The 576,716-nt window shown below is 43.8% G+C and overlaps 3 protein-coding genes, 2 non-coding genes and 2 pseudogenes across 12 annotated transcripts; 4 read left to right on the top strand and 3 right to left on the bottom strand.

The window, feature by feature from the left end:
* The first annotated feature begins 64,163 nt into the window (after positions 1-64,163).
* On the top strand, positions 64,164-64,288 carry LOC128593064 (U6atac minor spliceosomal RNA). Its single transcript, XR_008382240.1, has one exon. It is a non-coding gene; the product is annotated as a U6atac minor spliceosomal RNA (small nuclear RNA).
* Positions 64,289-109,298: 45,010 nt separating this feature from the next.
* TNIK (TRAF2 and NCK interacting kinase) lies at positions 109,299-504,509 on the top strand. 8 transcript variants are annotated; one of them, XM_053599574.1, is made up of 34 exons: positions 109,300-109,710; positions 196,924-196,989; positions 349,937-349,993; positions 359,835-359,960; positions 382,153-382,263; positions 385,423-385,513; positions 387,223-387,353; positions 397,753-397,807; positions 399,834-399,912; positions 406,941-407,116; positions 411,680-411,746; positions 415,029-415,233; positions 426,152-426,262; positions 428,703-428,789; positions 429,715-429,903; positions 439,658-439,822; positions 440,611-440,850; positions 442,881-442,987; positions 449,907-450,070; positions 452,576-452,673; positions 453,451-453,474; positions 458,914-459,104; positions 477,493-477,622; positions 482,344-482,499; positions 484,645-484,756; positions 484,932-485,018; positions 485,497-485,667; positions 487,093-487,236; positions 491,957-492,091; positions 496,665-496,765; positions 498,834-498,983; positions 500,619-500,778; positions 501,016-501,155; positions 503,135-504,509. In XM_053599574.1, exons 1-34 carry the CDS (start codon positions 109,654-109,656, stop codon positions 503,216-503,218), a joined length of 4,167 nt encoding a protein of 1,388 aa, XP_053455549.1. In that variant the 5' UTR covers positions 109,300-109,653; the 3' UTR covers positions 503,219-504,509. The 8 variants fall into 8 exon arrangements, with proteins under 8 accessions (XP_053455548.1, XP_053455551.1, XP_053455550.1 ...); XM_053599573.1 differs by having other exon boundaries at positions 109,299-109,710; positions 501,016-504,509; XM_053599577.1 differs by lacking the exon at positions 484,932-485,018.
* On the top strand, positions 155,620-155,724 carry LOC128593097 (uncharacterized; annotated as a pseudogene).
* LOC128592374 (heterogeneous nuclear ribonucleoprotein A3-like) lies at positions 206,465-207,554 on the bottom strand (annotated as a pseudogene).
* LOC128592810 (U6 spliceosomal RNA) lies at positions 255,088-255,194 on the bottom strand. The gene has a single exon (XR_008382023.1). It is a non-coding gene; the product is annotated as a U6 spliceosomal RNA (small nuclear RNA).
* A 35,291-nt stretch (positions 504,510-539,800) lies between the features above and the next one.
* On the top strand, positions 539,801-571,699 carry SLC2A2 (solute carrier family 2 member 2). Its single transcript, XM_053599725.1, has 11 exons — positions 539,801-539,866; positions 546,501-546,593; positions 549,635-549,897; positions 555,025-555,149; positions 557,929-558,044; positions 558,855-559,017; positions 559,477-559,664; positions 562,762-562,866; positions 566,214-566,315; positions 566,873-567,076; positions 567,568-571,699. The coding sequence occupies exons 1-11, from the start codon at positions 539,852-539,854 to the stop codon at positions 567,766-567,768; spliced, it is 1,575 nt and encodes a 524-aa protein (XP_053455700.1). The 5' UTR covers positions 539,801-539,851; the 3' UTR covers positions 567,769-571,699.
* A 2,267-nt stretch (positions 571,700-573,966) lies between these two features.
* Positions 573,967-574,744, bottom strand: LOC128591933 (cytochrome c oxidase subunit 7B, mitochondrial-like). The gene has a single exon (XM_053599727.1). It carries the CDS (start codon positions 574,341-574,343, stop codon positions 574,101-574,103), a length of 243 nt encoding a protein of 80 aa, XP_053455702.1. The 5' UTR covers positions 574,344-574,744; the 3' UTR covers positions 573,967-574,100.
* Between the last annotated feature and the right edge of the window lie 1,972 nt (positions 574,745-576,716).

Here is a 576,716-nt window from a genome sequence, read left to right as displayed (position 1 = left end):
CTGATCCATTGTGATGGTCAGTGTGTAGAACAGGTTGACATATTTCCTGTAGAGCTGGTCTTGTTGTGGCAAATTTCCTCAGTGTTTATATATCTGTAAATGGTTTGATTTCTCTGTCGATTTTAAAGCTTAGCTTAGCAGGATATAGAATTATGGGCTGGAAATTGTTCTGTTTAAGTAGATTAAATTTAGATTACCATTGTCTTCTTGCTTGGAAACTTTCTGCAGTCACTCTGATGGATTTGCCCCAGTAGGTCAACTGGTGCTTACTCCTGGCAGCTTGAAGAATCTTATCTTTGGTCTTGACTTTGGACAGGTTCATCACAATGTGTATTGGAGAACCTCAGGTAGAGTTGATGCAACCTGGGGTCCAATATCCCTCTGAAAGGAGTGTGTCAGAATCTTTGGTGATATTTGGGAAATTTTCATTTATAATATTCTCCAGTATGGCTTCCATCTTTCTGGGGCATTGTTCTTCCCCTTCTGGGATTCCTATAACTCGTATGTTGGAATGCTTCGTAAAGTCCCATAATTCTGACAGTGAATGTTCTGCTTTCTCTCTCTTCTTTTCTGCCTCTTTAACTATCAGAGTTATCTCAAGAACTTTGTCCTCTACCTCTGAAATTGTTTCTTCTGCATGGTCTCACCTATTGCTGATACTTTCTATTGCACCTTTGAGTTCCCTAATTGACTGCTTCAGTTCCTTCAGCTCTGCTATATCCTTTCTATATTCTTAATATCGTTGGTCTCTTATTTGATTCTGTTTTGGGATTTCCTTTTGGTTATTTTCCACTTTATTAGCAGTTTATTTCCTTGTTTCCATCATTTCCTTCATTTTTTTCATCATGTGTATTCTAAATTCCCTTTCTGTCATTCCTAACACTTCTTTATAGGTGGAATCCTCTGCAGTAGCTACCTCATGGTCCCTTGGAGGGGTTGCTCTGGACTGGTTCTTCATGTTACCAGGAGTTTTCTTCTGATTCTTCCCATGAATGATTTCTTTTATCTGTTTCCTTGCCCTAATTTTCCTTTCACTTCCTCTTGCTCTTTAAGTTCCCATGCCTGTGGACTAGGGTTTTGATGAGTCCTTTTGGTACAGGACCAGAAGGATGAGAAGGCTGAAGAGCAAGAAGGAATAAAAGAAAGAAAGAAAAGAAAATAGAGAAAGGAGAGTGGGTGGGTAAAAGGGAATATTGACAAAAAGAAGAGAGGCACAGAACGAGGGAGACATTATGGGTGTGCAGTAGGGTACTTTGACACATCCTTAAAATAACCCCAACCTCTGGGGCTGCCTGGTTGGGTGGTTCCCTTAAGGTCAGCAGCTCTTTGCTAACCTGATTGGACACAGTACCCCACCTCCACCAAGTAGAGAGGAAAGACAAAAATGCTATAAATCAAACCAAAACAAGCAAACAGAAAACTTTACATGATAAAATTGGGTGAACAACCAAATAATAGGGGTAGAAACACTAGCAAATTGAAGTTCTAATTATTGAAAAAGGCAGTAATGGGAAATTGTATTTAAACTAGAAAAATGGAGAAAGAAAAGAAAGAAAGAAAAAGAAAAGAAAAAATCTGTAGGGAAAAAGTTGAAATTAAAAAACAAAACAACAACAATAACAAATAAACAAAAAACAAAAACAAAAAAAAAAAACAAAACAAAGCAGTATATATATCTTGTTGAATATTGTCTGGGCAACAGGTGGTCTTCTGGGGTATAAGATGTTAATCACAATGCTGATATGACTGAAGGCCTCCACTGTTTTCTCAAACCCCACAGGGTGGGGACCCTAAATTTCACTTCAGCTCTCTTAAAAGGCACTTTAAACTAGGGTGGTGCCTGTGGCTCAGTCAGTAAGGTGCCGGCCCCATATACCAAGGGTGGCGGGTTCAAACCCGGCCCCGGCTGAACTGCAACCAAAAAAACAAAAATAGCTGGGCGTTGTGGTGGGCATCTGTAGTCCCAGCTACTCAGGAGGCTGAGGCAAGAGAATCGCTTAAGCCCAGGAGTTGGACGTTGCTGTGAGTTGTGTGACGCCACGGCACTCTACCGAGGGCCATAAGGTAAGACTCTGTCTCTACAAAAAAAAAGAGGCACTTTAAACTTCTAAACTTGGCAAAGAAGAAGCTTTCCCAGGAAAGTGCTTGTCGCTGAGATCACTGCTAAAGTGGCTATCCACTTACCCAGTGTGCCAAAACCTCTCACTCTGCCCCTGAAGGTTAAGGCTGTAAGGCAGCTCAGTCCTTGCCTTTAGGCTGCTCAGTCACTAGATTACTACCTTCCACCTGATCCTTGCTCTGTGACCCTGAGGGTGGAGCTTGCCAGGGCAGATCTCTCACAATGGCTCAGCCCTGCCCACAGTCAAACACTATTAGCTCCGTCTGGCTCAGCAGCTCAGTCTGGGGCCCTAGACAATGCCCAAAGTTCTCCACACTCCTGCCCAAGCTCTACCCAAGGCAGTTCAACTGAGTGCCAAGTCCCAAAACAGCAAAACAGTTCACAGGTAAGGCCTTTCCAGTTTGCAGTCTCACTGCTGCTATACTTACAGCTGCCGGTGGAATTAGACCAATCAAACACACGCAGCCACTTGCTAGTTTTCCACTGTTTTTGTCCTCCTTTTGGGGTCCAGAAGTCTCTTGCTGACTCCCTGTGTCCTCAATGCGATGATTATAGGCAGATCCTACCAGCCAGAGATGCCTGGAGTCTTAGCTCCCCAGACTCATGGTGCCCAGTTGCAGGGAAGCTGTTACTCGGCCACCATCTTGCTCTCCCACGTGTTCCTATTCTTAAGAAATAAATGCTGAAGTATTCAGGGATGATGTGTTATGGTGGCTAAAACTCATTTTCAATCAGCAAATTGTAACATGTTAACAACTGATAACTTTAAAGATAGAGATATGAACATTTTTCCACAAAGATTTAGAGAAAATATAATATGCAATTTTTTCCTAAGACCAGAATCTCAAGTAAAATTCAGGGATGATTATTACTCAAAAAGGGGTAACATCATTGAAATTCCTTACCACTAGCTTGACTTTATCCTGTGGTTAATGACTTGTATAGATCAGATATTAGGATCTAGCTGTGATTTGGTAATGGAAGAACATCTACCTGTTTGTAGCATATAAGATTCTTAAATCAGGTCTGTGCTGTAACATAAAATTAACAATATGTGTTTCCTAAAACACAAGCCTTGTCTGTTGGAATAATTGTTTTCCATAAAGGGCTTTTGGAAGTTTCTTTTAAATTTGTCACTCAATTTTCTATTTACATTCTGGTCAGGTGTTCTGGTGCCTTCCAGATGGTATAGTTCACATTTTAATTAAGCTGAGAGACTTTAGAAATAAGTCCAGATTAGTTGAGGAAGATCCCATTACAGCTGAGGAGAAATTGAAAGACTTGTGGGTTCTTGGTACAATCCCCCTTCTATTTCTTATTGGAAGAAACCCTGCTGCCTTCTGTTGTGATCAAAGAAGCCATAGGAGTTATGCTCATTTGCAATACAGAGACATCCACCCTGAAGACCATGCTGCAGCCATGATGTTGTATAACTTTCAAACCTGGGCCCCAGGAGGACTCCACTCATAACCTCTTATATTTGCAAGACCATGAAAGGCCACATGGAGAGAAGGGACTAGACAAAAGCTAACACAACTGAGAGTCATGGCCGTGAGGCTGTACTAGGTCATCTAGACACAGCCAAGCTGCCAGAGAAAGTCATATCGGAGCCACTCAGCTGAGCCCAGCCAAACCTGCTGACCCACAGAATTACAAGCAAATAAAATTACCCGTGGCTCAAGCCACTAAGTTTCAGAATGGTTTGTGACACACCAACAGGTCATCAAGAGTCAAGAGTTAAGTCTTTCATGTTTATATGGATGGAGCTAGGACATATCCTACTTAGTAAAGTATCTGAAGAATGGAGGAAAAAGTATCCAATGTACTCTGTACTATTATGAAACCAATTTACAATCACTTACACTTTCATATGAAGATTAGATCACAACTATGGCCCAGGATGAAGGAGGGAGGAGGTGGGTTGGGAGGAGAGGGGGAAGGTCAGATGGAGGGAGGGTGAATGGTGGGATCATACGTAAGATGCATATTGCAAGGGTACATGTCAGATCTATTAAGAATAGAGTATAAATGTCTTAACACAATAATTAAGTAAATGAGGTGAGGGATATATTAACCAGTAGGATATAAGCATTCCAAATGATATATGAAATCAGCACATTGTACCCCATAAATGCATTAATGTATACATGATCTACCTCTTTATGATTTAATAAAAATAAATAAATAAAGAAGCAAGCTTCTTCAAGGTACTGTGTGTTTCTTTTTCACACTGTAACTGCTCTGTGACTGACTGCCTTCTGGCCTCTAGCCTCTCCACCTAAACTGACCTACCTATGTATTTTATACTTTTTATTAATATGTAACACAGAAAGTGTATATGTTACGAATATGCAGGTTGATGAATTTTCACAGACTTAATGAATGTGTGTAAGCAGCACCCAAATAAAGAAGGAAAAGCCTTTTCCCCCCCCCCTCTTGCCACAGGGGCAGCTCCTCTCCTGCCTGCTTACAGAACAGATTCACTGTGGTGTTCTTGTGCTCACTGGCTTTTCAACAGGCATATCCAGTCTTTACCTCATTAGACTTCTCTGAAGTCTCCTTGCTATCTAAGTCACTGGCAACCTCTGGAGTCACTGTGGGTTCCCAGTCTCTAGTCATCTTTCTACCCAGCACCAGGTAACCCTCAAGGTATCCCTGCTGTCTGTGTGCTCACCAACAGCCCAGATCTCTCTCCCAAACTCCACACACACCCGAGGATCAAGTGTCTCCCACTGGCTTCCCACATGCACCGCGGACAGCAGCATGGCCTGCCAGTATGTCAGCGTCACAGCTGTCCTTCCAGCCCCCAGCAAGTGCTCTCGCAGGGCCTCCACCAACTGCCAGACTGGAAAATAATTATCCTTCTCAATCCCTGTCTTTCTCTCCCACATCTGTCTCAGTAGCCCCCACATCTGTCAATTCTGCCACCTACATGCCTCCCAGCTGCTTCCTGCCTCACCTGTTCTCTATCACCTCATCAGGACTAACTAGTCAAACTGTCAAGGTTGGCCCCTCCCAAATCCATTCACTGCAAATCTGGTCATAATTCCTCCAGCTTAAATTCCTTTAAGAGACTTTGTTTCTGGGTTAAAGCTCTGATAAGGTTTTGCCAGAAACATATAGACTTGGCCTTCTCACACTCCTTAGCTGAGTCACTCCTAGATGCCACTCTTCTTTGGAGCAATACCCAACCTGGCTCCTCCCTGGTCTTTGGCTTTCAGAGGAGCTAATTTCTCTGCTAAGAAGCTCTATTTGACCTCCCCAGGTCTGGCTTAGTGCCACGGCCCCTGGGTGTCCCCAATGGTGCACTGTACTTTCCATGATCCCTATGCCAGAGGAATACCCTGAGCTCGGAGCAGTGAAGGAACTGCTTCCTCAGGAAGGCAGGAACCACATCATTCATTCTTATGCATGGGCACCCCAGACTCTGATATACCCCAGACATATAGACACAGGACAGATAGTTGGTGGAGAAAATGAATAAATACGAAGGAAAAAAAGATAGATGAAAAAAGAGAAAGATAGCAGATTGCTGGGCACTTAACAAGATCTGTGAAGAACAGAAATGTTTAGATGGTGTCATTGCTTGAGCTGGACAAGCCAAATTCAAACTGACAGTGACAAAGAGAAGGCATACAGGAGCCACCTGCCATGGCAACTTCACTCTCAGCCAGCTTCTCAGCAGTCATGGGCAACCGGCAGGAGGCTGAACAAGGCGGGCCTGTGCTGACTGCATGGACCCTCCCTTCATCACTAGGGAATTGGGAACAGGTGGAAGAGCTGGAGGTGAGGGAAAACTTGGGGGCTAGTGAAAGACAAATTCTCTTTTTACTCATCTTGGCATTTTACCATACTCTTCCTGATACATTTTATTTGGGTTCCTCCCAAAGCAAACCCTGAGACAAAGACTTGAGAGGAGGCCCTTAATTGGGATATGTTCTTGGGAAGCACATGTGTGGAAGAGGGTGAAGCAGGACAGGGAAGGGCAAGGCCATACAGGTGCATTAAGGAGCAGGTCACCACTGAAGGCAGCAGGGCCCACTGGAGACTCTGAGGAGCAGGGAGATAGGGGTTACAGGTTGCCCCTGGCAGGTAAATCCTGGCCCTTTTAGAGCTTCCCTGCATACCTTTTTCCCCCAGGGTTTCCTATGCTTGTGATGTGAGAGCTTTACTAGGTCAATACATCAATCCTGGAGAATAACCAGAGAAATAAAAGCTGCTTTCATATTAGAGTGGTACAATAAGAAGGGTATTTCTAAATTTTCACTCATTATTTATAAAATCTCAATCTTTTTTATAAAACATCAAATACAACTAAAGATGTTATAACGGAACTAAATGTCAGGACTAACTCTCATTTGAAAGATTATAGAAAATTAAAATTACATACTTTTTTCCATGATACTTCATATTTGACTTTTTCCTTTCTAGATAATAGACAGAAGGGCTGGTTTACAATTGTACCAGATAACTCAGTAGGCAAACTGTTGCATGAATCAGTGCCGCAGAGGAAAAGTCTGCCCTGAAATGTCTGTAAGAGGGGAGACTGCCACTCGCTCAGGCAGGCAGCCCCTAACTTTATTTCTTGCAGGCCTATATACTCTTAACAACACTAAGTTCTGCACGTACGCATTCTAATAATAAAACTAATTGGCAGCCGATGGTTTATGTGATTAGAGTACAAAGAAACCATACAGAGCAACCACAAAAACTTATTCAGCCGTTTGTCTAGAAAACAGGTGTAACATGTAACTGAAATGCACATTAACTTATCTTGTTTTCTAATTCCATAGTCCCTTCCAGGACATTCCATAGACAGCCAGACTCTGCCTGCAGAGTCTGCCTCCCGTATGACTAGCTTGCTAATCAGTTCAGAGGGTCTTAAAGGAACATCCTTTCATATGGACTCTGAGAAATCTTCTTCAAACGTAAGTCAATGGCACTTGAAGTTACATTAAGGCTATAGCAAACACTGGGATTTATGAGAAACAACAAAAGAAGACACACTTCTGTAGAAGTCTTTGAAAATAAAGAAACTATTTTCTGGACTTCTTTTTCAGTGAGCCATCTTCATTCACAAGAAGCTTTATGTTGTAATGTGCTCCCTAGATACTGATACAAGGACACATGGTGGAAGCCTAAATAGGAATTTCCTGATTGGCAGGTTGAATCACCACCTCTCTACACCACTGATTATTTGCTTTTTATGCCCAGAACTACCACCCAGTTCTGCACCACAGACCCCAGCCTGTTTGGATACTGGCCTGGGGCATCTTCTCTTTCACCATCAATCTTTCTTATGCCCTCACTTTTCAAAGTCTAAATTTATTTTTCCTTTTTTTTTTTCTTTAGCCTTAGTTTAGGGTCTTTAGTGCAAAGACAGAGTTAATCACATTCCTCAACTGAAGGCCTACTAAGTTCACCTATCTTGCTTAATTAATATATTTTTATATTGATACCTCATTTGTTTTTCTCCTCCTTGGCATAGCCAAGCATTTTAATGTATTTCATGTATATCTTTTCACTTGAATATGTTCTTACAAAATGTGTATTGTCATTTTGTGAACTTTCATTTACATGAACATGTTGCATTCTATTTCTGACAAAGCACCTTTTTTAAGAACCAACCATGTTGATATATATAGCTCTAATTTCTTATTAATCACTGTGCTTAATGTCATACAGTCACCACAGTTCACCCATCACTCCCATTGAAATTAACACCTAGGCTGCCTCCAACTACCCACACCACAACAAACATGCTCCAGGGGAGACGCTCATACCACGGGGCTGCTCACAACATAGCAGCTAGTTTACCCTTGGATGACTGAGTCATCCAAGGAAGAGCAAAGCAGAAGTCGCATATCCTTTAGACCCAGGCTTGGAGGTTCCAGAGCATCATTACAACAATATCCTCTGGGTGATGCCAGTCAGCCCCATTCATTGCTTTTGCCACAGGCAGTATTCCCTGGAGTTGCCTTGAAGACTGCCGTTCCCACTAGCTATCACACTCCTTCCTCCTAGGTTTCTTGTTTACCCTGGTAGACATTTGCAGTTATTTGTCCACTTTGTGGCAAGATCCAGACTATTTGATCTCCAAACAAATGGGGAAACCCCCTGGATCTTGGTGGGGATTTTCTCACACCCTGTGTTACATGTGCGTCTTACCAGGACATCCAGAGAACTCCCCATGGATTGGTTAACTTGGTAATTGCTGCAGTGGAGGACACGTGAAGTTCTGAAAATGTAAAAAATTAATGCCCACTGGTCTTGGGTGTATAGTTTTATCAAAGAGGGAAAATTAACTCAGCCCTGGGAAGAGAAAGTAAATGTGTTCTGCTGTCCTTCCTACATAAATGGAAATACCTTTTGTCCTCTTTTAAAGCAGCAGGCTCAGGTGGGAGCAGCAGTGCTGATAGTGCCCCCACAGCTCCCAGTGCACCTGCCCCTCTGCCCAGCACCCTTCTCCAGTGCTGAGAAGATCCAATACTCAGAGAACGGCTATGGAACAACAGCTTTGGCTCCAACATGGAAGGTGCTAGAAATATAGGATGTTTGGCCCCACTGAATCAGAATCTGCTCTTTACAAGTTCCTTGGTGATTTGTATGAACACTGTGTTTTAAGAAGTGTTTTGGAATCACATGGAAATCTTTAAAACTCACTGATACTAGGATCCCATCTTCAGAAATTCTAATTTAATTGGCCTAGGGTGTGGTTTGGGCATCTGGATTTTTGAATCTTTTTTAATAGATGGGGATCTCACTATATTATTTTTCAGGCTGGTCTTGAACTCCTGAACTAAAGCAATCCTCCTACCTTGGCCTCCCAAAGTGCTGGGATTACAGGTGTTAGTTACAATGCCTAATGGGCATGTGGATTTTTAAAATATGTCCATTCAATATTAATATGCAGAACCACTGATTTAAAAGAAAAAGGGAGGATCAAAATCCACAGAATTCCTGTTAATCTCATAGCTAGCCTCCAGTTAAAAAAATAATATTATTCAAGACTGGAAAGAAAGCACTATATAGGGTTGTTTAAAACCTTTCATATTCGGCTTGAAATTTTAAAAACGTCAGAGGGTAAAAAGGAGTTTAATTCTCATAATAGCAGAACACAAGCTTGACTTCCATCCTATAACTGAGGTGATTTAGCTACAAAATATGGAAAGAGCAGGTTATTCTGATTGGCAAGGTAAATATGATTCAAGGGAGGGTAGCATAGACCCTTTGGACCAAAAAAGACAGAGGAGCAGGCATTACTGAGTAAGAGGGGACTCAATTGTGGAGCAGGTAATTTCTACTTTCCCCTTAAAACACAGTTGCCATATTTAGCACCTATAAATACTGGGCCCCCAGGTGAACCTGAATTTTATGTTATTTTATTTTTTATTGTAGGGGATTCAGTGAGGGTACAATAAGCCAGGTTACATTGATTGCAATTGTTAGGCAAAGTCCCTCTTGCAATCATGTCTTGCCCCCATAAAGTGTGACACACACCAAGGCCTCACCCCCCTCCCTCCATCCCTCTTTCTGCTTTTTCTCCCCCCACCCCAACCTTAATTGTCATTAATTGTCCTCATATCAAAATTGAGTACACAGGATTCATGCTTCTCCATTCTTATGATGCTTTACTAAGAATAATGTCTTCCACTTCCATCCAGGTTAATACGAAGGATATAAAGTCTCCATTATTTTTAATAGCTGAATAGTATTCCATGGTGTACATATACCACAGCTTATTAATCCATTCCTGGGTTGGTGAGCATTTAGGCTGTTTCCACATTTTGGCGATTGTAAATTGAGCTGCAATAAACAGTCTAGTACAAGTATCCTTATGATAAAAGGATTTTTTTCCTTCTGGGTAGATGCCCAGTAATGGGATTGCAGGATAAAATGGGAGGTCTAGCTTGAGTGCTTTGAGGTTTCTCCATACTTCCTTCCAGAAAGGTTGTACTAGTTTGCAGTCCCACCAGCAGTGTAAAAGTGTTCCCTTCTCTCCACATCCACGCCAGGCATCTGCAGTTTTGAGATTTTTTGAGGTGGGCCATTCTCACTGGGGTTAGATGATATCTCAGGGTCGTTTTGATTTGCATTTCTCTAATATATAGAGATGATGAACATTTTTTCATGGGTTTGTTAGCCATTCGTCTGTCAGCTTTAGAGAAGGTTCTATTCATGTCTCTTGCCCATTGATATATGGGATTGTTAGCTTTTTTCATGTGGATTAATTTGAGTTCTCTATAGATCCTAGTTATCAAGCTTTTGTCTGATTGAAAATATGCAAATATCCTTTCCCATTGTGTAGGTTGTCTCTTTGCTTTGGTTATTGTCTCCTTAGCTGTACAGAAGCTTTTCAGTTTAATGAAGTCCCATTTGTTTATTTTTGTTGTTGTTGCAATTGCCATAGCAGTCTTCTTCATGAAGTCTTTCCCCAGGCCAATATCTTCCAGTGTTTTTCCTATGCTTTCTTGGAGGATTTTTATTGTTTCATGCCTTAAATTTAAGTCCTTTATCCATTTTGAATCAATTTTTGTGAGTGGGGAAAGGTGTGGGTCCAGTTTCAGTCTTTTACACGTAGACATCCAGTTCTCCCAACACCATTTATTGAATAGGGGGGTCTTTCCCCCAAGGTATGTTCTTGTTTGGTTTATCGAAGATTAGGTGGTTGTAAGATGTTAGTTTCATTTCTTGGTTTTCAATTCGATTCCAAGTGTCTATGTCTCTGTTTTAAGTACCATGCTGTCCTGACCACTATGGCTTTGTAGTATAGCCTAAAATCGGGTATGGTGATGCCTCCAGCTTTATTTTTATTACTAAGAACTGCCTTAGCTATATGGGCTTTTTTCTGGTTCCATACAAAATGCAGAATCATTTTTTCCAAATCTTGAAAGTACGATGTTGGTATTTTGATAGGAATGGCATTGAATAGGTAGATTGCTCTGGGAAGTATAGACATTTTAACAATGTTGATTCTTCCCAGTCATGAGCATGGTATGTTCTTCCATTTGTTAATATCCTCTGCTATTTCCTTTCCTTTCTGAGGATTTCATCATTTTCTTTATAGAGGTCCTTCACCTCCTTCGTTAGGTATATTCCTAGGTATTTCATTTTCTTTGAAACTATGGTGAAGGGAGTTGTGTCCTTAATTAGCTTCTCATCTTGACTGTTATTGGTGTATACAAAGGCTACTGACTGTGGACATTGATTTTATATCCTGAAACATTACTGTATTTTTTGATGACTTCTAAGAGTCTTGTGGTTGAGTCTTTGGGGTTCTCTAAGTATAAGATCATGTTGTCAGCAAAGAGGGAGAGTTTGACCTCCTCTGCTCCCATTTGGATTCCCTTTATTTTTGTGTCTTGCCTAATTGTATTGGCTAGAACTTCCAGCACTACGTTGAATAGTAAAGGTGACAGACGACAACCTTGCCTGGTTCCAGTTCTAAGGGGAAAACATTTCAGTTTTACTCCATTCAGTAAAATATTAGCTGTGGGTTTGTCACAGATAGCTTCAATCAGTTTTAGAAATGTGCCCCGTATGCCTATACTCTTCAGTGTTCTAATTAGAAAAGGATGCTGGATTTTATCAAATGCTTTTTCTGCATCTATTGAGAGGATCATGTGATCTTTATTTTTGCCTCTGTTAATATGGTGGATAATGTTTATGGACTTGCATATGTTAAACCACCCTTGCATCCCTGGGATGAAGCCTACTTGATCATGATGAATGACTTTTTTGATGATAAGCTGTAATCTATTGACTAGGATTTTGTTGAGAATTTTTGCATCTATATTCATGAGTGAGATTGGTCTGAAATTCTCCTTTTTGTTTGGGTCTTTTCCTGGTTTTGGTATTAGAGTGATGTTTGCTTCATAGAATGTGTTGGGGAAGATTCCTTCTTCCTCAATTTTTTGTAATAATTTCTGCAGTACAGGAATAAGCTCTTCCTTGAAGGTTTGATAGAATTCTGGTGTGAAGCCATCTGGACCAGAGCATTTTGTGGTTGGAAGATTTTTTATTGTTTCTTTGATCTCAGTGCTTGAAATTGGTCTGTTCAGGAGCTCTATTTCTTCCTGGCTAAGTCTAGGGAGAGGGTGTGATTCCAAATATTGATCCATTTCCTTCACATTGTCAAATTTCTGGGCATAGAGTTTCTGGTAGTATTCAGAGATGATCTCTTGTATCTCTGTGGGATCAGTTCTTATTTTCCGTTTATCATTTCTGATTGAGGTTACTAGAGATTTTACTTTTCTATTTCTCGTTAGTCTGGCCAAAGTTTTATCTATTTTATTTATTTTTTCAAAAAACCAATTTCTTGTTTCATTAGTTTTCTGAATGATTCTTTTGTTTTCAATTTCATTGATCTCTGATTTGATTTTGGATATTTCTTTTCTTCTCCTGAGTTTAAGCTTAGATTGTTCTTCTTTTTCCAATTCCATAAGATGGCTTGTGAGATTGTTGATGCACTCTCTTTCTGTTTTTCGAATGTAGGCATCTAAAGTGATGAATTTTCCTCTCAAAATTGCTTTTGCAGTATCCCACAGGTTTTGGTAGCTTGTGTCTTCATTGTTGTTATGCTCAAGGAAGTTAATGATTTCCTGTTTTATTTCTTCCTGCACCCATCTGTTATTCAACAGAAGATTGTTTACTTTTCATGCCTTTGTGTGGGTTTGAGCATTTTTGTTAGAGTTGAATGCCACCTTTAGTGCCTTATGGTCTGAGAAGATACAAGGTAAAATTTCAATTCTTTTGATTCTGTTGATATTTGTTTTGTGTCCCAGGATATGATCAATTTTGGAGAATGTTCCATGGGGCGATGAGAAGAATGTATATTCTTTATCTTTGGGATGGAGTGTTCTATATGTGTCTATCAAGCACAGTTGTTCTAGGGTCTCATTTAAATCTCTTATATCTTTGTTTAATTTGTTTAGAGGACCTGTACAGCTCTGTAAGAGGAGTGTTAAAGTCCCCTGTTATGATGGTATTATCAGATATCATATTGCTCAGACTGAGTAAGGTCTGTTTCAAGAATCTGGGAGCATTTAAATTCGGTGCATAAATATTTAGAATTGAAAGGTCTTCCTGTTGTATTTTTCCCTTGACCAATATAAAGTGACCATCTTTGTCTTTTTTGACTTTAGTTGCTTTAAATCCACATGTATCCGAAAGTAAGATCGCAACTCCTCTTTTCTTCTGAATTCCATTTGCCTGAAAAATTGTCTTCCAACCCTTGACTCGGAGCTTTAATTTGTCTTCTGAAGCCAGGTGTGTTTCTTGCAGACAGCAAATGGATGGCTTGTGTTTTTTAATCCAGTCAGCCAGTCTATGTCTCTTCAGTGGGGAATTCAAGCCATTAACATTTATTGAGATAATTGATAAGTGTGGTAGTATTCTATTCATCTTATTTTGTGAGAATCCATTGCTTAGTTTTATCTTTTGCATCAGTGTGGAGGTTAAGTTATGTCCTTTAATTTCTGAGTTCTTACTTTGCTGCTGATCCTTTGTGGTGGTCAGTGTGCAGAACAGGTTGACGTATTTACTGTAGAGCTGGTCTTGTTGTGGCGAATTTCCTCAATGTTTGTATATCCGTAAATGATTTGATTTCTCCATCAATTTTGAAGCTTAGCTTAGCAGGGTACAGAATTCTGGGCTGGAAATTGTTCTGTTTAAGTAGATTAAAGGTAGATGACCATTGTCTTCTTGCTTGAAAACTTTCATTGGAGAGGTCTGCGGTCACTCTGATGGATTTTCCCTTGTAGGTCAACTGGCACTTACTCTTGGCAGCTTGCAGAATCTTTTCTTTTGTCTTGACTTTGGACAGGTTCATCACAATGTGTATTGGAGAACCTCGGGTAGAGTTGAGGCAACATGGGGTCTGATATCCCTCTGAAAGCAGTGTGTCAGAATCTTATGTGATATTTGGGATATTTTCTTTTATAATATTCTCTAGTATGGCTTCCATTCCTTTGGGGCATTCTTCTTCCCCTTCTGGGATTCCTATAACTCGTATGTTGGAACACTTCATAAAGTCCCATAATTCTGACAGTGAACGTTCTGCTTTCTCTCTCTTCTTTTCTGCCTCTTTTACTATCTGAGTTATCTCAAGAACTTTGTCTTCTATCTCTGAAATTCTTTCTTCTGCATGGTCTAACCTATTGCTGATACTTTCCATTGCATCTTTAAGTTCCCTAATTGACTGTTTCAGTTCCTTCAGCTCTGCTATAACCTTTTTATATTCTTCATATCATTCATCTCTTATTTGATTCTGTTTTTGGATTTCATTTTGGTTATTTTCCACTTTATTAGCAGTTTCCTTCATTGTTTCCATCATTTCTTTCATTGTTTTCATCATGTGTATTCTAAATTCCCTTTCTGTCATTCCTAACATTTCTTTATAGGTGGAATCCTCTGCAGTAACTACCTCATGGTCCCTTGGCGGGGTTGTTCTGGACTGGTTCTTCATGTTGCCTGGAGTTTTCTGCTGATTCTTCCTCATGAGTGATTTCTTTTATCTGTTTCCTTGCCCTAATTTTCCTTTCACTTCCTCTTGTTCTTTAAGTTCTCATGCCTGTGGACTAAGGGTTCCATGACTCCTTTTGGTACAGGACCAGAAGGGTGAGAAGGTTGAAGAGCAAGAAAGGAATGAAAGAAAGGAGGATCGAGTGAAAAGAAAAAAAATTGAGAAAGGAGAGGGTGTGGGTAAAAGGAATGTTGACAAAAAGAAGAGAGGCACAGAAAGAGGGAGACAGAGCAATATAGGTATACAGTAGGGTACTTTGACACAACCTTAAAAAAACCCCAACTCCAGGGGTGCCCAGTTGGGTGGTTCCCTTGAGGTCAGCAGCTCTTTGCTAACCTGATCAGACACAGTACCCCACCTCCACCAAGTAGAGAGGAAAGGCAAAAATGCTATAAATCAAATCAAAACAAGCAGACAGAAAACTTTACGGAATATAATTGGGCGAAAAACCAAACAATATCAGTAGAAACACTAGCAAAAATGAAGTTCTAGTTATTGAAAAAGGCAGCAATGGGAAATTATAATTAAACTAGAAAAATTGAGAAAGAAAAAAGATCTGTATGGAAAAGGTTGAAATTAAAAAACAAAATAACATCAACAACATCAAAATAAACAAAAAAACAACCAAACCAAAAACACACACACACACACACACACAACCAAAAACAAAGCAGTATGTATATGTTGTTGAATATTGTCTGGGCAACACGTGGTCTTCTGGGGTATGAGATGTTAATCACAGTTCTGATACGACTGGAGGCTGCTGATTTCTCAAACCCCAGCAGGTAAACACCCTAAATCTCTCTTCAGCCCCCTTCAAAGGCACTTTGAACTTGTAAACTTGCTGAGCAGAAGCTTTCCCAGGAAAATACCTGTCACTGGAATCACTGCTGAAGTGACTATCCACTTACCAAGTGTGCCTAAACCGGTCTCACTCTTCCCCTGAGGGTTAGGTCTGCAAGGCGGCTCAGACCCCACCCTTAGGCTACTCAGTCCCTAGGTTACGGGCTCCCACCCAATTCTAGCTCTGCGACCCTGAGGGTGGAGCTTGCCAGGGAAGATCACTCACAATGGCTCCCTGTGGCCCACAGCCAAACACTTTTAGCTCCGTCTGGCTCAGTGGCTCAGACTGGGGCCCTAGACAACGGCCAAAGTTCTCCACACTCCCGCTCAGTCTCTCCCCAAGGCAGTTCAATTGAGTGCCAAGTCCAAAGACACGGAAACAGTTCGCAGGTAAGGCCTTTCCAGTTTGTAGTCTCGCTGCTACTGAACTTACAGTTGTGGGTGGGTTTAGACTGATTGAACACACGTGACCACTTGCCGATTTTCCACTGTTTTAGTCCTCCTATTGGGGTCCAGAAGTCTCTCGCTGACTCTCTGTGTCCTCACAGGGGTGATGATAGGCAGATCCCACCAGCCAGAGATGCCTGGAGTCCTATCTCCCCAGACTCACGGTGCCCAGATGCAAGGAAGCTGTTACTCGGCCACCATCTTGCTCTCCTTCTGTGAACCTGAATTTTAAATAACAATGTATACTTTATTTTGTAACAGCTTTATAGATATGTAATTCACACACCACACCATATACCCACTTAGAGTGTGTAACCAAATAGTATTTAGTGTACTCCGAGACAGGTGCGACAGCCACCACAGTGAATTAAATCACTCCATCACCTCAAACAGAAAACCCTTACCCTTCATCAGTCAGCTTCCACACATCCTTCACTCCCCCAACAACTGAATATTCCCTTTTTTTCTCAGGGATTTAATATGTTCTAACTGCAAATTAGGGTACACAGGCTGACAAAGACAGATATTCAAAACACATTTGATATATTCTCTATTACTGAGAATATGTATTCTTCATATTTCCCCCACAAGGTATTAAATTTTTATTAAATCCAAGGTCCTCCAACAATATTCCATAAATAGGGAGGACTCTGTAGAGTCCTAGCAGTATTTTTATAGGCAAAATGAGTTACTAACCTACTGCTGTAATTGTTCTGGTTGAGCCCCCAAAGTCCTAACTGGTCCCTTTAAGATTTGCACTAAATCTTTCCACTGGCCTTTACGTTCTGGATGATAAACTGTATTTTTATGAGGTTCTACTTCCACAAACATTGTATCACTTGTAGAGGAAATTTATACCTCTGTTTGCCAGGATCTTGGGCCAGTGAATAAAAGTAAAATGTTCTCAGGAATAACAGAGGTCAAAATCACTGTTTCTGGGTATCTCAGCACAATACAATCCTATGCAAATAACATCTAAGCTGGCTGTGAGTAGGTCAAGTCAGCAAAACCTTACAACAGCCCTGGGAGATGGATGACCTTGCCTCCTGGGACACTGATGAACAACAATCTGATCTTCCAGGGCCTTATGGATATAGGAAGAGCCTGGATGTGGACTCAAATGCATCTGACCCCATGTTTACTTTTCGCTTTTGAAAAGATCCTGTCACCTCTATCTTCATCATGAGGAGCGATTACTATGAGACTCCAATGCTCAACCTCAAATGTGTTGCCAAAGTCTGCATTTGCTATATACTGTATTGATCCAACAAAAATACAAAAACAAATTTCTTAAGAAGTGTCTTTGAATGCTACTGATCCATCAGAGCAAATACTGAATAATCTCCCCCATGTATTTCTGTGTTTCTGCAAGAACACCACTCAGCAATCAAAAGGAACAAAATACTGATAAATGTTCCCTCATGGATAGACCCAAAAAATATGCTAAGTGAAAGAAGCTGGATGCAAAAGATGTATTTTGTGTTTTCATTTGTATAAAAGGCTCAGAAAAGGCAAATCTATGGAGACAGGAAGCAGACTGTTGGCTGCCTGGGCTGAGTGGGTCCAGGATTTATTGCGAGGGAGCAGAGGGACCATGCTGGAGTAATGGAAATAGTCAAACACCAGACAGTGGGGAATGTTGCACAACTCAGTAAACTCACTAAAAATTATTGAATTGTACATTTAAAATTAGATTTTACAGTATGCAAATTACACCAAAGTAATTTAAAAACCAATTGATTTTTTTGTTGTGCAAAAAAATTCGTCAAATTATTTGCTCAGTAACTGGCTGAGAGATGAATTTCATCATCAGTACAATGATGATGGAAATTCCTACGTCAAAGACAATTACCTGAGTATCAAATCAAACGTTATAATTAAAGTGCTTTGAAGAGTGGAAAGTACCTCACTGTGACCTCCAGGTGGCGCTGGAGTCCACGCGTGAGCAGCCCAGGACGCTGCGCTTAGCCGGAAATCACCTTCCCAGCCACGCCCCATCCAAAGAAGTTTTCCGTCCAGATTTCTTTGAGTCCAGAGCATTCTCTCGAATTAGCCCTTGGATAACAGACATTTAACTTCAGTTCCCGTCTTTGAGGCCTACTTAATTTCCTTAATTAATTACACACCACAACTATGGTTCCTCTTAGTCCTGTTGGGCTGCATTCATCTATTTCTTTTCACTAGTATGAAAACTTATAGTTCCTTCAGCATTTACACTTCTTTGGGATGATATTTGCAACACTTTCAGGGCCTTAGTACTTAAATGGAGATAAGGGAGTTGATCTGTCAAAACAGGTATACAATGTCTTAAAAATTAACGCAGCCCTAGCACACATTGACCACCTCCAGGAAGCAGCACAGCTGAGGGCCCTGCCTGCCACCCGTGTGTGGGGCGGCCCAAGTGCTCCTCAGGGTGTGCTGTTGGCTCTGTGCGTAGGAGGGGTTGCGAGTCAGGTGCTGCTTAGAACTCGGAGTCCTGCTCGGGGCTCCAGTGTGAGCCCAGCCCTGATCTTACACACATACAATAAACAAGACAGGTTCACAGTGTGTCTCCCTCCCTTCATCTGGTAGTTTCTACCAGCACTGGGGTCAAGTAGCAAAGCTGAGTCCACAGCACAAGCTTCCTAGGCCTGCAGAGCAGCAGGAACACACAGCGCTGCTGCTTGAACCCTGCGCTGGGCTCCAAGGAGTGGCAGGGCTGGTCCTGGGTCCCATGATATGTCTTGCAGAGGGAAGGACACAGACCAATGTGGTGACAGGCAGTCTTGTGACAGGCAGTGTAGTGACAAGCACTGGGGTGTGTGCAGCAGGCAGCTAATCATGGAAAAGACTCACTGCTGAAGTACTTGTGGAGCCAGGAGATGGGTTTGAAAGGTAGCTCTGGCCTCCCAGACCCCTCTCTGTGGTAAAAACAATCAGCTTTTACAATACAACACCTTAGTGGCTTTATGAAGTGGTATTTAAGCAGTATTGAAATAGCTTGTGAGAAATTAATGCACAATCAATCCTGGCACATAGTGTGCATCTGCTTTTGTGACTGGGAAACTGTAGGCTAATTCTAGCTCCACTGGAAAGAAGGAGCTCCTGCCTTCTAGGCTGAGCCATCTGCCACTGGGAGGGAAAACCTGTAGCCCTGCAAGGCCAGCAGAAATGAGGGCCCTGCCCTAATGTTAGAAAAAAACAGGCTTACGATTGGCACCAAACAAAGCAGGCAGTGATCACAGGCCCTCTCAGTCCCACACTCTGCCCAAACCTGCAGTCTTGCCACACCATGGGGTCTGGTCCTCCTAAACACAGTCAACAGTAAACCCCTCACTGCACAGGCATTGACTGTGGACAAACGTCTGGAAGAGACACGGCCCAAATCATTGCCCTGCTGGAACTGGTTTTGGCTTCTCAGGGACCACCAGGCAGATTCTGCCCGCAGTGCAACCTCCTTACTTGGTTCCTGTCCCCACACTAGGCATGATGCCATTTAGTTCATCAAAACCAGGTGAGTTAATTATGAACAGAACACATTTCAAGTTTCAGGTTTTGAAATTAATTATAATGAAAGAGCCTAAAAAAGCTTTGGATGAGTGGAAGGAGAATGGGAGAAAGAGTGATCTCAGGAAGTCTTAGGAATTTGATGGAGTTTTAAGAAAAGGGGTTTTCGGCCAAGCGCTGTGGCTCATGCCTATAATCCTAGCAGTCTGGGAGGCCAAGGCAGGTGGATTGCCTGAGCTCACAGGTTCAAGACCAGCCTGAGCAAGAGTAAGACACCCATCTCTAAAAATAGCCAGGCATTGAGGCAGCTGCCTGTAGTCCCAGCTACTTGGGAGGCTGAGGCAAGAGAATTGCTTGAGCCCAAGGGCCAAGAGTTTGAGGTTGCTATGAGCTGTGATGCCTCCACATTCTACTAAGGGTGACAAAATGAGACTCTGTCTCAAAAGAGAGAAAGCGGGGGGAAAAGAAAAGGCGGTTTCAAGGAAAAAGAAGTTGGTGAGATTGTTGTTAAACTTAAACAACGTCTGGCAGCTGGGATTGAATCACTAGACAGGATGGAACTCCCATCAGCTTGGTGACTAGCAGGGCACCACCATTGTAGGACAGCCACCTAGGAGGAACAGTCCGCAGGCTCCCAGTGCACAGTTGGCTCTGGCATGCCTGCTGAGCTCAGGTAGCCATCTTTGGGGTGAGTTGAACAGCTCCCGCACCCCCAGGAAAGCCACTTTGTGGCCAGGGGACACTCTTTGGAAGGTCAAGGTGTGTCACCTAACAAGGTGTGTCTTCTTCCTGAAGCAAAACCTTCAGGATCCCAATCCTGCAGGAACTGAATGTTAGCAAAGTGACCATGCCCTGATTGAAGGCAAATAAATCAGGAATATGGGACCAGATCTCTTCTCCTTGGCAACTGGATAGTGGCTTCCAGCCCCCATCTTATTCAGTAAAACCAGAGTGTGTGTTCTCCTTCTCCTAACAACATACCACCACCACGTTTCCAGACAATAAATTGCATTATATACATTTGATCTCCCTTTTCCTGTATTCTTGGAGCACCAACTGGTGTCCACACAATATGTTGCTATATATTTTTTTTCTTTCTTTTCTCAATTTTTTTCCTTAGTGTTTTTTGTTTGTTTGTTTTCTGACATTTTTAGTTTTTCATTTTTACTTCTATTTATCTCTTCTCTTCTCTCTTTTGGTAGAGATTTTTCTACTTTTTTCATCTTTCCCACATAAATTTCTCAAAGAACAACTAAGATAACCCTTTTTTTACATCTTATATAATTTTATTTTTAATTTATCTATTTTTATTATTATTATTTTCTTTTTTCTGATCTATTTTATTCTATTTCATTATTCTATTTATGGGACAGAGCTTCCCTTTAAGGCCTGGGCTGTGGTGTCATGGTACTGGCCTGGCTCAAAGTGGCCTTGACCCCTGGTCTAGGGTATCTTTCTAACTTTGGCCTTTGGAAGGGCAATACTGGTAGGTCGCTACCGTGACATACTGCTGATTGTTTTCTGTATTTGGTAAAGGTGGGAGGGTCTAGATTTTGACAAGTCTGCTAAGGATCTCTTGACCTCAAGGGACTCATGTAGCCCAGCCATCCAGAGTCCTACAATTGTGGGTGTGGGTTAAAGCATCTTGCTGAACACCATCATTTCTCCTGTCTCTCCTTTCTCCATTTCTATCCTTATCTCCCTTTTGAAAATTTTTCCTTTCAACCCTCTTTTTATCTTTATCTTTTTCTTTCTTTTCTCCCTTCTTGTTCTTTACATTTCTCTTCCTTTTGACCCTATACCAAAAGGACTCTTCAACACCTAAGCATAGAGACAAACTAATTTAAGTGAAAGAGAAAGTGAAAGGAAAAAGTAGGGGAAGGAAGTGAACAAGAATAACACACACATGAGGAGGAACCAACAGAAAAATTCTAGAAACATGAAAAACCAGAACAGAGCAGATCCCCCAAGGGATCATGAGGTAGATACTGCAAAGTATTCTACCTATAAATAAATAATGGAGATAACAGAAAGGGAATTTAAATTATGGATGGCAAAAACAATGAAGGGAATTGAAAAGAAAGTAGAAAATAATCAAGAGGAAATCCAAAACAGACTTAAATGATGAATGCAAGATATGAAAAATTTACAAAGGATATAGCAGAGCTTAAGGAATTGAAGGAGTCAATCATAGAACTTAAAATTGTATCAATAACAGATTAGACCACAGAGAAGAAAGAATATCAGAGGTAAAGGATAAGGCTCTTGAGCTAATCTATGGCACTATATTAAAGAAACAGAAAAGAAGAAAGAAACAGCAGAGTGATAACTTAGAGAATTAAAGTGAAGTGTTCAAATATACAAATTACTGGTATCCATCAAGGTGAAGAAGAATGACCCTAAGGAATGGAAGCCCTATTGGAGTATATCAGAAATGACAATTCCCCAAGTTTCATTGAAGATTCTGACACACTCCTTTCAGAGGAATATTGAACCCCAGGTCAATTCAACACAGAGTTTCTCCAAGACACATTTTCATGAGCCTGTCCAAAGTCAAAACAAAAGAGAAAATTCTGCAAGCAGCCAGGAGTAAGCAACAATTGACCTATAGGTGCACATTTATCAGGGTGCCAGGAGACTTTTCAGCTGAAACTTTACAAGCCAGAAGAGAATGGTCATCTACCTTTAACCTTCTTAAACAAAACAAGAAGGATTTTCAGCCCAGGATTCTGTAATCTGCTAAACTAAGCTTTAAAGTCAATGGAGAAATCAAATCTTTTACTAATATGCAAACATTGAGGAAATTTGGCACAACAAGACCAGCTCTATAGGAAATACTCAATCTTGTTCTCCACACTGACCATCACAAACATCACCAGCAAAGTAAATACCCAGAAACTAAAGGAAAAAAACCTAGCTTCTACAATGGCACAAAGACTAAAACTAAGCAATGGACTTGCATAAAATAAGATAACTAGAACTCCATCACACTTATCAATTCTCTTGATAAATGTAAATGGTTTGAATTCCCCACTAAAGAGGCACAGAATGGCTGATTTAATAAAAAAACACCGGCCACCCACATATTGTCTATAAGAAACACATCAAGCCTTCAAGGACAAAACAAGACTCAGAGTGAAGGATTGGAAAACAGTATTTCAAGCAAATAGAAATCAGAAGAAAGGAAGGGTTGTGATCTTATTTCCAGATACAAGTGGATTTAAAGCAACTAAAGTTAAAATAGACAAAGATGGTCACTTCATACAGGTCAAGGGAACAATACAACAAGAGGATATTTCAATTCTAAATATTTATCTATCCAGCTAAATGCTCCCAGATTTATGAAACAGGCCTTAATTGGTGTAAGTGGTATGATATCCCGTAACACCATAATAGCTGCAGACTTTAGCACCCCTCTGACAGAGCTGGACATATCCTCTAAAGAGAAATTAAACAAAGATAAAAGAGACTTAAACACAACCCTAGAACAAATGGGCTTAATAGACATATACAGAATACACCACCCCAAAGCTAACGAATATACATTCTTCTCATCAGCCATGGAATATACTCCAAAATTCATCATATCCTAGAACACAAATCAAACCTTAATAAAATTAAAAGAATTAAAACTGTACCTTTTATCTTTTCATACCACAGGCAATAAAGGTGGAACTCAACTCCAAAGACTCATACAGGAGTCTCTGAGTGGTGAATGAGTGAGCAGCAATTCCAGGCAGAGGGAACCGCATCAGCAAAGGCATACAGGGGAGGAAGTTGGAATCTGCAGCAGTGAGTAGTTTTGTATGACTTGGGTATAGGGTGCTTAAAGGGAAGGTGAGTAATAAGATTAAAAATAAAAGTTGGGGCTCGGTGCCTGTGGCTCAAGTGGCTAAGGTGCCAGCCATATACACCTGAGCTTGTGGATTCGAATCCAGCTCAGGCCCGTCAAACAACAATGACGGCTACAACCCCAAAATAGCTGGGCTGGTAGTCCCAGCTACTTGGAAGGCAGAGGCAAGAGAATCGCTTGAGCCCAGGAGTTGGAGGTCGCTGCAAGCTGTGATGCCATGGCACTCTACCCAGGGTGACAGCTTGAGGCTCTGTCTCAAAATAAAAAATAAATAAATAAAAGTTGGATGTGTGTTTTGGATGATCTTGAATATCAAGCTAATGAAGTAGGATTCTTTTTTTTTTTTTTTTTTGTAGAGACAGAGTCTCACTTTATGGCCCTCGGTAGAGTGCGGTGGCCTCACACAGCTCACAGCAACCTCCAACTCCTGGGCTTAAGCGATTCTCCTGCCTCAGCCTCCCGAGTAGCTGGGACTACAGGCGCCTGCCACAACGCCCGGCTATTTTTTTTGGTTGCAGTTTGGCCGGGGCCGGGTTTAGAACCCGCCACCCTCGGTATATGGGGCCGGCGCCTTACCGACTGAGCCACAGGCGCCGCCCCCTTTTTTTTTTTTTTTTTAATAGTTTTTTCTTTTTATTGTTTGGGACTCATTGAGGGTACAAGAAACCAGTTTACACTGATTGCATTTGTTAGGTAAAAGCCCTATTACAATTGTGTCTTGCCCCCAAGAAGTGTGTCTTAATAGTTTTGAAATGCACCATTGCATTATGTACATTTGGTGCAGTCCCCCCAAAATGAAGTAGGATTCTATTCCAACAGTTGCATGATGATTCAGGGTTAATGTGGCATCAGACAGTGGTGTGGGCTGGAAGACATCAGATAAGTGAGGAGTAGTGCAGGTGGTAGGAATCAGCAGGACATGAACTGAGACACCAACGGGCCAAACACTAGACAGAGGCAGAATTTGCTCCACTTAGCGGCTACCTGGATGTGGAAGTGGAGCCAAGAATTTACTGTGACGACATTCTTTCAGTCAGTGGTTCTCAAGCTTTAGTGCATCAGAATCTCTTGGAGGGCTTGTTAAAATACAGAATGGAGCTCTACTCTCAGAGTCTCTGGTTCAGATCTGGAGTGGGCCCAAGAAATTGAAATCTGACATGTTTCCAGGCAATGATGATATTACTGGTCTGGGGGCCACACTGTGAGGCCTGCTGCTCCAGGTCCCCTGCACCTGTGTACTTATGCATAAGCAGCTGTGAAGGGACAAGGAAGGTGGAGAGCAAGTATGATCAGTGCAAGTCAACTGGGGGGTGTGGGGGCACTTTTTTGTCCTCTGAGCTTGCAGCATCCCAGACGCTTGGGGAAAAGGGCTCAGCTAGAGACACTTGCATTAACCTACATGCCAGAGCACCAAAGGACAATCACTAATTTAGGGCTTTCCCCTCTGAATATTATAGGTCCCAGTCTTGTGGGGAGGTTGTGATGTGACATTGGAAAACATAGCCTTGGGTTCAAATTCTTGCTCTGCCCCTTGGGTCAGTGACTTAACTTCATGAAGTCTTAGTTATTTTACATGAAAATTGGTATGGAAATGCCTAGTGAACAGTGCTGTGAGGACTAAATGTGGAATTTCATAGAGAACTGCCTGGCACACAGTGGGACTCATTGCATTTCAGTTTCCTTCATACTCCAAGCCTTCCTGTGAGAGTGAAGTGGGCATAGCCTCTGAGGAAGGCTGTGTGAGCACCAGCTGGACCAGTAGCCCAGAGGGACACCTGAGGGCCCATGACTACCCGATCAAGCCTTTGGATAAAGCCTTTATAAAAAGAGGCTGTAGCTCTTTTTCAGGTACCAGCATGCTGGGTTTCCAAACAGTATGACAAAATAGCTAGAGAAAACTCTCTCCAATGTTTTCTGTGAAAGAATTTGGGAAAGGATGGGAAATGGACTCAGAAGGATAGTTTGGTTTCCTGTGGACTTTTGCTCTGGCCAGGTGGGCCCTGACAAGAGTAGTCATCTTTGTGGGTCCCAAGGCTTTGAAGCTAGAGATGAGGCTTGTGTGAACTTTAGAGGATTTTCAGAGTAGCCCTTGGGTCTCGGTAAAGAAATGAGCTGGCAAGCATTTTTTCTTTAATCAGATAAATTTGGTGTCATAACATCCCTAGACAGGAGAGCAGAAGTCAAACTTGGCAGGGAATCACAGAGGGAGGAACATCCCAGACTGAACCTGCCTTGACCCTGGAACAAATGAACTTAATAGACATCTACAGAACATTTCATCCTAATAAAACTGAATAAACATTCTTCTCATCACCCCACAGATAATCTTCCGAAATTGATCACATCTTAGGACATATCTCTAACCTCAACAAATTTAAAATAGAAATTATTCCTTGTATCTTCTCAAACCATAACAGAGTAAAAGTTGAACTGAACAGGAACAGAAATCTTCATACTCAAACAATGTCATGGAAACTAAATAACCTTAGGCTGAATGAGAGCTGGGTCAAAGATGAGATTAAGAAGGAAATCATCAAATTTTTTGGGAACAAAATGATGATGAAGAAACAAATTATCAAAACCTGTGGGATACCACAAAGGCAGTCCAAAGAGGGAAATTTATAGCATTAGAAGCCTTCATCAAGAAAACAGAAAGAGAGCAAATCAACAACCTAAAGGGTCACCTCAAGCAACTAGAAAAGGAAGATCAGTCCAACCCCAAACCCAGCAGAAGAAAAGAAATGACCAAAATTAGAGCAGAATTAAATGAAATTGAAAACAACAGAATCATTTAGAAGATCAATGAAACAAAAAGTTGGTGAAAAGATTAATAAAATTGATAAAACTTTGGCTAGCCTAACCAGAAACAGAAAAGTAAAATCTCTAATAATGTCAATCAGAAACTATAAAAGAGAAACAAAAGATACCACAGAAATTCAAAACAATGATCAATGATTACTACAAAAAAAGCTATATTCTCAGAAATATGATAATCTGGAGGGAATGGGCCAATGCCTGGAAGCATGCCACCTTCCTAAGACTCAATTAGAAAGAATTAGAAATTTTGAATAGGCCTATATTAAGCACTGAAATAGTATCAACCATAGAAAAACTCCCCAAAAAGAAAAGTCCAAAACCAGATGGCTTCACATCAGAATTCTACCAAACCTTCAAAGAGGAAGTAGTACTATATTACATAACCTTTTCCAAAATACAGAAAAAGAAGGACTCCTTCCCAACACATTCTATGAAGCAAATATCACCTTGATCCCCAAACCAGGAAAGGACTCAACAAAGAAGAAGATGATGGCGGATGGGATGGATGTGTAGCCCACCTCTCCCAGGTCATCAGGTGAGAGGAAGTAGAGGTGGGGTGTCTGGACCTTTTCCATGTGTGGATTGTTGGTGTGGACAGACAGCTGCAGACACACAGCGAATAGGCAGATTGCTGTATATAAGGTGTGATTTAAAACCACGGACTCTGTTGTAGAGATTTTCCCTGATTGGTCATGCTGGCCAGTAGGCCAGCTTGCAATTCCTGGCAAAACCCAACTGACGAAAATTTATTCCTGAGCCGAATTTAGCAACCCAAAAGGGGTCCCGCTCAGAGCCACAAGGGACTAGGCAACCCGATGGAAAATTGGAAGGAAGGGATCCTGCCCAGGAAATAGACATTGTGAATTGTCCTAAATGGTGGACACCTTCCCCCAGAACAACAGGAGTGATTAAATAGACTGGACTATTCCTGATGGGGAATATTGGGGTGGGCTGGCAGTTCAGGCTGTGCAGTGAACTGGTGGGTGGCTGGACTCAAAAGTCCAGATTCAAAAGTGAGACTCTGAGCCACAAAAACTGAGGATAAGGTCTCCGTGCACTGCAGCCACGAGAGCCAGCAGCAGCTAAAGCCAGTGGCAGCCAGCACCCTCCCCCACAGCCAATTGCAGTTGCCAGTTTACAGGAGAATGTGCGAGCAGAGTAGAAAGATTTGTGAAGCGTGGACTCTTTCTTGGGAGGTCAGATAGGAGTGCTGTCTGGAACAGAGCAGCTGAGGTTGGACAATAATTAGGTAACAAACTTTTACAGAAACTCCAAAATAGCAATCGGCCAGGTAGGGTAGTTACCACGGTAACAGTGTAAACTGTGAACCAGGTATAAGTCTGGGAACCACTCACAGCGCCACCTGGTATCCAGATAGTATATTCCATTATAAATATATTCCTACGAAAGTTGATCCCTACATCATACATATAGATGTATATTTCTACATATAAATATTTTTGTGGTTGGTGCCTTTTTTTTTCTTTTCCTCATCAATTTCTTGGAGGAGTTATTGTTAATTTTTTAATTATTTTTTATATATTTATTTTTTATTTCTATTTTTTCTATTTTTAATTTTCTTTCTTCTTTTTTAACTTTTTTTTACGAACACCACCTTTTTTCTTTCTCCTTTTTCACTTCTCTCCTCATCTTCTTCCCTTATTATGGTTTCTGAGAGTGCATACATCAGATTTTTAGAGGTTATTTTTTTGTTGGTTGGTTTTGTTTGTTTGTTACCTTTTTTTCAATTATCTTATGATTATCATTATTTTTATTGTAGTTTTTGTTGTCTGTATGTCTATGTGTTTCTGATTGCTTGTGCATCTGTGTGCTTGTGTGCCTGGCAGCCTTTTCATCTGTCTATTTGCTCATGTGGCCTCAATGAGTTTGGTGTTTTGCTAAATCCTCAGGTTGGCTATTTTCCCTAACTCCAATTTTCACATGCAACAAGAACAAGCAGGAATCTAGAGCTGACAGCTAATTGTGCTGCAAATACAAACCTGCAGGAGTAAAGACAGGGCCGGAGGCACAGGTTCTGGGAACTCAAAACAGCTTCTCTTCTGCAGGGGAATTTAGCATGGACAAAAACAAATTCCCACAAAGTTGCTCTGTTCTGTCAGTAACATCAATCAGGGGCAGAGCTGGAACTGAGTGAACACACCCAGCCTCCATCAAGCGCCCTTGTCAGGCCTCACCTCTCCCTGCTGGATAGAGACAGAGAGCACTGGCCTAGCTGAGGAGATATAGATTTCCTTGTGATTCAGGCAGGTGCAAACCCCTGGAGGATCTGCTCACTGGAGGCAACTGGGTCACAGCCCTGTGGGGCTATCAGTGACTGGGTGTGACAGAGGTGCAAGGTGGGGAAGGAGGCATCAACCTGCCCAGACTAATCTGTTTGCTGGGTGGGTCCACCTGACTTCATGGAGAACCAGAGCAAGTCATATATGAGTTGTCAACAGACCCCTGTGATCTAGTTGCCAGAGACCTTTTAAGCTCTCCCACCTGAGACAGGTGCTGACTAAGACAATTGGTTTGGACCTTTTGAACTGAGCCAATCGCCCAAGGGCTATTCAAGTTGTACCCTGGGTGTCTGGTTGTGGGAAGGTTTAATTTTCCTTTTCCAATTGTTGCCTGTAGGGGGCGGGATGACTTAATTGCTGGTATTTCTCCACAGCTGAGACTTCAACCCAGAGTAACTGGGTTTCACTAGGGTCGGACACAGACCAACTGAAAACAAGACAGAACCACTTAGCCCCACCACACAAAACAGGTCCCCAGTTTTTTAGGCTGTAGCACTGTATGGGTCCTCAACAAAGCTCCAGGGGAAAAATCAAATGGTGTAAAACAATCATGGGGCGGGACCAGTGGAAAAACTCTGGTAACATGAATAACCAGAATAGATCAACCCCCAAGAAAGGATAATGGAGGAAAATTTGGAATTAGAAATTCAAGCAGCAATTCAAAAGTCAGAATTAGAAATTCAAGGAGAAATTCAAAAGTTGTCTCAAGAATTTAACAAATTTAAAGACAAAACCACCAAAGATTTTGACGCACTGAAGCAAGAATTTGTAGCCCTCAAATATGTGAAAAATACAGTAGAATCCCTCAGTAACAGAGTGGAGTAAGCAGAAGAAAGGATCTCTGACATTGAAGACAAAGCCTTTGAACACTCCCAAAGTTATTTTGCTTTAGGAGATTAAAAGTTGATGACCACCCTCTTCTGGCTTGAAAAGTTTCAGCAGAGAGATCTGCATTCATTCTAACATTCTTCCCTTTGTAGGTAATGGATTTCTTACGTCTGGCTGCTTTCAGAATTTTCTCCTTCATATTAACTTTAGTGAAGCTAATTATGATATGCCTGGGAGAAGTCTTATTGGGATTGAGTCATGATGGGGTTCTGAAACTGTCTGCTATCTGAATTTCAGAATCTCTTGGCATGTCTGGAAAATTCTCTTTCATAATTTCATGGAGAAGGGCCTCTGTGCCTTGCAAGGCCACTTCATCATTTTCAGGGATTCTAATGAGGTGGATATTAGCCTTCTTCAAATTATCCCAGAGCTCTCTGAGAGAATGATCCATTTTTGCTCTCCATTTCTCTTCCTCTTTGAGAGTTTGGGAGCATTCACCCCACCCCCCAGAGGCAATAATTGGAAAAGGAAACTCAAACCTTCCTACAACCACACACCCAGGGCACCACCTGAATAGTCCTTGAGTGATTGGCTCAGTTCAAAAGGTCCAAATCAATTGTCTTAGTCAGCACCTATCTCAGGTGGGAGAGTTTAAAAAGTCTCTGGCAACTGGATCGCAGGTGTCTGGTGACTACTCTGATATGGCTTGCTCCAGTGCTCCATGGAGTCAGGAGGACCCACCCAGCAAATAGATCAGTCTGGGAAGGTTGTTGCCTCTTTCCCCACCTTGCACCTCTGTCGCACCCAGTTGCTGATAGTCCCGCAGGGTTTTGACCCAGTTGCCTGTAGTGAACAGATACTCCAGGGGTTTGCACCTGCCTGAATCACAAGGAAATCTATTTCTGCTCAGCCAGGCCACTGTGCTCTGCCTCTATCTAGCAGGGGGAGGTGAGGCCTGACAATCTCAGGCGCTTGATGGAGGCTGGGGGGGGGGGTGTTCACTCAGTTCCAGCCCTGCCCCTGATTGATCCTACTGACAGAACAGTACAGAACAACTTTGCGGGAATTTGTTTCTGTCCCTGCTAAATTCCTCTGCAAAAGAGAAGCTGTTTTGAGTTCCCAGAACCTGTGCCTCAGGCCCTGTCTTTGCTCCTGCATGTTTGTATTTGGTTACCTGTCAGTTCTAGCCTCCTGTCTTCCTTTGTCTATAGGCTGATGATTCCCTGAGGGCCGAGTGTGTCTTAGGCTCAGTAAAGCAGCCCTCTGGGTCAGCCCCACCCTGGGAACTTCCCAGCTCTGTGCTTGCGTTTCTAGTCCCCACACTCCACCCAGGCTGGTACTGCCTCAGGCAAACCCTTTACTCATGGGGCCTGCATTTCCATCCCAGATCTGTTCTGTGGTGGTTGCCACCTGAGTAGATGCCTGGGCTCCTCTGGTTGCCCAGGGAGACAGGGGGTGTGGCTTCAGAATATCCTGGAGTGAGCCCTATTGTTGCTAAAAGACGGCTGCTGCTGTGCACCTCGGGGCACCGCTGCTCTGGTGTGGTTCCCTCTTTGCCAACTGTCCTCTCCTCACTCCCATGCCCCCGAGTCAGCACTGACCAGCTTCAGTTTAGGCCCTGTCCACACCCCTCAAGAAATCACCCAAGAATTCCGGGGGGGACAGACCTCCGGACCTCAGAGTGAGAGTGGAGGGGAATGCTAGGAGCTCAAAGATGCAGGTAGAGAATATATATCGTTTTATACAGTTTTATGTCTGGCAGGAGAACGCTGTGGCACCCTAGTAGGGGAGGTAGGTCCAGTTTTTAGAGGGTCTGTCTCGTGGAGTGTAGTGGGATAGTAGTGAACTCTGATAGTTTGTTTGTGGGGCACTCTGAGCCATTCTCATGGGGTGGGTGGGACTCCTGTCTGCTTGGTGATGGATTTTGTACCTTTTGTTTGTATCTTTGGGGTTGCAGCTCGCCTCAGTGGGGTTCATGTGCGTTCTTCAACCTTCTCTCTTGGTGCAGCTCTAATCCACCAGGTTACTTGCTAAATTTCTGTCCTTTAACTCTCCTTCTGGATGGGAGCCTCTGTGGAAAGCTGGCTTCAGTCAGCCATCTTGTCTCCACCCCCTGAAATGAAACTATCGAGTCCTCTATCAAAACTGTTCCTCTCAGTTTCACCAATTTCAGTGAATGACTTTAACATCCATCTAGTTGCTCAAGCCAAGAACATGGGAGCCAAGTCCATTTTTTCCCTTCCTCTCATTCCCCACATACAAAATATCAGGTTCTCTTGGTACCAACATGTAACCCTGATCCAGTCCCCTCTTTCCTCCTCCATGCCTCCCACTGGTGCCAGCCACTGCCAACCTCTCAAAGTCCTGTAGCTGACCTTCCTGTTCCTACTTTCACTCCAATTCAAAATACCAGTTGGAGTGATGAAGAAACACACACACACAAGTCAGATTCTATTCCTTCCATGGTTAGGCCCTTCTCATGGTCAAGAATGAAATCTGGAACTCTTACCCAAGCCTCTAAGACTCCTCCAGCCTTTCTGCCTTTTTGACTTATCTTGCATTACTGTCCCCCCCCTCACATTTCAGTCACATTGGCCACTTCCTACTGATCTGAAATGTTGAGCACGCGCTGGTCATCCTTGGGGTAATCCCAGAGACCTTCATACTTGACTTCTCATCCATCAGACTCCACTCAGACCACACCCCCAGCCAGGCCTCACCTGACCCCCATATTCAGCGAATTCTCTCCTGACCCCCACATGTACCCTTTTACTTCCGCTGCAGCACTTGGCACTTTCTGAAGTCACCTCTCTTACATAGTGACCTCGTTTACTGGGACAGAAGCTCCATGGAAGCAGGATCTTATCTGTCTCATCCATCACACAATTTCCTGCACCTACAATAGTCTCTGGCATATACAGAGTAAGGTTTCAACATATATTTTTGAAAGAATTCATAATTTACTAGAAATCTTTTATCTAATCACCAGGTGAATCTTATTGAAAAGCATTGGCCTTCCTTCCTGCCTTCTAAATATTATGTAGTGAACAGCACTTTTGTTTCTCTCATATCTGAACATCCTATATTGAGTAAGGGTCACTGCAGCCAACTGAATGCCCACATTGGAAGGGGAAAGATTCCTTGGCTAGATCTAGCCTTTAGTCTTGTTCTTATTGTACATTCCTTCAGCCCCACAGAAGATGTGAATGAGGGGCAGCCATTCCAGGGTCCACAGTGGACATCCCAGACACAGATGAATGGAAAAAGGATGGCAAGGCAGGAGAAGCCCTGCGTGTTGTCATCATGTGGGGACAGGATGAGGAAAAGCTTCTGACAAACTGGTTAAGAACAAAGCAGCACGGTCACCCTGCCAAATGTATGTGAGGAGCCCTGCCCGGTCAGGGAAGGGCTGAGATTGGAGTCAAACAGGTCATCATTAAGGCTGCAGGTAACTTAAGCCTGCTGACAGGCTGAAGAGAAAAACTGTGATGTGGACAATTCATTTCCCTCTCAAAATTTGTTTTCAACTTGTGTAATGAGGCACTAGCTTCTTGTTAGAGCTTATATTTTTGAGATGGTGCTGCCCAACCTGTTTAAAGCTTAAGGTTAAACACATGGCCATTTAGCATGAACTTCCTTTTCTTTTATTTTTAACACTGAAAAACCCTTATTAGCTTTTCCTTCCCTTGTGTGTACTCTCCTGATAAACCACTTGTTAAAAGTCCCAAGGCAAAATCCTTGGGATATGGGGTACAGTGGGACTTCTGCCAGGGTTACTTTCAAATCCAGTGAGTGGTTCTACATCTAATCTCAGAAATTTCATAAGAGATAACAAGACTAGAAAAATAACTATTTTCCTAAATATTTTTATTAATAACAAATCTGAACAGATGACTGGAAGTCATATCTAAGATGTATGCCTTATCTACTGAAGTGATGGCTGTCAAATGCAGTGGTTACTTCAGGTCTCCCAAGACCAGCAGATGTTCAGCAGATTCCCTGAGAAGAGCCCGGGAAGGAGACAGCAGACCTAAAAAGGCTGGACCATTTTCAAACCAAACTGCAGCAGAAGCCCCATGGTAGCTTCCAAGACACAGGTCTACACCCTGTGGAAGGAAGGAAAGGATGGAAGACTGGGAAGGAAAAGCTCTTATACCGTGTTACTATTGTAAGAAAATTGTGGCAAGACCTTCGTGTCCAGCTTAGGCTGGCTGAGAGATGGCTGTGAGCTTCACATAACCGTGAGCACATTAGGGCTTGGCTAAGATCCCAAACTCTGAGATCTGAGAGATGCATTTTCATGGCCACTAAGAAAGTTAAGAGGTTTTTAAATTGTGAAACAGGTGACTAACTGAAGCTTTCATTAATCAATAAGTATTTATTTTTGGTTTCTGAGAAGATAAGAGAAGGAAAACACCCAGTTTCTATACTCAAATTGCTTAAAATAAACTGAGGGACATCCCGCTGTACATTGCCACAAATAAAGGTGAGGAGACAGTCAGATGGGCTCGTAACCTGACCCCAGGGCACATGTAATAGGGCTAGAATATTTTACTCTCTAACTTCAATCTTCCTATCATGTGCCCCTTGACTTGCAATCCGCATGAAACTAGAGTTTCAGTTAATAGAAAATTATAAATTGTTGAATTCTGGTTAACAAAAATCTGGCTCTCCATATCAGTTGGGCCCAGTAAGTCAGAATAACTGTCCCATATATTCCAGCAACACTCTTAGGCATTTGTGCTTCCAGGGAACCATGTCACCAAGCAAATGCCCAGTTTTCCAAGGCCTAAGAAAAATAGGCACTAAGCATTGTGATAGCTGCCATTTGTCTTGGCTGTTTGGGAAAGTTCGCAGCACTGGAGCTGGCCTCCTTCCAGAGAACATGGTTTTGCATTGCATCCTCCCTGCTTCCTTGTTGCACTAAACTGCTGAGGGGTCCATGATGCTCATCTCTACAAATACCCCATGGAAGAGTAGTGGCAGGTGGCTCTGACACACACTCTAATTGGGGACAAACAGCACTGAACACATGTGCACCCTCAAGAGTGGCCTTGAAGGACAGCACCAGGGATCTCTATGCATGAGTTTGAGACTGGCCAGGCTGGAGCAGAGTGAAAAGAGTGCCTCAGTGCAGCTGCCCTCTGTCCTGCAGAGGGTTCCCTGACCAGTGACCATCTCGGAATCTCTTTATCTTGCAGACAAAGGTAACAAGGACAGGTGTTTATGGGGCACTAGCTTCTTGTTAGAGCTTATATTTTTGAGATGGTGCTGCCCAACCTGTTTAAAGCTTAAGGTTAAACACATGGCCATTTAGCATGAACTTCCTTTTCTTTTATTTTTAACACTGAAAAACCCTTATTAGCTTTTCCTTCCCTTGTGTGTACTCTCCTGATAAACCACTTGTTAAAAGTCCCAAGGCAAAATCCTTGGGATATGGGGTACAGTGGGACTTCTGCCAGGGTTACTTTCAAATCCAGTGAGTGGTTCTACATCTAATCTCAGAAATTTCATAAGAGATAACAAGACTAGAAAAATAACTATTTTCCTAAATATTTTTATTAATAACAAATCTGAACAGATGACTGGAAGTCATATCTAAGATGTATGTGGGCAAGATTTGAGATTTGGGTTGCAGTAAAGCTATAACCCGTGGCACCTGTAGGGAATATTGGATATGTTCTCTATGGCTCACACCTGTGATCCCAAAACTTTAGGGGACCAAGGCTGTAGGATTGCTTGATGCCAGGAGTTCAAGATCACCTAGGGAGATCTTAAACATAGGGAGACTCTGCTTTACAAAAAATAAAAAAATTAGTCAGGTGTGGAGGCACATACTATTAGTCCAGCTTCTTAGTGGCTAAGCGTGGAGGCTTGCCTGAGCCCAGAGCCTGAGGCTGCAGCAATAATGAGGCTGCACTCCAGCCAGGGTGATAAAGCAAGACTGCCACAAGAAAAAAAAAAGAAAGAAAAAACAGAATATGCCCTCTCAGTGGCTTAAATTCTTTTGTCCTCGACAAATGTTCCCATCTCTCCTAAGCCATTGGAAATTTTATTACAAATAAGTTAAATTACAAAAGGCTTTCATCTTATCTCAGAGAAGGGAAGGGACATTTTTCAGAATGTCCTGAAAAGGAAAATATGATGTTAAGAGGTGAAACTAGTGAAATCTCAACTACATTTTAAAAGAAATCCTATGCATAGAAAAAGTCTCCAGAAAGCCTTTGGGTGGTGAGATTACAGATGACTCTTATTTTATTTTCCTTTTCCTGTGATGGGTATGATGGACTTTAATCATTGGCCGGGGGTGGGGACTACTTAAGAAAGGAGAGCCGATTGCTAAACCACAATAGTTGTGTGGCTCGTGGAATCAGCTTCCTCACTCTCACAGTCTGACAAACTCTGCATTGGGCAAATTGATCTGCAGTGAGGGCCTCTTCAGTTTTGTCTTACATATCAATTTAACCAACAGATCCTGAGGACACACAACTGCTTGTGGTTGTGAGTTAAGAGAAATATGTTTTTTTAACTACAAAGGAAAATTCCAGTTGTCAGGGAGCCTACACTTATGAAAAGAAAGCTTTTTTTTTTTTTTTTATTAAATCATAGCTGTGTACATTAATGTGATCATGGGGCACCATACCCTGGTTTCATAGACCGTCTGACACATTTTCATCACACTGGTTAACATAGCCTTCCTGGCATTTTCTTAGTTATTGTGCTAAGACATTTACATTCCACATTTACTAAGTTTCACATATACCCTTGTAAAATGCACCGCAGGTGTAATCCCACCAATCTCCCTCCCTCTGCCCAGAAAAGAAAGCTTTTAAGAAAAAAGCCATTTTCCCCACACATTGTTCATTCTACTGGGTGAAAGACAGAGACTGTACTTGTGACAGAGCCCTGTGTGAGGAGTCCCTAAAACACAGGACTGCTCTGTGGGTGACCCAGCTGGGAAGGGGCTCATTGAAGGCCAGAGGTGTTGTAAAGAGTCAGGAAGTTTGGGACCCTACAGAAGATAATCCTGGAAATATGAGCCTGCCATTAAGATGCTTCCTAATCTACATTTGGGTGAAGAGGCCTCTCCCGTTGCTTTTACCTTCTCCCTCTCACCTCTGCCCTCCAATTGATCAGGCCTCACTCCTGGTAAGAGCTTTGCCCTGCAGGTGACACACCTTACCTGGCCTCCAGAATCAAGGAGGAAGAGTGAATCAGCTGTGTGGTGTCACTCAAAATAATATTATAATTAATGCACACCTATCAATTAACTGTGATTAAGAATAATGGGTGTGCAGAGAGTCACATATGTTCTCTGACTGTAAAGGAGACCTTGCTCCACCAGAATTATAGGAATAGGCCCAGGAGTTTATTACATCATTGGCTCCCAGATGGAAGAGTTGGGAAAGTATAAAAAACAAACTCCAAAGCTTCATAGTCCTGTAATTTTTCTCCTAAGTGCTGAGGCTCAGTAACCTCTTAGGCACTAAACTGCCCAAGTGTCTAAGTTGAAAACAACACCAGAGATTGTCCTGCCCAGGAACTACAAACTCTGAGGTCTCCAGGAGCCAGGAAAGTGACAGAAGAGAGTGAAGACTGAATATGAGATAATAAAGACCAGCAGGAACTACAACAAACTTGAAAGTATATGCCTTTTAAAAAACACCAGAAAAAGCCCACAACTGCTAGCCAGTGTTGGCATGTGGGTTGCCTGTTTGTGACATATGGCTAATCTAACCAAATTTTGTTAATGAAGAAATAAAGTGTCAGAGATGAAGAGATTCACCAGAGGTCACACAACCATAGAATCAGAAACAGCAGCCAGTTCCCAACTCTTATGCCAGGGCTCTACCCTATACTTGCCAGCTCTCCACCTGCACCTTAGATAGAAGCCAGGTCCCTGGAAAGAGTTACTCTTTCCTGCTGTGACAGCTGTCCTGGGCATTTTAGTGAGATCCAGGGAACTTTTCCTAGTAACTCCACACAGATTCTGGTTTACCTAACGTAACAGGTCATGCCAGTTATAAATGCTACCACCATTTATAGCCTCTCTCATACTCTAAATTTCTTTCCTCAGGAGCATATGAAAATGTTCCCTCTATGGGGTCCCCTCTGGGTACAGTTTGGGAACCAGTTTCTCCTCAGTTCAAGAATTGAAGCAACAAAGCCATGTCTGATCCTGACACTTCCAAGCATCAGTGTAAGTTTTGCTGAAAGTTACCTACAAATTTGTCCCCAGGTTGTTAAGGAAATAATTACTAGTTATAAAACACTTTGAAAATTAAGGATGAAATTATCCATAGACCCACAAAATAATATTGTAATTAATGGATACCTATCAATTAACTGTGATTAAGAATAATGGGTATTCTTAGCAGGTTATCAAGCTGAGGCATTGTTCACACTAGTACATCGATTATATTGCCAGAAATATTCTCTTTGTAATTTGCTCATGGGAGTTTTGTTCCATGCAAAAAAGTGCATTTTGTGCTTTTAAGAGAATATTATCGACATTTTTATATGCCACGAGTTAGTAACAATGGATACTACATATTTAATTTCACTTTATAGTTTCTTACCCCTTAAAACTTTTTCAAATTTCCTCAATCTTAGTTTCAAGAAGAATCCTCAGGTTTCCTCTCTGTCTGGTCCTCCATCCAAGAGCTCACTGCCCTCTGATCATCTATCTGGGAGGCACCCTTATGGTGCACGAATGTCAGACACCACACAGAGCCACACATAACAGCTGGTCAGTGAAAAAGATGCCTGAGTGAGTGACCAGCCAAGCAGCCCCAGTCCAGTTTGGGAGTATGGGTGAAGTAAGCCATCTGGGGGAAGCCACACTGGTTCTGACGGACAGGAGCAGATTGTCCTCTGGTAGCAAGACCTGGCTGGAGGCCCAGATTTCTGAGGTCTTGCTTCGGATCAGCCAGTTGCTCCAGCCGAATCATGACCAGCAGTGTCCTCACTGCACAGTGGTGTAGATGAGTTCATAACTGCAGCTCTTCTCCTGAAAATTGTATATAAAATGTCAGAGACCCTGGGCCTGAGAACTGTACGAAGCACACATGGCAGTTCCTTTGAGACTCACAGACCAAACAACACAGCTTGGAAACAGGTCCAGTCCAGCCAGTAACAGCAGCAAACACCTGAGCAGCAGCTGTGCCTGCTGGGAACTGTGCTGAGTGCTTCTCAGACATCATCTCACTTAATCCTCACAGCATCTTCTAAGGGAGATACTAATATTATGCCCATACTTAGTTGGGAAATTGAGGACAATAAGTAGTTTACCTCCAGATTATACTGATAAGTAGCAATTTTGGGATCTGGGCTCAGGTCTGCTTGGTTTTAGAGTCTAAGCCAGCGGTTCTCAACCTGTGGGCTGCGACCTCTTTGGGGGTCAAACGATCCTTTCACAGAGGTCACCTAAATACATCCTGCATATCAGATATTTACCTTACAATTCATAATAGTAGCAAAATTACAGTTATGAAATAGCAATGAAAATAATTTTATGGTTGGGGGTCACCACAACATGAGGAACTGTATTAAAGGGTCACAGCATCAGGAAGGTTGAGAACCACTGGCTGTGATGTATTTCTTTTCACCAGTCACAGCTTTGCCACCTATTAGTTCTGTAGCTTTAAATAAGTCCCTTTACTTCTCTGAAGCTTGGTTTTTGAACAAGGATAGTCGTGTCTGTTTCTCTGCGTGAACCCAGACAATAGCCTCTTTTTTGCTTCCACTCTCTCTGACTTTAACTATATGGTTCACAGGAAACCAACCTTTTCTCACTCTCCCACACCTGACTCCACTGACCAGGCACAGAATGAGCACATGACCCAGAGAGGCCTAGTCTCCTATCTCCTTGGCCATAGTCTCCCAACTTGAGGCAGGCCAGCCACGCCCTCATAGATGTCTTCACGTGGCATGTGAGAATGGGGACCTGAGCCCTTCAGCAAAGCAGAGCAGGCCTTCTCAGCCAATGGGGAAAGCCTGTTAGAGCAAACGAAAGTAGCATAAAGACTAAAGCAGTGGGGACTGGCAGAGAAAAGGCCTCAGTCTGGGACACCCCAAAGTTCTAGTAGCTCTGCTGCCATTTCTCCAGTGTGGTCATGGAGCTAACAAGTCCCCATTTATGCCCAAGCTAATGTGAGTTAAGTTTTCCCTTAGTGGCACACACGATAAGGACCCCAAAGCACATGACACTGGCTTGTAGAAGTCTATGCACAAGCATAGAAATCTATTCATAAAAGGTCCATATTTTATACATACCATTTTGGTGCTAAAGAAGAGTCTTGGATAAGTTACATCAATACTGGAATGGTGTCCCCCTGGAATTTATAAGACGTAGCCTTTATGCTGCAGTGCCCTCCATCTGGGTGTGATGTCTCCCAGAACTTTATTCCTGGCCCATATCCTCCTAGTACAAACTTGTTGCTCTCACCATGCACCTTTGGTATCCTAGCTTTCACCAGCACTCATATTTTTCCACAGAGCTAGTGGCAAATATCAGAGAAGCAGAAATTGAATAGAAGCAAAATGCTCAAAAAAGCAGGTAACAATGATTTTATTCGGGATTTATCAAAATCACAATTATCAATGCCTTTTTGTTTAATTCATTTTTAGGATCCAAACCCCTTAAAGATACTACCACAATATCTTTTTATTCAAATATTATCTGTACCTAGTACTCTGACACAAATACTCTACACTATTTTGAACAAAGAAAAGCAATGAAATGTTTTCAGTGTTAAACAAGTTCAGGTTAGTTCTTTTCATCTCACCCCCTTGGCATATTATTTGTCATAACTGTTCCCTGCTAGACACAGAAAACAATCCAGTTTTAAAACATTTTTGTAAATGAATAATGAATCCAGACAGGCTGCTCTACAGTCACAGAAGTAACACTAAGAGTTAGTCCATGGTATTATCTGTAATTATTGGTCCAATACATGTTAGTTATACACACATATAGAAGTATCTCTTGCTTTCCAAGCTATCATTCTTTGAACTAGGACCAAATAGCTATGTATAAAATCTGCAATCTGTGCCTCCCATTACCATTACCTCCCCTTTGTTCTCCAGATCCATTTTCAACCCTCTGGTGCCTTCACTGTGCCCCAGGAGGCAACACCCAGGACAGCATTACCTGGTGGCCTTGTCCTGCAGCTCCTGGATGGGTGTGGCCAATAGGAGATCTGAGAGAGTGCTGAGTACATGGTGCTGCACTCACACACTGCTCCTATGTGCCCATTTCCTTTGCTTCTGTTGGGTGACCCTGCAGCTTACTCAGAAGACCAACTCTGGGCCACTGGAGCCACTTAATTCACACAAGTGGTGAGTTACAAGTGGCTGAAATTTTATGCCCACTGGAGAGCAGCTGATAACTAGCATGAGAGGATGCTAGTTCTTGTTTCTTACAGTGGGATGATCTCTAAAGAATGACAACTCTGACATGATGTCACTACAGACTCTTCTGGTTTTGGCCTGGGTCTGGGACTTGCTTGACTCTATACTCTTAAAAAGCTTTCTCCCTTTTCCTGTGGGGTCCCCTGTGCACTGTGTGTGTCTCCAGAGAGCATTTCCTCAATTATTTGCTCACACAAGAACCCTGACTCAAGTCTGCTTCTGGAGAACCACAATCCCCCAGAATGTGGCATAACCCATAGTGGCTGAACCCCCTATAGCCAGAGATCCTGCCAGGTGGCCCTGGGATCAACAGGCCTTCTTGTCCCTTTGGGTCTAGGAATGTTAATTGGTTCATGTTGGTGCTATTATTTGGATTCTTTTTGGTTCCTTAATCTTTCTCAACACTTTCTAAATAATGTTTTCCTTTACTCCTCTTTTTTTTTTAATGTACCCTTTGCATGTACCATGTTTTCTGACTGGCACCTTGACTGAGAATTTTCTCTGCTCTCAACTCACTAAGTAAAAGTTAAGAACCAAACTGAGCTGGATAAGAAGGCATCCCATCCTATCTAAACTCTTGATCAAGAATCTCTTCCTCTGAACTCAGGCTTAGGGACCTAATAGATTTTGGGTAGTGAGGACATGGTACACATATTCACACATACAGGTATGCATATGCACACACATATACAAACTCACCTTGTATAATTATTTGAAAGTTATGTTGAGGACACTAAAACAAGAGAAGTGGTTGAAAATAGCTTGAAATGTTAAGTTGATTTCTAATTCTGATCCTAAAGAGTTAACTGCAGCAGGACTTACCCCTTGACATATACAACTAGAAAACCAGACAAAAAAACATAAAACAACTGTTTGCAGAATTTGGACAGAAAGCAAAGCAGGACCATCATGTCTGAGAGGGAACAGGGCCTGAGCCCTCCCTGTGTTCAGCTCAGTGACTGGAGGCAGTTTCCAAGACACAGGGCAGGGAAGGGGAACCCATCCAGGTCGGCAGCCTCATTGAGCAAGGTGATGGGAATCAGGCCTCGGGGAGACAAAGTCCTAGGGGTAAGAAAGATGTGCACAGAGAACACTCTAGAGCCACACAGAAGGACCCCTTTGAATCTTTGCCTGTACTGGCCTGTGCACATATGGAGTAAAGCTGGGGGCTGAGCAATTCTCAGGGTGTATGCAGGGCTGGGTAATGTTCACTTCCCATCAGTCATAGTAGAGAGACCTCATAGTACCCAGGACACTGGGCAAAGCCCTCAAAGGGTAGTGCCTTCCTAGTTGGGCTATTAACTCCAAGACAAAGGCTTCTCTGGGTCCAGCCTACTAAACTTAAAAGTAAGGCTCGAAAGATTTGGACTTTTAAGTAGAACCAAACTTACAACTTCTTAAGTTCCAAGTAAGTGCATATCAGAACAAAGTTCACAATTATTTAAAAGAATACAACAAAATCTGGCACCCATAAGCAATAAATAAATAAATAAGCCCCCAACTCCATAATGTCTGTTAATTACTGAAAAATTGCCAGGCATGAAAACAAGCAGGAAAATGTAATCCATAGTCAGAATAACAATCAATCAATACAAAGAAAACTGGAAATGATAGAGATGGGGGAATTACAGAGAAAAGATCATGACACAGTTATTAGAAATATGCTGTATGTGTTAAGAATATAAAGAAAAACATATATATAATGATAAGATAAATGGATGACATAAATAAAGGCTCACATGAAACATCTGGAAATGAAAATATAATCTTTAAAAAATACAGTGGATAGGAGGAACAGAAGATTAATACTACAAAATAAAAAAAATAATGAACATAATAAGAATAGAAATTACTCAAAATAAAGCGCAGGAAGAAAAAAGATTTTAAAAAATTAGAATAGACATTTGGTGAAATATCAAGTGGTCTAATATTGCTAAACAGAGTTGTAAGAGGAGAGAAGAGAAAGAAAACAAAATATTTGAACAAAAAATAGCTGAAATTTCCAAAATGTAATAAAATGGCAAATGTACAAACCCAAAAATCTCAAAAAACTTCAAACAGAATAAACACAAGGAAAAACACATAACAGCACATTGTAAGTGAAATTGCTGAAAACGGAGATAAAGAACAACCAGAAAAGGGAGACTCCTTTACATTTTGAAAAATAAGACATAATTAGAGCGTATTTCTTTTTTTTCTTTTTCTTTTTTTTTTTGATACAGAGTCTCACTACATTCCCTCAGTAGAGTGCTATGACATCACAGCTTACAGCAACCTCAAATTCGTGGGCTTAAGCGATTCTCTTGCCTCAGCCTCCCAAGTAGCTGGGACTACAGGCACCTGCTACAATGCCCGGCTATTTGTTGTTGTTGTTGTTGTTGCCACCATTGTTGTTTGGCAGGCCCAGGCTGGGTTTGAACCTGCCATCCCTGGTGTATGTGGTTGGCACCCTAGCCACTGAGGTACAGGTGCCAAGCCATAATTAGAGCATATTTCTTGTCAGAAACTCCAGCCATAAAACAGTGGAATGACATCTTTAAAGCCCTGAAAGAAAACAACAATCAATCTAAGAATTATATTCCCACTAAAAGTATCTTTCAAAAATAAGACAAAATAAATACTTTCAACAAACAAAAAGATTTTCACAAAGAAAACCCAGCAGACCTCTGCTATATGCAATGTTAAAGGAAGTTCTTCAGGCAGAAGGAAACTGAGGGAATTTGGATCTAATGGAGTAAAAACACTAGTAAGGGAAAATATGTAGGAAAATACAAAAAACATTTTCTGTCATTCTTTCATTGTGGCCTATCAATCATATATAGAAGTAAAACAAAGAATAATAACACCAAAAAAAACTAAGGGGAACAGATGAAGGAATCTCATACCACATGCAGAGCTGAAGATTAGACTATGATAGGCTAAAGATACAAATTCTAAAGCAATCACTAAAAATAAATAAATAAGCAACAATAACAAAACTAAAACCCAATAGTGAAAATAAAGTTAGATTATAAAAATAAAAGTTAAAAAGGGAGTAACAAAGGAAGAAAGAAACAAAGAACAGGAAATTGGAAACATGAATATTTAAATCTAACCATACAGTCCAATTGTCAGTTTGATAAAAAACAAGACCAACTATTACATATATTACCTGTAGGGAATCCACTTTAACTAAAACAACACAGACTAAACAAAGAGAATGACAGAAGATAACTAGAAACACTGATAAAAAGAAAACTAGAGTGATTATATTAATATCGAATAAAGTGTACTTTACAACAAGGCTGTTTCTGAAGATTGAAAAGGAATATTACATAATTATGAAGGAGTCAATTAATTAAGACGTCATAACAATCTTTAATATGTATGCATCTAATAATAGATCTCCAATACGCATGAAGCAAAACTGACATACATTCACGATTATATTCAGAGATTTTAATACTCCTCCCTTAGAAACCAATAGAAAAAGTTGACAAAAATCAGTAAGTATATAAATGACACAAACAACACCATCAAATAACTTGACTTAAGTGATGTTTATAGAATGTTTCAGCCAGCAACAGCAGAACCACTCATAAATATAGACCATATTTTGGGACCAAACCAAAAAAACATGGGAGTCTCCATTATCTAAGTAAATTTGAAAGAATCCAATTGATATAGAGTATTGTTTTTTACTACAGTGGGTTTATTCTAGAAATAAAATAGCAAGCCATCTGGAAAATCCACATATATTTGGAAATAAATGACACATTTCTAAATAACCTAGGGCTCAAAGAATAAATCACAAAAGGAAATTAGAAAATATTTTAAGGGGATGAAATTAAAAATGTAACACATCAAAATCTGTGGGATGCAGCAAAAAAATGCTCAGAGAGAAATTTACACCATTAATTATTTATATTAGAAGAAAATAAAAATCTCCAGTCAAGTCTAAATGTGTCTTGTCTAAATAAGAATTTAGAAAAGCAGGAGCCAGTTAAATGCAAGGGAAGTAGAAGAAGGAAAAAATAATAATAACAAGAACAGAGTTCAGGGAAATGGAGAAGAGAAAATAAAGTAATTGAAACCAAAACTACTTCTTTCAAATGCTTAATAAAATTATAAACTCTTAGCCAAACCGATCAAGAAGAAAAGAGAGAAGACACAAAGCACCAATTATCTGGAATAAGAGAGCAACCATCACTGCAGATCTTTAGTCATTAAAACATAATAAAAATATTATAAATTTATGACAGCAACATCCATAACTTAGAAGACATGGAAAAATTTCTTCAAAGACAAATATTATCAAACCTTAGTCAAGGAGAAAAAATTAGCCTAACTAAAGTAAACTCCCAAACTCATTTTGTGAAGCCAACATTACCCTAACACCAAAACCAGGCAAAACCATCGGCCAACTTCTCTCATGAATATAAATACAAAATTACCAAAATTTGATCAAATTGAATCCAAAAATTTGTGAAGATAATAATGCATCAAGACTAATGACAATTATTCTAGCATTATTTATTATAGCATACTTCGAAATGGTCACAGCTGAATAGCTGAATGAATATATTTACATAGTCAATATTATATTATCTAGAAAAATATTAATGACAGGAATGTGAACAATATGATAACTGAAAAAAGGAAATTTGCTATGCTTGGCAAGATGGTTGACTATAGATATCAGTACCAGATTTTCCCCAAAAGAAAAAGTCCCAGGAGAAAACTATGTCCTAGGTGAAGTACTAAGGGAAGGTGCCAGAACTGCCCTGGCCCAAGATCCTACAGGAGGGAAGAGAACACAGAGATAGACTCCCAATGAAATTAGCCCTGGAGAGAGAGGATGGGTGTCCCATCTACGAGACCAAGGAGAGGTATTCATCTGTGAGAGAGGAGGCGTGCCTTTCTGTGAGAGAGAGGAGGTGTCCACCCATGAGAGGGAGGAGGGGTGTCCACCTGTGAGAAGGAAGAGATGTGTCCACCTGTGAGAGGGAGGAGGGCTTTCCACCTGTGAGAGAGGAGGGGTATCCTTTTGTGAGATGGAAGAGGGATGTCCACCAGTGAGAGAGAGGAGGGGTGTCTAATTGTTAGTGGGGGGGGTGTCCATCTGTGTGAGAGGAGGGGTGTCTGTCTCTGACATCTTCCAGGGGCCCTTCTGCCCTTCCCTGTCCTGCCCCGTGGGTTCAGGCTCTGCCCACTGTTGGATTAGGGCCCCTCAGGAGAAGAGAAAGTCACATAGGGTCCCTCTCAGTTCCTCCCTCCAGACCAGGGCTGAGACAGCAGGGGTCTCCATCCTGCAGGGAAGTCACAGCCCCTCCATCCCCCATCAGTGGACTCCACATGAACACTCACCAGCCCTACTTGAACTGTGACAACCACACAGGGAGACATGGGGGTCTGAAGTGTCCTGGATTCTGAACTGTTGGGCTACTCGAAGGGACAGAGGAGGAAGACTCGCTCTCCTGTACCAGGGAGCCTGGCGCACAAAGTTGTCTCCACTCATCTCCTCAGGAGTTGCTATCAGGTGTCTCAAGAAGAAAAGCTTCCACCTCCCCTAAGTGAGGATGGTACCAGCAGTCCTCTGTGTAAGCTGTGGTCTCCCCCAGGAGGGAGGACCCTACCACTCCAGGGAAAAGTCCCTAGGCAAAAACTCCTCTTCTATTGGAGCTTCCACATCCTGCCTGCACACAGTGGACTGAGCACCTCCTCCTCAACTATGGTTGGGTCAGGGCCGGAGTGCTTTTATGCCCTGAAGGACAGAGACTGTGGTCACTGCTTAGAGAGGAAGGTGTGAGTAGCTTTCGCCTCCTACAGCTCCCACCTCTGCTAGTCTTATCCACAGCCTCCCATCCCATCCCAGGCTCATGGTGCACCTGCCCTTGTCCTCCTGAGGATGTTTCCAGGGCAGGAGATGCCCCTCTCTCTCATAGCCAGCATCTGAACCCAGGAAGGGTTGAAGGTAATTTTCCAACTCCATCTCAGTCTGGTGCCCACAGGACCTAAGCATACCAGCCAGGGTCCTGGGACCTGGGAATCACCTAACCTGGTCCACCACTGCTAGCACCTCAACAATCTCCCAGGTCTCTGAGTCCCTACATATCCCAAATGGCTGGCACTATCAGAGTGGGAACCCACTCACACAAGTTAGAACGCAGTGCACCTTCCCCTCTCTCCCTGAGCATCAGAGTCTGGGCAGAGAACAGATGAGCTGCACAACTGCAGAGCTCTCTGTGTCGAGCTGTGGGAGAGTTTCTGGGTGAGAAGGAACCAGCATAAGAACTCCAGCGATTGGCTGGGTGCCCATAACTCAGTGGTTAGGGTGCCAGCCACATGCACTGGTACTGGTGGGTTCGGGCCCGGGCCTGCTAAAATAAAATAAAATAACCAGGCATTGTGGTAGGTGCCTGTCATCCCAGCTACTTGGGAGGCTGAGGCAGGAGAATTGCTTGAGCCCAAGAGTAGGAGGTTGCTGTGAGCAATGACACCATGACACTCTACCAAAGGTGACAAAATGAGCCTCTGTCTCAAAAAAAAAACAAACAAAAAAAAAACTTCTGGTGATATGAGAAAACAGCCATTTCAAGACCCCTAAAGGATCACTCTCCAGCAATGGATTCTCCCAAAAGGAAATTTTTGAAATGGCAGATATGGAATTCACAATATAGATTGCAGGTAAGCTCAGTGGTCCCATGAGAAAGCTGAAAACCAACACAAAGAAACCAAAAAAATAATTCAGGAAAAGAAGTCATATCAAAATCACATGTGCTCATGTGTTTATCACAGCACAATTGTAAAGACTTGCAGTCAGCCTAAGTGCCCATCACCTGATGAATGGATCAGTAATGGATAAAAGAAACTGTGGGGTGGGTGGCACCTGTGGCTCAGTGAGTAGGGCGCTGGCCCCATATGCCGAGGGTGGCGGGTTCAAACCCAGCCTCTGCTGAACTGCAACCAAAAAATAGCTGGGCGTTGCGGCGGGCTCCTGTAGTCCCAGCTGCTCAGGAGGCTGAGGCAGGAGAATTGCGAAAGCCCAAGAGCTGAAGGTTGTTGTGAGTCCTGTGACATCATGGCACTCTACCGAGGGTGGTAAAGTGAGACTCTGTCTCTACAAAAAAAAAAGGAAACTGTGGGGCACACACACCCACACACCTATGCCTACCCTGTTTCCCTGAAAATAGGACAGTGTCTTATTTTAAAGTGTGCTCCCAAAGATGCACTAGGTCTTATTTTCAGGGGATGTCTTATCTTTCCTGTAAGTAGGTCTTATTTTCGGAGGATGTCTTATTTTCGGGGAAACAGGGTATGCACACACACACAGAGTACTACTCAGCCATAAAAGAGAATGAAATAATGTCTTTGGAAGTAACTTGGATGGAACTGAGAGCTACCATACTAAATGAAATTTATCAGAAAAAAAAATGGCTCTGAGGACTCTCAAGGAGGCACCATGGGAGGGGCATGAGAGATCAGAAAGTACCGTAGTACCACATATGTACACTATTGGAGTAACAGGTACACCAAAGCTCTGACTTCACCACTCTATAACTCATTCATGAAACCAAACACCACTTGTACCCACTAAATTTACTGAACTGTCTAAGTGAGCAAACACAAAAGTGGGCATATATACTGGATGTTACAAAAGCTTGTAGTAGATGCTGGAGGTACCCTGTCTGGCTCTCGCTTATCCTCACTGCTAGGAGTATAGCTGACAGCTATACTGCACCCTTTTCATAAGTATTTTTCCCACAGGGAATTATCCTGTGGTCACCACCACCTTTCCAGGAGTCAGTGTGCAGCAGCAACTGATGCAAATGGCCAATCTGGACTCAAGGTGAGAAGCCGTGTGGTTCCATTCACAATCTCCAGCCCCTGCAGGGCCCAGCCAAGGCTAAGTGTCATCTATGCCTGCACCAGGCTTCCACACTGCTGCATCTCACCTTTCTCACACCTACAGCTCCCACCTGAGAGCACCCTCACTAAATCACCCACGTGAGAAACCTCTTCTTTGGCTTCCTCAAGGGCCTCTGACCTCAGGCAGGTGGTGCAGGATTGATTCTGAGAACCAGACTCTACCAATGGGATTCTGGAATTAGTTACCAGACAGATGATGAGCACTCCATCATAGGTAGTAGGTGCTCGTAATTTCTAATATATTGCACAGAACACTTGCTAACACTGTCACTTGTAGGGAACAGGATGAGATGTGGGGAAGGGGCTGCACCAGTTTGTGCTGTGTCTCCACATTTGAAAAGTCTGGAGGAATTAACTCTTAAGTATTGTGGAACTGGGGAGACCCAAAGGGACTGACTCCAGGACAGCATGTAAGGAGACCCTCCTCTCCTTCTCCCTGAGGGCACCCCCCCTGTGGGGGGAGGGATGACTTAATTGCTGGTATTTCTCCACAGCTGAGACTTCAACCCAGAGTAACTGTTTCACTAGGGTCGGACAGAGACCAACTGAAAACAAGACAGAACCACTTAGCCCCACCACACAAAACAGGCCCCCAGTTTTTTAGACCATAGCACTGTACGGGTCCTTGACAAAGCTCCAGGGGAAAAATCAAACAGTGTAAAACAATCATGGGGTGGGATCAGCAGAAAAACTCTGGTAACATGAATAACCAGAATAGATCAACTCCCAAGGAAAGATAAATGGAGGAAAATTTGGAATTAGAAATTCGAGCAGCAATCCAAAAGTCGGAATTAGAAATTCGAGGAGAAATTCAAAAGTTGTCTCAAGAATTTAACGAATTTAAAGACAAAACCACCAAAGATTTTGACGCACTGAAGCAAGAATTTGTAGCCCTCAAATATGTGAAAAATACAGTAGAATCCCTCAGTAACAGAGTGGAGTAAGCAGAAGAAAGGATCTCTGACATTGAAGACAAAGCCTTTGAACACTCCCAAAGTTATTTTGCTTTAGGAGATTAAAAGTTGATGACCACCCTCTTCTGGCTTGAAAAGTTTCAGCAGAGAGATCTGCATTCATTCTAACATTCTTCCCTTTGTAGGTAATGGATTTCTTACGTCTGGCTGCTTTCAGAATTTTCTCCTTCATATTAACTTTAGTGAAGTTAATTATGATATGCCTGGGAGAAGTCTTATTGGGATTGAGTCATGATGGGGTTCTGAAACTGTCTGCTATCTGAATTTCAGAATCTCTTGGCATGTCTGGAAAATTCTCTTTCATAATTTCATGGAGAAGGGCCTCTGTGCCTTGCAAGGCCACTTCATCACTTTCAGGGATTCCAATGAGGCGGATATTAGCCTTCTTCAAATTATCCCAGAGCTCTCTGAGAAAATGATCCATTTTTGCTCTCCATTTCTCTTCCTCTTTGAGAGTTTAAACAGGGGGCCAGTTCATTGTCCCTCAGACCATTGGAGGGCCAGACTATAGTTAAAAAAAAAAAAAAAAAACTACAAACAAATTCCTATGCACACTGCACATATCTTCTTTTGAAGTAAACAGGAACAAATACAATCATGCCACCTCATGTGGCCCGTGGGCCATAGTTTGAGGACCCCTGAAACTACCGATACTTGCTACAATATGAATAAATCTCACAGATATTATGTTGAGTAAAAGAAAGCAGATGCAAAAGAGTATGATTTTAACTGCACATTGAAAGCTAAGTAGGGGTTTAATCAGCAGAAAGAGCAGGGGTAGTTCAAACAGAAGGTACTTTTAGAGCAAAAGTAGGGGACTGGCAAGTGGATAGGAATGCTAGGAAGGGAAAGTAATCTGTACTTGTGTGTGCACATGTGTGCATGTGTACAGCTAAAGGCACATTATAGGCCTTTGTTTACAAATTATGTCAACACATGCCTCAGCATCTTATACCAAATTCTTTCCAAATTTAATTGCTTTCAAGAATTGACCTGTAAACAAATCCAGAGTATGCCCCTGCCAAGTCCAGAGTGGACAGGTGACAGTCACTGCACAGAGCCAGAAAGGCCTGCAGCTTTCTTCAGGACCACAGCTTTGTGGCATACCTACATCAACCACCCAGGAGTCTGATTGTAATCAGGGAATAACAAATTCTTGGGGAGCCATTTCTGTTTGCCCCATATGTTGAGCCATGCCATTTAAGAGGATAGCTGATCTTCTGACTACATTTAACTTCTTTCTGAAGGGTGCTTCTGGGTATAACAAGGTAGCTGAAGGCAATTTTTTTTTGCTACACAATCATAGTTTACCTTCAGAGACAAAAGAAGCAGAAGTTTTTCCCTAGCAAAGGGTTATGGGATTTCCCAGATATATGGATGAGAAATTCATATATCAACAAAGGATATATCCATATATCTAGCCTTTGTCGGTTCAGGAAAAAAGAAAATATATATATATATATTTGTTGTTGTTGTTGTTATGACTGGCGCGCAGAGGGAGTGTTGCAAAGTCTCATACCAAAAATGATTAGCTTTTAGGAAGGGCTTTTGATGTATTTGAGTTTCCACCTCACTGTAGCATATCTGAAACCATACTCAAGTGGACTTTTCCTGTTTTCTTACAAACCTCCAATACAATTAAATAGTTGGGCTGATTTTCAGCTCTTGTAAAAAAGAAAGGAAAAATATAAAAAAAGAAAACCACCATCTATCTGCATTGACGACAAGCCTTCTTTGATCACATAAACCTGTTTGCTGGCTATGATCCACAGGTCACTTTCACCCGTTTTTGTCACTCGTTTCAAATGCTCTGGCCTTGTTAGGTCATTTTCCACTGGGAAGCCTTTGCTAATGAGAATAACTTTATTATTAGTAGCTAAACATGGTGACTCATTTCTCAGATTTTTATACATATGTATATGTAAAATCACACACCCAATGGAATACTATTCAGCCTTAAAAAAGGAGGGAATCCTTTGATTTGAAACAACATGGATGATGTTGGAAATTATGCTAAGTGAAATAAGCCAAGCACAGAAAGAAAAATTCTGCATGATCTTATATGTACAATCTGGAAAAGTCAAATTAGTAAAAGCAGAGCATAGAATGGTAGTTTCCAGGAGCTGGGAGTAGAGTAGTGAGGAGATGTTCTTCACAGGGTGCAAGGTTTCAATCAGAGTCAATAAATTCTGGAGATCTAGTGTACAGCATGGTGGCTCTCATTAATACTGTACTGTATGCCTGAAATCTGCAGAGACAGTAGACCTTACAAGTTCTCATCACACACACCAGCAATTCGCAACCTGTAGATAGCGACCCCTTTGTAACAATGAAAATACATCGCGGCATTAGGAAGGTTGAGAACCACTGACATACACAAAATATCTGTGTAAGGTGATGGGTATGTTAATCAGCTGGATTCTGATTATCATTTCACAATGTGTATGTATATCAAAACACCACATTTATACTGTAAATATGCATAGTTTTTATTTGTCAGTTATACCTCAATAGAGCTGGGGGAAAACACTGCAAGTTACTTCCTGTAAAACAAATAAAACTGCAGTTGATTCTTTTTTTGCAGCAGCAGCTATATTCTCTAAAGTTGCTGCAAACACTGAACTTGTGACTATTAAACCATGAGCCTCTGATCCTAAAATTTTCATCAACTAATCCATATGTAATTTTTTTTATTGAGATAGAGTTTCAGTCCTGGGTAGACTGCCATGGCATCATAGTTCACAGCAACCTCAAATTCTTGGGCTCAAGCCATCCTCCTGTCTCAGCCTCCAGAGTAGGGGACTGTAAGTGCCCAACACAACACCCGGCAAATTTTTCTGTTTTTAGTGGAGACGGGTGTAGCAAACCGTATAGCTCAAGGATAGGAGAAGCGAGAGCTAAGCTTGGAACACTCTGTAAATATAAGAAACCCCTGTGATATAACATCTCGTTAATATAACACCTTGGTGATGAGGGCATGGGGAAAGGATTCAGCTCTCCTTAACACAAAAGCACACAAGATGAGAACATCAGTGACTGGCAGTCTCTACACCTATGGTGCAAATAGCCAGGGGATCATGTCTATAAGAAGCTGCAGGTGAGGTTAGTTGGGTGAGTGCATTCTTTCATGGACTCGCTCGCTCTGACTCTTTCGCTTCTCTTGCTCGCAGGGCATCTGCCCAGTCTCTACAAAGACTGCTAAGATTTACTCTCCTATTAAGACTGTTTCTCTCTCCCTCCCTTCTGCTAAGACAAATAGCCCTCAGGCACCTAAAGGATAATTGCTCCGGAGCAAGAAAGTGCAGGGGTCTGTATCCGGACAATTGATAAGCTGGGGCCAGAGACCTGGCCAGCCCAGGCCCTGACAGATGGGGTCTTGCTCTTTCTCAGGCTGGTCTTGAACTCTTGAGCTCAGGCAATCTACCCTTCTCAGCCTGCTAGAGTTCTGGGATTACAGGTGTGAGTCACTGCCCCTGGCCAGTTTTACGTGAGTTTCCCTTAAGCACACCTTATTTCACAAATATATAAGTACAATTGATTTATTAACACTGAAATAAATCACTGCCAGCAGCATTACAACTAACAACTGAAAGAAGCCTACCCAATTAGCAAATTCTTTCCATAAGGCACTTCACAGCTCCTTGTGCTCAGGAAGACTGGGGAGCCCTTCAGCACTGCATTTGGGAGTCATTTTAAACAGCACAATCACCAAAAAAAGGCACAAAAATACCAAAACAATGTCACTACATAGATCAAGAAAAGGACACTGTTCATAGTATGAGCTAAAACAAGAAGGCAGAGTGTTGTCTTGTTTGACTTCAGCTAGAAACAGGCTTGTCAGGACATTCAAATTTTTTACCACTCTGTGCTAAGAATGATTACCAAGGTGCTGTGAGTGTTAATTTGGGACTATGAACAATTTTAGTCAGTAGGTGACATTGCAAATATGGAAATGTAATGTGAATAATGATGAATACCATGGAAATGATAACAACAATGAACATACCTGTTCTTTGTAACACCTTTGCTTTGTATTATGTATTCTGGGAAAACCTCTGTTCTCCACTTTCTCCTTTAGATTGTCAGGCCTTCAGTGGTGATCACTTGGTCATCTTTCCTACTACTTCCAAATTTCTTGTCTGAATTTAATTTCTTTAGTTCAGGACTTTGATCCTACTAAAATGTAAATTTCTATGAGAGACATTTTAAGATGTTATCACTTTTTGATGTGAATAAATGAACCTGAGAACTTTGGAAGGGTAGCAAGCTGTGAAATGAGGGCTTTGAACTCAACCATCCCCTCCACATCCTGGTCACTTTCTTTCCACACTGCCTCAGTCATTAAATGAGTTCTCACTTCTCCTACACTTTGCTTCAAAGTCTTCTATACCCACAGCTCTGGCTATTAAGTCTCTCATGAGCTCCAAGCCACCCTATGAATGTATCACAATTGGTTCAAAGTCAGAACACATAGAATAGGATTAGTCACCTCCCTCCAATCCAGGCCCTGACTCTGCTATGCAACGAAAGGGTACCCCTCCTCTTAGTTGCCTGGATGAGAAATCTCAGGGTTACTTGCAACATGTTCTTTCCTTCATATCCAGTCAGTAGACACCTACCGCTACAGCACTCTCTCTACAATGCCTGCCTATTTCTGGTACAGTAACCCCTGGATGGCCCCTTATGCTGCCCTGTCTCTCTCCCTTCTAACTTGTACTGTGTATTGGTGCTGCAACCTCCCCAAACTTGTGCCACTCCAGAGCATGCTAGGGCTCCTCTGTGTACAATGCACTACAAAAGTCTCCATCCCTCTGTAGCTCTCAAGGCCCTCTACAATCTCAGTTAGTGAACTTCTCACTTTCTTCTTCCACCTAATCTCACACAAATTATGTGTGTTGCAATGCTGGAGTAAACAACAGAGGCACTATATTTCAAATGCCAAATCAGGATGCTTCCTTTGATAAGTAAAAAAACAATTATGCCAGATGTGGTGCCTTATGACCAAAATCCTAGCATTTTCAGAGGCCAATGTGGGAGGATCAATTGAGACCAGGAGTTTGAAACCAGCCTGAACAACATAATGAGACTGCATCTGTACAAAAAATAGAAAATTAGTCAGCTGTGGTAGGCACTTGTAGTCCCTGCTAGTTGAAAGGCTGAGACCAGAGGATCTTTTGAGCACAAGACTTTGAGGTTACTGTGAGCTGTGACAACACCATGGCTCTCTAGTTTGGGTGACAGAGCAAGACTGTCTCACACAAAAAGAAGAAGAAGAAGAGGAAGAAGAAGAATTATGAGAATATTGGAAGACAATATTTTTAGTCTGTACATCACTGGGAAATTCTAGGTCTTCTGCTATAACTTTGTCTCAGTTCTTTCCTGCCTCTTATATCACTATTTTATTTTTATTTATTTATTTTTTTTGCCTAGAACCATTTCCTCCTTCTCATCACTGGCATCCCAGTCTGTTGGAGATCCCAATGCCTTCCCAGATCCAGATTTAACACAAACATTCCTTATACAACTTAAGTTAGTTTCTCTGCTCTTTGTGCTCTATTTTGTCCGTGCCCACTGTGGCACCCCGTCACCGCACGAATAAAAGCAGCCAGGACCATGGATTTAAGGTACAAATGCCTTCAAGAGGGGGGCTTCCCATACTCCAGGGAGAGCCCCCAGCAACCTCTGCCATGGCCTTTTATTGAAGTATTATACAACAGGTGTGGGGGCCCATGCACAAGAGCTACGTGCTTAATGATCATTATGTGCTCTTTCTCCCAGGACAACTCCCACCCTGCTGCACCATGGAATGTCCAATGGATAACACCTGTTTGCTAAGAAGCAACCAATCTTAACTCATTAATGCCTGCAACTGCTTGAGGGCTTATCTCCCAGCAGCCAAACACCTCCTCCCTGGCTAGGAGATTGTCCCGCTCCCAGCGCCTCCCTCAAGAGCCAGTGACCACTTCCACAAGCTTGGTGCATAGTCTCCTACACTATGTCATTTAGAAAAATTTTTTCCTCTATTTCTCTCACACTAAAGAAGTATGTGTTTATTTTATTCACCTTTAAGATCCTCTCACATATGGTTATAGAAACCTTCCTTGAGTGTCTGTTCTATAACACACTCCCTGACTGCCTTACTAGGGCCTCCCAACAGGCTTGTTGTATGTTATTGCCACTCTGCAACTGAGGGACTTACACCCCTTGATGGAAGAGTGACCTATTCAGGTCCACATGGTCACTGAGTGGTGGGCCTGCACTTTTAATCTGATCATCTGGTGTGTTGCTGCTCTGCACACAGGAATCACTCCAGAAACAGTCTTTTCAAAACTGCGCTGTCAGGTACACTGAGAGATGAGGGGATCTTTCTGCAAAAGAAGTTAGAATGGAGGAGATTAAAGGTCCTGATATTTTTTCTTCATAACAAGAAAGACGGCAAATACTTGATTAAATGTCAACCATTATTGTTGATGAGGTATGAGGGAAATGAATGAAGCAGAGAGTTAAAAAATAATAATTTGTAAAAGGTTTGTTCAAATGTGTTTCCTCTTTCCTCTATCAGAGGTAGACATTTCCTCATGTGCTACTTGCTGGGAAGTTGCTCAGATATCTGTGTCCACTGAGTCAGCAGTAGCCACAGTGCCCTCCTCTGTCTGTGGGTGTCAGCAGACCACAGGGTGCAGGTCATCATCCTCAGAGCCCTGTGGGCGCTGGGCTCACCCTCCTACCATTCACTTACCACCCTCAGGGCTTATAGCTACCCCCAGTGAGACATGTCACCCTGGATACAAAATAACATTCAATGATGAGGATCAGACAGCAAAAATTTTACACCACTCCATTTGAAATGTGCTGGGAAAAGGGACAATTGTAAAAAGATAGTAAATCTAAGTGTCTTTGGAACATGTTGTGTCTCCTCTTGGTGTGAGAAAAGGGACTAAAACGGGGATGGTGTCTTAATTATAACTGCCGGTACCATTAATCATGGATTCCACTTCTGCCAACCCATCTTGACAACCTTACAATAGGTTGGTTGCAGGTCTGACTAGACTAAGACTTCCAGAGTGGAATTGTTTCATCAAACTTGGGTTTTCTTGATAAGATGCTTCTGGCTTCATCACGCAATCATAGAGTTGAAAGCAGGCTGCTCTTCCATTTTAATTTAATTTTTTTTCTTTTCTTCTCCTTAGAGATTTTGAGTAAAAGTCCAAAAAGCTCTGAAAAGCCAAGTTTTTGTTTTGTTTTGCTTATAAATCTGTAACAAGCTAACTTCGTAGTAAAATCTGCCTGAACTGGCATGAAGCTATTTATGATCTTTATAATTTTTATCTTGTTTAATATGAATATTTACACATTGTGCTACAAAAAAATAATTTGTTTAATTGTAAGACATTCCTTGCTTGAGTGTGTAGGTATTTATCTGAAATACCCTAAATCTCAAAACACACATACCTTCAGGGACTAGAAGTAAAGAACTGTAGACCCATAGTATAAAAACATAAAAATTTCTCCTTAATAACTTAATGAAAAGTTTTTCCCACCTCTATGTTGATGAATTTATACTTCTTTCTTTTACTGGGTTTAAACTTGCTTGCCGGCCTAGGGAAGAGAAGTCCTAGGGACTATGAGTTGGAAAGCCTGAAAGAAATAATTTGACCTCTCTGAGATTCAGCTTCCCTATCTGAAATAGGAATGAAAATTGCAGTCCTGAATTTCTTCCAAGGCAAGTTGAGACTCAAATGGGAGACCACCTTGGAACGGAAAACCATAAAAAAAAGTATCAGATATGATTTCAAAGCAAAGTCACATGACCATTCACTTGTGTTCTTTACAACATTCTTTCTGATTTAAAAAATACATGCTACATGCATTTATCTAGGCCCAACTTCATCATCACCAATTGGCTATGCTTAATGTCTTCTTGGTCTCCGGCCACATTGGGTAAGTGATGGACACAATAGCTGGGCAACATATGAATGCATCTCTGCAGTCACTGAAAAGCATAGAACCATGCACACCTCCTTAGATTACATTAGGGTTGGAATGTTTCAGAAATAGAGCTTCTGGTCCTTTGATTAATGAGTGTCTTTGGTAATGCTAATGTATTAAAAAATTATTTTCCAGTTTTGAAACAGAGCAAACCAAGAGGAGAGGTTTGTGCCAAGAAACAGTAGCAAGGTTGTATATGTTAATTAATTTTAAATGGGTTTTATTGGTGGATCAAAGGAACACCCTAAACACCGTAGGTTAGATCTTAGTTCCAGGCTGAAACTAAAGTGGGCAGAAAATAACCTAGCAAAGCCAGATACAGACAATTAGTCACAGACTTACAGCAGGGGGAGGGAGTCCCAAACTCCCCGGGGCTTTTGGCCAATATAGATTTACCTTCCATAGGGCAAATACTTTCCTTGTTCTAAAAGATAAAAATATGCACATATTAGGACAAATGTAGGAGTTAGCTACCTTAAATAAGGGCTTCAGTGAGGTTTAGAATTAAACCCTAACCCCACGTGGTCTTTTCCATCAGGCTTCTTCTACTTAGCACACTGTGTTCCAGACTCATCTTTGTCACAGCCTATGGCAACTTCACCTTCTTATCTTACTGACAAGCAATACTCCACTATGTGTACAGATCACATTTTGTTTATCTGTTCATCAGACAGACCGTTTCTACTTTTGTTTATTTTTTTGAGACAGAGTCTCACTTTGTCACTCTTGGTAGAGTTCTATGGTATCATAACTCACAGCAACCTCCAACTCTTGGGCTCAAGCGATTCTCTTGCCTTAGCCTCCCAAGTAGCTAGAACTACAGGCGCCCACCACAACACCCAGCTATTTTTTTAAAGACAAGGTCTTACTTTGGCTCAGGCTGGTCTCAAAACCTGTGAGCTCAGGCTCTACTCACTTCAGCCTCCCAAGTGCTAGGATTATAGGCATGAGCCACCACGCCCCGCCTTGTTTCTACTTTTGGACTGTTATGAGGAATATCACCACGAATGTTTGTATAAAAAAAAAAAAGAAGCTTTTTTATTGTTTCTTTGATCTCAGTGCTTGAAATTGGTCTGTTCAGGAGGTCTATTTCTTCCTGGCTAAGTCTAGGGAGAGGGTGTGATTCCAAATATTGATCCATTTCCTTCACATTGTCAAATTTCTGGGCATAGAGTTTCTGGTAGTATTCAGAGATGATCTCTTGTATCTCTGTGGGATCAGTTGTTATTTCCCCTTTATCGTTTCTGATTGAGGTTATTAGAGATTTTACTTTTCTATTTCTAGTTAGTCTGGCTAATGGTTTATCTATTTTATTTATTTTTTCAAAAAACCAACTCCTTGTTTCATTAATTTTCTGAATGATTCTTTTGTTTTCAATTTCATTGATCTCTGATTTGATTTTGGATATTTCTTTTCTTCTACTGAGTTTAGGCTTAGATTGTTCTTCTTTTTCCAATTCCATAAGATCTCTTGTGAGATTGTTCATGTGCTCTCTTTCTGTTTTTCGAATGTAGGCATATAAAGCGATGAATTTTCCTCTCAAAACTGCTTTTGCAGTATCCTACAGGTTTTGGTAGCTTGTGTCTTCATTGTTGTTATGCTCAAGGAAGTTAATGATTTCCTGTTTTATTTCTTCCTTCACCCATCTGTTATTCAACAGAAGATTGTTTAATTTCCATGCCTTTGGGTGGGCTTGAGCATTTTTGTTAGAGTTGAGTTCCACCTTTAGTGCCTTATGGTCTGAAAAGATACAAGGTAAAATTTCAATTCTTCTGATTCTGTTGATATTTGTTTTGTGTCCCAGGATATGATCAATTTTGGAGATGGCAATTGCAACAACATCAAAAATAAACAAATGGGACTTCATTAAACTGAAAAGCTTCTGTACAGCTAAGGACACAATAACCAAAGCAAAGAGACAACCTACACAATGGGAAAGGATATTTGCATATTTTCAATCAGACAAAAGCTTGATAACCAGGATCTATAGAGAATTCAAATTAATCCACATGAAAAAAGCCAACAATCCCTTATATCAATGGGCAAGAGACATGAATAGAACTTTCTCTAAAGATGACAGACGAATGGCTAACAAACATATGAAAAAATGTTCATCATCTCTATATATTAGAGAAATGCAAATCAAAACAACCCTGAGATATCATCTAACCCCAGTGAGAATGGCCCACATCACAAAATCTCAAAACTGCAGATGCTGGCGTGGATGTGGAGAGAAGGGAACACTTTTACACTGCTGGTGGGACTGCAAACTAGTACAACCTTTCTGGAAGGAAGTATGGAGAAACCTCAAAGCACTCAACCTAGACCTCCCATTCGATCCTGCAATCCCATTACTGGGCATCTACCCAGAAGGAAAAAAATCCTTTTATCATAAGGACACTTGTACTAGACTGTTTATGGCAGCTCAATTTACCATTGCCAAAATGTGGAAACAGCCTAAATGCCCACCAACCCAGGAATGGATTAACAAGCTGTGGTATATGTATACCATGGAATACTATTCAGCTATTAAAAGAAATGGAGACTTTACATCCTTCGTATTAACCTGGATGGAAGTGGAAGACATTATTCTTAGTAAAGCATCACAAGAATGGAGAAGCATGAATCCTATGTACTCAATCTTGATATGAGGACAATTAATGACAATTAAGTTTATGGGGGGGGGGAAGCAGAAAGAGGGATGGAGGGAGGAGGGTGGGGCCTTAGTGTGTGTCACACTTTATGGGGGCAAGACATGATTGCAAGAGGGACTTTACCTAACAATTGCAATCAGTGTAACTGGCTTATTGTACCCTCAATGAATCCCCAACAATAAAAAAAAAAAAAAAAAAAAAAAGAATAAATATGAGCTGGATTTGAGAATGTAGTCAGCCATGGTGGGAGGTATACATGGCAAGAAGCTAGAAGCAGCTTCTACTTGCTGAGGGTAGCCTCCAGCTAGCAATTAGCAAGAAGCCAGGGCCCTCAGTCTTATAGCAAGGAAACAAATTCTGCCAACAACCTGAATGAGCTTGAAAATGGATTCTTTTCTAGTAGAGCCTTCAGATGAGAACATAGCCTCAGTTGAAGCTTTGATTATAGCCTTGTGAGGCCCAGAGCCAAGGACCCGCTCAGCTGTGCCTGCCTGAACTCCTGACTCACAAAACTATGAGACAATAAATATGCATTGCCTTTAAAAAAAGAATAAATATGTTCTTCAAACAGCAAAAGGGAAAGACAAGAAGGAATTTATAGGTTATAAGAGATTTTTTTTTTTTAATTTTTGGCCGGGGCTGGGTTTGAATCCACCACCTCTGGCATATGGGACCAGCGCCCTACCCCTTTGAACCACAGACGCTGCCCAGGTTATAAGAGATTTAAAAGACATACCAATTAATTGCAATGTGTGAACTTTATTGGAGTCCAATTTGAAAAGATAAAGTATAAAAATAAGCATTTATCACATTAAAAAATTTTTTGGTATGGTATGTTTTAGGTTATCTTACCTGAGTGTATACCCAGGAGCAGATTTGCTACATATGGTAGATAACTATATTTAACATTTTGAGAAACTACCAAACTGCGTCAAGTAAAACATTTTAATTGATAACTTTTTATTTTTTCCTAATAAGCATATACATAATAAACATTGCTTCTGATCAGCATAAGATAACTGTTGTTACTATATTGAATCCTTGCTTTTTTAGACAAAAGCAGAGAAATGTACTATATAATCTATATAAACTAATTTTTGGCAAATGGTACTTTTCTCTAGACACTGGAAATATTGACAATAGTTTGAGAACTCTCACTGTAGCACCTCTGAAAGTCCATAAAGGTCCAAAACTCCAGGTTGGGGAGCATGGCAAAGTGAAAACAGCTTCTGGAAATATTTTGTCAGGGTTTAAGATACTGATCTTTCCTTTCTCTTCTCCCTCAAATGAAGACCTTTTACAAAACCTCTTAACAAACAGTGAATTAATTGTTCCTGCATTTTAGGATTTTATGGACTAGTAAAAAGTTTTGTTAAAATGATGAACATACATATGTTTGCTAGATTTCTATCTTGCCAAATAAAAACATTTTAATACTATCTTGTATCTGTATGATTTTATTAATGAAAATATAATCCCCCCAAACTAAAAGACAGTTTTTAGAATTTGTTTCAATAATTTTTTAATAAACTTTACTAGTTTATTTTTTCTCATTTCATTATGGGCCAATAAAAACTCCCTCATGGTTGAGAAAAACAAATCAGATAATACCAAGTAGGGACAGAATAATCAAGACTGTCAGGTATATTAAAGTTAATAATACAACTCAATTCAGAATCACAAAGAAGTGGAAACAACCCAAGAACCCATCGACCCATGAGTGGATTCATAAACTGTGGTACATGTACACCATGGGGTACTATTCAAAAGATGGAGTCTTCACACCTCTTGTATTGATCTGGATGGATTTGGAGAACATTGCCCTAAGTAAAGTATCACAAAAATGGAAAAACAAGCATCCTTTGTACTCAATACTAAGCCATAACTAGTCGATTAACAATTATAGGTCGATATGAGACAAAAACACAATTAAATTCAAGAAGTGTGAGGGGTTCAGTAATTCCCACTTAACAGGCACAGTAAAGGTATCCAGCATACTTTGTGGGTGAAAGGCTCAACAATAACTCAGATGTTACCTTACAAACACAAACAATGTAACCTAATTGTATGTATACCCGTATTAGTCTGGAATAAAAAAATAATGTTAATAAAACATAACTATTCCTAGTCTCATCCATCTTGCTTTCCTCACAGAAATTCTGTAACTTCCTTAATAAAATTGCCTCCCCTCTATCTCTTCTTTTCCAAGAAAGATTTCTCAGCCACACGGTTCTCTTAGGCTTTTGTGATTTGATAATGGGGAAGACCAGTGAGAAAAAAGACCAGTAATGGATGATTAAAAGAAGTTAAGTTGATCTATATAGTAAGGAATTTGGAAGGAAAGGGTTAAAGAATATTGAAGAAAAGGCAAAAACATCCTCTTGGGCTACGGGTGGTTTTCTTTGGGTGGGTGTGGCGCTGAGAATGATTCCAGAAAGTATGGGGCATGAAAGACACGGGGATGATATGAATGAATATGAACTATATTGCTTGGATAAAGTAGGTCTTCCTTACTATGTTTTGGAAGGAGTAAACATATTCCTTTTTAAAAATATACAGAGGCTGGACCTCATGATCCAGCATTCATACAGATTATGTGAAATTGGACAGCAGAGAACGTTTGGCTTTCAGACTGTAATCTCCCATTACAACTGGTATTTCTGTACATCTTCTTCAAGACATCTTTTTATTCATCTATTTCCTAAGCAAAATTTTTCCTTTTTATTCCTCTATTTCCTAAGCAAAATTTAGGAAACAAGGAAAACTTATTTGTACAAGGATAGTATACATGCATATATACATATGAATAATCATCCTTTGTGGGTACTGGGCAGGTAACTGTTAATCAAGGCTCTGCTGAAACTTAATTTCAGACTTTAGCCACCAGAACTATGAGAGAATAAATTTCTATTGTTTTAAGCCATGCAATCTGTGGTCATTTGTCATGACAACCCTAATACCCTAATACACATTCAAATAACACTTTTTTTCCCAGTCTCTAGGATTTATTTCCAGCATTTCCTAGACAAAGTTTCATAACCTAAATGAAAAGCTTAAAGGCAACAAGACATGTTCAAAAATGGGAGTAAAGAAGGGAAAAAAAGAGGATAAGCAAGAGGAAGTGGGAGGCATGGGAAGGCCCAAGGGTGCATGTGGGCACCAGCAGGGTGGCAGCTGGCAGCTCAGCACAGACCCAGCTTCCAGCTGAGTGGAACCAGGTGGGTCTGACTTACAGTTGCTGCAGAGGACAGGTGACAGTCTTAGACAACTGCGAAGGTCATACAAGGTCAAGCCACATCCCGAGGCTAGAAATGCCCATATCCATTCTTGTCAGGCATTTGATTATCCCTGCCATCCCACATCACAAGGGCTCCAGGGTTGCTTATGTTGGAAAGGACTAGTTTGGCAGGCAGATGGACTTCTACCTAAGTCATTCCTGGAAAGCTTCGTTTCATGTAAGTTTACAGTATCAATTTGTAACCAACCTTTAATTAATCATAATGCATTTGGCTATTTGAACACTATCGATGGAGACTTGGATTATTCCCTCCCCACCTTTTATACCCAAAGTTTGGAGTCCACCCCACCCCCACCCTTGGGGGGAGGGTGAGCAGCAAGGTGGAGATGATGCTGCCCACCCACACAGAAGCACAGAGAAAACAGGCAGTTTCAACTAAAATTTCAGTCTATACATGGCTATTTTCGAAAGCTGATAAGTGCTTCTAAAATGTTATTTAGGAATCATTCTTAAGCTCCCTGTCTGTGCAGGACTGTGGACTGAGTCTTTAGGAGTCATAGTCCGACACCAGGACTGCCAGAGGCATGGGACTTCGTGTGGAGGAAGGAGCATGTGATTGCGATGGCACAGAGCCAGACAGTGGGGCAGGAGAGGGCCACCGGGAATGCATGTGGAGGAAGGCCAACCCTATGTGCACAGGTGGGTTTTGAGTTCCCATGTGATGTCTAGGGCTAGGGAGGCAAAGAAGCAATATGAAGAATCAGAGTCCCCCATGTTGTATGAAAGGAGAGAAGATTAGCACTCCCCTTGACAAGGATGGAAGAGGCCCTCGGGCCTGACAACACGCATACGGTTAAGGCATTGCCACGTACTTCATGGCACCAACCATCACTTTTTGTGGTATATGTATACCATAGAATACTATGCAGCCTTAAAAAAAATATGGAGACTTTACCTCTTTTATGTTCACTTGGATGGACCTGGAACATATTCTCCTAAGTAAAGTATCTCAAGAATGGAAGAAAAAGTATCCAATGTACTCAGTACTTCTATGAAACCTATTTATATTTACTCACACTTTCTTAAGAAAGATAGGTCACAACTATAGCCTAGGATGAAGGAGAGAATTGGAGTGGGGGGAGGTTTGATAGAGGGAGGGTAAATGGTGGGACCACACCTATGGAGCATATTGCAAGGGTATAAGTCAAATCTATCAAGTATAGAACGTAAATGTCTTAACACAATAATCAAGTAAATGAGGTGAAAGCTATATTAATTAGTTTGATGTAAGCACTCCAAATGGTATAAAAAAATCAACACATTGTACGCCACATACACATAAATGTATTCATGTTCTATGTGTATATGACTTAGTAAAAAAATAAAAAGAATCAGAGTCCTCTCTCAGGAGGGCTCACCCCATGCTCACCATGCACAGTGGTCTCTGGCGACTTCTCTCCCACTCCCCTTCTTAGCCCCTTCCCTGTCCTTGGTCACTCTGGCTTTTTTCTACAGCCTTCATCAGTCTCTGAAACATTTATTTGGTTACTTGTTAATTGTTTTATCCTCACTCTGCCTGTTGGAGTGTGAGCTCAGAGAGCTGGCCCCACCCTATGTCCAGTTCACAGAATGGCACCTGGCCAGCTAACAGCTGCTCAGGGAACATTTGTTGTCTAAATGAAATAAGAGCAGCCAGGAATGAAAGGGATTAAGAACATCATCAGGTCAGGACCCAGACTTGCTGGATTCAAACTTCAGCTCCTTTATTTACGCACAGCTTGACTTTGATCTGGTTACTCTAACTTTCTATGCCTGACTTTCCTCAAATGCAAAATGGGGATGTTAGTATAACTTGCTTCATAGGTTTGTGAGGAGGATTGAGTGAGTATTACATGTAAAAACCACTAAAAGCAGGAGCCCTGTTTTCTTTTTTTTTTTTTAAGCCCTGTTTTCTTAAAGAGCCATACAGAACGGAACGTATTTCTGGCTTTGCAGACACACAATCTCTGTTGCAATGACTGAAGTCTGCCCTTGTAGCACAAAGCACATGGGCAGTGTGAGTGCAGCCCTGCTCCATTACGATGGTGAGAGTTACAGCATGCCACATGGAATAACCTATGAGAATTACAGCACTCAATAATATCCTATTGGCCAGGGAACTAGATGTCCTTCTTTGCAACAAATTCCCTGTGTGATCTCAAAGCCTCTGAGTCACATCTTAGACATATGTAAAATTGAGATATTCATTACTCTTTCCTATCTTGCTGGGTTATTTAGAGATCACACGTGATTAAATATGAAATGAAAAATATAGAGGCGGGCGGTGCCTGTGACTCAAAGGAGTAGGGCGCCGGCCCCATATGCCAGAGGTGGCAGGTTCAAACCCAGCCCTGGCCAAAAACTGCAAAAAAAAAAACAGAGGCACTGTGTACAAATAAGGCAAAGTGCTCCACAAGTATGGTTTTATAGTACTGTTTGGATCCAAGATTGCCACACAATAGGTAAGTCAGGTATCATTATACTCATTTTACAGATGAGGACACCAGAAATATTGAATGGCTTATCTGAGGTCACATAGCTGATAAGTGGAAGACCTAAACTTCAACTCAGACAATTTTTATTCTAGTACATGTTTTCTTTTGAGACAGAATCTAGCTCTTGTTGCCCTAGGTAGAGTACATCACAGCCAACAGCAACCTCAGCAATCCTCCTGTCTCAGCCTCTCAAGTAGCTGGGACTACAGACACCCTCCAAGATGCAGGGCTGGATTTTTCTGTTTTTAGTAGAGATGGGGTCTTGCAGTTGCTCAGGCTGATCTCTAACACCTGACCTCAAGCAATCCTCCTGCTTCACAGAGTGCTGGGATTACAGGAACGAGCCACCATGCCCTGCCAGCACAATGTTGTTAACAGTGTAGGAGATGGACTACAGGATAAATCTCTGATCTTTGATGAAGACTTATCTTACTTTTGATTAGAGTGCTAGAGGCCTGCAGTCATAGAAAATTAAGCTCCCAGCTTTCAGTGACCACATGAATACAGGTTACAACCATACTACCAGCTAGATGCCTGTGAGAAAATTGTCCAAATGCCATGTAGTTTTTGCCCACTAGAATAAGCTGATATAGATACATATTTATAAATTGCTTTCCAGAAATACTCCATAGTCTATAAGAGAGTGACCACATCATTGCTGTTTATGTAGCACTGAATATTGTTTTCTTTTTTTATTTATTTAAATACCTTAGATTTCTGATGAGGTTGATTCTCTCTTAAGTGCTACCCCAGTCCTCAGGGCTATTCATTCAGATTCTGGTTCATCTCTCCTGGGGACATGAGAAGTTTGGACATCTTCTCCCCTCTGACATTAGGCTTGGCAGGACGACTTCCTTTGGCCAGTGAGATATGAGTGAAGTGACATGTCACCTCTGGCCAGAAGCTTTACAAGCCAGTGTACAGTTTGCCATATTTGCCTATTTCCTACCTGGGGCCCTCAGGGGTTTATAGAGCCAGATCTCCCCGTTGACCCCCACTGGGACATGGTGTGAGTGAGGAATAACACTGATTGCATCATTGAAACTCAGCCTTTGTAGATTATCCTGACTTATAGAGTTCTTTCTACATATTTTTGAATGACAACAAGGTAAAACATTGGCCAAGGTCTTTCACTTTAGGAAAATGCATAAATTGGTACAGAAACCATACAATTCTGAAACGAAGGAAAACATATGTCTTCAAAACCAGTGATTTTTTAATTTGAAAATTATTTTATGATGCATTTCTATAAGTTAAGTGAAGATAATAAATTACCCGAATCACAGGATTAAAGTAAACTATGGGTTTTTTTATGAAAGTGCACCAAAAATTCAGAAACAAAGGAGAAGTCAGTTCTGAAACTCTAAATTTATCTATTCCTGTTTTGTGTCCTTCTAGAAGATAGTGTGTGCAATGTGATCTAACAGGTGCACCCCTGCATGGCTTTGAAGGAAAGGCCTTTACAAGAGTTACATTCACACAATCACCCCTCTATCAGTGAATGAAGCACTCTGTTTGGATTCCAAATGGGAACTTCCTTTTCTAGTGGAAGGAAAGAAAGTAAATTATCTTTCCCATGGCCACATGGGCAGAAATACACACAGGGTGCCTAAGATCAGTCAGAACCACAACAGCAGGGACACAGGCCCACAAGTACAAAGAAGAGGACATTGTGCAAAGCACAGTATTGCTGGGAAGACCATGAATTAAGGGCCCCAAAGAAATTACTTTTCAGTACAGGTAGGCTTGGGATTTGGGAAATCCCAAGGAAATCCACAGGAAATCTACAGAACTTGTCCAATGCAAGCCAAAAGGAAAGACTCACCAAAACAGCTCAGCAGTCTCACCTTTAAAAATAACACAACTCTCTCCTACACGGTACATTAGTATGCCTAAAATATGTATAGACACACACACACATATAAATATAACATGTATTTGTGTCTAAATATAATCATTCTCAAAAATCATTTTATCATCTTTAAGAAGTCCCAAATTTCGGGTGGCGCCTGTGGCTCAGTTGGTGGGGCGCCGGCCCCATATACCGAGGATGGCGGGCTGGTGCCCAGCCCTGGCCAAACTGCAACCAAAAAATAGCCGGGCGTTGTGGCAGGCGCCTGTGGTCCCAGCTACTCGGGAGGCTGAGGCAAGAGAATTGCTTGAGCCCAGGAGTTGGAGGTTGCTGTGAGCTGTGTGAGGCCACGGCACTCTACGGAGGGCCATAAAGTGAGACTCTGTCTCTACAAAAACAAAAAAATAAAAAATAAATAAATAAATAAAAAGTCCCAAATTTCACAACTCCTCTGAGTATTGCTATGTAGAGATATAAAGACATCTGGATTTATAGATTCTTTACATCAGTATCATAGTCAAGGTTCTGGTGCCCAGACTGGGATAAACACACACACACCCACCCCACCTCTGCATCCCTGAGTCTCTTCTAAAGGACACACTGATTCGTGTTGTTTCTGAATAAGTGAAAGACTATGGCTAAAGCATGTGCCTAGGCCCTGAGGTGGCGCCTTTCTGAAGAGAGGTGGCCCCATGCACTGGCAGCCCAGCTGCTTTTTTTATATGTATAAGAATTATTTATCCAAATTCGGTTAATATAAGAAGGGTATTAAGTCCAAATTATAGTTGAGCCCTTCACCCAGGAGGTGTGCCATCCACTCTTACATTCATCCATGAAGAAAGATGGAGACTTTATATCCTTTGTATTTACCAGGAAGCATCTGAAGAACGTTCTCAGGATCAGAGGGGGCAAGATGGCCGACTGGAAGCAGCCTCTGACAGAAGCTCCTGTCCAGAGGGAAGGATAACGTCCAGAAGGTACCCAATTAAGCTGAAGACTGGGAGCTGAGCCAAGAGAAGTGAGATAACTGCAGGCCACCTCTGCTGAGGCAAGCTGCGAATCCAAGAAAGCAATCTTCAGGTTTTCTACAGGCGAGTAGTGAACTGAGGACCTCTTGTCTCACCCCACGGGTGAGAGCTATAGGAAGTGGGGACTACTTCCTCCAGAGGGACACTGCAGTGACTCTGAACACTCCTATCAGGCAGAAAAATTGAACTAACATTTTCCCTGCCTTTCTGAACTTCCAGTCCAGCCTTCCCCCTCACCTGATAAACCAGGACCCCTAACCCCTGCTGAGACTGAGGGAGGAGGCTCATGAGCAGTGTCCCCTTCTCCCAGTCTGCCTGACCAAGTGCCCCGCTCCCTGCCCAGCCGGAGTCAGCTGGAGCCCTCCGCCCTGCCCCAGTGCCCTCCCTGTCTCTGTGCCACACTGTGTGACCAGAGCCCTAATCCTAGCACACTCCCTACCTCTGCACCAGGCCTGCTGCATGCTCACCCTGCCTCCATGTCAGGCCCCTGCCCAAGCCACGAGCCATGAGCCAAGTGGTGCTCTCCTTGCTGAAGTCACTGGGCACCAGACACTGTCAGAGTCACGTGCAGCATTCCCCGCCCTGCTGCTGTGTCTGTGTGCACCACACTCCTGGAGCTGCTCCTACAGCCAGACCTCCGTGGCTTTGGCAGTGGCAGAGGAGCTGCACAGGGTCACTTCCACAAAGATCCAGCAACAGTAGAGTGATCCTCCCAGGGTCTAATCTTGGAGAGACACCTCCTCAACTCTGTGCACTGCCAGAGGACACCAGAACTCACTCTATAGGGATACCAGTGCTACAGAGTGGAGCAAAGGCATGGTGGCTGAGGGAGAAAAGCATTTGCTGTCCTGGTACCCTCAGGATTAGACTGAGCCCAAGTGGAACACTCATCAGTGGCTATTGAACACCCGAGGCAGGCAGGCCTCAGCTCCCCCAGCTGGCTGGTAGCAGAGGGCAGTGGCCGGGCCACGGGGGCATTGACCTTCCTTTGACTTTGACAGGCGCTAAGCCCTGGCACTTCTGCTTATTGGAGGGAGCAGGACTGCAGCTTGGTGGGGTCACCAGTGACTAGGCATGAAAAAGGAAGCAAAGTAGAGAAAGAAATTCAGCCCCCTGGTCCAACTGTGCTACCAGGTGGGCCTTTGTGACTCCATAGAGCACCAGAGTGAGCCAAATCTGAGCAGTCAGAAGGTCTCTGCCATCTAGCTGCTGGAGACCTTTTGAACTCTCCCATTTGAGAGTTTGTACTGACTGGGTCAATTGGTTCAAAACCCCTAACCTGGGACAATCACCCAAGGACCCTCTCAGGTGGTACCCTGGTTGTGTAGTAATAGGAAGGGCTGATTTTCCCCTTTCAGTTGTTGTCCATGAGGGGTGGGGTGTCTTAATTGCTTGTATTTAAACACAGCTAAGACTTGTTCCACCAGGATCGGACAAGAACCAGCTGAATACAAGATAGAGCCAGCTAATCTCACCATACCAAGAAGGTGTCCTCAGCCTCAGACTGTAATACTGTACAGGTTTTTTGCAAAGCTAAAGGGGAAAAAGTAATCAGTCCCAGATCCTTAACGAAGGGCTGGTTAACCACAACTCCAGGAAACTCCAACCCAAATTTACCTTACCTGAACACCTAGCCTACAGTGAAAAACAATCATAAGGTGGAATCAGTGGAAAAACTCTGGCAACATGAATAATCAGAGTAGATCAACTCCCCCAAGAAATGATAAAGCAGACACAGCACAAAATCCCATTCACAAACAAATGGCTGAGATGTCAGAAATTGAGTTCAGAGTTTGGATAGCAAATAAGATCAACAGAATGGAGGAAATGATAGAATTAGAATTCAAAGCAGAAATTCAAAAGATGTCTCAATAATTCAATGAATTTAAAGACAAAATGACCAAAGATTTTGACACATTGAAGCAAAATTTTGCAGCCCTCAAAGATCTAAAAAATACAGTAGAATCCCTCAGTAACAGAATGGAGAAGGCAGAAGAAAGAATCTCTGACATTTAAGACAAAGCTTTAGAATGCTCCCAAATGCTCAAAGAGGAAAAAAAAGTGGATAACAAAACCGGATCATTCTCTCAGACAGCTCTGGGATAATTCGAAGAGATCTAATATTTGCCTTATAGGAATACGTGAAAGTGATGAGGTTGCTGTGAAGGATACAGATGCTTTGCTTCATGAAATAATTAAAGAGAACTTTCCAGACATGTCAAGAGATTCTGAAATTCAGACAGCAGACAGTTTTAAAGCACTGGCATGACTCAATCCAAATAAAAATTCTCATAGACACATTATAATTAACTTCACTAAAGTTAATATGAAGGAGAAATTTCTTCAAGCTGTAAGAAATAAGAAAACCATAACATACAAGGGGAAGAACATTAGAATGACTGCAGATCTCTCTGTGGAAACCTTTCAAGCCAGAAGAGGGTGGTCATTGACCTTTAATCTCCTTAAACAAAATAACTTTTAACCCAGGATCCTGTATCCAGTTAAACTGAGTTTTATCTATGATGGAGAAATTAAATACTTTAATGACATTCACATGTTGAAGAAATTTGCCATAACTAAACCAGCTCTTCAGGATATTCTCAGACCTATCCTCCATAATGAACAACACAATCCTCCACCACCATAGTAACTCACTCAGAAATGTTTGATCAAATTTCAACTTCCATAGTGGTGAAAGGATTAAAAATGTCCACTGGACTTTCAAAAAATTCAATACCCAATACTCTAAATGGCTTAACATTACTCTCAATTAATGTGAATGGCCTAAATTGCCCTCTAAAAAGTCACAGGTTGGCTGACTGGATACAAAAACTCAGGCCAGACATCTGCTGTATTGAAGAATCTCACCTTACCTTAAAAGATAAACATAGACTCGGGGTTAAGGGATGGTCATCTATAATTCAGGTAAATGGAAATCAGAAAAAAGCAGGTGTTGCAATTTTATTCGCAGATACAATAGGTTTTAAACCAATTAAATAAGAAAAGATCATGATGGTCACTTCTTATTTGTTAAGGGCAACACTCAACATGATGAGATTTCAATTATCAACATTTATGCACCCAACCAGAATGCGCCTCAATTTATAAGAGAAACTCTAACTGACATGAGCAACTTGATTTCCCCTGGCACCATAATTGTTGGAGACTTTAACACTCTTCTGACAGTGTTGGATAGATCTTCAAAAAAGAAGCTAAGTGAAGAAATTTTAGAACTAAACTTAACCATTCAACATTTACATCTAATAGACATCTACAAAACATTTCATCCTAATAAAACTGAACACACATTCTTCTCATCAGCCCATGGATCATTCTTCAAAATTGATCACATCTTAGGTCACAAGTCTAACCTCAACAAATTTAAAAGAATAGAAACCATTCCTTGTATTTTCTTGGACTACCACGGAATAAAAGTTGAACTCAGTAACAATAGGAATCTCCACACACATACAAAAACATGGAAACTAAATAACCTCATGCTGAATGATAGCTGGGTCATAGATGAGATTAAGAAGGAAATTACCAAATTTGGGGAACAAAACAATAATGAAGAAACGAACTATCAGAACCTCTGGGATACCACAAAGGCAGTCCTAAAATGAAAATTTATAGTGTTGCAAGCCTTCCTCAAGAGAATGGAAAGAGAGGAAGTTGATAACTTAATGGGACATCTCAAGCAACAGGAAAAGGAAAACCTTTCCAATCCTAAACCCAGCAGAAGAAAATAAATAACTAAAATTAGAGCTGAACTAAATGAAATTGAAAACAAAAGAATCATACAACAGATCAACCAATCAAAGAGTTGGTTTTTTTGAAAAGGTCAATAAAATAGATAAACCTTTGGCTAACCTAACCAGAAGTAGAAGAGTAAAATCCCTAATTTGATCAGTCAGAAATGATAAAGGCCAAATAACAACGGACTCCTCAGAAAATCAAAAAATCCTTAATGAATACTACATAAAACTCTACTCTCAGAAGTATGAAAATCTGGAGGAAATAGACCAATACTTGGAAACATGCCACCCTCCTAGACTTAGCCAGAAAGAAGTGGAAATGTTGAACAAGCCTATAACAAGCTCTGAAATAGCATCAACTATAAGAAATCTCCCCAAAAAGAAAAGCCTGGCACCAGATGGCTTCACATCAGAATTCTACCAAAACTTTAAAGAGGAACTAGTACCCATATTACTTAATCTTTTCCAAAACATCAAAAAAGAAGGAGGGTGGCGCCTGTGGCTCAGTGAGTGGGGCGCCGGCCCCATGTGCCGAGGGTGGCGGGTTCAAGCCCAGCCCCGGCCAAACTGCAACGAAAAAATAGCCGGGCGTTGTGGCGGGCGCCTGTAGTCCCAGCTACTCGGGAGGCTGAGGCAGAAGAATCACCTAAGCCCAGGAGTTGGAGGTTGCTGTGAGCTGTGTGACGCCACGGCACTCTACCAAGGGCAATAAAGTGAAACTCTGTCTCTACAAAAAAAAAAAAAAAAAAGAAGGAATACTTCCCAACATATTCTATGAAGCAAATATAACCTGATACCCAAACCAGGAAAAGACCCAACAAGAAAAGAAAATTATAGACCAATATCTCTAATGAATATTGATGCAAACATATTCAATAAGCTCCTGGCAAACAGAATCCAACAACACATCAAACAAATTATACACCACGACCAGCTGGGTTTCATCCCAGGGTCCCAAGTATGGTTCAATATACATAAATCCATAAATATAATACATCACATAAACAAATTAAAAAACAAAGACCATACAATTCTCTCAATGGATGCAGAAAAAGCTTTTGACAATATCCAGCATCCTTTCTTGATCAGAACACTTAAGAAAATAGGTATAGAAGGAACATTTCTTAAACTGATAGCAGCCATCTACAGCAAACCCACAGCCAATATCATAGTGAATGGAGTAAAATTGAAATCATTTCCACTCAGATCAGGAACCAGGCAAGGATGCCCACTGTCTCCACCGGTTTTTAACATTGTAATGGAAGTCTTAGCCACCGCAATCAGGCAAGAGAAGACAATCAAGGGGATCTAAACAGGACCAGAGGAGATTAAACTGTCACTCTTTGCAGACGATATGATTATATATCTGGAAAACCCCAGAGAATCAACTTCAAAACTCCTAGAAGTGATCAAGGAATATAGTAACATCTCAGGATACAAAATTAACACTCATAAATCTGTACCTTTATATACACCAACAATAGTCAAGGGGAAAAAACAATCAAGGACTCTATTCCCTTTACAATAGTCCCAAAGAAGATGAAATATCTGGGAGTGTATCTAACTAAGAACATGAAAGATCTCTGTAAAGAGAACTATGAAACTCTGAGAAAAGAAATAGCTGCAGATGTTAACAAATGGAAAAATATACCACGCTCATGGCTGGGAAGAATAAACATTGTTAAAATGTCTGTACTACCTAAAGCAATCTACAGATTTAACGCGATCCCTATTAAAGCACCTCTGTCATATTTTAGAGACTGGAAAAATTAGTACTTTGTTTTATATGGAAACAGAAAAAAAACCTTGAATAGCTATGACATTACTCAGAAATAAAAACAAATTGGGAGGAATCAAGCTTCCAGACTTTAGACTATACTATAAATCGATAGTGATCAAAACAGCATGGTACTGGCACAAAAACATAGAGGTAGGTGTATGGAACAGAATTGAAGACCAAGAGGTGAGTCCAGACACTTACCGTCATTTGATTTTTGATAAGCCTATTAAAAATATAAACTGGGGGAAAGATTCCTTTTTCAATAAATGGTGCTGGATGAATTGGCTGGCAACTTGTAGAAGACTGAAACTGGACCCACACCTTTCTCCTCTAACAAAAATTGACTCTTACTGGTTAAAGGACTTAAACTTAAGACATGAAACTATAAATATTCTTAGAGAGAGTGCAGGGGAAATGCTTGAAAAAATTGGCCTGGCAGAATACTTCATGAGGAAGACACCCCAGGCAATTGAAGCAACATCAAAAATACATTACTGGGATCTGATCAAATTAAAAAGCTTCTTCACTGCCAAGAACACACTAAGTAAAGCAAATAGACAGCCCTCAGAATGGGAGAGGAGTTTTGCAAGTTATACTTCTGACAAAGGTCTAATAAAGGTCCAGATTCCACAGAGAACTCAAACTTATTTCTAAGCAAAAAAACAAGTGATCCCATTTCATTGTGGGCAAGAGACATGAACAGAAGCTTCTCTGAAGAAGACAGGCATATGGCCTACAGACACATGAAAAAAATGCTCATCATCTTTAATCATCAGAGAAAGCAAACCAAAACTACTCTGAGATACCATCTAACTCCAGTAAGAGTAGCCCACATCACAAAATCCCAAAACAACAGATGGAGTGGTTTATTACATAGCAATAGGTAACCAAAATATGAGTAATTTGTGATCTATAAGTACATAAAGTGGAACCCAGAGAGGCTAAATATATTGTCAAAGTTTTATAATAAGATTGTGACTCAAATGTACCACATAAAATCCCTTGTTCTTTCATGACACTCTTCCCTACCTCCCAGGCCTACTCATTCAGACTTCCCTAACAGATCTCCTGGGCTGTCTGACAGGCATCTCAGACACTATGTGCCCAAAACCAAACTCTTAGACCCAACTTGCTCCCATCTCTCCGCTCCACGCCTCAGTCAATGACACCTGCACCTGCCACATTGTTCAGGAAAAATCTGAAGTTACAATTGACTTTTCTCTTTCATTCATATCCCTTGACCCATCTATCAGCAATTGCTATCAACAATAACTGCAAAATATACCAGGGCAGGATTTGGGAACAGGGAGCAGAGAAGGGAAGATGGTGTGACGATGTCTAGCTCCACAGTTCTGCTGTCATTCTTCCTCAGAGCCCTCAATCAACTTCAGGGTGTGACGCTGGACTCTGGCAGGAGGAGAGGCCTGTGCTCCCTCTCTCTTTCCCTGACCCACAGACATTTTACTCTTTTCTAGAAGAGCACAGTGACAGGGTGTCTGTGCATCAGCCTCCCTACAATCAGTCTGGGATGAGGCTCTACGTAGACTTGACAATCACAGTTGATGGGGACTGAGGTCTTGAGAGAGCATGATCCCTTCCTCTGCACCCCAGAGCATTGCTCTGGATTTTGATCTTTATTCCTCAAGAGAGGAGATCTGGACAGAAGGTTAATTGACTAAGCAAGGCCATGACTTCCAATAGAGAATGTTATTTAAAAAAAAAATGAAAAGCAGCACCATGTATTAGCTCAGTAAATAATTCATTAGACTGCCTATTCACAGACTAATAGAAATATACTATGGCATGCCTACAAGTCAATCACCTACAGTTAGTTAAACAAACACTCTATGCAGATGTCACTTGTAAAACCCAGATTTATACATTAATTGTGTGTTTTACCCGGGAAAAAATATAACATCTAGTAACTTCACTTCAAAGTCTATTAAATCCTATGCTCTTGAAAAGGTCACCTGACATCTTATAGGCCAAACCCAGGGCTAAATAGACATGTCCCTGCCACTGAGGGCACAGCAGCTGAACACTCAAATGACACATAGGTCACATTTGCTGCCTTGTAGAGGGACAGCAAGAGCCATGTCCTTCCAGGCTGGGTACAACCCCCCAACCTCAGCAAGAGCAAAGGCTGAACGTGTGTCTCAGACGCCCCAGATTCAGCCCCATCAGCAGCTCCCATTTTTACTTAGTTTCCTAATTATTTGATATAATTTAAAAGAAAAGAAATGATGATGATATATTAAGTTCTCCTACGTCCTAGGATTATGCTTTATATGTCTTGTCATTCACTTACTCCTCACAACAACCTTGTGAGGCAGGTACTATTATTACCATATTTTCAGATAAAATATCCAGAGTATGAGAAAATACAGAAAGTAATCAAAACCACCCTCACAGGCACCATGACAAATTGTTACCATGTGGCTCCTGACAAAGTGTACTCAGAAAGAAACAAAATTACTTCTATGGCATTCTTACTAAAAGTGTATAACCTGAACTCTATGACCACCAGACAGACTCATAATGAGGGGCACTGCAAGAAGGCCTTGGCAGCAGTGTCAAATGTATCCTGGTCATGAAGACAAAGACAGACCATGACCCTGCTGCAGTTCAGCACACACAAACAAGACAGCAAATCTGACATGTGAGCCTGACTGGATCCTTGACCAGAAAAAGGACATCAGAGGGACAGTCAGTGACCCTCAGGACCATAGAGTCAGATAATAGTATTTTATCAATGTTAGCCTTCTGATTTTGACCATTTTACTGTGGCATAAAAAACATTAATATTTGGGGAAACTATGTGAAAGGCACTCTGAAATTTTCTGAACTACTTTTCTAACTTATTGTAAGTTAAAAAATTATGTTAAAATTAAAATTTGAAAAATGGAAAAAAGAAAAAAAAGTAATAGAACAAACACAAAGTGTGGCATCCCATGAGGGGGTTTGGGAGACTATATTCAAAGTGGGGAGGGTTTTCTTCTAAAAGCCCTGGATATCACTTGGGGCTTGTCCCTGGAACAGTTTATCATAGGAAGATCAGTTTCTCAAGTGTGAAATTCTTGTGAATGATGGGAGGCGAACTTTGAAGGCTCTTATCTTCCAGAGAAGACACATATCTGAAGCTCAGAAAGGCATAAGGATGATAGGCCCAAGGTTGCATAACTAAAGGGCCAAGATTGGGCCCCAGTTGTTCTGGGTCTCAGGATATTATTTCTGCGCCACCACTCGTTTCTGAAAGAGGACACATCTATGCCACATGGAACTCAAGTCCAGAATCCCTGGTGTGGGGCTTGTTCATCAGCCATGTGAGGCTTTGGAACCTCCTGCTAGAGATTTGCCTCTGGAGCCACACAGTCATTCACTTATCACTCACCCAGCAAATATTTATTGAGTGCTTCCCAGTGCCAGGCATCACTTGAAGGGCTAAAGATACAACTATAAAAAATAAAGTCCTCTCATTCTAGTGGACAGTGTCAGTCACTGATGCAGTCTCCATCATTAAAGACCTGCCAGGATTTGGGTATACTCTTTTAGCTCTTTAAGTCTCAGTTTGTTCTTCTACAACTCAGGGAAGACAGAATTACTCAAAAGCTGCTCTGAGTACTAAATAAGATTTTGCATCTAAGCTCTTAGCACAATTGTCTGGCATGTAAACAGTAAATATTAAGAATTACTGTAATTTATTTTCTCTCCAACCTGGAACTCTAGTCAGTTACACTAGCTTGTGGAGAGATCTGGGTTCACTCAGACATTGTATAGAATATTGCTGAATGCATTGAAAAACTTACATTTAGAAAAGTAGGTATTTCTAAAAGAGTAATTTTCCATTTCCCACTCCATTTCTTTGTTATTTTTAAAGGTACATAAACAATATTAAGAAAGGGCAGCTGAGAAAATTGGTACTCTGAGTGAGGAATTCAAATGGGAATTATTATATACAGCATATCTGATAGGCTTTATCTAGATTCTAATGAAACTGTTCTTGGAGGCTGGTTACATTGAGCCTCTTCATGGGCATAATTTAAATGCCATTTTTAGCCAACCCTCGATTATCTCCACAAATGGAAAGAATAATAGACTATTGTGTATAAAACAAGATAAGCAGGACCTGCTGGTGCTGCTGGGAGCAAGCTTCTGGTGCCTCCTCCGCTGTAACCCCACTGAGAATGTGACCACCCTTCCTCTCTGCTGCATTCCTCGTGGCCTGGCTCTCCAGGGCCAGGTCCCTCTGGGAAACCACTTTCTTCCCCTCCCTGTCCACCAGTGAGAGCATCCAGTAGAGAGCCTTAAACAGAGGATGTGCTGAGCAAGTAAAGTAAATAAATGTTAAGTAAATAAATCTATTTTGGACAGTGAAACTTAATAAAGCAATTGGAAATAAAATCCAATGGAAACGAAGGATCCTTCAATTCACTCAAAGTTCTGTCTGTCCCACACAGGTTAGGACATAAGAGAAAAAGATGCACTTTGGTGTCACACGTTTCTTGTATAACAATTTTAAATAATAGGTGGGGGGATCTGAGGGTTCAATCTCGTATTATCCAGTTATAAACTCTTTAAAGGCATGATATTAAATAAATCTAATTAGAAGATCTATTTGGCTATCTGGGAGCAAAATTAATGGATCACACAGTACATTCATCTGTAAATCTCTTTATAGCATGGGTGAACCAGCTTACTGGACACCTTTGAAGTGTCCCAGAGTCTGTGGACATCCAGGGTTAGAAATCAGTGCTGCGGATAATTACATAGCCGAGTGCTCAGCCGAGCACAGATGACATTTGTCTGTTCCAAACTCAAATTCTGGGAGGAAAGAATCTGTGTGGCCCTGCTTAGGTATCTCCCTCCATTTCAGTCAAGCTGACTTGACAGGCAGGATCATACAGGGCAAACAGGTTGGCTGGGGGCCCATTCCTGTGACAGCCCAGGCAGTTCTTAAGGCAAAAGGGGTGAGTGCTAGTTTAGGTTGGGCAGATACCTAAAATGTGGTTTGACAAATACATGGAGTTGTTCCTGCTTGTTTCAGATTAATTTAAGAAACCTTGCAAAGACATAGCAATACAAGATTTAAAAAAAAAAAAATCAAAGAGGCATAATGGGAAGAAAACAAGATTGTAGGAGGAAGCAGGTGAAGAAGAGGTAAGGCCAGTGTTTCTGACTATGCCTTGGGGCCTGGCACAACTCAACTGGATGTGGATCTCAAATTTGGCTGTGAGCTTCCTTATAGTAAACACAATAAAATATACCAGTTTCCGGTAGAAGGGAAGCTTCTCCTGAATAGAGAAAGGTGAAGGTGAAGGACCTGAAGAAGGGACCTCTGACTCACCAGAGAGGACTTCTCTTGTGTGGTTTACTGAGCGTGTGCTCTATGACCTTCCTCAGGAAACAGGGCTGGGAAGGTTATGACCTCACCAGATTTACCTGCAGCCAAAGGCCAAGGGCAACATGGTTGGTGAGAGTAGCTTGTAGCACTGGTGGATGGACTAGGGAACACTTTCAGCCAATACTTTTTCTTTTTCAAGGATAAATCTTTTACTTAAAGTTTCCCTCACACCTGCTACTCTTCCCTCCAACCGCAGCCCCCACCTCTACCTTATGCTCTCTGGTGCCAAAGTTGGCTGTTCACTCGTTGAGAGCTGTGTAGTTAACAAGGCAGAAACCACATTAGAGCTGGTCCTCTTGGAACAGCTCTGAGCAAGTTGTTTGAGGTTCTCCATATTCTGACATCAGTCAGTTAACAGAGGAAAAATGAGCATTTGTGAGATGTGGATATGAGATGAAAAGGAAATGAGAAAAGCAAATGAAATTTGATGGCCAGTGCACTGCCATTTTGAGTTGACTTTCCAAAAAACTTACCTTACCCAACTCTACCTAAATCTATCTGTAAAACAGATTTCATTCTCAGTTCTATCTTATCTAACCTAATCAGGGCTTTTTTAATTTCCCTGAATTGAGTAAGGTCAACATATCAAACCATAAAAACAACCTAGGCAAAAATATCTGTAGTGTTGGTGAACAACATGAAAGGGGCAGATTCTGCTTGTGAGTCCAGACACAATGCAACCCAGAGCTCCTCTTTCCCAGCAGTGCCCCTGGGCACCTGAGTAAGTCCTTGGCCTTTTCCAGTTACTGAGGAGGCACCCCAAGGGGTTGGGGCCTTGGACTCAAGTGGGCCTGGATTCAACTCCCACTCCGATGGGTAACACAGCCACTCAGCTCAGCTTCACAACCTCTGAAAGGGAAAAGCAAGGCTGCCTGTGAAGGTGAGAATGTAAGAACTAGCAACAATTTCAAGTGTTACAAATAATACAGGACAGAAATTAGAACCTAGCAAGTAAATAGGAACAAGGTCTGTATATTGATCTAACCATTAATCAACTTACTGCTTTAATTTCTTTTTCCTGCTCTTTTCTAGTTCCGAGTATCAGCTATTTGGTCAAACCATGTGCAGGAAAGGAGTATCAGTAAAAGCCCTCGTGGTAAAGGGCTGGCTAACTTCAGGAAGTTCTGTGGGAATATTCCAGGCCTCTCCAGAGGCCAGTTCAGGGTCTGCAGTGCAATATGCCCAGCTGTTCAGGTGCTGCAGGGTGAGGGCTGCAGAGTTCCCACTGCTGTCCTCAGCGTGGGTGTCTGCCTTGCAGCCCTCACATTGGCACTCAGGTTTCAGTTTCCAGGCACCCTCACCCATGCGTGTGTGTCCCCAACCCTAGCAGGCAGTTCCAAGACCAGTTCCAGCTCCGCCCTGCACCGCACTCTCCACCAGGCCTAACACCCTTGTTCCTCTCCCCCTAAAAAAGGATCTAATTCTACTTGCCTTTGTATTCCCAAAATGTGCCTGTTTGACCTTCTTAAGATACTTTAAATCCCTTGTTAATAAATTTCTTTCTAATTATCAAAGTCATATACATATATATATTTATTCTAAAAAGCTGGAAAATACATACCATCTCAGTGAAGAAAAGAGCAATTCCTGCCACCTTCCCACCCAAGGCCAGCTTGCCAACATTTCCAGCCCTCTCATCCCTCATACAGTGTGTGTTCCTCTCCCCATGGCAGAATCACATGAAGATGCCATGGTTAATGCTCTCCTCACATGGCTATATGCTATAAACATTTTCCCCATGCCATTAAATATCTCTTTTTATTCTCATTTAAGGATCTTTTATTTCCCACCTGGCTGAGTGGCACTAGGCAAATTATTCAGTCTTGACCTGGATGATTCATAAATTCCATCCCAGCCTCAAAGGTTTATGATCCCAAGATAGGTAGTAATCTCTTGAAATTAAAAGAGAGAGAGAAGGCGGAAGGGGGTGGGGGAAAGGAAAGGAAAAGAAAAAAAAAAAAGAAAAGAAAATAGTGACCAATTCTCACTTAAATTGGATTTAATTTTTTAAAAAAAATAAAGATTGATAGAGATAGGTCAAAGGGTTATTGAGTCTGCTTGCATTTGTTTTAAAAACAACAGCAAAATAGCTATTCTATTACTATCTTATGGTGAAGACATCAACTTCCCTAACAGAATAACACTTCATATAAAATATTAATAATGAAAAAATAAGTTCTCTCTAATGATTGATTCTTAACATTTTTAAAAGGCAACCCATACTACTATGGGCTACTGCAAATGTTTTATTTTTTCTTTTCAGCACCGTTTCCAAAATGAATTTTTAGTCTTAATAATTAGTTGCACAAAACTTATTACTTCTTCCAAATAAAGTATACATTTAAAAAAATAGACTCTGGATTTTAAAAGACAGACCCTATGTGAAGCCCAGGTTTTCACAAGTTCGTGTATGTATAATTCAGCGCACCATCAAGGATCTTCCATGCAGCCAAGTGTTATTTAGGAAGAGAAGAAAAAATGGGGGAAATGCTCCAGTGAGGTACATACCCGTGGTGTGACTCTCCACCTGCTGCTGCTGGTGCTATATTGTGAACTCTGATCCCCACCCAACCTTGAGACCTTTATAGCTGTGAAGGAGCTGACATAGGACTCCTGTTCTTTACTTTAGCACTCTGGACCCCCTTGCAGAAGTCCTAGGAGCATTATTTGTGGGAAATGCTTTAAGGAGCTCCAGAATATCTGTTTTCTAATTTAAAAAAAAAAATGACAGATTTTGTGACTAACTGAATATTCTTTTTACAGGGGAGAGTTTTTACCATTAAACATACATTCTTTTCTAATTCTATTTTATTTCATCACATCACAAATTCTCATAATTTTTTTTCCAGATATGGTCTTTCTTTGATTCCTGGGCTGGAGTGCAGTGGCATCATCACAGATCACTGTAGCCTCAGATTCTTGGGCTCAAGAGATCCTCCTGCCTCAGCCTCCCAAGTAACTGAAACTGCTAGAACTATAGGTGAGCACCACCACACCCAGCTAATTTTTAAAATTTTTTTTAAAGATGGAAACTTGCTATTACCTAGCTTGGTCTGGAACTCAAAGTGATCCTCCCACATTAGCCTCCCAAAGTGTTAAGATTACTGGCATGAGCCTCTCCACTCCACTGAAAAATTCTCACTGTTTTAAATCCTAATACTTCAGGCCTGATTTCCACCAAAAATACTTTCTAATTTCTTTGTCTAGATTATAGAATGTTAGGCAAAAGTAAACCAAAACAAATAATAAAGAAGTAATTGAAATAACCAAATAGTATTGCCAGGAGAAAAGGGAGAAATAAAAGCATATAATGCATACAAACAGGTATGCACACATACATATACATATATGCACACATATACAAAAAAGTGCATACATGCATGCATACATATACACATAATGCACACATAGTTTACATGTACACACATATATGCATATACACACAATGCATACATATATGTGCACATACGTAGACATACACATTGTGCACACATACATACACATACAATGTACATATATACAGGGTGTCCATAATTGTACACAAACTTTATGGACACCCTGTATATGCACACATACACATATAATGCACACACATACAAATATGTCCACACATGTATATACACATATATAATGTGTACACATACGTATATATGCACACACATACTACATATATAATTGCCATGATGCTTGAAAACAGTTGTCACATATTACATTTATTTCACTAAATATTTTGATGGTATCCAGCACATAAGATTAGGAATCCAAGCGGCAGCTGCATGTACCATCAGAGCTCTCATTCATAAAGTGGAACGTGGTACTGGCCAGAAGAATCAAATGAGAAAGTGAAAGTAAAAGGAAATGTAAACTCCAGAGTGACATGAAAATTTAAAGATACTAAAAAACTTAGCAGGCTTCTTGCTAATCGTAATAGGAAGACTGAAAAAGTTGCCTATTGCTCAAACTATTTTCCTTAACAGAGGTCCCTGAGACTGAATCTTTGGAGTTCTCCTTTTGGCTTCTGCTGCTGACAGAGCCAGTCTCAGGGTTCAGCTACCTCTCAGCAAAGACAACCCTGAACCTGTCTTCAGACCTCAAGTACAGTCAGGTTGGGCATAACAGTGAGTTGCTGAGCCTGATGCTCTGAGCTCAGTTTTGCCAGCTGCCCTTGCTCTACTGGGCCACATATTTACCCTCTTGGCAAGTCATTCTCTTAGATTCCAGACTAGGACAATCAGCCTCACCATCTACCTCACTTAATGTGTTATATGGTCCAGAGGAGTTGGAATGACAACTGAGTGAGGAGGACTTTATGTCATTAGGGAAACCTTTCTCTTGGCTGCAGAGGGAGGCAGGGCAGGGTGGCACAGTGATGAGTCTGTAGACCTAGGCCCGAGGGGCTGGCTGGAGCTGTCTGTGACTGCTGTACCTCAATTTTGTCATCTGGAAAAAGAATATTTTCAGCTCCAAACGAATTAATTTTAATAATTACCTCTGATGTTATATAGTGGTTTATAATGTACGCATGTAATGTTGAAAGAAAGCTGGGAGATAAATAGTTTGATAGTTATCAGTTTCCCATATTACAGAGAGGAAATACGGGCTAGCAGAGATTATGCATTAAAGTTCCCAAGTAGTTAAGACATTTCAGTAGCACCACAGGGGCTCCATAATTTAGCCCAAACTTGGTCATGTCATCAGCTTCAACTCTACTCAAACTACCTATAGTTTCTATAAGATAGAAGTTCCCAAAAATTGGTCCCTGTACCAGCAACATCAGTATCACCTGAGAACTTGTTATAAATACAAATTCTGCCAGCACTCTGGGAGGCTGATGCAGGAGGATCACTTGAGCTCAGGAGTTTGAGACCAGCCTGAGCAAGAGCAAGATCCTGTCTACTAAAAATAGAAAAAGTAGCCAGGCCTGGTGCTGGGCATCTGTAGTCCCAGCTACTCAGGAGTTTGAGGTTTCTATGAGCTATGATGATGCTACTGCACTCTTTGCAGAGAGACAGAGTGAGAGGAAGGAAGGAGGGAAGGAAGACAGGGAGGGAGGGAGGAAAGAAGAAAGGAAGAAAAAAATTTGGGTCCTCTGCAGACTCAGACACCATGCCTGAGAGGCCTGGTGACCTGTGCTCTGACAAGCCCTCCAAGAGAGTCTGAAGTGCACGCCAGTTAGCAAAACTCCGGAGAGTGCTATGCCTGCACAGAAGGAGCTCCTGCCCTGTCCCAAGGTTTGCTGAAGAAAATCAGACTAAAGACAGAGCAGAAGCCTGCTCCTGTATTCAGCTGTCTAGAAATCCTATGATGTGTTCCTCACTAAATCTCCACACTGGCCATTTCACAGCACTCTGAACTCTGCCCATTCCCATTAGGTGACCTCACCTCCTACCTGAGTCCATAGAAGTTATCTGATAAGAAAATCTTCATCTTCTAGGAAAGCAACCCACAGCTCACCGGCATTCTCTTTTTTAGCCTTTCCTCCTTGTCCTGACTTGAAAAAGTGGCTCCTAATTTTGCATTAGGGAGCCTGTTCCTTTGTCATTTGCCCAGAGATTTGGCCTCCTGACTGAATGTTCCTCCTCTCTTTTGTTTAGCCAATCTCTGCTTGGCTACTCGTCCATCTAAACATAATCAAGTCTCCTCATCTGAAAAAGAACTTTCTTGATCTCATGACAACCCTCAACTATGTCCTGACTGCTTACATTCCTTAATAGCCAAACCCTTTGAAGATATTTCTGGAGAAAAAGTTCATAAATTTTCACTCCTTTACCTTTAAGAAAAAATGAAAACCTCTCTCTACACCCTTTTTCTGAAATGTCTTGTCCACTGTTAGGGTCTCAGTCATTCCCCATATGCTGCAGACCCCGATGCCTCATCTGAGCTTTCCCTGTCCTGGGTTGCCCACTTCACAGGTACCTCACAGGCTCCAGGGAGAGCTTGCTGCTCCTCACACAGGCTCTTGCTTGTTCCCTGTGTTAGTGACACAGCCCCTTCCAACTGCCCAAGGCTAAGGCCAGGAGCCATCCCAGGTGGTTCTCATCCTCACTCTCATATCTGGTCAGAACCAAGTGCCACTGAAATTCCACCTTCTGGATGTATCTCAGAACCACGGTGTCATCCCCAGGGGTGATGCACCCAGCCTGTGGTGGGAGACTATCTCCTCACAACCAGCTTCTGCCTTGCCTCCCTTGACCACGTGCCCTAAGCCACAGACATCCTGATCTGTCCAACATGCAGGTCTGACCACCTCCCTGGCTCAATCCCCATTAATAGTTTGCTATTGTCTTCAGAACATGATCCATTCTCTTCTGCATGGTCATCTTGTCCCTTTGCTGCTCACACACCTCTCCAGCTCCATCTACTCGCAGACACACTGCTCCACACGCAGGGAGCTGACATGGAGGCTTAGATGAGCCATTACAGCCGCACTGCTCAAACTTCTGCAAATTCAAGTTAATTGCCATCTTGGAAATTACCTAAGACAAATTTCTTTGGCAACAATTGCTTATTCCAATTCATAATACACCAAAGCCATTGTATGAGTAATAAATGTTCCTTATGGTTTATGTGGTGCTTCATTTGTTGTAGGAGTAATATGCTTTCATCAAAGAAAACTTTGAAAAATGAGATATGTTTGTAGAATGCATATATAATATATATGTGTATGTGCATGTACATACATATATGTATAGATGTGTACATATTATATAATCGTATAAACATAAATTTAAAGAATAGGGTTATTCTGGGCGGCGCCTGTGGCTCAGTGAGTAGGGCGCCGGCCCCATATGCCGAGGGTGGCGGGTTCAAACCCAGCCCCGGCCAAATTGCAACAAAAAAATAGCCGGGCGTTGTGGCAGGCGCCTGTAGTCCCAGCTGCTCGGGAGGCTGAGGCAAGAGAATCACGTAAGCTCAAGTTAGAGGTTGCTGTGAGCTGTGTGATGCCACGGCACTCTACCTGAGGGCGGTATGTGAGACTCTGTCTCTACAAAAAAAAAAAAAAAAAGAATAGGGTTATTCTATACATGTTTTTTGAAAAGCAAACATACTTAATTTTGAAAATTTCAGTAAATAATCTAAAACATCCAATTATATGACTATGATAATTATAATAGTCACAAACTGTCAGAACCACCATGGCTTCATATGAGAGTTGTTTTTTACTTTACTCAGAGCTTTCTACAACCTTCTATCAACATACACAGATAATCAGGAGGTAGGCTGATTAAAACTCCAGGCACTGAGAAGGACCACTAAGGACCACCTTTTCTTTTATTGTGGTAAAATATGCATAACTAAATTTTCCATTTTAACCATTTCTAAACATATAATTCTGTGGCATCAAGTATGTTCTCAATGTCCAACCACCACTATTATCCATGTCTAGAACCTTTCATCATCCCCAAACAGAAACTCTGTGCAGAGTAAATAACTTTTCATTTTCGTCTCCCCAACTGGATTCAGGCAATCTCTTCCTGCACATATTGTCTTGTACCTTAGTTTTTTCACTTAATTTTCAATACTTTTAACCATTCTCCAACATAATTTTTAATGATTACAAAGATTTTGTTGATTAAATCATAATTTATTTAACAGAGTGCCTGTGTTTGGGTATTTAGGTTAAATCTAATTCTGATTTTTCACTCTCAAGAAAAAGACTACGCTGAACTTTCTTTCCTGTTTTTTAAAGCAGTTTTTAATCTGATCAAACCCTGTGAGGACTCAAAATACATCATGCTATCTCCACCTGAGACATAGGAAAGAGAACTCAGGGGTTACAGTCTGTGCAGCCTCTCAAGCCTGGAGGGCGGAGCTGGCAGAACCCCCCTCTTCCCCTCAGCTCCACTCCTGTTCTACTACCTGGTCTCCCTGGTCTCATTATTTCACGGCTTTGCAGGTGGTGGCAGTTTGTTTGCACAGGCCAGAGGCTCAGGGAGCAACAGGCGCTTGTGCAAAGACCGCACCACGGAACAGCCCAGCGTGGGTTTGGACAGGTAGGGACTAGGGACACTGACGGCCTACGGGTCAACCTGGCATGTCACGAGTCCAATAGGGGGAGGCTGAAGGAGGCCAGGGCTACAAACCAGCACTGGAGGCAGCCTGTACTAGGATCTAGGGACTGGCACCACTCTGCCTCCTGGTCCCCAAAATGTCCCTGGAGGGAAGAAGTTAATGGTACGAATTTGCAGCCTCTGGAGCCCTAACATGCACTGAATGCCTATTTGATTAGTAATACAGTGTAACAGCCAAACCTGGGGAGATGTTTGGTTTTTGTCTTTCATTTTTTTGAGACAGCATCTTGCTCTGTGGCCCAAGCTGGAGTACAGTCAGGGGACGCCTAGCTCACTGCTCCTTGAACTCCAGGCTCAAGGAACCATACTGCCACAGCCTCCCTCTCCAGCAGCTGTTCTGACTAAGTCTAACGAACACACACAGATAATCAGGAGGTAGGCTGATTAAAACTCCAGTCACTGAGAAGGACCACTAAGAAAGGAGATTCCTGGGGGTTGGGAGGGAAGCCTGGCCTGCTGAACCAGGGAGTCTGGAGGGCCCATAAGAATGTGGGTGTGAAGTAACCTAGGTAACCATCAGAAAGAGACCATCAATGACCAATAGAAAAGGGCAATGCTGCCTGGAGGGGCAGAGAAGCCAATGATATACTTGAAGCCAATTTCAAACAGTATTTATTCTGCTGGAGATATTTGCAAGTCTTCTCTCACTCTGCTCCTTCCTGGGAGAGACCTACCTCCAACTCTCTTTGTAAGTGCTCTACAAAACAACTTTTCTTTGTTCTTCCTAAACAAAATCTTTGTTACCCTGAAACTTGTGTAGGTTACTTTTGCCTTCTATCCACAGTGCCTGTGCCACTCCAGTTTTATTTCCAATTTCCATTCGTTTTTACTTTCAATTACCTCCCTGTCTCAGTCGACTTTCTAGCTCAGCAAAGTAACCAGATCTACTGAGTTCAGGGAACTGGAGCACCTGACTGCCAACAGTCACCTTTGAGTTTTTGGCAAAAACAATGTAATTTTGGTGGAAGAAATGCTGGTATTGAAAATAGACTGTAAAAAGCCCAAGTGCCCATCGATCCACGAATGGATCAATAAATTGTGGTATATGTACACCATGGAATATTATGCAGCCTTAAAGAAAGATGGAGACTTTACCTCTTTCATGTTTACATGGATGGAGCTGGAACATATTCTTCTTAGTAAAGTATCTCAAGAATGGAAGAAAAAGTATCCAATGTACTCATCCCTACTATGAAACTAATTTATGGCTTTCATATGAAAGCTATAACCCAGTTATAACCCAAGAATAGGGGGAAGGGGAAAAGGAAGAGGAGAGAGGGGGGAGGTGGGCGGAGGGAGAGTGATTGGTGGGATTACACCTGCGGTGCATCTTACAAGGGTATATGTGAAACTTAGTAAATGTGGAATGCAAATGTCTTAACACAATAACTAAGAAAATGCCAGGAAGGCTATGTTAACCAGTGTGATGAAAATGTGTCAGTCTATAAAACCAGTGTATGGTGCCCCATGATCGCATTAATGTACACAGCTATGATTTAATAAAAAAGAAAATAGACTGTCTTTGACCTTGAAACAATAACATTTATTATTACTTTATAATTACAAAATTTCATAGGAAAACAATCTTTAAAACAGTAGGTCTATAGTGGGAAATAAGAAAAAGGATTCTTTTTTTTTTTTTGAGACAGAGTCTCACTTTTTGTTACCCTCAGTAAAGTGCGATGGTGTCATAGCTCACAGCAACCTGAAACTCTTGGGCTCAAGCAATTCTTTTGCCTCAGCATCCCAAGTAGCTGGGACTATAGGTGCCTGCCACAACACCTGGCTATTTTTAGAGATGGAGGTCTCGCTGTGGCTCAGGCTGGTCTCAAATCTGTGAGCTCATGTGATCCACCTGCCTTGGCCTCCCAGAATGCTGCAATTACAGGAGTGAGCCACTGCCCTCAGTAGAAAGGGGATTCTTAAAATTGTTTTTTAATCAGTTAATGCTGACTTTATTCATTTTTCCGCTTATAACTTCTATAACTTTACTTAATTTGAGTTTCCCTGAAAGACCGAGATGAGGACTTATGAGAAGATATCTTATGTTTGAGCTAATCCCAGGAACAAGAAATGTAGGAATATGGAAATGAGACAGAAAAAGTAAGAAAGCCACTAAGTGTTTAGGAAGTGGCTTCCACTGTGAACAGCTGTCACTCCTGCCTATGTTTACAAGGTTTTTACAAGGAGCTGCATAGACCATGCCCCAGAATTGTCCCATCAAGGAACAGGAGGCGACCAACTTCCTGACTCCACTGGCCAGCTCCCTCTGGGGACTGTTATTGAATCTACCCTCCTGCTCTCTCTTTCCTCTGCATGCCTGGGCTCTTCCTCTGGGTATATGAAGAAAGCCCTGAAGCCAAAAGCAAAGAGATGTGCCCTCAAAGTGGACATAGGAAGTGCACGGCACTGTCCACAAAAATTGTCTTACACTTATGTTGGCTGAGAGCAGGTGGTTCAGGGACCATTCATGTTTGTACACATTTCTTTTGTACTTAAAACCTTCATTTAAAAGCAAAACAAACCAAAATCAAACACACACACAATCCTGCAATGGGGACAAAGCCTTTTTTCTTAGGGAGTGGGGGCTAGTACAGAAAAGTAAATTAATATTTTAAATGTTATATTAAGTTTGGAATGTGAGGAAAATAGAACCTTCATACATTGCTGGTGGAAATGCAAAATGGTACAATCACATCACAAAACATGTTGGCAGTTTCTTACAAAATTAAAGTATGACCCAGCAATTCCACTCCCAGTAAGATTGAGCACATGCCTTTCCCAAAAAGTTTTTACAGAAATGTTCATAGCAGCATTCTTCATAATATGCAAAACATGAAAACAACCCAAGTGTCCATCACCCAAGGAGTGCCATTACAAGAGGTGACCTGTCAGACAGCGGACTAGGCAGTGCACCTGTAGCACATGGACAGGCCTAAGACACCAGCTGAGGGGAAGAGGCCAGATGCAGAAGGCCACATGTCAGGTGTTCCTGTTTATGTAAGTCACCTGGCGCAGGCCACCCACTGTCTCTGCCTAAAGCAGCAGTGGGAGTGAGTTTGAGAGTAAGATGCCCCTGCAGGCACACACTCCTGGCTAAAGGACACAGCTATAGCTCAGACCTTAACCTTACAGAAGCAAACTATGTGACTCTGGACAATGTACTTAAAAACCGTTGACCTCCATTTCCTCAACTCTACAGTGGAAATAATAATGCCGACCAGCCATGGAGGTTAAGTACAGCAATGTAAGTAAGGTGTCTGACAAAAATACACATTTAGGAAGTGGTGGTTTTCATTACCGCTGCCATTATTATTATTATTATTATTAAAGAAAGGACACAGGGTTAGGACCAGCACCACACAAGAGGTACAACGGCTAAAACAATAGAAAGTGGGCCCATAATCTTTGTGCAGAGACCATGCTGTGTCAGTAAATTCATTGTTACAAAACAGAGAACAGCTCTAACTGAACTCAAGCCATCAATATGATAAAATGTGTTTTTAAAAAGTATAGAGCACAATTAGAGAATTGAGAACATAAAGATAATCGCTAAAGGGTTGCAAAGTGGACTTTATGGTTAAAAACTCAGCCTTAGAATAAGGATTTTGTCAACAGCTAACTTGTCCTAAGCATCCCCTGGGACCAGCTCATCCAGACATCATCTCATTTACTCCATGTGATGATATCACAAGGTAAGTGCCATTATTAACCCCATTTTTCTGAATAAAAAGCTAATACTTAAATGACTTAAGTAACTTTCCCAGAGCTGCACAGCCCAAATCAGGCCTGTATGAGCCCAGAGCATGAGCTGGAGGAAGAAGGGCCGGTGAGCAGTAGAATGGAAAGGAGTGTGGGTCCTGAAGAGGATAAGCTCTGCACTTTCTCTTTTGGTGGCCCAGCCAGGGTGCTCACTGTGCACATGGCTCTGTACTCATCATTCATGGAAGAAACATGAGCAGTGGCCAAGCAACAAAGTTACTTATAAAAAGATAGCAGGGCAAGTACAGAAAGGATGCTGGGGTCTCAATAAGGAGAGAACTAGAGACAAATGAAAGATGGCCACTCCCAGCTAGGGACAGAAGCAGGAAAAGATGCAGGGTTTTGTTCTTCAGAGAGGGTAGGATAAAGGAACTTCGGTTTGCATAGTTTGGAGGAGGGGGGACTGGAGGGACAAAATATCCCTTAAGAGTCCTAAGGTTTAGGAGAGCAGGGAGAGGGCTGGGAGCTCCTTGAGGGAGAGGCAGGTGAAAGGAAGAGAGCCCCATACAAGCCCTGTCCACCCTGCAGTCTCCTCAAGACTGCTTTTGAGCTGTGTTTTGTTGTAGATGGTGAGGTAGGAAAGAAGATCACTTAATGACCAGTCTTTTCACTCAAACAAGAAATGCTGGGGAAATTGTGGTAACTCAGGAATGAAAGTGGTATTGTTTTTAAAGTGCAAAGCATAGAAGGGGACTTTTTTTTTTTTTTGTAGAGACAGAGTCTCACTATACCGCCCTCGGGTAGAGTGCCGTGGCATCACACAGCTCACAGCAACCTCTAACTCTTGGGCTTACGCGATTCTCTTGCCTCAGCCTCCTGAGCAGCTGGGACTACAGGTGCCCGCCACAATACCCTGCTATTTTTTTTTGTTGTTGCAGTTTGGCCGGGGCTGGGTTTGAACCCGCCACCCTCAGCATATGGGGCCGGCGCCCTACTCACTGAGCCACAGGCACCGCCCCAGAAGGGGACTTTTTAATAGTTGTTTTTACACTATTTGATTAAAAAAAAATTTTCCACATATGAAAGATATACTTCAATTATAGATGATCCACAAGTCAGCTTGTCAGCGATAGTAGAGTTCCTCTTTGCCTATGGTGCCCAGGCTCCAAAAGTTCAGGTGCCTCTGACGTACCTGCAAACATGTGGCTGCCACCAGCCGCCAAAGGGATGGTGACAGACAGGGCCTCAGAACCTCAGATACTAAGGCTTAGTCCCCAACCAAAATTACAATTTATAATTATTTTAAATTATAGTAAACCCAATAATTATATCTGAAATTTCTCAGAAATTCTAAAATAGTTTTTAAAAACTATCTTACTTGGAGGGTGGATCAATGCAAATACATTTGAGAAGATATAATATCCAATTATATTTGATAGTGCATTAATAATTAAGCATTCAAAATGGATTCAGATACTACCCTTTAAATAAAACCTTCAGATCACATGAGTACTGAAGAGCCCTCTAAAAGCCAACGCACTTTCCCAGCGCATGAGACATGCTGCTGAACTGTGGGTTGATTGCAGTAAAGATTTTTTTAAAGAGGAGAATTCTCTGTTTTATTGCCATATAATACTTATGCTAATACTGCTCATCTGAATTGTGTCTAACAGTTTACATAGCTGTTCCACATGTAACTTCTGACTTGTTCCTCACAATAAAGTATATACTATCATTGTAATCCTTTCAGAGATGTGGAAACCAAGCAGCAGAGTAAAATGCAATAGTTCTCAAACACTTTTGCCACTTAATGAAATCAGATATTCAACACTAGTAGGGACAAAAGTGTTCCTAAATGCTGAGACCAACCACTCCCAGGAGGTTATCTTGAGTAGTTTGAAGACCAACAGGGTGATATGAAAAATGCATACATTTTCGGTTCAGACAAGGCTGATGTTGAAGCCTGACCAAACATTTATATACTGAATGTTACTTTGTGTGCATTACTTAGCCCCTCTAATTCTCAGTCTCCAAATCTGTAATATGGAAATGACAATACTATGGAGTTCCTTGTGCTGTAAATTCCTAACTTAAACTTTATCTTTGCCTCCCTAAAGAGCTAAAAAGATTTTCTCAAAGTATTGAAAGAGTAGCTTGCAGAATCTTCTGCCACCAAACCTACGGATTTTCCCACAACATCATGGGACACATGGCATTCTTAACTAGGTCTGGTATTGCTTTGACACCCTGACTGCTGAAGATCCAAGAGCTCTACCACCTCCCTAGAGCCAGGTTAACCTTTTGCTTTGGCAGAGCCTGTCTCGGTGCATCTAGGCTGCTGTAACAAAATACCATAAACCACGTGGCTTGAAAACAACAAAAATTTGGCCAGCCACAGTGGCTCACACCTGTAATCCCAGCACTTTGAGAAGCTGAAGTGGAAGGATTGCTTGAGGCCAGGAATTTGAGGCCAACCTAGGTAAGGTAGTGAGACACCATCTTTACAAAAAAGTAGAAAAGTTATTAGGGCACTGGGTGTGGTGAGCCATGCCTATAGTCCCAGCTATGATATGAAAAATGCATACATTTTTGGTTCAGACAAGGCTGATGTTGAAAAAATGGATTTTGAAGTGCAAAGCATAAAAGGGGACTTCTATGCTTGGGAAGCTAAGGTGGAAGGATTGCTTGAGCTAAGGAGTTTGAGATTATAGTCACTTATGATAGTGCCATTGTACTCTAGCCTGGGAAATGGAGTGAGACTCTGTCTCAAAAACAAACAAACCCAGAAATATGTTTATTTTTCACGGTTATGGACATCCAAGATCAAAGCTCCTGCAGATTAAATGCCTCAGGCAGGGGGCGGCGCCTGTGGCTCAGTCGGTAGGGCGCCGGCCCCATATACCAAGGGTGGCGGGTTCAAGCCCGGCCCCGGCTGAACTACAACCAAAAAATAGCCGGGCGTTGTGGCGGGCGCCTGTAGTCCCAGCTACTCGGGAGGCTGAGGCAAGAGAATCGCTTAAGCCCAGGAGCTGGAGGTTGCTGTGAGCTGTGTGATGCCATGGCACTCTACCGAGGGTGATAGAGTGAGACTCTGTCTCTACAAAAAAAAAAAAAATGCCTCAGGCAGTGGCTTCTCACTGTGTGTGGAAGAGACGAGTGTCTCACCCAATTGTCTACCAAAGGCCTCCTCTTCCTTATACCATCATCTCGGGGGTTAGGATCTCAAGATGTGAATGTTGGGAGACACAGACATTTAGGCCATAGCCCTGTCCAGCAGATCTGGCCTGGTTCTGTGAGTGTGTCCAGGAGGCCCAGCATGGCAAGGTTGCCTCCACTGTAAGTGCACAATAGAAGACAAAGAGCCCCAAGCTGCCTCCCAGGGGCATCTTCACTGCAAACTCATCAACAACATCCTCGAAAGCCTAGAACCTCTGTCCAATCAGCATTAGGATTCCATTTTTGGGCGGCGCCTGTGGTTCAGTCGGTAAGGTGCCAGCCCCATATACTGAGGGTGGTGGGTTCAAACCTGGCCCTGGCTGAACTGCAACCAAAAAATAGCTGGGCGTTGTGGCGGGTGCCTATAGTCCCAGCTACTCAGGAGGCTGAGGGAAGAGAATCGCTTAAGCCCAGGAGTTGGAGGTTGCTGTGAGCTGTGTGATGCCATGGCACTCTACCGAGGGCCATAAAGTGAGACTCTGTCTCTACAAAAAAAAAAAAAAAAAAAAGGATTCCATTTTCTTTTCCTCACATACTGGAGTCTGAATCCTTCCCATCCCTCTTAGCTCTTCTCTATTCTGTGCATTTAAACTGAGTCTCATCACATTTACTTATAAGATTTACAGGCAGAATGGAGACTCCATTCTTGGCAAGGAAAGCACCCCCAGAAAAAGGGAAAAATTAAAAAGTAAGCTGAGTGAGTCGGAACAAAGGAAAGTCGGCTAGTTTACCTTTAAACCAACTGCTGCTAAATTTCTTATCTCAGCTAGTTTCTTGCTTTTTCTAGAACTCTGGCCTACTAACACCCCTGTTGGGTCTGTAAACACTTAAAAGGAATAATGGCTACAGAAGATGGTATGGCAAGGCCTGGTAAGATACATTAACTAGGCCCTTTCCTGCCCAGTAAACAGACAAAGCAAATAGCCATTGTGGAGATTTGTATTTGGCTGGGGCAGAGATCAAGGGAATAGCTTGAGGCCTGAAACATGGGTAGGAGGGCTTATATCCCTTATCACAGAGGAAGACCCTCTGTGGTGGTTATGAGAGGAAAATTTCTCTCTCCCACCAATTCTTCAGAGGAGATTGATGCCAGTGGCGTTTTACTCCACAGTGAACTAGCAGAGATTAACACCTCCCTAGGAATCTGTGCATGTGACCTCAGACAGGAGGTTGCCCCCACACAAGGCTCAGGTTCTGGATTTCTCAAGGCTGCTCAGATCCTTAAGGTTAATGATTATAGAAACAATAGAAGCTGATATGCTCACTCAGAGAAACTGCTGGTGTCTTTGTTCCCTTCCTCAGCTTATCATCTGCCAATGAGCAAATAGCCTTCAATAAAAGCTGAGTGAAACTGACACTCAGGGCCACTGTCAGAACCCCACATGTGGGTGGTGGTCCCCTGGGTTCCCACCTTTGAAAATTCTATTCTGTGTGTTTTATCTCTTTCTTTCTTATGGTTTCTACTTTATATTTCTTCAGTCAGTCGCCACCAGATCCACAGGTCTTAATGGACCTGAGCCCAGGGAAGGACCCTGGCAAGATTGATGGATTGCTTCTTGGAGAGCTGTAAGGTACTCCCACCATTCCTTCAGTTGACCCGAGAAAGGCCCTTGGCTCATCACAGACACTCAGTAAATATTTGGGAATAGGGGAAAGAAAGCACCAGGGGGGCACTTGTTTAAAAGTGAAGAGGCTGGGCGGCGCCTGTGGCTCAGCGGGTAGGGCGCCGGCCCCATATGCCGAGGGTGGCAGGTTCAAACCCAGCCCCGGCCAAACTGCAACAAAAAAATAGCCGGGCATTGTGGCGGGCGCCTGTAGTCCCAGCTACTCGGGAGACTGAGGCAAGAGAATCTCCTAAGCCCAAGGATTTGGAGGTTGCTGTGAGCTGTGTGACGCCACGGCACTCTACCGAGGGCAATAAAGGTGAGACTCTGTCTCTACAAAAAAAAAAAAAAAAAAAAAAAAGTGAAGAGGCTGAGCCCTGATCACCAGTATGTTGGGGGTCTGTGCATCAATCAGGACCTGACCCCTTTTTGATGTGAGTATTCTAAGGATCACACCTTGAGAAATGCTGCCTGTCTTGTAAGGGTAGAGACCATCTTGATAACTCCTGTATTCACTACAAGTTTTTGATGAATGAGTAAATGAATTTATACTCTCTGTAAATAGATGAGAAAGATCTACAAGTGAATTTTGTTAATCAGCCTTGGACACAATGTTAACTATGGGACTCTTAGTTTATTCTCAGACTCAGCTAGTCATCCAAATTATGATGAATACAAAATTTTCATACTTAGGTGGCTTAAAATACTTGTCCAGAATTTTCTGGCTTCAAAGTGGCATCTGTCTTTATAATCATCTTCACTTATTTATTGACTATTTTTAAAATAAGTACCACTTTATTGCAGGCATTTTGCTTGGCACTAGAGAAAAGGAGCTGAACAAAAGGAGATCCTTTCCCTTTCTTCAGAGGAAACCCCCCCCCCAACAACTACAGTATAGTGCCTTAAGCACTATAAAAGGGAGAACATAGTTCCAACATATGAGGTCTGACAATTAAGTTCACAATGGTCACCTTCGAAGTACTCTTCCGAGGAAGCTATGCACTAACACTAGGGCCTAGTCCACCCTCAAAGCAATGTTGGAACTCTCTTTCTGGAATGACTATCAGAGCAGTCACCATATTACCTTTGATGTCCTGAATGTCATCAAAATGTCTTCCTTTCAATCTTTCAATACTTTTTTATCTTTGGTTAAAGAAAAAAGTCACTGGGGGCCAGATCAGGTCAGTAACTGTTCCAATAAAGTTATTTGTTTACTGGCTAAAAGCTCCCTCACAGTGCCGTGTGAGCTGATGCATCATCATGATGCCAGAGCCACGAGTTGTTGATGAAAAGTTCAGGTTTGTTTTCATCTAACTTTTTCATGCAGCCTTTTCAGCACTTCCAAGTAGTAAACTTGGTTAAGTGTTTGTCCATTTGGTATAAATTCATAATGAATAATCCATTTATATCAAGAAAGGTTAGCAACATTATTTTGACTCTTGATTTGGACTGATGGAAACTTTTTTGGTCATGGAGAACTGGCTGACTTCCATTGTGCACTTTGGTGCTTTGTTTAAGAGTTATATTGGTACACCCCATTTCATCACCAGTGATAACACGGCTCACAACCTTGTTTTGCCTCTCCAAAAGGTCTTGTCAAACTTCTACTCTCCTTTATTTTTGTTCATCAGTGAGCTCCTTTGGGACCATTTTTGCACACATTTTTTGCATGTGAAGATTTTCAGTTAAGATTTTCCTAACAGTTTCTCTATTGATGTTTACTAGGTCTGCTATGGTTCTCCTAGTCAATTGACAATTCTGACACAAAATTTGACAAATTTTTGCAATTTTTCATCAGTTTTGTGCCTTAGTGGTCACCCTGACTTCTCTTCATCAGTGACGATTCCTCTCCTCTCAGAAAAAATGTTTAATCCATTTGTACACTGCTGTTTTTTCATGGCATGAACTTGGAGTAACATGTCCCTGCTTTCACTATCACTCTTGCCAAGTTTAATGAGAAATTTAATGTTTGTGCATTGCTCTAATTCAAGCTCCAACATTCTCTCAATGGCACACAAAAACAAACAACAACACTAATGAATGTCACTAGGTAAGATTTCCACACATGGACACAAACACAGCTATGAGACGCTGGTGTACCAAGGTTATAAATCCTCAGTTAGTTGTTTGTACAGTGCTGCCAGCATGAATGCAGGGTGGCAAGTTCACAAACTTAATTGTCAGACCCTGTATATCTTAAAATTCCTCCATGTAATTGCAGATGACAGCAAATCCCCAGAGAAGTGTGGCCTCCATTATCTTTGGCCAGTGGATCACTGCGTTTCTTGGGCTCTCAGCTTTAGGAACCACTCAGACAAGCTTCTCAACTTCATTGTTAACACTTGACCCATGCAAGGCCAGAGCCAGGCATTCCAAATTGACATATTAGCTTGGAGCTCCCACACATTAAGGGGAATTTAACTTGTTTTGTACTTTTAAAGTTTCCCTAACATAAAGAGCACAGATTAAGTGGGTAGCACCTATAAAGCGCTGGGGGGCACGCTGTGGTATAGCAGAAGGAGCAGTAGATGGAGTGTGGGGTAAATGATAACAGATATGCCCTTGCCTTTTTTTTTTTTTTTTAAAAACAAATTCTTCCACCTCCAAAGTCCTTTCCTGGGCCAATTCTGGGACACAGCTAATCACACAGTTTCTCTGGACCTGCCCCATGGCTTCACATAAAAATATAGTGGGGCCACCTCTCCGCTCCCCAGCCCTGGCTAACCTGTGGGGTTGTGCTATTCAAATACATGGGTATGAAATAAAAGCTGAAAATAATTCTGTATAAAGGATTGGGTAGGGAGAACTTTGAATCTAAAATGAAACAGAGACAGTTCTGTGGAAAAGTTAGATGAAAAAAGTGGAAACAACTTGAGATAGCAGGCGGCAAAGCACCTCAGGCTTTTGACAAGGTCTGGAAGGCCTGGTGGTCAGAACAAGTGTCCTTTCAAAATTTGTGCTACAGTATTTTCATTGTTGACCAGACATGCATGGGATGCTTACTCTTGCAAGACACTAGATTAGATCCTGAAAGTATTGAGTGAAAAGAAAGCTGAAAAGTCCATTATTTGGCTAGAATACACTTAAGGTTAAAACTGCTTTAGGATTTGAGGAAATTAAGGGACTTCCAAAAAGTTATAACCAATTAAATTTTTGCAAAAAATATTGAAGGATTATAGCTGCATAATAAAATTTCTACACATATTTGTTATTAGGAAATTCTTAAGAATGAAAACAGAAAATGCTGTTTTGGGAGTACCTGTCAAATTTTTAATAAAAATAGTTTTCTATATTTAGGAAAAAGTGTAGTGTGATATTTTTGATAAAGTATTGTGTTTTTCTTTTTTTTTTTTTGTAGAGACAGAGTCTCACTTTATGGCCCTTGGTAGAGTGCCGTGGCCTCACACAGCTCACAGCAACCTTCAACTCCTGGGCTTAAGCGATTCTCTTGCCTCAGCCTCCTGAGCAGCTGGGACTACAGGCGCCCGCCACAATGCCCGGCTATTTTTTGGTTGTAGTTTGGCTGGGGCTGGGTTTGAACCTGCCACCCTCGGAATATGGGGCCGGCGCCTTACCGACTGAGCCACAGGCGCTGCCCAGTATTGTGTTTTTCTTTGGGCTTAAATAATGGTAGATGATTAAGAAAATCCCTCCAAACGTATTTGATACAAAAGAGGTGTATCTTGTGTAGTCACTTGGTATTATTCTAAGCGTAACTAGTTTTTTTGTTTTTAAATATCTATGTGTCCATCTACCCAAAACAAGAAATGAAAACAATAAAAGAGCTGCATTATTTTTCTGTTTCTATTTTGGGATTTGACCGCAGGCATTTCAGCTCCAGGGACCAGGCTCTTTGCCTCAGATTATACCATCTATATGGGCTATAGCACGTTGGGCTTCAGGCCCAGCATGGAAACAGAAAGAGGAAAGGGTAAGAGGGAGACCAACTGGGAATAATGAAGATGCTATGCTTGGACAGAAATAGAGTCTCTACGAAGCAGAAAACAGCAGTAGTGTCGGTGATAGCTGCCAGGAAGTGAGAAAGGTGGATTCAGGAACTGGAGTTTTATCTTTTTTTGGGGGGGGGAAGGGCGGGGACAGAGTCTTACTATGTCGCCCTTGGTAGAGTGCTGTAGTATTATAGCTTACAGCAACCTTAAACTCTTGGGCTTAAGCAATTTGCTTGCCTCAGCCTCCCGGGTAGCTGGGACTACAGGCGTGGAGTTTTATCTTTTAAATTTTTTTTTGCAGTTTTTTGCGGGGCTGGGTTTGAACCCACCATCTCTGGCATATGGGGCTAGCGCCCTACTCCTTTGAGCCACAGGCGCTGCCCCTATTTAGAGCTGTTTAAGATGGTAATAATTTCTGACTGGGCTCCTGAAAGGAAGTTTAAGTACAATGGGAAATAAAGGTCATCCTGGGGAAGAAGGTAAAAGAATTGAGAATTACATATTAGATAGATCTGTTACATGAATATTGCGATCTCCTAGAATCGTGGTCTGCTAATTTTGTGGGGAGTGAGGTGGGGAGTGTTATCAATATTTACTTTACGGCCTAGTTACATGTAGTCAATTTTCTATGGAAAATTTGAAAAACATGTCATGATCAACTGGGGATGTTTGGCTTTGTTTTTACACACTCCGAGAACTTCTGCCTTTAATAAGGAAATTTAAATACTTATCCTTATTCTGGTGTGTTTGTACTTATGCCCGCTATATTATTCTTTGGTTGCAAGCAAAAGCAGAAACTAACTCTGGTTAACATAAGCAACAAGGAAGGATACTGAGGCTGGAGAATTGATAGCAAAGCTTGATGAATGTGATAGGTTTTAGTTTCTAAAAATATTGCAACAGTATCTTCCATCCCACAGGCTCCTCTTCACATGAGTCAGACACTCTCCCACTGTAGGCAGGATCTGGGTGTCCTCTTGAACCTGCTGAGATTTATGACAATGGTGGAACTGAAGTCACATGACTTATGAGGGCAAGTCATAAAGGTAATGCAGCTTCTACCCAGTTGACATGGGATGCTTGTTCCTGCTGCTCAGCCACCATCCATGGAGAAGCCCTGAAAGCCTCTGGAGAGACCTACCTGGAGAGCAGCTTGAGCTCTTGGCTCTCAGCCCTGGCCGAGCACCTCTAACACAGTCCAACACCAAACTTGCTAGGCATGTGAGCCGACCATTTTGGAAGTGGGTCCTCCAGCCCTAGCTGATGTTTTGTGGAGTAAATGAGCCTTTTCTACCAAATCCTGTCCAGATTGCAGATGTGTAGGCTAAAGAAATGACTGCTATTGTTTTATGTCACCGAGTTTTGAGGTGGTTTGTTACACCTCAGTGAATAACTATCATACCTAAGCGAGCTTGGAAAGGAGAAGGGCACAGGGAAAGGAGGCTTCCTATTCCTAGGAGTGGGGAAGTGTGCTGTCCCATGGGTGCCTCAATGCAGAGTACCCATCTGCACTAAACTGACACTGGCGGTGTTCGATCTTGTCACTCTTCTTGAGTTCCAGGTTTCACTGACTGGACCTTCCACCATTCCAGTTCCAGACACCTCCTCACCCTTTAGCTGCCAATAAACAGAAAACCTGAGCTATAGCCTCAGTAATTTGTAATCAAGGAAAAAGAGACAGTTACTCAACAGGAAATATAGATACAAGAAGTCTGTATTAGTTTTTTTTAAATCACTGCTGTGATAAACTATCTCAAACTTAATGGCTTTGAACAACACAAATTTATTACCTTTTGGACTATAGTACAGAAGTCCACAATGGGTCTCACTGTGTTAAAGGCGACATGTCAGCAGGACTGCACCCCTTTCTGTTTCTTGGTCCTTCCCAGGGTCCAGAGGCTGCTGTATTCCTTGGCATAGGGCCCTTTCCTTCATTTCAAAGCCAGCAATGCTGCTGCCTGTGTCTCCACTTCAGATCTTCCTCTGACTGGTGCTCCTTTTGTGCCTCCCTCTTGCACTTTTAAGGAAACTTGTAATTACTTTGGGTCTACCCTGATAATCCAGGATAATCTCCCATCTCAAATTCTTTAACTTAGATTTGCAAAGTTCCCTCTGGCCTTGTAAGGTAACATAATCACAAGTTCCTGGGATCGGCATGTGGACACTGTTTTGCCTGCCACAGTATAGAAAAGCAGAATAGATGTTGGGGGGCCTACCACCCTAAAAACATGTCCTTTATACGTCACATTCTGGTTTATGGTTTTTCTTCAGTTTTTTATTTTTGTATTCAGCAAGTTAATTTTTTTTGGATTTTTTCCACTTAAGCAGAACCTTAAACAATCAATTTACATTCATCTATATGGTGAACCTGTATTTATTACACATAATTGATGTACATTTTTCTCTATGTTTATAGACAGTATCTATATATATCTCCAAATGAGATAAAAATTCTAGCATGCTTTTCATCTCTTTCCCTTTACCTTCATGATAAGATCATTTTAGTTACAGACTATCGTTATTTCTTTTTATTTTATTAACTAGCAGTAATGAAGGCAAAAGTTGTAAAATTTTCTGTAACAATTAGAAAGTGTTTAGCTGCAAATCACAGAATACTCAACTAAAGGTAACTTAAACAATGAGAAAAAACTTAGGCACATAAAAAGAAATTCAAAGATAGGTTGTTCCTAGCTTAGTTTATGCAGAGGCCAAATAATAATAATACCATGAAGCGTCTGGTGCTTTTTAGCTTTTTGCTTTTTCTCTCAATCTCATCCCATCCTCGTGGGAAGATGGCTCTGTACACTATACCCGGCGATGTACTCTCACAGAACCGCGTTGGAAGAGAACATATTCATTATCTCTTGCTGAGTAACAAATCAAGTGGCTTAAAATAACGATAAAATTTATTCTCTCTCGTAGCAACTGTGGGTTAGGAATTTGGGGGGCAGCTTGGTTGGGTAATTCTAGCTTGGGATCCCTCATGAGACTGCAGTAGAGTCAGCTGGGACTGAGTCCAAGGCTTGACTGAGGCTGGAGAAGCCTCTTCCAGGTGGCCTAACTACACACCAGCAAGAGTTGTGTGAATATCTGTAGCATAGGTGACTGGCTTCCCCTTGAGCAGTAGTTCTGGAGGGGGGTGATTTTACTCACCAAGAGATACTGAGCCACATCTGGAGCCATTTTTGGCTGTCACCACTGGGAAGGTGCTATTGACCTTCAGCACCCTGATCAGGGTGCTGCTCAGGGCAGCTGCTCTCTGGGATTCTCAAGCCAATACTATCAATAATGCCAAGGTTGAGAAATCCTGCCCTAGAACACGTGAACAAAGAGAGCCAGAGCTCTCTGAAAAGAGAGATAAGTAAGAGCTGAAATGTCTTTTATTTCTTAGCTTTGGAGATGTCTATATTCTATGTGGAAGGGTCTACCTAAGGCTGTGACTTCCAGGAGGCAAAGCTCACTGGAAGCCTCTTAGGGTGGGGGTGGCTCCCACAGGCAGGTGCTCCTCCTGCCATCTCTTGTCTTGTACTGTCCTGTCTTCCATCCCTACCTGCCTCCCTTCCTTCCATTCTTTTTCCCTTCTTCCTACTTTCCTTCCGTTTCTTTTCTTTTCCCAATTTCCAGTGAGGGAAACCATTCCTACAGTCACTGAAGACTTTTCCTCATAGTGTTGCATGATACGCCTGTGTCTGAACCAACCAGTAGAAGAGGGCATGGGTAGGGGTCCTCAAACTTTTTAAACAGGGGGCCAGTTCACTGTCCCTCAGACCGTTGGAGGGCCAAACTATAGTTAAAAAAAAAAAAAAAAAACAACTATGAACAAATTCCTATGCACATTGCACATACCTTATTTTGAAGTAAAAAAACAAAATGGGAACATATACAATCACACCGCCTCATGTGGTGCGCGGGGCTGTAGTTTGAGGACCCCTGGTAGCATTCATCCTTCTTTCCTCTAGGGCTGGAGGGAACCCATATTCTTCAGATACATGGAGTGTAAATTCTCAAAATCACAGGTTTATGAGTAAGGGAAAAAGGAAACGGGTTTGAGTGGGTGACGGATTTTCCACCTCTACTCGCCTTTGTCTTTTCCACATACACTTTCTTTTCAGATTCAGTTTGCTTCTTGGTGGAACACATTTTCTAATTTCAGAAATGGTCAGCCATTTGAAATCTTTTTTTTTTTTTGTTTGTTTTTGTTTAGCAGGCCCTGGCCCTTTTGAACCTGCCACCCCAGTGCATGGGGCTGGCGCTCTAACCATTGAGTTACAGGCGCCCAGCCCATTTGAAATCTTATGTGTCTGAAAATGTCATTCTTTTGTACTTTTGTTTAATTGTCAATTTAGTTAGGTGAGGGAGGTTAGAAACAATTCCCTTAAAAATACTCTCCCGGGCGGCGCCTGTGGCTCAGTCAGTGAGGCGCCAGGCCCCATATACCCAGGGTGATGGGTTCAAACCCGGCCCCGGCCAAACTGCAACCCAAAAATAGCCGGGTGTTGTGGCGGGCGCCTGTAGTCGCAGCTACTCGGGAGGCTGAGGCAAGAGAATCGCTTAAGCCTAGGAGTTGGAGGTTGCTGTGAGCTGTGTGATGCCATGGCACTCTACTGAGGGCCATAAAGTGAGACTCTGTCTCTACAAAAAAAAAAAAAAAATACTCTTCCATTCTCCATTAGCATCTATTGTTGCTGAGGAAGGAGTAGTCAACCTCATTAGCATTTTCTTTTTATTTCTTCCTGCTCTGAAATTCCATTTGATGTCTTAAAAGTGTGGTATTTTTTACTATGGCTTTGCTATATGAGAGCTCTAAATGAGAGCTTTTAACTAGAAATACTGAAATATTTTCTATCATTATTTGAGTACTTTGCTCCATCCATTTTCTAGATCTCCTATTAGATGAATATTGAAACTTCTAGATTTGTTAACTATTATTTAAATTTTCTCTCATTACTTTATCTTTTTTCCTGCAATTGGGGAGAAAACTGAGCTGCCTTCTGTTTTTACTTCAAGTTTCAGTTAAGCCTGAGTCAGTATAGCATGGTGATTAAAAACCTGAGTTCAGATCCTGATTCAACCATTTATTACTGTGGTACTTTGGATAAATTTATTAACCTTTCTGTTCTTCATTCTATTCATCTGTAAAATGAGCAGATGATGACAGTATTGACAGATGCTGACAGTACAGCCTGTTCTACTAGATTGTGAAGATTAAATGTGTCAGCACATAATTGCTGTCTTGGTCCATCTGGGCTCTATAACAAAATGCCTTAGACTAGGTAATTTGTAAATAATAGGAATATATTTAGTTCCCAGGTTCTGGAGGCTGGAAAGTTCAAGATCAAAGTGCTAGGAGATTTAGAGTTCAATGAGGGCCTGGTCCTCACAGATGTTTGTCTCCCAAACCTCATGTTAAAATTTGAACCCCAGCTTTGGAGGTGGGGCTAATGGGAGGTGTTTTAGTCATGAGTGGGCCCTCCTCAGGGGTGCGAGATCTCACAGGGGCTGGTTGTGAGAAAAGGCCTGCCCCCACTCTTGCTGTGAGATTTCTGCACATTCCTGCTCCCTGGTGCCTTCCTGAGAGGAAGCAGCTTCTGGAGCCATGATTTATATAGCTTATACAACCATCAGGCAAACAAACCTCTTTTCTTTATAAATTATCCAGCTTAATGTACTTTATAGCCACACAGACAGACCAAGGCAGGAGCCTTCTGAGTGTCCTCACATCTTTTATAAGTGTTTTGTGTTGTGAGGACTCTGCCCTTCTGGTCTAGTTACCCCCCCAAAGTCCCCTCCCATACACACCGTCACTATGGGGGCAGGTTTTGACACATGAATTTTGGGAGGACACAAACTTTCAGATCTTGGCAAAGGCTAAGAATATTTGCAGTCTATTATTATTCAATGTATTTATTTTTATATTTTAATGAATATCGTCTTAATTAGTCCTTTGATTTGTTTTCATAAAAACCTGGTGATTTTATTAATGTAAGTCGCTATATTTTTCCTTTGAGGATACTGGTAATGGATTCCCTTTTTCATGATAATGGAGTGCCAGGAATGATTGGGATTCTGGGTTGTCCACTCATCTTCATCTTTGTAACTCACATTTGCCTGTGTTGCCAATTCTGAGTGCTGGCTTTGCTGGCTGAGGTGGGAGGGGGAAAGGATAGGATCTGGAGCAGGGCCTGGGATGCAGGCAGGTGCCTCCTTTGTGGGGCCACTTCTCTTGGCAATAGGGAGCAGCTCCGTGGGCACTTGCCTGCCTCCCTGGAGCTCATGTGTAGTTTACCTGGGTAAGCCCGCTGCCCTGCAAAATATTCTTTACAGCAGTAGCAGCTATGTGTGTGATGAAAGAACAATATAATGAATACACATCACTAACCATCCAGATTTAACAGTGCCAAACATTTAGGAATATTTCCTTGAAAAAATTTTTTTTAAAACACAAATCAGGGATCATTGTGGGAGCCTCCTTCTCCTCTCTGCTTATTCTTAAGTTGATCTGTACCCTTCCTGCCTGTGTCCAAGCTTTCTATTATTTACTATGTATTTACATAGACAAAAGCAACATATCAAAGTATCCTGCTGGCTTTCAAGCTGCACAGAGTTCTTCAGTCCTTCCAGGTATGCCAAGCAGGCACTTTGGTTCAGTCCTAAATGCCTTTTCTTGCATTTGCTATTCTCTCTTTTATCAAACCAAGAATAGGCCTTAGGCTAGAAGCCTGGGGCAGGCAATGATAGCTAGTGAAAATTTAATAATGGCTGCCTTATTTTCCATTATATTTGTTTCCTTCCTTTTTTAAAAGCGCATGTTGCTAGTTTTCCATTTACAGTAGTGATTTATTATTTTAAACATAAGAAAAACAGAAATTTAAAGAAAAATGTTAAGTAGTAATACTGCAGACAGTACACAGCTGTGACAAAAAATTAGTGAGTTTGTGTTGGAAAAGCTGAAACTTAATACACACTTGACCTAAAGGGTGAAGTTCAAGTTCCTCAATGCAGCCTGCAAAGCTCCACCTGATCTGATCTCTGCTTTCTTTCCCAGTCCTAAAAGTCCCTTTACTTCACCTCCATCTGTGCAAACTGTTTCCAGTGGAGTCTCCTCCTCTTCACCTTCTGGTACCAGCTGCAGGGTCCTTTGCTGTTGTAATATCTCTTTTTCTGGTGTTTCCTGCAGCAAGCACCCTGCCTTCATCTGGCTCTCTCATCCTCTTTCAGGCTCTTAGGAAGCCTGCTCCATTGAGTGCCCATCACTGCACATATGTATATGTATGTCAGAACACACATATACATGCACATATACACAGTGCATATGTAATTTCTAATCTAATAGGAAAATCAAAAGTAGACTTCAGGTCCAGACACACACACTCACTGCCTAAGCAGCTTACAACATCAGAAGAATAGATCTGTTTGTGATATTTCAAGTATAATCTGGGATACAACATGAAGACGATCCATAGGAAAAAAATTATCTCATATTTCCATATGCTTGAAGTTTTAAAAAATATTTCTGTTTATAGATCACAAGACCTGATCTTAAATTATTTTCTTTCAACCCCGAAACAATACATTAACTTGTTTAGAAGGGAAATATAAGGACAGGAAATCATAGTTTTTACTTCATTTTTACATGGCAGCTTGCTGCAGGCCTTGAGCTGGATGATTTCATTAAGATGATAAGAGTTTTTTTTTTTTTTTTAATATAACAGGGTTGTCTGACATACAAAGTTGAAAGACAAAAATTCTGAAACTGTTGCGGTCATTGGGATGTTGGAATAATTTTCAACAAAGTTCCACGGAACACGATCCACAATGGTGAATAAATACAGTATCACTAACAGAAACAGTGCAGCGTACACCAAATGCTGTGTCCAAGTCTTCTCACGTCTGCGGTCGCGACGAGCTAACTGCACTGCTTTCCATTCATTCAAAAGCCTTATTCTGAAGCTGCTGTTACTCTACGCAACTAACAAACACTCGGTGCAGCTGGCCAGAAACACACTCTCCTCCTAACAGAAGTGTAAAGAATGCTTTTACAGCTACTATTCCATTTGGATCAAAGTTCAGTTTTAGCATTTTATTCTAAAGTATTTCTCGTGGTCAAGGCGGGAGAGGAAGGGCTGCGCGGGTCTGGGGAAGTGACCTCACATACTGGATTAGCGGTCGCGTTTACCTCCGTAGATAGCAGCTTTTTGAAATCGCTCTCACCGCTGTCCTACATCACATCTCACCCTCCCGCCGAACTTTCCGCTTACACCCGGGAAGTCGGCGCGGAGACGCAGCCTGAGAGCACCTGGCGAGGCCGGCGCGTCATCCGCGAAGCCGTCTGACCGCTGCTCCCGGGCCACGCGCGCCTCGTTTCCACTCGGGCGTTTCCGTGGGGATTGCGGCACGAGCAGGTCCTGGGTGTGGCAGCGACACAGTCAGATCTCCCAGCTTTCCCGCTTCTGGCAAATCTTCCCGGCCCCCAAGCGGCTGGTGACTCGCAACCGGGACCCGCAGCCCGGCTTCCCAGGACCGTGAGGGGGGAACCAGACCAGCAGCCGCAGTAGTCGGCAAGGCGCAGGGCCGGGCGCCTGGAGGCGTATCCCTGCCCCGCGCACAAGTCCTTATATGCACCGGTCGCGCCAGCCCGCCTACTCCAGCCCCGCGACAATAAAGAGGGAGGGCGGGGGAGGCTCTCTGCTCTCCGGCTTCTTTTACAGCACTAGAGAGTTCGAAGCCACCGAGAAACCCCAAGATGCGATTGAAGGGCCACTTTACTGCAGTGAGCGAATAGGACACACAAAAATAGAGCTTGATTGCCCACAACAAGCGCATCAAGGTTTCGATCTGCCCGATCAGTCCGCAAAAGCCTGGCAGAAGGGTGTGCGCCCCTCCCCCTCCACGCCGGTGCGGGGGACGGGTCAGGAAGCGAGGCCCCCCTCCCGCGCGAAGAGCAAGCCCCCGCCCCTCACTCCGCCCAGGAAGCGGTGACAGACAGTTCTGTGTGGCTCTCCGCCCCCGCCCTCCGCCTGCGGAGTGGAGGAGTTGATGTGTCTCATTATAACAGCCAATGCAGCCGCCATCCACGCGAAGGCAGAGAAGCATGTCCTATTTAAATACACCCACGCAGCCCCGGCGCCCTTAGCCGGTCGGGGCGCTCAGCCCACGCGTGCCGCGGCTGCGGGTTTGGAGACCCGCGCAGGTCGGGCTCCCGGGCCGAGGACGGGCGCGCCGAGCGGCAGATCCCGCGCGGTGGGCAGGCGGGGAGGCTGGGCCCCGGCGCGGGTGCTACACCCGCCTGAGGACGCGGGTGAAATAGACCAGGGTGGAATTTCTTAGGTAGAAGCTTCGGGGCGGTTTTGGTCAGCAAAGGAGGAGACATGGCCAGCGACTCCCCAGCGCGCAGCCTGGATGAAATCGACCTCTCGGCCCTGAGGGTGAGCAGGACGGATTTTCTGATTTCTTTTCAGGGGTGCGGGTCTGAAGCACGGGCTGGACTAGCCAGGGAGCCGGGGCGGGTGGGGGGCGATCCCGGACCGCACTGGACTCCGGGCCGAGGTTGTTCGGCCGGGCCCGGGCGGGGGCTGTGAGGTGTGGGGCCTCGGCTCCCGCGAGGGCCCCTGGGGATGATCACGCCAGTTTCGTCTCAGAGCGGTGTGAGAGCGTTCAAACGAAAAGCTCGTGCGTGCGTGTGCGCGCGTGTGAACACGCCCCGGGCAGCGTATGGTCCTAGGGCGCGAGACCCAGCTGTCCCTTCTGGCGGCGCTGCCCTCAGCGTTCACAGCTCCCTGCAAGACGACACTGTGAGCTAGCCGGCCGACCTGCGGCTCCGGGGGCAGCTGTGGCCCGCTAGTCTCAGCGTTGGTGCCGCTGCCTCCCCCCGCCCTTCCTGCCCACTTCGCGCTCCCCAGAGCTGTCTACGCTCACCTGTGTGGATGGTCAGCTCAGCCCCGCCCTTGCCTCACCTGTATAGATAGTCAGCCCAGCCCCGCCCGTGCTTTTGGTTTGGGGCGGTATCGTCGCGGTCAGTGGCTGAGCTGGAGCAGGTGAAAAGGATGGGCTTTCTGCCCTTGCCCAGCCAGACCGGAACTCGCTGAAGAGAGAGCGTGTGTGCGCGTGTTCTATGTGTGTGCCCATGTTCTGGGTGTGTGCGTGCTCTCTGTGTGAGCGCGTGTTCCCTGTGCGTGTCTGTGTGTGCCTGTGTGTTTGTTTCCTGTGTGTGTGTCTTTGTGTACCCTGTGTCTGTGGCTAGTTCTTTGTACGGCGCCTCCTTTTCCGCAACCGGGGTGGTTTGCGTTTACCTTCCCGCAAATCACCTCAGACCTGGTTTCATGTAGGGAGACATCACTGGTGTAGAATCCATTTTGCTGTTGTTTGGAGATCAGAATCCCAGGAATCCCAGTGCAGCCTCGCACTCCCCACCCCCAGCTCCCAAATCCAGCATGCTCCTTGGGGAAGGGGTTAGAGCTTTCTTGCCATATTAATTAGATGCTGTCTGCTGGGAAGGAGGGGTGGGGATGGTGGCACAGGGGTCTGAGAAGGATTGGACACCAATTTAAGAACTGCTTCTTCCTCTCCTGAACCAAAAATAAAATTTAAAATATAGCAAGTGAATGCACTTGATGTATGGAAGGTGGGTGAGACTGAATTGATGGTGGCCCTCCACACTGAGACACACAGGGTGCGTGAAGCATTGGCATTTGCATGCCCTCCAGAGGAATGCATTGTTAGACTGACACTAAATCTTGGGGCCATTTACCTGAATTTCTAGTACTTCTCCTGATGTTGCCTCTTTCTTCATGGATATTTTAAAAATGCATCTTTATGATAAAAGTGGTACTTAAAAAAAAAAAAATCTCCTTTCTTTTCTCACACCTCTTTTTCTAATCCCTCCCCCTGTTGGTCCAGGGGGTGAGGTTTGAGCAAGGCTGTCAAGGGTGAAAACAGCCAGGCGCCATGTGAATGGGCTATTCTGATGCCTGAAGGCTGCACCCCATTCACACATTATTACAGGAACCTAGGACCCAGTGTGGGAGGCAAGTCCAGAACCCACTGCCCCCTGGGTAGGGAAATGTAGGTGGTAGCAGGGAGGGTGCTTTCCCTGAGTCTGGGGCTCCTGTCTTACCCACAGCATCTGCCCATCTGCCCATCTTCTGCACTGGGAGCCGCTGCTGGAAGGTTAATTGGGGGATGGATGTCCCAGACTTAGAGGAATGGAGGGAAAGGGGCAGAGGGAGAGGGGGTCTGGACAACAGGAGAAGCTTGTGGAGATTTCCCTCAGCTGGGGTCTAGACATCACTTGTCTACTTGGAAGCTCTGTGATGTGATTTTAAGTTGAGCTAGACTTGTCCCTTGATGGGAGGACCTTCCTGGAGAAGGTTTTCTGAGATCCCCAGCACAGAACCTGCAGCGTGGGAGGCAACCATGAAGGTTCTCGGGCTGATTGTGGTTCACTTGTGGGAAGGCTGTGCTTGTGTGATCTGTATTTTGAAAAGATATTTTTGCACAATTTACTGAAATTGCTCTTTATGGCCTGAGCTGCTAATTCAGCATTTTGCCTATGTTCTTCTGCCTGCCTGGAGGTATGGAAATGGGAGGGCAACAGACAGCCTGGGCCCTGGGGAACTGTTGGCTGGAATACTTAAATGCAGGTGTGAGGACAGCTGCCTCCTTCAGCGTTGGGGGCTTTGGCCAGTCTTGTGGGTGAGGCATGCAAGCCTGAGTAGGTCCAAAGGCCCTGTAGGTAAATCTCCACAAACCAGAGGGCAGGTGACCTCTGCCTTCCCAAATTCGGAGAGGCGGGTTCTTCCAAATGAGAAGCCTCATTTGTTCCTAATCCCTCAGTAAAGCCTGACCCCTGAAATGCAGCCAAGGTCAGTGGCTGCTGGGAGTTTACTGTAGCCATACCAGCCCCTTGCTGTTTTGAAGGCTCTTTAATGCACACAATCAATGCTCTTTCTGTAAACCCTGGGCTCAGTGCATTAAAAGCAGATCCTGTCTGGAGAGGCCTTTATTCTTCTCACTTTGGGGGCTTATTGTTCTCAGCCAGCAATCCCAGACTGGACCCCATCTAAGATTCCCCAAATAGCAACAATACATAATTTAAACCAGAGCAACCAGTGATGCACTGATCATTTAAATTATGCAAGATTTGGGTGGTTTTAAAAAGTGAGATGAAGCAGTATCTTCTTTGGTTAGAGAATAGATAATCCAAATTCAGTTTATTTAGTCCTGATTTATTATTATTTTTTATTAAATCAACTTTGTACGTTGATGCATTTTGGGGGTTCAGAGTACTGCTTCGATACACGATATGAAATGCTTACATTGAACTAAGTAACACATCCATCACAATTATTCTCATTTCTTAATGGTTTTGAAATATACCATTGCATCATGTACATTAGGTGAGGTCCCCCCAAATACCCTCCCTCCGCCAATGTCCCCATCCCCTCCCCCCTCTCTCTTTCTTTAGTCTTGATTTTTAGCCCTCAGAGAGAAAAACTAAATCTTGGGGGATGGGCTGGGATGGTTTCAAAGATTAAGAGCTGGAACAAAATTGTAAAACACTCTGTCATTCCTTTCATTTAACACATGGGAACCTGAAGCTCAAAGTCTGTTACCCAAGGTCACTCATGTGTGGGGTGATTTGAGAAGAGAACCCAGGTTTCCTGCCTCATTCAGTGCTCTTTTCTCTGAATCACATGTCTATGTTTGAATCAGAAATCAATAATGCATTTTCTGCCTGAGCACAAAAATGAAACCAAAAACAAAAAACGGGGGAGGTAGGTGGAGGGAGGGGGATTAATGGGATTACAAATACAATAAAAACAAAACAAAACAAAACAAAACAAAAAAAAACAAAAAACAGCAGAGAGGATTGATTTCATCAGTATCCCAGGATTTTATTTATCAAGAATAGGAAACTGTATCATGCAAATAAGCTTGCAATATGTAAAACTACAGAGCTTTAAGATACCTTTGGAACTCGTCGTGCTCAGTACCCCCAACCCAAGCCCACTGTGCAGGCAGATGCTGGAGTCACCCAAGACAGGTGGCTGTCCTGCATAGGTAACCCCGCTCCAGTAACACGTCCCCAGCTGAACATGCCCCCAGGTGGCAAGCTGGACATGTACATTATTCAGAAGTGTCTGCATGTGAGGTTTTAGAATTCTGTGTGTATTTTGTGTAATCTATGTGGATACGTATATTATGTACAGTTTTATGTAGTATTATGGATATAAACTTTATCCATGTGGGTGTATGAAAATGTGTGCATACATACATAGGCTACAGCATACAACTTACTCATTCAAACCTAGGGCTTGAGTCATCCTTGCTTCAAGACATCACAGTATTAAGAGGAATGAAACTTGCCACCAGTGTGCTCTCTTACATATGAGGTGAGCTTAGCCCCAAGAGCCTTCTGGAGATTAGCATATCTCTGAGCCCAAGTGCCTTGGCTGTCCTCAGCTTGGCCCATGGGGTAAGGCATTCAAGACCAGGCTTTGGCTGCTGCTGACTGCATCCTTTGCCAGGTCTCACACACACTTTCGTGTTTGAACAAAATTAGATGACCTATGCTTGTCTTCCCCTCACTCCCTTCTGGGCCTGGCCATTTCTTTTTCCACTGAAACTCAGACTTAAGAATTGACCTCATCTGGGAGACTCACACATCCCTCCTGCTACACTTTTCATGCTTGTGTTATAATTAGTGTGAGGTTTTCTTTCTGTCTCTTCACTAATTTTGGGCTTCTTGAGGGCAGAGGCTAGGCCTTGTTTGTCTTCGAGTTCGTAGTCTCGATCAGTTGAATAATTTAATGAACAGCACACATATGATACACATATGATTGAAAGAGTGTGTGAGCAAGTGGAGCATGATGTGGACTGCTCCTGGGCTCTGGGACTTACCAGTAAGTCATCTAACCTTAGCTAACCTAACAATGATGATTGCAACTGCTAGCATCCTCAAATGCTGGTTTCAAAATAAAAATGTTTATGGCAATGGTTTAAAAACCATAAAGCACTATACAAATAAGCTACTCCATGATTAAGTAGAATTTTATGGGAAAATTGATTCCACCAACATTTGATCCCAGTGATTGTACCTAATAGAAAATAATCCAAGAAAAAGGTATCAGAAAGTCCTGCCTCTTTTTTATAGCACCTCAGCAGATCTTAGCTGCCTTTTCCCTTTTATGTGCCGGTATGACCTTGTATATTTCTCTGATGGCTTGAGTTGAGCTTCCGCCCAGTGTTAGCGTTCATTACATATGAGGTGAGCTCAGCTCAGAAGCTTTGTGGAGGTTAGCATATTTCTAAACTAGTGTCAACTATCAGCATTATTCATCAAAACCTTTCTTTAAAAGCTTTTCCTTTTACCTGGTTCTTTGTACCCTCAATGATTCCCCAACAGTAAAAAAAAAAACTAAAAGTGTTTCCTCTTTATGGATTATTGATTATTCAGAAACAAACACATACTTATTATATCCAGGCCTTTTAAAAGTTCTTTTTCCCACCGGAGGTGGGGTGAACACCTAAAATAACACATTAACAGCTTAGTGTTTAAAATCTTCTCTTTAGAATTCCTATGGGGCTTAAAGAATTTTTTTTTTTTTTTTTTTTGAGACAGAGTCTCAAGCTGTTGCCCTTGGTAGAGTGCCACATGTAATAGCTTAATCCTCAAACTTTTGGGATTAAGCCATTCTCTTGCCTCAGCCTCCCAAGAAGCTGGGACTACAGGTACCTGCCTGGCTATTTTTTTTTGTTGCCGTTGTCATTGTTTTAGCTGGCCCAGTCTGGGTTCAAACCCGCCAGCCTCGGTGTATGTGGCTGGTGCCCTACTCATTGAGCTATGGGCGGCGCCAAGGCTTAAACAATTCTTAAAACATTATCAATTCATTACCCCAGAGGACTTAAATAAATCTGGACTAAAATGTGATTTTAGTAAAGTTGCATGAATTGCTAACAGTGTCTCTAAGTAATACTAGTATGCCAGTCTTTAATTAGATACATTGGTTCTTTTTCAGAGATATTAAACAGGTGTTTTCTTTCTTTCTTTTTTTTCTTTTTATTACAATGACATTGTCTCACAAAAAAATAATGGTGTACTGGTAGTTACCAGAACCTCTGAGCAATATGCCAAATCATATTCCCTATCCTTCATTAACTGGAGCAATCTTTACAAATGCTCAGATAAGTCATGGTTTGCTGTTTGCATAATTAACTACTTAGGAGGTCATGGAACATTTTGTCGATGAAAGAATGCTCAACATTTTTCTTTCATGGAAATATCACACTTTCCCCCCTTTATTTGTAAAGCTCCTTGAAATTTTATAATTTTGAGTCTTGGTTGGCCATTTCTTCTTTCTGTATCTCTGCCCTGGAATTAATCTTCTGTGCTCTTCCGGTTTCGACACTGCCTGCTTTTCATGACGGGGTCTAGTGTCTGCCCAGCCTGCAACTCCTAAGAGCAAGTCAGGACTGCCATGCCCCACTGAGCACAGCTAATCTCTGATTCCATTATTGATGGAATTCGGGATAACTGTAGTCTGAAAGATGCTTTAATGTAGCATTGGTTCTTACATTTCTGTGGGGGAAATAGCTCTCTGAGAACAGGGCCTAATTGGTTTGTTAGCAGTGTACTGAGAATTCCCAGAAAATCTTGATGATAGTTTTTGAATGAAATGTTATTCTGTACATATAAATATAAGGTCCTAGTGGAGAGAGAGGGAGGACTTAAGTAGATAGTGTTGGATGAATTCCACTGTGATTTCTTCCATTGTGGTTGGAAGCTTATCTTCATCTGGAGAAAAATCATTCTATCCACTTTTTTTTTTACATGTCCTGGTTGTCCCTAGTTGTCTCAAGTAGGTGCCCTTAAGTTCTCAAAATACATTTTATTTTGCCCCAAACTTAAAATTTCTTTCTTAATATCTTCTGTGGATTCCCTTGTCTTCATGCTTTGCCCTGGGCAGCACTCCTCAGGCCACCTCCTAGGTATCTCAGACCAACCTTCCTACTTGTCTCTTATATGCTGTGGTCACGTTGCTCTTCCTACATCAGCATGTTAATCAGGTTATTTCTTATTTAAGGCCTTTTCTGACTCCTTAGTCCACAGACCAAAACTGCCTCCTTAGCATGTTGCCAAGACTTACTACATAATGGAGGGGCCTCCAGCCAAGCTCTACCATTTGAATGCACAGCTCTCTTCTCCTGATGGACACTCTGCCTGACCCACCTCTTCTGTACCCTGAGCATTCACACACCATCTTTGCCACAAAACTGTTCCTTATTTCTCCCAAGTAGAAGTTATTCCTCCCATTTATAAGGTCTCTTACAGCTGACCTCATACCTCTTCTGTAATACTTAGAATTTTCTGTCATATTTTGCATTACATTCACTATTAAGACAGTAAGCTTCATAAAGCCGATGTGTATGTTTGATTTTTTTTTGGCTACTTACTAGTTTTTTTTTTTTAACCCAGAAATGCTTAATAAATAAATATTGGATTGACAGAGTATATAACACATGGCTCTTTTAGGAGGGCAGTAGGTGGTACTACCTAGAGAGAGTACAGAAACTCCAGAGAGAGGACAGAACAGAACACAATTTCAAGGAACATGAATTATGTTGTATTCCATGTTGCACAACGACAGGGGACACCTTTTATGCAGAACACAACTCCAGTGGCTGCTCACAGTGAAGTACAGTGCCGATTTTGAGAGATATAATGCCTGGTCATGGGTAGGCATTCTTGTTTCTAGGATTTTCTTGCCATGGAAATTGTTTTCTCTATTGTCTCCATATTCTAAGTTTTGAGAATTTTTTTTTTTAAGTTTTGAGAAATTTTAACTACTGTGGGTTAGAATTCCAAGGCCCGGGTGTGTGTGTGTGTTTTGTTTGGAGGGTATCTCAATTCTTTTAATAACCTGGTAACGTTGTTTACAACTACTATATTTATTAAATAATAATAGGAAGGTGGGTAGGGCTGTGCTTCTAGGGTTACTCACTGGAACCCTAGAAGCACATGATGCTGTTTTTAACTTTTTTTTTTTTTTTGAAACAGAGTCTCACTTTGTCACCCTGGGTTAGAGTGCTGGGTTGTCACAGCTCACAGCAACCTCAGTCTCTTGAGCTTAAGTGATTCTCTTGCCTCATCCTCCCAAGTAGCTGGGACTACAGGTGTCCGCCACAATGCCCAGCTACTTTTTAGAGTCTTGCTCTTGCTCAGGCTGGCCTCAAACCTTTGAGCTCAGGTCAATCCACCTGCCTTGGCCTCCCAAGTGCTGAGATTACAGGCGTGAGCCACTGCTCCCGGCCTTGAGTTTTTATCTTAATACAGTTGGCAGAGGGTGGGCCACCCCTTGGAGACCCAGTTTAGTTACATGTAACATAAGGGGTTTGGACGGGAACGTGCTAGAAATGGCTTATAACACTGCTGTTTTACTGTGAAAAATCCTGGGCTATGTAAAAGAACTCGAGGCAGGCTGGAGGGTCTGTAAATAGCAGTAGATTCTTACTGTAGGTGCTGGGGTCACCAGGGTGCTGTAAACTATGGGCCTCCGTGAGCTGGGAATTACTATTGAAAGTATTATCCCTTCCTCATTTTTAGATTTAACAGGGTTTTTTTTTTTAAAGATATTTAGATTCTGATTTATTATGTAAAATGTGGTTTAGGTTCTTGAAGAAGGAAAAGTAAATTCCACATTGGATGGCCCTACAGAGCCAGGTGCTGTCTTGGATGAGCAGCAGACTCAGAAGTGCAGATGAATTTTCAAGTGCTGTTTCTCTAATCAGTGAAATTAGAACCTTGGCAGTTTAGACAAATGGGAAATTTGTGAATTTTAACAATAAATTACTATATATATTTCTTATGTGTGTTTGATTAGTGTAGTGGAAAGCACAAATTTGAGTGCAGTGTAAACCTGGGCGCAGGGTGGCATCTATCATCCTGTGACACGTGATCACCTGTAGGGAGAGAAACGTATGCAGCCTGCAGACCCTTTCATTCATTCACCCATCTGTTCTCCTGTTCGTGCATCCACTCACTCAGCATGTGTTATTGGTGCTGCACCCACAACTGGGTGGAGAAGACAGATGCAGACCCTTTGCTCTTTCACTACAGTCCAGCCGCATGGCTCTCTTATGCTCTGGGCACTTGCCAGGCTGTCCCAGTGCTCCTGGTGTCAGAACACCCCACTTCAGATTTTCACAGGGAGCGCTGTTGTTATATAGGTCTTAGGTCAGAGCTGCCTATATGTTTGCTTACCTATTTCTGAATAACAGATTATTTCCAAACTTAGTGGCTTACAAAAAAACAATAACTGGCTCAGCACCTGTAGCTTAACAGCTAGGGCACCGGCCACATACACCAGGGCTGGGGTGTTCAAACCTGACTTGGGCCTGCCCAACAACAATGACTACAACAACAGAAATAGCTGGGTGTTGTGGCTGGTGCCTGTAGTCCCAGCTACTTGGGAGGCTGACTGGCCCACTGCCACAGTGACTCTCCTGGGCATTATCTGACCTGTGGACCTAGGTTGTGACCTCAAGGTTATCTGGTGTATTGTCATTTGAAGCTCACAAATTTCCCAGAAGCCTTTGGTTTGGGTACAAGTTCTCTTAGAGAAGCACAGTAGTGTTTCAAGAGTTATTTCCACCGTATTTCTTCCTTAGGGTTTTGTTTTATAAATGACCAATGTCAGCTTAGAAAGTATTAAATTTTTTCTCTTGCCTAAAACTCTATAATAGGAACCATTTTGGGATTAGCAGTGATACCCTTTTGCAGTGTGTGTGGGAATGTTTGTATTCAATCTGTCATTCTTTTTGGAAAATTATCATTAAGTGTGTTTGGAAGATGTATGGAATCAGGTTCTAAGGTTTCCATATGTTAAAACTTGAGGACCACTGAATCTGTGATTATCACAGAAGACAACAAGGTAAGCTAGAGCCTATATAGTGGGGCCACTCTCTAACCTTAATCCACCAGACAACTATTAAAATCAAGATGTTAAATTGTACTTAAGTTTTTCACATAGCTGTGGATATTTTAAGATTACAACAGAGAAAATGGAGAGTTGAGGTGGAAGTCACAAGTGTAAGGAGCCCTGTATTTTGAACCACAGTTTACTTTCCACCTGGTTTATAAGTAAGAAACTATTGAAATGGATACAACTTTATAGTCGTCAGTCTTGCAGAGGTTGTTGCTGTGATTTACTGTATTTTATAACCTAGTCCTTCATTTTGAATGCCTATAAATTATTTATGTCTACGGTAAAAATTCAGAGCTTCACATGGGCATAGGTTTCATCATTTCTACCTCTAGGTGTTTTTAAACTGCCTGTGATCAAATTACAGAAATGCAGTGCGTGGGATAGGTTGTAAGCAGTACTTGCAAACTGTATTTAAATAACAATATTAATACTTAGCATTTATAGAGCAGCTTATATCTTCAAAGTGCTTACAAACATTGTCTAATTAAATATGCTCTCCAATTAGGTGCATGATTTGGAAATAAATGCACCTAAACCTAGAACAGGGTCATGAGAAAAGTCTGTGTTTGAACAGTAGTGCCAGCGTGATTCACACCTGTGCAGTGAGGGGAGCTAGTGCTGGGGCTTCTGCTGGGCTCTTCTGTGCAGCCTATTTCAACCTGAGGGTGGGACAAGATTTTATTTGCATTTGATAACTCTGGTTGATTTCTGATCATAAGGCCAGAGTAAGACCCTAAAATATGAACAACATAAATAGGCTTTAAAATGAGCTCCCTCACTGCATCCGTGCCCTGGCTTCAGATGCAGCTCCCATCAGTAAGTGCAGTAGAGTGGGGTTGTGCACAGGAGAATGGCTATGCATTGAGATTCAGTAATTTCTTTCTGTGAGTGATAGATAACTGCACAGCAGGATATATCAGAAAGAGATGAACTGAAGAAACGAAAATGTTTAGGTTGACTGTACTAACAATGTCTTCCTGTTTTGGGCACGTGTCTGTGTATTGTCCCCTTGTGCCCTGTGTTGCTGATTTAGATAGTGTTTCGAGCAGGGACCTAGGGGCTTCCCCAGCAGGTAGTGGAGGGCTCTGCCACTGGTGGACACTCAGTGAAGGTTACCTCAGGCATTCTGACTAACTCCCTACGTCTGTGACTCTATATATAGGATCCCTATACTACTAGCAGCTTCAGGTTGGTCTCTGAGGCCCTGTCTGTCTGAATTGCTGAATCAGAACAACTGGGGTGGAGCCTAGAACCCTGGGTATCAGGGAGCCTGGCAGTTCAGAGCACTCTGGAGCTGGGACCACTGGCCAGAGTGTTTAACAGTTTCTTTTCTTCCTGTTTCCTTCATGCTGGTTTATTCATTCACTCAACAAATATTTACTGAGCATCTACTAGTGACCAGCACTATGTAGGCATTGGGAATGTGGTAGTGAAGGTGTGATGTATATGAGTGGGAGAAATATCAGTTGGAGAAATAGTCATAAGATGATTTATTGAGTACAAGTTGCTGTTGGAAAAACACAGAACATATCCACAGAAATTTGAGTGTGCCTGGAACTGTTGCAGAACAGGAAATAGTGATTTGTATGAAGTAGTAATATATAAGCCAGCTGCAACTTTTCATAAGGTGTGTGACCTCAGACAAATTGCAGAAAGTACATGTATTTAGGAATATGACATTAAAATTTCATGCTAACATATCTTTTAATTGTTTATAAGAAAGGGGGATTCTTGAAATGGAAAAGTCTACAATTTTCGATTGATAATCTCAACTATTCCTTGCATTGCCAATTTTCTCCTTATTACCAAGTTTGTTCAGGTTGCAGAAAAGTCCTTCCCCATCATCAGAAAGATGCATCCTTTTGATGTTAATTTCCTGTTTTTCCCTATGAGCCTATAGGGTTTTAGCTGAAGGCCCTAGGAGGTGCTGACATTTGCCTGGAAGCTCAAAAAACATTTACAAACTCTTTCCGCCCTACTTTTGTTAGAAGGCTAAAATCTTTGGGTTATTTATTTTTCGAGGCCTGGGAAATGGAATGGCTGTTTGGAATGTAGACAGCAGGTTTAAGGACTTTCCAAGAAATCCCACAAACTTCCTTTGCAATAACAACCCATAAACATCTCTTACCTGGCCACAAAAATGTCCCATATGTTATTTAATGCACAGTTCTTATACTTAAGTAAGCATGCTGCTTCTATTTCACGTGTATTTATTTGGGAGAAAGTTGGTGGCAAATGGTGGCATTTGATGACAAGCAAGTGAGTGTACTACTCTGCAATCATGCAGGACAGTTTCATCTCACATTCGTGCCTGTGGAAGATGCTTTTGAAAAGGAGAATTTGAAGACCTCCTCTTGGAAGACTTATTTTAAAGGGGGACAAAGATGGTTAGATAATCACTGTCTGACTAAAAATATCTGGCTGAATATGAGAAGATTTTTCCAATATTGAGAACTGTGGGGATAGATTTAACTTTCTCTGAAGAGTCTTAATATCATAAAAGTATCAGGCAATTGCTCAAACACTTTTTTTTTTGTTTTTTTGAGACAGAGTCTCACTATGTTGCCTTGGGTAGAGTGCTCACAGCAACCTCAAACTCTTGGGCTTAAGTGATTCTCTTGCCTCCTCTTCCCAAGTAGCTGGGACAGTAGGTACTTGCCACAACCCCTGGCTATTTTTTGGTTACAGTTGTCATTGTTGTTTAGCTGGCCGGGCTGGGTTCAAAACCACCAGCCTAGGTATATGTGGCCGGTGCCCTATCCACTGTGCTACGGGCGCTGCCCTGCTCAAACATTTTAATCAAGAATATTAACTACTCCCTAGATGGGAGGGGAGGGTGAATGACATTATTCAAAAAGTTCTGTCTGGGACCAAGTTTGGAATAATTTTCTTTCTGGTGGTGGTGGAATCATGGGCTCGGCCTAAGAAGACTATGAATTTGCAGTGGGCTGCTTCACAACCTTTCATGTGATTCCTTTTGCACTGTTGAGATGATGTGTGCTGCTCTTTGCAAGCTTGGAAGGCCCTTTGGAGGGGACATCTGGGGTTTCCATTGAAGTCAGACTCTTAGAGCACAGAGATTCTGAGTAGCAATAGGACTGGTGGCTCTGGAGCCTGTGTCCCTCTCTGGAATGCCTGATAAGATCACAGTCAAGCATTTGCTCTTCTGAGAAGGCCACCTCCTCTTCTGTCTTCTTTAAACTGGTAGCTGTAGCACCAGAGAGAACTCCTTTTTCTTTCTAAGTACACAAATAAACAAAAGCGCTGTAGTGCTCCCCTGGAGCTTGGTGCACATATGCTACTTGTGGAAGCAACATTGCACTTCTTTGGTTTAAGGATATGTATATTCCCTTTGTATTTTAAAGGTGTAACTTGTCCTGGAATTCTAGTCATCATTTCTGGAATATAAACAGCTTTTATTTCAGGAGAAGAGCACATGTAAAAGTGTGAAATGTCGAAGTATGCACATTTGGGAGAAGGGAAGAGGAAAGGAACAGTTTTTCTTAAAATCGTGGTAACCCAATCTTAGTCATGCTTTTGTTTTACTGGAGTGACTGAAAATTAGCAGGAGGAATCTCCTGGACCCTGACCAGCTGGGTCCCTAAACCTCCTTCTGGTTGCACCAGAAAAAGTGCTGGTGGAGAATTGTCACAGGTCCTCATCCATCACAGGTCCCCGTCACTAGCAACAAAAAGGTCCCACCCCAGAAGGAGGCTCTCTGTCAAGAGAGGAAATTGTACCATTCAGTGAATGTGTGTGACACCTAAAAGTAAAATCTTAAGAAATAGATCTAAGCTCCAGATGTGGTGTTTGTGTTCTGGTTGGGAGAGTGTGTGTTGAAGAGGTTTGCAAGCTTGGTGTCTCTCTGTGGTCCCTGAACCAAAGCTCTGACCATTTCTTGTACCCTCTTCTTTAATTTGTGTGTAGTCTGCAAAAAGGTTTTCAGAGCAGCAAAGACATTCCAGTGACTATTAAGTAGTTCTCTATCCCTTTGAGACCAGGTGTTTCTTTTATTTTCTGGAAGCAGAGTCTCTGTCTGGTGTCTCATCACCTGAGATGATGCAAGTTGCATCACATCTGAATAAATAGTCCCTTGACTGTCTTTTTTTTGCTTGGCTGTGAGTGCCGCCTTCTGCAAGTTGCTGCTGGTTTGCAATTCAGGTGTTTGTCCCCATGAGACTGTGGCCAGTGTGTGAGGCTTGTTCTCTTTTGTGTGCTTGATGTCTTAATAACTGACTCCCCTTTACAAGTATGTTGGTCAAATTTCATAGGACCATTAAGTTTACTTAGTTGTTTGGTATTGAATTTTGGTAGAAAATGATTTCAAGCATTTTTCAAGTAGACATCTCTGATAATGTCTAAAATAAATTTTCGTGAAATTTGGAGTGTGAATAAATTACAAGCCATGTGAATGCCACAGTTCACATAACTGCTAACCAAAACTTCATTCAGACTACGCTTCATCCACAATAAATGTAAGTATGAATTTAAAAATATACCTGAGAACATGGATAAACTAGAATCCTCATACATTGCTGGGAGGACTGTAAGATACTCATCTACCTTAAAAAAATACATTAACTATTTCTGAAAAGTTTAAGCTTAAATTTACTATATGACTTAGCAATTCCACTTCTGAAAATTACGCAGGGGTCCTCAAACTGTGGCCTACGGGCCACATGAGGTGGTGTGATTGTATTTGTTCCCATTTTGTTTTTTTACTTCAAAAGAAGATATGTGCAGTGTGCATAGGAATTTGTTCATAGTTTTTTTTTTTTAAACTATAGTCCGACCCTCCAACGGTCTGAGAGACAGTGAACTGGCTCCCTGTTTAAAAAGTTTGAGGATGCCTGAAACACGGCTACACATCAACTGTGCATGAATGTTTACAGTTCATTATTCATGATGGCTTCAAAGTTGAAAAACTCAAATGTCTACCTGCCTCTCAGCTGGTGAACAACATGCAATGGTTCTCTGCAGTGGACACCGTAGGGCAATAGGGAGGAGTGAGGTGCTGATGCAGGCTGCGATGGGCAGACCTCAGGCACGCTGGTTCCATTTAGATGAGATGTCCAGGAAGGCAGAGCTGCAGAGACAGAAAGCAGATTTGCGGGTGGCCAGGGCTGGAGTGGCTATAAATATGCCTGAGGGACTGTTTTGGGGTAATGAAAATGTTCTGAAATTGGATGGTGGTAACATGAATGAATTTTGTGGTATGTAAATTATACCTCAGAAAAGGTGTTAAAATGTGCCTGTGATCCTGCTCTGTAGTGGGACCAGCCCTACATGTCACAGAGGCAAAGACCCCAGTGAGCCTCTGTATCTCTCCCAAGGCACCTGTCTTACCCTGGGGACGTGGGTACTCTGATCCTCTCCTGCTTTTTGCCCACTTCACATGATCCTTTACTCTGAAGGGCTTGTCATATTTTGCAAACGTAATCATAATGATTTTCTTCAGGATAGGGGTCACAAGCTTGGAAGGTCCTTTGGAGTTGGGGAGATCTGGGGTTTCCAGAGAAAGAAGAACTTTGGACCCAGCTGTAAACTGTTCCTTGTTTTTCTCACCTGTCTTTTGCATGCAGCTCCTGTTCCCTGGAGATCTTCCTGGGGTACTACTGTGATGCACCACTAGTTAACAGGCTATCTCGTGTCTCACACACCCCTACCAGAGGGTAGTATAAACTCTACCCAAGCTTTGTATGCCCCACGCTCATTCTGGGGCAGTCACCTACTTGTGATGGATTCAGTGAAGCCTGTGTGCTCTTTCAGCCCTGCCTTTGTGTTGCCTCAGCTGCCACTGCCCCACCCCTCTGTCCACCAGCCCAGTGCTTTTCAGGTTGTGCTGAGTTTTAGAGTGAATTTAATGAGTTGTAATCTGCTTTTGAAAAAAAAATAGCTAGAAGAGAGTAGAAAAATATTATTATCACGTATTATATTTGTGTGTATTTGGTCACAGGGTAGAATTATTTTTTACAGTATTTGGAAACTAAGAGATTGAAGTTCACTGCTTTAGGTCAGTCCGTAGGACTGCATAAGACTCAACTAGAGGGATTTTAATTTGCAAATTCTAGTACAGTAGATCAATCTGTGGCTTAGCAGTCTGCACTGTGCAGCCCCTATGTGAGCTAAGAAACTGTAGGGCAGTTGCTGACAGCCGCCAGGCAGCCTAGGCATGTCAGCCCCTCGCTTTCTCACTAAGCACCACTAGGAGCCACCACCACTAGGAGCCTGCATGTGGCTTGAGCACAGAGGTGCCCTTGAGCTGGGAGCAGGAATGGTGCTTGGTGATGCCCCTTCTTCTGCTTGGGAAGACCCCTCCCCCTCTTCACTCTACTAGCTCTGTGGTGAACAGCACTTTGTCTTCCAAAATTAACCCAGAAAACTAAGGCGTATCTTTATTCAGTGATAACTTGGTATTTGTGTGAGGTTTCAGGAACATGAGTTCTGCTCATTTAAGAGAAGGAATTTCCAAACTTTGTGGGAGCAGAAAAGCTGGGCTGTGGGGATGATAGTGGATGGAGAGAGCAGCAGCGATGGGGGATGGGGCTTTGGGACCTACAGCAGGTGCTGTGGCCTGGGGCACACCCTTGGGGAAAAGCAGGAAGGAGATGGCTTAGGAGAGCAGGTCTCAGAACTGGGGGTGGGATGGGAGAAGGAAGTCAGCAGCTTTTACACCGAGGGCACCTGCAGGCTGGCATGGTCTTGGAAGTCACTGAAACAGAAGGAGAGAGATTGTGGCACCGTCATTTGTATGGGAAAGCTGAAGAGAGCAGCCTACAAGCTTCTGCCCTGTGCCCCAGTGAAGTTGAGGAGGGGAGTGCATGGCCTTCCTTTGATCATGGAGCCAGTGGGCACTCAGCACAAGCTCAGCTTTCAAGGCAGATGGTGCCAGGAGCCACATGAGGGGCTGGTGGCTCGTGGCTCATACTGGCCTGGCTTAGGACAGGGCTTTTGAGAAGGAATTTGTGGTCCAGAATTGGTTTCCAGAACTGGGCTGCAATGTGAGCTGAATCCTGAATCATGGGTAATAGCATGTGGATGTCGTTGAGCTGCAATGTGGTTTGTGACAGTGACACTGGATGTTAACACTTGCCATGTGTGGATCTCTGGACTAATAACCTCAGTAAAAGTCTGTCTTAATAATGTGGCCACATTTCTTGATATTTTCTATTCTAGATTTACAAATGTAGAAACTGAGGCTTAGGGTAGGTGACTTACTGGAAGTGATGGAGCCTGTTGGACACTGGTTGCTCTGAAACATAAGTTTCTCTTGCCGGGCCCCATTTTCTACATAGGTGGCAGAAACATCTCCCTAGTGGGAGAACTATTGTCTGCTTTCCAGAGAAATGTATTCCTGATTTTGGAAAGACCTGGGACTCTGAAATATTGATTGGAAATGGCTTGAAAAGGCTGGAATGAGGCTCGTGTTGAGTCTGGAACACTGTGTCAGAAAACTTGACCTCACTGTAAGTAGCATCTGCACAGGGCTGGATAAACCCCACAGTCTGCCTTTTATGTTCCTGACAAAAGTTGTGGGGACCCCTGTTACTAATACACTTTCTTCTGAAAAGCATATCAGTTACAGTTAGCCCATTATCCAGGTTCCCTGGTTAACTTCCACTCCACGCTGTTTTCTGTCTTTCTCTATTCATACTTGATACCACCTGCATTTGTTTTATTTGAGATTTGTTTATTCTTATAGCCAGGTTTCTTTAAATTACAAGCTTGTTAAGGGCAGGAAATGGAGACCCGTCTTAGATGTCTTGTTCATGTTTGTGTCCTGGCATGGGCCCAGCACACAGTTTCATGCGAAGCATCTTCTGGGAGTCACACCTACCTGCTATACCCTGAGTGGATGGGGCTGGCAGCCAGTGTGAAGACACAAATTCATGTGTCATCAGAAAAGACATCATACCTTAACACATTGCTGGCTGGTCATGAGTTATTGGGTAACATGGACAGTGTCTACCTAAAATTGCCGGGCAGCAATGTGTTAAGATGTTAGAGGTACTAAGTGATTCCATGTAATGAGCAGGTGAGACATGAGGAGGGGAGAAAGAATAAAACAGGCTGAATTTGGAACACCTGGGAATTGAAACTGGGAGAAATGAATCAGGAAATAGCAGCTATGTTAACAGGTTGTTGACCAGCAATTTTATACAGAACTCATCAGGTTCCTGGGTGACTCGTGACCCATCAGCAATGTGCTAAAGAAGTGCTGGGCTTCCTAGAACTCAGACCCGTGTCCCAGGCTAGCTGGTGTTTTCGCTGTTGGTGTTCTCAGAAACCACCCAGGCCCTATGACGTTCAACAGGAGAAGCATAGAGGCCCGTGAGATGGTGCAGTGGCCTTTACTAGTTGCTTTTTCCCTCCCCTTCAGACTTTAAAGTGGTTTGTGAACACAACAGATTATAAGTCTCTTTATACGTGCAGGCTTTCATAAGTGAGGTGAGAGTGAATTTTATCAGTGAGGAGCCCTCTGCCGTGTGGTCTCTGAAAGGTCCTGCTGTGGGTGGCTTCTCAGTGAAAGCAGAGACGAGCACTGCATGCCTCATGGTGAGGAGAGCAGCAGGGAAGAAGTTTTCTCTGTGCCTGCCATAGTAACACATGGTAGGTTCTCATACTTGGTCTGTTCCTGGGAAAAATTTGTGCTGACGTGTTCGAATCTTCAAGTAAAGTCATCTGGAACTTTAAAATTTGCTTTAGGAAATGTATGAAGGAGAAACATTCTTTCTCCCTAGCACAGGACATCACGTGATGTTCAAAGGTGGCCTTGGGGTGGGTGACAAGTGATTCCTGGACCACGGTTACCTGGTTGGAGCCGGGAGTGGTGAGAGTGGCTTCAGGGCATGCCCTGTACCCCCGTCTACTCTGGTGCAGAAGGAAAGGGCCAGTTCTTCAGAGCTCTGTGCTTGAGTGTCCTACAGCTGAAATATGTTTGGGGGCAGAGTTAAAAGCCCCTTCCCTCTGCCTGTGCTGGCATTTATTTCTTTGTCTCAGGTTTAGCCTCTAAATACTAATTAGTTGTAGTGAGTGCTCACTGGCTTTGTGGTCTCCTTACAGCTGTGGAGGACAGGCCTCAAGGAAGGTAAAGTAGCATCCGTGGGCAGAGAAAGGTGCCGGTGAGCTTAGGCTGCGGAGGTGCTCTGCGAGGAAGGGAACTGAGGTGGAGAATGGGGTCTCATGGAGCTGAAGTAACTTGAAGCAGTTCTCAGTGGTTCCTAGTGACTTGGCAGGGCCCTGCTGCTGTGAACACTGATGAGAATGAAGTGTGCATGTTTCTTAGGAGCAGCCTTTGTATCTCCCCTGCTGTCCTGCCTGGCTGCCCCCACCTCACAGCCAGTTGTGGCCTCCTTTGTCTGGATTTTTGTGTCTGTCTGTCTTACTTGTCCCCCTCTGACTCTAGTTTTTCCCTCTTCAATCTTTCTGGCACGGGATCTGGAAAAATTATACATATGAAGTGTTATTAATAAACAGCAATATGTATATCCTGCTTTGCATGAGAAAAGCTAAAAATTGCTAATCAACAGTATGGAACTGAAAATACAGAAAATGCCATTTAGGCACACTTGTTTTTGTCTTAGGAATTCTGTTAATACAACATATTAATAAGCCAAAGGACATTAATTTTGGAATAATTTTACCAGATGTCAACCAAAAGGACATGGGATAAAATTTAAGTCATTCTTGATTAAAACAAAAAAAAACTGCTCTTAATAGACTAAGAGTAAGGAAATTCTTTCTTAACTTGATAAAGAATGTGTCTAAAGCCACACACCCAATCACTAAACACCAGACCCTATGGTGGACACTGTTGGTTCTTTAACTGTCAATCATCTTAATCCCATTTCTTGTATGCTGAGCTCTGAATTTGCTTTGGTGTGTACTGTTCCACACTCTCAGGGGAAATGGATCCACCCCCAGCAGGGCAGATGGAATAGATGAAGTCTGTGGTGGGGATTCCACACATTCTGTGATGATTGGTTTAAGCAGGTCTGTGACATGAGCCGTCTAATGAGAAGGTCCACAGAGCCCATTCTGGGGGCTCCTGGGAAGGTTTCTATCTTTTATAAATGGATTTTTAAAAAGGTGTTTCCCTATCCTGGGTTTAGGTATTGTCTATAAATAGACTATGATGCTTAGATTCACTGCAGCCATCTGCTAACCATCAAGGAAAAGCCTGGAGAGTCACAGAAAACCCAGTGGAGGTCCCTACATTATTGAGCAGCTGGGTTAATCAATTCTGGAACTGGCCTGACTTCAGACTTTATATTATGTTAGATAATAAAATTTCCACATTGTTTAAGCTATTCTTAAGTCTTCTTTTACTTGAAGTTGCAAAGATCTTAGTGGATTTGTATTGTTTTTAAAGTTAGGGAAAATACAAGGATTTCAGGGTGAAGATAAGGACCAACCAATAATAATATATAATATTATGGAAATCTTAGCCATTGACAAAAGACAAGACATAGAAGAAACAATCATAAACTAAGATGACAGATAATACCTTGAAAATGTAAGAGAATTAACTAAAAAATATTAGAAAAAAATTATCATGTGGCTGGATACAAAATAAATATACCCAAATCAACAGTTTTCTTATTAACCAGTGAATATAACCAGATAGAAAATATATGTGAAAAAGATACCTTTTATGATAACAAAAAATGTAAAATATCTAGAAATAAATTTAACAAATCTACAGGATCTGTTGAGGGAGAGAAAGGGGGGTATGGAGGGGATTGGTGTGCTCCCACCTAATGGGCACAATGTAAGGGTATATGGCATGCCTCTTGGGGGTGGGACACAACTATAAGAGGGACTCTACCTAAGAAATGCAAACATTGTAACCTAGTTGTTTGTGCCTTCACATTAATTTGAAGTTAAAAAAAAAATCTAAAAAAAATAAATAAATAAAACTTAAGGGATATATTGTAAGTCCCGAATTAATGCAGAGATATCCTGGGTTGCTGAATAGGAAAACTTACTAATATTCTTCCCAAGTTAATATGAAATTCTAATAAAAATATTAAGTGGGAATTTGTTTTGGCACCAAATTTGTTTTGTTTCTAAATTTCATTTGGAAGTATAGGGCACTAGCCATTTACACCGAGGCAGGTGAGTTTGAACCTGGCCCAGGCCTGCTAAAACAACAATGACAAACTGCAAAAAAAAAAAATAGCTGGGCGTTGTGGCGGTTGCCTGTTGTCCCAGCTGCTTGGGAGGCTGAGGCAAGAGAATGGCTTAATCCCAAAAGTTTGAGGTTGCTGTGAGCTGTGACGCCATGGCACTCTAGGGCTACATAATGAGGCTGTCTCAAAAAAATAAATAAATAAAATAAATAAATAAATAAAAAGCTTCTTAATCTCTTGGTTAATTTGTGTTTCTGTCATTTTCGTGTTTGTGTGTGTGTATTACATGTCTGTCTATACTATTTGCTGCATATGTTTTTTTTTTGTAGAGACAGAGTCTCACTGTACCGCCCTCGGTAGAGTGCCATGGCGTCACATGGCTCACAACAACCTCTAACTCTTGGGCTTACGCGATTCTCTTGCTTCAGCCTCCCGAGCAGCTGGGACTACAGGCACCCGCCACAACGCCTGGCTATTTTTTCGTTGCAGTTTGGCCGGGGCTAGGTCTGAACCCGCCACCCTCAGCATATGGGGCTGGCACCCTACTCACTGAGCCACAGACGCCGCCCTGCATATAAGTTTTAATACAGCATTAGATTGTAGTTTTTATAAATACAAACACTTTGTTTCAAGTAATGGCTGAATTATGTTCAGTTTGTTGCTCTTCGTGTTTGTTGAGTGTCTGCTCAGTTTGGACCTTCCTACTCTGTTCCCTACATGTCACCTTTTCTATCTTTTCCGACTACATCTGGTGGAGTGTTTCATGCTGTTCTCTCATAGCACAGATGTTGTTTAACACAACATCACTTTGTCCTTTATTGCCTCCATTTTCATTTTGCATCTTAAGCTTCCTGCATTCTGTTTTTCATTCCTGTCCTCATCTCTGTCTTTTCTTCTCTTTTGGTTGTTTGCTCGACTCTGAAGAAGGCTGTCTCCTCTATCTCCAGTTGTAGCTCATTTGCAGGGTAGGGAGGGACTGTGAAGGTGCGTTCTGAAAATTTTATGTGTAACGTATTTGTATGTTTTCTTATGGGTTGACAGGTATAATGCAAAATAAGGAAAACTGAGTAAAGCATCAGTGTCACAAGCTTGTTATTGCTGCTGTGTTTCTGTTTACAATTTCTCAAAAAAGGGACGATCAGCTAGTCTTGGGATCTGCCAAAGGCAGGGTGGAAGTTGTGGCCTGGGCACAGCACCTTTCCAGGGGATGACTTCAGGAAATTCCATCGACCTTTGTGTTTAAATCCTGTGCAGAGTGTATTCAGTTTCTCTGTGACTCAGTTTTCTTATCTATAAAAGGGGAATGATTTTACCAATTCCAGGAGGTGTTGTTTAGATTAAATGAAGTTATACATGGAAAAAAGATTTAAAAACCCAGTATTCTCCTAATGTTTACATAAAACAAAAAGGTCATTAATATCGGGTTAAAGGCTTGTTCTATACTTTGCCCAGGGAAAGGCCTGAGGACACTGATATCAGAATTTCTGAGGGGAAAATGTGTGTAGTGGAAAGTTTATTTAAAAGAAAAACATCATTGGGTGGCGCCTGTGGCTCAAAGGAGTAGGGCACCAGCCCCATATGCTGGAGGTGCCAGGTTCAAACCCCAGCTCTGGCCAAAAAACTGCAAAAAAAAAAAGAAAAACATCTAAAATCAGGTCCTAGGCAATATTCTCTTGTGCTCTGTCCTTCCCTCTCTCTGGTGCTTTCTCTCTCTCAACTTCTGAAGGCAGAGCCAATAAATATTACTGATTAGATGAGTAACATGAGGTTAAAAGAGTGTTTTAGAAAATTAAGCTGGTGGCACTGTAAAATAAATGGAAGATGGCAGGATGAGATACTTGTAGAAATCCTAGTCTTGAGATAAAAGTTTTAATTTCAGATCATTATATCTTTAAAATAAGTACAGTAGTAAGAATGGAGCTTGGTGGAGGTTAAGGTGAGGTTTAGGCTATTGAATTTGGCAGGGCAGCGTGAGCATTACAGGAATGTGGTTGTAAATGTAGAGCTGGAGCTTGGGAGACAGGTGGAGACTAAATATAGAAATGCAGCATTGGTGGGTGGATGGAAGGGCTCATTTGTTCAATCAGCAGTGTTGCCAGCATGGATCTGGATGAGAGGGTCCCTGTCATGGAGCTATCAGAAAGGCCTGAGAGGTCTAGACAGTGTAGCTTCAGGCAGTTCAGAGGACAGAGAAGAAAAAGGAGATAATCAAAGAGAAAGTAGAGGCTGTGGAAGGAATGGCTGCGGCCAGCACAGTGGATTAGGATGCTGGATTTTCCTGTTATGCAGAGAATTTGGGGAAGGAGGTGATCAGGCAGAGAGGGGCAGCTGTGGGGCTGGCTTATGCTGGCCGCCTGCTGGGTGTTGCTGGGAAGAGATGTGAAGAGTCTTTGAGGAAGTGAAGGCAGGGGATTCAGAGCACCCGCTCAGGAAGTTCAGGGTCAAGCGTTAGGAGAGATTAGGGCTGCAGAAAGCTAACATGCTTTCCTTTCTTAACTCGAGGAGGACCTTTGGGCGGTTGATCATGGCAGGCAGGAAGCAGTGGCTGAAGATAAACCGCCTGTTGGTCCTGGTCCTCTCCTGAAAAGCCAGTCCACTCCATCCTTCCCGTTCCTCAGGGCCTCATCCTGGGGCATCATCTCTGGCCTGTCTTTCCTTGCATGGCTCATTGGACCCATCAGTAAACCATGTGGAACTATTTTCCTTTGAAAAATATCTCCAGAACCCAGCTACGTCTCACTCTGTGCCAATGTGGTGTTTCCTCGAGATGACTGGAAGTCCCCAACTGAACTCCTTTCTCCTTTCTTGGCCTTGAGTCTGTTCTCAGCCCAGTGTTTAAAGTGAGCACTGCTGGGAAGGCTTGAGCTGGATCCTGCCACCTGACAGCACCGACAGCACCGCCAGTCTGGTCCTCCTCATTCCCTGAGCACAAGTGTCCAGTTTTTCACCATGGCCCACAGGCCCCGCTGGCATGGTGCACGTCCCCCTCCCAGTCTCCTGTTCCTCCGGCCCTTGCGGGGCTTCTGCCTTAGTCTCACAGGGGTGTGCTTTTAACATCCGCTTGGTCTCTCTCCTTCTGGTCTTTGCTCTCAGGACACTCTGCAGTAGGCTGCAGCTCTGTGAGCTCATCACTTCCCAGCTCTGTGTAACTAAGTATTTTACTGTCTAGTGCTGTCTGCTAGGCTGTGAGCTCCTCTGGAACAAGGATTTTCCCTTGATTTTTTTCGTTGTTGTATTCCCAGTGGCTAGAAGACCTCTCAGAGGAAGGGCGGTGGTAATAACAGTGCTGTTTGTTGGTCATGCCCTCTGGTCTGTGGCAGGTGCTGAGCATGTTAGAATGTTCAAATGTTACAACTGTGGTGCAGGGTGGGCACTATACTCTATTTTACAACTAAGGACACTGAGTATTGGGGGGTAATAAATGTTCACAAGGTTAACAATAAACTTACATAAGCTGTTAGATCATGGCGGCAGTCTAACATCTTTGATTAAGAAGAACTCAGGGATCTGTATAGGATGGAGCACCAGTTTAGACTGGGGCAAGGCTGAGCCAGAGTATACCTGAATAAAACTCATTCCTGTTTAAAATAACTTTATATATATTCCAAAATAATTGTGATGTTTAAAAAGTATGCATTTCTATATTTGGGGTACTGTCATTTCTTCCTTTTTTTGACAAATAGAACCTGTATTGTTCATAGTAACCAATTTTTAAAAATATGGAAAAAATTACAATTGGGTTATTTGTAGCATAGAATTAAGAGTAAATACCATGTAGGTATGGATGATAAATATAAAATGAATAATATAACTTCTTAAAATTAGAATTTGTAGATATTCTAATTATGCATACTTGCCTTTGTATTTAGCAAAAGAGGTGTTAAAAAGTTGGCATTTCTATTGGTGTGAACTAATATTACTATTTATGTTAATGCTAATGTTTAGCTGAGAAGAATTGTTAGTTGTATACCAGTCTCTTACTTATTCAACTGTATACCAGTCACAGCTTATTCAAATTGTGGTTTTTGAAATTTGTACACATATTGTAAAAACAAGTATTAATTTATTGATTTCTTCCAAAACACAAAATTTAATCATTCATTTATTGAACAGAGAAGCACATAAATGCACATACTAGTTTCTGTGAACTCAATTTTTTTTTAAATGTAAGGAATTTGGATTTATTTATTTATTTTTTGAAACAGAATCTCAGTTCTGGGCTCAAGCATTCTCCTGCCTCAGCCTCCCAAGTAGCTGGGACTATAGGTGTGCACCATTCCACCTGCTTAAATTATTCCTGTTTTTGGTATAGATGGGGTCTTGTTCTTGTTCAGCTGGTCTTGAACTGCTGGCCTTAAGTGATCCACCTGCCTCAGCCTCTCATAGTGGAGGATTATAGTAAGGAGTGAGCTACCATGCTGGCCCAAGAGTTTGTATTTAAATGACTCAGGTGATTGTAGTCATCTCCTCTATTGAGTAATGTGTCCGGGTTTGTGCAGCTGTGCAGGAAATGCTGAATATTCATGTGTGGTGCAGTACCACACATCGACTTATTTGCACATTGCCTACAATACCTGTAACTTTAGCCATGGAACCTTATAAAAACAGAGGGAAAATTGAACCTGACAGAACCACATCTTTTCATTGGAGTAGGGATGTGACAGGCCCAGTTTTCTTTGTACAGATGAAGATTCTAAGGTTCTGGAGCTTTCCGTTGCTCCAAGCCACTGGGCTGGGAAGTTACAGACTGACAACTCATTCCTTCACCTCAATAGAGAGAATTAGTTTGGCTGATTAAAAATTCTTTTTGCCACAGTTTCACAGAACTGTGAAAGGGTCCAGGTGGTCTTTAAGGGGTGACTTGGGATCTCATATTATTTATCTTCATATCTGAGCACACAGCACAGCTACCAATACCTAGCAGGTATGTTGTGCTTTAAATAACTAAATTTATGAATGCATAATTTCCCAAAGGAAGTTTATTTTCCCCTTTCTGACAGTAGCTCTTTAAAAAAAGTGTTAACAAGTCATTTAGAGAAAGTAGAGTTTAAAAAAAAAATTAGTAAATTGAGTTTAGACTAAAGCCATTGAATTAATTTTTTAAACTATGTATATATGTTTCTGTATTTGTAATCTGAGTTTCTAATTCACAGAAGTAAAAGGGCCATTTGTAAAAACTGTGTTTGAATACACACATACAATGTGTGTGTGAGTAGTTATGTGTAAGGAATTTTATTTTTTATTTATGTGTATATTTTACTACTTTATTAATATACATTATATTTTACTTAACTTTCTAGAGCAGCGGTTCTCAACCTGTGGGTGGCAACCCACAGGAACTGTATGTATTAAAGGGCTGTGGCATTATGAAGGTTGAGAACCACTGTCCTAGAGGATGCAGTGAAATCAATGTTCCCCAATAGTAGTAGAAAGGACCCATGTGATGACTACATCAGAATCCACAGAACGTTTTGCAGCTGGTTAACATGATGCCAGGCCTTTCTGTATTAATCATATTATTTAATTCAGTGTCACCAGGGTATTATTGTTTTTATTTATAGAAAAAGTCCAGAAAAGTTGTCTCTCTCCAAAACGTTTATAGTAATAATCAAGAATAGAGCTAGGCCCTCTGACTCAATGTCTCTACCTTTTATTTAGCAGATGAGGCTGGCATCTTCATATGTCGTTCTGTGGACTGTGGTTGGGGTACCACTGGGCGTGAGAATGAATTAATTGCAGAAATGTGTGTTTCTAACCAGCTAAGAACTGTAGTGTACAATCATAGGCACCCACATGGCCTGAGGGTACTATGACCTCCAGGAGGGTGTGCAGCCAAGTGGAGTTGCAGTGTCCTACACGTAGCATCATGGAAGGCATGAGTCCTCTGGGTGATGAGCTGGCAGGTTGGGCCCTCAAGTTCCTCTCACATGGGCGTGATCCTTGATGGATCAGTTCTGCAGTACAGGCAGGGACATCACTGCATGGGGTATGTGCATGGGTGGGACAGGTGGTCTCTCCACCTTGTTTGGGACATTGTGCCATTTTGTTGCTGCACAGTGAGAACTGGATGGCACTCAACTCGTGTGCAGCCTATATATGCATGTTCTGTCCTAAGTGATGAAATAGCTCAGTTTACCATCTAGCCTGGCCCTTTGTAGCTTAGTGATTGAAACAGGTGCAGAGGGCAGGGTATGTATAGTGACTCCCTTTGTGTTTTCACTCCCCAAAGTTATAGTTACCTCTGGTCAACCACGGTCTGAAGACTTTAAGTGGAAAATAACAGACATAAACAATTCATAAATTATAAATCAACGCATTGTACTGTTCTAAGCAGTGTGACAAAATCTTATACTTTCCTGTTCCACCCTGCCCGGGAGGTGACCACTCCTCAGTCTGGCGCACTCGTGTGGTTCACACTGCCTACCTGGCACCATGAGCAGCCACCTCAGTTGTCAGAGTGACTGTAACAGTGTCATGGGCTTGTGTTTAGGGAGCGCTTACTTAGGGGGTTGCAAAGCACAGTGGTAATGCTGGTATTGTTACCATTGTCGTGTTTTACAGGGTGTCCCAAAAGTTACTCCTAAAGTCACATACATGGGGAATAATGGGAAATTTTAGCTAAATGTACCTTTATTTGTAAAATATTCATTATAAAATTTTATAAAACACAATATCTACGAAGTATTCTCTATGTATTGGCCACCTCTTTGCAATTATTAGTTGTTAATCTCTTGTGCTTAATTTATAAATTAAGCTTTATTATTATAGATATTATGTATAGGGGAAAAATACATAGGGTACATGGAGTTCAGTGTTGTCTTTGGTGTCAGGTGTCCCTGGGGTGGGCTCACTGTACTCATGGCTGTTTTGTAGCAGGGCAGGGAACAGACCTCTGGCTTCTCAGCTCTTAGCCCAGAGTTCTCTCTGCTGGTTCTGGAGCGCAACTTGTGCCTGGAGAGGTGGATGAGCTTGAGGGCCACCGCTCTTCTTTAACCGCCCTTTGGTTACCAAGTAGTTTTATTGTTTGTTCACATGGAGAGTGAGGATAGTGACAAAATCACAGTGGAAACAATTTTGAGACTTGTGTGGGCCAAGCACTAGAGCATGGAGCCCTGCCGCAGGGACCACCTCAGCCCCTTTGCACGTCCCCAGAGGCTCCAAGCCCTAGGCCCCGGGAAGGATGGACCTGTCTCACTACAGCTGTTAAGTGCTGGTCGAAGTAAAAGCCTTTGCAGGTCAGACATGGGTAAGTTAATCAGACAGCAAAGGTTGGGGACTAGCTGTGGGCATTGAAGTACTTTGACCTCTTGGAAATTTGTTGTGACTTTCTGCAAAGGAAAAGTGAATTGCTTGCACTTAGGTGCCAGCTGCTGAAAACTTACACTCAAATTCAGTGTCTGAGCTTTGAAATCAGTTTATTTCGTCTAATTAGCATGTTGCTTCTCTGTTATCGAATGCTGGTGATACCAACCACCACATCATTTAGTGAATGTCCAGTGTGTGCTGGACACTGCAGTGCCTCCTCTCACGCTCAGACAGTGGAGGACAGTCGGGGTGCTCTTCCCACTTCCTGCATTGGGCACTGGGGGTTGAGCGTCCAGCCAAGGTTGCACAGCTGATGAGTGGAGTCGTCAGGGTATGAACACAGGACCTCCTTCCAAAGCTCTTTGTTCTTTCATCCTTGGGCAGTGATCATGAACCATGTCTGTATGTTTGTTATTTTAAAACAGTTGTGTTGAGATGTACCATATAGTTCCCCCATTTGAGGTACAGTATTCAGTGGATTTTAGAATATTCACAAGTGTGCTCATCATCACAATCAATTTCAGAACATTTTGATCACCCCAAAAGAAACGTCATGTCTGTTTCCCTCCCACTTCCTCGCACGGCCTTGAGCACCCACTAACCTACTTTCTTCGTAGGTGGCCTGTTGTGGGTGCTTCACGTGAGCAGGTTACCCAGCCGTGGTGCTCCATGACTGAGTACCACACACCCCATGTCTTCAATGCCATCCGTGTTACGGGAGTCCTGTCCCTGACTATGACTGTATGTGGAAACAGGGCCTGTGAGGGGTGAAAGAGGTTCAGTGGGGTCAGCAGGTGGCCTTGATCTGGTGGGATCAGTGTATTTGTAAGAAAAACCAAAGAGCCTGCTCTTTTTGCCATGTGAGGGCCTGGCGGAAAGTGAGCGCCCCTTACCAGAGACAGACTTTGCTGGGCCCTGGTCTGGGCCAAGATGACGTAAGCCAGTCCTGCTGCTTGGGCCACCCAGTCTGTGGCCCCTTGATGTGGGAGTTTCAGGCCAATACACGCCATGTGCCCGTGTCTCTTCCTTTTGTGGCTGAGCGAGGTGGTTACATGGACAGGTCACGTTTTATTCATCTGTTTATGAGATGATGGACAGTTGGCCACACCCCTCTTTCTCACCTAATGTTCCCCACCCTTCTAATTACTTACTAAGTACTTGCTATCTCCACAGATCTCCCTACTCTGGACATGTCAGTGAGTGACAGCTCACGGCTGTGTGCCAGGCTTTTCATTTGGCTTGTTCCCAGGCTCATCCATGTGGTGATGCACGTCAATACCACACCCCTTCTATGTGGAGATAGTTTCCTAAATTCCTTTACCTGTTGTCAGGTGATAGACATGTGGGTTGTTTCTATCTTTTGGCCATTATGAATAATGCTACTGTGAACATTTTTGTGTGGACACATGTTTTCATTTCTTTGGGGTATATTTCTTTTTTTTTTTTTTTTTTTTTTTTGTAGAGACAGAGTCTCACTTTACGGCCCTCGGTAGAGTGCCGTGGCCTCACACAGCTCACAGCAACCTCCAACTCCTGGGCTTAAGCGATTCTCTTGCCTCAGCCTCCCGAGCAGCCCGGACCACAGGCGCCCACCACAACGCCCGGCTATTTTTTTTTTTGGTTGCAGTTTGGCTGGGGCTGGGTTTGAACCCGCCACCCTTGGTATATGGGGCCGGCGCCCCACCGACTGAGCCACAGGCGCCTCCCTCTTTGGGGTATATTTCTAAGAGTGGAATTGCTGGGTCATAAAGTTTGGGCCATATTTTAATCTCCGAGGTTTTGTAAGTCCCTTTGGAAATTACCAGAGTACCCCAAATACATTGTAGTTTCAGAATGCAGAGAAATTACCCATGGGGATTGTGTTGTATGTTTGAAATTTGATCATCATTTCCCTTGTGCCTTACATACAAACACTCAGTGGAATTGCAAAATCTTAGGAGTGGAAGGCAAGTGAGCGGGGCCTTGTCTAACTACTGTGTAAGTCCTGAGCCCAACTCACTTCCCAGGACTGCATAACTTGGTAGGAGCTGCAGCCGCATCAAACATGGAATCGCTTTTCCTTTCAGGCAGAATTTCCCACAGGTAGCCTCTCAAAAAGGGAGCAGTTTTTAGGAATGAGGCTCCACGGCTGAAATAAAGTTGCTTTGCATATTATTTCCCACTGGCTGAAGTCTATCTGGAGTGACGTTCTAAAACTAGGTCATGCTAATTCTTTGGGACATGCCATGTGGCCTTGGGGACAGCCTGCTTTTCAGAGTATTTGTCTGTAGGAAGGGTGAGGCCCCAAGTAGAGGTGGTGTCTTAGGGACTGTCACAAAAGAGAGTAAGTATTAAAGAAACATAGTTGTTAAAGTTCCGTGAATAGTCACATTCAGTGAAGTAGAATGTGTGTGTCTCAGAGCCTTGATGATCCAGGGCACTTGGAAATGTCACAATTTACAAATAGAAATGGAAATGAAAAAGTAAGACATGAGATGAAAAGCAAAAAGTTAAATGATTTCTAAATGATATAATACCTTGCACAATACCAGAATCAGTTCAATAAATATTAAAGAAATAAGCAACTGTAAAAATTCTCATTTAAGAGAGTCGATGAAGCTGTGATTGGAGTGGCTGGGAAAGGTACACAAGTTAGGTTGCAGGGTGACTCACCAGGTTACTTGGTGAAACAGCCTTTGCTGTTAACAGTGACAGATAAGAATATTCTTCAAAAGATCTTACTAAATGCTCTTAATAAGATATGATAAAATTTACCGAATTTCTTATTGAATTTTTACACACGGGAAGAATGTCTTAATTTCCCAATTTCTTCAGCAAATATAGTTTTTGAGATTTGAAAAGTAGTTTATTGTTGAATATTTTATGAAATGTTAAAAATGTTTAAAAGACTTGCGACTTGAATGAAAATTGAAAAATCTGAAAGATGTATTAGTTTCTTTGTACATTTTGTGGCACGAGAGATTCAGGGTAATTTAAAAATTTAAGCAAGTAGTCATTAAGGGGTCTGAATCAAAGTATAGTTGTTAAAGGTGGACAGCCATTTATGAGCTGCGTGCTCTGTGCAAGTCTTTGTCTGACTCTCAGGGATTGCAAGACTGACAGGCATCAAGGTGCTTGTAATTTTGTGGGTGGAGGTAGTATTTACTAAGAACTTTATGAGACAGAGAGAAAGGGAATATTAAAAATGTGAAAAGACAGGTATAGAAAATAGAATTTTCATAGTCATTTTATAAATAAGAATTGATAAACTTTGTCTCCTCCAATTTGTGATGAGGAGGCATGTGGAGAATAAGCCCTCTGATCTCCGAACACACATCCATCTGTGATGAGATGTGTGTACCTGCAGGGTGTGATGTATGGGGAAAACACGTAATGATTACTTGTAGGGGTGTCTGGTGACAAACTGGATCTCAGTTGAGATCCTACTGGATCTAAATACTGCCACGTAAATGAGGGTAGCTGAGCAAACTTCTGTAAACTATGCAGCCCATATTCACCTTTTCCCAGTTTCTCAACATTATATCTTCTCCCCAGGATCTAATTGAGACTTAAAAATTTTTTTTATCTAAAAGAAGTGTTCCCCATCTCTTTTGTTATTCCTGATGTTAACTTTTGGAAGAGTCCTGGCTGGTTGTCTGTAGAATGTCCTACATTTCAAGTACGTTATGATTTCCTCAGGACTACTTAGGCTACATATATTTAGCAAGAGAATTTTATGGCTGCTATTGAGCAGTTCCCACTGTGTCAGGTCAGGGCACATAATCCCAGGTTGTCCTGCTCTTGCTTAGTTACTGTCAATTTACCGTCATTCGTGCAAAGTCCAAGAAGTAACTTGGACCTTTCTTCCAAAAGTATGACATAGCATTTATCCACTGGTTCCCCCCACCCCGAGGCATGTAACAGAACTTCCTTAGGCAGTGGGAGGCCTCTTGGCTGGGGTGAACGCGGGTCCTGGTCGCTCATTTTTTCTTGTCAGCTGAATGGCGTTAGCTCCAGTGCTGAAAGTGTTGTAACAGTTATTGGAATCATTATCATTCTGGTCCCAAAGATTCTGCCCATTTATTCTGTGTCCCGTCCATGTACTATTTTTTTCTTTGCATTTGTCTTAGTTGTGAGATTTATTTTTGTGCTTTTGGTGTAAGAATCTTTTCAAATTGGAAGAAGTAGAGGTTTTAAGCAAGGAAATGTATAGGCCTCATTCCTTTGTTCAGCAGAGCAAAGGGGCTTCCCTGTGTCAGGCTCTTTTCCAAGGACTGCTGACACAGTGGAAAATGGCCCCACAGAGCATGTGGTCTGGCAGTGAAAACCTGTTATAAACAGACAAAGAATTTGTGAAGTCTCAAGTAGGGGTAAGTGGTATGATGAAGCTGTAGGGAAGGCAGGCTATAGGCTCTGTGTGTGTGTGGGGGTGGTGGTGGTGGTGGTGTTAGTGAGGTCAGATAGATTGGAGGCCTCTCTGAGGAGCAGGTGTCTGTGCAGAAATGTGAGCAAGGATGAGGAGCAGCCACACCCTGGGAGCTGCCCTGGGAGCCACCCCAGGAGCCGGTGTTGGGGGCGGGTGCTCTGCACATCTGGAGGTAGCTGGAGGGCAATGACAGAGAACTGGTGTGAAGCTGGCCGTGCTGAGTTCACTGCTGAGGAGCCCCAGGAGACTGGAGCTACATGCTACTACTTTACTTCTAGGAAAACAAGTGTGAAAGACCCTGACAATGGCTGGTGTAAAGCAGATTTAGTCTCACGTGGTACAGAATTGCCATGGGCAGTCAGACACTGTTTGACAGATTTGCTTTGCATTATTTCTCCAAGGTGATAAAACAAGTATGTTAGCCAAAAGACAAATTAGCAGTGGGTTCCATGCTTTCCAGTTGGGTTTCTCTTTGTGGAGATGTGCAAATAGTTTTAAATCCTCTGGGGCTGTAAAGGGAGCACGGAAATAGGGAATCAGAGGATCTGAACCATTGAACTGGCGGGTGGAAGGGCTCCTGAGCCCTGTTGGGCCTGAGTATTCCAACTCATCACACTGAGAGGAGCCCTCTGCTTATCTGATGAGGCTATGGGGAGGGTGGGGCTGGAGGAGGCTCTGGATGTGCTGTATGAGCTGTGAGGCTCTCTGCCTCCTGAGAATTTATTATCATTTAGAACTTTATAACAGTTCAGCTAAACAGAGGTAGTGTATTATCTACCTCCTCTTTGAAAGCAGAATGACAAATAGTTGCTTCAAGATAAAAATGCTTCTTAAAGAGTGGGATTTGATCAATGCACCTTAAAGAACCTAATGAATTATTCAGCCATTCTTCAAACCAGCATATCCGAACTAAGGAAATGATCACTTTTCACTCCCATTTCAGACTCCTGGAAATCAGCTCTGCGTGAGACACTATCTGGGGAATCTTCTTGAGTTTCCATGCTGGATTAATAAACTAGAAACAGCTTTGTGCTTCTTGGAGAAATGGAAATTTGAGGAGGATTTAGAGAAGCATTTAAATTAGGCAGTTGGCAAAGATTCAAGTCTCTAATGTAGAAAGGTAGGTGGATGGATGGGAAGGGAGGTTAGACAGCTGGCCTGTAGTGGCTAGAAAACTTCATGAGAAGTGGATATTGCTGATACTTATAGCTGACATCACGGAGCACCTGTGTATCAGCAATTAGCATTCCTTTCTCAGAGGAGGAAAGTATTATGTGGAGAGATTATGCAGGTTGGTCTAGGTCATATGGCTAGAAAGTGGCAGAGCTGGGATTTCACTTCAGATCTTCCTGACTGTAAACCTAAAACCCTTAACCACATGCTCTCTCAAGGGATTGACTTGTAACAGTGTCAACTGAGGAGACTATTTCTTTTTTTTTTTTTTTTTTTTTATTGTTGGGGATTCATTGAGGGTACAATAAGCCAGTTACACTGATCGCAATTGTTAGGTAAAGTCCCTCTTGCAATCATGTCTTGCCCCCATAAAGTGTGACACACACTAAGGCCCCACACCCCTCCCTCCATCCCTCTTTCTGCTCCCCCCCCATAACCTTAATTGTCATTAATTGTCCTCATATCAAGATTGAGTACATAGGATTCATGCTTCTCCATTCTTGTGATGCTTTACTAAGAATAATGTCTTCCACTTCCATCCAGGTTAATACGAAGGATGTAAAGTCTCCATTTTTTTTAATGGCTGAATAGTATTCCATGGTATACATATACCACAGCTTGTTAATCCATTCCTGGGTTGGTGGGCATTTAGGCTGTTTCCACATTTTGGCAATTGTAAATTGAGCTGCAATAAATAGTCTAGTACAAGTGTCCTTATGATAAAAGGATTTTTTTCCTTCTGGGTAGATGCCCAGTAATGGGATTGCAGGATCAAATGGGAGGTCTAGCTTGAGGGCTTTGAGGTTTCTCCATACTTCCTTCCAGAAAGGTTGTACTAGTTTGCAGTCCCACCAGCAGTGTAAAAGTGTTCCCTTCTCTCCACATCCACGCCAGCATCTGCAGTTTTGAGGTTTTGTGATGTGGGCCATTCTCACTGGGGTTAGATGATATCTCAGGGTTGTTTTGATTTGCATTTCTCTAATATATAGAGATGATGAACATTTTTTCATGTGTTTGTTAGCCATTCGTCTGTCATCTTTAGAGAAAGTTCTATTCATGGCTCTTGCCCATTGATATATGTGATTGTTGGCTTTTTTCATGTGGATTAATTTGAGTTCTCTATAGATCCTAGTTATCAAGCTTTTGTCTGATTGAAAATATGCAAATATCCTTTCCCATTGTGTAGGTTGTCTCTTTGCTTTGGTTATTGTCTCCTTAGCTGTACAGAAGCTTTTCAGTTTAATGAAGTCCCATTTGTTTATTTTTGTTGTTGTTGCAATTGCCATGGCAGTCTTCTTCATGAAGTCTTCCCCCAGGCCGATATCTTCCAGTGTTTTTCCTATGCTTTCTTTGAGGATTTTTATTGTTTCATGCCTTAAATTTAAGTCCTTTATCCATCTTGAATCAATTTTTGTGAGTGGGGAAAGGTGTGGGTCCAGTTTCAGTCTTCTACATGTAGACATCCAGTTCTCCCAACACCATTTATTGAATAGGGAGTCTTTCCCCCAAGGTAAGTTCTTGTTTGGTTTATCGAAGATTAGGTGGTTGTAAAATGTTAGTTTCATTTCTTGGTTTTCAATTCGATTCCAAGTGTCTATGTCTCTATTTTTGTGCCAGTACCATGCTGTCTTGACCACTATGGCTTTGTAGTACAGACTAAAATCTGGTATGCTGATGCCCCCAGCTTTATTTTTATTACTAAGAACTGCCTTAGCTATACGGGGTTTTTTCCAGTTCCATACAAAACGCAGAATCATTTTTTCCAAATCTTGAAAGTACGATGTAGGTACTTTGATAGGAATGGCACTGAATAGGTAGATTGCTTTGGGAAGTATAGACATTTTAACAATGTTGATTCTTCCCATCCATGAGCATGGTATGTTCTTCCATTTGTTAATATCCTCTGCTATTTCCTTTCTGAGGATTTCATCGTTTTCTTTATAGAGGTCCTTCACCTCCTTCGTTAGGTATATTCCTAGGTATTTCATTTTCTTTGAAACTATGGTGAAGGGAGTTGTGTCCTTAATTAGCTTCTCATCTTGACTGTTATTGGTGTATACAAAGGCTACTGACTTGTGGACATTGATTTTATATCCTGAAACATTACTGTATTTTTTGATGACTTCTAGGTGTCTTGTGGTTGAGTCTTTGGGGTTCTCTAAGTATAAGATCATGTCGTCAGCAAAGAGGGAGAGTTTGACCTCCTCTGCTCCCATTTGGATTCCCTTTATTTCCTTGTCTTGCCTAATTGTATTGGCTAGAACTTCCAGCACTACGTTGAATAGTAAAGGTGACAGAGGACAACCTTGTCTGGTTCCAGTTCTAAGAGGAAAAGCCTTCAGTTTTACTCAATTCAGTAAAATATTGGCTGTGGGTTTGTCATAGATAGCTTCAATCAGTTTTAGAAATGTGCCACCTATGCCTATACTCTTCAGTGTTCTAATTGGAAAAGGATGCTGGATTTTATCAAATGCTTTTTCTGCATCTATTGAGAGGATCATGTGATCTTTATTTTTGCCTCTGTTAATATGGTGGATAACGTTTATGGACTTGCGTATGTTAAACCAGCCTTGCATCCCTGGGATGAAGCCTACTTGATCATGATGAATGACTTTTTTGATGCTAAGCTGTAATCTGTTGGCTAGGATTTTGTTGAGAATTTTTCCATCTATATTCATGAGTGAGATTGGTCTGAAATTCTCCTTTTTGTTTGGGTCTTTTCCTGGTTTTGGTATCAGGGTGATGTTTGCTTCATAGAATGTGTTGGGGAAGATTCCTTCTTCCTCAGTTTTTTGGAATAATTTCTGCAGTACAGGAATAAGCTCTTCCTTGAAGGTTTGATAGAATTCTGGAGTGAAGCAATCTGGACCAGGGCATTTTTTAGTTGGAAGCTTTTTTATTGTTCCTTTGATCTCAGTGCTTGAAATTGGTCTGTTCAGGAGGTCTATTTCTTCCTGGCTGAGTCTAGGGAGAGGGTGTGATTCCAAATATTGATCCATTTCCTTCACATTGTCAAATTTCTGGGCATAGAGTTTCTGGTAGTATTCAGAGATGATCTCTTGTATCTCTGTGGGATCAGTTGTTATTTCTCCTTTATCATTTCTGATTGAGGTTACTAAAGATTTTACTTTTCTATTTCTAGTTAGTCTGGCCAGTGGTTTATCTATTTTATTTATTTTTTCAAAAAACCAACTCCTTGTTTCATTAATTTTCTGAATGATTCTTTTGTTTTCAATTTCATTGATCTCTGATTTGATTTTGGATATTTCTTTTCTTCTACTGAGTTTAGGCTTAGATTGTTCTTCTTTTTCCAATTCCATAAGATCTCTTGTGAGATTGTTGATGTGCTCTCTTTCTGTTTTTCGAATGTAGGCATCTAAAGCGATGAATTTTCCTCTCAAAACTGCTTTTGCAGTATTCCACAGGTTTTGGTAGCTTGTGTCTTCATTGTTGTTATGCTCAAGGAAGTTAATGATTTCCTGTTTTATTTCTTCCTGCACCCATCTGTTATTCAACAGAAGATTGTTTAATTTCTATGCCTTTGGGTGGGGTTGAGCATTTTTGTTAGAGTTGAGTTCCACCTTTAGTGCCTTATGGTCTGAAAAGATACAAGGTAAAATTTCAATTCTTTTGATTCTGTTGATATTTGTTTCGTGTCCCAGGATATGATCAATGTTGGAGAATGTTCCATGGGGTGATGAGAAGAATGTATATTCTTTATCTTTGGGGTGGAGTGTTCTATATGCATCTATCAAGCACAGTTGTTCTAGGGTCTCATTTAAATCTCTTATATCTTTGTTTAATTTCTGTTTAGAGGATCTGTCCAGCTCTGTAAGAGGAGTGTTAAAGTCCCCTGTTATGATGGTATTATCAGACATCATATTGCTCAAACTGAGTAAGGTCTGCTTCAAGAATCTGGGAGCATTTAAATTGGGTGCATAAATATTTAGAATTGAAATGTCTTCTTGTTGTATTTTTCCCTTGACCAATATAAAGTGACCATCTTTGTCTTTTTTGACTTTAGTTGCTTTAAATCCACATGTATCTGAAAATAAGATTGCAACTCCTCTTTTCTTCTGAATTCCATTTGCCTGAAAAATTGTCTTCCAACCCTTGACTCGGAGCTTTAATTTGTCTTTTGAAGCCAGGTGTGTTTCTTGCAGACAGCAAATGGATGGCTTGTGTTTTTCAATCCAGTCAGCCAATGTATGTCTCTTCAGTGGGGAATTCAAGCCATTAACATTTATTGAGATAATTGATAAGTGTGGTAGTATTCTATTTGTCTTATTTTGTGAGAGTCCATTGCTTAGTTTTATCCTTTGCATCAGTGTGGAGGTTAGGTTATGTCCTTTGATTTCTGAGTTCTTACTTTGCTGCTGATCCATTGTGGTGGTCAGTGTGCAGAACAGGTTGAAGTATTTCCTGTAGAGCTGGTCTTGTTGTGGCGAATTTCCTCAATGTTTGTGTATCTGTAAATGATTTGATTTCTCTGTCAATTTTTAAGCTTAGCTTAGCAGGGTACAGAATTCTGGGCTGGAAATTTTTCTGTTTAAGTAGATTAAAGGTAGATGACCATTGTCTTCTTGCTTGGAAAGTTTCATTAGAGAAGTCTGCGGTCACTCTGATGGATTTGCCCCTGCAGGTCAACTGGCGCTTACTCCTGGCAGCTTGCAGAATCTTTTCTTTTGTCTTGACTTTGGACAGGTTCATCACAATGTGTCTTGGAGAAGCTTGGTTAGAGTTGAGGTGACCTGGGGTCCGATAGCCCTCTGAAAGCAGTGTGTCAGAATCTTTGGTGATATTTGGGAAATTTTCTTTTATAATATTCTCTAGTATGGCTTCCATTCCTCTGGGGCATTCTTCTTCCCCTTCTGGAATTCCTATAACTTGTATGTTGGAACGCTTCATAAAGTCCCATAATTCTGACAGTGAACGTTCTGCTTTCTCTCTCTTCTTTTCTGCCTCTTTTACTGTCTGAGTTATCTCAAGAACTTTGTCTTCTACCTCTGAAATTCTTTCTTCTGCATGGTCTAACCTGTTGCTGATACTTTCCATTGCATCTTTAAGTTCCCTAATTGACTGTTTCAGTTCCTTCAGGTCTGCTATATCCTTTTTATATTCTTCATATCGTTCATCTCTTATTTGATTCTGTTTTTGGATTTCCTTTTGGTTATTTTCTACTTTATTAGCAAATTCCTTCATTGTTTCCATCATTTCTTTCATTGTTTTCAACATGTGTATTCTAAATTCCCTTTCTGTCATTCCTATCATTTCTTTACAGGTGGAATCATCTGCAGTAGCTACCTCATGGTCCCTTGGTGGGGTTGTTCTAGACTGGTTCTTCATGTTCCGTGGAGCTTTCTGCTGATTCTTCCTCATGAGTGATTTCTTTTATCTGTTTCCTTGCCCTAATTTTCCTTTCACTTCCTCTTGCTCTTTAAGTTCTTGTGCCTGTGGACTAAGGGTTACAGGACCAGAAGTGTGAGAAGGTTGAAGAGCAAAAAAGGGATGAAAGATAGGAGGACCGAGTGATAAGAAAAAAAAAGTAAGATAGAGAAAGGAGAGGGGGTGGGTATAAGGAATATTGACAAAAAGAAGAGAGGCACAGAAAGAGGGAGACAGGGCAATATAGGTGTATAGTAGGGTACTTTGACACAACCTTAAAAAACCCCACCTTCTGGAGGTGCCCAGTTGGGTGGTTCCCTTGAGGTCAGCAGGTCTTTGCTAACCTGATCAGACACAGTACCCCACCTCTACCAAGTAAGGAGGAAAGACAAAAATGCTATAAATCAAACCAAAACAAGCAAACAGAAAACTTTACGGGGATAAAATTGGGTGAAAAACCAAATGATAGCGGTAGAAACACTAGCAAAAATGAAGTTCTAGTTATTAAAAAAGGCAGCAATGGGAAATTATAATTAAACTAGAAAAAATGAGAAAGAAAAAGGGATCTGTATGGCAAAGATTGAAATTAAAAAACAAAAGAACATCAACAACGTCAAAATAAAGAAACAAAAAAAAACAACCAAACAAAAAAAAAGAAAAAAATACACAAGCAGAAACAAAGCAGTTTGTATATGTTATTGAATATTGTCTGGGCAACAAGTGGTCTTCTGGGGTATGAGATGTTAATCACAGTTCTGATACGACTGGAGGCTGCTGATTTCTCAAACCCCAGCAGGTAGACACCCTAAATCTCTCTTCAGCCCACTTAAAAGGCACTTTGAACTTGTAAACTTGCTGAGCAGAAGCTTTCCCAGCTTTCTGGCTGGAATCACTGCTGAAGTGGCTATCCACTTACCCTGAGGGCGGAGCTTGCGGGGCAGATCACTGACAATGGTTCTGTGTGACCCACCGCCAAGCACTATTAGCTTCGTCTGGCTCAGCGGCTCAGACTGGGGCCCTAGACAACGGCCAAAGTTCTCCGCACTCCCGCTCAGGCCCTCCCCAAGGCAGTTCAACTCAGTGCCAAGTCCAAGGACACCAAAACATTTCACAGGTAAGGCCTTTCTGGTTTGCAGTCTTGCTGCTACTGAACTTACAGTTGTGGGCGGGTTCAGACGGATTGAACACATGCGACCACTTGCCGGTTTTCCACTGTTTTAGTCCTCCTCTTGGGGTCCAGAAGTCTCTCACTGACTCCCTGTATCCTCATAGGAGTGATGATAGGCAGATCCCACCAGCCAGAGATGCCTGGAGTCCTATCTCCCCAGACTCATGGTGCCCAGATGCAAGGAAGCTGTTACTCGGCCGCCATCTTGCTCCGCCTCCCCTGAGGAGACTATTTCTAAGACTTTTCCCATTTTCTAAGGATGGTTACATAAAAATATTAAACTATTTATAAATGCAGGTTTACAACTGATTACTGACAGCTGAATTGCTCGTGGGAGGCCCTTTGGAAGAGGAGGTCCCCTAGCAGGGCCTGAAGGTTGGACTGATGAGCCTAGGATTAGTGCTGGGTGACCTGGCAAGTGCAGGGATGCAGAGGTGGGAAAGAGCAGGATGCATATGACCAGGGGCCAGTGGCTGAGAATAGTGTGTGGTGAGGCCTGGGGCAGGATGACTGGGAGGATGGGTTCTGTCCCAGTAGCATGAAGAATCTTCAGATGCTCTGAAGCCAGCTAATGATTAGTCAGAGCTGTGTCTGAAGAATATTTAATTTGGAACCAGATTTAAGATACTATTGGAGTTGGGAAAGATTGAATACAGTGTTGTCATATATTTATGTATCCCTAGGTAAAAAGAAAAGGAAAATGTACATTTATTCTTTGAATTTTGAATGTTGCATATACAAACACTCCCAGAATTATGCCAAGTCCATGTTTAAACATAGGAGTCAAGGCTCTGGAGAAGAAAACCTCTCCGAGGTGCCATTTTCCAGCTGGTCTACCGTGTGTGTTCCTAGTGCCTCTGAGTTTCTTCACATTCTTGTGGTTAGCTTTGCTGTATTCCCTCATATCTGTCTAACAAAAATGGTTACCATTTATTCAAAACTGCTATATTCTGGGAGTTGGTGGTAGCTGTAAGCATTAGATGGCATTCTCCTTATTTCCTGGCAAGGAAATAAGCTTAGTGTGACTGACAGTTAAGGAGTCACAAAACTAGCAGGGTAACTGGAATTCAAATCAGGTACCAGCCTCGTCTGGTCATAAAACTTTTGCTCTTGCTTCTGTACTTTGTACGGTAGTTAAGAGAGTAAACATGGCCATTGATAGCCCTTCGCCTTGCCTGGCAGGTGCTCCTAGGCAGGTTAAGGGTCCTCGGGTCTCATTTTCCTTATCTCTGAAGTGGGGGATTTTCATAGGGCCCACCTGACACATTCTGAGGACTAAAGTAATACTTCTTTTATTTACTTTTTATTATTTATCACTGAGTCCTTCTGTTGGCTGTAACATTCTGGACCTCAGAAAAAGGCTTAAATTCTGGCACAAAGAAAAAGAGAGATGTGTTTGAAAATCCAAGGCTCTGGAGAGGAAACCCTCTCCGAGGTACCATTTTCCAGCTGGTCGGGGTGGGCTGTGTGTGTTCCTGGTGTCTCTGAGTTTCTTTACATTCTTGTGGTTAGCTTTGCTGTATTCCCTCAGATCTGTCTAATGAAAATGATTACCATTTATTCAAAATGGCTATATTCTGGGAGTGGTGGTAGCTGTAAGAATTAGATGGCATTTCCCCTATTTTCTGGCAAGGAAATAAGCTCATTGTGCATATTAGGTTGAAAACTGTAATTAGCTATATATTTTTTTCCTGGGTTTTCTTAACCCAGTTTCCACACGGTGCTGCTCACTGCCTTCTTCTCTGTCCTGTGTAATGATCAGAAACTGCTCCGCAGCTATGCTGGGATGTCTGACCTTGGTAAGCAGGAAGGGACTTGCAGGGACCCTCTCTTGAACAGGGAGAAACTGCCTCTTCTGAGAGGGAAAAGAGTTTTCAGACACTGCTTACTTTCTTTTGACCTCGTGGGGGCAAGAACAACTCAAGCTGGATAGTTTGAGGTTTTGGACGACGTCCCTCAGCAGATTTGAAATAAGCTGTTATAAAAGCAGACAACCAAAGCAGAAAGCTACCTACTCGTTTGCAGATATAGGGAAGGGGTGGAGGGGGGGTTCTGAGAGAACTGCAGGGCTCAGTTTTCATCTGGAACCAGGGGCTCCTCCCTGGTCCCTTTCTGCTCCTCTGGGCCTGCAGCTCCAGAGACCATCCTTATGGTCAATGGTGGGGAGGAGCTCCAGGGTCAGTTTCAGCATAACTGCTGACTCGCCTTACTTTACTTCTTCCTCACCTGGCTTTAATGAGCAATTTTATATGCAGATGTATCTTTGGTGCTATTAGTATTGATTTCTCATCCTAATTTAAAATGACTGGAAGTTTTCTTGCACATCTGAATGAATACTTGAATAGAAATTCAATCTATACATCCAGCACTGTGTAATTACCCACTCATCTCCACCTGTAAGAGCAGTGTGAGAAGATGAGCAATGAAGTCTTTCCAGTGATCAAAAATTGAAATTAGGCTCGGCACCCGTAGCACAGTGGTTACAGCGCCAGCCACATACACTGAGGCTGGCGGGTTCAAACTGGCCCGGGCCAGCTAAACAACAATCATACTTACAACAAAAAATAGCTTGGCATTGTGGTAGGCGCCTGTAGTCCCAGCTATTTGGGAGGCTGAGGCAAGAGAATCGCTTAAGCCCAAGAGTTTGATGTTGCTGTGGGCTGTGACACTATGCCACTCTACCGAGGGTGACATAGTGAAACTCTGTCTTTAAAAAAAAAAAAAAAATTTGAAATTAAACCTACTGTACCTCCATGAACATACTAATGGTTTTTTTACCCAGAAGACATTATAAAATGCATGCCGTAATTTGTAAATTTGATAAATGCTGGTGATCAAAGCCACTCTAATTTTTTTCCCTAATTACTTCCCTAACCTCGGAGTTCAGCAGTGAAAAGAAAATAGTCTCAATGTGTATAACTAAACAGCACAGTGTCCGGTCCCCCCGGCGATGTCCTGGAAGAGTGGCCATCCCCGTGTGCACAGTCCTGATCCCAGGCCTCTCCTGTTCGCCCTGTGTGTGATGCAGGCCAGACCAGCCCAGCTGAGTGGAGCTGTTATTGCTGCCTTCAAATTCAGCTCTCATGTGAGCAGTGGCGTCTATACTGCCTTCCCTTTGGATCTGTGTGGGTTTGACAATTAATTTAACATGTAAGATATGGCAGAAGTGAGTGTCTACCAGTTTTCTCGTAGGCAAAATTTTTAATAGACTTCAGGCTTCATTTATTTCTTGTGCTCTGGGAAGAGCCAACTGCTGTCAAAGAGGCTCAGTTAGTCTGAGGCCACCTTGCTGTGAGGAAGCTGAAGATGCTTCCTGGAAAGGCTGTTTGGAAGGGGCTGTGGACCAGCCATCTCTGAAGGTGCCAAACGTTGCAGTGAAAACTCTTTGGATGATTCTGAGAACTATGAAAGATAATGAAATTATTTTAAACCACTAAGTTTGAGGTGCTTTGTTTTCCAACATTAGAAAGCCAGAATATGTTTTTGACTATCCAGAATTGTATATTTCTGTTTTCATAGCCAGGTACTGGGAACTCCTTAGGCTGATGTTAGCAGGGTTCTTTTAAAATTCCTAGAGGCCTGAAAAACCTCTATAAATTTCTGCTTCTCATCTGAATTCTATTTTTTCTTGCTTGTTTACACAAAATTGTGCTGAGTATAAATTTACGTTTCTCAGGCATGGTACCCACATGAAGCAGGCATTGCCTGGACCAGAGGGAACGCTGGGCTGGGTGCAAAATAGCTGCAAGTGGGCAGAAAGGAGAGAGTAAAAATTATTAGAAATTAAGAAAAGAAGTATAATCTATAATAAACTGCTTGCACTAAAGGTAGAGAGAGACAGAAAGAAAACTCTAGAATTTTTGGTCTTGATTATTTAACATTTGGCATTCAAAGTGACGATTCAAAGTAACCAGGTAGACACATGTCCCTCTGACAACCATGTGGTGTGTGTAGTGTCTGAGATGACAGGGTGAGGGCCCACTTCATGCTTCATCTCTGCCCACCCTCATTGTCTCCTCAACAGTACAAGTAGAAGAAGGGTTAGGCCTTCTTCTTGGGTCTGTTTATTTTAAGAAGTTTGCAATTGCAGTTTGGAGTTCCAAGTCCACCTGTAGTCCGCATGTAAGCCTCTTCCAACCCAGTAAGTTAGTCAGTGGAAACATCTGTCAGCCAGAGTAATATTCGTCTTTTTTTTTTTTTTTTTTTTTGTAGAGACAGAGTCTCACCTTATCGCCCTTGGTAGAGTGCCATGGCGTCACACAGCTCACAGCAACCTCCAACTCCAGGGCCCAGGCGATTCTCCTGCCTCAGCCTCCCGAGTAGCTGGGACCACAGGCGCCCGCCACAACGCCCGGCTATTTTTTTTGTTGCAGTTTGGCCGGGGCCGGGTTTGAACCCGCCACCCTCGGTATATGGGTCCGGCGCCCTACTCACTGAGCCACAGGCGCCGCCCCGTAATATTCGTCTTTTATATTGAGTTTTCACCTTTTTAAAGAAATTTTATTAATGAGCAGTGGTAGATTGAGGTCTACATCCTGGGCCCTTTGCTGTTTTGGGGGGCTTATAAGGCAAGTTTCACTCCAGAGAAACTTTTCTTGTTGATATTTGTTTTTCTTTAGCCTATTCCCTGTCTTCCAAGTATTTGCCTCCTTTTGGGTCTTTGCTGGATAAGCAGATATGAAGTTGTGTGATGCTGATGTTTCTTGCATTTCACATTCTGGTTTTCTCAAATTTTATCCCAGAGTATGAACATAGAAATAAAAGTAGTAATTAAATGAACAAAATGAAAAGGAAAATAACTACTAAGCATTGTTTAGTCCCCCTCAGGAACACTGATGTAAAAGTATACCAACATTTAGCAGTGAACAGATGGGCAGAGATAACTTGGCTCCTGCTCCGTAGAGTGTGTGTGTGAGTGAGGAGGGCTGGCTGGGGCTCCACATCAGTATGGCAAACATCAGTATCAGGGCTGACAAACATCAGTATCTCCTCATGTTTGTGTATTGGTTTGAACCTTTACACACCTGGCCCTTGTCAGTTTGCAGTTAGGAGAGTGATGGTTAGATGCACTTAGCTTGCCAGACTGCCGTTCTGGGGTTCAGCCATAGGAAGATGAGGAGAGGACGATGCTGACGTGTGTCGCGTGTCTGGAGTGAATGAGATTCTTCACTGTGTGTCACTTAGTCCTCACCGCAGCCTGTTGAGGGAGATGCTTTCATAATCTTCCTTACCTTGAAGGAGCTGAGGCTCAGAGAGAGTGCAGGCAGTGAACGCCAGGCCCTTGGCTGGACTCACATCTGCCTGCTTTTGGTGTTTTCTGTCCTGAGAGTGGAGAATCTTGGTTGTCTGACCCCAAGCCAAGTCCCTTGTGGCAGAGGGAATCTGGTGGCCCTCTCAGTGACCTTCTAGAGGGCTTCCTCCACAAGTCCTGGCCCTGGTCCTTGTCACAGCTTCTTGTGGCTAAATGAGCCACAGTGGTCTTTTCCCTTCACAAGAGAAAGCGTTTCTTATTAAATAAGATAAGAAACTTAGGGCTCCCTTGATTAAAAGCCCTCCTTTGCCAAATTTCCCCAATTGAGTACGAAAAAAAGCCCTGACATTGTTAGTTTGATTGTATGTAGCCCTTTTTCTGTTTCTATTTAATGAAGACATAGAATTTATACTAAGTACGGCACATAAACATTATGTGTGAGATGTTGTTTACTTTGTTACCTTTTTATAGAAGAAACTGCCACCAAAATGGTTTTTATGGAAATTGTATTTTGTTCTGATTCCTTTTATATATCGCTTCTCGGCCTTTTGGCTAAGATCAAGTGTAGTATCTGATTCCCTTTATACTGCGTTATGATTGTTTTTCTTTTATCTTGAGCTGTTTCTGGGCACCCTTATACCAGGAACATGGGCCTTGGAGTGGCTGTGTTGCTTCCTGTGGGTGATGAGAGCTGACTCAGCACCAGGCTTGTGGCAGGGTTTGAGGTGGAGGCGGCCAGGACACACCTGTCTGAACTGTTAAGTTCCAATACCCAAATGGCCCCGATGAGACAGAGGGGTGCAACTGGCATCTCTGAGACTCTCCTGTGCGGTTCATAGTGGAGGTGCTGCCATGTCACCAAATAAATGTCAGGAGGCTTAGCATGTAGCAAGAACTTTGGAACACTTGTAAGACAACACTTACACCATTGTATGTTTCTGTTTCCTTGGGAAATGGGGATATAGGTTCTGTTTTTCAACTAAGGTGTTTGCTCAGTGCTGACTGGTAGGGGTAGGTGCTATCCCTGTGTCTGCCTTCATTCTCCTGCCCACCAAGAGCATGGCAAGGAGAGGGTGTATCTCCCAGACTGGTTAAAGAGCTCCCAGCCCAGTGAAAGTATGCTGTTTAATAATGGTGGCTAACTCTAGCACTGCTCCACTTAAAATGAGAAGAAATGGACCAAAGCCACAAGGCAATTTCTGTTTACAAATAAAAGGACTTCTAGATTGGAACAGACAACTCTGGAAGGTTAGTAGAATCTTACATCGTTGAAGGTCATCCAGACAGATGCTTGCATTCTGTCTGTGACATTTCCACCAGGTGTGTCACCATCCCTTATGCCCGCCCGCTCCCAGCATTGACCTCTGTCAGGGAGCTTCCTCAGGCCTCTTCTCCTTGTTCCCCTCACTTCTTCAGTTCACCAGCTCCTACTTTTCCTTTCTCTCTTTTACTCACATAGCAATGGGTTCCCCAGCCCCAGCCCCAGCATCCTTTAAGTTCCTCTGACCATTCATGTGCTCCCTGTCCCCATGCCCGCAACCCCCACCCAGCAGGCCTTGGGGGCCTTCTCTGCCCTGTTCTTTGCTCTTCCCCTCTTTCTTCCAGGTGGGGTCTCTTCGAATTTCTGTCAGCAAAACACAGTGTTATCTTAGATGTTCAGTACCGAGTCAGGGATTTGAGGAGTATCACACTTTCAATGCCTCCACTTGCCACCTGTAAGCTGGGGTTGCTCTCCCTTCCTCTGGGCAGGTAGTCCATGGTCCTTTAATGGAGAGCCTTTCGAGCTGGTGTTTACTCTCTGCGCATGGCCTGGAGGCTCTGCTGACCTGGCTGTGAGGCTGCTGTACCTTCCCAGGCCTCCGAGTCCAGCTCAAGGGCAGTGTGGGGACAGCTTGTGATTTTGTGACCAAGGACTGTCAGCTGGCAATAAGGAACCAGTGGCAAGTAGGTGCTGTATTTTTTCTTCTAGCTCTTCTTTGGTCGCTGATGGCTGGATATCTAATTATTAACTCAGGTGTGTGTTGTGGTCCTGGTATTATACATCCAGATCAGCTCATTACCCTATCTTGTATCATCAAATCATAATCACTGCAAAGTATAGGCTGCACAGACTTTCATGGGTGCCTCATCTTCTCTAGCCCTTTGCACTTTTGCCTTTGTAAAGCTGTAGTTCTCATGAGGAGTTAGACAAATGATTTCTTTAGTCACAGTGGAAGCTTTTCCTCCCAAATTCTTACTTGCCATCAACTTTGCTCCTTTTCAGTCTACACCTGATTTTTCAGGCATAACTGGGACCCTTTTACTGTTTTACTAAATTATTTGATGACTATGAATTTTATCTTAAATAGTGTTTCTTAGCAAGATAACATACTTATACTTCTGGAGATTGAATTTGGTTAAAAAATAGAACTTTAGGATATTCTGTAGAAATTTTAGAAAAGAAAATGTGTTAGTTTTCTGCTCTAGTTGTTTGTCACAGCATAATAGTCTCCTACATGGGGTAGAACAATTAATTAAGAGTCATCTTTCTGTATCTGTTTTGAAATTGAACAAAACCCATCCCTTTTCTTCATATTCCTGTTGTACTCAGCATGTGGCCTTTCTGTTATTTATCTTGTGATCCTTTACCAGATTTAGTAATTGGGAATTACTTTTTTAGTCTTTTCATGATGTAAATTGGTAAATTAAAAGTAGAAAAGATTTAAATCCTTCATATCATCACGTAAGATGTTCAAGAGTCTTATTTGATTATTTTAGGGTTGCTTTGTTTCTACAAAAGTATTATTATTGGGTAGAAAATCGGCAACTTGGTAAACCCACTACTTGAGTAATTTGATAAAGGGCTTGCTTGTTTCTTTATTGAGGTCACTGTTGCAAATCAACAAAAAGTTATATGGGGGATACTGGTTTAAATGTGATCTACCAAGCAGAAAATAATGTTTCATTGTTTACCTAAAACTTCTACCTGCCAATTTTTCTCATGACCCCTTCTAGTGAAAAACCTGTTGAGAGTTTCCCACTTTCTCAGGCTGCAGATCCCCTTAACTACTAGCCTGCAGATATCCTTAGCTTCCAGCCTGTGTCCTTCAGGGACACTGCCTGTCCCATTCTCTGTTTACGGTTACCCATCTGTAAAGTGGATCAGTAACTAACTGTACCTATCTCAGGGAGCTGCTAGGAAGATCAGATCAATTTTCAAATTGTACTGTTTTGAGCACAAGGCTGGGCTTCAAATTAAAAATTATTATGTTAAAGATTTGCATTTAGCTGATGTATTTTAGGCTTGGCATGGAGGAATCACTGTCCAGAGTGAATATCACAGCTGGGTGGAAATACCTCCAGGCTGACAGCCGAAGCCCTGGTTTTTGCTCCAACTTCTGTCAATCATGAGCTTGGAAAGTCACCTAACTTCTCTGGGCTTTGTACTCCCTGCCTTTGAATATGGGGAAACAATATTTTCTTTGTCAAGGTTGCAGGACTCTTAAGAGAATTAATTAGCATAATCAGTAAGAGAATATTTATACACACACACATTAAACTGCACACACACATTTTAAACTGCATACCCTGTGATTGTGGAGCAGCAGGTTTGACTGAAGTCTGGCAGGGATTCTAGATTCCTCAGATTTTCTTTAGCTCATTTTTTTTGTTTTAAACTCAAGGCACAAACTATCTTTAGTAATAGCCAAACGCTTCTAAGATCAGATTGCTCATGATTTAACCAATGTGTTATGAAGATTCGTTAAATTAATGAACTGATGAAAATTAGTTATAATGATGGGGAAAAACTTGACAAATGTTAATTTTTATTCTGTTTACTTTACTTCTCACAGTCGTTCTTGTCAGCGGCACAGATTGTGGAAATGTGGAGAAGGGCTGTTACAATGATGGGAGAGTCATGCTGACATTGGTGGGCAGGGACCGCAGGCTGCCCAAACATACAGGGCAATTTGAGGCAGAGCTGCTCCTTGAAATTCTCGTACAGCCCCCTCTTAAAAATAACTTGTCGCCATACCTAATTTCTGTGCATGCACACAGGTATACTATAGGTGTGTGTCCAGCGCTGTTTATCTAGAAAACAAGTGCCTGTATATCATGTTTTGATAAATGGAAAATGCTTCTCCCATAGCTCCCCGTCATCAGCAATTGTATTTTCAAGGCCGTAGCCATTTCCTATGGCCCCTGCCCTTGAGACTGTGCAGCCCATATCATAGAAAGCTGGGTGTGCAAAGAACACCAAGCTCTTGGCCACTGTTAATAGGAAGCAAGACCCTTTTATTATTCTTAGGTTTTACTTTTTAAAACAAATTCTTTGAAGACATAATGCATTTAGTCAGACCAAAAATCAAAACAAAATAAAAGATATACTTTTAAAAGCCTCATTTCTGTTCTTATTTTAATCTCTCCATTCTTCTCTGCCTCCTATAAGTAGCTGTTATTTGTTTAGTTTCTTATGTACTAGAGAGAATATAGGATATCCTTGTGTTCTTCCCAGGGTATGGACTGTTTGTGTACAATGTGCTGTATCCAGCTACACCAGATATTCATCTGTTTCATCTGTGTGGACCCATTTCCTATGAGCGTCTGGGTGAGCTCTGGCTTAGGTTGTCTGTGTCCAGGCCCGGCCTCTCCCTTCACCATCACCCTTGTTCCTCCTCTGTTGCTTCGGTGCCTGGATCCTCTTTCTTTATTTCTCTCTTATTTTCATGGAGCACATCTTCTAGTAGCTTTCAGAGAAAGGGTGGAAAACTTTTAGATAGCATATATCTGAGCATATCTTTATGACATTGTCTTGATTTTTTAATACTTTAATACTTTGGCAAAGAATTCTGGATGGAAATTTTACTTTATCTGTAGATGAGTGACTGCACCGTATAAAGCACGTAAATTTATTTCCTCCATAGGATGGGGCCACTAATTTATTTGAACTGAGTATGTTTCAAAGTGATTCTGCCTCTTATGGAACAAAAAGAATTAATAAATAATATAGAAAAACCTTGGACTTTGAAGAGCTACCCCTTGACTTTAGCACCTGTTTTCTCTATCAGAAATGAGGATGTCACTTGAGGATAAAAGGGTATCTTTTAGTCAGGTGATGGGGCCTTGCTGTAAGGATGATATTATAGGTAACCGTTCATGGTGTTACTGTCGATTATGAAAGTAAAAGTTTTAACAGCGACAGTAGCATTTCCCTTTAGTTTTGAAAACTGCAGGCAACCCATCTTGTTTCCCTCTTTGCATTTGCTACTGGGAGCTGCACTGCCACGTTTGAGCCACATGCTGGCATTCTGAGAGGGGCATTTGCGTCCCCTTCATGTTGATTGGCACTAAATATTCTTCCCACCCCGTGTTTTAGTTTTCTTTAGTCTGGTTTTCTCACTCTCTTTTCCTAATTCTGCTCTGCATGTGTCTTTGCCCACCTCCACCAATCCTTGGATCAGCACTAATGGACTATAGGCTCAGAATGGCTCACCCTAAAACAGCCTCATTTAGGCTTTCTAAGAGCATTCTATTATATTCATTTTTTTTCAGTTCTTTGCATTTGTATTTATAATAAAAATGGCACCAGTTATCTTAGTCATTATCACAAGAATGCTCAACCACAAGCTATTCAATAGTAAATAAATGGAAACCTATAGAAAATATATGGTCATTAGCATCTCTTTTGCGAGGGGTGGGTTAACACTCCACATAGCTTGTGAGTTTTCCTCTGTTAAGTGAGGAGCACCTGCTGACTTCAGTTTTAGGGGGTCTCTGAGGAACAGGTGTGACCACTTTGCTGGCTCCAGAAACATGTCATGTCACAGCAGTGGTTGTAACTCTGACAGTGATGGCCAGCCTCTGCTGACCTCCTATTCTGTGTCAGACTGAGCCAGTTAAATGCTTATTTAATTCTCCTGACAGCCCAATGGGGTTGGTATTAAATTGCTTCCTGGTTCTTTGGCCTGTTCTCCCTGAGCCAGCTGCTTGCAAACTTGTCAGGTGCCTGCTGCCCTCTGGCTCTGAGAAGATCAGAGGATAAATTTGTTATGATTTTTTAAACCCCTGTAAATCAAATTCAGAAAACCACAGTTTAGGTCTAAGGCTTTGTCTTAGAAGGGCAAAGGAATTGGGATACAGAGTACGATTTCTACCAATTCAAGAAAAACCCGTCAATCCCCAGGTCCTCCCTAAGTCTGGTGAGCTTCCTAGGAGCTGGATCAGACCTAGAAGGTTCTGTGTGAACACCACAGGAGTGCCTGGGGCTGGGTCGACCTAGAGTGTTATGTGTGGACACCCCGGGAGGGCCTGGGGGCCAGGTCAGACCTAGAACGTTCTGGGTAGACACCCCTGGAGCAATCAGAGCTCTTCATACTTTTCTATTTGGGTCTTTTTTTTTCATTCACTCTCCCCTTCCTTCCATACCAAAATAAAGCTTGCTTGGTATAGAAAACCAAAAATACTGAGGAAGAATGAAGAACAACATACATTTTTTATTGCCCATTATTCTATCATTCAGATATAGACACAAGTAAACATATTATTTATTTTCTTTTAGTCTTCTTGTTTATGCAAACACTCATGTATGTTTTTGTAAGTAGAATTTGGATCAAACTGTATACAGTGCTGTTTACTCTGGTTTTGCTTTTTCGTAATGTTTTCCATTATGTCATGAGGAATTCCCATCAACGTGACTTTTTAAATGGTTGGCTAGTATTCTAGCATTGAGATATTCATAATTTATTTAGTGAATCCCTGTTGTTGAACATTTAGGCTGTTTCCAACTTGTGCTCTTATAAATAATGCTGCATTTAATAACCATGAGTGTAATTGCTGGTGCTTTGCTGATAGTTTCTTTGGCATGTATTTTTAGATGTTGAATATTGCTGGGTTTCAGGGTGAGACCAGCGTCCCTGTGGCTGAGTGGCCTCTAGCTAAAGCAGTCTTCTAGAGGGAGGGAGGCCCAGGGACCAGGGGATTCGCCTGATGCCGTTGGTGTCTGCTTGAGATTGTCAGAGTCATACTGGATTTCAAAGGAGGCTTTAAAGCATTTCTTCGGGAATCTGTAAATTAAACACCCTGCCAACAGGTGAAATTGAGCACATATGCTTCAGAATAATTCCCTATTTGACAGAGACTGCTTCTGAGCTTTCTGTGTCCTGTGCATGCTTTGGAGAAGTTCTAAATTAATTTCAGAGAACAACAACAAAGCACCTAACTTTTGTCAGGCATTGTGCTTCTCTCCAAAGATATAAAAGGTGAATTAGCCCTCCAGGGGCTGCCCTGCCATGTGGAAGACAGACGGGAAAAGACTATAAGTGAGAAGCAGGTCGAAGCGGGGAGAAAAAGTCTCTGATTCTTGGGGATTAGAGTGCAGCAAGAACACCTGTGCTATGGAGGTGATGTCTGGAGGCCCTACTGGGGTGTCCAAACATAACACTCTAGCTCTGACCCAGCCCCCAGGCCCTCCCACGGTGTCCACACAAAACATTCTAGGTCTGACCTGGCTCCTAGGAAGCTCGCCAGACTCATTTCTTGAAGAGTAAGAAATATTTGTTTTGTAGAGAGGGGAGTGTTCTGGGCAGAGGGAATAGTATATGCAGAACCAAGAATTGGGATGGTTCTGTGACACGTCAAGGAAACCATGAATACCACAGATGGCATCTAGGCAGGACCCCAGCCTCTGCCATGCCGACTGATGGGTCAGCACAGACAGTGACCCTGAGAAAGTCTGTCCATGTACCTCAGTGCGCTGTACCGACAAGTTCAACACCGATTTGGTGCCTGGTAGGAGGACATGGGGAGCCAAGCTGGGAGGATGGACTGGTATAGACCTGTGGCTGTGGGAGGAGGCTGCTGCCTCTGTCAGGTATGCACGGCCAGCAGCTCCTCCAGGGAAGACAGGAGGTGTAAGACTAGCCCCAGGCTGCTCCCTCCGTTTTGCACCCTGACACAGTGTGCAGCTCCTTGAATGGCCAATAGATGCTATTGGCTCTGCACCCTGACCTGCTTCGCACCTCTTTTTGGAGAAAAGGTTGTAATGCTGGAACTTCACAGTGGAAACTTAACAGTTGTGAAATCTGTTTTGAGCTGGCAAAAGGTGACAGTCTAAGGAGGAACAATTTGAAAAGTGCTAATAGTAAAACACCAGTTATTTGGTATCTCCAAAATATCTCTGTGATGTTTACTGTAACCAGTGTGAAAAGAATCAGTAAATGGGAAAATGTGTTGTGGCCAACATAAATTAAACCTCCGTGGATCCCCAGTCTGTTGTATTTCCTTTCTTCAGCATTTCCTGTTCATCACATATCACTTCATATCTAAGGTCTAAGAATTCTTTAGCAATGTGATTAAGAAAAGGATAAAATTGTTGGGATTTTTCAAAGGGATATTAGATAACAGTTTGTTTACTATTTGTTTTTTGTTTTTTGTTTTTTTTAGTTTAGGTTTTTTTGTTTTGTTTTTGAGATAGTCTCACTCTGTTGCCCTGGGTCATAGCTCACAGCAACCTCAAATTCCTGGGCTCAAGAGATCCTCTTACCTCAGCCTCCTGAGTAGCTGGGACTATAGATGACCACCACAACGCCTGGCTAGTTTTTCTGTTCTTAGCAGAGACAGGGTCTCACTTTTGTTCAGGCTGGTCTTGAACTCCTGAACTCAAGCAATCCACCTTCCTAGGCTTCCCAGAGTTCTAGGATTATAGACGTGAGCCACTGTGTCCGGTCTGGTTTGTTTGTTTTGGTAAATGTTGTAAATCTAGACTTTAGAAATAAGCAGGAAAGAAAGAAGATTGTTGTATTGTAGAAATAGTTTCACTAATAGACTCTGTACAGTCATGTCTGGAGTATTTAGATACTCTGTCTGAATGAATCTGAGTTTCAGTAAATTATATATAGTATAAAACTTTGTGTATCTATATATTTCCTTTTAGATATAAACATTACAGTGATGTATCTGTTTCAGTTGTAAATATAATTTCTGTTAAGCTGTCATTTTGCACGTTCAGGTGTGATTACAATGAAGAATTTTATTTTATTTATCCCTCTGTTGTTAGCTTATTGCACTTTAAGGCTAGAGGAACCTGGGTTCTCATGGGCAGCTGGGTGGCTGGCCTTTTTCATGCTGGTCACTGGGGTGTTGAGAATTTCTGTTTGCTGGAAGGCACTCTGTGTCAGCCAGCTTCTCAGTGTCTGCTTCTTTGCCCCTCGGTATAGCTGCTAACGTAAGGGTGAGTCGCATCACTTTGGTCTATCACCGTGCTCTGAATGTCAGCCTGTCTGAGACTAACAAAAGGGCATGCAACAGACTGTGAAAGACAAGGCCACCATTCAGTAATATAGTCTGTCTCAAAACTTTTGTAGGGACCCACATAGTCTACCTTTAGTGGCTTCATCATTAAAATTGTGATCACAAACATAATGCCCTGAGTCTGTGAGAAAATGGCCTTTCTTATGGCATCTGAGAGCCACTTGAGAAGGGATGGGGAGGAGAGAACTTAGATTCCACCAATTCAACCTCTCTTCTTACTACTGGATTTTTTTAAAGCTAGAAAATTTCAGTTCTGACAAGACAGGATCTACACACACATGAACACTTGATGTGTGTCTGTTTATAAGGTTGATAAAGTGGCCACTGGCATTGAGGGTCTGCTTTTGATTGAAGAGGTTGGTTTATTTCCACAAGTAATTGATACACTTTTATCTTTCTGTCATCTGGGAATCATTATAAAAGCTGGTGAGTTTAGTTCCTCAAAAGGTTAAAGAGTTACCCCATGTCCCAGCACTTCTACTCCTGGGTGTTATATGCCCCAAAGAAATGGAAGCAAAGGTCCACAGAAAAACGTGGACACACATGTTCACAGTGATGTTATTCATAACAGTCAAAGGCAGAAACAACCCACTGTTCATCAACTGGTGAACAGAAAAGAAACTTTGGTATCTACAAATGATGGAATACTATTTGGCTATGAAAGGAATGAAATACTGATGTATGCTACACTATAAATGCACTTAGGAAACATTATGCTAAGTGGAGAAGCCAGCCCCATAAGGTCACGTGCTGTGTGATTTTACTCATATGAAATGTCTAGAACAGGGAAATCTACTGGGAAGAAAGTGGATGAGTGGTTCCTTAGGGGCTGAAGGCTAACAGCTAATTGGCGTGGGATTCTGTCTGGTGACGAAATGCTCTAAAACTGACTGTGTGGTGGTGACCTGGGTCTGTGAATACTAAAAATAACTGAAAACAGCCGTATTATATACTTCAACTGGGGTGGGTGTATGGTTTATGAATTATATTTCGATCAACTTATTTTTTTTTTCAAAAAGCAAGGAATGACAAACACGAGAAACATAAAATTCAAGCTGTTGCATGGGATGTGAGAAGGGGCTTCATCAGAGAGGGACATCTGGATGATTCCAGAGTGGTAACAATCTGTTTCCTAAGCGGAATGCCAGGTGTATGGGTGTTACTTTGTTCAATTTGTTATTTGTATTTGAACTGCATACATGTGTTGTAAACACTGTGGGCACCTATAATGTATTTCATAAATTTAAAAAATCTGTGATCCATAAAGAAAGCTTGATAATTATGGAAAAAATTCTTTTTCTTTTTTTTTTTAAATTTATGATTAATAGGAGAGTACAAATGATCGGGTTACATTGTTTGTGTTTCTTAGGTAAAGTCAAGTTATAGTTGGACCCTTGAAATATTTGTATATTGAAATATTTTTCAACATACAATTTAAAAATATTACCTGTCATTCTGTGATACTTGTTGCTTTCTCTCATTGTCATTGTCACCATCACCATTTCCCAACATTTTTGAGTGTCCTTGAATGTCTTCGGCATCCTGTACCATGTTGGGGGGAATGAAATGTGGTCTCAATGTTTGGAGAGAGGACATTGGTAATAGTGGGAATAACTGTAAACATGTATGGGGGTCTCCTCAGTCCTAAGCAGTTAGAGGACCTCATTTGCAATCTTTGATTTAATTCTTGTAATGACACTATGAAATGTATTTAATGATCCCCATCTTACCTGCGACAAAAAAAAACTAAGTCTTGGAGAAATTAAGCAAAGCATTTGTAATCAAAGAACTAGTTAGGAAGGTAGACCTGGAACTTCACCCCATGTTGGTCTACAGAGTTGATGTTGTTAATGATTCTGCTATCCTAGCTTCACTACACCAGAGTTTTGTAAACTTCTAAAACCCATATCTCCCTTTGATGAACTTTGTAAAAATTCATTGCCCACACTTTCTCCCCATTTGAGAGTCATAATCTTTTTTTCTTTCTTTATCTGCCAGGATCAACCTTGTAAAGCCTTATAGTCTTCAGTTTGCAATGCAGAAGGTATTTGTTTTCTAGCTATAAAATTATAGTGAATATGCATTTTCGAATGATGTATTTCCCCTGGAGTGTTAGGGGAGCTCTCCCTCACCACACACACCTAAGGAATCTTAAGGGCTATGCTGCCTTGCCATGCTGAGAATCCATTTTCAAAAGGAGCTTCACAGTACAAAGGAGCATTTACTCAACACCAGGTGAATTAATGGCATGTGGTTTTCATTGGCACATAAACATAGAATTGTAGAATGGAAAGGAACTCGGAGATCATTTGTCTACAAGTCTCATGTTTTAGCCAAGAGAGACCTGAGACCTAAGAGTGCCCACAAGAGTAAAGTCTTGCCTGGGTGCTGATGACTTCTCAAAACAAGTCTCTTATGAATAGAAGCGGGGGGAGGTCTGGAGGCTCTCTCATCCATCCTTTCCATAATTTGTTTTGATCTTCACTTCCATGCCCAGCAGTATCTCTAGGGCTTTGCATCACAAATGTGCCAGGTGCAGCCTTTGCCTTTTGTGGATGTTATGGTCTGTTGGGGGCTCAGGGAAGAGCCCCAGTTGGAGTGTGATTATTCTGTGATGAGGACAAGATGACGTGGCACCACAGGAGGTGAACATTTGTCTCAACCTTGGGGTGGGAGCTTCAGAGGAAGATTGTTGCTGAATCCCTTAAGTTGAGATAAATTGTTATATTGAGGAAGATGCTCATAATGTGTCAGGAGGCAAGAGGAGATTAGCTGACAAGGTTAGCTAATCATGGAATTAGGTTAATCAAGGTTAGCTAAGACATGGAATGCAATAAACACCTGAGAAATGAACATTGATTCGAGTTCTAAGCCTCCCTTAGTTCCTCACGTTAAACTGATGGGAGGAACCTCTGTTTGCCTTCCTGGAACACTTGTCCTTTTGTGGTTGCAATGATTATTCTTGACAAAAAATATCTTGGGGGAGGGATTAGTAAGATTTCTGGGTGAGGAAGCTGCTCTGTGCAGGGAGGCGTTACTCCGAGTCGAGCTGTGTCTGGGAACCTGCTGCTGCCAGGGGCCATCTCGGGATGCAAGAGGCAGGGCTTGGACGTCAGCTGTAGGGTGGTGGCAAGATTGAAAAGAAACTCAAGAATAATTCAGAGGTCTGTTCTGAGTGTGCTCCTAGATGGAGATTGCTGTTTGTAAGCTTAGCTTTACCTTTTTGGTGATTACTCTTTTCTGCCCTGCTGGATCTTTCCTGAACTTAGTGCTGGTTTTATGCTGGTTTTATCTGCTTTCCCAGTGTTTGCTCAGTGGGATTCTAGCCAGGAGTGTCTGAGACAGGGCGGCTGGATCTGCACCACCTGAGGTTGTTCTTTGCTTCTGCAGCCGTCTTGCTTCTCTTTGAACCATTCAGGGCAGGTGCACAGGCAGAATAAATACAGCCAGCCCTTCAGGTTGAGGGACAATCTGTGCACTTTCCACTGTCCACACTTGGGCATCCCCAAGATGGCTCTGAGCTGGGAGGGCACAGGGAGGCTGGGGAGGGTGCAGGGAGGCTATGGAAGGCACAGGGAAGTTGAGAGGACACAGGGAGACCAGGAGGTGCCATCTGCCAATACACTGATAAAGTGGCTCATTTATGGTGATGCGAAATGTGTATGGGTATGCCACATCATGTCAAAGGTGAAGGTGACTGTTTTTATTGGAAAATGCAACAGAAAGGTTTCCTTGAGATGGAATAGGATGCTTATTCTTTTGCTCAGAAAAATGATAGAAAATCTCCTGTGTCAGGAGACAGAATTGTGCATTCAGAAGATCCTGTGTATGATAACTGTGTCTGCTTAACAAGAAGCAGGAATGAAGCTGATGGGCTTTGGGAAGAGCAAGGATGTGCTGTTTTCATTCACTGAACCTGCTGCCCATCATGTCAGTAGCCTTCAGTGGGGTTTCTGTCATACCTTCTGTCTAGTCTTGCTGACCCTAGCCCTCTCCTCACTTCTGTTGCAGCCACAAGTTTAGATGTGGTGATCAGATTAACCTGCTGGATATCTGTGCTCCACAGTACCTCTGCGTCCCCTGCTCTGCTCCTGCCTGGTCTTAGTGACTCTGCTGGACTGTCTGATATCTGTATTTGTCCAAATCCTGCCTTTTGACATCTGAGCTCAAACTCACGCCCCAAGCAACATTCTCCCTGCTTCTTGCCGATTAGAAGTAATTTCCCCTTCTCTAAACTGACAGAGCTTCACTTGTGCTTTTTGGGTTCCACTTATCTTCCTGGCTTATATCACAGACACATGCACTAATAAGCTCCCGAAAGTCAGATGCTCAGTTGGAAAAGCTACCTGAGGCAGATTTCTTAAAAAAAAAAAAAAAAAAAAAGATGGAAAATAATACTATATTACATGTCAACACTTAAGCCCCAAACAGTTTTCTAAAGTGTATCTAAAAGACAGTAAAATGCTGATTGAAGTAAGCTCTTTGTCAGGGTGTAGAGTGCAGAAACCCCACCTTTCTCACCACTGCAGACAACTCTGCAGTGACCTCGCTAGCAGCATCCTGGACCACACTTAGTCAACTGTCTTCATACTTTTTAAAATCACCTACTTATTTTGATTTTTGCCAATTGAATTTGAAGTGTAACTTGAAATTTTTCTCTCATATCAGTTTTTGTTTAAAATGTTTTAATTTTGGAATCATAAATATATTTTTCCCTACATACACATTGACCAGACATTGTTTTACTGAGAAAGTAAATTCTCTGAAGCTTTAGAATTGGAACTGAGAGGCATTCTCCTAGGAAGTGGTGCATAGGGAGAGTCTGCTAGGGCCTGAGCTCACAAAGGGGGGTTCTGCTCTGTGACCTTCGTGGTCTTTGGAAAACCTAGCATAGCTATCCCTGGTAGTTGATTACTTTTTCTTCTAATGAATTTGATGGTTCTGTGAGGACTTGAAAGGAGGCTGTGAGCTACTTGTTAACATTCTAGCAGTCACCTTCCCTCAGAAAGTTCTGGGACTTCTGGACATGGAGTCCTTCCTCTTAGACATAGCAGGGTTTATATTGACATCTAGGTTTTCTGTTGTTCCTCCATATATATAGTCATTAAAAATTTTGTCCTGAAAGAATCTTGTGACAGAAAACAGACATAGATATTTCTGAGCACAGATGGTCACTTGGTATCAGTGGAATGGTCACAGGTACTGTCACACACCTATACTATAACAAAGTATAGTACTTCTCTTCCTGCTATCTTAGGTTTACTCCCGGGGCCTGCAAGTTAAAGTTAAAAAAAAAAAGGGGGGGGGGTCGGCGCCTGTGGCCAAAAGGGGTAGGGCACCAGCCACATGTGCTGGAGGTGGCAGGTTCAAAACTAGCCCCGACCAAAAACTGCAAAAAAAAAAAAGCAAATTATAACTCGAGGAGGCGTTTAAATGGGGCATTTAAATGCCATTCTGACAAAGAGTAATAAACTGTACAAAAGGAAGGAGATAGGTTTGGGCCTTTATGGTAAATTTTGTGAAGATAAAAATTTGGGGAAACTAATGGGAAATAGGGTTATTTTAGTAAAGTGTGTTTATGCAATTTGAAGGCAGTGTGTCTTCAGGGGTAAGAACCACCTTTCTGATACAGGTGAGGGAAGGAAGGAGAAGAAGAGACCCTTCAAAATGGGAATTTATGTCCTGCATTTAGGCAGATATAGGGAGGGCAGAGAGCTTCTTCTGCACCCCTCTCTAGCACACATACACCACAAATGATACCTGTCTTTGGGCTTACAGTATAGATGAAAATTAATCATGTGGTTTAGGTGATCTGTGCAGGGCCGGTCTTACAGATGGCAGGTACCTTCTCTGGAGAAAGGTAGATCATAAGAGGAAGGGGTTCCAGTGCATCCTCAGATGCCTCAAGCTCAGAGTTTGCTGCTTCTCTTATGAAATACTGCTGAGCGTGTCACCTACCCAGCTCCTGTTGACAGATTGTTGAGGGGTTGACTTAGAGTCTAGATATTTCAAATGATCAGTGCTTGGATACTCTTCCCTAAAAACACACGCACACAAAACATGGACTCTAGTTTCATGATGTTCACAGACACCAGTGGACACAGGCTAAGGACTGCTGGGTGGAAGTGCTCAGCTGGAAGCAGAACAAGCCTGCACGCTCACTAATGGGGGCAGGTGTGAGGCTGACACGCACCCTCTCACCCAGACAGGAAACAGGCGGACGGTTTTGGACATTCACCTGAGAGCTAACGTGGCAAGAGGTGAGGTGTCCAGCAGCACCCAGCATCATGTTCTTGCTATGGACGCTAAGGCCAGGTGCAGCACGGCTGTTTCTCAGCAGCTTCTGTGAACCTAACCGAGGCCTTTCTTCTATTAATTGACTGTCTGTGTGGGAGACCCTGTGAAATAGGGGACCTCAGACACATTTGTAAGCAATGATTGCTCAGTCCACGAGGGAATGGCAGAGAGACCAGGGAATGTAGAAGACCCTACAAAGAGATCAAAAGCGGTCTCCACAGCAGAAGGCACAGCCTGAGGCTGCAGTCCTGCACTGTTACTATTTATTTCCGCATTTGGTCCTGTTTGCGCTGTTTTCTGAGATGCTGTTGTGGTTACTAACACTGAGTGGAGGTCTAACAGGAGCACATTCAGTCAGGTGCCATTCTAATAGTGTCAATGGTGAGATTAACCACTCACAACCTTTTACTTGTGGGTGGTGGTGCTCGTTCTGTGGAAAGAAAGAAGCTCCTTGCTCGTTGGACTTCACTCATCTGGTCAGTTAGTACCAGAAGACAAAGGGGTCTCCTCCCAAGCCTCCTGGATTGTGGACATGCTGAGAATGGCTTGGAACGGCAGGTGCAGTGGGGGCTCCTCCTGGGGAGCTTAGGAGCATGTCTGTGACCAAGTCTTAGTAACAAATGGCTTTTATGTCTTGACACCCCCTGCTTTGTGAGGTAGCAGTCATAGTTGCATTTCAGTGCAAACCTTGAATAATCCCTCATAGGAATTTTCCTGTGGGCTGGTTTGAACATTGGCAAGTAGAGGACATTTTCTTCTAAAGGAATCTCCATGGTCATATACATACGTGGCACAGAGCATTATGTTCTGTGTTCCCTGAAAGGTTCCTAGCTTGCTGCTGGTGGGCACGATGGCTGTGCACTCCCTGCCCGTGACGGATGCAAGGCCCCACCACTCACTCCTGCATCTGCGCTCCCCACGTGCTGGCCCCCAGGTCTGAGGTCTTGACTTTTCATCCGTGGATCCGCAGTGCACAGCACAGAGCTGAAACAGAGCAGACGCTCAGAGCACATTTGGGGAATGATTGATGTGCAGTTGGAAAGCTTGTCATGAATGCTGACGCAGTTTGGTGGAATGAGCTTTCTGTATCATGTCTCCTAGGTTCTGGTGTTAGTGTTCTTGCCTTGGCGTCCATAGATTGCTTGTGAGTGAACTGAGTAAAGCAGAGCAAGGAGGTGGTGAGAGGAGCTGTGTGCAGAAGCGGCAGGACCCAGCACTGTGGAGCTAGTGGCTGGCACCTATCACAGAAGTCACACTCCAGTGTGTTTGTGCAAAAGGAAGGAGACAATGTGTTTTGAGGGCCTAGTAAGTGCTTGGTGAGGTGTGTACTGGGCCCTTTGTAGGCAGACACAAATCCTGCAGAGGCCGCTCAAATCCTGACTTTCAGCTCTTGTTCACTGTTTCGGAGCTCTAGTTTCCTCATCTGCAAAATAAAGTGCTCACATTCACCTTTTAGCACATAATACCCACCAGGAGGCTCACATGCTGTCATCTATTCATAATCTGTTCATTCATTCATTCTTTCATTCAGCTCTACTGAGAATTCCTGTGGGTTTTGACTGTCATTAACTGGAGATGCTGATATGAGTCAGAAACAATGGTTGTCAAGAGGAGCAGACTCCTCCACAGAGGGGTCAGTGCGTTCACACAAAATCAGAATGTGTGGTGGGCTCTACAGTCATTTTCTATGACAAGTACTGTGGGGACGGATGAGGAGCAACCGAGGCCTGCTGGGTGGGGGTGGGTTTAGGGACAGGCTCTGCGAGCACAATGGTCAGTCTGACTTCAAGGTGGAAATATTTGTTGGGAGGTTGCTTGCGAGTGGACGAATTGAAAGGAAAGCAGAGCAGGGATGTGGTGAGAGGGGATGTGTGCAGAAGTGGCAGGGAGAAGCCCTGTGGGGTGTGCACCTCACACCCAAGACATTGGGACACGCAAAAGAGTGAGATGGCTCAGAGCCGCGCAGGGGCAGGGCCTGGAACCTGAGTGAGTGGTTTCTACAATCCCAGTGCCCTTCCCACCTTTTATACCTAATTTTTTTAAATGTCAGTTACTACATATATATGCACATATACACACACATACATATATATGCATATATATATATATATTTCTTTAATTTCAAGTTGTGATGAGGGTACATACGATGAGGCTACATTACTTGCATGTGTAAGGTGAAGTCCGAAGTCCAAATTCTGAGCTATGGTGGTGCTTTTCCTGGGAGGTGTAGAAAGCTGCTGTGTTCTACGTGTGCCTCACCTTACTCCTCAGAGCCCAGCGTCTCAGGAGAGTATCTCTTGCAAATAGTGTCAGTGGGAAGTTGCTGTATTACAGAAATGAGATTCTAAGCCAGGAATTTCAGCTGTGGTGGTTTGGAGTAAAGTGAGATCTCTTGATCTTTACTAGCCAGGCAGAAGGTATCTCTGCCAGGAGCAGTGACCACCCTCTGGTTGTCAGCGGGGAGAGGACAGGCCAGGAGCTGGAGGCTGATGGCAGTTGTGCCGGCCCTGCCCCCAGCCTGTGTCTGTTATACATTTCAGTGTATAAGGGAAAACTCAAAATACACACAGGCTGTTTAATTATTTTGTATTATTCCTGGAGATGGTTGAAGTAAAATAAACACATAAAATAGGCAAGAATTCATTGGTAAGAATCTTTCCTTTGAAAAAGCTTTCCTCCCTCCACCTGGCACCTGCCCCACCTGCTAGATGACTCTAATTGTGCAGAGATTCTTTAGTTCTGCTGGAATCCAGGCCCTGGGCCACAAAGCCATGGTGATTGTAAATTCCTCCCTAGAAACATGTAACTACTGTGCTTTCACCTCCTGCCAGTGCTGGGGAGATAGCTCACATGCCCAGGTTCAGCAGTTTGAGTCTTAATGCACACGAGTGGCTATGGTTTAAGCCCAATAGTCCTACTTGACAGGGAAAGTTTATTGTAATGACATAGATTTTTTCACTGCAGTTATTGCCATTTTTCTTAATTATTTATTCAGCTTAATAATCAGCTGCACACACCTCGCCCACCTCTTCCTAGCAGTATCCCAGGCTACCTGCTCCTCTAGTATTTTGCCTCACAAAAGCATTTGATTGTATTGGCTGAGAAAGGTGCAGGACCCATTGGAAGAACTGTCTCCAGAAAGACTTGGAACAGGTGTGCAAGATGTGGGTGCTGATGTCTAAGAGATGTGGTCAGAGGCTTGTTTTAGTTACATGTCCACTGTGAACACTACGTGTGAGCGTAGAAGATGCTGTACCTAAGCTTTGTATGCTGAGCATTGTGCTATGTAGTGTGTTAACTGCTGAGGGGATTCACTGATCAGGATGAGGAGTTCTGCACTGTAGCAAACAATGTTTGCCTACTGCTTTTTTTTTTTTTATTGTTGAGAATTCATTGAGGGTACAAAAAGCCAGGTTACACTGATTGCATTTGTTAGGTAAAGTCCCTCTTGCAATCATGTCTTGCCCCCAGAAGGTGTGGCACACACCAAGACCCCACCCCTCTCCCTCCTTCCCTCTCTCTGCTTTTCCTTCCCCCCACCCCTGACCTTAATTGTCATTAATTGTCCCCATATCAAAATTGAGTACATAGGATTTATGTTTCTCCATTCTTGTGATGCTTTACTAAGAATAATGTCTTCCATTTCCATCCAGGTTAATACGAAGGATGTAAAGTTTCCATTTTTTTTTAATAACTGAATAGTATTCCATGGTATACATATACCACAGCTTGTTAATCCATTCCTGGGTTGATGGGCATTTAGGCTGTTTCCACATTTTGGCAATTGTAAATTGAGCTGCAATAAACAGTCTAGTACAAGTGTCCTTATGATAAAAGGATTTTTTTCCTTCTGGGTAGATGCCCAGTAATGGGATTGCAGGATCAAATGGGAGGTCTAGCTTGAGTGCTTTGAGCTTTCTCCATACTTCCTTCCAGAAAGGTTGTACTAGTTTGTAGTCCCACCAGCAGTGTAAAAGTGTTCCCTTCTCTCCACATCCACGCCAGCATCTGCAGTTTTGAGATTTTGTGATGTGGGCCATTCTCACTGGGGTTAGATGGTATCTCAGGATGGTTTTGATTCGCATTTCTCTAATATATGGGGATGATGAACATTTTTTCATGTTTGTTAGCCATTCATCTGTCTTCTTTAGAGAAGGTTCTATTCATGTCTCTTGCCCATTGGTAGATGGGATTCTTGGCTTTTTTCATGTGGATTAATTTGAGTTCTCTAGAGATCCTAGTTATCAAGCTTTTGTCTGATTGAAAATATGCAAATATCCTTTCCCATTGTGTAGGTTGTCTCTTTGCTTTGGTTTTTGTCTCCTTGGCTGTACAGAAGCTTTTCAGTTTAATGAAGTCCCATTTGTTTATTTTTGTTGTTGCAATTGCCACGGCAGTCTTCTTCATGAAGACTTTCCCCAGGCCAATATCTTCCAGTGTTTTTCCTATGCTTTCTTTGAGGATTTTTATTGTTTCATGCATTAAATTTAAGTTCTTTATCCATCTTGGATCAATCTTTGTGAGTGGGGAAAGGTGTGGGTCCAGTTTCAGTCTTTTACATGTGGATATCCAGTTCTCCCAACGCCATTTATTGAATAGGGAGTCTTTCCCCCAAGGTATGTTCTTGTTTGGTTTATCGAAGATTAGGTGGTTGTAAGATGTTAGTTTCATTTCTTGGTTTTCTATTCGATTCCAAGTGTCTATGTCTCTATTTTTGTGCCAGTACCATGCTGTCTTGACCACTATGGCTTTGTAGTACAGACTAAAATCTGGTATGCTGATGCCCCTAGCATTATTTTTATTACTAAGAACTGCCTTAGCTATACGGGGTTTTTTCTGGTTCCATACAAAACGCAGAATCATTTTTTCCAAATCTTGAAAGTACGATGTTGGTATTTTGATAGGAATGGCATTGAATAGGTAGATTGCTTTGGGAAGTATGGACATTTTAACAATGTTGATTCTGCCCATCCATGAGCATGGTGTGTTCTTCCATTTGTTAAAATCCTCTGCTATTTCCTTTCTGAGGATTTCATAATTTTCTTTATAGAGATCCTTCACCTCCTTCGTTAGGTATATTCTTAGATATTTCATTTCCTTGAAAATATGGTGAAGGGAGTTGTGTCCTTAATTAGCTTCTCATCTTGACTGTTATTGGCATATACAAAGGCTACTGACTTGTGGACATTGATTTTATATCCTGAAACATTACTGTATTTTTTGATGACTTCTAGGAATCTTGTGGTTGAGTCTTTGGGATTCTCTAAGTATAAGATCATGTCATCAGCAAAGAGGGAGAGTTTGACCTCCTCTGCTCCCATTTGGATTCCCCTTATTTCCTTGTCTTGCCTAATTGTATTGGCTAGAACTTCCAGCACTATGTTGAACAGTAAAGGTGACAGAGGACAACCTTGTCTGGTTCCAGTTCTAAGAGGAAAAGCTTTCAGTTTTACTCCATTCAGTAAAATATTAGCTGTGGGTTTGTCATACCCCGTTTCCCCGAAAATAAGACATCCTCCGAAAATAAGACCTACTTACAGGAAAGATAAGACGTCCCCTGAAAATAAGACCTATGGCATCTTTGGGAGCACACCTTAAAATAAGACCCTGTCTTATTTTCGGGAAAACAGGGTAGATAGCTTCAATCAGTTTTAGAAATGTGCCACCTATGCCTATACTCTTCAGTGTTCTAATTAGAAAAGGATGCTGGATTTTATCAAATACTTTTTCTGCATCAATTGAGAGGATCATATGATCTTTGTTTTTGCCTCTGTTAATATGGTGGATAATGTTTGGACTTGCGTATGTTAAACCAGCCTTGCATCCCTGGGATGAAACCTACTTGACCATGATGTATGACTTTTTTGATGATAAGCTGTAATCTATTGCCTAAGATTTTGTTGAGAATTTTTGCATCTATATTCATAAGTGAGATTGGTCTGAAATTCTCCTTTTTGGTTGGGTCTTTTCTTGGTTTTGGTATCAGGGTGATGTTTGTTTCATAGAATGTGTTGGGGAAGATTCCTTCTTTCTCGATTTTTTGGAATAATTTCTGCAGGACAGGAATAAGCTCTTCCTTGAAGGTTTGATAGAATTCTGGTGTGAAGCCATCTGGACCCGGGCAATTTTGGTTGGAAGCTTTTTTATTGTTTCTTTAATCTCAGTGCTTGAAATTGGTCTTTTCAGGAGCTCTGTTTCTTCCTGGCTAAGTCTAGGGAGAGGGTGTGATTCCTAATATTGATTTATTTCCTTTACATTGTCAAATTTCTGGGCATAGAGTTTCTGGTAGTATTCAGAGATGATCTCTTGTATCTCTGTGGTATCAGTTGTTATTTCCCCTTTATCATTTCTGATTGAGGTTACTAGAGATTTTACTTTTCTATTTCTCATTAGTCTGGCCAATGATTTATCTATTTTATTAGTTTTTTCAAAAATCCAACTCCTTTTTTCATTAATTTTCTGAATGATTCTTTTGTTTTCAATTTCATTGATCTCTGATTTGATTTTGGAGATTTCTTTTCTTCTACTGAGTCTAGGCTTAGATTGTTCTTCTTTTTCCAACTCCACAAGATGGCTTGTGAGATTGTTGATATGCTCTCTTTCTGTTTTTCAAATGTAGGCATCTAAAGCAATAAATTTTCCTCTCAAAACTCCTTTTGCAGTATCCCACAGGTTTTGGTAGCTTGTGTCTTCATTGTTGTTATGCTCAAGGAAGTTAATAACTTCCTGTTTTATTTCTTCCTGCACCCATCTGTTATTCAACAGAAGATTGTTTAATTTCCATGTCTTTGTGTGGGGTCGAACGTTTTTGTTACAGTTGAGTTCCACCCTTAGTGCCTTATGGTCTGAGAAGATACAAGATAAAATGTCAATTCTTTTTATTCTGTTGATATTTGTTTTGTGTCCCATGATATGATCAATTCTGGAGAATGTTCCATGGGGTTATGAGAAGAATTTATATTCTTTATCTTTGGGATGGAGTGTTCTATATGCGTCTATCAAGCACAGTTGTTCCAGGGTCTCATTTAAATCTCTTATATCTTTGTTTAATTTCTGTCCAGCTCTGTAAGAGGAGTGTTAAAGTCCCCTGTTATGATGGTATTATCGGATGTCATATTGCTCAGAGTAAGGTCTGTTTCAAGAATCTGGGAGCATTTAAATTGGGTGCATAAATATTTAGAATTGAAATGTCTTCTTGTTGTATTTTTCCCTTGACCCATATAAAGTGACCATCTTTGTCTTTTTTGACTTTAGTTGCTTTAAATCCACATGTATCTGAAGATAAGATTGCAACACCTCTTTTCTTCTGAATTCCATTTGCCTGAAAAATTGTCTTCCAACCCTTGACTCGGAGCTTTAATTTGTCTTTTGAAGCCCGGTGTGTTTCTTGCAGACAGCAAATGGATGGCTTGTGTTTTTTAATCCAGTCAGCCAATCTAAGTCTCTTCAGTGGGGAATTCAAGCCATTAACATTTATTGAGATAATTGATAAGTGTGGTAGTGTTCTATTCATCTTATTTTGTGAGAGTCCATTGCTTAGTTTTATCTTTTGCATCAGTGTGGAGGTTAGGTTCTGTCCTTTAATTTCTGAGTTTTTACTTTGCTGCTGATGCATTGTGATGGTCAGTGTGTAGAACAGGTTGAAGTATGTCCTGTAGAGCCAGTCTTGTTGTGGCTAATTTCCTCAATGTTTGTATATCCGTAAATGATTTGATTTCTCCATCATTTTTAAAGCTTAGCTTAGCAGGGTACAAATTCTGGGCTGGAAATTGTTCTGTTTAAGTAGATTAAAGGTAGATGACCATTGTCTTCTTGCTTGGAAAGTTTCATTAGAGAAGTCTGCGGTCACTCTGATGGATTTGCCCCCGTAGGTCAACTGGCACTTACTCCTGGCAGCTTGTAGAATCTTTTCTTTTGACTTGACTTTGGACAGGTTTATCACAATGTGTATTGGAGAACCTCGGGTAGAGTTGAGGCAACATGGGGTCTGATATCCCTCTGAAAGCAGTGTGTCAGAATCTTATGTGGTATTTGGGATATTTTCTTTTATAATATTCTCTAGTATGGCTTCCATTCCTCTGGGGCATTCTTCTTCCCCTTCTGGGATTCCTATAACTCGTATGTTGGAACGCTTCATAAAGTCCCATAATTCTGACAGTGAATGTTCTGCTTTCTCTCTCTTCTTTTCTGCCTCTTTTACTATCTGAGTTATCTCAAGAACTTTGTCTTCTGTCTCTGAAATTCTTTCTTCTGCATGGTCTAACCTGTTGCTGATACTTTCCATTGCATCTTTAAGTTCCCTAATTGACTGTTTCAGTTCCTTCAGGTCTGCTATATCCTTTTTATATTCTTCATATCGTTCATCTCTTATTTGATTCTGTTTTTGGATTTCCTTGTGGTTATTTTCCACTTTATTAGCAGTTTCCTTCATTGTTTCCATCATTTCTTTCATTGTTTTCATATTCTAAATTCCCTTCTGTCATTCCTAGCATTTCTGTATAGGTGGAATCCTCTGCAGTAGCTACCTCATGGTCCCTTGGCGGGGTTGTTCTGGACTGGTTCTTCATGTTGCCTGGAGTTTTCTGCTGATTCTTCCTCATGAGTGATTTCTTTTATCCGTTTTCTTGCCCTAATTTTCCTTTCACTTCCTCTTGCTCTTTAAGTTCCCGTGCCTGTGGACTAAGGTTTCGATGAGTCCTTTTGGTATAGGACCAGAAGAATGAGAAGGTTGAAAGGCAAGAAGGGATGAAAGAAAGAAGGAAAGAACGAAAAGAAGTAGAGAAAGGAGACGGGGTGGGTAAAAGGAATGTTGACAAAAAGAAGAGAGGGAGACAGAGCAATATAGGTATACAGTAGGGTACTTTGACACAACTTAAAACACCCCAACCTCTGGGGGTGCCTGGTTGGGTGGTTCTCTTGAGGTCAGCAACTCTTTGCTAACCTGATCAGACACAGTACCCCACCTCCACCAAGTAGAGAGGAAAGACAAAAATGCTATAAATCAAACCAAAACAAGCAAACAGAAAAGTTTATGGGATAAAATTGGGTGAAAAACCCAATAATAGGGGTAGAAACACTAGCAAAAATGAAGTTCTAGTTATTGAAAAAGGCAGCACGGGGAGTTGTATTTATACTAGAAAACTGGAGAAAGTAAAGAAAAAATCAGTACGGAAAAGGTTGAAATTAAAAAACAAAACAACAACAACATCAAAATAAAAAACAAAAGAAAACAAACAAACAAAAACCCCCCAAAACAAAGCAGTATATATATCTTGTTGGATATTGTCTGGGCAACAGGTGGTCTTCTGGGCTATGAGATGTTAATTACAATGCTGATATGACTGGAGGCCTCCCCGGATTTCTCAGACCCCACAGGGTAGACACTCTTCGGCCCTCTTAAAAGGCACTTTAAGCTTCTAAACTTGCTAAACAGAAGCGTTCCCAGGAAAGTGTTTGTCGCTGGAATCACTGCTGAAGTGGCTATCCACTTACCCAGTGTGCCAAAACTGGTCTCACTCTGCCCCTGAGGGTTAGGGCTGTAAGGCGGCTTAGACCCTGCCTTTAGGCTGCTCAGTCACTAGGTTACTAGGTCCTGTCCGATACTTGCTCTGCAACCCCTAGGGTGGACCTTGTTGGGGCAGTTCTCTCACAATGGCTCCCTGCGGCCCACAGCCAAACACTATTAGCTCCATCTGTCAGGCTCAGCGGCTCAGTCTCAGGTCCCAGACAAAGCCCAAAGTTCTCCACACTCCTGCTCAAGCTCTCCTCAAGGCAGTTCAACTGAGCGCCAAGTCCAAAAACACCAAAACAGTTCACAGGTAAGGCCTCCGGTTTGCAGTCTCACTGCTACTGCACTTACAGCTGTCAGCGGGATTAGACCCATCAAACACATGCAATTACTTGCCAGTTTTCTTTTTTTTTGTCCTCTTGGGGTCCAGATGTCTCTCGCTGACTCCCTGTATCCTCAAAGGGATGATTATAGGCAGATCCCACCAGCCAGAGATGCCTGGAATCTTATGTCCCCAGACTCACGGTACCCAGATGCAAGGAAGCTATTACTCGGCCGCCATCTTGCTCTCCACCTTTTTTTTAGGCAGCGTCTCACTATGTCACCCTCTGTAGAATGCCGTGGTGTCACAGCTCACAGCAACCTCAAACTCTTGGACTTAAGGGATTCTCTTGCCTCAGCCTCCCAAGTAGTTAGGACTATAGGCACCTGCCACAATGCCCAGCTATTTTTGTTGCTGTTGTTGCAGTTGTCATTGTTGTTTTAGCTGCCTTCTTCAGAGAAGTTTCTCTTCAAGTCCCTTGCCTACCCTGAGATGGGATCACTTGTTCTTTTCTTGCTAATACATTTGAGTTCTCTGTGGATTCTGGTTATTAAATCTTTGTCATAGACATAACCTGCAAATATCTTCTGCCATTCTGTTTTTTAATCTATCATAGCTAACTAGACATTACTTAAGGCCAAGCTCATGCCATAATATCTGAACCCTATAGCATACCAAACATTTCAATTTACCATACGTTTATTGATATTAAAGCCTAATAGTTTTTAAGTTTGAGCAATATGGCAAGATGCCATCTCTACAAAAAAAAAAAAAAAAAAAAGAAAAATTAGCAGGACATGATGCTACTTAGGAGGGTGAGGCAGGAGGATCACTTGAGCCCAGGAATTAGAGCTTGCTGTGAGTTATGATGACGCTGTGGCACTGTAGCCAGGGTGACAGAGTGAGACTCTGAAAAAAAAAGTAATATTTAGTGAGCATTCATTATGTGTCAGGCTCTCTGCTGGGTATTTTCCATGCATTTTCTCTCATTCTCACCATACCTCTGCTTGGCAGACATTATCAATGCTTTTGGAATATTAATATGCCTCTGAATTATTTGGGATCTTATTGAAAGGTTAATTCTGATTCAATTGGTCTGAGTGACCTCCAGGTTTCTGCATTTCTGACAAGATCCCCAGGGGAGCTGAACCAGACTTTGAGTAGCATCTTGTCTGAAGGTGAAAGGCTATGGGTCAGAGAGTGAGCAGCCTTCAGAGATGATACAACTATGAGTGGTAAAACCACTCAGACCCTGCTCATGCTGAGAGAGCTGCTTCTCAGTGCAGTAAGATGGACACATTCTAGGCTGCCTTTTGGGATATGCTGTAACGTGGGGTTTACTCTGACAGAGTGTGATGGGCAGAACAGCGGTATAAATATGACTTGGGTTGGACCTCACAGAACTGGTAAGTTTCTGACCAACAAAGATGGGACCAAAGGGCTTTCTGGATAGCGGAAAAATACAAAGGAACAAACCTCCAGAGTGTAGGAGTGTACAGGGTGTCTCAGGGAATGGTGGCAGTTGGCTGTGGCCGGGGTGTGGGGAGAGGGCCCTATAGCTTTAGAGACATCACCAGGCTGGAGGGATGGAGACAGGGAGCCACTGGAAGGTTTGGAGGAGGGCTCTGCAGCAGCACTGCAGGTGTCAGGCTGAGAGTCAGCTATTGTGGGGTGAGCTGGATGTCCCTGATCTGTGGCCAGAGTTGTACCACTGACACCTCCACAGAAGTCTGTGATCTGGTCAAAGACCACAGAATTACCCCGTGACAACTTTACTGCTGTTTGTCCACAGCCTGTCTGAATAAAGTCCCTTTGCCTATGACAATAAAAGGTATATTACTACCTTCCCCCTTTCCAATTTTTTCCAGGCTAAGAAAATGCTGTTTTTGCATGGACTAGTAATACAAATTTTTTTAAAAAGGAAGCGTTGTTCCTTCAGTAGCAACTTGTATTAGGAAAAGTGGGATGAAGACAAAATGCAGCCATGCTCTGAATGGAGACCGTTTTTTCTTTGTGTGAATAACCAGCATTCCAGTCAGGTTACCATGGTGATGATGAGATCATAGCTGTTGGTGCCAACAGCCAGAGTGCTGCCCAATTAGTTGTTATCAGCTGCCAGGTTACCTTGACAGTGGCTCAGAAACAGACTTTGAGTTCAAAGGCACTCAAAACTGAGCAGTCCTTGGCCTTCATTCTGCTGCCCTTGGTGGGGTGCAGGGACCACCAGCCCCAGCAGGCTCTGCTTCAGGCTGTGGGAGGTTTCAGCCCTGAGAACAGGTGCCTTTTAGTAGTTGTGGGCTTCTTCTCCCCATCTCATCAGCTGGTGTCTTTAGCTTTTCATTGTTTCCAGGATTCTGCCTTCTAATTTGCAGGTGAGAGATGTGGGACGATGTGTCTCCTGACCCTGGAAGCTGACATGCTGTAGGCTGCTCTCTTAGCCTCATTTTTACCTTACTGATTGGTGCAGAGATAAAATAAAATAGCTTCTGCAAAGTTCCCTGCCTGATGTCTGGGGTATAGGAGATATCCTTTCTGTGTAAAGTAGTTCCTCTCAAATACTGCTTTGGAAATTACAGAGCATTTTACAGTGTTTTTATTATTATCACCATCGTTTAGTTGTTTCTATTCTGTCAGAATAGAATAACGATGTGTGACAAGCAATCTCAGAGACCTTATACAGCTCAAGTTCATTTCTTGACCATGCCACACGCATAGCCTGGGTCAGGGAAGGATGCAGGAGGGGACCCAAGGACCCAGGCTCGTGGTGGTGTCATGTCCACCTTTGCTTCTCTGGTTGTCACACATTTAAAGTGTCAATCAGATGTTTTTCTGGGAAGGGGTACATCATTGTTGCTCATGTTTCATTAGCCAAAGCAAATCACATGGCCACATCCAGCTCTAAGGGGGTGAAGAAGTGCCATCCTGAGCGTGCAAGCAGGAGGAGGAGTGATCATTTGCTGGACAGTCGTAATCACACCTCTGCCAAAGACCCAAAGGCTGATGGAGAAGAGCACTTTAAAGACTTTTGGTTAAACATAAATAATTAAAAATATCTAAATAGTAAACTTCAGTATAAATCAATTTATAGAATTCAGCTGCAACAAACAGAAAACTCAAAATATTAGTGGGTTAAAAATGATAGTGTATCTCTCATGGTAAAGAAGTTCATATGTAAACAGTCCAGTGGTGGCATAGTAGCTTCATGGTCATCAAAAGCTCTGGATCATTTCATTGTTTTGCCGTAACAATTTAGTACGAAGTTTTCATTCTTAAATTTACCTAAGGATCAGAAATGGCTGTAGGGATTCCAGCCATTACATCTGCATTCCAGGCAGAAAGAAGGAGGATGGGGGAAGATAAAAGAGACCTTCTCCCCCTGTCAGCTCCATTCTTGTGTTCCTTTGAGTGTCCCACACAGTCATTCTGCTTGTATGTCCTTGGCCAGAACTTAGTCCCATATTCACTAGCACATGTAGCTTTTGAGCTGGATGCATTGTTTTTCAGATAAAATTGGGATTTTTGTTTCTAAGGAACAATGAGAGTGGACATTGGGTGGTCCCTGCTACAGTAACTTAAGATGCAAGGTTTGGTTAAGTAGGAGAAAGATTGCTTTGTACACTATCATTTTCCAGCCTGTGCTCCACCAAACATTAGCGCTTGGAGGAACTATAAAATTTAAGAGAGTGTTTTGTGACCAGTTCACTTTGACAAATGTGGAAAGTCTCTTTTGGAGATTCACAAGGTGTATTAACACAGGAGAAGCTCTGTGGGCTGGTTTCACCGGCACTCCTTAATCTCCTGGACAGTGGAGACTCAGGTGCCTGGGAGATGTGCTTTAGCCTCTTGAGTCCACTAAAAAACTTTTAGATCCTTGAACATATGGTATAAAGGCCCCATTCCAAAAAATTATCTGCCTCATAAAACAAAACACACAACAAACTCGTATGTCCTTCCTGCAAGCCTCGCCACAGGGCAGCGGCCTTGAAAAGGCAGATGTGGCTGCTGTCCAGAATGTGCGTGAGAGCTGTGTCTATGTGCTGTCTGTACCCTCAGTGGTGATACGCCTGGTGATGAACTGTTTGCCAGGTGACAGGCCCTGCCCCAGGTAGCTGTCCATGGTCTCCTGGTGGTTCCTGTGCCCTGGGCCATCCTACCCCTATGGAAGGGCTGGAGTCACAGACGATGTGACCCCACAGAGGGGCCCAGATCCTCAGCTGAAGGTACCTCCGTCCTAGCACAAAGCTCCTGCTCCATCCGTGGTTCTCCGTGGAGAGGGGCCAAGAAGGGAGCTCCCTATGCTGTGGAGGTGGGGCCAGGTGGACAGCCAGTAAGGGGGCTTCTATTCTAATTAGACCAAGAGTTGGATCAAGTCCCTTTTACTTGTTTTACTTCTGCCTTTTGTCAAGTGCATGGTTCTTAATGGGTTGAGAACAACTGTTGAACTTGCTTTCAGGCAGATGTGTGTGTCCTGGGTCTGTTGTAAGCAGGTGGTAAATGAGTATCTTTGGGGAAATGGGACTGTTAAAGTTCTTCTTTCCAAAATAGAACCTTGGATAGTTTCCTGGTCTTTCCCAACTTAATTATTTAGGTGATTAGTTCTTGTCTTTGAAGTCCGTCTGCTTCATTGTCATCTTCATCTAACCATCTCTGAAAAGGCAAAATGCCAAAATCTTTGCTAGTCTAATTCCCTTCATTTCTACCCCATGTGGCTGAAACACTGGAAAGGTGCCCTAGTCTGACAGGGCTGGAGGGATCTTATATTCGCAAGTCTTTCTGAGTTTCGTGATGCATTTCCCAAACAGCTGGGCAGTCTCTGCAGCAACCTGACAATGGGAAAGAAGTGGGGGGAGGGGGCGTGGAGGGAGGAGGAGACTGTGTGCATATTGACCTTTATAACAGTTTGAACTGTTTGAACAGACTGTAGGAGAGCTGAGGAAAGTGCCTAAAGGAGGAGATGGCTAGCCTTGCAGAACATCTGCCTGGTGGCTCAGTGCCCTGAAGACTTTTCTTAGTGTGCTTACTGGGGCTGGTGTGCCTTCCATGACTGTGGTTATGTTGGAAAACAGTCTCTGAACCCAGAGTCGGAGTTTGTGTGCTCTTTGTGTGTATAGGCAGATTGTGGGCGTAGCTCGGAAGTGTCAGGTCAGGAAGCTTGAGAAGGACTGGGAGTGAGTCCCAACAGCTGACTAAGGATTAAAATAGCTGTGCACCAAAATTGGAGGGGCACACTCAAGCTAATGTCACAGTCTTGCTTGGGGCGCTGCTCCTTCTTGCTTTGTTTTCCTGATTGTGTACTCCCACTGGGGATTGTAAGCCAGCAGACAACATCAGTTTATATGGAAATCTTTTTTTTCTGTCTGTAAGGAAATAGTTTGGCACCAAGCTAAACATGAGTATGAATATACAAAGTCTGTGAACTCAGAAAAATGTATTTTGAAGCAGCATTTCAAATGAGATGATTTATCTCCTACACTGATATGCCCTGCTAAATGTACTGCCCTAATGACACCAAAATGGCCCCGTGTACTAAATCTTGGTACTTCCACTGTGGGAGTGAATTAAATTTATTTCTTAGCCCAACTACCTACATTTAACTACTAAATACCAGTTCTCCTCCTCCTGACTGTCCCTGCTTCCTTCCCTTCCAGGTATACCATTAAGATGGCAATGACTTTCTTTAGTCTGTCAAAGAGTTTTACTGACCAGAGGGAAAATTAGAGTCAAAAGACCTGAGGTGTCAAAGTCTTTACTCTGCCACTAACTAGGTGAGGCCTTTGAAAACTCGCCTAAACTCTGATATTGGAAAAATTTGTAACTTTATGAATATATAGAGTCTATCTAGACATTAATGTATTCTTCTGTAAAATGGTCAGAGGGATTTATTAATATGACACAGGAAATCATGTTCTAGACATCTTGAGATGTTACCGCATTGTGGTGTCAGTGGTAAGACAGGTGATGTGAGGACCTGACTTGTCCGGCCAGTATTACTCAGCATCTTCAATGTCTGAGTCGTGGTCTAAGAGATTGGAGGTAACAGTAGTGGACAAAACCAAGAGAATTTATTCCCTCTTGGAATGCAGAAGTTATTCCTTCTTGGATAAATAATTTTTGGCAAGCACATTTGATCCCTTACAATATACCAGATGTTTTGTGTACTGATTGTTGTATCAGATAATCTTATGACGTAGGTACTACTATTATCACTATTTTATAATTGAGGAAATTGAGGCATAGAAAGATTAAATAACATGGCTGAGGTCAGATAGCTCATAGATGCTGAATCTGGATCTGATTCAGGCTTTTTGGGTGTAGAGTCTGTGGTTTTAGCTACTATGTTAGACTGCCTCTCATTGACAATTAATTGATTAACTTAAAGTAATTAGTATTCATCCTAACTGATGGCCAAGTAGCTAACAAAAGACACTAGCTTCATGCAGAAATCTCGCAGCCTGCTGAAGCTCCACTTCTGGGTCTCCAGGCTCTGGTTGGAGGCAGGGATGCTGAACACCACGGCACAGGTCACATCTCACCACCTCTTCTCCTCTGTTAAACCACAACCCTTCATCATTCCCATAAGCCCAGGTCAGTTTCAGCCTTGGCCATTTGTAGAAAAGTGAGTAATAATGAGCTTGGATTTAAAATATCTGGATTTTGGAGAGAGAGAAGGAGGGAGGGGTGAAGGAAAGGAAAAGAAAATAGTGACTAATTCTCACATAAATTGGATTTAATTTTGACCAAAGTACATTATTTGAACAGTAATTTTTAATTCAACTTGTTAATACGTTGTTTAGGATATTGCATCCTCATTTATAAGTGAAATATGTTTGTAATTTCCCTTTACAATAATATATTTTTTCCAATTTTAATATCAGGTTATCCAGATGAAGTAGAATGATTTTGAAGTATTTCTTCTTTTTCTATTGTCTATAAGGTTTGACATGATCTGTTTTTTGAAATTATCTTCTATTTTTATTTATAAAAATAAATATTCTCTATTTTTTGAGACTTTGGAAAAAAAAAGAAGTTAACTGATGACTCCATACTGAACCTCAGAGTCAAAGCATTCTATGATAGACATACTTTTATCTGACAATGTGAATGTTACTTTTTTTGCATTATTATTATTATTGCTCAATATTTCATTGTAGCAGTCATTTGATTTCTTTTCCAATTGTATTTATCCTCGTTCTTTCTTTACGAGGTTTTTGTTTGTAGTCCTTAACTTAAACATTGTTATTGTTATTAAATTTTAAGCCTCTTTAATTTTGTGAAGGCAAAAAGTGGAAACCAAATCTAAAAAAATATATGTATCTGGATTTGACTGCTGGCTCTATACTGGCCAATGCCGTTATCACCATGGGCAGTGTTGTAATGCCAGTGGCTCCAGTGTATTCTGGGTGCCGGCATTAATTAGGCACTGCCAGGCATTGTGCAGAACACTTCATGTATCTTTTTTCTGATCCTCTACGGGAGGTATTTTACCTTCCATTTATAGTTTGGTCTTGACTGGTATTTCTACCATTTACCTTGGGCTGGTTATTTAATTCCTTGAAGCCTTTTTATCATCTGAAACTTGGGGTTAGTAATATCTATTTCTCAGGTTGCTATAAGGATTAAATATGAAAGTGTGTGTAAAGTGTTTAGGCTGTCTATCCCAAAGATGGCAATAATGTCCTTATAGCTTTTTACATAGCGTAAGGTTTTTCAGCTACTCATCTTGGGAGTTAGGCTTCAAATCTAATGCTAGAAGCTGCTGAGGTGAGCGCTGGCCGGCACTATGGAGTCTGTGGGGCCATGTGAGGGTGTCAGGAGCTTGGAGAGCCCCTCCCTGCTCTGGCTGCCACAAGTCAGCTGGTGGAAATAGCAGGCAGCACACTGAACAGAGGGCGGGGCTCTGGTCTTCCCGTCCTGAGAGCTGACAGTCACATTGGAAGACACCAGCACCCAGGATCAGTTTCGAGAGGCTCTGTCCTGAGCCTGTGTCCTGACTTTGCCAGGAGCTGACCAGCCAGTGAGGGACTAGTGTTGGTAAACGGATAGCAGAGTCAGCCAGGCATACTGTGCTGGGGCAGATGATGTCCTGCAGTCACCTGCACTCAGGACGATGTGAGTGCTGGTGGGGGAGCACATCCAGCACAGGGTGGCCTTGTAGAGCATGCCGCCGGGGGAGCACATTCCCACACCACCAGCAGGAGGATTGCAGTGCAGTGAAAAGTCAGTCACGCTAGTCGTGGTCGAGCCCAAACTTGAACTTGAACTGTTGTGAACCCATCCTTGGATATTTCTATGTGGTTTAATCTGTTGTTCTATACAGGTGATGAAGTGAAAAACATCAATGGTCAGGGTTCTGTTTCCATTTTATTACATCTGTATGTGTATATATTTTTTACTTTAATTATCTGTTCCACTTGAGATGCATTCCTTGGGCTAGTATGTTAATGAAGTTAAGATTCTGGGCTACATTCTAGATGTCCTGATGTAAAATGTGCATCTTGGGGTGCATTTTCCTGTCTGCACCTGTCGTCATGGTAATTTAGTGACCTTGTATAGGTCGCTGTTTGCTCACATCAAATGCCGTCTCTAGATGCCAGGCACTGGAGGCAAGGCTGGCATCCCACTTCTTCCTTGGGCATAACATACTGGATTTGGCTATGGGGGGTGCCAGGTGTACGTAGAGTAAATCTCATTGTGTAGGGTACAACCTTTGACTTTTCAAACCCCCATGACATTAGGAGGGGGGAAGTTAGAGTAAAAAACTGTTTGAGGACTGCCCTGTCTGGGGTACTGAGTCAGCACAGTTTCCTGGCCTGTTCTTGGAAGATGGTGTTGAAAAGCCTGAAGATGCGGAGAGTTCTCCTACTGTCCCTGTTTTCTTTGTTCTGTTTTGCTTTTGTAAGCATATGCTCCTCAGTTAGGGCTGAAACTGAGTAAGAAAGTTGCTAAATAAATAAAAAAAAAAAAAAAAAAAGAAAGTTGCTAAATATGGCTTTAAGAGAAATAACATTTTGGTCTTTTTAAGGCCTGTATGTTTAGAGTAAGCACAGCCTTTTGGCAAGTGTCTGTAGGACTCCAGGTGGGCAGGTGTTCTGGGAGCCAGTCAGCCCCATGTTCTCTTGGGTTTAGCTCACCTGCCAAAGGACCAGTGGCCTCAGGTGAGAGGTTCTGTCCCAGAAGGGCTGTGTCTTAGGAGGCATCCCAGAGAAGGTGTCCAGAGTCTGTTCAGGCTGTGGCTCAGGGCTTGCTCAACCCTCTGTATCCCACCTTGTGCTGGGGATTGGAAAGAACACGCATCATCACTTGTGACACTAAGGCAGCCGTTGTCTTGGACACTTAAGTTTTCCTTTTCAGTCTTAGAGAAGAAGTCCAGAGACTTTAATTTAGTGTGCTTATAAATCCAGTATCATCCAGGGGACCTGGGAGAATGTCTGGAATGTCAATCCCTAGACCTGAAGCCTCCACTCTGCTGTGAGGCCGGGCATGGTCCCAGCCCTGCTGCATCCACCAGCTGACAGGAGCCTGTGTCTTACTAGTTTCTAAACGACTTCTGTATATTTATAAATATCTGACCCTGTTTGCTAAGCATGCGATGATACTGGTTGAAAAGCAGTATGTCATTTTTTTTTTAACATTGGTTTTATTAGTTTTATTGGCTTTTTTAAAAATTGAAAATCTGTGAAATGCAGATTGCATTTTTCTATGTGATATTCCTTGTTTATTGAATAAACTCATTTTCAAAGAGAAAAAAAAGAAAAGGTGAATATTTATTGCAGTCTTGTCCTGCGTTGGTCCTGAGCCTAGTCATCCTGGAGGGAAGCGATGTCCCTGTTTTAAAGATGAAGAAACTGAGGCTCAGCGTGGTTAGGAAACTTGCCTCGGGCTGGAGAGCTAATGAGAGGCAACTCAAGGGCAGAGGACTCATTCCACAGAGCCAGTGGCACAGTGGTTAAGAGCTCAGGGTGTGGACTCTGACTAGCTGGTGCAGACCCAGCCCTGCCTTCTGTCAGCAGTGTCTTAACCAGACAGTTGATCTCCTAGAGCCTCAGTTTCCTCATCTGTAAAATGAAGAGGTGAATAGCACCCTGCTGTGATGATTAAATGAGCTATTCATGGAAAATGCTTAGAATAGTTTCTGACACATAAGCTTCTGAAATGTCAGCTTGTATTGTAATTTTTATTGTAATGACTATCCACATTTGCCTTCATCAGTACTTGCTGAAAAGTTACGTTTTCTTTCAGGGAATAGCCTGCCTTCTGATATGTAGTTATATTTCATTAAAAAATAATGTAAATTACTTTACCTTGGAATTAAATTCTCTTCTCAGCCTTCCAGCAAAGGTTAAGATCTGAATAAAGGCCTGTGTAGCCTCCAGGGATTCTTGACTTTGGTAAATGTCAGTGATCTGCTCTTTGCTCCTTGGTGCGTGTAACCTTCCCCAGGCCCTTATCTTGGCTTTCAGAGCAGCTAAGCAAACACGAAGGCAAGGATCAGGCTGATCCTGGTCTCTTGGCTCGCCTGCCTTTGTGACATGATTATTAGGAATGCCTCACTCACCGTGCTGCCTGGCATATGATCACATCCTGACGGTTTATCTTCTCAACGCATGTGAGGCACGGTATACACCAAGGGGTTTTATGGATTTTTTTTCTAGGAGTTGGGAATATGGTAGAGGCTTATACGTGTGACAGCTTTGTACCTTTAGGGTTGAGGTAAGAGGCATGAGGTACTTGGGTGACTGGAACAGCTTGTCTAGGATGAAAAGCAGGGGTGCAGGTTGCTGGGTCTGTGGCACATCACCCTTCCTTTATGCAACTTCTTCTGTCTGTATTGGAGAAATAGAATGGACACCAGCTTTATCCAGTAAACAGTTGTGTCTAACAGTTCTGTGTTGGACGTGAGGCTAAGTGCTGGAAAATGCTGAGGTAGATACGTCAGTTCCTGTTATAGTTTGTCCAGAGAGAGAGTGTAAGGGGGACAGCACGCATACAGGTGGCTACCACAGAGCTGCCTATGATGTGCTGCGGGCAGAGAGGCGGTGGCACTGACGAGAGGAAGGCTTCTAAGAGGTAGTGGTGAGAGGGGCTTCTGAGGGTGGGCTTATTGGATGAAGAATGGCAGAGCTACGACACTGGTTGCTGGGTGTTATGACCCAGGCAGGGAGCACAGCACATATGTCAGAGAAATGGCGAGTTGTTTGAGGTGGTTGGTCCCAGCACAGAATGGTGGATGGCAGGGGGGGATGTTGGCCAGGCCTAGGAATGGCAGGGCCTTGACTTCCAATCTGAAATGCACCTGAAGTTATTTTAAGTCATGGAGAGTCATGACTAGAAACGTCTATTTTAGAAAGATCAGTGTGAATAATCGTTTGAAAGGAGGAAAGAATTGATAGAAAGCAAGTATGTGTAATTGGACTACAAGGGGGACAGAAAGTGCCTTGGTAGTGGAGAGGGGACCTGGGTGACACAGAGGACCTGGGTGACACAAGGGACCTGGGAGACACGGGGGACCTGGGTGACACACGGGACCTGGGTGACACATGGGACCTGGTGACACACAGGACTTGGGTGACATGGGGAACCTGGGTGACACACGGCACCCACTACAAGCATTGTGGTTAGAACCGAGAACCGTGTGAGACTGGAAGAGAAGGCTGCAGCACCTGCCTTCTGCAGAACCCTGGCCATGGTCAGACGGAGCAGCAGGGCTGTAGCCATGATTTATGGGGGAGGGAGGCCGACAACTGTCTGAGACCCTGGACAGTAGGATGTAGAGTGTTGTCCAGTGACAACTCAGGACACCTTTTCTCTCTTCCCCAATCCCAGCACCTGGAGGGCTGGATGTGTGCAGACACTCCTCACAGATGCACTTCATCCCTGGTCACATTCCAGTGGACAGTGACATTGACATAGCTTCCACGGTGTGAGCAAGCATCCCTCCATGTGCTTCTTCCAGCAGGACTTCTAAAGTGGTCTCTCCAAAACCTCTCCATGACCAAATGTGTAATGGTCTCTTCTCAGTCTTGCCCTAACCGCTCACTCTGAGGCAGGTGCACTGCTGAGCCCTCCTGCCCTTGCTGGATAAAACCCTTTCCTCCATCTCCCTTCATACCTATATCTCACTCATAGATTTTACTGCTCTGCCCACACCCTAGAGGTTGGCTTCCCTGCCTCTCATCTTCATCTTAATCACTAAGTGAAAAGATTCATCTCAAGTGTGCCCCACACCCATCTACTGACTCTACTCACAGGCTGATCCATCCTATAGGCACTCAGTGACAACGGTGTCACTGTATCTTGCTGTCCAGGGTCTCAGAGAGCTTTCCCCCCAACCCCCAATAAACCATGGCTGCAGCCGTGCTGCTCCATCTGACCACGGCCAGGGTTCTGCAAAAGGCAGGTGCTCGCAGCCTTCTCTTCAAGTCCCACACTGGTTCCTGGTTCTATCCATAAAGCTTGTAATGGGTGCCATGTGTCACCCAGGTTCTGTGTGTCACCCATATTCCCTCTCCACTACTATTGCACTTGCTGTTCAGCTGCTCAAGGTGTAGGCAGCTAACAACTGCTCTCACTTGAAAATTGTCTTCATCTGAAGGGTCTCACTTCACCCAAGATCACAACCTCTAGGATGGGGATGAGGGCAGCTGTGTGTAAGGACCAGTCACTGGAGGTGGGTGCAGAAGCCCCGTGTGTGTAAGGACCAGTCACTGGAGGTGGGTGCAGAGGCTCCGTGCTCCAAGGCAGGAGGATTCCGAGGGGGTTGTTCTGGCTCCAGAGCATGTTGGGTTGTTTCAGCTTAGCTCTTTCCTTGGCTCAGTGTGGTCTTCCTTCACCCTCCTCCAGGAGAGAGTGTTGTTCAAGGGACTCCACCCTTCCTCAGTGTAAGTCTCCGAGTCCTAGGGTTTGTTCCAAGGGGAGCACCTAGCTCAGCGTCTGTCTTCAGTCTCGCTCCTGCCCCAGGCATCAGCACTGTCTGTCCCTCAGGTTAACCCGTTTAGTCTCTGGCCTTTGCTCCTCAGGCCCTTGGGTATGTGGAAGCCTTAGCTTTAAGCCCCCATGGCTCAGGTTGGCTGGGCCGTCTGCCTTTTAACAGATGATTCAAGGAGAGAAAGCACTCTTGAGTCAGCTGCCCAGATCCTTCTGCAATGTCCTGCTGACCTCAGCCCTGAGGGGTCCATGAGGGGTAACCCTGCATGTGGGAGCACTCCCCTGCCCTGCACCTGCCCCTCCTTACACCCCTGCTTGGTTCCTAGGTTCCTTAAGGGAGCCATTAGTTACCACCCTGGAGCTCTTTCTTTCATATATATATATGGAGGTGGGTGCAGAGGCTCCGTACTCCAAGGCAGGAGGATTCCGAGGGGGTTGTTCTGGCTCCAGAGCATGTTGGGTTGTTTCAGCTTAGCTCTTTCCTTGGCTCAGTGTGGTCTTCCTTCACCCTCCTCCATGAGAGAGTGTTGTTCAAGGGACCCCACCCTTGAACCCCACCCCATATATATATATATATATATATATGAAAAAAATATTTGTTTGTTAAGATTTGTTTGTTAATAATTTTTTTGTTAAGAGAAATGAATGTTGAAAATACAATTGAGATATTTCAAGCAAATGTAGAGCCTGTCTCCAAATGTGTTGCAGAAACACCACTGGGCAAACAGTTCCTGGGAGGCACAGCTCAGCCATAGACAGCAGCTGCCACAATTTATGGGCTGCTGCTTTTTTTCTCTCTTCTTCATTTCTTTCTAATTCCATTTGTAATAAAACTTGCTGCTCTAATGGCCTGGTAGTTAAACAGATTTTTCTTTCCCATCTTGAGACCTCCCAGGTGGCCTGGACAGTGCATTCCAGCTGTGGGTGTCGGTCGACTCAGAGCTCTAGTCCTGAAACCATCCCAAGGTTCTGTCTGGAACCTGCTTGGTGGGGGCATAGCTGGGTTTCTGTGCTTCGTGAAGAGCTGAGCCAAGATGCAGTGGAGATGAAATCTTCACCTGACCCCACTCATTTTGGAGACAGGACAGCCCTTCAGTACCATCATGCCTTGAAGCGCGGGGCCTCTACGCCACCTCTACCAACTGGTCCTTGCACATGACTGTCCCCATCCCTGTCCTGGAGCTTGCGATCTTGGGTGAAGTGAAGCCCTTCAGTTGAGGACAGTTTTCCAGGCATGGGTGTGGATTGTTGCCCTTCTGGCATTATAAGAGCAGGTGACGCTGACACCTGTCCTTCTCAGAAAAGAGCTGACTCTTTTGGGGTTTCTTGCTTGTTTGCTTCTTGTTATTGTTTTGTATCTTCATGTGGAATCTTTGAAGGCATGTACCTAGGGGCTTTTCTTGAGTCTGACTTACTAAAGACTGTGACTGTTGAGTCCCTGATTCACACATCAAACTTGCTTGCCTTCCTTCCAGGAAGCAGCTCTCACCCATCCAAATGCTGTGTTGGGGTATGGAATTCTGCAGCATAAAGGTGGCCACCAGGAAGCATTGACAGATCACTGGCTACATGCAGGTGTTTGTGAGGCTTGCTTGCTTGTCACAGGAGTGCTGCTGGCAGATGCCATGTGGATCCTTAGGGCCCCCAGGGTCACACAGCCAGTCAAGGATGAGCTGCTTTGATCCAGGTCTATCTGTATCTAAAGCCCAGGCCATCCCCTCCTCTCCTCTTCATGCCTGGGTTGTAATACCTGGGGTGTTCTCATGCAGGTGCAGACTGGAGATAGGCCAGAGGTTGTAGCCATGTTTTGTGTTCCTCAGGGTAGTTTTGTGTTTTTGTGTTTGTTTTTTGTTTTTTTGAGATAGAGTCTTACTTTGTCACCTTTGGTAGAATGCCCTGGCGTTATAGCTCACAGCAACCTCAGACTCCTGGACTTAAGCGATTCTCTTGCCTCAGTCTCCCAAGTAGCTGGGACTGTAGGCACCCTCCACAATGCCCGGCTATTTTTAGAGATGAAGTCTTGCTCTGTCTTAGGCTGGTCTCGAACCTGTGAGCTCAGGCAATCTACCCGCCTTGGCCTCCCAAGTGGTGGGAGCACAGGTGTGAGCTACCATGCCTGGCCTCTCAGAGTATTTTTTTTAAATTAAATGCTTAACACTTGAAAATTAGGAGCTCTCATGTTAAGCAAAGTGTTCAGTTTTTCTCAAAAGATCTTTAGACCAGGCCATATTGTGCTTCTGTGTTGATGTGACAGCCGGTAGCTCTGGCCTAGTAAACCCACCTACCCATTTCTCCCCCACTGAGATGGACGCCCAGCTTGCCATGGGCCCTGCCCGGCCACTTGACTCATTCACGCTACTTGCCTGTCCGCTGTAGGCATTTAAATTTGTGGTTCTTGATTTATTGCTTTTAAAGAAGCATTTTCTGTCCAGGTAGGAATCAGTTGGGCTAAAAGTCAATTTTTGTCTCTGAGTTGAATTTATAGGCTTTGATTTTTCTTTTCAACTTTTTGGGATAGTAGATAGTTCAGTAAAAATAGCAGTAATTATTGGCCATTTATTGAGCACTGTAGCATGTAGCTGACTCTTAGGCTTAGTATACAGTTTGATGGGAAGAACCTGTGTGGTTCGCTGGGTTAGTTTGTGCTTAAACCCTGCCATCACTCTGCATGTCCTGCAGGAGTGGACTTTGGAGTGACACAGAGAGGGGAGATAAATGCAAAGAAAAACACTGGGTAGTTTTTCTACCTTTTTTTTTTTTTTTCTTGCAGTTTTTGGCCAGTGCCAGGTTCAAACCTGCCACCCCCGGTATATGAGGCCGGCACCCTACTCCTTGAGCCACAGGCGTTGCCCTAGTTTTTCTACTTTTAGGAAAGACAGGTCTTGCTCTTGCTCAGGCTGGTCTCCAATGCCTGAGCTCAAGCAGTCCTTCCACTTTGGCCTCCCAAAGAGCTGGCCTCCCACACAGATGGGAGCCGCCATGCTGAGTGTGTGTGGTAGTTGTGTTGATTCCATTTGCTCTTGAAAACTGCCGGTTCCCATGGGTAAGACTGCCCACACTCGGGAAGTACAGCCTTAACTGCCTATCTCAACGTAAGAAGCAGCTCAGGCATTTCAGAGAGAAACAGCTTCAGAAATGGGAACTCATCAGGAACATGAGTCTGCCAAGTCACTTGCTGTGCCTCCTGCAAGTGTATCTCCATCTGACAGTGAGAAATGTGTGGATTCTTTATTGTTTCAGTCAAAGAAACATCTGCTATTACCTGATCTAAACCTATTTCAGAGAAATGTAAACTAGAAGCAAAATGGAATTGGACTGATCTCATAGCTGCAGCTGACTTAAATTTTGAAATGTTGGTAGCATTTAATATTAACACAGGAGAGCTCTTAAAGCTAAAGTTATTATTTATTTGCTTATTTTAAATAAGTATTTGTTTTTGATTAAGACAATGCCTAGAATATTGTTTTAAATTTTTGTTGTTTGACTTTTTCTTTCAGGATCCTGCAGGGATCTTTGAATTGGTGGAACTTGTTGGAAATGGAACCTATGGGCAGGTGTATAAAGTAAGTTCCCTGAGTTTGAGCACATAAACACCTCACAACAGGTTTAGAATGAAGTGATACACCCATTAATTGACTCTCCATTGTTGTGAAGAAGGCTGTCTACCTCCCAGGGTTGAGGCCTGAGTTTTACAAGCTGAGTTTTACACGCTGGGCAGTAATAATAAAAGTTAAACAGAGATTGAACTGAAGAATTTCTCCTTTATGCCCTTTTACTAATTTTTGCTTGCAAATTTACTCAAAAAGTGTTTTAAAACGACATTTTTCCCTAGTAAGTTATCAAAAAAAAAAATGATTGTTACAAAATGTGGGTTGATTATTCTTCTGGTTCTCAAAAGGAAATGGAAAGAACTGGTTTGGGACTAAAACTTTTGGGGTTTTGGTGAGTGATGTATTGAAATGCTTTCAAAATAAACTCAACTGTTTCTTCATAACTATTTCTATGGAAAAAGCTATCATTTTCCTTAGTGGTATTGATACGGAATGGCATTCTCATCATAAATTATCTCTTGTTGTTGTGTTTTTAAAAACTCCTTCTCTGAGCTTTAAACTTCCCTTAGTTAATTAACATTATTGTATAAGTCATCAGATTGTAATATTCTAATTCTGCAGAATGTTGAACACATGTATAGAATGTTCTTGAGAATCTGGCTTTTAAAGCATAGGTATAATGAATATACCTTTATGCCATTATCTGAGGTTCTTTTTGGTGTCCTCTCCAAGGAAAAATTTCTCCCTTGAAAGAAATGTTGTGTTCTCAAATGTCAGCCTTTTATTTAGTCTACCCAGGCTGCTCACTTGATGTTAATCCTGCCTAACACAGAAAGAAATGTGTCTCAGCAAAGGCTTTTAAATACTTTCAATGAAGATAATTAAGTTGGAAGATTGTGTTATTGCCTTTTGAGAAATTGGATTGAACTTGCGAAGTAACTGATGAACTGAGCTCTGACATTGGGAGGAAATCACTCCTGTCCTGCTGTCAGTGGAGGGCTCTGCAGTGTGCTGTGCTGTGCGGTCTGTGGCTCCGTCTTGTCTTAGAGCCATCCCATTGTCATGTGCTCCTGCCTGGGAGACTCTTCACAGATTTGCACACAAATCCAAGGGAAGAAATTGCACACTCTTGTAAAAGGAGGTAACAAAGAGATTCAGTGAGGATGAGAAGGCTTGGGAAATCCAGAGTTATCCCTATTTCTTGTTACTTGAGAAGGGGAAAAAAGGGTAGAAGATCTTAGATCTTTTTAGAGAGGGAAGATAGACAGGGCAACCCACCCAGGTTGCTAACAGTATCATTCTAAGGGATTCCATTCTTCAGTGGCTAACACATCACACCTCACACTCTGCAGAGAAGGGTCCTGGCAAACACAGTGGACTTTGGATAGGAGACTTGGTCTCCTCATCAGCCCCACATGTTGTTCTGTGGCCTTGTCAGCCTTTTCTGTGCTTTAGCCAGAAGAAAATATAGTTAGAAATGCTTTGAGGAATCGTGATGCTTTATGTAAAGAATAGTGACTGTAATATAAAGGAAAACATAGCGTGTAACCTTCTAGGATTAACATTTTTTACCCATTGAGGGCTTGGTTTTAGGCAGTCAGGTGATGTGAGGGGCACCACTTATGCACAGAGACACTGGTATTTCCCAAGACCACTAATCCAGGTCTGCTGTCTCTCTTGAGCTATAAAGGATTGAAGTTTAATAAAATAGCACAACATGAGCTAAAAGATAGGTGAACCTAAAGAAAATTAATCAAAAAGTGTTCAGACTATAGGTTATATAAATATGGACTAGGTATGCTTCTAAAATATTGTGGATATAAATAGAAATTGTTTAGCCCTAGAAGAAGGCCTTTATACAGAGTTCTGTAATGAATGTTTCTTTACATAAACTGCTAAACTTTTTTTTTTTTTTTTTTAGCATTAATGTGTTCTCCATTTGTATAAACTTGTCATTTCAAGATTGTAATATAAAGGAAAACATAGTATGTAACCTTCTGGGATTAACATTTTTTACTCAGCATGATTGTCTGGAGATTTAATGAGGTTATTGCTTGTATGAGTGGTTTGCGCCTACACACTTGTGTCTTATTCTTGCTTTTTATGAGGATATATCTAAACTATCCTCATTTAGCATAAATGCTGATTTGGGGATTGAAACAAACATTTTTATCAAACTAGTGATATATGTACTGTTTACAGTTCAAAAAATTTTATCTACAACATGCATTACATTTCGTCTAATGACACTTCAATGTCTAAGGAAATAATAATTAAAATAATATTTGTCTAATGTGGCAATTTATACTAACAGATTTTCTGATATTGAACTAGTCTTTTATTCTAAGAATAAACCATGTTTGGTCATAGAGTATTAGCTTTTTAATGTGCTGCTTTGTTTGCTAATATTTTATTTAGAAATTTTTAATCTATATTCCTGAGCAAGATTGTTCTATAGGTTTTTTTCTCTATGGAGTCTTTTCTGGAGAAAGTCGTTCCAAAATGGAAACTTTCTCTGTGCTCTATAACACTCCAAATAACATTGGGATTACCTGCTTTATTAGGTTCAGAAGCTGCTAAACTTTTTATTTTAATTTTTTGTAAACCTCTTATTTGGCGTTCCTGGTTTTTATAAAGTCAGGTATAATTTTATGAATATCTGTATGGACATAGCCTTTTATTTTATGGAAGAATTTATTGCAAGTTTCTTCTTTTTTTTACAAACCAGCCTAAGAGAGTCATGATATAATTTTATTTACAAAAAGTGCTTAAGAAACATACTTAATATAATAAATACAAAGTATATGTAGGTATTAAGAGAGTTTTTGCTGAAGTACATATGCATGTGCCAGATACATCTGGATGTGGAACCATAAGTATTTTCTATAAAAAGCCATTTAATAATGTTTAGCTTTTCAAGTTTGATTCTGGTCTTACTCCCAATTGTAGCTTATTACTTGTTTAGCATTTTATCTCAGGTAATCAGGTAGCAATTCAGTTATCTTTTTTTTCCTTTTATTTACTAGAGAGAATAGGAAAATATTATAAATAAAGGCCAGTGATGCTCTCTCAGGACTTTTAATGAGGAAACCATCTCTGTGTTCATGGTTCCCATTAAACAATAAGCCAACAGAAGACCCCATCCCTGTTTGCTAAGGTCTTGGCTATGTATTGACATACCAATGTTACCACCTATTGGGAAATAATGGAGTCTGGACACATTTTTGTTAAAATATAGTAATTATTTTAGTAAGTCATAATACAGTAGAACCTCCTTAGTTGACCCCTTTTCTACACTGACCACCTCCTTAAGGTTACCTAATGTTCCCGGACCGGACATGTGTCATATGTGTGAGTCAGCACAGCAGCCTCATTGCTGGTGGTGACCACCTCCGTGTGCTGACCAGTGTGGTCACCTGCAGAGGTTCTGCTGTAGGTGTATAGTGTTTACTTGTAAAACACCACTGCAAATTAACCATAGATTTCAAGTGAATGTTAGTCTATTCTGTCTCTAAATTTGCCCTTTTGAAATATGTATTAGTTATTGCAGAGACAAAGACACATTTTATCCCTGGGTGGTAAAGCATTTGGGAACATGATAGATTCCTTGTTGTTTCTCAAGTTTTTTTCAATTATCCTTAAGGTTGTAAAGTGCCAAGTGCAGAGGCCATCTCACTGTTATAGAGCTTGTGAGAGAGAGATATTGTGTGTGTGTTTTCAGAGGGTCATAAGGGTCTTCACAGGTCATCTAGTTCTATCAGCCTGTCCTTGGTCACCTCCAGGCACGTGGAGCTCCTCCCCTCCTAGCCAGTCTGTTTTCCTGCAGCTCCTATGAATATTTGTTCTATACTGAGCTGAGATCCCATCTTCTTAAAGTCATTTCAATCCTTTCATAGCTGTGGAGCAATTTAAAATGAAATGTTTTCCTCCACAAGCATATAGCCCTTTAGATACTTGGGGACGTTTTCCTTTCAGCAGACGTACATGGCATGTCTTGGTCTCTGGGCAATGTGGCTTCAGCTACTTAGTTTGCTCTTAACCTCAGTCCCAGGCCTTTTGTTATCCCAGCTTCTGTTCTGAAACTATTCTATTGTGTCTGTTACAAAAAGTAGTATTTTGTGTTGCCAGTAGTTTTGTATTTCACAAAATCTTTTGTATCCATCATTTGATTTCTTATTTAATTTCTATCATAATTTCATGAGCACCTTGCTTTTATCCCAGGCTCTTTATAGTTCCCTCTGATGGTACAGCATTCCCCATGTCCCATCCCCTACCCCCGGCCCTCTGGTGACATAGTTCCCTCCTCCTGGTATAACACCCCCCAGGGCCTGTCCCTTACCCCTGGCCCTCTGGCTTCTTTCCCTTCCAGTCTCAGAGCCAGTCTCCTCATGGAGCAGCTTCTCCCCCTGTGCCTGCTACAGCCTCCATCTCGGCTGCCTGTGAGACTTCCTCTGCCATGTCGGCCTGTTTGACTGTCTCTGTGTTACTGCCACTGTCTGAATTGTCTTACTTTTCTGTTTGCATATGTATTAAATAATTCAAATACATAAATAAAAGGAAAATAAGGCCAGAGACCTGGGACCCAGCATGTTGAAGTCACCAGCGCCTAGCACCAAGAGATGTGTACCCTGCAGGCCCAGAACTCAGCTGTGTGTTCCATGGTAATTCCTTTTATACTCGTTCCCAGGTTTTACAGCATTTCCTATCAAGTCTTCTCTAGAAAAGGAAATCTGCACAAAAGTAACAAGCAAAATGCTCATAAGGTGGCAGGTGGATGTGGATTTCACGTTAAGTGAATTGTCGGTAGTCTGTAGAAGTGAAACCCATGCTATGTACAGAGCCAGACAAATGATTTCCATTGTTCAGTCTTCCAGCCTAAGTTCCTAAACTTTGTATGCAAAACAACAATGCAAATTAAATATGTAGATTTGCAGGTCCCAGCCTCTGAGTTTGATTTTGTAGGACTAGGTATGGGCCAGCAGGCTGTACTTAGAACGTGTGGGTTCACCCTGCTGGTCAAGGCCTCCGCCTCAGACCTCTAGAAACTGCAGAAGTGTGTCTCGTCCTCTTGTAGGGTTGCTGGAATGAACAGAATGCCAGTTGTCATGCTTTTTGTGATCATTTACTTTAGGGTTTCCATGCCAACTCAAACTTGCATAAACTGAGGAAAAACATAAAACAAATATTGACCTGAGATGTGCCACCAGCCAGCTTCGACTCAGAGATTTGACTTCCAGTGTTTATCTGCTGTGCTCGTGATCACAGCTTAAGGTGTTGCTGAATAATTCAACACATGACCTAAGAATCAATATTGTCAAAACCAGCCTGTATAGCAAAATACGAGCTGTCAGATGAAATTTTTCTCAAGTATTTATATTGTGATCTCTTCATTAACCTTCTGTTAAAAGAAGACAAAGCATTTTAATAGTAAACTTAAACATAGTCTTTATATGAATAGATGATTCCGTGACGTTACCCAGTGTAGCTCCATGGCCTGTTAAAATGAATTATGTATTTTACTATATTCACTTCTTGTTTGGTGAGGAGTATAGGAGAATGTTGTGCTTTTTAGATAATAGTGGCATTTGCTTTTAATCAAGAATTTTCAATATAAAGAATAAATTCTTTCCCACTTGTTGAATGCCAGTGAAAGGAGCCCTGTACTTTGTGTAGAATCACACGCACTTGAGGTGGCTCCTGTTCGAGGGAAGTTTGTGGGCAGATTGTCTAACTCAGACTCTTTACTCACTGTGGACTGAAGTTTTCATGTATGTTGTCTCATAGTGATTTTGGTCCCATCATACAGGGGAGGAAGCACTTTTATTAAATCACATTGTCACTCCAAGGCAGGGCTTCTGAGCCTTGGCACTGTTGAGGTTGTGAGTTGGATGATTCCTTCTTGTGGGCATCCTCCTGTGCTGTAGGACTGTCTCCAACCACCCCCTCACCCTGGCTTTCTGCCTCCTAGACATCCACAGCGCCCCTCCCCCCAGCTTCCTGGACACCCACAGCTCTTCCTGGGCCCCCCGCCTCCTGGATACCCACAGCAGCCCCAAGTCTTGATAGTCAAAACTTTCCCCAGACATCGTCACTGTCCTCTGGTGGGGCCACATGACTGTTCCAGGGATAAGACAAAACAATAAAACTCTTGCAATCAAGGTGCATGTGGGGACAGCTGCATGTAGCAATTGAAGAGACCGTGCTGCCCAGGCAGAGTGAAGCCCTGTGGGTCTGGGGCTGTGGGGAAAGCACAGAGGCCTTGGCATTCACACACATCTGGGAGTGGAATTCCACATTCTCATAAGTGGAAAAGGGTGCAATGAAAAGGAGTTTGAAGCAGGACTAAGCTGGATTTCCAGTCTGGTCCTGTGAAGACAGCCACCATGTCCTCTGAGTCTGGACTTCTTTAGGGTTGTTATGAAAACTCCCAGGTAAATACACAGATGCCCTCATCCTGACATGAGGCACCCACACAGTAGCCTTTCTTTAGCCCAAATACCTATGCCAACTCTTTCTAGGGCCTCACTATCATAGGGTGTTTCACGACCTGGAAGGTACGTTCATAGAAGCGTAACATCAGAAACACACATGTCTCTGCCCTGCCTCCCACATTTGATTTTCTAGTTTCATGTATGCTCTGAATGGCATTATTTGTTTTACATCCTATTCTCAATACTGCTTGCTGGCAGAATGGGGACTGAAGACCCCATTCTTCACAAAGGAAAGCACCCCCAGAAAGGGAGGAAAACTGAAAAGTAAGTTGAGTGAGTGGGAACAAAGAAAAGTCAGCTAGTTTACATTTAAGCTAGCCATTGCTAGCAAGCTTCTTGCCTTTTCTGAAATTTTAGCCTGTTAGGGGATACAGCTTACAAACACCCTGCTGCTAGGTCTATGAGCATTCTGGGGAGAGTAATGGCCATAGAAGAGATTATGGCAAGTGCTAGAAAAGATACATCTTCTTTTTTTTTTTTTTATTAAATCATAGCTGTGTACATTGATATGATCATGGGGCATCACACACTAGCTTCATAAACCGTTTGACACATTTTCATCATACTGGTTGACATAGCCTTCCTGGCGTTTTTCAGTTATTGGGCTAAGACACTTACATTCTACATTTACTAAGTTTCACATATATCCTTGTAAGATGCACCGCAGGTGTGATCCCACCGGTCCCCCTCCCTCTACCCACATCCCCCCTCCCTCCCCCTACCCACATCCCCCCTCCCTCCCTTCCCTTTCCCCCTTCCCCCTATTCTTAGGTTGTAACTGGGTTATATAGCTTTCATGTGAGAGCCCTAAATTAGTTTCATAGTAGGGGTGAGTACATTGGGTACTTTTTTTTCCATTCTTGAGATACTTTACTAAGAAGAATATTTTCCATTTCCATCCATGTAGACATAAAAGAGGTAAAGTCTCTATCTTTCTTTAAGGCTGCATAATATTCCATGGTGTACATATACCACAATTTATTAATCCATTCGTGGATCGATGGGCACTTGGGCTTTTTCCATGACTTAGCAATTATGAATTGGGCTGCAATAAACATCCTGGTACAAATATCTTTGTTATGATGTGATTTTTGGTCTTCTGGGTATATGCCCAGTAGAGGAATTACAACCTGTTCCAAAAGGTAGAAAAAGAAGGAAGACTACCCAACACGTTCTATGAAGCAAACATCACCCTGATCCCCAAACCAGGAAAAGATACATCTTCTAGGGCATTTCCTGCCCATTAAACAGGCAAGGCAGATACCCATTGTGGAGATTTGCATTTGCCTGGGGCAGAGACCAAGGGAGTAGCTCCAGCTCTGAGATATGGGCAGAAGAGCTTATATCCCTTATCACAGAGGAAGATCCTCCGTGGTGGTGATGGGAGGAAAATGCTTCCTTCTCTCTCACTGATCCCTCAGAGAAGATGAACGCTGGTGGTTTTACTCCACAGAGAGCTAGCAGAGCTTAACACCTCTCTAGAAATCTGTGTGTGTGACCTCAAGCAGGAGGCTATCCTAATACAAAGCTCAGATTTCACATTTCTGAAGGCTACCCTTAAGGTTAATAATAATAACAATAGGAGCTGATATGATCAATTGGAGAAACTGCTGATGTCTTTGTTCCCTCCCTCATCTTACCCTCTGGGCAAATAGACTTCAATAAAATCAGAGTGGAGCAAACACTCTAGGCCATTGCTGGAATCACACTACGGGCAATGGATCGCTGAGCTCCCACTTTTAATTCTTAATTCTACGACATGTCTCTTGTCTTTCTTTACTGTGGCTTCTAACTCTATATTTCTTCAGTCCATCGCCACCAGTTTCCACAGGTCTCAGCGGACGCTGCTGTCAGGGCAGGACCCCAATATTGCTTATGTGGCATTCAATGATATAATTGCCATTTAGATAATGTAATTGGTCTTTAGTATTTACAAAAAAGCCAATTTCTCAATAATTTGTAAAGAGGAGATAGATTATTTGAGGAATGAATTTGTTGTAGCACTTTGGAACTTTGGTGTGGTGAGAATGATTTTTGAATAATTATTTATTTTACAAATTTCCTCATCAGGCAGTACAAGACTTCTTGTGGATCTTGTACAAAGTAGAGAGCTTTTGTTTACAGTGAAGGGGTGTGCTGTACCAAGAACCTCAGCTGAAGGTTGAGGACCTTCCTTTTGATTTTTGGTTCTACCCCAACTTGCCTTAGCCTTGAACTTTGCACAGACTAATGGGGACTGTCAGTTGTCCACCTTTCGTGGTATACCCCTCCAGGCTGTGAGGCTGCAGTGAGCGCTGACTGCAAGGGTCTGCTGGAGGGAACTGCCAAGCATGTTAAGGCTCTCATAATTCATTGCCAGAGCAGGTGGTGGGTCCTGCTGTGCAGGTTTGGGGCAGCTTCTTCCCACTCTGTCCCCTCTTCTTAGTCCACAGACTCCTGGGCTGTGGGTGAGCGATGCCGTCAGGGCGCATGGCCCCAGTTGCAGGTTCACTCTTACACCCACCCCTTCTTATCGTGTGGTCTTCAGGCAGATGAGGGTCATAGATTTGAGCAGGCATCTCTTCTGGTTGTGCTTCTTCTGACCTTTGCCTCCTTGACATTTATTTATTTATTTATTTTAAAAGTTAAAAATTCCTTAATTTTTTATTTCTGGTACCACTACCACAATTTACGGGGTGATATACCCAATATAATGAAAAGAAAAAGAAAAAGCTACAACAGATAAAAAACCTTAGGAATGTAGATCTAATTGTCACTACATTGCATTAATCAAGAGCTGCAATTTTTGCAAACTGTGGCTATGTCAGTCCTGAATTAGAAGGGTTTCCTGTTTAAGCTGCAGTAACTTTTCTGACTATGGATCATCGTTCCTTCTGTGGCATATTTTTACAGTTCCTCTAATGCATTTGGGACGACTGTCACAAAGTAAGCTGCAGCTTTCCTGACAACTCCTTGCTCTCTCTCCTGCTAGGAACTGTAGCCCTTTTCTGTTATTTTTAGAACCTTCTGCTACCATATCCACCACTTCCACCACCAGATCCATAACCACCACCATATGGACTGCCCGAGCTTCTTTCACCAAAACTGCCCCCTTTCATGGGTCCATATTTGATTGCTGTTGTCCACTATAATTTCCAAAATCATTCTAGTTCCCACCACCACCATAATTACCTCCAAAATTTTCTCCTTCATTGTAACCATCATATCCTTCTCTACCACCATATCCACCACTTTGATTTCCATATCCTGATCCACCACCACCATAGCCCCCTCTACTACTGTAACCAGGACCACCGCCATGTCCCCACCATCACCTCCAAATCCATTGTATCCACCATCACCTCCTCCATAACTACCTCTGCTGCTACCACCTCCACTACCATATCCTCCTCTTCCACCAAAGTTTCCACTATGGCCAAAATTACCTCTACCACCTCTAAAGTTTCTTCCCCGACCCATAAAGTCGCCAGATCCACCTCCACGACTTCTTTGTGATCCAGCAGACTGCATCTCTTGTTTAGAAAGGGCCTTTTTCACTTCACAATTATGCCCATTAATAGTGTGGTATTTCTGAACAACAATTTTATCAACAGTATCATGATCATCAAAAGTTACGAAAGCAAATCCTCTCTTTTTTCCACTCTGCCTGTCTTCCATAACTTCAATGGTTTCAATCTTGCCATACTTTTCAAAGTAATCTCTCAAATTATATTCTTTTGTATCTTCTTTAATACCACCAACAAAAATTTTCTTCACTGTGAGATGGGCCCCAGGCTTTACAGAATCCTCTCTAGAAACAGCTCTCTTTGGTTCCACAACACGCCCATCAACCTTGTGTAGTCCAGCACACATTGCTGCATCCACCTTTTCCACACAAGAGTAAGTCACAAAACCAAAGCTCCTGGAACGTTTTCTTTGGAGATCTCTCATTACCACACAATCTGTGAGTGTGCCCCATTTCTTAAAATGTTCTCTTAAACTATCATCTGTACTTTCAAAGCTCAGACCACCAATAAACAGTTTTCTCAACTGCTCTGGTTCCTTTGGATCATGGCCCTCATCATCCCCCGCCCCCCTGTCCCCCATGGCGGTGGCGGCAACAGAAGGAGTCGGGCTAGGGGCGACTGGGTGGTGCTTTTACCTCCATTTTGAGACTGAACTCGCCTCTTCCAACTTGAGTTCAATTCTCATTGACATTTATTAACGAGTTAGCCACATTTCCCAAAATGTGTGCAATGGAACCCCAGTGAAGCTCTGTGTGACCACAGCGCTACCGTGACAACCCTGACTGTCCTCTCTCGTAAAGGGAGATGGTAGGATCCTCCTCCCACCCCTAGGCTGCCCCAGAACTGTTCCACAGAGCACATATGTTGGGGGCCCATGTCCTGTCCCATAGGTGAGCACCTCTCTCTTCATTGATGAGCCACTGCCTCTCCTCCCCTCTCTCCACTGCCAAGCTTCCCTGTTCTCCACTGCTGAGCCTCTCTGAGGTCCTGTCCATTTAGATCAAGGGACATTTTATGTAAAATGTGGCTACAAGGCTGCCCTTCCTGTTTCCTTATAAACCAGGTCTAGTGTATTGATATCCTTTAAATAGAATTGTGTGCTGTGTATAGTGATGCATTTCATCTATTAAAAGAAATTAGTGACATGGCCAGTGGTGCTAGTTGGTTTCACTCAATTGAGAAAATATGTTGTAACTGCACAATATCCAAGCACTATTTTTCTAGGAGTGTAGAAATGGTGATTTTTAACATACAACAGATACTTACAGAACATCTCTAAGACGCTGCAGCATGTGGAAAATGCTGCTGACTCACAGGCTCATGTGATTGTGGCTGGGCCTTCAGGGCTCCCGAGATGACATCACCACCCAGTCTCACAGCCCACGTTCACTGCAGGTAACAATTCTGCTTGTTTCTCAGCATATCGGGGAGTCATTTGCCCTTGAAGTATGTAGCCTAGTAAGCTTTTCACCCTCACAGATGCCTGTGCTGTTTGAGTCTTGGCTCAAGACCATGTCCCCTGGGGCTCTAATCTGTCATGTGTGACAAGTTAGAAAACTCTTGTGAGTGTCTGCAAGGGTCACTTTCTCTGCCAGGTGGCTGGATCTCCAGAGTTGCCACTGAAACCTGCTGCAGGGACTCTGGGGTTTCTTGCTGCTACTAGTGGTTCTTTGCCCTCACTATGTATAAAAACTCTCTGGAGGGCTGTGGAGAACCGGATACCTGGGCCCTTCCCTACATGTTTGGTTTTAGTTATTCTGGTGTTGGGTTGGGTAAAGTTTCCAGATGGTTCTAACACACAGGCAGGACAGAGACCTGAGGCTGACAGTGCCTCTTGGTGGGGAAGGTACCATGTAGAGGATCTTTCCCCTTAGACAAGAGCTCGTCACCGTCCTGGAGTTTGGTCTCCGTCTCTTAGCACTAAGTGTCTTCTGATGCTGCCTTCAGGGCAGGGTTCACAGATATGCATGTGGCCTGATCCTGCTTCCATAGGGCTGAAATCTCTGGGTCGTGGGACATGAAAGTCACCTTGCCACACATGCAGCTCACAGGGCACAAGAGAACAGCCATTCTGTGGGGACTGAGAGGGACCAGGAAAGGCTCCTCCCAGGGCAGCTCTTGACTTGAGGCCTGAGAGGTGGGCGAATGTGTGTGGGAGAGGAACTGAGATAGCATTCAGGGGAGGCTGGGGTCACCAGGGCCTTGACCACTGTCAAGTGGCTGCTGAGGGTCAGTGACCTGAGGTGAGATAGAGGCATGGAGGGGGGGACATGTGCTAGACCGACGAGGGTGGATGGTGCTTCTGTTTTCACCTTGACCTTGTGAGTTATCAGCTGTATAAGTTTAAACAAGTTCTTTGGCTTCTCTGGGCCTCGGTTTCACGTGCTGAGCAAACTGGGCCAGGGTGGTCCCAGAGCCACCTCCAGATGCCACGTTCTTTAATTCTGGGTAGACCTGTCTGATAACCCCACAGGGGGTTCATGCTTCCATGAACCATTTATAGCCTGTGCTTCTCCAGCTGCAAAACTGTCAGCAGAAATATTCTAAACCAGGAGCGAGACGGTTTATATAGAGCCTAAAAATGTGACTGGGATACACGTTTGGGTTTCAGCAGCTTGGTGCAGCTCTGTGCTGAAGGGTGCAGACACACTGTTTTATGCTCTCATTAGTCCAGAGCACAGGGCTCTACCCACCCTATTTGCCTCAGTGAGCAACAGCATATACTTTCTAGTAGATGAAAAGATAGCCAGGCTTCCAGTTAGGGCTGGACATGGACTGGTACTCATGTGCCACGTTCAGTTTGAAGACTGTTTTAGTACAAAACCCCTTCTCATGTTGTGTCTATGAGGTGCCAAAGAGCTTGATGCAGCCCCTGGCAATGGGCAGCCTGTAGGTCTCTTAATGCCTTGATGACTGGGTGACTGGGAGGTGCTTGCAAGCAATTAAAGAATAGATAGCTACTATTCTGGGTAGTTTGCAGCCCTGTCAGGGTTATAAGTTAAGGCTGTTAAGTCTTAACACTTTGATATACAGGAAGATCTTTTCAGGAGTTTGAGACTCGTCTGAGCAAGAGTGAGACCCCGACTCCTAAAAAAAATATGAAAAACCCAGCCGGACGCGCAGCGAGCACCTGTAATCCCAGCGGCTTCCGGAGGCTGAGGCAGCAGGGTGCCCGCAGCCCGAGTCTGAGGTTGTGGGGAGCTGACACGCCCACTGCACTCTGCTCAGGGGCATAGGGTGGGACCCTGTCTCAACAACAACAACAACAAAAAAAGCAAATAAAAATAAAAAATAAGCAAGGAAATAAAAAATAAAAATTAAAAACAAAAAATTTTCAAAAGAACAACCACTTGTTGCTCTGAGACTGGATTTCTTATCTCCATGGTTTAACCTCAGACGTCATTTTATTAAATCTACTTGGATATTTTGCACAAGCAAAAAGAGATACTTGTTTTCCAGCAAATTCTCGCTCTATGCTAGGTGGGACTTGCCTGGTGGTGAGTCTGGAACTGGAGGAAGCTTGCGGGCTCTGAGTTGACTGTGTGGCCCCTACAGCATCGCATAGGGCCTCTAGCCTTGTCCAGGCCTGGTCCTGCCACTCACTTGTCAAGGCCATGTACAGAACTTCTGTGTGCATTTTGTTCCCACTTACAACAGAGAAGGGGACATGGAGGCAGCTGGCTGGCCGAGAGCCCTAAATAACACAGCCACACACTAATAATGGTCATAGTGACCATGTCATCTCCATGGACTGTGGGGAGGTGTTAGGAGCTAAACTGTGGCAACAGTCCCGTCTCTTTTAGGGAGAAGGTGCTCTGTTCTTTTAGAAAATTTGCCCATGGTGGAATAATATAACCCACCGGGGTGCAGAGTGTTTGGCAGGTATTCAAGGTGTGCTTGTTTTGTTCTAAGATTTCCTCAGGAAATTCAGTTTTGATCTGTGGACTCATAGAGGCATTGTGAGGCTCCCAGCTGAATTTATCTTACTTGAAATCTTACTGCTTTTCAGCTGTATCTCTCTCTTTTTGTAGTAAAATAGTCATACTGTAGACATTGTCGTTTGGGACATTTTTAAGTGCACACTTCTGTGGCATTAAGGACAGCCACACTGTTGTGCAGCCATCATCTCTGTCCATCTCCAGAACTTTTTCATTCTAAAACTCTTCACCAGCTCCCATACCCTGCTGCCCCCAGGCCACTCCCAGCCCTTGTCTGTGTTTTAAATTGTGGAGTTGGTAGTTTCTTGGACAACATGTTGCAGCACTGGGTCTGTGCGAGCGCGGTGTGGCCTGTACTCCTGCCGGCACACCTGTCTGCCGTGCTGGGGCTCCTCTGGCACCAACCCACTTCCTACTCTATCTGCAGGCTGCATCTGGCCCCAGAACTGGAACTGGCTAGAGCTGAAGCTCTTGATTTTTCTACCCTGTTTATATGTAAATAAAATGATCCCGCTTAGATGGAGGGCCACAATAAGAATATAAGCATTTTGTATCCTAGAAGAGTACTGTGAATATTTTCTATGTTAAAATGTCTGGGCTATGGTTATTTTTATTATAATTTTATAAATGAGATTTTCCTTTACCTCTAAATATATTATTATCTTTTTTAGCAGCAGAACATTTTTTCACAGGAAGCACCCGAATTTGTGTGGAGGATAGTTGGATTCATCGTGGTGCCATTCCTTTGCCACACTCCCTAGGGTCCCTCCTGCCTCCATCACAGAGTGGCCCACCCTTGGTGGGTTCGGAGACTCCTAGGGAAGCTCTGCACCGCAGCCCCAGGCCCCCCGTGTGACCTGTGCCTCGCGCTCGAGCCTAAGTGCTGACCGGACCCGATTGGTGCTGTGTACTTGGTGGTAGCAGTGCTTGGCATCTGTGGGCCATTCATGGCGGCTGTGTTTGCACTGTGCTCTTCTCTGCCCAGGATGATCCCACATCCTTAGCGCTGGCTGGGCCTGCAGTGCCCCAACCCCCAGGGTTGTCTCTCTCCAACATCCTGACCTTGCTTCACACCATGCCAGGCTCAGCTGCCTCCCTCTCTCAGCCGTAGCTCCTGGGGCCAGGCGTCACCTTTCTGTCTCTAGTGCCAGCACAGAGCCAGTGTCTACAAATACCAACTTTTTAGTGAAAGTATATCACTCTTGGGTTTTGCTGCATTTGGGATGCTGTATCTCAGGGGGATGTGTGTAGATTTTTCTTAATCTCAACTGTTTAAGTATATTAATAGAAAGGAATGTCACACCAGGTGATATTTAATGCCAGCGGCAGCTAAACACCTGGTAAGTTAGGTGAAAGCAGTATCCACCTACCATCCAGTTTAACAGAAGACAATAAGATAAAGGAAAAAAAGTGTTTTCCCTTCTTTTTAAAACTGCTGTGAGGGGGTGCAGTGGCTGTGGCTCAAGGAGTAGGGCGCCGGCTGCATATACTGGAGGTGGAGCATTCAAACCCATTTCCGGCCAAAAACTAAAAAAACAAAAACAAAACAAAACTGCTGTGGGGGGCATGATTCTAAAGCTATCCTGAACACAAGAGGCTATAGCTTGTGTGAATTTTAAAGATGCTGTTACACATTTTTTGTAACAGAGATCGGTTTTCTTAGGTTATTTTCCTTCTACCATATGTTTAGGACTATAGAATTAAATACCAATATTGATGATCAGACCAGTTTCCATGAAGGCTTCATGTTTGTTATTTCATTTGACCTTCACATTAACCCCACAAGTTAGATGAAGTATGATTATCCTTTTTTAAAGGAGGGAGACTGAGGTCTGAGAGTTTTTATATGACTTTCCTGAAGCCCCCAAGTGAGCATAGAGCCCTACTCTTAATCAAGTAGCCTAAATTCTCTTAGCTCCACTCAGAAGTTTTTCAGGAGGAAAATTGGATATAAAATCTCCTTGAATGTCTGACAAGGGCTGGTTTTGTCCTGCCCTTGCATGGCATGTTTAGAATTCATTCTAGGTAGATCCCTGACAAGTCTGAAATTATAATACAGAGCAGTGATCCTACAGTCTGCTCCAACCTGCTATATATAGTTCTCATCTTTATATCCAGAGTACTGAAGGCTGATGGCTGGTGAGGCAGTTAATCATAGATTCCTTAGTAAAATGGAGACAGTATGTTTTTATACAACAAAAATAATTGTTCCTTTCCCAGAAAGATGAAAAGAGAATTCTTCTTGTTCTACCAAAAAGAACTGGCATACCTTGGGCTGGTTACCCTTTCGAGTGTAAACTACTTCCATGCTGATGGTTTGAGGAAGTTGTTTGCTTCTAGATTTCTGCAAAAATCACCTCCAGCAGCCTGGTACACGATATTTTTTTTTCCAGAAAAACTCAGCCATCAGACTGGAGCATGATAAATGTTTGCTGAGTTGGATTGATCCATCCTCTCAGCTGTGGTTGTGCTTCTGTGAGTAAATGGATGAGTCTCATTGCTCTGGAGACCTGGCAGACATTTGCTGGGGCCTGATTTGTGCTTGTCTCTACTTACTTGCAACCTGGTGTGTTGCTGTGCAAGCTGCTTACTCTTTGTTTTCATATTTCCTTCTTTAAAGGGGTACCTGGGTTGCGTGGTTGGGGCTGAGGTGGGAAGAGACAGTAAAAGAGGACTAAGAAATTCTGAGTGATCTAGCTGAGGGTGACCCAGCTGCGAGACCAGGACACAGTTTACTGTGTTATGTGTCACAAATGTGAGCCAGGGAGGGCTACACTGCTGATTCTTCCCCTACATTGTAGATAAGTGACAGTGGCGACCCAGGACACTAGAGGTGACTGTCAAGGACACATTTTACCTACATTTATCTAATTCTTTCTCCTATGAGTCAAAACAGTGAGAAACACTGAAAACAGAGGGTGGTGTATCCTCTTCCTTGGGCAGAGTTGATGGCACATTCTCTTAACAGGATCTTTAAATTAGGCAGACTCTAATTTCTTCTAGCTCACGCTTCTGGTAATTTCATCCAGAGAAGGGGAATGTTTTGTGACCTCAATGTTCAGTACATTCTGTTCTACCATTTTGTACCCACTTATGTGCTTTGAGAGATACTTCAGAACTTTCAAAACCATTTTGTTCTCTGAAGAAGCCTATCACAGAAGCCGGTCACCAGAGCCCCTCCCCATATGAAGGTGTCCAGTGAGTACTGCAGGGCGTGTGTGCTTGGTGCTGGGCTCTGCAAGTAAAGAGCACCCACATGATGAATAAGGGGTCCTGCTGACCTGTCCTGAGGCTACATTTGATCTGTTGCTCAGGACATAACTTGCTTGAACAAGACAAGTTAATCATCTGAGTAAATATGTCATAAATTAAGGTCGATCAAGAAACCAGTGTTGATAGGGCATAGGCGAGAACACAAATTGAAAAAGAAAAAAAGAATTTTGCCAACGTCCAAAATAAAACAGTGAGCTCCAAAACAGAAAGTCTTCTGCCTGGATGTTGTTTTCCAGGCTGGATGCACAGGCAGTCCCTGTGTACCCAGCTGAGCTGACCAGCAGTGCCATAGTCAAATGCTCTTTGCAGTTTGGCCTAAGCTCTGTGCATCATGGCAACAGCTCTCATCAGATCCCGAGCATTTGTCAGCATGTAAGCATGAGGTCCGCATTGACAGAATGTTCCTTCCCACCCACAACCACTTAAATCATTTCTCCTCCACAGTCTGTAGCTCTCATCAGTATTGAGGAGACTCCATAGTCTGTGCATCCATCTCTAGGGAGTGTCTTTGTATTTCTAGCAATCACATTGCCTGGAGATTATGACACTCACCTGCCAACAGAGAACGTGCGTGTGCAGACGGCTCAGCACCTCTCTCGGAGTCTTGCTTTGCAGGAAGTCCAGGGTGAGGACACAGAGCTGCCTGACTCTCCATCCCGGGCCTGTGAATCCTGCTATAAGCTCCCCTATGTGTTGCCCAAGGTTCTGGGCAAAGCTGAGAAGTTTTCTTTCCAATTTCCTTGAGCTCAGGTAGCTGAACAGCCTAAGTGCCCAAATTTCAGTGTGAGTCTGTGAGCATTTGGGCCCAGCTGCTTCTCTGTGCTGGGGTCTGTTTCCAGAATAAGTACAGGAGAAAAATCTCCCTTCCATAGTTAGGGGTGGGTAAGAGTGGAAGCTGTGGAAGTGCCTGGTGCTAAGGGTTGAGTTTCTTTCTGAGACGGCAGCAATACAAGACAATGTTTTCTTGGTGCACTGTCTGCTAAGACTCAAATGTGACCCTTGAGGCTAGTTTGGGAAGGATAATGGCTCTTTATACTAGTATGTGCTTTTTGAGTGATTTAAAGGGTAGGGGATATTTATATAAACTTCTTCAGAGTGAATATTTTAAGAAATAGCAGAATTTAACTTTGAAGAAATATTAAGACTTTAAGTATTATTGCCAATTACTACTGGGAGAAGGAAAAATAAGTTAAAAAAAATTTTTTTTGCAGTTTTTTGGCCGGGGCTGGGTTTGAACCTGCCACTCTGGCATATGGGGCCGGCACCCTACCTCTTTGAGCCACAGGTGCCGCCCAATAAGTTAATTTTTTTTTAACCCCACTCAGATGAAGGACTGGGTATCCCAGTGGAAAGCCAAAAGCTAAGGACTGACTTAGAGGCAAAACAAGGCCCTTGTGGAAGGTCACTCTTGGGAAGCATGTCACAATCTTTCTAGACTTGAAGTTCAGAAGCTGAGTGCAGAGCTCTTGAGAGCTTGTTAGGAGTTGTCTGCTCACATTTCTAACCCTGAGTCATCACTTATGGCCAGGCGCCTCACAGAGTCGGTGTGCTCTTGGGCAACAGCTCTTGTCTCTGCCTGTTAATATGTCTCTTTGAGGCTCAAGGGCTCTCTTGTTCTGCCTACAGCAGGTGCCACATATGTGCACGGTACATGCACAGAGCATGTGCTCCATGAGGCAGGCTCTGCTCTGGGTCTTCCCAGTGTCACAAGGAGACATTTGCTGCCTGATGTCATGACTAACAGGTGGGGTATCTGGGTCCCACGGTCTGGCCCAGCTCAGGTCTCAGCCTGGAGTTGAGCCCGCAGCCTTCAGGCTCAGGCCACCTGCACAGATAGAGTTCACAGGTGTAACAGATAGAGTTCACAGGTGTAATGAAGCCCAGTGTGCCTGACGTTCAGTGCGAGAGCACAGTGACCTGACCTTTAATTAAAAAACTTTCTGGCTTACCTGAGAGCTCTGTCTCTAGTTTGTAGGACCCTTGGAGGATGCAGGAGCCATGCTGGCTTCTGGCTGTCCATTGGGGCTGCCTGTGAGCTTTGCTTCTCCTGTGTGACCACTCAGGAGGGAAAGGAAGGGATCATTCTGCTGCACACAGTGACCAAGCACTTCTGCTAACAGGTGCACACAGTGCCCTTCCTTTGAGAATGGGGGACTTTCAGGTAGAAACCTGAAAGTTAAATACATAGCTGAAATACATAGCTGTTCTAGAAGGTTCTTTGCCTTAGGTCAGTCAAGTAACCTTGATGCTACTTTTGCATTTCTGAGTACATTAAAACCTCATTAATTTTCAGAGAGGAAAGGTGGGCTAAACTTGACCTTTAAAGCACCTTAGAAGGACTTTATTAAGTAATCTAAGAGTATAAACAAGTTTAAGAAGTCTGTTGAAAAGCCTCTGTCCCTAAGTACCCTCAGGTACCTTAAAACTGCTATTTGTTTATTCCTACTGATGTGCTAATCACAAGTTGAGCTTCAATATTAAAGTGCTTTCCTTCAAGGAATTTGTACTTTCCCTTACTGAGCGTGTTCTACTGAGCTCATTAAACTGTACAGTAAAATAGTTCCTTATTTACATAGAGGTACCAACCTTTCATTCAAATTACCTGAGTCAAAGCAGCTTCATTGAATATTAAACACATTTATGTCGAGCATTCCCCATTTGGGAGAATTTTAAATCATTAATTGCTTTATTTTTTGGATACATGACCACAGGAGATCATGTGGCTGTATCACAGAAGAAACACCTGCAACCTCATGCTGGCGTGGATGTGGAGTGTGGAGAACATTCTCTGTCCATCAGAGATATGCGAGTCAGAAACATCTAATCACCTTTCGGGCCTCCAGAGGCCACCTCAGTCCAGGCAGGGAGGGACGGGGATTGGTGAGCGCCCACCTACTGTGCACGATGTGAGGGTACACAGCACACCTCTTGGGTGAAGGGCTCAACTACAACTTGAACTTTACTTTAGAAACAAATGATGTAACCTAATCATTTGTACCCTCATATTAATCTGAACTTTATTTTTTTTGTTTTTTTATTTTTTGTGGTTTTTGGCTGGGGCTGGGTTTGAACCCACCTCCTCCAGCATATGGGACCGGCACCCTACTCCTTGAGCCACAGGCACCACCCTAATCTGAACTTTGAAAAAAGAGAAAGGTGATTAGATGTTTCTAAGGATTGTCTTGAGTTTTTAATGCCACATGAAGATATGGAAAATGTTATGAATCACCCTGAAACATCCCTGGATTAATCTTTTAAAAATTCAAGCACATACTTTTCTTTAAATCACACTGTTGTATTTGTCTATGAACTAGACTCTGTTCTACCCGATCAGACTCTCAGGCCCTTCCAAACATTGAATGAGAATCTGCATCTGGACAAGATTCCCCAGGTGATTTATTTGCCCATTTAAATGGGAAGCCTCAGATTAGGCCACATCATTGTCCCTGAGGACCAGAAATAGCATGATTAGTGAAATGCCTTTCCTAGATAAAGGAGCGTAAATCCAGGGTTTAGGATAAGTGGGGTGCCTGGAATGGACCATTTAACCTTTGCATTGGATAAAGATCTGAGATGACAGTGAGAGGGTTGGTTTATCACACTCCACACATGTGGATAAGTGAAGAAGAGAAGACAAATCTCAGCTCTGGCAGCAACCAGGATATATGACCTGGAGTCTTAGAACAATACCTGGAAAGTAGGGACAGATTTGAGACATTTGGCTGCTACTATGCATTGGAAACTTTCCCCCTAACTTCTAAATTCAATGATAGTCTTAAAACTCTGTCCTTCAAGATATTTTAGAACTTTCTCTGGCACCATTAAAATGAAAAAAGAACAATAACATGAGAATAAACGAATTCTCTTACTTTCTAGAACAAGAGCCAATCAATAATCCTAATGGAAATATAAGAAGGATTATACATAATGCATTTTGTACGTAGTTCTTCATATGATTAATCACCTATTGTATCTAAGATGGCATTTTTTTCCCAAGGGTTACAAGATGTGTCAAATGTTTTTCAATGATGAGATAGAGGATAAGGTCATTCATATACCCACTTCTGTATCTGTGTGCACTCGTATACACACACAAACACTCTGCTTCTGGTTGTTGGGAATAGTGACTGAAACAGTTCGCAGACAGTCTACATGGGACAAACTCCAGTGTCTACTAGGTGGTGGTTATTATTTCGGGGAGCAGCAGAGCATAGTGGCTAAGGGCAGAAACTCTGGAGGTACCATAATCTTGGCCAGTTGTTGGCTGTTTGACCTTAGAGTGCTTGCTGTGCCTTGACTTTGTTTTCTAAAAAATGGGAATAGTAATAAGACCAATCTTACAAGGATTAATTGAGATAATATGTTTATCTCATTCATAACTGCATTTAGAGCACTTTTTTTTCTTTCTTTTATTGTTGGGGATTCATTGAGGGTACAGTAAACCAGGTTACACTGATTGCATTTGTTAGGCAAAGTCCCTCTTGCAACCGTGTCTTGCTCCCAAAAGGTGTGGCACACACCAAGACCCCACCCCACCTCCCTCATTCCCTCTCTCTGCTCTTCTTTTCCCCACCCCTCCCTTCCTTCTTTCTCTCTGCTCTCCCCTTCCCCCCACCCCCACTGTGTCCTTAATTGTCATTAATTGTCCTTATATCAAAATTGAGTACATAGGATTCATGCTTCTCCATTCTTGTGATGCTTTACTAAGAATAATGTCTTCCACTTCCATCCAGGTTAATACAAAGGACATAAAGTCTCCATTATTTTTAATGGCTGAATAGTATTCCATGGTATACATATATCACAGCTTGTAATCCATCCTGAGTTGGTGGGCATTTAGGCTGTTTCCACATCTTGGCGATTGTAAATTGAGCTGCAATAAACAGTCTAGTTCAAGTGTCCTTATAATTAAAAGGATTTTTTTCCTTCTGGGTAGATGCCCAGTAATGGGATTGCTGTATCAAATGGGAGGTCTAGCTTGAGTGCTTTGAGGTTTCTCCATACTTCCTTCCAAAAAGGTTGTATTACTTTGCAGTCCCACCAGCAGTGTAAAACTGTTCCCTTCTCTCCACATCCATGCCAGCATCTGCAGTTTTTGAAATTTTGTGATGGTGGGCCATTCTTGCTGAGGTTAGATGGTATCTCAGGGTGGTTTTGATTTGCATTTCTCTAATAAATAGGGATGATGAACATTTTTTCATATGTTTATTAGCCATTCATCTGTCTTCCTTAGAGAAGGTTCTGTTCATGTCTCTTGCCCATTGATATATAGGATTGTTGGCTTTTTTCATGTGGATTAATTTGAGTTCTCTAGAGATCGTAGTTATCAAGCTTTTGTCTGATCCAAAATATACAAATATCCTTTCCCATTGTGTAGGTTGTCTATTTGCTCTGGTTGTTGTCTCCTTAGCGGTACAGAAGCTTTTCAGTTTAATTACGTCCCATTTGTTTATTTTTGTTGTCATTGCTATTGCCATGGCAGTCTTCTTCATGAAGTCTTTCCCCAGGTCAATATCTTTCAGTGTTTTTCCTATGCTTTCTTTGAGGATTTTTATGGTTTCATGCCTTAAATTTAAGTCCTTTATCCATCTTGAATCAATTTTTGTGAGTGGGGAAAGGTGTGGGTCCAGTTTCAGTCTTTTACATGTGGATATCCAGTTCTCCCAACACCATTTATTGAATAGGGAGTCTTTCCCCCAAGGTACGTCCTTGTTTGGTTTATTGAAGATTAGGTGGTTGTAAGATATTAGTTTCATTTCCTGGTTTTCTATTTGATTCCAAATGTCTAAGTCTCTATTTTTGTGCCAGTACCATGCTGTCTTGACCACTATGGCTTTGTAGTACAGCCTAAAATCTGGTATGGTGATGCCCCCAGCTTTATTTTTATTACTAAGAACTGACTTAGCTACATGGGTTTTTTTTCTGGTTCCATACAAAACACAGAATCATTTTTTCCAAATCTTGAAAGTACGATGTTGGTATTTTGATAGGAATGGCATTGAATAGGTAGATTGCTTTGGGAAGTACAGACATTTTAACAATGTTGATTCTTCCCATCCATGAGCATGGTATGTTCTTCCATTTGTTAATATCCTCTGCTATGGGGTGGCGCCTGTGGCTCAGTGAGTGGGGCGCCGGCCCCATATGCCGAGGGTGGCGGGTTCAAACCCAGCCCCGGCCAAACTGCAACAAAAAAATAGCCGGGCGTTGTGGCAGGTGCCTGTAGTCCCAGCTGCTCGGGAGGCTGAGGCAGGAAAATCGCGTAAGCCCAAGAGTTAGAGGTTGCTGTGAGCCATGTGACACCACGGCACTCTACTCGAGGGCTGTACAGTGAGACTCTGTCTCTACAAAAAAAAAAAAAAAATCCTCTGCTATTTCCTTTCTGAGGATTTCATAATTTTCTTTATAGAGGTCCTTCACCTCCTTCGTTAGGTATATTCCTAGGTATTTCTTTTTCTTTGAAACTATGGTGAAGGGAGTTGTGTCCTTAATTAACTTCTCATCTTGACTGTTATTGGCATATACAAAGGCTACTGACTTGTGGACATTGATTTTATATCCTGAAACATTACTGTATTTTTTGATGACTTCTAGGAGTCTTGTGGTTGAGTCTTTGGGATTTTCTAAGTATAAGATCATGTCATCAGCAAAGAGGGAGAGTTTGACCTCCTCTGCTCCCATTTGGATTCCCTTTATTTCCTTGTCTTGCCTAATTGTATTGGCTAGAACTTCCAGCACTATGTTGAACAGTAAAGGTGACAGAGGACAACCTTGTCTGGTTCCAGTTTTAAGAGGAAAAGCTTTCAGTTTTACTCCATTCAGTAAAATATTAGCTGTGGGTTTGTCATAGATAGATTCAATCAGTTTTAGAAATGTGCCACCTATGCCTATACTCTTCAGTGTTCTAATTAGAAAAGGATCTGGATTTTATTGAATGCTTTTTCTGCATCTATTGAGAGGATCATATGGTCTTTATTTTTGCTTCTGTTAATAATATGGTGGATAACGATTATGGACTTGCGTATGTTAAATTAGCCTTGCATCCCTGGGATGAAACCTACTTGATCATGATGTATGACTTTTTTGATGATAAGCTGTAATCTATTGGCTAGGATTTTGTTGAGGATTTTTTCTGCATTTATGAGTGAGATTGGTCTGAAATTCTCCTTTTTGGTTGGGTCTTTTCCTGGTTTTGGTATCAGGGTGATGTTTGCTTCATAGAACGTATTGGGGAAGGTTCCTTTCTCCTCAATTTTTTGTAATAATTTCTGCAGTACAGGAATAAGCTCTTCCTTGAAGGTTTGATAGAATTCTGGTGTGAAGCCATCTGGACCCGGGCAATTTTGGTTGGAAGCTTTTTTATTGTTTCTTTAATCTCAGTGCTTGAAATTGGTCTTTTCAGGAGCTCTATTTCTTCCTGGCTAAGTCTAGGGAGAGGGTGTGATTCCTAATATTGATTCATTTCCTTTACATTGTCAAATTTCTGGGCATAGAGTTTCTGGTAGTATTCAGAGATGATCTCTTGTATCTCTGTGGTATCAGTTGTTATTTCCCCTTTATCATTTCTGATTGAGGTTACTATAGATTTTACTTTTCTATTTCTCGTTAGTCTGGCCAAAGGTTTATCTATTTTATTAGTTTTTTCAAAAAACCAACTCCTTGTTTCATTAATTTTCTGAATGATTCTTTTGTTTGCAATTTTATTGCTCTCTGATTAAATTTTGGATATTTCTTTTCTTCTACTGAGTCTAGGCTTAGATTGTTCTTCTTTTTCCAATTCCATAAGGTGGCTTGTGAGTTTGTTGATGCGTTCTCTTTCTGTTTTTTGAATGTAGGCATCTAAAGCGATAAATTCTCCCCTCAAAACTGCTTTTGTAGTATCCCACAGTTTTTAGTAGCTTGTGTCATCATTGTTGTTATGCTCAAGGAAGTTAATGATTTCCTGTTTTATTTCTTTCTGCACCCAACTGTCATTCAACAGAAGGTTGTTTAATTTCCATGCCTTTGTGTGGGGTTGAACATTTTTGTTGGAGTTGAGTTCCACCTTTAGTGCCTTATGGTCTGAGAAGATACAAGGTAAAATTTCAATTCTTTTGATTCTGTTGAGGTTTGTTTTGTGTCCCAATTTTGGAGAATGTTCCATGGGGTGATAAGAAGAATGTATATTTTTTATCTTTGGGATGGAGTGTTCTATATGCGTCTATCAAGCACAGTTGTTCTAGGGTCTCATTTAAATCTCTTATATCTTTGTTTAATTTCTGTTTAGAGGATCTGTCCAGCTCTGTAAGAGGAAAGTTAAAGTCCCCTGTTGTTATGGTATTATCAGTTATCATATTGCCCAGACTGAGTAAGGTCTGTTTCAAGAATCTGGGAGCATTTAAATTGGGTGCATAAATATTTAGAATTGAAACGTCTTCTTGTTGTATTTTCCCCTTGACCAATATAAAGTGACCATCTTTGTCTTTTTTGACTTTAGTTGCTTTATATCCACATGTATCTGAAAATAAGATCGTAACTCCTCTTTTCTTCTGAATTCCATTTGCCCGAAAAATTGTCTTCCAACACTTAACTCAGAGTTTTAATTTGTCTGCTGAAGCTGGGTGTGTTTCCTGCAGACAGCAAATGGATGGCTTCTTTTAATCCAGTCAGCCATCTATGCCTCTTCAGTGGGGAATTCAAGCCGTTAACATTTATTGAGATAATTGATAAGTGTGATAGTGTTCTATTCATCTTATTTTGTGAGAGTCTATTGCTTAGTTTTATCTTTTGCATCACTGTGGAGGTTTGGTTCTGTCCTTTAATTTCTGAGTTCTTACTTTGCTGCTGATCCATTGTGATGGTCAGTGTGTAGAACAGGTTGACATATTTCCTGTAGAGCCAGTCTTGTTGTGGCAAATTTCCTCAATGTTTGTATATCCGTAAATGATTTGATTTTCTGTCAATTTTAAAGCTTAGCTTACTAAGATATAGAATTCTGGGCTGGAAATTGTTCTCTTTAAGTAGATTAAAGGTAGATGACCGTTATCTTCTTGCTTGGAAAGTTTCATTAGAGAAGTCTACAGTGACCTGGATGGATTTGCTCCTGTAGGTCAACTTGCGCTTACTCCTGGCAAATTGAAGAATCTTTTCTTTTGTCTTGACTTTGGACAGGTTCATCACAATGTGTCTTGGAGAAGCTTGGTTATTGTTGAGGTGACCTGGGGTTGGATATCCCTCTGAAAGGAGGGTGTCAGAATCTTTGGTGATATTTGGGAAATTTTCATTTATATATTCTCTAGTATGGCTTCCATTCCCCTGGGGGCATTTTCCTTCCCCTTCTGGGATTCCTATAACTCGTATGTTTGAGCACTTCATAAAGTCCCATAATTCTGTCAGTGAACATTCTTCTTTCTCTCTCTTCATTTCTGCCTCTTTAACTATTTGAGTTATCTCTAGAAATTTGTCCTCTACCTCTGAAATTCTTTTTTTCTGCATGGTCTAATCTGTTGGTGATATTTTCTTTTGCATCTTTAAGTTCCCTAATTGACTGCTTCAGTTCCTTCAGCTCTGCTATATCCTTTCTATATTCTTCATATTGTTCATCTCTTTTTTGATTCTGTTTTTGAATTTCCTTTTGGTTATTTTCCACTTTATCAGAAGTTTCCTTCATTTTTCCCATCATTTCCTTCATTGTTTTCATCATCTGTCTTCTAAATTCCATTTATGTCATTTTTCTTTATAGGTGGAATCCTCTGCAGTAGCTACCTTACAGTTCCTTGGAGGAGTTGCTCTGGACTGGTTCTTCACGTTGCCAGGAGTTTTCTGCTGATTCTTCTTCATGAGTGATTTCTTTTATCTGTTTCCTTGTCCTAATTTTCCTTTCACTTCCTCTTGCTCCTTAAGTTGCCATGCCTCTGGACTAGGGTTTTGATGACTCCAGTTTTCTACTGCTTTTGTCGTCCTCTTGGGGTCCAGAAGTCTCTCTCTGACTCACTTTCTAGAGGCTGGGAAGTCCAAAATCAACACGCACCCGTAGATTCAGGGTCTGGTAAGGGTCTGCTTCTTGGTCCAGAGATGCAGTCTTCCCATTGTAACCTCACGTGGTAGAAAGCAAGATAGCCAGTTTTAATGTATGTAGTATGCTCTGTTAACTAGAGTTCTGTTAGAAGATTGTGTTTCTTTGAATTTTTTCAGAGAAAAAGTCTCTGAATTTTTTATAAAGCAGCCGAAATTTAAACTTTTTGCATGGAAATATTTCACTTCTTGTATATTTAATTGTAATAGTTAATTTTCTTTACCCTAAATAAATTTCAACAAGGAGTAGAATTAGCAGAAAATACCTGCATCTGGTATTATCAGTTGTAGTTTCCAGTCTCTTCAGATGCCTTAAGGACTCGCATTCTGGGAGTTGAGATTAAAGTAGCTCCAGAAATACCTCAGAGTCCTGCAGACACCTTGCTTCTTCATCCATATTCACTTCCCACTAATGTGTTGGCTATCAGCTGTGTCCTAGGCGCTGTTCTCATACAGGGGCTAAAATTTGGGTCTCAGCAGTCCTGAGTTGGATCCTGCCTCTGCTGGGCACACGAGCCATCTGCAGTATCTCCAGTGAGTGTTTGGTTGAAGATGGTGATATGGCCAACATTGGCAGAAGTGACTGAAGTAACTGCGAATCTTATTCACCATCCTCAAAAACGCTTACAATATTGTTGTATTTTATATTTTACTTGCTTTGTAATTCTTTGAAATGTGCATTAGAAATGTATATAGCATTTTTCATTGGGTGGTCTATCTTCCAGCTCCCTGGGAAAGATTTCTCCAGTGCTTTTAAAAAACAGAATAAAACTTCACTTTGAAAGTAGGTAAGTTCATTCTCTGTGAGTTAACAACTTTAAGCTAAGACATACGAGAGAGAGAAGGGTAGGACTGTGGAAGATGCAGGATACCATGACGGGTTGTGATGCCGCAGTGAGTCTACACTTTGGGGAACTGAGACTGACAGGAGGGGGCAGCTCTCAAATGTCAGTGGGGAAACGTCCTTCTCCATGTCAAGACATGACTGACAGTAAATGGATTATAGGAATGTTAGAAATACTGGGCTCTCAGAAAAGTATTTAGACTTTCCATCATTCTGTTTTGACAGGACCCCAGACAGTTCGTATGGGAAAATGTGTCAAATTTGTGTTTTGCAAAGGTAAATAATCTAACTGTGTGACATCACCTCTTGGGAACTTGAAATCAGCATCCTCCAGACCCTGAGGTATTTAGTTTGTACCCCGGGGCTGCCTGACCCTTGTAAAATTATCCCAGCTGGCGGGAATGGACTTCACTGATCTTGTTTTTTTGTGTGAATGTCTCTTGTGGAGAACCTTTATCAATTATCTGCCTCCATCTGTACAATGGAGATTTATTATGGGACCAGCATGGGTAAGTAAAAGGAGGTGCTTTGTCCCAACTAACCACTATTTCTTGCTCTCTTAACAGTATGAACTACTCATTCTAAAAATCAATTATGTGATTTAAAATGTAATCATATAGTCAGACTACTGTCCAAAAATTCTGATTTTCCCACTAGACTAGTGATGGGCATTCTGTTACTACTTCATTGTTTTATTGAGAAATGAAGGTGGTCTCTATGTAGATGTTTTGGGGTGTTTTAGATAACCCTAGTGTTTCTCAAGTTTCAGCCATTTATGTACCAACCACACAACTATTTTTTTGCTAAATCTTTCTAGAATCTGTAGTATTTTTACCTGGTGTTTTTATGAAAGTATTTTATGTACTTAAATTTTTGAAAAAGGAAACTTATTGCTGCCATAAATGGGGTACCTATTATTTTCAGTTACAGTTTAAAATATACTACATAGTACATACTTTTCAAATTAAAATACTTTCCCGTGTTTCAACAAATCATGGTGGTATTGGACCACCATACTTTAAGAAATATCATTTTCATCCGTATGCCGAGGTTCAGCAACACAGCAGAGTGGGGGAACCACCAGGTCTCTGCTGCGTCTTTTGTAGGGTCCTGGCACTTTTGCCTTTGCTGACCCCTTTCTCCATTAAAAATTTTTTTTTAATTAGATTTTATAACTGCTTCAGCATAAGACAAATATATCAATATTATATATTAAAACATTTTCTTTTGACTTAAAAGTTAATTTTTTTTCTTGTTTTAAAATTAATAGGACATTTTTGTTGGCTGCAAAATGTACTGTTGGCCCAGGCCCTGTGCCCACTGTTCCAGGTGGGGAATTTGCCTGGCAGCTGCCTTCTCCCCATCAGGACAACCCGAGGTTTCACTCTGGTGATGATGATGAAATCACAAAAATGGAAAGTATTTGAAATCTTTTGTTTTAGCCTTAAAATTCAGATGGATTTTCTTTCTATACTATTTCTATGAAATAGTCAGTGTTGCTTCAGTTAAAAATTATTTTAATGTAATTTCCATTGAAAGTTGACTTAAAAAAAATCTGGTGGCTTTCTGTTGGTCCTCGGTAGAGAGCTGCATGTCCCAGAGTTAGGCCAGCTCTGGTTTGGAAGCATATGTGCAGGGGATGTGAGGCTCTTCTTTTTCACCTACACTCCAGGGAAGGAATTGAGTTTATGTTGAATTTATTACACTTATCATTAAAAAGAAATAAACTACAGTGTCCTAGCACTGCTATCACCATGCACAGGGACCTTCGGTAATGAAGTCATGGGGGTCCTTAGAAGAGGGTTCAGAGTCTGCACAGCATGGTTTAGTTCCAACTCCTCTGTAAACTGCTGCCTTGGGGCCTAGTGAGAGGTTTATTTGCAACTATTTCTGGCTATTTCTGAGAAAGAACAGTTACTCTTGATGACACTGAAGGTCTTCTTTTCACCTGCTTTGTTTTGGGACGTCACTTCCTAGGTTCCTGGGCGTCAGGAGGAGGACGACTTTCCTCTGTACTCTCTCATTACCGTCTCACCCTGGACAGGCTGTTGTAAAGCTTTTGTTGTGGGATCAGTCTTCTGACTCCTGACTTCCCCTCTCAAACCTAAATGCCACACTTGATGCTCTCCCAAATTGCTGCTGCTGCTCAGATGACTCCTGGATGTTACAGGCTAAATTCAAGGATCTTTAGACACTTTTGCTTTCTTGAAAAGAAAATCCTAATGAGTCACCCAGTTTGCTGATTTCTGTGTAGGTGTTACCGGCTAAGTGCCATGATGGTGGAGTTGGAACAGAAGAAGTCATTTGGGCAGGAATTCACTCCTGAGTGTGATGCAGCTTGCTGGTGCCTCTTTACTTTTTTGTGATAGATGCTCCCAGGTGAGGACAAACTGTCATAGACACTACCTAGAACCACCTGGCTACTGGAGAAAAGAGAGATACTGTATGTGTTCTGCGTGTGTGGGGCCTGAGACAGCATGTAATAAATGAATGAAGGGGTTATTATGACTCCAAAAACCAAGTGGGAATCACCCAGGCATCATCATGATGAGTGTGAATTCATCACTATGCTCAGAACCTATTCCCTAAATGGTTCTTTTTTTTGGAGACAGAGTCTTAAGCTGTCACCCTTGGTAAAGTGCCGTGGCATCATTGCTCACAGCAACTTCAAACTCTTGGGCTTAAGCGATTCTCTTGCTTCTGCCTTTCAAGTACCTGGGACTATAGGTGCCCACCACAATGCCAGGCTATTTTTTGATTGTAGCTGTCAATGTTGCTTAGCAGGCCCAGGCTGGGTTCGAACCCGCCACCCTAGGTGTATATGGTTAGTGCTCTGCCGATTGAGCTATGGATGCTGCCAATGGTTCTTTCTTCTCTTTTCTTTTCTTTCCTTTTTTTTTTTTTTTTGAGACAGAGTCTCATTATATATCCCTGGGTAGAGGGCCAAGGTGTTCACAGCAACCTCAAACTCTTGGGCCCAAGCAATTCTCCTGCTGCAGCCTCCCAAGTAGCCAGGACCAAAGGTGCCTGCCACAACACCCAGCCATTTTGGGGGGTTGTAGTTGTCATTGTTGTTTGGCAGGCCCAGGCTGGATTCGAACCTGCCAGCTCTGGTGTATGTGATTGGTGCCCTAGTCTTTTGCTCTTTTGTTTCTGCCACCATTATTTCAGCCCAGACACTGAGCGCCTCTCGTCTGAATGCCTGCGGCCCCTGCATTCATGTTGTGCGGCCACCTAGATCATATTAATGTTTGATTAATTGTTTGATTGTGTCTCTCTGCTGTCTAAAATCTTGCAAATGGTTTTCTATTTGTTCAAGACCAGATATATCCCACACAGCCCAGCACAGTCTGAGAACAGCCTTCCTTCTGCTCGTATTGGTTACATCGCTGTGGCTTCTTGGTCTCTGGGAGCTAGGCACATGGATTTCTTAATACAACAAACTCAATCTTCCCCCTTCCACCTCAAGAACTTTGCACATTCCTGCCTTCTGCAATGTTCTTCTCCTCCTGTTAACTTCATGTCACTTCCTCACAAACCCTTTGCTCATCTGCCAGAAGATCTTGGGCCCTGTGTGAGCTCTTCCGGTACCTAAACTGATAGGCACAGTGACACATACTGGTTGAGTGATGCTCTCGTTGGACTGTAATCTCCATGAGGCAGCTTGTCCGCTTTGCTCACCATAGTGTCGTAGTAACTAGTGCAGTGCCTAGCAAACACCGGATCTCAATGAGTGAAAGAGTAAGTAAGGTGTCATATACGGATTGTGTGTTCAATATGTACATGAGTAAGTGAAGAGTGACACTAACACAGCCAAGTCAACAACAAAGATCTAACTATTGGAAGAAGGTTACATAACACATTTTCAATAATTTTTCTTCAAAAATTGTAAAAAATGTGTCATTTTATTAGAGAGACCTTCCCTGCCCACCATGTAGAAAGTAAAATCCCATTTTCCAGACCTTCCATTCCTGGTTTCTTTTACCATGCTTAATTATTTTTCCCATTGTACTCATCATCTAGCATCCATCCATCCATCATCTGTTCATCTATCCATCATCCATTTGTCATCTGTCCATACATCTATCCATCATCCATCTGTCTGTACATCCGTCCATCCATCCATCATCCGTCCATCCATCCATCATCCGTCCATCCATCCATCCATCTGCCCATCCTTCTATCCCTCTATCATCATCCATCTATCCATTCATCCATCCATCATCCATCTGTCTGTCTGTCCCACCACTTGTCCATCCATCCATCCATCATCCATCTATTCATCTATCGTCTATCTATACGTCCATTCATCATCCATCTATTGTCCATCCATCTGTTGTCCATCCATGTATACATCTATTTATCCATCCACCATCCATTTGTCCATCCATCTGTCCAGTCTCTCCCCACTAGCCTATTCCTTGTGGATGAGGATTCTGTGTGTTCAGTTCTCTGTCCCTAGCACCTATAACAATGTTAAACACCTAGATGATGCTGAAAGCATATTGGTTGAATGCCGGAATGGTCATGATGAAGAAAAAAACCTCAATATTTTATTCCCTTACCCATAAGGTGAAGGCATAAGGAAGGGAAAAAAAGTTCATTTGCACTTTTTAACCTCTTTTTGCCCTTCACCAAAAACTGAGTTCCCTAGTGTTTTCTCTTATTGCTACCTAAGTCTTAAGTACAAATACCTACCTTGCTATGAGGCAAAAGTAGAAAAACTTAGGGTGTTTTCACCTAAACTGGGCAGCTGCTCTTTCTTAAGTGGTGGTCTTGCATCCAGTCCATCTCTATAGGATGTCCTAGAAGTCACCATAAATAGGGGAAAGTGGGAAATGTAGCTAAATGTACCCTTATTTACAAAATATTTATTGCAGAATTTTACAAAATATTTTCTGTGTTGGCTACCACTTTATAAAATTCTGAAATGTATGTTTTGTAAATAAAGGTATGTTTAGCTATAATTTCTCACTTTCCCCTATGTGTGGTGACTTTTAGTTGGGATCCCCTGCAGATCAATGGAAGAGGCTGGTAGTCACGAGCTAGGACATTGCAGGGCTCATTAACTGCTTGGAAAATGGTGCTTGGGTTGCAGCCAGAATCTTAAATGATATAAAGGAAATAGCTATTCTCCAGTTGAAAAGCTGATGAGTGAGGTAAGAATGAAAACACTTGGGTAAGTAAAAAGGGTAAGAAATAAAATGGAAGCAGCAGTTGTTCAAGAACAGGTGTATAGTTAAGATGTGTTCTCATCTTGAGAGCATTGATTCATATCAACACTGAGACCATGTAAGGTGCCGTGGTCCTGGCCATGAAATAAGTTCATTATTCTCTAATAAATGGATTGCAACACCAGTTTAGGAAAAGTGTTGATAGTGTTGGAGTCTGGACCAAAGTACATAAGATGTGTAGAAGGGAGTTATCAATCTTGGTAGTTCCCACTTAGCTTTGTTCTCCCTATATGAGAACAGTGTTATGAGTATACACAGTCATATATTTTCACTCTAGGAGATGGAGTTGAACATTTTGGCAAGGCTGAACATTCTGAACCATCTTAGTGAATTCATTGTAATCAAATGGGAATAGTTTTAAGCAGGAAGCATCAGTTCAGAAAACCAAGAATTTTTTAATGTTAATGTGAAAAGACATAATTTAAGAAAAATATATGTAGTAGGTTAAACTGTGATCCATCTTGGTATGTTTACATTTGGGGGCAGTGTTCACAAAACTTAGCCTGTAACTTTCACAGGCAGAATACACAGGAGGTCTGACCATAAAGATTTAGCTGAATGAGGCCACCAACAGCTCCTTTTCTGGGTGATATTCACCCAGAAGCTGAATGGCCATCATATGTCTCTGACATGGAGCTGCTGATTAGGAGGACAGGAAAATAAACACACACACACACACACACACCCCTGCTCCACCACAGACCCTGCATGGAAGCGAAACTTTCTTGTGGTTCTTCAATATCCTATAAAGAATACTTGCTTATTAAAAAGAGATACTTCTGGAGTTTGTATGCAATTTTAAGGTCAACCATGTCCTTTGGGAGGAGGTGACCAGAACAGCTGTGAGGGTCATGTGTTCATAACCTCCCAGACGTGAGTGCAAAGTGAAATTAAAGTTGTGCTGTAGTCATAAAGAGACAGGCAGACAGAGGGGGAAACCTGGGCATTAAAGGAAATTTTTTTTGTGTGTGTGTACACATGAGTGTGCATGTATGTGTGCACTGTGTGCATGTATATGTATATGTATGTTTGTCCACTGTGTGCATGTGGGTGCATGTGTGTGCACATGTGTGCATGCATTGTGTGCATGTTTGCATGTGTGTGCATGTGGGTACATGTGTGTGCATGTTTGCACGTGTGTGGTTGCACTGTGTGCCTGTTTGCGTGTGTGTGCGCATGAATTATGTGCATGTGGGTATGTGTGTACATGTTCGTGTGTGTGTGCACCCTGTGCCTGTTTGCATGTGTGCGTGAACTGTGCATGTGGGTACGCATATGTGTGCATATGGGTACATGTGAGCCTGTTGCATGTGTGCATGCAGTGTGTTCCTATTTGTGTGTGTGCGCACTATGTGCATGTGGGTACATGTGTGCATGTTTGACCGTGTGTGCATGGACTGTGTTCTTGTTTGCGTGTGTGTGCATGAACTGTGTGCATGTGAGTATGTGCATGTGTGCATACACTGTGTGCATGTTGTTACATGTGCATGCCTGTGTGTGTGTGTGTACTGTGTGCATGTGGGTACACATGTATGTGCTTGCACTGTATGCCTGTGGGTACATGTGTGCATTTTTGCACGTGTATGCCTGCACTGTGTGCATGTGGGTCATGTGTGCATGTTTGTGTGTGTGTATGCACTGTGTGCCTATTTGCATGTGTGTGCATGCACTGTGTGCATGTGGGTATGCACGTATGTGTGCATGCACTGTGCATGTGGATACATGTGTTTGCATGTGTGTGCACGTGCACTGTGTGCATGTTTGTGCATGTGAGTGTGTACACTGTGCATGTGTGTACATGTGTGCATGTGTGTGTGCACTGTGTGCATATGGGTATGCATGTGTGTGTGCACGTGGGTTCATGTGTGCCTGTTTGCGTGTACGGATGCATGCACTGTGTGCGTTTGTGCATGTGTGTGCTGCACTGTGCATGTGGTTACATATGTGTGCATATTAGTGCATATGTGTGTGCATTGTGTGTATGTGGGTATGCATGTGTGTGTGCACACTGTGTACATGTTTGCATGCGTGTGCACCTTTCAGGACAAGGCAGGGTGAATAAGAGGAATAACACAGAACCCAGCTGTGTTGAGTGATGGAGGGAGGAGGCGTAATAGGTTTGAAGAGCTGGCTTCACTCAGACGTAACAAGTTGAGGGGCTGCTTTGTGAGCTGACTGAGCTGGCTGAGTTAGCCATGGAGAAAGAGCTGCTGCTCTCATTTCAGTGAGACACTGAGTGAGGTGTCTACACGCAAGTGTGGCTTTGGGTAATCCCCGGACTACTCTTCTACTGGCCTGCTTGGTTGTGGTGGGACACTGTGCCTGAGATAAATCAGAGCCATTAGAGAAAAAAGACCAGGAACCAACCACACCCACACTTAGAAGACGTAGTCCCAGGAGACAGCGGGGAAGAGGAAAGCCCTAGACATGGTAGATGGTCCCTGCGCGGGGCCACATTCCCTACAGTCAGGCTGTCTGTGGCCTGCAGGTGGACTCAAGTCTGCAGGATAAAGCCTCAGGTGCCCATGGTCTTGTGTGAAGGGCCATTAGGCAGGGGCCAGCGCCAGGCTTCACCAGTGTTGCTCCCCAGCCATTCTGTGCTCCCTCTGCCCTGGGTACTTGGGGCTGGGTGACCAGTCACTGCCAGTGTGGGTGAGAGTAAGGAGTGGAGCATTTAGTCACTGATGTCCTCAGAGAAAGTGACCAACAATCTGTGAGGTAGTGGCTGCTCGGTGAGCCTTGTTTTGCAACTATTAATAAATAGAATCGATCCTTTATTTGTTTTCTGCTAGTTCCTCCCTAATGCCTGTTTGCTCCTCCAGAATCTGACTCAGGGCACCAGTGATGTGCACTGTCAGTCTCTTTAGGCTGCTCTTGGTTGTGATGGCTTTCAGGCCTGGGTTGTATTTTATAACCGGGAGGGTTTGGGAATACTGGACGGGTATTTTGCAGGATGCCTCTAGATGCCCAGAGGATTTTCCCCATGGCTAGACTGGGCTTTGAGGCAGGAGATTCTGGGGTCAGTGCCCTTTCCTTGTGTACTGTCCACGTGTCCCCGCTGCTGCCCTGGGCACTGGCTGGCTGTGCTGTGTCTGCGTTTTCCTCCTGGTGATTTTCCTTACTTCCTCCCCACTCTGGACCCTTCAGGAAGAAGCCCTGTGCATAGCCCACACTCATGGAGTCTGACTTTCCTCTTGTAGGAAGAATATCTGCAGATATTGTCTGGATTGTTCTGTGTGATTTGTCTTTTATTTCTCATTTATTTTTTATTTACTCAGTCTTTCGTTTATATTAGTATAGACTAATTAGAATACTTCATCTCACATTCTTAATTTATTTTGTTGCTTAAATTGTTCCAACTTTGGCTGTTGGAAATGCTTTCAGGCATCTGCTGTGTCCCTTTGTCACTCCCTCTTTGTCTGAGGAACCCTCTTCCTGGCCCTGCAGGGTGCCCCAGAGCCAGGTTTCTGAGTGATTGCACCAAGCAGAGCCTTCTCTCCAGCTGTGAAAACTGGCCACTAAGATTCCATAGTGGTTGGTTTCCAAGGTCAGCGTACACCAGCAGTTCTCAAAATGTGTTCCTGGGCAGGGCAGCAGCACCTGGGCCTCATAAGCTGTGACTTCTTGGTTGGGCCCCAGACCCTACTGTCTGGTTAATAGGTGCTGTGGGTGATTCTGATACATGCCAGGTTTGTTGAGAAGACTGGGTAGGTTTTATGAGGGTAACATAAAGAGCACAAACTCGGTGATCTTCTGGTTGTATGCATGTTATGGGATGTTGTTCTAAAGCCAAACATTAAAAACATTGCTTTAAACCAAGGTCATTGGTTTTCTTCATAAAGAAAAATGCAAGAAATATTAAAAACACAGATGTGGAGGAAAATCCCTTAGGGACAGGTGCACAGGCTTGATATGCACTGGGTCAATTTCTGCAGACTTCTAGCTGCAGCTCTGCCAGGGTCCCTGTGGGGTCAAGTTAGATGGTGGGTTCAGGAGAGTGAGGTGAGTGGGGTGGACGCCTCCTCTGCTAGACTTCTCCTTGTGTAGCCTAAAGATCAGGCTGTCACCAGGGCTAGACTGTGCCTGGCACTGCTGTTCAGGCTTTGTTTCCACGTGGTATCTCAGGATTTCTGCCTCCTCTGCATATTGCCTGTATTATTTTATTCTATTGCCTTTTAAAAACCAGGATGGGGGTGGCACCTGTGGCTCAGAGGGTAGGGCACTGGCCCCATATACTGAGGGTGGCGGGTTCGAAGCCGGCCCTGGCCAAACTGCAACAAAGAAATAGCCAGGCCTTGTGGTGAGTGCCTGTGGTCCCACCTATTTGGGAGGCTGAGGCAAGAGAATCACCTAAACCCAGGAGTTGGAGGTTGCTATGAGCTGAGACTCTGTCTCTTAGAAAAAAAAAAAACAAAAACAGGATGAAATTTACATTTAGTGAGATATACTAATACCTTACTCTCAAGTGTACATTGTACTGGGGTTTGCTGGGTGCACTTATACGGTACTCACTGAGTAGTTTTCTTTAAATTGAATTTTTGTCCCATTTATAACTGCATTAATAGCATAAAGTCATGGTTTTGTAGTCTTCATTATGTATTTCTTAACATTAAAATCAATGTATATTTATTAAAATAGAAATTTAATCTAAGTATCACCTAAAATATTCACTCACCTGACTCTGAAACATTTCAAAGAGAGAACTTCACACTGCACTGTGAGTGGACAGGAAAGTGAGTGGGCTGGGGTCCTGGCAGTCTGAGGGGCTGTGAAAGGGACCTGCTTGTGCTCCTGAAGTCACCAGAGCCCTTCCTCTCCATCAGCTACTCCCAGATAGCTCTCTTCATCAACTCTCAGAGTTCTGTTCTGCCTTAGAGGAGGATGGCAGCTGGCTTATTTCTGAATTTGTAGCATTTTTTTTTATAATGACAAAGGTCTTTATGCCACTGTGATGAAAGGGACAAGAAAAGGACTTTCTGACCAAAGAAGGAGTTGTTTCAGCTGGACTGCTTGGTTATTCTTTCTAGGGTGACTCTGGAGGGAGCTGCCTGCCTTGAAATTAGCTTGGTGCTCTGAAAGTAAATCTGCCCCACAGGTGCCTGGTGGCCAGTTACAGGCAGGGCGGTGTGCTTAGCACTGGGGGCCTTTAAGGCTGGCTGGGCGCCTATGGGGGAGATGAGCAAAGCCCACTGTGATAGAACTATCTAGGTGAGTACAGGCGTCCCAAAAGATGCAGTGGCACCTTGCTTCCATCTGTGGGCCTGTTCACTAGCTGAAATAAGCTGGGACTAAATTAAAACTTAAACTGAAAGTTCTCCTCATTCACTTCAGTTTGCTAATACCAGAGGCTAGTACTTCAGATCCTAAAAGCTGAGAAAGTTAAGCTGAGTATTATCAACATGCAGTCCTACTTGCTCTGGAGTGTGTTTACAATATTACATTTATTATTTTCAAAGATAACAATAAAAATAATAATACACTTATGGAAATTTAGAAATGTATGGGAAAATGTAAATAAAAAACCTTAATCATTCATAACCAACTACCTGAGGATTATTATTGGTCTTTTTTTTAAATATATTTTTCAATAGTTAGGATTACACAAAATCTTGTAACTTTTAAAATGTTGTAAGCAGGGCGGCGCCTGTGGCTCAAAGGAGTAGGGCGGCAGCCCCATATGCCAGAGGTCGTGGGTTCAAACCTAGCCCTGGCCAAAAACAACAACAACAAAAAAACTTTGTAAGCATTTTCTCATGTCATCAAGTTTTCTTTAGAATATTTTGATGGTAGATTTAAGGTCCAATGTCTGTGTATGCTTTTATTGTTCATACAGTTTTTGCTATCACATCCTTCAACATAAATAAAACTCCATGTTTTTCACATAATTTTTGTTATTTTAATTATGTATAAAAATTTCTAGATATAACTATGCTCAGACAACATAACTCAGCCCATTGAGGCAGGCTGGGAGGGCTGGACACTGCCCATCAGCTGGTGTGTGTGTGAAAGACGCACCTTGCAGGTGCTCCAGAGGTCCTAGTCCAGCAGTCTAGACACACTCTGAAGACCACAGCAACAGGCTGGATCTGGGAATCATGTGGCCTCAGGAACTCCAGGGAACTGGAGTATCCCTTGAAGTACACTTCTTGGGTGGGGGGGGTCCCAAGACTGGGAAAAGGGAGGGTGAGTTTCAGAAAGTCTATGGAGAAGCAGTGTGGCACCCCAGCCCAGACTCAGCTGAAGGAGCTCAGCCTGTTTAGTGGACAGACATCATTGGGGCCTGCTGTGCGCCAAGGCAGTGCTGGGAGCATGGGTGCCCCTGATGAACAGATGAGGAGCTTACGTTCTTACGAGAAAAACTTCCCCAGGTGGCAACTGAAAAAGGCCAGATGGGCTCTGATTCTAGAGGATTAGATGCTGTGTGTTTTTCAGGATGACTTAGGTGTGGGGAACAAAGGGGGTTGGGCAGCAGCCAAACTGGCTTCCTCAAAGTGCTGCAGAAGCCCAGTAGCAGAGCTGAAGTCTGAGATGGTGCGGCGTGAGAGACAAACCCACGCCAGGCAAGTTGACTCATCTCATGTGCAGACCAGCGGTGGCGAGTGCATCTTTCCGGCTTAAGGCTCCAGACATGGAAGACCTGCCTCAGGCATGGGGCCGCTGTGGGGCAGGCATGGAGCTGGCACAGGCCGGAACCTGGTTGTGGGCATTGGGAAGTGACTCAGAGTAGTGACTGAAGTGAATGAGTGGGGAGACATTTTGCTTCTGTCCAGTGTGTTGTATGGGTACGTGTTCAGTGAGGACTTGTTGAATTGATGCATAAATTCAGGAGAGAAAGATGAGCATCGTGGAGAAGGTAAGACTTGCAGGAAAGGCAGAATAGTTCTAAACTTGGGTGGAGTCAGACAGTCCTAGAGTCAGACCTTAACTCTTCCCTTCTCTTTGTGGCCCTGGACAGGTGGCTTAACATCTGTAAGCTGGTCTAACAATAATACTACTGTACTTGGCGTTGTTAGGCAGCTCTTACAGAGAGCCAAGCACGCTTCTTGGTACACAGTAACCATTCAGCAAATGAAAATTAGTAACAATAATGACCATTGTTAAATGTATGTTTTGGGGGAGGGAATATGGTGAGGTCCAGCTTTCTTTTATCTATATTGTGACCTTAAAAATGGAGAAAAATTATTACTTTTGTAGAGAAGATGGAATTTGATACACACACACCTGAACACTTCATTTGTTTTTTTACTGAAATGAGGCCTTCTCCAGCTTGGGAATGAGGAAAAGAAGAAGAGAAGGTTAGCACATGTGATACTATGAAAATGTAATTACTGGTTGATGTACAATCACAGACTTGGAGGGGAGAGCTAGAGATGAATGCATCTTCCTCCAGTCACATTATAACTGCAGATGAATAGTCCATATAGGACTGGAGACTGAAGGGTACATGGTTTATATTAAGCTGCTAAATAGCTTCATCCTTCACTCTTGGTGGGAACAGCTTGCAACAGTTTATGCTTTGAAATATAGCATGTGAACATCAACTATATGGAATTCAGGTTTTTAAATTTAATGTAACCCATCTTCCTTTCATACTTTGTGTTCAAGGCTCAGAAACTTTCAGCAGCCCCTAGACCAGTGGTTCTCAGCCTATGGGTCGCAACCCATAGGAACTGTATTAAAGGGCCTCGGCATTAGGGAGATTGAGAACACTGCCCTAGACCAACATGGCAAGTTCAGACTTGGGTGAATAAGCCACACCTGTTCAAGGCTTCCTGCTTCTCCCTACTCTTTGAGCACAGTCTGGGGTAGTTTGGCTCTAGACTCTTTCTAAAAGGCTCTTCCACACTGCTTCTGAGTGCCATGTTTTTTGAGATTCTTGCAGAGCAAGACCTTACTGGGTACCATTTTGGGATCAGCTCTGTGGCCTGACAAATCTCTGCCACCCCTTGGTCCTCCCTTCTCCATCACACCTCCCTGTCCCCAGGCACCCTTTTCTGTTCTATCCCATCCCCTCAGGGAGGCCTCTGGTTCTGCAGAGTGGAGGGTGTGTAGGTGTGGGGAGACAGAGGGCCAGTGCCAGACAGCACACAGGCAGCTACAGCCATCTTTCTAAAAGGCAGGTCTGACACTGTTCTTTCAGATCTTAAAACTTTTATTTGAATCTTAATTTTTTTGTAAGAGAAAATCCAAGTGCCCTATCGGGGAACACACAGTCCTGGTGACCAGTCCTATCCCCTTTCAGCTGCCACCCTGGACACTGCCTCATGGTCAGATTCTTGTGTATATGTTTGGTCTGAGAGTGGTGATGGTAATGGCTGTGGGGACGGTGTTGGGAAGGAATAAGACACAACTTGCTTTCAGGCCCCAGGATTCTGGGTTCTCTGGTGCAGTCAGCTGGGGTAGGAGGGAGACAAGAGTAAAACCCCTTGACAGGCATCCTCTGTGCATGTCATCCAGTGACTGAGCATGGCGGAGAAGGGAAAGGGCACTATTTGAGGGCTGCCTGCAGTCCCTGTGCTCTGGGGGACTAGAATCTTTGAAGGACCTGGGGTGGGGGAGGCACAGAGGCTGAGCCCACAGTCCAGGCAAGTGATTCTAGTGAGTGAAACTGACCAGTAGCTCAGCCCAAAGGCATCAGCTGCTACTCATTTTCACCATTTGTTGCCATGTAAATTGGGGCCAGCTATTTCTAGGACTTACTGTTTTATTCTGAGAGAAGTCTAGATTTTATGTAGAATTTCCAAAATATTAAAATTGTATTTAATATCAAAAAGATACAAAGTCTCTCTCTCTCCCCAATTATCTCCTTGCAGAATCTAGCTGGAAGGCCATCAGCTGGGTCTTTGCTCTGAGAGTCAGTGACTGTGACATCAAAGACTGCTATTGTGCTTCTGGCCTTTAGGGAAGAATTATTCTTTCTATGGAACTCAGAGATTTCTAGTATTTCCAAACCCCCAAACCCATCCAATATTGCTTTCTTGTCAATTTGACAAACATTCTCCCCAAATTTGCAACTGGGGAAACAACTAGCATCCCCACTCAGCTGAAATTTTTCCAGTACCGGTGTAGACAATATCCAAGAGCTTAAATTATCTTTCTGTTGTGGGAATAATCTTGGGCCAGATATGATGCTTTGGTTCCTGGTGAAATCTTCCTTGGTGCCAGTCATCCTCCTGCTCACTTTGATGTCAGCGGGCTTCGCTGGGTAGGTGTACCTGCCCTTCCTGACTCAGGAGATAGCTGATAAAAGGTCTCCTGTTTTCTTTGGGTGCAGCAGCCCTGGCTAGGACAGGTGTTCTGCCTGAGGCTCTTCCCAGGAAGGCCCTGGAGTATGGAACTGGCTGCTATGGCTGTTCTGGGAGGTCATTATAAGGGGCATGCTGGGAACTGAGTTTGGGGGATGTATGCTTCTCAAGAAAAAGTTAATTTTCTGGAAAGCAGTTTGGATATATCTAAAAACATCCATGTCTGAGATTATAAAATATGAAATTGTGCCTCACACACAATTACATTGTTGGCAAAGCTAATTCCAATAGCCAGAAATAGTAAACAAGTTAAATGTTCTACTAGGAGAAGAGCAGACAAATTTTGAGCTAGTTATATAATGTAATGGTCCTCTAAAATAATGTTTATGAAGCATTTTTAATGACATGGGAAAAAATCAAAATAAAGCAGGATCTATTCTCATTATATGGAATTAGGTATAGTTTTTCATATACACCTATTTTATAGGCATTTTTCCTTTTTATACTTTTCTACAGTTTTCCACATACTCTACAAGAGGAAACCACTATAACTTTTAAAACCTGTTTAGTTTAGAATAGCTTTAGGTTCAAAACAAGTTATAAAAATAGTAGAGTTCCGTTATACCTCGCCATTTCCCCAAACATGTGTTACTTTTAAAAATTAGGATAACAGCTATTTCGAAAGTAATTTACAGTAGGTTTCTATAACTTAAATTATCACAGCCTTTCATAGTCATCTAGGTGTTTTTAAAGGAGGCTTTCAAAGAAAAAAGTATGTTCTTTATCAAAAAGGCACAGATGACATAGACCATCATTTATTTATTTATTTAAAATGCTACATTGAACCAAGATCCCAAGAGTTTCACACATCCTGGACAAAACTTTGGACCACTGAAAAACCCTCTTTTACTTTGCTGATTTCCTAAAATGATTAAAATGAATCTATTTCTTACCATAGGGTTACTTTTGGAATTTATTCCAAATAGACGTGTCTTTGAAACAAAAGAAAAGACACGTCTTTCCTCTTTGAGCTAGATATTTATTATTCCTTCTCAAACGTCCTTAGCCATATAAAAGTCAGTTTTAGTGAGTCTCTAATGAACAAGAATTTAAGATGTAGTCATCTGAAATTGAATTTACCAAGTAGATACTATTTTCATACTTTGTTTTGACTGATCAACTCACCAAAGCTGGAAGCTAAAAATAATGAACCCTGTCAATTTAGCAACTTCAGCCATCACAGAAAATGTTAAGGAATGACAGCCTTTGGTGTTCAGGGAACTGTCTTTGCCATGTTTTTGAGGGGGGCCCTTCAGAGGTGGTGTGAGAGTGTGATTTTGGTGCAAGGCAGCCAGACTGAGCTCAGAAGTGAGGGTGGCCCAGTTCTTCCCCCAGTGAGAGGTCAGAATGTGGGCTGTCATTTCAGAAGGTCACAACGTCTTGTTTTCATGTCACGATTTCACAGGATTGCTCAATTTGAAAATTTAGTCACAGAAACAAAACTGGCATTTGCCAGTTTTTCTGTTTTTCTGTTATTGGTGGGAGGAACGTCTGTGTCTTTTGTCCCTTCGTTTTGAAAGGAGGTCAGGCAGTTGCCCTTCTTGGGTAGGGCTGATTCCAGGGGTCTATAGTGCAGAACAGGATGGTGTGATGCAGAACAGGTTTGTTGTGATCATCACTTGGGTGGTTGGGAAGAGCAGTTTTTGGTTCAGGGGTTGTAGTGGGAGGGTGAAGATCATGATAAGATTCATGCAGGAAGGTTGTGGTCCCACGTCCCTATCTGCCTGATCAAGAATTCTCCAGCATCTTCAATTGCCCCGGGGGTCCTCCTCGTAAAATACTTGCCCAGACCAATTTCTTCAAGGGTTTTCCCTGAACTCTCTTCTAGTATTTTTATAGTTTCATGTCTTAAGTTTAAATCTTTAATCCAGTGAGAGTCTATCTTAGTTAATGGTGAAAGGTGTGGGTCCAGTTTCAGTCTTCTACAGGTCGCCAGCCAGTTCACCCGGGCAATTGAAACCGCTTCAAAAATATACTACTGGGACCTGATCAAACTAAAAAGCTTCTGCACAGCCAAGAACACAGTAAGTAAAGCAAGCAAACAGCCCTCAGAATGGGAGAAGATATTTGCAGGTTATGTCTCCGACAAAGGTTTAATAACCAGAATCTACAGAGAATTCAAACGTGTAAGCAAGAGAAGAACAAGTCTTCCCATCGCAGGCTGGGCAAGGGACTTGAAGAGAAACTTCTCTGAAGAAGACAGGCACGGCCTACAGACATATGAAAAAATGCTCATCATCTTTAATCATCAGAGAAATGCAAATCAAAACTACTTTGAGATATCATCTAACTCCAGTAAGATTAGCCCATATCACAAAATCCCAAGACCAGAGATGTTGGCGCGGATGTGGAGAAAAGAGAACACTTCTACACTGCTGGTGGGAATGCAAATTAATACATTCCTTATGGAAAGATGTTTGGAGAACACTTAGAGATCTAAAAATAGATCTGCCATTCAATCCTATAATTCCTCTACTAGGTATATACCCAGAAGACCAAAAATCACATTGTAACAAAGATATTTGTACCAGAATGTTTACTGCAAGCCAATTCATAATTGCTAAGTCATGGAAAAAGCCCAAGTGCCCATGGATCCACGAATGGATTAATTGTGGTATATGTACACCATGGAATATTATGCAGCCTTAAAGAAAGATGGAGACTTTACCTCTTTCATGTTTACATGGATAGAGCTGGAACATATTCTTCTTAGTAAAGTATCTCAAGAATGGAAGAAAAAGTATCCAATGTATTCAGCCCTACTATGAAACTAATTTATGGCTTTCACGTGAAAGCTATAACCCAGTTATAACCTAAGAATAGGGGGAAGGGAGAAAGGGAGGGGAGAGAGGGGGGAGGGGGGCGAAGGGAGGGTAATTTGTGGGATTACACCTACAGTGCATCTTACAAGGGTATATGTGAAACTTAGTAAATGTGGAATGTAAATGTCTTAACACAATAACTAAGAAAATGCCAGGAATGCTATGTTAACCAGTGTGATGAAAATGTGTCAAATGATCTATAAAACCAGTGTATGGTGTCCCATGATCACATTAATGTACACAGCTATGATTTAATAATAAAATAAGGAAAAAAAATACCAAAAAAAAAAATTCTCCAGCATCAAAATGTTCCCTTCCCCTTCCAGCTGATAAGGCGGAATTCCCTTGATATACAAAACAAAATAAAAACAAACCAACACACTCTTTGGTTACAAGTATACTGCTGCTTGCTGAGTTAATATTCTTAAGTAAGGAAAAATCTATACACACTGTCTCTAGGAAGACAGCCAGAGAGGGAGAAGAAAAGAAAATTAAGAGACTATTTGGTTGGCGGTCATTAACCCTTGTCCAGCCCTGTGAGCAAGTGAGCCTTCCTTCTGCTGCCCTTGTTAGCAGGAGGATTAAGTTGGCTTAAAGAATTCTGTGGACCACAGAAGAGAAGACACTGGCCTTTAAAAAGATTCTCCAAGCAGCTGCAAATATTTTTTCCTTCAGCTACTTTGCTGTCTAAAATTCAATAACACTTAATTGATTCAGGGTCAGTATCAAATAAGCACATTTATGTCTCAAATGGAACGTCAGCTCAGCGAAACTTTCTCCACAGAGCCTGTACCTAGGTCTGTCTTCTGAGAGAAGATTATTAAAAACTATTTTCTGTGAACTTTCAAATGCTAAGATCTGAATTACTTATTTAGGGCAGTCAGAACTGCCTAATGGAAGCTGCATGATTGAGTTGAATAAAAAACTGCTTTCCTTCAGGTCCTCCTCCACTCCCCCCTTTTCGACAGCCTTTAACATTGCACAGACTGAAAGTCAGTCTGTGAGATTAGTGCCAGGAGTCCTTCAGGGATGACTTGGAGCTGAAGAATCTGTTTTCTTATCCCTCAAAGCTGAAAGCCACAAAGAATAGAAAAAAGAAAATGCTTTTAATGAACGGTCTTTGTAAAATCAGCTCCTTGCAACTTTATTTGTTCATGTGAATCAAAAATAGCAGAACGTAGGTCATTTTGTAAAAACAAGTTCAGCTCTACTTCACATTTTATTGAGTTTACTAGGCTTTTCCCATTCACTGTGACTGATCATTAGATAATGACTGACGTAGATAGCAAGACTTCAGTTCTCTAGTTTTATTTTGTCATCTATTCTTCTAGAGTATCATCAGCGGGGCCCACTAGGTGCCTGGGTTTTAACATCTCCATTTCTCATCCTCACGACAACCCTGAAAGCTGGGATCTTTATGCTTATTTTATATATAAGGGAGCCAGAGCACAGAGATCTCACATGCGAGGTAGCTGAGCACATAGATTTTAAGGTAAATGGCCCAAGGACATGCAGTTCATTAGTAAGCAGTGTGAGACTTAGACATGTTTCTCTGTCTGGAAGGCCTGCTTTTCTGACTGCATTTTCTTGATTTATAAAAAAATTCATTTTGAAATAAGAGGAAATATTAAACTGAAGTAATATTGCCAAATCTTAATGCCTCATGAGGCAATGAAAATACCATAATATAAGATGATTTTTCAAAATGACAGTATTAGCATTTATCAAAATTGAACACTTAGTACTGGCCAGGCAATTTGAATGAGTGAGGGAAACAGAAAATATATAAACACTCAGATGGTGCCATATAGAAAAATAGTATGTAAGGAGTGTGTGTGTGTAGCAAGGGGTTCTCACTTCAGAGAAGTCCTCAAGAATAGAGTGAAATTTGAGCAGAAACCTAAGTCCAGGCCAAGTCTCCCAGACATCTGGATGAGGACTACAGAAATAGCATGTGCAAAGGCCCCAAGGTGCTGCTGTGCCAGAGAAGCAGGAGTGGTGATTTCTATAGGGCCCTTGGTGGCCCCCTGCCCAGGCCTGTAACGGGCATGTGGAAAGGTAGGCACCTGCACCAACCTGAAGTGGGTGAGGAGCTAGTCCTATTGCATATTAGAATGCCTCCCTCACAAGCAATAAAACTCAAATCATTTAAATTGAGCATTTAAATCACTCTCACTGGTAGGTATTTCAGGCATTCAGCTTCATGCCAATTATTACCTCATCTTAAAAGAGAAGCTTTTAAATTAATTAAACCCATTACACTTGAATGTTTGATTCCTGCCAAAACATAACCTAAGATCCTCACTTGGAATAGTCCGAAAGGATTAGGAAGCTTGCCAAGGCCTGACCATGTACCCAGGGTCTGAATAGGGGCACACTGGCCCTTTGGGAGGGACTTTCCATATCTGTTTGCCCTGCTGTAACAAAAGCCACCTTGGGTAGCTTAAATGATGAACACTTCTCTCATAGCTCTACAGGCTTGGGATCCCAAGGGCAAGGTGCCAGCAAGTCCCCTCTCTGGGGGCTGCTGTCTGCTTCCTGCTTCTTACTTCCCAGGCAGTCTTTTTTGCTGTGTCCTCATAAGGGTGAGCGTTGTGCTAGGACCAGTTTAATAAGTGCATGGTCACACCCATGAGGCTTTGCCTGTGAGACTGGATGGTCCCCACAGGCCCCATCTTTTACTGTCATCACACTGAGGATTAAGGTCCACTGCATGAGTTTCAAGGGGACGCAAACATTCAATCCATACCCTCAGGAGGTTGTGATTCAGCAGGTCTGGAATGGGGCTCAGGACTCTTTTTCTGAACAAGTGATTTTCTTCATGAGCTAGGTTTGGGAGCTACAAATCTGGGATAAAGATAATGTTCTGGGTTCTGGGTCACAAAGAAGAATGTTGGGACATCAGTGTGGGCTGGCCGTGATGACTCAGGGCACACATCACCCGTGGCCATGCTGCAGTGACACTGCATCCCACCCCAGACCGCTGGCCTACTCCTCTCCTGCATGGTGAGCTACTGGATGGGCAGCTCCTACAGACAGCCACAGACTTTGGGTAACTTTTATCTGGTCACATGTATCACTGGGGTCCCCGTGGAGACTGGGCAGAGGCAGGTGACGAGGCAGAGCACCCCCCTTCCTGGGCTGTTTAGGGCTGGGTATGGCAGTGTCCAGCTCTCCTGTCCATATACTGTTGAGCAGAACTAGTTCCTTAGTGCCCCCAGGATGCAGGAAGACCAGGGGAGGTAGGTCCCTGTGTGCTTAGGGGGCGAGAGAAACAGTGGGTGAAATGACAGGGATGCCAGGACGCTGGCTCTGCCACCGAAGTCATAGAGCTCCCCAAGGCCATGTCCTACAGGTCTCCCTTGTTTTCCCATTCAGGTCTGCCAGCCACCTTGGTTCTCCACACATAGATGACCCTGTTGCCTTAGGGAGAAGCTGGTCTGGTTGAACTACAGTGCTGGAGTTGTAATTGTGATTGACCCTTGATCATCCTGGAAATCACATTAGGAGTCTCATCCCAGAGACAGTACAGCTTTTTCATTTTTATGATGCTTCTTATGTTACTGGCAGCTGGGGTATTTAGGAGCATAATAGGAGTGGATATATCTAAGTGGGGGCTGTTTGGTCCTCAACATAGAGGCAGGGCAGGTGCAGACCGAAGAAGAGCAGCCCTAGGCCAGGGACAGTTTGCCTGTCAGGTAGGACAAGCCCTGAGCATTCAGTGTGAATGTGAATTAAATGGCATCATTACCTACAAACATACAGGCCAATTTCTCAGAGGATAGTCCCCAGCCTCATCTGGGAACTTTCAATGAAACTGATCTCCTAGGCCAGGCATCTTCAAACTTTTTAAACAGGGGGCCAATTCACTGTCCCTCAGACCATTGGAGGGCCAGACTATAGTTAAAAAAAAAAAAAAAAAAAGAAGAACAGGGCGGCGCCTGTGGCTCAGTCGGTAAGGCGCCGGCCCCATATACCGAGGGTGGCAGGTTCAGGCCCGGCCCCGGCCAAACTGCAACCAAAAAAAAAAAAAAAAAAAAAATAGCCGGGCATTGTGGCGAGCGCCTGTGGTCCCAGCTACTCGGGAGGCTGAGGTGGGAGAATTGCTTAAGCCCAGGAGTTGGAGGTTGCTGTGAGCTGTGTGAGGCCACGGCACTCTACCGAGGGCCGTAAAGTGAGACTCTGTCTCTAAAAAAAAAAAAAAAACAAACTATGAACAAATTCCTATGCACACTGCACATATCTTATTTTGAAGTAAAGAACAAAGCGGGAACAAAGACTATTCACACCACTTCTTGTGGCCCGATGGCCGCAGTTTGAGGACACCTGTCCTAGGCCCTCTTCCAGGCCCACAGAGTTAGAAGTTCAGCTGTGGTGTGCTGTCTGCGCCTTGACAGTCCACAGGTGACTGATGCGTACTGAGAATTACTGAACAAATTTTATCTACTAATTATAATTTTTTCTAAATCTAAGTAACTAGGGAGCCTCAGTGGGAATTGTTTTTTTCTAGTGGGAGAAAGATGGACATAAGCCTTTGAGGACACTTGTTAGGGAAGCCACTACTCTTTTAAATCACATGCCTGCTGCCTTTGTGTCTGCTTACTGTGCTCCGTGGTGAGGGTCAGGACCCAGAAAGATAACCCAGCATCCTCCTCTGCCCAAGGTCACCAGTCATTTTTCACACACACTACATGATAAAGCTGAAGAAATGGCTAACAAATTTGAAGAGCATTTTAAAGCAACACTTGGTTCACAGGCCTCTATGATTTCCCCCTTGGTTCCCTGATTACCTTTGGTCATTCTCCTCCTTGTCTATTAAGGTTCAGGCAGGATGGATTTTAGGGCCCCAAGCATTTTGAAAGCTTAGCTAATGATAATTCTCTTCTATGGTTTTTAAATCTTTGGCGAATTACAAAACCTCTCTAATTTTCAAACCAAGTTCTTCACGTAGTTGAGGGCTGCCCAGCTAAGTCCCAGCACTCAGATAAGCAAGACCCCTGACCACACGGCCTCGGGTGCTGAGGCAGAGGTGCTGCTGTTCCACCTAGAGGGCCTCAGCCTCTGTAGAGGACATGGAGCCTCACTGCAAACCATTGTGCTCTCTCTGTCCCAGATTCCAGCTGCTGCTTCTCTCCCTGGTGACCTTTTATGCCTGTTTAGTTCTCTATGAAATCAACAGGAGCAGAGGACACAGAGGTAGCCTGTAAGAAGGAGAGACTGACCCAATTTAAATCTCATACTTCAGTTACTCAGAAGAATTTAAGCCTTAAAGCCACAGAGCCTCCCAGTTGCTGGGGGATGAAATCCTTTCCCTTCCTTTTCTCCTCCCCTTTGGATTTCATGTCTATAGGGATTCTAGGTTAAAAAAAAAAAAAATGTTGATTTTCTTTGGGTAGAGTTCTGCTTGGGAATGACCAGCTGTCACTGCCGATGGCTACTGGGATTACATTATGGAATGGGTGTGTGTGTGTGTGTGTGTGTTTGTGTGTGTGTGTTTAATGCCGATGATGGTTACTAGATGTGCTGTGGAGACTGGTTCTGTGCTTTCTGTTTTCTGAAGAGGGATCTTGAGTGTACTGGTTGTATTAGAAGAAAATGAAATTTGAACTTTTAGTCTGTTGACTGCAAGGCAGGGACAGTTTGATGTTAGTCACAGACAGGATTACTATCGTCTCAATAATAGACTAAAGTGTTCCTGTTGTCCCAAGTCATGGCTGATAAAGAGTAGAATATGAGGACACAGAGACGGCTAGCTGGTGGCAGTTTCTCTCACTGCCACTTGGTTTCTTGTGTAGAACCCATATAATTTTTTGATAAGTTTTGATCTGATGATACTGGAATTATTTCAGATCTTTTACAATCCCCTCCATCCCCCTCATTGCATATGCTTTCATGGTTCTCACAGTTGTAATGCCCAGTGTCTACCTTCCTGACCTGGGATGGGTGGTGCCCAGCGCTGGCCTGGAGCCTGGGAGGTGCTGGCTAGGTAGACAAGTGAATCAGACTCTGGAGCAATGTGGTCCAGGAAGGTCAACCCCATGTCAGCAGTTTCTGTGTGAGTTTTCAGGACTCACAGAGCCTTCTGGACATCTGTATTCCCATTTATTAAGGGACCATTTTCTATTCTTTCCCCCAGCACACTTCTGGTCATCCTCACCACCCAGAGTGTCTGCTGGAATATGAACGAACATTTCACAAGTAAGATGTTAGGGAAGCAAATCTCACAGACCAAAAGGGACTCGAAGGGTCTTTTGCTAAAGGCCCAGATAGTAATTATTCATTTATGAGAATGTGTTCTGGTTGCCACTGCTCAGCCCCCGCCCTTGAGTGGTGGGAGCAGAGACAGCAGGTGGGGGTCCGTCACGGCTATATCCTAATCAAGCTCCACCCATGGACTCTGTGACATGAATTTCCATGTCATGAAATGATACTGTTTTAAGATTTTTCTCTCCAAGTATTTATCAGGTTACAAACATTCTTACCTCACTGGCTGAAGGTGGTGCCTGTGTCTGGGCCACTGGCTGGTTTGTCAGCCCTGCAAAGTCAGAGCTTTGCTGGCACAGGAGGCATTTCCCTGCCTGCCTATAGCTTCCCTGAGTACTGAAATGAGTGCTATAGAAAAGGGGATGTGTTGTTAGCATTTTGTGTTTATGTGCAAGTTTGCCTGTGTGCACATGTATGTGCGTGTGACAGAAGCAGGATCAAGCTCTCAGGTAACATGTGATATATTTTCTTAGCAATTTGGAATGATGAGAGGAAATTGTAGAAATACTACAAGATCCTAGGTTTTTAAAAAATCTTATTATACAAAAAAATGTTGTTTATACATGTTAGTAAAACATTCTGAAAGGTATTTACTAGATGATAGCAGTGGTTCTCCATGAGAATTGGCAGTAGGGTTCAAGGGAGCATAGTGACCTTTTATGAATTATTTGGTGATTTAAAGGAAAATGATTTTTGTATTACTTGTGGAATTAAAATTAGTTAAGTATTTAATTTTAAAAAAGATTTATGAGAAGGAAAACACTGAGTCTGTTTCTGTGAATTTGTGAACACAGCTCACTTTAGTGACATTGTGATGTGTTCATACTGACCTTACTGAACTTCAGCTTGGGAAATCCCCGCCCTGTGAGAGCACTGGTAAGTGGGAAGTGTTTAGATTTTATAGGTGGAAGAATGTCTTCTGTAGATATTTGATACACCACACACACACACACTAAAATCTCACCTCCTATGCTGTGGATTCAAACCACATGGCCAGAACTTTTGGTTCATTTCTTCATAAAATACAGAGACCTTGAAAGCAGGTGGTGCCTTTGTGCCCTGATGCACAATGTGTGTTTTTTTTTTGCAGATTTTGGCCGGGGCTGGGTTTGAACCCACCACCTCTGGCATATGGGGCTGGCACCTTACTCCTTTGAGCGACAGGGCTGCCCGATGCCAATGTCACAAAGCATTCTTACCTTATAATATTATTATAATTAATAATATTCACTAGGTTTTCAAAGTCTTTGGTTAAATTGGAACTGACATTTATGCTAATTAGCAGGGTTCTGGAGTGAAACTGAATCACAGTGGACTCCGAATTATGTTTGTTTTTTAATAGTGGCTCTGAAGAATATTTGGTTCTATCTGTCAGTTATCTCATATGTTACTATGTCTGTCATTCCCTCCCACCTGCTTTGTGAACTGACCCGAGATCCTTTTGTCGGGCTGTGACAAGACGGGCTGCTTTGCTGAAGTCCGTCTGTGTCCTACAGGAGGCATAGCACTTCTCAGAAATGACATCAGTTGATTTTACTAATATTTAAAAGCAAAGAAATTTCTTGAATAATTTAATAGCCAAATGGCATGAGGGGGACTTGGTATAAAAATGACTTTTCCTGTCAGCTTTAAAAATCACAGGAGAGCCTGCCTTTTATCCTGCAACTGAGATAGATATCAAACCCTGGGTATTGATGCTCTTTCATGGACCACTCTGCTGGCACCACCTAAAATTATGAGGAAGGATCCAGCAGAAAATTTTTGTTTACTTTTTTTCTGCAGAAAGAAAACACGATAAACTAGTAAGAAGAAAGTCCTTCTTGTTCTCTGAAACAACAGATGCTGCTTTTGACCTTGGGATCTGAGGGTGTCTACTCTTATTTATGAGTCTTGAAAATTTCTTGGATTTGCCAGTATGAGGGTAGCAGTTGGGTTTGAGTTCTTTTAAAAGTACATGAATGACTTTAAAAAAAAAAAAAAATCAGCCCACACAGCTGTTACTAAAGAAATTGTTCTTTTCCCTCGTTCTAGTTTACTAACATGTAGGTTTCAAAAAAAAAAAATTATTATTTGAGTTTTTTCTACTTTTCATTGGGATTAGTTTAGTTACAGATGTCACAGCCCTGGGTGTTTGGTCTTCCATCTGACGCCCTGCCTCCTGTGATAGTCTAGAGGACGCATTTGTTTCTCAGGGTCCTGCTGTTCCTCTGTTAGGGTTAGGCCAGCCAGCTGGAGTGGGAACATTAATAACCACATGTGTGTTTCTCTGTGGTTCAGCCTCTTTACAGAGCTTTTTTCTTGGAAACAGCTTTCCTACCTTTTGGAAGGTCAGGCAAAGGCAGCAGCAGTTTTTCTGAGAAATTTGAGGGCCAAGTGGAATTGCTTGCTCTGCAGAAATATGCTATGGGGTTGTTAGGGTTTACATCAATAGCAAGTTTGTTTCTGAATGAAAACCAATAGATATGCCTTGAAAATTATTTCTTTTTTCATAAATCTTGTATTTGAGAGTGAAATCTTGATGGTGAGGAATTCCAGCCTTTGAGCAATGAAGAATCAAGTGCTAATACCTTTTAAGTAGTGCTGAGATCTGAAATAGTTTCCCCCTTCGGGTGTGGTAAAATACAGTTTCATTTCTTTCCTCATAACTTCTTCAACCTGAGCAAAATGACAGTGAGATTGCCAAATCAGTTTTTCTTCCCTTCTTAGGTAGTTTTATTGTATGTTTTCTTTCTATCTGGACATAATCTTTCACTTGTGGACCATTATAGCAAAGCCTTCCTAGTATCAATTTATACAGTTTTCTTTTCTTTTCTTTCTTTCTTTCTTTCTTATTTATTAAATCACAGCTGTGTACATTGATATGATCCTGGGGCATCATTCACTAGCTTCACAGACCGTTTGACACACTTTCATCACACTGGTTAACATAGCCTTCCTGGCATTCTCTCAGTTACTGTGCCAAGACACTTACATTCCACATTTACCAAGTTTCACATATACCCTTGTGAGATGCACTGCTGGTGTAATCCCACCAATCCTCTTCCCTCTACCCATCTCCCCCCTCCCTCCGCTCCCTTTCCCCCTATTCTTAGGTTATAACTGGGTTATAGCTTTCATGTGAAAACCCTAAATTAGTTTCATAGTAGGGCTGAGTACATTGGGTACTTTTTCTTCCATCTTGAGATACTTTACTAAGAAGAATATGTTCCAGCTCCATCCATGTAAACATGAAAGAGGTAAAGTCTCCATCTTTCTTTAAGGCTGCATAATATTCCATGGTGTACATATACCACAATTTATTAATCCATTCGTGGATCGATGGGCACTTGGGCTTTTTCCATGACTTAGCAATTATGAATAGGGCTGCAATAAACATTCTGGTACAAATATCTTTGTTATGATGTGATTTTTGGTCTTCTGGGTATATGCCCAGTAGAGGGATTACAGGATTGAATGGCAGATCTATTTTTAGATCTCTAAGTGTTCTCTATATATCTTTCCAAAAGGAATGTATTAATTTGCATTCCCACCAGCAGTGCAAAAGTGTTCCCTTTTCTCCACATCCGCGCCAACATCTCTGGTCTTGGGATTTTGTGATATAGGCTAGTCTCACTGGAATTAGATGATATCTCAAAGTAGTTTTGATTTGCCTTTCTCTGATGATTAAAGATGATGAGCATTTTTTCATATGTCTGAAGGCTGCACGCCTGTCTTCTTCAGAGAAGTTTCTCTTCAAATCCCTTGCCCAGCCTGTGATGGGATCCCTTGTTCTTTTCTTGCTAGTGCGTTTGAGTTCTCTGTGGATTCTGGTTATTAGACCTTTGTCGGAGACATAACCTGCAAGTATCTTCTCCCATTCTGAGGGCTGTTTGCTTGCTTTACTTACTGTGTTCTTGGCTGTGCAGAAGATTTTTAGTTTGATCAAGTCCCAGTAGTGTATTTTTGAAGCTGCTTCAATTGCCTGGGGGGTCCTCCTCATAAAATACTCGCCCAGACTGATTTCTTCAAGGGTTTTCCCTGCACTCTCCTCTAGTATTTTTATAGTTTCATGTCTAAAGTTTAAATCTTTAATCTAGTGAGAGTCTATCTTAGTTAATGGTGAAAGGTGTGGGTTCAGTTTCAGTTTTCTACAGGTTGCCATCCAGTTCACCCAGCACCATTTATTAAATAGGGAATCTTTTCCCCACTGAATGTTTTTAATTGGCTTGTCAAAGATTAAATAATGGTAAGTAGCTGGATTCATCTCTTGGTTCTCTATTCTGTTCCAGACATCTACTTCTCCGTTTTTGTGCCAATACCATGCCGTTTTGATCACTATCGATTTGTAGTAAAGTCTGAGGTCTGGTAGCGTGATTCCTCCTGCTTTGTTTTTATTTCTGAGTAATGTCTTGGCTATTTGAGGTTTTTTTCTGATTCCATATAAAACAAAGTATTGTTTTTTCAAGATCTTTAAAGTATGACAGTGGAGCTTTAATAGGGATTGCGTTGAAATTATATATTGCTTTGGGTAGTATGGACATTTTAACAATGTTGATTCTTCCCAGCCATGAGCATGGTATGTTTTTTCCATTTGTTAACATTTTCAGCTATTTCTTTTCTTAGAGTTTCATAGTTCTCTTTATAGAGATCCTTCACATCCTTTGTTAGATAAATTCCCAAATATTTCATCTTCTTTGGCACTACTGTGAATGGGATAGAGTCCTTAACTGTTTTTTCAACTTGACTGTTGTTGGTATATATAAAGGCTACCGATTTATGAATGTTGATTTTGTAACCTGAGACATTGCTGTATTCCTTAATCACTTCTAAGAGTTTTGTAGTAGAGTCCCTAGTGTTTTCCAGATATACAATCATATCATCTGCGAAGAGCAAAAGTTTGATCTCTTCTGACCCTATATGGATACCCTTGATCGCCTTTTCTTCCCTAATTGCGGTGGCAAAAAATTCCATTACAATGTTAAAAAGCAATGGAGATAATGGACAGCCTTGTCTGGTTCCTGATCTGAGTGGAAATGATTCCAATTTAACTCCATTCAGTATGATATTGGCTGCGGGTTTGCTGTAGATGGTCTCTATCAGTTTAAGAAATGTCTCTTCTATACTGATTTTCTTACATGTTGTGATCATGAAGGGATATTATCAAAAGATTTTTCTGCATCGATTGAGAGAATCATATGGTCTTTGTTTTTTAATTTGTTTATGTGCTGAATTACATTTATAGATTTACGTATATTGAACCAGCCTTGAGACCCTGGGATAAAACTGACTTGGTCATGATGTATACTTTGTTTGATGTGTTGCTGGATTCTGTTTGTTAGGATCTTGTTGAATATTTTTGCATCTATATTCATTAGTGATATTGGTCTATAATTTTCTTTTCTTGTTGGGTCTTTACCTGGTTTGGAGATCAGGGTGATGTTTGCTTCATAGAACGTATTGGGTAGTCTTCCTTCTTTTTCTACCTTTTGGAACAGGTTGAGTAATATAGGTACTAATTCCTCTCTAAAGGTTTGGTAGAATTCTGACGTGAAACCATCTGGTCCTGGGCTTTTCTTTTTAGGGAGGTTTTGTATGGTTGATGGTATTTCCGAACTTGATATGGGCCTGTTCAACATTTCCACTTGATTCTGGCTAAGGCTTGGAAGGTGACATGCTTCCAAGTATTGGTCAATTTCCTTCAGATTTTCATATTTCTGAGAATAAAGTTTCTTGTAATATTCATTAAGGATTTTTTGTATTTCTGAGGAGTCTGTTGTTATTTCGTCTTTGTTGTTTCTGATTGATGAGATTAGAGATTTTAGTCTTTTTTTTTTCCTGATTAGTTTGGCCAAAGGTTTATCTATTTTATTGACCTTTTCGAAAAACCAGCCTTTTAATTTATTGATCTGTTGTATTATTCTTTTGTTTTCGATTTCATTTAATTCTGCTCTAATTTTGGTTATTTCTTTTCTTCTACTGGGTTTGGGGTTGGAATGTTCTTCCTTTTCCAGTTGCTTGAGATGTCCCATTAAGTTGGTAACTTTCTCTCTTTCCATTCTCTTGAGGAAGGCTTGCAGTGCTATAAATTTCCCTCTTAGAACTGCCTTTGCGGTGTCCCAGAGGTTCTGATAGTTCATGTCTTCATTGTCATTTTGTTCCAAAAAATTGGCGATTTCTTTCTTAATCTCATCTCTGACCCAGCTATCATTCAGCATAAGGTTATTTAACTTCCATGTTTTTGTATGAGTATGCAGATTCCTGTTGTTACTCAGCTCAAGTTTTATTCCATGGTGGTCCGAGAAGATGCATGGAATAATTTCTATTCCTTTAAATTTACTGAGGTTAGACTTGTGACCTAAGATGTGATCGATTTTGGAGTAAGTTCCGTGGGCTGATGAGAAAAAAATATGGAACGCTTCACGAATTTGCGTGTCATCCTTGCGCAGGGGCCATGCTAATCTTCTCTGTATCGTTCCAATTTTAGTATATGTGCTGCCAAAGCGAGCACTTTTTTTTTTTTTTTTTTTTTTGAGACAGAGTCTCAAGCTGGCACCCTGGGTAGAGTGCTATGGTGTCACAGCTCACAGCAACCTCAAACTTCTGGGCTAAAGCGATTCTCTTGCCTCAGCCTCCCAAGTAGCTGGGACTACAGGTGCCCACCACAATGCCCAACTATTTTTTGTTGTTGTTGTTGTTGCAATTGTCATTGTTGCTTTAGCTGGCCCCGGGCCGGGTTCTAACCCGCTAGCCTCGGTGTGTGTGGTCAGCACCCTACCCATTGAGCCACGGGCGCCACCTATACTCTATACAGTTTTCTTAGTCAACATATAGACAAAAGACAAGACAAATTAGAATGTCATCGTGGATACTTAATTTAAAAACTTAAGTCAAAACATCTTTGTTCTGTTACCTGCACCTGCCAATTAATTCCTCACTGCTCAGATACAGTGGCCAGTATGGCAGAGTCCAGAGTGCCCATGTAAGCTGCTTCCCTCTGGTTAATGAGGCAGTGAGCAGAGTGGGTATGTAACCCAATAGGCAGGGTAGGCAGTAAAGGGCACATCTGGTGGCCACAGGTGAGCTGTCCACTCCTGACGGTTTTGAGGATGTCCTACAAGCACTTTTGGCTTCTCAGCAAGAAGTAAGGGCTGAGGTTTTGAGTTTCAGTATTTTGAGACTGACCCTACCTGTGGGGAGCATGTGAGATGTCCTATCTCCCAAATAAATGTTTGAAGGCTGCCCTGGATATATAACAAAGTGGTTTTTGGAGTGACCTTTTGGAGAATATCTTAGTGATGATTTTAGGGTATTTTCTTTGTTAATTTCTGGTACTTTAAAAAGGTCTCAGTACTTTTGGTTGAATGCCTTGAGAAACTTAAGGCTATTAAGGAGTTTTAATAAATTATATTCTTTAATCAGCTGCCCAGAAATCCATTTCATTGGTTTAGGAATCCAAGATAGATGTTTAAAATTTGTTGTCCAATCATTAGTTACCTAGTCAACCAACCAACTAGCCCACCAGCCAACCTCACAGAATATTTTCCTCTGGAATTCTTTTAATTAAAACATCCACAAAGCTTTCAGAGAACACAAAGTAAGGTTGGTAAGGTTGTGTTTTTGAAACCATGACAGTTAAACCTGTTAATTTATTAGTAAAGGAAAAATAGCTCTCTTCCTTCCAGACTGTGGTTAAAGCTTAACTGTGCCCTATAGTGAAATCACTTCCTAGAAAATTATGGAAAGTTGCCCATTCTGGAAAACTTTAAATTAAAAAGGATAAACTATTCCTCAAGATATAATTTCATCCAGATTATTGCAAAAGGTATTAATTCATCTTTTTTTTTTTTTAATGTCTAAGTAGTACTCCATGGTATATGTACATATACCACATTTTATTAATCCACTTGTGAATGATGGGTACTTGAGTTGATTCTCTATCTGGGCAGTTGTGAATTGTGCTGCAATGAACAATTGAGTGCAAAAGTAAAACTCAGTGGAAATCAGCTGGGCAGGGGGCTAAGGGGAGGAGCCGAGATGCACCTGGTGGGAGCAGTGACCACTGCCTGCCTGACAGGGCACCTGTAGCTGGGACTCAGGCTTACACAGTGATCCATGTAGCCTAAACTTTAGCTTGTACCCTCGTAACATTTTGAAATGAAAAATATAAAAAATAAAGTAATATAGATTTCATTCTTGGTGGGTTTTGCATGTAATTTTTAGTATTATGAGTCCATGGTAAATGTTTTTTTCCACTCACTGTGGCCCATGTAGTTACATTGTTAATTTTTGGAGTCCACCAAAGTGAAATGTTTTGCATTTATGATTAAAGTGTAATTTGTTAGTTTGAGAGTTTATAAAAACATTTTTAATCCCACTGCATTTTAAAAGTTGCTCCTGGGTGGTGCCTGTGGCTCAAAGGAGTAGGGTGCTGGCTCCATATGCTGGAGGTGGCAGGTTCAAACCTGACCGCAGCCAAAAACTGCAAAAAGAAAAAAAAGAAAAAGTTGCTTCTGTCAATTAAACATTTTGCTCTTTTGGTAAAAGAGCACAGGGACAGGGGAAAAACTGCAGTTTAAAGATAATCACAGTTGGCTCTGAAGATTTTTCTTCACTGCCTTCGTTTGAGTAAGAACATGGCTAGAGGCTGTAGGAAAATAGGTTTGAATGGGAGATTGACAATGTTTCCTTTTGAGATCTAGATTACACATAAAATAGGAATTGACTTTTTAAAAGTTTTACTTTGTTTTTCTCCAAAATCATCTATGTCCATCTAAGCATATCCTCCTTAAACAGAAATTTAGGGCCATTGGTAACTAAAACCCTCTCTATATTTTGGGAAGTGGCTAGTTGGACTCAGTGTTTGGGGGGGTTGTCTTCTGTGTGTCAGCCATGCTGTGCCTGTATGTTGACCAGGCTTGAACACTTGGAACACTTGTGGTGGACACCAAGGCAGACTGTCAGCAGAGACATTTCATCCCTTTGCCAGGTCAAGGTCAGGCCACAGTCAAGCCAGCCCACACAAGAGGATACTCTTCCTTTCTGCGGGGTGTAGGACAAGCATCGATGTGGGGTGCAAGTTTGAGCCTCTTGTTTATTCTCTGTCTGGCGTCACGTGAGGTATTTGTGCCCCCTGACCTGTAAGAACTGGATGCTCCAAATGCCAAGCAGGGTGGAAGGAGTAGGCAGGCACCTACCCCTTCCGTAGGGAAGTCACTGCACACTCTTGGCATAATTTCAGTATATAGTATGGGTTCTCTCAAGTTCTAAGATCTGCGCTCAAAGTGCCATGGCACAGGGATGCTCTGCCCAACAGCTCAGTGCCTGGCAGCTCTGTTTGTCTGACACCCAGCCTTGGGCCGGGAAGAGTTCAGGCCTCGGATCCCAGAGTGGAGGAAATGTGGGCTGACCCTCCGTGATCTCAGCCTGAGCAACATGGAGATGCCTGTGGATCAGGAATCCGGGACCGCCATGTGGCCTATAAGAGGCTGAAAGGGTCTTCCTTTCTCTGCCACAAAGGCTCTGTCCAGGTAGTACCCAGCCCCATCTGCCTCAGAGACACTGAAGTAGCCATTTCTCAGTTAACATGTCCATGTGGTGAGTCCCTTCAGGGCATGGCTGACTACTACTTCCTAAGACTGTTTTGTGTTACTACCAAAGTCTTGTGGGGGCATCAAGACCCTGATGGACTCCTCTGTATTAGGCAGAGTGTCAGCCATCCAGCAGACCCCCACTGTGGCAGGATGTCCCCCATAGACCCCTGTGATGGACCTGGCTCCGACTCAGGTCTCTGCGGAGAGTGGTGAGTCCCAGGTATGTCAGCACCACTCACTATGGGTGTTATTGATCTTTGGACTTGCCCTGCTCAAAACAAAAGCAAAGAGCCTAGCCTGGCCCAGAACTGAGTACTTGGCTGTAGGTGGAAAAGTCCTCCTTGTTCCTTTCCTGGTTAATATGCCCTCCCATGTTCTTTAAACCCCTGGACGTTCTCCTGAAAAGAGATTCAGGACCTAAGGCATTATTCTATTGAAGTACTGCTCAGATATGATCTTTTAGCTACAAAAGTACACAATTAATTGGATTATATATGGATATATGATACATATAAGAAATATATAATTTATTATATAGATTATTATACAATGTCAACCTTTGTAGCTAGTTCTGAGTCCAACTAGCCACTTCCCAAAATACTTCCTTACTAAATAAGTTAATAGATGTACAGGTAAATGGAAAATATTCAGGTCTTGAAATACTCCTTATAGTGATGTAAGAGCTGTCATTCATGGACAGGACAGAAGAGGATCATGACCCAAGCCACTTCTGCACAGTCTCTTTGTGAAGTCCACATAGAAAAGCATCTTTTCCCTTCTCAACAAAGCTCAGCAGCTTCTCACTGTGCCCAGAGCAGCCTGGCTCATAGGCTTCTACATTTCTTCCCCTCTTTCATCCAAAGTGTTTTCAAATCCCCTCAGGTACTCTTTGCTCCAGACTGCCTGGTAACTGACTGTTTTCCCAGAGACCCCCACTTTACATATCTCCAGGCCTTTGCTCGTGCTGTTTGGTCAGCAAGGAATAAGTTTTACTCTTTATTCATTTATAAAACCCTGCTGATTCTCTGAGACTGAGTTTGAACGCCTCCTATTTCCTGAAGCTTCCTGAGTTCCTGCCGATCAGGACCAGCTGTTTGTCCATCCTTGTTCCTTACTGGTGGGCTGAGGTGTACCCCCACAGCTGTGCAGGCCTTTCTCCTCCTGCCTGTAGCTAGTCCATTTGTCCGTCTGTGCATTCCTTCACAGCTGTCTTGAAAGCTCTATCCCTGCACTGTGCAAGAAGACAGGAGTGTGGCAGGGAGAGAAGAGTGGAGCTTCCTGTGGAAACCGTGGGGGGGGGGGGGGCGTAAGGAAGCCACAGAGCTGGTGCGGCTCAGCAAGGGACAGAGGCGTGTGTACCTGCACTGCAGACTCCTTGGTGTCTGGACAGAGAAGGCAGGAGACACGCAGCTGTGACCACAAAGTAGGGTACATGCTCTCTATTGTGGGCTAAGTTGTGTTCCCCCCAAGATAAGGGGAAGTCCTCCTGTGAACACTCCACTTGGAGAGAGGTCTGTGCAGCTGTATGCAGGTGAGATGGGTCATGTGAGCCCGGAACCCCTCACCTTGTGGGACTGGTGTCTGACAAGAAGGGAGCCGATTGGCATGGACACAGAAGATGCCATGTAGAGGTGGGAGCAGAGATGGGAAGGACGAACTCAGTTCTGTTTGTGTGGGTTTCCTGTATAGGTTGCAAGTCCTGGGAGTGTACAGGGCCATCTCTTGAATAAGCGAGGGGGTCAGTGACCAAATGAAGTTCCCAGAGCTGCGTTGGGCCAGGAACTCCTCAGCTTTTAGCACATACTTCTCATTTCATACTCAAGACTGTGTTCCTGAAACTCTGTGGGGAGTTTTTAAGCAGATTGCAGAGAAGGAGCAATGGGATGGCAGCACTAACTTGGAACGCTCCCGGGTGGGCCTTGGGCCCCACGCGGGCCATGGTCTTGCTGTCACTGGGGAGTCAAGTGTTCTCAGGCCTCTCCTCTTGAGACCGTTGCTTGGCAGTGCCAGCGAAATGTCCAAGGTCTTTGCCATGGGAGGCAGGCCATGTTGCCACTGTGACTCTTGAGTGTGGAGGGGCTCAGCACAGGCTGTGCTAACCCAGGCCTCTCCACTGACTCTGGAAGTCTGCAGGCAGCCTAAGAGGGACTGTGTGGTGCCTCCAGCAGGGAGTAGAACAGCCCTCACCTCTGCAGAATGCGCTCAGTCCCCTCAGCTTCTTGACTTTCATCTGCGTATCTGCACATTTATAAATGTGCTGTGACATGGGACCAAGTGCCCAACATTTAGGGCCACCATGTTCAGGATGGAAGGTCTGAATTGGCCTTGGCCTGTGCGTCCCTTCTTACCCGTCTCTCATCTTTGCTCCCGGCAGAGCAGTTCTCAGGACACTTGGAACACAGCCTAAAACAAAGAGGAAGATTGTCTTTGAGTAGCTAATTTAGCACAAGAATTGCTAAATCCCTAATTTCCATAGGGAACCTCTACTGGTGCTTATCTCAAGAATAGGGGAGTGGGTGCATCTCTCAGGATGGCAGAGCTGTTCTTTTTTCTCCTCATCCTTTAGCTATTGGGACCCTTTTTCCCCCACCTCTCACCTAAGCCAGAACCTTGGTTTGAGGACAGATGGCTACGTTTGTTATTTTAAAATACATTAATTTAAAAATTCATAAATGAATTTCTCAGTGTTAGAGTTATTTTTACTTGCAAGAATACTCTTACGGAACATCAGTTGAATAACAAAAGGACTGATTTATAGACACTGCCTCCTAGGACAGCAGGTGAGGGAAACAAGGTGAGCTGTCTGGGACCATCTAGGCGCCCTTCTGTGAGTCTCATCAAGTCTAGGGTGAAGCTGAGGATACCTAAATTCCCTTCAGATCTACTGTTCTGTGATTTTAGCTATGTGTAATTGTCAGTTTTGGTAAAGTTAAAAGTTAAAAGTACACAATACTGTGAATATTGACAAGGATAGTTTTTTTAAAATTGGACACACTGGGATCCTTAGAGGTAACATTTCTGGTTTTAAATTTGTAAACTATCAGCTGGTAAAAATCTCTTGAGTAGTATTTAAACATTTGCACTCTTGTTTCCTTTATTTTCAAAACATCGTGTCTATAATTACAAAGACGTTCCCTGAGACATAACCTCCTACTCAGCACAGCTTGCGGGGAACCCCTGGGTCCCATGGAAAAGTCAGGTACAAAGGTCAGGGCACATAAAACACTCTTTGAGGCATGTCCTTCTCTTTAAAGTTAGTGACTCCTAAGACACTCGAGGAGGGGCCACTATGGGAGCCACTGAATTTGGGCATAAACCCTAACTTGGGAATGTAGGTGTTGCAAAAACCACAGTGTCAGTACCAAGAGCAGAGATGCCCCTGAACCCGCGACCCAGGCATTGTGCCCTCCCACTACCAGAGCAAGGCAGCTTATGGACAGAGGAAACTGGCAAATTTACTGGGTATATTGTAGAAATTTGAAAATCCACAATGAAATAGGAAAGAGACCCCAACTAAAAAATGACTCCTGACATGCAAGGTTGAAAGTGCCCGGTTACCCAGAGCTTCTTAGCACTGTGGCTGCCGGGAGCAGATGGTTTGTGTGGACAGTGGGTGAGACCTCATACTGCCTCCATTATCAGTGCTCACCAGAGAGAAGGAGGTTCTGGGTGGTTAAGCTATCGCCCTCTAGTTCCAGCTTTTTTTTTTTTTTTTAATTTGAAATGATAATTTTAAAAATAACAAATGCATATATACAGTGTCCCAAAGGTCACCATATGTAGGAAAATTAATAAACATGTTATATATTTTTAATATTTTTATATTAATATAGCAACACATACACAATATTTTATAAATATTTTGTAGTGAATTATTTTGTAAATAAAGGTATATTGAACTGCAATTTCCTATTTTTTTCTATGTATGTACCTCTGAGGCACCCTGTATTTCCATAGAAATTTTTTCTTATTGTAAATATACTTTTTGGATAATTTTGGAAGAAGTAGGAAAACACAAAATGAGCTCACAATTGATAATCCTGCTATCTGGGGCCCAGGACTTCCACTGTTGAGGGTTGATCTGCTGGGCAGGCAGCCGTGGGGAAGACACTGCCGAGAGGCCTTGCCTGCACCTTCTGTACGTTTGTTGTGAATAAAAATGAGAAAAGACGAAAAGGGGTGACCATGGAGGAGAAGCTATGAGGATGTGCACTGAGAAGCCTCAGAGAGAAGCTTTTAGGACAGGGCTCAGAGAAAGGGTCTTTGTGCGGAAGCAGAGTAGAGGGGAGGCCTCCCCAGGAGGACACAGCCAGGCTGCTCACAGAGTGCAGGGTGTGGGGGTCTCGCTGATTCAAGAAAATAGTTTACAGCTGTTTAAGTTTTTTGTGTTTTAGATACACAGCTGATTATGTGACATCATGTTACAAAATTACTATTTAGTAAGATTCTGAAGGCAAGTCTCTCTTTATTAGAGTCTTAGGACCCTTTACATTCTTAAAAGTTACTGAGTCCTCCAAAAAGCTTTTGCTTATGTGAGTTATATCTTTCAATGTTTATCATAGTATCAATAAGTGGGAATTTCTTAAATATAATGAAGGTTTTTAAAGTACAAGAATACACAAACACATTCCATGAGCTACACAGTGATAACATCATCTCATGGCCTCCGAAAACTCCCCTGTACAATGGTGAGGATGAGCCTGAACAAGACTCGTGATGTTACGGCATTGTTACAGGGTGGTTTGACTCATGGACCCCTGACAGTGTCCCAGAGACCCTCAGAGGGCTCCAGACCGCTTAGAGAAACATGATTCTCAGTTATTAACATGAGCTGTTTCTACTCAGGATTTGGGGTGTTTGTGCTGACTCTCGCATTTAGTGAACTGGCACCTCTTTCCAGGATAAATAACTTTGTATTGCAGGATTAACAGTAAAGAATACTGAATTCCACAAACAGCTTGTGGTCTGTAGTCCATACTGCTGCTAGTGAAAAAAAAATTCAACAGCAACAATAATAAGAAAAAATTCAATAGTTCTTAATTTTTCTGTAATTATTTCAAAACAACTTAGATTTGTGTGTTCAATGAATGAAAAGAATGCATTTTAATCACGTTTTATAAGTAACTTGTTAATCCCTCAGAGTAATGAACATGGAACACTTGTTCCATGTGTTTGAAGAACATGTGTAGTCTTCACACCTGACAATATTCATGAAGTCTTCTTCCCTTGAAGGCCTGGTTTCCTTGAATGGTATGGCCACAGGGTTGAGTCTGATGGCTGTGGGCCTGGCCTGACCTTCAGCTTTAGAGGTTCTGCTCATGGTGATGGCACAAAGTAGCAACATGGCCACAACCAACCTGCTCTCTCTACCCCTCACTCCCTCCACTTATAACATTTAGTTGAAAGAATTAAATAGAAAACAGAGGTTGAGAGACTGATGTAAAGGACAGTTTGTTGTTAGGGCTGATTGTTTTGATTAGCCACGCTTTTCCTAGTCAGTCTCTGACTATGGTCATGAATCCCTTTGTCTAAATCTTTTTCTGAAGATGAACATTTTACAGGCCTCCCTAAAACATGAGCATGCTGTAGACTCTGCCCCCAGGGCTCGTGTCTGCCAAATCGGACATGTTCTTCCTGTTGCTGGTGGCTGAGATTCTCCTATCACCAGGACCACACAGTGCACTGGCCACCTCTCCAGAACGTTTGTTATTTCTGAGGAAGCCGAGGGTGGACTTGCTGGGAGTCACTGTTGCTTCTGACCACTGAGACACGTTTTCCTTGCTGGTTGTGTTTCTTTCCAGCTTCCTGGGGCTTTAGTGGTATTTTTATTTAGGCCCTGCCACTTCACTTTTTCATGAAAATCCATTTGAATGAGGTGCTTGGCATCCAAATACACTGTTTTGTTGTTATTCGAAATGAATCCCAAACATCTAACAGTTTGGTCACTGAAATTAAAAAATTTAAAAGTGAAGTATTTGCTTAGATTTTCCTGCTTGAAATTGGTAACAAGCTGTTTAGCACACCCTGGGAAGCACAGCTACTGTCTGTGACTTGTCATCTTACTTCATGGCACAGAGTTCTCTGCCCCCCCACCCTCCTTCTGATCTGTGATGTAGAGTTGACTTCCAAATAGATTCCAATAGGCAGTGTTTACTTTAACAGGTAAAGGATGCTTTTGGTCTTCACACGTGTTTGTGCTCACAATGGCCTTTTCCTTAGAGATGTGTTTGAAGAAGAAGAAGGAAAACAGACAAACAAACAATATTGATATGTCCCAGGTAATGGCTATGTTGAAGCCTGTCTACATTTGAGCTAAGTTACTGCTGCTGGTAACCGAGTGGTAACGTCGTTCTCACGTGCTTTTCTGGCTGAAGCCTGGTGTGGCCTCGTCTTTCTGCCCAGTCACCATGGCTCGCCTCCTTCTCCACTGCAGGGCTTCCTGTTACTGTGCTGGACACCACAGCAGTGTTTCCTCAACATGTCCCAGCTGTGCTCTGTCTCATCTCCTTTCACACAGTTCCTCTCAGCTTCATCCCCCCTCTGGGTCCCCTCCCCATGGTCTGGCTCAGGTCTTCCCTCCTTTCCATGCCTCTGGCCCTCTGTGTTGCTGGCATTCTCCCCGGGACTCTGCACGCAGCTGGCTTGATCTCGAGAGCTACCCCATAGGCGACCTCACGGGGCTCGTGGTCCTAAGTTCTCACATTGCCGTCCTCTGAGGGCAAGGTGATGACCTCATATGCCCAGAAGGTGCAGGAAAAACCACGGGCCACACAGATAGTGTTTATTTATTCGTGCTAGTTCTTGAGGAGTTTTGTTTAGAACAGTCAAATGCACATGTTTGACAAATGGAAGGCACAGAGGAAAAGCATGTGAGCTGGATGTCAAGGTGGCTGGTTCTAAGCCTTATATGGGGAGCCCATGCCAAGTAACACAATGAATCCTTGATGGGAATCAGGCATTTTGTCATGTAATCTGAATGTTTTCAAGTGTTACATATTTTGTATTTACACACTTAACATGTATAATAATTTGTGTGTTTAGAGAGACAAGGACGTGTGGTGAACCATCAGAAATATGTTTTACTTACGTTGATCAGTTCCTCACTGACATCTGATGCTTTGACACTTGGACAATGGCAAATAAAATTAAAATGTGAAAACACCACAGATTATTTTAAGTAATACTATGTCATATAGTAGGCCATTTAAAAGTTATTTTTGAGATAGGGTCTCTCACTCTATTGCCTAGGCTGGAGTGACCTGGTGTTATCATAGCTTATAGCAGCCTCCAACTCCTGGGGTCAAGCGATCTTCCTGCCTTACCCTATCAAGTAGCTTGGACTATAGATACCTGCCACAATGTCCTGCTATTGTTTTTTTAGAGAGGAGGTCTCACTTTGGCTCAGGCTGGTCTCGAACTCCTGAGCTCGGGTGATCCACCCACTCCAGCCTCCATAGTACTGGGATTACAGGCTCACTTTACAATTTTTTTAAAATTATTTCAATGATTTATACTTAGAACATTATCAGAATTGCATGGATGTTTGAGGGCTTCCTCAGCATTCATTGTTTGTTAGCAGCACATGGCATTTCTTCCACCACCATCATTTACACTGAAAGCTCGGTTTATTCCAAATCCTCTTCTCAGATTCATCCATAAAATAGCAAATTTCCAAGTCTTATAAGGAAATTATGTTTTCTCTTCCAGAAATAATGTTAGGTGTATATATATATTTTTTTGGGGGGTTGGGGGCTACGGCTGGGTTTGAACCCACCACCTCTGTCATACGGGGCCGGTGCCCTACTCCTTTGAGCCACAGGTGCTGCCCAAGGTGTATATATTTTTTTCCTTTCTCCTTCTGAGAAAATATCCCCTTCCTAACCATCAAAACATGTCATGGTTACTTTCTGTCTCAGGACATTTGTAAACTAGAGAGATGTAAAGCTTTTCGACCACTCTCCATGGTCCCACAGGGCACGCATGCTGTATCATTGCCAGTGGAGAATAGCTTTACCAGTCACAAAACTACCTCACACCCAAACCCTCATGAGCCAGGGCTCATTTCTGAGTTTCGTCTCCATGTCAGAAATGTTGCGGGCTGCGCCTGTGGCTCAGTCGGTAAGGCACCGGCCCTATATACCGAGGGTGGCGGGTTCAAACCTGGCCCCGGCTGAACTGCAACCAAAAAATAGCTGGGCATTGGGGCGGGCGCCTGTAGTCCCAGCTACTTGGGAGTCCTGAGGCAAGAGAATCGCTTAAGCCCAGGAGTTGGAGGTTGCTGTGAGCTGTGTGATGCCATGGCACTCTACCCAAAGGGCATAAAGTGGCACTCTGTCTCTCCAAAAAAAAAAAAAAAAAAAAGAAATGTTGCCCTTCTTGGAGAACTTTTGTTTATGTCTAAAGATAGAACCCTGTTTATCTTTGTAAACTTGCTTCTCACACAGTTCCTGGTATTTAGTGGTTAATAAATGCATTTGTGTACTATTCATGTTTGTTAATATTCAGGACATTTATTGTCAGCATCATATTGATTATTTAATTTGAATGAAATCATCAATTCTTACAATATGCTATATTTCTGGTTCGCTAGAATGGTAAAAATACAAAATGCCACAAACTATCCCCTTGTGTGTGAGGTAGTAATGTGACTGACTTTCTCTGTGGGCGTCACCAGAGTCTGTGGCCACCGTTCTTGACATTGAGCCTCAGTCACTAGGTGGAGCCACCAGACACCTGCAGCGGCCGAGTCTGTGCCTTCTCACACCTGCAGTGACAGCACCAGCTTCATTAAAATGTCCAGGAAGATGAGGTGAACTGAACCCACCTGGCTTGTTTGTTCTCTGACTTCAAATCAGAAAGTTACAGTCCAGTTGGCCCATTTAGTTCCCTCCAGTGAAAGAAAGGTATCCCAGCGGTAGGCGCTCTGAACTGAGATGGGATGGCTATGCCCAGACCTCAGAGACTTCTGGTGGCCACCTGCACTTACTGGGGAGAGAACCAGCACGTGCGTTAGCTTGTACTGATTACGGGGCCACTGGAATGGTCATTTTGGACTTGCTCATATTGAATGGAAATCAAATGGTGGTTAGAACACCACCCTACGTCAGAGACCCAGGCTCTTCTGAAACAGCTTGTGTCTGCTTCGGGCCACATGTAGACGTCCAGATACCCTAGTGTGGACTCTGAGAAAATCTAACTTCACAGAACAAATTCCTTTATTAAAGGGTTCAGGCAAAGGGATCCAGAAGTCTACATGTGGCCCAAGGCTAGAGGTCCCCATCCCCGGAACCCTGCAGTTGAGGGAATATAACGGTGTCAGGATTGCAGGTGCAGGAGATTTCACTCTCCACATAGGTCTGAGCCGAGATTTAATTGCTCACTCTTTAGAAGAGCGAGAGAATGTAGTAATAAGACCCTTCATTATATACTTTCTCTCACACTGATGCTGATATAAACTGGTTTTAAATATATTTCTAACCTTTACTTTGATATAATTATTAAATTTTTAACATGAAATTTAAACTGATTTCATATTTTTACACTTACAATGGTTTAAAATGGCAGAGCTATGTTAGGCTAGCTGATGAAAGCATAAGAAATAAGTAATAAATTATACAGAGTTTAATTTTCTCGAGCGCATATGATTTAGTAATAAAAGACATGTTAGTATTTTGTTGGGATATGATTAAGAATTGATAATTTAAGGGGAAGCTTTTTAAACAGCCTTTCCCCCATCCATACCATTCTTACGCTGTCCCATGCAACACTGAGAGGGAATGCCAGAGAGTTAGTTCAGTATAAACCAGGAGTCCTGGCTCTGTGTGAGCCCCAGCAGGAGCTGTGTCTTCTCAGCCACATGTGAAAGTCAGGCAGGGGAGGGGGGCATAGACACCCCAGCTCTGTCTCATTTTCCCTCTGTGGGCATCTGTGCTGTGAAGAGCCTGTGAATAGCAGAGCACTGGGGCTGGGGGCTGGGGCTGGTGCAGCCTGTTCCCTCTTTGCCCGTTCCCCGCCTTCCCCTGCTGTGGGAGGCACCAAGGGGTAGAGGGCTAGAAGCAGACACCAAGACTGATGCTTAATCTGTGTCCAGCAACCTTGGATCTTGACTGGCCTATAAGTGGCCAGGATTGCAGTAAAACACACATCAAGAAATTTCATTTCTTGCCAGGTTTGAACAGCTAAAGGTAGAAAAACTAGACCTCCCATTTGATCCTACAATCCCATTACTGGGCATCTACCCAGAAGAAAAAAAATCCTTTTACCATAAGGAAACCTGCACTAGACTGTTATCACAGCTCAGTTACAAGTGTCAAAATGTGGAAACAGCCTGAATGCCCACCAACCCAGGAATGGATTAACTGACTGTGGTATATGTATACCATGGAATACTATTCAGCCATTAAAAAGGATGGAGACTTTACATCTTTTGTATTAACCTGGAAGGAAGTGGAACACATTATTCTTAGTAAAGCATCAGAAAAATGGAGAAGCAAGAATCCTATGTACTCAATTCTGATATGAGGACAATTAATGACCTAGTACACAGTGGGGTAAGGGGAGAGCAGAGAGAGGGAAGGCAGGAGGGAGTATGTGGGGGGTCATTGTGTGTGACACACCTTTTAGGTGCAGGATACAATTATAAGAGGCACTTTACCTAACAAATGCAATCAGTGTAACCTGTACCTAACAAATGCAATCAGTGTAACCTGGTTCTTGTAACCTCAAGGAATCCCCAACAATAAAAGAAGAAAAAGAATTAAGTATTCCTTATATCACTAATACATGAGAACAGCAAAACCTAAAGGAAATTGTTCTGCCTAGTGGAAAATAAGGATAGAATTCCCAAAGTATTTTCTGCCATTTATCTCTGGAATGGAGGAGAAAGTTGTTTTGTGAAAGCTGGTCTTGGAATGTTACTTATGTTACAGTTAAAGTAGGAACTTACTATGCAAACTTACAAACATGAGAGCAAATGGGATGAATTAGCTTGTACCTTGCCCATCTTCAGTGACCATCACTATTTTGTCCATCTTGTTTTAGCTGCTGTGTCACCACCCCCTTTTATTTTTTGGCTGTAGAATTTTAAAGCAGGCCTTCAACTCATCCCACATTGCATGACCAGGAAGTGATGAGTATGACTGTAGGACTCAGGCTCTGTGGAAAAGGGACAAAGCAGCTGGAAAGACCCTTAGCTGGAGCCCTTCTTACAAGCAGGGTAACTGACAAGCAGACAGAAACCTTCCCGGGAGCTCTCCTCTAAATTGTCTTTGAATCTAGGCACTCCATGTAGTTTTTGAAAAGGTGTGAGTGTTTGGAGTGAGGGCTCAGGGTGCCTTTTCTGCTGGCATAGCATTTTACTGACATACTCATGAAGTACCAGTTTATCACAGGGGCTGCCTCTCTCCTGAAACATATTTATAGAAGTTGATATCTGCTCATAGCTCTGACAACAATTCAGGAATTTAAAATAGAAGGGATCAGGCACAGGTCACCATGAAGGAAAAGTTCAGTTCACCGATCTCTTCCTTTGTGCTCTGACAAAGTGTGAGAGATTGACTCTTTAATTATAGCATTTTTAGAATAACCAAAGATTTGACACTCACTGTATTTGCTTGCTTAAAAATATACTGCCAGCCAGGGTTCGTGCCTTTAATCCCAGAGCTTTAGGAGGCCAAGGTGGGAGGATCATTTGAGTCCAGGAATCTGAGACTAGCCAGGGCAACATGGAAAAACTCCATCTCTACTAAAAATTTAAAAATTAGCCAGTGTAGTGGGGCACCTGTAATCCCAGCTGCTCAAGAGGCTGAGGCAGGAGGATCACTTGAGTCCAGACAGGAGTGTGCCAGCTTGGGCAACAGAGTGAGACATTATCTCCAGAATGTTAATTATCAATAGTTAAAAATACAGCATTTGTAGAGAATACGTAGAAAACAATGTAAATCTCTGCTAATGTCTCAGTCTCAGTGGTGCTGAATCAGTAATTTGAATTCAACAGAGTCGTATTTGCTGAGCCCAGGCCTGGTCCTCAGACCCTATGGTAGGTCTTCTGATCTGTGGGGTCCCAGGATGGTCCTAGGGAGGAGCATTTTCTGCTTTTAAAGGGCTGGAAGCCGCTCTGAGGAGGAGGGTGACCACATAGGAACAGGCCAGGTATTTAAGAAGTGGGGCTGGTTGAGGCCCCACCATGCCAGGTGGGGAAGGCCCAAGCAGGAGCTGCCATGGCCACAGTTTGCCAGGACAGACTCGAAACAGCAGTGTGGACTCGAGAAGCCACAGCATGGAATATTCTAACCTTCCTGGAGGAAAGGAGGGAAGAGCCTTCAATTAACATGAACACTGGTCACTTTCCAACTTAGCTAATAGAGCCCTCAGAAAACCAAGACTTTGTGGATAGGGTGCGAGGCAGGACTAGTATACATTGTGATTATATAACTGCTGGGAAAAGAAGGCCAGTGGGGCACAGGAGACCAGGAGGTGTCCTAGGGTGGGGAGGGTCGGAGAAGTGGATGGGGCAGGAGTCTGAGGGGTTGGACGGGGCAGGAAACTGAGGGTTAGATGGGACAGGAGTCTAGGGGTTAGATGGGGCAAAAGTCTGAGGGATGGATGGAGCAGGAGTCTGAGGGGTGGACAGGCAGGAATCTGAGGGTTGACAGGACAGGAATCTGAGTGGTAGGCAGGAATCTGAGGGTTGACAGGACAGGAATCTGAGTGGTAGGCAGGAATCTGAGGGTTGACAGGACAGGAGTCTGAGGGGTGGACAGGACAGGAGTCTGAGGGGTGGACGGGGCAGGAATCTGAGGGGTGGACAGGCAGAAATCTGAGGGTTGACAGGACAGGAGTCTGAGGGGTGGACGGGGCAGGAATCTGAGGGTTAGACGGGGCAGGAGTCTGAGGGGTGGACAGGGCCATTCTCCCCTGTCTATATTTCTCAAGCAGAAGCCAGAACTAGATGAAGGAAAGATACTTACATTCAAAATCTGCATGGGTGCGGGGTGGGGGTGGGGTGTCCTGAGACGTGGTGGCTACTACTTTTCCCTCTGCTTTTGGGGGAACGTAACCAAGCACCTCATTTCCAAGCTGTATGGTCACAGAGAACCAAAGCTGTCTGTTCTGGGCACAAAACTGGACCCATTCCCTGCCTCATGAGCAAGTGTAGCCACAGACTAAGTTGGTTCCAGCCGTGGAAGGGGGCGGGGGTAGGGTACGTGCATCTCTTCCAAGCCTGGCCGGTAAAGCCAACCTGCTGTCTGCCATGCTGTTTGTTCCCCTCTCTCTGTCTTCCGTCTGCTCACCAGACATGCTCAGAGTGATTTTGGAGTCTGTGCTAAGGAAGACAGAGCCCTGGTCACCCTCAGTCCCTGACAAGCACATCGAGAACTAACCACAGACCAGAAACGCACAAATAGTGTTACTGGCATTTTCATGAGCAAGAACTGAGCTCTGTGGTGCTAGCTCCTAAGATGTGGGACTGGTGTGTATCTGTCATGGAACCTAGAGTAGCTGGTGTCCTGTAGGTGTTCATCCTATTCTGATCTGTGTTTGGTCTTGTGAGTTGTTATTTTTCTTTGAATTAATTCACTTTCTATGAATTATGATTTTAAAAAGTAAGCTTTATATCATTATCAGAAATGGAAAATAGTACCCCTAAATAGATGGTAACTCTGAAAACACATGGAGTAAAAGCAAAATAATGTCTCCCATTTCCAGCTGATCAGTGGTTCTCAACCTTCCTAATGCTGCAAACCTTTAATGCAGTCCAAAAGGGTCGCAGCCCATAGGTTGAGAACCCCTGAGCTAGCTACCCTTGCCCAGGGAAGATTGTTCATATGAGACCTGCTATCTCTACAGCAAAAAGGGGAAATTAGCCACTATTTGAAAGTGTTAAAAGCATATTATCTCCAAGCTGAGGTTTATTCCTTGACAGGATCAGAAGAATTTCGAAAAACTGAAATACCTTCCCCATAGCATGATTCAGAGGATTCGGTGTTGTTTCACTGCCTCCTGGAGCTGTCTAGTTGACCAGGGTTGCACACCAGACATGTGGGCAACAAAGACGTGTTGAGTGGAGACCAGGCACGACCAAGGGCCTAAGGACGAGTTGGATTGCACCATGGTGGGTGCCCATTTGCCACAGTGGTTAGACCCAGCGTGACTCTTGTGGGGTAATCAGAAACTGCTGTGGGCACAGAAAGACTTGGTAAAGGTTTATTTATCATTTAAAGTTTGATTCTTGAGATGTAGATTTTTTTCTTTCTTTTTTTTTTGTTTTTTTTGTGTGTGTGTGTGTGAGACAGAGTCTCCCTCTGTTGCCCTGGGTAGAGTCCCATGGCATTATAGCTCACAGCAACCTCAAACTCTAGAGTTGAAGTGATCCTCCTGCCTCAGCCTCCTAGAGTGCTGGGATTACAGAAGTGAGACACCACACCTGGCCTAGATTATAGGTATTTTAATAACCAGGTATTTGTGGTTTCCAGTAGTACGATGGAGTAAGCTTTAAACACACTAACCTTTTCACAGATGACAATGATAAACTTGGGAAAAATATAGAAAGCAGCTACCTGAAGGTAATAGTGGAGAAAAAGGCAGGCTAGTTTTGTAGCACAGTGGGTACATGCTGAAAGGATTTGTGGGGGCACATTGTCTGTTTGTACAGCTGTGAGCTGAGAACAGGTCATAGTTGTGATAAAAATTGCTTTCCTTGCCTGAGTAGCAAGAGGACAGAGCCCCAGGAGACTGTAGCCACCTGCAGATAAGAGGCAAAACTCAGAAAGGAGAGTTGGCCAAGCCACCATCAGGGATGAAAGTGCTAGACTGAGATTTGATGTGATGCATATTGCAGAGAAGGTGGAGCAGACTGTATAATAAAGCCAGTTGTCTGTTAAAGAAACACTGTCATTGTTCAAAGGAATATAACAGAATCCAGAGTCTCCACAAACCTGGAAAATGTGTCCCATTCTCAAAGGAAAGTAGATAGAAGCCAGCTCTGAGATGATTTAGCTACTGCAATGATTAGACATTGATTCTAAAGCACCCATTATAATTGACATAAAGAAAAATATTCTTATATATGTGAAAGAAAATATTGGGAATTTCAGCAAGAAAATACACAATATTAAAATCAACAAAAAGTTCAGCTCTAAAATATATAATACTTGAAATAAAATCATCTGGATGGACTTAATAAAAAATAAAAGAAATAGGTGAAACAATTAGTGAACCCAGGAATAAATCAATAGAGATAATCCCTGATTTTAAAAAAAGAAAGTATTTTAAAAAGTGAACAGAACCCTATATGTATGGGGGGAAAAATCAAAGTTTAATATGTGTTTAATTACTTTCAGAAGGAAAGGAGAGATGGAAAATGGAACAGAAAAAAATATTGAAGAGGTAATGGCCAAATTGCTTGCAAATTTCATGAAAACCATAAATTTACAGGTTCAAAGAGCTCAATTATCCCAAATAATATAAATACAAAAAATGCCACACCTAAGCATACCATAGTCAAATTGCTAAAAACCAAAGAGAAAGTCTTGAAAATATTCAGATGAGGCTGTACTGTTCTCAGGGTGACTGATTCTGCACTTGCCAGGTGAGGCCAGCAAGGCAGAGAGTCGGACAGCATCCATCTGTGAAGCTCTAGAGGAGGGAGGGGTCCCTGTCAAGCCAGAAATCTACATCCAGGAAAATATCCTTTGAGAACAGAGGCTAATATATTTTTAAATAAAAAGAAACATAACAAACTTTATCACAAGCAGATCTGCCCTACAAGAAATGCTAAAGAAAGTTCTTCAAGTTATGGGAAAATAATATAAGAGAGAAGTTTGGAATTTTCAAGAAGTAATATATATAATCAGAAGTGGTTGATACCTGTCCCAATAAAAAAGTCTGTTTCCTCTCTATTTAAAATGGATTGAGGGAGGGTGAAAGGTGGGATCACACCTATGGTGCATAATGCAAGGGTACATGTTGGATCTATTAGTATAGAGTATAAGTGTCTTAACGCAATAATTATGTAAATGAGATGAGGTATATATTAACCAGTGTGATGTAAGCCTTCCTAATTCTATGAAATCAGCACATTGTACCCCATAAATGCATTAATGTATACATGGTCTATGTGTTTACAATTTTATAAAAAAAAAAAAACTACTAAAAAAATAAAATGCATTCGATGATTTACAGCAAAACTTATAACATGGTCTGGTGGGCTTGTGTGGGGGTGGTGTGTGTGACATGTTAGTCATGGTTGAAAGCCCAGCATCCCAGGGGTGGGCGGTTACACTGATACTGGTCGTAAGGGTTGTCAGTTTTTAGCACTAAGTAGATTGTGAAGAGTCGAGGATGTGCATCATAGTCTCTGTAGCAGAATACGAGAGTGAAAACACAGACAGGAATAGTGAAAAAGACAATGGGTGAATTAAATGGAATTCTAAGAAGATAACTAGTCCTCACGGTCTTGGATAGACTACCTCAGAGCACCAATCACTTGCTTCTCTGGACTTGTGGAATTCATCAAGTTCCATGTCCCGTTCCTTCCCTTCTCCTCCTCTGGCTGTTTTCTATGAACCAAGTGTATGGTGCCCCATGATCATACTAATGTACACAGCTATGATTTAATAAAAAAAAAAAAAAAGTAACTCTTCATGCAGAGACCACTGTCCCTTGTCACAGTGTTTTCTGTCCTGCGATGTGTAAGCTTAGTGGTCACAGTGCCACTGCTTTCACAGTCTGGGGATGAGTATGTGGCTGTTTCAGAGAAAAATACTTAATACCTATATTCTGTAGAGATCATCTTTTCTTAAAGTTAAGATTCTGGAAAATTACAAGACAAAGACTATTGGGAGAGGTTTATAATCTATAATATTAATCTATAATATTACTAGCAATAGTGGGTAAATGGGGTCTGATGCCCAGCATGTTTGAGTTTTCTTAATAAAATCCATTTTGATACATAGTAATCACCACCATTTCCCACATACTTATTATGTTCCAGATGTTATACTTGGCCTTTACATGACACTGTACATCATTTAATATTTAAAATAACATCAATAGGAAAAGTTATTATGTTCTGTATTTTATAGGCATTCGGGAACCTTAGATCAAGTAACCTCTCTTAAAACACAAGCCTACCCAGGAGCCCAAAATACTAGTGTTTTTTCTCCATCCTTCTCTACTTCTATCTTAAAAACATTATTCTTCTAAAATCTGGAATCTGGCAGCTCTTATCAACGTGATTGGTTGTTTCCCACTGTGCAGAGGAAAAAACTGAGGCCCAGTGAATGATATCAGAAGAATGATATTGAAAGAGCACGTCTGGGCTCAGTCTGAATGGAGCCCTGCCCTGGCAGTTTAAATTTGAATCCACATTCTAGAAATTCAGTGCTGAAGGCATGTTTTTTGAAGTGTTCCAGAACTGAACTGGCTCCTGGCAAAGTCAGACAGTGAGAGGTAGGAATAGAATCTGCAAGAGCCACTCGCTTTTTCTCCTGTATCATGTCTGGAATGTCATGGCAGGATATCAGATAAGTAGTGACATTTACAGGAGACTGAACATCTTTAGCTGGAAAGAGAGAGAGTTTTTGAGACCTCACTAAACCAAGCTCCGCGTTTACTGGCAGTCATGGCCTTTTACAGGCATGAAGAGATCTAGACAACACGTTCTCTTACATTCTTCCTGCAGGCCCTTTCAAAGGCCACGAGAAGTTTAACGACAACTCTAGACAAGGACAGGCAGTCAGTCTACAGAAGCAGGTGTCCTGACTTGCTGTCTTACCACGCCCTGTTTCTCACCTCTTATTTCTCACCCCTTCATCTGTGAGCTTTGTCTGAGGCTTCCCTCTTGAGCTGCTCCTGGTCCTAGAAAGGCACTTAGAGTGAAATGTCTACATTCATCATAACTAAATTGTTGAATTTGTTCAACAGTTTGTCTGTGTGGATCAAATTCCTCAATTGTAATCAACCCCCATGGGTCAAATTAAAATTGAAATTTTTAGTGATTTTAGTTTTGAGAAAAATTTCATTTCATTTCATCTGTCCCAGCAGATGTTTATTTCAGTATACACTGCAACCTATTATTGTCAGTGCTTCCAGCTTTCTAGATGTTGACTTCTTGAAGCCATGTAACTTGCTGTCTGTGGCTCCTGAGTACTCACGTCCCCAGCTGTGATGCTGAACAAGGGGATGCCAGTGCAGTCATGGAACTGTGGGGTCAGTTGGACAATCTGTCACCTGGGTTAAACTCTTGAGCTGATTGTTAAATTGACCGTTCTGCCCAAACTGTGCTGCCTACATTGCAATGCCTAGTTAAGGCTCGTGGGGCCACTCACTTTAAGCATTAAACAGTTTGTCTCTGTGTGTTAGAAAAGCTTCTATCAGCTAATGTGATGTTTTAACTTCTGGTTTAGGTATATTTTAGTGCAAATATCTAGGGTCAGCGTCTTCAATTGAATATATCTTAGAGACAGATTGTTCAATTGATGGGAACTGTTAAATTCTTGGAGCAAGTTACCTTTTGAAGGCTATTAGTGAACTTGAAGAGGGAAGAAATGGGCAGGAGGAAGTTCATTGACTCTGATAGTCTCAATTAGCTTTGTGGGCACTGTATCCACTGACTTGAGTAAAGCACCAGCCAACATCCAAGGCTTTGTGGACCTGCTGTTGTTCTGTTAATAGACTTGTTTGGAATTAAAATGCATAATCTTTTAAAGCCGTATCACTGTAAAACTCAGTAAAATCCCCCCTAAGGTTTCTGTCTATTCATAAGACATTACTTTTAGGAATGTTATAGGAGAAATCAGAGTCGTTATTCTAAGTTAAAGCCAACAGGATCTGGAATCGTGTTCTGTTCAGATTCTGCACTGCTGGGGTGACCTTCTGAATTGTGCTGACTCTAAAGTTTGCAATAAAACCAAAGTAAACAATGCAAAGATGATTGATTTTATTTGTAGCCATATTTTAAATATATCTAAGTTCAGACATTTTGAACTTGAAAAGGATCAATGATAAAAATAGGATTTGACATCCTTTACTGAGGTAATAGAGTTAATAACTTACCTAACAATAAAAATAAGACTTTTGTCCAGGTTTTGAAGGTTTTTTTATTTTTTTTTATTTTTTTGAGTTTTTGAATTGGTCTAGGGGAAAAAAAAAAAGATTTGCAATAGCATATAATACCCAGAGTGATCTTGACTTGCTTGGAGGACCCCAGGGAAACCCTATTTTGTGCCTCAGCACATTTCTGGAAATGCCATTACGAAGTGACTTGTTTTTCTGTGAGAACAGCATCGTGAAGGCAGCCACTTTTCTGGCCAATGATGTAGCATCACACAAACACATCTTGTATGAATACGTGTCTCCTAAAACTTCTGTGGCAATTATTACAAGAGGTCCCCTACTGAAGAATTGCGTAGTCCCCAGATGATGACGTGGTGCAGTGAGTGAGAGCCGAGTGGAGGCGCCCACTGCATCTGACTCGGCCTTCTGTTTGGTGCCAGGTAACGTTGATTAATGGGGTCGACGCAAACCTTAGACCTCTTATTTGCTCTCTGAAGTGGTGGTTTTCCTCTTCTAAAATTTTATATTTCACTTTAAAGTATAAATGCTGCCTTATGAGACTGTGGAAGAGTGACCATAACTGAAGAAAAAGCAGAGGCCTTGCTTCTACAGGGCACCTGAACAAGCCTCTTTTGCTCCCTTCCCCTCCTGTATAATAAGCCAAATCTTTCCTGATTGTCCCAGTTTCAAGTTTATGTTCCAGGTTCTGGCGTAGGGACTCCTTGTGCAGCTACTAGTGTGGTGGACAAAGGAGGAGGGAAGGTTTTTGTTTTTATTTTTATTGTTTGGGGTTCATTGAAGGTACAAAGAATTAGGTTACCCTGATTGCATTTGTTGGGTAAAGTCCCTCTTATAATTGTGTCCCGCCCCTAAGAGGTGCCATAAACTGTAATCCCACATCCCTCCACATCCCTGCTCCCTCATTCCCCCTCCCCCTACCTTGAATTGATTTGAGTTTTTCTCAAATGAGAGTGTGTATTAGATCATCTGCTGGGTCATATTAGTATTGAGTACATTGGATTCTTCTCCATTCATGTGATACTTTACTAAAAAGAATATGTTTCAACTCCATCCAGGTTATAAAAAAGATATAAAGTCTCCATCTTTTTTAATAGCTGAATAGTATTCCATGATATACATATGCCAGTTTGTTAATCCATTCCTGTGTTGGTGGGCATTTAGGTTGTTACCACATTTTGGCGATTGTAAATTGAGCTGCAATCAATAGTCTAGTGCAAGTGTCCTTATGATAAAATGATTTTGTTTCTTCTGGGAAGAGGCCTTGTAATGGGATTGCGGGATCAAATGGGAGGACTAATTTGAGTTCTTTGAGGGTTCTCCATACTTCCTTCCAAAAAGATTGAAGTAGTTTGCAGTCCCACCAGCAGTGTGAAAGTGTTCTCTCCACGTCCCTGCCAACATCTGCAGCTTTGAGACTCTGTGATGTGTTTTGTTCTCACTGGGATTAGGTGATGTCTCAGAGTGGTTTTGATTTGCATTTCTCTGACCCCTTTGTGGGTAAACCTGAAAGTACACAGGACAAACAAGCACTTAATTGACTATTTTCTGGTTACCATTTAGCAGGGGAGAGAGGAACTGTTTGATCATGAGCCTTGAGATAGACATTGAAAGTAACTGAGGACTGTGGGCTAGCCAAGGAGAAAAGCTGGTTATCTTGTACTTAAAAAGCCTTTCCTCCATCCAGCCCACCATCCTAAGTTACCTTGGACAGTTTACTAGACATCTCCCATGAACACTAAGGTGGGTAAGGCTGGGTCTTCCTCCTGACCCTTCAGGGTGGAACAGCTAGGTCCACCAAATGACCCAGCCCTGGAGTAGCCACTTGCCCCAAGTTGGTTTCTGTAAAGAAAACATTTGGAACAGTGTTTGTCAGCTTTCCTAGCATATCAGAGTCACTCATGGCTGGAGCTGTCTCTGAGAACTATGACCCAGGTGCTCTGCAGAGTGGCAGATGGTTTTGTTTTCACTCTTCAAATGTCTCTACTATACACCCAGGGCTGGGAGCTACTAGGCCAGAGCTGCTGTCCCACCAAATGATGGAGGTGGGAGTGGAGGGACAAGGGTTGATTTTTATCAGTATTTGATACACAGATGGAAAGTAGAAATGGTGCTTATTAGCAATAATATGCGTAGTTACTTGTTGACCATCTCACACTTAACTGCCCCATGCTCCTGCTTTGACAGGTGACAGCACTTAGCCCTGAGTGTCACACAGTTCAGTCATAAGCGCATGGCCCTGGTGTTTGGACCCACCTCCATTCCAGAAGGGTCCATAACTTTCACGGTCTCACCACCCTGCAGTCTGACCTTCTCTTCCCACTTTCCCTTTGGGTGAACACAGTCAGAGTCAGGCTAACACACATTGCCATTGCTGACTTTGTCAGCAACCAAGAGCTACTAAGAAATTCTGATAGCTGATGTGTTTGTCTTAGCTGTGGGTAGAAATGATACATTATCAACAGCTCATGACGAAAATAGCTTTATCAAAAGGTGATCCGCTTGAATTTTGTGATTGAAGATGATTTCTGTCCACAGAAGACAGATGATCTTTAACCTTTAATGGGCATGTGTCATATTACTATTCTGTGTTTACCTTTGTCTTTCACGGAAAAAGCATTCACCTAATATCTTAAAGCAAGTCCATTAACTTAGTTCTCAAGGAAAGAAGATTTAAAAAGAATTTTCTCTGCTCTCCATTTCTCTTACTGTAAGCATGTGGCAAAGTCTTGGCATCTGGTCAGCATAAATTTTCTGCCTCCTTTCTGACTTTGAGTCAGTGCACGTCCTCCGAGTTGGTGATCTACAGGAAACCAGACCTTACTGATATAAGTGCCTGTGCTTAGACTCACTTGCTGTTGCATTAGTCCATATTTGCTTGAGCTTGTGGTGTTAATAAGAAATGTATGAAATGCAGGCCCTTAAATTATGTGCAGTTTTCAGGGACTGCAAAGGCAAGGGGATGGATGTGGATGGCTATTCACAGTGCGTCCTCACCTCATTCTGCTGCGTGTCAGAGGGCAGGTTTTGGCAAAGGCTACTGAGCAAAGTAATTTAGGAGAGGAAACCTGCTGTGAACAGGAAGGGTTTCTTTTAGTTTTTAGAAGAAAAAAAAAATCAGGCTCTAATTTGTGACCTAATGTCCAGATATTGTATTCAGGCTAGTTCTCCCTGAGGCTGTGTTGCTCTAGAAAGCTCAGTAGTTCTTAAACTGAGCACATCAGAATCTTAATCAGGGGCTCCTGAGGTCAGATTTCTGGGCCCCTTTCTGAAATTTCATAGATTCATAGGCTGGCTGAGAGGTTGAATTCATGGACAAATTCCCAGGTGATGCTGGCATTTCTTACTGGATATCGAGCAAATGATGGGGGGAATCCCAGAAAGTCTTGGTTCTAGAGGTGAGATGCTCATTCAGTCTCTTTGAACTGTGCTTAGACTCTCTTACAAGTAACCCGGATCACGCCTACCTGAGAGGCCCTTTGGGTTGCAGCAGACCTGGAAAGCAGCCGAGGAGCCATGCCCTCACCCTCACCGCCATTGCACCTCTGCCCCCATGCAGTGGCCTTGCCACCCGGCTTCCTCTTGTTTCTGCGATTTGAACTGGGAACCGAGTTTCGGCGCTGCAGGGCCATTCACAGCTTACCTCTGCGTCCAGAACCTGGTGAGGTGGTAGGAGTTCCTCTTTCTCATCTGTTCCCCCACAGCCCTGGGTCTCTATGGCTTCTTGCAGGCTACATGGACGTCTACCTCCTCTTTTCCTTGGTCTGTGGGGGCAAGACTTGGGGGTTTTCCTCTTTGGCCTCAAATGAGTTCCAAGGAGCCTCTCTTTTCCTGAGCTCTTTAGTGCAGTCAACAAGGCTGAGCCCATTGCCCTCCAGGGAGATCAGGGAGATGAAGCATCTGTGGATGGTGATGGTTATGATTTGGAAGCTTTAGTTCCAAAGTTTGAAGTTCTCTTAAGTGAACAATTCTGGTGATTGACAATCCTTTAGTTACATGATTGGCTTTCTCATATGTTCATGTATGTTGCCAAATTTCCTGCATAATCCTCATCCCTATTCGAAAAAGAAAATAAAAGGGTAGTTTTATTTTTGTGGAAAAAGGAGAAAGAATCCAGGTAATATTTCGGAGAACTGTGTGTTTTATTAGCTCCTTTTCTGATACATATGAAATTTGAAGAGTATTTGGTCAGTTGCCAACATTATATGAGATTTTTAAAGAGTTACTAAAAAAATTTAGCTTCTCTATTCACCCTCCTACAAGAAACCATGAAAAAGATCCAGTTTTCTTGGGTGGTGCCTGTGGCTAAAAGGAATAGGGCGCCGGCCCCATATACTGGAGGTGGTGGTTTCAAACCCAGCCCCAGCCAAAAACTGCCAAAAAAAAAAATCCAGTTTTCTCAATTTAAATAAAATGATTCCTTCTGCAACCTTTGTCCCCTCTCTTTCTTGGAGTTTCATGTTCTAATTTTTTCCCCTGAATCTTGAGAGAAGAAAATAGTTTTCAGTCTCTTGGGATCTTATACTGTTTGTTGGTGAGCTTCAGAGAACAGCTCCTTGTAACTGTTATAGAGGCTTGGAAACAGTTGTCCTCCATTTTTCTGTTTCAGTTTCATTTGTTATTTTAAAAAGCTTTTAAGAGGCCACTAGGAGAATCCACAGATCGCTGCTCTGGAAGACGTGTTGGTTGGCCTGCACCACGGCCGTGACCTATAGCCATCCATGCTGGCTGATTGTCCTTAGTGATTCTCTGGGGTGGAGACTTTGGACCAGTGCCTTGAGGAAAGTGTTGTTTTGATAATAACTCAAGACTTTAATCTGTACTAGAGTTGAAGACACTGATTGAGGATTGGATGGTTGCTGCCCAGTCCCCACTGTGCATGGGCAGGACACAGCTCACACTGTCACAGCTTCTAAGCTATGCTGGACGGAACGATGGCAGCAGATGCTGTCCTCACTGACCTCTAGGTGTGGCCAGGCCCAGGGGCCTGTGTGAGATGATTATAAATGTGTGCATTTGCGTGTGAGAGAAAATGATGTGTACGTGATACAGTTTTAGTGCTAACTGTGGGGATGTCAGAAACATGAACGGGATTTAAGTGCATCGCTTCACGTTTTGGATGAGGCTCTGTCAGCACTGTCTGCATCACTTCGTTTAATCCTCACAAAAGCCCTTTAAGGTGGATTTTGTTCCCAGACTTTAATTTATATCTGTCTGTCTTGAAAGCAAAGTTCCTCTTGTTCTCTGTGTGATGCCATCCTTCCTCCTCACCAGTTTGAATTTGTTACACAAGAAAGGGCTTGGGAGGCTGCCCCTGGCATCCCTCCTCTACCCCAGTGCCTCACTGCCAACTCTGTGTTTTAAGGAAAATTGCAGGCAAAGATCAGGGGCCCTAACAGTCGCCAAGATGCGGAAACGACTTAACTGCCCACCAACCCAGGAGTGCGTTAACAAGTTGTGGCATGTGCACACTCTAGAGTGCTTTTCAGCCATAAAAAGATGGATACTTCACATCCTTTGTATTAACCTGGATGGAGTTGAAGCACATTCTTCTTAGGAAAGTGTCAAGAATGGAAAAGGAAGAATCCAAAGTACTCAATACTAATATGAAGCCAGTAGATGATCTAATACATACCAACAAAAGAGAAAAACCCAATACATTTCAAGATTTGGGGGAGGGGAACGAGGGAGGAGGAAGCGGGGGGAGGGGGTATTAGTGTGCTCCCGCTTAATGTGCACAAGGTAAGGGTGCGTGGCACACAACTACGAGAGACCTCACCTGACAAATGCACATTGTAACCTAATTCTATACACCCTCATGTTAACCTGAAATTAAAAAAAGAAGCAAAAAAAAAAAAAAAAACCCTAGATACCCTGGTGTAGCCCATCTCAATTTAACCAGAATCTTCCCCACTAATAGACGGAGATTATTTCTGTTTAATGCTCTAAGTTCCAAAGCACTACCTATTTCACTGACTTATGCAGATGTCATCAGGCTGCTGCTGAGAGCCTCGGTCAGCGTTTCCAGAACATGTTCTAGTAGGGAGATACCAATCTCCTGACTGTTAGTGCAGCAATTACTGTGTAGAGTTGCAGTTAATTATAAATTAAAACTAGAGTTACTGTTAAACTAGAGTTGCAGTTAAGTATAAATTAAAACTAGAGTTACTGCATTAACTATAAATATCAGTTAATATAAATATTAATAAGTACTTTATTAATATTGATGATATTTAGGTGAGAAGTAATAAAGTATTATCTCTAATTTTTAGTAACAGAATGGTCTTAAAGTTTATAGATCTGATTTATATATTATTTTCTGTTAACATTTACTTTTTCAAAGTGATGGCTACTTCTGTTTCATCTTTTGGTATATCTCACAGGGATTGTTCTTTGAGAGGCAAGTTTTTAGTTTGAGGCAGTTTGGACTGTACAACCTCATGATCACTGTCAAGGTGGCACCAGCAGGAAAAACGAAGGAGCTAACTTTCAAAACATCTGGAAATAACTTCTGTTTATCGAGAACTCACGTTGTGCCCCGTGTATAACCCATGCTCAGCTAGCACATCTCTTCACATCAGCCGTATGAACAGTGAAGATTATCCCCACTTCATAGACTTTTTTTTTTTTTTTATAAAACTAAGGTTCATGGAGATTAAGCATTTGATCCAAGAAGACACACAGCTGTTAAGTGGTGAACCCCACAAGCCCAAGCCTCCAACAGGGTGCCCCCCACCCTCAATATCCAGTTCCCTGCTCACAAATCTCATCCACAGTGGTTGTGAGCACTGGCGGGCTCAATCGACCACTCACACGACTGGATGTCGGGCAGGGAGGAGGTCTTGACATGAGGTGTGGGGCTGAGGAGGTGGCAGGCTGACCAGTCTGATGCAGGAGCTGTTGCACTTCCTGAAGGTGGGAGTGGGTACTGAGCTGTCTTGCCTTACAGATCCATTCTGTGTGATGTCCGGACTGTCAGCACCTGTGCATTGACCTGGGGAGGTGGGAAAGATTCTGAAGGGCTCTAGAACCAGACTGCATGTGTTCAGTCCTAGTTTGACATCCTATTGGCTTTGCAGGTTTAAATAATCTCTCTGTACGCCACCTCTCTAAGCAGCAGTCTGGAGATGATAATGATAACATCCCCCATAGGGTGTTGTCAGGCAAACAATACAATGGATGCAAAATGCTTAGGACAGAGGTATTGTTCTAAATGTCTGTGGCTGTTGTCACAGGTGTTAAATGCTCTTACCACTTGCCTTTTACAGAGCCACCATAGCAAGGCCCTGGCCAAATTTTGACCTTTCTATTTAGTACTCCATGGTTTGTTCCCTATAAGCAACTACTTGTTTGTCTTTTAGCTGTTTTCTCTGGATGGTGCCTTCAAATCTCAGTGCAATGGGCTTCTGTTGTCATTGCCTGACTTGTTGGTGTCGTAGTCTGTCTGCGTTGCTGGGAGAGAGCACCACAGGCTGAGTAAGGCACCGACAGTATGAGTTTGCTTTGGCTTCTGGTTTAGAGGCTAGGGAGTTCAGGGTCAAGAGGCTGCATCTGCTGTCAGCCTCTTGTGCATCATTGGCGGGAGGTGTCACGTGTTGGAGAGGCATCTTGTGTCAGGGAACACGTGTGAGATGGGGGGGCAAGTTTGTTGTTTTAAATCCCTCCCTCACTCCTAAGATCCTGGCTTTAATTTTTCCCTCATGACCTGATCACCTCTTAGAGTCACAGCCGTCAATGCTGCTGCACTGTGGATCCCATCACGTTAACCTCAGGATGCATCGACACTGTAGCAGTCAAACTTCTGCTGACTTTCTGCTAATGTAGATGGGACGTTAGCTCCCTGGAACCCTCATGTGCTCATTCCTCCAAACTCACAGTGTAATTTTTTTTATTGTTTTTGTTTCCCTACTCTTTACTGAACTAGATATCCATAGCAAAAAATTTCTTAAGTGTGTATCTTTTTAAAAAATTCAGAATGTTAGAGGGGTGCAAACAATTAGGGTGCATGAATTGCTTTTGTGCAGTCTGAGTCAGCGTTGTAAGGGGCTGTCACCCGGGCAGTGTGCATTATGCCTGTCAGGTGTGACTTCAGCCTCCTTTCCCCTCCTCCATTTGCTTGGTTTCTGTTGAGTTTTATTACCAAATATGCACTTGGGTGTTGATCAGTTAGTTCCAATTTAATAGTGAGAACATGTGGTGTTTGATTTTCCAGTCTTATGATGCTTTGCTCAGAAGAATGGTTGCCAGTTCCCTCCAGGTTGTTACAGAAGACATTAGTTCACCGTCTTCTTTTTATGGCTGAGGAGTGCTCCATGGTGTATGCAGACACATTCCATTAATCCTCTCACGCATTGATGGGGACTTGGGCTGATTCTATATCTTGGCAATTGTGAGTTGTGCTGCAATAAGCATTTGAGTGCAGGCGTCTTTTTGATGAATTGACTTTGTTTCCTTTGGGTAAACACCCAGTAATGGGATTGCTGGATCAACTGGTAGGTCCACATTTAGTTCCCTGAGGAGTCTCCATGTGACGTCCCACAGAGGTTGTGCCAGTTTACAGTCTCGCCACCAGCGTGTGAGTGATTCAGTCTCTCTGCATCCACACCAGCATCTGTTGTTTGGGGACTTCTTGGTAAAAGCCACTCGCACTGGGACTAGATGGTACCTCATTGTGGTTTTGATTTTGATTTCCCGGATGATTAGAGAAGGTGAGCATTTTTTCATGTGTTTATTGACCATTAGTCCATCTTCTTTTGAAAAGTTTCTGCTCATGTCTTTTGCCCCCTTTTTAATGGGGTGTTTGATTTCATTCTTGCTGATTTGCTTGATTTCTTATGGACTCTGGTGGTCAGCCCTTTATCTGATGTGTAGCCTGCGATATCTTCTTCCATTCTGCAGGTTGTCCGTTCACTCTATTGACTGTGTCCTTGACTGTGCAGAAGCTTTTAAATTTAATCAGGTCCATGTTGTTAATCATTGCTGCTGTGATTCTATGTGGGGTCTTCCTCATAAATTCTTTGCTAAGGCTGATGTCCACTAGAGTGTTTCCGACATTTTCTTTAAGAATTCTTATAGTTTCATGTCTCAGGTTTAAGTCTGTTATCCATCATGAATCTTGATAAGTTTTCATGAGCATATTCTGTCTTTAGATTCCACGTTTGTGAATTAGCTTTTGGCACCTGCTTTCCCTACTTCCTTTCACTTTTGTGTAACAAGGATCATGACATTTTATTTTATTGTGTGATTACACTTACATCTTTAGTGCTTTATTGAAAGTTTTATTCTAAAATTGAAAATCAATAAATATCTGTGACTTACTGTTTATCATGGAGCTAATAATCCCTGTAGCTCAGTCTCTGTATTTGTAGAGCTTTCTGTAACATTTTCATGGAATTTACAGGTGCCATTCTTTCCCCGCCCTGTCTGACACCTTCATCACAACTTCTAAAAACTCTCTCCCATGAGGGTTTAGCTCAGTGCCCCTTCCCCAGCTGTCTCCCCTGCCCTGACTCTCAGGTTCCCCTCCTTTCTGCCCTTAGGCCGTGCTGGCCCTCCACCATTTCCCCTCCAGGCGGCTGGGCCCTGTGGCTGCCCTATTCCGGCTGCACACGTCTCCTGTTGTCTTCCTGGGGAAGAATGTAGAGGGGCTAATTTTTCTAAGATTTTGCATGTTTGACATTATTTTTACCCTTTTCTCATATTGGGCTGAGTATTAGAATTTTACACAGGAAAGGATGTTTCTTGGGCTCCCCTCCTGGGCATTTGGAGGATGGATGGATGGATGGATGGATGAGAGTGGAGTTAAAGGGCAGAGTGGCCTCTTGGGGGCGTCACTGGTCTTCAGTCCCCCAGATGTGCCCTGGACAGTCTGATGCTGTCATGAGTCCTGGGCCTTTGCAGAGGACCAGCTTTTTTCTTTTTATTATGTGGATTTTATGATATCTTCAAATTCTAAGATCAAATCATGATTTTGTGAGAAATAAGAACCTTCCTGATTCAGTCTCCTATTTAATTTTTAACTTTAAAATGATTTTTAACCGCCAGGATTTTCTAGTTGATTCATTCTCCTTTCTCATAGCACTGTCTCCTTGTCTTACAGATACAGTATTCTCTTGACTCTCTTCAGGATTTTGGAGTCTTTCCTGTTGCCTGCCTTATTTGTGTCCCCTCGAGGCTATTTGCCCCTTCAGTGGTCCCTTCAGGCTCTTTCTTGCTGCAGCCCCCTCACAGGTCTGGCAGTTTGCACCTGTGTTTTCCCAGATGAGAGCAAGGGTCTCTGTACTTCCTGACCAATGAGTGGGGTAGGGCCTGAATGTGGAGGGTGTTTTCTACTTTATTTAGGAAATATTGCTCCAGATATCTTTCTATGTGTGGGTGTGACTGTGGAACCACACAGATTATTAGCTCATGGGGACGACGGGGCTGCTTCCCGTCATTCATATCATTCATATTTCCTGCCGCACCTCATGCCTATCCTCCGTCCTTCCAGGTATGTCCTGTCTCCTTGTTCTGCAAGACCATGAGGTCCTATCCACTCTTCCGCCCTGTTTATTAATTACTTCCTTATATTGTCTCTCTGGTTTCTAGAGAGAGAGAGATGCATTTGGACCTGCTTGGACCATTGTGCCAGGCATTTTCGTGAGGCTGACTTGAGAAGAGAAGGGTGCCTGTGTGGTTGGGTGGTGGTTGTGGTGTTCTGTCCTGCATCTCTACTTTGAGTTGTTATTAGACAACATTGTACTTTGCTGTCCATCTGATAGCTACACATGGATTGGCCAGCAACTGAACTTTCATCTGCATCAGAATTAGCTGAATCTCAGGATGCATGGCCCATGTTCCTGCCCTACGTCATAACTGTCCCTCACTGCTTCACTCTTCTTAACCCCACCCTCCAGGCTGGTGTGTTACTGGCTGAGACTCAAGGGGCTGGGAGGGAAGCTTCCTTGCAGTAGGCAGCCAGTGGTCGTGAGCTGCTTTTGAAGTGGTTCTCAGTCCTTACGAGCAAGCTCAGTCTTTGCAAGCAACCTGAGATGCTCCATTTATCCATAACTCTTACAATTTATTGTTTCCAATACAATTAGTCTAGTACGGGAAGGGGGAAGGGAGGAGGGTGGAAGAGGGGGATAGTTGGCAGAAGGAGGGAGGGCATGGGCTGGATCTCACCTGTTGTGCACATTATAAAGGTGTGTAACATGGCCCCTGGGGTGACGAGCTCTTTTACAACTGGAACTTTACCCTGGACGTGAGAACAACATAATCTAAAAATTTATACCCTCATATTAATTTGAAATAAATAACTGAACAAATTCTAATTTATCTTTAAAAAAGCCTATTAGAGCTGTGTATATATGACATGCCTTGCTTCTCAGTCCTGAAAACTCTGATTATCTCAGACTAACTGGAGTGGCCTCCACACAGCAAGTCTTGCTTTTTAGCCCCGAAAATCCCAAACACCCCAGGTTTACCCTTGAGAATTATTGGATGTTGGAATGAGGATATTCATATTTCCTGTGTACCCTTCCCTTTGCTAAGACTTTCATGCAGGCTAAAGTATGTCCTCAACTGGTCTGTCGTTGGGAAGTAGGCCCTGGGCCACTCATTCAGCTTAACTCCTGAAGGAGGCCTGTTGAGGGTGGAGGCCAGCATACCACCTGGTGCCTTGCTCCAGCGCTCCTTACAGATATCCACGTCTTTGTTCTGCAGAATGAGGGAGAGGAATTGGATGCTTAGAATGTCTGTGCTTAGCCTCTTAGGAAGACTTATGTCTTATTGATGTTCCAAGCTTCTTCTGAAAGTTAAAAGTAAATCAAGCTGTTAATTCACAGATTTTCTTACTCTAATTTCCCTCCTAAAAAACAAAGCAGAGCAAATAGACTTCATGGTTCATCGTCAGCTGTCAGGACATCTCTATCATCCCTAGGCCACTTTAGGCTCTGCTCATGTCTTTAATAAAAAAGGGGCTTTTTTTTTTTTTTTTTAAGCAACATAGTCACATATGGTGAGTTTTGAGGCTCCCAGGGTTATAAAGTTATTAAAAAGCTGCAGGCTGAGAAGAGGAGCAGATGGTGGAACAGGGCTCTCCAGCAATCCTCCCCAGAAATGCTAACGTGAACATCTGCCCATGCATGAAAACACCTTCACAAGGGCTAAGGGACCAGGTGAAAGATTACATGCTTGGCTTTAGTGCAGTAAGAAAAGCCAGGCTGAAGAGGGCAGGAAGGTCAGCCTCACATACTGTGCCAGCCCCACCTCAACCCCAACCCCACAGGGCAGAGAGTCAATACCCACGTGGGGCAAGAGAAAGGAGGGAGCACAGGCTTACCTTGAGCCCAGCACTGGGCTCAGGACTGGAACTCAGCTCTGGGCACGGCTCCAAGTCCCAGATTCAGAACTGGTACCTGCAGATGGAGCCACTGGATGAGAGCCCAGTGTGGTCAGGGCCCCTACACTTCCAGGCCTTCCGGGCAGGCTCAACCTTTGGCCCTGGGCTTTAGACAGCCCCAGCACAGGTAGACCCCAGTGGCCCCAAGCTACCAGCTTGCCCCAATGCCCTTTGGGCCTAGGCCACCCTCATGCCATGCTGGCCCTCGCAGCTTCAGGCTTTGGAACCATCTGGGTGGGCCAACTATTAGAGGCAAAGCCAGCTCGTGAAGAATTTGAGTACCTACTTCTTCACCAACACAACATCAGTGCAGGGCCACTGGAATCCAATTCAATCAGGGAAACGTGATGTCCCCCAGGGGACAAAATTAAGTGCCAGCTCCTCACCCTATGGAAATGGAGCCATGTGACCTGCCAGATGATTCAAAATAGCTGCTTTAAAGAAGTCAGTTTCAATATAGAGAAGTATTCAATGGAATAAGGAAAATATAATTGTCCAAAATGAGAAATTAACAGAGATTGAAATAATGAAAGAAAAAACAGAAACCCTAAAGCCAAAAATACAATGAGTGAAATGAAAAATGTGACAGAGCCTCAGGAGCAGCACCGACCAGGCAGCACCAAGAATTTGTGGACTTAGGGCAGGTTACTTAAAAGTGCACAGAGAAGAAAAGAGAAGAAAAATGGAAAAGGCTGACTTAGTCTATCGACAGCGGCAGTACAGCAAACAACCACATGTGGAAGGAACATGGGTTTTCCTTCCTGGCTCCCCAGTTGTCTCCACATGTCTGCTGCCATCTAAAGAGACCCCTTTGCGACTCACAGCTGTAGAGCTCTAGCCCAAGATGCAGATCTGAAAATTTCTTTCCCACCTGCTAAAGGACTAGCTTTGGATCCTGGACTTCTCCAGAGAGTGATGCTGCAGTTGCCTCATCTGTTGGTGAAACTCGGCACCCATGCCTTGCCCTGAAGACCTCGACAGGAGGGGTGGTCTCAGCACCAGGCCTGACTCCCTTCAAGGGGGTGAGGAAGGTTACAGATGGTCTGTGTGGGTGACAGCCAGGGACCAGCACAGGGACTGGTCTGTCTTGTGTTTCCCTTTGGTGTCACTGTGTGGTCATGTAGTGGGTGCCATGACCATCACCAGGAGCAGCTAAAATCCTGTCGATGCCTTCTATGGACTAAATTTTCTGAACTTCCTAGAGAGAAACAATTCAACAATTAAATTTTACAGATGCTCATGTCTGTTATGTGCAATATGCTTTAGAGCATCTAAAGGAAACTTAATAGTTGGGTTCAGATAAATGTCTTAACTCAAAAGCAATTCTGAGAATGAATCTTGATTGGAATTTAATTATTTAAAATAAATTTTCTTGATAGAAGATGTGGGTTCTAGCATCCTAAACATCCATTAATTTTTTTAAAAAAATTAATTAAAAAAATTTTAAAAATAATATGTAGTTGTAGAACACTGCTCTGGGCACATTTCCTTTTACAGACACAATTGTTTTTTAAAGAACCTACTATATACAAGTAACTAAAGTCAAAACAGTCATAAATATTTTAATAAAAAAGCTTTCCTATAAACAGTGCTTCGGGGCTATGTGAGAAGTAGGGCTTAATTTTGAGAAGAGCTTTTGTGGAGGAAATGGCATTTGGTTTTAGTCTTGAAGAATGAATAAAACTCTAGCAGATGAACATGAGTGTTTCCAGGATGAAGGCTTAGCCTGAACCCAGACTTAAAGACAGGAGTGTATGTGGAGTTAGAGGCTATGTGCTAAGCAGGGCACGGGAGAGGTTGCTAGAAAAGTCAGGACTCATTTTAAGTGAGTCTCAGTGCCAGGCCAGGGGACTGCAACTCGATAGTGATGATCCTGGAGTGAAGCCAATAATTATTGTCTTCTTTAAAAAATAACTGGCTTTTGGAAAAATTATTCGGATGACAATTTAGTGGGATAAAGACAGAGGTCTAATTTTGAGAATAATGCAAGTAAATGTCAAAACTATTTGAGCTAGCATCACGAGTGGGGAAGGTGCACGTTTAGAAGATTGTTGCTGAGTGAGAAGGCCGAGTTTTTGAACTCAAGACACAGTGAGGATGAGCTTGTCCTTAGGATAAGCCAGAACCCAATCCATCCCTCTCACATACGAGGTCAGGCAATTAAGTTTGTGAACTCATCCTAGAAAAAGTGCTTCATACCTCCTTTGAAGTATTCCCCTTGAGAAACTTTGCACTGATGCCAGTGCCTAGTCCATTCTTAAAAGTACTTTTTCTAGGATGAGTTCATGGGCTTACTTACTTGTATAATTTAGCCAGTGCTGATGACTATTCCAGAAGAAGAGTTCCACAATTGTTTTAAAGTTAAAGTAGGTGCTAGCATCAGTGTGTACCTTCCCAAGGGGAGCACTTTTAAAGTGACCGCAGTGAGACCCAGCCATGAGTCAGGTGGCACTTTTTCTAGGATGGGTTCTTGAACTTAATTGTCTAACCTTATATAGAAAAACTACCATGGGCAGCACCTGTGGCTCAAGGAGTAGGGCGCCGGCCCCATATACCAGAGGTAGCAGGTTCAAACCCAGCCCTGGCCAAAAAAACTGCAAAAAAAAAAGAAAAGAAAAGAAAAACTCTACTGTGCATTAGGCACTGCACTCAGAGGATCAAGGATGAGTGAGAGGTCCCTGAATTCAGCTTATTAGCAGAGATAGCCTAGTGAACAAGTGGACATTGTAGTGAGTACTCTGGCCAGGTACAGGTGTGTGATAAAATAACAGGAAAAATGATTATCACTTAAAATCCACCTGTTGCACGCCAGATTCTGTTGTAACCATTTTACATTTATTACTTCATTTAAGCTTATTATCCTTATTTTGTCAGTGAAGAAACTGAGGCATTGAGCATGAATTTTCCCAAGATCACCCCTAGGCAGCAGTGGAGGCAGGATTCACGCCGAGCCTACGCGGTTAGCTACTGCATCTATGAGGGGCTGGGAGGGGCGGTGGGCAGGGGTGGGACAGATATTAAGGAAAGGCACGGAGAGAACTCGAGCAGCAGTTAGAGATTGGAGATGAGCTCTGCCTGGCGGGCTTTACACTGCTGGTGCAGGTTTAGAGTGGATATCTCACTAAGGAGAAGGATAATTTGGGAGACGTTACCAGGCATTTTCTCTTTGGCCTCTTTTTTCTCCATGTTGACAGACCCTTTATAGTGACACCCATATTTTTTGTCACCTTTGTGTGGAGGGGGAAGTGGTTTTCAATAAGGAAGATGTGGCACTATCTCCCATCCTTTTCTTAACCAGTTCACTTGCTCATGAAGAATCCATTTCAATTTAATAATCAAACAATATTTTTTAAATGTAAATTTATTGAAATTCTATCTCTGCCTTTTTTTTTTTAAGTCAGTTTCTCATTCTGTCACCCTGGGTAGAGTGCTGTGGCGTCATAGCTCATAGCAACCTCAGACTCAAGTGATCCTCCTGCCTCAGCCTCCTGAGCAACTGGGACTGCAGGCGCCCACCACAACACCAGGCTAGTTTTTCTATTTTAGTAGAAATGAGGTCTCACTCTTGCTCAGGCTAGTCTAGAACTCCTCAGCTCAAGGGATCCATCCACCTGCCTCAGCCTCCCAGAGTTCTGGGACTACAGGTGTGAGCCACCTCGCCTAGCCACTCAAACAATATTTTAAATAACAGTGTATGCTGCGGGATTGTTCCTGTGACCCCCTTACTGTCCTTGAGGAACTTACAGTAGGTGGTGGGGTTCAGTCTAGCTGTGGTGGTACCCAAGTGGCTCCTTCTAAACTTAGAGGAGATTAGCTAAGGAAAAATAATTTTCTTTGCAGTTCCCAAGAAAAAATTGAACTGGTCAAAGTGAGTTGTGTGTGTGAATGTGCATGCCTGTGGTTGTGTGTTTTCCTGTTAGGCTGAAGGAGCTTGTGTTGGCTGTGCTCATAATGAAGGAGATACAAGAATCTGAGATACTCGGTGCATCTCACGTGCTCTGAAACTTACTGTAGGTTGACAAAGTCTTAGTGGTCCTTGGTTAGCAAACCCCCCCCCCTTATTTTTTTTTCTGACCTTAATGCTGGAGTCAGAAAAGACCATTTCTTGGGGTCTCAAATGACCTCCCCTCCAAGGAGGGGAGGTTAGGGTCTAGCCTGATTAGAACAGTGATTCTCAACCTTTCCAAGAATGAAGGGTTAGGGTCCCAGCCTCTCTGTCAGAGGCTATCCCAATGATCTTCCCTGTAGGGAGCTCTCAAGGAACAGCCAGGCCCTCATTTGTAGGGTAGCTATTTCAGAATAAGGGAAAAATGATATTTTGAGACAGCCACAGAAATTGATAATTGTCTCTATGGTTTGTTTTGAGTACTACCACTGAATTCAAGCTGTCCAAGGAAATTAAACATTGAGATTGTGGGAACAGTGTGTGATGTATGTTGACTAAATGCTAAACAGCCCAGTGTAACATCAATATATAATTTGCATGGCACAAATATTATCGGCATAAATTATTCATGCTGTAGCTTTGTATTCTCTTGATTAACAGCATCTTTGTCATTTTTATCAGTCATGATGCCGTTGCAATCTTGCGCATTGTGTTTAAAGAATACTTGGGGAAATGTTTCAACTGTGTGTCTGGGTGGTACAATGTATTTATTCATTTAGTTGGATGAAATGAAATGGAGAGGATTTAATATGCACGTCTGCATTACTCTCTAAATAAATTGCAGGCAGTATCACTCCTTTCCTTGCAAGAAAAATTACAGCTTGTTTTTTTCCAAGTAGCCAAAAATGCTGCCATTTTGTACTTTTAATTACAACTTTTTGAGGCTTTTCAAATATTCTTTGAATAATACTGAACATTTTGTATTGAGACGTGAATAGGAAAACTTGGGTAACCTGAGTGAGCTGTATTAATGAGAGTGGAATTGGTCTGAAGAATGCAAAATGGTTTTCTGCTCCTTGGCGAGTGCCCTCTGGACAGTGTGAATGGCTGTGACACGGCCGCCCTTGTGTTGGTGTCCCTCCGTGTGCAGCCACTGTTGGTCACAGAAGCACTTGTCAGAGCTGCCAGCTGTGACGTGGGTGGCATGGTCCATTCTGTCCCTCTCACAGTCTTTCCTCTTCCTATAGCCAAGCTCTCTCGTCCCGCACATGCTGCCCAGCTTCTTGCTCCAACCCCTGTCCTCTCACCTCCAGGAGAAGCCCAGCTTCCTCCTGCCACTGCCCAGGTGCATGGGTGACTGATGTTATTTTTTGCCCACTTTCGGGTGACCAAGCAAACCAGAGCTGGACAGCAGCGTGAGCAACACGACAAGACATTGTTCAGGACTTTGGCAACAGAGGAAAAGAGACTCAGCGCAGAGCAGGGCTCAGGTCTGAGTGTGACAGGAGCAAGTGGGGATTTACACCCAAGGAGTGGGGTGTGGGGGAAGTGGGTGAACACCTACAGACAAGGCAGAGAGATTCTTGATAACTGGCCTGATGGGATTCCTCTGAAGGCAGGAATGGTGATCAGATGTTACCTGGAGACAGTGGAGGATAAGGAAGGTGGTCAGATATGAGGGTGAGGAATTCTGCTAAACCACATTGGCAGGATTCTTGCCACAACTGGGCAATGCAAAGACGGGTGTGGAAGTCTTAGTTGGGAGGAGAATTTAGTGAGCCTGACTAGAACAGTGGTTCTCAACCTTCCTAATGCTACGACGCTTTAATACAGTTCCTGTGGATGAGAACTGCTGCACTAGAGCTTAGTCAAGGAGACTGTCCCTGGTAGGCATGCATTGCAGGAAGAGCGTGTGTTAAATGAGGAGCAAAACGAGTTTGAGACCCTCTTCTGGGAAGACTCCTCAGCTTACAGTGCAGAGACCTGGTGAGGGTGACTGAGGATGCAGGCTGCTGTCAGGTTTGGAAGGGCAGTGAGTGGACACAAGGTCCATTTTGCCTACTGTTACAGAGCCCCTTGGGAGTGAGCTGTGAGTGAGTAAAGGCAGCTCACAGATGAGGAACTGGCAGGTAGGCAGACTGGAGAGCTCTGCTCCCTCACATGCCAGGGAAAACCAGCTGTTTAACTTGAACTGTCTAAAGGATATGGGCCACCAGATGACTGTGGTCCTGTGGTGAGGAGGGCACTGCAGTTGCTTGGAGGATGATGTACCCTCAGTAGGTCGATTACCGTGTAAGCATCTGGTCCCTGGAATCAGGAAGGTGAGGACAAAACATTTGCTGTTACAAGAGGATGTCTACACAGTGAGCTGAACTCACATCCATGTGGGGACATCTACACAGTAAGCTGAACTCACATGCACCTGGGGACGCCTACACAGTGAGTTGAACTCACACCTACATGGGGACGTCTATACAGTGAGCTGAACTCACAACCACATGGGGACGTCTACACAGTGAGCTGAACTCACAACCATGTGGGGACGTCTACACAGTGAGCTGAACTCACATCCGGGTGGGGACGTCTACACAGTGAGCTGAACTCACATCCACCTGGGTACATCTACACAGTGAGCTGAACTCACATCCACATGGGGCCGTCTATACAGTGAGCTGAATTCACATCCACGTGGGGCCATCTACACAGTGAGCTAAACTCACATCCACCTGGGGATGTCTACACAGTGAGCTAAGCTCACACCCATCTGGGGATGTCTACACAGTGAGCTGAACTCACAACCATGTGGGGACGTCTACACAGTGAGCTGAACTCACAACCATGTGGGACGTCTACCCAGTGAGCTGAACTCACATCCACTTCCCATGAATGGAAGATTCAGATTTGGGACATGGAGCCAGTGGAGTTGGCTGGAAAGAGAATAGCTTAGATCCAGGGGTATGTGAGTTCTCATTTCAGGTTCTCTCCAGTCCTGCTAGGTAGTCTTTCTGGATTTAGTGCACTCCTTCCCTGGCTGTACTCCACCCTGGGAGAGGTTGGCCCTGCTGTGCCGGGGCAGTGTTTCTGTGCCAAGCAAAGCCAGGTGCAGAGAACAGTGCTGAGGCACAGCCTGGCCAGATTCCTGAGCACCTATTGGCTCCTCTCAGCAAGATGCCAGCTCTGTACCACCAGTCCTTACACTGAGCCTCGCCACTGCCACACTGGGCGAACATTGCTACAATACCAGCGTGGTTTGATCAAAAGCTCCTATGATTTTTTTCTCTAAATAAAAATTTTTAATTATTCCTTTAAAAAATAGTTAAGTATATCTCAGGAAATAGAACTTTTTTAATACTAGAAAAAAACTGTGAAGCTTAGAATACCATTTGCCTTATCTCGGCTTCTCACTACACGTGGCAATCTGAGAGTGAAATGTTTTTGGATTTTACACTCGCCAGGCTGTTCAGAACAGACTTTGCGTGAAAATAGTCAAGTATGATAATCATGTGCTTTGGGGTCAGAAGGAGGCCACTTTGACTTCAGCTGGCCTGATGTTTCGGGTTTGAAGACATTGGTATGTGGTTTCTCAAGAAAGGCCAGAGGAAGGAAGCATTTTCAAGGCACTCGACAATTATTTTCAGGCTATTTTACCAAATTTCTTTTTGGTTTGCTTTGTGTGAAATGTGCTTGTTTTCTAGGTAAGCATGCAAATTTCACAGCTTGGCAGGACTGGACACTGACAAGATCCTGCCGCCCTGGGGAGGTACATGGCTGGGCTTGGGGTCAGCAGGGCCACACAGGGGCAGGTCTGAGGCGTAGAGGCTCTTCACCTTGTCAAGAGGAGCCTGGCCCTGCTCTGGGTGGGGCTGTCTAGGAAGAATCACTGTTCCCACTCTGGGAAGAGGACAAAGCAGGGGCAAGCCCTAGAGATGCCTTCTAAGTGTTAGATGCCTTCTTAGCTCAGTTCCTAGAAATGTGGGCAGCTCACATTGTTTTTATATTTACTTTTCTAAATTTGTGTCTACAATCCGTTGTCAGCAATGATCTTACTGTGAAATACGAATCCTTTTTCTCTGCTCTCCCTCCTCCTTTCTCCTCTCCCCCTTCTGTCCTCTCTTCCTGTTTTCTTCTTTTTCCTATTCTTCTTTTCCTCCCTTTTTTTCTCTCTCTCAGCCCTGACAGCTTTCTGGGCTCATGCCCCCTAGCATCTGCCAGTTCCTGATGCCAGACTGCTGTTAAGGGAGCTAAGTGTACAGGTCTGAATCAAGGTGCCCTGATAGGCTGTCTCCTTGGGGCCAGGACCTGCAGGGTAACTAAGTGAGTAGGCAGCTGTAGATTCTTATTGAGCAATTCTTGCCATTCTCATGACTTTAAAAAGAAAATAATAAAGCTTCTTTTTTGTAGAGCAAGCACAAGTGACTCAGGCCAGTCCTCCTGGAGATCAGCCGATGTCCCATCTCCTTTGAAGGCTCTCCCTTTCTCCTGTCCCCACTTGATTACTTCAGTGGTGGCTAAGCTTTTACAAAAACGAATCATCTTCATCCCCATGAAGATGATTTTTATTGACCATTCTTCCTTATATATACTTACTGGGAACACCTGCTTGAATTTCAAATGGAAAGAAATTAAACACTTGAAAAATGTCATTTTTCTAGGTTTTCCACCACTTTTGAAATTTGTGTCTCCCAGAGTGAGCACAGGTCTGAGACCATGGTTGTGGAAGCACCTATTGTGTGATTAAAGATGAAAGAATCAGCTTTTCTGAGGAAGCTCTTCTAGCTTGTGTCTTTTCTGAAAAGAACTCAATGTAGGTTTTAAAAAGGAGCATCTATATATCATTTTGAATTGAGCATTTATCTGCTTAGAATTCCTACCCAAATTGGTCCTAAGTCATAATTTCTCTAGACTTGCTTTTATTATTTTAAATATTTTCAGTTTTTGATTTCTAAAGTAGCGAATAGCTATGCTGATTTTCTTGGACTTTTGTCATTTCTAGCTTTGTCTTTGAAAGTAAGCCTTATGTATCCTATTCTGTTTCTTGGTACCTACATTTAGGGAATACCTGGGTGCATTTCTACCTTCTCAAATTGCGTGAGAAATTGGGAAATCTCTCCCCCTCATGACTGCTTAACATGCACATGTTCTGTGTGCCAGGTCATGTGTTCATTTCCTATCAGCGTGGAGGTTCCGGTCACTGTGTGCAGTCAGGTGTGGGTGCTGCTCTCAGCAGGTACATGTAGGGCCTCACTCAGGACTCTCTGGAGGGGACTCAGCTGCCTGTCACCCTCCAAGAGCAGAGGTCTAAAGTGGAGAGATGTCCTCAGCTGGAGGTGTCAGCTTGTCTTGAGGCTGGCTTGCCTGGACCGTGGTGTGGCTAAGTTCCATGTGGTAGAATCAGGTGCGATGACATCCAGCAATATGAAGGGCCATTTCTTCCTATGGGTGCTTTCCTAGCTGGGAAGCTTTCCCAGAAGTCCTCTGATGGATTTATCTCCTTCCTCAATGGCCGGGATGGGTCACGCTAGCCCTTAAACTGGTCATTTGGAAGAAGTCTGAGGCTATCAAGTTAGGCCAGGATTTATACCAAACTGGGAGCAGTGTTATTTCATCAAGGCATGGTTGCCAGAATGGAGTTCAGTTCCCTCAGCAGGGAAGAAGGGAGAGTAAATTTTGGAAAGGCAGCTCATGCCTCAGCGGTAAATGGGCCCAAACTCGTCTGCTATGTAGGGACTTGGATACAGCCACCATCCACCGTGTTTCACCGGAGGGCAGGGAGGCCACGGGAAGCTGCTCCAGGCCAGGAAGACTAGCTTCACTCACTCACCGCTTCTGCCCCAAATGCCTGGGAAAAGCTGCTTCTAGGCATTGATCTTTCATCTTCAAGAATATTTTTAGAAGTGTAGAATTTTTTGTTTTCTTTATGGGGCAGGCAGATAAATTGAGAGGTGAGTGCTGGCTTTTGTCCTCCCCATCAGCATCTGGATGACTGATGAAGAACAATGCCCGGCTCACTCAGACAGGAGGCGGGTGGGGGGATGAGGTATGAGGAGGGCAGGCAGGTGCTAAGTATGTTTATTTCTGTTCAAAGGTCAGGGGAATCAAACGGAGGTGACGGTTTTTATATACACAGATAAGGAAGGCAATCCCGGGCTCCGGCTCCCTAGCTCTGGGACCATCTGCTAGCGCCGACAAGGAATGGCAGTCGGGGAACTCCCTCAGAGGCCTGTGGGGAGTGCGGCCAGGCCCGGGGCTCAGCTGGTGCTCAGTAACCCCAGAGAGGACCCAGTGCTGAGTTAGGGCTGGAAAGGGCATTTGAGTCCAGTTGTTTACAGGGGTTAAGGCCATCCTTTCAACAAGACTGTTCCATCCAAACCAGTCCAAGACTTTGTGTCCCTCACCTCAAACCAACCTGCCCTCCTGTCTCCACTCCTGCTGTTTTCCAAGCACCACATGTCCAAGCTGGAGCTGTCTGGTTTAGATGTCATGAGAAGAGAGACCTGTCTGCCTTGTCCCTATCGCAGCCCCATACCCAGAGCAGAGATGTGCAGGATGGACCCCTGGTTGTTGGAAGCTCAAGTCTTTATACAGGGAGGGAGGGAAGTAAGGTGTATTTCTTAACTCTTGAAATTGTGATATGTCCATTTGCCTTCATTTTAGCAAAAGTGGTAGTCATTTACCTATCCGTCCAGTCAGCAGGTGTTCCTTGATTACTTACAGGGACCATCACCGGTACCGGGATGCCCATTTGCAAATAGGCTGAGAGTCAGCAGGGGAGATGGACACATACATATGTGTGAATATACTGTGATTAGAATTATGTGTAAAGAAAAGAGGGAGCAGGCGGCGTCTGTGGCTCAAAGGAGTAGGATACCGGTCCCATACCCCAGCCAAAAACAGCAAAAAAAAAAAAAAAAGAAAAGAAAAGAGGGAGCAGTCAATTCTGCCTAAGAAGAAATGTCAGGAATACTCATGCACAGAAAATGATGTCTGGGCTGGCTCGTGAAAATGTTCATCAAATGTTCACCAATCAGGAAAAGGGGGACAGTCCTGGCAGGGCAGGCAGCACACTCCAAGACATGGGGACACTTAGGTCACAGGTGGCAAGACAGTAGCCTTGTGGTGGGGGGTACGTGGCAGTGAAGCTGGGGCTGCCTTATCTGTCATACTGAGGATTTGACTTTTATCCATAGAAGGTAAAAAGATATTAAGGAATTTAAACTGGGTAACATGCTGGTAGTGCCTTGTCTTGGAGATGTTAATGAAATACTGGTGACAGATAAGAGCAGGTGGCCTGATGCGGGGCTCCTTACATGGCTCTGCATTGATTTATGGGCCACCATCCCTCTGGTAAGAGGTTGGGAAGGGCAACTGTCCATTTCTTTGCTTTATTGCCTTTGATGAAAACATTGGAGTCCTGAGTATGAGATTTAAAAATGACACAAAACATGAAAGAAGTAAAGTCTCCATCTTTCTTTAAGGCTGCATAATATTCCATGGTGTACATATACCACAATTTATTAATCCATTAGTGGATCGATGGGCACTTGGGCTTTTTCCATGACTTAGCAATTATGAATTGGGCTGCAATAAACATTCTGGTACAAATATCTTTGTTATGATGTGATTTTTGGTCTTCTGGGTATATGCCTAGTAGAGGAATTATAGGATTGAATGGCAGATCTATTTTTAGATCTCTAAGTGTTCTCCAAACATCTTTCCAAAAGGAATGTATTAATTTGCATTCCCACCAGCAGTGTAGAAGTGTATGGATGGAGCTGGAACATACTCTTCTTAGTAAAGTATCTCAAGAATGGAAGAAAAAGTATCCAATGTACTCAGCCCTACTATGAAACTAATTTATGGCTTTCACATGAAAGCTATAACCCAGTTATAACCCAAGAATGGGGGAAAGGGGGAGAGGGAGAGGAGGAAGGTGATTGGTGGGATTACACCTGCGGTGCATCTTACAAGGGTACATGTGAAACTTAGTAAATGTAGAACGTAAATGTCTTAACACAATAACTAAGAAAATGCCAGGAAGGCTATGTTAACCAGTGTGATGAAAATGTGTCAAACAGTCTATAAAACCAGTGTGTGGTGCCCATGATCACATTAATGTACACAGCTATGATTTAATAAAAAAATAAAAAATGAAAAGAAAAAAATGACACAAAAGTGGTGGAGATCACCGATCTGTAAGTGACAAAGTCAAAATGATCATAACATGAAGAAGCAACATGAAGCATGTAGCAGCCTTAACACCTTCACTTTGCAGAGTGAATCCAGAGAAGGCAGCGACTCCTGTGAAAAATGCCTAGTGTCATCCAGCTTGGGGGTAGACCACCCTGCTGACCTCTGCCTGGCACCAAAATCAGGTGTGACCATGCCTGGCCCCAAAGTCAGGTGTGGTCCTGCCTGGCTTCGAGGTCAAATGTGACTCTGCCTGGTGCTGAGGTCAGGTGTGGCTGTTCAAATCTCCACAGGGATATTGACCATGAGGGGGTCCCTCCAATAAAGAAAACAACTGAGATCGAAAAGGACCCAGGATCCATGTGAACATGAGTAGCAGTTACGGAAACTAGGGTAACAAGTCAGTTGTGTGTCTGTTCTGCTGTGGGGCTTGGCCAGAACCATTTCCTGCTGTCAGGGCTTTCAGACATGTTGGTGTTTGTTGGGGCCATGTTCTAAAGGACTCTTGCATCACAGTGAATAAGGTGTAATGTTTCATGTTCAGGTTCTGGGAATTAAGATCCCTTTGTGCACTTACTTGGAGTACAGTCTCACAAGGCACTGGCTTGAGAGTGAGGAGCTTTGGGGTGGGAAGCACAGCCCTGCTGAGGCCCTGTGGTGTCTGAGTCCAGCCTTGTGGGCAGCGTCCAGTGCTGAGTGGGGGCTCAACTTTCAGTGACATCCTGAGTTCCTCGACATCCCCTTGAGGCCGAGGCTCTGGGTCTCCGAGTATAGGTGGAAATGGTGACAGAGGAAGCGCTGTTGATTAGATTTGTGATCTAATGGGATCATGTCAGAGTTTACCCAGAGATAGGAGTCTGTTGTGGTTGGGTGTAGAGCTAGTCCTCTGTTGTGCATGGAGATGACGTGACTCTGTTAGCTGTGGGCCCTCTGTTGCCTGTGAGGAGCTGCATGCACACTGACGCTGGACGCCTTTGAGGTGGGTGTTTGTTATGAAGCATTAATTTGTTAGAGTAACGGGAATAATGTGTTCATGTTTGCCCAAGAATGACAGTACTCCCCTTATCCCACCTAAAATCAAAACCAAAAGACTTTTAAACAAAAATACCATAATAATGAGCTTTTGAGCATTGGTGCCAAGTTGGCAATTGTGAGCGTGTCAGGACGGAAGAGTGAGTGAGCTGACTTCTCCCGCCTCTCCCTTAAACACTCCTGCCCTGTCCTGGGGTTGTCCACATGCTCCTCATCTCATGCACACAGAACCCTGAGAAGTGAGAGCAGGTAAAGCCCTGAGACTCAGTGTGGTGGCGCCAGAGTCACACCATTTGGTGAACTGCCTACCAGAAACTACATCCAACCTGGGGATGCAGAGCCCCTACCTTTTCATTCCCGTCAGGAAAGTTTCAGGGACACAGCTGGAATGGAGAAGACCAAAGCTGGCCCCACAGTGGGTCCTGCGGCTGCTAAGGACAAGTGTTGGTGAGATGATCCCAGAGTTCTCCAGAACACCACAGTTACTCAGCCAACTCTCTTTTGAATCAGCATCCTGTCAACAAGATAGAAAGACTAATAGATAAAAGATGGCAGGCACGTGGGCAAGTTCACAAGTGGATGGACAGACTGAAAGTTATAAGCATTAACACTTCTGGACTGGGAGGTCACAGTTAAAACTCTGTCACCAACCTGCCAAGCTCACTCTGCAACTGCTTCCCTCAAGTGCTGCACAGAAGGTGCTCTATAAAAAGATTTGTACTTCTTTTTGTATATCATGTATTGTCTGTGAACCTTTGTTAAAGACTTAAAAAAAAAAAACAAAAAAACTCTAGCTGTCCCCTCCTGTTTCTTTGCGAAACGTGGTGGGCTATGTCAGTCTGATGGCCATGAGGTGACAATCCCTTTGCCCAGCAGGTTGAGGGAAGCAGTGGTGTCCCTGCTGCTCCTCTTCCTCCTCCCCAGGGAAGCTTTGCACCACCGACTCTTCTTCCGATCTCACAATAGCCAGGAGAAGCAGCCAGGTTTCCCTGGGGCCAACGCAGGCTGCCCCAGGTGCTGCCCTGGGATAGTCAGGTTGCTGGAGGGATGCAGCCCAGATGTGTCTCTCCTTTTCTACACCTTGTGTCACCTGGACCTGCGGTGTCCCCCTCACTGCTGGCTGCCGCATTCCACATGCCACGTTGCACGCAGTCTGCCCTGAAGGAGGAAGAACAAAGAGAAATGGGACTCAGAAGCTTTTCACCTATTGCTAGTAGCCCTAGTTTGTTATTAAATCCCTAATGTAGGACAAATCTTAGGGAAAAACTAAGAAATAACTTGTAGGATTTTAGCATTAGCCCTGGTCATTGGTTGAAAAGTTACCCAGCACTATCTTTAGACAGTTGGCTTTGGAAAATCATCCCATTTGACCTAAAGGAATTTTGTGATGCATTTTAGCCATTAAAGGAAAGTTGTGTTGTATGAGCCCATTTGTTCAAACTACACACTGAAGTGCCTTGGGTTTTAATGAGCCTACCTGAAAACTTAGCTTAGAACAGCTCCCCAGAGACCAGACAGCCCCACGCGCTCTGCTCCCTACTTGCCCCACACGCGTGTTGCTTTCGCTCAACAGCTTTGAGGTACGAAGGTACTTCTGATTCTGGGAGCCTCTGGGCCCACTCACTGCCCCCTCCCCAGCCAGATCAACACAGCCCTCCACTCTTGGAAAACAATGCTTCCTGGTAAAATGTGCCTGGGCTTGGGAAGGTGCCTTCCCAGGTTTCCATCCGTCAGAGAGGGAAAGTGTTCAGCAGCCTTGGCTGAGGCTCAGCATTCTCGAGACTTTGCTCAAGACCGAGGGGACAGGCACAGGGGGCCTTGCAGTGGGGGATGGTGTGGGCTCAGCCCAAATGCAGCCTGGGCAAGTGGGATTTTTCAGCGCAGGAGCTATGCAGTGGTCAGTGGGTGGAAAATTACTGAGGTAAGGGGTCTGGCTGAGCCAACCTAACAGGACTCTGGCTGAAGGCAGGCCAGAGGAGAGGGTGAGGAGCTCGATCAGATATCAAGGGCTGGGGGGGCATGGGTGTTCTGACTAAACTGGCCTAACAGGGCCCTTTTGCTGAAACCAATCTTGTAAAGAGGTGCATAGACAGGCCTAGGAGAAGGCTTGGAAGCCTGAATAAAGATTAGCCAACAAAGGGTTTGAGGACGTCCTGTGACACAGTCCTGGCAGGCCAGGCTCTGCACTGCAGACTGATACCTGAGGGTTTTAGTCATTGAGGCAGAGAAAGATCTCATGTCAGGGTGGCCAATGGTGCCTTGAGGAGCACTTGGTGCAGGGCATGGCCACGAAACAGATGCCATCACTGAACAGAGTTATGGTCCTGTAATGTCTCGGGCTGCCTGGCTTCTACAAGTAAGCACTGGTGATTTGCAGCTGTGGACACTACTTTCCAGTGTCCGCCTTAACTTATGTGAATTCTTGACCTTTGACCACGAGGTTAGATAGGCAACTGGTGTCCTGCCCACACTTCACATGTGGTGACCCTCTGGGCACCTTCCTCCTCCATCTTCACAGCACAGAGGGCAGGCTGCGGGCACAGAGTCGTTCCTTCTCGGTCTAGGTCAGTGTTGAAACACGGAGATATCTCGGGTGGTCCTGCCGGGGCTCCTGTGAGGGACAGCTCCTGGGCCCCAGCCAGAATTTCTATAGATGTCTGTCATGTATCAGTTGACAACCATTGTGACCTCAAACCCAAGTCTGGTCCCATGGGCCCTGTCACAGTTTCCCCAGGCATCCCTGAAAGGCTGGTCAGAGACGACGTCCACAGGTAAGGCCCAGGCTCAGCATTCTGCATGAACGTGAGCCCCAGAATTTGTCAAGCACACCCTGTGTGCCAGGTGTGCCCACACGCACGCACACAGGACACATGTCACATGGTCACTGACTTAGTGGGACACAAACTGCACAGGAGGATCACAGGCAGTCACTGCAGCATGCTGCGGGGCTAACAGCCCTATGACATTTACAGGGAGAACTCACGCTGGAGTGGCATGATTTTGTGTGTGTGTTTGTGAATGCACGCACATGTGCTTGCGAGCAGTCCAGGAGTAAATGGGGATGCCTAGTTTCTGAAACTGTGACAGGATGACCGTGGGCAAATCACCCCAGCCAAGGCATCTCCAGGGAAACAAGCACTCCTCCTGCTCCTGGGAGAGTCAAGTGAACAGGAAGAGGAATCACAGAGACCAGGCCTAGCGGGCAGTGAGGGCAGGTCTGGGCAATGTCCCTGAGAAGTGGAGAGCAGTCCTGAGTTAGAACTGGCTTGGAAGAGCCTCCTTTCATCTGGTGCAAATTTGGGACCTATCTGAACCCACCAAGCACAGCCTAGCTGGGCCTTTCCTCGGCTCTGCAGGAGGCTCCTACAGCTACTTGTACTGAGGACTGAGTCCGCTGGGCTCTCCCTTCCATGGATGGGGTTGTTGGAAATAGGCAAGGGGAGTTAGAAAACAGCTAGGAGAAGTAAGCTGTCCTTCTGCCTCCTAGCCCTCTGTGACTTGTGTTTTCTCTCTGAAACTTGATTCGGATCGATAGGGAAATCATTAGTGAGAGAGTGCAGCCTTTAAAGGCTCCTTACTTACTGATGTTGAAGGTTCTTTGCAATGTGTGTTTTCTTTGTTTTGCTCTTCCATAGCAGTGGGAGTTTTTGATAAAATATTAATCATGAAGTTGTACTGAGATACTAAGAGTCATGGCCAGAGCCTGGGCACAGTGTATTCCCTGCCCACATGGCATCCTGGTGATGACACATGCTTCTCATTGTGCGGCCGCCACTCTTCACAACATCTCGGCATCAGTCATCTCCGTAGTGGGAAAAGGAAGGTGAGGGGATGAAAACCCTGTCTCCAAGCGCAAGGTGATGGGTGTGTCTGCGGCAGTAAGGACAGTCTCTGAATGCAAAGACCAGAAAAGCTTGTGACTTGTACTTCAGGAACGAGACTCGTCAGCAAGGAAGCAGGAGCCTGCAGTAGTATGGTGTCTATACTATGTCTGCAGGTGGCATCTGCAGCGGCTGTGTCCACTGCACCTGTGGACTGTAATGCCACTGAAGTCTGAGTTGATGGAAGGGCAGAGGGATACCTGCTTCTGGAGTATCACATCGAGTGCAGTTTAGTGAGGCAGAAATGGAGGGGGACGGTCACGCCTGAGAGGTGGCTCCGGGCAGGGGTCTCCTTGGCTCTCATTGACCAGTGGAAGCTCGTGGATCTTATGTGCCTGACACGCCCAGCTTTTCTTGTCCCCACAATGTTACTTTCCATGCTGAGAAGGCAGCTTGCAAGGACAGAGGCTGTGCTGAGCATAAACACAGTCGAATCACAACTGTGGTAATGGCGACAGCTGTCAGACCTGAGCTCCCATCTCAGACTGGAGGTGTCATTGGTCTCAGATGAGGAGACTGAAGCCGGGAGTGGCCTGAGTGTGGGGTCATGTGCTGGGAGGACCACAGCAGGAACCTGGGCCGCTGTGGTGACCAGTCATTTGCAGCTGCTGTAGCAGAAAGTCACTTGGAAACACTCAAACCTCCTTTATACATTGAGCCTAGGAGGATGTAGTCCCTGTTCCCAGAGCAGCCTGGCTGGGTCCCCCAGCTCTAACCTCAGCTTGTCTCACATGCGAGGGCCACACTTTGGGGGCCCCGGGCTGCCTCTGTCCTGACCTTGTTCTTCCTCTCGGGGCTGTTCCATGAGGCCCCTGTCATGTCTGCTGTACTTCAGAGCCAGAGTCAAGCTCCTAGGGGAGTGTTTCACATTTAGAGAAGGCAGAACATTCAGACCTGGGCCTTGGGAGTGCCTCAGCAGTAGAGCTGTCCTTTCCTGATGTTTTCACACCAAACTGAAAACACAACCTGAACCTGCTCCCGGGTGCAGAGGACTCTGTGTGAAGGGCCACAGTGTCTGTCCGTCTTGAGTGTGTGTTCGGTTTATCTGGATCCCTGGCCCCAAACTCAGCCCTCACTACAGGACGCTGCTTCCCAATGCCCCTCAGCCAGGGTGGCCAGGCCAGCACCCACCCTCTCCTGCCAGTGGCAGTAAGTGGCTTCTCTTTTGGGTCAATGGAGGCAAATTAGGTGAGTTCCAGCTGTTTGCCCTTTCTGAGTCAGTCAGCCTGTGGAGTTCAGAGTCTCCTGAGTATCCTGAAGCAGCTCCCATGACTCCGCAGCTGGCCCTAGCTTGGTGTCTATGGCTCCTGTGTGTGTGTTTGTGAAGTGTTGTGGAGGGGCATCCCTACGCATTTCTCTTGGTTGAGAAGATCATGTCTCCCTTTGGGACGTCCTGGCTATTTCCCAGCAAGACACTCTACCTCCCTCAGCTGTACCACAAAAGCTAATTAACCGCTTTATAGATTTTCTTTCTTCATATTTTAATTCTCAACTGATATTTCTCTAGGCCCTGGGTCTTGGGAATTACAGGCATTTGTTGAATTTCTGGCAGTGTAAAAATTTCTAATAGTTTACTCTCTATTCTCTTGCACAGTGAAGTAAGTATCAGAAGCAGAGAAAATAATTGAGGAAGAAAACAAGACCTAGAAAAATTCCAAGATAGCCAGTGCGGTTGTGCTCAGCTCAGAACAGCCTAGGGGGGTGGGGCAGTGCTGGTGCTGTCTGCCCTGCCCAGAGTACTGTTTCCTTCTCTTTTCTCCTTAGGGAAAGTGGTGAATGCTCATCTTATTGGCCGCCCAGAATGCTTTATGCTGTAGTCCTGCTCTTTCTGTGATTCTGTGGAGCCACCTGCTTTCTACTTCGTCCTGGGGGATGAAACTCCCTTCCCACTAACACCTGCCCACTTTGAATGTGAACCCAAGGATAAGGAGTGAATTTCAGAACCACAGGGCTTAGAAAGCAGAGAGCAGGCTCTGTGGAGTTACGTCTCCCAGCATCTTTCCAGCAGAAAATATCCCTGAAGCTGAGCAGCGGCCACACCTGTGGACTCCGAGTGTTCCAGGTGTCAGCCACAACACCTGAAACATGCAGCAGGATCAGCGTCACTCCATCAGGGCTGGGACACAAAGTATTCCTTTGCCTGTGTTCAGGCACCTCAGCTTGAGTTCACCCTGTCTCCTGAGCAGTCAGATGGTTTGTGTTTGCTCTGCTGTTTCTGAAGAGGTGGTACAGTGGACCAGCACTTAGACTACGTGTTTTGGAAATTTCTCAAGATGTTTGAAAATCTGTTAATGAGCAAATGATGTCTGGGTATGAAGTGAAAAATAGCTTCAGCTTATATGCGGAGTTTGCGAAACAGGGAACTTTCAGAATGATTTGTGGTTTGATTCTGAAACCATCTTAGCTTGAACTAAGCCCTGGGGCATTGCTTATAACCAGACAGCATCCCTCTTCCTCAGGAAGTAGAGGGATAGATTTTGAGGACTCTTTTCTGTGTATTTGAACCTGGGATTTTCCATAACCCATAGTGGTGATTAATTATTTCTCTGCCCATATCAGGTTTTGTTGGCCAGGTGTTTCTTTCAGGAACTTCACTCATTTATTTTTTTAGTTGAATTGGCATCAAATAAAACTTATTGCAACCTCACAGTCAGAGTAAGACGTGGTTATAAGCCAAAACTAGGAGATGAGGCTGAGGTGGGTGGCACTGCAAATTCCAAATGACTGTCAGATACACTGAAAATGTCTTTCTCATTTTGAATCTTTAAAAAAGCCATATAATTAATCTATATTCTTAATCTCCTTTTATTAACCTCTCAGAACACAATTCCCTAAGCCATTACCATACTCCAAAGGAGAACGTATTTATCTTGCTTATCTGAAAACAGTGAAAAATCAGATTGTGTTTTCTATAAATAGCTCTGATGCTTGCATTCTGGATATCACTTCTTTCTGATTATGAAACAGAATTGAAATTATAGGTCTCTGTTGTTATATTATCTCTCCCCAGACTCTATCACAAAATGATAGATCAGTGGCATAGCCAGCATTTCCACTTAGCCCTTGAGTGTTATCTGTAGGGATGGGCAGATGCATGCGTCTGTGTTAATCCAAAGTTGGGAGTCTTCATCCAGTTGTTGGACCAGTAATAATATCATTTTCTACCAAAAAGAGAGGCTGTTGAAACTATCAGTATCCACACAGAGCAAAACTTCTGGGTGACCTTGAACCTGACTTAATTTATTTTGGCGATATATGTCCAGAAACTTAGCTTATTGCAAGCAGGAAATCTAGGCTTACATGTGAGACTCTGCGAGGGTTGACCAAATTTAAAACCCTAAGGATTGCATTCTTTGCTGGTCCAGGTAAAGCTTGCATTTCTGTGAAATTCACATTTCTTCATCTGTGGTCACCTGACAGCAAGAGTGTGATATGGTCTTGCGGGTCAAAAGAACTGTAGAGTGCACTTAACAAAGTAACTCATTTTTAAAGACTATTTGGGGTTTTATTATGTACAAAGACTTTAATAATAGACAGCCTGTGTTAAGATTAGAATAAATGAGCCAGGAAAGGGCTTCATGCTATTGTTCTCCATGGGCCAGAAGTTACGGTTATTAAAGAGGAAGCAATGAGTTACTAGTCATCGTATGCAGGTGTGAATTGAGGACTTAAGAGCAGTTTCTTTTAAAAATGCAATGTAGAGAGGGATTTAAACATCATCTGGTTGTCTGAGCCACGTTAAGAAAGTGGACCCTTGGGGTGGCGCCTGTGGCTCAGTGAGTGGGGCACCGGCCCCATATGCCGAGGGTGGCGGGTTCAAACCCAGCCCCGGCCAAACTGCAACAAAAAAATAGCTGGGCGTTGTGGCGGGCACCTGTAGTCCCAGCTGCTCGGGAGGCTGAGGCAAGAGAATCGCGTAAGCCCAAGAGTTAAGAGGTTGCTGTGAGCCGTGTGACGCCACGGCACTCTACCCGAGGGCGGTACAGTGAGACTCTGTCTCTACAAAAAAAAAAAAAGAAAGTGGACCCTGGGAGACACACAGCCCAGTGGTGCCAGCCGTGTGTGGACTAAAGCTCTGGAAGCCAGCTAATCAAATTCTTTGTTCCGTTGACTTCTCCGAAAGTGTAGACACATGAAATAAAGACATTTCCTGCTATTTCCCAATCTTCAGTAACTATTCGTAACTTAATTTTGTGAGTTATTTTCAGTAAGGTGGAGACTGGCTGGCCTGGGGTGCTCAGCATTCCCTGTGGGCAGGAGTCTGGCAAAGGTGGGTGTGTTTGTTTGTTACCCCCGATTTATCCTAAAGCCTTGGTGATTCAGCCACCCTAAACCGCTTCCTGGTTATGACATTTCAGAGACAGAGACAGAAAACCAGTCTTCTGATTCCTTATATTCTTGCAATCAGATCTTTGAGACAGGAGGTTAACTCCAGCTGTTTGGTCACAAGCTAGAAGTGGGGGCTGGAGCGACAAAGGGGCAGAGTGAGGCCTCCGTGACAGATTTTGATTTTAGTTGGATTTATGAAAGGGTGGGAGCATGGGGCCACAGAGGAGCCTGCAGCAACAACTTTCCCCTTTCCCAGCCTCCTGAGGCTGCCATAGGGATGGCTGCGAAGTCATGGTTTATTCCCAGATACTTTATTTCCCAAAATTGAGTGGGAGTGACTTCTTCCTGCCCTTTTTAAAATGTATTCTCCTCACCCCAATCCCATTTAAATTTTCTGAAATGCCCGTTTGTTTCCATCTTACTTGTTACAGTCCTAGCTGTTGATTCAGGATTCAGGAGGTATCCCAGGGACCTAATGCTACCTAGCTCACTGCCCCCACTCTTGCTTTCTTACAAAACCCAGGTTATATTTTCCCTGACAAAGAAATGGCTGACAACCATCCAGCCTGCTTTCCTGAGTCTGGTTACATCGTGAGTGTCAAAGAGCCAGCCCCACACCAGGATGAGAAATGCTGCTCTAATTTAATTTGCACCAACAGGCCACATGTTTGCTTCAGTATTTCACCCTCCAAGTGGAGAGGTGTGTAGAGTTGGCAAGTTGTTTTAATATTCACGCTGCCTGTCCCGGGTGACCAGAAGGCAGTTTCCTAATGCCATAATGTGGAGTAGGGTGGCCATTTCAGGTGTGATGTCTCCAAGTGGTTTTATTTATTCTCCCTCCTCCCTCACTTTTAGTTACAGCTATTGTGAACATGAATGTGTTAATTTTCCTCCAACTTCCCAGATCCCCGGGTTCCCTAGAATTTGTGTTCAGAGTTAAGGTGGGAGGCCCAGTCACTACTCAGCTCCTGCCCTGGTGAGCCTAGAGAGAGCAGGGCTTTGCCTCCCACAGACAGTGCAGATGCTGCATTACGGAAAAGGGAAACCGTGGCTAGACAGTAACAAGAGACCTGTGGGGCAGAGTTGTCAGTAAAGTAGCTCTGTCTCTGTCTTTCTCTCTCACACAGGATTTTACCTCATAGATGAACATCCCTTCCTTCAAAGCAGATAATTACAACTATTTCCTTCAAAAATGTAGCAATTACCCCATCTATTTGGGGTACCTTCTTTTGGTGATGAAATACACAAACCACAAAGTTGCTGTTTCATCCAACTTGATCCCATTATTTCCTTACGAATATAGAATGGCATGAAATGCAAAATTTGCAGTAAGTTTTTAATAATTAGAAACAGGCTGCAATTCTTTCCCAATATTCAAAGAATGTGATAAAGGTAATTTCAAAAGGATTTACGCGTCTATGTATCAGTGCCTGGAGACAAAGTCTATTTTGAGTGCAAGTCCTGGCAGTTTTGCCAAATATAATTGGGTGCATTATTTATATTAAATATGAAATAATGTATGTGAAACACAGGTTCTTGGTAATTTGGGCTCCAACAAACTACATCTAGTCTGTGGGTCTGAGCTGGACAAAATCCTCACATGACGAGGAACGTGTTGCGATGTCCCTGGCTATGCCTCCGTGTCAGCCTGCCCAGGCCAGGGGACAATGCAAGAGGCTGATAACTGGTGGTGCTGCCTGCCTTTCTTTTGGTGGATGCCAGCATGTGCCATCCCCAAGTCATAACTCAGGCGTGGTCAGGACTCCGGCAGCAGAGTAGCCAGCCCCCTCAGAGGCAGACCACAGCAGTCCTGACACTTCTGAAATGGTCATCCTGTAATGGACTCAGCTCTTTCTCCTTGAGGAGGTCCTCCAGTCTGTGCGCTGGTCCCTGCTGTCCTACAGGCCTCCCAGAGACTGCCCAGGCTCGACATCACTTAGTTCAGGCTGAGCTCTCGTCAGATGCTGCTCCCTGTGGCCTGTCTTGTGGGTGATGTGCTGGTATATAGGTGACACCTTCAATTGGGTTATACGGGCTTACTTGCTGCTGTTAGATGGACCTCCACGAGTCTTTAATCACACAGGCATTTTCTGACACACCGTGACACCCTGGACTTGGGACCATTTTGTATTTGGTGCCTTTGAATGACCGGTATAGCCACATGCATCTGTTCAATAAGTATCCAGCAGAGGGCATTGGATCTTCAATGGAGGATTTTAAGAGAAAAATAAACCTGTCATGAAAGTCTGAAATCCTGGAGAGCAAGATGGCAGCCGAGTAACAACTTCCCTGCAACTGGGCACCATGAGTCTGGGGAGATAAGACTCAGGGATCTCTGGCTGGTGGGATCTGCCTATAATCATCCCATTGAGGATACAGGGAGTCAGCGAGAGACTTCTGGACCCCCAAGAGGAGGACAAAAACAGTGGAAAACTGGCAAGTGGTCATGTGTGTTCGATCGGTCTAATCCTGCCGGCAGCTGTAAGTACAGCAGCAGCGAGACTGCAAACTGGAAAGGCCTTACCTGTGAACTGTTTTGGTGTCTTTGGACTTGGCACTCAGTTGAACTGCCTTGGGGAGAGCTTGAGCCAGGAGTACGGAGAACTTTGGGTGTTGCCTAGGGCCCCAGACTGAGCCACTGAGCCGGACAGAGCTAATAGTGTTCGGCTGTGGGCCGCAGGGAGCCATTGTGAGAGAACTGCACTGGCAAGCTCCGCTCTCAGGCTCTCAGAGCAAGGATCAGGCGGGAGCTAGTAACCTAGGGACTAAGCTGCCTAAAGGCGGGGACTGAGACGCCTTACAGCCTTAACCCTCAGGGGCAGAGTGAGACCAGTTTTGGCACACTGGGTAAGTGGATAGCCACTTCAGCAGTGATCCAAGTGACAAGCACTTTCCTGGGAAAGCTTCTGCTTAGCCAGTTTAGAAGTTTAAAGTGCCTTTTAAGAGGGCTGAAGAGAGATTTAGGGTGTCCACCCTGTGGGGTTTGAGAAATCAGCGGAGGCCTCCAGTTGTATCAGCATTGTGATTAATATCTCATACCCCAGAAGACCACCTGTTGCCCAGACAATATTCAACAAGATATATATACTGCTTTGTTGTTCGTTGTTTTTTTTGTTGTTGTTTTGTTTTTTAATTTCAATCTTTTCTGTACAGATTTTTTCTTTTCTTTCTTTCTTTCTTTTCTTTCTCCATTTTTCTAGTTTAAATACAATTTCCCATTGCTACCTTTTTCAACAATTAGAACTTCATTTTTCCTAGTGTTTCTACCCCTATTATTTGGTTTTTCACCCAATTTATCCTGTAAAGTTTTCTGTTTGCTTGTTTTGGTTTCATTTATAGCATTTTTCATCTTTCCTCTCTACTTGGTGGAGGTGGGGTACTGTGTCCGATCAGGTTAGCAAAGAGCTGCTAACCTCAAGGGAACCACTCAACTGGACACCCACAGAGGTTGGGTTTTCTTTTTTAAGGATGTGTCAAAGTACCCTACTGTACACCTATATTGCTGTCTCCCTCTTTCTCTGCCTCTCTTCTTTTTGTCAATATTCCCTTTTACCCACCCCCTGTCCTTTCTCTATTTTCTTTTCCTTATTTCTTTCTTTCTTTTATCCCTTCTTGCTCTTCAACCTTCTCATCCTTCTGGTCCTATACCAAAAGGACTCATTGAAAACTTAGTCCACAGGCACGGGAACTTAAAGAGCAAGAGGAAGTGAAAGGAAAATTAGGGCAAGTAAACAGATAAAAGAAATCACTCATGAGGAAGAATCAGGAGAAAACTCTAGGCAACATGAAGAACCAGTCCAGAGCAACCCCTCCAAGGGACCATGAGGTGCCTATTGCAGAGGATTCTACCTACAAAGAACTGTTAGGAATGACAGGGAATTTAGAATACACATGATGAAAACAATGAAGGAAATGATGGAAACAATGAAGGAAACTGCTAATAAAGTGGAAAATAACCAAAAAGAAATCCAAAAACAGAATCAGATAAGAGATGAACGATATGAAGAATATAGAAAGGATATAGCAGAGCTGAAGGAACTGAAACAGTCAATTAGGGAACTTAAAGATGCAATGGAAAGTATCAGCAACAGGTTAGACCATGCAGAAGAAACAATTTCGGAGGTAGAGGACAAAGTTCTTGAGATAACTCTGATAGTTAAAGAGGTAGAAAAGAAGAGAGAGAAAGCAGAATGTTCACTGTCAGAATTATGGGACTTTATGAACTGTTCCAACATACGAGTTACAGGAATCCCAGAAGGGGAAGAAGAATGCGCCAGAGGAATGCAAGCCATACTAGAGAATATTATAAATGAAAATTTCCCAAATATCACTAAAGATTCTGACACACTGCTTTCAGAGGGATATCGGACCCCAGGTTGCCTCAACTCTAACCGAGCTTCTCCAAGACACATTGTGATGAATCTGTCCAACGTCAAGACAAAAGATTCTGCAAGCTTTTGTGATTCTGCAAGTTGACCTACAGGGGCAAATCCATCAAAGTGACTGCAGACTTCTCTAATGAAAGTTTCCAAGCAAGAAGACAATGGTCATTTACCTTTAATCTACTCAAACAGAACAATTTCCAGCCCAGAATTCTGTACCCTGCTAAGCTTTAAAATTGACGGAGAAATTAAATCATTTACAGATACACAAACATTGAGGAAATTCGCCACAACAAGACCAGCTCTACAGGAAATACTTCAACCTGTTCTACACACTGACCATCACAATAGATCAGCAGCAAAGTAAGAACTCAGAAATTAAAGGACAGAACCTAACATCCACACTGATGCAAAAGATAAAACTAAGCAATGGACTCTCACAGAATAAGATGAATAGAATACTACCACGCTTATCAATTATTTTAATAAATGTCAATTCCCCACTGAAGAGACATAGATTGGCTGACTGGATTAAAAACACAAGCCATCTATTTGCTTTCTGCAAGAAACACACCTGGTTTCAAAAGACAAATTAAAACTCCGAATCAAGGGTTAGAAGACAATTTTTCAGGCAAATGGAATTCAGAAGAAAAGAGGTGTTGCAATCGTATCTTCAGATACATGTGGATTTAAAGCAACTAAAGTCAAAAAACGACAAAGATGGTCACTTTATATTGGTCAAGGGGAAAATACAACAAGAAGACCTTTCAATTCTAAATATTTATGCACCCAATTTAAATGCTCCCAGATTCTTGAAACAGACCTTACTCGGTCTGAGCAATATGATATCCGATAATACCATAATAACAGGGGAATTTAACACTCCTCTTACGGAGCTGGGCAGATCCTCTAAACAGAAATTAAAGATATAAGAGATTTAAATGAGACACTAGAACAACTGTGCTTGATAGATGCATATAGAACACTCCATCCCAAAGATAAAGAATATACATTCTTCTCATCACCCCATTGAACATTCTTCAAAATTGATCTCTTCCTGGAACACAAAACAAATGTCAACAGAATAAAAAGAATTGAAATTTTACCTTGTATCTTCTCAGACCATAAGGCACTAAAGGTGGAAATCAACTCTAACAAAAACGTTCAACCCCACACAAAGGCATGGAGATTAAACAACCTTCTATTGAATAACAGATGGGTGCAGGAAGAAAACAGGAAATCATTAACTTCCTTGAGCATAACAACAATGAAGACACAAGCTACCAAAACCTGTGGGATACTGCAAAAGCAGTTTTGAGAGGAAAATTTATCGCTTTAGATGCCTACATTCGAAAAACAGAAAGAGAGTGCATCAACAAACTTACAAGCCATCTTATGGAATTGGAAGAAGAAGAACAATCTAAGCTTAAACTCAGGAGAAGAAAAGAAATATCCAGAATCAAATCAGACATCAACGAAATGGAAAACCAAAGAATCATTCAGAAAATTAATGAAACAAGGAGTTGGTTTTTTTGAAAAATAAAATAGATAAACCATTGGCCAGACTAATGAGAAATAGAAAAGTAAAATCTCTAGTAACCTCAATCAGAAATGATAAAGGAGAAATAATAACTGATCCCACAGAGGTACAAGAGATCATCTCTGAATACTACCAGAAACTCTATACCCAGAAATTTGACAATGTGAAGGAATGGATCTATATTTGGAATCACGCCCTCTCCCTAGACTTAGCCAGGAAGAAATAGAGCTTCTGAACAGACAAATTTCAAGCACCGAGATTAAAGAAACAATAAAAAAGCTTCCAACCAAAAAATGTCCTGGTCCAGATGGCTTTTTACACCAGAATTCTATCAAACCTTTAAGGAAGAGCTTATTCCTGTACTGCAGAAATTATTCCAAAAAATTGAGGAAGAAGGAATCTTCCCCAACACGTTCTATGAAGCGAACATCACCCTGATACCAAAAACAGGAAAAGACCCAACCAAAAAGGAAAATTTTAGACCAATCTCACTCATGAATATAGATGCAAAAACTCTCAACAAAATCCTAGCGAATAGATTACAGCTTATCATCAAAAAGTCATACATCATGATCCCAGGGATGCAATGCTGGTTTAACATACGCAAGTCCATAAACATTATCCACCGTATTAACAGAGGCAAAAATAAAGATCATATGATCCTCTCAATAGATACAGAAAAAGCATTCAATAAAATCCAGCATCCTTTTCTAATTAGAACACTGAAGAGTATAGGCATAGGTGGCACATTTCTGAAACTGATTGAAGCTATCTATGACAAACCCAAAGCTAATATTTTACTGAATGGAGTAAAACTGAAAACTTTTCCTCTTAGAACTGGAACCAGACAAGGTTGTCCTCTGTCACCTTTACTATTCAACATAGTGCTGGAAGTTCTAGCCAATACAATTAGGCAAGACAAGGAAATAAAGGGAATCCAAATGGGAGCAGAGGAAGTCAAACTCTCCCTCTTTGCTGATGACATGATCTTATACTTAAGAGAATCCCACAGACTGAACTACAAGACTCCTAGAAGTCATCAAAAAATACAGTAATGTCTCATCATATAAAATCAATGTCCACAAGTCAGTAGCCTTTGTATACACCAATAGCAGTCAAGATGAGAAGCTAATTAAGGACACAACTCCCTTCACCATAGTTTCAAAGAAAATGAAATACCTAGGAATATACGTAACGAAGGAGGTGAAGTATCTCTATAAAGAAAATTACAAAATCCTCGGAAAGGAAATAGCAGAGGATATTATTAACAAATGGAAGAACATACCATGATCATGGCTGGGAAGAATCAACATTGTTAAAATGTCTATACTTCCCAAAGCAATCTACCTATTCAATGCCATTCCTATCAAAATACCAACATCGTACTTTCAAGATTTGGAAAAAATGATTCTGCGTTTTGTATGGAACCAGAAAAAAACCCTGTATAGGTAAGTCAGTTCTTAGTAATAAAAATAAAGCTGAGGGCATCACCATACCAGATTTTAGTCTGTGCTACAAAGCCATAGTGGTCAAGACAGCATGGTACTGGCACAAAAAATAGAGACAAAGACACTTGGAATCAAATAGACAATCAGGAAAGGAAACTAACATCTTACAACCACCTGATCTTTGATAAACCAAAGAAGAGCATACCTTGGGGGAAAGACTCCCTATTCAATAAATGGTGTTGGGAGAACTGGATATCCACATGTAAAAGACTGAAACTGGACCCACACCTTTCCCCACTCACAAAAATTGATTCAAGATGGATAAAGGACTTAAATTTAAGGCATGAAACCATAAAAATCCTCAAAGAAAGCATAGGAAAAACACTGGAAGACATGGGGAAATGCCAGCTCTGCTGGGATCCCACCCTGGGGGTACAGGGTCCTTTAAAACCTGTGGAACTGGAGAAATGTAAAGTTAGAAACCACAAGAGACAAAGAGGCAAGACACACAGAATAGAATTTTCAAAGGTGGGCACACAGGGGACACCGCTAGCTTGTGGGGTTCACAGTGGTGGCCCTGAGTATTTGTTCTACTCAGCTTTTATTGACAGCTATTTGCTCAGCCCAGAGGGTAAGCTGAGAAAGGGAACAAAAATGTCAACTGTTTCTCTGAGCAAGCATGTCAGCTCCCATTGTTTCTATAATCATTAACTTTAAGGGTCTGAGCAGTCTTGAGAAATCCAGAACCTGATCCTTGTGTGGGGGCAGCCTCCTGCCTGAGGTCACACACACAGATTGCTGGGTGTATGTGTGTGTGTTAAACTCCACTAGTTCACTGTGGCATCAATCTCCTCTGAAGAATTGGTGGGAAAGAGGAATTTTCCTCTCACCACCACCACAGAGGGTCTTCCTCTGCAATAAGGGATGTAAGTCCTCCTACCCATATTTCAGAGCTCAAGCTTTTTATCTCTGCTCGTGCCAAAAAGAAATCTCCACAATGAGTATTTGCTTTGGCTGTTGACTTTGCAGGGGATGCCATAGTTAATGTTTCTTGCTAGACCTTGCACACAGCTTCGTCTGTGGCCATTATTCCCTCAGAGTGTTCAGAGACCCAGTAGGGGTGTTTGCAAGCTGTATCCCTTACAGGCCAAGCTTCTAGGAAAAGCAGGAAACCTCCTCAGATAAGAAATTTAGTGGCTGGTAAACTAGCTGACCTTTCTTTATTCTGCCTTGCTCAGCTTATTTCTCCATCCTTCCCCTTTTCTGGGGTGTTTTCTCCCGCCAAGAATGGGGTCTTCTGTCCCCATTCTGCCCACAAGCTCAGCAGGGGGTCTTGTAGGCTGGGTGGATGGGCTGGCAGAGCAGACTCTGCCCACCTGCAGAACAGGTGAATGAACAGCTGTGGAGTCACCATGTGTGAGAATGAGCACAAGTTGTTTTCCTGGAGGCGCCTCCTTAATGCACAGTGAAAGACAGTGGTAGCTAATATCATAGGCAGAGAATTCAGTGTGTTTTCATCCGTCTTTGAGGAATGAATTATTCAAGGTGGGACTGTGCTGATACATTGCACCCTGGCCCCTCTGAACATGCTCTGAATGCAGGATGTCCCACGGACTGCCCATGACTGGGGCAGTGGCACCTGACTGCAGGAGGCCCCCATCTACCATGCCACTCTCCACCCACTACTGGCACTCCCAGTGGGCAGCAGTCATCCTGTCCTGCCTAGGGGTGGTGATACAGAGCAGAAGACTCACCCCGCTCACCGGAGAAACCTGGCATCTACATTTGTGCCTAAACTCGCCTGGGCTGAAATGGGAGCTGTGACATTGTTCTGTCTTCCTAGTCACCCTGCTGTGGCTTATGCCTGATAGTTAGTGGGACCCAGAGCAGGGACACCATGGCAGTGTGCCCCTGGAGGCTGTATTTACCTCTCATGAGACAAAATGGTCCTTAACTATTTTGTTGCCATGTTAGACAGCTAGTTATTTTTAACACCTCTATAATAAGAAAACACTGTGCAAAGATCCGCTTCAACAGAATTCATAAGTTTCTGTGCCACAAATAATAACCAGAATACTGAAAATAAAGTTTTTGCTTTCACTGGCATTTTATGTCAAATTTGTAGGTTTTTTTCATTTATGGTCTGGTTCCAGACTGAAAGCAAAATCAACATTTTATTATTTCTTATTCAAAGGTTGAAATAAAAACGCACTAAATGACTTTGTGTGATCACAGGGCAGGATTTGGCAGCCAAGGACTGGACTGAAGGCCCTTGCCATTGATTGTCTGTGACTGTGAATAAGTCACCGAGGTGTTTCTCAGGTGTAAAAACATTGATACTTCTTTTGTGTTTCAAACCTTGAATGACACCGCTCTTGTGACCCAGATCCACTCTGCTTTTAAACCCTAAATTTGCCCTGTCCCAGCCTCAGAGCACAGGCTTTGACCCTCCTCGCACCCCACACCTTCTCAATGTGCTGATGTGGCCTCTGGTCACTTCCCTCCATCTCTCGGTCCCCATGAACCTTGATAATGTGTCTCCAGCCTGAGATCCTGTGTTTTTGTAACTGAATCAATTTTAACCATTGTGCACTCTGCCCTTTGCCCTGTATTCTTCCAGAATATCTGTCTTGCAACCCCTCACCTAAGACCAGTCTAGCCACTGATTTACTTCTCTGCATTTGGGCTGCACCATTCAAATCCCTGTGTGTTCCTGCCTGGATCCTTCTCCAGTTCTCTGGATGGTCACCCCGGAACTTCACCTCTCTCCCCCTCTCCCTCCTACTGCCCTGCCTGTTATTCTGCACTGGTGACCTTTCATGCCTCTTAGAGAAAGTGGCTCCACCTTGGAAAGCAGCTTCCTCACTTCACAGACATCCCCCATGAGGACAGGACGGACCCCTCCCCTGCTGCTCCCCCTTACTTCCTGCACTGCCTCTTCCCTCTCGCTCATCTCTGTTCAGACCAGGCCAACTTTATCACCTTCTTTGTCTCCCCCCAGTCACTGCCATCTTTCCCTGGCTTTCCACCTCTGGCTTCTGTCCCTGCATGGCCTCTGGCCCATGGTCTCTGGCCATTCCAGCCTGAATGGGCCTTTCCAGGGCTTGGCTCACTTGCTTCTGGTTCTGACCACACCCTCCTTCCTAAAGCTCTCTCTGCTGACTTTTAGTGACAGTGCTGCTTTCTCCTTCCCAGACAACACGGGTGGTTTTTCTTCCTCATGAGTTTTTCTGTCTCCATAGACCAGTTTGATCCCCTGAAGCCCAGCCTCCTCCCCCTTTCCCCAGACACCTGGCTGGGTGTCAGCCAGACCCCTGTAAACCATGTATGTTTTGAGCCGAAGCCACCTCCTCCATCTTCACATCTGTCTCCCTGGCTGTGTCCTTCTCTGCCCAGCACCGTCAGCTTCTCTCTCTGCCCCCAGGGGCCCGTGCCCACGTCCTGTGCCTCCTACTGCTTACTTGTTCTTTCTCTCCCTCCCCCCTCCCTTCCCCTCTTTCTCTTTCTCCTTCTGTCTCCCTCTCTGTCCCTTTCTGTCTCCGTCTCTCTATCTCTCATCTTCATCCCTGCACTTGCAGCCTGTCCTCCAGCCTCTGTTCTCTGTGGTCTCCAGCCCTGTCCATCTTCCTCTGCTCCTCCCCCACAACCCAGCCCAGGCCTCGCTTGTTCTTACGTTTGTAAGAGGCTTCATGTTCATGTACTTAAATTAAAATGTTAATAACATTGAAAAGGTATAACAAAAGAAAGCCATGACTATGAGTTTCATCAGGACAAGAAATAGCATTTCATGCATATGTGTATTAGAATAGGGCTTCAGTAACCAGCTAGTGCGTTCTTGGTAGAGGAAAGTTACCAGAAGCAAGTGAGATGATCTGTGGTAGTGGTTCTCAACCTTCCTGATGCTGCGACAGTTCCTGTGGGTCGTGACCCACAGGTTGAGAACTGCTGATCTATGGGAAAGAAATAAGTAAGCTGAGGAAATCACTGCACTGACTTTTAAATTCGAACTTATTCTTCCCTCTTTCACTATGGATCACAATTATACAAGAATATTGAGGACCTAATATTTTTATAAAAGTATTTTTAAAAGATTTCCCCCACCTTCCTGGGTGACCTTGAATCACCTTCATAAATCCACTTTACAAGAAAAGTTTAAATTATGGCTTAAATCTGTTGTTTATTTTTAATATCAAAATGTGATCAGCTTTTCTTGTGACATTCATATATTTGTCTGTTTTTATGCTTTTTTCTCAGCCTGTTCCTGAAGCTGTGATACCATCAATTGTTGGCAGTTGTCCCCATAGTTTTTGTTTACCAAATCATTTCTCATCTTTCTGACAGGATCCTCTAAATTCTCTAGCTTTGATTCAAGTTGTAGAGTTTGTATTGTTTAATGATTATGTTCTTTCTTGAGTATACTGCTGGACTAAAAGTCCAAAGTGCTTGTTTTAGGGCTGTCTCCTTTGTACACAGCACAGACGTTTGGCACATCTGAGCTACTGTGTCCTTCTCTCCCAACTTTCTTTTCCCAACCACTTGCTCTAATGCTGCATTTCCCAAGAGTACCAGAGCATACTGGCCAACTAGAAAGAAATCACTTGTAAACAAGTTTTGGTGCAGTTCAATCAAAAGCATTTGTTATGAAGTTGCACAAATCTTTCTACGTGGCTTCCTTTCTCCTTTTTCATAATCTCATGGTAATCTCAGGTCTCTTGTTGAAACCCGGTGAGCTCTGTGACAGATGCAGAAAGAGCTCATCTGTCACTGTCATCCTATCACTTGAATTGATCCTCCTACTGAGTGAAGTGCACCACATCTGAGTGCGTCACGTAGTAAAGTGCAAAAGCAAAATTTATTTCCATATGACTTTTGTAACATAGATTCAGTGGGTTAAAATGTCAAGCTCAGAATATGATAGTTTTTCTAACAGTATCTTTAGTAGAAATACAAGGTGACAGTCCTGAAGAGTGACTTCTAGCTGTCTAATATAAAATGGAACATAGGAAGTCCTATTTTGTTATCATTTACTAACTCATTGAGAAAAGGGTTTTCCCTCCAGATTAAGTATGTTTGAGAAGTATTAGTGTTGTACTCATTTGCCACCTGGAAGAAAAACTCAGACCCCACTTGGTATAAATCAGATGGTGATTTATTACAACTGTGCAGGTGGGCCACCGCCCCGAAGGGCAAACGGCCGGAAGTGAGGGGCAGGCAGACTTTTATACCATTTTTGTTGCCATGCAAGCAAGCAGAAACAAAAGCAGAACGTGGCAGTTAGCTGGGGCGGGGAGTCAGGGGGCTACAGTGTGGGGACTTTGTGGTGTACTACGTGGTGGTTGGCATGGGGACAACTTGGGGTTTGCAGTACCTTGGGAAGTTGGTGTAGGTAATTATTTCACCATTGTTTAGCCCTTGCTAGGGAATTGGGTAAGTTTTCCCATTGTTAACCGTTGCTAGGAGTTCTTGGGAACTCAGGGAACTTCCTTGTTCTATTCTGAAATCTGTTTCAGGAATTAACCCAAGGGGGGGGTTGAGACATGCGGGGTCTCAGGCTGAGACAGTTGGGGGCCTTTAGGGGTCCTTTGGCTGGGTACTACATTAGAATGCTGATTATTTGAGCAGAAGAGTGTCTGTGCTGAGAATACAATAGCACTAACCACACAGTTAAGATTTCACTTATGGCCCTAAAGAAGCAGCATGTCCAAAATACCTTCAGTTGTTTTCTGCATCTGGGTTGTTCTCAGAGGACCTTAAAAAGTGCCTTAGGACTTAATAGCAGTGATTCTCTTAATGAGTTAATCAAGGTGGATTTATTTCTTCCTATTTTTCTTTATTGTGTCTCCTAGAGACCACATATGTGACAGATTTTCTTTTTAATGCTGTCTTCCTCAAAGAAGCAGCCTTGATCTGATGGTGGTCATGACTGATTTTTGAGAAGGCCTCTGAAAAAAAGGGGAAAAATAAAAACATAATATTTCTTTTTATTTTTATTAAGTCATTTCTACATAGATTATGCATACATTTATGCCATTATGGGATTCAATGTGTTGAATAATTGTACAAATTATGTCCTACTAATTAACATAGCCTTCACCTCATTTACCCAATTACACTGTTAAGACATTTGTGTTCTACACCTGATAGATCCAAATTGTACTTGCAGTATGCTCCATAGGTGTGCTCCTCCTACCAACCCTCCCTCTACTGACTCACCTCCCTCCCTTCCCCTTCCCCTCCCCCTCCCCTTCCCTCCTTTATCTTGGGCTATAGTTGTGATTCATCTTTCTTTTTTTTTTTTTTTTTTTTTTATTGTTGGGGATTCATTGAGGGTACAATAAGCCAGTTACACTGATTGTAATTGTTAGGTAAAGTCCCACTTGCAATCATGTCTTGCCCCCATAAAGTGTGACACACACTAAGGCCCCACCCCCCTTCCTCCATCCCTCTTTCTGCTCCCCCCCCCATAACCTTAATTGTCATTAATTGTCCTCATATCAAGATTTGAGTACACAGGGTTCATGCTTCTCCATTCTTGTGATGCTTTACTAAGAATAATGTCTTCCACTTCCATCCAGGTTAATACGAAGGATGTAAAGTCTCCATTTTTTTTTAATGGCTGAATAGTATTCCATGGTATACATATACCACGGCTTGTTAATCCATTCCTGGGTTGGTGGGCATTTAGGCTGTTTCCACATTTTGGCGATTGTAAATTGAGCTGCAATAAACAGTCTAGTACAAGTGTCCTTATGATAAAAGGATTTCTTTCCTTCTGGGTAGATGCCCAGTAATGGGATTGCAGGATCGAATGGGAGGTCTAGGTTGAGTGCTTTGAGCTTTCTCCATACTTCCTTCCAGAAAGGTTGTACTAGTTTGCAGTCCCACCAGCAGTGTAAAAGTGTTCCCCTCTCTCCACATCCACGCCAGCATCTGCAGTTTTGAGATTTTGTGATGTGGGCCGTTCTCACTGGGGTTAGATGATATATCAGGGTGGTTTTGATTTGCATTTCTCTAATATATAGAGATGATGAACATTTTTTCATGTGTTTGTTAGCCATTCGTCTGTCATCTTTAGAGAAAGTTCTATTCATGTCTCTTGCCCATTGATATATGGGATTGTTGGCTTTTTTCATGTGGATTAATTTGAGTTCTCTATAGATCCTAGTTATCAAGCTTTTGTCTGATTGAAAATATGCAAATATCCTTTCCCATTGTGTAGGTTGTCTCTTTGCTTTGGTTGTTGTCTCCTTAGCTGTACAGAAGCTTTTCAGTTTAATGAAGTCCCATTTGTTTATTTTTGTTGTTGTTGCAATTGCCATGGCAGTCTTCTTCATGAAGTCTTTCCCCAGGCCAATATCTTCCAGTGTTTTTCCTATGCTTTCTTTGAGGATTTTTATTGTTTCATGCCTTAAGTTTAAGTCCTTTATCCATCTTGAATCAATTTTTGTGAGTGGGGAAAGGTGTGGGTCCAGTTTCAGTCTTTTACATGTAGACATCCAGTTCTCCCAACACCATTTATTGAATAGGGAGTCTTTCCCCCAAGGTAAGTTCTTGTTTGCTTTATCGAAGATTAGGTGGTTGTAAGATGTTAGTTTCATTTCTTGGTTTTCAATTCGATTCCAAGTGTCTATGTCTCTGTTTTTGCACCAGTAGTATGCTGTCTTGAGCACTATGGCTTTGTAGTGCAGACTAAAATCTGGTATGCTGATGCCCCCAGATTTATTTTTATTACTAAGAACTGCCTTAGCTATACGGGGTTTTTCCGGTTCCATACAAAACGCAGAATCATTTTTTCCAAATCTTGAGAGTACGATGTTGGTATTTTGATAAGAATGGCATTGAATAGGTAGATTGCTTTGGGAAGTATAGACATTTTAACAATGTTGATTCTTCCCATCCATGAGCATGGTATGTTCTTCCATTTGTTAATATCCTCTGCTATTTCCTTTCTGAGGATTTCATAGTTTTCTTTATAGAGGTCCTTCACCTCCTTCGTTAGGTATATTCCTAGGTATTTCATTTTCTTTGAAACTATGGTGAAGGGATTTGTGTCCTTAATTAGCTTCTCATCTTGACTGTTATTGGTGTATACAAAGGCTACTGACTTGTGGACATTGATTTTATATCCTGAAACATTACTGTATTTTTTGATGACTTCTAGGAGTCTTGTGGTTGAGTCTTTGGGGTTCTCTAAGTATAAGATCATGTCGTCAGCAAAGAGGGAGAGTTTGACCTTCTCTGCTCCCATTTGGATTCCCTTTATTTCCTTGTCTTGCCTAATTGTATTGGCTAGAACTTCCAGCACTATGTTGAATAGTAAAGGTGACAGAGGACAACCTTGTCTGGTTCCAGTTCTAAGAGGAAAAGCTTTCAGTTTTACTCTATTCAGTAAAATATTGGCTGTGGGTTTGTCATAGATAGCTTCAATTAGTTTTAGAAATGTGCCACCTATGCCTATACTCTTCAATGTTCTAATTAGAAAAGGATGCTGGATTTTATCAAATACTTTTTCTGCATCTATTGAGAGGATCATGTGATCTTTATTTTTGCCTCTGTTAATATGGTGGATAACGTTTATAGACTTGCGTATGTTAAACCAGCCTTGCATCCCTGGGATGAAGCCTACTTGATCATGATGAATGACTTTTTTGATGATAAGCTGTAATCTATTGGCTAGGATTTTGTTGAGAATTTTTCCATCTATATTCATGAGTGAGATTGGTCTGAAATTCTCCTTTTTGTTTGGGTCTTTTCCTGGTTTTGGTATCAGGGTGATGTTTGCTTCATAGAATGTGTTGGGGAAGATTCCTTCTTCCTCAGTTTTTTGGAATAATTTCTGCAGTACAGGAATAAGCTCTTCCTTGAAGGTTTGATAGAATTCTGGAGTGAAGCAATCTGGACCAGGGCATTTTTTAGTTAGAAGCTTTTTTATTGTTCCTTTGATCTCAGTGCTTGAAATTGGTCTGTTCAGGAGGTCTATTTCTTCCTGGCTAGGTCTAGGGAGAGGGTGTGATTCCAAATATTGATCCATTTACTTTACATTGTCAAATTTCTGGGCATAGAGTTTCTGGTAGTATTCAGAGATAATCTCTTGTATCTCTGTGGGATCAGTTGTTATTTCCCCTTTATCGTTTCTGATTGAGGTTACTAGAGATTTTACTTTTCTATTTCTAGTTAGTCTGGCCAATGGTTTATCTATTTTATTTATTTTTTCAAAAAACCAACTCCTTGTTTCATTAATTTTCTGAATGATTCTTTTGTTTTCAATTTCATTGATCTCTGATTTGATTTTGGATATTTCTTTTCTTCTACTGAGTTTAGGCTTAGATTGTTCTTCTTTTTCCAATTCCATAAGATCTCTTGTGAGATTGTTGATGTGCTCTCTTTCTGTTTTTCGAATGTAGTCATCTAAAGCGATGAATTTTCCTCTCAAAACTGCTTTTGCAGTATCCCACAGATTTTGGTAGCTTGTGTCTTCATTGTTGTTATGCTCAAGGAAGTTAATGATTTCCTGCTTTATTTCTTCCTGCACCCATCTGTTATTCAACAGAAGATTGTTTAATGTCCATGTCTTTGGGTGGGGTTGAGGATTTTTGTTAGAGTTGAGTTCCACCTTTAGTGCCTTATGGTCTGAAAAGATACAAGGTAAAATTTCAATTCTTTTGATTTTATTGATATTTGTTTTGTGTCCCAGGATATGATCAATATTCGAGAATGTTCCATGGGGTGATGAGAAGAATGTATATTCTTTATCTTTGGGGTGAAGTGTTCTATATGCATCTATCAAGCACAGTTGTTCTAGGGTCTCATTTAAATCTCTTATATCTTTGTTTAATTTCTGTTTAGAGGATCTGTCCAGCTCTGTAAGAGGAGTGTTAAAGTCCCCTGTTATGATGGTATTATCAGATATCATATTGCTCAGACTGAGTAAGGTCTGCTTCAAGAATCTGGGAGCATTTAAATTGGGTGCATAAATATGTAGAATTGAAATGTCTTCTTGTTGTAGTTTTCCCTTGACCAATATAAAGTGACCATCTTTGTCTTTTTTGACTTTAGTTGCTTTAAATCCACATGTATCTGAAAATAAGATTGCAACTCCTCTTTTCTTCTGAATTCCATTTGCCTGAAAAATTGTCTTCCAACCCTTGACTCGGAGCTTTAATTTGTCTTTTGAAGCCAGGTGTGTTTCTTGCAGACAGCAAATGGATGGCTTGTGTTTTTTAGTCCAGTCAGCCAATCTATGTCTCTTCAGTGGGGAATTCAAGCCATTAACATTTATTGAGATAATTGATAAGTGTGGTAGTATTCTATTCATCTTATTTGGTGAGAGTCCATTGCTTAGTTTTATCTTTTGCATCAGTGTGGAGGTTAGGTTCTGTCGTTTATTTCTGAGTTCTTACTTTGCTGCTGATCTATTGTGGTGGTCAGTGTGCAGAACAGGTTGAAGTGTTTCCTGTACAGCTGGTCTTGTTATGGCGAATTTCCTCAGTGTTTGTATATCTGTAAATGATTTGATTTCTCCGTCAATTTTTAAGCTTAGCTTAGCAGGGTACAGAATTCTGGGCTGAAAATTGTTCTGTTTAAGTAGATTAAAGGTAGATGACCGTTGTCTTCTTGCTTGGAAAGTTTCATTAGAGAAGTCTGCGGTCACTCTGATGGATTTGCCCCTGTAGGTCAACTGGCGCTTACTCCTGGCAGCTTGCAGAATCTTTTCTTTTGTCTTGACTTTGGACAGGTTCATCACAATGTGTCTTGGAGAAGCTCGGTTAGAGTTGAGGCGACCTGGGGTCCGATATCCCTCTGAAAGCAGTGTGTTAGAATCTTTGGTGATATTTGGGAAATTTTCTTTTATAATATTCTCTAGTATGGCTTCCATTCCTCTGGGGCATTCTTCTTCCCCTTCTGGAATTTCTATAACTCGTATGTTGGAACGCTTCATAAAGTCCCATAATTCTGACAGTGAACGTTCTGCTTTCTCTCTCTTCTTTTCTGCCTCTTTTACTGTCTGAGTTGTCTCAAGAACTTTGTCTTCTACCTCTGAAATTCTTTCTTCTGCATGGTCTAACCTGTTGCTGATACTTTCCATTGCATCTTTAAGTTCCCTAATTGACTGTTTCAGTTCCTTCAGGTCTGCTATATCCTTTTTATATTCTTCATATCGTTCATCTCTTATTTGATTCTGTTTTTGGATTTCCTTTTGGTTATTTTCCACTTTATTAGCAATTTCCTTCATTGTTTCCATCATTTCTTTCATTGTTTTCAACATGTGTATTCTAAATTCTCTTTCTGTCATTCCTAACATTTCTTTACAGGTGGAATCATCTGCAGTAGCTACCTCATGGTCCCTTGGTGGGGTTGTTCTAGACTGGTTCTTCATGTTGCCTAGAGTTTTCTCCTGATTCTTCCTCATGAGTGATTTCTTTTATCTGTTTCCTTGCCCTAATTTTCCTTTCACTTCCTCTTGCTCTTTAAGTTCTTGTGCCTGTGGACTAAGGGTTACAGGACCAGAAGGGTGAGAAGGTTGAAGAGCAAAAAAGGGATGAAAGAAAGGAGGACTGAGTGGTAAGAAAAAAAAGAAAGATAGAGAAAGGAGAGGGGGTGGGTATAACGAATATTGACAAAAAGAAGAGAGGCACAGAAAGAGGGAGACAGGGCAATATAGGTGTACAGTAGGGTACTTTGACACAACCTTAAAAAACCCCACCTTCTGGGGGTGCCCAGTTGGGTGGTTCCCTTGAGGTCAGCAGGTCTTTGCTAACCTGATCAGACACAGTACCCCACCTCCACCAAGTAGAGAGGAAAGACAAAAATGCTATCAATCAAACCAAAAGAAGCAAACAGAAAACTTTGCGGGCATAAAATTGGGTGAAAAACCAAATGATAGCGGTAGAAACACTAGCAAAAATGAAGTTCTAGTTATTAAAAAAGGCAGCAATGGGAAATTATAATTAAACTAGAAAAATTGAGAAAGAAAAAGGGATCTGTATGGAAAAGATTGAAATTAAAAAACAAAAAAACATCAACAATGTCAAAATAATAATAAAAAAAAAAACAACCAAACAGAAAAAAAGAAAAAAATACACAAGCAAAAACAAAGCAGTTTGTATATGTTATTGAATATTGTCTGGGCAACACGTGGTCTTCTGGGGTATGAGATGTTAATCACAGTTCTGATATGACTGGAGGCTGCTGATTTCTCAAACCCCAGCAGGTAGACACCCTAAATCTCTCTTCAGCGCACTCAAAAGGCACTTTGAACTTGTAAACTTGCTAAGCAGAAGCTTTCCCAGCTTTCTGGCTGGAATCACTGCTGAAGTGGCTATCCACTTACCCATTGTGCCAAAACCGGTCTCACTCTGCCCCTGAGGGTTACGGCTGCGAGGCGGCTGAGACCCCACCCTTAGGCTACTTGGTTGCTGAGTTACCAGCTCCCACCCATTTCTAGCTCTGCGACCCTGAGGGCGGAGCTTGCCGGGGCAGATCACTGACAATGGTTCCGTGTGACCCACCGCCAAACACCATTAGCTCCGTCTGGCTCAGTGGCTCAGACTGGTGCCCTAGACAACGGCCAAAGTTCTCCGCACTCCCACTCAGCCCCGCCCCAAGGCAGTTCAACTCAGTGCCAAGTCCAAGGACACCAAAACAGTTCACAGGTAAGGCCTTTCTGGTTTGCAGTCTCGCTGCTACTGAACTTACAGTTGTGGGCGGGTTTAGACGGATTGAACACACGCGACCACTTGCCGGTTTTCCACTGTTTTAGTCCTCCTCTTGGGGTCCAGAAGTCTCTTGCTGACTCCCTGTATCCTCATAGGAGTGATGATAGGCAGATCCCACCAGCCAGAGATGCCTGGAATCCTATCTCCCCAGACTCACGGTGCCCAGATGCAAGGAAACTGTTACTCGGCCGCCATCTTGCTCCCCCTCCTGTGATTCATCTTTCATATGAAAGTATGAGTGATTATAAATTGGTTTCATAGTAGTACTGAGTACATTGGATTTTTTTCCCCCATTCCTGGATACTTTACTAAAAAGAATATTTTCTCGCTCCATCCATGTAAACATAAAAGAGGTAAAGTCTCCATTTTTAATGCTGCATAGTATTCCATGGTAGACATATACCATAATTTATCAATCCATTCATGGGTCGATGGGCACTTGGGCTTCTTTCATGACTTGGCAATTATGAATTGAGCTGCAGTGAACAATCTGGTGCAAATATCTTTATTGCTAAATGATTTTTGGTCTTTTGGAAATGCACCTAGAAGAGGACTTGCAGGATCAAACAGCAGGTCTACATTTAGATCCCTGAGTGTTCTCCAAACTTCCTTCCAAAATGAATGTACTAGCTTGCATTCCCACCAGCAGTGCAGAAGTGTTCCCTTTTCTCCACATCTACACCAACATCTGTAGTTTTGGGATTTTGTGTTGTGGGCTACTCTTACTGGAGTTAGATGGTATCTCAGAGTGGTTTTGGTTTGCATTTCTCTAATGATTAAAGATGATGAGCAATATGCCAACAACAGTCAAGGGGAAAAAACAATCAGGGACTCTATTCCCTTTACAATATTGAAATATCTGGGAGTGTATCTAACTAAGGACATGATGAAATATCTGGGAGTGTATCTAACTAAGGACATGAAAGATCTCTATAAAGAGAACTATGAAACTCTGAGAAAAGAAATAGCTGAAGACGTTAACAAATGGAAAAATATACCATGCTCATGGCTGGGAAGAATCAACATTGTTAAAATGTCTATACTACCTAAAGCAATCTACAGATTTAATGTGATCCCTATTAAAGCACCTCTGTCATACTTAAAGACCTGGAAAAATTAGTACTTTGTTTTATATGGAAACAGAATAAACCTCAAATAGCCAAGACATTACTCAGAAATAAAAACAAATCAGGAGGAATCATGCTTCCAGACTTTAGACTATACTATAAATTGATAGTGATCAAAACAGCATGGTACTGTAACAAAAATAGAGAGGTAGATGTATGGAACAGAATTGAAGGCCAAGAGGTGAACCCAGACACTTATTGTCATTTGATCTTTGATAAGCCTATCAAAGATATAAATTGGGGGAAAGATTCCCTATTTAACAAATGGTGCTGGGTATATTGGCTGGTGACCTGTAGAAGACTGAAACTGAACCCACACCTTTCTCCTCTAACAAAAATTGACTCTCACTGGTTAAAGGACTTAAACGTAAGACATGAAACTATAAAAATTCTTGGAGAGAGTGCAGGGGAAACACTTGAAAAAAATTGGCCTAGGAGAATACTTTATGAGGATGATACCCCGGGCAATTAAAGCAACATCAAAAATACATTACTGGGATCTGATCAAATTAAAAAGCTTCTGCACTACCAAGAACACACTAAGTAAAGCAAATAGACAGCCCTCAGAATGGGAGAGGAGTTTTGCAAGTTATATTTCCAACAAAGGTCTAATAACCAGAATCCACAGACAACTCAAACTTATTAATAAGAAAAAAACAAGTGATCCCATTTCATTGTGGGCAAGAGACATGAACAGAAGGTTTTTTTTTTTTTTTTTTGGTGAGACAGAGTCTCACTTTGTCACCTTTGGTAGAGTGTCATGGCATCATAGCTCACAGCAGCCTCAAACTCTTGGGCTCATGTGATTCTCCTGCCTCAGCCTCCGGAGTAGCTGGGACTACAGATGCCCACCACAACACCTGGCTATTTTTACAGATGGGGTCTCGCTGTGGCTCAGGCTGGTCTTGAATCTGTGTGCTTAGGCATTCCACCTGCCTCGGCTTCCCAGAGTGCTAGGATTACAGGCGTGAGCAACCGTGCCTGGCAAAAGCATAGTTCTATAAATCTTCCTTTAGAAGTAAAATCTTTAAAATGAAACTAAATTGGTTCAAGAAACTTAAATAGTTTTAATGATAATTTTACGTTTATGATTCAGAACCTTCAAATGAATACTGCTAGGTATAAAGTAGATGCTCAGGGTGTATCTGTGGGTTTAACCTGTAGCTAACAGGATGTCAGCACATGCAGGAGACGCCCTTCATGTAGAGTGCAGGGGAACAGTGCGGCTGTGAGCAGGGTAAGGTGTGTTGTGCTTATTGTAAGTATTGTGTTCATTTTGTGTGGAATTAGTAGACTTTCTTCATAAGACCTTTCTTTGTAAAAACTTGACCACTTTCTACAGTGCACTGAATCCATTTACAGAAATGATGCCTTTTCGGGAAGCTTTTTCTTGACAGGTCTTTTCCTTAATGGTGGAATAACTTTTGTACTTACGATATGTTATTAATGTCCGACAGGAACCGTCAGGGTTGGGTGATGCTCTTGACACAGTCGCCATGGACGGCAGAGCGAGGTGTTGACTCAACAGTGTGAGTCGTCTGAACTCGCCTTCCTGGCCCTCCTGTTTGCCTTAGTCCTGTGAGAGAAAACAGGCATTGCCAGTATTTGTGTCTGTGTTCTTTATAAAATCCATGAATGTTAGAACACCAGATCCCTCCTAAAAAACTGAAATAGATTGTATGTATTTTTACCCCTTCCATTCCACTGCATTGACTGTTTCCAGAGACTTTTTATGGCTTCTAAATTTGTTTCCTAAAATGTAAATCTTTTCAAAAAGATTGAACAGAATGTTTAAAAATATAAAAACAGAAATATAATGTACTTAAAAAGTACAATTTAACTTTTTATTTAAAGCACAATATATACAAACATTACATATTTTTTCAGCATTAACATTTATGAACTATTGACTGCCTATCAGTGATTAATAAATTAATGTATTGTATTATTATTAGCATTAAATTACTATCACTTAATGGTTTATTAAATCTAAGAAAGATTTTCTGATTAAGACTTTGGGGGGTATATGAGATATATTTTAATAAGTAAAAGGCTGCAGTTCAGGTATATTGCTTGACTGAGCACAGTTTTATTTTCCTGAAGACAGAAGGTTCAACAAAAGAATTCAGCATGTGGCAGACACACGCTGCTGAGAAAAGGCAGGTGGATGGCGGGCAGGCACCCAAGGCTCAAGGTGGCTGGACTCAGGTTCTGGCAACTAGGTTGAAATTAAGCTTGATGCTTTCACATGAAATGCTGTTAGAGCAGGTTCCCACAGCATGGGGAACCTGAGCCTGGAGGCCACATGTAGCCTTCCGGATCCTTGAGTGTGGCCTTTTGACCGAATGCAAATTTTGAAGAACCAATCCTTTTAATAAAGTAATATGTTCTGTGAAGTTTGGGTTCAATGGAGGAGCCACACTTGGGGATCTGGAGGACCACAGTGGCCCCATGTCTGAAGGGGTGAGGACCCCACAGTTACATCGAGGGACGGTCATCGGATGGGAACAGCACAGCCTTGCTCTTCATTGGTGCCTGTGTCTATCTACTGGCTGCTGAGGGGGAAATATAACTCAGAGATGTGATCACCTGCATTTAATAGCTTTCTAGTACTCTGTGCCATGTGACCTGTCAATGTTCTATATAGCTTTTTAATATCTATGTTGCTAATATTTAAATAAAACTATATATATACATACACATAAATCTTCCTGTACAGAAAATAATGCTGATTATAAGGCACTTTTATTCATAGCTCTGTTCTTTATCTGGTAAGTTTACAGAGAATTTAAATAGAATTTTAAAAGAGAAAGACAAAAGCTTCTGGCTTCTTTATATGCAAGGCCAGTGTGAAAAAGAAAATAAGACCTACAGGACACTTGCTTACTTGAGCCTTGGCTTCCTTTCTGATAACAGCACTTGCTCTGTCCGAGTTGTTGTCTTTGAGCGAGAGAGGCTATGATTTTTTAAAAAGAGAACAGAGGGACTTGGAAAAGTTTCCACAAAGATCTTAGGAATTCTTTCACACAGCACATGATAATGGAGTGAGAGATCTGCCTCTGGGGATGGAGCCTGAGCAGGACAGAGAAACCCTGTCCCTGGGTGCTCTGTCCTAAAAAAGGACATGCCTGATACACAGGAAAATAACCACACATGTAACTGGATCATAAAGTAGGGGAAAAGGGTGGTGAGGGTTGGGGTACAGCTGGAATTTTAGATGTAGGAGCCAGGGAAGGCTGGTTAGAGAAGGGGCCTTGGACTCTTGAGACAGTTGAGTCAGGACCTGGAGGAGGAAGGGGAAGGCCTGGGGGAGGTGAATGAAGACAGGGGAGGAGGGGGGGGAGGCCTGGGTGAGTGAGGAAGGACGGGGAGGAGGGAGGGGAAGCCCTGGGGCAAGTGGGGAAGGGCGGGGGGGGGGGCGGAAGGCCTGGGGCAGGTGGGGAAGGACGAGGAGGAGGGAGGGGAAGGCCTGGAAGGTGATGAAGATAGGGGAGAAGAGGGGGAAGGTCTGGGGGAGGTGAGGGAGGTCAGGGGAGGAGGTAAGGGAAGGCCTGGGGGAGGTGGGGAAGGACGGAGAGGAGGGGGGAAGGCCTGGGGAGGTGGGGAAGGATGGGGTTAAGGGGGCGAAGGCCTGGGGGAGGTGAGGGAGGCCAGGGGAGGAGAGAGGGGAAGGCCTGGGGGAGGTGAGGGAGGACAGAGGAGAAGGGAGGTCCCTGGTTGTGCAGTGGGGGTAGCAGGAGATGAGATCAGCACTGAAACAATAACACTAGAAACACTGCAATGTTGTCATTACCCAGGCACTCTACCAAATGCTTCTGGATATGTCGCTTTAATGCATGCTGCGACCCTCTGAGCTAATCGTTTTGCATCTGCTTTACAGATAAGGGAACTATAGACTGAAAGTATCTCTAGACCCATGGAGTTGTCCAAGAGCCTCTCATGCCTCCTCCAAGAAGCCTTGTAGGGCCTGCAAAACTCTAGCTGAGAATAGGTGTTTCTCTCAGAGATGTGTGAAACCCACATTTGGGAAGACTGTCAGAGTATCAGCAGAATGTTCCCCTTGCCCATCTCGTAAGCCCTGATTACTCAGCCAAAGCTGGAAGGATGAAAATACGGTGGAGAAAGAAAATGCCAGGAAGGCTATGTTAACCAGTGTGATGAAAATGTGTTAAACAGTCTATAAAACCAGTGTATGGTGCCCCATGATCGCATTAATGTACACAGCTATGATTTAATAAAAAAAGAAAATATGGTGGAGAGAAGAATTTCACTGGAGTCAAGTTATACTCACCCTCCTTGAGAGGAAGCCATCTGAGTTAGTTTTGAATCGGTGAATTTACTAAGGAGTCTGCTGCCCTCCCGTTTAGGACTGCCCGGAGTTCAAGACATATCACATTTACTTAAGCAAGCAGTCATCTTCTTTTGCGGCTTCCTCATATTTCATCCCCCACCACACAAGGTGTCAGACAAAACTGGTCTTAGCATCTTGTCATGGAGGGAAAGGGCAGGTCTTGGCATCTTGTTAAGGAGGGAGAGGGGGTTCTCAGCATCTGGTTCTGGATGGAGAGGGCAGCTGTCTCTGAGAGGCATGCAGGCGTGCTTTCAGCAGGAACTGGGTGCTGACAAACTGCTGTGGGCTACGGTAGGTAGCCTTCACTTTGACGAGTTATGACTCTGTGCCATCCAGCATTATAAAGCAACTTCTGGTTGTCTAAAGGCCTTTTGTCCTTTTGCCGCCTCCTCAGAGAACAACAGGTAGGTCTCCTTCAGAAAGCACAGTCACGTGTCAGTCTGTGCCCACACAGAAAACATCTGTCACGGGGACATGGGAAAGAGAGTTTCAGCTTTCCAGAGATGTGGGTCTTCTCCCATTGCAGGTAGAACAATGCGCTATAATTCTTTCTTTCATTCACTGTGGAGAATCCATCTTTGGACATTATTCTTTGACTAGAACATCTCCAAGAAACTTAAGTTCTTTAATTCTTAGGTTCCTAAAAAGTGGTAAATGGTTATCAGTAATATAGAATAATGTTGCTCATCTTATTCTCTCTAAAAATATTTGTATTTTTATATCCTTATTTCTTAGAAATAGATCACTTACAGTAGTTGTAAGATTTCTATACCTCTGCCTCCAAAGAAAGTAAGTTCCAAAGTTCTAAACTACTTACAGTAATTGCAAGACTCCTATACCTCTGCCTCCAAAGAAAATAAGTTCCATAAGTTCCAAAGAACTTATGTTTGATAAAGGCAAATACCTTAATCCTCTTAAAATTGACTATTATATTTTATGCTTAGAAGTTCATCATGTTTTATGTTTTAATCAAACAGTAATTTATTTCTCAGTCAAGCTGCCAATAATTTAAAATTATATGGCCTCGTGAAATGACTCACACCAGTAATCCTAGCACTCTGGTGGCCTGACACTGGTAGATTGCCTGAGGTCAGAAGTTTGAGACCAGCCTGAGCAAGATCGAGACCTCCTCTCTACTAAAAATGGAAAAATTAGCTCTTTGTCAGATTTGTAACTTGTGAATATCTTTTCCCATTCTGAAGGTTGTCTCACTGCTTTGTTGACTCTGTCCTGAGCTGTGCAGAAACTTTTAAACTTGATCATGTCCCATTTATTTATTTTTGTTGTTGCTGTTTTGCCAATGGGATTTTCTTCTTAGGTTCTTTTCCCAGGCCAATAAGATCCAGAGTTTTTCCCACTTTCTTGTAGAGTTTGTACATTTTTTTGTCATGCATTTGAATCTTTTATCCAGCATGAGTTAATTTTTGTAAATGTTGAGAGATGCGGGTCTGGTTTCAGTATTTTACGTAGAGCTAACCAGTTCTCCCTGCATTATTAAATAGGGATTCTTTTCCCCCAGTATATTTATTCTTTTGCTTGCTTTATCAAAGATCAGATGGTGCTAAGAGGCTGGTCATCTTTAGGTTCTCAGTTCTGTTCCATAGATCAGTGTCTCTATTTTCGTGCCAGTACCATGCTGTTTTGATCACTGTAGGCTTGTATTATAGTCTGAAGTCTGATAACATAATGCCTCCAGTTTTGTTGTTATTTCATAGAATTGCATTGGCTATTTGGAGTTTTTTTTGGTTCTATATGAAACAAAACAATTTCTTCAAGTTCTTCAAAGTATGACATTGGGGTTTTTTGTTTGTTTTTTCTTTTAAGACAGAAAAACTGTGGTATCATCATAGCAACGTCACAGAACCTCAAACTCTTAGGCTTGAGCAAGAGCTTCCCAAGTAGCTAGAACTACAATTGTGCACCACTATGCCTGGCTCATTTTTCTGTTTTTATTAGAGATGGGATTTTGAAACATTGATTATTTTAATGAGAATAATAACCAGAATCTACAAAGAACTCAAGCAAATCAACAAGAAACGAGCAAACAACTCCCTTAATAACTGGGCAAGAGACATGAAGAGAATCTTTTTCCTTGAGGACAAATGGCACAAAAAAAAAAAGTCAAAAAAATACTCATCATCCTTAATCATCAGAGAAATGCAGATCAAAGCCACTTTGAGATACCACCTAACCTGTGAGAATAGCTCACATCACAAGGTCCCAAAGCTGCAGATGCTGATGTGGAGAGAAGGGAACACTTTTACCCTGTTGGTGGGACTGCAAACTAATACAGCCTCTTTGAAAAAAAGTATGGAAAATTCTCAAAGAACTAAAAGTATCTGCAATCCTATTGCTAGGTATCTACCCAAAAGAAAAAAAAGTCATGTTACCATAAGGACATTTGCATTTGAATGTTTATAGCAGCTCAGTTCACAATCACAAAGATGTGGCAAGAACCCAAGTGCCCATCAACCCATGAGTGAATTAATAAACTGTGGCATATGTGTACCATGGAATACTATCCAGCGATAAGGATGATGGAGGCTTTGTATCTTTTATATTTACCTGGAAGGATCTGGAGAACATTCTCCTGAGTAAAATATCACAATAGAAAATCAAGCATCCCTCTACTCAGTACTAAGTTGAAAGTAGATTAATTACTGTAGATCCACATGTGAGAATAAGTCAGTTAAACAGAAGAAGCAGGGAAGGGGCTCTGTAAGTTCCCACCTGGTAAATGTGTGGGGATATGGCACACTTCCTGAGTGAAGGACACAACTACATCTAAGACTTTACCTTGCAAACATAACCAATGTAACTTAATCATATATACTCATATTAATCTGAAATTAAAAAAAATAATAATTAGCCAGGTGTGGTGGTGCACACCTGTACTCCCAGCTACTGGGGTGGCCGAGGCAGGAGGATCACTTGAGCCCAGGAGTTTTAAGGTTATTGTGAGCTATGACGCCAGCACTCTACCGGGGTCACAGAGTGAGACTGTGTCTCAACTAAATAAACAAATGAATAAACAAACAAAACTATAACCAAACCTTTAGAGGCAGGGAAAGAACACATCCTATATGTGCAGAGTTATCAAGAAGATCTAAGTATTGTTGAAAAATGAAAGTAAAACATTCTTTCCAAAATTAACATAATTAGCCAGAATCGTATCTCTGTGTCCAAATACAATAAACCAATTCTGTTTAGTCCCAGTAATACAACACAGTGTCAGTTTCTGAATTCAGAATGTGCTGTTTGATCAGAGGACGGCTTTGTGGTCTAAGTGGTTGCAGGGCCACTGGATATTAGAATTTTGTGTGTTCTAAAAAAAGATGGGTATTTGGGATTTGAGAAATACTCCCGTCATCAAAAAGATTTTGTCTGTGAAATGCTCCTAAGCAAACAAGCATGATGCTGCCCAGTGCAGGATGGGGAATCTCATAGCATAGGCTCCACTGAGCACTTATTAAATGGCAGATTCTTTTAAAATAGGGTTTCTTAGCCTTGGCCACATTGACATGTAGGGCTCAAACTTCATGTTGGAGAGAGGGTGCCATGTGCACTGCTGTGACAACAGTCAGAATACCACACGTCTCCAGACCATTGTCAGATCCCCCGCGAGGCAGAACTGCCCTGTTGAAACCATTGTTTGAAGGGTATCTGGTAGAGAGCAAACACCTGTTTTAGGATAAAAACATTTACTTCTTTAAAAATTCCGTCTCCTCCTCATGTGTAAATGCATAGTGTACACACGTACACACAGCACACACACCCACATTCTTCCAGAGGAGACGTTTGGTTGCAAATGCTCCTTGTAGTCTTTTTATTCCATGGGCGTCATCAGGACTGCAGTCGATTGCTCACTAAATTTCATTGTGAGTTCCTGCTCAGATACAACTATGGCCTATTGAAAGTGATGTTTGTGTCAGCAGGAGAGTAGGGGTTCAGTGAGAATGTGAAAGCTTCCCTCTACTTGCCTTCCCCTGTGTTGCTTTAGGTTCCATCGCTTTCCCTGCTGGCGTTTCTCTTGTTTTCATAAAAACTTCTAGAGGTCTGAGGACACTGTAGGAGAGGATTATTTGCCCACAGCCCTGATACAGAGCCACACAGCCCCCACTGTGTCTCTGCTGCCCCCAGAACGGTGACTGGGAACACTCTGGCTTTTTGCCTTTGTTTTCTCGGGATAGCACTGGGCACAGAGGCCTGCCCTTGCTGTGCCAAGTGACAGAGAGGGCACTGTGAGGGACCAGCTTCTTATACAAGCTGAGTATCTGGGGTGGAGGCAGCCCCATCTCAAGCTGTGTGTCCCAGGTGGAGGCAGCCGCGTCTCAAGCTGAGTGTCCGGGGTGGAGGCAGCCCTGTCTCAAACTGAGTGTCCGGGGTAGAGGCAGCCTGTCTCAAACTGAGTGTCCGGGGTGGAGGCAGCCCTGTCTCAAACTGAGTGTCCGGGGTGGAGGCAGCCCTGTCTCAAACTGATTGTCCGGGGTGGAGGCAGCCCCATCTCAAGCTGTGTGTCCCAGTAGAGGCAGCCCAGTCTCAAGCTGAGTGTCCGGGGTGGAGGCAGCCCCGTCTCAAGTTGTGTGTCCGGGGTGGAGGCAGCCCTGTCTCAAGTTGTGTGTCCGGGGTGGAGGCAGCCCCGTCTGAAGTTGTGTGTCCGGGATAGAGGCCGCCCCATCTCAAGCTGGGTGTCCGGAGTGGTGGCAGCCCCATCTCAAGTTGAGTGTCTGAGGTGGAGGCAGCCCTGTCTCAAGCTGGGTGTCCGGAGTGGTGGCAGCCCCATCTCAAACTGTGTGTCTGGAGTGGTGGCAGCCCCGTTTCAAGCTGTGTGTCTGGAGTGGTGGCCGCCCCGACTCAAGCTGTGTATCCAGGGTGGAGGCAGCCCTGTCTAAAGCTGGGTGTCCGGGATGGAGGCATCCCCATCTCAAGCTGGGTGTCCAGGGTGGTGGCAGCCCCATCTCAAGCTGAGTGTCTGGGGTGGTGGCAGCCCTGTCTTTTTATCACTATTGTCCCAGCCCGGCCTGTCATGCTTCATGGTCCAGAGCCAGCCCCGCCTGTTCCAAGCCACATGGCTGTGAGCCTTTGGCAGTGGCCAGTGTCTGCTGTCACTGACAAACTCATGCAGGGCAAGGGGCACAGTGTGGTGCCTCTGTCCAACCTGCCATGGGTGGTGGGGCGATGAGCAGAGGGTCTGCAGAGGTCCTATGGGGAAGAGGGTCCACAGAGTGGCCAGCAGATGGGGACCCATGGATCTGAAATCTTGGAATGACCTGCTGCTGCAGTCGCTGCCCTGCACTGGTCACACAGCATGGTCTGGAGAAAAGAGGAAGCCATGTACAGGGGCTTCCTTGACCCTCTTTTCCGGTAAACCAGTGAGACTGTGGCCTGTGGAATACACAGGGCCCACTTCAGTGACCCACTTTGTTAATTAACACTTGGAAAAGAAAATAAAAGCAGAACCTTTTTAAGTGAAACACTCACATCAGATCACCTGGCTCATCCCCCCAGCTGTGGAACAGTGAGCCATTCTGATAGTTCTTTTTTTCTTTTTTTTTTGCAATTTTATTAATTTATTATTATTATTATTATTATTTTATTGTTGGGGATTCATTGAGGGTACAATAAGCCAGGTTACACTGATTGCAATTGTTAGGTAAAGTCCCTCTTGCAATCATGTCTTGCCGCCATAAAGTGTGACACACACCAAGGCCCCACCCCCCTCCCTCCGTCCCTCTTTCTGCTAGTTCTTTTTTTCTTAAGAGAAAAGCTTTCTCATACTCTTAAGTAAGCATTTTCCCAAATTCTTTTCAAGCATCTTCCCCCGATGGATCACTGATGTCTGTTCATCATGACTGTGGCAACTTGCAAGATGCGCTAGGCCTGGAATTGCCGTGTTTTCCACTGTGATTTAGTGTCTAATCTCCCCCAGACACCGTCCTCGGCAATGCCAGAGTCCCTGCCTTCAGGCTTTGCACTTCAATGCAGAAGCCTGTGCCCAGGGGACTGGGCCTTATGGCTGAAAGACATTTGGGGCCTTGGGAAGCACAGAGGAGAGAGAAGCCAGTTCCAACCAGTTCATAGGGGCTGCTGCCAGCTGTCAAGGGCCAGACACTGTCACGTTCACTGTTCATAAGTGGCATCAAGAACAGACCATCTTTATGTCTTAAAGGGTTCACTGATCTCTCCACCATTACTATACCCATGAATTTTGAAACATTTCTTCTTATAAGCTCAGATTTCATAGGATACTGGAATCTTACCCGGTCACCAGTAATAAAAAAAACAAAAATAACTATTGAGAACCAAAATATCATTACATTTGAAGTTTTAGAAATTGAAAACATTTCATTAACAGACATTTTAACACCAAAAATCTTAAAAGTAAAGAATTCTACATAGTTGGATACCTCTTTTATTTTATTTTATTTTTTATTAACATTAAATCATAGCTGTGTACATCAATGCAATCATGGGGCACCATACACTGGTTTTATAAACAGTTTGACACAATTTCATCACACTGGTTAACATAGCCTTCCTGGCATTTTCTTAGTTATTGTGTTATTTTCTGAAAATTTTCCCGGCAATGTCCTTATTTTTCTCCTTTTATTGATGTTGGCTACAAACTTCAGCTTGGATGGGGCACTGGGCCTGTAAATGCCGTGTGCAGCCTTCAAGGCTCCTCTCAACTCAGGATGGAGGCGGCTGCCGAGGGGTAGGAGGGTGGGTATCTGGGAAGCTGGAGAATTGGCCACATGTGCATGTTTGATTCCTGTCCTTTGCACCCCACCTCTGGGGCTAAATGTGGGACACTGTGCTGGCTCTGTCTCAAAGCTAGGGCAGCCAGGGAGCCCTCTGGTTTGCGCTGGTGTTCTGGGCTAAGAGGATGTCTCTGGGAGATCTGGGCCTGGCTAGCTGTGCTGCTCCTGCACACCCTGCCTGTCTGCTTCCTCTGCTGTCACCCAGCTGCCTGTGCTCCTTAGGTATAGGAGTGAGTTCCCTGCATGGAACTCACTCTGCATACATATCCCATTTGCTAAAATTGTGATTGATTTTTTTTTTCCTTTAAGCATCCATGTTGATCTGTAAACTGGGCTGACCTGGCGGCCACAAAGACTGAGGAGCACAAAACAGTCTCTCCTCCTCTCCTGTCTGTGACACGCCCTGGCTCTCGACAAACCCACCTCTAAGCAGTCCTGAAGACAACCCTTTTTGTGCCAGTCAGAGGAGGTGCAGTGGCAGTGCTACAGGGGAGCAACAGCTTGGGAGTTGTCCCGAGCTGCACCCACCCCACTCTGCCACAGCTGGCACAGAGCACGCTCCACACATGTGCAGTGGGGTCTAGGCTTCTCACAAAGGGACACACACGCAGGCCACAAAACACAGAGGCCCCACTTAGCCTGGGACAGTGGGTCAGCACTATGCCGTGTGTCCTGTGATTGCTCATGTTCCTTGATCACAAGGGTCTTTGGAGTCTTCCTAAACATTGTCCTGTAGGCTCTTTGCTTCGAGACACACTGTATCAAAGAAAGGTGGTGGATTTGCTGCAGATGTACCCTATAGATGGCTTCTCTGAGCTGTGGTCATCCTGGGAGTAGAAAATCAGAGCTCACTTTCACTGTAACCAGGACAGTCAGAGGTAAAGCTGAACCACTTTCTAGGTCCTCTGTAATCTTTGAAGAAGGAAAGTGAATTGGCCTCTCTATAGCATTTGAAAGATGCTCACCCACTTAAATCTGACCTCTGGCTTCCTATTTGTGAGGGAAGGATATAAATCATGCCCACAGCCTCACGCTACGTGGTCACCGAACAGAAGGGGGGATTGAGGCAGACATGGTACCAAGAACCTGTGTGCAGTCCCAGACCGTGTCCCTTCTTTCACTGCGTGATCTAGTACAGACTTAGTGAGGCCCTCCCCTGAAGAGCACGAGGGTGCCCAGGGTACACACATAACCATTTGACAACACATCCTATTGATTTGTGCTCCTAGAAACTCTCTCAACTCTGTCCTCTGTGCACACTCCCCACCCCTCCCCTACTCTGTCCCCTGTGCACACACTCCACCCCTCCCCCACTCTGTCCTCTGTGCACTCTCCACCCCTCCCCCACACTGTCCTCTGTGCACACTCTCCACCCCTCCCCGACTCTGTCCCCTGTGCACACACTCCACCCCTCCCCCACTCTGTCCTCTGTGCACTCTCCACCCCTCCCCCACACTGTCCCCTGTGCACACTCCCCGCCCTCCTCTACTCTGTCCCCTGTGCACACTCCCCACCTATCCCCCACTCTGTCCCCTGTGCACACTCACCACCCCTCCCCCACTCTGTCCTCTGTGCACACTCCCCACCCCTCCCCCACTCTGTCCCCTGTGCACACTCCCCACCCTCCTCTACTCTGTCCCCTGTGCACACACTCCACCCCTCCCCCACTCTGTCCTGGGCGCACACTCTCCACCCCTCCCCCACACTGTCCTCTGTGCACACTCCCCACCCCTCCCCCACTCTGTTCCCTGTGCACACTCCCCGCCCTCCTTTACTCTGTCCCCTGTGCAGACTCTCCACCCCTCCCTCACTCTGTCCTCTGTGCACACTCTCCACCCTTCCCCCACTCTGTCCCCTGTGTACACTCCCCACTCTGTCCTCTGTGCACACTCACCACCCCTCCCCCACTGTGTCCTCTGTGCACACTCCCCACTTCTCCCCAACTCTGTCCTCTGCGCACATTCCCCACCACGTCCTGGTATGTCCAGGTGCTACCAGTCTGTGTCTTCAGTTGCCCTGTGCCTTTAGGGGATAGGTGGCCATCTTGGCTGAAGGCAGTCCCCAGAGTGAGATCTTAGTGAGCTCTGTCAGCTGTTTCAGTCTGGAGTGGAGAATCTAGGTGGAACACAGGTGACAGACAGACTAGACCAGACAGTCATCCATAAATCAACAACTGCCCTTTCTATGTATTCTACACTGGAGTTTTTCCTAACTTAATTTCACAGTTCTCGTGATGTAGATTCTGGAAAAATCTCTATGGGCTTGAATAGGGTGCTGTGGGAGCACAGAGGTGAGTGCTCGTCTGCAGTGGAACGCGGAGGAGATGTTCTAGGTGTAGGCAGAACCCAGGAGGAGGAGCTGCTTCCTGTGTGTGAGGGCCCTTGGTGGCAGGATGGAGATGGTGTGGGGACTGTCTGCATTTTCAGTGAAAGAAACGTGTTTCAGTGACCTGAAAGGAAGTGCTCTGTCCCACGCTCACCGGGGGCTAGTAGCTAAAAGCATCTTGCTATTCCTTAGAAAATAACAGCAATACTGGAAGGGAAGCTTCTGAGGCTACTTCAGGCAAAACTGCTATTTTCTTCTACATTTATTTTAGAGAAGAAGGAGAAGGAGTGATGTACCACAGGGCTTGGAAGATTTGGATTTCACGCTGGTGTTGAAGTGTTTCTTGTAGAGCAGGAATTGGCCTGGTGTGTTGGCTCTCAGGGAAAGGACCTGGCTGAGCGCTGGCCCAGCACCACGTGTGCCCAGATGCTCCAGTGAAGGCTGGGGGTCATGCCAGAATGCCAACTTTATTTTCTACATTAGTATGTTCCCTATCTTCTGCTGTTATTGGTTATTTCAGTAGCAAATAAAATCTCTGTTCATTCTTTTACTCAGAAATGACTCAGCAACTGCAGTGTCACAGGATATTTTCTCTCATTTTTGTGGAGAAAGTTTTTAACTCTTTTGTGTCCCTTTAGAAGTATTTAGTTTTCTTTTCAGAATTTAATTTTTAGTTCTTGGTTGAGCACACACATATTTATTTAGAGAATCACTCTGGTTATGCTGCCTATGTTGGCCTCGAACTCTTGGCCTTAAGTGATCCTCCTGCCTCAGCCTCCTGAGTAACTGGGACCGCCACTGTGCCAGGCTTTGGACATGAACACGAATTTTAGATGTAAAATTCGGTAGTGTCTATTTATATTTTTAATTTCTGTTATAAGTGGAAATACATTAAAATTAGGAGAAATGTTAAATTTTGCCTGCCCTGATTCTCCTGATTGCTTTGCCCCCAGATCAACAAAGTAGATTTAAAAAACCCTATGCAAAGCAGAGATGAATGGCACAGCGTTTAGCTCAACTTAAGTAAAATGTGAAAATACTTGTTTAAGAAATTATTTTCAAATTTTAGTGATAGGCATTTATAATTTAGGATCAGGCTGGAGGAAGTGGGGTAGAGGAGTGTGCCCTATCTGACCTCCCCTGGAAAGGAAGAGGGCTGGGTTGGGTGCCTACTAAACTTCCTCCTAAACTTATTTGTGATTTTATAATGTTCCCTCTTTAAAGATGGTCTTACCAATGCCCCTGGGGCTGGTGGTGATCGTTAGGTCAGCTGCCTCCGTGCCACCCCTCAGCGTCCACCCTTGTTGGGATCATGACTTGGCCAGACCTCGTCTGGTGTTGACCGTCCCTTCCCAGCCCTCCCTGTCACCAGAGTTGCTGGCTCAGCAGCCTCCCAGTTCCCAGCTTGCGGACACCTTGCCTGGGGCCCATGGGAGGCTGCTGACTGGTCCAGAGTTCATTTGAGCCCAAGCTTCCAGCCCAGGGTGCCTTGTTCCCTCACCTGTGGGGCCATCACTTGTTTAGAGCCGTTATTTCAGCTCTGAAGTGAAATTTGAAAAGGAAGAAAACAAGGTTTTCTTTTCCACTGCTCCCTTCAGTGACTCCTAGCAGTTACTCAAAAAAAAAAGCCTCATATGCCCCGCCCCCTAAGTTCAAAAACAGAAGGCATTTTATTTATTTCAAACCAAGAAGTTCCTGATGCCTTGTGCTTAAAACGTGTGGTGTCCAGCATGCTTCTCTGGTGCCTCCTCTGTGGGCCAGACCCGCCCAGCCTGATTGCTGGTTGGAGGAGTCAGGTGTCCTGGGAACATGAAACTCATTCAGAGGGGTCCTGCTTATTCCACAGTTAAAAATCTAGTGTAGAATTTCCTGAACTGCACGTATTGACAAAGGTGCCTCAGGAACCTGTGGGGCAGGTGGGTGGAGAACAGACCAGGCTCAGGGCCCACCCTGTGCTGGAACCACTTGAGGTTTTATTTGGGAAAAAGGTTGTGAGGCAAATGGGACCAGAGGAGAGGGAGACAGGGAGGGAGGGAATGCTGAGGGACAGACCGAACCCTCGGAGCTCAGTGCAGGGTGGAAACATGGGGCGGTCATAGCAGACAGGTGAGGCAGGACAGGAGGGTAGGAGGAGGGGAAGGACAGATGTGGGGTCAGAACAAGGTCCAGCAGCTCTGTGTCCATTTGCAGCCCCCTCAGACCTCTGCCCTCAGGCCTCCAGACCCCCCTCAGGGTCCGCCCTCAGAGCCCCGGCCCCACCCACTCTCCATTCTTTACACAGGAACAGCCATTGTTCGAGGCGCAGTTGTGGCCTTTACCTGAGGTTGCATATTGATTGCAAAGCTGTCGACTCTGTGCACAGGTCCCAGTCATGGTCCTCACATCTACCAGGACCAGCTGAGCCGAGAGCAGGGTTCTCAGTCCACAGCCCTCTGTGAAGAGAAGAGTCGGTAGCAAGGACACTGACTCTCTGCCCTCCCCACTGTCCCCTGGCTGGCTGGCCACAGTCTGGACTGGGACATGCAGGTGCAGAGACGCTTGGTGGTCGGGGCAGAGCCTGGCCTAGACTTGGGCCTGGATTCCCGCCAGGGCTCTTCTCCAGTGATACTGCCTCACCCTTAGTTCCTCCAGCGCTGAGACTGTGGGGCTGGGCCTGGCCAAGGCCTGCTCTGTGCTCTCTGCAGAGTGGAAGGACAGACGGGCCAGGATGGCCTGACAAGTGCAGGGTGCGCCAGTGTACTCACAGTAAACACTCCGAAAGGCTGAGATCTGTGAGGGGAAAAGTGGCAGGACAGGTGGGCAAAAGTTAAGGAGCCAGAGGAGAGGGAAAAATCAGGGTGGTGGAGGGAAGAGGTAGAAGAGAGATGGGGAAGATTCAAGTTCATGAAAGCACAGTAGCTCTCCACTACAAAATTGGCCCAGTAATGTTTCTACCACAGTTTTTAAAAATTTGGCTCAACCAGACATTTCACCAATGTCAGATCCTAAATCCAGCACACCAGAGCGACCATGTACTCCTAGCCCTGCCTTCTGCCTGCTGCTGGTATTCACACACCCTGCTCTGTCCTGGGGCAGCACTCACAGGCTGGACACATCGGGCAGACGTGGTCCTCGCCTTTGTGAGACACACAGGCCAGTAGGGGAGATGGAATTTAAAATTAACCAGAAGACAGGAAAGAGAATAGCTAGTCAGCGTCTGCTGACAGCCGGTCTGCCAGGCACTGTCACGAGCTTTATATGTTGTCTTGTCCTCACTACAATTTTGCTGTGTAGGGCAATTAGGAAATAATGTGGTTATTTCCATTTTTCAGATGAAGTAACTGAGGCTTAGAAGGCTAGGAGGTTTGCCTAAGGTCACAAAGCTGGGATTTGAGCCTTGCTGGTCTCACGCTGTATTCGAGTATATGATCATAGGAGCAGGTGAATGGATCTTAGGAGCCAGATATAAAATGCATTTAGAAGTAGTGGGTACAACCACCTTTGCCATCACCTGAGGGTCACATGTAGATGGTGTTTTCTCAGGAAACAAGCTGAGAGGAAACCTCTCTTGCTACACCCTTTTCTCTGCTGCTTCACTGTGGTTCTCAAGACCAAAGAAAATGTGCTGCCTTGGAAAGCCGTTGCCAGCATCCAGCACTATCTCCCCAATCACAAAGTTTGATTGATTGCTGTTTTATTTTAGGCCCCCTTTTAAGACAAAGATAAGTGAACAATCTCAAGTGAATTATAACAGAATCATATCCAGTCGAAACTATTACAATGCATGAAATTTTGAGAATGAAGAAAACTGAAGTTTCTTCACACCCTGAGGTGTGAAGGTTCTTTCTGACAGGTTTCTATAGTCCCCACCAGGCGGGTCCCTTCACACAAAGTCGTCTCTGCTCAGCCCACATGGGAGGCCTTGGAGAGAAAGCAGAATCAAGTAGTTTAACATTGCAGTTTTTATTTAACTCAACATTCACCCTGAAAGTAAACCTAAAAAACAAAGTGGCGGGGAGCTTCAAAAAGAAAACACTGGATAGAAAGCAGGGGGAGCTTCATAAAATAAGCACTGAATGGAAAGCAGGGGGAGCTTCATAAAGTAAGCACTGGATAGAACCTTTAAGATGTGTGCGTGTCTGCTGTCTCATCAACATACTGTGCTACTGACCTTGGCAACTGTCAAGATCATGGTTGGAACTGGGTGCTAACATTGATTGTCAAAACTGAATCTTCTTTTTTTTTTTTTTTTCCTTACAGGGTCGTCATGTCAAAACAGGCCAGCTTGCAGCCATTAAGGTTATGGATGTCACAGGGGTAAGTGTCTTTATCTTGCCAGCTCAACAGATCCCCAGGTGTCCTCTATTTACCGTGGGGCTGCATCCTGATAAATCCATCATAAATCAAAAACATTACAATTCTAAAATGCATTTAAACACCTAATCACAGCTTAGCCTCACCTACCTTAAACATGTTCACAACATTCACATTAGCCTACACTTTGGCAAAAGCATCTACTGCAAAACCTATTTTGGAATGACTCGACTGCTTCACGTAATTTATTAAACTCTGAGCTGAAAGTGAGGAACAGAATGACTATAGCAGGCGAGGTGTGGTTTCCGCTGAATGCATGTTGCTTTCACACCCCTATAAAGTCAAAAATTGATAAGGTGAACCATCATAAGTCGGGGACTGTCTGTGTATTTGTAATGGCAGAGTTAGTGATTAAAATTTTTTTCAGAAAAATACATCTCTCTCCACTACAGTTTACATAAAAGGTGAGAGTTTACAGCAGCCGATGGGGAGACAGGGGTGTATTGTGCCAGTTAAGCTTGGAGTGTACACAGTGCCTTATGTAAACAGTGAAAACGTGTGCCATTAATTTATAGAGGCACAACTGAGGTATTTGCACATGAAGCCAGAATAAGGAATTTAAGGTATTAAATGAATAATGCTGAGATTATCCAGAAGATGTAAGTCTCAACAGTTTCCCCAAAGGTCTGCCCAGCACTACAGCAGAGCTTGGATAGCTCTGAAATCCTAGTAAAACATTTAATGTGAATGTTTCCCCAGACAAAATATTGTTGACGAAATATTCACAGTAAACACATCTTGTCGTTACAGAGTGACACTAAAACTAAATTTCTGCTTAAATGATCAAAAGCAATCTAAGGAATCAACTTTATTTTAATTACAGTCTAATGCTTTCAATCCTTTTGTGAGGTCTGTTTAAAATATTTTAATATCTTTTCAAGAGGATAGAGTGAAAATCAGACATGGAAGGATTCACTGGACATCAAAAGCATGTTAATAGTTGTTATCGTCCTGGGATTTTTCTGAGATGTTTGTCTGCTGTGCATGAAAGCTAAAAGGCCAGTGTCTTCCATTTGGCCCAGAAGTGGGTTGTTCACTATGAGTAGAAATAGACTGAATGGGTCACCCAGAGACAACAGGAGCACCAAGCACATAATGAAGACACATGCCTCTGCACAGGGACTGCCGTCCATTCACCTTTGGGCCCGGTTTGTTACTGTTGATAAGCATCTGTCATATAGTAGTGACCTATGATGATACAAATTCTACTAATGTTTATTTATACACACCCTGTACTTATTTCTTATTGCTGATCTGAATTTCTTTTTAAATTGCATATACTTTTAACCAGTAAAAAAAATGTATTCTCGTATGTTTACCATTTGGATAAAGTGCTACTTCTTTTTGTTTTAAATACAGCAGAACCTCTGTAAGGTGACCACCCAAGGGACTGTAACAAATGGATCAACATACGCAGGGGGTCAACTTTAGATACTAGGCCTGCTGTACTAATACCTACACATGGTACATGTCCGTTCTGTGAAAATTAGGCCAAATTAAGGAGCTGGCCAGTGGAAGAAAGTGGTCAGCTATGATTCAAGTTTCACATGTTGCAAAATAGTTCAAATAGTTAGGCTTAGTTAGTTAATTTACCTGGCTTTTACTACATAAGAAACTGCATGTGAATTATATTAGTTGGATTTAAGACCTGTCACTTGAAATAGGAAACTGGCGTAACAAGGTGACAGAGGCCCAGTGTGGCAGAAGTGCCTGGTCGTTCACATTGCAGGGACCCAGAGGCCAGCAGGCCCAGGGCACGTATCGGAGGGTGGGGGGCAGAAAAGATGTTTATTTTTCTGCCCCATCTTCCTGATGCACGGCCTCCATACTCATTCGCTTACTGGTTCGAGATGGTTGCTGATTTTCATTGGTCTCACCCTATGACAAAAAAATGGGGAGGGGTGAGCAAAAAGGTACAGCAAGGCCCTGTCCTGGTCTCATGGGACATTTCTGCTTTCGTTGCTGCATCTAGCTGCAAGGGAAGCTGGAAAATAGGTTCTTTTTTCCTACCAGTGCATGCAGTTGAAAGTCGAGGATCTGTTAGAAATGATGGACAGTGGATGTTGTGGTGACTGGTGAGCAGAGTCTGACCCAAAAATTAAAATCACATGCTATTGGTCTGTACATAGAAACTCCTTGTGGCTTCCAGCTTCTTCTTTCCTGCCCCGCATTGGAAAAAGAGTTGTCTTGAGCTGCATGGTAAATACACTAACACTAACAAAAACTAGTGAGCAATAAAAAGGCCATGTACACTTTTCATGATACCCAGTACCACAGACAATCAAAGAAAGTCCTCACAAAATCAGTGTGTGGTCATGTGGGCCCAGGTGGGACACCCTGGCACTGTTCATAAAGCTCCAGCCACAAAAGAAATCAGAATTTGCAGTTCAGCTGAAGTCATACTTCTGAATTTTCCTTGGACTGAAAAGATCTCTATGTAATGAGATGTGCTTGGCAGTTTAACAGCTGATGGTTGTGGATAGAGTCTGAGACATCCATGCTGTGGATTAAGTCTGCTGTGTGGCTCTGAGGATCTGCAGTTGGGCCCCTGGGACGCCATGGATCTTGGTGCATCAGTGTGAGCTGATGCACAAAGTATGCTGTGAAAGCACTGAACACCACCCCTCTGGTTTCTGGTTCTTTGTGAGGCTTTTAACTTCAGAAAGCCTCTCTTATGAGAACACCTTACTTGAGATGCAAAGTTAACAGCTATTTGATCCAAAGTACGTATTTTCAATTTAGGGAGGGTCAGCCTTTAAACTGGGTTTTATTACCAGGCAACCAAGTCCTAGAGAAAATGATGTGAGAGATTATTTCCTCTGTTCTCCCAAGGAAGGCACAGAGCGAGGCCGCTGCACCTGTAGGGCAGTGTCAGCCCCTCACGCACAGTGGGCACTTTGCAGTGTTGGACTGAGTTCTTCTGGGGAACCCCTGCTGAGAAGGGCTAGACAGTTTAGTCATATTGTTGATGATTGTTTTAAAATCATTTAGTGATTTTAAAACAATTAGTCATATTGTTGATGATTGTTTAAAAACTGTGATTTAGTCATATTGTTGATGATTGTTTAAAAACTGACCCTTAAGAAAGGCCAGAGTAGATGTTTTTGCATTTCAGTGGGTATCATGACAGCAGCGAATGACTGTCATTTCACCCCCTTAGACATCACAGTCAACATAAGATTTCCTTTGTGAAACCTATGCACTGTTTTTGGAAAACACTCTACTCCATTTTGTCACATTGTCTTTCGTGTATATAGAATACTGTAACAGCATCTCATCAGTTATTATAATTGTGCTCATTATAGCAGCTCTGTTGAAACTGAGATGAATTCTCAAAGACCATCTTTGTTAATTGTGTGCTGTGAACTACTGCAAAGTTACTGTAGTTTATTGTAATGAAACTGATAAAGTCGTACGCTTAAAATCAAATTTTAAATTATTGTTTTTATTTGTAGCACTTTTATATAGAAAATAGACACAGAGAGAACTGGATATAATCCCTCTATCCTTCCCAGTTTCAGAGCTGTTTTATGATTACACTGTTAGCATTTAATAAGTAATTGTCAAATGAATTCATTTAGCCTAGGGCTAATGTACACAACAAACCCAGGTGTTGTGTGGCTTGTGGCTGGTGAGCAGAGTCTGACACAAAAATTAAAATCTCTTGGTGGCTGGTGAGCAGAGTCTGACACAAAATAGTTAGGCTTAGTTAATTAATAGAACCTGCAGAACATTCTTGCAAAGTCCAAGTGCTGTCAAGGCTGTAGTGAAGAGGTGTGGAGTTGGTGGTTCACAGAGCCCTCCTAGGCTGTTTACTTAGATCTGTACAGACATAGATCACAGGTACATAACCTTGCCTTGAGTAATTTTAGGGAATTTACACATGCTTAATTCTCATTCAGTTTTTAATATATCTTAACATTTAATGAACTGTAATCTAAAAATCAGACCTCAAACTGAACAACTTTGAACACACTAGAAAATGCCAGCGTCGTCCTTTCTGCTGCCCAGTTGCCCCATCGTGTGCAGGCTGTCATTCATCATGAAGAGCCCACTGAAATTTAACACATGCTCTTTAAAAATAACTTTTCAGTTGAAACTACTTATCTTGGGAAATGTAGGTTTTTCTGCATCCTTTGGAGCAGAAACAAAACTGAAAATTACTAAGATATTGAAATTGATATGTGATTTTTAATTTATTTCATAAATTCTAATTCTATATTCAGTAAAATATCCTCTTCATTTTCATTGAATAATTGCCTAAGTAGATATTACATAGTTAAGCTTATAAAAATAAATATTTACTGATTTTAAAAATTTAGTTTTTTTCTACTATACAGGTGTATTGGCATCCTGAATACAGTTTCTACTGCAGGGAGGGATTTCACTTCTACAAATTATTTTTAAAAATTCTTTAAACCATATGTGTGATGATCCCTTCAAATTCTCATAGTCTATTATCTTTTAACAATAAATTATCTTCAACTTTTTGTGACATTCAGTCAGCTCTGAAGGTGGGACTGATGGATGAATTAGCACAAACACCTGCGTTCTGGCTGTGACAGCAGAGCAGGTGCTCTGGGAGCAGAGGTGAGTCTGGCCAGGTCCTCACACCTGTGGGGTGGTGGCATTTGTAAGTGTCTGCACCTGGTACTTCCCTCTAGACCAGCGGTTCTTAACTTGTGGGTCGCAACCTACAGGAACTGCATTAAAGGGCCGTGGCATTAGGAAGTTTGAGAACCACTGCTCTAGACTTCACCCAGCCAGTCCTTTGGATTGTTGCAGGCGTTATTTAGCTCTATTCCTGTTCCTTGGATTCAGAGCTAATATGCAATGCTTTATTAATTCCACTTTTAAATCCTAGCATATCATAGGTACTTAAAGTGTATTCCCCTGTGTAATAAATATGCAACTTAAAATCTCTCCTTTATCCTTTGAATTCAATCATGAGCAAATATTAATAACAAGCTCTCGTAACTGGAGGGCTAAAGAAGGGATTCTCTTCCACCCTGGTTCAGGATGGTCTTAAACTTTCTTGATTAGCAGCTTTGGTTTTTCAGTCACTGGGCTAATCATCATTCATCTGCCTGGGAGTTGTGTGTGTAGAATTAAGAGCATATTCTTTTGAGTCAGACAAGTCTGAGCTTGAATCTGAGCTGTAATATTTAAATATTTAAATATCTGAGCTGTGGGTGGGTTTAAAGAAGCTGCTCAGCCTCTCTGAGATTCGCTTTCCTCACTTGTAAAGTGAGGTTGTTAAAACCTCCATTGAGCTGTTTCCAGTACCAGGTAAGACAGAGCACACACAGAGCCTGGCACACACTGAGCGTTACGGGTATGATGGTGACAATTGTGTTGCCATCGGAGGTGCTCAGTGGCTAAAAGCATCACCTGGAATCATCCTTTCCCTTGCATTTGAAAACTTCTGTCTTATCTAAGGGTGTCTCACCTTCCAGAAGGCTAATCCTGGTTACTCACATGTGGCCGGTGGTTTCTCTGCAAGCAGCAGGGGAGTCAGGTCTCCGGCATAAGGAGGTTCTAGGTCTCTGCTGGGTCTTGTTTGCTAACGTCCCCTTGGCCAGAGCGAGTTGCATGGCCAGACCCAGCCACAGGGAGAGGGAGTGGGAAAGAGACTGTGCTGTGTGATTTGAGTGTCCCAAACTATGTGGCCATTGTTTTCAGTCTACTACAGTAACTAAGCAACAGATAGATTCCCATGATCTTGAGAGAAAAAATCATTTTCTCTATGTTGATACTAAAGCCATATTTAAGTAAACAATCGTTTCTGAGCCCTAAGAAGTGGCTTAGTTATTTGTATTCCCAGTTAAAGTTGAAAATAGCTGACATTCAGAAAGTTTAAATGCCACCCTTGAAGATAATGAATCAGACCAGATTTGAAGTCTTCTGATTCAGAATGATTCCTCCTAGAGTAGTGGACACAGCTTATGAACGTTTCTCTTTTTAAATTTGTAACAATTTTGTGCTACTACTTTTTTCTTTTTTTTTTTTTTTTGTAGAGACAGAGTCTCACTTTATGGCCCTCGGTAGAGTGCCATGGCGTCACACAGCTCACAGCAACCTCCAACTCCTGGGCTTGAGCGATTCTCCTGCCTCAGCCTCCTGAGTAGCTGGGACTACAGGCGCCCGCCACAACGCCCGGCTATTTTGGTTGCACTTTGGCCGGGGCTGGGTTTGAACCCACCACCCTCGGTATATGGGGCTGGCGCCTTACCGACTGAGCCACAGGCGCCACCCTTCTTTTTTTTTTTTATTAAATCATAACTGTATGCATTAATGCATTTATGGGATACAATGTGCTGATTTGATATACAATTTGGAATTCTTACATTAAACTTGTTAACATAACCTTCACTTATTTGTTGTGTTAAGACATTTATACTCTATGCTTTATAGTTTTGACATGTACCCTTGCATTGTGAACAATAGGTGAGGTCCCTCCAAATACCCTCCCTCCTCCTGGCCTCCCCTCTCCTATAGTTGTGTTTTATCATTTGTATGAAAGTGTAGATGATTCTATGTTGGTTTCATAATAATATTGAGACATTGGATACTTCTTCTTCCATTCTTGAGATACTTTACTAAGAAGAATATGTTCCATCTCCATCCAGATAAACATAAAAGATGTGAAGTTTCCATCTTTTTATGACTGCATAGTGTTCCATAGTATACATATTCCACAGTATGCATATACCACAATTTGTTCATCCAGTCATGGGTTGAGGGGCATTTGGGCTGCTTCCACAACTTTGAAATTATGAATTGGGCTGGAATAAACACTTTGGTGCAAATATCTTTGTTATAAAATGATTTTTGATCATCTGGTTATACACCTAGTAGAGGAATTGCAGGATTGAAGGGCAGGTCTACTTTTAGTTCCTTGAGTATTCTCCAAACTTCTTTCCAAAATAAGGTACTAGCTTGCCATCCCACCAGCAGTGCAAAAGTGTTCCCTTCTCTCCACATCCACGCCAGCATCTGCAGTTGGGGATTTTGTGATGTGGGCTAATCTTACTGGAGTTAGATGGGTCCTAGTGGTCAATAGTTTCTTGGTGAGCTTGATGCCAAAGACACAGGAGTAAAACTAAATAGAGGACACCCTTCCCTTACAGCATTTTACATTTACTAAATAGAGGACCTCCTTCTCTAGTCTAATTTAGACCTAGTTTTTTTGTCTTTGGGAAAGCAGCATAACTCATCTCCCTCACTGGCTGTAGCGGGAGCAGCTGGACTGTTTGTGGCTGGATGGGCCCTTGTCAGTAGCAGAGGCCTTCCTTTCTGTCTCGCTCACTGACTTACTGCCATCACTGCCCCAGACTACAAATCTGGATAAACCGCAGCCCTGAAGTGGTTTCATAAGTTCTTATTTTCTTGATGACATGGTGGGCATTGCCTCAGCCCCCCAATCTATCCCCACACCCAGCACCCCCCTCCCCAGAGAGCCCTAGCAGTGGACACTGGAGGGAGCAGTGTGCCTAGCGAGGTGAGGAAGGGCAGGAGGTGCAGCTGCCCAGTGACCTGTGTCTGGTGTTGCCTCACACAGCTTCCTGGCGTCACTGGAAGCTGGCACTGCGCTGCCACAGAAGCCCTCCAGCTGCTTTGTGCCTTGCTATGTAGCTTCCCCAAAGTAGGTCACTCATACCCTCACTCATCCCCAAGCACTGGGTCCCACCCGGTGAGTCTGAGCAGCTGATGTGCCTTAGTGAGGCCGTGAGATGTGTGACAAGGGCTGTCCCTAGCCCTCAGGCCTGCACAGTGACAGCCTGGCCACCTCCCTGGGCTGCAGGGTATGAGTGGTCAGCTACTGCGCGCTGCAGCTGCCCTGCCCTCAGCACACGCACCTTTCCCGAGCTCAGCTCTGAGCCCCGTTCTACTTGGAGATGACCTGGTGTTCAGTTGAGTTAAGCCACGTGATATGTATCATACTTCTTCTAGGTTTGGAAATCTGTGCTTTTTACTAAGACTGACTTTAGTAAATATGTGTGGTGGAAAAATGCCCTCTCACCTCTCTCCTTGCCCTGCTCCTACCTATCCCTTCCATGATGGTGTCACCCACCTGCTCTTGGTGCTGGGTTGGGTGGGTTCATCCATATCTATCCACAGGTACTTTGCTTGGTGCTGGGGACATTGTAGGGCACAAAGCAAGCAGGTTGCCTGTGCTCTCAGGCTGATGAGAAGAGACCTTAATCTAGTAGTGGATGTGGCTGGTGATTCTGACGGGTGCTACAAAGGTGCGCCAGTGTTGGGGCTAGGGCCTGGCCTGGCAGGTCAGAGATTCTGCCAGGAAGGAGCACTGATACTGAGATCAAAAGGCAGAGGAGGGCTGACAGTCTGCAGAAGAGAGAGTTGCACGATGGGGCTGTTTGTAGGACAAGCACCTCCATACCAACATCAGCAAAAATGGCGAGTGTGGTAAGGAGTGTAGGTGCTGAGACACAGTAAGGCCTTGACACTGCCTGAGAGAATTGATGGGGGACTTCCCCTGGCAGGGTCAGTTAAACTCAACCATAATGATGTGTAAAAATAATGTGAAGAGGAGAGAAGAAGACAGGGCTCAGAGCCTGTAGAGGGTCCAGAAGTGCAGAAAGCTGGGTGGAGGCTGTGCAGGTGCAGGGGACACATGCAGGGGTCATGGGATACACACAGAGGACACACTCAGGGAGCACTCTCAGGGGACACATAGGAGACACGGGATACACTGGGACACACTCGGGACACTTAGGATACATGCTACGGACACAGGACACACACGGGACACACTTGGCGACATGCTCAGGATACTTGGGATACATGCAGGGGACATGCTTAGGGGACTTGGGATACACATGCAGGGGACACTCTTGGGGGACTCGGGATACACATGCCAGGGACACGCTCGTGGGACATGTGCAGGGGACACAACTGTGGGTGGTCTCCTGGCACGTGGCCATTGCTAGCTGCTGCTTCCAAATCAGTTATCCTTGGGAATAGGAAGTTGTTCCACCAGCCTCAAAAACAAAACACTATTTTCAGTCCAAGTGATGTGTACACAACAGGAGAATAGAATTATGGGAGGACACATACCCTCAGTTCTCCCAGGAGTGCCCAGGACCTCTGGAAGCCCAGACTGGTGGACCCCAGCTTGAAGCTTGGAGTGGGTGGACCTGAGCAGCAGAGCTCCTCCTGCATCCTTGGCCCCCGCACATCTCCCTCCTGTTCACGTTCAGTTTCCTGGTGGAGTGGTGCTGCTGCTACTGCTGCTCGGGAGGGTCCTGGGAGCCAGAGAACTGGCCTTTGCTCCCTTCCCACCTGACTTTCATCACCTTCATTCAGTCAGGCACTCAGTAAAAAATGAGCTTCATGAAATTGAAGTTGAGAGCCTATGTTTTTCTCTTTCACTTTCCTCAATCTTTCATAGACCAAATAGGATCAGTGACAGGTGCTCAATGGATTATTTAATAGTTCCTAGTGGCCTAGGGTGAATTTTATCTCAATAGCCTGTCTATATTTATCTCCTCCAGGTGAAGAGATGAGGGGTTATTGGGGCTTTCTTTTGTCTGTTTATTTTCCAGCAAGTTGCATGTGATGTCTGCTTGCTATGCAAATAGAAGACCCCTTGGACTGCCACTGTGTTGTCTTATAAACTTGTCCTTGGCAGCAGATTTAAAAATTATGCAAGTTTGTCACCATAGAAGGAAAAACTTAGTTGATATACATGATGTTCAAAAACAGAATGTTACTTAAGACAATGGATTTTCATGACAGAATATTTATTGTTCTAACACAGGATGAAGAGGAAGAAATCAAACAAGAAATTAACATGTTGAAGAAATATTCCCATCACCGGAATATTGCTACATACTATGGTGCTTTTATCAAAAAGAACCCTCCGGGCATGGATGACCAGCTGTGGGTACGTAGTGCTGTCTGAATTTGCTTTATGTCCATGGAGAACAATCAGGGATGAATAGTTCATTTTTCTAGCATCATGGCTAAGTCTTATTTAGTATCTCCTTTGAAACCCTCAACTCTTGTGATTTCCATAATACTTTGTTTTCAAGTTTTTCTCCCATTTCCTTAAATCCCATCGTTCTAGTGTCCATCGTTCTAGTGTTTCTGAATCTTTCTTCTGTCCCTCGATACAGACCATCCTCACACCAGTTGTTCCATTCTATTTTTATTGTACCAGTTGTTGCATTTTATTTTTAGTGCATTTTTATTTTAGTGTGTTTTACTTTTTATGACAGAATACCATGTATTCTGATTCTTTGAGATGGGCGTTATTAATAATCCTCATTTCTTAAATGACAAAACAAAGGTTTGCAAAGAGGACATGTAAACTGCCGAGGTCTGCATAGCTGGCAGGGGTGTGGCTGGGACCTAAAGAAGCCGTAGGTTCTTTATCCTGGCCACCAGGAATGTGTGAATGGCTCTGAAACATGAATTCCAGTGCCTGCTACCATGTAGGATACCAAGCAGGTGCTCTGCAGATGTTGCTCTTCCTTCCTCTTCCCCTGTTTCACTTAGCCACATGCCCAAGGCCTGGGTCTTTGACCACTTGCAGGATAGCTCCTGTCAGTGTGTCTGATGCCAGCCTACCCCCTGTCAGTGTAATGCTCAGACTGCCTTCTTTCCACCCTCCTGCTGTCCCCTTGGGAGCTTCTCTGTTCATCCTTCAGTGGGACATCAGGGCCATTGAGCTGGATCTTCCTCTGTTTGTGGTTGGTCCTTGCACCAGCCACTCGATCCAGCAGGGCCTGGGCTTCACAGCAGCCTCCCACCTCACCTCCTCCCCTGCTCCTCACCCCACGGGGTGTGGTTGGGTTAATGTCTCCAAAAATACCCTTTTAACTAGTGATCTTACTCATTCTCTAGACACACACAAAATTCACTAAATCGCCCAGCACTTGCTGTGTGCCAAGAACTGTTCTAACCTACAGCTCCAGGGATGACTGTTTCACGGGTAATTCCCAGAGGACTCAGTGTGGGTGGACATTACTCTTGTGATGTGCCCAGCGTTACAGTTGGGCAAAGACAGCACACACAGTGAACGCAGGTGGTGACCAGAAGGGCTTAATGTGAGGGGTCAAAAAACCAACAAGATTTTTATGTCATTTGATAATGAATACTCAAAAAGAACTGTTGGAAATATCTTTTCTAACAAGATTCCTCTCCCAATTTAAGATAAAAATGTACTTTGCAATAAACCTATTTTGGGTGATCACTTTGATTTTATATCCAGCATGTCCTTAAAGTTTGTGTGCAATGTAAAATAGGCAACTATTTTAAATTGTACATGAACTTTAAATTGCACACAAACTTTATGGACACCCTACATTGTATGTCTTTTCTGCAAAATTTAAAATTTTAATTTTGGTCTTAAAAGTATGGTACATGGAAATGTAAATATTAAAAATGTAAAAGTAGGAGAACATAAATATTGTATAATCCTAAAGAGAACTGTGTGATATCACAGCAGTAAACTATAAAACAGCATTTTGATGGACTTGGCTATGTGTATTTTTAAAATTTTCTTATTCTAAAAAAACAAAGTAAAATGCAAATATCTAATTTAGGAAACATATTCATTCCATATACTGTAACAAGCAAAGAATTTAGTAGACTTCAGAAATGAAGAATTTTTATAAATCAATAGGAAAAATATGAAACTACTAATAGAAAGATTTAGTTAAGGCCAAGGCAGTAACTAAGAAAGTAAGAAATACCACTTATCAATAAAGATGTTTTAAAATGTCACTCTCACTAAAAACACACATGTAAAAGAAAACAAGATTTAGACAGTATTTTGTACCTAGGTGAATGGTAAAAATCTCCTTTTGAGATGTCCTTTCTCTTTTTATTTCAGATTAGTCTATGGGTCCAAATGATTCGTTTACATCACTTGGTTTGTTAAGTAATGTGGAGAATGGACACTCACACCCCTGAGTGGCATTAGCACAGCATAACTCAAGGCCAATCAGAACACATACAAACGCGCATGCGTGCGTACACACACACACACACACACACACACACACGGATTATTGATCTTCCAGAGAAAGCACCTTACTTTTGACCCTAGTAGAGTCCACAAGTAGGAATTATCCCAAATAAATACTTAGAGACGTACCTGGGAGGGAGCCTTCAGGGAATCCCTCAAGGGAGCTGCAGATGATTGAAGTGATGTGTGTACATGTTCACAAATGGATGAGCATTAACAATTTATAGGGAAATTTTTAAAAACCTTATTTAGTGACTATAATTAGATATGGTATGTTTTCGTTTTAGTGAAAAAACTGTGGTTTTAATTTTTGTTCATGTTTACTCCTTTGTTGGCCCAAGGCGCTCTCAGGGTCATGGGATCGTGTTTGTTTTCTCCTGTTGCTCTTACATGTGTGTAATATCCGCACACACATGCACACATGACAGGGGCATCTGGGATAATGTACACTAACAGTGTGGAACACATTTCTGGGTAGTAAGTAATTTCATTTTAAAAACATTTTTTCTTTCATGTCTTTCTTTTTTTCCTCCTGTTCTTTCTTTTAAGCCCAGCATATGAGCTATATCTGCTGCTCTTTCTTTTTTAATATGTATTTTACACCTAGATTCTTCCTCTTAATGTCAAAGTACTGCGGGATTGTAACATGTCTTCATTACACAGACACTTGTGTGAAGTGACAGTTTGGGCTGTCCCCGTGCTGGTTACAGGAATAGAGCTCATTGTGCCCAGGGGCAAGTTGTGCTCCCCCATCTTGTTTTCCAACATTCTTTATGTCTCTTTGTGCCCATTATTTAGCTCCCAGTTATGAGAAAGAATGTGTGGTTCCTGTGACACTTCACTTAGCATAATGGTCTCCAGTTCTGTCCAGTTACTATAGAGGCTGTCATCCTGCTCCTTACAGCTGAGCAGTGCTCCATGTTTTCTTCACCTGCTCACGAGTCAGTGGGCACTAGGTTGAGCCCACCTCTTTGTAATTGTGAGTTGTACTGTGATAAACATTTGAATGCAGGTATCTTTTTGATAAAATAACTTCTTTTCCTTTGGATAGACACCTAGGAGTGGTACTGCTGGTCAGGTTGGCGGTCTGTTATTATTATTTCTTTGAGGAATCTTCACAGTTTCTTATGGAAGTGCTACTTCATGGCGCCTCCAACAGCGTCTGAGTGGTGGTTTCTCTGCACCCATGCCAGCACCTGATGTTTTTGACTGTTTAATAATGGCTAATCTGACAGGGGTAAGGTGGCAAGTCACTGTGCTTTAATGTGCTTTTCCCAGATGATTAGTGACATTGAACATTTTTCATGTTGTCAGTCATTAGTCTGTCAATCTTTTTAAAAATTTCTGTTCCCATCTCTTATGTTCTTTCTTTCTTTTCTTTCTTTCTTTTATTAAAAGAACTTACTTATTATTAAATCATAGCTGTGTACATTATTGCAATCATGGGGCACCATACACTGGTTTTATATACCATTTGACATATTTTCATCACACTGGTTAACATAGCCTTCCTAGCATTTTCTTGTGCACTTTTTAACGGGGTTGTGTATTTCTTTCTTGCTAAGTTGTTTGGAAGAGATAGGTAATGTCGCCTGCTCTTTACTTTTTTTGTTGCCCCCAGTGGGTTGGCTCGCTGGCTCTCTGAGGGCAAGGACTGAATGGCTTGGCCTTCCAAACATGCTGGGCAGCCTGATGCTGAGGAATTCCTGGACAGGGAATGAAAGTGATATTATTGGCACAGTACTTTTGAGAGTTCATTCTCCCTGAGGCCTACAGATCCAACACAATGTGAGGAGGTGGATGCGTTAAAATGTCTTCATTTCCTCAAAGGACTTGTACGTTGTGAAGATCTGAGCATTTCAGCAGCGGCCCCACCTTGTGAGGAGCTGTAGTGGGAAGCAGCAAAGAGTGGCTGCTGGGGGGTTCCCAGCACCCTGCACGTCCCCTGCTGCTCAGTCACGGCTCCCTGAGTTTCATCAAGTTGCGAAGGTGCATGTTTTTGGTGAGGACATAGCAGGGCTTGGCTTGTTTTTTTCCTTTTTCCTATCTTGGGAGTTTTTTGAGACTGGAAGGAAAATTAGCCACCATGCATTCTATGGGGAAGTGAACTGACTTTCCCAGGGCCTCATCTCATTAGAGCACAATGCAGGACCAGAACACAAGTACCCTAAAGTGGGGAAGTTCTGTGAAAGGTCCTGGGAGTTGTTTTTTTGTTTATTTGTTTGTTTTGTTTTTTGTTTTTTAAATGAGCAAAATCTCTAGTCCATTTTCAGATTAGCACTTGGAGAAGGCAGCAAGACTGTCTGCAGTGTTGACCAGAAATGGCCCTGCCCCCAGTTCTTGCCCTGGCTGCTGGGGGTGAGTGGGGTGGGGTTTGTGTCTGCTCAGTCCCCTTCACTCCCTCCTCATTCAGCTGACCACATGCATCAGCATGGGCTGGGCACCGGGCGGTGCTCGGAGTGCTCAGGTCCAGCAGTGAGCAGAGCTGATGGACTCCAACTTGTGTGCAGCTTCGTCCTTATAGCAGGCGGCAGGCAATGAGCATGGTGAACATGGAAACCTCAGGGTGCTGGGGGCCGGTAGTGCCTGGCAGAACAGGGGAAGGCTGATGGGGATCCAAGAGCTAAGCATCTGTGTCCACATCCAAGTCGTGTGTTGAAACTCTGACCCTCCATGTGGGAATAGGGGTGGGGCCATGTGTGATTAGTTATGAGAACGGTCCCCTCGAGAGTGGGACTATTGCCCTAACAAAAGGAACCCAGGAGCTCTCTCTCACTCTTGTTCTGGGAAATCGGTAGTCTACACCCAGATGAGGGCCTTAGTCAGAACCTCCCAGAGTGCAGAGCCTCCCGCAAACACTGTGCTGGCCCCAACCAGCACACTTCCAGCTTCCAGAGCTATGAGCAGTAAGTTGCTATTGTCTAGAAGCCACCTGCTCTTTGACACTGTGTGACAGGGATGGCAGGCCTGTGGGCCCTGTTGGAGGCACTCAGGGAGGGATACCCAGGGCAGTTGTTTGAGAGAATAACTAGCAGAGCTAGTGGGTGAGAAGGCCTCAGTCAGACCGTGCCAGACCTCATGGGCCATGAGAAAGGCCTCAGCTTTTTTACCACATCAGGTGGGCAGCCATGGAGGCTGTGGTGGGGGGCAGGACCTGACCACGTACTGAAGGGGTCACTGAGGGAAGAAACAGGAGGCTAGATAGGAGACTGTTTTTTTATTATTTTTTTTTTAATTTTTAATTTTATTTTTTTGAGACAGGGTCTTGTTTTATCACCTAGGCTAGCATGCCATGGTGTCATAGCTCACAGCAACCTCAAACTCCTGGGCTCAAGCGACCCACCTTCCTCAGCCTCCTGAGTAGCTGGGACAACAGCTGCACACCACCATACCTGGCTAGTTTTTCTATTTTTAGTAGAGATAGGGTCTTGCTCTTGCTCAGGCTGGTCTTGAACTCCTAAGCTCAAGAGATCCTCCCACTTTGCCTATCAGGTGCCTGGCCAGGAGACTGAGTAAGCTAATCGCAGTCCTGAGCTTAATGAGGGGCATTTGCAGTCAGTGAGCACTTCCAACAAGGCCACATGGAGAGGAGTTCTGGCTCCTCATTCTGTCTCCCCACCTGCAATTAGACGCTCGTGGCAAATGTGACAGTTATAGGCCCCACATTCTGCGCAGTTTGGAAGATGGAAGGCCTAGCCCTTGTCAGACGTGTGTCCACAGAAAAGGCTGCCTGACATCCCTCTGGCAGCTGTCCAGTAGCTTCTGTGTCACTGCAGATGAAGACAAAAGGTGTGAAAGGCCTCGGGAGGGAGGGGCAGCTTTTCTTTTCCTAGTTGTGCTTCTGTGGGATGATAATCGAAGGAGAAATTTAGAAAAGGAAGAGTAGAAACATCACAGTAACCTAATACTAGATTACAGGATTGGTGATAACTTGGTTGTGGGATATAATAGTGTATCTTTATTCCAAGGCCTCTGATTCACTACATCTGGGTCACTCTGTTTTAATAAAAACAGTGGTTGGTAATAATTGTCATCGGCCTGTCATGTGCCCACTACAGTGTCATGCTATTTTATTACATTTTTATGGCACACTACAAATTAAATATTATCATTATCCCCACTTTACAGGTGAGGAGCCCAGGCTCAGGAGAGTTGAAGTATTGGCTCCAGGTACTGCAGCCAACAGTGAAGCTCGTTAGAGAGCCCCAAACTGTCAGTGCAAGAATCAAGGCTTTAGACCCTACACTCTCCTATTGGTTATGAAAGATAGTTCTGACATCAGAGGTTGGTTTTACAGAGGACTGAAGCTTTGTGTTTAAATAAGTTTATTTTGACTTTACCTTTCATCTGCATTCCTCAGTTTCCTCAGTGTTTAAGTAAGATGATAGGACCTGCTAGCTGCCACGAGAATGCTCTAAAGGCTGAGAAACACATTTTGAAAAGTCCAGTAAGCCTTTTGGGAATGTTTTATCAAATAATTGCAAAGGTCACAGATAGTTGACTCTTTGGACTAAATGGCATTTTGTTAGGATTACATTTATATAAAAATATTACTGTGAATTATATAGAGACAGCCTACTGCAAGCAAAACCAGCATTTATTTCCTAGATTCAGACTATATTAAATATTCCCCAGACATCTCTTTCACTGTGGCTAGAGCAAAAGAGCTTTGCATATATCCCACCAGCCAATACGTGTGCTGTTTGAGGCATCTGATTGAATTGTCATCTGGTGTGAATTCTGTCAGTCTTGTGGAGATAAACTCTTGTTTAGTACTGGCTCTTTGCAGAAATACAACTACTTCTGATAATGGCCAAGTCATTCTCCTTTATCAACTGTTCAGGGCCTGATCCGGAAATCAAAACAGGGAGCTCTCTCAATAAAGATTCTGATCTCCCGGAGCCAAAGTGCAGACACGTGGCGTCTCATTCTGCTGCCTCTCCAGGATGCCAAGCTCTTGGTTTTGCTGCCTGCCACTCAGACCTGAGAGCAGGGCAAGAACTGTGGATTTGTGAATGGATCTCTCTAAAGTTAGAGGATGAAATCACACACACTTTACTCTCTTTTGACAGCACCACAGCAGTCACAAGGCTCGACTATCTCATGTAAGAAAATAAATTCCTGATTGGCTTCTGAATGTAGGGCCCACGAGAGAGATTGAGATTCCTGTGCTGTAATGCTCATGAAATGGCAGCACTGTAGCCCGCCCAGCCAGGTGCTAAGAAATCACTCGTGTGCATGTCTGGGACAGATACTGTAGACATTGGCTGCAGCCTGGCCTGAGAATCCAGAGACCTATAGTCCGGCCTTGAACAGGCAGCGTCTGCTGTTTGTTGTCTCTGTCACAAAGATGATGATGCTGGACTAGGTCTGAGTTTGCAAATTGCAGCCTGGAGGCCAAATGCTGCCTGGACACCCAGGTCAGTTTGTTTCACATAAGATGGTAATGTTTGAAATATGACAACATTAGAAAAATTGAGCATTTTACAGAAGGCTTTGAAAAGTTTTGAAAAAATCAAATGATCTAGAAATATTCAGCCTGAAATCACAACTAGCAGATCAGCACCCAGCTGCTTAAAGAGCTCGTGCCCTTCCAGTCTGCACCAGGGATGCGTCACCCCACTGACCTCTGCACATACTCATCTTTGTGCATTTACATGACTTGTCCAGCCCCTGGGTCAGGTCGTCTTGGACAGATGCTGAGGTGGACTAAGACATGGACTCACAACTACCAGGGAGAGGCCCTTTCTAGAGTCTACACTGACTACAGTGGGCAAAGTAGGCAGAGTCTACTATATTTCAGATTCACTTTGCTTTAGCATCTGGGCTTGGCAAAAATTATGCCCACTTAATTTTTGGTTATTTTAGGATTTAAATGTGAGGTGCTGCAAATAATGCCATTAAATTCAGTCATCCATAGCTGAGTCTTTTGAGCAATTAATTAACATTTCTCCATCTTTTTTAATGGCTGAATACTAATCCATTGTATACGTATACCACAGTGTTTTAATCCATTCAGACACTGATGTACCAAGGTTCTGAAACCCTACTGAGGTGTTTATACTTTGCTAATGTAAACTCATGGTGGCAGGTTTACAACCTTAATTACCAGACTTCATATGACCACAGCTCTGACCGTCATTCCAGAAAGAGTTCCAAAAGCACTTTGAAGGGTGGACTAGGCCCTGGTGCTGGTGCACAGCTCCCTGAGGGGAGCATTTTAGGTGATGTGGTGACATTCTCCAGTGAGATGGAGTTTGTGAACTTAATTGTCAGACCTTGTTGAAGACAGGGGAAGTGACTGAATCCTGTTAGTCGTGAGTAGAAATTTTTAAAAGGTTGATTTTGGCAAATTAGGAATGCCTGACATGGTGAGAGGTATGATTGTGAACAACCCCCAGTCTCAGAACGCCACGGCCTGCAGAGACAGTGCTTAGACCAGTGGTTCTCAACCTGTGGGTTGCAACCCACAGGAACTGTATTAAAGGGCCGTGGCATTAGGAAGTTTGGCTTAGACACAGACTCACACCTCAAGCTGCACCTGATTTAATACCTGGAAGCTGGTTCAGAGTTTGGCTTTAATAGAGCCCTTTCTATGAATTAGTGAGTGATTCTTTGACAAGAATGTGAAACTAATTTCTTTTTTTGTCCCAAAGAATTTCATTTATGCTTTGTTTGAACTGCTTATTGTCTTCGCAAAAGAAAGACTTCGTGTGTGCCCAAAGTTATTTTGCAAAAGGACTAAAATAATGTCCCTTTTTGGATTAATTTTGAGCCAAGGTCTGTGTTTTTGTTCATGCTCTGCTTCGCCAAATGCTCAGCTACCCAGGTGCTTACTCCTCATTTCTCTAAGGCCAACATTTTACTTTCCTTATTGAAACCTATCTGAAAACTTGCTTACCTATTCTCACCCCAAATTCTTCTATTTGGGTATAACATTCTGAGATGCAGAGTTGTAAATTTCTTTCAACATTAACTTTCTGTGTTGGGTCTGTGGACAAAATGGACTATGATGATTACTCCCACCAAAAGAAATTCTCCTGTTTTTTCATGCATACAGAGTTCAGAAACCAAATACAAGTTGCAGCTCACCTCCCCAGGGTTTCCTTGGGTGCTGTCTGCAGGCTCTGAGATGCCTGTCTCCTCAGACATGGGCACTGTTGAGGGTCTCTGGGCCGCATCCTGCTGCTGAAAACACCAGCTTGCTCAGAGTGTCCAAACAGCCATTGTCAGTCTCACAGCATGAAGTTGGTTCTCGTCCAGAAGCCTCAATAACAGTGTTTGGGGCAAATCACATCCTTGGAACTCATCTTTGTATCTTTTGAAGACTTAGAATTTATAGTTCAAGCATTATCTTTTTAAGACTAAAAATAAACTTTATTAAAAGAGTTTTTATTTTTTTTTTTTCAAATATTGTACATACTTATTTAAAAACAAGTGCAAAAAGCTGTTGAGGTTGCTTTTCCAAATTTGGAATTTCCAAGTTTTACTTTACTTAAGCCAGTTTGTTGAAATAAATGTGTATCTATATATATAAATATAAATCCCAGTTTTTGTAATTTTGAAATCTTGTATTTCTGTACACACTTTTGTATTGTGAAACAAACTATCTCTTGCAAATGAAGCAGGTTTCTGTTACAAAGTTACTGAGTTTGGGTTTTGCTCACACTTTCATAAATCATGCAGATGAAGTCTGTGGCTATTTCCAGCCACATGTGTTAAAAATACTTTGCACCTCCCTGGTGTTCTGCCCTTCTGCAGCCTATGAATTCTTCCAAGTTTATCTTTCCCGTCCGTTCCTAGGGGTGCCCCTTCAACTGCTCGGTGCAGACTTTTCTCTCATTTTAGGAAGACTTCAGTCATCCTGCTGGGTCCTCTTCTTCCTCCCTGACTTTTACTGTGAGAGAGGAGTCCGTTTGCTTGTAGGTGACTGGTGACATCCAGGAGGAGTGAGTCCTGTCAGGGTGTTCTGGGTTAGTGTCTGCAATTTTTAAATCCCATCTTAAGGTTTTGTATCATTATAGAAACTTAAAACCAATTAACTAGCAAGTGAGTTAATACTTTAGGGACCACAGAAATCGTCCTTGCCAGGCAGACTGCCTCTGAGATTAGACTTTTAGAAAATTTTCCAAGGTTATTGGTACTGAAAAGGGAGGTGCAGAAATGACCCCATATGGTGGTTCCATGCCGAAGCCCCTGTCCCTTGCAAGGAGTCTTGAATCTTCTGGGGTTGACGGAGACTGAAGACTCTTAACTTAAACACTGTCTCATGGACAGGGACGCCAGGAAGACGGGATGGGCAGCCCCTCAGCCTCTAGGAGAAAACATCCCACTTGCTAGAAGCAGGAGACAACTGACAAAAATCTGTGACAGTAACAGTCAGCCACACCACTGTGACATATGTAAGAACACTCTACTTGTAAAAATGGACCTTTGTTATTTTGAAAGAAATAACTGCCCATGTCCAAGTAGCCCAGCAAGGCCTTTCTCTCATAAGTTACTAGTTGCCCATCAGCCTCAGCCCAGCCTCTTCCCGCCTCCAACTTGACCTTCCTTCTCTCTCCATGCATTTATTTCAGTGGGTCAAGTGAGAATTCCAGAAGCTCCAAATGTATGATTCCTTCTCACTGTCTCCCACCCTGGCATGTGCCCCTGTGCTTCTCCAAGAAGAGAGTCAGAGGCACACATGCCCATACCCCGTACGAATGGTCAGCTGGTCTCCACCCAGAGAGTGGACCTGGGAACCCTGCTGCTTCCTTTCTGCATTTGTGCACATGTGGAACAGACCGAGGAATGGAAAGCAATAAATACGAGATTTCTGCCAGTGAGGGCTTTCCAGCCATACAGTTAGTGTTCACATCAAGCACGAGAAGGTGATGCTCATCTTTGATCACAGGGTGGTAGGTGGCCCAGGAACCACCTGGGCCAGTAAACTGGTAGCTGAGAGCTGGACCACCTCACCTGCTGTGGTCACTGAGTGTGAGCGGCAGCAAGGCTGCGGGCTGTAAATAAGCACCATTTCCAAATAAAGGGAATGAGAGGAAGAATTATTAACAAAGCATCATTTGTGGGGGGATGATGGGAAGATGGCGGACTGAAGCCAGCTTTCCACAGAGGCTCCCGTCCTGAAGGAGAGTTAGGGGACGAAAATTTAGCAAGTAACCTGATGGATTCGAGCAACACCACGCGAGAAAGTTGAAGAATGCACATCAACCCCGCTGAGGAGAGCTGCGACCAAAAGGAAGCAAACAAAAGGTACAAAACCCATCACTAAGCGGATGGGAGTCCCCCCACCACCTGATCGGCTTAAGGGCCCCACAAACAAAAGGGCAGAAATCAAAGGCCCTCCCACTACACTTCACGGGAGAGACCTACTACAAACTGGACCTACCTCCCACTAGGATGCCTAGGCGTTCTCCTGCCAGGCATAAAACTATATAAATCTGTAAATATCCTTTGCTGGCAACTCTGAGATCCCAGCACTTCCCTCCACTCTCTCTGAGGTCTGAAAGCCTGTCCCCCAGGAGTTCGGATTCTTGGGTGACTCCTAAAGGGGAGAGGACAGTCCCTGAGCTGCCGCTGGTCAGTGCTGATTCTGGGGCACGGGAGAGAGGTGAGGACAGTCAGCGGACGGAGACCCTCACCAGGGTGGCACTTCCCCAAGGCGAGGTGCAGCAGCCCTCCTTGGGCAACAATACAACCAGGCATATAACTGAGTCGAACTCTGTGACCTCGCTACCAGCTGCTCTGAGCTCCCTGCTGCTGTGAGCTCCTGGCGCTCCCCCCGCCCTCGCTCTGTGGTCTGGAGACCTGAGTGCCTGCCGTGTGACTGGGCAGGGAGCTGGGTGGAGCTGAGTCTGTTTTTCGCTGCCCGGGGGTTCTGGGCTCCAGCTGCTCCCCCCACCCCGCCCCCACTCTGAAGCCTGAAGGTTTGTGCTGCGTCGGTATAACCGGGCGAGAGACTGGGAGGAACTGAATTTGCTCGCTGTCAACCGGGCTCCCTACGGCTCGGAGCCCCTGCTGGCTCTGGGCTCCAGGTACTTTCCGCCCCCACCCCCCCACTGTCCTCACTCTGAGCGCCTGCCGTGTGGCCGGGCAGGGAACTGGGGGGAGACAAGTCTGTTCACTGCCTGGCGGTTCTGGGCTCCAGCCGCTCCCCCCACCCTGCCCCCACTCTGAAGCCTGAAGGCTTGAGCTGCGGTGGTACAACCGGGCGAGAGACTGGGAGGAACCGAATTTGCTCACTGTAGACCGGGCTCCCTGCGGCTCGGAGCCCCTGCTGGCTCTGAGCTCCTGGCGCTCCAGCCCCGCCCCCCCCCCCCCCCGCCCTCGCTGTGTGGTCTGGAGACCTGAGCGCATGCCATATGGCTAGGCAAGGAACTGGGTGGAGCTGAGTCTGCTTTTCGCTGCCCGGCGGTTCTGGGCTCCACCCGCCCTCACTCTGAAGCCTGGAGGCTTGGGCTGTGGCGGTGCGGTGGAGCCAAAGATTGGGAGGAATTGAGTGAGCTTGCTGCCGGTGGCTCTGAGCTCCCAGCGCCCCACCCCACCCTCACTCTGAGATTTGGAGGCCTGTCCCCCGGGAGTCCAGATTCTTGAGGGATTTGTCGAGATGTGGACAGTGTCTGAACTGTGGCTGGTCGGTCCTGACTCTGGGACAGGAGTGAGGCTGGGGGAGACCCACATCAGAGCGGCAGTTCCCTGAGGCAGCTGAAGCCATACCCCCGCCTCCCTGGGCAACCAGAGGAGGCCACCCCTGAGTGTAGGATTTGCCTGAGGTGACTCACAGACCCCGGAAACATCCAGGGTAGGGCCGACTCAGAGAACTGCAACTTCAACCCAGAGTAAGTGCTTCACTGGGGTCAAACAGAAGCCAGCTGACAATAAGTCAGAAGCACTCAGTCCAACCACACCAGACAGGGCCACAGTCTCTCAGGCTACAACACTGAACGGGCCCTCAACAAAACCCTAGGGGAAAAATCAAAGGGAGTAAAACAACCATGGGGCGGAATCAGCGGAAAATCTCCGGTGACATGAATAACTGGAATAGATCAACCCCCCAAGGAAAGAAATGGCTGACATAATTGAAGACCCCATTCATAAACAACTGGCAGACATGTCAGAAATTGAATTCAGAATTTGGATTGCATACAAGATTGATAAAATGGAATTAGGAATCCGAGGAGAAATTCAAAAGTTGTCTCAAGAATTTAACGAATTTAAAGACAAAACCACCAAAGACTTAGACACACTGAAGCAAGAATTTGCAGCCCTTAAAGATATGAAAAATACAGTAGAATCCCTCAGCAACAGAATGGACCAAGCAGAAGAAAGGATTTCTGACACCGAAGATAAAGCCTTCAAATGCTCCCAAACTCTCAAAGAGGAAGAGTAATGGAGAGCAAAAATGGATCATTCTCTTAGAGAGCTCTGGGATAATTTGAAGAAGGCAAATATACGAATAATAGGAGTTCCCGAAAACGATGAAGTGGCATCGATGGGCACAGAGGCACTTCTGCATGAAATTATGAAAGAGAATTTTCCAGACATGCCTAGAGATCCTGAAATTCAGATAGCAGACAGTTTCAGAACTCCAGCATGATTCAACCCCAATAAGTCATCCCCCAGACATATCATAATTAGCTTCACTAAAGTCAACATGAAGGAGAAAATTCTCAAGGTTATCAGGCGAAAGAAAGCCATTACCTACAAAGGTAAGAACATTAGAATGACTGCAGATCTCTCTGCTGAAACTTTTCCAGCCAGAAGAGGGTGGTCATCAACTTTTAATCTCCTAAAGCAAAATAACTTTCAACCCCAGATCTTGTACCCAGCTAAACTGAGTTTCATCTATGGTGGAGAAATTAAATACTTTAACGACATTCATACGTTGAAGAAATTTGCCACAACCAAACCAGCTCTTCAGGATATTCTCAGACCTATCCTCCATAATGACCAACCCAATCCTCTACTACAAACATAAACTCACTCAGAAACTTTTGATCAAACTCCAACTTCTACAATGGTGAAAAGATTAAAATTATCCACTGGACTTTTGAAAAACTTGATACCCAAAATTTCACCAAACTTATCAATAATCTCCATTAATGTGAATGGCTTAAACTGTCCTCTAAAGAGATGTAGATTAGCTGACTGGACACAAAAACTCAGACCAGATATCTGTTGCTTACAAGAGTCACATCTTAACTTAAAGGACAAATACAGACTTAGGGTGAAAGGATGGTCATCCATACTCCAGGCAAATGGTAACCAGAAAAAAGCAGGTGTTGCAATTTTATTTGCAGACACAATAGGCTTTAAACCAACAAAAGTAAGGAAGGACAAGAGTGGTCACTTCATATTTGTTAAGGGTAATACTCAATATGATGAGATTTCAATTATTTATATCTATGCACCCAATCAGAATGCACCTCAATTCATAAGAGAAACTCTAACAGACATGAGCAACTTGATTTCCTCTAGCTCCATAATAATCGGAGATTTTAACACTCCTTTGGCAGTGAGAGATCGATCCTCCAACAAAAAGCTGAGTAAAGAAATTTTAGATTTAAATCTAACCATCCAGCATTTAGATCTAGCAGACATCTACAGAACATTTCATCGTAACAAAACTGAATACACATACTTCTCATCAGCCCACGGAACTTACTCCAAAATCGATCACATCTTAGGTCACAAATCTAACCTCAGTAAATTTAAAGGAATAGAAGTTATTCCATGCATCTTCTCGGACCATCATGGAATAAAACTTGAGCTGAGTAACAACAGGAATCTACATACTCATACAAAAACATGGAAGTTCAATAACCTCATGCTGAACAATAGCTGGGTCAGAGATGAGATCAAGAAGGAAATTGCCAAATTTTTGGAACAAAACGACAATGAAGACACGAACTATCAGAACCTCTGGGACACCGCAAAGGCAGTTCTAAGAGGGAAATTTATAGCACTGCAAGCCTTCCTCAGGAGAATGGGAAGAGAGGAAGTTAGCAACTTAATGGGACATCTCAAGCAACTGGAAAAGGAAGAACACTCCAACCCCAAACCCAGTAGAAGAAAAGAAATAACCAAAATCAGAGCAGAACTAAATGAAATTGAAAACAAAAGAACAATACAACAGATCAATAAATCAAAAAGCTGATTTTTTGAAAAGGTCAACAAAATAGATAAACCGTTGGCCAACCTAATCAGGAAAAAAAGAGTAAAATCTCTAATCTCATCAATCAGAAATGACAAAGACGAAATAAGAACAGACTCCTCAGAAATCCAAAAAATCCTTAATGAATATTACAAGAAACTTTACTCTCAGAAATATGAAAATCTGAAGGAAATGGACCGATACTTGGAAGCTCGTCACCTTCCAAGACTTAAGCAGAATCATACAAAACCTCCCCAAAAAGAAAAGTCCTGGACCAGATAGTTTCACATCAGAATTCTACCAAACCTTTAAAGAGGAATTAGTACCTATATTACTCAAACTGTTCCAAAATGTAGAAAAAGAAGGAAGACTCCCCAACACGTTCTATGAAGCAAACATCACCCTGATCCCCAAACCAGAAAAAGACCCAACAAGAAAAGAAAATTATAGACCAATATCACTAATGAATATAGACGCAAAAATATTCAACAAGATCCTAACAAACAGAATCCAACAACATATCAAACAAATCATACATCATGATCAATTTGGCTTTATCCCAGGGTTTCAAGGCTGGTTCAATATACGTAAATCTATAAATGTAATTCAGTACGTAAACAAAGTAAAAAACAAAGATCATATGATTCTCTCAATTGATGCAGAAAAAGCTTTTGATAACATCCAACATCCCTTCATGATCAGAACACTTAAGAAAATTGGTATAGAAGGGACATTTCTTAAACTGATAGAGGTCATCTACAGCAAACCGACAGCCAATATCATATTGAATGGAGTTAAATTGGAATCATTTCCACTTAGATCAAGCACCAGACAAAGCTGCCCATTGTCTCCATTGCTTTTTAACATTGTAGTGGAAGTTTTAGCCACTGCAATTAGGGAAGAAAATGCGATCAAGGGCATCCACATAGGGTCAGAAGAGATCAAACTTTCGCTCTTCGCAGATGATATGGTTGTATATCTGGAAAACACTAGGGACTCTACTACAAAACTCTTAGAAGTGATCAAGGAATACAGCAACATCTCAAGTTACAAAATCAACATTCATAAATTGGTAGCCTTTATATATACCAACAATAGTCAAGCTGAAAAAACAATTAAGGACTCTATCCCATTCACAGTAATGCCAAAGAAGATGAAATATTTGGGAGGATGTGAAAGATCTATATAAAGAGAACTATGAAACTCTAAGAAAAGAGATAGCCGAGAATGTTATTAAATGGAAAAACATACCATGCTCATGGCTGGGAAGAATCAACATTGTTATAATGTCCATACTACCCAAAGCAATATATAACTTCAACGCAATCCCTATTAAGTTCCACTGTCATACTTTAAAGATCTTGAAAAAACAATACTTCGTTTTATATGGAATCAGAAAAAAACCTCGAATAGCCAAGACATTACTCAAAAATAAAAACAAAGCAGGAGGAATTACACTACCAGACCTCAGACTATACTACAAATCGATAGTGATCAAAACAGCATGGTATTGGAACAAAAACAGAGAAGTAGATGTGTGGAACAGATTAGAGAACCAAGAGATGAACCCAGCTACTTACCGTTATTTAATCTTTGACAAGCCAATTAAAAACATTCAGTGGGGAAAAGATTCCCTATTTAACAAATGGTGCTGGGTGAACTGGCTGGCAACCTGTAGAAGACTGAAACTGGATCCACACCTTTCACCACTAACCAAGATAGACTCTTACTGGATTAAAGACCTAAACTTAAGACATGAAACTATAAAAATACTAGAAGAGAGTGCAGGGAAAACCCTTGAAGAAATTGGGTTAGGTGAGTTTTTTATGAGAAGGACCCCCCGGGCAATTGAAGCAGCTTCAAAAATACACTTTTGGGACTTGATCAAACTAAAAAGCTTCTGCACAGCCAAGAACACAGTAAGTAAAGCAAGCAAACAGCCCACAGAATGGGAGAAGATATTTGCTGGTTATGTCTCTGACAAAGGTTTAATAACCAGAATCCACAGAGAACTCAAACGCATTAGCAAGAAAAGAACAAGGGATCCCATCGCAGGCTGGGCAAGAGACTTGAAAAGAAACTTCTCCGAAGAAGATGGGCGAGCGGCCTTCAGACATATGAAAAAATGCTCATCATCTTTAATCATCAGAGAAATGCAAATCAAAACTACTTTGAGATATCATCTAACTCCAGTGAGACTAGCCTATATCACAAAATCTCAAGACCAGAGATGTTGGCGTGGATGTGGAGAAAAGGGAACACTTTTGCACTGCTGGTGGGAATGCAAACTAATACATTCCTTTTGGAAAGATATATGGAGAACAGTTAGAGATCTAAAAATAGATCTACCATTCAATCCTGTAATTCTCTGCTGGGCATATACCCAGAAGACCAAAAACCACATCACAACAAAGATATTTGTACCAGAATCTTTATTGCGGCCCTATTCATAATTGCTAAGTCATGGAAAAAACCCAAGTGCCCATTGATCCACCAATGGTTTAACAAATTGTGGTATATGTACACCATGGAATACTATGCAGCCTTGAAGAAAGATGGAGACTTTGGCTCTTTCATGTTTACATGGATGGAGCTGGAACATATTCTTCTCAGTAAAGTGTCTCAAGAACGGAAGAAAAAATATCCAATGTATTCACCCCTACTATGAAACTAACTTAGGACCTTCACATGAAAGCTATAACCAAGTTACAACCTAAGAACAGGGGGAAGGGGGAAAGCGTGGGGAGGGAGGGGGGAGGTGGGTAGAGGGAGAGGGATTGAAAGGATCACAGCTGTGGTGCATCTTACAAGGGTACATGTGAGGCTTGACAAATGTCGAATGTAAATGTCTTGGCAAAGTAACTAAGAAAATGCCAGGAGGGCTATGTCAACTAATGAGATGAAAATGTGTCAAATATTCTATGAACCAAGTGTATGGTGCCCCATGATCATATTGATGTACACAGCTATGATTTAGTAAAATAAATAAATAAATAAATAAAGCATCATTTGTAAAACACTTTCTCTGTACATGTTAGTGAATTTTACTGCCCCAATATAAACTCTCAGAGAACTTTCTATTAGGGAGAATATCAATGATCTGTTACTCATGAGGTGAGAAGATACTGGCTCATCACTGCTGGCATTGGCACACAGGGCCTGTTTTCTGTTCCTCAAACGTGATGTGGGTGTGTGGGGAGGGAAGCCCCGCTGTGTGGTGGCCCTGATGTCAGCGTGGGTGTGGCTGCAGGAGCCGATTGCTAGCAAGTTCTGGTTTCTTTCTTTTTCTTTTTGAAAAAATCGCATTATATAATTTAACAATCATTTTGTTCCTTAGTTGAGATAAAAAGCATTTAGCAGCCTTCAGCTGGAGCTGAATGGACAAGCCAATTATAGAAATCACTGATATTAGTGCCCGGTCAGAGTGGGGCTGCCTCCTGCTGCACATTTGAAAGTATTTTGTGCAATCAAATTTTGAAAGGCTGGAGGCACTGGGTTTCCGTTGCTCTCTCCTTGGGAGCTGTAATTATGTGGCCTAATAAAGCTCAGCGGTGGAACTTTTCCTCCAGCTGATTCAAAAGCAATGGATGTGTCCATAGGAGGTCTGGCCACTGTGCTTTTCAAAACAGGATTTGGAGAAAGGGCACAGATACATTTTGCTCACTTGGGAAAATATTATTTTCCTTCTTTGGAAGTGTGTTTCCTTGGTCCATCCTGCTAGTGTTGAACCATGGTTTGCTACATCATGGGAGTCTCTCTGACTTTTTATTATTGAGAATTCCCTAAAATACACAAAAGAAGATAGAACAGTATCAGCAATACCCAAGTGTCCCCACAACCATCATCCTGTGGCCATCTCTACCCTGTCTACAAGCCTATCTACCTCCCCCTCAAGTGTTATTTTGAAGAAAACGTTATCATTTTATTTTATAAAATTCTGATAAAATATACATAACACAAAATCTACCTGAATTTTAGCCACTTTAAAATATGTAGTTCAGGGTTGTCACCAATATTCACAATGCTGTGCAACCCTCACCACAACCTAGTTCCAGGAGTGGTTTCCTCTCTCCGAAAGCCACGCCCCTCCGGGCCCTCCTGTGCATCTGCTGATGGACATTTTGGTAATTTCTGCCTTTTGTCCCGTGTGAACTGTGGTGATAAAGACATCCGTGTACCAGTTTCAATTCTTTGGGGTGTACATCCAGAAGTGGAATTGCTAAGAGCAGGTTAGTCGTATGTCTGAGTCGCTGAGGAGCCACATACGGTTTGCACCATTTCACGTCCCTCAGCAATGTATGAGGTTCCTTTTTCTCCAGATCACTGCCCATCCTTGTGGTTTTTCTGTCTTTTTAAAGAAAACTATAGTTATCATAGTGGGTATAAAGTGGCTTCTCATTGTGGTTTCAAATAGCATTTCAGTGACTGATGCACGGAGGGTCTTCTCATTTGAGTGTTAGCCACTCCAGTTATCACAATTAAAAACATTAACCATATTTCCTTACTTTCATCAAATATCTAAGTCTAGATCCAAAGTTGTAATTGTCTCAAAATTTTTAGCAGCTCTTTTAAAAAGACAGTATTCAAATAAGGTGTATCCATTACATTTTGTTGGTGTATCTTTTAAAGCATTTTTAAATAAGTGGGTTTCCTTGTTTTCCTCCTTGAAATGTGTTTGTGGAAGGAACCATTCATCCAGCTGGCTCACAGACTAGATTAGCTGACCTTGTCCCCAGGGTGTGACATGCTCCCCACTTTCCCGAGTTTCTTGCAAATTGGTGGTTGGAATTAGAGGCCTGACCAGATTCAGATGTTTGTTTTCTGTTTTTAGCAAGACTTACAGGGGTCCTCAAACTGCGGCCCACAGGCCACATGAGGCGGTGTGATTGTATTTGTTCCCGTTTTTTTACTTCAAAATAAGATATGTGCAGTGTGCATAGGAATTTGTTCATAGTTGTTGTTTTTTTTTTCTTTTAACTATAGTCTGGCCCTCCAACAGTCTGAGGGACAGTGAATTGGCCCCCTATTTAAAAAATTTGAGGACACCTGACTTATATGATGTTGTGTTCTTTTATCAAGAGGCAAATTATGTTTCTTTCTTTTTTTTATGTTGGCAGGATTGACAATCCCTGCTGGAATCTTTTAGTTTAGTGGGGGCAGCAGAGTAGCAACATTCAAATTGTTATGTTTTGTTCATTTATTAGATGGCTATCTAGCTTTGATAAAGAGAAATTTACGCTCTTTCATTATAATATTATTTATTATAATATTAGGTAACTACCCAGTCGTGCAACTTGTATAAGGAAAATTTCCCTTTATTAGTTCTCATAATAAGAAGTTGGTTCTTTATTTTCTTGCAACATGTCAGTTATATTCTTTTTGCTGGTGACTTTATTGAGGCATTTAATTCAGCATAGTTAATGTATTTCTGGACATTGCAGTTATTATTTCTATTGATGCTCAAATTACTCTGTCTTTGGCCATAGGATATCTTTTCAAATTGACTTCTAAGTCCTTTTATTATAATTTCATGTTCTTCAATAGCTTCTGGGCCCTATATTATAATTTTCCAGCTTTTACCTGTAGTCTATCTACAGGTTACCATGTAGTCTATCTGCGGCACTTCCCAAATTCCCTTATAAATAAATAAGGGAATATAAATAATAAATTGAAAATAAATAAATAAATAAAGCTGCTTACAGGTCTTGTTGTGTCCATTAGTTCTCTGGAGAAGATGGGAGGGTTTCCCCAGCCTTTGTGGGATCATAAGAGAAGTCAAAACAGATATTGGAAACTCACTCATGAGACTTACTTCATGAGACTGTACTGAGTTTATGCTAGGCATGCAGTAAAAAAGGGCACAATTTCTATTGGAAAATTGTATAGCCTGGTAGGTTTATCTTTTAGGACCTGGTGACATTCTGATGGGTGCACTTGGATGAAGCCCAGAGCACCATCGGACTTCCCAGAGCCTCATTCTAGTTATGTCTTGAGCACCAAGTCAGGACTTCACTGCTCGTCATTCAGAATTCTTCTCAGATAATTACAAAAAAATGATAAATACCTAATAAAATAATTTTGGTTGAAGATATTTTTTAAGGGAGAAATAATAAAATGGGTGTTTTCCTGAGCCAGATGGCGTGTGTGAAGGGACAGAGATTGCTTTTCTCTGCTCCTCCCTTTCCCTGCCCAGTGAAGGCAGTGTTTACTTTCTGCCCATGTTAGAAAGCTGCTGAGTACTGTAACGAGTTCATATTTATAGAGTGCTTGGAGCTTTTTAGATGAAAGGTGCTAAATTAGAGTTTATAGTTTATTGAATTTATTTGATGTATTCGCCTCCTAGGAACGTTTCCTGAAGTTAATTAACAACAAACAGTCCCCATTCTGACAAGCTTACGTGCCACTTGCAAACCAAAAGCATAACCAGGGTGCACTTTGTCACCCTGAACTGGGACACCTGTAGGCCATGGGCATCTGACAGGGGAATGATCACATTTTTATATAAATGACGAGTTCTTCTACTGAGTAAAAACAAGGATATTTCCAATTTTGTCTAAGCCACCTGCCTGCTTCCATTTTTAAAAAAAACTAACTTATAATACAGAGATTTTCTTCCATTTCCAGCTGTAACTTAACAGTTTAAAAATTTTTTAGGGTGGCACCGTAGCTCAAAGGAGTAGAGCATCAGCCCCATATGCCGGAGGTGGTGGGTTCAAACCCAGCCCCAGCCAAAAAAAAAAAAAAAGAAAAATTTTTTTAAATAGTCTTTCCTTTCTGTCATTTGGGAGGAAATTAAGATTAAAGTTTACCTTTTATATATTGTTTTATAATCATGATTTCTTTGCAAGAGTGTCCTTCTAAGGCAGCCTACTGAAATCCTTCTACCTCTTAACCCAACCTCAGGGAAACTGAAACACAGTTCTAACTGGTTCATCTGCTCCTTTGCAGTTGGTGATGGAGTTTTGTGGTGCTGGGTCTGTCACTGACCTGATCAAGAACACGAAAGGCAACACGTTGAAGGAGGAGTGGATCGCGTACATCTGCCGAGAGATCCTGAGGGTAGGTGCAGTGGGCCCGGCCACCTCCCAGCACAGGGCGCCTCTGCAGGTGTTAGCTGCCTTCTGCCCCCAGTGAAACTCACAGACGCATCTGGAACAAGCACAGTGTGGATCCAGCAGTGGGCGGGTTCTGGGGATGGGTGGGGTCTGTGTAGGGTGGGCTGGGTCTGCGGAGGTGAGGGTGTCTGGGGGGCAGGCCCCTCACTTGAGTGGGACAGGGCCTTCAGGACAGGAGCCCGTACCTTCACCTGGGTGGATGTGGGTGACTTTCTTTAACAAAGGATTCTCTTTCAGACGGTGATTCCAATTAGAAATCTGATTTCAGATCCGAAAGATTTAGGAAATGAATTCTTTTAAGAGATATTTACTCATTTATTTAAATTATTTATTTGTGAAATTTTACAACTAGTGTAACTAATAGTGCAATGCTTTCTCAGCAAGTAAAGTCTGTGAGGATTGGGTGATGAGTCATTTCTGTACTTACACCCTAGTTTAACTGATTTTACCTTCTTAAAAAAACCTTCCAGACCTAGTCAGAATGCCTGGATAAGTCTGCATCAGGTTTGCCCACAAATTCTGCAGGGAGTCTAGACAGCAGCTTCCTATTTGCTGAGCTTAATTCAGGAGAAGAAAGTAATTATGCATGTTTAGTTCATTTAGACTAGTTTTATTGTCTCTTCCTAATATGGAGGTTATTATATGTCTACTGAGCATCATTGGATCTGCCTAGTGGGCCGTTATTTATAAGCTCTGCCTTCTTAATTTAGGGGAACAAAAGTTAAAACTGTTTTTCACTGTGTGTCTCAGATATACCTTTGAGAGTTGTATTATGTGCTGTGAATGAAGAAGTGGAAGTTAAGGGGGAGGGAAGATATAAACAGATAATGTCTATTCATTAAATGCAAATCAGATTAAGTAAAAGACAAATAGAAAATGAAATTGTAAAATGGTAACATTGATGTGAATAACTCCTACCCTGAAAACTACAAAATATAACTGAGCAAAATTAGAGAAGAACTCAATAAATGGAAGTGTGTAGAATTTCACAGGTTGGAATATTCATATAGTAAAGATGTTATTTTTTCCCAGTTTGCTCTGTGGTTTCCTTGACCTCCCAATGGAAATCCCAGCAGGAATAGTTCCAGAAATTGATAAAGCCAATTTTTAATGTGAGGGTCCAAGAATAGCCAAGGCAATCTTGAGGAAGAGCAAAGCTGGAGGTTTTATGCTGCCTGTTACCAGGATTTATCACAAAGTTACTAAGAATTAAGGCAAGGTAGCATTGTCACAAGATTAGATAGTGCCCAAAGGAAGAGCAGCAAGAATCCGGGCACAGACTGGTCTGTATGGACACCTGATTTGTGACAAGGTAGCTGCTCCTGTCACGAGGACAGGGCACTCTCACCAGCAAGTGACCTTGTCCCATTGATGTCCTATGAAAACATGAAGCTTGACACTTATGCCATATTCAACATTTATCCCTGCTGGATTATAGGATTATAGATATAAATTAGAAAGATATAAAATCTAAAGCTCTTAAGAGAAAATGTAGGATAAGACCTCTATGGTTCAGAGTAGGCACAAAGGCTTGTTAAACAGAACACAGAACAAAGTTGGGAATCAGGGAGCCCTGCCACTGGCTTCCTTTGAGTCTGGGATGCATCTCCAAGTTTTAAAGTGCCATCGTGCTAACTTAATTTGAATTTCTGACTTAAAATTTCACTCAGTCAGAGAAAACACAGTGTAGGGAGTGTTTAGCTGCCTGCCCGCCCAGTAGGTGCTAATAATCCCTCAGCTCTCCAGGAAGGCTCTGCCCATCTGCCTCTGTGCCCTACGAGGGATGCCCCCTCCCTGATCCAATGTGCAAGGTCTTAAAAGCAGTGGACGTTTCACCCTGTGAGCATCTCCCAGCACCTTATTGTAAGAGGTGTGAAGACAGTGGTTTTCTTCCTCCTTCTAGTACGTTCTCCTACATGATGCCAGCATCTCAGATATGGTGACTCACTGGGAGAGACACTGGTCACCCAAAGGCCTCTGGCCACAAGAAGTTCCGGAGCTGACCCCCATGCCTTGTGTGGTCACTGGTGTGCTCTGCTTCCCGCCACTCCAGTGAGGAAAGAGGGACAGTGTCCTGGGTCCTTCTCTGAAAAATATATGGGGTGTGTATATGCCAGAAAACCATGCTTGCACTTACCTTGAGCCAAACTGATAGGTAAGAAAGGTAATTTTTAACACCCAAACCAGTGCCTCAAACCATTCTGCAACATGGTTTATGTTTACTGAGATTCCTAAAGGTACACATGGGTCTTTTTGGATATCTGTCCTCTCATGCTGAATTTCTTCAACAAGGGAATTCAGATACTTAGTTTTATTTCTTTGCCTCTCTGCCTCATTACTCATACCATGATTCTGTTGTTACAGAGAAAAATTAAAAGGACAGAAAATCATAAATAACAAAATAACAGTACTTGGATGCCCAATACCTTGAATTACCATGTGACTACCTTAGAAACTCAGAGTAGCTTTAGAGAACTTGCCACAAAGAAGCCACAGTTAAAGTCATTCAGGAAGAAAGGGGACACAGTCCAGTTTGGATGTCACTGAATAAACATTTCCTATATGAGCACAAAGTCACATATATCACAAGCCACTCAAAATGACAGAGACAAAAGCCAACAAAGGAAATAGAAATTATTTTCCTTTTTAGATGTAAGCCACGTTGGCTAAAGTCAATGGGAAATTTCTTAGCTGGTCTGAGTAATATTTTGCTCTGCTTAATTAAAATTGTATAACAGAAGGTAACTTTTAACTTTTAATTCAAATATTGCCCAAAAACTTGTGGGTATTCAGTTAAGGGAGGTTAGTTTTCTGTGCAGAGATTTTGTAGATGTCACAAACCAGCAAATCCAGGTGGATGTCAGGTCTCAGGGTGCTGTGCTGACGGGAGTCCGTGTACGTTGGAACCACATCCCGGTGTGTGTGGCACCTGACAGCAGACATGCGAGTATCCGTCTACACAGCACAGGCTGCCTGCTGGTTAGACAGCACTATGAGCTTGTGGAGGATGTGAATGTACTTCTGAAAAGTGTGTTACATGGGTTTCCTGAGTTTTGATCATTAACAGTATAATTTCTGTGTGTCTCAACTCTTTATCACTCAGGGGCTGAGCCACCTGCACCAGCACAAAGTGATTCATCGAGACATCAAGGGGCAGAACGTCCTGCTGACGGAGAACGCGGAGGTTAAACTGGGTGAGGACAGGGTCTGGGACCTAGAGCCACAGGGATTGATGGGGTTATAGCAGTGCTTTTAAAAATTAATGTAGATTTGTCACTGTGGGATTTGGAGGGGTTTGTCCTAAAAATAGAAAGGAAAATATTTCTCTATTTAAAAAAATATTTTCTAAAAGCATGTTGAGGAGTGAATTGCGTATGTGCCTAATATATAGAAATAATTAAGTTTTTTGTTTTAGTGAATATCAGATGTGACAGACCTCAAAGAGTCTCCTATATCTTAGTGATTATTTATATATTTTTGCTGCCATCACAGAACACCGAGGAGTCAATTATTTCCATTAAAATACCCACAGTTGGACATATTTAGAATAGTCCATTCCAGTTATATCCCTATGTGTCTAAGTTACACTGACATTGCTTCATTAACCCCCGGCACCTGTGCTGAATTGGTGTCCATATCCTACTTTAGGTGCATACTAGTTACTTCACTGCCATCTGTCAGAGTCACCAGTGGGGGAATCATCTTCCTTGGCCTGTTCATTAAAGCTCTTCCTGAAACAAATCAGGGACTGTCAAAGAAAGCAGAGGATCCCCACTCGTGTAGACAAGCGAATTGACTAATACCCTGTAGGAGACGCAATCTGTCGTCTAGAAAAGAGTCACTGTCCATTTGATTGTGTCACTTCAGAGAGATTTCAGTATCTTCTATGTTTATATCCCACACATTTGCTCTTCCTTTTTGTTAAAATATATGATTTCCATTTTTCCTTAGTTAGCTTTTGGGGCCAGACTTTTATCTCATGAATATTCCCTTTTAAAACAAAAGTGTACATTGTAAGCAAACATCCTAGGACGTTCTCCTGCCACTAATTACTTGGCGAGAGTGTATCACATGCCAGGCCTGTATAAAGACACTTGTAAGTAGATTATCCCTCTTCACCATCAGAGCAGCGCTGTGTAGATATCATCACCCTTGTTTTACAAATTAGGAAAGTGAAACTTGAAGAGGTTGATCTACTATCCCCAGATTGCAACAGTAAGTTTCAGAAAGAGCACGCGAATTAGGCAGTCTGACCCCAGGCCTTGGCTCTTAGTCACTTTTTTTGTAGCTCCTAAATACCATCCTTTGTGGCAACCAGGATTGCCTTTCCTGAAGCCTTTAAATCCTGTTTTTGTCTCCGTGCAGCCTCTGTTTAACCAGTCATAATAACAGTTTATGCTTTTCTTACTGGTACACATCATCCACTCACACACACAATTTAAAAATACACATTCACAGTATCAGAAAGGTAGAAACTACCCAGGTGTGCCCACTGACGGTGGGTGGGTGAACCAGATGTGGTCTGTGTGTGCATCAGAATATCATGCAGCCCTGAAAAGGAAGGAAAGTGTGACACCTGCCACGGTGTGATGAGCTCTAGGACATCATTGTAGGTGAAATCAGCCAGTCACAGAAAGGAAACCTATATAGCTCCGGGATGGGAGGGAGTGATGACTTCCAGAGCAGAGGGAGGGCTAGAGCCTCCGTGAGTGGTGTCCAGCTTCCACTGAAGAGGCCAGATGTTCCCAGAGGGCAGAGGCTGTGGCTGCCCAGAGCATGAGGGTGCGTTTGATGCACATGGTTAGAATGGGGAATGCCACGTACATTTTGCCACAATAAGAAATACACATTCAGGGTATCACCACACGAAACCTGAGATCACACACTTTCCCCCACCTGGCAGTGGACTTCGGGGTCAGTGCCCAGCTAGACCGGACGGTGGGCAGGAGGAACACCTTCATTGGAACCCCCTACTGGATGGCCCCAGAAGTCATTGCCTGTGATGAAAACCCAGATGCCACATACGATTTCAAGGTAAGACTTGACATCATGCCTCAAAACTGCCTGTTCTCTCCCCCTGAGTCTTACAGGGGAGAATTCTCAAAATCCTTTGGATTTATGATTTATGTGACCCAAAGGAAGAACTGGAAAACATTATTTGACTTTAAAATTATAAGATATGCAAGTGAGAATCTTTTATAAAATGATCTTCCTATTTGTTAAAAAAAATGTTTAAATCGTTTTCTATAATTTCAAAAATTTACTCTTGCTTCTTCTTATTGGAAAATAAATTCGATTTCCATTATGGTTAGAGTTCAGATTTTTGGCCAAGTATATATACTGAATAGCTTTTGATCAAAAGAAACCAAGATACATGTATGAATTTGTAGTCTGGGATCATCTTTTCCTGATCAAGAATAATCATATTTACTCATCTCTACATTGCTCAGAGTGTAATTAATTGGGGTTTCTTTTTCACAACAGAGAATAAGGGGGATGCAGGGAATGTAGCTTCTCTGAGGTGCTTCAGGGGGGTCACATGGAGCCTCTTAGACATGCAACCTCTGGTTTACAGCTTTAAACTAGAAATTTGCTTAAGAACTAAGCACTGCTAAGCAGATTTCAAATAGAATCCTCCAAGAAGCCCCCATTTTTTCTATTCTGCTACCAAAAATCAGACCTAATTATGGTTTACTGCCCTGTCAATGCTGCAGTGTCAAGTGGCATTTCTTGTAATGAACTGTGACTGGAAGTTGAGCAATAAAATTGGAGCAGTGGGGTCAAGGGAGCGCAGGTCTCCAGACCATGCAGTGGGCAAACAGCCGGGTGGTCTGGGGACTGTGAGTCTCCAGACTGGGCACAGAGACAGGTGGTCTGGGGACCGTGGGTCTCCAGACTGTGACTGGGCACAGAGGCAGGTGGTCTGGGGACTGTGGGTCTCCAGACTGTGACTGGGCACAGAGGCAGGTGGTCTTGGGGCTGTGGGTCCCCAGACTGTGACTGGTCACAGAGGCAGGTGGTCTTGGGGCTGTTGGTCTCCAGACTGTGACTGGGCACAGAGGCGGGTGGTCTGGGGACTGTTGGTCTCCAGACTGTGACTGGCACAGAGGCAGGTGGTTTCTGTAGGTCGCAGACAACCTACAAGACGCATAGCTGCCCAGCAGGTTTCAGAGGCCCATGTGTTTTTAACCAAAGGACTTCAGTGGTCCTTGCTACATATCCTTGTGTTGCAGGTGGGGAGAGCCAGGATGCACTCTGTGATCTGAGCTGAGACTTGAGCCTAAGCCTCCCACCCTGTGTTCGGGCTCCTTCTAGAATATTGTGGTCTTCCATAATGTACTCGTAAATCTCCACTTATCAGCCAAAGAATATATTCAAAGAATTCCTTTAAAAGGACATTTTATTTCCCTGCATGTGGGGCTGTTAATGAAATCAGGTCACAAAGATGCCAAAATTCCAAAGCTTTCGGGACCCAGTGTCTCCGGGTGCTGACAAAAATGTATCTGCCTTGTAGAGGAAACTTGAGCTTGAAGGCCTGAAAGCAATAATCTGTAAACTTCCTCCTTCCTTCATGGTTAGTCACTGCAATAACCTGACAACACTCTGTCTGAAAACAGCTGCCAAGTTACAAATTAATCTCCTGCCTAAATAAATGCCACTTATTTAAACTGCTAATGATAAACATATGTAAATAATTCTATTTGCAAATCCCCTCAGAGGAACCAGGACAAAATACAGGTCCCAGACCAGGCATGTGGCCCAGCACTGGCCGTAGGCAAATCTTCAAGCTGTAGTTATACCTGGTGAGTGCTAACTGGTCTCTACCTGGGCACAGATGTTTAAACTCTTATCCTCCATGTAACCTTGTAAGTGTGTGGCTGGCCACCCTGTGTCCAGGACTCTCCCCTGCAGCATGGGGAGCAGGATCCCATGACTGATTCATCTCTGGGGAGTGACTGGCAGGGGCCTTCCTTCCAGCCCAGCCAGAGCATGGAGTTAAACTGATGTTTTGGTCTCCTTTCCTCAGATAATGGCTAAGACTATATCGTGGGTTCAGTGCGGAGTTTGTGGGGCCAGTGTGTGACTCCAGGTGTGGGCAAAGCCTGGTGTGTGAAGGCCCCAGGAGTGGCCATTGCCCAGCGATTTCAGAGGCACTGGAAGGTCCACACAGCTGCAGCAATATCCTGAGACATTAAAAAAAACATGAAGATTGATTTTTGTGTCTTTTATTAAAAAATAAAGAATCCTGATGGAGAGAACAGATTCAGCTACATCTGTTATTTAGACCTGAGTGCAAATTAGTTTATCGGGATGGTCAGGAATGGACAGAGGAGGAAGCAGTCATAGCAGGGCTATATGTTCCCAAGTCACTTGTTGCAGCTGAAAGAAGAAGCAGGGCAGAGCATGGGTGGCCAAGGGAGACCCAGCAGGAAGGTGGGGTGGGGCTTCCTCCAGGATTAATTTTGCCACTTCACAGTTTTACTGTGGACCATATAAGATGCTGATCTTTAAATAACCTTGCTGCTACTTTCTTGACATCACATCTTGCCCTTTTTCTGTTCAGTATCTTAGACATGCAGCCTGTCACCATGGGACCTGTTGTGGTACTGACTTTCAGAACCACTCGGAGAGGGTATTGAACACCTGATGTGTGCGGGATTGGTCACGCTCCACCTACATGTGCAGTTCTGACGGGGGGCTTGTCTGAGACCCCCCACTAAGCTTAGGATCTGGTGCTATGTCTGGGGGTTCTGGCCCAGAAGCACTTTGGCCTTTCATGGGCTGTAGGTCTTTAAGCTGGGAGGATACGTTGAGAATAAAAGGTAATTTGGCCACTGGACTTTGTTAGACTTGCTACCACAAAAGGCCCTTCTTGTAAAATGAAAGAAGTGTAGCATTTTTTTTTACTTGATTTATTATTATTCATTGTTATTTATTATGATTGATTTATTTGATTTGATTGATTATTTGGCCTTTGTCTCTAAAGACCAGTGTATTTTCTTTAAACCAAAGTAATTTCATATTGTAAGGTGCTCTGCAGAAAAGCAGCGTGGAGTGCTTGTGGTACTCACTGCCATCTGGTTTGTGATACCTGCCAGCCTGTAGGCAGCTCACTGAAAATAGACCCTCTCCAGGGGACACCAGGGCCTCATTCCTGCTGTGCTGGGTTCCCCTGGAGGCCCCTCCTTTCTTGTGTTCAGAAGCCCTGTCAAAACACTTCAAATGAAAGGAAAGGTTTCATTTCCCGATGAGTATGTGGGCAATAATGAAAGCATTCAAAAGACATAAAATTAATAAAACTTCATAATTCCTAAGTTGTTTAAATTGTTATTTTTTTAAAACTTACTTTGAATGCCATTTCCTTTGGATGGGATCTGGTAAGCATTTTATAGTCCTACATACTTACTGCTTGAACAGAACCACCCACTAAAGAAAGTTCTCTGTGGCCAAACGCTCATCAGTAGAGAGCAGGTTGGACAAATGCAGCAGGTCTGGCCGTGAGGCGCTGTGGGCCCGTGTGCAGCGAGGGCACGTGTCTGGGTTGGGGCGGGGAGAAGGTTCAGTGCAAGGCACACAGGGAGCTCAGAGCACAGCACAGTTCACACAGTCTGCTCCCTACTCTGTGATGCCCGGATGCACGCACACACGTACACACACACGTGCACAGTACACACGTGCACACCCACACACAAGAACTCTGGAAAAACATCATAGTTCTGAATAGGATATACGGATAGAAAACTTAAAATTTTTATTTTCTACTAAACGTATCTTTCTGCCCTACTGTCTTCCCCATAAATAGGCCTGGCTCCTCTGTTAAACTGCAAAGTAACAGACAGCAGGACCACCACCCAGTTCTGTGCTATGAGTCACTCTCCTAAACTCTGCTCCTGAGGCTTTTTACACAGGAGCTGTAGATTATTTGTAGACATGGGGGTCTCCCGCTGGGTATGGGTCAGTATTGTACCCTGGCTATAGAGAGAACACTTATTCTCCAGCATCACAGATAACTGCTGTTATTTAGGCCAGGTGGAAGTATCTCTTCTAAGACAAACAATCAGTCAGGAATGACATGAGCAGCTTGACTAGTGGCAGAGGCACCACGCTGCCCCAGAGAGGACAGCGGTCAGGTCTCGGGTGTGTCTGTCCCCAGAGAGGACATGGTCTGGTCTCAGGGTTGTGTCTGTCCCCGGAGAGGACAGCAGTCATGTTGTGGGGGTACGTCTGTCCCTGGAGAGAACAGCAGTCCAGTCGTGGGGGTGCATCTGTCCCCGGAGAGGACAGTGGTCTGGTCTCAGGGGTGTGTCTGTCCCCGGAGAGGACAGCAGTCAGGTCTCAGGGGTGCGTCTGTCCCCAGAGAGGGCAGTGGTCAGGTCACAGGGGTGTGTCTCCCTAGAAGACAGGGGTCAGGTCTCAGGGGTGTGTCTGTCCCTGGAAAGGACAGCAGGTCGCGGGGGTGCATCTGTCCCCTGAGAGGACAGTGGTCTAGTCTCAGGGGTGTGTCTGTCCCCAGAAAGGACAGGGATCAGGTCGTGGGGGTGCGTCTGTCCCCAGAGAGGACAGTGGTCAGATTGCGGGGGTGCGTCTGTCCCCAGAGAGGACAGCTGTCAGGTCTCAGGGGTGCGTCTGTCCCCAGAGAGGACAGCAATCAGGTTGCGGGGTGTGTCTGTCCCCAGAGAAGACAGTGGTCGGGTCTCAGAGGTGTGTCTGTCCCCGGAGAGGACAGCAGTCAGGTTGCGGAGGTGCGTCTGTCCCCAGAGAGGACAGGGGTCTGGTCTCAGGAGTGTGTCTGTACCTGGAAAGGACAGTGGTCAGGTCGCAGGGGTGCATCTGTCCCTGGAGAGGACAGTGGTCAGATTGCGGGGGTGCATTTTCACTCTCAAACAGCCTGGGCCTTCCTCTGTTGTGACCTGAGCAAAGGCCTTCCTTGTTCAGGTAGAAGGAGGATGACAGTGACACGTGTTAGTGTCAAGGTAGGGGCCTCAGGCTTGACTGCGCACACATCTATGGCTCCCCGTTGGCGCCCCATCCCCGTTGTCTGGGCCTCGTCCGTCAGGCCCCACCAGCTCCCGGGCATTTCGTTGTCTTGTAGGTGGACAAGGGATTGGAATTTTCTGTCCTCTGTTTGATGTGTGAAATGGGATTGCTAATAACTGGTTGTGAGTGGACACCTCAGGGAGCCTGAGCCCATCAGCAGCTCTGTTCCTGTGTGATGGTGAGTGGATGTTGCATGCAGGAGTCAGGCTGGAACTGCTGGCTCCCTCCCGGAACTTATTTAGCCCTTCCTGAGCCCATGTAGAATGGGAGTAATAAACTGTGTATTACAGGATTGTGATAGAATAAAGTGAGTTAATCTATGTAAAGGGATTAACCTAGTACCTGGCACTTGCTAGGGACTCCGTATATGATGACTTTGTGTTTCTATCATAAGAAGGTACTACCTTTGGGGGTCATTTTTTGACCTAAGAAAACCCAGTAATTTCACATGATCCAGCCACATGGTTATGTTCCATGTCTCTAATGCCCACTTTGTTGAGCCAAAACCATTTTCTGTAACATCTACCACTAGATTAACATGCTGTCTTTAGAGGCCCACAGGATGCATACCGTTTCCTTTCTACAGCTGTAACATTTCAAAAAGAATAACCACAAATATGTTACCCAGGGACAGGCCATTTTCTGGTCCATGAAATTGATGGAGGACATTCTGCTGGCTGGGGCCACTGCTCTGGTCTGTGCCCTGGATGCCGCCGCCCTCTGCTCTGTGATGACGGAGCCACGCCCACTGCTGCTGTGTGCCCAACACACCAGCTCTGCCAGGAGGGGCAGGAGGCAGAGGGGGATGGGAGGGGGGACGCAATGTTTCTGGTCTCCTTCCTGCATCGTCCTGGGGACCCTGAATGGGCCACCAGGCACTGGGCCAGGCGCTGTCCTGCCTGACTGGGTGTGGCTGCACGGTGTTTGTTAACTCCCCACTACGTGCATCACGTCATGTGTCAGGCATATGGCACGTACGATCTTACTGAGCTCTCATGCCAAGCTTGCAAGACGTGTGTCCACCTCACGTCACAGCTGAGAAGGTATACTCAAAGCTGCTGGGTGTCTTGCCCCAAGTCACGCCAGTTGTGTCAGAGCTGAGTCCAGCCCAAGGCATGGGCTCATGGCACACACACTGTCTGGCAGCAGCACACGTGGGCTCTCCTGTGCATGCTTCTCTCTCCTGAACCACTCCCCTCTCTCTCCTGAGCCACACTTCTGTCTCCCCATGTTCTTTCCTTCACTGTATTTCCTTCACCAGGTTGGCAGCCCACCTGGAGGGCCACTCCCATCACATACAAGCCGCTGCTGTGCTGGTGTCCCACCTTCTCCCCACAGCTGTGAGCTGTGTCTTGCCTCTGCCCTCTCAGAGGTGCTAGGATTTGTTTCTGTGCTGTCCGCAGTGTGGTGGGCTGGGTCATTAGTGATGGCACTGGCCAGGCTGCACAGCTCCTCTGGAGTGCAGGACAACTCAGCGCCTGCCTAATGAGTCACAGAGCGGCCACAAAGGGAACTTCTCTCTTCACTCCCTGTCTCCTGTGAGCTGTCTTGCCAGTTGCAATGGCAGCATTTTCTCTTGTCTTTTAGCTTTCCAGATTTGGGGGAACTTGTTAAAGTATCCAAAGGCCTAAACAAGGCCTGAAAAGAACATTTATGTCTTCCTAGCACAGGCAGTTAGGTACAGCTGACAGACAGCTGTGGGTGTGCATGGCCAGGAGTATAAATGTTCCTTTTGGAAAATAGGAGAATCCTGGCCAAAGGAAAAAAAAAACATAAAACAAAAAAATCCTCGTAAATGAGGCCTAGAGCAGCAGCAGTGTCTGTGCGGTCATGCGATGGGACAGGGAGCAGGTGGCAGATGGGTGTGACCCTTGTTTGAAAGGAATGTGGGGGGGATGGAGGGAGGCTGCTGGTTAGGGTTCTGAGACAGCGTCTACTGAGTGAAAGGAACACCTCTTCCTGACCCTCCTGCATCCTGGATGTCAGGTGATCCCACCTGACAAGGGAGACCTCTGCGCTTTCTTATTGCCTAAACACACTCCCTGAGTTATTGCTGCCTGCGTCTTATTCTCATCACTCAGGGACGTACTTGTATATCACATCACCAGAAATCAAGAGGCAGAAACCCAGGCTCCCAGCTGCCTGCCCTGTTATACTGAATTTGTTGGTTTATTGCCTCATGGTTGCAAAATGGATGCTACAGCCCCAGATACCATATTACCATACTTTCAGTCAAGGCTTTAGGAAGGAAAAGTTAGCAAGACATCTGCTGTATATATTCCTTCTTTCAACAGAAGTAGAAGCTCCCAAAAGATGTTTCTTATGTCTCATTGGCCAGACCACGTCCCATCCCTAACTGCTACCCTGAGCTGTGAAAGAGTCAGGACTGGCAAGTGTAGCTGTCCTGTTCTCCAGAGTGGAGCAGCAAGAAAAATGGGGGTTGAAGATACCTGCCGGGCAGCAGTAAGCAGTATCCGCCATGGCCAAATACTGAGGGGTCAGAGGAGACGGTACCAGGCAGGCAGGTCTAGGACAGGGCGTCAGTGTTCTTGAGCCCAGTGTGTGCCCAGTGCCTCGGCGAACATGTGCAAGTCATGTGACTGTGCTGTGCAGTTTGGAATGTTCAGCTGAGTGTGTTCAGCACGTTCCCAACCTGGGAACCTGAGTTTGCATCCACATCTGTCTAACGGAAAAGCCTGTTCTCTGTCTGCCAGTCCCTGTTGGGCCTAGAAATCAGAAGCAACTTGGCAGCATGTTGCTGCCTCGCTGAATCTCAGCATGTTCCATCACTTGCAGTCAAAACAGGATTCCGGGGTGCTTACTTTATGCTAAGAAATGACAAGGTGAATACTACATCCCCAGGAGGAGGAGGAGGCTGGTTCTGTGCATGGCCGGTGCTGAGCGGCCGTGGTGTGTGAAACCAGGAGGTTGGACTGGCCCACAGGACCCAGGACACTTGGGTTTGCTCCTTTCTCTTGTGCATCCCTTATTGTCCTTCACCCAGCAGAGCCTTGTAAGGGGCCTGCTGTGTGCCAGACCCTGTTCCAGGCGGCACCCGGGACACAGCAGCAGCAAGCACGGGTCCCTTCGTGGCCTGGTGTTCTGGTGTTTGTTGGTGGCAGGGGGCACAGACCATGAACACAGCCATCGGCGATGCACAGATGTTTCTGAGGGGGCACCTGTGGGAAGGGGAAGAGGGAGCAGTGCTGGGGGTGAGAGTCCAGGTGGGAGTGGGAGTGAGCGGAAGGTGTGGGTGCAGCACAGCTGTGGGGTCTGCTGAGCATTGCACACCCCACCTGAGGCCTGGCCCGGGGCAGTCATTTCCCTGCAGAGGTGCTGGGTTTCACATCAGCCTAAAGCTGCATGGGTTTGAAGGCCACTGACTTTTGACCCCATGTGGCAGTTAGGGACAGAGGGCCCAGCGGAGTCACCTCTGCCACACTCAGGCCCCATTCTGGCTGTAGAAACATGCAGTTCCTAGGGGTGCTGAGACGATGGCAACAGAGCCAGAGTGCCTTGCACTCTGGAGGGTTCTCAGAGCAGCACGGTGAGCCTCTGCACCCCCACTCCTACTTCCAGCCTGCCTTCACCGTGCTTGTTTGGCCCCTTCTGTGTGGAAGTGACTGGGTGTTTTTGTCACCCGCAAAGTCCAGGTGCAGTAGGGCTGGGTGTTCCCTGTTGGTGTCAGCAGCAGCCTTGGGAGCTAAGCCATCCCCTCAGCCTGGAGACATCTCTCTGAGCAGAGCCAGGAGCAGCAAACACGGGGGGGTGGGGGGGGGTTAAAGGAAGCCTTTGAATATACCTGGGAAGGACAAGTGTTACCTCTGTGAGCTGTGTGCAGAGGAGCGGCCAGGAGCACAAGGGATGTGCGCTATGAGGGCACCTCGTTACTCCTGGTTAAACCAAGGTCTGGTGAAGTTTTGAGCCCCTGAGTGTGAGGTTGGGTATGCCCCCAGACACCTGCTGTGGCCCGAGGTCACTCACAGAACTGACGGGGTGCAGTGAGGGAATTCCTCGGCATGAATCCCATGTTTCTTCTCCAGCTAAGTCTCTTTGTCACGTGGCCTTGACATTGGTTTGGTGAGAATAGCACAGAAAACTCAATGTTGATCTCTCTAACCTGAATGAGGCTACAGGTGAGAATTTCAAATAACATACAGAATGCAAAGGAGAGGCCAGCGACAATTTGTGTCATCAGGATGAGGGGAAACCAAGTCAGCAAGCATCTGGGAGTTCTTGGCTGGTTCTCCCCATCTGCTAATGTGTCCTCCACCTGCAGTATTTAGGAACAGCTGAGTCACTGGCAGACAGTGGGGAAAGTGTACTGTTGGAGATTATGCGGGTGGAGGGATTGGCTGAGAAAATCCTCAGATTAGCATAAAAGTCGGCGTGAGCATAAGAAAGGGTATGAGTATATGAGGACCTCTGTTTACATATTAGCCTGTCTACAGGATGGAAGGTTCTCATATGTCTGTTCAACAAACACATTTGTCCTAAGCGCTGAGACACTCAGTGAGCACCACTGTAAAACCTCCCATCTCACTAGGTTGGATCATATAAAATTGCTGTTTCTGTAGGTTAAAAGCAATTGAAAATAAACAACACCTCAGTATTATCCGACTGTCTTACCCCTGACTGTTCACTTAAACAAAAGATATACCCAAATGTCTGTGTGGCAATGTTTGCAGCAGCTTTCTGTGCCACAACCCAACTCACTGGACACGGCCCACACGTCCATTGACGAGTGGGTATAAAAACACACTGTGAAAGGTCCACAGAGTGAACCACAACAGCAATATAAAGGATGGACCCAAACACCACGCACAGTGGAAGAAACTGACACAAAAGCCTGTGTGTCGTGCAAGTTCATTTACAGGAGACAGATGATAGTGCCAGAGAAGATGGTGGCTGTCTAGGAACAGGAATGGGGTTGGGGACAGCAGGAGGGACTACAGGAGCAAAAGGGGCATGGGGGTGCTGGGTGTGTTTACCATCTGGACTGTGATGACAGGTGCACAGGAACGGCACACTTTAGTGAATGGCACACTTTAAATATGGGCAGTTTATTATATGACAACTACAGTTCAATAATGGCATGAGTTGAATAGCAGCAATTTTATATTCAATTGACAGATAAATTTAAGTGATGAATTAATTCTCAAAACCTTATATTCATTTTTAATACATTTATTGAATAATTTACCATGTGCAGGCACCATGAATGGTCTGTCAACAAGAAGTGAATGAAGCTATTTCTGTTTTAAAGCTCAGCAGGAGATAGGTTTGTAAAAAGGCGACCAAGTGCTCTGCCCAAGAGCGCTGAGGCAGTCACCAGGCTTGACCAAGCTGTCCTTACCAACTGAATTTACCATGTGTCTGTAACCTTCCTTTCCAGAGTGACTTGTGGTCCTTGGGAATCACTGCGATAGAGATGGCAGAAGGTGCTCCCCGTAAGTACCTTCCGGGATGGGGTGCTATGGGCCCACCCTATGGGTGCTGAGATCCCTGCCAGGAGCTGCAGGTGCCTTACTTCTGCCACACCACGCGCTGCAGCGTCCGGCTGCATATTTAGAGAGTAGAGTCACCTTGAATCAACCAGGAATCCATCCATTGCAGAGCTGTGTAAGAGTTGTGTTTTGGAGAGAAAAAAAGAAAGAAAAAGAAAACTTTGGAGAATCCTGTTTGTTTTTTACAGGCTGAGTGCACAGTTTACTCTTGAACTACTCTTCACCTAACATAAAACTGACCAAACTCACACCATACACTCTAGGGTATGAGAACTTAAACCTGGTATTCAATACATAGGTTATGTAGACACTGTACTCAATTGCTATCAATCCTTTCAAAATACCAACCTGTAGAACAGCGGTTCTCAACCTGTGGGTTGCAACCCCTTTGGACTGTATTAAAGGGTTGCAGCATTAGGAAGGTTGAGAACCACTACTGTAGAATTTTAGATTTCCCTGCTATTGTTTGAGATGGAGTGTGTGTGGTGGGGGTGAGAGGGCCCTCTAGCAATCTTGAGACCCTCAGAGCCCTCGAGATTTGGAGTCCTAGCCTGCAAAGCATCTCCATTGGCTGTGTGGTGGCTGCAAGCTCTCAAAGCTCCCAGGAACGTGGGGCTGGCTGAGGCCCAGGCTGCAGCAGTGACACCAAGGCTGCATCTCTCAAGGGCCATCCTTCTCCCAGATCTAGCACAGCAAGGATGCTGAGGTCAACCCCTTCCTGGAAAACACAGGGTTCCTTTTTGGTCAGCTTTCATGCAAGCCATCCCGCGTGGCTTTACCAGGCCACCTTGGCCTGCAGGCCTGTCTGGGACACTTCTGCCCACTTGTGCTCCCCCTGCACTCAGCGTAGAGTTGCACAGCAGTTTTCTGACCCTTCCCTCCCTGCCTGGCTCTTTTCCCATTTCTGTTCACATAGGCATTTTCCCAGTAACATCCTTGGATGTTTAATACCACCCCGCTTCTGATTCTCAAAGGATCAGGACCACAGTGGGTCCTTTGTCTGCACAACGCGTCCTTATGCACATGACGTGACCATCATGCTGTCACAGTTTTCTTATTTCTCGATCTGCAGTTGGGAAATTCATCTGCAGCATGATTGATCCGGGGAGTGATAATGTTGCCTTCGTTCACAATGCTGATTGGCATGTATGCATCAGAACAATAACATATTGCCATCCTAAAACCAGATTGTCATTCTTAATCAGTGGGAGATGGGGCTAAAATAAAGTTCCACCCACAGAATCCTCTGGCTTTCAAGGAGCATATATTCTTATTCTAAATACAAAGGAAAAATTCTCCTAGATGTTTTGAAAGTAAACTAATGAAATGTTTCGATTAAAATAAAAATGTGTGTGTGCTTTCACTGTAAATGATAATGCCAAATGTTTGGAAGTTGAGATGTTTTTATAACTTTGTTCTTCTGCCAGACTCTAGCTTAATCCTTTGATCTTCCTGGGGCCAGTAAATTTAAAAACAAAGCAAAACCCATCATGAACCTGAGAAGCTACTTGCGATGTCTGGAAATAGAGTGGTGCTTGGAGCTAGCGACTTGGATTTCAGATCTGTGCAGATAACATGTTTGGAGGAAGCCTCAGTGCATAAAGCAAACTGGATCACCAAGTAGTCTTTACTTCATGGCTGAGGCCTTTGCTGATTAGAAATGACTCGCCGTCTCTGTTGTCCTTGACGGCTGATGTTTACGTTGAACAGTTGGCATTACCTCCAGCAAAGGTGGCTGGTCGCTCACCCTTTAATTCAGTTTCCTTAAACATGAAGTGAAGGAATATTCTCTAGAAATGCTAACAGTGACAGCTTGAAATGTGTGTCTTTCATGGGATTCCTGTAAATGAACGCTCGTCACCTGGAGCACTGGGATGCTCTGACCTCCACACTCACTGTCAGGTGTGAATGTGTGACGGGCCTGGGTGTGGCCTCCTGACTGCAGCCGTTCCTATTCTGTCTATTTCAGCTCTGTGTGACATGCACCCCATGAGAGCCCTCTTCCTCATCCCCCGGAACCCAGCGCCTCGGCTGAAGTCCAAGAAGTGGTAAGTTCGCTATGCGCTGCTGTGCAGGTGTAAGGGTGAGGTTTTCCCTAGAGTTTCTGCTGAGTCAGTGCAGATGGCCAGGTCCTGCTGAAGGGTGAGGCTGCCATGTGGCTCAGAGTGCGCACTGGGCACTTGCCATCCCCACAGCAGGGCTTCACCCCCACCTTCCCAGATGAGATGCTATTTGCTGAAATGGGCAGTGACCTGAGTAATAGCACAGAAGCTCTTTGGTTCCGAACCCAGGTGACATCTTCCCTGGCAGCACAGAGCCTCTCGTCAGAGAGCTCCAGGCCAGCCATTGTATTGGCTGACTTCTCTCCTCCTTAGTACAATGAAACCCTAAGTCAGTGTTTTTCAACCTTTCTTATCTCAGAGCAGATTTGACTCTATAGTTAAACTTCCACAGCACACTTAAGTTGATTTTAAAAAAAAAAAAAAGTTTAAAAAAAGAATATACTTACTGTGCTTTTAACTGCTTTTCGAAAATAATTTAATGAACTTTAAAAATTTTTGCGGCACACCGGTAGGAAATCATTGCTCTAAATGCAGATATGCACCGGGACGCCCTGGGTGATCTCTCTGTGTGGGCATGCGAGGGCATTCACAGTTTTATTTTTCGTTTGTTTGTTTGTTTGCTTGCTTTTGCTATTGGTTCTTCATTATGGCAAGAGATACTACCTTTATATTTTGGGCAGTCACATAACCTTTCCTTTTAATAAGTTTATTCACATTAAAAGGTGCCAATTTACAGCAAACTACTCCATGAACTCTGGGGAGAGTTATCAGGAGTACACAGTCGAGTTCACAGCCGAGTTCACAGCAAGTGACCAGCTGAAGTCTGGGGAGCAGAGCTCACAGGTCAGGCAGACATTGGGCCTCTTAGTTTTTATGAACTTACATTGGCACCTTTGTGCCTTATTCTATAACACTGAGTCCTTCGCCCTTCTTCCTGCTTTGGAAACTGTCCTCTGATGCACTCTCAACTTGGTGCCTCAAGTATCAGGGCCAGTCCCCTCTCCACCAAGGCCATCTCTCACCATGGCCATCTATTTGTCTATAATATTTTATGAAGTATTTAAAATATATTCTCTACATGTCAGTCACCCCTTTGTAAAATTTTATAATGAATATTTTGTAAATAAAGGCATATTTAGCTACAAATTCCCACTTTTCCGAGGTCTGGGAACCTTAGGATGGACTTTTAGGACACATCGTCAAGATAAGTCCTGGGGGAGACCCTGAAGGGATGAGACCCTCATGCCTCTTCCCACATTCCCAGGGTCACACCGTCACGGTCTCAGGTCTCAGGTCTCCCGCCGGCCACAGGCTCACTCCCCCACTCAGACAGCCTTTGTATCAGGAGAGAGAAGGAAGGAGATAGCAGGGAGATGGTGGCTGTGACACCTGCACGGGGGAAGGGGAAGCTGCTGTGGGCAACAGGGACGCAGAGCCCCCCACCCACCCAGGGTTGCTGTGGGAGAGGTAGCCACCTCCCCAGGCACAGTAGCACCCAGGCACTGCTGCCTCCGTCCCCCCAGTCAGACTCCTGGGGACAGTGGTGGTGACAGTGACACAGCCATTTGCTAGATTCTACACGTCCTCCATGCCAAGGCCCCCTGGATCCGGCAGTGGGCATTGGTTGCCCCAGTCCTCCTCCTGCCCCCCTGCTGGACAGGTTAAGGAATCTGTCCACAGATGTGTGGTGAGTGACTGCCTCCAGGTGCCACACACCCCACTTTAAAATATGTGTAGGAATTGCAGCAGTTAGATGTCCGTTTCATGAGCACGGCTTTAGATTTCTGCTCCTTTTTTTGCAAAGATACAGCAATGCTGAGTAGCCCCTGCCCCTTCTGGGACAAGAGAGTGTCCTCCTGCTCCAGCTGCCACCCTTCCAAGCACAGAGGCAAGTGTCACTTGGGCCTGATATTTGTCCCATTTCCGTCCAAACTGGTCTGCACCTGCCTCCATACGATCCGCTGACCCCTGACAGAAGTGAGTGGACAGCCCTACTCTGCAGTGTTGGTGTTCAGTGACCAAGCTTCAGAAAAATTGACCCTGCCCTGATCTTCTTTGGGAAATGCCAACTTAGGGGACAACACAGACTGGTTCTTCTGCTTCAAACCTTTGACGAGGAGAACTGATTCTGCTGATGCTGGGGGCTGTTGGAGACGGTCCAGGGGTGGTGTGGAGGCCAGGTCAGCTCTGCCTCATCTGGCCGCTCTGCATGCCCCTCCCCAGCCCTCAAGGAAGGTCGGTTGTGGGTGTAGGTCCTGTCCTAGCAGACAGGGAGAAGACAAACACCTGGCCATCAGAGTGAGAGGGACAGGGCCTGGCCATCAGAGAGTGAGGGGGATGAGAGCCTGGCCATCTGAGAGAGAGACGGGGACGAGGGCTCGGCTGTTTGAGAGAGAGAGAGGGGACGAGGGCCTGGCTGTCTGAGAGAGGGGGAGAGGCCTGATAATATCTCTTCTTCCCTGGATTTCAGCATTGGGCATGGGGCGCCTCACACATGACACAGCTCCCACTTCCCTGTGGCACAATTCCAGTTTTTAGTGAAAATATTTAAATACTTTAGAGCATTTTATCTTAAAAGACCAAATCCAAAGTTATTTGAAGTAAGTTAGAGTTTGCTTTAATAGGCTCTAGTGTTTGGGAGGAAATGAAACATTTTCTTTTACTTTTTTTAAAGGAAAAGACTCCACACTCCACTCCACCACCTGAACCAAAAGGAAAACACTGAACAATGTTCTTTTGTTTCTAGCTGTTCTTTCTCTAAATGAGTTGTTAGATCAGGTGTCTTTTTCCCAATGTGTGTGTCAGCACATGACCAAAGGGAGGTGCCCCTGCAGGGGCTGGACCAGGAACTCTGTTCCTAGAAGTGGTGAATTGAGGGTCACTCTCTACTTTCTCCTGGAACTACAACACTCCAGGCTGAGGTGCATCTCTCAGTATGAACATACATCTCCCTGTGCCTTCAAGATCAGAGAAGGTCAGGCACCAGCGCGTCCCAGCCATCGGAGGGCAGGAGACCGCACCCCCCACACTGACAGAGCCCAGCTCTGCCTCCCGTCAGGGCCTTACTGGGTACCTGATGAAGAGGCCTGACTACCTGATGAAGAGGCCTCAGAGAGGGTCATAGCTTAGTTGCATCAGAGGAAACCAAGGGTGTCCTCACTCTCTGCCTCAGTGTCACCACTAGCAGGTGACCAGTGACACTGGACTCCTGCTTCTTCGTCCTGCCTCCTGGGTGCAAATGGGTTCTGCCCACATGGGTCACCAGCTCCTTCCAACGGCACTCTCTTTGCACCCTGCCCATCCATGCTCAGCAGCCCTCAAGAGTACACCAGTGCCAGGGACAGAGATAGCGTCCTTCCTCTGAGAAGACAGTCAGTCCAATTCTTATGCACCTTTGAATCTGAAGAAGCCCCCCAGGCATGGCAGCCCTCAGCTGAGAGCGTCAGGGAAACCATCACTTCTCAGACATGCATGGTGCCCTGGTCCTGACCTCGTGGCCTGATGCTGCCTGGGAGGCCCAGCGAGTGGAGGGCTGGGTCCAGAGAGTGCAGCCCCTTGCGGGAGCCAGGCTCCTACAGTGCTTCAGGGCTGGGTCACTCCTGCTGTCTGTGAAGCATTGACCCTGATTCTCACTGGGTTGTCGGGATCTTTTTTTTGAGATATGACAAAGCTTTTCTGTGTATATATATGTGTTCTAAATAAAACAATGATAATACAAAGCAGATACGAGAAAATACTTCAAATAGACTGAGTTTGTAAGTAATAGTGTGACTTTGAACTTTACCAAAATCAGAACAAAAACTGCTACACAAAGTTTTACAATTAACCCTTTTTTGCCCAGTCTCCTTGCAATGACAGCCCTGTCAACTCTCCCTGCTAACCTATATGATCCTCAACACTTTATTCTCTCAGTCCAACTGAAATGCAGATAAACAACATCATACTTCTGTGTCCCTGTGCTAAAGGCAGACACTCTGTTCTTGGGGATGATCAGAGTCGTAGTAAGAATAACAATAACAAAAACATACAACATGTGTGATACCAGGCACTGTTGTAAGTATTTTGTGTGAATTAACTCATTTATCATGGCAACATTCCTTTGAGATAAGTACTAATAATATCCCCATTTGCAGCCAGGGAAACTGAGGAACAGAGAAGTTAAGTAATTTGTCCAAAGTCACACAATTAAGTGACGGAGCCCAGAGTAGAGACGGTCCGACCAACGCAAATTTTAAAGGTCATGTTGCACTTAGAGAGTCTGATAATTACCAAAAACTTTTAGCTCAACTGGTCGTGCTGGTTAATCTGACACTCCTTCAGGCATTTTTAATTCCTCCAACATGATTTAAAGTATAAGCAGGATAAACCTGGGACTGTGAAGTGTTTGGCAGGTCAGTAGTAGAATTAGTGCCCTCAGCCCATAAGCACCAATTGTTAGCATTTATCCTCCATGCCAGCTCTTGGGGAATTAGTATCACTGACCTTAGGGCTCTTTGTGAAGAAACAGAACTAAATTACCGTCAGTAAAGATTTGAGCAATAAAGTTATACAGATGCTCTAAACTCATTAGAACACTCAGCAAACAGGTCATATTTCACATAGGTGAAGTGTTCCGCTTTTAATTAAATGTGTAATTAAGCATATTGATTTTGGGGTCACACTAACTTAAATAAGAGACTATGAATCCTGCTTTGGAGACTTGCGAAGGTGCTATTTTCTCCTCCAGACACTTGGAGGAGTGTGTACCTGTGGAACACATTACCCTCTGTGAGCTCTGCACAGCCAGGCCCATCTTTAGGGCCCAGATTCATGCTCCTGAGTTCATCCTGAAGTTCTCCTGCCGCAAGAGGAAGCCTAGAAAGACAGCTGGTTTCATTAACTCTTGAACACGTTCTATCCCAGAGATCTGGGGGTCTAGATGTCAGTATCAAGGACTAGAACGTTCAGTCTATTAAGTCTGGATCTCTTTTTAAAGTTGGATGTGATTTCTTTTATTTATCATCTTCTAGCTAATAGTTGAGCACTTTATATAAAAAATGAGCACATCTTTCTAGTTGTCAGCAAGAATAAAAGAGAACTGCCATTTGCTTTCCTTATGAAAGTTTAACAGCTTTCTGTCCTAATCTGCTTTTGCCTTCCTCCTTGAATGCTAGTTTCCCATCTAGAGAAGCAGAGTAGGACTTGTGCGATTCTGTGCAGCTCAGCCTCATGCTCTTCAGCTTATTCCGGTTTGAGGGATGTTACGTACACATTATGCACAGCTCTCGCCCACACCTTGCATCTGGGCCTTCATCAAGCACCATAGAGCAGGCAGATGCTCACGATGCAAAGATGATGTGGGGACTTCCTGACCCCACTGGGCTGTCCGGTTGGCAAAACTCAGGGACATAGGTTGAAGGACTCGGGGGAGGCACAAAGAGGGTCCATCCTGTCATCACTATCTCTAGTCCAATGCAAACAGTCTAGATCATCCTGGGGTGACTGCTAGCACAAAAGGTTATCCTGACTTCTATGTAAAATACTTTAAAAGCTTGAACACTGCTTTGAAGTTTAGGGAGAAAAAAATGCCCAAAAGCCAGCATTTTAAAAACACACAATAAGAACTTCATTGACCTGGGCAGAAATAGAGAATACGGTGTCATCAGGCACTTCCCGCTGGAGGCACATCTCAGCCTGAGGAATGTACACACACACATGCATGTGCACATGCAAACATACATGCATAAATGTGTATGCGTACATTTGTGTTTATAAACGTGTATACATGTGTGTATATGCACTATATACTTACATATGTGTACTTACATACGTATATGTGCATACCCATAGGGCCTTGGGAGAAGGCTGAGGGAGACCTGCTGGGCATTTGCTCCTGTAACTCCACAATACACCACAGGAGGGCGACAGAGCACAGAACTGACCACCTGTCCCTGGGCAGGGTACAGGTGACCAGGCCTCAGCTCCCCTGTCCCTGGGAAAGGTAGGGGTGACCAGGCTTCAGCTCCCCTGTCCCTGGGCAGGGTGGGGGTGACCAGGCCTCAGCTCCCCTGCGCTGCCATGGAGGAACATACCACAGAGTCATGAGCTTCATTATTTGTGACTCTGAACAATTTCTTGGAACTTTCAATAAGGACACGCATTTCTAACTCATGAATCAGAGCTCAAGTTCACCATCAGTTCCTGCCACCCAGGTATGGCATCTCCACGCTGTCCCTTGCTTCTGGAATGGGGCTTATTCTTGGAGGAAATAGTGCCTTTTGAGACAGAGATAAATTAGCTTCTGAGTGTGAACTTGGTCCTTTAAAGTTATTATTTCTGAGTCCTTGGGTTAATAGCAAAGATACATCCTGTTATTATTCATTGGAAGGCAAAGTTCAAAAGTGATTCTGAAATTACTAGTTAAGAATTTGCCTGATCATCTCTTCTGGTCTTGCCGTGTGAGGAGAAAAAAAAAAAAGAAAAGAATTTGCCTGATCAAAGGTCCTTTCGCCATAGAAGAGTCTTGATCACCCTACAAAATGCCCACCCCATCACCCAGTCCTAGTGTTACTTATCTTCAACTTGCATTTTCTGCCTTGTTTAAGCAGCACTGACACACACGGCATTCTCATCCTGGCTTTGCTTTTCTACTGAGGGCCTGTGCACCTGAGCTGCCCTTTCCCCCAGGGCAGGTCCCCCTGAGACTTTCAGGGCAACCCTGGGCTCTTGGGCTCTTCCAGGTGTGAGTCGCTTGGGGCCCTTTTTCTTCCCTGGTTCTTTTTGGTGATGTCTGTAACACTGTGTATAAACTTTGCAAAATGCTTCCATGTCTGTCACTGCATGTGCTGCCTCAGTTGTGTGTTGCTGGTCATGGCGCCTTGGACCCCGCTGCTCCTGTTACAGGCCAGGCCTATTTTGTGGTTGATCAGTTCCTATACTGGACAGTTGGACAACCTTTTTAAAAAAATTCTAGCATTTCAGAAAATATGTTTGTTTGTCATTTTATCTGGGGATTCATCTCTTTTGTTTGACAGGTCAAAAAAATTCCAGTCATTTATTGAGAGCTGTTTAGTAAAGAACCATAGCCAGCGGCCAGCCACAGAGCAGCTGATGAAGCACCCGTTCATCCGGGACCAGCCCAACGAGCGACAGGTCCGCATCCAACTCAAGGACCACATCGACCGGACCAAGAAGAAGAGAGGAGAGAAAGGTTTGCACATGTTGTGTGTCAGCAAGAGGAAGGGGAGATGAGCGGGGCTGGGCTCCAGTGTGCAGGGAGGTGATGGCCTGAGTTGTGCTTTAGGTGAGGACTGCCTCTGAGGCCAGCCTTGGGGCAGCACCAGGCGAGACTGCTGAAGTGGGATCTTTCTGGAAAAATAGAGCTGTAGGAAACATTCCCTCTTCTAGACCCTGAACAAATCAGGTTGAGTGATACTGTGATGTGCTTTTCTGTGACAAATGGTTTTCTTAATTCAAGTGAGTATTTGCATGTGGAAAAATAGAAAGCTCCAAGGGACAGACAACCTGAAGAAAAATTCATCTAGTCACATTTTTCTGCACTGACACCTCTAACACGTGTTTGTGTTCTGAGGCTTATTTTTAATTCAGTTATTTAGAATCAGAAAGCATTCCCTCATGGTTGCAGTGACAGAAAAGACCATTGTGTTGCCAGGCTGGTGTCTGGAATGTCAGAAGTTGAGCTGAGGGTCGGTGAATGCACTTACTCATTTCATACATACAAGAAGTTTGTCTCTTTGTGACTCTGGCTCTTATGTAGCACATGAGTCTAAAGTCGGGGTCTACAGACTATGCCCCAGTTGTCTGAAACTAGCATAGGAATTCTGTGCAAATACCAAAAGTCAGGATGAGGAAGTGAGCTGCTAAAATGAGGCAGGAAATACAAGCTGGAGAAACATCAGATGAAGGCTGGCAGGTGAAGAGGAATACATTTTGCAGAAATGAGTAAGATTCTTAGTACTAAAGTAAATTTTGATTAGGCAAGTTTTTAACTGACAGTTTCAGAATCACTTGAACTTTGCTTTCTAATTAATGACTCCCTTTAACTCATGAATGGGAGCTAAAGTCCACCATTAATTCCTAGCCTGTTGTGGATTTGCTGCTGAAATCGCTGTTACCTCTCACAGCTCTCCCTGCCCCTCTGCGTCACTGGTATAAGGTTCACCTCTCAGGAAATAGAACCTTCTTAAGGAGATAAGTTTGCTTTTGGAGATTAGCCTCTTGACCACTTCCTGACCAAGGTTGAAACCTACCACATGGTCTGGAGTAGGGCCAGTGGCTGGCTGAGTGCTGGGTGAGGGACAGGGAAGGGTGGGAAGTGGGAGTGAGAAGAGGGGATGGGCAGTGAGGGCTTCTGGGTGGAGAGCAGGAGGCCATGGGGGCTCCAGGTGGGAGGCTGTGTGGGGCTGGAAGGCAGCATTCAGAGCAAGGTGAGTGAGAGCAGAGGGCCGACCAGTCTGAAGATGGGCCCTGGTGCCTGTCCTCCATACCCTCGCTTCATCCTCTCTCCACTTCTCTACTCAGACAGAGCAGCAGAGGGTGGGGCTGCCCCTCTCTCACACCCCTTCCTCCCTGCCTCTGTGGTCAGTGCTCCACACTGACAGAGTGGGGGTTGGGGCTTGGCAGTGAGCAGAGTGAGGCCCCAGCTGGCCTGGAGACTCTGGGGTCAGGTCAGCAGAAGCATTTCCACCAACGGTCCTCCTACAGCCAGCCTGAGACTTGGAGGGACATTTATGGCCAGGTTGGACTCAGGAGGTTTTGAGGCCAAGCCAGAAGGGAGGCCCCTCTCCAGAGTTAGGAAGTGGACAAGGACTTGCTGGTCAGACTCAAGGAGCCAGTGGCAGGCCCAAGCCAGAGGGACAAGGCATGAGGAGAAAGGGTGGGTTGAGGTAAAAAAAAGTCCCAGGACTGATTTTTTAAGCTGCTCTTTTTCTGAGGTGGTCGTGGGCCACTCCATGGATTCAAAATGTTTAAGGGGATGTTTTAGGGTGGTGTGTCAGATACACAGTCCTTAGATGTCACCTTCTCTAGTAGGGATACCTTACTATCCTGTGGATACAGAGAGTAGTTTAAGTATCAGACTCTTTTCAGATTCAAATTCTGGGTTCACATTCAGTTATGTGAACTTCACCCAGGTTTTCTCATCTTTAACGTGGGATTGGAGGTATAATAATAGCACCGTTACCTGGCATGACTGCGAAGATGAAGATGACATGTGTAAAGTGGCCAGTGTACTGTCTGGTGCACAGAGGCACTCGGAGATGCCAGCTGTCCTGTCGAGGACATTCCTTACTGACTCTGGATTCCTCACTGTGACTCAGAGGGGCTCTGTGAGAGCTTATGCCCTTCCTCTCCCACCAGGAATAGGAGGAAAGTTGGGCCTCAGGTTATTTTTCCATGTTGGGCACAAACTCTAGAATGTGACTCAGAGCTCCCCATGCCATGAAGACAGTTCACTTTTAATGTGTTCATTCTTTGCTGAGTGGAAGAGTAAGATTCTCAGAAATAGGTCTGTTCAAGAGCTGTGTGACAGTTAAAGGCATTAATCCTGCTGGGCTAAGAGGTCCTTCTCTCTCATCAGTGTCTACTCCCCGAGGAAGGGAGGGACCAAGTGAGAAACAGTCTGAGCGATTGTCTCTGCCGGCGCCCTTCACTCTCCTTACCCGCTCAGCAGTTCTCTCTATGCAAAATCAGGCAATTCTGCTTTGCATTGCTTTATGGTTTTTTAGCCTGATATTTTTCCTTAAGATATGTTGACACGTGTAATTTAACCCAGTCGTATAGAAGCAATCAAACTAAATTCTGGGGAGGAATTAAAACTGCGGAGCCTAACAGGTGAAGGCTCTGCCCTGGAGACCAGAGTGACTGGAGTAATTGTGTGCATCCTTCCCTGGCTGGCATTTCCTTCATTAGATGAAATTTCTGCATTTTACTCCGAATTCTATCCATTTCAGGAAAGTTTGGAACATTAAACTTTCAGTGAGGAATATAAAACACTTTGTGTAGATTTTTGATGAAATAATACTGGAAAAATACATAGCCTGAAAACTTCATACATATCTCAGCGTATGAAGTAAATTATTTCTTTAGAAAATGCACTTGAATTCACACACATTCAACTCTTGTTTCATAGTATCTTTCGTGGCTACCGAGCGAGGCAGGTGAGGCATGTTGTGAGTGGAAAGCAGTGTGGGCGCTGCCTCCTGGCAGAGACACAGCAGAATTGCAGTCTCAGCTCCTGTGAAGGGCACACAGACATCTTCATGGCTGTCACTATGAACCCACAGCTGTGAGGTCACAGTTGCATGAACTCTCCTCCCAGGGCTGCGTGTGGCCCACGGAAAGTCCTCAGCGTGGCACTCGAGGAGCAGCTCGCTCCGTGGTCCTGCGGCCTCCCCTCCTGAGGTCTCTCCCACCCAGACACTTGCTGCTCTGACTCTCAGTCTCCTGGACGTGCCATGTGCTGTCATGCTGCCAGCCCTCCGCCTGTGGCCGTGCTGCCTAGAACGTCCTTTTCCTGCCCCTGCCTGCTGCCCCGCAGAGGTCGCTGTCCTCCCAAGGCCCAGCTGGTTTCTGCCTCAAACTTCACTGTGCACTTAAAACCAGAGGAACCAGATGCTTTTCTGTGAAATGTCTCTGATATTTAGTCATTTTGACATGTTGGAACAAGCACTGGTATAAAGTTGGGTTGAATTCTGAGTTCAAATCTCTGACTGACTTTTTATTAATCAGATGACGTTGGTCATAACACTTAGCCCCTTGTCATCTCAGTGTCCTTGCTGGGAAAACAGGCTTTTCTTTCGAAGATCATTAAGCAAATTAAATGAGAGCACATGGGTGAACTATCTTATGTCAGTGACTGTCATGGGACACACCCCATAAATAACTGTTTCTTCCCTTTCTCTGTAACCTTGGAAGCTCTGATTATTTGCTTGTCCCTCCACTTAGATTCTGATCATCTCCAAAGCAAACTCAGTCTTCCTCATTCTTGTGTGTGAATTTGTTTAACAGTTTACTGAACTAAATGGATTTCCCTAGTGATCCACAAGAACACATTTTAACTGTGTATTTTCAGTAGCACCTGTTGTCAGAAATTGCCTTGCTGCATTTATCAAGATAATCTATGAGCAATTTGTGAGTCCATGTAAGGCATAATAAAATCTCAATTTTAAAGTGGTTAATACCATCAATAAATTCACAGTGGGCCAATGGGTTGGTATGAGCTGCTTTATACTGAGGGTTGACACAGACAGAAGGTCACTTTTCAGTTCCTTCTCTTCCCATCCCTGTAAACAGGAGGCCTGAGAGCAGAGCTGTGGACCAGCTGCACAGTCTGGGCCTGGAGTCTGCTCCAGCTTCATGTCAACCACAGCCCTATGAGCTAAATTTACTTGTATATAAACAAGGGTGAGCTGGGCATGGTGGTTCATGCCTGTGATCCCAACACTCTGCGAGGCAAAGGTGGGAGGATCCTTGGAGCTCAGGAGTTCAAGACCAGCCTGAGCTAGAGCAAGACCCCGTCTCTACTAAAAATACGAAAACTAGCTGGGTGTGGTGGTGCCTATAGTCCCAGTTATTTGGGAGTCTGAGGCAAGAGGATTGCTTGAGCCCAGGAGTTTGAGGTTGCTGTGAACTATGATGCCATGGGAATCTATCCAGGGCGACAAGGGAGACTGTCTCAAAAGGGGGGGTGGGTGGTCTTTACCGTTCTGTGCATACATCTTTTTATGTACTAATACTCTGGGTCTCTCCTTAGATGAGACAGAGTATGAATACAGTGGGAGTGAGGAGGAAGAGGAGGAGAATGACTCGGGCGAGCCCAGGTATGTGAGCAGAAGTTGAGTCTAATCTTCATATTCGCAGTGGTGCTTGTGTGGAATTCACTTTCCTTTTGATTTATAGGTTCATTTTTAAGAATCTGCTAGGGTGGGCTTACTTAATTATTGCCCATGAATATCCTCATTAATGGGGGACATTTTCCCTAGGCAGACTTAAACAGAAATGTTGAAATCAGCATATTCTTTATCTTGTCCCCCAAGATGTATGATCTCTGCCTTCAGAGCCTGTTCCTTCACACACATAGCCTGGAGAAGGAGCAGCAGACAGTTGTCTGGGTGATGCAGGACTAAAGTACTTAAAGCTGTACCTTTCTGAGACATGCATGATGATTCTGGACAAGAGCTCTGCAGTTCATTCCCTCCTGCCTTTGAAGAAGGTCCAGGCAGCCGCTGTCCTGGTCATGCGCCCTCGTGTCTCACCACTGCCAACCAGGAGGACAGGGTTTCCAAGAGATCAAACCACACACTAGAGGAGAAGCCCAGACAGAAGCTCCATGCCATTCCCACTGTCACTTGCTTCCCCAGAGTCCAGTACTGCCATGCCACTGTCATCCCTGCACTCTGCATTTCACTTGCTCTGACCCTGGCCTCCTCCTGGTCTGTGTTTGTAAACAGCTGAGAGCGGCTCACACTGCAGGACCCTCAGCTGGCAACTGAGTCTCCAGAGCCACGTGCACCATGGCGCCATGCACTGAGTGCAGAGTGAGGCTGGGGAGAGAAGGTGCCCAAACGGGGGCACCAGGGCAGCTAGGTCCCCGTCCTCTGGGCATGCAAGAAGTGGACCCCAGTCCTCCCTAAGGCCAGTCCCCAGCTCACCAGGGCACAGCTTCCTGGCCAGCATATGTCTGGCTCAGCCATCCTGTTAGCAAGCACTGGGCCATGTGTGAGTTTGTTTATTTTTAGTTAACTCACACCTACTGAGCCGCTCTGAGATGACAGGGATGGGCCTGGGGTCCTCCAGTGTTCCTCTCTCCACCTGTTATAGGACTCCTCAAGGTCAAAGACTGAAGGAGACCTTTTGTTCCATCTGACATGTAACATGTCGCTGCCCCTGTTTGACTGAGTAGGGCTGATGGCTGTCAAGTTGTGAAATGGAAGCTGAACATCCCTGCAGGGCAAAGGACCAGGCTTGTTCTTTCATACAATTTGTATAGGCTTTCCAAAGCTCACCTGGAGGACTGTGTCCCCACCCGGCCACTCTCTGCAGAGCTGAGAAACCCTGTCTGTCTGGCACCTGCTAAACTGTATGCTAGGGTCACTGTGGGCATCAGACAGGCTGCACCTTCACCCTGCTATGACAGTTCACTATGTCACATGATCTGCAGTAGGCATGACAGGTCACTATGTCACATAACCTACAGTAAGCATGACAGATCACTATATCACATGACCTACAGTAAGCATGACAGGTCACTAGGTCACATGACCTGCTTTAAGTGTGATAGGTCACTATGTCACATGATATGTAAGCGTGACAGGCCGCTAGGTCATATGACCTACGGTAAGCGTGACAGGTCACTATGTCACATGACCTGCAGTAGACATGACAGGTCACTATGTCACACTGAAGGTTATGTTCTGAGTCCTGTTTTTCTAGAGGCATCTGATTAATGTTCACAAAATCCTGAAAAGTAGGAAGGGACAGTGATTATTTCATTCTGGAAAGGGTGGAACTAGGCCACACACACAGTTAGGGACCGAGTCACTAACACAGGGCAGATCCTGGACACAGACGTGACTCGGTTAACATCAGCAAAGCACCCTTGAGTCATGAGGCTGGCACCCCATGCCATCTCCTTTGCACAGAGCAAGTGGCCTGTGCAGCTGACAGGCCATCATATGGGACTTGCTTTAGAGGAAGTTTGTCACTGATCCCAGGCCCTGTCTGTGGGCATCATGAGCAGTCTTCACGTCACACTGTGGCAACTCTTCACATACCCACTGCTGTCCTGAGCCCAGCGCTGCTCCCCTGCTAGCCTAGGCAGGCCTGTCCCTACCCATGTTTCTCCTTCCTCATTCCTCAGGCCAGCTCTCCCACCACCATCCAGCTACTGGACACACTCTGTAGATCCTCCCTGCTCCCACGTCACCTCTGCCACAGGCTTCACCACCTCTTGAGGCTTCTGCCACCCAACGCTGACTGTCCTGGGTGTGTCCACCCGGGGCTGCTATAGCATCACTCATGCCCTGCAGACGGGCTCCCATATGTCAGCCAAGACAGACCTGCCATCCTCCCCAACCACAAACCTTCCCCTGCACCTGCCTGGTCCATGGGCTGTGCCCAGTCTGCTCTGTTCCTCTGACCTCCTGGGGCCCCTCACCCGGTCACTCACTCTGCTGCACCACAGGCCTCTAAAAGTGTTCTTCCTTCCACCTGGAACATTCCTCCTGCATCAACTGTGACCTCCCCAGAGGGATTCCTGACTACAGCGTCCAGAGTCCTATGCTCGCCCTAGCACCCTGCCTGTCTCTCCTGAGCTATGACCCTTTCTTGTGCCCTTCAGGACACATTCATACTGGAAATCATGCTGTTTGTAATTATTTGCCCTTCCCACAAGAAGGCAGCTCTGAGAGTTTATCTGGGAACCACTCTGTCCCTACTGGCTGCTGTGCCTGCCAGGTAGCAGGGACTCGGTAAATATGTGCTCAGTGGGATTACTTCGTATTTATTTTTAGAAGCTTCTCGAAAAATTAGAAGGGCTAGATCTGAAGGAACAAATGGAAGCACCTCTTTCTTCCTTGTGAAGTTGCTGTGCAGAGTCTAGGAGTCTGAGACTGTTGCAGCTGGGTGTGGGTGGGGTGGCCCTAGCTGGGTGGCAGGAGGGCAGAGGGCATTTCCCTCATACCGTCTGCCATGTGCATGCACGCACACACAGCCCACCACTTACAGGCAAGGAAAATCATCACTTAAGCAGAATCCTGCGTGGTACAGCAAGAGGCACCTTGACATGGACCTAACACCCTGGGCTCAGCCCATGGCTCTGTGCCAACCTCCACACAGAGAAGGTCATCCCGGTCATCACTGTCATAGCAGCAGCCTGGCCTCTACCCCCCGGGCACGGGCACCCTCCTGCTCCCAGGGGTCACCTCCATTCCTTTGCCTTTTGTACACCATGGGAGTGGGTCCTGCCCCACAGATCTCCCCACAGTCCTATCTCTCCCATGGGGATGGGGTCCTGCCCCACAGATCTCCCCACAGTCTCTCCCATGGGGATGGGGTCCTGCCCCACAGTCCTCCCCATGGTCCCATCTCTGTCCCTCCCGCAGCTCCATCCTGAACCTGCCTGGTGAGTCCACACTGCGCCGGGACTTCCTGCGGCTGCAGCTGGCCAACAAGGAGCGGTCTGAAGCACTGCGGCGGCAGCAGCTGGAACAGCAGCAGCGGGAGAATGAGGAGCACAAGCGGCAGCTGCTGGCCGAGCGCCAGAAGCGCATCGAGGAGCAGAAGGAACAGCGGCGGCGGCTGGAGGAGGTGAGGCCCATGCAGCTGTGCTGAGGTCCTGGCCAGGGGCCATCTGGGGTTGGGCTGGGGCCTGTGCACCTGCGCCAAGGTCCCAGCTGGAGGTCATCTGGGGTCAGGGTAAGGCCCATGCACCTGCACTGAGGTCCGAGCTGGAGGTGGGGGGGGGTACATCTGGGGTTGAGGTGAGGCTCATGCACCTGCACCTGCACCAAGGTCCCAGCCAGGGGGCGTCTGGGATCATGGTGAGGCTCGTGCATCTCTGCCAAGGTCCTATGGGGGGGGGAGGGCGCGCATCTGGGTCGGGGCCACCTGCTCAGGCATACAGCGCTCAACTGCAGGGGTGAGGCCTATGCAGCAGCCCTGTTGCTGTAGCAATGAGTGGTCACCGGTGAGAGGCAGGACAGGCCTGCAGCTTTCCTCACAGCCAAGCTCTCGCTCCCCCTACCTAGTTATTTCGTGGAGCCCCCTGCCCCAGACGCACTCTGCATGTACTTTGTAGGTCCAGATCCCCTGGCTAGAATGTGAGCTCCATGAGGTTGGGTGGTTTATTTCTTATCCTTTGACGTGTCTCTGATATTTGAACAGTGTCCAGCGCTTCTGGTAGTGCCTCATAAATACCTGTGGAGTGAGTGAGTGACTATGTGAGTGAGTGATCCAGTGACTGAGAGGTGAAATCCAGGCTCTGACTAGACCACAGGCAAGTGGAATGCCGAGCTCAGGGAGCAGGGATGCCTGTCCATACTGCACGGGTTTCATGAGTCCTTCTACACAGACCCCTTCAGATAAGATCTCCTGTCAGCAGCAGACACTGCTGTCACCTGTGTAGGAAGCGAAGCTGCCTGCCAGTGTCCAGCATGGTTCCTCATGGGCAGGGCTCCCACCCTGCGGTTTCATGGACTTTTGTCAGCACCTCCTTCCCAGAACCTTGACCACGTCTCTGAGGCTTCTTCCTCTGCCATATATACCAAAGCCTCTAGCCAGTTAAGAAGCATCAAGGGCATAGCTGCTGAGAGTCAGGCAGCAGATAAGAAGTTCAGTGCCTGCAGGGTAATGAGGCAGCAGATTGACAGGCCCCCACCAGCAGCTCACTCCTCAGTAAGGCTCTCACAGCCATTCACCTGCTTTGTCAGGTGCCACTGAGCATCAGGTGGGGGTGCAGACGCCAGGAGCAGACTGCTTTTTGAACACACAATCAAGGTCCAGCCTTCCCGACTTACATCAGTCAGGGCTTCGGTTCTAGTCTTCAGTAAATCCCATCATCCTCATTGTGTCCCAGGAATATTAGTTTCAGACCAGCAGCAATAATACCCAGTGTTTGCAGTTACGGAGTGACTTCCATGTACCACGTGCCTGGCAGGATGTTCTCATATCCAGGTCTCATCTGCTATCATCACCTCTCTGCATGCACCCACTGTCTCTCATGCTGCAATTATGGAGGGACTTCTGTGTGCCACGTGCCAGGCAGGATGCTCTCACATCCAGGTCTCATCTGCTGTCATCACCTCTCTGCATGTACCCACTGTTTCTCATGCAAAGTGCACATAACCCCATCTAACAGAGCAAGCTGTAGCCATTGCTTACAAATGTCCCCATTTGGGGCGGGGATGTCGTCGCCTGTGTGACAGAGTCCTCTGTTCAGTACTTGACTTGAATTGTCTCACTGAATCCTCACAGCAGTCTCCAGCCTCATGCTGAGCAGCAGGCTCTTAGGTTAATACCTTCTGAAGGTTGCACATCCTGAAAAGAAATCAGTTTTGAATCCAGGGCATCGGCCTGCAGAGCCCGAGCGCAAAGCAGCCACACGTCTTCCTTTCCACAATGAGCTGTCGTCAGCATTCCCTTCCCCAGTCTGCACCTGGCCTCTGCTTCTGTGGTCTCTCAGGGGACCTCAGCCCCTGCCCAGCAGGTGCATGTCTTCGAGTTGGTTTCTGTCCCTGATGCTCCACGTCAGAGCCTTGCTAAGGCCACCACTGCATTTTCTCCTCTGTGGCACTTACTGGAGGTTCAGCTCACAGAGGCTCATGCATACACAGACTCACATGCTGCAGGTGCTGGCTTGCACGGAAGACGTCTGTGATTATTTGCTCCGTGCACAGTGGGCACAAGCCCTGGCTTCTCACTGGTAGCAGGAATACATGTTCCACAAGGCAACAACAGGTTATAATAGCTTTATCTTTTGATTCTTTGTTTTACCCTGTAGCTCAGTAGAGAAGAACAAGAATACTAAGTAAGACACCTGTAAATTCTGAAGTCCTAAGTAATGACATTCTCTGCCCCCAGGCCCCACTGTCCTTGCCCTGCTGCTGCTGGACCCCATCCATGCCTGCTGCCTGGACTTTGGTGACCACTTGGGTTTCTATTGTCCTGAGTAGGAACTCGGATGACCTGGTTGCACAGAAAGTTCAGCTGGAGAGTGTAGTGTCTCTGTGGCTCAGTTGGGCCCTGCTAGGCGTCCTGGGAAGTACACTTCTTACCCTCTGGTAACACAGGCCTGTGGCATGCAGCCTTTGTATTTCATAACCTCAGATGTCATTTCTGCCAGAGGGTTCTGAGGAAGCCCTGCATGTCCTTTGCTATTCTGGGTGACGGTGTAGATGTGGCTAAGCTTTGAATCAGCATCTGCATATTCTTAGAAGGACTTTGTGTGTGCTCCAAAGTAGTCATTCATGAAAGCTATAACCCAGCTACAACTTAACAATAGGGGGAAGTGGGAAAGGGGGGGGGTGGGTAGAGGGAGGGGAATCAGTGGGATCACACCTGTGGTGCATATTACAGGGGTATTTGCGAAACTTGGTAAATGTAGAATGTAAATGTTTTGGCACAGTAACTGAGATAACGCCGGAAAGGCTATGTTAACCACTGTGATAAAAATGTGTCAAATGGTTTATAAAGTGAGTGTATGATGCCCCATAATCATATCATTGTATACAGTTATGATTTAATAAAAAAAAAAAAAAAGTAGTCATTGGTCAGCTTTATGAACAGGACATGGCTTCAGGCCAATTAACCATTTAGCTGGTGGGGATGAAAGTCCCAGCTTTTAGTTTGTGATGAAGCTCCAGGAGCTTGATGAACCCTAGCTAAAGTGGGTGAGTCCACTACTGGTGAGAAGTGCAAAGAGGATCTCTTGTGCTTTGAATCGGTTCAGTAAAAATTGCTGTTACTCGGCATAACCAAAGTACAAACTGTTTTATTCGGTAACACAGAGTTGGGGTCCAAGGAGGGGGCCCTTGAGGTGCCAAGACCCCTGCTCTGGCATTGGTGGTGAAGTTTGGTTCTACTCAGGGGGTTTGCAACGGTGGTAGTGACTTATGTGTTTGTTTCAGCTTGCTGAGAGCTTCTGTGCCTTCCATCATGGTGGGGGAGGGTGTACCTTTAAGTCACAGGAGCAATCAGACTGACCCTGGGACCACCGGGCACTTCCCGGGAGTAAGTTCTAATTCTTTAAAGAATTGTGTTAAGATTTTTAAGCCACTGAGGTCTCATTTAGTACCTATTGAGACCATCATAACATTGTCCGTTTATAAAAACGACCTGTTCTAGCTATATACACACACACACTGCTTTGGTTTCATCACTTGACACTTGCTTTTAAAGAAACACCACCTGTATCTTATTGGCCAGTGGAAGTGGAGGATTAATGTGTAAAATAAGAGCCTGGCACTCGAAAAATGTAAATTCCCTATAATGATGGGGCTTTCAAGGATGTGGGCTCAATTGTGATTTTAAAAGTGTGAAGTGGAATGAAAACCTGTCCCCCATGCCTGCAGGCGCTTGGCCAACACACAGGCAGTAAGCGTCCTGGCTGCAGGGCACTAGACAGGGTCTCCCTTCACACAACTGGATCGTGTGGGAAACAGGCATCTAGCGAGTATCAGTCACATAACTCTCCATCATCATTGCCATGGCTGCCATGGTGATAGTGGGGTACTTGAGGGAGCCACTGTGGGGAGAGCCTCACCTGGCCAGGGCCGGTCAGCCAGGGTCCAGCTGAGGGAACACACGGGGTGCCAGTGGGGGAGCCGCAGCAGCATCTGTAGGCCAAGTTATTACTAGGGAATTTTATTCTAAGAGCAAGAAGCTACCAATGTGTTTTCACCAAAGGATACAACATAGCCTCGGAAAGGACACAGCGCTCCCTTGGCTACTGCAAGGGCAGGACTGGGAGGCAGCAGAAGTGGACAGGAGGCAGGTCTGTCTCGAGGAAACTGTGTGGGGGACAGTGGGGACTGAGAAGAATGGACATGTTCGAGAGAGCTTGGAGGTTGGGGATGAGGAGTGTGGGCAGTGGTCACTCACAGCAACCCACGTCAGACTAGAGCATATGTGTGGGGGAGGAGGAGGTCAGCACATTTCGAGGGTAGCTGTAAGGTCAGAGGTCAGACATTTCGAGGCAGCAGTGGAGCTTCCCAGGTGGGCTACATACAGGAATCCTGCTGCAAACAGGGCCAGACAAGCAAAGTGGGAATCACTGGTCTACGATAACGGACATGTGCACTGGGAGGAATAGAGACTCTGGCCTGGGCTCCAGAACACAGAGGAAGGAAAAAATAAATAGCAGGAAAACTGACGAGGAAGGAGGAAGGACTTAGGGGAGTATGATGTTGTGAAGCAAAGAAAGTTCAGCACTGGAGCATAGGACTGGAGTAAGTGGGGGCAGCTCTGCAGACCATGCCTGCAGGCCCAGAGGGTAACAGCAGCCTTTGGTCTCATGACCGAGACAGTATTTGAAATACAGTTTTTGTGTAGTGCTCATTAGAAATGCCGTCCTTTCCTTCTGCTCAGGAAGTCAGAGCCACCTAAGGCCACCTGTGCTGCCTGCCATCCCCAGTTCTCCCCACACCCTGCCTCCTTGTCTCTGAAGAGAAGTTGGTAATGTAGCTGTTTCCACCAAGGAGGTTCTGAGGGCCAGGAACACAGGTGTGAAAGACCCTTGTCAACCGTCAAGAACTGTACAGATCTCACTTCTGAAGGACTTAACCAAATTCATTGTAAATATTTCCAAGGAGGCAAGCTTCATGCTTTGGTTCAGAGAAGATTTCACAGTGAACGCTCACGTATCCGTGGGCCCACACTAGCCTTGGCCCTATCCCAGAGGGGCCCCCAGCAAGAGGGGCTGTTCTCCAGAACCTGAGGAGTTGTTCCTACATGCCCTAGACAGCTCCCAAAAGGGGCAGGGGCTGCACCTTTCTTTAAGAGTCACAGAGCAAGATGATCACCAAGCTCCAAGAAGTCCTGCTGCAGCTCGGCCTTCCACAGCCCTGCTGCAAGGAGGTGGTGTTGTGGTCACGGTGTGGATTCTAGACCCTCAGATTCCTAGGGTTCAACTCCTGGATGTCTTCCTATTAGCTACATGACCCCAAGGAAGTTCTTTAACTTTCCTGTGCCTCAGTTCCCATATCTGTAAAACTAGAAATAACATTAGCATTTACTTCATGGGGCTGTTGTAAAGATTCAACTGCGTTATTTCAGAAACCTTAGGGCACTGCCAGCGTTGTGAGCATGTAGGAAACGTCAGCTGTTACTGTTACTGGTGTGAAAGGTCAGCTGTCACCGTCACTGGTGGGAAATGTTGGCGGTCACTGTCACTGGTGGGAAGTGTCAGCTGTCATTGTCACTGGTGGGAAGCGTCGGCTGTCACAGCCACTGGTGTGAAAGTTTAAACTCCTGAATGTGCTGCAGTGAAACCTGGTTGGGTTTATTAAAATAAATGTTCCAAAAGGTAAGCTTCTTTCCATGCTTTAGGAAGAACATTAGTTATAGTACAATATGAGGAGAAATTCAGTTACATCATTAAGAGAAAAAAATATCTAATAGCTTTAAAGTGGCCTCGTGTAGGTCAGCACAGAGGTAAAGTACAGCAGCTTTGCAGGGCCAGGAGGCCAAGGGTCAGTCCCAGCTCTGTGGCCTTGGCCTGACCACTTAATTTCTCTGAATCTCATCTTCCTTGCATGTCTATCCAGTATAATAATATTTACTTTGTAGAATTCTTGTGAGAAGTAAATTAAACCATATACACAGAAGACTTGGCACAATGCCTAACACAAAAATGGGTTTATTTTCTTAGGCAAATATTTTATTGTTTTGGAACTGATGATTTCAAAATGCTATATTGCTAATTTTATTCTTTTAGTGACACTTTATTTAGATAGCATTTCCCCATTCCCTGGCTTCCTTAATTCTCTAATATACCTCCCTGGGTTACTGTAAAATCTGCACGTTCTAGCCCCCTTTGAAGAGGGCTCCCATCTGAGGGCAGCCTCGCATTGCCTTGCTGGGAAGGCTTGCCGGCCCATTCTTCATCATGGGGGCACTTCACTGAGGATGGCCAACTGTCGCCTTGGAAAACCTCTTCCCCGTCAAGCCTAGGAGTGCAGGCACTTAATGGTCATCTCGTCATTATTTCCTGCCCTCATTTCCAACACCATGTAATTGTGATCCCATCGTTGCCACCAAGTGGCTGCAGGAGGTCTCATCTGCCAGTATCTAAACAAAACCCACAAGAGAGCAGGGACCGTGTGCCGTTGGAACACGGAGATTCTGAGCAGAAGGGACGTAGCACCACCGGGTGCCCTGTCACCAGAGAGGCAGAAACAGGGCAGTTGTGGAAAGTCTGCCCGGTCTGAGTCCTGGCTCTGGCACTGAATGCCTCTGGTGACCTTTCTATGCCTCAGTCTGCTCACTGCCCTGTGGGCCAGCAGCCAGGAGGCACGGGGGCCCCCAAGTGAGTCAGGGAGCATGCTGACCCAAAGGGAGGAGGTCTCTGCTCCTCACCATCTGCTTTCCCGCTGCTGTCCTGCAACACCTCCCTCCAGGGGCTCATGGCTGGAGGCAGCGTGAGCAGCTCAGTGGGCAGGCCCAAGAGATGTGAAGTCCACGGGGGTCCTCATGATGGGTGCTTCCACCACCAAACCACATGCTTAGTATCTGAGCAGGAAGAAAAGACTGAGCAAGAACACCTCCCTTTGTATGTCTTAGAGCACTGGCACTTCCGAGAAGTGGCCCTGAATTTCTGAGTCACCAACCCTGGGTACCCTCACGTGTCCTGGAAGCAGTGTCTGGGCTGGAGGGAGGCAGAGCAGTCCTTTATTCCAGCATCTCATTAGCCACAGCACAGAGACTGTAGGCTTTCAAGCTGAGCTTTTACTCTGTTATATTTCAATGACAACAGAAATGATAAAATGGCTGGGAAGCAGGCCAGCAGACTGGATGCTCTCTGTCTGGGGCAGGGCCGCCTGTGGACATCTGGTAGTGGTCACAGCCGCAGGCAGGAGCAGGGTCAGTTAGTGAGTACCTGCTTCTGGACATCCCATGGCCACTCTGGTTCTGAGATTCCAGTACCTGGGAACAGAGGCAGGCAGATTCATGTTGTCCATCAGGCCGTGATTGAGCAGCACTACAAATAATGCCCAAGGCAGTGTCCCCACCACAAACACAGTGAGTAGCCTTACTCAACTACTCTGAAGACATAAAGTGTGACTTTATGGCAGAAGAGCTCATCACAGGAGCTCCCACAAGGGCCAGCTCCCTGGTGCAGGTCTAGGAATGGTTTGGTCCTCCCTTTTCTATTCCTTTTAGCTTGCAGTTTTATTCCCTTATTTTGTTTTGAGGCCTTGCTCTAGGATGGCACATAGGTATGCGCCAGTGCCAGCTGCAGCTGGCTCTCTTTAGAGCAGTGGTTCTCAACCTTCCTAAGGCTGCAGCCCTTTAAAATACGGTTCTGTGGGTCACAACTCACAGGTTGAGAACCGCTGCTTTAGAGGAACATTCTGCAGTCTTCAACATGAAAGTGTGTTCTGGTCCTTAAGACCCATCTGACAAAGGCCTTGAAGGGCCCAGGTCTGGTCCTGAGCTCTGCAGGGCACTCTCCCCTCTGTTATTCATCCCGTCTGCAGTATCCACCCTCAGAGGGGGCAGGCCAGTGTGGGAAGCAGTGAGAAATAAAAACAAGTGGGACAGAGACCCTGCCCATGAAAATTAGCTTTCATCCTGCATTGCAGAGTTGCTACGATGTCCTCTAACCATAATAGACAGCACAGGTGTGGCATCAACTATAATATTCATGGGAGGGAAAGTGCTGCATAGATGCTTAAGAGGCTGGCTGGGGTGCTGTCATCTCTTCTCTGAGTTTCCTGCTCTGTTCAGATCAACAGACTCTCACGGCCACCTGCCAGGTTCCAGGACTGCGTGAGGGGAGGGTGCAGCAGGAGCCAGTCATTGGCCTTGGCCTCAAAGAGTTGCTTTTGGCGAGAGTCTTCGAAGCTTCGTGAAAGCGTCTGCTTAAGGCCAGGGACAAGGTCTTTCTTTAACATGATTTGGTACACCTCTTTCCTCAAACAGCCCCAGGCTAAGGAAGCAAGAGAGCAAACATTTTTTTCAGGAAAGGAATTAGCATGAGGACACAGCAGCTAGAAATTGGCAGGGTGCCCTCAGAATGTTGGGGAATTGATTTATTTCTCCAGCCTTACCACAGGAGCTGAAGCACTGGCAGGTGCCTCTGTGAGTTGGCGGTGGCTGATCTGAGTGAGGTTGTTATTATTTATTAGTCACTGTAGAGTGTCTTTCTCAGAAACTGCAGAGTACTTGGGAAGCTCATTGCCCTTGAGTGCGATCAATACTGTATGCAGCTTGCACGGGGATCTGAGTGGCATGTAATTATAAAACTGTATTGATTCCTGGCAAAGGGGTTCAAAATATACAAACCCTTCACATAAAAATTATCCCACTCTTCAAAAGACTTGATTATTTTTTTCCTCAAGAAAGAGACCAATGGTTAGAGTAAAAAACTTGAAATGTTAGCTAAATTAGGGCTGTTTCCTACCAGGAGCCAGGTCTGTGCACGTAATTATTTTATTCTTTGTTGGCACTGGCTTACTTCAGTTAAGCATTAGAAATGTTTCTGGTTTGATTTTGTAATCCCAACTATCCAGTCAGTTCCTAACTTGACGTTTTTTTCTTGTGTCTTCCAGTATTTTTCTGTAAAGAAAACCCTCCCATATCTGGGATGACCCTGTCATTCCCTGGGCCCTCCCCGTGTTTCTGCTCTTCTCTGCCCCACGTCCAGCCGGCCCCATGGCCAGGACTGCACCTGCCCTCACACACCCCATCATCACCACACTCCTCCTGTTTTATTTTGGCCAACTTCTAATTTCTGCCCCTGGACTGGTGTCCTCTGCAATCCCACTAGAGTGACTGTCCTCCTTAGGCTGTGTTTCCTCAGCAGTGATTGTGACCATGACCATCAGCCTGGCTTTGCTGAAATCATCTGGCCCTGTCATTCTGTGCCCTGATCACAGAGTGGCCTCATCTTGCCCCTCCTGTGGTTGCTAGGGGCTCTGAACACGCAGGTGGACCAGGTCACCTGGCTTCACCAGGCCCCCCAGCAGCCCCACTCACCTGCAATCTGAGGTGAACGAGCAGCTGATGCTCTGACAGCGACAGGAGGTGAGTCTTGAGAGACACAGCTGTTGGAGGTGGTCAGAGCCAGCAGGTCCCAAGGATGAAGCAGGGGCCTTGTTGGGAAGCTTCCTCAGAGGCGTCATTGGCATTTTGAATATCTGTGGTTGGTCTGGCCAGGCGCTGACAGAGAACTTTGCACAAAGACGTCAGTGATGCCATCACCATCACTCCATTCTGGGGTCTTCTGCTCCCTCAGCCTTGCAATGGAGTGTTGCTGAGTATGTCACAAGGGAGTGGGCCTCTTGCAGTGTCCCCTGAACCTCATGTTTTATCAGCCCTAGGAAAGGGGTCTGACACAAAGGCCTGGCAGCCTTTCTCTACAGGGTACTCATGGCATGTGTGGGAGACACTTAGATGTGTGTGAGTCTCTCACATTGCAGGACACTTGTCATCACCAGGCTCTCATGCTAAGTACCAGTCACAATCCCCAGTCACTGAGACAACCAGAAAAGGCCTTATATCCCCACCTGGTTCTAGACGCCCGAGAGATGGACAGGGTCCCCCTACTTTAAGAGTCATGGGCTCCTGTAATTGCTTAACCCACTTCTCACTCTCCTGCAATGTTCTCCTTTCTGAGTAAAATGAAGAACCAGGTAATTTGTGATGTTCCTGTTGTTTTTCTTACCTCTCCATCTTCTGCTGGGACTGGGCCCAGACCCTGCAGTCCCCTCGCCTGGCTTTGAAATCAAGCTCTATACTTCCTGGGTGTAACCTTGAACTGGAGTGGGACCCTGAAAAGTTACTTAATGTCTCCATTCCTTAGTTTTCTCATATAAAGTGGGGGTGACAGTGATACCTGCCTTGGGAGAGTTTTACGGAGATTAAAATCAAGCGTTCAAGGTGCTTGTCTCGGCCACCATCGGACAGTGGTGACCACGATGACTGCGGCTCCAGATCATAAGGGTCTTGTTGGAACAAGTTTAAACTGACACCTAGAAATGAATGTTCTGTAAAATACAGAGAGGCAGCATGGCCTATGGGAAGGGCAGGGGCTGGTTGAGAGTCGGGAAATCCTGTTAATTACTGAGTGGCTCTGATTGTGCCACTGCACCTCACTGATTTTTACTGCTCTGTCTGTGAAACGTCTGTGAAATATGGTGTCAGAAAGACTGAGTGACGTGAGCGTGGTGAAGTGGCCACCTAATCAGCTTGACAACATGTAATAAATACCTGATTTGAAACCCCTCCCAACCCATTGGGGGATTCACTTCCAGGAACTTCTCTGGGACAGTGCACCTGCCTGGTAGGTCTCGGGCCTCTCCCCATCACTCCCCACCCTCCGTGTGCCCCACAGCCTCTTTGGTAGCAGATGCTGCAGGACCCCGGGTCCCTCCCCAGCCCAGTGTCCCCATAGCCTCACGTGTCTGGACATCTTTCTGAGAGCTGGCCTCTGCAGTGGGGTAGCTTCCCCACGGGTTCCGGCACCCACAGGCCCAGGGCCCTCATGGCTGTCCTCGTGTCCTTGCAGCAACAAAGGCGGGAGAAGGAGCTGCGGAAGCAGCAGGAGCGTGAGCAGCGGCGGCACTACGAGGAGCAGGCGCGGCGGGAGGAGGAGCGGAGGCGCGCGGAGCACGAGCAGGTACTGCCCAGCAGGTACCACATGAGCAGGTGCCGCACAGGAGGTACCGCACAGCAGGTACCACCCAGCAGGTACCACACAAGCAGGTGCCGCACAGGAGGTACCGCACGAGCAGGTACCACCCAGCAGGTACCACATGAGCAGGTACCACACAAGCAGGTACCGCACAGCAGGTACCACACGAGCAGGTACCGCACGAGCAGGTACCGCACAGCAGGTACCACATGAGCAGGTACCGCACGAGCAGGTACCACACGAGCAGGTACCACACAAGCAGGTACCGCACAGCAGGTACCACACGAGCAGGTACCGCACGAGCAGGTACCACACGAGCAGGTACCGCACGAGCAGGTACCGCACAGCAGGTACGGCACAGCAGGTACCACACAAGCAGGTACCGCACAGCAGGTACCGCACGAGCAGGTACCACACGAGCAGGTACCACACAAGCAGGTACCGCACAGCAGGTACCACACGAGCAGGTACCGCACGAGCAGGTACGGCACAGCAGGTACCACACGAGCAGGTACCGCACGAGCAGGTACCGCACAGCAGGTACCACATGAGCAGGTACCGCACGAGCAGGTACCACATGAGCAGGTACCACACGAGCAGGTACCGCACGAGCAGGTACGGCACAGCAGGTACCACACAAGCAGGTACCACACAGGCAGGTGCCGCACAGCAGGTACCACACGAGCAGGTACCACACAGCAGGTACCACACAGCAGGTACCACACGAGCAGGTGCCACACGAGCAGGTGCCGCACAGCTGGTACCACACAAGCAGGTACCACACAGCAGGTACCACACGAGCAGGTACCGCACAGCAGGTACCACACGAGCAGGTGCCGCACAGCAGGTACCACATGAGCAGGTACCACCCAGCAGGTACCACACAAGCAGGTACCACATGAGCAGGTACCACACAGCAGGTACCACACAGCAGGTACTGCACGAGCAGGTACCACATGAGCAGGTACCACCCAGCAGGTACCACACAAGCAGGTGCCGCACAGCAGGTACCACATGAGCAGGTACCACACAAGCAGGTACCACATGAGCAGGTACCACACAGCAGGTACCACATGAGCAGGTACCACAGCAGGTACCACACAAGCAGGTACCACATGAGCAAGTACCACACAGCAGGTACCACGCGAGCAGGTACCGCATGAGCAGGTACCACACAGCAGGTACCACCCAGCAAGTACCACAGGAGCAGGTACCACACAAGCAGGTACCACACGGCAGGTACCACACAGCATTTACTGCACGAGCAGGTACCACGTGAGCAGGTACCGCACGAGCAGGTACCACATGAGCAGGTACCACCCAGCAGGTAGCACATGAGCAGGTACCACACAAGCAGGTACCACACAAGCAGGTACCACATGAGCAGGTACCACGCGAGCAGGTACCGCACGAGCAGGTACCACATGAGCAGGTGCCACCCAGCAGGTAGCACATGAGCAGGTACCACACGAGCAGGTACCACACAAGCAGGTACCACACAAGCAGGTGCCGCACAGCAGGTACCACACGAGCAGGTGCCGCACAGCAGGTACCGCACGAGCAGGTACCACCCAGCAGGTGCCGCACGAGCAGGTGCCGCACAGCAGGTAGCACACGGCAGGTACCGCATGAGCAGGTACCACCCAGCAGGTACCACACAGAAGGTACCACACAAGCAGGTGCCACCCAGCAAGTACCGCACCAGCAGGTAATGCACGAGCAGGTACCCCCGTCTGCTTGCGGAAGGCCCTGGTGTGGGTCGCCTTCTCTTAGGACTGCTATTAAGTGCACTGTACTTTCTCAAGCAACTGTTCTCACCTGTTGGAGACATCAGCGCATGGCCCGTCACCCAGCCTGCGTCTGGCCCGGCGATCTCCCTGATGTGCCTGGGTCTCCAGTGCTCCCAGCCCTGGGTGTCCTTCTGAGTTGAAGGCAGCAGGGGAGTCTGACAGCCCTGTCCTCTTCCCTCACTGCTTCAGAAAAGCTGTAATCCCCATGCAAATTCCAGTCTTCACAATTTTTGGCACCCATGACACAGGCCCCTCTCCTTTCTAGACTCAAGCTGCCAGTGAAACTGCAGGGCTGGTGGGCAGGGACCTCAGTCCTGGCAGCGTTTACCCGCTGTGGGCCCAGGAGCCTCCTCACTGCACAGCGTTGCTAGTTCCAGGTAGTCCGTAGAGAGAGGAGCCGGTACTGGAGAGCGAATGCATGGCTGGGTCTGTTAGAGCCAGGTGTGACCGTGCAGCCAGCGCTGCAGGGAGGCCGCTCCGACTAGCCCTGGCTTTGCTTTGCTTCAGCCCACCCTCCTGTTCTGTAGGAGATACTGGGTATTTCCACCTTCTTCCTTCTCCACTTTACTTGGCAGCTCTTGTCACCTTTAAAATTGCCTGTTCTTTCTGTTTCTCTGAATGCTTTGCTGCTCCAGGAATACATCAGGCGACAGTTAGAGGAGGAGCAGAGGCAGCTGGAGATTCTGCAGCAGCAGCTTCTGCACGAGCAGGCTCTACTTCTGGTAACGGAGGGGCAGCTGCCTGCCGTGTGGGCCAGCGTGTGTCTGTGTCTGTCCGTGTGTGTCCTCCTAACTCAGCCCACGCAGGGCAGCTTCCAAGGCTCCCGACCTCAGAAATCTCACGGAAACGTAATACATAGTGTCTTAATACATTTGATGCAAGTGTCACACGTTCTTTATTCCATCTATTGGTGAAACTGTAAAGAGAATCCAGTCTTACTATAAGTACAAACTGCTTTTGAGACCCACTGTGTTCCGTGCAGAGTAATTTCTAAGGCCGTTTGCAGCATGCTGGAATGCAATCACAGCCAAAGGCACCTCTCCCTTAAGAACCCACTCAGCTCTGCAGCTACATTTCGCTTGCAGACTGTTAGTTTTGTCCTTACGATGGAAGTGTTGCCCGTTCCCTGCTCCTATGACGGCCACTCCAAGTGCCACACTGCTCTCCATATGGGCTTTGTGGTGTATTTTTTTTAACTGAACTTTTTATTTAATGGCATTCTGGTATTTTTTAGCCTTTACATAAACTTGGTAATGACCTTTGCTGGTCCAAGTTTTATTATTCGAAGATGATTTAGGCATTACTGCTGGCTACTTGTTTAGTTTTTCACTTAACTACACATGTTTGAATAGATCAGGCAGTGAATGGCTCCTTACAGGGGGTGTGTGCTGACCATTTAACTATCCTCATTACTGGCATTTTCTCAGTTGTAATCCATCAGGGACAAGGCACTTTGCCAGAGGCAGTGTTCTGTGGGAACGGCCATGTAGATACTGCACAGACTGGGGCTGGTCTCTGGGGTACACCCTGATGCCTCCTGCAGCCTGGTCATGTCCGGCCCTTTGTCACTTGGTGTCATTTTGCCATGGCCAGTGATTGCCACGTGCTGACCAGCCTTTTCTTTGCCCCATTTACTGATCTGGACAGGAATATAAGCGCAAACAGCTGGAAGAGCAAAGACAAGCAGAGAGACTGCAGAGACAGCTGAAGCAGGAGAGAGACTACTTAGTTTCCCTTCAGCACCAACGGCAGGAGCAGAGACCCATTGAGAAAAAGCCACTGTACCATTACAAAGAGGGGATGAGTCCCAGTGAGAAGCCCGCATGGGCCAAGGAGGTGAGTGGGCCAGGTGTAGCCACACCTGCCGGCAGGGCTCTCAACCATGATGGTTCGTCCAGCTGCAGAGCTGGAAACCGTCCAGCAGAAGACATACACTTTGCTTTCACAGGAACCATAACATTATTCCTATAGAGACATGGCAAGGCACCTTATACCATGTGTAAGGTTTTTTGGCATATCTTTGTGGTTGTGGATTTTAATAGGCAACAGCAGAAGGTAGAAAAAAATTCTTTTCCGTATACTAATCCAACTGAATTTGTGGTCTGAGGATTTTTAGTCACCTTTTTTTTTTTAAATAGTGTGATTATAGACTTGCAGAATTCTAGGTAGACTCATTTCCAGCCCATACCCGGGCCTTATTGACGGACCACTGACATTGTCACTAACACAAGCTTGTTTGCTGTGGTGTCATCAGGTGCACAGTTGACCTCAGACTTGTGGTTGTGGTGTTCACTTTTAGAATCAGAGGACATTTGTGTTTCTCTTGCAAATACTTCCAAAGTAACCATTTGTCGTTGGCTTGACTGCTGGACTAATGAGGGATTTTCAGGAATTTGACTCTGTGATGAGCTATTTAACAATGTGATTAAAAGCCATTTAGGTGGAAGGGGAAAAAATGGGAATAACCAAATGGGTAAAGCAAACAAGCAAAACAGTAACTGCAACCATACCAACCACCCTTCCAGGGAGTCCCTGAGTCGGCGCATCTGCGTAACACCCTGGTGGCCAGTTCTACCATTATTTGTGGCACGTGGGTGATTTCCTTTATTTTTTTGTGAGCATAGCTAGACACTTAGGAAGATATTTTGGGTTATTTTATATTTTTATCTAGCATCTCTAGATATTTATAGCTAGAGTTTTTCTCAAGTTATCTAGACTACAGTATTTCCAGGACCAGATGTCTTATGTAAAATCCTATATTTACAAAAGTAGTTCTTTTTATTTTTCTATCCTGTCTGATACGTACAGAAAACTCTTGAAATGTTGTTGTCCTAATGTTAATGATGGTAGTTAATGGGAGGTAGAAAGAAATCAATCAAAAGATTGATTTTTTAAAAACTTGTTTAATCTTCTATAGATTGTTTAACTCCTTTGTACTATTTTAATGAAAACAAAACTAAGTCTGTAAAGAAAATCATTTTGGTTTGGGATGGGAATGTTTTGATCACTTTCCTGTGGTGTGTAAGGTAGTCTGCACTTGGCTGTGTCTGACGGCTGCCTCTTTCCCAAAGATCAGTAATTCAGTCGTGCAATTCTGCTCTCAGGTACAGACAGCAACGACCCCTTCATAACCCGCCTATTCTTCCAGCCAAGTAGGAACACCACACTGATAAACAGCAGATACATGCTTCCTGGCTGGCAGAGACACTCCACCCTCCTCCACCACAAAGCCATTTTCTAGCTATGCCGAATCAAAATCCTCCTCTGTGCCAGACCTGCAGCTCCTAACCATGGTGGGTGTGGAGAAAGCTGAAAAACTAACTTCTTTATAGCTGATGCCAGAAGCACCTGCAGGAATTAGTGGTTCCAAAGCCAGACTCCTGTTTGAGTGTCATTCTCACGGAAGGATGGACTAGCCTGCACTATTAGACTGGGTTTAGGAGAAAAGCAGAAGCCTCAGGGGCCATGGTGAGCTCTCCAAGGTGATCTCCCTTCCAAGGATGTGGCCCAGCTCAAGAGTTGGGATCTAAGGTCATCTGCCTGTCCTCTCCCAACATCCCCAAAGTGACAAGCCCTCAGCTGTCCGCTACTGAAATGAAGGAGGGCCTTATAGACCCATGTGCACCTGAGGGCAGAGGACCACAAGCTCCTTGACCCCACTGAGAGCCATGTGGCAAAGTGACCTCTCCCTGAGGCCTGACCACTTGGCCATCAGTGCTCCCATCCTCAAGTATGTATGTCAAAGGAGGACACCTGCAGCTTCCATTGGATAGGAACATGAGCTCTTACAGACCACCCCAGAGTCCTGCAACTCCCATTGGGTAGGAATGTGAGCTCTTAGAGACCAGCCCAGAATCTTGCAGCTTCCATTGGATAGGAAAGAATGTGAGCTCTTACAGACCACCCCTGAGTCCTGCAACTCCCATTGGATAGGAACGTGAGTTCTTACAGACCAACCCAGAATTTCCCCCTCCCCTTGGCAGCTCCCTCACGCACAGACGTGCCAGAAAAATGGAACTAAGTGAGGGGCGGCATCCATTTACTCTCAACCTCTGCCCGGCACGGTCTGCTTTGGACTCATTGGCTTTGACATCCTTGTTTTCTAGTCACTCTTTGTCCTCATCACTGAGTTTACTGGACGAGCCTCTCTGTTCAGAACCAGGGCACGGTTCCTGGCTCTCCAAAGCTGTGGTGTTCCTGGGGGACGTCTCTGCAGCTGTCACTGAGGCAGCCTTGCTGGTTCCTCTGTGCTGGCTGGCCAGGCTCCTGGCAGGAACAGCGTAGCCACCGGACGTGCAGACCACAGGGTGTGTCATCAAGTGCTCCCATCCTGAGGGTTCCCAGCCCCCATCTGGGAACCCCATTTTTACTTTTTTCTGAGCCAGCCCTGGTAGATGACAGCTGTAGGTCCCTCACAGCTGGTGCTCTTCCTCTGGGCTGGAAGCACTCCCAGAGACGTGCAGGGCACTTGCTGGGAATTTCACTTCTAGTCCTCTCCTCCTGGGTGTGGCTAACACCATCTAGCTTCCAACTAACCAGCCATCTGCTCATGGTGGGTGATCCTTTTTTTTTTTTTTTTTTTTTGAGACAGAGTCTCACTATGTCGCCCTGGGTAGAGTGCCATGGCATCACAGTTCACAGCAACCTCCAACTCTTGGGCTTAAGTGATTTTTCTTGCCCCAGCCTACCAAGTAGCTGGGACTACAGGTGCCTGCCACAACACCCAGCTATTTTTTTGTTGCAGTTGTCATTGTTGTTTAGCTGGCCTGGGCCGGGCTTGAACCCGCCAGCCTCAGTGCATGTAGCTGGCATTGTAACCACTGTGCTTATGGGCGCCGAGCCAGTGATCCTATTTTTGAAGAAAGATGAAACGTTACATGATAGGAGACTGCTGGTGCTAAATTTGGGATGGGAGCAGCTGATGCATGTCTAAACAGATAATTGCCTGCCTTGATTTGATTCATCATTTTTAACACCAAATAGGGGTGACTATCCTTATCTTTCACTGCTTCTCAGCACAACCTGTGTACTTTTCCTAAGCATCATTACCAGATCTCTTTTCTTACATCAGAGGGGCAGGCAGGGCTAGCCATCAGTAATAGGCATTTCAAGACTTTATATGTAAACAGAATTTATGGCTTATCAGCATTTTGGCTATCAACTGATACTGATAAGAAAACCTGAATTAAACTCTCTGGAGGTAGAATTAAAAAGCACCATTTTCTTTTTCAAATAACGTATAAATTTGAAAACATCCTTACCAGGAATGAGTGGGCATCTGTGCTTCTGCCACCAGCTCCTGGGATGTGGGGTCTGGACCTTTTCACCCCCCGTGCCCTGGACCCCGCTGTCTCCTGCCCGCTGTAGCAGCTTCTGTTCTCTGCGGTTTCCTGTCTCAGCTCTATACTTTGTCTTTCTTCTTTGATGACTTTTCATCTACTTCTCTTCCTTATTCTAAATCAATACTCTTTCCTCAGTGATGTCACATTGTAATACTTCATCCTCTGTGGATTTTTTCTTCATTTTATGAAACACAAGCGATCACCCATTTCTCATGACCTTTCTGGTTAATCTGGTGGAGACAGTAAGAACAAATGAAAATGCTCAGTCGTTTATAATGTAGTTTAGTTCCTCTCTCCCTTACTGAGTATTCTTTCTGTCCTGGGGGTCACATTCACTTTGATCTTCAGAATCCAGCCAGAAAGGAATGGTTTTTTTTGTTTGTTTGTTTGTTTTAATGACAAAATCCTGACTTTATTTAGTCGCCCATGGATCCTTTGTAATACATTTGGTGGGAGAAGCTCTCCTCCTGGTCATGGAAGGAAACTCAGCAAGCCACAAGATATGAAATTCATTCTTGGGTAATATTCCAATGGACACTGCTGCTGGAAGAGCAGGGAATCCCAAGGCCCTTCTAGAGGGCAGCAGCCCTCTGAAACCATTCCTAGAGGGAGAAGGACGCAAGATGTAATTCTAAATTAAGGTTGAAGTTTTGATTATAAGCAGAAAGGAATGTTAACGCCCTGCATTTGAGGGAGAGTGTGAGCATCCTCACCCCTTCCAAATCATTGGCCATTTCTGAATTGGAATGGAAGTCAGATTTGCTCTGTGCAAACATTGCTATGATGTTCTGTTGAATGTCAGCAGAATTTAGAAGTCCTCTTGCTAACTTTTTGGATGAAGGTGATAGCTTTTTCTTCCTCCTGTTCCCTTTACGGCAGCAGTTTTCAACCTGTGGGTCACAACCCACAGGAACTATATTAAAGGGTTGTGGCATTAGGACAGTTGAGAACCACTGTTTTAAGGCATGTGATCATCTGGGCCTAACAGTCCCTGTGTTTCGGCCCCTCCCCTTTCTGTCTCACATACATTTTATTATTTTATTATTTTTACTTTTTTTGGAGACAGAGTCCTACTCAATCACTCTGGGTAGAGTGCCGTAGCGTCACAGCTCACAGCAACCTCAAAATCTTGGACTCAAGCAATTCTCTTGCCTCAGCCTCCCAAGTAGCTGGGACTACAGGCACCCGCCACAATGCCTGGCTATTTTTTTTAGAGACGAGGTCTCCCACTGCCTCAGGCTGGTCTCAAACCTGTGGGCTCAGGCAATCCACCCACCTCAACCTCCCAAGTGCTGGGATAACAGGCATGAGCCACCATGCCATTCCCCCCCCCCACATACATTTTAAAAACACTTTTGCACCAAGGCTCCACTATGATAGAAGTCTTAGTTTACGTGGGTATTGTATGGCATTGTGTTTTATTTTATTTTACTTTAAGAAATGATCTCACTCTGTTGCTCAGTATGGGGTGCAGTGGTGTGATCACCTGTCTCCTGGGCTCAAGTGCTCCTCCTTTATGGTTGGGGGTCACCGCAGCCTCCCGAGTAGCTGGAAATACAGGTGCCTGCCACACTGACCAGCTAATTTTTCAGTTATTTTTTGTGGAATTGGGTTCTTTGCATCGTGCCGAGGCTGGTCTTGAACTCCTGGCCTGGAGTGATCCTCCTGTCTCCACTTCCCAAAATGTTAGGATTGCAGACATGAGCCCTGGGCCTGGCCTGTGTTTCCATCTTTATGACATTTTCCCATGCTCTTTCTCATGTACACCCATTGTTAGAGTGGTTTTATTTGGCAATCAATGATCTGGTAGGGACCAAGTTATCTTATTTCATTGGTCCAGGGGACATTGAAATCCCTGTATATGGAAATTCCTTCTGCACTTGAATTGCCCTGCTCTGTACTAATGCATTTGTATGTGAGTATATATGAGCTGGTTTATATGGGAGGCCCCTACATTACCACCTAAAGAGTTTACAGCTCTGCTCCACTTGCGAAAGGTTTGCTTCATGATTTCTGAGTTGTGCCCCATTCACATGGGTCTATGCCTTTTCTGGAAAACAGTCTGGGCCTTACCTTTAGACAAGGTTGCATTTTAGCATTCCATAGTAATGAGCATCTTCCCTGTGCCAGGAGGTCCCTGATAAGGGGGTCCTCAAACTTGCTTAGTGACTATCTGTTCAAATGTTTCTGCCAGAGGCTGGGAGACTCAGCTCTTCATCTTAGCAGTGGGTGCAGGGCCACAGCATCTGGTGAGCACTGCGGAGTTATTTATGGACTTTTTTATTTTTCTCCAGTGTTGCCAGTAAGCACAAGTCAAACTCCTTTCTTCACTGGGGAGAAGAAAAGGGATTCCCATCAGCTGTGTTTGATTCACATTCTAACTCAAGTAAGGCCTTCTGAGATCTACACGGACCCCAGAGACACTGTGTGCTGGACATGCTGTGAAATGCACCCGTGTAACATAGCAAGTGTGCGTTTGCTGCAGCTCTTCCAAAATTACTTCTATGACTTTGTTCTGAAATTCTTTCTCAGGGGTTGTCATTCATTATTGTGACATGAGGCACTGCAGCCTAGAAATTGTTTTCAAGTGTAAAAAACAATTTGACAATTGACTTTGACAGTTTTTACCTTTATAGGTTTTTTAAAAATTTTTTAAAAATTGGAATTTTTCAAAAATCTCATAATCAACATTTTTAGGTCTTCTATGTTCGTGTAGCCTTTCTGCAACTCAGAGGCCTCAGACGTCACCTCTTTAGTCCCCAACTGACAACCCAGCCCTATGTCTGGAGCACAATTTTATTTCTAGAACCACCAGTATTTTTCTTGCTCTCTACAATGCTGTAGTAAATAGTACAGCATTTTTGCAGAGGTGATCCACACCTCTCTGAAGTTATTTTAGTTTTCATGATGAAACAATCCTTTTAATAAGAAAACAATGGCGGTTGTGGTGAGGTCAGTCCACGTGCAGTGAGGTCAGTCTTTGCATTCTCCGTGTCCACTGATAATGCCCTCGTCTGGGACACTATTCCCGGGACAGTGGCGCCTTTGTTGTCGAGCACAGCACCTGGCAGTCACACCTGGAGTCTCTGCTGTGCCCTTTCTTGCCCTGGGCATCTTCTTGGCAGTGGGAGGTCAGAGCCTGCTGGACATTTCTAATGTCCCTGGGCAGGTGGAAGGGTGCCCTGATGATGGCTCTGTTTCTAATCACACATGTTCTTATTCTTTCTTCCTGGTCTCACTGGGGCACCATCTCCTGCTCTGTTAGCAAGCATAAGCTGTGATGGGTCAAAGACGGGCCCTTGCCTGGCGCCAATTAATGGTAAGAGCCACACCTGGGTGTGCCATCTGCCTCCTCTGTGCACCTGAAGCTGTCACCAGGAGCAGCTGCATATCTGCATGGTTGGTTTAACGTCCTCGCTCCAGTCCTCAAGGTGACCCTGGGCGTACAGGCCCATGGGCAGTTCTGCCTCCCAGAACCTTTAGGACCAGGTCTCCTTGAAAAAAATGTGTGTCGCTGGATGCCTCACCGCTGGACCCTCTCATAGACCTTCAGACTTCTGTGGCCAAACTCCAACCCAAGAAATTTCAACATATTGGACCCTTCCTGAAATAATTCGCAGTTATTTATGCCATATATTTTAGAATGGTACAGACTGAAACACACTGGTGGGATTCAGTATGTAAGCTAACTGGTAGAAAGCATAGGAAATTCTACCAGAAGTACATCAGTTACACCTTACAGGACTAATCAAACCCACAAATTGCCCGTGAACGTCAGTACCCCGCTCTCTGACCTGTCCGTCCCTAATGACAGCCTTAGGACCCTGGTGGCCTAGGTCCAACTGGCAGCGAGCGCTCAGGCGCAGCTTTGTTTCCTGGCCATAGGTGGAGGCTTAAGGGTAGATTGTTCTGCTGTTTTATGTTGTTGATGTTGTTTGTTTAGGAGGCTCAGGCTGGGTTCAAACCCACCAGCCCCTGTGTGCATGGCTGGCACCCTAACCACTGAGCTACGGGCACCCAGACTCTGCTATTGTTTTTATATACTTTCTCCTAATGTGGATATAAAACTGAGCATAAATTTTAGTTAAAAATAATAATAATTACAAATATTCTTCACTGTCTCAGTATATTTGGTCATTGACTTGTGGGACAGTGGGCTAAAGTTTGGTTAACCAGTATTTATCTGAAAACGTGTGTGAATCTCTGGGGTTCCTGAGCTCAGACAGTGGTGGTCTGCGTAGCAACGTGCAGATGTTAAAGGGTGCTCATACGTGGGATTGATCTTTTAGTGATCTTCCCTGGAAATACGAAAATGGATAATATTTGACCAATTCTAACAATCTAGCAACACGAACCTTCTTTTCACAGAGTCTGGCTTTAGGAAAAGCATTGCAAGCCTTGGTGTCAGTTTACCTGGTGCTATCTTTATGGGACTTTTTCTTTTTGTAGTCCTATCTCAAAGATGGCTTTGTACCTCATGATTGCATTAATGTACACAGCTAAGATTTAATAATAAAAAAAAAAAGATGGCTTTGTGCTCTTGGTCCATGGAGTAGCCAATACTTCTGGCTGTTGTAATTCTCTCTACACACACAGTGTACATGTTCTGTTTTGCATTCCTGCAAAGATTTGCAGCAAATCTTATTTGGTGCATGGTGAGCTCTTGGGCATGGCATTTCAAAATCAAAGTGCCACTTGCACGTGCCCTGCACAGCCATGGTGGGGCACAGATGTTCAAATCACACCTCTGTGGAGGCAAGAGGGATGTTTTCTATTTGAGGTTAATGTAAGTTTTAAAAACAGCCTTATCTTGCATGTTAGAGTGACTCTAGCTCTAGAAAGATTCAAAGTGGAATAGGGAGGATGGGGGGGAAACAGCTTTTCCAAATTTTTATTTCAAATCAGGCAGTAAAATGCATAAAAGACTTTTAGCTGCTACTGAAAAAATAATTCAGACATGGGCAGCGCCTGTGGCTCAAAGGAGTAGGGTTCTGGCCCCATATACCGGAGGTGGTGGGTTCACACCCAGCCCTGGACAAAAACTGTAAAAAAAAAATAATAATAATAATAATTCAGACAGACATGAATATTGATGCCCACGTGTAGGCAGTGCCCTAGCCGGAGGGAACTAAAGGTTTATTCTAAGGGCCATCAGGGTGGGCAGAATGGTCACATTGTCCTGGTAGGTTTGGGAAGCAGAAGGGTAAAATTGACCTTGAAGAAATAAAAGACAGGATGCCATGGCCTGGGAGGAAAGCCCACACCTCTGGATGTTGTCTAAGATCTTAAGTCATGGCTCGCAGCATACACTGTATCAAAATTTCCCTTTAAAATTGTTCTTTGAGATAGTCTTTGTGCTGTAAATATGTGCTAAGGGTAATTTTTACCTGTAAAAACTCTACTCGCTGGTCCTGCACACCATCTCTGTGAAGCACTTATGATCCATTATCTGCTTTGCACTGAGACTCTGGGAGAAAAGACAATGACAGGACACGAAATGGCCCGAGAGAAGAGGGGCCAAGGGTAGGGGGTGACTAGAGTGAGCCCCGTGGAGATGTAGGGAGGGTAGGAGAGGACAGCCAGGGGGTCGAGTCCACGCTGGGCGGGGGAGGAGTGAACAGGAGCCGCATGTTTTAGGGGCAGGAAAGACGCTGGGAAGAAAGTCCTCTGAAGAGAGAAAAAGAAAATGCTGTGGGAAGCCTGCTGAGGACAGGTCGTGCTCACCAGGCAGGCAGCCTAGACACCCGCTCACCCATCAGCCAGGCACACCAGGAAGTGCAGGTGCACACTTGGCCTCAGCGCCTGCTCAGCCTCACCTGCAAGACCCCCACAGCAGGTTCACGTCCCCAGGCCCTCCCCATGCACACCACTGTCCTTTAGGGTGTCTGGGGTACAGCTGTCTGCCTTTGAACCTCGTGACTCTGTGACCAGTCAACAAGATAACATCCCAATCCACGCAAGATAAATTTTTAAGCAAGTCCCAGATTTGCAGCCAGTGGAACTAACACAAGATTATGGGTAACAGGAGAGAAATGGCTCAGGTGTTCTTGAGGGATTTCGTTCACCTAGTGTTTGCTGTGATAGAAAGGAACTCTTTGCACATTCTTGAAACAGAGCAGAAATAGAGTTTGGGCTTCTTAAAGTGAATTGATCAGAGTTTTCCAGTGGCTGTGTGGGTGCCCACAGAAGGTCCTTGCTAGGAGATGTACCGGCTTCTGTCCAGTGAGGTCTCTCTCTCTCGGTTCTAGGTTGAAGAGCGGTCAAGGCTCAACCGGCAGAGCTCGCCGGCCATGCCTCACAAGGTCGCCAACAGGGTCTCTGACCCCAACCTGCCCCCCAGGTCGGAGTCCTTCAGCATCAGTGGAGTTCAGCCTGCTCGGACACCCCCCATGCTCAGGCCGGTGGACCCCCAGGTACGTCCTGTCCCCTGTCCCTCAGGATTCCAGTAGGGCATAAAGTGAAGCCTGCATTCAGGCACAGGACCAACCTGGGTGCGACCCTTAACGTGGAATTTAGGGTGTTTTAGGGGGCCCACTGGATTTGAAGAGTAGAGGAAAGGTCAATTGGCCTTTCTGAAGACCCACAAGGGTTTCCTCAAGGAACAAGCATCCTCTCGTTTATGATTCCAAAGCTAGAATTCATACAGACCTCTGAGGGGTGTGTGTGTGTATGTGTGTGTACATGTATCTGGATATAAAAAATATGTAATCTTTCGACACTTGGGATTTGGACATGATCATGAAACTGGAAAAATTAAAGACTTGGTTAAGTGAACATGTTTTCTAAGCCAGGGGTTCTCAGGGTGGTCACTGAAACAACAGCATCCAGCGTCACCCAAACTTGGTGGAAATGTAGGTTCCTGGCCCACTGAGCCCTGCTGACCAGGAGAGGTGGTTAGAGGAGGACATTTATGATGTTAGAAGAGAAATGCTCGTAAAGCCTGCACACTGCAGGTCAGCAAACGATCAGTGAGTGCACAGTAGTTATTAGCATCATCACTGCTATGCTGCTGCACGGACTTCTCAGCACTCAGCCCACACCCCACCGCAGGGAAGGCCTTGAGGACTGTTACATGTGCTGGAGGTTACATGTGCAGTCCCATTGCTGTCCCCTAAGCTCTTTTTTTGCCCTTTACCTGATGGTGACTCTGACTGGCCCAAGTCCTTCTAATCATGCTGCTCACTATTGTTCTGTCCCTCAGATCCCACATCTGGTAGCTGTGAAGCCCCAGGGCCCAGCCCTGACCGCGTCCCAGTCGGTGCTCGAGCAGCCCACCAAGGGCCTCTCCGGCTTCCAGGAGGCTCTGGCCGTGACCTCTCACCGTGCTGAGATGCCTCGACAGAACTCAGACCCCACCTCCGAAAACCCTCCTCTCCCAACTCGCATTGAAAAGTTTGACCGAAGCTCTTGGTTACGGCAGGAGGAAGATATCCCACCAAAGGTGACCTCATTGGGTGTTTGGTGTCTCCTCCATCCCTGTGTACTGTTCTTACCCCAGTTCTGGACTTTTCCTGGTAGTGAAGGACCGGACATTCTGCAGTGTCCCCTTTTCCCGAGTGCTGTCCTCCCCACTCCCAAGCTAAGACACAGACTGTCATTTATCACTGCTGACCTTCATTCCCTCAAAGAAACTCAGGCTCTCCTGGACATAGTCTCGGAAGCATGTATCCATGCCAAACTGGCATTGAAGTAGAATAACGGATATTTTTATCGATGACTGAATCTACTTCTAGACAAACTGAAAGCTTCCAGATAAAAATTAGAAAATTTATTTATTCTTATTTTTAACAACGCAAAGCAAAACCAGATTTGGAGGTTTCAGAAGATAATACTGCTCTGAGGATAAATGAGTTGGCCACATTTAAGTAAAACTCTTTCCAGGCTAAGTCTGTTTAACCCCAGCCTTAATTGATTACTGAAGGTAAAACCAGCCGTCCCCCTGGACAAGAAGAGCCCTAAGCTCGGGCTATCTTGCTTTCTTTTCCTGTACCAAGTCCTTGCCCATTGTTAAGAAAACTTCTCAAATGTGGCTGTGCATCAGGCTGCAGACAGCCTAGAAGTGGTTCAAAAGGCTGTGGAAATTTTTGCACCATTCTTCCTGATTTAGGAATCCCTTTTTCCCTGAGCCCAGCACAGGAGCTGTGACAAATGAAATATTCCACACTTTCCAAAGAATAATGCCATTATTAATTCCAGAAAAAGCAGAAATTTTTACTGAGTGATTTATAAATATTTTCTCATCTTCCTCTCAAAAGAATATTATAACAAAGAGTCCCACAATAAAATCAGCCAATAACTTGTTGGTGTTCTTTCCTTCTCTGTGGAAGGAAAATTGGCATCAGAAAAGGTTACCAAGGAGCAAAGTTTAATATGGAAAATAGACTGGTCAGGGTGCAGACAGGACAGCTGAAGATGGAAGTTACATCCAGCCTGCATCGGCAAAGCTGGGAGAATCCTTAGACCACTTCGAAAACATAGGTTTTGAATAATTTATTAAGTTCTTTTTCTCTAATATTTACATTTATATAAAAGAACAATAGTCATATGTAATTCAAACAGGTGGTAGTACTGATTCGGCCTTTTTACTTTACTTCACCAACTCATTCTTTATGTTAAAATGAATTATGATAAAAATTAATTTTTCAGACAAAGGATGACACTTTACGCTGAAAGTAATTTTCTGTACTAGGACTCATAAAAGGATTCTTTTAAATAATGGGCCCCTTTGATACACTTGTGATACTCGATTTCATTTTTAAAATGTCTGCATGTTCCATGAAATGAGACAGACCTGCACTCCACCTCAGGCTGCTGCCAGAGAAGCTAAGAAGAATACATGTTCCTCCTGTACCTCGCAGTCTTACCTGCGCTCACACGGCCTTTGTGAAGACCCTTCCAGGATTGTCAGTGTTGACCTGGTGTTGTATTATGTTGCTTTGTCTTTGCTCATTGACTTTGGTTTCTGGTTTCAGTCAGGAACTGCAAGTTGATCAGGAGCAGTAAGGTACAGAGCTCACCGACACATGACTTATGACCCAAGGTCTAGTCTGATATCTACTTTCTCACCAGATGTCATAATTTCCCTATGTGTTGGTTACAATGTGGGCTGAAGGTGGACCTTGGTCTGTCTGGTGGCTCTCATCTGATGCAGCTTCTGGTATTCACTGCTTCTGCCTGACCAGGAGAAGTCATTCGTTAGCCCAGTGAATCAATCCTGTCCGTTTCCTCTGTGAATTTGTTTCTGAGACAGAGACAGAGGCTGACACTCCTAAATGGTTGCTGGCTTTGCCGCTCTTTCTTTTGCCAGTGGCAGATATTGTATATTAATATTTCTTTGAGGAATCAGAGGTAAGTTCTCTCCTATTTCAGAGAGTCCCTCTAACTACTTCCATGTCCTTGGCAGGGATTTTTAGACAGTAGCTTTTGGAAGCAATTTTATGGAAAGTATTTCTGAATTCCTTTTTTTCCCAGGTGCCTCAAAGAACAACTTCTATATCGCCAGCGTTAGCCAGAAAAAATTCTCCTGGGAATGGCAGTGCTCTGGGACCCAGGCTAGGATCTCAGCCCATCCGAGCAAGGTAAGGAGGGAAACTGGTGGAGGTGAAAGGGAAAGGCCCACTCATCCCCCTCAGTGCTCTCCTGGAAACACCATGCTCTTTCTCACCTTGGAGGCATCTTGACTCACCCCGTGGACTGTGAGCATCTCTGGGTGGTCATGGGCCCTTGGCTTCCTCAGCAGCTTTTCCCGTAAGCCAGTGTTCAGGGGACTCACGAGTGAGCGAGGGGGTGACATGGGAGCCCTCAGGCACACCTCAACTGACAGTTCACAAACCTGGGAGTAAAGTTACAAATATAAATCTGGTTGCAATACCCCCAAGTACTATTTCCAAGGCCATTTGACAGAGTCAGCAGTACGACATGGCCTGTTCTGTGATGGTTCTTAGCACCAGGTAAAGAAACGCTCTCTGGTGGCACAGAGATGTCACAGCAGCAGTAACTGGCCAGCTCCAGAACCTTCACTCTGCGGCCACGTAGGTGCCGTCCCTGGTGAGGAGGTCACCACAGGGCATCACAGAAGGTCCCTGAGCACAGTTTCTGCTCTTACTCTGCATTCTCCTTTGAGAATGTTCTGTCAACTGGGTATTGCATGGTCGGGAAATCGCACCCAGCCCTGCTGGCTGGAGTGGCCAGTAAACAGCATCTGTACAGCGTCTGAACAGACCCCACGGCGTGACCCCACGTGGTGACAGGTGCACTGTGGCAGCAGCTCACTGTCTTCCCTCATCCTTTTCATGGGAAACACAACCTTTGTTAGTGTCACCCAGAGTGGCGGACGAGCTGGGACGTGAAAAGGATGAGCTGGGAAGGCTGCCTTCTCCACTTTGCTGGTAGAGAGAAAGACTGGAAATGAAGCTTAGGGGGACATGTACCTATCTCTGAAGAATGGAAAGCTTGCGCTCACAGCCCTCGGTGGCCAGGTCAGGGTGACCCTTGTCACGCTGGGTGCTGCTTAGCAATCCCAGCTCAAGGTGAACCTGACGCATCGCTAGGGAGAGTGGCAGCTTAGAGCCCCCAAAGGTCGCTGCCCTCAGACAGGCTGCACCTTCGCCCTAAGGGCACCTGGTTCCAATTGCACATACTTAGGGACTGAACCCTTCCTAAGGATTTTCAAGTAGAGAGGACAGTCCATGCTTATGATCACGTTTCCTGGAGTCTGCTGAGCACACAGTTGCCATGACCATGCACCTGCCCATCCTCAGGCGTCCACAGCTCGGCGTTGTTCAGACTGCAGGGTCAGTGAGCAGCGGTCACTGCTGAACACCCATCCTCATGCGTCCTCAGCTGGACATTGCTCAAACTGCAGGACCAGCGGGCAGCTCTCACCTGCTGAACAGACTCCCAGGTGCCTCAGGCCATCGAGGTGACAGTTGAGTTTAAATGAAGATTTGATTTATTTTCAAAAATTGTTTTAAAAAATTCCAGGCACTTTCATATTTAATGTTGATTCATGTGTTCTCTTAAAGCAAATTAAAATTTTATCAAGTACATTCAGAATATGAAAAGATGTAAATTAATCCAGAAAGAGTCAGTCAAAACCCCAGCAACTAAATGCTTAATTTCAAAAACTAGCCCTCTGTCCCATCCTGAACCTCTTTTTCCCAGGACTCATTTCTTCTCCTTGAGGTGTCACCAAACAACAAAGGGAAGTGAAGTCTGGCAGTCAGCCAGTTAATTAAAGACTTGGCTCAAGTATTTGGGCCACAAAATTACTTTGTAATTTTAATTTTCTATTTCAACTTTTATGATTCAAATGAATGGAATAATTGCCACATTTTCACTTAACTGTGTGTTTTACAGAGCAAACAGTGTTGACTGCAAAATGGCAAATGTCTGGTCTCAAAGTTAACATTTGAAGACATCCACTTGTATGTTTTCAGGTTTTTCCTCATTTAGATCTGAACGAACTCAGTTAATCTGGGAATAAGGAATATCTGTTACTTTATGGAAATATTCTGAAATTGACCCCCTCTAAGACCATTTATCTCATACCCCTTGGCCCAAAGGCCAGACCATTTAATACCTAGTAAAAAAGAGAAAAATGTAGACAGCATGATGTTTTCTCAAACTACTCATATTTTACCAAAAAAAAAAAAAAAATTAGGTTGAAAGGTTCTGTGAAGTTTTCCCTACTTCTGTGTGTGTGTGGAGACTAAACATGTCCTACAGTTTCTAGCTGCCCAGATAGTGCTCCACTGTGGAGAGTGTGCTCCGGCAAGGCCTCAGTTGGGGTTCTGATGCCTGTGGGATCAGCTAGCTTCACACAGAAAGAGGCCGGAGCCCTGCCAGACACCTCCTGCCAGGCTGTGTCCTTGGCCGAGGCAGCAGCCTCCTCTCTCCTGGCCATGCCTGAGCCCACCATGGGAAGTGCACATTCCCTGTTGGGCCCCCGAGCACTCTCCCACTGTCTCCTGACACAGGCTCAGTCCTCCCTCCAACCACTGTCCTCTCTGAGTCCGGGAGTGCTGAGAACCATCCCTGTGTCTCTGCTGAGGCTGTTTCGCAGCTTCCTGCTTGCTACTGCAGGCCTGGTCGAGTCCCATCTCCTTCATACCCTTGACCACTCCAGTTGGCACTCATTGCTCCCCAAACACCAGTAGTGTTCATGGTGTTTGCATCACACGCAGCATACAGGATTTTCCACGTTCCTGCTGGCTCTGCTGCACATGCCTCATCGCCATGATCACGTTTTGACTTCACTGTGTGGCGTGTGGCCTGTACTTCGCCCCCCTCTCTCCTCCTGGGCCAGCGAGTCTTACAAATTAGGTGCTTAGTAAAAAGGTTTTGGCTAAATAATCAAAAGAACTGCAGCAGAGCAGGTGGCTGAGTCTGCTACCACCCCACAGCCACCAGGGGAAGGTGTCAGAGCACCTGTCCCCAGCTGCCTCTCACAGGTTTTCTTTTTTTTGTGGTACAAAGAACACTACGTTGCCATTCCACAAAATGAGAGGAACACCCAAGAATCTAATCTCAGCGTACCTGTCACTCTTCGTCTGCAAGACACTCGGTTAGCACTGCATTTTTTGGAAAAAAAATATTTTTTTGAATTTATTAATTATGCATAATAATTTGGGGTACTACTGTGTACTGTAAGAGGGCAATAGGGAAGCAAGCATTCATTATTTGAGAATTAAAAGAAATGTTTCTTTATGAAAAATAGAAAGTTTGAAACATAAAATCCTTTAGGTGTGCTATTCAATGAGTGAGTTAGGCACTTTCTAAATCAAGGGCATTTCTAATATGGATCCAAATCTGTATATCAGTCAATTTGATACAAACAATTGTCAGAAAAACAGTTATTATACAAAGGAATGCCTTTAAAATATCAAAAATTTTTAAGTTTTTCTTAATTTTCATTGGTCACTCTGCAATTACTTTTAGTTGGACTTAGCAACCCTTTTAACCACAAAAATTGCAAAGATAATTACTGTCTTAAGTTCAACAGTTTTGTGATGAAAATTAATTATAAGAACATATTTATTTTTTCATGCTTTCCAATTAAGTTTTCCAGGACCGCTGTTCATTTCTACTCAAATGTTTTTGGCAAATATGTTACCACAAAGCAAGAGTCTTGTGTTTTCAAAAAGAAATTATTTGGTTTAACTACTGCTTATGAAGATGCCATTTTGTGGCCAGATTATCGTAAACTAAACTACAAGCTAAACTCAAGGGAAGGAGTCACATTGTTTTCAGGCTGGTTGTGAAACGTATGATACCCACCTTTTATTCCTGGCACATACTTGGTGCTCTTTAACTGACTGGGCAGAGCAAAATTAAAGCATAAAATTATATTTACTATGATATTCCATTGCATTAAAATCTTAGCACTATAGTGACTCTATTAGCAGGTTCTGTTTGGGGAAATGAGGATGCTGGGCAGGAGGGAGGGTCGCTGTTGGGTCAGGTCCTCCCACCCCCCCACATCCCCATCCCTGGCAATGGATGGCAACAGAGCTGAGCTTGGATTTCTACTCTCACTAAATTGTCCACACCCAGCATTGTGCCCATCTTCCGTAAAGTGAAAAGGCCTGTAAGTTATAAATTTAAAAGGAAAACCTTTATAGAAGATTTGAGAATGCTTTTTTTTAAGCAAAAATCAAAAAACCTCCGCAACTTTGTCCCACCACCACTGCCTAGCTGTCCCCTCTCCCTTGCAGCTTCCCTGATTGTGGAAAGTGGCCTCAGTGGTCCTGCCTCCTGCCCACATCGCCTGTTCTCAGAGTATCGGGGCGCAAGTGAATGGGGCTGTGTGTCCAGCTGAGCACACAGGGACAGGGCTGGGTCTTATTGTCACTGTGTCTCAAATGCCTGGTATAGGACATTTGAGTAAGTGGATGGATAATGCTATTTGGGGGACAGTAAAGATACGAAGATAAATAATACAGAAAGATCTTTTTTAAATTGAGGGCTCCGAGCCTGCCAATAAACGAATTTGCTCCTGAGTTAGCATTTTATAAGAATTATCAGCTTCCCTTTGACAATAGCCTAAGTACATGAAGACTTCCTGCAAGAAAATAATAAATACAAACCCTCTATTAGCGTATGAGCAGAGGACTTATTTAAGCAGTTTGCAGAAGAGGAATTATAAATGGCAAATAAACACAAATAAGAATTATTCCATTCTACCAGATTGGCAATTTTTTAAAAAATTCTGCTTAAGCAGTGAGATACAATTTAGCAAATTGTATAATACAACCTGGTAAGAGTTGAGTGAGATAGGCCCTCACGGCACTTCAGCACAAGCTGGGGGTGCTTTGTACGCTCACACACGTGCACACGCACAACCCACTTTGTGCCTTTTCACCCACCCATTCCAATTCCAGGAAGTAGAGGTGTGGCTGGGTGTCTGTGCAGCTGGATGGTCATCTCAGTACTGGATGTCACAGCAATATACTGGGAGCTCCTTGGTGTCCAGCCATAGAGAATCATCAAACTAACTCTTCTCCTTAAGGGACAATTATCGTCAGAGGCATGAGAAAATGCTTACCGTTAAATGTTCAGGCAAGTTGTAAAGCAATATATGGAGTGTTTGACATGTGCAAAGGAAAAAACTAGAAGATAACGTACCAAATACTAAAATATTACTATCTCCTGGTTCAGAGAGTACATGTGCTGTTTCCTTATTTTTGCCTATTAATGCTTTTCAAGTTTTTCACAGTGAGCATTTTTCTTTTAAAAATGTTTAAAAGAAACCCTCGAGTGAAGATTCACCACCTCAGAGCTAGTACTTTTAGTGTGATGACACAAGAACCGGGTCAGGAGTTCGTCCCACCTGGACCCCGAATCTGGAGCAGAGGAGGCAGGACTGTGGTCCCTGTCGGCCCTACAGGGCAATGTCTTAGCCGTATGTGCTTCACCCCTTCACACTGGGACTAGGGTGCTGTGTTTATCAATGGCAAGATCTTTTCTTCCTAGCTTTGCTGAAGAATAATTGAAAAATAAAAATTGCGTATTTTGACATGTATATACATCGTGAAGTGATTACCACAGCCAGGTTAGTTAACACATCCATCACCTTTGACATAGTATTGTTATTATTTTCTGTGTGTGTTGAGAGTATTTAAGTCCTACTCCTTGGACACTTTCCAAGTGTGGGCTATTATTATCTATAGCCTCCGTGGTACACCTAGAACTAGCTTACCCTGAAACTGCACCTGTGACATCTCCCCTCCTCTCTCTCCTTCCCTGGTAACCACCGTTCTCTCTGCTGCTGAAAGTTGGACATGTTTATTTTCCATGTATGAGTATTTTTGTAAAATGTGCGTTTATATATGCATACATATCACATTGTCTTTATCCATTCACCCACTGATGGACACTTGGTCTGGTTCCATATCTTAGCTATGTGACTACACTGCAGTGACCACAGCAATGGAGATATCTCCGTGACACACTAATACCATTTCCTGTGAATATTTGCCCAGAAGTACTTTGGGATTGCTGGATCCAGTGATGATTCTATTCTCAGAGAAATCTGCATACTGTTTTCCATGCTGGCTTTTTCTTTTTTATTAAATCATAAAGAGGTAGATCATATATACATTAATGCATTTATGGGGTACAGTGTGCTGATTTCATGTACAATTTGGAAGGCTTACATTGTACTGGTTAATAGGTCCCTCACCTCATTTACTCAATTATTGTATTAAGACATTTATACAGAGTATAATTTACATTCTTAACAACAGTGTAGAAGTCTCGTGTTTTTCTGCACCCTTTCCAATGTTTGTGATCTTTTTTTTTTAATTAAATCATAGCTGTGTACATTAATGCATTTATGGGGTACAGTATGCTGGTTTTATAACAACAAACTGGTTAACATAGCCTTCACTGTACTTTCTTAATTATTGTGTTATGACATTTAAACTCTACACTTAGTAGATTTGACATGTCTTTTTGATAACAGCCATTCAAACAGGGTTGAGGTGGTATCTCACTGTGGGATTGGGAGGTGTTGTTGGTTTTTTTAATTTTTTAAGACAGAGTCTTGCTCTGTCAACCGGGCTAGAGTTCAGTGGCATCATCACAGCTCACAGCAACTTCAAACTCCTGGGCTCAGCCACAATGTCAGGCTAATTTTCTATTTTTAATAGAGATGAGGTCTCACTCCAACCCTTGAGCTCAAGCAGTCCACCTGCCTCATGTTCCTAGAGTGCTAGGATGATGGGTGTGAGCCACTGAGATCAGCCTTTCACTGTGGTTTTAATTTGCTTTCCCTAATGATTAATGACATTAAACGCTTCTTTATATACCTGTTGGCCATTTGTATGGCTTCTTTTGAGAAATGTCTATTTAGGCCCTTTGCCCATTTTTAAGTTGTTTCCTTGCTATTGAGCCATGTTCCTTATATATTTGGAAATTAACCCCTTAGCAGATGCAAGGTTTATAAAATTGGTGAGGTCTTGAGTGAGTAATCAGTGATCTCTACTGCCCACACAGCAACCCTGACCTCCGGAGGGCCGAGCCCATCCTGGACAGCCCCCTGCAGAGGACCAGCAGTGGCAGCTCCTCCAGCTCCAGCACTCCCAGCTCCCAGCCCAGCTCCCAGGGAGGCTCCCAGCCCGGATCACAAGCAGGGTCCAGCGAACGCACCAGAGTCCGAGGTAAAGCACTCTCTCCTCTCCCCAGCAACATTACTGGGAGGAAGCTGTAGGCAGAGAGAAGGATTATGTCCTGGGTCTGACCTTTGTGTGGCCGCAGCTGTCTGATCCTGGAGAGCCCTTAGCTGCTCTCGCCCTCAGTCTCCTCAGGGCAGTGGCCACCTCCCTCACCGTGTGTGACATCAGAGTAGGACAAATCCTTCCTAAACTCAAAAACCAGTATTTTCCAGGGAGATCACTACATAGTGGTCTTATTTGAAAACACAGTCACTCACCCATCACCTGAATTTCCATTTCTATATAATTGCCTGTAGCTAGAGTTTCATGTTCCCATGGATGCCCTGTTCACGTTGTGCCAACAGTCTCTTTAGTAATCTGATCATAGTTTATGATATATGTATTTCTCACAGTGAAATTCAGTAAAGACCAATGAAGAATAATACACTTGAGAAAAATGAAATATCTGACTTAAAAAAAGTTTGACTCTTCTGGCTATTCCTATTAAATAGGTAAAAATTAGCCTCTCCAAACGTTTAATTCAACTGTGGTGGACCCTCTGCACCCTGTGACCACCTCCTTAAGTGGACATAATGTTCACAGACCAGACCTGCACCCCACGTGTGCTTCGGTCCCTCTGATTGAGCCCCTCTTTGTGCTGACCAGTCCCTTGGGTGGTCACCTTCAGAGGGTCTTCTCATAACTCACCATGTGTTAGTTTTCATTAATGGAAAAACTTATTTAAAAGATTATGATTGTCCAGGTAGTGATACAAACCATACATTGTTTCTAGACAATCAGAATTTAATCTTTCTTAATCGACTTTTTCAGAAGATTATTTTTCTTACAGACATTAAAGGTCAGTACTCTTTAAAGTGCAATTTGATAAATATTAATATTCCTATAAATTATTCTGATTAAAAATCACAAGTTTTGTATTTCTTAGCCTTTTTATTACACATAAGCCCATGGTTTACTCCTAATATATTCTTAATATTTAAAAACGGTAAGATCACTGCATGTCCCTTTGTGATGTTCCTTTCCCTGAGGTGACATAGAGGCTGTCCCTGAGGTGACATAGGGGACTCTCTCTGGGGGGGCATAGGAGACTGTCTCTGAGGTGACACATTCTGAATAACAGAGGGGCTCTATCTCTCTATCTGAGGTAACTTAGATGGCTGTCTCTTGGTGACTTAGGGGACTGTCTCTGAGATGATGTAGGGGGCTGTCTCTGTGGTGTAGGAAACTGTCTCTGAAGTGGTGTAGGGGATTGTCTCTGACATGGCACGGGGCTATCCCTGAGATGTCACAGGGGGCTGTCTCTGAGGTGACATAGGGGACTGTCTTGGAGGTGACATAGGGGACTGTCTTGGAGATAGTGTAGGGAGAAGTCTCTGGGTAGCATAGGAGTTGTCTCTAAGGTGGCCTAGGGGACTGTTGCCCAGGTGACATAGGGGCTGTCTCTGAGGTAGTGCAGGGGACTGGGTCTGAGGTAACTTAGAGGACTGTCCCTTCGGTGACATCAGGCTGGCCCGTCAGCCCAGCGCAGCCACTGAACATCTTTGTTCCCTGATCCAAATATAAATTTTATTAACTTAGAAAACTTCCATGCCTTCCCTTTTGTCCATTTATAAGCAATTTCATACTAGAGCAAATATTAAAGAAACCAGGCTTATTCCTCTGGTGCTAATTCTCTGACCCAGTTTGGGCTTAATTCTTACGTTCTTTCCTTCAGCTTCTCGTCTTGCTGGGTGAAAGATCGTATGTCCCTGGCGCATCCCTACTCAGCAAAGACCACTTTAAACAAAGCAGAATCTCCCTGACCCGAGGTGGCCCCTTCTCGGCCTGGGGCACAGGCTGGATGGGCACAGGCTGGACAGACGCTTCTCACGTGGCACCGCTCCCTCCCCACCTCCCGTCTGGGGACCGTCCCCTTTGTCACCACACCTTCCTTCTTGCCTTCACTCTCTTCTGTCCCTAAAGGGCCCAGAGCACTGCCACCCCCATCTACAAACCATTCTGCCACATAAAATGGACTTGCTTTCTTTTTCTCACAAAACATCATCAAAATAACCTCTCCTGATGGGTCAGAAAGACGCCAAGCCCAGAACTTACCTAAAAACGGATTTTGCAAGGTGGCTGAGACTGGGACCCTCAGGAATCTGCAGGCCCCAGCTGACCGCAGGCCACAGTGCCATCTCTCTGAGCCAGTGTCCCCCAGAAAGTCGTGAAGTGGCACTACCCCACTGGGCAGGAGTGAGGATTAAATGAGGGGTGACACGCACTTTATCCTGGCCTGTCGTGGGTGCTAGGAGTGGGGCTTGCTACAGTTTTTTTCATGGTTACTCGTGTCTTCCAGGTTATATGCTTGAATGTGTCTGAATTTTTACTATCTTCCCGTGGATGTGTGAGTGGTGTGCCCACTGGGCAGTCCCCAAGCAGTGGCTAGTCATGGTGGCTTGGCCCTTTTTCATGGTCGTCTCTTCACTGGCCCTCTGATTTTCCCACCAGCCAACAGCAAGTCAGAGGGATCGCCTGTGCTCCCCCACGAGCCTGTGAAGGTGAAGCCAGAAGAATCCAGGGACATCACCCGGCCCAGCCGACCAGCTGTGAGTGCTTCTCTGAGCGTTGTGAGCTCCTTCCATTTATAGAGAGTCTTCAGGAGTCCTCAATTAGGGATTACAGACAAAGCTGTTGAGATTAACAGAAAGGATGGGTGCTGGAAACATCTAGAAGGAAGTCAGATCTGATAGGAAAGAACTGAACAGGTCGTGGGTCACTGTCCACTGCCTTTGGACATTTTGCTGGTCAGCACCTTTCCTTTAGAGATAAAACAGGAGGGGAAATAACTCCATAATTTCTACTCAGCAACTTTGGCAAACAGATGTTGAAACTAGCCGTTAAGGAGAAGTAGATTTCTGTTCTCCTCTGCTGTCTACACAACCTAATAGTACAGCTTTTCTGCTACTTGTAATATCTCTGTGCCTGTATTTTCTGGACCCAAACTTGACAAGTGTGGTGTGACAGGGCCACTGCTGTAGCCTCAAAGAAGAAAATTAGAGCTCAGAGGCTAAGATTTGAAAGCTGAAAACTAATTTAGGATGCGTTATTATCCACTTACTGTATTTAAATTTTCTGAGAATATTTCTATGAAGTGAATGTGAAGCTTTTGGTTTACCTCTCTTTCTCCTTTTTATAACTTAAAGTGAGGATGTATGCTGAGTAATAACAGAGGGACTCGCATCATTCTTAGCCGAGGTTCTCTTTACCCTTTTGTGTTTACCAGTTTTACACTAATGATTCCAACTTTGTATCTAACCTGCCACCTTTCCTCTTGCTTTGCCCCCTTCTGTGGACTCTCCCGGACTGGGAACCTCTCATCTCAGAGCTATAAGAAAGCGATAGATGAGGTCAGTATTGCCTTTTCTCTTGGTCATTTCATGATATGTCAATATGAAACTCATTCCCTGATGCTGACAGTCAGAGAGCCAGTGGGCTGTAGATTCATAGCTGCTCACATGCACAGTCTGCTGAGGAGAGTTTGAAGACCCTCAGACCTACCTCTGTAAACATCAGAGACCTTCCTTCTAAGCTAAAATGCCACTTTTCCAATGTTCCAGTCTGGCTCGGAACAAGAGCTAGTGCCCTATGAGTGACATTGTCTCCTTCCGGCCTGTACTCCCAGCTGTGCCAGGTAACAGCACACAGTGGCTTTACTGAGAATGAGGAGACACTGCTCTAGGGGACCTCACACTCCTGGTGTGTTGTTTATGAGCCAGGAGTCACTGGTATCACCAGACTAACCATACAGGGTTTTAGCAGCATCAGCTTTAGTTGATGAATCCTAGCGAGTTACATAACTTTATTTACTTATCTGTGAAGACATTTTTCCATTAGGAAAATACATAGCTTTGTTGAACACAGGCTAGGAAGGATGGCCACCTCTCTGCATTTGTCAGAACTGCATGACACAGCACAGCAGACTTTTTAAAGAGCCAGGCCTTGCAAACAGTTCCAAATGCATGGCATCTAAACACCGCCATATGGCTTTATGGCTGCAGCTCTGCCGAGCATCATTTTTGTGAAATTATATGGAAGAGCACTGGCTTTGAGCTCAGCAAGCTGCATCCAAGTCTTGGCCCCCAGCACATAACTGGCTGGGACTAGTGTCATAACCTCTCTGAGCCAGAGTCTCCTCGTCCATAAAGTGGGGATGAAAACACCCGCCCTGCTCCATGGGCAAGATTGTGAAGGATCACATGGGGCGACAAGTGCAAAAGCATTTGCCAAAACGTGAAGTGTGGTGGGAAGCCGTGCATTGGTCTTGACCTGGTGTGGGTTCGGAGGGGAGGCCCAGGGCTGTTTTGGCAGGTGGGAGAAGCATGTTTCCCCACATCCCGTCTTCAGAGTGATGCAGGAAGTTGTCACTGTCACAGAGGGTCCTGCATGTCTGCAGTGTGTGGATGACCTTCACAGAAAGGAAGCCCAGAATATTCCTCACTGCTCTGTGCCGTGGCCTTGCTCACCCCTTTCCCTCGTAATAGCAAGAAGGATGGTGGTTATCACAACTTCCATCCGTTTCCTCCCAGAACAGGTAAAGAAATAGATGGTGCTGTGGTTGCCAACAGAATGGTGGTGTGCGGGGGCGGGGGGACACACACAATTTGACAGGAATTTCATGAATCCAGAAATTGGCATGGACCGGGCTGACATGAGAACAGGGCACTCGTGGATTTCATCTGGTTAACCCAGGATGTTTTAGACTTTAAAGATCACTTTATCCATGTTACTGTACTGCAGCATGCTGGACAGAGATGAGGGAGGACAACGTAGGAAAGTAATTACAAGTGACTGAGGGAATGTCAGCTGCACACCAGAATCTCTGGGGCCACATGTGGTTGGCCCCAGGTGACTCTGGCTCGTGTCTTGAAGGACACAGGGATCACGGTGTCTTGTCCAGCTACAATTCCTCCAGTCCTCTTCCTTCCGGAGACATTCAGCAAAGTCTGGAGACAGTTTGGGTTGTGCCTGGAAAGTGCTGCTCCATGGTACAGCAGAGGGTGCTGCTGAGCACACCTCAGGTGCACGCGAGCGCTCTGTGGGAAGGAGTTACCTGGCCAAAGCATCAGCAGTGCCTCTGCTGAGATCCTCCTACCACTAAGCCTTTTCTCCCTTCTCCATTTGTGGGTTTTTCTATGGCTTCCCTCTCAGTGACTGTTTGGCATTTAGATAAGCAGGATTGACATGAATAGTCTTAAAATTCTTTTTGAAAACTTGCTAATTAAATGGTTTAATTTTTCCTACAAATCAGTTTGGAGGAGTGTACATTAATTTGGCATTACTTTCTAGTGGTGTGTGAGATTTTGTAGCATAGTCTGTAATTATTTAATTTAAAAGTAAAGGCTGTATTAAATAATTACATATTATTTATGATATGAAGATTACATATGCATAGCAAATGCTGGTTTTCCCAGTATTTATTCCTTATTCCTTTATTCCCCAGTATGTAGGAATCTGGAAATTCTAGAACACACCCATAGATTAGCTGGAAGTTGAGTAAAAACCAGTGGTCCAGTGGACTTGCCTAATGTCATATCTTTAGATTTTCTAAGAAAAAAATAAATAATTATAATACATAAAGAAAAATCCAGCTTAAAATTTAAAAATCGAACTAAGATTCAAATAAACTACAGTGTTTCTAAAAAATGGCCTAGAAGAGCACCTTTTTAGGCAAGGTGAGCATAATTGTCAAATTAAGCTTTCCTGAATAAAAATTACATTAAGTTGATTCTCAACAGTATGACATCAAAAAAACTTTAGGGTCAGAGCCTTTTAACTATCTTCACATTTACTCCATAATACGAAGTAGAGAATCTTACACTACTTTGCCATATTTCTTTTCAGTTACACATTTTCATGCTAAATAGAATTTTCATTTCCTTTTTAAAATAATTTTACCTCTGGGGCATCGCCTGTGGCTCAGTGGGTAGGGCACTGGCCCCATATACCGAAGATAGCAGGTTCAAACCCAGCCCTGGCCAAACTGTAACAAAAAAAATAGCCTGGCTTTGTGGCGGGTGCCTGTAGTCCCAGCTACTCAGGAGGCTGAGGTAAGACAATCACCTAAGCCCAGGAGTTGGAGGTTGCTGTGAGCTATAACGCCACGGCACTCTACCAAGGGTGATAAAGTGAGACTCTGTCTCTACAAAAATAAAAATAATAATAATAATAATAATAATAATTTTAGCTCTGGGCTTGAGACAGCCAAACAATAAATTACTACAAAGTCTCTATACGTGGAGAAAATGGATATTGTCTGAGAATAAAGTGTGTAAAGATGGATCTGGACCCATGTCTGTTCCCTGCGACTTTGCATCGCAAATGTTTCTGCGGCAGATGGATGAAAAACAAAACGTCGGCTGCACATACGTGCTGTTGGCAGTGGAAGATTAATTTTCTCTGAGGTGTTACTTTTAAGCTACTCATTCTTGTTCACATGGGATATTCACGCATCTAACCCTCCGAGCTTTAATTGTTACCAATTAAACTTAAAAGGAATTTTCAATTATTTCAAATGTTTCAGGAAATACAGCTTTTTAAAAACACAGAAGCAAAAAATAATTAAAAGTGAAATTATAAAGCAGGTCAGAGTTTTAGAGTCAGTATTTAGAAAAATTTAGGTCATTTTAATAAGTGAAGTTTTCTTTAAAGCAATAGTCTGTGGACTAACTACATATTTCCAAACAAGTTTTATTTTTAAAAAAGTTATTTTGTCTTGTTTTGAAATGTCAGAGATAATGAAATCAAGCCCTGGGGGAAATGTATTATTAATTTAAATAAATCATAGCTAGTCATATTATATTCACAGGATTATTGGCAATATAAATAAACTTTTTAAAACCATATTCTCTCTTTACATTATATGTTATTTTTGATAAGTAACATTATTTTAAATACTAGTTACATTCTTTGATGAGACTTAATATGGTCCTCACAGACATCAACATATAAAATAAATGTATCTAATTTGTTACATTTTACTGGTTTAGAGGCATTATATCCTTTTCTTCTGGTAACAGATGTCTAGATATGTTTCTCTAACGTTCGCAAGTGTAACTAAAGGTGAGTTGCAGTTGTCAAGAGGAAGTAAGAAGCTGAAATCCAGAGATTAGCTTTTCCTGTTTGGACCCATTGCCAAAGAAACCAGAAATAAATTTGCATAAAATTCTGTTTGTATGGCAGTTTTTCTCTTTTTTTTTTTATAGTATACATTATATTTAAACATGATTGAGCCTTTTTAGTACGATTCTGCTTTCACCCCCATGGCTGGGGTGGATTGAGGTGTGTGCAGCTGTGTGGTGTGCAGGGCCTAGCAGGGGTCTGTCCACATGACACAGTCTGAATGTTCAGGAACTTCCTTTTTCCAAGGGCTTCTATTCAAGTAACTTCAGAACAAATTTAGAAGTCACTATTGCTTTCTCTTCGATAACACCTCGAGTGTCTTAATTTCTAGACTAAATGAAATGCCTGAAGGGTTTCCTCTTCTAGTCTTAACCACAGTAGCAACACCTGGTATATAGGCAGCAGCAGAGAGAGGTGTGGTTTGTTGTCTTCTCAGAATAGAATTATAATTATCATTGAACTATAGACATTTATCACAGCTTTTCTTCTAACCAGTTAGGATAGATTATCAGAAGTCATTCAGGTCACTTAGCTGTCTCTAATCCTATGTCGAGTGAACTAGAGAAACAATACATTTCTGGATTGAAATAAAGAGAGAATATGGAATAAAAACTGTGAGGTTTAGTATTTTTCAATGAGTTTCTTTCTCCCTAACCCCTGTCTCTCACTGAATGCTCTGGTTCCCACATGGTCACTAATGTAGGGAGAAATGGTAAGCTGAATGTCGAATTGCTTTCCCCTCCTTTGCATGCTGTGTGCTGTAGGCGGTCTGGCCAGTGCAGATCAGAGCCGCCGCTTTGCAGAACAGCTCCCTCTGCATTGCTCTGAAAGCATGTGAGTTATAAAGCAGGCGGGTTCTACACACATTGCCTGCCATGCGCCTGGTGACTAAAACCCCATCATCACATCCATAAGGCTGATGGTTTCATCATGCTCGTGGAAAACTGAAAAATTATCTCTTCCTCTTGGTGTTTGCACATTCATGTCTGTGTTCTTTGCCAGGGTTTCTGCCAGGTGGCTGGAATTTAAAACAAAAGAATATGAAACACCGATCATTCTGGAAGAGAACTCCTCCTTTTTTCCTTGTCGATTTACTCAGCTCTATGGCTACAAATTTGAGTGGCCCTGGGCTTCAGGGCGGGCCGTGACCTGACGTGGCCTCTCTACTCTCCAGGGAATGATGACACGATGAGCCGGGGACCCGGGATTCGCTCTGTTCCGTGACTGATGCTAGACTTTTGGTGCAAGGACAGCCATAAGGGGGAAGCCATCACTGCAGGAGTCCCAGAATACTAGGGACAATTTCTAACCTCACATCCTTTCCCATTAACTCTGAGGGTGGCCGGCTTCACCTTTCTAAGATAAAAAATGAGGGCTCAATGTTTGTATGTGTGTGCCCGCACACATACACATGCACATAGAGACGTCCGTTCAGAACTGAACAGTGTCAGTCTAGCTACTGGTTTTGAACAAAGTTTAAATCGATTCCATCCTTTCTAGCTTCTCTACACGCCACAAGCATCGTTTTCTTAGCTCCATGCAGCGACTGTGTGCCACAGTCACACAAACAGCTGCTTTTCCTTGCTTTCGCTGGAGTGCTGACTTGCTGAGAGAATAGCTTGGGTTGTATCTGCCTTTCATATGCTGAACAAACTTCTGTTTTGTAGGATCTGACGGCCTTAGCCAAAGAATTACGAGAACTCCGGATTGAGGAAACAAACCGCCCCCTGAAGAAGGTGACCGACTACTCCTCTTCCAGTGAGGAGTCCGAGAGCAGTGAGGAAGAGGAAGAGGAAGAGGAGGGGGAGACTGAGACCCAGGACGGGACTGTGGCCGTCAGCGACATCCCCAGGCTGATGTAAGAGGAGGGAACTGGGCTTCCAGAGCAAAAGGACAGAAAACAGGAGTTAAATACCAGATCATATGTGGGTCCCTGGCAAGATAAGTTGACTTAAGGATTTGGGTTTTGCTTAGTTCCGCAAATGTCTCTTCCTACCGCCAGGTAGAACACGCACATTTCCAACAGGGCTGTGTTTACCTTTACCCACCCCGTGTCATCGGGGTGACTGTCCTTTGGGTGTTTTTTTGGTTCTTTGCATCTCCAGGACAATTTAGACAACAGGACTTGGCAAGTGCCTTTCCCCATGAATTGAAAGAGTGACATGGGGGGCAGCGACATTTAGGAACTAAAACTAGCACCAGACATGCACCCATCCCCACCACCACCAAGACGTAAGGAGGGACAAGCACCCCAGCATGTGATCCCGAGTCCAGTGGTCATGCAGAGAAGCTGCCACCTGTGACTTTCCTTCCATCCCCTTTATTGTCCCTTTGGCTTCATCTGGTTTTCTGTGGTCTGTGTCTTTGCCACACGTGGCCTGTCGGTCTCTGCGGCCCTTTCTGTGTGTTTGTGAGTATATTTACACCTGCCTGTCTTTCCCTTAGTGTTGTAGCCTTTACTTCGTTTTTTCTTTTACTTTAACAAGAGGAAGAAGCCCACTTCTTTCTTCTCACTGGAGTGTATCCTCTGAGAGAACCTTTCCCCATCCTGTGTTGCCTTCCAGCTCCTCCCCCAAAGTGCACAGCGCCGCTGCCCTGCTTTGCTGGGACCTGGCAGAGTGAGGCCAACTTTTCCAACTCTCTCTGCATTCACCTCCATTTCCATGACTCAGCTACTAGTATTAACACTCAGACCATGCTCACTCTATGTAGAGAAGATGTCTTTTCAAGCCATAAATTACTGTTCTGATCAGCATGGATTGGAGCGACAGGGATGGCCAGTCTGCAGGACACATGGCTTATTGATTTAACCATCGTTGAGTAACAGCAGAATGAATCCCCAACAATAAAAAAAAAAAAAAAAAGTAACAGCAGCTCTGAAAGGCAAACCCAGTCACCACAGCTGGAAGTTCACGCTTGTTGTTTTGCTGTAGATTATTCAGTTATTGACAACTATAAATATGCTTAAACATTACATTTTGAAACAAGTTGCATTCAATTGTTTTTATAACAGCAAATAAAAGTGTTCTACAGGCAAGACCACTAATCTGGAACTGCTCTGCAAAACATGCTAGCCCTTTATTAGATTTTGACTCAGCATTGCTTACTTCTTCCAACTGATGTGTGGAATGCCTTTTAAGCACTGAGCATGAGAGTAGATTATGAAATTAAAAAATTGCTAAAATTCCCAATATGTGTTGGACACTATGCTGAGGGCTTGGAGAAATCTGAAAAGCTCGTACTTGGATTCTACCTTGCAAATGTTTATATTGTACTTAGAAAGAGACAGAATTACAGTGGAAAACTGCAGATATTTGGAGGAGCAACTAAATATATTTGGGACCAATTTTAAGTGCATTTGATTCTTAAGCCCCCATCATACTCTTCAAGGCTGTCAAATGGGGCCGCCCGCTGATCTCTGAAGTACACGTGGGGCTGGTCCACCAGAGACACTCCCACCCTTCCCACAGTCCCTGAGCGGACCTGCCTGTCCTCAAAAGCCACCTCCATAGGCTGGTCCCCTCTCCTGTGCTGCCCGTATGGGTGCGTGTTCCTGGGTGTCCCCTCTCTATGCCCGGCAGTCCCTGAGGGGAGGACTGCATCCTGCTGTCACCTGCCCTTCACCCCTCAAATGGGTCTGGAATAGGGGAGTCTCCAGGTTCTTGGATGTACGTTTAGCTGGGCTGAGTTGAAATCGCACGTCCTCGTATGGAAGAGTTTCCAGGTGAAGAACTTATGGCCATAAGGCCACATGTGGCTTCTAGATCCTTCAGTGTAGCCTTTTAACTGAGCCAGATTTTCTATAAAATAATTGTTCAGGCTCTGGCCTGATTCATATTGACAGAGAGTGACTGTGGCCCTGGTTCCTATAACCCTTTAGGTCCCCAGGGGCCCACAACCACCTCTGGCAGGCATGCTGCCCCCAGCTCTACACAGGCCTGTCCACTCCAGTGCTGTCCCCTGCAGTAATCCTCCCTCCCCCGACAGGCCTGTCCACTCCAGTGCTGTCCCCTGCAGTGAACTACCCCACACACATTACACACAGGCCTGTCCCTCTTACTCAGGCTGATCTGGAACTCCTGTGCTCACAGGATCCACCAGCCTCAGCCTCCCAGAGTGCTGGGATTATAGGTGTGAGACACCATGCCTGGCCTATACACTTAAATAAATTTAGATTTACAGAAAACTCAAGCAGATAGTGCTAAGAGTTCCCCTGTACTACCCCCTGACCCCACCCAAACTCCTCTTCTATTTAATGGTGTCTTACATGGGTTCGGGACACATGTTGTAAATAACAAGGCGACCTTGAGAAGCAGTCACAGTCTGTGTCACTCTCCCTACCTGTGACCCTGCTGTCCCCCCCTCCGGGGTCTCATCTCTGACTCAGCTCTCCCTACCAGTGACCATGATGTCCCTCCCCTCCAGGCTTTCATGTCAGATGCAGCATTGCACATAGTTGATCAACTCATCAGTTCACACCAAGCTGTATGTTACCACTGAACTGAGTGAAGTCTCTACTACAGGCTTGAAACAAAGCCCTTGGCCCAGGACCATGAGCGATACAGTGAAGTTTTACTGGGTGCCCCTGTGTGCCAGGCAGGTGATGATGGTGCAGTTGCCCATGCTGACCACTGCAGGGCAGCATGTTTAATGCCAGAGTAGAAGGGCACAGAGACCACCGAGGAAGCCACCTAACCCTCTGCTGGGGCAGATGCAGCATCAGGAGCTACAGGTCGGAGGAGGAGTCAGCAGGGGAGGCAGACAATGAAGAGAATGTTCCAAGGAGAGAGGGCAAATTAGAGTCACCAAAACTTTTACAGTATAATATGTATAGGAAACTACTATAGGCTAAATGTCGCTGCAGTTAGACATGGGGGCAGGATTTGGTTAAAAAACGAGATTAAGGAGCTAGGTGATAGCAAGGAGGGGAGTGTGTGCTCCAGGGAAGGGCCTCAAGCCTGGCTGGGGTGGGCAGAGCCACTGACCACAGTAACCACCATGGGGAGATGTGAGGACAGGCCTGGAGGTAGCATGGCCTGAGGGTCACAGAGGAAGCAGACCTAACCCAAACAGAAAGTATTCAGGACATGTTTTAAAGGTAGAACCTGCAGGGTCTGGACAAAGGGATCCCAGCCGACCGTGGGGTTCCTGGCATATCCTCCCACTAATGGGGCCAGTGGTGCCCGAGGAAGCTCAGTTTAGGAGGAAAGGGACAGTTTCAGTTTGGAGCACAGTAAGCTGGAGAAATCCATGGCCACTCAGAAATATCCACAAGAAGTCAAATAAATGAGTTGTTGAGTAAGGAGATTAGATATGTTAATTTAGGATTAAATAAGATGATAGAAGCATATGGAAAGGTTACGCAGAGAGAGGCAGAATCCGAGGACCACTCACATACAAGCCCACGAAGGGGACAGACGGGCATGCGGGGCAGGAACTGGGAACGGCCGTCTCACGGGCTCACAGTGAGCGTCAGTGCCAGACACAAGACTCTTGTGATCTAACATGTTTTGCAGTCCCCAAATCATGAACTCTGGGCCATACTTTATCTTCTAAAGAGAAATGTGTCATGTCGAGAGGAAATTTGGAATATGCATAAATTTTTAGGGCGTAAAAACACAGTGAGATAGTTAGAATGAACGACATTTGATAGCAAATGTCATATACAGCAAAGTGATATAACCAACAATAAGTCAGGATATACTTTAAAAACAGGCAAAGGAGTGGAATTGAAATGTTTCTAACACAAAGAAATGTTTAATGCCTGAGGTGACGGGTACTCCAATTTGATTAATTTACATTGTATGCCTGTACCAAAATACCACATATACCCTATAAAGATAAGCAACTATTATATACCCATAATAATTTAAAATAAAAGTTGTTTTTAATTAAAAATTTTAAAAGCCATTATCTTAGATAACATAGTAATAAGAAAATTATGGTGTGCACAATTAATATAGGAAACAGAATAAGCAAATGTATACAAAAGATTCATAAGGGGCCAATCCTGTACAACAGGACAGTCTGCCTAAGGAAGAAATACAGATTATTATCTTTTATTCAATCAGTAAAGAATAATATTAGTAGAAATTATGTAAAATAAAATTCAAAACTGCAAAAACTGCTCACCATATAAATTATCACAGATGAAGCAATATTAGCTCATAAAATGCTGAGTACAAAAATTGACCCAGGGAAAAACGGTCTCAGTAAAATTATTTATCAAAAGATACAACAAAACAGTGGCTAATGCTGTCTACTTAAAACTTCCTGTTAAACTAAAAATTGACACACTCTAACCAAATCTTAATAAAATGTAAACCTTAAAACTGATTCAGAAAAATTAAACTCAGTGACCACAAAAGCCTTTGAAAAAGGATATGGACAAAAAGAACGATGTACCAAATCTTTGCTATAAAATCTACATGGAAAGGGGTTGGAAAGAGTGATAATGATTTTACTAAAATAATAATGAAAAATGCAAAAATTGGAAAAGAGTTTAACTGAGATATGTGGGAATTAATTGACAAATTATCCTGCTAGTACTTTTTTCATGAAAATTCATCCATATTCAGATATCTCTGAATAAAATATTTGGCTGGAATAAGAATGCTATCAGGATAGCAGATTAAGAGGAGCTGAAATGTCCTTAACTTAGAACTCGGGGGGAACTTGCTTGTATGCATCAGCCCAGCCCTGGCAGTGACAGAGGGGAAAGCAGCGCCTCCACTCACAGTAACGGGCTCTGGACAAGCATCTCATCTGTCAGTCCGTCGGCTTTATGCCTTCTTGTTCCAGACAAGAATTTAAGGCAGCTAGAAAATCAAGAAAGAAAAGGTACATACAAGATAAAATAAAATTCCAAATGAGCGAGTAAGGAAATCATCCCTGTGAGAACTACTGTGACTTACAGTCTATCGACAGGAATTCAGTTTCTTTCCACGTCTCTGGAACACTATTAGTAGCTTCTTTCTAAGAATAAAATGCTGAAAATGAAAATGCCTTTGAAATTTTTTTCCCACCCTCATCAGTTCTAGCCCTTATTTAGATTCATTCAATCTACCACTTTAGTGATTCTGACATGAGCAATTTGCTACACAATTTTTTTTTTTTTTTGTAGAGACAGAGTCTCATTTTGTCACCCTCGGTAGAGTACCATGGTGTCACACAGCTCACAGCAACCTCCAACTCCTAGGCTTAGGTGATTCTCTTACCTCAACCTCTCGAGTAGCTGGGACTATAGGCGCCCGCCACAACGCCCAGCTATTTTTTTGTTGCAGTTTGCCTGGGGCCGGGTTTGAACCTGCCACTCTCGGTATATGGGGCCGGCGCCCTACTCACTGAGCCACAGGCACCACCCAACTACACACTTTCTTGTTGAGACTCACAGTCTCATCTTTTTGGCTGTTTTGGATGAAAGTCCTTGAAATATGTCTTTCTTTGCTTCAGCAATATCATGAATTTGGCATATTTTTTATTTCTTAAATGGCATATTTCATTAAGCCCTTCGACTTTGCTAAGATCCAAGACAGAGATATTTTTAAAAGTATAAGAAACAATTAATAAAAGAATAGGATGGTAAAAGTTGCAATTAATATACCTGAAAGAGAAGTCTTGATAACTTTTCCATTAAAAAAAAAAAAGCCACTTTAAATGAGAGGTAGATACTTAAATAAGAGAACAAGTCTCACATTGAAAACTGAAATTTATTTTTCCAGAAGCCAGATTGTTCCCAGCCCAGCCTGTGGCGGGGCCGTGTCCTCTGCCTGGTCCTCAGTTTCCCTGAGGTCCTAAATCAGAGATATTCTGTGTTTTCGTGTTGGAGGCTGCATTAATTTAGCTGTAACCCATAAGGCTGCATTTAAGAGACTTCAATTAGATATGCTAAAAAATGGACATTATTCTGTAAAAATCTAATTACTGTACTTAATAGTTTCAAAAAATGAAAACTATTTGTTAAATTTAAAGTTAACTAACCTTGTAATGACTTTATAGTGTCTGCTTTTTGTTGGAAGCATCTGGATATCTGGTTGCACAAGGTCGGCAGTTTCAGCTGGTCCTGTGGTTCGGTGGTCCCCAACCTTTTGGGCACTAGGGACTGGTTTCATGGAAGACAGTTTTTCCATGGACCAGGGTGGGGGTAGTTTTGATGTGAGTCTGCAGCAATTGATTTATTATGGTCTCTGTGCAAACCTCTCTGCTAATGTCTATACCTGTAGCAGCTTCCCTAAGCCCCACCTCAGCTCATCAGGTGTTAGATTCTCATAAGGAGACACAGCTTGGACCCCTCCTACACATAGTTTACAGCAGGGTTCGCCTATGGGATTCTGATGGCATGGTGGAGCTCAGGGGTGAGGTGAAGGGTGGTGAGCAGCTGTGAAGACAGAGGATTTCACTGCACACCTGCTGTCACCTCCTGCTGTGCACAGCCCACAGACTGGAACCAGCTGGGGGTGAAGTTCTAGGTGGACATCAGTCATTTGTGGCCTTCAGGGCATCTTGATTTGGGCTCCATAAGAGAATGTAGATCAGAAGCACTGAGTGGCTGGAAAGCAAGAAAGTGTCTGGGACATGTTAGCAAGGCAGAGCCTTCTGCTGCATTCTGCCACGTTTCAACTGAATTTTACATTTGGGACGTGTTGGCAAGGCACGGGCATTCTGCTGCATTCTGCCACGTTTCAAATGAATTTTACATTTGGGGCATGTTGGCAAGGCACGGGCATTCTGCTGCATTCTGCCATGTTTCAACTGGATTTTTCTTTACATCTAACAATGACTTTAAAATGTCATCCACTGCGAGCTCATTTACAGTGTCTTAGTGATATTAAGTAGGTGGGGCTGAAAGGCTAATTTGAGTCAGTGAAACTTTCATTGTATTCTCCAAGTAATAGGTCCATAACAGCTGCATATTCAAATGATTTGCATATGTCATCCTGCTCATCAATTACCCTTGCTAACTGGAGAAAATATTCATCTGAAATATCCTTTTGAAGAAGTATTTTGAAAAAAAAGACTTAATTTTACATTGCCAAGAAATATTCAAGTCGTTTCGATTTGATATCAAACAGAAATGCTGCATTCCTATAGAAATCTTCTTTCAGTAATTCCGTTGTTGATTCTGTTCTTCATAAAAGGTAACTATCTGTTTTGCAGAGATAAAATTTTTTTTTTTAATTGTTGGGGATTCATTGAGGGTACAATAAGCCAGTTACACTGATTGCAATTGTTAGGTAAAGTCCCTCTTGCAATCATGTCTTGCCCCCAGAATGTGTGGCACACACCAAGGCCCCACCCCCCTCCCTCCTTCCCTCTCTCTGCTTTTCCTCCCCCCCCCATGACCTTGATTGTCATTAATTGTCCTCATATCAAAATTGAGTACACAGGATTCATGCTTCTCCATTCTTGTGATGCTTTACTAAGAATAATGTCTTCCACTTCCATCCAGGTTAATATGAAGGATGTAAAGTCTCCATTTTTTTTAATGGCTGAATAGTATTCCATGGTATACATATACCACAGCTTGTTAATCCATTCCTGGGTTGGTGGGCATTTAGGCTGTTTCCACATTTTGGCGATTGTAAATTGAGCTGCAATAAACAGTCTAGTACAAGTGTCCTTATGATAAAAGGATTTCTTTCCTTCTGGGTAGATGCCCAGTAATGGGATTGCAGGATCAAATGGGAGGTCTAGCTTGAGTGCTTTGAGGTTTCTCCATACTTCCTTCCAAAAAGGTTGTACTAGTTTGCAGCCCCACCAGCAGTGTAAAAGTGTTCCCTTCTCTCCACATCCATGCCAGCATCTGCAGTTTTGAGATTTTGTGATGTGGGCCATTCTCATTGGGGTTAGATGGTATCTCAGGGTGGTTTTGATTTGCATTTCTCTACTAGATAGGGATGATGAACATTTTTTCATACGTTTGTTAGCCATTCGTCTGTCTTCTTTAGAGAGGGTTCTATTCATGTCTCTTGCCCATTGATATTACAGAGATAAAATTTTATCTAACACCTGCCCCTGCCGTAGCCAACACACTTCAGAATGATAAGGCGAATCCACACTGAATACCCACCTCATCCTGGGACTTTGGCATGTTATAAAACTGAGGATGGTGTGTTGCAATTGCATGAATACAGTTAACTATAATTATAACTTGTCACAAAGTGTCACTTAAAATAGTAGCTTTAGCACAGATATGAGATACAATGAAAAGAAATGGGAGCATCTAGTTCTGCTAGTACTTTTTTTTTCATGCATGCATTTTATTTTTTTATTATTAAATCATAGCTGTGTACAATAATGTGGTCATGGGGTATTTTATAGACCATTTGACACGTTTTCATCACACTGGTTAACATAGCCTTCCTGGCATTTTCTTAGTTATTGTGTTAAGACATTTATATTCTACATTTACTAAGTTTCACATGTACCCTTGTAACTGTGCAATAAACCCTTCATGTTCTCCTATCATGGAAGGTGCACCATCTGTACAGACACTCCATAAATTACCAAATTCAGTCCAACTTCATGAAGTTTACCTTGAAAGTTGTTGAGGATATCTGTTCCCTGTGTTTCTCCCAAGAATGCCCAAAGTGAGTAACTCTTCATAGCTAGGAAAAATCTTCTGTTATGATCCAAATTAAACATAAAACCTGTGAGTAGCATTAGCTGATTCATCCAAAGTGACTGAGTAATACGTACATGTGTTCCTTTTGAAGTATTGCAAGAAATTGTTCTGTTAAGCTGAAGCCTAATTCATGCTGCTGATCAGTTATGGTTCTCCTTGAAAGAGGCAGTTGTTTGTACATTGAAACATTATTGGGGGCTAAGCATCCTAGAACTTCAGAGATGCAACTTTTCTTAATTTCTACATCATTGAGTGGCTTCCCTTTTCCCTGAGTATCTGGCCTACTTTATAAGTTGCTTCAGTGGCGTTATTTTTAGGTCTTATTGCTGCTTAAAAGAACTGTCTTTGCTTTTGCTGCTCATCTTTTAATTTCTGCAACAACTTTTCATGCCTCTCCCTCTAATTTAAAATACTTGTGGTCTGTATGAATGTTGTAAAGTTGAGGAGCATTGAATTTCTTCAGTGTTGATACTGCAATATCACCAACCAAGAAAATCATCTTATCTTAAACAGAAACAGAATAATAGTGCAATTTCCAGTCTTTATTACAGAAATCTCTTTTCTTCAGCATTCTTTTGGACTTCTTAGACATGATGGGCTGATGAGCAGACAGAAGTAAAAAATACTGTCAAGGTGTGCAGCTACTTACAAATTCCACTTCGAACAGAAACACGGTGCACTGTTGTCAGAAGCTAATAGAAGGCTGGTGTACTCAGCCCCTGTGTACTCGACCCCCATGCACTCTTGCCAGCCAGGCGCATGTGGTGGTGGGGCCAGTCAGGTGGAGAAAGTTAGAACTGAGTCGTGAGTGCAGCAGCCCCAATTTAGTCCATAGGGTTTTTTTTTTTTTTTTTTTTAATTTTTTTATTAAATCATAAGTGTATACAATGATATGATTATGGGGCATCATACACTCACTTCATAAACCATTTGACACATTTTTATCCCAGTGGTTAACATAGCCTTTCCGGCGTTATCTCAGTTACTGTGCCAAAACATTTATATTCTACATTTACCAAGTTTCGCAAATACCCCTGTAATATGCACCACAGGTGTGATCCCACCGATTCCCCTCCCTCCACCCACCCCCCCCTTTCCCACTTCCCCCTATTGTTAAGTTGTAGTTGGGTTATAGCTTTCATGTGAGAGTCCCAAATTAGTTTCATAGTAGGGCTGTGTACATTGGATATTTTTTCTTCCATTCTTGGGATACTTTACTAAGAAGAATATGTTCCAGCTCCATCCATGTAAACATGAAAGAGGTAAAGTCTCCATCTTTCTTTAAGGCTGCATAGTATTCCATGGTATACATATACCACAATTTATTAATCCATTCGTGGATCGATGGGCACTTCGGCTTTTTCCATGACTTAGCAATTATGAATTGGGCTGCAATAAACATTCTGGTACAAATATCTTTGTTATGTTGTGATTTTTGGTCTTCTGGGTATATGCCCAGCAGAGGAATTACAGGATTGAATGGCAGATCTATTTTTAGATCTCTGAGTGTTCTCCATATATCCCTCCAAAAGGAATGTATTAATTTGCATTCCCACCAGCAGTGCAGAAGTGTTCCCTTTTCTCCGCATCCACGCCAACATCTCTGGTCTTGAGATTTTGTGATATAGGCTAGTCTCATTGGAGTTAGATGATATCTCAAAGTAGTTTTGATTTGCATTTCTCTGATGATTAAAGATGATGAGCATTTTTTCATATGTCTGAAGGCCGTGCGCCTGTCTTCTTCAGAGAAGTTTCTCTTCAAATCCCTTGCCCAGCCTGCGATGGGATCCCTTGTTTTTTTCTTGCTGATGCGTTTGAGTTCTCTGTGGATTCTGGTTATTAAACCTTTGTCAGAGTTATACCCTGCAAATATTTTCTCCCATTCTGAGGGCTGTCTGCTTGCTCTGCTTACTGTGTTCTTAGCTGTGCAGAAGCTTTTTAGTTTGATCAAGTCCCAGTAGTGTATTTTTGAAGCTGCTTCAATTGCCCGGGGGGTTCTCCTCATGAAATACTCACCCAGACCAATTTCTTCAAGGGTTTTCCCTGCATTCTCCTCTAGTATTTTTATAGTTTCATGTCTTAAGTTTAAATCTTTAATCCAATGAGAGTCTATCTTAGTTAATGGTGAAAGGTGTGGGTCTAATTTCAGTCTTCTGCAGGTTGCCAGCCAGTTCACCCAGCACCATTTGTTAAATAGGGAATCTTTTCCCCACTGAATGTTTTTAATTGGCTTGTCAAAAATCAAATAGCGGTAAGTAGCTGGATTCATCTCTTGGTTCTCTATTCTATTCCAGATATCTACTTCTCTGTTTTTGTGCCAATACCATGCTGTTTTGATCACTATCGATTTGTAGTAAAGTCTGAGGTCTGGTAGTGTGATTCCTCCTGTTTTGTTTTTATTTCTGAGTAATGTCTTGGCTATTCGAGGTTTTTTCTGATTCCATATAAAACGAAGTAATGTTTTTTCAAGATCTTTAAAATATGACAGTGGAGCTTTAATAGGGAGTGCGTTGAAAGTATATATTGCTTTGGGTAGTATGGACATTTTGATAATGTTGATTCTTCCTAGCCATGAGCATGGTATGTTTTTCCATTTGTTAACATTTTCAGCTATTTCTTTTCTTAGAGTTTCATAGTTCTCTTTATAGAGATCTTTCACGTCTTTTGTTAGGTAAATTCCCAAATATTTCATCTTCTTTGGCACTACTGTGAATGGGATAGAGTCCTTAACTGCTTTTTCAATTTGACTGTTGTTGGTGTATATAAAGGCTACCGATTTATGAATGTTGATTTTGTAACCTGAGACGCTGCTGTATTCCTTGATCACTTCTAGGAGTTTTGTAGTAGAGTCCCTAGTGTTTTCCAGATACACAATCATATCATCTGCGAAGAGCGAGAGTTTGATCTCTTCTGACCCTATATGGATACCCTTGATCGCCTTTTCTTCCCTAATTGCGGTGGCTAAAACTTCCATTACAATGTTGAAAAGCAATGGAGACAATGGGCAGCCTTGTCTGGTTCCTGATCTGAGTGGAAATGATTCCAATTTAACTCCATTCAATATGATATTGGCTGTGGGTTTGCTGTAGATAGCCTCTATCAGTTTAAGAAAAGTCCCTTCTAGACCAATTTTCTTGAGTGTTCTGATCATGAAGGGATGCTGGATATTATCAAAAGCTTTTTCTGCATCAATTGAGAGAATCATATGGTCTTTGTTTTTTAATTTGTTTATGTGCTGAATTACATTTATAGATTTACGTATATTGAACCAGCCTTGAGACCCTGGGATAAAACCAACTTGGTCATGATGTATAATTTGTTTGATGTGTTGCTGGATTCTGTTTGTTAGGATCTTGTTGAATATTTTTGCATCTATATTCATTAGTGATATTGGTCTATAATTTTCTTTTCTTGTTGGGTCTTTTCCTGGTTTGGGGATCAGGGTGATGTTTGCTTCATAGAACGTGTTGGGTAGTCTTCCTTCTTTTTCTACATTTTGGAACAGGTTGAGTAATATAGGTACTAATTCCTCTTTAAAGGTTTGGTAGAATTCTGACGTGAAACCATCTGGTCCCGGGCTTTTCTTTTTAGGGAGGTTTTGTATAGTTGATGCTATTTCTGAACTTGTTATGGGTCTGTTCAACATTTCCACTTGATTCTGGTTAAGTCTTGGAAGGTGGCGTGCTTCCAAGTACCGGTCTATTTCCTTCAGATTTTCATATTTCTGAGAATAAAGTTTCTTGTAATATTCATTAAGGATTTTTTGGATTTCTGATGAGTCTGTGGTTATTTTGTCTTTGTTGTTTCTGATTGATGATATTAGAGATTTTACTCTTTTTTTCCTGATTAGGTTGGCCAGAGGTTTATCTATTTTATTGACCTTTTCAAAAAACCAGCTTTTTGATTTATTGATCTGTTGTATTATTCTTTTGTTTTCAATTTCATTTAATTCTGCTCTAATTTTGGTTATTTCTTTTCTTCTACTGGGTTTGGAGTTGGAATGTTCTTCCTTTTCCAGTTGCGTGAGATGTCCCATTAAGTTGTTAACTTCCTCTCTTTCCGTTCTCTTGAGGAAGGCTTGCAGTGCTATAAATTTCCCTCTTAGAACTGCCTTTGCAGTGTCCCAGAGGTTCTGATAGCTTGTGTCTTCATTGTCATTTTGTTCCAAAAAATTGGTGATTTCTTTCTTAATCTCATCTCTGACCCAGCTATCATTCAGCATAAGGTTATTTAACTTCCATGTTTTTGTATGGGTATGCAGATTCCTGTTGTTACTCAATTCAAGTTTTATTCCATGATGGTCCGAGAAGATGCATGGAATAATTTCTATTCCTTTAAATTTACTGAGGTTAGACTTGTGACCTAAAATGTGATCAATTTTGGAGTAAGTTCCGTGGGCTGATGAGAAGTATGTGTATTCAGTTTTGTTGGGATGAAATGTTCTGTAGATGTCTGCTAAATCTAAATACTGGATGGTTAGGTTTAAATCTAAGATTTCTTTGCTCAGCTTCTTTCTGGAGGATCGATCCAACACTGCCAAGGGAGTGTTGAAATCTCCAACGATTATGGAGCTGGAGGAAATCAAGTTACTCATGTCTGTTAGAGTTTCTCTTATAAATTGAGGTGCATTCTGGTTGGGTGCATAGATATTAATAATTGAGATCTCGTCATATTGAGTATTACCCTTAACAAATATGAAGTGACCATTCTTGTCCTTCCTTACTTTTGATGGTTTAAAGCCTACTGTATCTGCAAATAAAATTGCAACACCTGCTTTTTTCTGATTACCATTTGCCTGAAATATGGATGACCATCCTTTCACCCTGAGTCTGTATTTGTCTTTTAAGTTGAGATGTGACTCTTGTATGCAACAAATATCTGGCTTAAGTTTTTGTATCCAGTCAGCTAACCTATGCCTCTTTAGAGGACAGTTTAAGCCATTCACATTGATGGAGAGTAAGGATAAGTCTGGTGGAATTTTGGGTATCGAGTTTTTCAAAGGTCCAGTGGACATTTTTAATCCTTTCGCCAGTGTGGAAGTTGGAGTTTGATCCGAAGTTTCTGAGTGAGTTTACTTTTGTGGTATAGGATTGGGTTGGTCATTGTGGAGGATAGGTCTGAGAACATCCTGAAGAGCTGGTTTACTTATGGCAAATTTTTTCAACATATGAATGTCATTGAAGTATTTAATTTCTCCATCATAGATGAAACTCAGTTTAGCTGGATACAAGATCCTGGGTTGAAAGTTTTTTTGCTTTAGGAGATTAAAAGTTGATGACCAGCCTCTTCTTGCTTGAAAAGTTTCAGCAGAGAGATCTGCAGTTATTCTAATATTCTTACCTTTGTACGTTATAGTTTTCTTTCGCCGGGCTGCTTTGAGAATCTTCTCTTTCATGTTAACTTTAGTGAAGCTAATTATGATATGTCTGGGAGATGGCTTTTTGGGGTTGAATCGTGCTGGGGTTCTGAAGCTGTCTGCTATCTGAATTTCAGATTCTCTAGGCATGTCTGGAAAATTTTCTTTCATAATTTCATGTAGAAGGGCCTCTGTGCCCTTGGCTGCCACATCATCAGCCTCCGAAATTCCTATAACCCTTATGTTATGTTTTTTCGAATTATCTGAGAGCTCTCTGAGTGAGTGATCCGTTTTTGCTCTCCATTTCTCTTCCTCTTTGAGAGATTGGGAGCGTTCGAAGACTTTATCTTCAATGTCAGAAATCCTTTCTTCTGCTTGCTCCATTCTGTTACTGAGGGATTCTACTGTATTTTTCATATCTTTGAGGGCTGTAAGTTCTTGTTTCAGTGTGTCTAAGTCTTTGGTGGTTTTGTCTTTAAATTCGTTAAATTCTTGAGACAACTTTTGAATTTCTCCTCGAATTCCTAATTCCATTTTATTAATCTTGTCTACAAACCAAATTCTGAATTCGACTTCTGACATCTCAGCCAGTTGTTTATGAATGGGATCTTCAATCACATCTGCCGTATCTTTTCTTGGGGGGGTTGATCTATTCTGGTTATTCATGTTACCAGAGTTTTTCCGCTGATTCCGCCCCATGGTTTACTCCCTTTGGTTTTTCCCCTGGGGTTTTATCGAGGGCCCGTACAGTGTTGTGGCCTGAGAAACTGGGGCCCTGTCTGGTGTGGTGGAGCAAAGTGGTTCTGTCTTGTTTTCAGCTGGTTTCTGTTCGATCCTATTGCAACTTCTACTCTGGCTTGAAGTCTCAGCTGTGTGAAAAAATCAGCAATTAAGTCACCCCGCCTGCCCACCTCTGGCCCCAGTTGGAAAAGGAGAATCAAACCTTCCTACAATCGCACACCCAGGGCACCACCTGAAAAGTCCTCAGTCTATTAGCCCAGTTCAAAAGGTCCGAATCAACTGTCTCAATCGGCACTTGTCTCAGGTGGAAGGGTTCAAGAGGTCTCTGGGAACTGGATCACAGGGGCCTGGTGACTCCTCTGAGACAGCTCACCCCAGTGCAGCGTGGAATCAGGAGGAGCCACCCCGCAAACAGAGCAGTCTGGGAAGGTTGACGTCTCCTTCCCCACTTTGCCCCTCCGTCGGACCCAGTCACTGGTATCTCTGCAGATGGCTAACCCAGTTGCCTGCAGTGAACAGACACTCCAGGGGTTTGCACCTGCCTGAATCGCGAGGAAGTCTGCCAGGCCCCCGCAGACTGCCGCTATCTAGCAGGAGGAGATGGGGCCTGACATCTTTGAGTGTTTGATGCAGGTGATGGGAAGGAGGTGTTCACTCAGGCTTAGCCCCGTCCCTGATGGATGCTGCTAACAGAACAGAACAGAACAGACAACTTTGTGAGGTTCTGTCTCTGTTCCTGTCATCGCCTACAGGAGACGGGCTGTTTTGAGTTCAAACGTCTTTGCTGCTGGAGAATTGCGTCTGAACACCTCTCTGGGTCGGCCCCGCCCTGGAGGCTTCTGGGTTTGTGAGCCACCGGTGGCCTCCTCTGGTTGCCCAGGGAGACAGGGGGTGTGGCCTCAGAATATCCAGAAGTGAGCGTTCTGCCGTTAAAGAAAAAACGGCTGTTGATCTACCTCCAGGGAACTGCTGCTCTGGTGTGGGCACTCAGGCGACCCTTTTCTCCTCTGTCCCGCGCCCCAGAGTCAGCACTGAGCGGCTGCAGTTTGTGCTGGGTCCACACCCCTTAAGAGATCCCCCAAGAATCAGAACTCTTGGGGGATGGGCCCCCAGACCCGGATTGGGAGTGGGGCGGGGGGAAGCTAGAGTTTCATTCAGTTTCACGCAATACTACGGTCAGGGGAGGGCTCCTGCACTGCACCGCAGGGAAGTGCCGCCAAGGCTTGATTTCCCCTCAGCGGAGTGCCCTCTCCTCGCTCACGTATCCCAGAGTCAGCGCTGACCTGACGCAGCTCAGGCACTGTGCACTCCCCTCGAGAAATCACCCAAGGAGCCGAACTCCTGGGGGATAGGCCCTCAGACCCCGAGTGAGAGTAGGGGTTCTCAGCTCTCAGCGGGGAGGCCAGAGTCTTATTCAGTCTTGGGCCCCGTATGCCCGGGGAGAGTTGGTGCACTGCACCGCAGGGAAGTGCCGCGAGGCGTGACTCCCCCTCAGCCCGGTGCCCTCTCCTCACTCGCGGGCCTCAGAGTCAATGCTACCAGTCGCAACTCGGGGACTGTCCACTCCCCTTGAGAAATCACCCAAGGATCCGAAGTCCTGGGGGACAGGCCTCCAGACCTCAGTGGGCGGGAGGGGAGCGCCGGGGATTCAGGGTTGCCGGCAAAGGATTCCCAAAGTTTTATTCAGCCCTATGTCCGGCAGGAGAACGCCACGGCACCCCAGTAGGGGAGGTAGGTCCAGTTTTTAGAAGGTCTTTCCCGTGGAGTGTAGTGGGAGGGCCTTTAATTTCTGCCCGCTTGTTAAATTGTGGGGCTCCAGAGCCGGTCTCATGGGGGAGGGGGACTCCCGTCCGCTTGGTGGTGGATTTTGTACCTTTTGTTTGCGTCCTTGTGATCACAACTTGCCTCAGCGGTGTTGATGTGCGTTCTTCAGCCTTCTCTCTTGGTGAGGCTCAAGTCCACCAGGATACTTACTAAATTCCTGTCCCTTAACTCTCCTTCTGGACGGGAGCCTTTGTTGAAAGCTGGCTTCAGTCCGCCATCTTGTCTCCCTCCGTCCATAGGGTTTACTATACTAATGTTTGAACTGTGCTGGTCAGTCTGGGAGGATTATTTCATTGAAACTAATTTTATTCCTTGATAATTTAAATACACTCATTTTAAAAATAAAGTTAAAATATAAAAGATGAACAAAAATGTATGAACAAAAATTAAAGGATTAGTTCTGTAAGATTTGGATTCATAGGCCACAGCTAAGGACCTAGACATGTGGCCTGAGGGCAGCGGGTTCCCATCCCTGTTCTGTCTCCTGCAAATGAGGCCCTGCTGGTCCAGGTGAAGTAGTCCTGGCTCTGGGCCACGGCACACAGACACATCCACCTGTGCTCTCAGGGAGGGTGGGGATCTCTTACCTTCTCCCATTACATCTGAAAAACCAGAGCAAGAAGAAAACTAGAAATAAATATACCACCCTGCAGGGTGATCAGAGAGATTTAGAGAAGTGCTGAGGATTGTTTAAGTTGAACAGCCTGTTTCGGAGGTGCCCCCAGGAAGTCAAAAAGTTCTTAGTTGATATTTCTTCTTCATAAATAATACAAAGCCCACTTATTGTGCCAAGTTCTGTGCTGGGTACTAGGTGTGTACAGGTGAGCATAGAGACAAGGACTCTGCCCTCACAAGCTTATGTTCTGATGAGACAGAAAGAGAAAATTAGAATTGAGATGATAAAGAATTGCAAATTATGGGTAGCACCCAAATTATGGGTGGCTCAGTGAGTAAGGTGCCACCCCCATATACCAAGGGTGGCAGATTTAAACCCAGCCCCGGCCAAACTGCAGCAAAAAAATAGCCAGGTGTTGTGATGGGCGCCTGTAGTCCCAGCTACTCGGGAGGCTGAGGCAAGAGAATCGCCTAAGCCCAAGAGCTGCAGGTTGCTGTGAGCTGTGATGCCATGGCATTCTACTGAGAGCGACAAAGTGAGACTCTGTCTCTAAAAAAAAAGAATTGCAAATTGTGATGAGAACCACTGAGGAAAATGAGAAGAAAAGAAAAGTAGGGCTGGGGGACAACGCACAGGTAGGCAGCAGGGGCAGGCTCTTCAGGGAAAGCAGCACGTAAGAGAGAAAGCCAAGTGCCGGATGGGAAGAGCCTTCAGGCAGCGGGAGCAGTGTGCTGCCCCTGGGTGTGCTGGCCCAGCAGAGGCCAGCAGGGTTGGGGGAGGGGGATTGCACCACGTGTCACGCCTGGTGCACCCTGGCACCACGTCCAGTGTCTTTTCTGTGGAGAGCTTGCAGCTTGCTCCCTCTGGCTGCTGGCAGAGAACTGGTCAAGAGAGGTGTGGGAGAAGCAGGGAAGAAAACGTTGAAATTAATGTGAAATATACTTAAGGCCACTGAAATATGCACATGGAAATGGGCACAATGATATATTTTACATTATATCTATTTTTCTACTGTGGAAATAATCTGGACGGGACATGGGGGCTCCCTGAGTACACTCTGTGAACACCCCTCCTCCCCTTCCCAGACCGACAGGTGCTCCAGGCAGTGGCGAGCAGTATAGTGTGGGCATGGTCGGCACTCACGGGCTGGAGACCCAGCACGCAGACGCCTTCAGCAGCAGCATTTCAAGAGAAGGGACCTTGATGATCAGGGAGGTAAGTCAGTATACACACTGTCTAGGGGAAGGTCATTTCTTAAGTGGGTTTATATTAGCACTTTCACAGAGAATGCTTACAGCATGGGGAATGCTTCCAAGTGGTCATGTGGTTTTAACTGTCTGCAGCCTTCCTCCCTGTATCCTTTTCCATCCTGTATCCAGTGTGACTGAGTTACATTGGTCCGGATTCTTCAGCAGGATCTGTGCAAATCAGAATACAGAGCATGAGCCTGAGGACTTAGAACCAGCAAACCCAGATGTTTCGCACAACAAGAAAACAGAAATGAATTGTCTCTGAATAGCGTCACCAGCCTTGTTATGCCTCTTCTCCATTTCATGTAGAAAAGTCTCATAAGTTCCAAGAAATGATGATACCATCTTATCAGGTTTAATTAACTTTTAAAAGGCTATTAAATTATTATATTAAAAGAGCAAAGAAGTATGCAGATCTACTTAAAAAATAAACCTTAGCACTTTGAGTGAATTCTTTTAAACTCGAGGGATGTCATTTTGGGGGGTGAAAGGCACATATCTCTTACACCTATCCTGACATGCAGTATCTTATGCCTGTGTCTGTGCTAACCAGAAGGACCTGCCAAAATAAATCAGTCTTGCTTTTGTTTCCACTTCATTGTTACCAGGCAGGTTGGAGTGCAGATCTTTCCCCAGGAAGAAAGTAATGGGCAGACATCACTGGACCTCTCTGTGTGTCTGTTTTATCATCAATACAAAATTTCATAAATAATAGAAAATGACTTATAAGATAGTTGAGAGTATTAAAGGAATTCCTTAAATGTAATGTATTACTTTAATGAACGTAATGAAGGCAAGCACTCAGTAAATGTCACTGCTTTTCCCCTCTTTGTGGGAGGGAGAGCGGAGCCCTGCTTTTACTTGCCAGTGCCGGGGGCCCCTCCCAATCACAGCACACGCTGTCTGTTCTCCTTCGCAGCCAGGACAGAGTTGGGAATCCAGTAGCAGGCTTCACTCTCCAAAAGGGCAAAGGGCATCTCCCCACTGTGAGAAAGAGGGACTGCAGTGTTAGGTAAAGAAGGCCTCTTGAGTGACACCTGGCAATGGGGCTGTCACTGAAGGGTGAGTTTGCAGAGCAGCCTGCTAGAATTGAGGCCTTGTTGAATCCTTAAGCAGCTTTACAGAATCCGTTCACATTGTCTGGAATGAGGAATGGACGTGGCTGCTGGTGCTGACACGGTGTTGTGCTGGCACATGGATTCCTCAGCGTGGTGACTGAATGATTTCAGTGGAAACGGAGGGTGTTTCCACCTCTGCAGCTTGTTGCTTAGGAAAACCTGAGGGAGAATGTTCTGGAGTGAGTCACTCTTTGACTAAAAAGACTCCGGTTTTTAAGTGTAAAATTTGGTTGAGTCTTTATGACAGTCACCCCAAGTGGACAGATGAAGCCACATTGCCAGTTCTGTGGCCACATCCCAGTGGCTCCATGTCATTTGTGGCTGCCGAGTCCCATGACCACAGCCAGTCACTCTGGCACTTCCAGCATCCTACAGGATTTTCATCCACTGAGGACCCAGGTGGTCCCGTGCTCTCAGCCTTCCAGTGCTGCCTGCCCAAATGTGAGTTTTTAAAATAATGCACTTATTAGTGAGTTCTCTAGAGAAGCAGAATATGCACTGTGTGTGTAGCAGAGCCTCCGGAGCTGAGCCCTCCCTACTCTGACCTCCTCCTCAAGCTGAAGGGACATGCACCTCGTGTGCATATCAGTACCGCAGCCTCATTCCTCATGGTGACCACCTCTGTGTGCTGACCAGTTTGTCACAGTCCCCTGGGCAGAGACCCCTACGGACTTCTCCTGTAAATGCAGAGAGAAAGGGAGAGGTGGGGGCATTGACTGATTACGAGGAAGGGGCTCATGTGATCATGGAGGCGAAAGAGTCACAAGAAGTGTCCAGCACCGTGCTGGGCGTGTGGTGCACACAGCAGCTTGGTGCCAACCCCTAGTGTCCTGCACCGTGCTGGGCGCGTGGTGCACACAGCAGCTTGGTGCCAACCCCTAGTGTCCTGCACCGTGCTGGGCGCGTGGTGCACACAGCAGCTTGGTGCCAACCCCTAGTGTCCTGCACCGTGCTGGGCGCGTGGTGCACACAGCAGCTTGGTGCCAACCCCTAGTGTCCTGCACCGTGCTGGGCGCGTGGTGCACACAGCAGCTTGGTGCCAACCCCTAGTGTCCTGCACCGTGCTGGGCGCGTGGTGCACACAGCAGCTTGGTGCCAACCCCTAGTGTCCTGCACCGTGCTGGGCGTGTGGTGCACACAGCAGCTTGGTGCCAACCCCTGGGAACGGTGGAGGCACAAAAGTCAGAGGCTCCATTGGGTGCTGTTACTGCAACCCCACTGTCCACTCACCGTTGCATCCCAGCAGAATGTGCAGCACCCAGAAAGTGTTTGGTGAGGAGGTGCTGGCTGAGGGAACAAGAGAGAGAGGCCTGGAGGTGGCAGACCAGAGGTCAGGTTGCAACTGTTCTCTCCTGGCTGCTCACTGTCCAGGCCACTTCCCCCGGCGGCTCCTTCTGGCCTCTCTCTGATGATCCATGTGTCTTCATCTGGCTTTGTCTTGATAGCATGCTGCTGACCTGGCACTGAGGCACTGTGAAGAGACAGCATGTGATTTATGCCACTGGGAAGCTGGGAAGGCCACTGAACTGCTGCTCAGTCTCTGAGCAGAAGTTGGGAAAAGAAGGGGAAATGGCCCAGTACATACAAAACAGGACAGTGAGATAAATTAGAATAGGTTCCTAAATGTCATTCTGAAGAGGGAATGCTCAGCTCTGAGAACAGGCACAAGCCCGGGCTATAGATAAGCACTAAGACAAACAGAACCCAGAGAATCCCTCAGGACAGTCTATAGTCCCAGAGCCTGTCATGGTAATTTCTCCAGCTTCCCATGAACACCAATTACATGCACCTGAGGAGCAGAGAGCCTGTGTCAGCTCTTTCACACACACATGCACTTTCACACACACATGCACACTCACACACTCACATGCACACACACACTCATACACACATGCACACTCATACACTCACATGCACACTCACACAGACACGCTCACTTTCATATGCTCCTCCTGTGTGTGGTGTTCTTTCTGCACTGCACTGGGCATGCTTTCATACACACATGCTCACATACTCATACTTGCAGTCACACATTCTCACACTCACACACAGACACACTCATATTCACAAACACTCTCATATGACGTCACTCATACACACACACTCACACACAAAGTCCCTCTTCCACCTCCAGCCATAGACAGGTGCAGAGCTGTAATTACCAGACCAGGGTGAGCTCCTGAAGGAAGAAGCCAGGCCAGAGCAATGGTTGAGGAAATAGCACGAGCCCTTGCATGTGTCAGCCCCAGAGAGATGAGCGTGTGCCTGCCTCGCTCTGAGCTGCTCCCCATTCAGCAGGCCCTCGAAAATGTTGCTCAGGGAATGAAAGAGAGAAAAGGCAGAAGGCTGGGCATGGAGTCTCACACCTGCCATCCCAGGACTCTGGGAGGCTGAGACTGATGGATCCTTTGAGCTCAAGAGTTTAAGACCAGCCTGAGCCAGAGCAAGACCACATCTCTAAAAATAGCTGGGCATTGTGGCAGGCACCTGTAGTCCCAGATACTCAGGAGGCTGAGGCAAGAGATCACTTGAGCCCAAGAGTTTGAGGTTGCTGTGAGCTGTGACATCACAGCATTCTACCCAGGTGACAAAGTGAGAATCTGTCTCAAAAATTAATTAATTAATTAATTAAAAGAAAAGAAAGAGAAAGCAGAAAGTAAAATCATTATATAATCAGATCTGCTCTAATAATCTTCAATGAGCCAATTGCATAAATGTGAAAAAAAATGATAAGACTAGTCGGACCTGTAATGTGGGCACTGGTTTTGGGGGGCCAAAGTCATTGTTCAATCCTTTTTTCCCTGGGATTTTTAGCAGGGAGGAGACTGCTGTCCAGAGCAGTGGTTTCCAAGCTGGTTAGTTCATGCAGCCCCATCGGTGAGAGGGGTGTGTAGGCCTCGTGATGCGGTGTGTTTATTCACAAACCACGTGTTTGTCCTGCTGTATTGAGGTAGGTAGACATTATGATGTATCTTTCGAAGATGTTATAAGAAGTGCTGTGAATGAAGCTTCCCCGGCTTTGCTGCTGCTGACTGAGAGATCCGGCGTCAGTGACAGCCTTGTAAATCATATTTCCCAGTCTTCTAGATCTTGTTAGTATTTCTTTAAACTCCTGTCTAGTGTGATAAGTTAATCGCAGTGAGGACCTCAGGAGTGACAAAGAGCCTGTGTGCTGGGTGAGTGCTATCTGCACTTTCACGGCTTTTGTCAGCAGCACTCAGACCACCATAACCTGCCACAAAGCTACAAATGCAGTTGACAGGTGTGCACACACTGCTGGGGGACCTTGCATCATGGGCAGCACCACTGCCCCCCCACAACAAGACTGTCATACCACATATGACCCCCAACTGCCCCTCACACAGGACCATGAGGCTTTAGAGTCCAGTCCTTGCTCTAAAAGTGTCAAAGCTTAAAATTTTTTGTATTTCCCAGGTCAGACAGGAACGAGAGTGCTGCCTTCCCATAACCTTGGGGGCTGGTTGGGAGCCCCCCACCTGTGCTGGTGAGGGCGACACTGCCCAGTGGCCTCTCTTCTCTCTAACGCACCGTCTCTTGTGCCCCTCAGACATCTGGAGAGAAGAAGCGCTCAGGCCACAGTGACAGCAATGGCCACGTCAACCTCCCAGACCTGGTGCAGCAGAGCCACTCCCCTGCGGGAACCCCGACCGAGGGGCTGGGGCGCATCTCTACCCACCCCCAGGAGATGGACTCTGGGACGGAAGTAGGTGCTGGGCAGCAGACAGCACAGCTGCTCTCTTCCCCATGGGTTTGAAACCCTGCCCTCCCCAAGAATGAAGCTTTGCCAATCTCCCCGAAATGTGTTTGGCTGGTTTCTACTACAGAGCTCCTTAAGCAGATACTCAAATACAGTACCTTAGGGACAGAGCAGTGACAAGTTCTCAGCTGTCATCGGGACTGACACTGTCTGCACATCAGGTACCGAGTGAGAGAGAGGCTCAGTGATCCCCCCAGGTGCATAGCTGGTTTGTGGCAGGTCTAGGACCAGAGCTGGGGCCTCCTCTCTTCCAGGCCCCACATGGAAACATCAGACTTGGAGATTTCAAAGCCAATAGTTACAATTAATTTACATTAATTTAATCAGACTAGGTTTGACTTAAATAAAGTAGGGTTGACAAAAAGTAAAAATTAATTGATAGGTTCTTAAAGTGTCATCTTCCTAAACTCCACATAGTGTCTGAAAGGAGAAATATTATTTTTATTCTATACATACAGTCCCAGGGACAAGCCTGAGTAACCACGTACATTCAGCATTGCTCATGAAGTCACCGACAGAGGCTAGCTGGCAAGCACAGTGCTTCCTAAGCAATCGTCTGAATCCTCTGAGGCTGTGCATTCACAAAGCGTAAACGCACAGACGCTGTTGACGTTGTCCATGCCCTGAGTTTTCTTAACAGTTTTTTGGACCCTGAAGTTATAGACAGATGAGCTTTACACACCCAAGGAAGAGCACAGGGGCACTTTGCAAAGTGCAGCACCTGTCGTGAGCTCCTGCAGTTGAGGCATTTTCTCCCCGAGCGCCTCTGTGGGCTCCAAGGAGCAGCCTTCATGGTTGAACCTGGTTCAGACTCTGCTGTGGCCCCAGCTCCAAGTGGGAGGGGCTCTGCCCACCCAGTTTCCTTCACAGACATCATCTAAAATCTGTGCGTTGAGGGGCTCTATTCGGGAGTGGACTCCCACCTTGAGGAGGCTGAATAGGCTTTGATTTCCTGAGGTTGTGGGGAGATCTCAAGTTCAGTCAGATCAGCTCTTTATTGTTTCTCCCTGTGTGTTCAGGGGTCTTAGATGTTGGTTTTACTTTTAAATAAAAACCTAAAAACCTTTAGTTAAAGACATTTATCTGGAAAAAGAGGTGGTGCTGAACGTGAGCACAGGGGTGTGTGTGATTTGAGTGATGCACGTAGGAGAAGGAATGGAAGGACAGGCCCATGAGGGCGTGCAGCAACTCAGCAAGCTCAGACGTGGGGCGTCGTGACGTGACCTGGATGCTGAGCTCACCTTCCCCAGGCTGGTTCTGACCTCATTTCCTCATGGTGCCATCAAGTCCTTGAGATTCACTTTTTAAGTATGCTTCTGAGGAGAAATGCATCTTCATGAAATTCCCAAATAAGGCATGTAAGTATAATTATTTTTTAAGGAAAAAGAATCTCCTTAAGGAAAGAGAATCTTCAGTTCCTGGGTGAAATCATCCCAAATTAAAAATTGTAAAGCGTTTGGAGGCAACACCAATCCACACACACTAGCAGGCCAGAGTGGGAGGGATGAGTGCTCTGCCCCCACCCCAGAGAGGGGTCTGCTAAGTGCGTGTCCAGGACGAGGTGCTACTGTATAGACAAGCTACATAGCTACACTATGTAGACGTGCTGTGTAGACATCCTGGGTAGACATGCTGTGTATACAAGCTGTGTAGATAAGCCGTGTAGACATCCTGAGTAGACATGCTGTGTAGATATACTATGTAGACATGCTGTGAGGACATTCTGTGAGGACAAGCTACGTAGATGTGCTGTGTAGACGAGCTGTGTGGACCAGTTATGTGCATGTGCACCCTCGGGGTATGTGTCAGCCCTGCACCTGGACAGTGGGCAGCAGGCAAGTGCCCTCACTGACAGGGAGGTGACCTGTGGCCCCACGTGTGCTCCCCCCGCACCCTTCACAGTGGGGAGGTCAGGGAAAGCACACGTGCACCATGGCAGAGTGACTAGGAGAGACTCTGACCGAGGGCCAGGTGTGCACCGCCGAGCAGATCGTGGCCTGGGGTTACGGCACAGCCCACTCGGGTGCTGTCAGCCTTGGTCCTTCTGAGCACCTGCTCACCTGCTTTTCTTAATCCTCTCTTGCTGTTTAGTACGGCCTGGGGAGCAGCACCAAAGCCTCCTTCACCCCCTTCGTGGACCCCAGAGTGTACCAGACATCTCCCACTGATGAAGATGAAGAGGACGAGGAGTCAGCAGCTGCAGGTAAGCTGGACGCCCCACGACATGCTGCTGCGGCCCGGTGAGCAACTTAGTCGTCAGTTCACAGTTAAGTCCTTACTCAGACAGGGAAGGAGCTATTTAATCATTATTTTTGTAGGATTCCTAAAACAATTTTCTCTCCATTTTTTTTTCATCTCTTCTATTTTGCTTCTGGTAGGAACCAAGAGGTGTCCAGGGACCCTAGGAAAAGCTGTTCCTCAGCGGTCTCTGAACTTCCCACATATCTCCCAAAAGCAATTTCTGGGTACAACGCTGTGCATACAGTAGACACTTAGCAAGTGCATGCTGCCTGCCTTGGCTCAGGAGTGCGCTCTCCACAGGGTCTGGCTGGTGTTGAGGACAGCGTTGCTTTCTAAACTTCTGCGAGTGATTAATCATCAGCGTCAGCTTAGGCTAATTTTTTACTTGATAATCCAGAATTTTAAAAAGTATTTCTTTCTTGCATATATTACAGGAGGTGGGTATGCTGTGTTAAACTTTGTGAGATTAATTTCAATTTTCTAAACTGAATAGTGTCTATAAGCTTGTTTTGTTAATGAATAAAATACTTCTTCATCAAATGACTTACATTCCAGTCTACTAAAATGAAAGCATAACCCAAGTGTAGTCTGAGCCGTTTGTGGCCTGCTGCAGTGCAGACTAAACGCCGTGTTGCGAAGCCCTGTGTCTCCTTGGTCACCTGTTAGGAGGCCACTGACCTCTCTTGGTTCTTTTTCTCAAAGCTCTGTTCACAAGCGAACTTCTTAGGCAAGAGCAGGCCAAACTCAACGAAGCCAGGAAGATTTCAGTGGTGAATGTGAACCCGACCAACATCCGGCCTCACAGTGACACCCCTGAGATCAGGAAGTATAAGAAGCGGTTCAACTCGGAGATTCTGTGTGCGGCCCTGTGGGGTACGTCAGCTATCGCCCCTGGATGCTGAGACCAGTCTGGGGCTGACTGCCTTGACCTCATGAGAGACCAGAGCAGTTCTATATGAGAAATTGCTGATACCCTAATATGCAGAATGGTCCAGAATGACCTTGTCAAGTGACAGGGGTGGATAAGGCCAGGACAGAACTAGCCAGCACAGGACGGTGTCTAGCACCTGTGACATGCCCCCCACTCCATTCATCCTCTGACCCATGTGACATCCTGTGAGAGGGACAATGGCATTGCCTGCATTCAGCAGCTGAAATTCACACATTTTAGTGAGTAGCAGCTGAAATGCACACATTTTAGTGAGTAGCCCGAGGTTGTTAGCAATCCCATGATAAAACAGAAAATGAACAACAAATAACAAGGTAGGACTTCCCTTTTAGTTCAAAGTATCAACCCACAGTTCTTGTGACAGAAATCTACAGGTCTAGCTGACCTCAAACTCAGGGTAGCTGTTAGGAGATTCTATCAAAGTCCTGGTCTGCACCACTGTAAATAGTTCAGACAGTTCAAAGTTGTGCCCTTGTGTCCAACCATCATCCTAGGCATAGGTTGGGGCACCCTAACTTGATAGGCTAAAAGCATTTGAGATGCAGCACAGAGAACAGCAAGCCTGGAGACCATGTCCTGTGGAAGGGATGGGGTCTGTCCTCTGGGGAGGCCCAGGGAGAGCCAGACAGCCACGCTGTAATGTGCAGAGAGCAGGCACCAAGCTGCTCAGAGACAGAAGGACAGGAGGTGAGGGGACTGGAGTCATGCGTCCATGAGCGTAGCACAGTGAGCTGAACCTCTCAGGGTGTGTGCTGAGGTGGGTAATCACCCTCCCAGGGATGAATGTTTAGGATGTAGCTGTCTGAATAAGACTATATACCAGTAAGAACTTGTGTGATAGGAGTTTTTACTTGCAGGATGGGCTACACCAAGTCTAGGTCCCTGGGACGTCCCTACAGTCAAAATTTGTGTGACATTCAGGCTGCTGACACCTTCTCTTGAACAGTTTATCATAAACCTAAAAGAGAGCAGAATATTTCATTGTTGAGGGAATGGAGCATAAGACAGTTAAACTTTAGTGTGAAGAGGGAGAAGAGTGAAAGCAGAAACCCTGCTGTGTGTTGAAGGTGGGTAGCCGGTGCATAGGGCACAGCGAGTTTGGGGTAGGGCAGAGCAGATGTGTAGGGAGACCCGAGAAGGGCGGCTGTTCTAGGAAGGGGTGGAGTCAGAATGAGGAGGACTCACTGTGCTAAGCAGTAATGACCAGTCACAACGCATGCTTCTGCCACTGAGTGGAAGAAAGCTGTGACTTCACTGCCAGAGGGACAGGGCTCCCCTGCTGGTTTGTGCTGAGTCCCCAGATGCACAGGTGCAGGTGCGAACAGTCCGTCTCCATGCTTCTCTTTCAGGTGTGAACCTCCTGGTGGGAACCGAGAATGGCCTCATGCTATTGGACCGCAGCGGGCAAGGCAAAGTCTATAATCTGATCAACCGGAGGCGATTCCAGCAGATGGATGTGCTGGAGGGGCTGAACGTGCTAGTGACAATTTCAGGTAGGTACTAGGATGGCATGAACCCAGGTCTGCACAGGTGGGAAAGGTGACGACCTTGTTTCTGAGGTAGCTCTGCCCTTCCCAGCCAGCCAGTCACTCAATAACTGTGGTGACATAGCCAGAGTGAGGTCACCCATGTGGGACAACACTGCACATCCCACCCCCCAAGGGAAGTCCCTGGCCAGGCAGAGACACACCAGGAAGGCTGAGCGCTCATGGCCTTCACCTTCCCCAGGACTCCCAGGGACCTCTAAGTTGTCTGCTCTGCCATTACTGCCATCTGCCCCCAGGTGGAGAATGTCAGAACACAGGCTTCCAGGAGGGAAGGTTAGTACGTGGAATTTTTTCTGGTGTCTTCCCACAAGAAACTCTTCCTTCACTCATGTCCTGGCAGGTGCACTGGCCCACTGGTGATCAGGTCTGCAAAGAGATCTGAGTGCACATCTGGTTTCCAAAAAAAGCTTTAAAAAAAAAAATAGAGACTGATATGAAGGCCTTGTTACTGACAAGTTTCAAATGCACCCCACAAGAGGAGAGTTTATTAAAGGAACAGTTTTTTTCTTTCTGATGGTGCTTTTAAAAGTTTAACAAATAGCACCCTCTTTTCCCTTCCTGTTCCGCCCAGTATAGGACCAAGTACATGTCAGACCCCCCAGAGAGATGTGAAAACCCAGGGTGCACCCAGGTCAGGGTCAGCATCTCTGCATGGTCTGGCCAGGGCACCAGCAGCCTTCAGAGCTCCTGAGGTGCTTGCACCGTGCAGGCAACTGTGAGAACAGGACCCTGTGTGGGGCCACAGCTTCCCAGAGACAACACAGGTGTGCTGGTTGGAACCTTGAAGGAAGTCTAACTCTTCAGCTGTACTTCTATTTTAAAAAAATGCTGTCACTTGGCTCCACAATTTTTTCTTTCTTTTACCTTTTCCCCTCAATGCTCAGAGTTTCATCTCTTTGTATTCTTTCCAAATAAGGGTTGACCAAGCAAATCCGTCTTGTACTGTACTTTGGGTTTAATTCCATGTAGTTCTTTGTTGTGGTTAATTTCTTGGTTGCTAGATGTCCAAATCAAAATTAAAACTACACACCTTCCTGTCCCCTACCAAGTGGAAACGGGACCGGAACCTCACACTGGGCTTCATGCGTCTCAGTGACACATCCCCATTCTCAGGCCTGTAGCCGTTCCTTCTTACCTGAGGCACACAGGAGGATGCAGAATGAAAGCAGAAGCAAAAGACTCTTGAGCTGCCCTCAGGTTGCTGTTGGCGGAGAAAGGAGGTAGTGTGTGCTCTCGTGTCTGCTGACCGCTGTGACTGGCACATGGTCCAGGCCCCCTGCTCACAGAAACAGACCCCGGCTGCCCCCGGCTCCCACCCTTCTCCCGGGAAAGCTAGTGTGAGGGCTTTGTGAACTCTCTTCTGGTACATGATATAAAATACCTGTAAATATAAAACATCTGTAAAGCCTAGGATGAATGACTGGGAAATAAGGGTCCTTCCCAGGGCGAAAGTCGTGGTCAGCTGGGAAGGGTCACCCCAGTGGCCGTCGTCCTGTCTGATCCTTGGTGACGCTCTGGAGCACCCTAGATCCCGCTCCCTGTGCTCCCTCCAGGACTGTCTAGTATTTTATTTCCTCGCCCTCCTATGCACTCTTCAAGCTTTTGTCTTTCTTCTTTCCTGTTTGTATTGGGTTTTCCTTTCAGTGACTTCACACCATAAACTTGTCCACTGTTACTTTCCAAACCCAAATTGGTTCCACTGAACTTGTTTTTCTTGTTTCCTTTTAAAATTACATTTTTTGCCAGTTATAAAATAAAACTACTGCCATCACTTTAAATAACAGAAAAAACAAAGAAGAGATTCCCTCCTGACACCCACCACCGAGTGGAGATGAGAGAGGGACAGGGGACGTAAGCCAGAAGGTCCCGCATCACCTCCGTTCCAGGCGATTAGATGTAGAATGTTCTGGAACTCTGATCGGCCACTCTGCTATGCAGGCAGGCCGTGCTGAGTCCAGCTGACAGAGCTGCCTTTGCAGTGGGGAGAGACTGAGAGCAGCTGCCCCACCCACACCTGAAGGAAGGAGACTGCAATTTTGTGATGTGTGGAGCTGTTCTAACCCCACGTTCTGGCGGGGACAGCATTGCGGTGATGATGCTGGGTCCTCACATAGACACAGAGGCAAACTAAATAAAAGTGACGATCAGGTTTGTGAACTTGCAGCCCTGCACAAACAGCTCACCGAATCTCACGGCTGCATTCCTGCTGATGTGCTGGTGTCTTGCTGGGTGGTGTTTGTTATTACTATTGTGTGTTTCTGTGTGCCATCAGGAGAATGTCAGAGCTCAAAGCAATGAACAAACATTGAATTTCTTGTTAAACTTGGCAAGAGGATTTGTAGGTATGGTGGGCGCTTGGTCATCGGACTGTCGCAGCGGAGCCTGTGCTGGCTGAATGTGCGGCAGCGAGGACAAGTGACTCTCCAAAGACTCGAACCACCACCAGCTACAAGTGGGAATGCGTCAGTGGGCGACATGAGAAGGTGCGGCTCAAGGCGGCCACAGGGGCAGAGGGGAGGCCGCTGGGTGACTTGTTGAGCCGGGTGACCAGCCAGGAGGACACCAACTGCGTCTTGCTGCACTGTTCCTGTAATGTTTCTGTGGACAAGGAACAGAAGCTTTCCAAACGTGAAAAGGCAAATGGCTGCATCCTGGAGACTTTGTACTGGGCAAGGGCCACTCAGTCTAGGCTACATGCACAGATGCACTCCCAGGATCTTCATTGTAAGAGGGACTTGCTTTGCTCTTACAAGTGTTGAAGCTATTGGCAGTTATACTTTCGAGCCCTCTGAAAAGCAAATTGTGTCAGAAGATAAGGAGCTTTTTAATCTTGAAAGCAGAGTTGAAATAGAAAAGTCTTGAAAACAGTTGGAAGATGTCTTGAAAGCATTACACGTGAAGCTGTGGGAAGTTGAATAGAAACTGTCCTTTACCAGTTCCAAAAGCTAAACTCCACTCTGTGTCTTCATCCTGCCCTGTCCTTCCTCCCTTCATACATTAAATGAAAAGAATTGAAGAATTACTTTCACAGCTGTAATTCATGGTAAAGAGGTGATTGTTTCCCAAATTCCAGTTTTAAAGCCATGTCACAGTACTTGCTAGGATTGCAATTTAGGAGTTTTTATTTTGATAAGAAACTGAGATAATTTTCTGAACTGTTCTATCAAATTTATTCTTCTTCATTTCCTATTTTTTAAAACTTTAATTCACCTTTAATACTTGAAACAATATTTAATGTGAATGGTAAGAAAATCTTACAGGTTTTTCTACCCACGGTGTGGTTAAATCTTCTCTGACAACTAAACACATAAAGCTCTTGGAGAAACTAAACAGATAAATTATTTGTCATAACTATTTGCGAACTTGCACAGAATACCACACACTTATAGTAGGATTCCACTTTATCCTGTTTATTTATTGCTATATATTTTTAAAATCTGGGAAAATACTTACCAAAGAGAGTAGAGGTCATCTCTGAGGGTGAGATTCTGGGGAAATTTTCTGTTTGTCAGTTTTCTATAATGTAAGACTTTTATAGTGTACGTGTTTATTTTTATAATCAAGAATAGAATAAAGATTAAAACAAATGAAAAAACTTTGGCAAGAGTGGAAGTGAAATCAGGGGCATGTTAGTCCAAGTTTATAGGGATAATCCATGGAAGAAAATGACAGGGTACACATGGGTTAAACCTTTTTCTGAGCAGATGTGAGGCCAGCCAGTAACAAACAGAACTGATAAAAACATTGAAAAAAATTCATCAAATTGTGGGTCAAAAATCATCTGACTGAGAAGCATAGCAGATAGGATAAACATCATAGAGAACTCATTAGGAAAATCTTAACTGAAATTTGTGGCATGAGAAAGGTGTATGCAAAAATGGTCTTGAAGGATGAACAAAACAAAGGAGAGTTGAAGTTTACCAAGACCTTCTGGAGAGGCAAGACCATATTTTGGGCTGTGCTATCACGGGTGATGAAACATGGGTATATCAATACGACCCTGAATCAAAGCATCAGAGTGCACAATGGAAGTCAACCAGTTCTCCATAACCAAAAAGGCTTCCATCAGTCTAAATTAAGAGTCAAATGGGGTTGCTAACCTTTTTTGATATCAGAGGGATTATTCATTATGATATTATACCAACTGGACAGTTAACCAAGTTTACTATTTAGAAATGCTAAAAAGGCTATGTGAAAAAGTTGGACAAAAACAACCTCAACTTTTTAGAAACTCATGGCTCTTGCATCACAACAATGCACCAGCTCACACAGCACTGTCTGTGAGGGAGTTTTTAGCCAGTAAACAAATAACTGTCCCTACTTACCTTGTCTGGCCCCCAGTGACGTTTCTCATCACCTAAAGATAATGGAAATATTGAAAGGAAGACATTTTGATGACATTCAAAACATCAAGGGTGATATGATGACAGTTCTGACTGCCATTCCAGAAAAAGTTTCAAAAGTGCTTGTAAGGGTGGACTAGGCTCTGGCATCCGTGCGTGGCTTCCCGAGGGGAGTACTTCAAAGGTGATGGTACTGTTACTCAGAAATGAGGTCTGTAGACTTAATTGTCAGACCTTGTAAATAAAGTTAAATAAAATAGAGATTAGGAAGGGCAGAGTAGGAGCTGTCACAGGCCCTGAAATCACTGTTGTTATTCCAACAGGAAAGAAGAACAAGTTGCGGGTGTACTATCTCTCGTGGCTGAGGAACAGGATCCTGCACAACGACCCCGAGGTGGAGAAGAAGCAGGGCTGGGTCACCGTGGGGGACCTGGAAGGCTGCGTCCACTACAAAGTTGGTGAGTCTGCCACTTCAGCAACGCCCACTCACACGTGTTTAGTTACATTCTTTCCTGCTAGACACTGATGACATTCGTGTGAGCAGTATAAGAATTGACACCTTAAATCTACTTATATTATTTCAATAAAGTCAGACTGGTGAGGTTCAAAGGGCACGTTCAGAATAAAGTCCTTGGCCCCCTAGAGTATGTGCATCTGCTTCTTTCCAAAGGCCTAATAAGGTGACAAGAGAAAAATAAAAATGCCGTAAGTGTAAAAACAAAGGGGCAAGGAAAGAGAAACCAGGAAATGAGATGTTCATGAAACCCAGCAAGAGGTGGAAGCCTGGACACAGACTCGCCCACCAGGGTGCACTCAGTCTAACTGTGCAGTCAGGGGACTGCCAGGATCACTGTGGTCACTCAGCTCTCACTGTGCAGTGAGGGGACTGCCAGGATCACTCAGTCTAACTGTGCAGTCAGGGGACTGCCAGGATCACTGTGGTCACTCAACTCTCACTGTGCAGTGAGGGGACTGCCAGGGTGCACTCAGTCTAACTGTGCAGTCAGGGGACTGCCAGGATCACTGTGATCACTCAGCTCTCACTGTGCAGTGAGGGGACTGCCAGGATCACTCAGTCTAACTATGCAGTCAGGGGACTGCCAGGATCACTGTGGTCACTCAACTCTCACTGTGCAGTGAGGGGACTGCCAGGGTGCACTCAGTCTAACTGTGCAGTCAGGGGACTGCCAGGATCACTGTGGTCACTCAGCTCTCACTGTGCAGTTAGGGGACTGCCAGGATCACTGAGTCTAACTGTGCAGTCAGGGGACTGCCAGGATCACTGTGGTCACTCAGCTCTGACTGTGCAGTGAGGGACTGCCAGGATCACTGCGGTCACTCAGCTCCAACTCTGCAGTGAGGGACTGCCAGGATCACTGCGGTCACTCAGCTCCAACTCTGCAGTGAGGGGACTGCCAGGATCACTGCGGTCACTCAGCTCCAACTCTGCAGTGAGGGGACTGCCAGGATCACTGTGGTCACTCAGCTCTCACTGTGCAGTGAGGGGACTGCCAGGATCACTGTGGTCACTCAGCTCCAACTCTGCAGTGAGGGGACTGCCAGGATCACTGCGGTCACTCAGCTCCAACTCTGCAGTGAGGGACTGCCAGGATCACTGCGGTCACTCAGCTCCAACTCTGCAGTGAGGGGACTGCCAGGATCACTGTGGTCACTCAGCTCTCACTGTGCAGTGAGGGGACTGCCAGGATCACTGTGGTCACTCAGCTCTCACTGTGCAGTGAGGGGACTGCCAGGATCACTGTGGTCACTCAGCTCCAACTCTGCAGTGAGGGGACTGCCAGGATCACTGCGGTCACTCAGCTCCAACTCTGCAGTGAGGGACTGCCAGGATCACTGCGGTCACTCAGCTCCAACTCTGCAGTGAGGGGACTGCCAGGATCACTGTGGTCACTCAGCTCTCACTGTGCAGTGAGGGGACTGCCAGGATCACTGTGGTCACTCAGCTCCAACTTTGCAGTGAGGGGACTGCCAGGATCACTGTGGTCACTCAGCTCTCACTGTGCAGTGGGAGGGGACTGCCAGGATCACTGCAGTCACTCAGCTCCAACTCTGCAGTGAGGGACTGCCAGGATCACTGCGGTCACTCAGCTCCAACTCTGCAGTGAGGGGACTGCCAGGATCACTGTGGTCACTCAGCTCTCACTGTGCAGTGAGGGGACTGCCAGGATCACTATGGTCACTCAGCTCCAACTTTGCAGTGAGGGGACTGCCAGGATCACTGTGGTCACTCAGCTCTCACTGTGCAGTGAGGGGACTGCCAGGATCACTGCAGTCACTCTGCAAGGCATAGGAAGGCCCAGGATTTCAGGCCCAAAAAGAGCCAAGGTGAAGGGGGAGGTGTAAGGTGGGACTGAAAATGGGCATTATTAAGAAAGTTGATGAGCAACAAGACCTCCCAAACCTACTCTCTGCCCTGACAGGGGGCCATGACCCCTCCCCTCTGCAGCCAAAGATCCAGTTTGTTGATGGGAAGACCTGTGCAGGCACAGACACACACATACACGGATACTACACATGCACATACACATAGACCCACATAGGTACGTGCACACACTGATGCATACGCACACAAATACACATAGACATATACACACATAGCACACACATTCACAAGACACGTTCACATATACACATAGACCCACATATGCACATACACACATCCATATGCACACTTACACACACATGCACACAAATACACTTATACACATATAACATGCACATTCACACTCACAGATGTACGCATGCACCTCCCCTTCCCGTTTAGCTCCCACAGCTATGGCAGCTGTGATTATACTCCCAAGGAAGAAGCTAAAAGATTTGTCTTTAGAGAAACTGAACAGCCAGTAAGAAAAGGTGCAGGCCTTTTCACACACATCTGAAATGCCGTGGGAAGCCTGCTGTCTAACCAGCTTGGAGTGAAGCAGCAGTGATGGGCCCAGCTGTACCAGTGAGTGGAGAACCCCGCTGATATGAAGGGGAGACAGAGAGAGAGGGAGAAATAAAGAACACTGGAAGAAACCAGGGTAACAAGAAGTAGAGGAAAATTTTAAAAGAAAGGAAGAAAGAAACTAGTTAATATAGAGATTAGAAAAAAATATTTCTATAAAAGAAGAATAGGGCTGTTTTTTTTTAGGTGGATGCAGCAAGGAAGGGGAGATCATTGATAAACCAAGAAGAAAATTTTGAAACTAAAATATATTGGCAAGAATAGAAAATGTAATAGAAGTGTTAGAAGATAAAGGTAAGGAAGTCTCCTGAAAAACCGAACCAAAAGAAAGAGGAAAGGAGAAAAAATATTTAATAACGAAAAGATCAGTTCAAGTGGTTCAAAATCTAAGTTCGAGCTTTAGAAAATAAGGAATGGATGGGGAGGAAAGTGTTAAAGAAAGAATGCAGGAATTTCTGGAGCTGCTGGTCTCATGGTGCCGGTTGAGAGAGTTTGCTGCATGCTCAACAGGGAATGAGCGCAACTACACAGCAGAGCTTATCCGCATGGCAGTGCAGCACCCAGGAAATGAAATTCTCCTGAACGCTTCCTCATAACTAAGTAAATAAATAATGTTTCCATGTGATAGACCCAAATCAGAGGGGTCTAGGGCTTCCCAGCAGCCATGCCAGAAGCTGGGAAGGCAGTGGCACGAGGGCTTCAACACTGTGAAGGCAAATTTGTTTCCTACTAGTATTTTATAATCCTGTGTTAGGATTCTCTAGGTAAGGATAACCAATAAGAGGCATATAATTTTGTAAGTTATTTATAAAAAGGGATTTATTATAAGGAATTAGCTCACATGATTCCAGAGACTAAGAAGTTACAATATCTGCTGGAGACCAGGAATGCTGATGATGCAGCTCTCATCCAAGCCCACAGGTCTGAGGCCCAGCACGGATGGATGGTAGAGTCTGCAGACTGGAAGAGCCGATGGTGCAGGTCCCGTCCAAGCCCACAGGCCTGAGGCCCAGCACTGATGGGTGGTAGAGTCTGGAGACCCAGAGAGCCAGCACTTCAGTCCATGTCTGAAGGCCAGAAAAGACTAACGTCCCAGTTCAGACAGGCAGGAAGACTCAGCCTTTTTGTTTCACTCAGATCTTCGCTTGAATGGATGATCAAGCACAGTGCTGGGCCTCCAGCCTATGGGCTTGGGCAGGACCTGCACCATCGGGTCTCCAGCAGATATTGTGACTTCTCAGTCTCTGTAATCATGTGAGCTAATTCCTTATAATAAATCCCTTTTTATAAAAGTAGCAGGATCATCCACACCTGGAAGGACTCACCCACACCTGGGAGGTGTCTGCTTTACTTCATCTATTGGTTCAGAAGTTACTATCACCCAGAAGACCCTCAAAGACGTGCCCAGAATAGTGTGTGACCAAATGTTTAGGTGCCCTGTGGCCTGGGCAAGTGGACATGTGAAACTGAACATCGTAGCAGCAAGCCATCCATCAGTTTTGAGTGAGAATAAAAACATTTGGAGCATGCAGGATCTCAAAAAACATATTTTCCACGTCCACGTCTCGGGAAGCTAACAAGGATATGCTTTACCAAAATAAAGAACTAAATGTGGTGATCCAGGAATAATTGGAATGAATGTACATAAGTGAACAGCAGCTTTTATCCCTACCCATCACTGACTTCTCACCCATCTCTCCATCCCAATCCTCCACTACTTATGTGTGGGTCAACATAAAAGCTGGGCAGGTTAACACAGAGGAAATTATGCAGATTCTTGTTGCAATTAAAATCCACATCTAGACCGAGTGGTTAGCAGCTATTCTAAGCAGTTGTATCTTCAGATAAAGAAGAGTCTTCAACAAAGCAAAAGGACCCCATGTACTCTGCAAGCAGGTTCACTACAGGGAGCTAAATCTGTCCATGAAAAAAATCCCACCCCAGGAGCTCAACCCTTAATTATGGTTTTATACATATATATATATATTCTAGTTTATACATACATTAACACAAAAAAACCTGAATAAATTGATGTACTTTTAATTCATATTTTTATATTACAGTTAAATATGAAAGGATCAAGTTTTTGGTGATTGCCTTGAAGAACGCTGTGGAGATCTATGCCTGGGCTCCTAAACCATATCATAAGTTTATGGCATTTAAGGTAAGCAAGTATGTGGTTACCTAAAATTGGCTTTTGTTTAATTTCTCAGTTCCTCCAAATTAGTAACATGGTCTGTTTTCCATGTAGACAGATACCAACTTGCCATCACAAACCTGTTTTAAAATTATAGGTACTTGGTTATATTATTCCAAAGGTAAGAATTTAGTGTTGAAACACGCTCTGATGGGTACATTGTACATAGTCTAGTGATGGATGAACCGTAAGGCAACATGTCAATGTGCAGAAAAACTTTATTAATGTTAAACAAAAACACTATAAAATTAGTCAGATTAAATGTGGGTCTGCCCTCCTCCACTTGAGGCCTATGAGTTGTCATCTGCAGAAGTTAGTGTGGAACGGCTTCTAGTCAGAGCACCACTCGGTGGCAGGCATGGTGGAGCCAGCCCAGGCAGCAGTGCAGGCTCAGGCTGAGCTGGCTCCAGATCCTGTCAGCCTCGTGAGTCTCTGGACAGAGCCCTAAACTCAACTGCGGCTCACATGCCCAATACTGACCACAGGCAGGGCTGGTCTCTCAGTTTCTCTGCAGTCCCCGTTTTGGTGGCTTTTCATTTCTCACTTTGAGTGAGTGCCTCCAGAGCTAGGCTGTCCCTCGTGAAGTCCAGCAGAGAGGGATGGGGTACACTAGTGCCTTGGGCCCCAGTTCGTGGAAGCTGACCCTCAGTGCCCCACCCTGCTGCGCCCACTCCTGATGTGGCCTCATCGCCCGTCTTCTCTCTCTGCTGCTGTCCATCTCCTCCTCTGTAGCTCACTGGCCCTCACATTTTCCACCAGATGACCATTACCTCTCCTTGGCTCTTTGTTCTGTCTTGCCATGGACGCCATGCGAGGGCAGATGCTGCCCTGGGAGCATCACACAGGCCCCTTCAGAGTTCCAGTCGCCACCCCCATCCATCCTGAGGGCAGAGGACTCCTCTATGATGTTTGTGGGAGGCAGATTCATCCCTGGAAATGGGCTCCCCTCCCCAGCCCTACTTCACAGAAAGAAAGGTTTGAAATGTATTAGGTCAGTGAGAGCTCAGAGAGGATGACTCCCAGAAGCCAAAACCTCCCTCTGTGAAAGCTTTTTGATCAAGGTCCCACGCTGGCTCTGAAGTCGCTGCTGTCAGTTTACTGCCAGAATGTGGAGGCTGCATGGGCCTGAGAAGAGGGAAGGGCAAAGGCAGAGACCAGAAGGAGACTGGCCTGCCAGGAGCTGGAGGCTTCTCCTGGGGCAGGATAGGATGTGCACGGGCCTCCCATGCTCTGAGAAGCGTGTGAGCAAAAGATGGAGCGAGGGGGCTGACAGATGGGCAGGTGCGGCCACCAAGGCCACTGTGGGCTCATAGATCCTCCCGAGGCTTCCCGGCCCAGGAAAGGGGGGTGTGATTACGTGCTGGAAGGAAAATGCAGGGAGCACTGAGCTGTTAGTGGGACTTGGGTCCAGATATGGACACACAGAACTTGGGCAGACTTGGCTAGAGTGCTTTTCATCCTTTCTATTAGTAGTTAAGCCTGAGTCATCAATGCAAGCCCTCTGTCCTGGAGTGTTCTACTACCAAACCCAAACTATCATTTCCACTAGCACCAAGTGCAAGTCTCAGTTCTCAGCGTGAAGTTTAGATAAAGTGCCGCTCTGATGCCCACACAGTCACTGGAGGAAAATCAAAGCCAGAGCCTCCCTCAGCTACCCTGTCCTACCCTGTCCTGAAAGGGCAGCCAGCATGTATGGGCCTTGCTGCCACCTAGCAGAGAAAGGACCAGAGAAGTGGCCAGGCCTTCTCTGAGGTCAAAGGCCAAAAATAAACACAGTACCCAGTCACCGGACTTGACAACTGGGAGTTAATCTCTTTGTTCCCAGGATAAGGGGCAGAGAAAGGGTCACAGATAGGGGCTGGACCCTTCCTCCTAGAGCCTGGACAGGAATGGACCTAAACCTGAGAGAGGAATTCCCTACTGCTTCAACTTAGTAAAGTCAGAAAGTAGCTTCTTCTGGTGGTAGATGGTAAATGTAGGGAAAGGTGGTTCAACAACCCCTTGGTGCCAAGGCACTAACGGGCTGGCTTTACAGTCCTTTGCAGACCTCCAGCACAAGCCTCTGCTGGTCGACCTCACCGTGGAAGAGGGGCAGAGACTGAAGGTCATTTTCGGCTCACACACTGGTTTCCACGTGATCGATGTTGATTCAGGAAACTCCTATGACATCTATATACCATCTCACGTAAGTCTGGGCACTGCCTGTTGGGCCTCTGTGGCCTGCCTGTGTCCGTGTGTTGAGTGGAAGCCACACTGACTTGACTCATGGGTAAAGCGTGTGCACGTCTGACCTTCATTAAATAGAATGCTTTTAACAACTAAAACGTGTAGATTTAACTAATTCTCAGGGCTTTGTAAAACTGAGTAACATGATAGAATTTGACATTTACATGTTGTCTCCGGACTTTAGATTAAAGTACACATGATATTTTTTTCCTTCAAGGCATAAATTTTGTATAATGCATGAGTTTTTAAAGAGGGATTGGTTCATTTTATGTAGAGAAAGCCAGTGGTAAGATACCAATTTCTTAGAAACCATCCTTTTTCTGCTATTTTTAGTTCCTCCCTTGGGCGTGTGGGATGTAGGGTGGTGGAGCCAGACACTGGCACTCCCTCCCTGACTCCAGCGAGCAGTGACAGGCACGTCAGACCCTGGCCCTCAGCTCCCACAGCTGGAAAGTGGGGTGAAAGGACCTGTCCCAGGGGGCTGTTACCAGTGTCACATGAGGCCCAGGGCCCTGAAAATTGTAGTTCTTCCTGGCAGTGTGACATCTGTGTCACTGTTCTGACATACCGCCCAAAACAGGGCTCTTAGAGGGAGGCGCTGAGCATCTGAGCCCTGTGTCCTGATGTGATTCCAAGAACGAACACTCAGTAGAAGCTACCAGGAAAGCCTGAGGTCTAATATTTTGCTGACTAGTATTTTGGGAATTTGAGTACTCTAAAGAAGCATAATAGCTCCAAAAAGTTGTTTAGCATATCTCACACACACACACAGTTGTTCACTGCTGCGTCATACCTGTACCTCGTGTACACAAGAACTCCCAGCCTGCATTCCCAGTGGGGTGACCAGGGCACCACTGTCCTTGTCCTCAACCCTCTCAAGCTGGTATCCAGCTGCCATGACTCTCTCAGCTGGGGTTGTGGGGGGACAGCAGCAGCTCGTCTCTGTTTCCAGAGCAAACTGGTCTGCACTTACTTCAATAGTGTGGTTTTATTAAGTTAGCAGTAATTCTAAGTATTTTCCTAAACAGACCATCGGTTTGAGTGTTCTGGTGTGTAGACACCCAGCTTAACAACCTGTGTTTGATGTATATACTCCTTAACTTTTGTTGGGGTCCCTTTCTGCCCCAGTTGGGTGGCCTCCCTAGATGTGGCCAGCCTGCACTGTCCTCATCCTTTCCCAGAAATAGTGGCTCTCATGGAAAACAGGTGAATTTCAGTGATGGCAAGACCTGTTCTCAGATCCCAAATCCACCACCCAGAGCCAGGCAGCTTGGTGGGGAAGAGGGGTGTCCCCTCTGAGCCCCAGGCCTAGAAGGACCACCTGCAGGGAGCTGGTGGCTGACACCTGGTGTCTCACTGATGCTGCTGCTGTGGGAGCAGATAAGATGGTTCTTAGTCTAGTCACCAAGCATGCGTTTACCAGGGCATTTGACAAGGCAGTAGTTAAATTAAAGCACATTAAAGCAAATTTCAACCTTTACAGCGAAAATGAAAAATACAACAAAAACACATCTTTTCCGTTCCTTAGAAATGAGCAGTCCAGCTGTTGTCTTGTTTTCAGAAGCATAACACCTAGCCTCCCTTTGTCATCTAGATTCAGGGCAACATCACCCCTCACGCTATTGTCATCCTGCCTAAAACGGACGGCATGGAGATGCTGGTGTGCTATGAGGATGAGGGTGTGTACGTGAGCACCTACGGCCGGATCACGAAGGACGTGGTGCTCCAGTGGGGAGAAATGCCCACGTCTGTGGGTAGGTTGCCCATTCCTTATCCCCTTCAGCAGTTACACCCCCCAAATGAAACGAAAAGCAAGAAATGTGAAACAACCATTTGATTCCACAAAAAATGTCTGTGAATAACTCTTGTAAGACTTACTTTGTCCGTTTATCTCAACCGTTTGTCATTTTTGTGGTTAAGTTGTGAACAGATGCTGTGAGTTATTGCCCATCTAATGTTTTTAATGCAGTTTTGGAAATTCCTTTTGACAGCCTACATTCATTCCAATCAGATAATGGGCTGGGGCGAGAAAGCTATTGAGATCCGGTCAGTGGAAACAGGACATTTGGATGGAGTATTTATGCATAAGCGAGCTCAAAGGTTAAAGTTTCTATGTGAAAGAAATGATAAGGTAAATCCGTTTCAACGTTTGCATTGTGTTTGCATTTTAAGAGACCACCAGGTACCTGTGAAACCTTCATTTTCCTTTATACTGATTTGAATCACCTCTTGTGTTAAAGTTAATACTCTCTTGAAATGGCATTATTTGGTTTGATCATGTGAACATTCAAGATATATTATTCACATATCAAAAAGATATAAAAACATCTAGAAATTTCTTGTAAACTCTTCGTAATTTTTGTGGCCTGCAGGCCTTATGGTGACGGGGCAGGTGCCCAGTTCTGCTGACTGAGGGCAGCAGGCTCGTCTCTCATCACCTCCCAGCGCCCACTTTAGACTTCCACTTGTAGACTTTCACAAACTCACTTTCGAAACTTAACGCATCACCTTATATTCACCTTTTAAATGTGAAATATTTGCCATGTAGAAGCATAAGCTTTTTAAAAACGTCACCCATTCCTTCAGGAACAATCACAAACTCAGTAGTGCCATGTCCTTTGTCAGTCCAGCCATGTTTCTTCTGAAGTGTCCTAGGAGACTATTCTCAGTGAATCGCTGTATCCATCCGGCATGCTCGGTCCTGCACAGGTATCCTGCGACAGCACTGCCGCTGGCCGCCCTCCCAGTAGAGGGAGCCCAGGGGCAGCAGCTGGGCTGCCTGCAGCTGTGACTCGTCCTCCGTGACTGTGGCCAGCACAGAAACGGTGCCCTCAGAGCCCAGACACAAGCTCATGTAGGAGAGGGGCAGTGGCTCAGCCGCTGTGACCCCCTTGCCCAACCCAGTGTCCCGAAGGCCAGCCTGGGCATGTGACCTAGACTAGACCCTGGCTGACTGGCTGGCCCAGTGTGGTCTGGATAAACAGCAGACTGGGTTGCTGCTTCCAGGGTGGGAGAGAGTGTGCCAGAAGATAGGCTTAGCCCAGGCAAGCTCCTGAACCCACTGGGATCACAGGAGAGATCTGGGCAGGGACACCCACCCTGCAGCCTGTCCCAGATGGTGCCCACACCTCAGGAGTGGGCTGACACCAGCCTGAGTCAGGGGACTAGATTTGAAGCACAGGGCGCATGCCCTGGAGACAGAAGCAGCCCCCTCCCTCTCTGTGCCCCTGTTCTGACCCATGAGCCTAAGTGTGGCTTTGCTTCCACACACAGCATTAGCTCCCTGACAAGCACATTCACAGAGGTTCCAAGGAGTTGTGGGAATGATGTAGCAGAGACTTCACACTAATGACCAAAGCGTGAGCCTCAGACCAAAGTGAGGAACTGCCCACTGAGGGCCCGGCCCAGTGTATTTCCTGGGTGTGGCAGTTCCTTTACATTCCCTTCCTGTGAGCAGCAACCCAAATTGTGCTCACTTCTCTCTGCAGTTGGATAAAATGATTTAACAAACTCAAGGCCTAATGGGCTGTGATTCTACTTGTTAATGCTATATCTCCTTTGACCTGGGGTGTGCTGTCAACAGAGAGGCTGCACTTACCTTTGAAATGCCCGATTACACGGGCATTACACACCTTACCCTATCTGACCACAATCATTAAAAAAATCTTAATTTTAAATTTTAAAAAGTGAAAACTAAAGTTCTATACCAGTCAGAATTCCCCTTGGTTTTGGGAATTTGAAAGGATTCTCTTCTGTCCTGAAGTTCATTTTCTTGTCACTTGTGGGAGAAAGAAGGGGACCTCTGTGCCTATAGATGCTAGCAAAGGTCCCTGGGCCAGAAATCTAGCATGTTCCCTTAGTGAGAAACTCCCTTTCACAATGTAAGCCCTAGAGGGACACCAGAGGCCAAGACCACAATCAGTGACCGTGATGTAGAGTGGTCGTGTGCGCAGGACGGATCACAGCAGGAGGCACTTTGCTAACACGAGCCACCGAGTGCTAAGAGCTGACACATGGCAAGGATAGGACGTGAGAGCAGTGGATGGACAGTTGAAGAAGAGCGGGGAGAGGGCCTTGCGGTTGAACTAACTTCTTTTTAATTTCAAACAGGTGTTTTTTGCATCCGTGCGATCTGGAGGAAGTAGCCAAGTGTTTTTCATGACCCTCAACAGAAATTCCATGATGAACTGGTAACAGAAGAGCACTTGGCACTTATCTTCATGGCGTTGTCTCTAATTTAAACGAACATAACTCACGTGGACGTATGCCAGCCTAGAGGCAGGATCGGAAGGCCTGGTCGAGCGTCCTGCGTCCCCTCTCCCCTTCCTCCCTCCCAACACAGCCCAGCCTCAATGTTGCAGCCCAGTTGAGAAGCAGAGAGAGGTGGATGGACTGTCCAGGAGGTCCCAGAGTGCTGCCTGGTCTCTGGACAGAGCTGGACCATGGGCCCTTTGGGTTAGGGACGGAAACAAGCATTGTGTGCTTCTATGGTTAAGCTGTGTTGTAGTGAGTTTTGGGTTTTTTACCTTTTTTCTTTACCCCTTTACTCTGTAAGAATGGGGAGAGAATGTGTCCTGAGACAGGAGTCTGTTTTTGGTTCTGTCTGCCTGCTAACTTTAAGTGTTGTAAAATCCCCAACATCCAGGGGTCAGAGACAGCACGGTAAATGTACCTTCCTCCTCACACTGAAGGCCACGCTGCAGTGGGTAATTTAAGAGTTCTCTTGCCTTCACCAACTCAGAAGGTTGCTTTTTGATGGCAACTGGCTAATGAATTTTTAAAAGAGAAGAAGAATACTGGTTTCCCCTCTTTGGGGAAATAGCTTTTACATGGCTAAACTACTAGCCTTAGTCTAATAATCCCAACTACCACCTGAGGAGTCTGACGGGCCATGTATTAATACGGCCCTTTCCAGGATGGAGTGTGCAAGGGACAGCAGAGCCGCTAGTGGGTCAGTCCAAATCGAGGAACTCTGTGACGCAACTTCCCTCAGCTGCTGGGCGGCAGATCGGGGCAAAAGGCGGGAAGGCAGGTGGTTCAGACAGAGACAGCGTGTGTGTCCCATGTCTGAGTGCACAGAGCCCCCCTGGGCTTCCTGAGGACTGAGACTTTGCTGAGCTCTTTCTGGGAACTGGGGAGCTGAGTGACATCCAGGTTCCGACACTCCCAGCTCTCTCCAGACACAGGGTGCCACTTTCTCAAGCTGAAAACTGTGACTGAAAAAAAATTGATAACACGTGTTTCTGAGCTGCCTGTGTTCTCCCTGGGTGGGTGAGAGAAGGGACCAGGCTCCCATGCCTGCCTCGGACACAGCAGCCAAAGAACTTAACACGAGACTTTGGCCAAAATTCTGAGAACCCTGGTCACTTTACCTTCCTCCAAATTACCCAACATACAGTAAACAACATTTGTGTAGAGATATGTATGTATTTAGTTCAGGTTGACTTGTGTCCTTATAAACTCTTACTCGAATGATTTGAACTTTCATGTGACTGACTGGGATTTTTTTCCAAAGCTACAAGCATGCCGCCTGTGGTCCGAGGTGTTGTGCTTCCTGTTTTAACCTACCTCGTTTTGTTTGTTTTTGTTTCACTGTTCATCACAGCAGTGTTACCTCCAGGAGACATATAGAGAGCTCAACTGGCAATCTCAGGTGCATAATGTTTTTAAAACAAAACAGTAGTTGACCAAATTATTCTTCTTAAAAATATTAGGGGGGGATTTAATAACAAAAACTGATACGGCTTAATTCTGGAGAAAATAATTACTATAATCAGATCAAAAAACAATTTGTGATCCTACTGATTTTGCCTAAATACATGAGCAGCTGATGTACTATTAATGAGAACGAAATGCCCACTAGGAAAACGGGGCCATTTCCATCTGATAGTTTGGGCAAGGCGGGAAGAGAAGAGAATATTCTGGTTTCTGGAGTAGATGACTCTGCCCTCCTGGAAAGGGAGTTGGCATTTGCACTTATTTTAATCAGGCAGCACCCAGAATATTACTGAGGGTCACCTTCAGGTGACCACCAACATGTCCTCAGGATGGTTCCTCTAGCTCTCAAAAGCAATGAAATCCTCCCGTTCTCATTTTTATTGCTATGGTTCTGCTGCTGAACAACACTTTCTTCACAAATTCAATGCAACAAATTCAGCAATAACTTTTTGGGTTGAATTTAGCAACTACTGTGATTGGATGCCTACACGGACAAAGTACATTGATCTGAGTTTGATCCCAAAATGTGATTGCCACCAGCTCTTTATATTGCTGCTGTGGTATTTTAAACCAGAGCTTCTTTAAGTTATGTTGCAAACTGATCTTTGTTTTCATGTTTCATTTTGTTTTTATTTCTGAGTGATAAGTCCAAACACACAGCTTTAAATGATTTTTTTATTGTGGGATTGGGGGTACAGTTAAGAAATAAAAGGGAATCATTGTGTTTAAACATGAGGTAGTTTGTGAATGTATTTTTTTAAATCTAGATTCACTGGGCTCAATGGAGTAGGGCGCCGGCCTCATATGCCGGAAGTGGCGGGTTTAAACCCAGCTCCGGCCAAAAACTGCAAAAAAAAAAAAAATCTAGATTCATAAGAAAACAATGTTGCTGCAGCCTGTTCATAGTCTGTACAGTAACATAACACAGAACACAAGCTTTTCTGCTGCCCACAACAATAAACACAGTCACACACCAAGCCACACCTTTTATATTTTTGTACAAATATTTTACACTGAGTACCAGGCAAAACCAAATTTAACAGAGTCCCCCACAAATCTGTGGTTCTTTTTTTAGAGTGCCTTGGCCTCACACAGCTCACAGCAACTTCCAACTCCTGGGCTTACGTGATTCTCTTGCCTCAGCCTCCCGAGTAGCTGGGACTACAGGCGCCCACCACAACGCCCGGCTATTAAATCTGTGGTTCTTAAAAGGATTTTAAGTATTCTTTCACGCTTTTATCTTTAAAAGTACATTTTTCTCCAGCAGGCCAGACCTAGCCCTGACTGACGAGTCCTGGCTTGTGTAAAGTACATCGCAGTGATAGCCTTGTGGCTCACATAATTCCAACTTTTTGGTTTCTTTTAATTCCCTTTTTTTTTTTTTTTTGAGGGAGGAGCGTTACTTTTTATCCATTTGTACAGCATCTCAGTAAAAAGTATTTTTAGTTTTTATCATTTCATAGGTGATTTTTGGCTCTATCAATTGGCTCATTTTATTTTCCTACAATGAAAAGCTGGAGAAACTGAGCCCCCCACCACCGCCCCAAGTGAGGCCACTGGATCTTTAGGTTCCCAGTGCCCTCAAGTGATCACCATCCAGCAAAATCTGCCCAGCCTGTCCACACTGCAGTCTTAATAAGGGGTGTGGCAGGTGATGTCACCCTGGGAGCCAGCCAGGGATTTGTAGCATGGACTGCTTCATCCAGTGTGTGGCAAGAATGGGTGACCTATAAGGTATCTTCAAATAATGAGCCTCCTCACTCCCATTCCAGCCAAACCATTGTCACAGCAGACAGCACCAGCAAGGACAGCTGCTCTAAGTCCCTTGTAAAATCTGATGGTTCTGTTCAGGGAGTTATCATTATTTTTCTCGGAGACTTCTAAACAGTGCTTCAAGAAGACGAAGACTATCATTTGCTCAGCAGGGCAGATTAAGGTGTAGATAAACCCCATTTTCATGGCACCCCGACACTGTTTTCTGAGGTGAACCCCTGACAGGTCTTGCACCAAGAACACGTGTTTTGGAAACGTCTTAATTCCTGTTGTTGAGCCCTACTAACAGTGTTCCTGTCTGCTCTTGTGACTTGCTGGCAATGGATGTCTCTGCTACCTCCACAGCAGATTATTAGAAAGGTATGAAATTCAGGCTGGAGCCAGAAAAGAAGGCAGCCCAAGTCCCTCGTTCCTTGATGTTTAAAAAACCACGTTCCCCACTATTATGTGTGCCGCCCCCGTCACCTTGTTCTTGGAATGTGGACGCACTCTTGTGTCTCCAGTCTGTGCTGTCTTGGGAAGTCTGCTCCAACAGGCGTTGCTCACGTTTGTGCTGTTTGAGATTGTCAGATGTGCTATGTTATTTTTACAAAAGACGATACAGATACCCATCAAACTTTAATTTTAACCTACTGCAGGAAGATGTGAGAAAATCCACAGCATGCTAATGACAGCTCCAAATGGCCCTACCGTGCTCCTTACATTCCAAAATCTCTGCTATTATTTTCTGAACATCTTAACAGTTTCTGTAAATTATTAATTACCTTTTAATTATTCCTCAAATGTTTAAATCTAACCAAATCAAACAAAATATAACCAACCAACCAAAAGCTGACCTCCTCTGAGATTATATAGTTGTACCATAAATTTAAAATCCAAAAGTCTGAATTTGATTTAATTTACCTGCCAATATTTCTCATAAATACTGCTACATTTTGGCCTCGTCAGGAACCCTGAAGTGAGCTGTCCTTTCATAGGTTTCAAATAAAACGGATATAGTGATTATTTTTCAGGAGTTCAGCAAAAAAGAAAACTTCTTGAGAATTCTCAAGTTCATTTGTATATTTCTACCAAACATTTTCTAATGTTCTTTTATTTCTATACTGCACCATGATTCTGGGAAGTTTTCCATAGAAACTAGAATATTAAACAATTTGCACAGTGTTTGTTACCCAGTGTGAGAACATGCCCCTGTGCTTTGAACTTAATTCTTCTAGACCTGTCATTCCAGGAAATGCCAGATTACACCAAAATAAAAATCTCCATAAATGCATTTTTAAACGAAAATCCCTGGTAAGGTTTGAGCTATTTTAAATATAGATCAAATCTTGGACTCTGTGTCCATGACAACAAATATTTGCATGAAAACTAGAAAATGCAATTAAAAATAAAACAAAGTTTCTGGAGTTTTGATTTGTGTAGATATCTTCAAACTAACCCACTCTTCACGTGATAGTGTATGATCTGATGGTTCGCCCTCAGCAGCACCGAGGCGCACTGCATTCTGGACACCAAACAGATGCTGGCAGTTGCGTCTTCACTTGCGGCAATGGCCCAGGCTTACTATTTGTACATAGCAAATGTCCATGGCCACACGTCCTTCCCTTATCTCTTCCCCAGGGATTAATGTTAAGCAATAATAATACTTGCTATGGTTCACTTAAGAAATCTCAGACATTACCCTGAATCAGAATGTCAGCAGGAAAAAAAAGGTGACACCTCAATGAATTTGAAAATTGGATGTTATAAAACTATTTTTGTGTGTTTTAGCTGCCTTGCTTAGAATTTTGGCATAACTTTAGAGAGATGCCAAATCTATAATATTAGAGAAGTAATTTGCTGTACCTATAATTGTTTACATTTTTTAAATCTCCAGTTCTCAAAAGTGTTTTGAAATTTTTCGAAACTTTGCTGAAATCTGGATATAGTCTCACCTGAGTGAGGATGAAAGAAGGAAATCTTCTTGGCATATTTTCCAGTCTGAAACTTCCGGTTATTTTCAAATACATTTTTTTCTGCAACAAAAAATCATTCCAGAGGTATTTCTGGAGTTATTGGAAGCAGAAGATGGAAACACTTTGGCAGGTGCTCAGCTGACCAGTCCCCACACAGTCACTGCTGTGCCCTGGAGTACACTGTGTCACCTCTGATGAAATGAGAACAATGAGGCAAGGACAGAGGCCACCTGCTCCTCACTGCCACCTCCAGACTGCAGTCCTTCCCTCCCCCCACCTGCTCTGAAGCTCTGGCCGTCAGCACCTGGGTCTCTCCGTCCGCCTCTGCCGTTCCCTCCTGCTCGGGTGTTCTGGCCCTGGGTTCACTGTTGCTGTCTCTCCCACCACTCTTCTTCCTTGTGGAGGATTTCAGCGCCCACAGTCCTGCCATGTCCTGACTTTTCGGTTTAATGTTGCCCAGTGAAACTTACCTTATTGGTCACTGTTTCCACTTCTCAAGTGACAGTAGATAGTTCTCCCTCCTTGTTCTATGTGGGTCCCCACCTGGCTTCACCAGATGGAAGCCACAGCCCAGGAGTTAGCCCTCTGTTCTGCACCACCAGTACCTCCCAACCTGTCTGAGGGCTCCTACATAATCTGCGCTGCCATAGTGCCTGTCCTTTGAATACCTTGGCCCCTCCACAGCCTTGAGCTAGCAGCATCTTCATCTGCTTCTCCCCATAGAAGAGCCTGGAAGAGTTACCGACTGCCCCAAATTCCTCTCTTGCCCTGGTCTGCCGAGCCAGGCTCCCTCCTTGCCCAAGTGGCTGGTGCTCAGGACCCAGCGATCTCCATGATGACACGTGTCCAGCACAGGGCTCTGGCTTCGAGCTGCTGGTCTCACTGCAGCCTCTGACATGTTCATGATGGCTTGCTTCTTGAGGCACTTACCCAGTTCTGGGACATTTTTCTCACATTCTTCCACTCTCATTGGCTGCGTCTCTGGAGTGCCTGGTCCTGGGCACCTCTCTCTGGGTAATCCCTTCTGGTCTCAGGGCTTTCCAAGCCGTCTGCACACGGACAACACCCACACTTCACCTCTGCCCAGCCTCCTTCCTGAACCCCAGACTGATGTGTCTCTTTCTTGCCTGGCATCTTCCTGAATGTGTGACTAACATCTCAAACTCTAAGCTGGTTTGCACCCCACCCACCACTACTCAGTAGTCTCCCCGTAGCTGGGGTTCACTTCCCTGGGTTCCAGTTACCTAAGGCCATTGTGCTCTGAAAATTCCAGAAATAATTCATGAGTTTTAAATTGCTGGCTGTTCTGTGTTATATAATGAAATCCCACACCATCCTGCTTTGCCCCACTCACGATGCAAATTGTCCCTGTACCCAGCACATCGCTGCTGCAGACACTGCCCACCGGTGGCTGTCAGGATACCACAGTGCTTGTGTCCCCGTAGCCCTCTCTTTCCTGAACCTTGGGCCCAAAATGTGAGGCACTGCAGCCATCTGGTAGACTGAACTTCACAGTGGCATGTATGGGTGAGCGAGACGACATGGTGTCTGTAGGGTTCAGCACTGTCTGTGGTTTCAGGTACCTGCTGTGGGTCCTGGAATGAACCCTCTCGATGGTAGGGCACTGCCCCCACCACAGTCCTCTCCAGGCCATAAACAGCAGCTTCATTCCTCCACATCAGAAAATCTCATTAGTGCCCTTCATTCCTCTTTCTCATACCACATCCTGTCTTTCTCTTTAGAATCCTATTTTCCCAAGCACAAGAAGATAGCCACGACCCAATCCAGGTCCAAGCGACATCCCACTTGAGATGATGCTTTTAAAAAGTACACCACCAATCACATCTTAGGTCACAAGTCTAACCTCAGTAAATTTAAAAGAATAGAAATTATTCCTTGCATCTTCTCAGACCACCATGAAATAAAAGTTGGACTCAACAAGAACAGAAATCTGCATACTCATACAAAAACATGGAAGTTAAATAACCTTATGTTGAATGATAGCTGAGTCATAGACGAGATTAAGAAGGAAATTATCAAATTTTTGGAACAAAATGATAATGAAAACACGAATTATCAGAACCTCTGGGATACCGCAAAGGCAGTCCTAAGAGAGAAATTTATAGCACTGCAAGCCTTCCCTCAAGAGAACAGAGAGGAAGTTAACAACTTAATGGGACATCTCAAGCAACTGGAAAAGGAAGAACATTCTAATCCCAAACTCAGCAGAAGAAAAGAAAAAAACAAAATTAGAGCAGAATTAAATGAAATTGAAAACAAAAGAATTATACAACAGATCAATAAATCAAAAAGTTGGTTTTTTGAAAAGGTCAATAAAATAGATAAACCTTTGGCTAATCTAATCAGGAAAAAAAAGAGTAAAATCTCTAATTTCATCCATCAGAAATGACAAAGACAAAATAACAACAGACTCCTCAGAAATTAAAAAAATTCTTAATGAATATTACAAGAAATTTTATTCTCAGAAATACAAAAATCTGAAGGAAATTGACCAATACTTGGAAGCACGCCACCTTCTAAGACTTATCCAGAATCAAGTGGAAATGTTGAACAGACCTATATCAAGTTCTGAAATAGTGTGCCCTATGATCGCATTAATGTGCACAGCTATGATTTAATTTAAAAAAAAAAAATCTCCCAAAAAGAAAGAGTCCGGGACTAAATGGCTTCACATCAGAATTCTACCAAACCTTTAAAGATGAACTAGTACCTATATTACTTAACCTTTTCCAAAACATCAAAAAGGAAGAAATACTTCCCAACACATTCTATGAAGCAGATATTACACTGATCCCCAAACCAGGTGAAGACCCAACAAGAAAACTATAGACCAATATCTTTAATGAACATAGATGCAAAAATATTCAATAAGATCCTAGCAAACAGAATCCAGCAACACATCAAACAAATTATACACCCCATGACCAAGTGGGTTTTATCCCAGGGTCTCAAGGCTGGTTCAATATACGTAAATCTATAAATATAATTCAGCACATAAACAAATTAAAAAACAAAGACCATATGATTTTCTCAATTGATGCAGAAAAAGCTTTTGATAATATCCAGCATCCTTCATGATCAGAACACTTAAGAAAACTGGTATAGGGCGGCGCCTGTGGCTCAGTCGGTAGGGTGCTGGCCCCATATACCGAGGGTGGCGGGTTCAAGCCCAGCCCCGGCCAAACTGCAACAAAAAAATAGCCGGGCATTGTGGCGGGCGCCTGTAGTCCCAGCTACTCGGGAGGCTGAGGCAAGAGAATCGCTTAAGCCCAGGAGTTGGAGGTTGCTGTGAGCTGTGTGAGGCCACAGCACTCTATCGAGGGCCATAAAGTGAGACTCTGTCTCTACAAAAAAAAAAAAAAAGAAAACTGGTACAGAAGGGACATTTCTTAAACTGATAGAGGCCATCTACAGCAAACCCACAGCCAATATCATATTGAATGGAGTTAAATTGAAAGCATTTCCACTCAGATCAGGAACCAGGCAAGGTTGCCCATTGTCTCCATTACACCTTAACATTGTAATGGAAGTTTTAGCCATCACAATTAGGGAAGAAAAGGCAATCAAGGGTATCCATATAGGGTCAGAAGAGATCAAACTTTCACTCTTCACAGATGATATGATTGTATATCTAGAAAACACCAGGGATTCTACTACAAAACTCTTAGAAGTGATCAAGGAATACAGTAGTGTCTCAGGTTACAAAATCAACACTCATAAATCGGTAGCCTTTATATATACCAACAATAGTCAAGCTGAAAAAATATTCCATTCACAGTAGAGCCAAAGAAGATGAAATATTTGGGAGTTTATCTAACAAAGGACGTGAAAGATCTCTATAAAAAGAACTATGAAACTCTAAGAAAAGAAATAGCTGAAGATGTTAACAAATGGAAAAACATACCATGCTCATGGCTGGGAAGAATTAACATTGTTAAAATGTCCATACTACCCAAAGCAATATACAATTTTAATGCAATCCCTATTAAAGCTCCACCGTCGTACTTTAAAGATCTCAAAAAAATAATACTTCATTTTATATGGAATCAGAAAACCCTTAAATAGCCAAGATATTACTCAGAAATAAAAACAAAGCAGGAGGAATCACCCTACCAGACCTCAGACTATACTATAAATCGATAGTGATCAAAACAGCATGGTACTGGCATAAAAACAGAGAAGTAGAAGTATGGAACAGAATAGAGAACCAAGAGATGAATCCACCTACTTACCGTCATTTGATCTTTGACAAGCCAATTAAAAATATTCAGTGGGGAAAAGATTCCCTATGTAACAAATGGTGCTGGGTGAACTGGCTGGCAACCTGTAGAAGACTGAAACTGGACCCACACCTTTCACCATTAACTAAGGTAGAGTCTCACTGGATTAAAGATTTAAACTTAAGACATGAAACTATAAAAATACTAATGGAAGTGCAGGGAAAACTCTTGAAGAAATCGGCCTGGGCAAACATTTTATGAGGTGGACCCCACCACGACCCCCCGGGCAATTGAAGCAGCATCAAAAATACATTACTGGGACCTGATCAAACTAAAAAGCTATTGCATAGCCAAGAACACAGTAAGTAAAGCAAGCAGACAGCCCTCAGAATGGGAGAAGATATTTGCAGGTTATGTCTCCGACAAAGGTTTAATAACCAGAATCCACAGAGAACTCAAACGTATTAGCAAGAAAAGAACAAGAGATCCCATCTCAGGCTGGGCAAGGGACTTGAAGAGAAACTTCTCTGAAGAAGACAGGTGCACGGCCTACAGACGTATGAAAAAATGCTCATCATCCTTAATCATCAGAGAAATGCAAATAAAAACTACTTTGAGATATCATCTAACTCCAGTAAGATCAGCCCATATCACAAAATCCCAAGACCAGTGATGTTGGCATGGATGTGGAGAAAAGGGAACGCTTCTACACTACTGGTGTAGGAATACAAACTAATACATTCCTTTTGGAAAGATGTTTAGAGAACACTTGGTGATCTAAAAATAGACCTGCCACTCAATCCTACAATTCTTCTACTAGGTATATACCCAGAAGACCAAAAATCACATTATGACAAAAATATTTGTACCAGAATGTTTATTGCAGCCCAATTCATAATTGCTAAGTCATGGAAGAAGCCAAAGTGCCCATCGATCCATGAATGGATTAATAAATTGTGGTATATGTACACCATGGAATATTATGCAGCCTTAAAGAAAGATGGAGACTTTACCTCTTTCATGTTTACATGGATGGAGCTGGAACATATTCTTCTTAGCAAAATATCTCAAGAATGGAAGAAAAAATATCCAATGTACTCAGCCCTACTATGAAACTAATTTATAGCTTTCATATGAAAGCTACAACCCAATTATAGCCCAAGAATATGGGGAAAGGGGAAAGAGAGGGGAGGGGAGGAGTGAGGATGGGTGGAGAGAGGGTAATTGGTGGGACCACACCCATGGTTCACCTTACAAAGGTACATGTGAAACTTACTAAATGTAGAATATAAATGTCTTAACAAAGTTTGATGAGAATATTTCAGATTGTATATGAAACCAGTACATTGTACCCCTTGATTGCACTAATGTACAGAGCTATGATTTAACAATAAAAAAAAAAAATAAGAAAATGCCATGAAGGCTATGTTAACCAGTTTGATGAAAATATTTCAAGTTGTATATAAAACCAGTGCATGGTACCCCATGATTACATTAATGTACACAGCTATGATTTAATGAAAAATAATAATAAATAAATAAAATGTACACCATGTGGTGCCATTTGCTGCCACAAGCCCCTTTGCCTTCCACCGCACCCAGACATTTCAGACAGTGCTGTTTTCTATCTTTGCCTCCAATACCACTCCCTGCTGGTTTGCAGGCACAGCGGATGCTTAGGAGCTTAACATAGGAGTGGGATGGAAGTTCAGGAGGTCAGCAAACACTACATTGTCCATGTTGTTGACCAGTGGGCCACCAGCAAAAGGCGCAGTGTCAGGGAGAAATGGTTGTCTTGTCAGTTGTTTACAGGGACAGGAGCTCTAGGAATGCACCGTGACAGCAGGTGGTCAGCTCAGCCGGGCAGGTCGCAGACCCAGCTCCTGCCCTGTCTCATAGATCTCTAAGAAACACAAACAGCTCCAGATATCACCCCACCTCCCAGGAAATCCTAAATGCTTGCAAACACCAAACAGGCTTTTGGTATCTCTTCAGAGATAGCAGGCGAGTTGGTGGCAGGCAAGCCCAAATAGATCTCCCTCTCCCTCAGAACTGGACATCCCTCCTCTCCTGGAACAGAGCAAGTGGATTTTCCAAGTCCTGTGCTGGCCAGTGGGAGACAAAGCAGCCGCTTCTCTGCACAACCAGATGAGAGTGTTGGGGACTGGAGGTCATGGCCTCAGCTCCCGGGTGACATGGCCTCCCCAGCCCTTTGAGCTCTTGGGGCATCTGAGGCAGCTACAGAATGGGGTGCTTGTTTATGGAGCCGTGTCTCCTCCCAGTAGTGGAGTCCGCCCAGAAGCAGTGCCGCTGCTGCTCCCTCTCTTCTTCCTCCTTTTCTCTTCTCTCTTCAGACTCCCCCAGACGGCCTGTGCAGCACTGAGGGAACACTGCTTGGTTTTGCTACAGCAGGAGCTCAGGTGGCCTGCTCTGCTCACCCTGAGCCAAGTGCAGGGCCCAGCCCAGCCTCAAGGTCGGGCCCTGTTGCCACATACCCAGGCCATTGCCTTTGTTTGGCCACAGGGCCAAGAGTTCCCACCTGTTTTCCAAGTGGACAGTTTGACGGGTAAGAGTGTCAGTTGGGGTGAAGGCCCCCAAGTCTTGTCCCAGTGCTGCGGCCTCCAGGCCACCACACATGCTCAGCCACTCGGGACTGTGGTCTCTGAAGGCTTAGGCTCTAAGCTCCTTATGGACATACAAGTTTATGCTTTCAAGACTTGTAAAATACCCCAGTCAAGATAAGCGGTAGGTCTCTCACTGGCGAGTCCATACTATAGGGAAAGAGGGACTCTGAGTGTTCCCAAAGGGAAGACAAAAGGGGAGAAGAGCAGGCAGGGTTTGCTACTTTCTGTATGGAAGCAAACCTATGTTTTTATGATACGTGTTTTAGACACAGTTTATTGTCTTGATATTAAAATTAAAACAACTCCTTTCTTTTCCTTCCTTCCTCTCCTTCCTTCACCTAATGCCCGCAGCCACACTCACACCCACACAACCAACCAGCTATCAGAGGAATGTCCTCCCCACCAGGCCTCCTTCTCAGAGAGCCCACTACGGCTGGGCATGGGCTTCAGCTCTCCCCGCCTCACCTATCCTAAGATCTACTTTAAGGAGTAAGGGTCTAATTATTATTGTCCCAACTGCCTTATGTTGCTTAAAGATACGAAGTTTAATTGAGGCTTGAAACATTCCTATGGCCACTAATTTATCTCTAATTTATTTACTCAAAGCAGTGTCTTCCAAAACTGAATCATCAATGCCCAACCTCAAAGCATCCAACAAAGTCCTCATTTTATCTTTCCTCAAGGGAAGATTTCACAAGGATTCTTATTGTGTGGGGGGAGTCTTCATGTGAAGGCACATTTCTGTTCAGATTGTGGGCTGGCCTACGGGCAGGTGCTCTCAGGTGGGCTCGTGGTGTTGGGGTCACTGGACTTGGTGAAAACATGAATATGATTTTTCAGCTTAAATCCCATCTGCTCCCACCTGTAATAGTCATGGGTCTAATTACTGCTTACTAATTCAGGCCATACAGCGCATAAATGCATTGAGAACCAAATGTTCCCTGTCTGTGGGTCACGCACATGACAACCTTTCGGCCTCTAGACAGAGACAAAGGTGGTGGGACATAGCAGGAAGGTGCAAAGTGAAACATCTGGGTTTGTGTGGCATTTTGGCGCTAACTGTGTGATCTTGGACAAATCAGGACATTGTTTTGAATGTCAGCTTCCACATGTACAAAATAAGAACAGTAACAGTGCCTATTTCAGAATATATTCTGAGAGTTCTGTGAGTGGTATTTATTATAAAAGTGAAAGGCTATATAATTACCAATTCTGTAAGAATCATAAACACAACTATAACACACAAAATAAGGCTCTAGCAATATTCTTAGTGCAGCTATGCTGAGCCTGGACACCTGGGACTCTCAGCAACCGCTTACGCGATGCGGTATCCAGGGAACATGAATGAGAGCCCCAGGTTTTTCTATTTCATATCACTTTTTCTTAATTGTCTGTTTAAAAATATCCTAATTCTTTTGAAATAAGCCTACAGGCCCCTTTAAAAATAAATGTAGAGCTTCAAAATTAGCAATAAAGCAAGCATCTGCAACTGGGAAGAGACAGCTGGACTTGACAGCACTAAGGCAAATTCCACCAAGCTCTCCATGCTGGTACCTGGGTCCCCAAAGACCCTTCAGCCCTTTTTGTGGGCATTGACTCCTCTCTCAGCTCCCTCGACAGCTTTTCTAGAGATTTAGGAATAAGAAAAGGAAAACACACATAGAGAATAACACGAAATGAGACGGCGTGGAACAAACTGCAGGTGTGAGTAGTTCTCTGGAATCTAAGAAAGGCCTGAAGCCACCTGCAGAGGACTCCAGGGAAGAGACACCTCTGAACCCCCTCCCCAGATCTCCTCCTCCTATTGGTCTCAGATTCACCAGTTCTGGGAGAGCTCAGGATGGTCAGCCCACCCTTGATGTGAAGCTCACTGCTCTGGCAACATAAATATCCTGGTCCTAGCTGGTGGAGCCGCCTAGAACACGATGGCAGCTGCACGGCCTGGGAAAGAGACCCTCCCCTCAGTGCTGCTGGGCCCATTACATGTGGCTGCCTCTTTCCCAGAGTAAAGAGGAGTATGAAGTGGGACATCTCCAACAAAATTAGGAAGACAGAAGATAAACCGAAGAGAGCGCTATGTTTTAGGGGAAACAGACAGAAGTGTATTTCTTTGGAAAAGAGTGCATGTAATTGTCTAATACACAAAGTGCATCTGTGTTGAAAAGGTGCAGTCTGTAGCCATTTTCATCCTTCACATTTTCTGCCTTGTCTTGTTAAGTACTTAAGTTCACAAACATTTTTTTAGTAGCACTATTAGTATTTTGAGACAGGCTCTCACTCTGTCCCCCAGGCTGTAGTGCAGTGGCAGAATCACAGCTCACTGCTACCTCCAAGTCCCATGCTCAAGCAATCCTCTTGCCTGAACTTTCTGAGTAGCTGGGACTGCAGGTTCATACTACCATGCCTGGCTAATTTTTAAGGGTTTTGTAGAAATAGTCCCTCCCTATGTTGCCTAGGCTGGTCTTGAATTCCCAAATTCAAGCAATCCTGCCAACTTGAACCCTGAAAGTGCTGGGATTACAGGTGTTAGCCACATGCCCAGCCTGTCAACATTTCTGCAAGACTGTATTAGAATAGGGGCTGTGTCTACTTTTCTCCCAGCTATTGCCACAGCCCACAAGAACTGGCACTTAGGAAGTGTTCAGTAAGTATCCGCAGTTGCTCCAGGCACCGCTCACTGCTCTGATGTATTTCTGTTCATTTCTCACCCATCCTGCAGAGGTTGTCCTTTGGGAAAATTGGGGGTGTTTTCAGGATAGGCTCTGAAACATGGATCCCTATTCCTACAGAATGTGAGTTGCTAGAAGATATGAGTTTTGTACGATTGGTTCACTGCTATATATCAATACTGATGAGGACTACGTCACAGCTTGGCCACAAATTAGCCAAAGTACTTTGGGACATGTCCCTGAATGCTTTGAGCCTGACTCCCTCTGCTAAGCAAGGGTCACATCTTACTCATTTGGTGTCAGGGGGATGAAGTGACAGTGTGTGAAACTCTGAAGTGTGGAGGGGGTTCAAGTGAGAAGTGGAAGGAGCTTGGGTGCTTCTTACTTTTCTAACTCTTAGTTCATTTGGGAAACTGTCTTGTTGGCTATTTGTCTGAAGGTCAAAGATAACATCAGGATTTTTCATGTGGGACAAATTGGTGTTGGGAGGACCCTGATGTCTCCAGGTCTCCCAGGTTGGAAGCTGCTGTCAGTGACCCTTCAGTGGGGCTTCAGCACCAATCCATCAAATCTTCTCTTTCTCTTTCAGCAGGCAAAAGAGAATGTTTGGACTGCTCCCTGGAACTAATTCTGTCATAAATCAAAAAGGGAATAACACTGTAGTTGCCAAAGTTTGGACCAGGCCCAGGGAATTCCTTTAGATGCACTTGATTTTCCAATGTTCTCACTGAAAACTTTGAAAACAAAGGTGCCCTAATGCAATGTGGCCTACTTGGCACTAATAATAGCGGCACAACACCCAGCATGGGCTGGCGCTTCAGGCACTTCCCACTACTTGCTGCATGCACTTCACACCACCTGCTCCAGGCACTTCACACCATGTGCTCCAGGCACTTCACACCACCTGCTCCAGGCACTTCACACCATGTGCTCCAGGCACTTCCCACCACTTGCTCCAGGCACTTCACACCACTGCTCCAGGCACTTCACACTACCTGCTCCAGGCACTTCCCACCACTTGCTCCAGGCACTTCACACCACTGCTCCAGGCACGTCACACTACCTGCTCCAGGCACTTCCCACCACTTGCTCCAGGCACTTCACACCACTGCTCCAGGCACTTCACACTACCTGCTCCAGGCACTTCCCACCACCTGCTCCAGGCACTTCACACCACTGCTCCAGGCACTTCACACTACCTGCTCCAGGCACTTCCCACCACCTGCTCCAGGCACTTCACACCACCTGCTCCAGGCACTTCACACTGCTGCTCCAGGCATTTCCCACCACTTGCTCCAGGCACTTCACACCACTGCTCCAGGCACTTCACACCACCTGCTCCAGGCACTTCACACTACCTGCTCCAGGCACTTCCCACCACCTTGTCCAGGCACTTCACACTACCTGCTCCAGGCACTTCCCACCACTTGCTCCAGGCATTTCCCACCACTTGCTCCAGGCATTTCCCACCACTTGCTCCAGGCACTTCACACCACTGCTCCAGGCACTTCACACCACCTGCTCCAGGCACTTCACACCACTTGCTCCAGGCACTTCACACTACCTGCTCCAGGCATTTCCCACCACTTGCTCCAGGCACTTCACACCACTGCTCCAGGCACTTCACACCACTTGCTCCAGGCACTTCACACTACCTGCTCCAGGCATTTCACACCACTTGCTCCAGGCACTTCACACCACTGCTCCAGGCACTTCACACCACCTGCTCCAGGCACTTCACACTACCTGCTCCAGGCACTTCTCACCAGGCTCTTTAGGCACTTCCCACCATGCTCTCTGGGCACTTCATACCGCCTGCTCCAGGATTTCCCACCATTGTCTCCAGGCATTTCCCACCACCAGCTCCAGGTACTTCACACCACCTGCTTGTTTACCTCCTTTCCACCCTGGGGGGAGGTGCTGTTGACACGTGCCTGACAGCTGAGGAAACTATACCTCAGATTTCAAGTAACTTGCCCAGGGTCATACAGCTAAACATGATGGGACTGGGATTCAAGCCCAGATAGAATCCTCCAGATAGAAGGTAGAAAGGGATTCTGCAAATAATGTGCATTGCTGAAGCATGAATTAATCAACAGACATCATACTGCCAGAAAAACTTGTAGTCAGTATGTCCATCTGTTATGGGCATCCACAGCACACACCAGGAGTATTCTAGGGCTGGAAACATGGTGCCTCTGATTGGTAGAGTCTTTCCCTCAAAGGATTTTTGTATTAGAGGAAACATCAGAAATAAACACATAATCAAACCAATGGTCAAGTCAGGCAGGGTGGTGGTGATGTGAGGGACCTGAGGGAAGGTGCTGTTTTACCTGAGGTACTCAGCATGGCCTCTTCACTCTGGAATGTCTGGGGTGAGACCTAGATGGTGAGAATGAGGCATCTTCCTGAACAGTGCTCCCAAAAGGGAGAAGCTGCCTTTTGTGCTCCCGCAATGCGGCAGGGAAGCTGCAGCGAGACGGACGGAGATAAGGGGAGGGATTAGGGATGGAAGTGTGATCAGACCGTGCAGTCTTGTAGATAATGTTAGGGGCTCTGATTTATTTTCATTTAAGTGGAAAGCGATTGAAGAATTTTAAGCGAGGAAATGTTCCCTTTATTTTTTTAAACACCTGTCTGCTGTGAGAAAATGACTGTAGGGGAACAAGAGCTGACACAGGCAGGAGCTGTGGCTGTGTCCAGTCAGGGCCCTGGGGTGGCACCTCACAGAGGCTCTCCTGCACCAACAAATAGGCCTCAGGAGATACACTCTGAGCGAGTATGGCTTACTTCAGAGAAGCAAAGCTGGTTCAGTGTTTGAAAACCAATCAAAGTGATTTTCCATATCAACAGGCTAAAGAAGAAAAGGCATATGATCATATCAACCGATACAGAAAAAGCATTTAACAAAATACAGTTCCCATTCGTGATGTTTTAGAAACTTCCGAAAGAAAAAAAGGAATAGAGGAAAACTTCCTCAGCTTGATAAAGAACATCTATGAAAAGCCTTAAACTCACACGACACTTAACTGTGCAAAAGTAACACTCCTCCCTGAGGCTGGACACAGGCAAGGACGTCCACTTCCACTGGGTGCAGTGCTGGACATTGTGACATTGTACACCATCAGCAGGCAAGAAAAGGAAATAAAACCCATACAGATCACAAAGGAGCAAATAAAACTCTTTCTGTTTTCAGATGACATTATTGTCTACATAGAAAGTCTCAAGGCATCAATCCAGAACTCCTAGAATGGATAAATGAATTCAGCAAAGCTTCAGGATACAAGGTGAACTCAAAAATCAATTAAACTTATAAATTCTAGCACTGTGCACATAGACACCAAAGTTACATATAAGATACCATTTACAATCACTGAGAAAAATAAGAGCTGTAAACCCAACAACACGGACATGACTTGTATGCTGAAAATTAAAAGACAGAAATCAGGAAGATCTAAATAAATGCAAGTTCAGCAGGACACTCAGTATACTAAAGACATCGATTCTCTCAAATTGATATACAAGTGGGAAACAGTGCAGTCATTCTAGAAAAAATTATGTCAGGTTCTTAAAGACTACCATATAACCCAACATTGTATTTATCCCAGATAAAAGAAGACTTACGTTCACACACAGAGTTTTACATGAATGTTTATTCTAATAGCTTAAAAAAAAAAAAAAGGAATCAAGGGCCGGGGCACAGCACTCTGTAATCTGTAATCCCAGCACTCTGGGAGACCCAGGTGGATGAATCGCCTGAGCTCAGCCTAAGCTAGAGAGAAACCCCATCTCTAAAAATACCCAGGGTTGTACAGGTGCCTGTAGTTCCAGCTACTAAGGAGGTAGAGACAAGAGGATTGCTTAAGCCCAGGAGTTTGAAGTTGCTGTGAGCTGTGACAACATGGCACTCTACCAAGGGCAACTAAGTGAGACTCTGTCTCAAGGGAAAAAAAAAAAGGAATCAAGCCAGGAATCTTTCAAAGGCAGGTGGATAAACAGGCACATCCACACATAGGCTGCCACTCAGCAATCAGGGGTGATGCCCTATGCAACCAACAGACGCATCTAGACGGGGTTTCACTGGCATGAAGGACCTAAGGGACAGACACGTGCTGGCTCCTTTATGATCATGTGGACTTGGCTGGGCCACTGCGCCCAGATATTTAGTCAAATGTTCTGGATATTTCTGTGAAGATGTTTTTGGATGAGATTCACATTTAAATTATAGACTTTGGCAAAGCACACTGCCCTCTATAATTGAGTGGGTCTCATCAAGCATCTGAAGGCCTCATAGAGCCCAAGTTGACCTCCCAGCAAGAGGCATCTGGTGGCTGCCATCAGATGTCTGCAGCATCTGCTCCTTTCAACTTGTCACAGATCGCATTTAACCTCAGACTGCAGGTCCTTCCTGGGTCCCCCATCTGATTTAGACCTGCAGGCCCCCATCATTGTGTGAATGAATTCCTTAAAGTAAATCTCTTCCTGTACGCACTCAGAGTATCTGTTTTGTTTCTCTGGAGAATCCTGACTAATACACACACTACATGAGTCTATTCAAAACATTCTTGGAATGACAGAAAAACAGAGGACAGATTAGTGATAGCCAGGGTTTGAGAGTCAGTGAGGGCGGAGGGAATTACAAATTATAGGGCTATAAATTATGCCCGGGGTCTCTCAAAGACCATACAGTCAGACCAGTCAAATTTAAAGAGGAGTCCTTTTATTGAAGAGCTGGCCCACGACTGCCTCAGTGTCCCAACATGGGGTTTCTGACAGCAGCCCCAAGTGCTTCAGGGGTCAGGTTTTTAAGGCTTGGTCTGCATCCAGGTTGGCACATAGCCTGCCCAGGTGCATTCCTGTAGGTCAGCAAACATTGTACAGAAGCAGAATTTTGCAGTTAGTCATACATCTTTGTTTCAGTACTTTCTCCATCTGGTATTTCTTAAAAGTCAGTCTGGGGACAGTTGGTAATTCCCAGTCTGTTTCTCAGGGAAGTTAGTCAAACAAGAAGTCAGTGAGTGCTTTCCATTGATCTTGAGAGTGAACCAGACTTCCTCCATTTTGTTGCAGGCTTGTGGCCCAGAAATTTGCCAGGAGTTAACTGGTATTTTTCTACCTTAGTTTAGGCCTGTTATTTCCCACTGGTTTCAGAATCAAAAATCAAATCATTGATTAAAGGAGACACTCTTTGTTTTATCTCAGTGGTGTGGGTACATAGATTATATTTCTCCTTCTCTTTTTTTAAAGTTCAAAGTTTAATTAAGACAAGTCCCTCGAGGATTTTCCTTAGGCTTCAGCTGTGTGTGCACCAGCCAGCTCTCAGTATGTGGCTGCAGCAGGGCACGTTGATCATTTTAAAAGTTATCTTTGCTTTCTATGGGACAGTGAAGCTCTCTTTAGTCAGCTGTGAGGAATTTAGGTGAGGGTTCCTTCCACCTTCACTGTACTAAATAGAACCTGGTCAATTATTACTGACAGAGATGAAGTTAAGGTTGGGTTTATTGGAAGAGAATGAAACTATTTAGCAGTTATTTACAAACATTTATAAGTTCTGCATTTCGAGGCTAAGGTTTATACAATGAGAATATTAGTATACAGTTCTTAATACTTAGTTTTAAGAATTCTTACAGAAGTGATCTAAAGTTCTGAACAATTTAACTGAATATTTCTGAATATTAGTTGAGTATGGGGTTATTTATAAGGCTGTGCTACAGTTACACCATTTACTGGGAAATTTTTATTCAAGTTCTAATTTTTCTTGAGATATCTATATAGACACAGCAGATAATATTTAACACTGCAAAAATTTTTTTAGTGTAGTTAACAGGCAACTTTTGTTGACACTTAAGCCTTCAGAGCAAATATAATTACTATATATAATTTTACATTCTTTAGTTAGTTTCTTAGTTTCATTTTGACATTGCAGACATTGCAGGAATTTAATACAGGTGGGCTACAATCTCTTTTTTCCTTGAATTATTTTTTTTCTCTAATTTTTCTTTTTACTAAAGACAAATTATAGCAGAACTAACTTAGTTGTTAAAATAAACTGTACCTTCAGTATACTGGGTCTGATTATTTGTATAAAGTGCACCAAGAATAATTATTAGTTATCAAGGCTTTTCTTTTTCTTTTCTTCTTCTTCTTATTTTTTTTTTTTTAATTGGCTTTGCTGGAACCTTAGAAAAGGAACCTCAGGTTAGACTTGAAAGCTGTCCATGAGCCTAGGTTTCATCTGGGCCATTAGATACCTGTATGCATTGGGTAAATTCCTCCTTTCTTGAGGTCCCAAGCATATTTTAGTTCCTGGACCCATTAGAAAGTGACCTTCGTTACTTACTACAGATCAGGAAACATTACTGATGGGTATCTGGCCAGTTTTTCCAAAGGCCTTTTTGGGTGGGTGGGTGGGGGGCTTTATAAAGTTAACTCCTTAACACAGTCTGGACATCTCTGGAAATGCTATTACAGTTAAAGCATTTGTAAAATAACCAGTGTTTTTATTATGTTTTATAGAACAAAACAGATTCTTACTTACTTATGCAAATAACTGTATTGTCAGAAGTTAAGAATATTTACAAATGGGCTTTTAAATTCTGGAGAAATCAAGGAGAGAAAAAATAAATGTTTCAAATTCTGTCTATAACATACATTGCTAAAAATTACAAATAGTTTAAGAGAGAGAAAATGGTTTTTTTGTCTTCCACAAAACAGAACACAGAGAATCAGCAATGTTTCAAACAGAAAGCCATAACAAATTAGCCCTGTTTCATGTAACTGATTTCTGTTCTGTTTGAAGCTAAGTTAGCAGTATTTAATGGACATGTTAATTTTTTAATTAAAGTTCTAGAAGTTTGCTTTTAGTTTGAGGTATTTAATTTTCAAAGACATCAGAAATTTGAATTTAAGAGAAGTCATCAGTTTCTCTTAATATTTCATTGAAGGAAAAACTTTGGACTCAGTTATAAAAAACATTTTTTGAGATGAATTAAAATTATTACTGATAATATACACTAACACATATACATATGTGGAATATACAAATAAATATAATTTATACATATATAAATTATACATATAAATATATGGAATATACATATAAATATAATTCATATAAAATTAACTACCATTTTATATTTGACAATGTTTCCTACATATTTTTAATGTACCAAATAAGCCTAATATGTCTTTTCAAAAGAGATCAAATTTAGAGTTTTGATTTTGGAAGATTTGTTAAATATCAAAGGCTTAAAATATTTCTTTAAATAAGATCACAAGTTTAAAGATTTTAAAGGCAATACATATTTAACTAGATTACATGTAAATTCCTTTACAAAGTTTCTTTTATGAGCTTTCATTTTTCTTTCTATTTAATTTCTTTCACTCTCAAAAATTCATTTTTTATAAAACAGGAGTATAGTGTACTCCAAAGTTAATTATTTACTTGGCTAGACTGATAATTAGAAGGTTTAAAAAGTAAGAATCTTTTTTTCTTTGGCAAAGATTCGGTTTCTCGAACAATTTAAACAATCAAATTATTACATTTTACAAATGAGGGACAGTTTATGGAATATAATATTGATACAAGATTTTCACCATTAGGTCTAGAGAGCCATCTCTTCCCTTTTTAGGATCAGGCAAATTCAGAAATTTGACTGTTTCTTTTTCAGAATTTATCTTTAGGCACAAGTGGTCTGTACCCTGCAGACCACACTCTCTAGATAAGCTCACAGTTGAATCTAGTAACTTTAGAAATATTATGGAGGTGGCAGTTTTATAATTTTTAAACATTTGGATTTTAATACCAGGCTTAAAATTAATTTTATTTAAACAGAACCCATAGTTTCTTAAGCAATAAGTTTCTTGAGTTATTCCTGTTCAATGTTTTCTACCTTTCTGGAGACATAATTATAGCAGTTTCTCACAAGCTCTTTTTTTTTTTTTTCCAATGTTTCAGTACAGTTTTCAGTGGGTTGGGTTTCCCTGTGTTTTCTATTCTCTTCCCTCAGTCTCTTCCCACAGACAAGTCCCAGCTGGGATAAAAACTGAGATACAGACAGGGGCCACTCACATAATCGTTTTGCCCAATGAAGGGGAGAGGGTGTGAAAGCCCACCTATTGTTATCCATCTCAGTCATTCTCCAAGCATTCACACGTACACAATTTCTTTTTTTATTATTATTAAAACATAAACACATAGATCATGTATACATTAACGCATTTATGGGGTATGATGTGCTGATTTCATATAGAATTAGGAATGCTTACATCACACTGGTTAATATATACCTCATCTTGTTTACTTAGTTATTGTGTTAAGACATTTATACTCTATACTAATAGATCTGACATGTACCCTTGCATTATGCACCATTGGTGTGATCCCACTATTCACCCTCCCTTGATCTGACCTCCCCCTCTCCTTCCCATCCCCCCTCCTCCCTCCTTCATCTTGGGCCATAGTTGTGACTATTCTTTGTATGAAAGTGTGAGTGACTGTAAATTGGTTTCATAATAGTACTGAGTACACGGGATATTTTTTCTCCCATTCTTGAGATACTTTACTAAGAAGAATATGTTTGAGCTCCATCCATGTAAACATAAAAGAGGTAAAGTCTCCATCTTTTCTTAAGCCTGCATAATATTCCATGGTATATATATATATATATATATATATATCATAATTTATTAATCCATTCATGGATTGATGGGCACTTGGGCTTCTTCCATGACTTGGCAATTATGAATTGAGCTGCAAGGAACAATCTGGTGCTAATATCTTTGTTATAAAGTTATTTTTGGTCTTTTGGATATACATCTAGTAGAGGAATTGCAGGATCAAATGGCAGGTCTACTTTTAGATCCCTGAGTATTCTCCATATTTCTTTCCAAAAGGGACATATTAGCTTGCCCTCCCACCAGCAATACAGAAGTGTTCCCTTTTCTCCACATCCATGCCAACATCTATAGCTGTGGGATTTTGTTACATGAGCCAGTCTTACAGGAGTTAGGTGATATTTCAAAGTGGTTTTGATTTGTATTTTCTGATCATTAAAGATGATGAGCATTTTTTGCAAATATCCTCTCCCATTCTGAGGGCTGTCTGCTTGCTTTACTTACTGTGTTCTGGCTGTGTAGAAGCTTTTTAATTTGATCAGGTCCCAGTAATGTATGTTTGGTGTTACTTCAATTGCCCAGGGCAGTGGGGGGAAGTCATAAATTATTCTCCCAAGCCAATTTCTTCAAGTGTTTCTCCTGCACTCTCTCCAAGAATCTTTATAGTTTCATGTCTTAAGTTTAAATCGTTTATCCAGTAAGAGTCAATTTTTGTTAATGGTGAAAGATGTGGGTCTAGTTTCAGTCTTCCACAAGTTTCCAACAAATTCTCCCAACACCATTTGTTAAATAGGGAATCTTTCCCCCAATTTATATTTTTGATAGGCTTATCAAAGATCAAATGATGATTAGTGTCTGGGTTCATCTTCTGGTCTCAATTCTGTTCCATACATCTACATCTCTATTTTTGTGACAATACCGTGCTGTTTTGATCAGATTTATAGTATAGTTTGAAGTCTGGTAGTGTGATTCCACTGATTTGTTTTTATTTCTGAGTAATGTCTTAGCTATTTGAGGTTTTTTTCTGGTTCCGTATAAAATCAAGTACTATTTTTTCCAGATCTTTAAAGTGTGACAGTGGTGCTTTGATAGGGATTGCATTAAATTTCTACATTGCTTTGGGTAATATGGACATTTTAACAATGTTGATTATTCCTAGCCATGAACATGGTATGTTTTTCCATTTGTTAACATCTTCAGCTATTTCTTTTCTCAGAGTTTTCTAATTCTCTTTATAGAGATCTTTCACGTCCTTTGTTAGGTAAATTTCCAATTATTTCATCTTCTGTGGCACAACTGTAAAGGGAATAGAGTCCTTGACTGTTTTTCGGCTTGACTATTATTGGTATATATAAAAGCTACTGATTTGTGAGTATTGATTTTGTATACTGAGACGCTACTGTATTCCTTGATCACTTCTAAGAATTTTGTGATGATATCACAAAATCATATCATCTGTGGAGAGTGACAGTTTGATCTCCCCTGACCCTATTTGTATGCCTTGATCACCATCTCTTGCTTGATTGCAATGGCTAAGACTTCCATTACAATGTTAAAAAGTAGTGGAGACAATGGGAAACCTTGCCTGGTTCCTGATCTGAGTGGAAATGATTTCAATTTTACTCCATTCAATATGATATTGGCTGTGGGTTTGCTGTAGATGGCCTCCATCAGTTTAAGAAAAGTCCTTTCTATACCTATTTTCTTAAGTGTTCTGATTATGAAAGGATGCTGGATATTGTCAAAATATTTTTCTGCATCTATTGAGAGAATCATATGGTCTTTGTTTTTTAGTTTGTTTATGTGATATATTATATTTATAGATTTACATCTATTGAACCAGCCTTGAGACCCTGAGATAAAACCCACTTGGTCATGGTGTATAATTTGTTTGATGTGTTGCTGGATTCTGTTTGCTAGGATCTTATTGAATATTTTTGCATCTATGTTCATTAAAGATATTGGTCTATAGTTTTCTTTTCTTGTTGGGTCTTTACCTGGTTTGGGGATCAGGGTAATATCTGCTTCATAGAATGTGTTGGAAAGTATTCCCTCTTTTTTGATGTTTTGGAAAAGGTTAAGGAATATAGGTACTAGTTCATCTTTAAAGGTTTGGTAGAATTCTGATGTGAAGCCATCTGGTCTCGGATTCTTCTTTTTTGGGAGATTTTGTATAGTGATTCTATTTCAGTACTTGATATAGGTCTGTTCAGCATTTCAAATTCTTTCTGATTAAGTCTAGGAAGTTGGCGTTGCTTCCAAGTACTTGTCAATTTCTTTCAGATTTTCACATTTCTGAGAATAAAGTTTTTTGTAGTATTCATTAAGGATTTTTTTAATTTCTGAGGTGTCTGTTGTTATTTTGCCTTTGTCATTTATGATTGATGATATTATAGACTTTAATTTTCTATTTTTGGTTAGGTTGGCCAAAGTTTTTTCAATTTTGTTGAATTTTTCAAAAAACCAACTTTTTGATTCATTTATTTTTTTGAATAATTCTTTTGTTTCTTATTTCATTTAATTCTGCTGTAATTTTAGTTATTTCCTTCTGCTGGGTTTGGGGTTGGAATGTTCTTCCTTTTCCAGTCACTTAAGATGTCCCATTAAGTTACTGATTTCCTCTCTTTCTGTTCTCTTGAGGAAGACTTGCAACACTATAAATTTCCCTCTTAGTATTGCCTTTGCAGTATCCCACAGGTTCTTATAATTCATGTCTTCATTATTGTTTTGTTCTGAAAATTTGGCAATTTCCTTCTTAATCTCATCCATGACTCAGCTATCATTCAGCATAAGGTTAGTTTCCTTGTCTTTATTTGAGTATATAGATACCTGTTATTGGTGAGTTCAACTTTTATTGCATGATGATCTGAGAAAATACAAGGAATAATTCCTATACTTTTAAATTTGCTCAGGTTAGACTTGTGACCTAAGATGTGATCAATTTTGGAGGATGTTCCATGGGCTGATGAGAAGAATGTGTATTCAGTTTTGTTAGGATGAAATGTCCTGTAAATGTCTGTTAAATTCAATTGTATGGTGAAGTTTAAGTCCAAAATTTCTTTGCTTAGTTTCTTGTTGGAAGATTCATCCAATACTGCCAGAGGGGTGTTAAAATCTCCAACTATTATGATTCTGGAAGATATTAAATTGTTCATGTCTGTTAGGGTCTCCTTTATAAATTAAGGAACATTCTGGTTAGGTGCATAAATGTTCATAATTGACATCTCATCCTGTTGGGTGTTTCCCTTAGCAAATATAAAGTAACTTTCCTTACTTTTGTTGGTTTAAAGCCTAGTGTAACTGCAAATAAAATTGCCACTCCTGCTTTTTTCTGATTTCTGTTTGCCTGGATTACAGATGCCCATCCCTTCACCCTGAGTCTATATTTATCCTTCAAGGTAAGATGAGATTCTTGTATGCAGCAGATAGCTGGCCTGAGTTTGTGTATCCAGTCAGCCAACCTATGCCTCTTAACAGGACAGTTTAAGCCATTCACGTTAATTGAGAGTATTGATAAGCCTGGCAGTATTTTGAGTGTCAAGGTTTTCGAAAGTCCACTGGACATTTTGAATGTTTTCATCACTGTGGAAATTGGGCTTTGGTCAAGAATTTCAGAGTGAGTTTACTTTGGTGGTAGAGCATTGTGCTGGTCATTATGGAGGATGGGTCTGAGGCTATCCTGAAGAGTTGGTTTGGTTATGGCAAATTTCTTCAACATGTGTATGTCATTAAAGTATTTAACTTCTCCATCATAAATGAAGCTCAATTTATCTGAAAACAAAATCCTGGGCTGAACATTGTTTTGTTTTAGGAGATTGAAGGTCAATGACCATCCTCTTCTGGCTTGAAAAGTTTTAACAGAAAGATCTGTAGTCATTCTAATATTCTTCCCTTTGTAGGTTATGATTTTCTTACATCTGGCTGCTTGCAGAATTTTCTCCTTCATATTAACTTTGGTGAAGTTAATTACAATGTGTCTAGAAGATGCTTTATTTGGGTTGAGTCATGCTGGGGTTCTGAAACTGTCTGCTATCTGAATTTCAGTGTCTCTTGCCATGTTTGGGAAGTTCTCCTCAATTATGTCTTGGAGTAGCATATCTGTGCCTTTTGGACCATGCTCTTCTTCAGGGATTCCTATGAGGCGAATGTTTGGTCTTTTGGAGTGGTCCCACAATTCTCTCAGGGAATGATCCGTTTTTGCTCTCTTCTCTTCGTCTTTGAGCATTTGGGAGCATTCAAAAGCTTTGTCTTCAATGTCTGAGATCCTTTCTTCTGCCTTCTCCATTCTGTTACTGAGGGATTATACTGTATTTCTCAGCTCTTTGAGGGCTGCAAGTTGTTGCCTCAATCTGTCAAAATCCTTGGTGATTTTGTCTTTGAATTCATTGAATTCTTGAGACAACTTTTGAATTGCTCCTTGAATTTCTAATTCCATCTTTGCCTCTATTCTGTTAATCTTATTTGCAATCCAAATTCTGAATTTGATTTCTGACATCTCAGCCATTTGTTTATGAATGGGATCTTCTCTTGTGTCTCCTTTGTCATTCCTAGGGGTAGTTGATCTACTCTGATTATTCATGTTGCCAGAGATTTTCCACTGATTCTGCCTCATGATTATTTTTCACCATTTGAATAGAGAAGCTGGCAAGGTGAAATTGAATTGAGGGCTCCTGGAGTTGTAATTGACCAGCCCTTTTACCAAAGAACTGGGACAGTGATTGATTGCAGCTTTTCCCTTAGAGCTTTACAAAGGTCCCATTCAGAACAGCCTGAAACTCTGGGGACCTGCTTGGTGTGGTGGGGCTAAATGGTGCTGACCAGTATTCAGCTAGTCTCTGCCCAATCCTAGTGAATCAGTGGCTTTAGGCTGAAATATCAGCTGTGGAGATATATAAGCAACCAAGATACCCTGCCCCACCTCTAGGTGACCACTGGAAGAGGAGAATCCCACACTCCCACCACAGCACAACCAGGGAACAACCTTGGTGGGTCCCCGGGTGATCGGCCCAGGTCAAGAGTTCCAAACCAATTGTTCCAGTCAAGACAAACACCAATCTGGTGGGAGAGTTCAAAAGGTCTTCAGCATCTAGGCAGCTCAATTTGACCCCAGTGGGAGGCACTGTGGAACCACCATCGCTGTCAGGGGCAGTGTTGCCACTGTCCACGAGGTGCCCATGGTCTGGGGTACTGCTGTGTGCAGATTGCTGGATCCCATCGAGAGCTGAAGGGTTTTGCCACCTGCGGCAAGGGTCACAGGAGCCAGGCAGGGAACCGGGGGCCAGAGCCGCTGACCCCCAGTGGCTCCCTTGGGCGCAGGAGCCAAGTGGGAATCCAAAGGGTGGCATCACTGGCCTCTGGGGTCTCAGGGGTCACAGGAGCCAGGCAGGAATCGCTAGCTGTGGGCCACAGGCTGTGGGTCGCAGGAGCTGTGGAGACAAGCGGGAATCCAGAGGGTGGAGTCCCATCCTCCAGGGCATCAGGGGTTGCAGGAGCTGGATGGGAGTCCCCAGCTATGGGTCATGGGTCACAGGAACCAGGTGGGGAGCTGGAGGATGCAGTCGCCAGCTGTGGGCTGCACTGGTCTCAGGAGCCCGGCAGGAGTCCCCAGTGTGGACCACAGGTTGCAGAAGCTGGCAGAAGCTGCCAGCTGTGGACCGTGGGTCTCAGGAGCTGGATGGGAGTCACAGGTGGTGGGCTGTGGGACACAGAAGCCAGGCAGGGAGTCAGAGGGTGGAGTCACCGGCTATGGGCCACACAGGTCACAGGAGCCCAGTGGGAGTAGCTGTCTGCAGGCCATGGGTTGCAGGGGCTGGTGGGAGCCGCCAGCCACAGGCAGCGGGTCTCAGGAGCCAGACAGGAGTTGCCCACTGTGGGCGGCAGGTCACAGGAGCCAGGTGGGAGTCGTAGCTGCGGCCACGCTGATTGCATGAGACCGGAGGGGAGCTGAGCCACCCACCGTGGGCTGCTGAGCAGAGCCAGGGACCCAGTGTACCACTGTCCCTGGTGGTCATAGATTTCTTAGAATTGCTTATGAAGCTATAGCTATCTTGAAAAGTTTAATTTTTATAAAATGGAACTAAATTTTTCTGTTTGGGTTTTCTTTTGTTGTGGTCCTCCCTAAGGTCTGGAAGATAAACTCAGATCACTGCCGAAATGATTACACACCCCAGCTCCTATAATGTAAAGGGCCTCAGAGTCATCCTAGTTTAACAAGAGAGAAAATGACCTCCCTGTCCCTTCTTTCCTAGAAGCAATAAACAGGGATTCCTATCTGCTTTACCACCGAAACATACACACAGCAGCACCTCCATAGCTGACCCCTCCCTCAGGCTGACCTGATTTTCACAGATCGGACATGCACCCTATGCACTCAGTGGAAGCTCCTGATGGTGACCACCTTGCTGTGCTGACCAGTCTGTCACAGTCCCCTCGATGTCACGAACAGAGGCTCTGCTGTGCCCTGACTTTGTCAGCCGCCCTCCCCACTAGCACTGTTGGTTTGGTGGTGAGTGGCCTGCGTGGACTAGCCCAGTCATGCCTCTTCTCTCTCCCAAATGATCCCCTCACTTGACATCAGGAGCAGTCCCAAAAAAGCACATGCTGGGCATATCACACCCTTTCTCAGACACCCGCCCATAACAGACAAGTGAATAAAACATTCTGAGTACAAGAGTTAAGAAGACCTGGAGGGGTCAGATGCACCCATGCTGAGAAGCCTGGCTGGGGAGTCCTCACAGAGCCATCACAGAGGGGAGCAGGAGCCAGCCACACAGGTCTGACAGAGGCCCTGCAGCCGGGGCATCCAGAACAGAGAGGTGGAGCTGGAACATGGAGAGGTGTGAGGCCAGCACGGCTGAGCCCCCAGGAGGAGGGAGGATTCCAATCAGGCAGCACCTGCATCAAGCTGGCCTCTTGGGCTCTGGAGAATATGGGAGTTGTGCTGAGAGTGACTAGGAAGCCCTGGGAGGCTTTAAAGCAGGTGTGTATTATGTTCTAATCCAACCTTTAAATCTGCCTTGGCTTTTCTGTCAAGAAGGCAACACGGGGCAGGAACAAGAGTCGGGGGGGCAGGGAGGAGTGAGAAGGACAGCAGGAGGAGGGAGTATGGCAGGAAGAGGAGCAGGGAGGACAGGAGGAGGAGAGAGAGGACAGTAGGTGCTCTGCAGACATAGCCAGGTGATGCTGGGGGTCATGACCAGAAAGAGGTCTGAGGACTGGTAGGCGAGGAAGGACAGGATGTGAAGAGTGTGCCACTCTCTTTGGCAGCTACAATGTGGACAGATTTGGCTCAGAAAACTTAAAGTGCACTGCCTTCTATAGGACTGGGAGTTTCTGACACTGTCCTGCAGTCCTGCTTGGCCAAGTCGGACTTGATTCCTGAGACGCCTCTGGAGTCAGCACATTTGACCTGGCTGCAGGGGTGAAGCCTGCTGAAATAGCTGCCTTTCTTCGCTTTGCTCCCCCATTTATAGAAAAAAACCTACTCTCATTTTACTAAAGGAAAAGATAATAATTTAAAAAAAAAAAAAAAGGAAGGGGCCTTTTCCCCATCCTGTCACCACCTAGAAGCTACTAAGATTAATCAAGGAAATAATTTCAATGTGACCTGGAGGGTTTAAAGTGTGAAGCCAGAAGAACCACCCACAGGCCTGGTCCCCCACTGCCCAGGGTCTGTGGGGCTTCTCACACAATGCCCACACCAGCAGCAAAATGAGGCTTCACCCTGCAGCAAGAAACCCAGAGAAACCTGGGTGACAGGAGGCCACCCTTCCCAGAGGCCAGGACAGAGCATCAGTTGTCCCCAGGTGAAACCATTCAGTGCAACTGAGTCCGTCCACTCCCCATGTGGAGGCAAAGTTCTATAATTCACCTAAATGGTGCCGAGTGGACACATTTCTGAGCAGGAGCAGAACCAGCGGCACCAGTCAGCTGGTTCAAGATGAGCACAGGGCAGGTCTCAATCCCAATGGAGGGGATGGGGATTCTTGGTGGGAGGGGTGCCCATGGGAGACTTGGACTCCAGCCTGTCACAAACCCTAGGGACCCCTATGGCTCTGGTCTCGATCGCTGCAGGAAGGTACCAGGCATGATGCGGATTAGAAGTACAAGCTTGCAGGAGGCAGGCTAACCTTGCTTGCAGGGTAGCCCCGAGCAACCTCTGTGGTAGCCTTTTAGTGAGACAGCACAAGACAGGTGAGGAGAATATTAGACAATGACTACGTGCCTAAGGATCGCCATGTGCTCCGGCTCTTTCTCCACAAGGAGCATCTGCGGACGAATCACCAGAGGGTTCATCCCCCAGCTGCAAATCATCTTGCTCAGAGGTCGTCTGGCTCTTGGCATCCTCTACATTTCCCCCCTCTAGTGTATTAAAGACATTTCTGGATAGGCAAGAGAGAAAATCTGTCGTTGGTTATTTCAGCTGTTCTCCTCGCCGAGGAGTTTTCCTTGCTGCTAAGTAAAAGAAACAAAAGGACATATAAGCAGAACACAGAATTACACCAACAGAACTAATCCCGGTATAAGGGAAACTATTTTAGCCAAACTAGGCATCAGGGAAAACATGTCCCCTTTGTGCTAATCACCACCCAACTATGTGCTACGAGCTGACCCATAGGGTCCATGATGCTTCCATGGGAAGTATTAACCACCACCCGAAGTTACGTTAGGTGGGGAAAGGGTTGTACTGAACTCAGACCCTTTCAAAAGAGCAGTAGAACTTTAAGATCAGGTGCCCAACTGAAATAGATACAAATCCAACAAGTGAAATTCTCTTACCTTGGCCAATACCAGTATAACCATTACCTCGAAGTCTGCTGTTCGAGGTCTTTGTTGACATACCCTTTAAAGCTTTAGAAGATGCATACTAAGCTAACCTGGGGCTTGTTATTCAGCCCAAAATAATGAAATTCTGTATCAATCTTCCCACTCTGCACAGAAGCTCCAACTGTTTCTTAGGGAAATAGGACGCTGACTCCTCTTAACTGCTTCCTGCTGAAGACGGGAGGTGATATGGGAGAGGCAGCTAGCGTTCACACAGAGGAGATTGATCCAGGGTTTCTCTATTATGAAATTACCTAGGCTCCAAAAATCCTGTGAATAAAAGAAAAGTTAGTGAAAACAAATTTGTTAAGGTGCTGGCAAGGTTTCACCCTCATGTCGAGGCTTAATCCAGCGGGCTGGTAACCACTGCTTCTCTTGGTGTTCTGTAATAATATGGGCAAAACCTTGACCCCAATGCAGTACATAACCAGGCTTCCACTCTGACATGTCAGGTTTTCTATCAAAAATAGGTTGTTGTATTGGAGAGGATGGTGGATGAATGAGAGATGTCCAATGGCGTTCTGCAGCTGTCTTTCCATCGTTGCTGAGATTCAGAAAATTGAGAGTGTAAAGAGCTCTAGTGAGCATGTACCTAGGACTCTTATGCAAGGGGGGGATATCCTCTCCCCTCCCTGTTTATTTAACATATCTTTCAATGTTTTATGATGCCGCTCAATAATGGCTTGTCCTTGCGAATTGTAAGGAATGCCATGAGATAAGTGAATATTCCAAAAAGGTAGGAAGGTATTTGTGAGTAAATAAGAAGGTGCATTGTCAGTTTTAATAGATGTAGGGAGACCCATAATATTAAAGCACTCTAACAAATGCTGAATGACATGGTGAATCCTTTCTCCCAGTAAAGCGGTAGCCCAAGAGAAAAGAGAGAAAGTATCTATAGAATGATGAACATATTTCAGCCTACCAAAGGATGAGACAATGGTCACATCCATCTGCCATATCTGATTTGCCTGCTTCTCCTCTTAGGGTTGGTTCCCTCCAGAAAGGGAGGTAAGTATATCCTGGAACAAGAAGGGCAGTTATGACATCTAGGACGGTACAGACTGACCCCTTCCTTTAAAGTGACAGCAAGTGGATTAGCCTTGTGGAATTCCATTCCTATATCAGCACATGCCCATATATACTCCTCTAAGGGAGCATTTTGTGCTCTCAAAGGTCGCAAGGCCTTTTGACACTCAGAGTTAGCATTCTCAAATGCTAAAGTTTGGAATAGCAAGTCTCTGAGCTCCCACTGGGCAACAGCCTTTTCGACTGCAGTTTTTAGTCGGGCTAGAAAGTCGGTGTATGGTTCATGACCAGATTGCATTCTCTTAGTAAAAGATTTAGAGATATCTCCAGGAGCATGAACCTTTTCCCAGGCCCTCAGACAATACAGCCTTGTCTGGACTATGGCTATGTCATTGTACTGAAGTTGATTGGAAATCCCCAGCCACTGACCAGACCCAGTGAGCTGTTCTGATGTTATAGGGACTCCTATCTGCTGGTTTTGATGACTCATCAGGTCAGCCTCCTCCTTCCACCAGGTTTTGAACTGTAAATACTGTCCAGACTCAAGAATAGTTCTGGCTATCATGTCCCAGTCATAAGGAATGAGCCGCTGCTCTTGTGCAAGCCCCTGTAACAGACCTCTAGAGAACAGGGATTGCATACCATACTGTGCTACGGCCTGTTTCAAATCTTTCAGAACTGCAAGGGTGATCAAAACGTTGGCCCCCTTGAGGGTGTTATGGATGGGGAGGAATATCAGTGAACGTAACCGGAAAAAACCCCAAAGTGTCTTCCCACTTAAAGTCACCAGTTTTACGCCCTTCTAACACAGCCTTCATAACAGAAGTCACAGGAGGTTCATCTACATAGGGAGGTGCTGAGGTCAATATTGGGTGCTCTAAGTTGGCATTTCTGACTGTGAGACTATTGACCTGGTCTTCCAATTGATCTGATCAGCCATAATGGCCATAGAGGTAATTCCTTGCTTATTTGTGTCTGTATCACATAGCTCTTGATTCCCAGTTTTCCTTCTTGATTCCAGCTTCCCTCTGAACCTCACTATTCTCCTCACTTCCAAATTCTGGTTGAACATCGCCTTCTTCCTCAGTTTCTAATTCTCATGACTCCCCAAACAGGAAGTTATCCATGGTTTTCTCTAAATATGTTTACTTATTTATGAGAGACCTCACTTATTCCAAGCGAGGTTCTCTAGATTCTAGATTGGCCAAAGGTCCCACTTGCCCTGAGTGGAGTTTCCTTTTGGACTTCCTCCCACTGTCTACCAAAGGCCTCACTTACTTCCAAGTGTCACTTTCCCCCTTGGTCCACATCCCTGATGTCCTGTTGTCCTGCTGGATCCTGCTGACTATGCCAGACATCGCAGCCTCTAGTGGACCCTAAGGCCCTGGTCTCAATCGCCGCAGGAAGGAACCAGGTATGACGCAGATTAGAAGTACAAGCTTGCAGGAGGCAGGCTAACCTTGCTTGCAGGGTAGCTCCGAGCAACCTCCGCGGTAGCCTTTTATTGAGACAGCACAAAACAGGTGAGGGGAGTATTAGACAATGACTATGTGCCTAAGGATCGCCATGGGCTCAGGCTCTTTCTCCGCAAGGAGCATCTGAGGACTAATCCGCTGAGGGTTCATCCCTCAGCTGCAAATCATCTTGCTCAGAGGTCGTCTGGCTCTTGGCGTCCTCTACACCAGCCCATGCAGCACTCCAGCGAATTCTGTTCCTTACAAGGACAAAGGCTGGTATGCCCCAGAGCATGACTATCCTCTGTCACAGAGGCAGAGACACCTGCTGCAGAGTAACGTGTTCCTTCCAGGGAACCTCTCTTGACTATGGACCACTTTGGCAACATGCACGGCCCTCACCATCGAAAACTGACTGGGAAAGTCAGCCTGGCTCCCCAGACGCTTTAAAGTCCGACTGCAAAGCTGTTCTCCAAAGACTCAGGGTCTGCACAGAGCCTGTGTTATGATTAAACCAGCTAATTGTGCCAAGTGCTGTTCTCAGCACTTGGCACTGAGGACCTCCATAAAGGTTAACTATTAATTAGCCATCCCAGCCTCCTTAAAGGATCACTTGAGCCCAGGAGTTGCCTGCTGCAGTGAGCTGAGTTCTCACAGCTGCACTCCGGCCTGGGCAGCAGAGCCCGAGACATTGTCTCAAAACATCAACTATCATCATTAATATTCATTCATGCTTTTTCACCAAAGAAATGACCATGCTGTGTGTTTGCATTCACACACATCTGTGCTGTGGATTATAAATTTCCGGCAGGAGGAGGCTCAGCCATCTCGGCGACCTGCACTGCTCGATCCAAACAGTTTGGGTGCAGGTGTGTTGCCTTGCAGAGGGGACAGAAAGTAAGAGAGGGTGGCAAAGTAAAGATGAGACTGAGTCTCCACCCTGCACTCCTCATCCTCTGTCTCTTCGCAGCACCTATTTTGTTGCTGCCATGTTAGTTCTACGGGGAGCTGGTTCATCTGGGTTTTAGTGAAACCAGGGAGCTGTTGTCACACACAGTTAGGGCTGAATCCACTTGGTACCTCCTGGGCCCACAGGGTGTGGACACCACAAGGGATGCCCCAAGGTGCACAGGCTCAAGCTCCTGGACAATGGCCTTGCAGGCCTGGCATGACAGCCTCTGGTGAGCGCTTCCTGACGTGTGCTATGACAGTGATGGCAGTAACAACCACCTGCTCTTCATACATCATCTCATTTAATCCACTCAACAAACCAAAATGCATTTTGTTATTTCCATCTTATCAGGTGAAAAACTCAGGCACAGGAAAGCCCCAGTGAGCCATTTGCTTAACATCACATCTCCCCGGTAAAATGCTGAGGTTCAGAACTAAGCGCACAACCCTCAAACTCAGGTGACTACTCGTGTCAACCACAGCCTCTGGCCACACTGCCGAGTTCCAAACACAAACCCACAGTGCTGGCTCTCTGTGGAGCAAGGATGGTGCTTCCAGGCCCATCTTCACCGTCCTCACAACACAGCACAGCTCAGCACAGCTCAGCACAGCTCAGCACAGCTCAGCACAGAGACTCTAAAGAGTTCTCTGACTACCTGTGCCTGGTTACTGCCTAAGCACCTGCCTTGAAATGTGACCATCTCTGATTTGTGCCTTATACGTAAGGGACCTGCCCCCGCTGTCTTTCTTGGCACTGAAACCATGGGTCACTGAGGCCAGCCCCTTATTGATCAGGCCCCATCAGTCCAGCCACTTCTGCGAAGGTTGGACTTGGACTCCTGGGTGGTGCTGGCCCTGCCCCTCCCTCACCTGCCCCTCCTCCTGCAATGTATAACCAGGCTCAGGCGTCCTTGCCGCATAGCCGGACTGGCCACACTCGCACAGGATCTGGAACTCAGAGGACTCCCGACCCTACGATGACAGACGAGAAGGTAAAGCGACACTGTCCGATTTGAACCTGGCATTGAGGGACGAGGGGGTATGTCCCAGTGATGTAGGGATTGGGGGATGCTGGAAGTTGCTGCCTCCGGTCAAAATTCCTTCTCTTCATTTGACTGATAGTTCATTTGGCTGCTTCAAAACTGTTTCTTATTCAGTACTTGGGGTTTTCAGGATTTTTGCTCTGTTTTCTGACAGGTCTGCATAACTTTTCCCAAGTGATTCTGTAAGATCATATTACTGAAGAAATAAGCTCCCCCCCCAAAAAAAAAGGCAAATTAACCTGAATTTAATCATGAAAACTGATCTGGAATCTTCAAACATGTCAATGTAGGAAAGAAAAGAGAGAGAAGGCTGTTCTGAACTACTCAGAGGCCCTGAAAACCCAGTGCAAGAAGTGACTTCAGGTTGTGAAGGGAAAATACGGGGACGGTTGGGAATTTTAAATGTGGGCTGTATCTTAGACCATGTCAGCACACTTACATTCCGTGGTGTTATAATTCCGTAGGGAGTGTCGTGGCGCTTCGTAAGAAAATGCTTGAGTGATTAGGAGTGAAATGACTCAGATCTCCACAGCAACTTGCTTTGAAATAGTTCAGCCAAATTAGCGCGTGTGAACACACACACTGCACAAGTTCACCCACGTGAACACACACAGGAGCACACAGAGAGTTAAACCTGCTGAATGCTGACCGCGGGCAAATAAAGGTGGAGGCTGTGGGATGTTGGCTGCACCATCCAAACTTCTTTCTAGATATTGACACTTTACAAAATAAAGACCGGCTATAACTGCTGCCCCTTTAAGTTTCCTCAGAACAGCTCGACCTCTCCCACCACACAGTAATACAGACTGACTGGCCTGTGCCCCATTAGAGTGTCCCTGCAGATTCTGGCCTGGTGAACCTGTCCTGCTGAGTCCCTGGTGTCGCCAGCTGGCCTGGCTGGGCGCACGGACTGGGCACTGGCTGGGCCTGGGTCTGGACTCCAGCAACACCACTTTCCTGCTGTAAGAAGGGGAGTGAATTATTTAACTGGGTTTTGGGTTTTCTCTATTAAGAGAAAATAAAAATGCATTGGAATATAATATGGGATATTTAGGGTTTATACTGGTACTTTAGGGCTTGGGGTAATTAAAAGAAAAATATTTAAGAGGCTTAGATGACAAACATTTTAATGTAAATGGTTATCTGTTTATTTATTGTAGCTCAGCGGTTAGGGCGCTGGTCACATGGACTGGGGCTGGTGGATTCGGATCTGGCCTGAGCTTGCTAAACAAACAAATAAATAAATAAAAAATAGTTGGTGTTGTGGTGGGCACCTGTAGTCCCAGCTACAAGGGAGGCTGAGGCAAGAGAAATGCTTGAGCCCAAGAGTTTGAGGTTGCTGTGAGCTATGACGCAATGGCACTCTACCCAGGGTGACATAGTGAGACTCTGTCTCAAAAAATAAATAAATAAATACGTAATGTGTGTTTGAAGAACTATTATGTCATGATTTCTTGAACATTATAGCCCAGGATAAAGACAGTGTAAAGACAAATATTAGATGGTGTGGAGATTAGGCAAAATTCATGCAGGTAACTCGCCAATAACTAAAGTCTGGAAGATGAGCTTTAGCCCAGTCCCTGGCAGGTAGCAGTGCCCAAGCTTCATTCAGAATAATCCTTAAATTCCCTTGGGGCTTTGAAAACTAGGTTGTAAAACTTTTCTTGAGCTGGAAGGAATTGCCTAATAATGACACACAGAAAGAACGAAAACTCACATAAGGCACAATGTTCTTCAACTTTGGGAATCTGCTCAGACTTCGAAAGAAGCGGGATAAACAGGGGACCAGGGGCTAAGCACCCACTCCTGGGTGTGCCCTAATGCAGACAGAGCTGCAGAGACTGCTGGCTGGGAGACCCCAGTCCCTGTGACTGAGGACGGAGGAGCTGAACAAGAGCCGAGGGCTTCCTGCAGGCTCTGTCAACCTGAAAGTGCTCTGGCTCCAGAAGCTCCCAGACTCTTCCAACCTGGGAGCAAGATTGCCCTGGGTGGCTTTGGAAGCGTGTATTTATAGAACGGCATGGGCTTCCCATGGGTCATGGGAAAATCGGCTGTTGTGTTTAGCAATTGGGGTCTGAGAACATTAGCTCTGGGCCCCCTACGGAGTGTCTGTTGTTCACCGACCGTGTGGTGTGAGACGTGACCCTTCACCCTCTCCAAGCCCTGGTCTCCTCACCTGTGAAATGGGGATCATTTAATGCACTTGCTAGTGTGGTGTGGAGACCCTGATGAGGCTGTAAAGTTGGTCCAAGGCTGAGAGGATGGCGTGCCCTGAGCCTTTGTTCTCTGGCCTGTATCTAGGACGACCGCGTTATTCAACCTGTGGAAATTCTGCAGTGATCCTGTGCACTGACTATCTTTATGCCCTTTGCATAGACAGAAGAACTCAGACTCAAGGATATCGTGGCCTCTTTGAGACTCTTTTCTAGGTTCTCCCACACCTACTTGTCCTGACAGACCCTAGGTGCCCTGTAAGCCACAGTATACACAAGATTTTATTCATGCTCAGCTATTCTGTCCTACATTATCCAGCAGCATATTTTATATTGGATATGGAATCTAGTTTCTCTAATTTAAAGTTATTAAGCTCTAAATGAAGAGTGCAAGCTTAATACCTTGTCACCTATGAAGAAATAAGAGAAAAGCTTGACCAAAATTAAGTAGCCTTTGGACAAGTTATTTAAACTTCCTACATTAGCGATGCCAAATGTGTAAAGATACTAGGGTCAGGGTTAGGGTGATTACCACCTACAGGGTTAGGGTCAGGGTCAGGGTAATTACCACACACAAGGTTAGGGTCAGGGTCATTACCATGTACAAGGTTAGGGTCAGGGTCAGGATCAGGGTTAGGGTCAAGGTTGGGGTTAGGATCAGGGTCAGAAGGGTCAGGGTTAGGATGATCACCACCTACAGGGTTAGGGTCAGGGTAATTATCACATACAAGGTTAGGGTCAGGGTAATTACCACCTACAGGATGAGGGTCAGGATCAGGGTAGTCACCACCTACAGAGTTGTTGGAAGAACCCCAGAGCCTGACAAGAAGAGCGGCTCTAAATTCTTGCTGTTTTCATCAGTTTGTATGTCCTTTCCTCTTGGATGTGAGAGTGGACGGATAAAGGTTGTTAAGCCCTGGTGGTATTTGGAAATTTCCCTTCTCATAAGCAAAACTCTTTCTGACCAAGTCCAGAGCTAAGCCCCGCAGAGGCTGACTGTGAAAACATTACTTCTTCCCTTCACAGCAATAGTGACAGAAATATGGGGAGAGAGGAGCCAGGGCAGCACAGCTTCAGGGAGGGGCAAACCTGGAATAAAAGGCAAATAAGAAGAAAGCAGAAAGGAATGCAACCCGATAGTGCATAGAGGCGCTCGACATCTGCAATGATCACATTGATTGGAATTCTCAGAATTTCAAGTGCCCTGCTTATTGTGCCTTGCCTGGACAGCTGGCCCTGGGTGGCCAGACCATAGCCCACTCCAAAGAAGAACCAGGAAGATCAGGACCGCAAGAATACTCTGAGATTTCACACACTTAAAACTTCCTTCATGGTGGCTATTTTTCACTTTTTAGCTTCATATTAGAGCAGCTCTAGATTTTGAGCCTGACAAGCAGGAGGGTCACGGTCAGGGTAATCACCACCTCCAGGATTGCTGCAGACCCCAGAGCCTCACAAGCTGGAGTGTCAGGGTCAGGGTCAGGGTAATCAACACCTACAGGATTGCTGGGGTCCCTGGAGCCTGACAAGCAGGAGGGTCAGGGTCAGGGTAATCACCACCTCCAGGATTGCTGCAGACCCCAGAGCCTGACAAGCTGGAGCAGCAGGGTCAGGGTCAGGGTAATCAACACCTACAGGATTGCTGGGGTCCCCGGAGCCTGACAAGCAGGAGCAGCTCTAAATTCTTGCTGTTTTCATCAGCTCATATTTCCTTTCCTGATGTCAGACCTCTTGGACGTGAGAGTGGACACATGAAGGTGTTAAGCCCTGGTGGTTTTTAGAAATTTCCTCTCTCACAGAATGACCTGATTGGAAAGGAATAAGATGGCAGCTCCAGGATCTTTAAAAACGAACTTTTATTTCTGTCGAAGTAACATAGGAACAGCTGACACGGCTGTGACCTAGAGGTCGAGTCACGGTGTGGGGGAGGCTGATGCAGATTATGAAGGGGCAGGTTTGCCGCTGCTGACACCCTCACCCCAGCTTCCATTTCTGCAACCCCCTACTCACCCTTGGCATGGCCACTGGTTGGGCTCTTAAAACAAGAAGAAAGAAACTCGCACTTGTGTGGCGGAGGGAACGGGAAAGAGCCAACTGGAAGAGGAAGTCAGGGATGGGGCAGGAGCCACCAGTACCACGTGCCTGGACACTGGTCACAGAAGACAAGAAGATTCGGGATGACACTGGCAGATGCCTGGTGGCCTGTCTTGTGATGAGAAGATCTGGAGGTTCCTCTTCAGCTCAGCTGCAGAGCAGCAGATGAACGGCTTTTGCTGTTTAGACTTTTGCCCAGTTTTCTCTGAGTAGGCAGGGAGGGGATTTGTGCGATAGGAAGTGGGAAAGTGCATCTGAGACTGGTGGTTCTGAGGTGTGGCTTCAGCATCACAATTGGAAAATTCTGTAAATGCTGCATGTGCACTCTGAGTGTTTTTACTAATTTGTAAAGATTATGACCCTAGATCTTCATATGTCCCTGACTTGTGAATGGTTCTGACCAATAGAGAGGCAAAGTGACCAAGAAGTTAAAAGCAGAGAATTTAGAACTACATCATTATTCTTTAATTTTCTAGCTGTAAGATGCTGACCTAATCTAGTTATCTAGATCAAAATGGAAATACTGTCCTCCAAAAATGTCCACAGCTTCACCACCTCAACCTGTGAATACGTTACCTAGGTGGTGAAGGGCTTTGCAGATGGGAGTACAGTTACATGCCTTGAGGTAAAAAGATTTTCCTGGATTATCCAGATGGATCAAATCTAATCCCTTGAATTCTTATTAATAAAAAGGATGGCCATTATTAGTACCAGAAGGACACAACTGGCTGTGTTTGCCTCCAAAGATGAAGGAAAGGCACAGAGGTGGGACTTGCCCCTGGAGCTGGAAATCACCCTTAGTTTGTAGCCAGGACAAAAACAGACCTTGATCCTACAACCATAAGGAACTGAATTCTGTCATCAACTTGAATTTCTTCCAACAGCCTTCAGAAAGGAGCACAGAATGCCAGCACCTTGATTTTACTGCAGTGAGACTCCCACCAGACTTCTGCCCTGCGGAATTTTAAGTTAAATAAATTTGTGTTGTTTAAGCCACTGAGTTCATGGTGACTTTTTATGGCAGAAATAGAAAACGAATACAAGAAGTGAATGAAGCTGTCCACCTAAGCAGTGACCAGACGCCACCGAGAGCATGGACGGTCTGCACCCACTTGGACGCTGTCTGCATCGTTCCCCACATCAGACTGTGCAGATGAGGTGCGGGGGCTGAGGTGTGCCCAGGCCCTGCAGACCCCTCGCTGCCGGCCGGCCGTGGGTACAGACGGCAAACAGGACAAAAAGCCCTGTCCTTGGAAACAGCTTAAGGGAGAAAGAACTTGAGGAGCAACCTCCAAGCGCGTAAATGCAGCCCGGTCTCAGCCTTGCTGTCTGAGCTGCCGCATTTCAGACGTGTTGTAGCATTTTAGAGGGTAATTCACAGCCTGGACCACAGCGTGTGCATGAGCACGCATTTTATGTGTAACATACTCATGTGTAGCTTGTGTGCGCTGTGTGTGAAATGTTAGCATAGTTATGTTATTTGTCTCTAGTGAATACATAATATATTGTAATATATATATATATATATATATATATATATATACACCCATATACACAAAGCATGATCAGTCTTTGAGGTCAGCCTTGCAGTCCTTTCTTTTAGAGAAGGAGCCTGCCGGGATGAAAAGTCTGTGTAGAAGCCACCTGCACTGGTGAAGGGAGGGACCCTGCACATCTGGGGTGTCCCTCTGTCCCCCGCAGAGATGTCGGTCCAGGGTAGGTCTAGGTATTTGTATGTGTGATAGGACTTCTCTGAGACGGTGATTATGAGTTGAAGGAGGTGAGTTCTCTGCTACTGTCCACACGGTTTTATCATAGCTGCATAGAGTTAAACAGAAAATGATGCCCCTAATGTAGGCTCAAATAGGTCCAATCCTAAAAGAGAATTTTACCTGGATGTTGGTACAGATGGTGACACAGGCCGGCTGGCGCCTAAATAGTGAGGACAGGGCTCGGCTCCCATCTCTTTATTCCTACCATCTTCTTTGGCTTCTCCGTGTGATGTCCCATTGTGGCCGCTTCCTGGCATCAGTAGCAATTCTAGTCCCCAGTCCTGATTGTGATCTTTACGGATATTCAGAGAAGCGTGTCTGTTCCACCCTGGAGGGAGCTCTTTCCAGCATTAACAGTGCAGGAACGACAAGCAGCTCCCATGTTCTTGTTTGGATAGCACCTGCCTGCCAGGATTCAGGGCCACTGCCTGTGGGTAGGGGGAGCAGCCAGGGACCTGGAGCTGAGGTTGCTTGGTGTCTTCAGCGCTGTGTCTTGCCCCGCAGGTCACCAGGACCTTGGTTTTCGCTGTCTTCACTGCAGCCCTGGGGTCCTTCCAGTTTGGATATGACATCGGCGTGATCAATGCTCCTCAGCAGGCAAGTGGAACAAGCTCAAGTCCTCTTCCTGGCATGAGTCCCTCATACACACAGATAAGGAGTGTCCACGTGGGAGGCAGGAGGCAACCCTGGTTCTTCAGGCCTCTGTGAGCATTCCAAAGCTGATAACTCAGCTCTGAGTCTTCAGTTAACAATCACAGAAAAAAAGGCAACAGATAATTCTTAATCTCTGCTGTTTGCTGAGCTCACAGAAAACTCCAGGCAGTATACCACATGCCCCAGGATGTCTTTTAAGAAAAAAAAAAAAAAGAGCTGCTGCGGTGGTACTCAGAGGCCTCAGTGTGCACACAAGGGTTCATGGACAGGGGTGCGCCCCTCTCGCACACTCCCTGAGCACCTGCTCAGACTCTACCACGTGCTGCCCCACCGGCCCTCCCAGCAGCCACAGCGGGCTGTGCCCGCTGCAGCCCAAATTAAAACTTCTGGGAGCCCTAACCCTGAAAGAGACAAGCCCTTCCCCCACCATTCCTGTCCACAGTAGATGATCCAAAGTCAAACAACACAAAACTTTAGAATAATAGTCAAGAAGTCTAACAAAGTTTATATTTTCTCCATAACTATGAAATAGTTTTGGATTGTTTTGCTTTGTTTGACAGGGCCTCACCCTGTCCCCCAGGCTGGAGTGCAGGGCAGTGATCACAGCCCACTGCAGCCCTGAATTCCTGGGCTCAAGCAATCCTCCTGCCTCAGCCTCTGAGTGGCTAAGACCACAGGCACCCACCACCACACCTGCCTAATTTTTTAATTTTTTGTAGAAATGGTATCTTTCTATGTTGTACAGGCTGGTCTTGAACTCCTAGCCTCAAGCAATGCTCCTGCCTCAGCCTCTCTGTGTGATTCCGGGTGTGAGCCACCACACCTGGGCCTGCACGGGTATTTGTAACATCAAATAACTCCAACATTTTCCTCATTTAGTCTGCTCCTCCCTGCTCCGGTGTCCCCTGAGTAGACAGCAGAAGTGTATGGGTCTCAACGCCTGTGAGTGGGTAGCTGAGATTTCGCTCCTCTTTGCCAAAACTGAGGACAGTGAGAGCAGGCGTGGTGTCTCAGTGCGTGGGGAGCCAAGATTTCGCTCCTCTCTGCCCGGCTAGGACTGAGGCCAGCGAGAGCAGAGTTGGCACCTCGTTCCTCTGCAACCAGGAGTGTTGCCTTCTCAAGGGCCATTTTATCCTTGGAATTCTTTTTTGTTTTTCTTTTTTTTTTTTTTTTTGAGATTCACTCCATCATCCTGGGTAGAGTGCCATGGTGTCATCATAACTCGCAGCAACCTCAAACTCTTGGACTCAAGTAATTCTCCTGCTTCAGCCTCCCAAATAGCTAAAACTATGGGCACCTGTCACAACACCCAGCTAGTTTTTCTATTTTTATTTTTTTTCATTTTCACTATTTGTTTTATTGTGGTAAAATATACATAACAAAATTTGCCATTTTAACCATTTCAAGTGTGCAATTCAGTGATATAAATTACATTCACAGTATTATGGAACCATTACTGTTATCTATTTTTTTAAATATAAACCTCATCTCATTACTTAATTATTGTGTTAAGACATTTATACTCTACACTTAATAGATCCAACATGTACCCTTGCATTACGCATAGGTGTGACCCCAGCATTCACCCTCCCTCTATTTGACCTCTCACCTCTCGTCCCTCCCCCTTCCTCCCTCCTTCATCTTGGGTCATAGTTGTGATCTATTCTTCATATGAAAGTGTGAGTGATTGTAAATTGGTTTCATTATAGTACTGAGAACATGGAATATTTTTTCTTCCATTCTTGAGATACTTTACTAAGTAGGATATGTTCCAGCTCCATCCATGTAAACGTAAAAGAGTAAAGTCTCCATCTTTTTTAAGGTTGCATAATATTCCATGATATACATATACCACAATTTATTAATCCATTCATGGGTCCATGGGCACTTGGCTTCTTCCATGACTTGCCTATTCTATTATGAATTGAGCTGCAATGAACAATCTGGTGCAAATATCTCTGTTATAAAGCGATTTTTGGTCTTTTGGATATACACCTAGTAGAGGAATTGCAAGATCAAATGGCAGGTCTACTCTTAGATCCCTGAGTAATCTCCATACTTCTTTCCAAAAGGGACGTATTAGCTTGCACTACCACCAACAGTGCAGAAGTGTAGTTTTTCTATTTTTAGTAGAGAAAGGAGTCTCGCTCTGGCTCAGGCTGGTCTTCAACTCCTGAACTCAAGCAATCCACCTGCCTCAGCCTCCTGGAGTGCTGGGGTCACAGGCATGCACCACCATGCCTGGCCTCTATCCTTAGAACTCATTAATACTGGTTTCTTCCTCTCCTTGCCCTGGCTGCTAAGGGGTCTACTGATAAATCTATAGAGCACTTCAAGCAAAGGTACAGCACCTGGTATTTGAGATGTATAAACTAACTTTATTTTTGACTCTCATCTTTCCCAATCTTTTTTATATCCACTTTTGTGTTTCTATTAAAATATTTATGCAACTCAATATAATATGTTTCTACCAAAATATTTATGCAACTCAATATAATATAAACTCTTTGTGCTGAAGTAACACTGGTATGAAAATGTTATCTTTTTAACCTGCGGAATATTAATTTCAATACTTGCCAACATTTAAAACTTAAACATTTTTACAGAAAAAACAAGATTTCTGGCTTCATTAAAATATTAAAGGCCATCCAACGCCCGCCTGGCTTTTCAGCTTCCTTCTTTAGGGAGGGTAAATGCCCTCAGGTTTCACCCCCGCCACTCCCTGACACAGCACCGGAGCAGGGGGTGTGTCTGGTGCCTCTCATCATCAAGCTGTCTCCTTCACTGATTTGTTCTGCCGCTTCCTGCAATCTGTGACCTCTGTTTTATAGGATACGACTCATAGTAAATAAATCTACCCACGTTTATATGTTTATAGCACACTTAAATGGTCCTATCACCCAGTTTAAAAAGGAAAAATTAAAAAGTACATATAGGGAATATCTGAAATATTAAAGCTATTTTTCTTTATTTTATTTTCTTAGGTAATAATTTCCCATTATAGACAGATTTTGGGTATTCCCCTGGATGACCGACAGGCTGTCAACAACTACGTGGCCAACAGCACAGAAAGCCCATCCCCGGTCCTGCACCTGCCAACCTCTGCGCCAGCCGATGAGACTGAGGAGGAGGTAGTGGCATCTGAAAACCTAGTCACCATGCTCTGGTCCCTGTCTGTATCCAGCTTTGCAATTGGTGGCATGATTGCCTCATTCTTTGGCGGGTTCCTTGGGGACATGTTTGGAAGGTGGGTACATTTCAGAAATGTTCATGCTTTGCTTTTGTCAGCATTTGTTTAGTAAAACATTGTCATTTGTGGAATAGTTTTAGAGGGTTTTTTTGACTCATGACCCTATGAGCAGATCCGTGTTAGATCAAATCAATGGCAAACAATTGTCGCAACAATCTGGTTAATTGTTCAAGCATTTACAGCAAAACTGAGCTTGGTGTATTTCTAGATAACTGCTTTGATTCTCTGGCTTTGGAAGTTATGAAATGTATCAGAAAACCACCACACAAATAGTTAACCCGGGAAGTCAGCAGAAGGGTCTAGATCAAAATTTTTAACCTGGAAGTTCCATGTTTGTGTCACCAAATCACTCCATTTCTCAGACATTCAGTTTTTCATTTTTAGTGTAGAATTTGGCACTCTAATCAGTGAAGTCCAAAGGTTCAGTCAATACCTAACTCCCTCCAGCTGCTGCTGCTGCCTCAGAGTCTGAGCCGAGACACAGTAGGGCGGCCTCCACCCTCAGCATTGGGTCTGCACACGTCAGGGGAATCCTTCACCCTCAAACTTCAGTCAGCCAGGCCACATGCTATAGCCATTGAGATTTTGAGTGAAACAATTATTTCTTTAGATTTACTTTCTGGTCTTTGAGGCTGGCTTCTATGTATTATTTGCCTTTTTTCCTCATGACAAAAATAATATATGTCAGATGTGAAAACTTTAGAAAATGAAAATCTCTTTAAAGATATAGATAATAATATACAGGAAATGAACTTAGCAATTCTAGATTAGAATTCATCTAGTTTGTCTAATTCCTACGATGAATTATAATTTTTATCTCTCTAGTTATTAAAATTCTGATAATTTCCTCTTATACTAGAGCTGTTATATGACTGTAAGAAGTTTTATTAACTACAAGATGTCAGAGTAACTCAAGTAGTATTAGTATTCTTACTTGAAAAGGAGTTTCCTTTGCCATAATAGAAAGTGCTCAATTTCTACATTTTATCAACTCACTGATGTTTAGTTGATTTCTAAAGTAAATCGAATCTAGCAAAATTGAACTAAATTTTAAAATATAGACAAATCAATAATTTTAGCAGCTATTGATACTTCGTACTACTTCCCATTCCCAAATAAAAAAATGTAAAATCTTTTGCCCCTTATTGACAGATGAGATTCTGCCAGGTCCAGCAACTTATCCTGAGGTATATAATTAGTGTCCACATGAAGGAGCCAGAATGTAGGACCTCTGAAGTCTTAGGATTCAGCCTCAACAATAGTCATACCCCAAACAGTGTCAAACGACCTATGTCAGATGACCTGCCCCGCATGTCAATGACCTGTGGTTAGCACAAAGTAAGGCTTATTCTAACTCTCGATAGGAAATGATCCTCCTTGGAAAACTGCCATAAAATTCATAATTTCAACTTCAAGATTAAGATAAAACAGCTCAATATCTTCCATAAAATTCGCATAGGAAGATTCATTGGAAAATGACATTATTTTCTTTATTACCAGTGTCATTTCTTTGCTGGTTAAAAATAAATAAATAAAAATACATTCCTTCCATTATTGCTTTTAAAAAATTCTTAATTGCAATTGCATAGTACTAATAGATGTCTGTGGCCATCATCTTATCATTTGGGGTTTTCAGGGTCAATTTTTCCAAGCTGGACATTTACAATTTAATTACAGGAGCATGGTGGGGAAGATCAGGCTCTACGCAACCCACACGTGTCTGACCTATGAGAGCTGCATACTTTTCCATCAAAAATGGGACTAAGTAAAACAAAGCTGTAACCTTGGGTTTCACACAGTCAAGTCACAGCTCTGTCACTTAATAGCTGTATAAAAATGAGCAGGTTACTCAGGTTCTCTAAGATTATTTTTCTCCCATGTACTGTGGGGGAAAAAATAATACATAGCCCAGCACAGGGGCTCATCCACTCAGGGAGCTGAGGCAGGAGGGTGGCGAGTGCCCAGGAGAGGGATGCTGTCCTGAGCTGTGTTGGGGCAACCACCCTGCAGCCTGGGAGCAGAGTGAGATTCTGCCTCCTAAAAGGCCCAAACCTCCCAAACCCCTAAATGTACCTCATTACCCCGTAGCACAATTCTGAGGACTAAACAAGAATGAACTCAGGGTTTAGCACTGTGCCCAGGGCACATGAAGCAGGCGCCAGCTGCGGCTTATTTTGAGGAGGAGGATGACGGTGACCGCCGTGGTAATGCAGGAGCCTACGCTACAGAAGTGTTAGAGCAGATTTAAGGAAATATACGTAGGTAAAGTTAACTTCTTTCTTCCTGATTCAGCCCTTTGGTTTACTGATTATTTGTTTGAGCCATTCCTCCCATCTGGACAGAAGTTAAGATGATGTGCCTTGTCTAAATTTTCCCACATCCACTGTTTGGTGGTAGAGAAAAAGCATGAGGGCAATAGGGCACCAAAAACCCTTCCAGGGTATTTCTTTCATGCCTTTTTATCTCTTTCTCCATAACAAAAGGAATTGTTAACTAGCTGGCCGTAACTTTTTAGGGCAAATTATTGAACTTGCCTGGCCTCTGTCCTTGTGCGGATAAAAGCATCTTGCAGTAGTCTGGGGCAGCTCTGGGGCTGCCGGCCTGATGTGACAGCTCCTCCTGCCCTCAGGTGGTTAATAACTTCCTGTGTTAGTTTCCTATTGCGTCCACAATGAATCACCACCAAGGGGGTGGCTTAAAGCACCACAAATGTTCTTTCTCACAGTTGTGAGGGTCAGGAGTCCAAACTCAGTTTAATTGGCTAAAGTGAAGATGTCAGTGGGGCTGGTCCCTCCTGGGCTCAGAGGGGAGAACCCACCATTGCCCCTTTCTGGGCTGCAGTGGCCACCAGTCCTGGGCTCATGGTCCCTCCCTGAGGCAAGTCACTGCAGGCTCAACTTCTGCCCTTACATTGCTGTCCCCTCTTCTGCTTCACCCTTACAAAGACACTTGTGAGGGCATCACTGGGTTCCTTGGATAATCCAAAATAATCTCCCAGTTTCAAGGTCCTTAACAAATCTGCAGAATCTGTTTTGCCATATGAAGTGACCTTGACAGGGTCTGAGGGTTAGATATGGACTCTGGGAGACGTTAACCCCACCCACTCACCTGCCTGATGGGCAATCATTGCAGCATTCAAGATCATATAGTTTTACTCTCCAGAAAAAAAAAAAAATCTATTTGGTGTTAAAGATGCTTACTTAGAAAAAGCCCACTGTCGAAATCTGAAACGCTGAGATGGAATGTAATCAGACATTTATATTTCTTTGTAGCACAAACATTCCCATACTAGTTTAAAAATCCCACAGATTTTTTTTATTGGCCTTATTATCTCTTAACTTTGAAGTTTTTTCTCTTTCTTTCTCATTAAATATGAACGAAAGTACCCGATATGTGCAAATGTTATCAATTTGCATACAATAAATTCTGGAAATGATATTTTTGTTGCTATCATCAGCTTTATTATATACTGTATTTTACATTGTTTGGCATTATAGATTTTAGACACAGAGTTATATGTTATATGCTGGCATACAGTGTTATGATAAAGACAATTGTAATTTCTCTCTGACAAGGTATAAAACTATATTTTAATTTGCTTTCTCATAATTTATAACATTTAACTTGGAAACTCCTTTCCTAGCTATATCAACTAAAAATCCATACCATTGAAAGGAGAAAAAGAGAAAGGAATAAGCTGTGTGTTACAACAGACCTGAATTTAGCTGCCAGTGGACAATTATGCTTTACAACAACCAACGCGAAGAAAACTTAGTTAACCCCTTAAAAAACATTATGATTAATATCTTAAATCAAACTAGTCATCACTGTGATCGAATAATCTCCATCAAAACATGGAGATCAATTGGTGTACCCCAGGCTCTCTCATCATAAATATTGCTAATTGTTCATGCTTTAGGCCATAGATGAGTCAAAGTCGCAATGTTGGTTTAAAATCCCCAACTAGCTCTTTTGTGGATGTGGATGTGAGAGAGAAAAAGAGAGCAAGGGAGGTCAGGGTCTCACTATGTTGCCCAGGATGATCCCAAACTCCTGGGCTCCTCCTGTCTCAGTCTCTTGAGTAGCTGGGACTATAAGTGAACGCCACCACACCTGGCTTCCCAAGTAGCTTGCTTATATAGCAAAATTAAAATACCCCAGAACCTCCACAGTTGGCCTCCTCCCCACACTGACCTGACTACTACTACACTGACTACTACTTTGTCCGTAGTTCTCTTATGTAATCTGGCCAGCGTTCTTTGTAGATTGCTTCTTTTTCTTCTTTATCTTGCCTCTTTACGTGCCCTTGCGTGAAACGCCTCTTAGACTGGGATCTCTGTTCTTTTTGTTCTGGAATATACCTAAAATAAAAACATTTTAAATAGCTTCATTTTTGAAAAACTGAATTTAGCTAGTATCTGGGACTTTTTACATTTATTAATTTCTTTTTTTTTGTAGAGACAGAGTCTCACTGTACCGCCCTCAGGTAGAGTGCCGTGGCCTCACACAGCTCACAGCAACCTCTTAACTCTCGGGCTTACGCGATTCTCTTGCCTCAGCCTCCCGAGCAGCTGGGACTACAGGCGCCCGCCACAACGCCCGGCTATTTTTTGGTTGCAGTTTGGCCGGGGCTGGGTTTGAACCCGCCACCCTCGGCATATGGGGCTCGCGCCCTACTCACTGAGCCACAGGCACCGCCCCATACATTTATGATTTTAAAAAAGATTCTAAAGAACATGTTCACTATATTTTCAAGTTAATGCTAGTTAAAATATCAGTTTATAGTTATAGTGTTCATCAAGATATAAAACTTGGTATTTCAAATAAAAATCATTCTTCTCTATTAAAATATATAAACCTGTAGATCATATTTAGTCCTCAAACTCAAGTTGCCCTACACGTCACAGACTGGACACACAGCCCAGGTCACATCAGTACAGCAGGCCCAGCTCCTTGTGGTGTTGCCACCTCCGTGTGTTGACCAGCGTTACAGTCCTTTGGGTAGTCACCTCACAGAAGTTCTCCTGTAATTGCTGTTAGGTAAAAGTCTCAACATGTTTTAAAAGTAAATATTGTATTAAGTTTTGATGCCAAATTTATAATCCTTTATTTTTTAAATTTCAGAATCAAGGCCATGTTGATAGCAAACAGCCTCTCATTCGTTGGAGCTCTCTTGATGGGGTTCTCGAAACTGGGACCATCTCATATACTTATAATCGCAGGAAGAAGCATATCAGGACTCTACTGTGGTAAGTCACACACACGCATCTTTGTCTGAAAATCACTCTAAAGGCAGAGGTGGTGCATGCATGGATGTTTCTGAGCCTATGGTGACATCACGGAGGGAAAGGCACTCGCATACTGGTGGGGCCCAGTCGGGGACGCCTGGGACCTGTGAGTGGGAATTGTGCAATCTGGGTTCCTGCTCACTGCATGACATCATTTCTGGTTGTGTGACTGCAGATAAATTATTTAACTCGGTTTCTTTATCTATTAAAGAACATTATCTCAGGCAAATTTTTAACTCTGACTCTTGGTTTCTTCATGTAACACATTAAGTGGACGATAATCTCTGCCTGGTAGGGGAATTTGAGAGGAGACACATTAAATGCTCAGTGTGGAGTCTGCATCCCGTAAATTGCTGATAAATGCCCTGGTTGTTCTGACTCCTGCAGGCTGTGGGCAGTGGGAGGCTGCGACACCCTTAAGGGCTGCTGTGTGTCCATATATGGAAAGACTTTGCACCCTGAACCCATCTCTTGGACCACATGCTCCAGGCCTCCCATTCTAGACACACCTGTGTGAGGTATTAAAGTGGTGGTGTCCATTGGAAAGAGGAAATCAGACGGACCCAGCCAGAGGAGCTGGGGACAGAGGAGGAACACTCTCGTGAACTTGATGCTGCCTGATGGGAAATCACAGTTTCTCAAACCTCCAGAGACAACTAATTAGCAGGGGTCTAAATAGGGAGGGTCATTCAACCTCAGAAACAACTGTCAAATTGTTAACTTCTGCCAATGAAGCCCTAATTCTGACGGTGCTGGGCTAAGGTTTTAACCCATTTTCACAAACTGAGCTGCCTTTCAAAGCACCAATATCCACTGAGGGTAGGAAGGAATGGTGAGGGCACAGGATTTGTGTGCGAAGTATTTTAATACTTTTACCTGCAGAAAAGACTTCAATTCCATGTGTCTTCAATGACGAGTTGAAGCAAAAGTCTAAAAGCACAAGTTGCTGGGTCAATTAAATCTCTTTTCAGTACTTTCAATGTTAGTACAAATAATTAAAGGTCAGGACAGTTTTATCAAGGTAAAGAGTCTGCCCACACATAGAAGAGCTTTGGATTCAGGTGAATCAAGTCTAGCTGTGCCTCTGAGTGGCCTTAAATATTGAATCAAAGCCTCAGTCTTTCTTCCATAAAACACAGATAAAAACAATATAAAAGAGGTTCAAATTATGATTCACTCTTCTTCCCCACCCCCATTTAAAAAGACACAGTATGAAATAACTGCGAAATACTGAAAAATATTTTTGGCAAAATTGAAAATGAATGCAGTAAACATATTGTGAAACGACACACAACGAGCACAGCCAACTCACTGGCCCATCTCTGACCATCGTCTAAAACTATGTCTGGCCCTGTCATAAGCACTAAAGTTGCTAAAAATTATAGGAAGTGTAATTTGACTTCAGATTCACATGATCTCAGACCTGAGCTTATCCACATGATTTTGCTCTTACAGATGAGTATCGGGTATTACTGAAAGACAGTGCAACTTAGAATGAGATTGATTAAATGTGTTCTTCTTATTTAAGATGAAGAGGCCTCACATTAGAATCACTTGTAAAATTCAGCAGGAATATAGCTGCCATATCAAACATCTACATTTTCATTTGCAATATTAAGAAGAATTTGAAGCACTAAATATATACACAGGGTGGACATAAAGTTTGTGTGCAGAAGGAAGAAAGTTGCCAAAACATCTTCTACACAAAGACCACCCGTTTCCATTTGATAGGCAGGCAATCTGTACAAGGAAGCTTCTGCCTAATCGCATTTCTAAATACTTCAGAAAGTGCCAGACACTGAATAAATTCAGCTTCTCCTGCTGATACTCTCTGACCCTCTTCTGAGTCAGCAGACGGCCACACACCCCACTGCCGACAGAATGAGGTACATTTAAGGAAGCTTCTGAAGGCAGAGTGCCTAATGCTTTTCAATTTTTTTGTACTCCTTTATGCATCAAAAGTCATCCTTCAAATAAAATCTTTTCTGATGCCTAAAACAGCAGAGCCTCTGTAAGGTGACTGACCACCTGACTGACTACCCGAGGGACTGCAGCAAAGTGGTCAGCACACAGAGGCGGTCACCATAAGGAATTAGGCCTACAGTGCTGATACATACATGTGGGAGGTGACCAGTCTATCACAATTAGGTCAACTTAGGAGGTGGACAAAATAAAGAAGTTGGGTTTCTCTAGCTGGACTACTTGGGTTAAGAGTGCTTGAGTTCATTAATCCCTTCCGCATTTCCACACCCCAACCCACCCTGACAGCAACCTTGAGACCCCACACTGTGACATTCAGGCAGGCCGTGTAGCTCTCACACTGGGCAGGGCCCTTCTCATCTCTGCCAAGAGGTTGGCCTCGAAATGGTCTGATTTTCTTTACTCCCATGAACGTAGATTAAGAAAATTATTAAAACATTCTTCATTTTCTTCTCTGAAGACAATCTAAGGTGCTATGATATAAACTAAATATTAACATGGATTTTTTTGACTAAGACGGTGTGATAAAGAGCTGCCAGACACATGACCAGGCATTTCTCTGCACATTTCCAGCTACGACTTCACCTGGGATCATGTCAACAAATATTCTTTGTATAAACTGTGTTTCCATAGCTAGGGACAAAGGCTCCTTCTTCCAAGGAACACAGGAGGGACATGCAGTCAGGATCAACTGTACAAACCATGTTGTCATTCCTGACAGTCCTGGCTACTCTCACTGTCACGTTCATGTTCCCTGCAGGGCTGATTTCGGGCCTGGTTCCCATGTATATTGGTGAAATTGCTCCAGTCTCTCTCAGGGGCGCACTTGGCACTCTGCATCAGCTGGCTGTTGTCACAGGCATTCTCGTGAGCCAGGTAAACACTCCCTGTGCCTTCTCCTGCCCTGACTGTCCACTCTCACTGCAGACCAGTTCTGCCAGTGGCCGTGAGAGCAGCAGACACAGGCCGCTCAGTGCAAAGGTCAACCACTGTCCCTCTACACTTTCCCTGGAACTGTTGGTGGGGTCAGCACTGAAGGTGACCTGGTAACTCAGGTCTCAAAATTCAGGGTCCTCTAAAATTAAATTACCCCATTCAGATTTCAAGAAACAGGAAACCAAGTTCTTGACTGTTTCCTTCATCTCCTCGGGAAACAACGTGTAAGTAATTACCCCCAACAGCTCCTGCCGGCTGGTTCCCCTGTTCTTCTGCCCCGTGGTCTGAGAGGAAGGCCATGGCCCTCCAGGAGCAGTGTGTGAGCCAGGCCAGAAGGGACCACAAAGCTGGTTTTCATCAGAGTAACTGTTCTGTCTGTGAAACCCATTCTACTGAGTTCCAGGTAATCTAAGCAGGAGTTTTCAAACAAAGGCCCAATTTTAATGCAGTATTATTCCATCTGGGTGCCTGGAGACCACAGCCACTTGTGCACCCAATTTTTAAAGAAAAGTTTGGGTGATTCCCATCCTAAACGTCCAATAGGACTTAGTGAAAACCAGCCCAGGAATTCCTTGTAAACAAAAAATGCCTGATTCAGTGAAGTGAGACACAACAGTAGCAGCTCCCATCCCCAGCTCCCTTGAACCAGAGCTATCAGGGTCTCTGTGAAGGAGCCAGCTGCTTTGTGGACAAGTCAGTGCTGAAGGCAGACACAGTGTTCCAGGGAGCTTCTCCCACCCACCTCTCCAGATCGTCGGCCTGGACTTCATCCTGGGCAATTACGAGCTGTGGCACATCCTCCTCGGCCTGTCCGCCGTGCGCGCCGTTCTCCAGTCACTGCTGCTCTTCTTCTGCCCAGAAAGCCCCCGGTATCTGTACATCAAGCTGGACGAGGAAGTCAAGGCAAAGAATAGTGAGTCTGGGGTTCCCTCTGCCTGCAGCAGCGTCAGCCAGTGCAAAGCAGGGTGCATCTTGACTCTCAAACTAGCACCAGAGCCCTCCAAACAAACTCACATAAGAAAAATGTGAGAAGTCACTTTAATGACACCAGCACAAGCCATTTTCCACCCATACGCATTCTCTCCAGTCTAAGCCAGAAGCCCACCGGCGCAATCAGGTGTTTCTAATCTAGAGGGGCCCACCAGCATTACACCTTTACCATGATGAAATCATACTTTTCTTCATCATGAGATGAAGCCTGCTTTTTTTTTTTTTAATCAAAAAGCAAACTTTCTTTTAACAAAAAAGCATTTCCAGCACCTGTGCTATTAATAGAAAGCGGGGGAGGGTAAATGTAGCTCCATTAACATAACAAAAGTAATTTGTTTTGTTTTGACCTGAGTTGTTACAACCTGATCATTTTGGGACACAGGCTTGAAAAGGCTCAGAGGATTTGATGATGTCACCAAAGACATTAATGAGATGAGAAAAGAAAGGGAAGAGACAGCCAGTGAGCAGAAAGTCTCCATAATCGAGCTCTTCACCAACCCCAGCTACCAAAAGCCCATCCTGGTGGGTCTGATGCTGCACGCGGCTCAGCAGTTTTCTGGAATCAATGGGGTAAGTTTCAGACTCCCTGAACTCTCAGAGCAAAATGAACTAAGATACGGGAGGTAACAGGTACAAGCTGAAGTAGCTGAAAGACATTTTAAAATGTTGTCATTGGCTCGGCGCCTGTGGCTCAAGCGGCTAAGGTGCCAGCTACATACACATGAGCTGGCAGGTTTGAATCCAGCCCAGACCTGCCAAACAACAATGACGGCTGCAACCAAAAAATAGCCGGGCATTGTGGCAGGTGCCTATGGTCCCACCTACTTGGGAGGCTGGGGCAGGAGAATAGCTTGAGCCCAGGATTTAGAGGTTGCTGTGAGCTGTGATGTCATGGCGCTCTACCCAGGGCGACAGCTTAGGCTCTTGAAAAAAAATAAATAAAAATAAAATGTTGTCATCATATGTCTTACTACTACATATTCTGAGTATTAATTTTCTTTTGTTTTTTGTTTCATCTTTCTAATACTAGTTTGCATTTTTTTAATGTCAAATATCAATGGTACTATATGTCCATTAATATGAAAGTAAAAGGCAAAAGTCATAATTAATATAAGGAGGGAAAAGAGAATAAAATAATTATACTCCCCAAACTAAATTGCAAGAGGCTTCCAGAGTTAAGTATTGAATAGCCCTAGAGTGACAAAAAGGAACCCATGGTTCCCTTTACCTATTTAATAGCCACGTACAAAGAAAAGTTTCCTGCCCTCCAAGAAACTCTCACTCCATTGAGGGAAGCAGCACACAAAATAAACAGTAACGCAAACTGTCACAGTATTGGTGAGTGAGGGTATAGTTAAACAGTAAGACATGGAGAAACATACTGAGTATTCAACTAATGAGCTTTTAGGGTTTGAATTGAAACCCCTGCACCATGCAGTCTGAAATGGTTCCATTGGCAATTAGCTACTGGAAGAAAAATTGAGCATTTGTTTAGGGAATGAGATTTTAAACAATTACTTATCCCCTTTCATTACTGTTAAAAATTTAAGTTGGGATCCTGCTATCCCAAAACCACAAGAGATACTTTGAGGGTGATCCAGGGATGGACATACATTTGGGGGAGGCGGAGAAAGTAATCCCCATCAGTTAAAGCAAACAAGCCTGGAACTGCTCTCAACAAGCTCTGTTGTCCTTTCAGAGTGGCTGACATTCTTTCTTACTAAAATTCTGGGTGTCTTTGGGGCTCAGACACCAAATTCACATCCCTTTTATATCCAAAGGCACGATACTTAATCTTCTCTGAACCTCTGATCAGCTTCTATCCCAACATAATGTAGAGAGGCATCCAGAAAATGTTGAAACTGAGCCTGGGGGGCAGGCCAAAGGGGCAGGACTACATGTGCTGTGAGCTGTGACCCACTGCTCCCTGACCCTCTGCACAGCCCCCTGCATCAGTCCCGTCTGCAGGACGATGTGTGCTGGGACCACTGCTCCCTGACCCTCTGCACAGCCCCCTGCATCAGTCCTGTCTGGAGGACAGTGTGGCCTGTGACCCACTGCTCCCTGACCCTCTGGACAGCCCACTGCATCAGTGCTGTCTGCAGGACAGTGGTCTGTGACCCACTCTCACTGACCCTCTGCTCAGCTCCCTGCATCAGTCCCATCTGGAGGACAGTGTGGCCTGTGACCCACTGCTCCATGACCCTCTGCACAGCCCCCTGCATCAGTCCTGTCTGCAGGACAGTGTGGCCTGTGACCCATTGCTCCCTGACTCTCTGCACATCCCACTGCAACAGTCCCGTCTGCAGGATGATGTGTGCTGGAACCCACAACTCCCTGACCCTCTGCTCAGCCCCTTGCATTAGTCCTGTCTACAGGAAGAGATGCCTGCAACAGGACAGGTTAGGTGGAGAAGAAATGACAAGAGTATTAGAGACAACCAGATGACCTTGGAGACTGTCATAAGTATTAAACCATAACTAAATTTAAAAAGGCTATTTGGGAGGTTGGGAGCCAGATTTCCCTTGCTGCCAAGACCAGTGAAAATTTTTGGATTAAATACAGTAGCAGCCAGAACTCTTGTACTCATTGTGAAATTACAAAATTGTCATAACTTCCTTGGAAAACTGGCAATTATCTGTCCAAGCTGAGCATACGAGGTCTGATAGTTAAGTTCAGAAACTCATTGAAGGAAAAGTGTTACAGGCCTCATTGCTTAATATTACTGTGGTCACCTTCAAAGTATTCCCCTTGGAAAGCTGTGCTGTACAGTGAAAGCTCTGATAGTCATTCCAGAACATAAGAGTTCCAAAATTGCTTTGAAGGGTGGATGAGGCGCTGGCCTCAGGGCACAGCTTCCCAAGGGGAGCACTTCGAGGTGACCACAGTGATATTCAGCAAGGAGGCATGTAGCAGTCTTTCTGGGATGAGCTCGCAAACTTAATTGTCAGCAATTGGTGTGCACATGCGGTGGCCCAGCAGCTCTATCCCAGGTGTGAATGCTTACAGGCTTCATGACAGGAATGAGCCACCATGTTCACAGCAACACTGCCCAAAGCAGCTCCCTGCTGTAAATACCGTGAGTGCTGGCGTGCACACTGCGGTAACGGGTACGACGGGATACTCTGCAGTGATGATGATGAACCATCACAAATACACACAGTCAGGTGGCCCTCACAGAGAAGCTAGACTCAAACGATACACAGGATGCCGTCCATTTACATCAAGTACAATAAGGTAAAACTTGTGATGTCAGAAGTTAGGAGAGAAGTTTCCTTAGAATACAGGGACACATGGGTGTTTCTGGAAGACAGGAAATCATTTATTTCTCCAAGTGGGTGCTGCTTACACAGGCTGTTCAGTTTGTGAAAATTAATTGAGCTACCATTATATGTGTTAGTTTTTGTATGTGTATTTTAACAAAAAGTTTAACGTTTTTTAAAACAAAAGAAAATGTACTAGCAGAGTTTTCAGCTATACATAAAGGAATCGGAAGCTTTAAATGCTGAAGGGAGACCTGGACACGGAGGGTGGAGAAGGTCGTTGAGACTTTCTGGGGACCATAGCTCCATAGCAAAAGCTAAAATAAACAACCTAAAATATTTCCTGCTTTAAAACCATCAGTGCTGGGCTTCTTGATTAAGGCCGAATTGTTTTTACTTTACAGATCTTCTACTATTCAACCAGCATTTTTCAGGAGGCTGGAATTAGCCAACCTGTTTATGCAACCATTGGAGTTGGTGTAGTCAACACTGTCTTCACTGCTGCCTCTGTGAGTAAATACCATAAATAAATGTACTGCCTGTTCCTTGGTCCAGAGGTGAGGGGCAAAGTTTGTAGTCTAAAAGATCGATGGCTTGCTGTCCACGTGCACTGGGTGTGCAGAAGCAGATCATGGGAAGAGTCCCCTCTGAATAAGCAGCCACCACCTTAGATTAGGACAGCTGAGAAGGGGGATCGCGGCTCCCCACTGAAATCTCACCCAGTCACCCGCTCGTGTATAATGGCTCACTAGGGAGTACAAGGACGTCCTCCTTGTGCAAATCTCAGCACTTACACAGCTTGTCATTTCTACCAATGCTGGACAGTCTACTCAGATTCATCTCCTTCCATGGTTGAAATTCTTTTTTTTCAATCCCTATGTCTTAGGGAAAACACCTTTAAAAAAAAGGCCTTGACAGCAGACATTTCAGCATCTAAGACTCAGCAAATTCCTATCCTATCAGGACACTGGGCAGACTTCTGGGTTGTTCACAGTGCCATGGCTCAGGATGATGTGTGGGACAAGCTGTGTTAGGAGAGGGGCCCAGGGCACAGGCCCAGAAATGCTGCCGTGTTTCCATGGAAGGCTGTACATGCTCATAAAACCAATGTCTCATACAAGGAATTACTCAGGGTCTCGACAACAGTCATGTTGAATATAATAATTTAAGAAATAAAGTAAACAACAACAGGGACAGAACTTCCCAGGGAATGTAATTCACTCTGAAATGAGAGTAATTGAGCTGATTTTTATCTTTGAACATGGGATGTTCAAAAATCTGTTTTTCAATTTTGGTCTCAATACTATACTCAACACATTTTATAATAGTTACTTGTTTTTCATTTTCTACACATGAATTCTTAACTATTACCTTAGAGTGGTCAATAAATTACAGCCTGGCTGTCCAGATCAAAGACAGGTTTGTTCAGGGCACATTAAACAGTGCTGGACATTGGAAAGAGTCAGAAGAGCAGATAACAGCAGATAACAGGGGCCCTGGAGATAAGGCCTGTTCCAACCAAAGAAACTGAATCAGAAATCAGTCAAGGCCTATTTCTGAAATGCAATCCAAGGGACTGTTCACCCTTTTGTCTCCTGAAATGATGTTTACAAATGCTACTTCAACAAATTTTTATAATACAAGGACTATTATTAAAACATTTTGTATGTACCAGGATTTGCTGTATAAAACATCAAGTTTTCACGACTGAGTAGGCCAAATCCTGAGAAAGTTTCTGCCGAATTTTCTTTTTGCACTTTGCCTCCAACACCACTGGTGTGAAAGGAGATGTTATATTTAAGACAGTGTCTTAATATCTTGAATATATCTTCTTTGGAGTTCATCCTTTTATTCTATGAAAATTTTTTGAAAAGATGAGCGACATAATTCAAAAAAAAAAGTTTTAGTCATTAAGTCTCCAGAACTACAGATAACATTTCAAATTTATATTATGTTTATTTTTGTAAATTTTTTTAAAGTTAAAAAAGTTAAAAAAAAAATAAAGTACAAAAAGGATAGTCCCTCAGTCACCCAGCTTCTCTCCCCAAAATTAGTTGACATTACCAAATTCCGTGTGTCCTTTCAAATAAAAATATGCAAATAGGGATATGAACGGAATATATCAATGTTTTACCAACTTAGAAGCCTAATCAATCGATTTTTTCTGAATGCATGTTTGGGAAAACAGACTTTCCTGGCTCCACCCTGAATCACATCCATATTACATATTCTCTCCTGCACTGCTCGGCTGACAGAAAACAGCCCATTATCTTGAAGGACAGAACAAAATAGGGGAAGCAGAGAGGGGTGTTGGGAGGCAGGCTGAGTCTGGGGCGAGGCAGTGGCTGACAACTCCCGGGGGACCAGGATTTGAGTGGTGCACACTGGACAAAGATCTCTCCTGGCACACTCACCCTGTGTGCACATGCAGCTTCCAAAAGCGTTTGGCTCAATTTTCAAGTCATGCAGTTTTAGAATTTACCATCTAGTAACAATTTTTCCCCAACAGATTTAGTAAGAGCCCTTATCCTTAAAGAAATGTTTCTGTTTTCTTGGTAGCTTCAGATAGTGTCATCAAGCAAGTTTTGAAAGTCATAATTAAAAAGTGAAAATACAAGGCCAAGAGAAGTGGCTCATGCCTGTAATCCCAGTACTCTGGGAGGCCGAGGCTGGTGTATTGCCTGAGGTCACAGACTCAAGACCAAACTGAGCCAGAGTAAGAACACGACTCTAAAAATAGCGGGCACCTATAGTCCCAGCTACTCAGGAGGCTGAGGCGAGAGAATCACTTGAGCCCAAGAGTTATAGGTTGTTGTGAGCTGTGATGCCATGGCACTCTACCCGGGGCAACAGAGTGAGACTCTGTCTCAAAAAAAGAAAAGCAAGTCAAAACATAGAGGGAAACTTTACAAAATTGAGCAAGGCTTACTTTTTCCTACTTCTTTCTCAATTAGTAAATGTGCATTCCATAATAAGCATACCATCCTGTCTGAAGTGATCAGGTACTCTGGTGTGGACACCAGGTGAAAGGGGCTTTCATGTTCAGAGCCGGAGCTCACTACACACACGTATGGTTTGCTACTGGTTTGCTGATAGATTGATAAGTCTGGCCAATTTCCTCTCCAAGGTGAGAAATTATGACAAGTAGATAGGGAAGGAGTGACTCATCAGCCTTGGCCGTGTTCCAAGCATCCAGGACAGTCTACTCAACAGACCTGGCTGTGGCCAGCTCTGATCTGCACTGCTGGTGCAAAGGTCCACACACTAAGGAAGCTGTCTCCTCAGCTAGGGTAAGAAAGCAATTTAACCCTTAGCTTTAAAGTTTTATCTTTTTGAATGAATAGCTCACTTACTCCCAGCACCAGGTACTTAAGCATATCAGAAAAATGCAGATCTAACCATTTGGTACAAAGATCAAACTCCATGTGTCTCCAGGCGGGGTGGTCATGACAGGGCTTTACTAAGCAATGAGGACATAGGAGGGGACAGTTGTGGCTAGGACAGCTGCACACCTCAGGTGTCAGTGGGTGTCGTTGCTGCCCAGAGCCCAGAATTAGAACTCAGGGTGATTATCAGAACAGAGATTAATGCCATTGTTAATGTAAACCCTCACACTGTTAGTGCACAGGACATCCATGGGAGGCTCCAGGGTGGTCCCTGGCTATTGGGCATCCCCAGAGTAGCCTGCTCAAGTCCATGGGACCGAGCCGGGCAGCCCACCTGGGCCTGCGCACCCCACCTCGTCCTCACACTGTGAAGCCGCCTCCTACCTGTAAATCAAAACAGCTCGGTTGGCAGCATCAGTGATTTCTGTACAACGTGGCTGTTCCGCGCCGTGACACCTGTCCGTCTGCAGGTGCTCCTGGTGGAGAAGGCGGGGCGCCGCTCGCTGTTCCTGGCCGGCATGGGCGGCATGTGCTTCTGCGCCGTCTTTATGTCAGTGGGGCTCGTGCTGCTGGTGAGTTTGCCTCCCGGCTGAGGCTTTGGGTTCTTTGGGCTCCAGTTTAAGTCAGTTTGTATCAAAACGTTTGAGACTAGCTCATGCAGGAAAGCTAGAGGAACAGCGTCTCATTCCAAGAAGACGCGCAGAGACAGGAGGGACTCGGTTCTTGGGTGTAAAGGCTGCAGGTCAGCGTGTGAATGGGCAGTCGTCCCGGGAGGCGGCGCCCCAGCCCTGGCCCTGCCGTGTCGCGCTGTCATAGACCCTGTCCCCGGCCCGCGTCCTCCTCTGGGATGGGGGTGGGGGGTGGGGGGTCGCTCTTGTCTGGGCCATGGGAGTGAGACTCGGTCGCTGCGTCCTTGCCCTGCTTCTTTCACAGGGAAAGAGCGGGGGGGGGGGGGCGTTCTGCGTCCTAACCCAGGGGTTCCCCAACACAGCTCCAGAATCACTATCTCACTCCTGCCTGGCCTGGGCAGGGAAGAGCTGCGGCCGCGCCTGGCCGGCGGGGAGGCCCGGGCGGCAGGTGCGCGGGCGGTGACCTTACCCCCTCCGCTTCTGCCCGGTGTTTCCCTCAGGAGAAGTTCCCGTGGATGAGCTACGTGAGCATGGTGGCCATCTTCCTCTTCGTGAGCTTCTTCGAAATCGGGCCCGGCCCCATCCCCTGGTTCATGGTGGCCGAGTTCTTCAGCCAGGGCCCGCGCCCCGCCGCCTTAGCGGTCGCCGCCTTCAGCAACTGGGCCTGCAACTTCATGGTCGCGATGTTCTTCCCGTACCTGGCGGTGAGGCTGGGCTGCGAGCTTGGGGCTGGAGATGAAACCTTAGCCACGTGCATAAGCGGCAGGACGGAGTCTATTGATGGGAAGATTGAGGAGCCCCCACAGTGGAGGGGGTCCACGAGGGAGTCCCACCCCACCCCCCAGTCTCAGGCTTCTGCCGCTTTTCCCATCCCGTGGGCCGGGGGCCTTGGGGAAGTATGTCACAATTGGGCAGAAGTCTGTGAGCAAAAATAATTCTGAAATAACCCTAAAATTAGCACAGAAATGCAGTCCTTGCAGTTTAATGCATTCTTGCAGCTTTTGCCCCCAGCAAGGAATTAGGTCGTGTGCCCCCTATTCCAGAAGGGCAGCCTGTTTGTGCCTAGCTGAGGGTCTGTGAGGAACCTGATTGCCGAGCTCACCCAGGCCTAGAAAATGGGTGTCCCTGCACCAGGGAACCTGTTTTGCTGACACCACACAGGCTCCGGGTGACCGGTCTCTGTGCTTTTCCTCAGGACTTATGCGGCCCTTACATCTTCTTCTTCTTTGCTGGAGTGGTCCTGGTCTTCACCCTGTTCACGTTTTTTAGAGTTCCAGAAACCAAAGGAAAGTCTTTTGAGGAAATCGCTGCAGAATTCCAAAGGAGAAGTGGCTCAGCTGAAAGGCCAGAAGCTGCTGTAGAAATGAAATTCCTGGGAGCTTCTGAGACTGTGTAAAGATCTGCTCTTGAGGTGGCCAGAAACAGACAGGGAACCATGTTTTTATGTACATGCCTTGAACTATTGTTTATTTTCTAAAGAGTTTTTATAGGCTCGGACCAGAAATGTCATCAACTATTACCAAAGAAAGTATTTTTTTTTAGTTAGAGAATCCATTTTTGATGGTAAGACTATGTACTTAAGTAAAACAAAAAAGCTAGCTCATTTTGTTACATTACATTAGCTAAAGAGCAAGTGTCTGGATATAGTGGCTCATGCCTGTAATCCCAGCACTCTGGCAGGTGGAGTGGGGAGGACTGCCTGAGCTCAGGAGTCTGAGACCAGCCTGAGCAAGAGAGAGACCCTGTATACTAAAAATAGAAAAATTAGCCGGGTATTGTGGTGAGTGCCTATGGTCCCAGCTACTCAGGAGGCTGAGGCAGGAGGATCACTTGAGCCCTGGAGTTTGAGGCTATTGTGAGCTATGATGAGTCCACTGTACTCCAGCACAGTTGACAGCAAGACCCTGTCTCAAGAAGAAGGGAGCGAAGAATATATTCTCATATTCCCAGCTCCATTACGTACAGCAAGTTTCTCCTGAAACTGAGGAAGTTTCATCAGCACATTAGTAGAACCCTGAAGATACAACTAACATTTACATGTTTATGATTAAATTGGAACATTCTTACGTACAGATCTTACACTAAAGAAGGCTTGGCTGGGGGAAGTAAAATCAGTGCTGAAATTGACAGTTACTCCATTTCTCTCAGCTTTTTCTTGAGTACTAGAATATTTATTTTGTTTAAATTTTTATATTTTTTCTGTATTTTTATGTGGAATAGTTTATTGAGTATATTAAAATATGTTTACAGAGAAAATCTTGTATTTTTGGTAGCCTTACCAAAATCTTTTAGTACTCAGGAAAAAAAGAAAAAAAAACATTTTAGTTCCTTTGACATCCAAATGGTTTTTCAGGATTACACACCACAGAGGCTTCCCTTGCTCATCCGCCCAGTCCTCAGTCAGTATTAATCTCTGTTATAAAACCAGCTGAATTCCCTGCCAACTCAATCCTTGAGTTGCCTTTTGTTTTGTTTATTAATGGAGCCCAGATAGTTTTCTGTTATAAAATGCAGTCAATCATAAATTAGGCCTTCTGTGTGCAGTGTATTGCCTCAAAGCCCTAATAAGTTAGATCATCTAACTTAGGGAAATTTGAAGTAAAGATTGCTTTATTTTGTTAAAAATATTTTCTGAATTGTTATGTCTCCAAATAAATTGAAAGGTAGGGTTGGGGGATTCCTGAGGGGGTCTTCTGAAACTTGTTAAATGTCAGATTTGATCTGAGTCCCTGTTTAATTTTCCCGCAAAGACTGAGTCTCCTGACCTGAGACAGCTGTCCCCTCCTTCTTGGTCTTAGCCAAATGCAGATTCTGTCAGACCCTTCTATGTCCCTTACTCACATTGCCTGTCACTGTCAACATGTCTTTACCTAGGTGGGCAAATCCTGAATAAACAAATGCTTAAATGGACTGCAGCTTACCGTCAATTTTACAGTTGCAAAAATACAGTTCTGATAGACAACAAAGGATGAGCAGGGAGCTAACAGATCCTCAGGCTGTTTTTTCCCACACAATAGAGCACCTAGTCCATCTTTCCTATGTTTGCTTTAACATACATTGAAGAAAAGCACTTTCTTAAAAAAAGAGAAAAAAGTAGAAAATTTGCTTATATTTATTTATTTTGCTGAAGTTGTTCACATCTATGTAAATTGGCAGCCAAAAAACCTTGAAATCATTTGTTTTTACTTTGAGAGATTTTTTTTTTTTACCCTTGGGCCAATTTGAGATGAACTCTTTTCACTTGGGACTTCAGGATACAGCCAAAGAGATCGGGGATCCTTGTGCTAAACTGAGCTCTGGGCAAAGAGGCAGGGCTCCAAACGGAACAGGAGGCAGAAAATGGGGTGTGCTTTTTGGAATACTGACTGCTTTGGGAAGCCCAGAGCTGTGATGCTGAAGGGTATAAACCCGTAGTGTTTTAGTCCGATCACTACTCCAGACCTCATTTACTAACAGAATATAGTCAAGTTTTAAGAGCCCTGAAGACTACTTTTAAGTTCTTGTTAGCTATGTTGACAGCCCACAAACCGCAGAAATTCAAGGGCTGATGTTTTCTGCCTCAGAGAAATTTACTCACCTTACATTGCTTCCCTTCTGCAGTGTTTTCCTGGCAGAGAAGCACGTCATTGAAAAGAAAGGTTAAGGGGAAATAAGAAGTTGACAGAGCTCTATACAGAAACAAAGAACTAGCTGAATATAATAAAAACTCCAAGGTCTTCAATGGGAGACATCATAATAAATAATAAAATTGGTACCAATTAATTAGGTTTAGTCCCATGGAAATCAGGTTGTGTTTGAACACTTAACTTTCCAAGTACTCTCTCATTTCTGTTTTCATACTTGAACATCCTTACAAATGTGGGCGGGTACAAAGACTGGACTTATTGGCCGAGTTCTTGCCCCACTACGTCCAGCCTTGCCCACTGTCATGACACCCAGGAAAGGCTCTCGCCTGCTTCCTCCTCCCTACTTTCCTCCCCATGATCAGCACCATAGCACTGAGATGTGGTAGGTACCGTCCTCTGCCCTCACGCCCCACTTCAAAGAGCTCACAGTCTAGCAAGGAGTTCAGGAAGACCAGGCATGGGCATCCCCATCATGCCTTTGGCCTTCCAGGAACGTGGCTTTGAGCCCTCTCTTATAAAGTGGGCCCAGTGATCTGACCTACCTCAGAAGGGTGTGAAGATTAAGTGCAAAGTGCCAAACACATTGCCTGGTACAAAGGAGGCTCCAATAAATGTTACCCAGAATTAGTATTCACAGAGATACTGTTAGGATAAGGGATTATCATACATTAGGTAGTTCCAATTTTTTCTTTTGAATAAAAGGAGTTTTATACCTTCAAGACAATGTTTTCTTTTTTATGGCCTGGACAATAGTTCAAAAGATAATATTTTCTTTAAAGAAACAATCTCATAATGAAAAAGGAATGTTAAAAATCAGGGAAGATATTAGGCCATCTAATTCCTAAATCCAAATTTGATATTTCTAAGTAAGGTTTTAAGAGTTTTTATTGTATTTTTAAAAATTGCTTTGCCTAAGTTATGTTATTTTTTAAGGGGTCTATATGTAATATTATAAAATAAAATGTTGTATATCACACTAAGGTAATATAACAGGATTATAAACATAGGACAAGACTAAACTTTGTTGATAATCTTCAATGAGTGCAAAGTGCTGCGTGCCTGTGACTCAGAATATATTCATGAATTACTCTCATAGCTGGCTTAGCTTTCCATATGTAGCAGGTACAGCAGTTCAGGCAATGTCTGGTCTTTACAGGGTCCTAAACAGAGGTGCTACATAAAGTATAAAAAAATATGTAAAGTATTATATATACACAAATACATGTGTAAGTATATAATTTTTCATTACAATTCTATATTAGTGAGCTGGGGAGAAAAGGTTTATTGTCAACCACTCTGATCCATCTGCTGGTGTTTTTATTGCTTTCTAATTTGGTATACATTAAAAAGTATTATTGTGGGCTCGGCATCCATAGCTCAGTGAGTAGAGCGCCAGTCACGTACAGTAAGGCTGGTGGGTTCAAGCCTGGCCCGGGCCTGGTAAGCAACAATGATGGGCATTGTGGTGGGCACCTGTACTCCCAGCTACTTTGGAGGCTGAGGCAAGAGAATCGCTTAAGCCCAAGAGTTTGAGGTTGCTGTGAGCTGTGACACCACAGCACTCTACCAAGGGTGACATAGTAAGACTCTGTCTCAAAAAAAAAAAAGGAAAAAAGAATTATTGTGAAAGGAATCTAGTTTCAGTTAAGAGTATATATACATTACAGTTTTGTGCCAATAAATATATTTCTGAATGCTTAATGTTGCTTTATTTTATGTTTAAAATAACCACGTTTAAAAGTTGACATTGGTTTACTGTATATGCTCATTTCCTTTTCACGGTGTTTTCCTTATTCTCATTTTAGGAATAAAGTATGACGCTCTCTTAAGCCCAAATTTTATTTTTATCTGATAGTTGTTTTGATTATCAGTAGTAGAAAAGGCTAAGTAACCATCTTACTTAGTCTCAGTAGTAGAGGAATGAACCGCACACGTTGATGTCTTTGATGAAATTAAAAGTAATTTAATTAAACGAACATTTAGTTGAGCTTCTGTTATCAACATAATACTTTATTAAAGTTCTGTGAAAACAAAGATCAGAAAATTTGGTCCTAACCCTTATTCACCTTGTTCTCATGAAAGGGATGAGATCTGAAAACAGTTACAGCACCACAAACAGTCAATGAGAGACCAGAAAGATCCGTGAGTCAGTGGTTTTCAGATTTTAAGTTGGCACCTAAAATTTTTCAGCATATATCTAAAAAGCTGCAAAAGATATAATTTTTTAGAATTCAGTATATATGGGCATTAAAAAATTACTATGCTCTATTTATCCAATGGAATTTAAATACTATAGAATTTGTTACTCACCATAAACTATTAAGAAACAAATTAAAATGTACAAGCTTTTTGTATATGATAAACATATATATATATATATATACACATGAACTTTTATATATATCTAAGGTTTTCTTGAACAATTGGAAATTTTACTGAATTCCTTTTTATTATCATGTTTTTTCCTTCTGCCCCAAAGAGTTTTATCCTACAGTAATGCTGTAAAATATTTTGTGATCCTTCTATCACAGATTTCTGCAACAAAAATATCTATAATTTTAATTTTTAAGATTTCCTGTGTTTACATCTACAAAGGTCAAAATGTTTAACCATATTTTTCTGCATTGATCTAGCATTTATTGTGATTGTACACAAGTGATAAGAAATCTATATTAAAAATCTTGACAAAGTTAATTTTATCAAATTTTAAAAGTAGTTATTACCACTTTTTGCTAAAGTAAAGCAGTGTTCAGCATAAGTTCTATTATTGCTTTTTGTTATTCTAGACATAAGTTTTGAAAATTTTGTTTTTATAAGTAGATGGGAATGGAAGGACAGATGTCACTGAACTGCATGAACATTTCCAAGTTATAGCAAAAAGCTGATAAAAATTAATTATAAAAAATAACTTTGAGTAGTCTATTGGCTGATAATTCCATCAGAACTTAACATTGGGAAAGGATTTGTTGTCTAGTTGCTACAACCATTTCTTCACTTACTTTCTGGGCAGTACACCAGAAAGCCTTTACTAAGGATTGACAAAAGAATATTAATTATATTGTTGAATCTTTCACTTAGAGACACCATGTTTAATCTGATATACTCAGAAAAGGTTGAGAGAATTGAATTGAAATATTATTAATTTCATACATTTTTATAAATTCTTTTATCACTTGCTGTTTTTTGTCAAATCAATGGAACTTAGATTTAGTTTGTTAACTTGTTTGGTTCACGGAAAATGTGTGTCATAGGCAAATATCATAGGCAAATCTAGTCCTCTTTGTCAGATTAATTTTCCATGTCGAACTCACTTGCCATCTAACTTAATTTTTCCATTCCAGTAAACACCTTAATGTTTGTTCCTGCGACAAGAGTCTCATGTCTGAATTCCAGGCTTGCGTAGGTAAATGGATAGGGCTCGCTGCCTGCCACGAGTCCACCCCCTGCCCTCCACACAGAGCCTTTCCTTCCTTCTTATCTTTCCCTCAGAAACAAGGCGCTTTGAAAATAAGTGGGTGAGGTCTGCTGAACAAAAGTGGTCCTTATCCAGTTTCACAGTGTCTGAATTAGAAATATTCTAAGCCAGGCCAAAATACACAATTTCTTACAGTATCTTAATTAAGGTTGGCTGCATAAGTAAAATAATTACTTAATTATTTGGCACCTCTGAAGGTCTCACCTGGGACAGTGAGGAGGGTCTAGTGAGGAGGGCTGTGCCTTCTTTTGTAAGATGGCAGGTTGGTTACAAAAAGGGCATTAAGAAAGAAGAGCTGGCCTAGTGCCCAACTATGGGCACCTTATTGGACATGAATACATGTCCAGTGCAGTGTTCTGTCCCTGAACAGGAATCAGATAGTATGTACAATTTTGAAAATAGTCATATAAGTTATTCACAAACTGAATGCTATGGGGTGGGGTGAGGGTCCAGGCTCAGCCCAGAGGAACCACCCTACAAACAAGGGATTTTCTTTTTTTTTTTTTTGAAGGTTTCAAATGTACTTTATTTCAATAATGCCATATTTTAATGGGTACACAGTGCTTTTACTTGGCATCAATTATGAGTTGGTTCTGACACAATTCAGTATTACACCAGCTGGGATGATTACTGATCTCTCCATTCCTTTGGGGTGACTCTGCCAACAGGGGACAGGTTCCATTCTATTCCAATTTGTGTCACTGCATATGTCCATACAGCAATACAGAAAGTGGCTCCACTAGCTAATACAGCATTACCATATTTATCATGAAAATCAGGTGTTCGTTTCTGGTGGCTCGCCCTTGCCATTGTTTGCTGAATGTATGAAACTTGGAGACGAGTTAGTGCGTTCTTGGCCAAGAAAAACATCGTGAAGTTGAAAATGGAACTGCAGCAATTCCAGGTGATAGTTCGGTGCAAATTGACTTCAGATCCCCTTGCAAAAACCACTGAAGAACCCAAACAAGGGATTTTCAAAGAGGAAAAATCAAAATGGAAGGAAAGAAATAATCAAAGATACTAATACATTATGTTGAAATTTTGCTGAACTAAAGAACAAGACTTGAAATTAAAAGTTCATTGTGTGACAAACACATGAACCAACAAAACCTAGAACTTCAAAGTTCAGAAAACAGCTACGGTTAAGAAAACACAGGATATAAACACATCCAGAAAAAAGAGGCTTCTCTGTGTGTTTGCCCATATGAAGAATAATGTGGAGCATTTAAAAAAAATAGTGATAAATACACAGAAAACTAAAAACATTTAAATATAAGATAATTATTAATCTTTGGGAAGAAAGTTGGATGGAAAGTGGCATGAGAAAGGAAATATCACAGTACCCCATTTGGCATGGCAGTGAATGATTTCTTATGTAACATGTAAAAATACTATTACAATTCTTATTTTTAAATAGAATTTATAGTCGCACTATATTATGAGATATGTAGAAAGGAAGGGTCAGAAAGAATGGAAAAGAAAGCTCAACTATTTTTTATCATAAACATTAAGTATCCCAAATTAATAAAGCAAGAAATACCAGTCTAAGCATGTTGACAATTCTCTTTGTCCCTCCAAACCTACTTCTGCCCTCCCATCCTGCTCTGTCTCAGAAGGCTCATCTCTTCAGCTTGCTCTCTGGGGCCCATGTCTTTGGCTGAGAGTCAGCTTGGCTTAATGGGACAAACCAGGGGGAAATGGGAGGATAGGAAGAGGTGAGGAAGCTGGCTAGTTGTCTCTGCAGACCCCCCTCTCACTGCAGCTCCTCGGAAGGGGCCTCTCCTAGAGCTAAAATGTTTACTAGGATTGGCGGCCTCCCCCCTGACCTGCTCATTTTAACTGTAGCATTGGCAATGGCCCTCCACTACCGCCCATCCAGCTACCCATCCTGCTACCGCCCGTCCCAGGCACTCTGCCTTCCTCTGTGGGTGCTTTGAACTCGGCCCTTCATTAAGCTTCTTTAATTGCTCCTTCTCTGTAACCACCTGTTTCAGCTAGGACCCTGAACAATACTGCATATGAATTATATTATAGAAATTAAAGCTTTACAAAATAACTAAAAGCTTCGTTTACCTATAAAGAGACTCATGGGCAGGGAGGGATGGTGCAGGAAAGTATTGATGTTTTCGTTTTTTTTATATTTCATATAAGCCTATATTATTATTTGACTTTCAAATTATAGACATGCATTATGTTATAAAAAAATCACAAGTAGTGATATTAAGACAAAGGAGACAGAAAGGCAAGAGAAAAGTGGAGAAAGATGCAGAGACATTTTGAGGCAAAAAAGTATAAAAGGCGAGTCACTCACATCAGCCCTTTCAGCAGAGAAAACGTTAGATGCAGTGAGACCCTAAGCAGGCTGGAGTCCCATGAGCCCTGATTATCCAGTTCCCAGCTGAGTCATTTTGGACCAGACAAGTAATCGTCTAAAGTTTCCCTCACTTGCTCCTGTGTAAAATGAAGAAACAGCATGCCTAATTTGTAGGGTTTTGTGAGACACACATAATAATTGTTAACATTTTTTTAAACTAAAATATTTGCAATATACAAATAATTTAGTCCTCAAATGCTACATTAGTCTGCTTAGGCTAACATAACAAAACACCAGTAAAAACGGTAACTTATATCTTAACAATCCTGGAGGCTGGGAAGTCCAAAATTGAGGCAGTCTTGGCTCCCAGGAAGGTCTCTCTCTGCCGGCAGGTGGCTGCCCTCTCACTGGCCACTGACAGGGTGCATGGGGCTCTCAGGTGCTTCCTTTTCCTATGAGCGTCAGCCCTTTTGGATGGCACTCCCTACTTATGACCTCACTTAACCTCCTTATACACCCTGTCTCCAGCTACAGTCACATTGCGGGTTAGGGCTCCAGCATATCGCTCTTGACGACATGCAAATATTCAATCCATAACAAATGGTAAAACAACTTTTATCTCTCGGAGAGGAAAAGACACACTGTGGGAGGGTAGGGGTGAAGGGCAAACCTGCTTTGGAAGAATTAGTGTGTTTTAATATTTATCTATTTTGAAAAATAAAAATGTAATCCATTTTTGTTTTCTTTGGTGTTGCAGCCATTAATCACAATGAAATGCTTTCCAAAAAAACCTAGCCACCAAATTTCAAAGGACTCCATTTTATTTAAAAAAATACAACACTTTGGAAAACAAAAAGATTGGAGGCAACTTGTATGCCTGCGTATTGAAATTTAGAGTGTCAGAAAAAATACAGGACACATTTAAATTT

The sequence above is a fragment of the Nycticebus coucang genome, chromosome 8, assembly GCF_027406575.1.
Source record: "Nycticebus coucang isolate mNycCou1 chromosome 8, mNycCou1.pri, whole genome shotgun sequence".
Lineage (NCBI taxonomy): Eukaryota > Metazoa > Chordata > Mammalia > Primates > Lorisidae > Nycticebus > Nycticebus coucang.
This window is presented reverse-complemented; position numbering and strand designations above follow the sequence as displayed.

Coding starts and splice junctions, on each gene's coding strand:
- TNIK (XM_053599573.1), top strand. CDS start 109,654: ATGGCCAGCGACTCCCCAGCGCGCAGCCTGGATGAAATCGACCTCTCG. Junction 452,674..453,450: donor CCCGGCCCAGCCGACCAGCT/GTGAGTGCTTCT, acceptor CTCTCATCTCAG/AGCTATAAGAAAGCGATAGA. Junction 459,105..477,492: donor AGCGACATCCCCAGGCTGAT/GTAAGAGGAGGG, acceptor TCCCCTTCCCAG/ACCGACAGGTGCTCCAGGCA.
- SLC2A2 (XM_053599725.1), top strand. Junction 555,150..557,928: donor CATATCAGGACTCTACTGTG/GTAAGTCACACA, acceptor TGTTCCCTGCAG/GGCTGATTTCGGGCCTGGTT. Junction 562,867..566,213: donor CTGTCTTCACTGCTGCCTCT/GTGAGTAAATAC, acceptor GTCCGTCTGCAG/GTGCTCCTGGTGGAGAAGGC.
- LOC128591933 (XM_053599727.1), bottom strand. CDS start 574,343: ATGTTTTTCTTGGCCAAGAACGCACTAACTCGTCTCCAAGTTTCATAC.